The following is a 576,716-nucleotide window of genomic DNA, read 5'->3' on the forward strand; positions in this document are numbered from 1 at the left end:
TTATGCTCTGCTCAGCCTCAGCAGCGCAGCCCCCACCGCTTCAAAGAAGGGAATGGCAAAAATCCATAGGAAAACTCAGTTGGAGTAAAGGGATTGGAATACTTCCCCCACAGCACCCCAAAACATCCCACGTCACTGTGGCTTACAACACAGAATGTTGTCCAGGACGGCAATAAAAACAAAATTTGTATAAATAAATATTATATATATATATATATACATATATATATGTTTTATCTTTTTATATTTATGTTTATATTCCTGTGAGTCACAAAATAGTGAGCAGGCCCCAGTTTAGTTGAAATTAATTGTGCGAACTGCGTGTGCCTTCTGAAACCTGTACATCAGCCTGCTTTCTGACTTCCTAAAATTATATACATACACACATAAAATAGTCGAATCAAAGTCGATAAATACAATTTTTATTCTGCTACACAGTTTCACAAGCCGGTCTGCCGACCTTACACGGCCCCGTTGGCTGAAGGGGGCAAGGGCTACAAGAGGTTTGGAAATCAATTAATTTCCCACGAGTTCAGATTGATTTCCCCTCGTTCTGGCACCCGTTTCGTTTCACTGAGCGGCAGCAGTGGCCCCAGAGCGCACGACACGCTCAGAACGCACCACTCCATCCCCCTTCCGAAGGATTCCGAGCGCTCAGCTCCCCGGCCCTAACTCTCACTTTTAATTAATGTGGCGCTCGTGAGAAGTGACAATTTTCCTGACAGTGATGAACAGCGAGTGGTGTATTTATCCATGCGAGGGACGCGCCGCAGACAGAAGAGCCGGGCACTTTTCCCATCAGTGCACCTCCGTCTCCATCTCCGAGGGCTGAGTTCATCCCGGAGCGCGCTCCGGCCCTGCCCTTTCGCTTCCAGTTGCTAAGAGGAGTATCAATTTTCATTTGCATACTTTGCTTGCTGAACTCCAGGCTGCCAATTCAGTTTAGGCGAAATCTCCCCAAAAAGCTGTTAGATGGCAATATTTCACATGGTTGGCTGAGCTCTTTGTCATCCATCCACACGTTTTAAATCCGTGCTTCCACGGAGTCTTGGAATATCTGGTACCTTCTTTGGTACTGACAGGCTCCAGACAAGTCACCATGCACCAAAATAATGCCCAGAAAACCCAGAAAACTTCCAGAAAGCATGGGTAGTGATGATGTTCTCCTCAGTACTATTTCAGAGTTGCTTTGCCAACTTTTTAGGTTCAGTTTTCCAGTTTTTAGGTCCCTACTTGTTTTTCAGGAAACGCTTCTCGAGCAGATATAAACTTGGGACAGTGGTGTTGCCTTTCCTGGATGTGCTTAATCCAAAGGACCTCTCCATCTCCTGTAAACACTCCAGGATCCCTTAGCAGCTCATAAGTGGAAAACTGATGCCTTCAAACATCAGAGAAACCTGAAATAACCACAATAGAAAAACAATAAATAAATGTCACGTTAGTGAGAATAGGGAAAGGTTTGTAATCACCACAAAATACCTTGTGAAGAGCAAATGCTGATGAAAACCTTGCCTGCTTCAGGAATTCGGTATTCATTTAAAAATTGGAATAAAGAGCATTTTTAACAATGCAGTTGTGTGTGAAAATAAGGTAATTTTTCAAATTATTTCTCTAATCCGACAGCTGTGGGTGTGCCAGACACACTCTCAGCACACCAGGCCTGCCTGGATGACAGGGGATGCACCAGTCTGTGTTAACCAAGTTTGGCAAGTCACGCCTTTAACTTCTGCTGGGCTTTTTCAACACATTTTTCAAGTACTCAGTAAACTCCAGATACCAGCGGGTACACCCAAAGGTGCGATTTCGCCGGGTAGGCCAATGCTATAGCGTGGGTGTCAGAGCGGGGAGGGTTCACCTCACGTCCCCCCCTCTCCCGGGCCCGCCGCTCGGTTCAGGGCGAGTCCTGCCCGCGGTGCCAGCACCCGGAGCGGCCCCAGCCCCGCTGCCAGAGCCGCCTCAGGGCTCCTCGCGGGTCCCCACCATGCCCACAGCGCGCCGGGGCCGCCAGCCCTCGCTCCCGCCATCTTAAGTGCGGGCAAGCGCGGGGCCGCTGCCGCCGCCGGGCGCGGCCATCTTTACTCGGGGCGCCACCCCGCCCGTCCCAACGCCGGGCGCTGCCAGCGCCATCTTGAGTGAGGGCGCGCTCTGCCCTCAGCGCGGCCTCGCCCGCCATGTTTAATGAGGTCACCCCCCCACCACCACTCAAAAAAACCCTTAACCCCTCGCAAAAACCTAACCTGTACCTTCAGCAAGCCACCAACACATCGGGATCCCCCTCCGTTTCTTCCCGCAGCCAGCCGCGGTTGTCCGCGCGGCGGGGCCGCTCCGCTCCTCCCCGGGTCAGCTGACGGCGGCGGCGGTCCCGTCATGGCCGCCCGGAGCGGTGCGGCTGAGGCGCTGCTCCTGCTTCTCCTCTGCTTCGCAGCCCTGGAGGGAGCGGCGGGCTCGGAGCCGCCGCTCAAGTGCGAGGAGCTGCGGCTGGGGCAATATCCTGAGCGGGGCCGGGGTCGGATCGGGGGCGGCTGAGGTGGCGGTGGGCCCGGTGTGAGGGGGGGCACCGCTTGTGGGGAGGGGAAGGGGCAGTGGGGACCGTGAGGGGCCGGGCAGGGCGCGGGGGTCGTGGACAGCCTCGGGTTTGGAGCCCCGAGGGGGACAGGGCTCCTCAGGGTGCGGGAATTGAGGACACGGCCTCAAGCTGCGCCGGGGGATTGGTCAGGTTGGACGTCAGGAGGGGTTTCTTCACAAAAGGGGTGATGGAGCATTGGAAGGGGCTGCCCAGGGATGTGGCGGAGTCCCCATCGCTGGAGGTGTTCAAAGAACGACTGACTTGGCACTCAGTGCTCTGATCTGGGGCACAGGGTGGGCATCAGGCACAGGTTGGACTCGATGCTCTCAGAGGGCTTTTCCAGCCTAATTAATTTTGTGATTTCTGGTGGTACTGTGTGTGCCCCGGCGCATGCTTGGAATGTCCTTCAAAGAGATTGCCATGGGATGAGTGCTCTGCCACCACTCCGCCTTATTTATTATTTGCAGGAGCGAGATGTGGAGACTTTGACATTTTTTTCAGGAAACAGTATGGTTCTGTGCCCTGCACAGCTCCGAGGAGCAGGAGGTGTGAGGCTCCTGGCTCTCCAAGGCACCTCTTGCCCTCTCCAGAACATGTTGGCTGATGGCAGCTGACAATTTTTGACGATCAAAAGTGTCAGGAGAGCAAATCTTGGAAAAGCTTGCTTCATCTCCTGCTTTACTTGGCTGTCGGAGTTGAGACCTTTGGAAGTCAGTTCCCTCTCAGTTTGTTCCTGCACCAAATTCCTGGCATTTCAGATGCTCATTTTTACGTGTTAGTTGAATTTTGTGTGTTCCCGTAGATTAAATTTCCTCAACCAAATGCCTCGATTTCAAGGCACTGTGGTATTTAAATAAGGGAACGAGACCAGATGAGGCGTGTGCTACCTTTTTGCCTCCAAATATAGAGGCTGTGACTGATAAATATTGTAGTTCCTTTAGGTAGTGCTGACTGCAGCACTAATTAAACGCGAGGCTTATGCGATATATTGGTGTATTAAATTGGATTAGCAGATTTGCTGCATGGTAATGTGCTGCTCCTCTTTTGGGGGATGGGTAGGCACCAACATCAAGGTGCATCTTAAATCCTCAGGGTTTAAAGAGGGTGGAATAAATTACTGTTAAACCTGTTGTAGTGTTTGATATGAAAACTGTTTTCCTCAATTACCTGAACATATATGTGTGATGAGCCTAAAATAGACAATAGCACACAAGAACCAATGAATTGCACAAATCACACAGCATATGGTAAGGATTTCTAACTTATATATTGATTAACTGCTTTTTTTTTTCAAGGAAGTGTTCAATTTACCCATTTGTGTATCTACTTGATGAGTTTTATAAAAGATGGGATTAGTAATATCATTAGTCTGAAAGCCCAAAACACTTGTGTGGATTGGGTTGCTTTACTAAAAAGGAATAAATACACTGTCTCTGATTGGTACTTTTGTAAGTGAGGTTTCTGGTAAATCTCTTCAATGTATGTTACACCCTTTAGGCTCTGTCCTGCACTACTGTGATTAAAACAAACCATTCCTGTCATACTGATTTTGCATATAATTATTAAAAGAATTGACATGTGACAGAACAGCCCTCAAAATCTTCTAATTTTTAAGGGTTTTTTTCTTAAGGCAACACAGTGCCTTCTATCATCACCAGGTTTTGGTGCATGAGGCTCTATTTTGAAAGCACATTTATTTGATGTTCAGTTCTGACATACTTCACAGTACAACAGAAAAATTCATAACTTGATTATGTATTTTCCTATCTTTGCTTAACTTTGATGTTTCCAGGCATTGAAATAAAGTGTTCTGTGTTTGATAGCACAGCAAGTTCACTTTATGTGCACCCCTATTTTAAAATAATGGAATTACAGAATAGTTTGTGTTGGAAGGGACCTTAAACCTCATCCAGTGCCACCCCTACCATGATCAGGGACACCTCCCACTATCCCAGGCTGCTCCAAGCCCTGTCCAACCTGGCCTTGGACACTTCCAGGGATGGGGAGTCCACAAAATTCATGTGTGTTCATATTTTGCTTCCTCTAAGTGCTGAATTACTTTCTTCTGGGATAGTGAAGGTTTTCCAAGTAATTTCAAACACTGGATGTATTTACTTTGCACAATGGATCCTTTTAAAAGATTTTTCAGTTCTTTCCATCATTTTAACATTGGGTCACTGACTATAAATGGGTAGTCAGAGACCAGAAAAAATACTGCACAGTTTGAGATTGATCATAACTCAAGATTATCAGTTGTTTAACTAATTACCATGTGATTGTATTTAATACACTGCACTTTTGAACAGGAGATAAGCTTCAGAGTAGAACAAGTTGCTGAATTAATTAACACTGTTTCTTTGTGTAGCATTTTTATACACACACCAGTTTTTAGATTGCCCTCACAGTATTTGAATTGCTTTTTTTCCATATTACCTAAGTAATAAAAAGTGAATGTCTGGATCATACTTGAAGCACTACAATTTCTGATCAGTGTCTGCCATCCCTTACTCAGACAAACAAGGGTTTAACTCAAAGCAGCAAAGTGGTGTCATTGGGTTTGGAGTCTTTGGAGTGACACTGAGAAGAAAGCTGTGGCTTTTCCTGCATCAGTATATTTTAACTGTGACGGGTTTCTTCGAACAACAGAAAAAAACTTCCTTGCTTTCTTTACAAGAAATAATGTATATTTTTGTAATTTCTTTAGATCAGGCACATTGATCAGTAGCATCATGGAATGATTTGGGTTGGAAGGGACTTTAAAGAGCATCTCATTTCATCCTCTGCCATGGGCAGGGACAACTTCAACTATCCCAGGCTGCTCCAAGCCCTGTTTAACCTGGCCTTGGACACTTCCAGGGATGGGGTATAAAATCCATGTAAGATTTTATAACAGTTTAGTCCACACATAACTCAAATCTTATTTTATTTTTTGGCCCTATGCAATCCAGATAGGCATTAAAAAAATCCATCTCTTGCCTGTGTGCATTACTGGAAAATCTGGAAGGAATGTTAAACCTGGCTTTGTTGGAATTAACCAACAGGACTCATAAGTACTAAAAGCTGATAGAAAGTGGATAAAGGACAGATATTTTTTCCTTTAAAACAGCAGACTACAGCATTGGAGAGTGATTAATATTCTTGTAGTATATTGCAAACTTTAACAGGTGTGACTTTCTGCTGTGATTTCCACTTTGATTCCCCTAAGCATCAAGAATAATGGAATAATTTGGGTAGAAAGACCCTTCAAGAAGTTGCATAGTCCAGCCTCCTGCTCAAAGCAGTGTTGGCACTGAATTCCAACCAGGTTGCTCAGGGCTTTGTGCAGTCAGACCTTGAAAACCTCCAGGGATGGTGATTGCATGACTTCTCTGGGCAACTGGTTCCAATATTTGACTGTTCTCATGATGAAAATGTTTTCTGTATGTCAGCTTCAGATTTCTCATTGACTCATATTGAAGCCAGAGTGGAAATCAGAACAAAATTGGGGCAGCAATTAGGTTTGTATATTTTGCTTAAAATGTAGCAAAGTAAAACTACAAGTTAGTGGTAGGACTGGCTTAAAAAAATACTTTAAACAAGTTATTGTGTGTGAACTGTGCTTTGTATCAAGACTGTTGCACAGTAGAACTTAATTTGTTTCACTTGTGCGTAGTCAGAAAACTGCTGAGTGTCAATTATTGCTTAATATCAAATAATTTTTTGTCCTCAGTTCAATGTCTGCCAGCACCAAATATTACTTGCAAAGATCACCTTGGCATAGAGAAATTCTTTACGGGACGTGAAGTTGGATTTTACAAGCCTATTGAGTGTCGCAATGTGTGAGTATTCTTTGGTTCTGAAAAACTGAAGTTTGTCCAAAATTGTATCATGTGTTGGCAGAAGGCAAATAGAGGTAGGACAGAACCATGCATGTTTTGCCCAGTAGTGAGTCCTCCAATAAACACTACAGGGTCATGGCAAGGGTTAGGTTGGGAGGGACCTTAAAGCCCATCTCATTCCATCCCCTTGCCATGGCCAGGGACACCTTCCACTAGGTCACTCTCAGTGTGCACATTTATAGGGAAATCTGTCTGTACATTTGCTCTGTTGTTGAGTTACCTTATTCTTTACCTTATTCTTTTACCTTCGCTTTACTTTGTCCTTTAACTAGGCAAAATTTTGCTCCAAATGCTGAGGCCACATTTCACGTGTGCTTAAAATCAGCACAGTTGCTGGAAGGAGCTGTTGGGGACACCCTCCATCCCCTTCCCTGACAGACCCCAGGACATCAGGGAGCTGCCCTGGCTTTCAGCTGCCTTGGATCAGTTCCCCAGTTTGAGTCACAGTACAATGGCTTTGAGTGCTCGTGCCAGCGCAGGGATGAGGGTGACTCAAGGATAAAACAGAGGACAAAGGAGGGCTGGACAGGTCTGTGCTGCTCAGTGCTTCATGCCAGTTTAAAGTGTGCCTGTAGCTGCAGCTGAGTTCCCCCCAAAATCTATAAGAGAAAGTGTTTTCTATTTGAAACAACTTTTCTGTTTAATCCAATCCACTGTGTCTTTGAAGAGCCTGTTTCTGGTACATGAATGGTGAACCTTGTTTTTCCAAAGCACGTTATGAGTGATGGAGAGCTCTGGATACCAATATATGTTCCAACTGGCCAGTGCTAATGATCAGCCAGCACCTGTCACTACCATTTGTTTCCTCTTTTTTCTGGGATTCACACTGGAACCTTTCTCTTTTGTCCTACTGTAATCTTTGGAAATTAAAACTCCAGAAATACTGAGTACTCCCTATCACTCTAGTGGGCAGATAACTCTGATGTGCCACTTGCTGCTCAGTAATTTGCCTAACTCAGAAGTACAGCTCTGCCTCTTAGTTTCATAAATATTTTCTCTGTATTTAGTCTTCTCAGCAGTCAAAGCTCAGCAAACTGAAGAAAACATATTATTACATCTAATCAGATTTAAATGCCAGCAAAGTAGACGTCAGTCACATTTTTGTCCAGAAACAATTGTGCTTCAGTCCCATCTGTGATGGGGGCTGAGGAGAAGATGAGCTATACTAGTTTAGTGAAATTGCTTCCTCTTTCGATTAGATGGTAATTCCTGTGTGTGGAGGTTTTTTGTATACATATATTTTTGGTTTAGTATATTTTCTAGAAACACTTTTTAAAGGTAGCTTTTCTTTACATTTATTTATTAAAATCCAGGTCTGTAGGCAGAGAAATATCATCCTTCTTACACTATCTTTTACTTGATCATGACTATTATTTATAATAAATAATCAATGGTTACACTGCCAAAACAACTCATTGTGACTTTTCCAGTCCCACAACTGCTGGTATGGCAGAAAGAGAAGAGAATCCTTTTTGGACTGAAAGTGCCAGCAGAATACAACTGTGAATGTAGATAGAGTTACACAAGGATGTCCTTCATAATGTCCTAAAACCAGTAAAAAATGGCAGCAAGATTAATATCACCATCCTTCATCTGTACACTTATTTAAAAAGTAGTCCAGTCATTGACAGACCTTTTATGAGGCACTTTGAATATTACCTAAGTGTTAGAAATATTATTTTAAGCAAGAATCTCCAATTTACTATTACAACAATAGCCCTGCCTTTTCTACTGGTTTTTGGAGATTTTTCAGCATCCTACTGAGTTTGGGTAGCAACTGTAACTCTAGAAATAACTGCACATCATTTAGCCAGAAAATGAGTTTGAGAAGGCATCTTTCCATGGCAGGATTGTCCCAGCATGGGGACAGCAGGTGAATCTCCATCCCCAGCTTTTGTGAAGGACAAATCAGCAAGTTGTCCTTAGTCAAAACTGTAATTTAGTTTTGACTAAGTTCTGGGGTCCAGTTATTTTAGAGCAAGACCAGGAGATGTCCCATGTTTGTGTGAGTGAATGTGTTTAAATTCAGGTACCCTAGTAGTTATTCAAGGAAAAGCTTATGAGGTTGTTCCAACAAAGAAGTATTGGGAGTCAAGGTTGCTTAGGTTTGGCTTTAATCTGATGTTTGGAGGTAGATCTTATTTTTTGGCCAAATTCTAGAATCCCCCAGATTGTCATTATCATTTATTTTAGTTAATATGTGCAGGGCCTGATGCTGCAGAGTTGAAATGGCTTTTTTTCAAGTGTTGCCATTCCAGGGAAGGAGCCCATGGAGTGATTCTCTGAGGAGAAATTCATGGGGTTCAGTGTAGACAGGTCTTTGAGCAGAGCCAAGAGACCCTGAAAGAGCAACCTGCAGCAGCACCTGCTCTTGTCAACTGCTGTGGAAGAGCTGGGAGGGAAAGTTTTTAATGTAGCAGTTGGAAGAAATGCATGCAGAAAATATAAAGGTTGGATGAGGCTGAGGAGCAAGAGAAAATCAAAAGAGGAACTCACAAGAAATTGCATCTTTTTACCCAATTGTAGAAATTCCTTCAGATGCCCAGGATGTGTTGTTTTCCTACTCACTGGTTTACTCTTTGTGCATATTTTTGTCTGAAGGAGTAAAGCAAATGTAACAGCAGAGTGGATGCAGCTTTGTTTGTTACAGTGTTCTCATGCTTCCCCTTCATACTGGATTTCTTCTGCCCATCAGTTTGATGTTGATGAGGTTGCAGAAACTGTTGTGCTTTCAGAAGCATCTCAGTGCATAGGCAAGGGCTCAGTTTATTACTAGCTGTGATCAGGAGCAAAATTAAACCGTGTTCCCATCTTTTATGTAACAGCTCTTTTTATGCTTTAGTGTCCTTGGAGGGCTGTTGACACTTTTTAGTTGATAAACAATTTCCAACAGTTTACTTCAAGTTTTAAATAAACCCATTAGTGTTCTTTACAGTGGAAACAAGGCAATTCTAAAGATGATAATTTCTGTTACATTAGGTTCCAGGAATGCCCTGTGTGTTCTGTGTTGCTAATAAACACCAAGTAACAAATAGTGAGGTAAAAGTCATGGTTTAATCACTTAATGTTGCCATTAGGTTTTAAAGTCAGCAAATTTAGATAATAAGCAAAAAAGGTGGCTCTCTACTTGGCATTGAAAAGCTTAATAAAAGTGCTTGGACTTTTGTCAGCTACTGTCTTTTTGAGACTGTTTTATTCAACTGTCAACCAAGAGTTTAATTTGGGCCTGTTAAATAATTGCTGGCATGTAGTGGTGCACATATCAAAACAGTGAATTACTGAATATTTTTCAGCTCTAATTACATTTGGGTTAGCTGTTCAGGAGCTCGCTGTTGGCCGAGGCAGCAGTTCCAGCATTGGGAGCGATATGTTTTTAGCTCCCTTATTAGTGCAAGGCTCTCCAGCAGGGACTGCACTAACAGGTGGTTTGGTGGCTGCATCGCTCCAGCTGTTGGCAGGAATGGTTCCAATTAGGATAAGTCTGAAAAAGTCTGTTTTATCTGTTTATTTTGTAGGACTAACCATGGGAAGCTTAACTTGAGAGTGCCTCTCTACCCCCGCGCATCTTTGTGCTGTCAACAGTTCTTTTCTTCTTTTCATTGGGACTTTGTGCCATTTACGGTGTAATGAGTGAATCCAAGACTTACTCTTTTTGTTGAATCCTTCCTGCAGCTTCTTCAGCCGGTGGCCATGGTTCATTTCTCCTTCAGATCTCGTGGCAATTACTGTCTCTGCTGACATCTCACCTGCCTGTCCTGTTCCTCTCCATTTGGCTGCGTGTGAGACTAATGCCTGCAGACAGTATTCACACACCTCCTGCCTTCCTGGGCTTGTCTCAGTAGGGCTGAACTGTTAGGAACTGCTCTATGAAGCTGGGGATGGATCAGCAACTGAATTATGTCTTGACAAGAAATCATCATTTAGTTTCAGAATAATCTGTATTCTGCAAGAGTACAGTTGAGTTGCAGCAGCTGAGGTTCCTTTATGGAGGATGCCTTCCCAGTTTGAAAGCTTAACATTATCAATTCCGTGGCTGTTAATTGAAGATAAATAACAAGTCTGTTGTTTTTTTGAAAGCAGAACAGCAGGAAAATGAGTCACTACTTTAACAGTCAAAAGTATGAGTGGACATATTTTGCAGTCATTATCTACATTACTTGTTTCTTTTGGCAGAAATGGATACTCCTACAAAGTGGCAGTGGCTCTGTCCTTATTTCTTGGATGGTTGGGAGCAGATAGATTTTATTTAGGATATCCTGCATTAGGTAAGTTTATTCCTTAATTTTTTTTTTTAGGTAAATCTTATTCTTATGACTGACTTGTATGTGTATACTCATATTTTGAGTAATGAAGGCTGACAGTCACAGTTCTAATGTTTAAAACTAGAATCCTTACTTCATGGTCAAGTGAGACAAAGTGCTGCATTATCCTCAGCCTGCTCTTCTGTTGGAGTGGTGACAAATGGAGATGCAGTGTCCAGCAGATAAAATCCTAATAAGCAAATGTGGTTATTGCTACTCAAAGTTTTGCTTTGCATTGATGCTTTATCACAGCATTTTTGTGATGCACTGGAGCAGAAGTGGCTTTGCCTCACGTGCCAGCCTTAAATGAAACTTGACTTCACCAGGGAAAAAAGTGGACAGATTTTACAGTAAACCTGGTGTTTTGAGAGATGGAATTTATTCTGGCAAATGCACACCTTCAAGATAACTCATGGTATAAATAACAATTCTGGAGAAGCTGGGACTTCTAATAAAACCTCTCTCTTGTTTTTAGGACCTCATTCCCAGGATGATGGTGCCACTGGCTTTTAAGTAATGGAAATACTTAATACTTAATACTTATTATGACAGGACAGCCTTCACTGGCCTTGTTTCTGAGCTGGACAAAGGGAGTGAATTTAAGTATAGACAGGATGGAGCAGTGATATGGAAAAAGCTGTATGTGTTGCTGTCACTTCAGCCAGAAATTTTGAGTTTCTGCCCATTAAATGCCAACTCTTTTTTATGACATTATCTGTCCTTCTCTGTAATCTTGATTAACATCCATGTCTTTTATCCCTGAGATTCTATAATTAGCACTTACTTTGTCCATCTGTGTCACAAAAAGATACATTTTTGAAAGCAGTCAGTAAAGTGCATTATTTATTTGTACCACTGGATTTAGAATAATAATTTGCAGTGATTATTGTAATGTAGATTCATAAATCCTTAATTCTTTTGTAGATCTTTATGGCTAATGCTTTAACCCTACTGGATTATACTGTACCCAGTAGCCAGAGTTAATATATAAAATTAAACTCTTCCAAAGCCAGATTTTCAATCTTTTGAAAAGCAAATAGGTAAGAGTAGAAAAGAATAAATATCAACCCATTGGATTCCTTTACTGTGGCTGATTAGGGATTTCTTAGGTCATCTGTGCCTTGGCAAAAAATGGTTAAGAAAGGTTAATAGCATCGAAATCTTTTTTGCAAGTGTAACGAAGACTGTGAATGCTCTTTGGTTTATTTTTTTCCCCTTCTCTTTTGTTTAAAGAGCACACAAATACAAACAAGCTATTGAGTATAAAGAATCAGGAAGGCAACCTCTTCCTCTCCCACACACTGTGAACCAAACCAGGAGTTATTACTGTAGAACAACACTATTTTTTTCCCCTCTGTGCTTTAGAGCAATTTATTTTCTCAGTGTGATCTGCTTGTAGGGAGGGAAGTGAGGAGGATGGAAAAAAGCCAACTTTACCCTGCACTCTAGAAATAAATGCCAGGTTCAGAAACAGTTCTCTATCCATTCCTTAAGTAAGGTGGAGCTGCAGCAGTGGTAAGGAATTTGCTGGGTTCCTAAAAATCCCAGCTGGCATGTTCCAGGGGCAGGGACACCTTCACTGGATCAGGTTGTGCAGAGCTCCATCCAACCTGGACACTTCCAGGCGTTCAGCCACAGCTTCTCTGGGCACCTGTGCCAGGGCCTCACAGGGGAGGATGCACATGGACTTTTCTTCCATGCGAGACAAATCCAAATTCCAGGAAGAGCAGTGGGATGCTCTTCCTGCAGTTCCTCCCCTCCTCTGCCCTGGGGGAGAGGAGGTGCTTTGAGGGACACATTCCTGCTTTGCAGAAAGGAGATTCACCAAGATCTTCCCCTGAAATAATGCTCATAAATATATAGCTCTCTCTACATTCATTGTACAAGGAACTATTGATATTAAAAAAAAATTAAATTAAGGCAGCCCCTTTTTTCTGAAGGCATTTTCCAAATGAAGTCTGCCTTGCAGGGCAACTTCCAATAAAACATTCATCTGTCAGTTGCTATTCCCACATATTTTCTAATAATCTTCCATTTATTTGTATAAAACCAAACATTTTTGAATACCAGTTAAAAAGAAGCGTTTATATATTTTTAATATATATTCAAAAGAAATTCATATTGCAGCAAAAATATAAAAATTGCACAAAGGATTGTTTTCCAAAATTGCATGTTTTGAAAATCAAATCAGTATGTGCTGCAACTCATGAGGTGGTAGAAAGTCTCTTTCTATTCAGAAGTAAATTTTGCAGCTTAAGTTGGGATTTTTCTGTCTGTGCCTCAGTGAAAGGAATATCTCAGCAACCTGATAATCAGCTTTTGCCTTTCCTTGTTTAAGAATATTTAGATGATAAAAAAAATTGTTAGTATTTAAAATCTTTAAAGTGTGTTCAGGATATAGAAATATGAATATGTGGCTTGGTTTTTTCCCTAATAACTAAAGAAGTTTAACTTCAGGTCTGCTTATATATATATAAACACATTTTGTGGGTGAGGGGAGAGTTTGGATGTGATTGCCACCAGTGGTGAAATCCCAGGGATTACTTAAAGCTACATTAAATTTTACTTTTCTTTTTTAGGTTTATTAAAGTTCTGCACTGTAGGGTTTTGTGGAATTGGGAGCCTAATTGATTTCATACTTATTTCAATGCAGGTAAGTCAGAGCTTTCAAAACAAGATACAAATCTGTGTTCTTTAAAGCTTTGATTTGATTACTAACACTTTGTTAGCATTTTGGCCTTAAGAACCACTGGATATTGAAAAATCAAGGCATTTATTTTGGCTCTGTTTGTAGATTGATGTTGTAGAATATAGACACAAAATATCAATATATTTGCTGTTGGAATTAAAACTTAGATTAGCCATCTATAAATAGTGACAATGAATAGCTTGGAAGCCATTGCACCATAAATTCAAGTAGTCAGAACCTTTTTATGTGAGGCAATGTTGGACTCAGCATGGGATGTCCTGGCTGTTCCCCGAACCCTCAAGTTCTGTGTTTGCCTGTGCTTTATGCTGATGAAAGAAGACATTGCCACTTCCATTTTCCACCTCTTCTGCAAATTCAAGTCCCTCATCAGCAGAGAGCTGTGACTGAGGGATTCATGAGGGTTAAATCCCCAGCTGGGGTGACATCTTGTGACATCATGAAATTGCCAAATTGTTTTATTCAGCGGCGCAGCCATTTAGCATGAATTGCAAATCGGCTGTGATGAACTCAAAATCCATTGTGGGTATGGGAGTTGTTTCTGTGGGTTTGTAGGAAAATATTTTAAAAGTGTGCACTTTGGATCTGTGTTTTGTGTGCATTCTCAAACTCCTTTCTCTGCTCTCGCAGTGATCCTGCCTCAGAGCACTTAACAGATCCAGTTGAGAGTATCTTTCATCTCTCCTTGTTGATCTCCCTGGTGACTCCACATCAATTTAGCACTTCCAGAACAAAAACTCCATGATCTTTCCTCCTCCTCTTCATTCCTTACCTGTTCAGTATTTCAAAGACACTTGTCATCAGCCTAATTCTCTGCTGCCGACCTTCCTTTGTTCAGGAAAAGTGGTTTGGAGCCCACTCATTTGTTAGGCTGGTTTTGTGCCTCAAATCCTCATCGGATTAGCCGAGTCCCAGTGCCTGGCTGTGTAATTTGGTTGATTAGAAGCCCAGGGGAAATGTTCCTTCTGAGACAGCTCTCGCTAAAACAGTTAAACTGCAGCATAACTTCAAAATAAATCTAGTTTCTGTTTGACTAATTAAGCATGACTAATTTTATGATGGGAAAATTAGCAGTAATTGAGACATTAGCACAAAGTATATATTTCACTTCATATTGAAAAGTCTTGGTTCTTTTCTTCTGCTGCAGATCGTTGGCCCTTCCGACGGCTCCAGTTACATCATTGATTACTACGGGGCCAGGCTGACCCGCCTCAGCATCACCAATGCAACCTTCAGGAAAATGCAGAGCTATCCCTAACATCCCTAAACTCTGCCAGGGAGTGGCACAGACCCATAGGTGCAGCTTGTTTTTACAGCTGGATCCAGTGCTCTGCTGGAATTGCTGAGGATTTACTGATCACCCCTTGTCGGAACGGAACATTGAATGCACGGTGAACAAAGATGATCAAATGTGAACGTTCCTCACAAGCTTACCTCAAAGGTGGAACTTTGGGACTGCTCTGTTTCTGGGAGCAGAGGGTTTGTTGCTGAGTTACATCATCTGTGAAACGTGCAGACTGTTGCAATTTGCACTGATTTGTCTGTATCATTTAGAGTGTTACGTAGAGCTGCAGAGAGAGTTGCTCATAATAAATATGCAGATATTTATTCCACTGAAATCACTAAGAGTTTTAGCATGGATGGGCCAGGATTACACTTGGGGGTCTGTCCATGTGGCAGTTTGGAAATTAACTTTAAACTGCTTTTTTTTCCGTCCTGTTAAAACAGGAGCCCTAAATCTTAGGCTGGTGTAGCCTGTAAAATTCTGTTAATTGAAACAATTATTTATTTAAGTTTTGGCCAAGTGCAAAATTTGGTCAAGTGCTGATCAACAGTAGAAATATGGATGTGTAAAAAATAGAACTGTAGATGACATATCACAAAAAGAGGGTGGCTGTTGGGGTGCCCTGAGGTTAAAAAAACAAATAATTGTTCTGCTTATTTTGATTTTTTTTTTGTTTCCTATCTTGCAACCACCCATAGTGAAATAAATACCTTTTTCCTCCTGAAAATGGTGTGTGTGTTTTACAGCTAGAGAGTGTCAAAAGACTGAATTCTTTGTACTACTAAAGCCCTTATTAGGCTCTTATTTTGGGTCAGTTGTGTTTCAGTGCAATAAATTCAGTATCTTTCAAAGCTGTTTGACCAAAATCTTCTGGACAACCAGGATTTCACAGGATGTTCCTTTCAGGAAAAGTATGTACACACAGACAGAAAACATGTCAACAAAATCTTCATGCTATTTGACCGATTTTAAGCGTTGTCTTCACCTTCTAATGAAAACTGGCACTAACTGAGGGAGAAACTCACACAGTAGAAACTTCAGTGTAATTTATTTTTTACAAAAATTTGGCCTATTTTTTTTTGTTTTTTCAGGTGAAACTTTCCACCTGTCATTAATACAAACCGTATTTTTAAGGGAATTCCCAAGAATGAAATTCCTAAGTGGATTTATGAAAGCACAATTTGTGGGGTTTAGGCTCTTTTTAACCCACATTAAGCCCAGTGCACAGAGAGCTTTGTAAAGAAATCCTGTTTTTAACCCAAATCAGCATAACCTGACATGTCACGTAATGAGAATAAACCACAAGGAATACTTTGTGCTTAACGTTAATTCTTCCCTTCACGCAAGAAAGATGTGGTTTTGGAATCCTTCCTGCCATGCATTTTCCTTGTGGGTTCAAAGAGACAGGAACACTCTGTCAGCTCCATTCCCTTGCCTGATATTTGTTCTGTCTCCCTTTGCTCCCTCTCTCACTGAATGCTCTTTGTGCTCATCAGTTTTGTTCCCTGAAATACTTTGAAAAACAGACAGGAAGCGGATGGAAAGTAGATGTTTGAATCAAGTAACATCTCCTGCCCAAGATCATCCTGTGACTTGTCTGCTTTTTGTTTTTCCAACCCTGAAGCTGTGAAAATAGGAAGATGTCATGGGTGTTATAATAAAAAAATAGCCTTGGGCGACTTAGCACACAAGATTCCATTCTAAAATGTGTCTCCAGGTGTTCAAGTAGCAGAGAGCTCGACTTGGTGATTTCAGAAATCCAAGTTGTGCTTCATTATCTGTAAAAAAATTCCAGGAGCAACTATTTTGTGTGAATGAGGTGAAAATAGGATTTTAGTTCCAAAGTCCATGAGACTACTAATCCCAGAAGCCAAGCAGCCAGCAGAGAGAAAGAGCTGCTGGTCCGAGCTGCAGTGGTTGTGTAGGAAGAGATTTGTCAGCCAGGAAATCAGAGCTGCTGTGGGATCCTTTCCTGCTGTGGGATCCCTCCTGGCTGTGGGATTTTTCCCTCCCTGCTGTAGGATCCCTCCCTGCTGTGGGATCCTTTCCAGCTGTGGGATCCCTTCCTGCTGGATCCCAGATTGTGATCCAGGGCTGCTCACACTGGGGCTGTCCCTGCAGCCAGGACACAGCCATGGGTGACCTCTCTCCCCTTCAGAAGGGATTCACTTTGATCCTCTGTCTCGTCCTGACAGCTTCCCACCTCAGCCCCAATCCTCTCCCATGTTTTAGGAATGAGTGCCACGGATTGCTTAACCTTTGGGGATTTCATGGGCTGCTGCTGGGGTTGTGTTCTCTATATGAACACACAATAAATGTTAATATATGTATAATATGTTTCTATCTGCTCGTTTAGCTGCACAGCTGAAGTGGGGAGAGGGTTAACTGAGCAAGCAGATAAAGATGCAGGGCCAGGAGACACTTAGTGAGGTCTTTGTTTTCATCTTGTAATTGTCAGATATGGCATGTTTACCATAAGGGCTGTGAAAAAGTGTGATGCAAGATGTAAAGCTGTCCCACTGTGTTAATAATAAATTGGCTGCAGTAATATTTATCAAAATGTCTGTCCAATGATGATTTTTTGTGTTGCTGCCTGCTTTAGCCTTCTCTTGTCAATCAAGTTGTCCATCCTAGTCTTTCTGAAGTTCTGATTGCACTGCAATAATCTTCTCTCGGGGTTGTTTTCCCCAAAACAGTTGCAAAGCAATGAAAACAATTAGACAATTAGTATGTCGTCCTCCTGCCTCGTTCCCAGATAAAATGATATCTGCTGGCCTTGCAGATAGTCAGGAATCCTTTCAACACTCCAACTAGGCAGAGAAGTATTATTCTGTATCTATAAAAATAAAGAACATAAAAAGTAAAGGCCAGAGTTTAAAACAAGAGTTTGAGGTGCCCAGCCTTTAAAAATTATAAAACTGTTCACTGAAAATGCTGCAGATCCAGGCCAGGCATTAAACCCAGATCTTCTCAAACTACCACTGCAATTCAGTCATTTCAAAAATTACAAGCTATCCTATTTTCTCCTTTATTTTAACGACCAATTTGAGATTTTCTGCAGTGTGCTTAACCATGACCTGAAGGAGCCGTAGTTGGGAGAAACATCCAGCTTTGGGCACTCCACATGTGCTCCCACAGTGCCAAAGTGGTGGCACTTCAATGTGCTGACTGCACTAAAACGTGACTCTGGGTTCCATTCCTTCAGCTGGGTTAGCCTGTGCATCTCTAACTTGTGTCTAAAGCTGCTTTTCATGTTTTTTTTAAGAATAAACTGATTATTCCCCCTGGGATTTAAACCACAACTCTGCCACGACAACTTCCTGTGGCAGCATTTTGTTATCCTCACCATTTCCCTCTCCACCACCACCCACCACTTATTACATGAAGATATCACTGCTGCTTTCAGGACCTGATAACACCTTAAATGTTAGCTTTTACTCTGTTTCCAAAGATGTATTCCTGTACGTCTGCCAGTAAAACTTCTCAGCTCCACAGGAAGGTCTTTGTGTTTGAAATGCTCCCTCAGAATTCTTTTTTTGGAGAACATCTGTTGTCACCCCATCAAGGATTGTTTCCTTTGTTCCTCAGGAGTATATTCAGTTATATTTGCTTGCACAGCTCTGTCTATTCAGTCTGCTCCCATCACCTCTCAGTGTTTTTGAGGTTTTTTTTTATTTTTAGATTCATTAGGTGTTTAGGCCATCTCTGCACTGCTGCTTGCTCTGCACTTTTCAAACCTGCTTCCTCCTGGAAGTGATGTTAAATACAATAAAGTTGGGTGCTCAAGCACCCAGCTGGGGAAATTCCAGAGGCAAGACTGTGCATTTCCATTGCCTCACAGGACTGTTGCTAATTGTGTGATTGCTGATTATTTCAGTAACACCTCACACAGACTTTCAAACTCAGTGTCACTCCTAACCACCCTGCCATTTTCATTATTATAAGTGGTCACTGTGTAGCTTCTTTAAAAAAAATGCACCATTTAAATTCATTTAAATCATTCTGTTTAACCAGCTACCTCATTCTGGGTTCAGCATCAGAGTCTGCCAAAAAGTGAAATATAAGAGATTGTTCCGTTTGCATCTTCTGCCTGAATCTGAGGAGAAAAAATAGCTTAACTTTAGGCATATGCTTAAGTGTTTTGCTAGACTGAAATATGATCAAGACTCTTCCCACTTTCTTCCTCTCATTCCATCTGTGATACCCAGAGAACCTTCCTAATCCCTGGGAATTATAAGAGAAAATCACATTTTGCTGGGGACCGTCAGCACTGACAGTGTGAACGGCTAATGGAGTTTGATACGTTCCTGTGGCATCCCACGAAATCCAACTTTTTGTCCTCTTAAAGATGCTTTTTGGTGCTCTGTGTCCATGTATCAGCTCCCTTTGGACATCCTGCCCCAATCCTTCAAGTTCTTCCAGGAGCAAGGTGGACTTTTCAGAGCTGCATCGCCCGTGTGGAAATGTCACAGCACCAGATCAGGGACGCTGTGACAAATCTGAGCAGGGACCCTTTTGGGGTGGGCAGGAATGATGGCAAACTCCAGATTCCGTGCGAAGCGTCTGAACCTCAACCCCGCGTTGTCTGTCTGCCTTCTGCTTCCTGAAGGTGGAGCCAAACCCCCTATCAGATCCCCAAATCTTCCCGAGCTGTTCTTTATCGCAGCCCGGGCTCAGCACACTGGGATTTTTCCTTGCACAGCAGCGCGAACTGGGAAGTGGCTGCGAGGATTCTGCCTGGCCAAGGCGCATTTTGCACTGTGCATCTAAGACTGCAGCAAAGGGAAAGAAATCCAAGGATAAAAAGGACACCCTCAATGCTGTTTGCACCGTGGCTGATGGAGATCTAGCTCCTAACATTCCTAACAAAATAAAGTATATATATATATTTTAAAAAATTATATATACTTCTTGTCTCAGATACCAGCTCCTCGCTTTTCCCAGGATTTCTGAATTGTAACTCTTTGTGCTTCATAAAAATCTCGGCCATCCACGTGCTCCAATAACTCTCCATGATCCATTTGAATGGCTGCTTTCAGGACTGCAGTGCTCCCCGAGCAGCACATTCCTCGGGCTCTGCAGATGCATATGACACAGCAGAATTTTAGGCAGTATAAGAATTATAAAGCTCAGTTTCCATTACTGTAATTGCAATATAAATCCTACCTTAGAACAGGCCTATTTAACCTTGGTTTGAGCTGAGATTTGGTCCAAGTCTGATTAAGTCGAGCACCAAATTTCTTTTATTTTTTTTTTTTTTTCCCATTTTTTCTCTGCAGTATCATAACTTAGTGGGCAGCGGGGCGGGGAGGAAGATGAGATCCAGCTCGTCCTCTGTGCCCTGTGCTGCCAGGGGGTGGCTGCAGTCAGGAAATACCTGTCCCCAACCAACAGCAGGACGAAATGAGCTGTGCATTTTGTTCCCTGGGAGAAACACCGTTTCTCCCCTTGGAACCTGTGGCTGCTGCTCGTGCACAGCTGGGCTCACAGCAGGTGTGTGAGACGCCTCCGAGGCAGGTGGTGCTGGGGTGAACCTCCAGAACCTGCCCTCTCTGGGGGCATGGAGCAGGAATTCCCAACTTTTATGTCATTTGCCGCCACCTCGATGAATATTGGGTGCCCTGGTGGTTCCCCCCTCGGGGCATTGAGGTATCTGGGGCTGCTTTTGGGTCAAAGCATTCAAAACTTGAGATAGGACAAGGAGCAGTGGGGTCAAAGTGAAAGAGGGGAAATTTAGGTTAAAGATACACAAGAAATTGTTCCCTGGGAGGGTGGGGAGGCCCTGGCACAGCGTGCCCAGAGAAGCTCTGGCTGTCCCTGGATCCCTGGAAGTAAATAATAGCATTTAATAGCACTTGGAAGTGTCCAAGACCAGGCTGGAGAACCCTGGGACAGTGGAAGGTGTCCCTGCCATGGCAGAGGTAGCCCTGGATGAGCTTTAAGATGCTTCCAACTGAAAGCAGTCTGTGATTCTCTGATTCTAAAACTGAGGAAGAAGTTGTTGATACCACAAACAGAGGTTGGTGATGCCCTGCTTCACTACTGGAGAATTCCAGACTCCCTTTTAGGCCAGGGAGCAGCTTTGATATGGACAGCCACCACTTGCTCCTAAGAAACTCTGGTGCAGCATTTCCCATGCCACAAACCTGCTCTGCAGTGGGTGCTTTGTATCCGAGCCAGTAAAGCCATAGGACTGTGTTTATTAATGTATTCTGCTTCCTTTACAGGGCTTTCTTCAAAGTTCCTTGAATTTACCATGGGGAAAATATGTCAGGAAGATGTAAGAGAACGCTGAGAACTGAAAAACTGGGTGTTCACCTTGAGCTGGACAAGACTGCCCACCACGTGGGTTGTGCTGGCAAAGGCAGAGACCTGGGGAATGCAGAGGTTGGGGGGTAATTTTTAGGGTTTTAATTCCAGGGTCCCATTGATTATAGCCCTATTAAGAGGCTGATGCATGCGACTTTTAAGTTATTTTGTTAACTAAGTGTAGGCAATGGATGTGTCATGCTAACAACCATAATTGCTGGTGTGTCTAACACAGTATGTAAGTACAGTAGAGTGAATTTAAAAGGTTGTGGTAATCTAAGAATGTTAAAAGGGGAATGTGTGCCTGAGGGGCGTGGGGGCTGGGGAGAAAAAACGACTTACTTGACATTCACTGTCTTCCTCCCAGCTCCTTTGCTAAAGTAGGAACAGAATCGGAACAAAAAAATGTTTGTTTTACAGCTGTACCAAGTTACGGCGTGGACTCGTGCTCCCCCCCTCCTCTCCCACTTGCATCAAGTACATCCTGTACTTTTGGCAACATGTTGACTGGATATTTAAAAGCTGTGAACTGTTCTGAAAGTTTCACATACTGGGTTATGGGCCATGTGTGTTTGATCAAAATTCAATTACTGCACTGTACCATGCTTGGAAACCTATCATCCCAAGTTATGAAGTATGACGAAATAGGCTAATCTAATTGGTTCAGTATGGGAGCAGTATCAACCAAGCTTGTTATGATAAATAGCTTCCTGTGTTAAAGGTTCTCTAGAGCTTAAGTATCTTGGCTCACCTCCCTCTACAAAATAAGAATAGTGTTCCCTGGGAACAGTTACATCACTGTCCCTCTCCTACATTCACAATTAAAGGTTTGTGGATTTTTTTCATCTTGCTGTTCCTTGAGCAGATAAACTGTGGACATCTACTGCGTTCCCCACTTCCATTCCCTCCCCATTTCCTCAAGGTACTCCATGTGGTTCTAACCCTGAGACTGCTGTTCCTCAGGGCTGGAACACACTGGAAGTGTTCAAAACCAGCCTGGAAGGGGCTCTGAGCAACCTGGTCTAGTGGAAGGTGTCCCTGCCCATGGAAGGGGGTGGAAAGAGATGAGCTTGAGGATCCTTCCAACCCAAACCATTCCATGATTCCAGGATTCTAAAGCAAGCCTGACCAGGATACCAAAATCCACCCTGGGGCTTGTGTACTGCTGTGTCAGTACATGAGAGGTGTCTGTTTGCACAAAGATCTGAAATTTCTGATGCAAAGTTTAACGTGGAAGAACTTTAATCTTTCAGAGCATCCAATAAAAGAACTTCTCTTCAGTGACCTCCACACCTATGGATGTGCAATTATCTTCTTAAGCCCCAAAGTTTAGGTCATCAGTAGTTAAACACAAATCCAGGGTGCAAGTGCTGGATTATGGCTAGGGAAGGACTATGTTCTAAGCCTGGATTTGTAGTCACTAAATTTGGCACTAAGACAGTGAGCTGTCTCCCATGAGATGATACTGGCTTCGTGATTTTATCTGGTCCAACTTTGGCAAGAAGCGCTTAGCTTGGATTTTGATGTCACAGTAATAGACAGTGTCGAGGGGGGAAATAAAAAACCACATGGAAAAGTGGCTCCTTGTGCTCTGGTGATTCAAGTTTTTACTTTCTTGAGCCACCCCCCTCCACGCCTCCTAACTCAGAAAAGCCCCTTCAGGCAAAATAATTGTGTGATGATCATTTTACAAATATATTGCTCGGGCCTGATAGGGCAAGGGCCTTTATCCCTGCTAAGTTTTCTCCTAAGAATAAAGTTATTCACTTACTTAGGGCTTGGTAGAACGAGTTCTTATGTAAGTGAGTCTTCGAATTAGCCCCAAGACTGCCTAAGACCTGGATTAAGCCTGTATGGTGATTAATGCCTATTTACTGTATCTGTTATCCCACTGCATTTTGCTCTTCAGCCTTGATTAAGCCCTTTGCTTTACCATTTAAAATGTCCTGCTTAACCTTCTGCTTACAAACGTACACAGTGCTGAGCTTTGCACTTTTAACCAGCACAAGTTCTACCATAAATAATAGCATTTAATTTTAAAGTGCAACAGCTACAGTCACCACTTGATTAAATGACAAAGAACAGCAACAGCAAACTGGGGAACGCAGGGTTTTTCACCACAAATGTCTACATCCATGTAAGTGAAAAAATTACACCTTCCTGCTGCTGATTAGCACTTTCTGTGCAGGTCTTTATTTTACATGTTTATAGAAAAATATTGCCAAAAGAGCCTAAACAGTGACTCTCTGCTATTTCCCCAAATATGTTTTGAAGGAGATAAACTAGATTAATCTCTCTTTATAAAGTTCCCACAAGAAAGCTCACAGACACAGTAGCTTTACCTTCAAAAATAGAATGTGACTGTAGGCACTTATGCTAATCTCTTTTTTGGCAAATCAGCTTTTTTGTATTGAATCTTGCTTGATTGAATAGCACTGGAGCTGCCAGAGTAAATGCTATTATCAATGTACAGTAATTAAGGAAATAGTCCTTGTCACTCCAACAGTGTCCAGGCAGTAGTGCCTTCTGTAATAAAGTTAAATGATAAAGAAATATCTTCAAGGTGTAGATACTGGACCAGGGGAGCTCTTGAGATGCAGGGAAAATAACGCAGCGTGGAATTACAGGTGGTGGGGAAAGTATAAATGCCTGTGGAATTCATGCTAAAGAGCTTGTTTGATGCTAAATGTTTAAATAGAAGCTCAGCACTAAAACACATAATTGTTTAATTTGTCATGTAGTTTCCTGACTCAGGGCAGTTGAGCATCTCCCAGTCACCACCCTTTAAAAATGCGTGCGAGGGAGAGGAGGGGGGAGACCCTTCCATCATTCAGCAACTTCAAAGATCTTTTCCCCCTTCAGGCAGCAGCCTGCACGAATGATAAACCTTGCTTTAAGATCAGCAGAGCCCGGCTCTGCCAAATCCATTTGGGGAGAGAATTTCAGTAAAAAGGACTTGTCATTCCTTCCCCCGCCCTCCCGCTTTGCTTGAAACTTTACAGCCTGGGAGTCCTTTGGTGGATCGGGATTGTTCCCGCAGCACCAAACAGGGAGATTCCCCAAGGACAGAGGGAGAGAGGAAAACCTTTGGGTATGTTCTGCATTAGAGCTGTATCACAGGCACCAAATGTAAACTGTAGGAAAGCAGGGTAACTCTCAGGTTCCAGAAATGGTGTTTAATAAGCAGGGAATGCTGATGGGTGCTGCCGGAGGTTTGCAGAGCTCTGGCCTACGACATGCTGAGCTCTGCACTTGAGAGCAAAGAGCTTTTGTCCAAGCAAGGTACGTGCAGGAGAGATGTTGTTTAATGTGCAATAAATAACCAGGGGAGGTATTTAATCAAGTGTGCCGGGAAATACTGCTCATGTCCAGACACACACATTTCCAAAGGGGCGGCCTGGGAGCGAGGGCTCGAAGGGATGTAAGGGGCCGGCCAAGGAGCCCACAGGGAGGCTGCAAAATTTCATCCCACTACTCATAAGACACACGCAGAATTCCAGCCCCTGTGCTGCTTTTCCCTTTGCAGCCTGAATCTTATCTAAACTCCGTGTAATAATTTTTATATTTCACAAATCTGGCAGTTCTGCTGGGGCGTGCGCTGCCGAGGGTTTTAGCATTCCCTGCACCGCTCCCACTGCAGTGCATTGACATTCTGAAGGCTGGGCATCGTAACCTCGCCATTAAATCTTTGACACAATGAAGTGTCTTTTAAATAAATTCAGTGGGATCGATCCAGTGAACTTCAGAGTGCACCTTTTCAATTATTTTTTAAAGATGGAAGTGTTTTGTGCATATTGAGCGCTGGATTTGTGGAGCTGGGAGCGGGCTCAAGCGTGGACCTGAGCTCTGCTCCAGCAGGAGCTTATGGAAACACTCGGAGGGGATCTGAGTCCTTCCTGTGCCTCCAGCATGACTCCGGGCTTCTGGACCTGGGGCTCCTCCCTGTTGTATGTAAAGCATTAATTATTATTCCAAAATATTTGGGGTTTTTTGCATTGCCATAGCTCAACCTTCAGAACTGTCTGCTTGAATCCGAGCAGAAGCACTTTGGGCAGAATTAAAGAAAAAGTGATAGCCCAGGCAGCAGGTTTTTAATTGAGGCCTGCCAAATACCAAAGGCAGATGCTTTTTCATTCTGTAGCTCCTGGATACGCCGTCTACTTTTCGGTTTCAAGGACAAAGGAAACACTTACCCAATTAGATGAGGCATGAGATTGTGACATACGGGCTCTTTCCTTAAATAAAAAAAAAAAAAGAAGAAGCTGGAAAAAGATTTTTGACCCTAAGTCAATGAGTGCTATTAAAATAATGAATACTCCATAAATCCAGCCATGTCCATGGCCCACATTCGGAGCTGCGCCGTTCCTGTCGCAGAGGAGGCCGCGGGATGAAGCCCCACACGGCTCCCTTGGCTGGATCCCATTTTGGAGGCCTTACTTTTAAACCAGGTCAGACAGAGACGTGAGTCAGTGACTCAGGGACACTGCCAGCTCTGCCACCTCCTCTATCTGATGTCTCTATGATGTCAAACATGAGCTGGGTGTTGGAACACCTGGGTTTCCCCCACAGGCTCAGCTGAGCCCAGGGAATCTCCTGCTCCTCTCACGAGGAGCTGGTATTTTAATGGGAACAAGGTAATGCAGCTTTTGCCTGCTGAAGGTAGGAAATGGTTAATTTAATGCTTTCTACACCTCACACCTGAGTCTGAAGCATGCTAGAAGACACTTGAACTGCTGCACGGGGAGCACCACACGCTGTCGGTGGGATACATTGGGATCCTCCTCCTTTCTGTGTCTGGAGATGGAGGCAGCAGTTAAACTTTGAAATAATTACAGCTCTGCTGCCTCCCACCTCAGAGCTGGGATGTGTTTGCTTTAGCCTTTAGCAGACAGCTGGAAGTGTTGACTGATAATTGTGGTGAGTTTCTGATCCTCCAGAAGAGCGAGGAGCCTCCTCTGTCCTCCGCCTGTTGTTCCTAGTGCTGGCGTTGCCGAAATGATTGAAATCGGTGTTCTCATCCCTGCACGCAGGGCTGGAGTCTCAGGTGCTGGGAATTAACGTTGCCTGTTTAATTACATCAGTGTGCACTTGGAGCTGCTGTAGCTGTCCTTTCTCACAGAGCGGAATTGCAGCCTCACATCAAACTGGGCGGGGGACTGAGTGATACTGGAACAAATGGAAGTGACTGGAAAAATTGCTCTTGTCTTTCCAGCCAGGCCCAGCTGCCATTTTGATTTCTCTCCACCTTGGTGGCTGTCCCTGGACCTCGGCACGTTTGTCCTGCTGTACCCTGTGCAGAGCCATTAATCATGTGTGACGTCTAATGGGGCCCCAAATATCACAGTGTTCACGACGACAGTTTGGGATGCCTGGACCCCTGGTGATCCTGGACTTTGAGTCCTTCCCAGCCTCAGCTGCAGAGCAGATCAGGCTGAAAGCTGCATCTGTGCCTGTTGATGAGGCCCCAGCCGAGGGCTGCACCCAGAGCACCGATGCCAGTCCTCTCCAGTGGGAAGCCCCAGAGACACAGGGAACGGGGACAGCAGGAGGGAGCACTCATGATCTCCTGTAGACCACAAAATCATGAAATCCTAGAATGATTTGGGTTGAAAGGGTCCATAAAGTCTACCCAGTCCCACCCCTGCTGTGGGCAGGGACACCTTCCACTATCAGGAATATCTATTGTCCCTGTCCAACCTGGCCTTGGACACTTCCAGGGATCCAGGGGCAGCCACAGCTTCTTTGGTCATCCTGTGCCAGTGCCTGCTCACTCTCACAGAGAAGAATTCCTTTCCAATATCCAGTCTAAATCTATTCTGTCCCAGCTTAAAGCTGCTGATGCTGATGAAGAGATGGTGCTCCTCATCTCCTCTGCAGCAGAGGCTGACATTGGCCTGCTCATCCCAGTGTCCAAAACAGCCATGGAAGAACAGCCTGTTCCTCTCCCAACCTGCAGAGCCCAAACCAGTGCAGAACCTCCCTGGACCCCTCTCCCCTGGACCAGGAGCTGAGACCAGTGGCATGGCTTAACTTTTGGCTCTGCTGCCTTGGGCCAGCTCAGCACTGTCGCCACTGAGCCAAAACCTCATGTAATCACATTGCTGCCACTGCTATTGCTTTAAAGAGAGCTTGTGCAGAGCTCTTTTATTCCTGCAGTTTACACATCCATAAAAACCACACAGAGTACAGTGAGGTGAGGAAGAAACGCCATGAATTTTCATCATATTGATATTTCTGGCCCATTTTACATTGTCACTATGTCCTTGGTGATGGGGAGCAATAAATACCCTCTTCCAGGCTCACATTGCCATGGATGGGAGAGGAAACAGCAACCCAAAGGGTGTCACATTCTAGAAACCTGACCTGGAAAGAAGGATCCACAATTAACTAGATGGGTAAGGGAGTCTTGATTATCATTAAAAAACCCCATGTGGCAAACAGCTTTAAAACATCCCAGATATTATTGATGAATTTTCTGTGCATAGGAAGAATTCAAAGGGGTGCTATTAGCATTCTGGACAGAGAGGGAGCAGATCTATAGCACGGCTCTCAATAAATACATTGCTGCAGTAAACTTCTTTAGCACTTTGCAATTCACATCTGATCTCTGCTGACCTTCTTTTTTCTCCTAATTAAACCTTTAGCTTGCAAATGAGCCATTTCCTACATCAAACTGGTAGATGGTGAAGGAGGAAATTCTACCCGCGATTTATAGGAGCTGCTGGTGACCTAACTGTCTATCACAACCTGTTCTAATTGATCCCTCTGAATTAAATTTGACCAATTACTTTCTCTTAGGTGAACAAAGACGAGGCTCTCCTTAAAAGCTGTTGTGCCACAGCAGGCAGCAAAGCTGGGTGCATGCAGTGGATGGGAGATACTCATCATTTTGTGCATGTAAGAAGGCAAAGTCAGAGTGCCCCCAGCACCCAAAACCTCTGCTTTCCTGAACCAAGTGTTTTTGAAGGTGTTTTTGAAGGTGGGGGCATGGGGGTGACTTAGACTGCTGCTCCCACAAGCTCACATCTTCACCTGCTGTCACTCCTGCCTTGGTTTTGGAGCTGGATGATCCTCCAGGCTGCTCTTGTCCTTCAGCCCTCTTCCACTGCAGTGCTGTGGCTGCCTGTAAAGTCCTTTCTGACCCAAGGAGAGATCCCCCAAATCAAACAGTGCCTGGTCTGTCTCCTGATGAGGACCTGGGGAGGGAATGGAATATCCCAGATGGGTGTAACAGCACGGTGTTGAACTGCTGACCTCAGCAGTTCAAATGTATTCTTGGCTGAACTAAGTAGGGTTTTACCTGTCCAGATAAATCCTGTACCCTTCCCTGTGTCTGAAATGTGGGATTCTGGCTGGGATTGCCCCCTGTGGCAGCAGGGAAGGATCCTTGGCTTGGCTGGACAGAGAGAAGCTGGATCTGCACCAGCCAGCAGCGACACAACAGGAGTGAAATCAGTCCAGTCCATTAAAAAGTCACGAGTCTCACCTCAAAATCCTGTACAGAAGTACATTTTATCTGATTTTCCTTGTCTCCTGGCTTCAGAGGGTGCATTTTCAAGCCTTGCTTCTACAGCTGAAATGATGAGAAATGTCCTTTTCCACAGGAGCTCCTGGTTACTGTAGCCTCCCAGATAGCATCAGGCTCCAGGATTTGGCTCTCCTGTCGTTCCTCTGCCTGCCCCATCCAAGCATTTCCAAAATCACTGGGTGCAAATCCCACTTCAGCCAGCAGCTCTTGCCCTGTAGAACAGGCTCTGCCACTGGAGCATCCCTGTGCTGCATCCTGGGATAATTTCAGCCTTTTCCTCTCCTCTCCAAGCCACAGGGAGTGGGAGACCTTGCCAGAAATCCTGCTCCACATCCAAAGCTTCACTGGGAAAATGCTCATCCTCCACAGGAATATTGGACATCATGTTGGGAATTGTTCCCTGGGAGGGTGGGCAGGCCCTGGCACAGGATGCCCAGAGCAGCTGAGGCTGCCCCTGGATCCCTGGCAGTGTCCAAAGCCAGGTTGGAGCACCCAGGGACAGTGGAAGTTGTCCCTGCTCATGGCAGGGATAGAACTGAATGAGCTTTAAGGCTCCTCCATCGTTCCAAACCATTCCATGATTCTGTGATTTCCAGCTGTGGAAGTTCTCCTGGGCTGTGACTGTGACCCACAACTCTACTTCTACATCAAATCACAGAAAAAAGGTGATTTTTTTTTTTTTTTACCCAGGTCATCCCTCATCCTGGGTGAAGCAGATCCCTTCCAATTACTGTGCCAGAGGAACCATCCCAGTAACTCATTCTGGTGGTGGATGGGAGGATCCCAGGGCTCCCCGAGGCACTAACAAGGGCTGCCAGACCCCCCAGAGCCCTTTGGGGTGGCATTAAAACGTGGCTGACATTTTCCACACTCCCTCCTTAGTCCTCTGGCTGCGATATAAATTTTCTGGGAGTTCTGCTGTGTTATTTGCATGCATCCACAGCACTGTTTGTTTTCACACAGTGACCTACATAACTCATTTTAATACGTACCCAGGCAGCAGGGCTGGGCTGCAGGGGTGTCAGGGGGATGCACAGCTCAGCAGCAATGAATCCATCATCCCTGCATTTTGGGAGAGGACGGTGGGGGCAGTGGCATTCCTTCCTCTGGCTGTCCTGCTGGAGCCCTCTGTGCTGGCAGAAATGGTGTTGGGCCATTTCCACTGATTGCCAAATGGATGAACTCTTCTTAGCTGTCAATTTTCATGAAATATTCATCTTTTATTTGTCTCCTCTGTTCTCTTCCCTTTTTGTAAGATAATGACTGCTGTTCGTGGAAACACAGCAGTTCTCCAGGAGCCCCCAACCATGGGAATGGTGGGAGTGCTCCCTCAGGCTACACAATTCCATGTATTTTGGAATATGGATTTTGTTCTGCAATTTGTCCTCATGTAAGAGCTATCAGGATGTGCTGCTGTTGCCCCTGTGGCGAGCCCAGCCTGACCCCAGGTCAAGCTCTGCCTCTTCTTCACTTAATATTAAATATTGTTAAATATTTAAGCAAAATGACTCTGATTTAGAAGAACCTCAGAGCAGACCCTTTGCAGATACAGGACTTCAGAGCAGCCCAGGGGCTATACCTGACCCTCCCTACAGAAAATCATAAAAAGAAGCCCCATTCCACTCTGGTTTGGCTCTGCCAGATGTGGTCCCTGAGCTGGGGCTGGAGAGAGGAGCTGGCCTCACTCCTGCTCCTGCTGCAGACACTCAGTGCTGCGTGTCCTTTGTCTGGCCCATTTCAGCTGTAATTGCAACAGCCTGAGCCTCCACATGGGCTTCTCTGCTTCTATTTCATGACATTTTATGTACATAATCTGCATATGTTATTTTTAGCAAACTTTCTCCCCAGGACAGCCTCATGTGCTCCACATCTTCCCATGAGCGTGTTCTGCAGTTGGGAGAGGTTTGATTTTTTTTTTTCCTTCTTTTTTTTTTGGTAGTTTTTCCTCAGTCAAGATCAGGTTTTGAATTGCAGGAGCAACATACACATACCATATTTTTCTTTCTTTTAACAAGGCAGCTTTAAGGGGGGGATAAAAAGCCCCAAAAGCAAAGGCAAGTGAGGTGGCCCAGCTTCCATTTCCAGGAATTTTCTTGCTTGGGAGGCTTTGGGGTGAGTTACCATCATTCCCCCAAAGAAATAGCATTGTTCTTGGTAGAAATAGCATCATTCCTGTGGAAATAGTATCATTCTTGGTAGAGACAACATCATTCTTGGTGGTAACAGCTTCATTCTTGGTGGAAATAGCTTAATTTTGGGTATTTTGGGAGCAGGACAAGTCCTTTCCCTTTGCTGGAAATGCTTTGCCACAGGGAGATGCTACATGGAAATGAAGCATTTGCTGCAGGGACAGTTGTCCTGCTGGGTATTTTTTAGGAACTGTGGCTCCAAGCTCCATGCCTGTGTGGGAGATGCAGCTCTGAGTCCTTTCACAGGGAAAACCCCAAACTTTGAAACTTAGGTCTGCCTCAACTGTTTGGTGGAGATGTTCCCTGAGAAAATGGGGTTTTGCCAAACTCAGAGCATTTGTGGGTATTTTCTGGTTGGAAGGGGAATGCTGGCCTTGGGAGGACACCTTCCTGTGGTGATGTGTGCATGAAGGGGTTGGTTCCTGCAGGGAGGATGGGTCCATGAAGGGAGGATCCCTGAAGGCACCAGTGGTGTCCCTTGGGTTCTCCTTGGAGGAGCAGCCACGAGTGAGTCCGAGCACCCGGAGCAGAGCTGGGCCAAGGCCACTGCTCTTAGAAAGGGAACAGCTCCATCACAAAATTACCTTTCATTTCCAAGGCTTTTTGTCAGCCACAAAAAAAGGACCTTGTGAGGTTTTGTGAGGATTTTGGGATTCTCATCTGTGCTGGCTCGTGGCTTCACCAGCACATGCCAAGGCCTCTGCAGCAGTGCACAACCAGGAATTCTCTCCTGCTAAGCCATAACCCCTGGTTTGGTTGTTCCCTGTCACATCAGAGACAGCTTCTAGAACACGAGAGAAGAGTTTATTTGAGAGACAGAAGAGTTGAAGAGGATTTTTTTTGGGTCTCACTTGGCCACCCCCCCCACAGCACCATGCCCCAGGATGGGAAGAACCATGCGATTCATGGATCCATCCTGGCTCCTCCGTCCAGGGGCAGGACCCTTGGGTCCAGGGGTGCAACAGGGACACGTGGTGGGTGACACATGGCAGAGCACGACCTTGAGCAGCACCCCGTGCAAGCGGCGCTGGGCAGCACCGCGAGCCCCACACGGCACAGCTGGGGCCTGGCTCAAAGCTCTTCCCGAGCGCTTGCAGCAACGAAACCTCTTTTTTCCAAGTCCTCGTTGTGTACTAATGAAGGAATAAAATAAACATTTGGTAACAAACCTAGCATATGGTTATTGTTTGCTGCAAGGACAGGGGAAAACATGACTCCATCGCCGGGCGAAAAGGCTGCAGCTGCGCTATTGCGTTTCCCCGCCGCGCTTTATTTAATAAACCTCGGCCTGCAGCCTTAACGAAATTTTTCTTTCCCCCCGCAGCCCCCAGAGCTGCTTTTGGTGCCTTCTGCCACGATGGCCACGGCTGGGTCGCATGTGCCCTTCGTTAGCCGAGGAATCTGCTTTCAATTCCGGCCCTTGGGGTTGTATTTTCACAGCGACTCATTAGTCAGCGGCCGCTGACAGGCCGCTGTAAGTGTGCCATCTCCCGCATTGTTTGTGTGCAAGTGCAGCGCCCAAAATGATTTATTTAGGTTTTAATTAAAATTTGTGGATAGGCCAGTGATTTTTAGCAGTGCCGGCTGTAATTTGTGGTTGCACGGAGGGGAAAAAAAAAAAAAAAAGGAAAAAAAAAATCAATAAGCTTGAAGAGTTTATGTTTTTAGAGGTACCTGATGGTCGCTGGCCCCTCCAGGCTGGGACGCTCCCAGCCCTACACATTGAGGAGAGATGGAACACCTTTGATTCCCACATCAAGGCACAGACCTGGAATTACTCCAGAAGGTAAATCAGTGTCCCATGAGTGATGTCCTGATGACCCCAACACCAGACCGAGCTCTGAGCTGCTGCAGAGTTCCAGAATGGCTTGGGTTGGAAGGGATGTTAAAGCTCATCCACCCCTTGCCGTGGGCAGGGACACCTTCCACTATCCCAGGGTGCTCCAACCTGGCTTTGGACACTTCCAGGGATCCAAGGGCAGCCACAGCTGCTCTGGGCATCCTGTTCCAGGGCCTCAGCATGCTCATAACAAACAACTCCCTCCCAGTCTCCCATCCATCCCTGCCCTCTGGCAGTGGGAGCCATTCCCTGTGTCCTGTCCCCTCATCCCTTGTCCCCAGTCCCTCTCCAGCTCTCCTGGAGCCCCTTTAGGGACTCTGAGCCCTCCCTGGATCCTTCTCCTCTCCAGGTGAGCACCCCCAGCTCTCCCAGCAGATGAACTCCAGCCCTCTGGAGCATCTCTGTGGCCTCCTTTGGATTTGCTCCAGCAGGTCCACGTCCCCCTTATATTTAATTATCTTATATTTAATTATATTCTAATTTAATTAATATCCTTCATATCTTTAATTGCATGTTCAAGATCACAGCAGCACCCGGGAGGAAGGTGGGCAGCAGAGGGAGGTGGCTGAGCCCTGAGGTCCCACGAGCAGGACGGGTGACTTGTGGCTTGAAAACAGAAGTTATGATTTAAAAAGGCTTTGGAGGGTGTGGCTCACCCTCTCCAAAATGACCTGGAGTGCCTGGATGCAGCAGTTATTTATCTTGCCGATAAGTTTTTGTGACTCTGAAAGAGCAGCCAGGAGTGGAAGGATGAGGGGGTTGTGGTGGGTGAGTTGGTGAAGCCTCAGGGGCTTCTCTTGCCCTGTGAGACCCCCTGGCCACTGCCCCAGGGAGAGGGGATGTGTTGCTCTTGCTGGATGAAGACTTTGTTGCTGCTCATGACATCAAGATGTGCTTTGATGAGGTGCAATAAAGCACTAAGAGACTAAACTCATGCACCCCCTGCCCAAATTACGAAAGTTTGAAGCCTTTCTTGGCCTGATACCACGGCCCAGAGAAGTCCCTGCTGTACCTGATGTAAACATGTATTAATTAAAGCACTTTGGAAATGCAGAGTATTGACCTAACGGGCCGTAATGGCTCTTCTTGAGCAATTACAATCCATCACCCTGCTCCAGACTTCGGGAGGGATTTTTTCCGAGGCGCGTTATTGACCTGGCGGCCCCGGGTGGTTTCCTCCCTCACACAGACCCTTCCTGCCCCAGGGCTCGCATCCTTCCCGGGGAAATAGTTAGAGGGGGAGGCCTTAAATCCCTTACAATTAATAAATAGGATGTATTCCATCCTGCCCCCTCCCCACCGCGTGCCTCCTCTCCCACTCCCTGTGGCCAAGGGCACTTTAAAGCCTTTCCACCCACCTGCAGACCCAGGCAAACACCTGGAGCAAAATATTTATATCTAAAAGGAAAACTTTGTGCTTTCCAGTGGTGGAAACTCTTCTCAAATAAAGCATTTATCTCCCGAGACTTACACCTTCTAATTTAATTTTCCCCTAAATCAAACAGGGTATTAATCCACAATAGAAAACACGTTCTAGTTGCACAAACAATATTTAAATGGTATAATAGGGACATCTTTTATAAATACTTCTAACAAATCCTGAAAAAACCACGAATGTGTGGGCTATAATTAATAGAAATGCCAAGTGCCAGCTAACCAGGAAAACTCCAGCATCATAAATCTGCCCCAAGCCTTCTCACACATGCTGATGGATGGGGACTTGCAGCTTAAATATTTAACAATCAATAATTCAAATACCTATCCCACCCTATTAAATTTGTCACATTTATTTATAAATGCAACATCCAGCTGAAGTTTCTTTAAAAGTTGGGCCTCTTCCACTCAGTAACAACATGAAGAATTTTGGAAGGAAAAGAAAGGTGTCAGGATATGAAATTTCTGTGGGGAAATAAGGAACAATGGGGAAGGGGAATTAAACCCCATATCCCAAAATAGTTGGCTGCGCCTTCCTCACCCTAATGGGTTTGGATAATGCAGTGTGCAGGCAGGTGCTGTGTCCTATGAATCACATTTATAGGGATATTTTCCAATTTCTTTGCCGCCCAAGGCAGGGAGCTGCCGTTCATCCTCCACAGATGATTATTTCGGTGGCACAGGGTGGGCTGCAGCCCCTGCCCACACATTGTGTCCCTCCTGGAGCAAATCTTGTAAAAGTCTTAAAAAGCCTGGAAAATAAGAGTGGCTTTGGGGCTGCCCTGAATGACAGCAATGCTTTGTGAGGGTAGAATAGGACATAAATGAGCATATGCAGAGTGCAGCACCTGGTGAGAGGATGATGATGATGATGATGATAATAATATCAATACTACTAATAATATTACTATTAATAAGCAAGTGACATCTTTCCTTTTTGCAGCACCAGCAGCCTGACTCCGTTTCTCCAAGTGTTTTAGGATAGTGGGATGACTGCATGGTTTATAAGGTGGCTCCTCTCCTCACTAATGGCCTCCATAGAAACAACACCAATGGGGAAAGCTCGGCTCTGTTTCCATTGATCCAGAGGAAGAGGAGGTGGCTCAGAGCATCCCTGTGCTGCTGGAGACTTGGCCATGCCTCCAGCTGCCTGTGGCATGGAAGGTCCCTTGGCCCCCTGAGCATCACTGATGTTAAAGGAGCACCAGAACTGACCTGCAAGGTTATAAAACTCCTGCACTCAAGTTTCTGGAAGCATTTGAAAATCCCCATGAGGCTCTGTATGGGTAAGGAATGAAGGGTGGTGACCGTGGTCCCTGTCCCCACCAGAGTGTGCCTATGGGCCCGAATTACAGTGGCATAAATCTCCTCGGCAAATTTATTGCCATAATTTATCAGCCCCTGCTGCTGAATGGCCAAGCAGTTAATTTTGAGATGAAGTGGTGCCATTTTCATCAATACCTGTGTGCTAACTGCCCATCAAAACATCAGCTGCAATTAATACAGCAGTGCTGAAGCACTGAACCAATAAATATTTCCAGTCTTGGCTGGTCTTCAGCAGATGTCGGACGGACCCATTGCCTCCGTGAGTGCTGTTCCAGTTGCATCAACAGGAATATTTGCATTTAAGGAAGAGGTTAAGTAGCCAGATCTCCCTCTGAGCAGGGCGAAGCACCTGCATTTCCCTTCCTGAACACCACCCTGGGCTTTTTCCACCCAAAGTTTTTTGATTTCTGTGAGGGGCTATTGAGTATTCCTCCTGCGTCTCGAGCCAGGCTGACACATTTTGATAGAGATAAATAATAAATGGGATTTATTTCCTTAGATGCTGATGGAGACCTTTTCTCCCACAGGAAGAAAGAGAAAGCCAGAAAGCTGGAGGGGAAGAAAACGTGCAAGGAAAGGAGGGAGAAAGCAGAAGGTGGTGCCTGAGCCCTGGAGAGTGCTCACTCCACTCCCAGCACGGCCACCATCCTTGTGGGACAGGGTCACCCTTTGCACCCCTCGTGATTCCTCCTCCAAACCCAGGGCGGCCTCAGCCAACACCCTCAGTAATGAAGGGCATAAATAAATAACAGTGAATGATTTTTTGGGAGGGATGGACAAGAATGGGGAACAGGCAGTGGTGAGGAGCAGTTGGATCTGATGGGCGACAACTCCCTTGGTGCTGTAATGGCACTTTTTAAAAATCAGGTGTTAATTTTTCTGTGTCTATTCATGCAGTGATGTACACGGGTGGGTGCCTGTCCCTCCCTCCCATCCCGGTATCCCCCGTGCTCACAGCCAGTGCTGGGAGGAAGCATCCAGCTCTGGCAGCCCCATGGGACAGGCTGGCCCACACCTGGGCTCACTTCCAAGCCCACAGGACACCACCACCACCATTTGGGCTGTTTTTTGACCAACTGGGACAGGCTCAGCACCCTCACCCCCCTTCTTCCTCCCTCCTCCCAGAGCTTGTGGGGGTGAAAGGGGCCAGCGCTGTTGGCAAGCCCTGCCTGGGGTACTGTGTTTCCTTTGAGGACAGATTTGGCTTTTCCTTACAGTCTGGTCTCCTTTATGAGAGGAAAAAAAGCCAAATTGAACAGGCTCCAACCTGTCCTCAGCTGCCACACCATGCATTGCTGCCAGCACTGCCCACATGGGAGGCACACAGCGAGGGGCACAGACAGGGTTCCCCCCTGGGGACGGTGACATTAGACCTGTGCCCACACTGACCCTCCCGCCCTGGCCTTGTAGCCAAAACCAAAACTCTGTGGAGGTGTGAGAAAGGAAATACCAGCGGTTTATGTGTGTCAGGCACACATTTGTTAGAAAACACTCATTTCCCCCCAAATAAAATGGAAGAGTTGGTGTTGCAGCTGGTGCTGCCTGGGGAAGGGCTGGGGGTCACGGGGTTCCCTGTCTGCTGTCCCCAAGGACAGTGGCAGAGCAGCACCAGCCCCTACCCTTCATCGGCCTCAGTGTCTGCTTTTACACAGAAAACAGCCAGAATGGCTTAAATGCAAAAAAACCCTTTCTGCAAATACTAAATTCTGCAGGTATCTTTAAGCAAAAGGTGTTGCAGAGTAAAAAAATTCGAAGGAAACTTTAACATTTGTAAAAAAGAGCTTAATTTTTGCCTATTTCTGTACCCAGAGCCTTGCAGAGAGAGGCAGCTCTGCCAGCAGCTCCAAGGTACATCCCAAAAGCTGTGGCTGTCCTGGGGCTCCTTGGAAATGTGGCAATATTTTTATAGTTAGCTACATCTAAAGATGCATTGTAGCATTTGCAGCATTTATTAATCTCCTGGATCTTTCCTAGGTGTGCTTCGTCTCTTTAATTTGAGGGATTAATCCGCAGAGATTTGCTGAGGGTTAATCCGATATTGCGCGAGGAACGATTCTGTGCAACGGGACACCAAAAACATGGGGAAGAGTGGCCAATGTGACAAGAGTGACTCAATTTAACCAAATAACCCCATGATTTGGGATGAAGCTGCTGCCTGGGAGCCTGCCCAGGCTGCAGGGCTGGGGCCAGGGGAGGTTGATGCCCGCGGCGGCCGGCGATGCCCACGGTCCTACAGCCGCAACCCCACCCCGTGCCCGGCTGGGAGTAAATAACAACACGGCCTGTTAGCATTAGCAATTTTTTATTTTCCTTTTTTGTTGCATAGGAAATGCAGTACTTGCTTCCAGTAATTGTATTGTAATGTGAGAAGGTGGTAGCACTAATGGTTGAATACAAGAGTTAAACTAATCCACACCAGCTCAAAAAACCTGCGGAGACTTAGTTGAATAAGAATGGATGCCCACAGTGATTCTCAACCAATTACAATTTTTTTCACAGAACACAGTAAAACTAAAATGGTAACTATGAGAGTCAATACAAGTATACTAGAGGCACGAGGGGCCTGACTCATAAAAAAAAAATGAACACGACATGGTATTAACACGGGTGTCAAGTGAATTTGCAGCAGATCTTTCACACGGCCGGTGGAAATTTTAGCGCCTCAAATCTCAACCCGCTGCTGAGGGACTGGGCTGGGCTGGGGCAGAGTTCGGGAGAACCCGCTCAGCCGGCCAAAATGGGAGATTTCCCCTTGATTGTGTTTCCCAAGAATTTGGTGGCCCTGTCCCCAAGGCAGCAGTTGCAACAAGGACGAGCGGCGTCGGTGGCGATTGCCGAGCCAGGCACTCTCGCCCTACCATGCTCCGTCTAGAAACTCATCTTCTTTTTGTTTTCCCCCTCATATTAATTTGTGGATGCAGATAAAAGCGGGGGAGGATTTCACCCAACACAATTGTTTTTGTTCATGCTCGAGCATAGAAGATTAACAAAGTGGAAAATAGTCTTCCCTAAAAAAAAAACAAAAAACCAAAAAAGCATCCAAAGTACAAAAGTTCACATTGCGGGCGAGCGCTCGCCCCGACGGAGGGTTTCTCTAGAGCTCAGAGGTAGCGATCGAGCGCGTTTTGTTCTGGTGCGGACAAGATCTCTTTTGTGATCGAGTCGCGGTGTCCCGAGCCCCCGGAGCTGTCCTCCCCCTTTTCCTCCTGCCCACCTGCACCTCTGGGGCTCGGAGCATGGTCCTGCGCTGCCTCGCCTCCTCCACGGCCCCTTCCCACTGGTTCCTGGTCTCCGCGGGGCTGGGGGAGGCGGAGAGGGGAAGGGGAGGGAGAGCAGGGCCAGCGGGGCTCGCCAGGGCGAAGCCCACCCTCAATTTGGAGGAGAGGAGCCCACCAGCCTCCCGTGTTAATAGCAAAGGAGCTTTTATGAATCGGGCCCAAAGTTTTGTACAGAGTTTGTTTGAAGAAAAATATTGCAACTGTGCATGAAACTAAACAACCACATGAGGTTTTTTTTTTCTTTTTTTCTTTTTTTTTTTTTTTTTTTTTAAAAGGGTTTTTTTCTTTCTATATGAGGAAGTCTGGTGTGAAGAAGGGTCAAGCATGGGTACCTGGTTCACCGCTGCCCATTAAGAAATCTCTCGCAACATGAGCTCGGTCTCATTTGTGGGTTTAAAGGACTGTCCCTTCAATTTGAACTGTTCTTCAGAGCAAGCTCTCTGAATTCTTAGGGTAGCTTTTCGAGACGAAAATCTTACCAGGCACGGATTTCTGGTCTCAAACACCATGTCCTGCCCTCTAGGGAAAAAAAAAAAAAAAAAAAAAAAAAAAAAGGAAAAAAAAAGAAAAAAAAGAAAAAAAACCCAAAACACAAGTAATACTGAATTTAAGTAAATGTATACCTCCAAAATACTGAAAACACCCCAAATCAATAAAGACAGAATTTGCGTTCTCAGTGAAATATCTTTAAACCTATCTGACAAGAACCAAGTCAGAAAAAAAGACTAACATAACTTTGAGTAATATTCATACAGCTACTAAGCATTATGGAATAGCATGCATTAATATTGTACGGTTATTTTACATCACCTATATCAGAAGGTTCTGACAGACAGCGAAGGCTACCGGTGTAGAAAAATCTTACTTCAGAAGAGCAATATAATACAGATTTCACAGGCACTACATTTTAATATATCAGGTATTATGCTGGTTTTCTTATAATTCTTTCTGTCCTAAAGCTGGCATTATAACAATGACCGAAAAGGCAAGGATCGAAGTAAACGGAAAGTAGATACCAAAGTTGATATATTCTTTTCTTTTTTTTTTTTTCAGATAGATTAGTGCATAGTTTTCATGCAGATAAACACTGCTATGCATTTACATTGTTGGAAAGCAGAGTGAATTGAGCCCAAGTTGTCACATTTTTGTAAATCATTTTGCCAGCCTGTAATAGCACCATGTAATGGATTTGCATTAAACATTAAATTGATTTCAGAATTGGTGACACAGTATTCACTACAGTTAAGTGCTATGGAATAGCTTCAATGTTACCTGCTATATATCAAAGCAATTTTCATCCCACTGCTTTTTTATTGGAAAAAATAAAAGGAAAATGTACTCGAGACTAATTAGACTATTGCGCAGCCTTGGACTTGATGATGGCATAGCTGGGTTTACTGTCAAACAGTAATACATGCATTGACTTCAAGACAAAATTGGCATTGTAAGCTTGATTTAATGAAAATCCTGCCTAGCAGGCAGTGTTAACTTCACAAGACCTGCCTCCGACAGACCTCATGAGGTTGAATTTGTTATTTATTTATTGTTTAGGTGCCATTGAAGCTCTCCTTACATTGTCATGCCGGTTATGGTTTTAATTTTGTTCGATGGAGGCCTTCTACCAACAAAAAAAAAGAAAAAAAAAGATATTTCCAGAGACACAATGCAAAGTACAATATTAACTGACATTCTTTAAAAAAAATAATTCACCACAAGGAAAAAAAACTGTTTTAGGCTATGTATCTGGGTTTTTTTGTATTTTTGTACAGTAAATATTTTATAACACTGTTACTACAAAGCTGCAAATATACGGAACAAAGAGAACTAGAGAAAGAAAAAAAAAATGTTAGAGGGATTTTGCATATTCCTGTGGGCTGACTGAATACTGTGGAGTTGAGAAAACTTGATGTTTCTTTTCCCCTTCAACCTTAAGGGGAGGGGGAACAAGCAACAGAGACAAAGTGTACCATGGCTGCCTAAACTCGAAGCCCGAAAGTTGTTTTTTTTTTAATTATAAAGGAAGAAGAATAAATAATAATGGCATTGCTGGGGTGTGCGGCATGAGAAAAGCAAGTGCCCTCGCTCAAAAAAAAAAAAAAAAAAAAAAAATTTTAAAAAAACCCGAAAAAAGAAGGGGGGAAAAAAGAAAGGAATTAACTTGGGAAAAAGTCAATTCGAGCTAAGCCATCCCTAGGGCTTTAAATTTGGGTGGGCGGGGGTGGGCACAGGTCAGAGAATTTGTGCGTCTGACAGTTCTGGAGAGGAGGAGGCGGGGAGGAAAAAAAGTTGTTGGGTGACTCCAAAGGAGCGCCCGGCGCGGGGCCGGGGCTCCGCTGCCCCGCACGCCCGGGCTGCGCGATGGGCAGCGGGGTGGGTGGCTGGATGGAGGGATGGAGGGATGGATGGATGGATGCCCCATCCCTCCTGCCCATCCCTGCTCGCCTCCCCGCTCCTCTAAAGGAGGACGAAAACACTGGTTGTTCTCTACACCTGCACAGAACGGAACTGCCGCGTTTCCTGCGTGAGAGGAAGGTGAACGCAAACTGAATTTAGTGTGTAATACTTTACAACCCCTGTTGGTTAACACCCTTGACCTCCTACCTAATGTTTTAAAGCCTTTAAAACATTTTTTTTTCTCGCAATTCTGCTCAGAGTTCCCTAACTTTAGCGTCATCAAACTTAATATGACAAAAATACCTTCAAAAATACAGCATACCTGTAATGTCCATTTACAATGGTTCTTCAGTAGCCTATACTTCTCAAGCATAGGAATATGCTATACCATTGAGAGAAGAAAAATAACTGTATTTAAATACATACAAAAAAAGGAAACGGGAAAGTTTTTAACTTAAATCCAGTTCCCAAAGGAAAAAAAAAAAAAAAGCAATTCTATGAACGCTGCCTTTATAACGAACAATCAGAAATTCCACTAAGCTAATTTGACAGAAATTTTTCCTCATTTAAACAACATTACAAAAGTCCTGCATTATAAAATAGGGTAGAATAAATCAGTGTAATCAATAAAACTATACAACATACAAATTACATATCTTCTGAGTGGGCAGTTTAATTCTCTCTCTTTGCAGCCATGACTACAACATGCTCACTAAAAACAACTAACTGCCCAAACTATTGCTTAGTTTGTTTTGTTTAAAAAAGGGTGCAATTTTATTGTATATACAACCAATTTACTGGTAATACCTTGTCTCATAGCAAGGTTCTGACAAAATGTTTGTCTAGGCTTTTTTCCCTTCACTGTGAAGCACTGAAAGCTGCTATTTTTTTTTTTTTAGTGCACATATGTCTTAATAAAGTAATGCCCAGCTAAGTGCTATAGGGAAGGCAAAGGATGCTGGCTAGAGGATGTGATACCATATACTAACAATCACACAATACAATAGAGCAAAATGACTACTCAACCACTTATCAGACACATATGAAAATCCAAAACATTTTATTTTTTCCTTAAATAGAGAATAACCAGTAAACAATTTTCAGAACTTGGAAGTTTAAAAACGTGCATATAAAAATGGGCATTATATACTTTTATTGAATGTGGATTGATTGCAGTCTGCTAATAAAAATGGGTGTGGGATCTGAAGAAAAAGGAAGTTGTTTTTTTTTTTTTTAAGGCTTGCTTGTGAAAGGAACAGTTGTAAAACAAAAATTGCTTGAAGCAGGGTTCAGCTTAGTGCTTCACAGTTTGACTGCTTCTCTAAGAAGAGCCCTTCCTGCATGTGCATTCAAAAATCACAAAAGTACAAAGACAAACACCTAAAACACACTGCGTCAAGTGCAGCACCAACTTTGGTCAAATAAAAAAAAATTAAAAGAAAAATTAATAATTGCTAAGCTTTTCTACATGATATAAGCAGGTATTGCATATTTTCATATATCTGGGAGAAAACAAAACAAAAAAAGGAAGACTCCAAATAAAAGGTAAAATGCAGCAACATCCAAAAATACTGATAATCTAGCATCTACAGATCTCAGAATAGCACTGCCACTGACCATACAGGACAATAAACACTACTCCTATCTGCGGAACAACTAACATCCTATTTAATTCTAGATGTTGGAACTGACAATGGCTGACATAAAAGTCACATTTACAAAAAGTGTCTCCAAATGCTTGACTAGGGAAAAACCCCTTTCAATATAGGAACATGTGCAACAATTCCACAAATAATCGCTATCCAGGGCAAGGCACATTGATATGGAATTTTTTTTTTTTTGTTTCGTGCAAATTAAGAAAACAAAACAAAACATCGTTTCAGGGAAAAGATGAGGAGCAAAGTGTCTTCCCAAGAATTTCAGTTACTTGATTGTATAGGACAGTAGTAGAAACCCTTCTGAAGGGTCGAACAAACATAGTTTAAAGGCAAGTGCCTGGAATAGGGATTACAATATTGTGTCTTAATGCACTCTACTTTACCCTACATTAACTATATAAAAATTAGTTACTAACACTAGAACATGCAGAGACTTTCTCTGATTAGCTGGACTTGCCAACCAGAACGTATATATATGTATAGTATAGGAAACCTTCTTAAAGTTGCATGTGAAGCAAAGGGGTGCTCCGCTGTCTGATAGAAAAAATCACTTGCACTCTTTTTTTTTTCTTTTTTTTTCCTTTTTTTTGTACATAAGATACAGGACGTTTGGGGTCCAAACTTCTTTTTTTTTTTTTTTTTTTTCCATTTTCTACTTATTTGTCTGTTTTTTTTTCTTTTTTTCTTCTTCAGCAAGTGCCCTTGCTTTGAACTGGCATAAGTTGTAAGAAGATCAGCATCGTTCGTTTCTGAAATGATTTCTTCACAGTCCAGAAAATGTACCAGTTCAGGGACACAAAGGTGTTTTACTTTCTGGACCGTTCTCTCTTATTCCCAAGGTGTTTGAGAACTGATAAACCCTATATTGCCGGAAACACGTAAAATTTGTCAGAATTGGCATAATCCATTATAGTGACTTTTAGCTTATAAAATTAACAGATATTATGATTTCATTTTAGTTATGTGCTTTGATAACAGAAAATGATTAATTAGCATTTAATGTAGTTAACATATTGTGGTAAAAGCACCATTAGATTTGTTTTTTTTTTTTTTAATTTTCCTTCAGTTTTAAAGGGATACAAGTTCAACAATAAAAAACATAAAAAGCAAAAATAGCTCCCCTTTTTCTTGCAAGGCTGTTTTTTACCCCAATAATTTAGAGTCCTGGGGTGGAAGGACTTGGAAAACAAAAATAGAATTTTCAACAATCTCTATCTTACAAAGATATTTAGCTATCCAATGAAATTGCACTTTACTCAATTCAAAATTCGATTGTTTTGATTGATTCCTGTCAGTTTCTGTCAAAACAGACCAACTTCCCCATTTCTGTGTGAATTTTTGTGTAATTGTTGAAAATTGTTGAAAAATGTTTTTTTTAAATGTAAGTGCAGCATTTCAAACTTTTTTCTTTTTTTTCTTTTTTTTTTTTTAGTGAATAGTAGTAGTTTGATGTTTTAAATCGCTCTGCAATCGAGTGGAAAAAAATTGTTGACAATGCTCTTATGGTTCATGTTACGTCTCTAAGTGCCGACTGTAAAAAAAAAAAAAAGAAAAAAAACCCCAACAACAACAACAACAAAAAAAGAAACCTGCATTTTTTTTTTTCCCCGATATGTTACAGAAAAAAAAAAAACATGCTCTATGTCTGTCCGGTAAGTTATATATTGCAGAATTCAGCTACTACAAAAGTTATAGTTTAAGTGTGTTTCATGATTTCTCAAGAAGTCTCACACCTGTATGGGAAAATCCGATGAGGATACTGTAAAACAGTTAGGCTCCATATGGAAAGTGTGTTACAACAGCGAGTTGGTAAGCAGCAGCAGAGGCTAGTTCTACTCAGTGTCACCTAACGCTTACACTACCAATGAAACACTTCAAAAGTTATGAAGCCCAACCATTTCCAGCACCATATGAGAAATTACAACAGTCCTAAAGTTGTCTAAAAAAAAAAAAAAATTAAAAAAAAAAAAAGAAAAATTAAAATCAAATCTCAAGAGAAAGTTACGGCCTTTGCCATTCAACCATAACGTTTGCCATTTCCATGTACGAGTTTGCTGTCGGTGTCTGCTCGCCTCCCCTTCCGCCGATGTGAAGTCGCTGCGCTGCGTTGCTGCTGCTTCCGTGTTACAGAGGTGGGAAGGGGTCTGGTGGTCTGTCCGGTGCGTGGTGGGAAGCGGAGACTTTTATCCCAGGTACCAGGACTGCAAAAAGAAAAAGGAGAAGCGTCAGCCCCGGCCGCCCGCTCTCGCCGCTTCCCCAAGGGCTCCGGGCACGGCCGCCAGCCTCCTCCGCCAAGAGGGGGGCTAATTGAGACCGTGACGAATTGACCTAATTACAAAGCTTAATTAAAAATACTGTACAAATCAATATATTTTTTTTCCCTCGCCGACAGTCGCTGGACATAGCTACAGATGAATGCGGGGGTCATGTCACGTTACAAGTTATCAATCTTTTTAATAGATGATGGCTTGAAGATCCCTCCAGTTCACTTTTGTCTAATCCCCTGAAAAGGCGATACACATTCGCCTCTCTGTGCCATTTATCACCCTGCAGTCGGGGTTTTCTTGGGTATTTAGGCATGTGCCAGCATAAGCATCTGTTGCTTTATACTGCCCTGCTTCAACTGTCTCGCTGGAACAGATGCACAGAAATTCAACAACAGGGCTGTTTTCTTAGGAGAAATGTGGATCACTACAGAAAAGCCAGGATAAAGCAAATCTGGGGGAAAGTGGATCAGTGAAAATGTCCCATACCTCTGCCCATACTTGTGTTTCAAAACAAAACGTGGGCCTCAACTAATAGCTTTTCTTTGGGAAAATATTTTTTTTTTCTTTTTCTTCTTTTTCCCAAAGGGAGGGAATTCCCAGGGAATTCAGCCCTGCAACAATACCGTCCTTAACTCAACGGCGCAGATGCCCAGAGCACAGAAAGCAATTTCGCTCCTCCATAGGAAAATAAACACAGTTGGGAAGCTGGAGTGGGCTCTGCTGGAGCCGGGGCAGTGCCACTGCACTGGGGAGAGCCCATCCCAGCCCCAGCAGGGTCAGCCCAACCTGAACCCGCGATGAATGAGAGCAGTGTTAGGCCCTGGGACCGTGCGCGCGGGGGGATGCTCCTTGGCAATGACATATTGCTGTGGGAATACACCAACAAGCAGCAACTATTTAGCCTGGAGTAAAGTAATACAACAAGAAAGACTCAGGTATTAAAGAGCCGTTGCTGATACCCCCGGTTTTTTGCTGGGGCTCCTGTAATATATGAGGTGTGTCTGTGCGCACGCACGGACCGATGACAAGTTTTACCAACTTTTTCCTCCGCTCCTTTTCGGCCTCTGACATGATTGATAGCACAATCAGCTCCAGGAGGACTTACGAACATTTACGGAAGACTCTGAGGCAAGTTTCATGTGGGACTTGGAGATTATGTGGTCTTGCCATGGAGGTAGGAACCGGTAAAATAAATAGCAGGATTGGAGAAGTTGTCCTGCTTCCAATACACCTCATTAACTAACTCTTCCTCCGCTCGCCCTTCTGAATACAAACACACCAGTCCCATATCGGCTCCATCTATTGCCTACAGATTTTATATTTAGACTTACTCGGGCTGCAATTAAACGAAATAGTTCTCATATGTAAAGTTTATAAACAGAGGAAAGTTCTGGCAGGGTTCGTGAAGCGGAGCCAAGTCCCGTTCTCCTCCCTGACTGCGGGGCCCTACTGATTTTTAGGTGGGTGCAGGGATGTGGAGTGTGGGCTGCGCTGTGCTGGAGATATCTCCAACCACCGCCAGCACCTCCGGTCATTGCCAGCTCCCAACTTCTCCAAACTTTTCAGGGTTGTCCCACACGCTTAGTGTGACAGTTTTGGGCTGGACGGGAATTGTGGCACTGCCCAGCAGGGAGGAGAGGGGGTAAAGTCCAAGAAGGGAGGGAGTAGAGGGGCTAAAACTGCAAGGTAAAGGAGAAGAGGGGTTATAGACTGAGGTGGTGGAGTTGAGGGGTTACAGACTGAGAGATGATGGGAGTTAGGGGGGCTAAGACTGAGGTGATGGAGTATGGGGGGGGTTAAAGATTGAGAAGAGATGTGGTAGAGGGGTTGGACACTGCAAAGTGATGGAGCAGAAGGGCTGAACACGGTGAGGTGATGGAGTAGAGAAGTTAAAACTGAGAGGGGATGGAGCAGAGAAGTTAAAACTTTAGAGGCGACGGAGTAGACGGGTTAAAACGGCGAGGTGCTGGAGTGGAAGGGTTAAAGGCTGCGGGGCCGCGGAGTGGATGAACAGTTCCAGGCGATGGTTCCCATCTCCGCCGTCCGCTGGCCCGGCACATGGCCCGCCGGTGGCGGGAGCCGCTGCCCTCGCCACTCCTCCCTCGTTTCAAAAGCGGATTTTTTTTTTTCTTTAAAAAAAAAAAAAAAAAAAAAAAAAAAAAAAAAAAAAAAAAAAAGAAGAAGCGCAGAGGTTGCGGAGGTGGGGCCGGGGCTGGCTGGGGTCCCCCGGCCCGCCCGGGCTCCGCCGCCCCCCGCCCTCGGTCCGTGTGTCCGGCCGCTCCGCCGCTCCGTCCCCGCCGCCCCGCGCTCCTTCACGCATCTCGCTATTCACCCCGCGCCTCGCAGACAAGGTTACCCCAGAGCGGCTCTGTAATCCTTCACTGAAATAGGCTTTATTGATTGCTCTGGTCTATTGTTCCCTTTTCAAGTCCCCCAAGTTCAAGTTCATCCCGGTGTTACATCATGTCTCGTTGCTAAGGGCAACCAGACAGCCCCAGACGTGACCGCCATCCGCAAGCGCGGCGCTGCGCCCTCCCACCGCCGCCAGCCGCGCTGACGTCGAGCCCCGCTCCCAACACACTGAACTATTTATTCTGCCTAATTTATGACCTCCACAGCAAGAGAGACCCCCACTCCAAAAACCAACACTGTTGTATATTTAATTAATCTGTCTTTCTCTGGCACTTGGGAAAGTTAGACAAAGGTCTAATTATTGTGTGTCGCTCCCCACACTTTTCTTTTTGGGGTGACTATTTGCATGGGAAAAGAAACGGCGAGGCTGGGCGCGAGTCCCCTCCCTCCAAAACACCTTTTTTTTCCCCCCTGCCCTATTGACATTTCATGAAATACTTTAGCTGCTTAAGGGAATTAGAAAAAAAAAAATCTGATGTGAATGTAACTCCTTCAGAGTTGGTATTCAGTAACACAAATCAACTCATGACATGTTTAAATTTAAATGCTAACCACACACTCTGCGAGTTACTTTAAAGGTTAGTTTTTAATCAATAGAAGTTGCTGACTCGGGAGTTTTGAGCGGCGCAGTGCAGCTCTGGGGCCTTTGTCTCGCGTTGGGCTTTCAAACTTTTTTTTTTTTTTTCTTGAGATGATTTTAGCAATGATTTGCAGACACAGAGCGCTATTGTGCTCCTGACTAGCAACATGTCAATAAAGGAGTAGAGTTACCATGCACTAGGGTGTCAATATGACTCCTGCAGACACTGCTCAGCCTTAATACCAATGAAAAACTTAACCCTTACAGGACAGACCCAAACCAAACCGCATGCTTGTTTCAAAACTTCCTTGCTGGGGCTCCGCATGGCCTTGAGTGAAAAGCTGCTTTTATGGCACCCAAACTCGGAGCGCTTCGCCAACAGCTGCGTCCCGCTCCGCCTGCTCCTGCAGCCCCACTTGGATGAGATGTTTTATGGGCTGAGGCAGCAGAACAGCCAGACAGAGCGTGCATTTACCCAGCAGATCCCACCAGCACCGCTCTCGGGACACCGGTTTAATTTAGAGCATCTTACAGCTGAAGCGCACACACAGAATGATCCTCCTTTTTCTGCTAATCATTTTAATATTAAGATCTCGTATCCCCCTCAAGCCTCCTATACACGTCTAAGTCTTCCAGGATTAGGGCTGAAGAGCACCATTGTTCCTCTGGAGCACCTGTGAAACTTCTCTGCTGGGGAGAAGGAGACCTCCGGCCTCAAATGAAAACGTCTAGGAAGCGTATTAGGCACTTGGAGACCCGATAGCTAGGACCTATCAAGGGTTTTTTTGCATGATTAGGGAGCTTAGAATGGAAAAAAAAAAAAAAAGAAGCCTGGATCCCTACATTTAGATGGCTGAAGTATTTTGTGCCTTGCTTTAGAGTGCTGCTCAATGTCTAAGCACCTCACCCATTTCGTCCCTTCAGTTCTGTAACCTATCCGACTGCACCCACTCGGAGAAGGTGGTGTTGCCTTTCTTAATTTAAAATCTCCATTTAAATCATGGGCCCTATCACAGTACAGTCAGGATGATATTATCTCCTTGCTTTTTCATAAAAGAGCCGGTGTTTTATTTCCCTTCTATTTACTTTGCAGTACTGCTCTCCAAGGGAGTTTAGAGCTAAATGCACCCACTGGAGCTAAAGGTCCTGCTCAGTAAAACTGCTGCCACACAGTTGTCGGTGCGACTACGAGTCTGTATTGTCCTGCCCAGCATCTCCCTGTCCTTCTCCAGCGCTCAAGGTGAAACATCAGAAAGAATTCTGCAGTCCGGTACGAGATCTTTGCTTCCCTTTCTCCAGTCAAATGAAGAAGTAATCTCATCAGGTTGAAAAGTGCTGACTAAGGATTTAATAAAGTGCCTGCAGATGTGTGTCATCTCTAAGGTATTCAACTCATGTAATGCAAAACAGTTCCACACTGAATGTGCTTATAAAATTCCATTTAACCATTGCAGAGCTCTATTTTACTGTTCTCCGAGGAGTATTACCACACTTTTTTTCCCCCCTCCCTAATTTACAGCACCATGAAAGTTGAAACTCGTATTTGAGAATCCTCACAGTAGTAAGGTTTTATGATCCATAAACAATATCTACTTGACTGAATCCTAAACAGGAAGTCTGAGATGGCAATTACAGTTCTCTGATAGTGCAAGTCTTTTTGTTTCTTATGCACTCCTGGAGATAGCAGAGACACACAAAAGTCATCCAGCCACTCCTGACAATCAGCTCCTTTCTACAGGAAATACAGCAAGGAAACATTCAGTGATTCTGGATATTTAACAAAGTGCCTCATCAACTCCTGTAGCAGTTTCTGCCTGAGTCAGGAGCCCAGGAACAGGCCCATTGTTTATGGAAACCTTCTCAAACCAGCCTTCCTGCATGCCATCCCTCACCCCCAGCCTCGCCGCGAGCACCGCTCACGTGTTTCCAACTGGAACGCCAATCCAACCCCAACTTGTTCCATTCGCTTCTACCTGCACATCTCCTGCCCCAACAATGGGACCTTTCAGCTCGCGCAGAAAGCCGGGGCTCTGCACCCTCCCTATCTGTTTTTCAAATTAAGAAGTTAAACAAAAGTCCTCAAGGGCAAAGTTTAACGCTGCGGAAGGAGGTTGTTAATGTGGAATCCAGAACTGGGTGTGACAGTTGGCTTATTTCTCCGGGCGATGTAGGTTATTTAAGGACATTCACACGTTTGAAACTCTGACAAACTCCACGCACAGCAGCTTTGGCTTCCCTGTACCCACTCAGGGCTCAGACCTGCTCAGGGATAGCCATTTTCTGTAGGCTGAAGCCCAGTTTGTGTGCCCGGCGGCGCCACAGGTCGGTGCCATCGGGACTTCAAACGCGGCTGCTGCGGCCGTTGCTGCCCCGGGCACGTGCAGGAAGCGATCGCTGCACGGGCCCAGGTGGGAAAACCCACCTGTGATAAGAGCCTAAAGAAAATAAAACCCCACAGCTTTAGAGCTCGCCGGCAAAGCGGCCGTTTGGGCAGCCTGCAGAGCGTTGTTTCGTTTGGGGATGACATTTCAGTCACCTCAAGAACTTTGAGGCTCTCACGAACATTAACCCCGGGGAGGTGAATTGGGGTAACGAGTCCTTCTGGTTGCAGAGATAAAAGGAGAATGTGAGCAGTTAGGCAGTGTGCTGGGCCTTTTGGCATCACCTTGTGAGAGGTGCCGGGAAGGCTCTTCCCCACGGTGCGTTGTGTGAAAGCAAGGGGACAAAACTGGGCCTTTGATGCCACTTCAAAAGGGTTGCCAGGGTGAGGGGAGACAGTGGCAGTTCAGCTTCTGGTGCGACTGGCTGGAGGACTCCTGCAGACACAGCAACTGCCTCTGGTTTATCCCACATCTGAATTCATCCCACTCTTCTAGTGCTTCCTCCAGAGTATCTCCAGTCCCAAAATCTGATCCCACTGTGTAGGACCGAAAGGTGAATATAAAAGACAAGGTCACCTTTGTGCCTATGGAAGTTATTTTCTTAGAGCTGGAATTAATTATTTAGTAATTATATTTTCCAGACTGAAATACCAGCAGGGATGTAAGTAGCATGTTGGTCATCCCCAAAGGGATGTAAAACAGTGAGAGAATCTTCTGGTTGTCCAACATCCGCACCGGGGAGAGTCACACGCCCCACCCTGAGCACATTTATATTATCTGGAGGCAGATAAAACCTGTCCCAGGAGGGACACTGGTCTCCAGGCAATGCATACAGTAGCTCTGCATCCAATAGTTTTTGCGGGAATGCCAATTGCGGCAAACTGCATTAAATTACGTGCAATAATTTTGTAATATGCACTTTTGCCTGCTGACTATTAAAAATGTATAGTTGTCCAAAACCACTTCTCTCCTGGGACCAACAAACTCACTTCAGGCAAAATTTCTGCTTGGGTTCAAACCTCAAGTTGGGAACAGCTAGTGTTTTTAAATAAGTCACCCCAAACCCTCCCAAACCTATGAAAACACACTCATACAGTAACTCCTGCTGTTGTTCCAGACATCTGAATGTTCCAGTAAAGTGTCCCAGCTGGCCCCAGATGTTTCTTAAGTATAAACCAATGCTCTGAGTGCTGGACCCCCTGCTGCCCCGACCTGGAGCTCAGCGGATTAAAGATTGACTGCGCTATGACATATTCGCATTTAGCCTGAATATAATACAGCAAAGACTTATCAATGGCAAATGCTTGAAATGTAACCCAGTCAGCAGAGTAGGCTGGCACTCTGAATATGATGTATAAATAATGTATGGGAACTTAAAATCTAAATTGGATCTACAGGAAGAAAACTTTCCCTTTTCCCTGCCTCTAAAAGAAAAGTTCTCTCACAATGAGGTCATTTTCCTGCTCGTCTTTTGGTTTACAAAATTGCTTTTAGGCAGAGGGTCTTGCCTTTACTTGGGGAACATTTTGCCAGTTACAGTTTTCCTCCAGTCTTCTAAAAAACCAAGCAATGAAGTTCACTTATTTGTTAGTAGATTGACTTTGAAGTCTGCAAAATAACTTCTAAACTTTGCGTGGTCGGCTGAAAGATGACTGCAGCCATGCTAAACTGCAACCCTTGCTGTTTAAAAAAAAAAAAAAAAAAGAAAAAAAAAGATAGTGAAGGGAAAGAGAGAGAGGAAAAAGAAAGGGAGAAAGAGAGAGAAACAATCCCATTTTGGTTTTTGTTAGAGGACGGCATACTACATAGATCAGAGACTTTTCAAAAAATAAAAACCCCCACTGTACACAAAGCACAGGAAAATGTGAGGAAAAAAGGAAAAACCTAAAAGCAGCTTAGAATGTGTTAACTCTGCCATTCTGTCAGCTTAAAGAGTATTTTATGCTTGATCAACAGCTCTCTTTTATTATGCTTTTCTTTCATTCATTCAAGACATCAAAGACCAGAACCACCAGTGTACCTGATCTACCAGAAGAACTTGTAAGGGTGTTCTAAAGAAACGGGGGTATTGGGAGCCAGACACCCCTGCGGACAAGGCAGTTCAAAGAGAATATTTCAACAATGATTACATTTTGTAAATCTTTGTACGAAAGACAGCTTATTTCCTGCTTTTTTCATGAAAAATAGATTCTATCCATTAAAGTGAGCCCACAGTATGAAAGTTACTTGAGATCTGAGGTACAGCAAGCGGATTAAGTGGAGGGTGAGATGAAATCTTTGAGAGAGACGATGGCTTTCTCTGATATTTGTCGCTGCCATAGGGTTTTCTGAGTGGGCTAGAAACTTTTTTAAAAATTTTTTTTTATTTATTTGTAGATTTGTTGGTGGCAGCGAAGCCGTTTGTAAAAGCGAAATAAACCGGGATGAATCAGAAAGGAAAATCGCAACAAAAAGAAAGGAACAGAGAAAACAAACAGCTGCAAAAAAACCTTCTGACATGTTTGAAAGGAAAACTATATATATTTGCCCCGCTCTGAAAATCGCAGGCGAGCCATTTAAATCCTGCAGACAACTCCGAAGTGCAGCACACAGACCCAAGCCAGCTGTTTACTTTTCCAAGCCCGTGGTGGTTTCTGCATTGATAAACTATATAACCTCGCACACACAGAAGGGATTTTAGCTATGCCAGACCTCATTGCTCTGTCCCGCTCTCTTTATGTGCTGTCACAGAATAAAAATTATCCTAACACAAACCCTGAAATAAGATCTCGCTCCAGAAAGAACATCTTTGTAGATATTTCCTGAGTTACTGCCAAGCGGGATTTTTTTCACCCATTCATCCTTTCAAAAGTTTTGCTATAACCATAGCCAAAATTGTTCGGGAGTAATCAGAAATGACCAAAATATGACCCCCAGCCAAGGCCAGCTGTGGGCAGAAGAGGAGGAAGCTGCCCCACGCCTGTGGCTGGGACAGCAGCCACCTCTGCCACCACATCTGGGTGACCCCCTCCAGCATCAGCATCTCGCTCCCTGCTTCTGTACATACTTTTGCAAGAGAAGAAGGAAACGGCAGGATGCATGGATTCAAAGAGGCAAAACCCACCTTTAAACCCACCAAACTTTAAACCCGCTTCACGGTTTACATCTACTATTTCGAGGTAAAAGCAAATGTGCTGCGAGGGGGACTGAGTTTTGCACTTTATGCCTCGTTTTTAGACAGCCCCATATTTTTCTCTGCTGGAGGCACAGTTAAATTTGCTCGGGAGTGCAACAATCCCATATTTCTTACAGCAGATCTCCCTCATTTCTTTCCTTTCATGAAACAACACGTGCACGGGGACTTGGAGCCGCTTATAACCTCATGCCGGGAAGTCCCGTGGAAACTGGGACGGCGGACACACTGCTGCGACGGGACTTTCCAGCCTTTTGCTTGGATGAAAGCAAAACCTTCTGGCTCCCCAAACTGCAGCTCCCCCCTGGACACGGCACAAAAGCCGCTGGGTGCCCGGGGACCCCCCAGACCCCAGGGTGGGTGCCCGGGGCCGGCGGCGGCTCCGCTCCCAGCCCATCACGGCCGCCCTCAGCCCAGCCCAAACCCTGGCTGTGCCTTCCCAAGTTCAAGTTCAGGTTTAAGGGAAATAAACCGCTCCTCGGGAGCCTGCAGCCAGCCCTCATTTCCATGTGATCCCTCTGAACTTCGCCTGCGCCAGCGCGCCCTGTTTCCAGGGCCCGCCGAAGGAATGTTTTACAGTTAGAGCCCGCAGTGCTTTCTCAGGCATTTCAGACCCAGAGGCCCAAGTTTCAAGCTGCAGCATTAAAAGTTTCCACAGAGCTACTGCAGAGAGAGGGAGGGAGGGGAGGGGGGAGGGAAATGAGGAGAACAATATCGTCTTAATTGTCTTCTATATAGCTGCACAGTTAAAGTATTACTTTTTAAAGGGACATAATTTATTCTGGAGGCACGGTGTTATAACAACCAGTACATACTTTCACCGCGGCGTAACCCGCTCTATTCTTCATTGTGCTTTCCGGTGGTGTTGCTTTTGCAGAACTCCTTGTTACGCCGTCCCCGGTACTGTACTTACAGTTTTATTCAATTTAAGCCAGTTCCTGCAGTCCTCAGGCGAGCAAAACCGCTCCCCCCCTCCCCAAGCCTCGGGAGTTCTGCCTGCACCAGGACTGCAAAAATAATCTCCCCTCGACCACCGTTTTTCTCCCCCCCCAAAAAAAAAAGTTTCTTTACTTTTATTGCTTTAGACAATCGGGGAAAGTCATCCAAAGAAAATCAACCCCCAGCCTGGGCCTCCCAGGCTGGGCTCGCAGCGAGACAGCGCGAGCACACACGCACAGACGCACACGTACACACACACAGGGCTTTGCCCCGTCCCGTGCCACCGAGCCACGGGAGATACGTCAGGGGCCCGGGGGTCCAGTGGGATGGATGCAAGCTGCTACAGAGGCTGTGGCTCTTTGCTTTGCAGTTTGGGGTACGAAAGGTAGTTTTCAGCCTTCTTTTCTGCCATTTCTCCACTGGAGAGCATGGAGGAGGGAAAGGTCATTACAGCCTTCAGAGGGTGAAGGCTGGGGTGGCCTTTCCTTGCCCTGGTCATCCAGCTCTTATATCATCCTGGCTCTGACAGCCCCAGTGGAGCTGTATGGGACCCATCCACCACCCCAGCCCTGTCCAGGGGCTCCCTGTGGTATAACAGAAGACCCATCATGGGTCAAAAGGTAGCTGACCTACAACTACCCAAGGTAGTTCAGCTGCTTTTTTTGACTGCCCTGAGAGTACTTCAGAGCACACAGAGGAAAGTGAGGGGAGAGAATAACTTGGGCTGGTCAGGAGAGTAAGCACTCCCTCCAAAATCCCTCCCCAAAGTCAGGCCCCTGCCTGTGCTCTGTCTGGGTGAAGTGAACGAATGAGCAGCCCTGTGGGGACAGCAAAGTGTGCCCAGCCTGATCAAAGCAGGGCAAAAAGCAGGAGGGATGGGTTAGTGGGGACTGGGAGGCAGAGAGCAGGGAATGGAATGTGGGCAGCAGGAGCAGTGGGGCTGGCAGGGCACACTCCAGGCAAAGGGACAGCTGGGGACCCCGTGATGAGCGGGCCAAGACAACAGCAGGTTTTGAGAGGTGGGTAGAGCAAGGCTGGGTTTGGAGACCGCAAAAAAGGAAGAGGAATTCGGGTTTTGGCAAGTCCTAGGTGTTACCAGCCAAGGAGATCAAAACCAGTCTCCAAATTAACACGGACCAAAATAGGAGCATAGAGGCAACTCTGGCACTTTTGACCTTAAAATTACAGAAGACAGTGAGCTGGAGGAATAGTGACTCGATTCATTAGGAACCCCCCCCTTCCCAAAACTCCTCTTAAAAAAAGAAAGCCAAGAGGGCATTGAGCTGAACAAAAAAACCTCTCCTGAACATGGGAACTTTTGGCGTCTGCATTTTTCCTGATGCTTTGTACCTTGCTAAACTGCTCTAGGAAAAATGGAAGGTTGCGCATCACGCTTGTGCTCAGGGACCCAGCTGTGGGGATCCATGAAGGGATTATTTCCATCCTGCTGTGGGGAATCCCATCCAGGGATGAGTCCTATAAAGATCCACTGGGGCCATTGGGGTCAGGATGCTACAGGAGCTGTGTGAGTGGGGCAGGGAAAGACCACCCCAGGCTCCAGAGGTTGCCAGCTCTCTGTTGGAGAAGTGGGAAAAGGCTTTGCAGCACATGATCATCTTTGGATGAGGAGGGATGTATTAGACATGGTTGGCTAAAGGGAGTTGGGTCTTGGCCTAGCTTGGAGCAATTTTCACACATACTGTGAGATGCCAATGCAAGTCCTGGTGGAGTGTAAAGTCATTAAATGAGATGAAATTAAACAATTTAGTTATTTCTGCTTCATCATATTTGTGCAGTATGGCAGGCAGAATGAATTACTACTAATGATCAAATTTAGTAATACTAATTAAACTATCTCAATTTAATTAATACTAACAGAGAAAACAGACAAAATTACTAAAGTAAACCTTGAACTTAAAATCAAAAGGTGCCTCTTCGCTTTTGTGAGTCACTGAATGTGAGGCTTTTCCCTGAAAATAGCCTGTGTAGAAGTGGCTCTTTGTACTCCCTAAGCAAGCTGCTCCATTGTATGGGTAACTACAGCTCTCCTCCAGCTTTTTTTCCCCCCTTTTTTTCCCCCCTAAATGTTACTACTTTTACTCCTTGTTTTTCCAGAGAGCTTCCAGGAGAAGAATCTGAGCTCTGTTCAGACTCACACAGTATCAACAGCACTGATAAAGCAGTTACCAATGCTGGGACAAATTCTGCCCTGGGTGCTTGTAGGAAGAGGGTTTATAAAGAGCCTGTGGAGCCTCCCTTGCTGGGAAATCATGGAATCACAGAATGGTTTGTGCTGGAAAGGACTTTAAAGACCAGATGATCCTCCAAAGCCCCTGCCTGCCATGGGCAGGGACACCTACCACTGGACCAAGTTTCTCCAAGCCCTGTCCAACCTGGTCTAAAATTGCCTAGAAGACCAGAAATTTGGGAAAACCCCATACCCAAACCCATATCTACATCAAGGAAGATGTCTTTAGAATCACTGACAGTTAATACCTGTAACCACAAAATAAAAACTCCACAGATATATGAAGACTGCATTGCAAACCCTCCCCATAAAGAAAATGTGAATTTTAACCTTTCTCTTATCTGAAAAAGACTAGATTTACTCTACTGTGCATAGTTATAAGCAAAAGATGAGCATAATTAAACAAAAATGTTATTGTATTTTTAAAACAAGCTCCTGCCAATAACAAATCTTCCACCTCCTCCTCTCATGAGCTTCAATGAATGTACAGCTGAGTCCCATACCACAGATTCTCAGACATGATCTTTAACCTAAAGGACTACAAGAAAGTCCTTAAAAAAGCCCCAACAAACCAGGCATAGCCAAACAAGGAATATAATGAGTCAAAGTGTTCTTCCAAAATCTCAAATCTCATTGTTTAGCACATGCCAAGATGAAAAAACCCAACCCCACATGCAAATATCGTATCTCAAGTTATCCTTCTTTTTTTTCTTTAAAAATAGGTAGATTTTCTGTTGTCATATTTAAAAAGATGCAGTTACAGAAAAGGCACAAAAGGCTACTTAAAGTTGTATAAAGCTGCTCCAAGCAATGCAGAGATTCTTAGAATCCTTGAATGGTTTTGGGTGGAAGAAACCCTTAAAGCCTATATTTTTAATGTCCTGCAGGGCAGGGACACCTCCCACTACCCCAGGTTGCTCCAAGCACCATCCTACCTGGTCCTGGACACTTCCAGGGATCCAGGGACAGTCACAACTTCTCTGGAAAACCTGTGCCAGGGCCTCCCCACCCTCACAGGAACAATCTCTTCCTAAATTATTGTGTTCAGCCTCAGAGGTGGCTGCACAGTGTTGGTTGTGACTTTGGTTACTCATATCTCATAATTAAAATTACATTTCAGGGCCTTCTGCAGCACATTCAGCTGCATCTCTTCATGTGTAATAACCAGTGTTTATGTAGATGATGTAACAGTTGGGTCACACAAGTGAATATGCCTGAGAATATTATGATTACAGTGTCAATACTGTTTTCAAAGTTGAATATTAATAACTAAAGCACCTAAGGGGAAACCTAGAAGATATTTTTAAGTTTAGCCTCTTGGTTTTTATGAGATTTTTTTTTTTTTTAAAATCCTGGTTTTAAATTAAACTTTTTCAGTTCTACCTCTGTTCAAGCAGAAAATGCTATCAAAGCAAAAGCCTAAAATGAGACGTTTTGCTGTTCTAAACGAAAACCAGGTAAAATTTGAAAGCTGCAATTTCCCATGCTGTTAGTAATCCTTACTAAGAACAGATATCTTTGTAAAATTTAAAATATAAACAGGTTTTACCAAAATTGAAGTAATTTTGCCCTATTGCTTTTGAAACCCCAGTCTTTCCCTTCTGTATTATTTATATTTCTCTAGGACAGTCCAGCACTTCTCCTGCAAACTGAGGACTCCTACTCTGTTAAGAAAAGGCTTCTTTTGGTCCCTTTTTATGGAATTCACTATTAATTTCAGAACAGGACAGTCTATTTTGCAAAGTGTTCACCTCTGGAGCTTATTCATTCCTTGACCTCTGTGTTAATGCAATTAAGCAAAGGTGATTCCTAGAACAGAGGTAGCTTAATGCCTATCCATTGGGAAGGATGTAGGGATTGTGGCCTTTAATTTTTTGACTTTCATTGTGGATTGTGGTCCTAATCCTTTGATTGCGGAATTTTTAAAAAGTATATATGGCAGTTGGCAAAAAATCTTAATGTTCCAGTAAATGCAAAAGCCATAAATTCAGCTGCTGACCTTTTCCATCCAGGTCACATGTGACATCTACTGGAGTTTGTCAGGCTGGGTGCAATTTATGGAGCTCATATAGGTATCAGCTGTGAAGGCTGAACTTTCATGAAATGTCTTTCAAAGGCACTTCCAAAACCCTTGTAAAAAGTCAGTATGGCCTTTTTTTTTTTTTTTTTTTTTTTTTTTTTTAACGGGTATACATTCTGCACACATTTTAAAAGGTCTCATCGTGCCACCTCTGCAAATTTTCAGCACCTGGGAAACTTCAGCTCTTAAATTATTACTCTTTACAAAATAGAGAAATCAGGCCAGGCATGTAATTACTGCCATCACCAACTTCCAACAGCCCCTTCCCAAGCCTGGCTCTCTGAGCATTCCTTTCTTTCTGGTGTGCAGCCTCCTGCCCCTCTCTGGGATCGATGGTTTTGATGGTGTATTGTCAGTCAGAGAAATGGGATTTGATAGTGCCCTCAAGCAGTTGGGAAGAAGGGAAGGAATACAAAACCCAGCCAGGTCCACACCGTCAGCGTGAGATCAATGCTCTCAATAATACGTTTGCTGCCACGTAGCACCCTAACTGTCGCAATTAATAATGTAGAAGGAGCTGATTAACTTAAGTAAAGTGCTCTCCACTGTGTAAACACACAAAGATCTATAGGGCCAAAGAGGAAAGAACGAACAAAACGTCATTTTTATATTTTATGTGGACACATTCTTGCTTTCTATTCTGCTCTTGTAACAATTACTGTACTAGCCACTCTGACAGAGTCAATAAATTGATCGTGGGCCTGATGCAGCAGCGAGCAGACTAATCCAATACAGCATTATCTGCCGTGGAGGCTGGGGCGGGCACTGGTGGCCAGGAGATCAGCCAAGCCAGCCAACAGCAGCAAGGGGCACAGAACCATCACCTTGCCCTAGCCTGGCTTGATTTGTGTGTGTGAGTGCAGGGTGTGAGAGTGCTCTGCCCACGCTGCGCCCTCAAAGTCCTTCCAAGGCTCCAGCTGGCCACAGGCCCCTGTGGGATCAGGGATCAGCCCCTACACTGGACCCTGTGGCTCAGGGAGCATCAGCTCCTCTCATTGTCTCATGCTGGCAACCACGAATTTAAACACCTGATGACTCTTCCCCCACTACACCAAAGTCACTGCACCCACCACAACACAGCAAGAAGCTGCCTGTCCTCTGAAAAACAAATCTGGGAATCCCCTCCCATGTCCCCTGACCTGTGAACACAGGGAATGTCACATTCTGTCAGCTTAAATGGCCACATGGGTCTGGTATTATGTCTCTGACAGTGGTTGCAGTCCTCTTGGGAGGAAGCTGCAAGAATCCCTACAAAGGAGATGGACCAAAATGATTTGGCCTGAGGGGAAGCTTCTTCCCAGACCCATGCAGTAAGTGGTAGGGCCTTGTAAATCCACGTTAGCGGGGAATATGAGACTGAAAAAATAAAAATAAAAGAAAGTTTCCTGCTGAATGGAAAAAAGAAAACTGTTTTTTGGCAGAAGTTCTTCAAGAAGGAGAACATAGGCCATTGTTATTATGAAGACTTTTCAATGAAAACACAGAAAATCATTGCCTTTTAGAGTAATTGTTTAGCTAAAGAAAGGTTACACAGCTTGTAGAGAATTTAGTAAGAAATTAAATCTCTCCAGCTCATTCATCATATTTCTGCATTTGCCAACTCTTCCCACCAGGCCCACACTTACTTCTTCCCTTTCTTCTCCCCCACTGTGGAGTAAGTAATGGCCATAAAACCCACAGAAAGGCAGCCTTACGCACAGGCTTCCTGGTTATTGTGAGGAGGGGGAAAACTCAGTAAGTTTAATTGCTTAGTTTGGGAAATTCTTCTATGTCCATTGTAAATAATTCTATGCTAAATCTACTGGAAATAGGATGCTGAGTGCTGGTTTCCAAAAAAGAGTCTGAACTGTTCACCAGAGCCTACAAGGAGGAGGAGGAGGAGGAAGAAAAAGCCCAGGAACAACGACCTCCCCTGCTGAGGACTAACCCAGGCATTTTGGGACTGATTTGGCTCCATCCCACTTTGAAGATACAACCACATGATGTCATTGGGAAGTTTTCTGTGAATCTTTACCTCTATAGAGTAATATGTGCTTTCTTTTTGAGGTGTGCTGTTCTCAGCTCTTTTTGGGAACTGACCTGAGAGGGGAATTTCCTATCCACCTCTCTCTAGGCTCACCCTGCATTTTCAGAGCCATCTCTGGGACATCCTCAAGTTCAGAATGGTATTCCTACGTCCTGGGTGGAAGAGGAAACACAGGACCAAAATTCAGGTCATGTGTCAGTTGCCTGATGCCATTGGTGCAACAGCAAAGCACTTCTTGGACAGAGTGATCATAAGGGGGCTCCAGGTTTTGGAGGAAAGCAGCCAATATAAGAAAATCCACAGGTCCCTGGAGGGTTTGGCAGCAGAGTGATCCTTCTAAGTTCAGCAGAAAGCAGCAGTTCCACACCCCAAAACTGTGTTTTTATACCTGATCTATGCAAATTTCTCTTCTTTACACTCTAAAGATGTTATTCTTTCATGGAAATCGTGTTCTGAACCTCTCACTACATTTTCTGGACAGGCCAAGAGAAAGAAAAGGAATATTCAAGTGTGCTTAGAAGTGCTTTGCAGCTGAAATTGGACACATGTGCTGGCTTAGGGAGGTTACTGTAGGGAATATGGAATTCTTAAGGGTCTGAGTCTAACAAATGCTTCCAAGTTAGTGGTTTTTATCTCCATTCACACTCAGACACAAGCACTACATCCAGCCTCGAGGATGAGTATTGTGATCCTGAGGAGGAACAGTCCTCTGAGCAAAAGTAGCTCTGACCTGGCTTATGAACCCCCAAAATAAAGTGCCTGGTGTCATTCCTGCAGCCCCTGATGTTCTCTGCCATGTCCCCCACACACCCCTCGAGGTGTCCCTACCCTGCCCCGTGTGCGGAGCGAGGCTTTGGCTCAGCTGTCAGCACAGAGCCACAAAACCCTGCCCTGCCCCTGTCCCCCTGGGCCAGCAGGACCTGCCTGGTGCCATTCCAAGGCAGCAGGGTGTGCAGGCAGCCAGGCCAGGCAGCCCGTGGGGCTCACGGATAAAGCACACGGCCACGAGCTGCGTGGGGCTCAGCATCCCCTGGGAAGGGGCAAAGGGTAGGGCACGGTGGCAGCGAGAGGCAGGGATGGAAAATCCCCACGCAGGCAGGCAACACACGTTGGATTTGTGCAGAGGGAAAAAAAAAAAAAAATGTGTGCACTGGTTTCTTTCTTCCATAGGGTGGCAATGGAACCTGGGCACAGAGCAGCTCCGTGGTTTCAGCTGCAGGAGCGAAGCGCTGCGGGAGCTGCATCAGCTTCCCAGTCAAGGTGCTGACTTTGATCTATGGATTCTATACACTTTTGGAGAATGCCCCCAGTGGGGCTGCTTCCCTGCCTGCCTCCTGGAGAGGGGCATCACCTGCACCACGCTCCTCAGATTCCAGTGTCTGGACAGCAATGCTCTCACAGAAGGACCCTCTCCTCTGGAATTGGCCTCCCCCCCTGCTCTGACAGAGCTCGCATCTGCTATCCTACAGGACACAGCATCCAGCTCATTTTTTTTTTCTCATGCCCTTTGTTTTAAAGTGCTGCCAGTGAAAAATTGCAGGTTGCAGTTTGCTTTCTTATTAAAAAAAAAAGAAAAAGAAAAAATAAAAAATTGCTTGTGGGGAAGCAAAACGGGTTTTGCCTTGTCTCTGGGAAAGAAAGTAATTGTACAATTAGGTTTGTGGATGCACCTGAGGCATATGGTGGTTTTTTTAGAGATAAATAAAAGCCCAAAAGGAGAAAGCTACAAAGATACCACTGTCTAATTTGGGAAGGGCAGGGAGCAGGAGAAGATCTAAAGGAGTTAGCAATTTCCTTGTACTTTAAACACTTTGCTAAACTTCAGTGATTTCCCTCCTAAGTTACTATTGCTCTTCTAAAGATGTATTTTACAGGGTGAATTTTTGTACCTAGTCTTTATAAGGCTGTTCTGCTGAGCTTGCTGGTTTTCATACCTGTTATTTTGCTGCCTAGATAAGTTTGTTTAACTTTTGGGGTTTTTCTTAAACTTTATTTCAGTGTTCTAGGCAGGTTACAGGCCTTTTGTTTCAGTTGTTTTGTGCTATAAAGGATGAGGTCTATCTAGAGCTCTCTTGTAGCTGGGTGGCTCTAGGGCCCCACCAGGGAAAGTGTGAAAACACAAGACCTTTGCTTATTATCCAGGATCTGACAGTGCTTTGGGAATGTGCAAAGGCAGAACCAGGAAGAGCTTCTAGAAATAAGAGCTTCTGTCCTTCTAGAAGTAAGTTTTATCTTAGTGAATAGTTTTATATAGTGAAATAAGTTTTATCTTAGTGAAAGCCAAGGGAATAAATATTTGGGTTTGCCCTTAAATAAGTTTTTAGAAACTACCTGGGATGGATCTGATATAGAGCATGTTTGCATTAGAGAGAGATTTTTCCTGAAACAGCTGGTCAGGTCTACAATATTCACTTTCTCACAGGGTAAAGTGGTTATCCTCTGCCTGGGTGCCTGCAGTTGGAGGCAGTTTCTGTTCCCTGCATCCTCATACCCTCCCTGTGCAGGGCACATGGGCCAGTGGCAGGTAGGAGCAATTAGATGGAGCAGGCATGTGTTTCTCAGGAGCTGTTTTTAGCATCCCAAGTACAATTTCCAGGAAGGTGTAGGCTAAGTAGGTGGCAAACAGGACTCAGCATAGTAAACAATGTTCAGTGTGAAGTGGAGCTGCAGCATGATGAGTACAGAGCACGCGGATCCCTAAAAGAATTTTGTACCCTAGAGCAAAGCCAGGGCATTAGAGAGCAGCAAGCAGCATTTGGAGTGGTGTGTGGCAAACTCTGGTCACAGGTTGCTGGTTTAGCATTCCCAGCTGCACACACTCCCAGCCCATAGCCTGTGTTTCACTATTAATTTTAGGAAAAAAACACCTCAAAATTCAGACCCTTTTATTCACCTCGGTGCTACCGAGAGGCTCGTCCCTAATTAATGTGATGGGACTTTCCCATCCCTCCACCACTCTCTGTATTGCAGGTCCTTGGCAATATGAGAGACGTATCTATTACTAAGTCATGAGGTATCCAGACCAACTTGCTTTTGAAACCAGAGCCCCTGTACCCCAGGCATCCTGTATTTCTGATTTGCATATGGAAAAGGCAGTTAAAAAGCTGATGCCCCCATATTGCTTGCAAGTCAAGTAGCAAAAGTAAATGATTTATCAAGCAAAGGTTACAACACCTGTGCCTTTTTGTCAACATATCCAGGGGATGCCAAGTCAAGTGTTGCTTCTAATAGCTCAAACAGAAATTTAGATTCAAATAAGCCCCAAGACAGGACAATTGTGCAGTGAGTGGAGTGGCAGAGTGATGGACAGTGTAAGCAGTGGATGCAAAACCAAACCAGCTGAAAAGTTTGGAAGCTGCTAAAACCAGGCAAAGCCAACAGCCCTTTGGGGCTTTTGTTACCAAATCAGAACTACTGACTTAAAACAGTTTATTTCCCTATCTCTTCTGTGATGGAGTGGTTGTCCTGTTGCAACCTTTGTTGACACAGGAAGATGGCTTTTTAATGAATATTAGATAAATGCTATAAAATTCCTTTAAGGGGTTATATTTGCCACAACATGACATAAATCAGAACATAGCGTTAATGGAAATGTCTACTGATAATTTTTCTAATATTGATTAAGAAAGGCATGTACTGGGTTTGGTTGTTTAGAAACAGCCCAGGACAGAATAATCCTTGCCCCAGCCCACTGTACATTTGCCTGGGATTTTAGTCCAATGTTCTGGGAATGCCCACGTATGGGAACTGTGACTCCTGCTACGTGGAACTGACACATCCCTGTGCACAGACTCACTTCAAGACTAATGATGATGATTATGATGATTATGATGATGTGCAAATAGTGCTTATAGTGCAATGTTCCACCAAGATAACATCAGAGCCACCAAAAATCTGACTAAAATATTTTCATATGGGTTGTAGCTGGACGATAGTTTTTAAAAAGCAGATGTTCACATACAGCCTTCATTTTTATTTTATTGTTTCAGCATAAAGAGTTGCTTAACCCTTATATTTAAGCTTGACTTCCAGAAGCTCGGAGTGTCCCCTGCTTCCTCTTGTCTCAGGTTGCTGTGTCCCTGGCAGCTAGTGGTCCTCAGGACCTGTATCTTAGCCTGACTCTGGGTGTACTCTACAGATCCTGATGGAAAGGAGCCACCCCAGCTGCTTTTAATAACACAGTCCTATCTGTTTTTGCATTTTAATTTTGAAAATATCCTAAGTGGTCGTTCTATACACTAATGCTCTGCAAAAAAGAGCACAAAAGCCTGTCTTTGTTTGGAGGAATGCTACGTAAATCCCAAATCATTGCAGTTAGCACTTCTACCTCACTTCTCTGACTCAAAGCACAGTCAACTTCAGAGTCCTTTCATGAATAAGTAGTGAGTTTGCTGATAAATTATATATTTAGTATCAAGTGGGTTGTGGTGGTGTAATGATGTATAGAAGCAGGGAGATGCAGCTGGAGTCAGAGACTGGAAGTCAGTCTCCTTGCCCACTGCAGCATGTTAGACTTTAATTGAAAGCTGTGCTTGAGTATTGTTTTTCACTGTACAGCATTGTTATTCACTACACTGCATTACAGAGGAGCACTTAAAGTAACGCTAGAGCACTTTAAAATGATTTAAGTCATAAATAAGGAGGATAAAAGTTTACAGTCAACAAACTTATCTGGGAAACTTAGGCTGCAGGATGCAAGTAAGTTTTAAATATCTTTGGAGACTTAATACTGTTGTGCCTTACTACATAATCAATTTACCAACGGAGTTTTTCAAGTCTTCTGGAAAAGGTAAGTAGCATTCTCCAAAGGGTTTCAGGTTTCCTGAGCTATGAAGGAAAAGACCAAATGCTTAAGGACTTTAGCAGTACACCTTAATTTCAGTGTATTTCTGTGTATTCCAGTTGTTTCCAAAACAACTGAAGAAATATGATTTAAATGGGAAGATGCATGAGAACTTGCCACACCATGAACCCCATAAAGCACAAGGCTGGAAAAGTGGGGTGCAGGCTGAGTTTTGCTAAGGCATGAAAAAACCCCCCAGAATCTGATGGGTTAAACCCCTCTCTGCATTGTTGCTGTACTTTCTGTGACCCTATTTAATGCAGAGAAGGTTTGAGATTCGATATAGTTTAACCTGTGCTGTGCATAGAGCTATAAACTAAAACCCCTAACAAATTGTACACAAAGAGCAGACAGCAAAAAATCACGTTGTGCTCACAGGCAGCTGCTTGCAGCCCTGTAAACTAAAAATCTTTGGGAATGAGTGACCTGTGTTTCAGTGACAGTGGAGGTGCTGAAGCCATCACAACGAGGAGTCTGTCTTCATGCACCTACTGTGGCATGTGACAGCCATTAATCTGCACACTAATTATTCAGAAGCCTATAAACCATTTGAAAGAACTTACAAGAGCCAAGGGTAGTAATGCCCAGTTTGCCAGTTATTTGAATTACTGCTTTTTAGTCACTGCAACAGCTCAAAAACAAAATCACAAATACTTTGTGTAGTTGACCTTTAAAAGAATTGCAATGTAGTCAAGCAATCACTTCAAACTATAAACTACAGTGGTCCTAAAGCACTAACTTTGCTCACTTTTTTATACCTTCCCCCCCCCCACCCCCATGATAACGTGATATTAAGCCCAGACTTAATTTTTTCAACATCTGGCTCAAATTAGCTGCTAACAAAACTGCCAACAACTATTTTCTTAATCGACCCTGGGAATTTGATATAGCTTGGAAAAAAGCACATTTAAATCTCGTCCTTCTCCTAAAGAAACACAAATGTTTACTTGAGCTTCTGATTTGACCATAGCAGGACCATGAATTCAGCTAGCCCAGCTTTATAGGCCTGCCTCAACTGGACTTTTTTCTCTTTGCATAAGGAAAACAGATGTGCTCACAATCACAAAAATCTCCCGCTCGCTCAAAGCCCACCATGCAAATGGCCAACCAGGAATCTGAGTATTTTTTTTTACATGGAAGTCACTGGAGCAGTCTCACGTTGTGTCTGCTGGGGGACTACAGGGCACTGTTATCTGATGGGTCTCTCTGAGCTCCTTTTGCATATCACAGACTGGTCTGGTTTGGGTTGGGAGGGACCTTAAAGATCATCTTGTTTCATGGGACACATTCCACTAGCACAAATTGCCTCAAGCCTTGTCCAACCTGGCCTTGGACACTCCCAGGGATCCAGGGGCAGCCACAGCTTCTCTGGGCAACCTTTACCAGGGCCTCCCCACCCAGGGAAGGATTTCTCCTTACCATCTAATCTAAACACAATTAAATGCAGTGCCTGGGGAGCAGGTTGGAGCCAAAGCCTTTAAAACCCCGTCCCTAGAGCAAACAACTGCGTGCTGGGAGCCAACACCTTAGAAAGCAGAGAGAAGTCCTTCCAGTTACAAAGCAGCGTTATCACCACACAAGCCCCCCCAAAAAAAAGAAGGAAAAAAAAATAAAAAACAAAGAAACAAAGGAAAAAAAAACACAACAGACAAACAAACTGCAAAACTGCAAGTGACGTTTCACTGTAGTTACTGAGACCATGTGGGTGAAGTGACAGCGGCAGTGCAGCTGCTCCGCGGGGACACGTTAGAGGACACTGGAGGAGGAGGAGAAGAGGCTGCAGGCAAACAGAGAAGTCGAAAGCGGCCCACCTGAGTCTGTTGAGGGATATTTACAAAGCTTGGATCCCGTGGTCCAACACTGACGAATCGGTTTGCGGGGGAGGTGCTGGGTGTCGAGTAGGCTGTGAAGGGAAGGGACACATGCGTTGAGGAAGCGGCACTAGATTGCACACGAACAACACCAAAACACACTGTCTCAGAGCCACCTAAGCAGATGTTTGACATAGAAATGTGCGAACGTTTTAGAGAGCGAGAGTTCGGTTTGAGACACTGGAAAGGCTTGGGCTGAATGGTGAGGGGGTCAACACGTAGGGGACGGCCACAAATGTTGGCTCAAGGGAGGGCGTGAAGCTCTCCAGCCTGAAGGAGAACCACTGGAGGCCTTTCTGTGATGGGTTGGCACAGGAGATTCCTGCAGGTCCTGACTGTTTTCACTCGAATGGCTGGTATCTCTATTTTTAACAGAGTTTTGTATAGCAATGAAATTATCTAAGCGCTCATTAACAGAATCAGGCCCTTTATTTCACGCTAATCCAGCATTCTCTCTGGATATAAAGTTTTGGTTTTCGTACTGCTGTGGTCTGCACTCTCTAAAATGTTCACTTGATGTGTTTGACAAACTAGGAAGATCCTTTCGGTAAAAAATTAATGGGTTGCAGTTTCACTGGGGTGGTAAGTGCAATCAGTCTGAAGGCTGAAGCTGCCTTTAAAATCTGGAGTGGCTCCCATAAATGTAAAGCTATTAAATGCAGTGCAAGCCAAGAACCCAGATTACTTCCAAACTTGAAGTACTTTAATGATTTTATTGTTGCATTATATTCTCCACTGCAACTGTCCACAATGCCACGTACTTCCACATCCAAAAGCTTTCAATGCATTTTTAGTCTTCGTCTCATTGAAAACCCTCAAGCAATCTTCTCTCTTCCTCAGTTTTTTGCATGTTTAGATCTAAATTCAAATAACGCAAATAGATGCCTTAATACAAAGAGGGCTCCTATCTATTTTGAATGTATTTATGGGAATGCATTCTGCTGAATAAAATCCCCAGACAACCTAACTATCCAATGAAGAGACAAAAAAACAATAGTAAAAGGAAAGTTACTTGCCAAATTCCAGTCAGGCTAAATATAATGTTGAGGCCTCAACATTACAGAAAAGTAAAGCAAGTTAAGAATCAGAGAAGACACTGATTTGGTTGTGTGGAGGAAACTCTTTTACCTTTCTGAAGGCAAATGTTTGGTGAAGAGGAATTACACTGGAGGAGCCTTTGGTTTAAGACTGCCAAATCAGATCACTGCTCCACCTTGGCCATTGTCACCTCTCTTAGAAGTCATAAGCAGATGCAACCAAAACAGGTCACATATTTACTTTCTCCTATTCTTTCCCACCTCTGATTATTTTCAGCTCAGGGACTTCCTGTATTTAAGGCCCTGGAGAGATTTCTCACCCAATGCCCAGTCTGTACTTGGAGCAGTGTGGATGTTCTGCCTCCCACAAAGCCGTTGGGTGATGAGTTCCCAGGTCTAGGAGCATGCAGAACCACATCCTTCCAGTCTCACAAGTGTCTTATGATGCCTTTTAGCTCTTACAGTTCATCAGTAATCTTCCCTTTCTCAAGATTCCCTGAAATCACCCCAGGAACTGCATATCTTCATTTCCTGCTGATATGGGGGGAGATAAGGCACTCCTGGATTCTAAGAAGGAATTTTTCCCACTTGTTTCTGGTGAGGCGAGCTTTTCCCTCCAAGAAGCTAACACTTACAAAAATCATGCAAGGAACACTTTTCTTTCACAAAGTCTTAAAGGAAATTTTAAGTGCAATAATTCATCTTCCTGAGACAGTTTTGAAAATTGTGGTGCAGCTTGAATGTTGTGAACAGGTAAGCTGGATGTTACTCTTACCTGCAAATCAAGGAAGAAATTTATTGAATAGATCTGGTGAGATGTTCTCGTCAGTGTTTTACCATGTTAATTTGGTTAATAATTCAAAGAAGCCACACATTTGCAAAGGGCATTTCCCTGTTGCTAGTGCCTTACATTAAGATTCTTCTGTGCTGTCCTTTGTGGTTTTTTTTTTTTTAACTAACTAATGAACTAATGTTGTGCAAGACTAAGAATTCCTTCTGCAGTGGAGAAAATTAACTTAGAGCTAAAAAATCAAACATCTGTTGTTTGGTTCTCATGGTCTACTTTTAAAGAAGCAGATTGAGTGGAGAGGCCATTTAATCCCTTGGAGCAGGTAAGTTCCACCCAGAAGGGAAGGAACTCAAGATCTTGTTTACAGTTCCCCGCTGGCAGATACTTTTGCTGTGATATTTGGTAGAAAATCAAAGGGGAACCAGCAGAATGCTGACTTAAATGGCTTCTCTGTTCAAACAAAAAATTCTAAAGCATTTGAGAAGTGTGTAATATGCACAAAAGTCCCCTCAAAGCTCGCTGGGTGAGTTGCTATGTATACCTTCCTTCCGCTCCAAACGATGTTTAACTTGCTTTCTGAAAATACTCAGATGTCAGCTTGGTATTTCCTTCAGGTCATATAACTGCCTTGCTGAAGCCAAGGAGGGAAGAGCACCAAAATGACAAATATGCAGAGGATTTACACTGGATTCTCCCAAGGTGCTGTTCCCTCTTTGCTGTAAAATGTTCCGGGATGTTTGTGGATTGGAAGGGGCCATTTTGGCTTGGAATATTATTAAGCTGACATGGAATACACATTCCCCTGTTAGGGGGAGATTTGTTTCAGGAAAGGGAGTAGTACTGAGTGTTGCTTAGACCATGATCAACTTCCAGCTGCATCTTACTGTCTTCAGATAAATACTCTTGGTTTACATGGAGGTGGGATTCCTGGAGGTCTGATCCCTAGACTTTGCCCCAGAATTAGGATGGGCAAACTGTCTCACTGGATAAAGCTAGGTCACATTGTTTTATATCATAAATATAAGCTGAGCCTATGCTGGGGCCTTCAAACTCCAGTTTGGGAAAAGTCAAAGCATGGAAAGGAACAAGGAATAGCAGCCAGGTCTCTTAGGCAGATCTCCAGATTTTATCAGCTTTGCTCCATGGGAATTGCAGAGACCTACCCTGGTTCACACCAGCTGATAGGTGTCCTGTTGGGCATGAACAGCAACAGCTTCCTGCCCAGCCTGCTCTTTCTGCTACTGGAATTCACTAAGGATTGTCTGTAACATCACAGCCCACAGCCAAGGAAATGAATGTGATGCCACAAATTTGCTGTGATGCTTCACTTCAGGAACAAGCAAAACAGGAGCTGGCAGAGAAAGAACATTTGCTCACACAGACAGCTTTGATATTTAGCCAAAATGGCAAGAAATTGTATGAAAGACAAGACAAACAAACAGTTTTGGGGATGTTGTGTGTTTTAAAGTTGCCTGCAGTAGGGAAATGTTACTTTTAAATATACTTTCCTGAAATAATTGCTATTGAGAGCAGGAGTGTGTAATTTATCATCGTTCTGGATTAAAAGGATTGGTAAAGATGATTTAGGTGAGTGATGACCTAATGTACCACTAGGTCTCCCTTTTACAGACCAAGATGACAGGTACATGTGTTTGATGTGAAGAGTTGTCCTGTTTCTCAAGCTGCAGCAAGAGGATTAACTGGAGGAATGTGATGCAGTAGAACAATTCCTACTGCAGTGCATTCTGCAGCTGAGTGTCAGAGGGAACTGCAAATTTTAGCAAATTGAATGAGAATCAACCCTCTTTTTTATGGATGGGGAAAGGAGCGAACAGAAAGCTCAAACTTGCCCAGAAGGTGCTCAGTCAATGCATAGCAAAGGGAGAGAAAGCCAATCTGATTGCAGGATCACAGAAATGTTTAGGTTGGAAAAGACCTTTAAGATCATTGAGTCCAACCCCTACCCCAGCACTGCCAAGGCCACCACTAACCCATGTCCCTAAGTGCCACATCCACAGGGCTTTTAAATCTCTCCACGGATGGGGACTCCACCACTGCCCCTGCTCCAGTGCTTGACCACTATTTTGAAGAATTTTTTCCCAATATCCAACCTAAACCCCCCCTGGTGTGACCTGAGGCCATTTGCCCTTGTCCTGTCCCTGTTCCTGGAGCAGAGCCCTGCTACTCCCTAGCTGTCCCCTCCTGTCAGGAGCTGTGCAGAGCCACAAGGTCCCCCCTGAGTGAGCTTCCTTTTCTCCAGGCTGAGCCCCCTCAATTCCCTCAGCCTCTCCTGGAGCTCCAGACCCTTCCCCAGATCCATTCCTTTCCCTGGACACTCCCCAGCACGTCAGTGTTTTTCTATTGGATTCGAGGTGTGGCCTTACCAGTGCCCAGCACAGGGGACAGTCACAGCCCTGGTCCTGTGGCCACACCAGAGCTGATCCAGGCCAGGTGCCTTTGGCCTTCTTGGCCACCTGGGCACACTTGGACTCATGTTCAGCTGCTGCTGACCAGCATCCTCAAGTCCTTTTCCAGCTTCCCAGCCACTCTGTCCCAAGCCTGGAGAGCTCCACGGGATGTTGTGACCCAAGAGCAGGACCTGGCACTTGGCTTTATGAATCCTCTACTACAGCCACAAGATTGTTCTCCTCATCCTGACACAAATGCCATTTAACAGGAAAACTCTTTTGTTCAAAGGGACGTTAAGCAGTAATGAGTTTGTTTAAGTTGAAGAGTTGTGAATCTCAGAAAATAACACTTAGTTTTAAAAAGCTGTTAAAAGTCAGGGTGTACAGGATGGCAGTATCTTGGGCTGCTCTGAAATTATTTAATTATGATAGTGATAAAGCCCAACTGGAATGTAGTGGAGGTGGTGTTTGCTTTGGGCAGTGACATACTAAACCCCAAAACTGCCAAGTTCAAGGAAATACTGTGTTGTGTTTGTAATGGGTTACCAAACAAAATCAAGAAGAGATCTGAGATAAGATAATGTTTGGCCTGCTTCTGATATCAAAGATATGTTCTATTGAAAAAGATTTTGTGGAGGAAAAATGAACCTCCCAAACCTTGTGAATCCCATCTCCATTGTGCCATCTGACTAAGGAAAATACTGGCTTTTCAAAGGGACAAGATTCACAGCTGAAACTGTCAGCTCCCAGAGCACGCCTGGCCACCCAGTAGTGGCAAATCCCCAGCGTGCATCTCCAGGGGCTCTTCCTTCCTTGGACAGCACTAATGTTCATGTTTTGGTTAATGTCACAGCTGGAGAGTTTCACTATTGCTCTGAGAATCATTAACCACCTTGTTGTGATTTTTAGCTCTCGTTCCCAGGAGGCCATGCCGTATTGAACAGCTGCTCCTGGCTCCTGCACCCCTCAGGAGGGCCATATTCCAATTTTTGGTTGGGCCGTGACTGCATTTTGTTTCTGCTGAGGGCTTTCTGCTAGACCAAAAAAGGGAAGGAGAATGGAGCAAATGCCAACCCCTTTCACTCCATTTCCTCAGGAGGAGGGGGGATCATTCTCTTCCACACGGCTAAGGAGAGAGTCTGGCCAAAATTTAACATCACTCCTGCCTTTGTTGCATTAGTGACTTTCCAATATCCTCCAGCCCTGCGGGGCAGTCAGCCATAGCCCGGCGACACTCCCAGAACCGGTGCGCTCCAGCAGCTCGTAACCATGGAAAACACCTTTTTGTGAGGCTTTTATGGAACTCTGGTGAATCTGCACTCGCTGTTTGAAGGCTAATATTTAGTTAAGGAAAAAATAAACACGGAGGGAAATGGAGGGTTGGTCCTGATTGACACACTGAATGGAGCCCAGTGGGTCCTCCTGGCAAACCCTGGCTGCGACGCCTCAAACTTCAGTTTGTTTTCCTCTTTAAGTGGCCAATGCTTCCACTGGCTTTGGTTTACATGTCATAGTTTTTCTTAGAAAATATTTCCTATAATCTACTTTTCTGTAAAATTTGTCCCTAAATTAAATTATATGCTTCTTTACAACTTGAGTCACTGTTATTCAAACCCCTTACCAAAAGGAAGATGCGTGCCTGAATATGTACAGAACTATATGTTTAGTCATCAGCGTGGCTAATTAACAAACAGTAATTATTTTCCTAATCTTTTGTTTAAATACCATTAAATGGCTGCTCTTGAGAAAACCTCCATTCCCAATTAACGTGGCAGCTGTCTGCTGAACACAGAGCCCAGTGACCAGCCCCAAGCAGACACCGATGGGTGTCCTGCTCACTTCAGAGGAGAAATACCCATTTTTCTGCCAGCTGAGAATCCGGCTAGAAACACTCTGGGCTTGTTTACACAATCACAGTATCATAAAAAAATTAAGATTAGTGCTCAAATGTTGTTGGGAATTTTTTCTTTTCTTTTTGACACCAGACACTGCCAGTAAACTGAGTCACAACCGTAATGACAAGTACACACTGACCTAGTTTTGTTTTTCCCGGTTCTGAAGGCAAGGAGATAGTAAGGCACTGCTGACTGTGTTCAGTGATAACTATGACTAAACATTAACCTTTTAGATCCCACCGCTGAATCTTATTGATAGGACTCAAAAGTCCCCTCAGAAAGTGTCAAAACTTCCTGATAGCACCAGTGTTGGTCTAAGGTCAGAAAGAGGAGCGGAGGGGAGGGAATGAATCAACTTCTTCACTCAACAAAAATCTGCTGATCAATTTGAGAAGTCCTGATTCTAGAAGATCGTGTTCACAATCTCACCAGACTGTCTCATACTAAAACCCATTTCCATTTCCAAGCGAGCCAGAGCATCTTGCTGAGTTTGCAGTTGATGCACTATCGTGTAGCAGAAGGCAATGAAAACCTCTGAGGAACTACCAGATTTTAAAAATGCCCCCTGGAACCTGTGCAAGTCTCCTGAACAGTATATAAAGCTTTAAACATGTAGGCTTCACTTGGTCTGAAGAGTGAGTACCTCTTTGCACATCAAGCAGTGGTTGCATATAGCATTTAAATAATAAGCTTGAAAAGCACACAAAGGGATTTGCTCTTTCGATTAGATTGATTTTTGTTTGTGGATGTTATTTGGACTCCCTTCACTGTGGAACAAGTCCCCTACAGTTGCCATTAAAGCACTGAAAGCTTCCCTTTTGTTTTTAAATGTCAGTTTGAGCATAGCTTCATTAAATCATTTCACAATTAACTCCCTGAACATCCAGATTTTTTTTGAAAGCATCAGACACAGCTGAAATGCATTTGTTTCCCAGAAGAGTGACTCCAAAGTAGTATCCCCAAGTGTGCATCCAGGAATTCCTAAATTTGACTTGTGGCTACACAAAATGCATATGGGAGCCGTGTGGGTGGTGGGAGAGGATTAGAGCTTTCTCCCTGGCCTTAAGACATACCAAAATTTCTTGCTTAAATTCACGGCATAAGGGAAAGATGTCTGGCTTAATCTGGGAAGATTTATTCCCAAAAGAATGACAACTGAAGTAAACTGGAAATGGTTGTTAGTTTAGCCCAGTGTGTATAAGCAGGGATGTTTTCAAGGAGATTGCCTGACTTCCATGTGGGATTTCTCCTCTAAAACCTGGCTTGAGATACCATCTTATCACAGAACCATGGAATAGTTTGGGTTGGAAGGGACCTTAAAGATCACCCAATTCCAACTCCTCTGCCACAGGCAGGACCACCTTCCACTAGATCAGGCTGCTCAGAGGCCCATCCAGGCTGGCCTTGAGCACTCCCAGGATGGGATATCAACTTGAATCCCCACGGCAGCAAACAAGACCCCAAAGATCCGAGCTCTGTGTCACAGCTGAGCCACCGGCCTCGATTTCCCTCGCACGTGGTTATGCGAAATGCCAACCGAGTCAAAAATAAAACTGCAACCTTGAGCTAAGGCTTTCCCTGCTGCTAACACAGAAGCAGCTCAAGAGTTTTGTCCATGGTGGAGTGCAGAGAGCTCTCCTGCTTCCCAAGGTGTGTGCAGTCCTTGTCCCTGCACAGCCGAGCGCCGGCGGTGCCGGTAGCCCGCGGATCCCGCTGCGTCTATACTTACTTGGAGAAGTGGGAGAGGTGGCCCCTCCTTCTGTTGATGTGGTTGGAGGTTTTGTGTCTGGCACTGGCAGAGGCACAGGCCTAGCCATTGGTGGCGGAGGTGGTGGTGGCAACATTGGGGTAGGAAGGAATGGATTGTGCACCTTGCCTTGGCTGCTACCATTGGGCTGCCGAGAAACAAGCAAACAGACAAAAATTATACTAAAAATCAGCTATTAGGAAGCTCCAGTAAAAACAATCTAGTTAAAAACTGTGTGCAATACATTTAGAATTACTTGAGAGGCGGCAAAGAAAGTGCTGGCTCAAATTCTCCATGGACTTCAAAGAACTTTGTGTCAAACTCTGTGAACCTTGTGAAACTGTGGCAATTCTGGCTTTTAAATGCATGTTCTATTAGCAGCTTGTCTGAACTAAGATTAAATTGTCCTGGATTAAATTCTACTCCTCTTTACATTTCCTGCAGCACTAACCCATGCTCAGTGAGAGGTGAAGCAGTATTTTTGACCCCTAAAATCCCCCAGCTTCGTGCCTCTGTTATACCCTCAGGATATCATTGTTTAGGACTTGAGTGTAAATTTCTTAAAGATACTGCTCATTAAGAGAAAAAACAAGCGTTTTTGGTGGTCTTAAAAATCATGCTGATATCTCATTACAGGAAAATGAATGAGTGTATATTAAAATAACTGCTCTCCCACATCCCTTTTGAGTTAGTAATAGTGTAGTTCTTGGTTTAGCTGCCATTAGGATTATATGGAGGAATGACTGAACTTAGAACAGCTTCATTTTACACAGTGGGAGAAAAAACCACCCTCCCTTCAGTCTTGGGATGTGGTCAGTCACAGGCTGAAGGGGATCAGCTATATGAGTGTGGTCTTTCAATTAATCATCAGAAAAATGTGTCCATAAGTAAAAGTGTTTTCAAGTATCACAAAAACAGGGATCAGGCTTAGAAAAGCATGCCAACCCTCCCCCTGCTTATTAAGTTTACATTTTAAATGTAACCCAGCCTGGACACTTGAAAGCCATACAGATAGATGCCAAATACCATTATAAAGAGAAAGTAGGACAGGCTGTGAATCAGGTGTTCCATTTTAGTGACAAAAATGATGAGATCATTTTCGACAGCACTCTACAAATTGATCTCACTGCAGCTCTTCTGGCACTGAACATTGGCTTTTCCATTGATGATAAAAGCTCAGCTTTAAACACAGATCCATATTCTAAGTACTGCTGAAGAAAATAATGTTTTAATTCCTGATAGGGTTTCCATTAGCCTGAATTGCCGGGGACAAAATTCTCATCCTGGCAAAACACTTGGGACTTTATTTTCATTTCACCTGCTTTGGCACTGACAAAAGGCCTTAAAGTCGTGGAGGTGCAAATCACACTCGTGCTAGAGCAGAAATGGTTCAGGGGACAAGTAAGACTCAAATTCATCTGCATTTAACTTAGCAGCACTCCCACAGCCTTCAAAGACTGCAGTTACTAGAGTTTGCAGCAAGAAGCAATCCTTCAGAGGTGTTTATTTTTCCAACATCCAGCACCTTTAATAAACTAATATATTAGTGACATCTCTCAAGCACTATCTTGTCTCCCAATTAGGTCCCTTTCCTGCCAAGAAGACCCCTGCTGCCTGTTCATTGTGAGTGTGCTAACAGTTCATAATGCTGAATGGTTTGGGATAAATTAAGCAAATGAATACTCAAGGAAAAAGAAAAGCACTGTATTGATTTGTTGTCTAGACATAAATGTATCTGCTAACATATTGCAGACATTATTCAAAGCCAGGACTGGCTGGAATAAGTAGAGTCAGTTTTTCTGCTGGGGAAAGGAAAACACTGAGAACAATACAGCTTATTAAATAAGTGTAATAAATTAGATGCTAATAATTAAACTAATTCTCATTAACACTTTCAGTACGTCAGGAGAGAAGCAGTAATTTTGCCAGTTATTACTTCATTGGCTGGAAAAAGTTACATGCATTACATTTCATGAAATATTCAGAGCATTATTTTAGATTTGATTTACATAAAATTTATAAATTCTGTATTCGTCCAGAATGCTATTTCAATAATAGCAAGATGATTCACTTTATTTGATTAAAAAAAAAAAAGAAAATGGTTATTTGAAGCTTTGGAACTCTGCTTAATTTTTCATAGAGATAAGGGGAAAAGATAACTGCTTACAGAAATAACAAACCATAATAAACTGTACTTTTAACATCTTGAGTTCAAGTACTGGTCAACTTGATCTAAAGTGCTATAAGGCAGTATCTTTTTTTTTTTTTTTTTAATGAACTTAGCTGATCTGAAACATCTGTTTCTCACCCTCCCTTTTCCTGCTCTTTCCCCCCCACTCTCCCCTGAACTTCAAAAATAATTAATAAAAATTATTCTGCCTTCGTATTTTGTTAACCCTGGTTCCACAAGGGTTACAACACATGCAGCAAAGTCGTTTGTGGGGGGACCCAGCAGGTCACTGAAGCACCAGCTTCTCTGACACTTTAATCTACTTCCACCACAATGTGGTCGAGTGGTTTTTTGGGGAGATGTCTTGTTGTTTTTAAAAATACTTTTGCAGCACAGCATCATTATAATAATAATAATATATATATATATATATATATTTTTTTTTTTTTTTTGGTTGTTGTTGTTGTCCCTTCCAGCAACTACTCAAGGCGCGCTCCTTCAGGCGACATGCTGTTAAAATAACCCCATCAATAACCCCGTGGTTAATTTTTACAAAGGACAAACACTTCTGAAGAAAGAAAAACGGCTTCCTTACATTTAGGAACCCCACCTGTCCAGCCTGCTGACCAGCGTCGGGGCAGACAAGTTGGACAAACTCTTTCAGAGTCTCCTGAGGATGATAGCGGATTGCTGGGTGTGAGAAGTATGGCCCAGGCTGTTGAATAATGGGTGATGTTGGAAAATGAAGAGTCGATGGTGTTGCATGTGGACTTGCTATAGGAAAGAAAACAAAGACGTTATATAGAGTTTTGCCTCTGGAAAATAAAACAGTTTAAAGCTGTTGTAGTTTTAAGTAGCTTTTTTTTTTTGTTGTTGTTGTCATTGGTTTGTTTTTAAGTGTACAGTATTGTTTATACATCAATTAATATATTAGACCACATTGTGTCCTACACTCACTTCATCTAGATCCTGGAAGCAAAAGGAGCCAGACATTTTGAAGGATTTTCTGTGTTTTTAGTGGACACATAGCAAGGAATCAGCAATCCTTTGTGAGAGTGAAAACTATTCATCACCTTAAGAGCAGCCCTCATCAATCAGGCAATAAAAAAATGTATTTGGGAGATTAGGGTTGATTTAATTGACATTTCATGTAACTTGGATTTGCACATACCAATCCATTTTACATTGTAGTATAAACGGTCGATAATTTAAAAACAGTCTAACGTTTCTTGTTGTTGGTTTTTTTTTTCCATCTCACTTCAGGAACATTTATTTTAAGTAACGTGTTTTCGTTTAATGAACATGCACTAAGTGTCGAGATGGTTTGGAAAATTGCATTTACATTTCTCCTGAATAACGCTGGGCTCAAATCTTCAGCAAGCCCCCAGCTCGCTCTCAGGGATGAAGTTTAATTTGGTGAATTTATGGGGCCAACAAGCCAGCTGGAAAATGTACTCCAGAGAAGGTGCAGAGGTGTGATGTGCACGAGCCCATTGGCAATGACCGATTTTACCCTCTGATTTCAGCAGAACTACAAGTGCAGCTCCAGAGCCTTTTGCTCTCCTACATTATGTGACACCTTTGCCCAGTTCCTTGGCCTTCAAAATATATTGTGTTGGACTCTTGTTACCCAGCAGTGCTTCCCATTGTTAGCTGTCACCACAAGGCAGCAACTGCTGCCACTTACAGTGCCATGAATTCTCCCTTTAAAATGAGGATTTGCTCTTCCTTCAGAATGACCAATTAATCTGGTTGCACACAAGCTCATCTGTAAATCATTGTGTATTTCTCACCAAACAGTCATCATTGCGCCCTAGGAGTCTTTCAGGGTGTCCATGTGCAGAGATTGAGCTCATACATTGCATATGACCAATTAGATAAAGGCTATGCAAGGGAGGGGAAATCCTACAGAAACTCAGGTGTTGGCTTGGAAGTAATTTAAATATACAAGAGGGAAAAAAATAAAGCCTTTGGCACTTTTGGAAAAATTGGAGAGATGCAGGAAAGTTAACTAAAATCAAACACAAATGAGCAAACATTCATTTCATGATGAATGTTATGAAAAACCTTCAGTTAAATAAAAGCTAAAATCTGCTTATTACTCTTGTTCATTGCCAGTTTAATAATATGACACTTTATTAATAATTTTTTTTTTCTTTAGCATTATTAAACCATTAGCAAACTCAAGAGCCTGAGGATGTGGATAAAACGTGAACTCAGAAATAGCAGCAAAGAAACTACTACGTTTTCCTGTAAACTTTCATTAAGGGTTGTCTGGGCAGCCCTTCTATACACGTCCTTTTCCACCACAGGATAGGAATTATTGCTCTGACACCACCACCAAAAAGAGCTGCACTCATGCCAGGGGTGCTGGGATGGGATGGATGTGAAACCTTTGCCCATGCTGTGAAAAGCTCCCCTGTGTCCACGTAAACCCCACAATTCTGCTCCCTTTAATTCTGTTGAAAATATTCCCAATGAAAAGAGAAACATCAAAGCTAAAGGGGGATTCCTTTCTGTAACTGTGAGTGACCACATGGAGACAATTATGACAATGGACAGAGAACTCAACAGTGCCCAAGGAGCCACCTCACCCCAAAATAATCCCCTGGCTTTGACTGGTGCTGCTCTGAGGTTGACACCTCCATTCTACCCACACACCTTCAGTCGGGTAGATCCCAGCCAGCATTTTGATGACTGCAACAAAATTTTTATTAGTCTACAGTATTTCTGTCTGCCTCCCTTTCTTTGTATCTGCTTTTGTAGTTCCCCTTTTCCTTGTGTGCCAGATGGAATATGAAGGATGAAGATAAAAGTGAGAAATGGACATTTATCTGACAAACATCTAATTAAGTAAGGAATAAATTGGAATTTCTGAAATATAAAAAGAGTATTTCCTTTTAGTATCAGCTTTTTTAATACAACTTGAAATTGTTATGCAATTGCACTGTCCTTTATGAACAAACTCATTTCTGTTTGTCTGCTGAGTGAAAAGGAGATTGACATATATCTCAGACAAGAAGGAATAAAGGATTTTATCCAGGGAACATGTGGGAGTTCAAAGCTAGGCCTGAGACAACATTGTATTTAGCTTTTCCAAAGTATGGCTCTTCATTTAATAATTTGATTTTCTGTAAGAAAGATGAAAGAAATACTCAGTAGCATGTAAGGAGCAAGCCTTTTTCTGCTGTCCTGACCTCCTCAGCGTGTCAGGGTAGAAAAGAAAGTGGAGAATGTGTGCCAGTGACCCGCCCAAAGAGAGAGAGAAGCAAAACAAATGCAGAAATGACCAACAATAATTCAGCCCAGCAAAGTGCTGCAAGGAGAAAGTGGCTCCTCTTCAGAGCCTTGGCCAACTCCTCAGCCCATCTCCAAGGGCTCCCTGCTGATCTGGGAAGGACTGGGGGAGGGAAACAAGAAAATTGGCATCATTCCTCAGCCTGTGCCATCCACTGATGTGGAGGGGTCATTTTCTTCTTAGCATAAGGAGTAACGAGTGCATTAAGGATCTCCAAAGGTTTGTTTTTGCAGTCTCTGACTAGGAAATAGCAAATTTCTCAAGTGCCAAAAGAAAGGGCTCTTTGATAAGAGGAGAAAAGCCACTACTATTAAACTGATCAACATTACAAATGTGCCTGCCTGATGCTAGAGAGAGGGAATTAAATGTTAAAGTCTAAAATCTGCTGGCCCAGACACAGACCATTACTCTGATAGCTGTGTTGTGGTCAGCAACTCTGGAGAATGCAAAACTGGCCACTCCAACAAGTTCTGAGCGCAGAACACAACCGTGTTTCCAAATATAGGGGCCCTCACAAGCATTTTTAATCAGTGAAAGCACAAGGGGTAATGAAGCAGGTCATTATTATCCCTGTTTGCCTCTAAAAAGGCCAAGGGCCCTTTCAGTCATGATTTTCAGACTTAATAAAAATGATAAAGTCTTTAATTCCTAAACCCACACCTGCAGTGATGGAAATTACCCCGTGTAAGAGAAGAGGCTCTTATTACTTCTGATGGGATATTACAAGGCTCAGAGATTGTAAATTCTTTGAGATCTTCAAATGGAAGATAAAATAGGTCTTTGTCTATTATTTATTTACTTATTGACTTATTATTTATGTATCCCTAAGCAGCTCCATCCTGCCAAACCATATTTCTCCTGGCGTCTTTCAGCCTGTGACATTTATATTTTATTATTGACCTCAGTAAATGACATAAAATATGACTTCTACAATCTATGAAAATATGTGTACTCAAGATCAGAACTTCATTTCTACCTGCTATAGGTATGGAGGAGTTGGACTCTCTGGCGTTATGAAATCTGTTATTTTGTGTAGGGGTTGGAGGCAGGAGTTATCCTTCCATCTCAAGGCAAGCATAAATATTTCAAAGCACACATGATTCTAATTCCATTGAAGCTGGTCTGAAACATCCCAGCCTTTTTATTGAAAATGAGATGGTAATGTATGGTGGCCTGCAACAGATATACCAGTATTTTAAAACTGCTGCTATTGGGCCAAGTAATTATGCAGTACAGCTGTTGCGTGCTACACTGGATTCCTCAGTGTTTTATGAGCTCGTGGTGCTGTGCAGCACAGAAGTCACAGGATTTTTCAGAATGCTGAATTCAAACTTCTGATTATGCAGCTCTGTCTTGCCTTTCCCCTTCTTGATTTGTAGTAGCCAATAACCAAGTTAGTAACCAATAAAATAAGCTGCACCCATTGATTAGGTGAGTGCTGCACATGGGCCAGGCTCTGAAGAAGAGCCAAAATTGTGAATTGTGTCTGAGTGAGTGATGAGACAATAAAGGATCAGTTAATTTGAAACAGGTCACAGTTTTCTTCAGATATTTGGGATCCTGGAACAAAGGAGCAGCTCCTAATAAAGAGCCCTGGGATCCTTGGTCCTGGGGAGCGCTCGCTGACATGGTGAAGGGACACCAACAGTGCTCAGACAGGTTTTACACCAGCACAGCCCAACATATGGGGGCACATATTGATCTATCCACCTTCCATCTCCTCTTCCAAAAAAAGCCCTGCCATTCCCTTCAAGTCCACACCACTGGATGGAATTTCTTTCTTCCTGAAGTCGTTTGAAGTCTTTGAAAAGGTCGTTTGGTGTTGCTCAGGAAAAGGTGTTATCACCCCAGACTGTTCCAGGGAGAAGTGCTGGGAATCACAACCACTGCTCCTTCACAGGCACACGGGCTGATCCATCAGCTGCATCAGGGCACAGTGCTCAGATACCTCCTCTATAAAGTGATAATTAAGTTTACTAATACTTCATTAAACATTGATCAGCCTTCCTAGAAATAGTAACGTTAGAACCATAATGAAACGGGATCGTTTTTTATCTGCTTGTTTTTGAGGCCATTATAATTGGCTTCATTACAATTAAGAAAGTATTTTCTGAAAAGTCATTTCCCTGGAAATGTTAGAGAACAGTTTGTTCTGCTAGCAACTTCCACGTCAGGCTTCTAAGTTGCTTTAACTCCCTGAGTGCTGCAAACTTTCTCCTGCCATTCCAGTGATGCCAGTTCAAATTATGCGAGATGGATCCCACCCTTTGTACCCCAAAGGTACTTATTCTCAAAATTGACCATATTAGAGGACTAATTGGCTAAGCCACCATGCTGGCTGATGTGAAATGCTTTCAAACACCATGAAACAGCTGTGTTTATCGGAAATATGAAGAGTGACTTTTTAATAAGGAGATCTGGCAATAATCCAAATTTGTTGAAAGGAACTTACACTTCTGTGTATAATACAATACAAGAGGTAAAGAATGGAAGCCTAAAACAATAGCTTTAAGCTCACAGATTTTGGTGATGAAAGCAGTTACCCAAACAAGAAAAAAAAATACTTAAGAAACTCGGGTTGGGATTTGCAGAGATCCTGAGAGAATTCATTAACTGCTTTTGAATTTCAATGGGAGCTGCTTCCCTGTAACACTTTCAAAGGTTTCTGAAACTCCCCATTTTTCTTACTGCCCATTAGGAACAGACTTTAGGGTGATAAAAGTAGAGGAATTGCTCAGTCAGGTTGGCAAAACCTACCTCTACTTAAATACTGAGCTGCTGAGGGTAGGACTGAGCAGTCCTAGGATGAGCCCTTGGAAGGGAATTCACATCCCTGGAAAACAGGTATTTGCTAAGTCCCATAATGGTGCAAAGGGGCTGTTCAGTAACATGTTTGTCAGGTCCAAGGATGAGCTAAATGCAAACTGATCCCATCTCCCATTCCCATTTGCAGTGTCAAGGCTGGGAAATCATGGAGCAGGAGAACAAAAATAGGCTTTACCCTCTGAGCTTTGGTAAAATTTAGGTATCACTCGTTCCCACATTCTGTAGACGAACACAGATGAAAGATTTCAAATATAAGAGAAACAGCTGACCAATGCAAGAGACAGTGAGACACCCTAGGTAGGATGGCTGGAGGATCTGTTCCTGTCCATGAAGTTCAAAAAGATGGGCTGGACTGCAGGCTGGCTGTCTCTCAGCTCCAGAAGTGAAGAGCAGCTGCGCAGCCAAGCACTGCTGAGAAGAGCAGAGCCACGGTATCTCCAGATCAGGGCTGGCTCTCAGCCCTTTTCTGCTGCTCTGAGGGGTACAAGGCACCCAGACCCTTTGTTCAGAAACACTCTTCCTGCAAGAAATTTTGCAGTAGCAAGTGGGAGGCAGGAGGACATTTTGCCAAGGCCCACGGAGCTCCCAGCAAAAGGAAAATATGCTGAGGGCTGTGTCTGAGCTCAGGGTTTATTGGTGTACTCTGGGCTGCTGAGTATTACAGGCTGCTTTTGAAAACCTGTAGAGCTGAACTGAGCACTGGTTCCAGATTCTGGCATGGGCAGGGGGCCAGTTAAGTTAGCTATTTTTGAGCAGAATGTTTTAAAACATGACAGAATTCTACTGCCTTTGGGAGACCAGAATACTATAGAATTCATTACATTGGGACAGAAATAAAAATCAGACCTATAGAAAGTACTCCCTCCTTCCCAGACTACAGCTAGAGGTCAAAAAGACCCTAATTTAACATATTTGTAGAATTCCTGCCTCACATCAAGTGCTGTCAACTTCTGCATATTATTATTACTTTTAATACACATGATGCATTCTCATATATTCTCATCATAAGATAAAAACTACTGCTAGGAGAATATATCATGTCTTTCTTATAATGAAATGCAGTTGATAAGTTTACAATAGAAATGTAAATTCTCTTAAAAACTACAACCTTTATGTGTGTGATGATATAATTCTGCTTTGATACTAAAAAGGGCATGGTAATGGAATCTGTGACTTTGGAGTGATATATTGCTGTTAAGTTAATAGGACTCCACATTCCCATTTCTAATATCAGTGTTTTTCCTCCCTTTCATTCTGTAGATGGTAAGCTGATACTACATAAACATTGTTAAAGCTATAGTTCCACGCTACAGTAATTCACTTAACTTTAACATGATTTATGGTTCTGTCAATAGAGGAGGTTGAAAATCCAGAGCTCTGATGCTTAAACATGGGCTCCATATTTAAAGCAATAATGTGCTTTTTGTGTGTGTCTGAAGCTAGAAGAATTTAGCATAAAGCAGAGATAAAAATATTATAGTTCACTGCACTGTTTAAAGCATATAGTTTAACTCCACGGATACATCAAAGAGAGCAAAAGAACCAAACGCAGCGTCAGGAAAAGCATGGGCAAAATACTTTGTTCCTGCAGCACTTTATTTTTATATTATTTTTTTTAGGGATGCATGAAATCCTATCAGTATTTTTAACACTCCCCTTTTTTTTTTTTTTTTTTTTTTCCCCCATTCTTTTGCTCAGTTAGATCAGCTCCTTTTGTCAGGATGAGTTTAAATCTGGGTCCACTGTGTTAATCACCCCCCTTTCTTCTTTCTGGCACTTCCCCTCCAGGCATTTTGCCTCTTTAGGAGATTAAGCGACCAAGTCATCTTGTTGCTCTAACATGTCCTCACTGGAGCAACATATTAACACAACTCCTCTGCAAAAGAGCCCTCTTTAGAAGTTTGCTGCAGGGATGACAAATTAACCCAGCATGGTGTCCCACACATCTATCTCAGTACAAATTATTAGTGTAATAGAGGTTTTAGTTATGCATTTATCTAGTAATTATTGAACGGTTATACAGAAGGAAGCTGAGCAATCGTGGCCCTTTATGAGGCGAGCTCGGTGGGTGGTCTTACAGTTAATTTAGGGTAGGACTGTCTAAGCAGCTCACTCACACACAAATTAGCTGAACAGCCTGCTCCTTTAAATATTTCCTATGTCACAGGCTAACTCTTGACAATACAACAAAGGTAGAGTTTTAATTACACGGTCTCTGACTTTTGTTTAGCTGGAGCTTTAACCCTTTGCAGGTCTCCCTCTCTGCCCTCCGTGCCCGGGCTGCAGCAGGAGGTGGCAGTTTGGGGATTGTGTCATGGCTAAAGCCCGACCTTGAGGCCATCTGTTGGGAAACTGCTTTTCCTTCAGCACCAGCTTGCTCCAAAGTGAGTGCAGAAAACCAAAATATTCCCTTGCTCAGTCAGCTGCCCTGACATTGCAAACTGGATCATGCAAACTCCTCTGATGGTCAGCGTGGTGCTCTTTAGGGATTCCTCAGCCTTGTGGTGTGACTCTCCTGGCTCTCTGGCATCACTCTGTGTGTCAAGCTGCACCCATTGTTTTTGTCAAAATTCGGGGGGATGTGAAGGTTATAGCACTGTGCCAGCTGCCAGCACCAAGAAGCAGCCAGAGAGACCATACAGAACAGGACATTACAAAATGTCTTTGTACAATGTGCACCAGGAACCATCACTTTGATTCACTTGGAGCTGGCTGACAGGACAGCGAGCAGGCACCAGGACTTTGGTGACCCAGTGCAGGATTCTGATAGAGAAGGACACAGTATCTTTCCAGATATGTGACATAAGGGTTTTGCCACTTTGGCATGAACAGAGAGTACTGTGCTGCAGCGTTTCCCTGGCAGGCCTTGTCCTGATAAAAGTCTAAGTGGCAGTGGTAATTATGGAGGAAATTAATATAATGGAAACCAGTCCACTCGTTGACTTTCATCCCTTCTTCTCACACACCCCCTTCCTTGGGTTCTTGCCTTCGTGCTGTATTTCTTGCTTCTTGTAATTGTGTTTCTCCTTCATTTATCTCCCTAACACACCATCTCATTGTTTTTGTTTTTTTTTTTAATTTCCTTGCCTTTTCTTCCTTTATTTTTTGGCTTGCAGGATCCACACTGTCATATTCCGTGGGAATGCTTGAATGCTCTGCAGCACAGGCTGCTGTACATCCTGGCTTTACAAGATCGTGGTCAATTTAATGTTTCAGCCAGCTCCAGTTATAAAGTCACCAGAGTGTAAGTAGCAATACATGGAAGCCTAAAACCATTTATGTAAATACCGCTGTCACCCATAGTATTTAAATCCTTCACTGCCTGGTGAAGAGTTCAAGTGGTTTGGGAAGCTTTGTGAGATGCCAGCAACCCACGGTGGCTTTGCCATGCTGGAGTGCTCTGGTGAGCTGTGCTGACCAGCAGATAATCTCATTTGCAGGTAACAAAAGTATGCCTGAGTAGGAGAGAGATCTGGCTGCTTGAATTTTCAAGGCTTTGAAATAAATTCTAAAACTGATAGTGATGCTAAAGCCACCCTATAGGTGATCAATTTACCATCTGCCAGACACTGAATCCTAACCATGCTGGTCCAGAGAAGACATATGGTGCATTCATAGAGTCATGCCCAAAAAACTGCCATCATCAAGTGAGGCTCCATGAATCACTTTGCTAGCTTATCACCAAAGAAACTTGGATCTTGCCACCATCTGTTGGAAGTACTGAGGAGTCACTGAAGCATTGGCATCCCTGCGCCAGCACTCGCTGCACATCTGGTCTGCTGGTCAGCCAGCTCAGATCCTCTCTCCTGGCTACTGCCCAGCTGGGCCGGGCACTGGCAGCAGCACCAGTGCAGACAGGAAGGAGTGCACAGCCTTCCACAGCACAGCACATCCAGGCAATTCCATGAGAGCAGAGGTTTTCCAACGGGTTCGTTGGGTGGAGCACCTCAGAGCTAGGAAATCCTCTTAAGGATCTTACTCCTCCTCCAAGGAAGGTTTGTTTCCAAAATGACTCATTGTGGGGACCACAGGGAAGGGCATTCAGTATCCTGGGACGCCCCAGCATCAGACGTGCAGTGTATTCCAAGGGATGTTTGGAAGCGTGTGAAAGATTTGGGAACATTCCCGAGAAGTTATAAATCACTGGTTGTCAATGACAACACCTGCCATGAATAGTCTACAGCTTCTTCTCTGCTGTCTATTTTGATCATGCTTTACAAATGCATCTCATACACACATCCAAGTGATAAACTTGCACATACGAACATGAGAAGGAGATGGAACCTCCTTGTGATTGTCGTGTTGGCTGAGGAGCTTACTCCGATGGTGACCTACTTACTCACAACTCCCCTTCCTCCAAAATCTCTGCAGAATGGAGATTAAATCCTGCTCTTTGTTTTCCAAAGACCCCTCGGAATGACCTGCCCCTGACCATTTACATAATGCACCTGTGTCCAGAGGGAATTTAGCCTGTGTGTGCTGTACCATCATCTCTGCAGAGGCACAACTCCCAGTAACTACTGGTGGAAGTGAATCTCTCAATTATATCCTCTTATATGACAGCATTATACTCTTTATGTTGCCACTTCTGATACCTGAAAAGCTTCTCTCTTCTGCTTACTGTCCCTAAAGTACGCCGGAGGCGATGGGATAAAGAACAAAGCTGGATTTGCAGAAAATAATCCATCTCAGTAGATCACCCTTTACTAACAGAATGATTGTTGCAGCAGGGAAATAAACACAGCCAGTGTGCTGTGGAAGAAGAATACTGAGGAGGAATGTCCCAGAAGAACAAAGAATGAAGTCTGGGACAAGATTTTTTTCAGGATGATGGCACTTAAAGAAACCATGGATGGATTCAGAGGGATTTTCTTCCTGGAAGTCAGTGAGACTTTGTGAACGAGTATGAAAAAGAAGATGCTTCTAAATGATGCTGCAGAAGAACAGTTTTGGTTAACTTTTTAGGAACCCTGATGATTTAAAAGCTGTGTTGCTTCTTTGTGGAGTTAGTAAAGAACATCTCCTTCCAAACAAACAAAATGTGGGACTGTAATAATTCTATTTGCTTTTCTGGCTCCCACTGAATGTTCTTCTCACGTAGCCAATGGAAATCCCTCAGTGCACAGAAAAAGTCTTGTGAAAACAAGACTGTAGATGAGATTTAAACAAGGCCTCACCACTGAGACATTTCCTCTCTCAACCACACAAGAATCCAAAGCACAGAGGGTCTAAACAGGGGCAGACAAAGGCAGTCAATGATCTTAAAAAATTAGTGTGAGGTAAAACACAGCTAAATAAAGAAAGGCCTATTAACTAATCAATCAACAACTGAAATCTAAAAGGCTGAACTTCTAAAAGACAGGAATTGGGAGTCAGCTGATGTGCACTGAATAGAATGTTAATGGAAGCTTCATATTAGTCATACTTGTATCACCAATTATCCAGGCTTTTAAAAGAGGGCATATTTGCCAGACAGCTCGGATCCAAATTTCAAGGGAAATCTCTATAGAGCTTAGATGCCTAAATTTCTTCTGAGGATCTAGGTCCATGTCTAAGGGTAATGAATAATTTTTATGGATTAACCACAACAACTCAAACTACAATAAGCAGATTTAACAAAGCACAAAACCTCCTGAAGTGCAAGTCTGACCTTGCTTCAACTTTGTGCAGCTCCACCATTTCTCACCACATCACCTGGATGTGCAGACAAAGAGGCTCCTCCTGGTTTATGCTGCCCTCAGTAAAACCACACTGATGCCAAACAGACATTTCCAAATAATTTCTAGGATGAATTGCTAATATGCGTTTTTATGCTTCACCATTCGATCAATTCCTTAATAATCTTCTCTAAATGAGGCAAAATTTCATAGCAGAAAGAAACGTGTCACAACCATTCATTCCTATTTTTATATCTTCCAAAGAGGTTTGTAAGAGGATTCATTCATTTGTGTCTCTTCTACGCCCAAGTGAGTTCCTTTTCAAACGTGAATTCCGTATTGCATTTAGTTTTCTAGGCTAAATGCAAATGCATCTTTCTAACAAAAATGTATAAGCACATCTAGACCCAGAGGACATCTCTTCTACTCGGAAAGTCAGTCAGAAGAGTTCTGAGAAGGAAACCAGCCAAAGTGTTGCAGGAACCAACTTCAAAGGAGTCCCCTAACAAGGCACACTGACACCAGCAGCACAAGAATAAATGACTGGCAGAAGGAAATCCACAGAGCTGGAAGACAGGCGTAGGTCAGAAGTGATGGATGGGTCCCTGTCTCGAGCAGTTGGACCGAGTCAACGTGATGGATGGCCACAAGCAGAAGACACTTCCCTGCAACACATCCTGTCCCTTTCCCCACCCTCTTCCAACAAAACCCCAAGGCCCCAGAAACCAACGTTTCCACCTTGGGTGCTCATCAGGAGCTTTCCCAAAAGCAGCCCAGCCTACGAGAACCAGCCTCTGGACACCTAAACCTGCAGGGTGTGACGGCTCGGGCGCAGCCCCTCGCTGGGCGATGGCTTTCCGTGGAGCGGCGCCGGCGCGGCCGCGGGCGCCGTGGCCACCCTGGGGTGCCTGGGGGCTCTCGGGAAGGGCCTCACCTCTGGGTCCTGTAATGACAGGTCGATGGTGCTGTGTGAAAGCCGTTCCAAGGGAGGAGGTCTGCGAAGGCGAGGGACTGCTGAAACCAGACTTCTCTGACTTCTTTAATGTAGTTGGCGATGGCATTCCTGGCAAGAATGATTGATAAGTGCAATTTAATAATGCTAGGTCATGGAACGACAGCCTATGCATTGTGAAAGGGGGTGCAGAAGCAGCTAGACACACTTAAAGGACAAATGAAACGCAGCGCAACAGCAAGCTGAAAGCTCACTTTTATTTGTGGGGTTTGTTTTTGTCAAGGCAGAAGCAGCCATGGTTTGCTCAGAGCCATGAGTACTAAAAGGCAGCCATATTTTTCTTATAAAGCTGAAATACAGACAAGATGCAGCTTATTATTGCTACTGAAACCTACTCTGCTTTATTTTTAGAAATCTGTAATAGCTGGAGCATTTGGATTTTTACAGGTTTTTTATGAGTTCTGTCTTTCACTCCTTGGTTTAGTAGATTATTGCAAATGGATCTTCTAAATGTGCCGCACGACTCAAGGCACAACCAGAGAATGGAGTTCTCTGAGTTCAAACTCTTCCTCCCCTCACTCTCTTGACTTCAAAGGTATTTGAAAGTTATAAGTTTATGTGGTTCTCTTTCGCTTTCAATTTTATTTTTTTAAAGGCTGAATGGTATTTATGTCTTGATATTAGAAACTGCACTGGAATTATTCTGGAGCTGTTACAATGCCCTTGAACCGCATCAAAGGCTCCCAGTGAAAATCAGAGTTAAGTTGGCACTGGGTGAAACCTCTGCCGTGGACAGGCAGAAATGTTGTGGTACTCATCTGACTTGTTTGGTATACAGGGTGAGAATAACTCCTGTTGATGCTATAACATAGCTATGGCATCAATAAAATTCAGGGAATGAACACATCGCAGCGGGCTTTTAAAACCCAAGCCTTTTCTGTGTATGTAGATGCTTGGATGGAATAATTTTACAGAATATACTTATTAAAAGTATGCATGTTTGTCTGTACTAGCCTATATTTTTGCAGTTCTAGATGCATCTGGGTATTCTGATTATCAGAATGCATCCTGAAAACTCAAGATTTCCGGTATATACAGCCCACTGGGCATTCTGCATATCTGTAGCGATATAGCAAAACAAAGGTGGGGATTTCAAGTGGAAAAGCAAAACATCATGTAATGTGCAAGTTGAACTTTCCACTAGCAAAGTCATTTAATTTAATTTCCAACTCTGCATTTTATAGCATTTAATTGTTAAAAAAGTAAAGAGAGAGGCCTGGACAAGATTATCTCTGGACTATATTATTAACTTTATATTTAATAAGACTAGTTTTATAGCCCTGGGATGTTGATGGCAATATGCAGGAGCCTTCTTGTACTTTATACTCTGCACTGCTGGGCCTTAATGGTTTCAGTGAGGCTTTGGAGTTTATATTTCTGTAAGTTAAATAAAGTGAGGGAATGGTTTGAGTTCCAGTGTGGTACTTGCAGCTTTCTGCTTCAAAACTTCTTTGCTACAGGGTTTGCTGTTATGGTGGCTTTTAGGAAAGGTTACAGACTTAACATTTGAAAAATCAAAGCTTAGAACTGACTATGATGCAAGAAAAATATTGAGTTGAGGTGGTTTTTTTTTTTTGTTGTTGTTTTTAATGTGTTCTTAGGGACTTTGGAGCAGGAACAAAAGCAAAAATTAGTTCAGTTTCAGGGGAAGAGAGAAAAGGAGATTGAACTGAGGTGTTTCAATGAAATATTGCAGTGCAGCCTGCTGAATTTCTGCTCCAGTGGGATGTAACTTAGTCATGGCATGTCCATATTCAGGGCAAGGACACTCAAAGGAATTAATGGTGCTGCTGACCCAGATTTCCCTATGATGGAAGAACTGGGGAGGGAAACACCAAAGGAGTGTCAACCCCAGTGCTAAGTACAAAATATTATGGACAGTCCAAGAGACTTTTATGCACAGGGGAGGCTCACTAAAATTTTCCAGCATGGGAGCTGCTTCAAGAGCAAGGTTGTACAGCCCATGAGCAGGGACCCAGGTGGGACATGAGTTACCTGAGCCCTGGGCAGGTGACAGAGGTCAGGAATGAGATCTCAACTCTGTGGCTCAGGAGCTCCCTGCTTTCCCTGGCTACAAACCCTCTTCAGGGCAAAGATAATAAAGCTTCTAAACAAATGAAACAGCTTTTCTTTTACCCCTGTGTTACAAAAAATACCCTGCAGGACTCATCTCTAAATCACAGCAGGGAGAAGGGGCAGAGGGAGTGGAAAATGGTTAAAAGCTGCAGCAAGTTTGTGTGATTGTGTCCAAACACTGGAATTTGAGGAGCTACAAAGGAGCTGATGAATGACCTTGAGTGTGGCAATGCTGAGCAGTGTCATGTTCATATGGGGATGGGTTTTCTAAGGTTGAGGCAGAGACTTTCATGTGAAAATAGAGATTTTAATGTAACCCTATGCAGGGAAATTGAGTAGAAAAACAAACTGAAGCGCTGATAATTGGTTGCTACTTTTGCTCTATTTGTTTGTTATCGTTCTGATTGCCATTATTATCACAAGTTTGGTTCATTTATTTATTTTTTTTTCCTGGGTATTTTGAAATGTATTGGTTTGGAACAGTCCAACTATACCATGTTTTTGTTTTGTTTGGTGTTTGTAATGACACATTTTATTTTGAGTGATCACATCCATCAGATCTCAAGAAAAAAATGGCTGCTTCCTAGTTCAGAAGAATATGCAAACAGGAGCTTAATTACATCACTTAATATTGACCAGAAGAAAGAAGAAAATGAGCTTGCCAGCTCATTTCCAAAGCATGTTTTGTCCTTTAAGAGGGGAGGGTATGACAGAAAGTTAGGCAGTGCAAAGCAATTAGCATCATTCACATTTTATGTTGCGCTAGCATGGTGCTCTAGCAGCAAAATTCAAACATTCTTTGAATGGGTTAATAAAAGAAGAAATACAGTCGGCATGCAAGAAAAAGGTTTCCAAGAACAAGCCAAAATATGTCCCATTCTTCTAAATTTATCACAGCCATGTCACATTATCCTTGAGACTGCCAGGAATGTCAATTTTTTTGCAATTTAAAAAAAATATCTCATTTAGCACCATATGTTTGGTTAATGTGCCTGATATATCCTGTGTATTCTTTAGTCCATCCATTTCTAATACTCATTTTCTTTTTTTCCTCCCCTTGCTAAGCCATATGTTACCATACTGGTCATTCTATCGAAGCTCCTTTCAGGAGCTGAGAGCGAGGGCACTCTTGTTTAATCACCAAGAAAAACTTTGAATTCTACAAGCCTCACTTAGGTGAGCAGTCTCAACACTTGAGTTAGTTGTAGGTGCCTGGTGCCTATGAAAATCAGGCCACCTATGAGGTGGCACAGTGTATATTAACTATGAGGAAGGAACTAAAGGTAGGTGGCTAAACATTGAATTAGGTGTTTAATTTCTGGCACCCACGTTTGAGACTCTTGGCTAGTTTTAAGGGGCTTCTGCTCCAAACCTAATGAGTTTTAACACATTTAGCGGCCCTCAGTCCGCAGGGCCCCTCCTGTGCTGCTCAGAGATGCAGGAAATTAAAAAGTTAAGGCTGAAGGTAGCTTGGGCAGAGCTGGGGATGCATCCCAGGAGGACGGAGCTGCCTTGACAGCTTTCCTCAGTGATTACTGGGGACCAGTGCACTGAACACCAGATTTCAGCACTTCACAGGACCCTGAGGAAGGGGCAGTGCCAGCTCTAAGGACACCCCTGAGTCCCTGCTCTCCTCTCTCTGCTCTCTGGTGCAGGGCAGCAACAAATTACAATCTCCCCCAGCCCGTCTCAGCTGCGCTGGCCGGTGGATAGGGAATGGAGCCAAGGATCCTCCCCGTTCCCTGCCTCTCTCCATCCATCTGCTCTGAGCAAGGGATAAACAAGAACAGCCAGAACACAACGGCTGGGTAACCCAGGTGGGGGTTAAAAGTGTTCCTCACTATTCTGTGGATAGGACTCTTGTCCAAATCACAGTCACACCTGGCGCTTTTAGGAAGCACAGCTTTCAGAATCCAGGTCTGAGTCTCCTCTGAATGTTATTTAGAGTGAGAGAGAAGAGAATCAGACTTTTGTCTATTTTCATCTTATGGCAGCTTTTAACTACAGAATAAATGGAGAAGTTAATTGCTAAATAAAAGAAGAAAATAAAGGGATTTATGGCATAAAACGCAGATGGAAGCCTGAGTGGGTGTGCTACTTTAACTTACTGTACTTGTGCTCATGTGATTCTACATGTATGCCAAACATATATGGTCTGAGCCTGCTCCCATTAATATAAATCTGTTTTATTCACTGGACAGAGGGAACCTGATCAAAGACCATGATGGTGCTAAATGGAACAAGATGTGTACTTTCGTATTTTTTTCCAAAAGGAAATATTAATTTGACATTGGTTTTTCGGTTGAGAAGAATTTTAATTGCAGTACACAATAAGCAGAAAATTCAGACAACAATAATCTTGAAACTGTTAGCAGCAGCATTATATTTCTGTCAAGGAATTTGTGTGCTTTTTCAACATTAGAGCTTTCTGAATTTTCATTAATTTGGCATTTCCCTAAACACACGAGTTATTATTTTGTTCATTCCACATCATGCATCACACCCTTCTGCTCAAATGCATAATGCAAGCGCAAATGGGATCCTTGTCCTTGGGAGACTCTGGTTACTGGAGCCATTGGATGATGAAGTCCCGCAGAAAGACTTTCCAAAACTCTGCACTTCGCAAACCTCCAGCCCAAGTTTAATGAGTGCACAGGAAAACTTCGTGTTCCTCATCTTCTAAGGGGCACTGGAGCATTGTGGTGGGTTTAATTCCTCTACCTCCTTATGTTTGCCAGTATTAGAAATGCACCACATAAGAGTCTTCCTTGAGTACAGCTAAAGGTCTTCAAATGTTCATGTATGAGGCTGATATATATTTAAATGGACCAAAAATGATGCGTGAGAATTGAATGCACAGATCCTCCCCAGAACAAACAAGTATCTGCAAACCTCTTTTCCATGTACCTGCCACATGCCTTACTAAAAAAATCAGGATTAACTCTGATGGAGTGAGCGGAGTCATAGCAAGAGGAGAACAATCCCCCTTCTCTCCAAACCTAAACCTGAAAATCCATCCAATTTCACTTGATTAATTACTGACATTATTCTACCTGCACGCGTCTCACACAACAACTCCATCTCTTGTTAGCTACGTTTGTACACCAGCTCATATTCATCTCCAAAGACCTTTGGATAATTATCCCAATATTCCCAGTAGCTCTCTGCCACTAGACTCTTGATGGAGATTTCATAACAAAAGCTATGAGTGAAACATGGTCTGGATCCTCCTTCCCAAGGCACACTAGGAAAAGGAATCATGGAAGCTCAGGTATTACCAGGTGGACCATGAACTCGACAACATGCAGAACAAACAGATGAAGCAGAAAAACAAGTCGGCTGTTGAAGGAAAAAAAACTGATACATGGGAAGCATTTTTCAAGGAATTTTCATCCTTCTGTGTGAATTATTCCAGCAATTCCACTGAAATCAGTATCAACAGAAAGGCTGATCAGCTGCTCTATTTTTTTCTTTTAATTCCTGGGGAATTCTTAGTTTCAAGCTTCTTGAAACGTTGACGGCTACCCTCCTGCCAGTCATAGTAAGTCTGTTCTATTTAGTGCTGAGCAAACTTTGTCATCAGCCGAGATAGGATCACACTGACTGCCATCCATCAGTTTACGGTATTAATTGCTCCAGTATACACAAAATCCAACACAGATGGAAATTCACTCATCCTAATGAAGTGCTCTTTAGTTTCTACGTTCTGAATGGGTACTGGCTCCCCTGCTTGCAGCCGGAGTTACCATGATCACTGATTAACTACCTGCCAGCAGAGCACCTCGCTTCACAAGGCTAAATCCAGCTTAATAAACAGTGATTTTTACAGAAGAAAAATGTAAGCTCCCCCTCTATCCACTTATCAAACTGCTGCATATGCATCACCAACACACACATCCAGTTTCCTCAGAACTCGACATCTGACAGATCATCAGGAAAACAGAGCTAATCTATCCGTACCCATCAACATCGTATCATAGGTGACTGCCAGATACTTAAGAAGCCATCCAAAAGAAATGTCACAACTCTTTTTCAAGACACTACAAAAGAAATGATCCAAATAAAATAAAGCAAATGCACGTACAAGTAAATGAGCCAAAGAACTTAATAAAAAGAGATTGATTAAAATGAGGACCAGAATGTTCAAAAAGGACTGAGAGAGAGAGAGAGGTGCCAAAGGCGCATTAAATGGATTCAATGGCTTTAAGTTTTAAATGCTTTTGGACTCCTTAGCAATTTTTAGCCAAAAATGATAATTCAAGTTAGAATCAAAATTCTGATGTCACTTAGAGAAAAAGAAGGTTGAAGTTTCTCCTTTGCAAATGAGCCCAGATCCATTTGCGAAGGAGAAATATCAGTTTACAGTGACGGACAACCTTGCCTTCAGAATTTTAAAGCTGAGCACTACAATATTCACAATTACTATTAAATCCTACCCCATGAAAGTCTGCCTAAATTGTTTGGTACAACGTTCTCATAGAGTGTATTACCTTGTCTGTTTGTATCTGTGTTTACAGCATCATCTGGACTGTTTTAGGTCGCTTAAGTTAGGCTTCATTCCTGCTCTGCCACCCAAGCAGTTCTTTCAATAACTAATAAACTAGTACTCAATATCTTACCAATTTCTTCAAAACATAATTTCATGAGTTATATATTTAAAAACTTTAATGAGAAGAGCAATAAACAGCAGGATAACAGTTGAATTCTGTCTTTGAGTTAATGTCAGTTTCGGCGTAATTTTCCATTGTACAAATATATATTGCAAGAAGAATAAAAAAAAAAATTCTAATGACGTCTTTAGACATCTCGTCTAAAATTCATGACTACATTTGTTTCATTTCAAATGCTACTTGAGAGTTTTTCAGCACACTTGGCAGATTAGATATAGCAGCAGGGACAAACTGCAGCCATCCATAGGAGAATATACCTTTATGTGGGTGCTTTGGGGATGGAACATCTATAGCTGCAAGGCAAAAAATGCCATCATAAATTTGGATGGCATTTACAAAGCCCTCTAAAAAGTCTTTGCATATGATTATAGCTGAGGTATGATATTTTTGCAAGTAAAAGACCCAGAATAGATTTATGTTTCAACTATATCTTCCTGAAGATGCATATGGATCCTAAATTGCGAGTGATACTAAAGGAAATCTTAGTAACTGAAGAGGATGGAGTAAAATTTTGGGGGTTTTATTTATTTATTTAATTTTATTAAAAATAATTTGCTCATTATTTGCATGTCATCAAGCCATCATTGGCTACCCAGGCTATATATAACAATGATGGGTGCTAAATGCCCCAGGCATGAGATGGAGATGGGTAAATATGCAGATTTTCTGGACTTGTGACTTCAGTTACTGCATGGTAATGTTTTCAAATGACTTTTATGATGACAAGACTAAGTTTGGTGCTAATATTGGTTTTGAAGATTTAATTGGTGTACAGTGCCATTGAACATGTGTTTTAATTAATGAAAGAGCTGTGGTCACAATTGAAAATAGCCCAGGTGATTTACCACCGACTGTAAAGCCACCTGATTTCTGCACAATTTAAGGTGAAGAGTTTATAGGTTATTCCAAAGGAAGAAAGAGTTGCAAACTGAATTCATGTGCATTGTACCAAGGGATGTATAATTTGGCAGGTCAAGAGTGGACTCATGGAACTGTTATGTTTTGGTATCCAGTGGTTCCTGATGTTTCCCCCCTCTGACTGCCCGTGTGTGACAGTCAGGGGACTGAACCCTCCACAACACCAGAAATAATTTGTGGCTGCTGTGCTCCTTCCTGGAAATGCACACTGGAGTGACACTGGGGACCTGCCACCAGCAGAGAGACAGAAACCACTTCCCCACAGGTGACAGCAGCCAGGTGAGACCAGCTCCCTCCTCTGCATTCCCAGTGGCTCCAGGATTCCCTGAGGGAAGGCAGAGCACTTTGGCTTTGGCATGGTTTCCAGAGGAGCCTGGATGGCCCTGCTGCCTGCAGGTCTGCTCCTGGGAGCTGCCCAAGCCCTCTGCCACCCAGAAAACACCCCTGGCAGCGAGGCAGAGAGCTCCCAGGGAAAATCCCCCTGCAAGTTCCATGGAAACAGGCAGGGCAAGGGCAGAGGTGCCATGGGAGTGCCCCCTCCAGCGCTGGCACTCCGGCAAAGTGCTTGGCACGAGCTCTGTCCCCGCTAGACACCGGAGAATCCACACTGAGGGGGCAGCTGGGACATCCCCCCCAAACCAACACAAAAACTCTGTGCACCGAGAACGAGAGCATTGGCATTGTTTGAATAAGCACACCCACCATGAAGTGCTCCGCGGTGTTCGGGGTTTCTTAGATATCCTGATTTTATAAAAGAAAGTAAAAGAAGAAAAAAGAAACAAGGTGAGAGAGAACACTATCATATTTCGTAGCAAGCAGGATACTGTGTGAAATCTTGGCCCAGTGAAGTGATAAAGGGGAAGCTTTCAGTTTGCTTAAGGGAAAACTTACGAGCAAATAGCAAAATTACCAAAATACCACATTGCAGAAAATAGGTGCATTTAGGTTCAATTAAGCTGTAAAAAGGAAAATGGCACTTTAGCTTACAAAAACCAAGGGACACAGGGAGCTATCAGAAGCAACTTTACAAGATTTGTGTGCGTGAGGATGCTGCTTCACTGGACCAAGAAAGCTACAGTATGGGACAGGATTTTTCTTTTATCAGACACTTTTGCTAGATAGCTTTGTCCAACCTCAGAAACTGCTGCTTTGGCATTATGAAATAATCCTACATAACTTGATCTCATGATCTTAGGAAACACAGAAAAATAGCCATGCCAAATCAGATTACAGGGATCCACCTAGTCCAGAATCCTCTCCCTGACAGTGGAAAATAATGGACACCTAGGAAAGAGTAAAAAACCAGGGAAAGCATACAGTGCTCATTCTCCAAAACACTCCCAAATGATTTGTCATTCGAGGACTTCTAGGACAAAGTTGATATCATGCTAGTGAAGCTGCTCGAATCCAAATGCACAGATTTATATCCCCCCCTCCTCCCTTTTTTTTTTTTGGATTTCTACCCCCATGAGATTTCTACCAGTCACACAGAAAAGGTTTCACAGTTTGGTGCTGGCAAGTCCAGCGTTCTTGCCACTAACTCAGAATGAGCTAACAGCTTTCAAAAGCCCAATGATGTTATGTGTATAAGAGCATCCAACACTTTTTCCTACGTAAAAAAAGTGACATGTGTGCTGAGGTGCTCTAAGTGTAAATACTTTGGGAGACTTGATATTTTTTAACTTTTTTATTTTTTTTTTTTTTTTAAAAAAAGCAAAAGCAAAAAAAAAAAAAAAACAAGGATCTGGCTGTAAATTGATATTAACATTTTTCAGTATATGTGTAAAACACATGTTTCAGAAGAATAGAAGAGAGAAACTGTCACTCACTGGGAAGCTTTAGAGCTATCTGGCTCCCTGGGAAACTGCATGCAACTATTCTGGTGTCCAAGGGTTTGACCAGTGAGTTTCCTCTTCCTGCAAAGAATGAATGCAGAAGTAATAGAAAGTCTGAGGGGGAAGATTTTAGCAAATGGCTAAAGATAATCCTATTCTGCCCACTCCAGCAGGTAGGAAGGTGGTGGTGGTGGAAGAAAAAGGGTGTCCCTCCCAGGAGCTGGCACAGGGAAGGGGGCACTGGGAGAGACCCAAAGGCAGCAGCTCAGCCCGGTGAAATCCTTTTGTGTGTGGTCACCCCAGTCCCAGCAGTGCCACACAAAGCCAGCACGTTCTGCTCTGGTTCTCAGGGCCTGGCTGTGGCTCCCTTTCAGGATGGAGCACAGGGACTGCAACTCAGCACAGAATTCCCAAATTCACACACAGGAACACTGGCTTCTTAAGCATCCTGCTTAGTTTACTAGCCACTGTTCAGGGGGAGGGTTTAGAAAGTTTTTAATTTTAATTTTCTAATCGAATTGCTGCCTATACATGAATTTTTTTACTTCATTTATTAAAAGAATCAGTAAAAGCAAGGATTTGAAAAAAAAAAGCTTATCCTTACATTTTTGATGGCATATTGACTTCATAAGAGTCTACAGGCAGGAGTGATATATCAGGGAGTCCCTATAACTTTACTTAAAGCAAAAATTAGAAAGTGATCGGAAAGTTTTATAGAGGAGAGCAGAAACATAATTTTAAGCCTCTTAAAATTGCCTGAACTGTGAAATCAAGTAATGAACACTAGAAAAGGATCTGTCAGCTGGAATCAAAGCTTAGACTAGTCAGCATTTTCTTCCTAAACCTTATTATGGCAAAGATTTTTCATCTCTGCACTCTGTTCAGCCCAACAAATAAACCAACTTGACCTCCACCTGTTACCCGGTGAAGTTGGCTGTCATCTCTGACTAAACCCTTTTCTTTCCCTTCAAAGCCCTCGGCACCACTGAGAAGGTGGGAAGACACAGCTGTGCACTGACTCAAATTGATACCAGTTCATAACCAGACAGCGTTTCACAGTACAAATTACAAGCAACAGAGGAGAGGAAAAAAAAAAAAAAAAAAAAAGAGGATAAAAAAAATGTAGTGCCAATGAATTCTGGAAGGGGGCAACATTTTTCATCCATTTAACAATGAGATTTTCATAAAAAGAAGTTCTTTTTTTTATTTTTTTTGTTTTGGTTTGGTTTTTTTTGTGTGTGATATTATGGACAAGCATTTGAGGCAAGAAACATTTTGCTCATGCCATAACAATGAACCTGTGCTAACACCACAGAGGAAGGACTGAAGAACATAATGGAAGCTATTTGTGTTGCTTTTATATTTCATAACTTGAATGCATTACACTGGTTCAAAGAGGTTCAGCTCCAATTGCATGTAGCTTTCTAGACTTAGGAACAAGTCACAGCTATATAATGCAACACTGCTAAATAAAAAAGAATTAAATATTATGGAAATCACAGAACAGCAAGAAATGTGCCATGAGGAAACCCATGTAGCTGCTGCAGTCATTTCTTCAAATATATCATCGTGGCAAAACCAAGTGAGAAGCTTTCTAATACAAAGACATATCAGAAAAAAGCCATTTCATATAAAGTTGGACTTCTCTGGGTGATTAATGCTACGTTCAACAAAGGAGACAGTGTCTGTCTAATTACATTAAATACTTATCTTCTAGGGATTGGCAGGGTGTTTCTGCTCAATGTCACTTTTCATGACAATGTAATGATAGATCTGTTTACTTACCAGTGCCATTAGCAAAAATTGTACTGTTTTCTCAACTGCCCTCATATCACGAAAATATTTGATTAACATACTGCAGCTTATCTAATACTCTAAGCAACATATTCTGCATAGTTTTCTCTCTATTAAAAGAACAAGATTACAGCTTGTAAAATTTTTATTGCACTCACACAGAAATAAATGAATAATGTGTGATAATAGTTCAAGTACCTTACTAGTTCACAGAACAGGTTTATTTGATTTAAAATATTAACTTGTAGTTGAAATACTAAGATTTTGGGGGAAACAAACAAATAAATAAAGTCAGTACTCTGAGGCACTACTTCCCATCCAGGTTTTAGTTATTATTTCCTTTTCATTTCAGCACATGTTTTGAAACTTTTAATACCTTAGGGGAGGGGAGAAAAATATAAAAGGAAAAAAGCTTTCATTCCTTTGCTGAAAAATAGATATGGCCATCTCCCAAGTCTTTAAAATTCACCACATCGTGAACTGACTCTTTGGAGTCATGCTACTGTGCCAACATCCAGCAAACAATAACCCTGTGGAAGAATGTACCCAGCCAAGGCAGTTTATATAGTAACAAGATAATTTCATAAACTTCTATTGAAGAGCGAGGCTGTGATGTAACATTCTAGCAGTATATATCAGCTACCTGATATTTACTAACAAGGTTAAACTCCTATCTGTTTGTCTCAGCACTCTTCATAATTCACTTTTTAATGGATGGACAGGAAAAGTCAGCAGTGTATGGCACAGATCATTTTTGAAATAGGACAAGACAGCTTACGGCAGTGCAAAACACCCTTCCTGTTCCCCAGCAATCACATCAAGCCTGGACTTTGCAACTACAGTGCTTCAAATCTGCTCATAAATCCTTTAGGGCCGTGTTTCTATTTCCAAGGAAATTGGTAAATTTGAGAAACAAAAGGTCCCGAGGAGGAGGTGTCACCATCAACTGGTGCCACGTACCCAACATCAGTTCTCAGCTGCCTGGGTTGGTGCTCCTGAGCAGGAGAAGGCACGTGGGGAGCTGCCTTCCTTCCTTCCTTCCTTCCTCCTGTGAAAAGTGAGGACATCCACCCCATTTTGTCACAGCTCCTCCAGCTGCCGCGAAATGGCAGCAAGGACGCACCAAAAACGACTCGTACAGGCACAGATCGACCCAGCCATGCAGAATCGACCCAAACTGCCTTAAAATCCCTTGCAAGTGACTCTTGCAGGGAGAGGATGACACCACAGCCAACTGCCACATGCGACTCTCCAAATTAATAATGGATTTGGGATATTCATTCCCCGGGCTGCGAGGGTTCGGGGTGTGTCTGCAATTATCGAGATATAAGTCTGACACACATTATCCTCCTATCAATGTCATTTCCCTTAGTAGCCAACAGATTATCAGCAGCTTTGTGATATTCCAGGTGTCAAAGAAGAATTAAAACCACAACAATTGCACAAACAAAGGGACAAAAGATGGGATACGTGTTTTCTGAGCCCTGCATATCAATTTAATATGTGCAGCTGACAATGATGCAAATGTCCTCGGGAGAGAGGCAGCAAGATCCGTGCCCAAACATACACACACCACTGTCAGCAAGATGGCAGGGAACAGAAGCAGTAGGATTCCCAGCCCAGGACACATGCCTCAGCAGGCAGAGCAACCCAACGAAACAATCCTCTGGTTGGGGAGAATTTTGGAAGCACCTGATATGGAAAAGGGCCCTAAACAAGCCAGATGGTACTTTTAGCTGGCAGCAGAAAGTAGGAGACAGCCAAAAACATTACAGCATTTCCCCAAGAGGCCAGCAAATCGATTTTTAACCATTCTTTTTTTTAAAGTGACGCTATGAATATGAAAAATAATGTTTTGATGCCTTTTTAAATTGCTAATTTTATGGATAATACACTTATAGAGGACACAACTGGAAGAGAGGAGAAAGCAATGGATTTTGACTTTCCCAGGGTGGTTGTATATTTGACATCAAGTTCCTATTCAGTCACTGCCACTGTTTACTCAGAATTGAGTGTCAGTTTTTGTTCTGGGTTATCCACATAACATTAAAGAGGAAAACCCAGCAAAAGTAGAGAAATAGCACTGTAAAATCACAATAGCACGACAGTTCACAGGGCATGGGAGAAATGTGGTTTGTAAGACTGCTTTGTCCTCTTCAAACCTTCCCCCCACCCCAAATTAATGGGTTTATAGATGATCATTTTATAACAGAGGACAAACAGTTTCTTTAATACTTACAAGGTACCATTTGGCGGGGGATTTGCATAAGAAATACAGCTGTTTGGGGGAATATTTTAATTTTTAAAACCTCCAAACAGCCAGAATTTGCAATTCTGCCTGGATGACGGGTCTTTTCAGGGATCAGTCTGGTGTCAGATATTGGGAGCAGCTCCTTGCAGAGCACCTTTAGGTTACCTGTGGTTGGGGGAATTTCACTTAAAGATGGGAAACAGAGATGGGTTGGAGGGACTGAAAGGGCAAAGAGAGGCAGAGGAGTCATGAACCAAGTGGGAGTGAGCATCACCCTCTTCCTCAAAGCTGCTCCTCACATGTAGGATTGGCCACGCTCCGAGGAAGAGTCAGGATGATGCCTGACTTCCAATTGCTGCTATTTTGTTTAAAAGTAAAAGCAAGCCCTAAGACAGGGTTAAACCTGGACTAGATCCAAAGTGCTTTCTCCTGTTCAGAGCAAGGTAGTGCATTAGTGTGCTGCATCATGGATAATACTCCTGGAGACAAACGTGGGCTGCTGCAATAAAACACTGAATGCGAAGAAAGATAATCCATACATTTGTATTTTTCAAATCTCATTGATTGTAAATCCTTACATTTTTTTTTAATAAAATGATTTCCCTCCTATAAGTGGAACCCAAGACTTTGCCTCCAGCCCTTGTTGAGATAAAACAGTCTCATTTTTTTCTCCAGAGTGCTGCTCTTGAGGCTGCAGGTACCACCTCACTTGTCTGGATTTTTAGGGTTCGAAGATCTGCACACAAATCTATTGAGGCAAATGAAGACTATACACAAAACAGTAAAACAGCCTATAATTCTCCAGCTAAATTGAGCAAGAGGATCTCTTATGTTATGCTTTTTGGTGTATATCACACTAAAAATAGCAGCGAGCACTGATGTAAGGGAAGAGCAGAAAGGATGATGTCAGGAGGGCTGTGCTGGAGTGGTGAGGACAAGCAGAGGTGGAGGATGTTGTGGATCTCCTGCTCTTCCCTGAGCAAGATGGAACCAGAACAGAGCTGTAGCCATGCTTGATGCTGGATTTAAGTTTCTTTGGAGCTGGAAATAGAAAGAGAACTTAAAACATCATCCCTTTTTTAGGCTGTCTGGGGGGTCACTGCATTCACACTGTGAGCTCTGGGGTGGAAGTCACAGGAAACTCACTCTGGGTGGACAGCACAGTTGCTGCCACAGCACACAGACATTTCTGCAGGTATAAGATGGCTCTGCAGCCACTCAGCCAAATTGTTACCTGAGCTGAGAGGCTGTGAGATGGATTTCTGTGCTTCCCTGTGCTCGCTGACTGCTGTGGTCAAAGTGTTGGGGCAGCACTTAACTTAAAGGAAAGTAAAGAAAGTAACTGGGGAATGATTTATTCACTACTTCTGGCAGAGGAAAAGAAAACCACTAAGAAGCATCCAGCAAAATGATCAGGCAATGGACAAAAGAAGTAGTTCTTCCTCATGAAGCACTGAGTAAAACTGGAACTTTCTGCCATGAGATGTTGTGGAGGCCAAAATAAAGAATGGGTTAAAAGCACATCTCAGAAAGGAAAGTTCACTGAAGGCAGTCAATCACAAAGATGTGAATAAAACCTCTGGCTCGTGAAACCAAGCTGTTTGCTGCCAAAATCCATGAGGCTGTACTCTGAAAAGCATCACTGGATGCCTCTCCTACTGTTATCCCTCCTTAAGTGTCCACCACCAGCTCTTGTCAGAGACAGCAAACTGCCTGTCTAGGTGAGCCTTTGGTCTAGCTGAGAAGAGCCATTTGTTCCTCTCTGTGGGCAGATTTTTGTAGGTTGGAATGTGCTGTACCTGGCAGTTGAGAAGCAGGAAAATTGCAGTTGGCATCCAGCACAATGAAATTAAGAATTGCTCCTCACCTGGTGCAGAAGCAGGAGCATATCTAAAGTCACTGTGGCAGAAGGTGTGGGAATGAGAATGGAAAAAAAAGAGATGAGATTTGGTCTTCTTCCTGTACCTGGTGCTGTACAGTCTTCTGGAAGCGTCCAAGGTCAGGCTGGATGGGGCTTGGAGCAGCCTGGGACAGCAGAAGGTGTCCCTGCCCACGGGATGAGCTTTTAAAGGTCCCTTCCAACCCAAAGCATTCCATGATCCTTAATTCCCCCAGTCTCCTAACACCTCTCCTTGCACCTTTTATCTTTGGGTGAAAATGTTTCCTTTAAAATAAAGCCTGTTTTCTCCTCTAAAGCCAAGATCAAACATGTGCAGGGAGTACAGTAGCTGCACTGTGTGCTAGGCACTGGAGTGATGGTTGTACTGGGAATGTTAATAAACAGTGCCCAGAGCAGAACTTCTGCATAAAAAAAAGGGTGTATGCTACATCTCTCCCCCTCTCCCCTGTCTCATGCAATATTTACACAGCTGTGCTTTGTAAAAAGTGTGTGTGGGGGGTTTATTATTATTTTTTGTAACTTATTTACCTAAGATAGCCCGGCATCTGTTTTGTGGTGAGCTTCTTTCACAAAGTTTCACAGTTGCCTTGACTGATGCAAAAGGAGGTCACGCTCCTTACACAGTAATCTTAAAACCATTTGTTTCAAACACTTAGCCATTCTGTTTGGCTAATTTTGTTCTGTTCTGTGGTTTTGGTTTGTCCTCTGCTTGGAAATGTGCATCCCTGGGGGAGCCTATCTGGCTAGGTGAGTATTTTAGTTATCTGTTTTATAAAATGCAGAAGTGCACAGGAATTTGCAATAATATGCATCATTTACTGGCTCTCAATATGTACTGTATATTGGCTCTGAAGATTACTAATATTTTCCAGCTGCTTTCAAAAAAAAAAAAAAAGAAAAAAAAAAAGAGAAAGAGTTCAATGGAGTCTTTGCAGTGGGTCCTTTCCCATGACTGCCTACACAGGTGATGAAGACTTTCCTGTGTCCTGAAGAATTAATAAGCCTGAACATTTCTATACCAGCAGCATACCACAGGAGATAAAATATTGCTTCTGCTTCCCAAACACATTAGAAAAAGCAAGTCTGCTGATCTCAACTGCTAAGACAGCACATGAAAGGAATGTAGTCCATTTCCCAACCAAGATCTAATCTATAGGAGAGTTTATAGATCCAAGTCAACATCCTGAATTGGTCCCAGAAGCAAACAACAAAACTAGTTCAATTTTTGGAAGACTACTTTTAATGTGTTTAATGTCATTTTGCAACTAAACAGCCCCATACTGCCCTATCAGATGATCTTCAAGGATCTCTGGGTCAGAAGAGACCTGTCTGGAGCTCACAAAGATTCAGGTTTGAATTCAGGTTTGACAGACCCCAGATCGGCAAGAAATGCACAGCCACAGTCATCCAGAAGAGCTTCTGTCTTTCAGAGCTCACCTCTGGAAATTAAGTGTCTGCTTCTGTCTCAGTGCCAAGGAAGGTGGGAGTTTTCACTTGGTGTTGAAAGTGAAGCCAAACACATCACTATCTTTGCTTTAAGTTACATTTTGTGGGCTGTTGTGGGCAGAGGTTGAGGACTCCCCATCCCTGGAAGTGTCCAAGGTTAGGCTGGATGGGGTCCTGAGCAACCTGGGATGGTGGAAGGTGTCTGGATGGATGGGAAGGGTGGGACTGGATGGGCTTTGGGATCCCTTCCAAGCCAAACCATGCTGTGATTCTTTGATTCTCTGATCAACCATGGGTGGCAACAAAATGTTGTTTGGCCACCAGCATCGTCTGAGGAAGGTCAGGCCCATGGATGACCAACACAGCACTGCCATGCCAGCAATCCTGTTCTCATTGGGAAGCTTTGCTCCAGCCTTTGTCAGGGAATAGTTTTCTATGCAGGAAATCCTTCCTATATGTCTGAAAAAGGATGCAAGTGATGTGAATCGTGTCTAGTGACAGAAAGACCTCAGGTGACCTTACACTGTGCCAGTGCACAAAAGATCTGCTTTTCTCTTGGCCACTGAGGTCAGTGCAAGCAGCATGTAGGGGTGATGTTAGCACCAGGCCAGTCAAAAACAGCTTTAATTTGATAACTACAGGAGAATTCTTTTTGCATTTTCAACTCAGAACTCCTACAGCTCCATCTCCATTTTTAAATGATGCATTTCCTGACATCTGGAACTAGATGCAAGGAGTGAAGCCACAACACTGACTGACTGCCTGACTTCTCCGGGACCGTGCTGAAGGGATGTTTTCCTCAGGGGATTACAGCAAAGCTGAGGCATGTGCTTCAACACTTGCATGGGATTACTAATTTTATTAAAAATGGAAAGTACACTTTAGGCTGAATCCCAAGGCCAAGTTCTTTTGTATTGTCCAGCGTCTGGAAAAAGAAAAAATAAAAGGAGCCTGGGAGGGATGTGAAAACATCTCCAACTTTTCAATCTGAACTGACTTTTTGGTGAGTTTTTCCCCTACCTCCAACTTCTTTCCATGGTTTTGAGGCAGCACTGCCAGCAGCATGGCATGCTGTCACAGGTCTCATGCTACTACGTGAATTGCCAAAGACAAGCTGAGCTATTGATCCAGTGGTAATTTGCTGTCAAAATGACTCTGTCTGTGATGGCAAATGAGCAATGTTAATCACTCGACTTGACGAATGCCACTGTGAAAGACTGACAATGCTCAAAGCACCACCATGGACCTGCTGCGTTTTTCCTGGCTCCATTAAGTTCCTGGTCTTCACTGGCCTTGACCAATTAGAGTTTAACTTATCCATTAAGGTGCAGTTCTGGGAAAGTTCTGTTTAAAATAAACAACAACTCGTATTGGTGAGTAACTCATCAGCTATGCAGCAGCCTGATTCTGATTGCCTGGCAGAGAAACACACACATTTTGTGCAGTATCTGATAAAAGATCTATAATGTGCTAACACAAACCTATCATGTAGCACCTGTGACTAACAGATTGTGATATCAAAGTCTTGATGCCTAAGTGCTCCTGTAAATGCATTAAACTTTTAGCGGCAGGAACTGTAGACTGCCAGTGACAAGGAGCTGATATGGTATTTCAGTAGAAGTTGATAAGTGTTATTGCTCTTAGAAGAAAAGAAAATTCTTATGTTCTTGAAAACCACTGGGCAGCTTGTGTTTTGATGGGATACTGTAATACAGAGAGCAGGGATATGGCAACACATGGACTCTATGAAAAAAAAATACATTTAAGGAAAGCTCTGTATCCTACAGCTGCTGGAGCTCCTTGAAGCATGTTCCCATCATGCGTGTCACTTCAGGAATCTACCTGGTCACTTGGAGTCAGCTTTTTAGCTGGCTGCCTGCATGTGGGGCCTTGCTGAATTCCATGTTAAAGAACAAAGTTCGTCCTGAACGTGAGGAACAACTTCTTTCCTGAGCAGGATGCCCAGAGAGGGTGTGGAGTCTCCCTCACTGGAAATACTCAAGACTGTGCCCTGTGCTCTGGGATGACCCTGCTTGAGCAGGGAGGTGGGACCAGATGACCCCACTCTGGTCCCTTCCAGCCTGAACCATTCTGTGTGAAATGTTCCCACTGTCTTTAGGTATGAAGTTCAATGGAGGAAAAAATGGCACTGGTGCCTGCTGGGAGATGTGCTGAGGTGTGTAATGAAGCTGCTGCACCAGGCAGGTACAGGCAGAACAGCTCTGGGACTGCCTGACCTCACACACTGAGAACCAGAGGGCAATTCAAAGTCACATCTGGGAAATACCGAGTAAATACAATTGGCAGAGATCCTGGATGTAGACCTCCTCTGGTCTAAGGAAAAGTGATGTTACCTAGGCTTTGTCTTTCTTCTCTAGGCCTATGAGTATCCAAAAAGTTCAGCTCAAGGATTTTAATTAAGATCATGAAATTCCTGAGTCTAGTTATGACCCAGTGAAAACTGCCCACTGCAGCAATTCACTGAAAAGTAGTGCCAGAGAATTATTTGACATTGAACACTCCAGGTTTGAAGTTTAATGTTTTCCCAGTGAAAAGGGATTCCTTTTTTATTCCTTATTTTGTATAATACATGTTTCTCATGTTTTTAATCATATTTTTTCTGCAGTCAGCCCCTTGAATCTTTGGCAGTAATGCAGCACAATCATTGAAAACTTCTCTGGGCTCTGAGTTAGTGCACGATGTCAAGGCCTTTGATGAGCCCACAGACCTTTTGCCTGAGGACAGATCAGACACACTCTGCATCACTGATGCTGGGACACACCACACATAAAATTTTATCTTCCAGGCAGTGCCAGGCAACAACTGTGCTTAGGGCATAAAGAAAACTATCTAGGATCTCCATTATAGCACTTTCTCTCGAATTTCCAAGATGTAATTCTGAACAGACATTGAAAACAAACTTTTGTGGTCATCTGAACTATGCCTGAATGAGCTTTTCTGATGCATATGGCATAAATAAAAGTTTCTCAGTAAACATGGAGAAGATTTCTTGCATACTGAGGAGAAAGCCCATGCCAGATTTAAGAAAAGCATTATTGAAACAAGTTCTGGACGGGCTGCCTGCATGTGGTTGTTCCATAACCAGCCATAGGGAGAGGCACAGCACCCATTAAGTTAGGGGTCACTGACACTGCAAGGGAAATACTCCAAAATAAGATCTCAGCTCCTCAGTTGAACAGAAATTCCTCAGAAACTGTTTTCAGACAGTCCCATAGATGGTGGCATGAGAACAGGCAGCAGTAGCCCGGGTGGTTTAGTGAGCAGTCACGAGGCTGACTTTAAAAACATCATCACCACCACAGATGAATCCAGCAGTCTGACAGCTTTCTGCAGGTTCATGTGAAATCATCAACCTCACAAGCCCCTAGAACTGTGGATATGTCTATCAGCCATGCAGTGCAAAAGGTATTACTACTTCCTAAAGGTTTCTGCACTGAAAGTCTGGAGTTTTCAGGTGAAGACACACACAGGCCCGGCACAGCATAATGGGAGCAGAGCACCCAGGGTGGAGCTGGGGCAAGGGGATGTCCATACATGAACAGCCACACCAGTCTCTCAGCGGAAAAAGGACCACTGAGCTCCAGCCATTTTGCAAACCAAGTTGATCAAGGCCACAACCAAAGCAGAGCTGTTTGTCTCTTCAGATACCTCAAGAAGTGCAAGGAGTTCAAACAGATACCTTTCCTGGGATGACTGTCCTCTAGGGACTAAACTATCATGTGGAAATACAAGTAGACGATCTAAGAATAAAGCAGAAGATCCAAGTAAAGAAACAAGTAGAATACCTAGGTAAAGAATCCAATAGGATACTCTGAATTTGCATCTTAAACATTTCTTTCCACGCCATGCTGTAGAAACACAATGGAAGCAGACTTGGCAAATACCATCCATATGTTCCACAAAATGACTGAGGGAGCACAATGTGAACATTACTCCTGGACTGGATCAAGAGAATCCATTAAAAAAAAATGCATAAGAGGAATACACATGTACATGAACTCAATGTTTGCTTATTGTGGAATTAAAGAACATATACCTGTAATTATGGCTTACCCCCATTACAAGCAGAGCTGCCACAGAACTGAACACAGGCCAGCTTTGTGCAGGAGTTCAAAGCCAGTGTGATGCTGCCTTATTTTCCTACTAACATCATCTTTATCCTCTCTTGCCCTTCTTCTCAGTTAACAAGAGTTATGTACTGAAAGTGCTGAGATAAAGTAATGGTAAGGAGGATACCGCAAAAGGTATTTGAAAAGCAGAAGTAATTTACTACATGTCTGCTTTGTTTTACTTCCTAAGCCTTCCTGTTGTGAAAGGAAATTCATCTTTTCTGGCAGACTCCAGCCTTTTTAGGTCGGAGAGCTCCCCAGGAGCTTTCGAGTGCAGGTAAATGGATGTAAGACTCAAGGAGTACAGCACAAGGAAGATGGGATTAATGCTGGGGTTTGCTTTGGCTGTCACACCTGACGTACAAGGAGAGTGCTGCACCCTCGATCGCAGGAAATATCTGTAAAATAAACCAAGCTGAGTCCTTTGCTCATCCCTGCCAGCCCGATGTGCCACGAATGGAGAGGTCGTGCTGCTGGTGGGCGAAGCGTGCAGGATCTCCAGCCAGGTGGGTGAAGCACGGAGGATTACACCCAGCAAAGTCTCCACGTGAGACAGACATCAGGGTGCCTCAGCAGAGCAAGTGAAAGCTCAGAGGGAGGGCTGTGGATGGACAGTAGGTGCAGCCTGTATCCTGCACACAGGAGTAGGCACAGGGGAAGCATCCACTGCCTAATCTAAATAGCACACAGAGTGGTTTTGTCCTCTTCTGTTCTCCGGCCAGTTTGCACATATGTTCTGAGCATACAGCCTGCCCTCCAAAGACCACTTACAGGGGCAATCACAGGGAAGCAAAGCAGGAAGAAAAGTATCCAAAAAGGGAATTTGTTCAAGAGAAAAGAATGGAGACAGATGTAGAGCGACTAGTCACGGCTGGCGGTAAATAACCCTCTGCCTGGAGTGCTCTCTTTCTCTAAGAGGAGTTCACATATTCCATTTCGTATTTCCTTTCTAGGAAGTCAAATCTTTCTTTTCCTGGCATTTGTTCTTTTCCCCTTCTGTATGGTCTAAAGCTTCTCTTCTCCTTTTCCCTTTCTCTTCTACGTTTTGCTCTCTTTGAAGTTCATTTCTTCCATCTCCTTCTCGCACAGCCCTGATTTCCCTGCACTGTCCCAGGCCACACCTTTCACTACCACCCTCTCCCAGTGCCTGTGCCACGAGCACGTGTGTGCTTCACACCTGCTCCAGGGTTTGAGTCTCCCCTCTTTCTCATGTGCACACCTCAAAATGAAGCAGATGCAACACACAGAGATGGAATATTCATCCTCTCACTCCCATAAACCTGTCAAGGCATATAGGCCAAGAAGCTATCTCTGCATAAATCTAAATCTCCTGTGAGGAAGCAATCTACTCAAAGGCAATAAAGGCAAAGGATGTATTATTATCTTTGGTGTGGATCCTACTGGGCTGGGAGGTTGGCTGCTGGCTCCTCTCTGAACTTTCCTTCCCAGCCAGAGCAGCCATCCCACAGACAAGTCTAAGCTTCCTTTCCTTGGTCTGATTTCCTCCTCCTGTTGTTTGGCCAGTAACCCAAAGGATAGGGTTTAATTATGGAGTTTGGAAACCTGGCTTGCACTACTCTGCCAGCACGGGATAAAACCTCAGCCTGTCTTCTGAAACAGCACCATTCTGCTCTGCTGATACCTGTGTTATCCCACACAGCTCAAATGAGCTGCAGGGAAGAAATGCCAAGTTAAACAAAAAGATGGGTTTAGTCTTTAAACTTCTACTGCAAATTTCACCGAGAAAAAAAGAAAACACCAAAGCTCAGAGATTACTGTATGCTAAAAACTGTGCCACCATTTTGATTGTAGATTAAATAAATGGCAAGGCCTTTCTCTGGAAATAAAGACATCGGAAAGGATGGATCTGAAACTGGTCCAGGCTCCAAAGCTCCCTCTCTGAGAGGAATGCTGTGGAAAGCCCCCACCTAAATTGGGATGTTAGCATCACTTGCACAGCTTTCAGGTGACCAAATTATTTCCTAGGCAGATGCCCCACTAAAGACTCCTCAAGCATTTTACACTTGTTGAGGTGGAACCCCCGTGTCAGACACAAAAGGCTTCACATTAGTGTCACAGCCAGGGGTGATGTCTGTGCACAGACCACAGCAGGAGTGTCCCTCGGGGGAGCACCTCGGGCCAGTGACACACCACTGCTGCCCTGGCAGGGAAGGACACTCAGCACTGCTTTGTCCTTCACCACTGATGAGCTGTGGCTCTTCAGGTAATCCTCTGTCAGCCGTGCTCTTGCAGTGACCCTGTTTTACAGAGAAGCTGAGGCAATGAATTCAGAGGACAGGCTGCTGGAAAGCCATGGCAGAAGCACTGGGGTGGGGCTGTGTGGATACAGCACAAGGATGGCTTGGAAGTGCATCCCACGTGGGCAGGATAAAGAAAGCTCTTTTTCTTCACAGCTGTGACAGTGATAGATGGCTTGGTGAATGTGAGCTATATCTAGTTGGTACCTGGCTACAGTCCCTGATGCTGCAAGGTGATTTTCTGCCATTTTACAGGCAAGGCTAAGCAGAATCTGGGATTTTTCTATAATAAGTGAGGAAGGTCATGAGGAAGGAAGAACCTTCTCTTGTCTGACTTGTTCTTGCCTTTCTGAGCACCTCGGGAAGTTTGACACAGGCAGCTGTGCTTCCTCACGATGGGCACCCAGTGGTGCCAAGAGCAGCAGAGGTGCTTTGGAGGTGTAAGGCTTTGGGTACTTCCCTTGCCCAGCTCAGCAGCTCAGTGCCACCATCAAGCCAGGGCTTGGATGAGCCAGAAGTAATGACCACACGTGGGGAAAACCACATGAATAATGTTAGAATTAATAGCCAACCTCTGGCCGCTGCACAAATGGAGAACATTTGTCATTAACAATGAGCACCCCAAACTTTGGGGGGAGCTGTCCCCCAGCCTGGCAGTGATGCAGAAGCAGTGACCCCATCACTTTTCAGCCATCTGTGTCTGCAGAGCAGGCTGGGATCCCTCCCTTCAAGCCCAGCTTTTGTCTGCGTTTCTGCCGGCCAGTGAGCAGAGGTTTAGCGCAAGGTGAAGCTCTGCCTTGCATCATCTGGAGCCTGGAGCTGATGGAGGGGACAGCCCCTGGTGCCTGGGAGCAGGACACCTCGGAGCAAACACCAGAGCCCTGGGGACAGCGGTGGCAAGGCAGTCACGGGGAGCCTGGCACTTGTCTGCCTGCAGGTCCACCCTCTCCTCCTGCCAAAGTGCCACATCTGCAGTCAATAAGGGCCCACAAGCTGGCTCCTCCTCATTAGAGGAGAGAGGGCAGCTGGCAGGGGATCCTCCAAGGGCTCCCAGGCACAGGAATCAGTCTCCTCCCAGTCTGGAATAGCCCAAATTTGGTGACTTTCTGGGCATGCTGTAAAGGACAGCTGTTTGACAGGGTCTCCAGAGAAAGCTGTGGGTATGTTTCCTACATGATGAAGGATATAGGTGGCTGGCCAAGTGCCCACAGAACTGATTTTAATGCTGCACAGGTCGAATTTACTTTTCTGTGCTGTATAGTTCATTATACATAGTGCCCTGGACAAGCATGTGTTTTTTCCAAACAAACCCAACCCATACTATTTTAAATCCAGACAAACAAGAAAGACAAAAAATACGCATTGCAAAAGATCCTTTGCACTTTTACAGGACCTTTCAAAACCCTGGGAGGCACTGCTTGCCTTCCTCTAACAAGTAAAATTTCTGTTATTTTTATTGGCAATAAATACTTAATTGTTTAGCTGTAAGCAACACTGAAGCATTAACTTCACCTGTGCACATAGCACTGACCCAGAAAAAAAATATTTCCAATAGTATTAAGCACCCAGATGATCTCAGTATAAGTGATCAATGGACAGTTAAGTATGTAACATAACATAACCCAAAAAAATGATCAACAGGAAAGATCACACACAAAAATTAACTGAAAGAGGCCAAAGAGCTTCCTCAACGTTCTGAAGTGTAACAGGCAGTGATATCTATTTTGATATGAAGCCTCCAATCACACTTCACAGCATTACAGATTAATAAAACAACTCCTTCTGTAAGTCTCTTAAAAGTCATTACTAAGTGATCTCAAGTGTTGCATAATGCTTGAAAAGTCCTTCTACCTTATATAAGTTTAGGGATATTTATTTAAGCAGCATAACTGATGGAGCACAGCCCAGACAGGTACTGATTTTTGCTAGAAAAAGCTATCCCAGAACTGAATCTGGACAATTTGACAGAAAAAGACCGCCTATCTTCTGCTGCATTATTTAAATACTTCAGATATTTGGCCAAAACACAGGAGTGACACACTACAGAAACATTCACAGCTGCAGGAGCAATAAAACCACTGCCATATTTTCATGAGGCCGTTTCTCGGAAGTGACGAGACGTCTAGAACTGGTCACCTCTCTAGCACAGCAATTCTGATAACCAAACAGAGCAAGTGGAGATGATGTTCTGGGGCTCTGGGAGCCGGGGCTTACCTGGCTCCACTTCATGCCATCCGCTGGACTGGCTGCCGCTGCCCGGAGAGCGCCCTTGGCTTGTGTAGAACGGCTCCTCCCCAGGGCTGTCCATCTCATCCTCCACAGACTTGAGACGCTTTGTGGAGCTGAGCATGCAAAAAAACACACAATGAAGGCATGGAAGAGGAACCAAGGCACTGCTGTTGGGACGTGCTGGAGAATAACTCAAGGTGGGACAGATTTGGGGCGCTTTGGTGAGGCTACAAAACAACGTTTCACAGGCCAAACCCCTAAACACCCACCAGTTTGGCCAGAAGTTAGTCTGATATTTAGGCTTTCACAGATTCAGACTAGGACATTTTCAAAGCAGAGGTCAATAAAAAGGCAAGAATTTCAACTGCATTTCATGGTTCTTGCAGTTTGAATGAATATGGTGATGACACTCGAGACTTATTTTCACCGCCAGATTTTTTCATGGCTAATTCTGAAAGCAAATTGTTTATCAGCTCAAACTTTTATTTTCAATCTTTTCAATTAGCTCAGTCCCATAAGAAGGAACACAGGCAAGTGAATGATGGAAGAATCCATTCTTGGTTCAATGTTCCTGTTATCCTACAATAAGAAGCATTTGACTCCGCAGCTGTGCCAGCAAGCACAGAAAGCCCCCAATGGGTATCTCTGGCCAGTGTCAGCATTAAAGAATCCCCCTGTGATACATCACACCTCCCTCACCAGAGGCTCAGGACACAGAAGAGCCCTTTGAGTGGTCTCTGGTGGCCGCTGGCTCCAGCAGTTCTGCAGGGAGAGGATCCCAGAGCCAAAGACACTCCAGCTTGGCTCTGTTTTCCATAATGAGTTGTACAGACTGTGTGGGGACCTTACTGAGAAATTCTCTTCTAAGTACTTTTCCAAGGCTGGGCCAGCTCATTTTTTTTTCTCCCCCAAATCTGTATTCTATTAAGACTTAAGGCATTCAAGAACAGGCTCCTCTGTGTAGGGGGAACAGATTTAACAGACATAAAATCTTCCACTCTTGGTTTAGAGCTCGCAGCCTCCCCACCCCAAGCTCTGCACAGGTAGGAGCTGGCGGGCGTGCAAAACCAGTTGGTGAGAAACAGGAAGAATAAGTCTTATGGCATGTGTGGAATGCAGGTTTGGCCATTCCTTAATTTAGAGAATTGTTATGTGTCAATAGGGGAAATTGTGTGCATACAATATAATTACCGCCTGATAATTCTGCTGAGTCTGTGTATTTAAAGAATTTTTTTTTTTCCTGACTGGGAACAGCCTAATGAGAGGAAAACAAACATATTACCAAGTTATTAACTACCCATGCTGTTTATAATTAGCTCCTTATCAGTGGTAGCTATTTGCAGAAGAATAGAAGAGCAACAACTGAGCTCTTAAGAAACATTAATAACCTCACTTTTGCTTCTGGAGTCACCAGGAAATTCTACCTGAGAATGGTGCTAATGATGAGTGCTGTAGGCTACACAGTTTACAGGCAAGAAAGAAACAGCACAAAGTTTTTAATTGATGTGTAATGGGAATTGTAGTCACTGAGCTTCATAATGTGCACGCTAAGTGCAAGACAGAATGTTCTTCCAATCACTGCAAACTGTAAGAAGTTACTGCTAAGAGCCTCTCGTTAAAGATTATTATTTTTAAAATAAAAACAACAGCTATATTCAAACGACAGAGATTTTTCACACGTGCACTTGCTCACTGCAAAGCTGGTGGCACTGCAGGCTGAGATAAAAATGTAAAAGAGCGTTAGGCAGGAGTTAGACTTTCTTGTCATGTCTTTAAAATAAGTGATCTATTTTGGCTGTGGGGGAAAAAAATCAATCTGGTTCCTTAATAGTGTTCAAGACTACTCGAGTGACTGAGCTTGTTTATAAATCTAATCTCATGGATGATTAAAGGTAAAAAATAAAAAATATCCTTGTTTGATAGTTGGCATCTAAGTCGAAATCAAAATCAGATGGGGCAGTCATCTGCATTAGCAATTTGGTTTTCCAAAGGCTGAGTCACAAACTTCTAAATGCTTTACAAAAACTAAATGCTTTATAGACTAAGATCCAAAAACAGTCTTAGTCTCACAGGTAACACTTTTTACAATAAAGAATACATGTAAGTCTATCTTAAGACTTTCCTTGCATCTTATTATGCTCCAAGTTCTCTTCTGCCACAAGCTGAAACTCAACAATTCCAGTGGAACTTCTCCTGCTACACCCAGATACAACCAGAAGCTACACAAGTCCATGCAGCAGTTTTTCTTAGAGGCTTGTACACACAAAAAGAACTTCCCTGCAATCCAGCTGAACATTCAGCTCTCTGAATCTGAAGCAGCTCCACATCGTGAGGCCCCCAAACAGCTTGTCAGAGAATTTAATGGTTACTTCCCCAGATGAGTAATGATGCTGGCCTGAGTTTCCAAGGAACCTGGTAGTAGGCAGAGATTAAATTACCTGGTAGAGGATGTGCTAGGTAAAGACCTCCTCATTGCTCCTGGGCTCATGCTGTAGTACGAAGAACTTTCCAAATCTGAGAGGGAGAAATTAGGGCCTGTTCCTGCAGCTATCGGTGCTGGGGAAACAAAAGAGATTGCAGTCAGTAAGTCATGTGAATATGGCATGAATTGCACTTCAAAATCACTTTCTTCTTTCTCATGGGTGTGTTTAGTTTCACGATGGGAACAGGTGGGATGTGGAAATTAGGAAATGCTAATGGTACCTGGCATTGCAATCAAGAAGATGGAAATTTTATCAAGAATACAATGTTCCGTGACATAGAATCTCTCTAACATTCCTCCAAAGATGTTATTATTATTTTTTAAAATTAAACAATTATGGCATGACTTTCTCTAAGCACTGATTTTCTATTAATGTCATTCTAACATTTAATGAAACCTGGTGCTTTTAGGACCATGTTGTCTCTATTGGCATGGTTACAGATAGGCTGCATCATCCCTGTAGAGTGCCTGGCAGGATCTATAAGCAGCATAGGCAGGGAAATACACACCTCAGAACCTCTGGGGTACGTGTGATATACAGCCACAGGCACAGAGGTTAAAAAAGCAGATGAGAAACGTGAATTCTTTTCTGACTAAGAGCATCTGAGCTTTCCTCTGGCCTCTTTTCCAGCTAAATCAAAACTAAATCAGAACTAGAGACACACGACTCCCCAAAAGTTTTATCTAGCGGTGACCTTCCACTCTTCACCTCATCACCTTACCCAGTACTGAAATTTTGATTGCAGGGGATACGAATCCCTGCAATTTCCTTGTCCTGTATATTTGGTTTCACATTAAACGTCACGGATTCCTACACACCCTGAAAACTGCAGGCACAAGCCATGAACTCCATGTGCTGTACTCTTCTGGGAGCAGACAAGGAACAGAGCAGCTTAACGTTGAAGTCAGCAGAGAAAGGATTTCTTGCCGAAATGCCACTAATACAGCAAATGGCACCGTGTCCACTGTGGCTGTTCCAGTGCTATTTACAGGACAATACAACTTCGGGGGCTGGCAATCACAGATCCTGAGTTTCTCTCCCATTTCAGAGCCCTCTGAAAAAGGACATCCTGCACAATGAAATGCACCAGCTTGGCCTGGGCTGTATTGTCTGAGAGCCCTGATTCGCAGCCACAAAGGCGAAGCAGTCTCAGTGCCACACAGGGATGCTGAGCCAAGTTTAATCTTTGGTCTGAGAATCTGGCCCATTTTCAAACATGAAAAAATCTTTCAGTCCAACGGGGAAGGAGTGAGGAAATGAAGACAGGATAGCTCCTATCACCCAGCTAACATGTCTGGGCTGGGAGTGCTGCCACTGACTGTAACGGGGCCAGTGTTTCACCCCAAGTCTTAAGGAGCTCACAATGTCAGATTTGACAGAGGAATAATGTAGCTTTGCAGCTGCCTCATCATCCCCACAAGACAATTAGTTGTTGTTTGGCAAGGATCTTTTAAGAACGTCATTGAGACAGAAAGGGAACAGCCCGGATAGCCACGGACTTTTAAAAGCCGGGGACAGAAAATGCACAACGCCATTAAAACTTGACAAAATCTGGATTGGTCATTAAAAGGAATTAAGTTGGGAAGTAATTTATGACAAGAACACTCAAATCCTTTGTTATCTTCTCTTAACTATCATATGCTTCCTGCACACTGGGTATATGAGAGGGTGTGTTAACAGAGGGAAAGAAAAATTAAGCACAGTAAAATTAACTCGTTTTATCAATTTGTGCTTTCTGCAACAGTTTCCTGACAGCAGCTACAAGAGGCTGTAAAACTGATGAATTTGCATGGAAAAAGAAACCGGTGTAAGTAATTTGTGTAAAAGGTAACAGGGACATGGACTGCTATAATTCAGACACCCTGCAGATAGCAGACTGCTGCAGTGTGTGCAGTTATGGGTTAGAAAAATGACCACACTGCAGTCAGTCTGACTTGAATGGAAATCAATCATAAAGGTACTCTCTGCAGCATCTACTCCACAGTTTTCAGCAACTTCCTTGCCAAACAGATTTGTGCTCTGCAAACCCTTTCCTGAGCGACTCCTCTGCACTCTCTGCCTCCCCATCTTACAGGTTAAGCACACAGTTTTCCAAACAGGAACATAAAAAGGCAAGCACTGAATTAAAGCACTGTTTCTTTCCGAGGCACAATGAACTTCCTGGACATTGCCAGATTTATGAAACAGTTTTATTCCACAGAGATAAGAAAGAAAAACTGGTATGTGGCAACACTTCCCTTCTTTCTTTCCCCCTGCCCTTTTTATTGCCCTTTCCCCAGATCCTGGATATTTCTTGAGTTAGCCCTATAGAAAAAAGGAATGTGTGTTCAGAGCAGGGGTAGGGTAGGAACAAGGTATTGCTGATGCTGTGTGAACTCAGTGCAAAGCAGAAAAGGCTGATTCCACTGGGGCTGCTGCCTGGGTAGCAAACACTTAGGGTGCTCTGCTGGTCACTGGCCAAAACCACCTCACCACAGTCAAATGCCAGTTTGAAACCAGAGGGTTAAAGAACAAAAATCACCTCTAATAGACACCAGCAGAGGTTCAAGTGCCTGGCTGGGCTGTGGGAGCCAGCACCTGAACCCTGTGGCAGTCCTTGCACAGGAGCCACCACCCTGCCACCATCAGCTCAAGGTCTCTGGCCACAGAAGTGCTGTGGCACAGGCTGCACAGGGCTAAGCTGCTCCAAAATCTTTGCTCCTGCCTTTCTGACAGTGTCTCTCTTCCACCAAAGCCCATTTGTACCTTTGCTTGCAGTTATTGCATTCGCTGCCATAAATCACAACAGGGTGCTGGAGCTGTGGCTGCCCCATCCCTGGGAGTGTCCAAGGCCAGGCTGGAGCAGCCTGGGACAGTGGCAGGTGTCCCTGCAGGAATGAGATGAGCTTTAAGGTCCCTTCCAACCCAAACCATCCTGGGATAGATGCAAAGGGACAAAGTGGTGCAAACTGTGGCAAAACTCTTGTCTAAACTAAAAAACCCTGTCTAAACTAAAAAACCCTGTCTAAACTGAAAAAACACTGTCTAAACCAAACCTGTTCCTTGCAGCATGTGGCAATCCACCACAAAACCTCCCTACCCCTGTTCCTACTCCCCAGGAACACGCTCCAGCCCCACATGGAGCAGAGTGGTGGGAGCTGCAGCCTCACAAACTCCAGGCAACGACATCTAAACCACACCATTACCCCTGTAAGAAATGCTCTGCAGCAAAGTGACCTCCTGACAGCTCAGGAACATCCCCCAAATGGGAAAGGATGTCAGAAACTGCAACTGTGACTCAAAGCAAGAATCTCAAGATGCTGCCTGACCCAGGGCTGTGAGCTGGAAGGGGTTGAGAGGGAAGGATCCCTCTTGCCCCACCCCAATCCTGGAGCCCCTATTTCAGCTGCTGGCATCACAAAAATTCCCTGTGCAGTTGGGACACCCTCAGAGGGGCAAGAGGAGCTGGTTTGCCCAAACAGGAGGAGGAGGAAGGGTGGTGCCTCTGCCTGACACTTTTCTACTCCTGGGATGCAGGGCAGCATCACCCTGCTCCCACAGCCTGCTCCCTTCCAGCTCAGCTCCTCATCCGAAATGTCAAGAAAAATAATGAAGAAATTAAGAAAAAGCCCTCTTACTTAACCCAACTGCAATATTTATTTTGAAAAAATTACTGAATTACAGAACAGGAAACACACTAAATAAAACCAGCCAGGCTGGCATTTGTCTCCTTTGGAATATGGCACTTTCTTTAAGCCACGTTAATATTTAGCCTCTCTTTTTTTTCCCCCATTTGTATGTATTTATTTTTACAGAGGTCCTGGGATGTGACTAAGATCATTACATGTGTAACACTGCAGTGAAGTGATAATGTGTTTAAGGTTAAATGGGAGAAACATGACATTTGACTAATAAACTTTTTCCTGTGTTGTGACTCCATAAACAAAGGGAAACACACTGTGCTGCTGCTGCTGCTGGGAGGAAAGGGGAGCTGGATTTTTTTTTTTTTTTTTTGCAAGGCCTTTGTTTGCTCCACACTGTATCATTAGATTCAAAGAGGTTCCACCGAATACAACAGATATGAAATGTGTGATGTTCATTTTAAAATTACAAGTACAGCCTGCTATTGACCATCTAATTATGCTGAGTTCCATTTATAAACATAGCTAACCACTAAGTTTATAGAGACTTTTTGTGCTGCTTTAATAGGATATTGATCGAGAGCAAGGTTTGAGTGGACTGCCATTGAATTGTGTAATGGCATACAAAAGGCAAGGTCACGGCAACTGTTCACTCTATGCCTGCAGTCTATTTTTTATTATAATCTTTTTTTCTCCCTCTCATACCCAAGCCCACACAGAGAGTTTTGGATAGCAGTGCTTTCCTAAGGAATATAGAGTATCTTTTAAAATGTTAATTTTCATGCTGCTGACTTTAACTGCCTTCACTAGTGTAGTGCTTAGTATAGCAGAAAACACACAGGCTGCAGCTCAGGGAGAGCAGGTTTAGCACTCCCCAGCTGCACACACGTGTCTGTGAGGAGGAGAAAAGCCTCTCCCGGGCTACAAAAAGGCCTCCACTGCCCAGCCCAGCCCCTCCACAAGTGCCAGGGCACCCCACGCCTTGCCAGGACATGCTGGGATTCTCTTTCCCTGTGGGAAAAGCTGGATGAGAGGGATGAGGAGGCTGTGTTTCCATTCTGGAGTGCTGGCAGTGCCTCTCCATCCCTGCCCTTGCCCTCATGGCAAGGACCCTTCAGCCCCTTTCTGCATCCCCAAAGCTCCATCCCCAAGCCTGGCACTCACTGCATCAGTGTGGATGCAGGATCCTGAGCTTCCCCAAATGTCCTGTCCACACCCATGGCATTAGTCTGAGTGTTTCAGGGATAATTAGCTGGACCATTGCTGTGTGTGCACAGGAGCAGTGAGCAAGTGTGTGTGCCTGTGGTGCCACAAGCTCAGCAGAAGGATTAGAAGTCCCCCCCAGTGCTCCTCACTGCACACAGCACACGTTGAACCCAACGTGTGGCATTTTCAGGCCAGGGTGCAGTCAGAATTCCCTTGTTTATCAGCACGAAGAATGATGTCATTTTGACAAATAACACACCACCAAACAAATATGTTTGATTTGGCTCTAGCCGATGTTCATAAATCCTAAATCTTTCTTCACATCCTGGGCAGTGCAGTTTATCTGGCTGCTTGAATGACCTCTGAGGGAGGAGATCTTCCCAGCAGCTCTCCTTGCACATGGTGCAGACTCAAAGCCAAGGGGGGGATGCATTCCCTGTGCCTTTCTCCCTTGCCCTTGCCAAGGGAAGGGGACACTTGGCACCAGAGCCCTGCAGCACCTTCTGCAGAGGGTCTCCTCCATGCCCTGAGATGGCTGCCCACAGCCAGTGGAATATTTTCCTGACAAGGGGAGAAAAGGAGGAGGTTTCACTTGGCCAACAGCTGGCTGTCAGCTCCCAAACCCGTCCATCCCCGACTCCTCTGCCTCTGAGCCTTTTGTTGTCAGCACAGAGCTCTCCAGAGAGGGAAGAATGAAGCCTCTGTTATCTGGATGGGTCTCCCCAGTATCTGGGGTGACAGACAACACTCAGAGAGGAGCTCACACCCTCTGCCTGCTAATAATGGAGGAGAACTGACAGCATGAGCTGCAACACCCACATCAGACGGGCTGGAGAGGAGTCTTTGTTTTTTCAGATGCACATCTATGATCTCTTTTCTCTGTTTTACTAGGCTCTGCAAGACTCAGCAGCTGGGCAGCATTTCGAAAGAAAATCTGCATCTATAGGACTGAAGAAAGCAACTTTCTGTTACCAACACAGTCTAGACTTGTTCAATAGCTCACAGAAAGTGTGATCATCAGCACTGATAGGCAAGATAGATAACAGAAACAGCTGACCTTTCACTTGATTAATTCATTCCCCAAATTTGCATGATGGGGACAACTGCCTCTTACTTGAGACTCCTTGTCATGTGGACCTCTGGGAACTTTACTAAATAAACCGGCAAATAATTGCTATCCACAATATTTTGTAAGATTAATTTTGGATAACAGCTGCTGCAGGCCAGTTAAAACTGGGGAAAATCACTTATTTCTATCATTGCATTACCAAAAGCAAGCATAGAAAGAAAAATAACAGTAGGCATACACAAGATGACCTTTTTGGAAAGAGGACTGGTCTCAAATCAGGACACAGGAACATGCAGACAACCCAGAGAGGGTTATATTAACTTTAAAAGACCTTGCTTACCAATTTAGGCAAATATGCAGCAATTTCCTTGTTGCTCTGTTATGTTAAACAATTCTTTGAATATGAGCATGTGAGTTAATACTGAGTTTTCTGGGAATGTGCTGCTAGACTTGACACTAAACATATCCTACTGGGTAGCCAGGGCATATCAGGCTGTGGGCTTCTCAGACCTCATAAAGTAAACAAGGTTAAGGCTGGTCAGTACATGTCTGGGGCATCTCCAAGGAAAATCCAGGGTGCTATCAAAAGCAGTGTAGCTAAATCAGTTGCTGGCACTCTTCCCTCTGAGTCAGTTCTGAAGTGATATCCCGATATGCTTTGGGGACACTATTTTTGGTAGAGGTGCTGGCTTGTAGACAGGATATAAAACTGAGGTCTTGACCTCCCAGGATTATTAAAGAGCCCATGAAAAACAGTGCAAACTCCCGTGTCTGGAACAGATAAAAGCTGAATCTTTGTATTTTTCCCACCATAACCTTCTTTCCTATCTCTAATAAAGTCCATGGTCTTCCTGCATGCAGGTGCCTCATCCTTGAAGGTGGTGCACGTCAACTGGAAGCAGAGGGAACATCTCAGACACAGCTCATAATTTGCAAAACATGCTGAGTGCTAGGATTTCTGATACCCAGTGTTTCAGTTTAGTTACAATAAAATATCAGGGAAAATGAATAAGCTTGAAACACGATGCTCACGAGGTCAGTGCCAAGCTCTGGGGGAGGCTGGGAAGGCTCCAGCCAGGAGTGGGGCACTTTCCTAGGAAAAGTGCACACATGGAGCAGGGCTGACAGAGTCCAGAAGCAGCTCTGCTGTGCAGGGCTCCTCCAGCCAAGATAAGGCTGTGGGGAAATGGGATGCCTTGCAGAGGGGGAGGGTGAACCCTTTGGGCTTCAAAAGCCTCTCGCTGTCACAGTGAAATGAAGTGACAAAACACAAATCCTGGTGACAACCTGGGCTTGTCCACCCTGGCTGCAGGTACCAGCCAGTCCCTGCTCCCTGCACAGCCAGTGAGATGCCAAAGCCTCTGCTCAAGCACTTCAGCAAGTGAACTGATTCGCAAATGTGCTGAGCACTCAGCAGCTCCTCTTGACTTCTGAGTCCTCTTAACTTTGCCCTTCTCTCAAAATTCCCACCAGCTGTCAGGGAAGGAAGCTCAGGAGAAATTTTTTCTTCAACGTTTTTCTCTCTGCCTCTCTCCAGGGCATATAGCTCTCATCTTGCACTCGCCGTGCTTTCCTTGTATCATCACTTTTTTGAATGCAAAGCCAATTTAGTAGCTAGTGCCTTTCCAAAAGAGGAAATAAACCAGGAAAATCCTCTGAGAAACTCTGTGTTCTCACTCAAAATCATGGATTTTCTGCTAGGTTTGTGCCAGTTAGATTCTAGCCCTAGAATGACTTGAATTACATCCCCAGCCAGCACACAAATATTTCTGCTGTTTAGGAGCAGAACCATTTTATGGTTCTCTTCCTAATGCCCTAAAGAGACTGGTTGCACCCTAAGGTTTTAAAGGGGCACAGAGCTGATGGTTTCACCTGGAGCAGTGGTGATTGGTGATAATGTGATATTATCTCCATGGTAGCTGGAGAAAAGATCACAGAATGGTTTGGGTTGGAAGGGACCTTAAAGATCATCCATTTCCACCCTGCCATGGGCAGGGACACCTTCCACAACACTTCCAAGTTGCTCCATCCTGGCCTTGGACACTTCCAGGGATGAGGCAGCCACAGCTTCTCTGTGCCAGGACCTCCCCACCCTCACGGGGAAGAATTTTTTATATCCCTAAAAAAATCCCTACAGGCCTGGCTTTGGAGCAGTGTCTCTTCAAGACCCTGTCCACAGTCCTCCCTTGGACTATCTGGATTATGTCATAGCAAAATACAATCAATGCACCTTTGATCAATGGAACAGGGTGGTGACAGGTGCTCTTAATTTGGTGTTGTTAGTGAGTATTGACAAGCCTGTAATGATCATGCTGCAGTGTGTCACTCACACTGGGGGCATTAGCATTCTTTAAAGGTCAAAACCCAAACCCCTCTAGAAGCCAGAATTCCATACAGCTAATGGAAAATGTGGGCCTGGGGAAGTCAGGATGTGTGAGGTTATCAGGGCTGAAGTTGGCACAGTTGTTGGCATTATTTGACTTATGACTTCATATAAGACTTCAGCAACTTCGAATTCAGAGAATACCCTGAGCTGGAAGGAATCCACACAGATCATCAAAGTCCAACTTCTGGCCCTGCACTGGACAGCCCCAGAATCTCACACATACATGGATGTACACGTGACACGGATGAACACAATGTGGAAAAACAGCATCAGAAAATTTCCAGGTTTATGTGCACAGATTAGGTATTTTCCAGAGGTCTGGTTCAATACAGCCCTTGGATCCTCCAAGGGATCCATGGGAGGCTGATTTCTGATGCATTTATCTACACTCTGTCCATTTTCAGCTGGGTACCAGATGAGTTTACCAACTTGCACAGGCAAGTTTGCAGAATAAAATTATTTATCATCTCACTTTAAAATTCTGCTGGTTTATTCTCACCCATTAAAAGAAGTGGCACATAAATGCTGTCCACTGGCAAGAAGTGGGGAGAAGAAAATCCTAATTTTCAAGATGCTGTTTCTGAATTGAGGAAGGGAACAGTAAGAATCAAAGAAAAAAATAACTTGGGTTGCAGAAACCACACAAATCAGACACAACATGATACTTACTTTGTGAGACTCTTACTAGCTCAGTCACACTGAAAACACCTGATGTGACAAAACTGTCCTGGAAGCCCAAATGTCCTACAAAACAAACAGAGGGAGAGAACTGCGATTAGCTTCAAGCATTTAATGACAGTATTCTCAAATACTTTACTTTCATTTAGACTTAAAATGTGACATCTAATTTCCCACTTAGCAGTAATTATTGTTTATGTAGGTGGGTAACCAGTCATACAGCTATGTAGGCTGCTTTGTGGTTTCTATCTAGAGGTTAGGAAAGCTAACATGACACATCAGCAGGGAGATTTTTACATGTTAAAGCATCTCAACAGGAAATCTGAAACAAAAGAGGACTATTTTAATAACCGGTTACCTTGGATGACCCCTAATGACTTCACAACTGAAATGAAAATACTGTACCTAGGAAACAGACAGGACAGCTAAGTTCCATAATCGTTTTAAACATTATTCTCTAAAGAAACATCTGATCAGGATTATCTACCCATTCATTCAAACCAAACAAGATTTAAAGATGTATTCTTCATTTTTCTAAGGTTACACTAGGGGGATCTTAGATGAGCAGATGGTTTAAAAAAAATAAATTAAGGCCTTTTCAACTAAAAAAAAAATTATTCTAACGTTTAAAAACTAGGTTTTAAAAGGAAAAGTAAATCTCTGCATAAGAAAAAGTATTAGCTTGGTGGACTGTCTGTAGGAAGCAGGGCTGAGGCATCCACGCTCACCTCCCTGGTGCAAGGAATGCCTCTAAAATGTGATGGCGCTTTACATAACAGTATTTCCCTTCTTCTCTGCAAACATGCCTACCACCAAATGTTCATTTAATTTTCACGGGTATGCTCTGTGACAAAGGAGCAGCCCGGGCTGCAGCCCCGGCCGGGCTCCGGCGGGACCTCAGTGAGAGGGAAGGGCTGTGCCCGGCCAGGCTGAGCTCCTGCTTTGGAAATCAGGCTCACAGGAGAAATCGCAGGATCAAGGGATTATTAAAAGAACTGTAAAGTCCTGCTTGCCCACAGGATAAGTGGCATACCTTTTTAGGTTGTCCTACTTAGAGTCACCGATGCCGGTGCACGCACACATGTATTATTGAATGTTTTGCAGGGGCACCATCTGCTCCGTCGTTAATTGTTTGTCAGGCTCACTACGATTTCCCTGCATTCCATATATTCTCCTGCACCCCATGCTCATGCTGGGAATACCTGGGCACCTTTCTCTAATGGTCAAAGCAGGAGGACTAATGCCAGCTGCACATTTGTACTCTTGGCTTTCCTTTTGGGGTTTGCTTGAACAAATTCAGAATATCCCACTGCCATTTCTACCTGCGGAACAGGGTGCAGAAAGAAAACACCTTCTGTACGAGTCTACAGAGGCTGGAATGTCAGGCAGTGTGTCAGGGAAAGGCTTGGGAGAGATCTGGAGGGAGGTGAGCCTTTCACCTCCAGCCAAGATTTGATGGAATTCTGCTCCTACACAGAAGAAGTTCCCTGTTTTGCAAGGAGCCCACGGTGCCAGATGAACGCAGTCTCTAAGCTAACAGACTCGAGACAAGTTTCTGCATCAGGCATGTTTTTATACTCCAGCAATAATGATGAGTTTTCAAACTGTGTATATGTATATCTTTGGGCATCCTTGTGTATGTGTGTATACATATGTATTATGTACACAAACATATAAATATACACAAATCTGTCATGCTCCAGCTGTAGATAAATGTACTATAAAATATTGAAATTGATGCTGAAATTCAACACAAACAAATTCCTCAATCTGCAAACAAGGTTTTTATTTACATCAAGAGAATAAATTTTTCCCTACTTCAAATGAAAAAAAAATGTTCTTACAAGCTTTTATTTTTCCTTATTTTCAATTTAGAAATAGCTCCCAGATAGCTGTAAGCGCTTTTGCCTGATCTGCTTTGTATTTTCCCACAATAAAGGTGATGACTACCTCATTCTGCTTTTCAGAAACGGTTGCTGCCCATACACAACGTTTGTTCATTGCCGATTTCCCAAGTATTTTTAATATGAAGATCTACTTTTCATATGCTGCAGCAGACCTGCCTATTGAATTAAATGATCTGTGAATTAAAAATAATTCTCTTAGGTCTTCACTGAAACCACTCATGTGCCTAAAATTAAGCATATGCTTAAGTGCCTTGCTGGATCGGGGCCAGGACGCTTACTACTCCGCAGAGCCCTTCAGAGGGAAGCCAGTCCATGCTATGTAACTTCTCACACTGTGCTCATCATGGCAGCATCTGAGCAACTTCCAGAAGTGCATCCAGCAATGCCACGAACATCTGCCACGTGTTGTTTTTTCCTGCAGCACACCACACTGGCTCTGCTCTGGTGTCCACTCCGACCTGCATTTCCCAGGCAGCTTCCCGCCCGCACGGAGAGTGAAGGTGAAATATAAATATGGAAGGGAAAAAAAAAAACCCAACCAACCCTGAATCACAGCCACTATAGGATATTTGGCTGATTTTTTAAAGGGAAAGCCCAGAGCCCTTTGTGATTATCTAGTAAAAATATGATTGTGGCAAGGCAAATCATGCTACTTCACACAGAGGTGAAACCAGAAATGAAAGTGCCATTTTAAATATATTCTAACTCTCAGGGCATGAGAGAAGATGAATAAGTTATCTTGGGCATACTGACTTCAGTATTCCTATCTTGGGTACACTTGAAATGTCCACTTACTCCAGCAGGAACACTCCTTATTGGGAATACATGCAATAGTAATCATTAAACAAAAGCACGCAATGAGCATGGTTAGATTTTCATCCTTCAATACCAAAAATAAACATTTCACAAATGAAAGGTGAATTTCACAACTCTCCAATTTGATATTTACTTATAAACATTAGGAAATCAGGGGCTTGCCTTGCCAATCATTAAGAATACCTTGATACCCACAAAAGCCTTGCCCTTGGCTTAGAGCTGGATCATGAATGTATTTTGAGGTATGGTTGGTCTGTGAATTTGCAGTTCAGTAGAACCCCATGGAATTTTTAAAGGTTTGCCTGGATGGCTCAGACTACAAAATCCAGGCCTAAGACTCATTTTTGCTGAGCTGGGATAACAGTGAGAGAAGGAAACGAGGGAAATAGTATGAAGAACTTATATGTGTAAAATAAGAATTACTGCAAGGGAAATAATATGAAGAACTTATATGTGTAAAATAAGAATTACTGGGAAACAGCAGCACTGAGAAAAGATGTGAAGCTAACATTATTAACAGGGGTCAACATGCAAAAAATCTATCAGTTTGGCTGATCTACTTAATTCTGAATGAGGAAAAAAACAGGTAAAGTCAAGCAATTACATATGCAGATGTTAGCATTAACAAGCTCCTGCACTGAAAAGATGATTAAACATCCTGAAAGCTCTTTACTGTGATAATTTTGCTCAGTGTCCAAGAGGTGGGACACTGAGACTGCTGTGTGTGACAGGTTATGTCTGCAGCTTTGTGCAGCAGTCACAGTTTGGTAGTAAAGCAGGTGCTCAAAATGAGCCTCGCAGAGTTCATTCACTGCAATTTTGGGTACAAATTAAGACGTGGCTGGCCAGGGCAGGCCCTGACTCAGCAGAGCTGTTGGAGCACGTGCTTCACTTCCAGCACATGCCTGCCCAAAGCACGTGCTCACTGCCCTGCCAAACAAAGATGGACTGACAACCTCCAGGAGGAATTAAAATAAATGGTTTAATCATTCCTCCAGGCAAGTCTAGGGAAAGGTAGGACTTGGCTCATCACCTAAGATCTCACTTCAGCCCACTAGGATGATCATCTTTTTCTAAGAGGGGAAAACACCCAGGATAATAAGACCAAACTGAATAAAGAAGATCAGGATAGTAACTAATAAATCATTGTGCACAACAGCACAATGTTATTGTACCAGGTACCACATGGAAAACATTTTTCCATAACTTGATCGCTGCTTTAATTGGGGAGAAAATTCCCAATGCTATTTACATATTCTTCTTTTGGATCCCAGCAAAGAAGCCAGAAGAAAAGGCTTCAGTTGCTGGAGTCTAATTCTGATCTCTCTCAAAGAAGTTTTAAACAAATCTTTCTACACCGATCAAATAGAGTTTCACCTCATTTTCTCCTAATTTACACTGGCAGAGGAGAAATCAGGATTAGGACTTGTTGTCTAGTGCTATTTGTTTTGAATTATTAAGCAAACATTCCTATTTCAATGAGTAAACGTGTACAAAGGCAACTAACCTTTGTCCTGAAATGGAGTTTACAGGGAGAGTATTGTCTGCTTTCCAATTAATGCAGTAAAAAGGAGTCTCAGACGTTGAGCTACCAATCAAGAGCTTATGTTGTAGCTTGAGAAAATCATGACTGATGCAATTACTTTTATGTAGAAAGTCTGAATATAGTCTATAGGTTAAAGTTCATTGGGTTATTGTTCCTTAATTGAATATCTGAAGATGTTTTCAAGGTGCTCAAGGTATTATTGTTATTTAATTAGCAGGCTTCCTTGCATAATCCAACAGTATTATTTTTGCTAGAAAATAGCTAGATTGCAGTATAAATATACAAGGTATTTTCTAAACAGAGATACAGCTGGTTTCCTAAAAGCCAAGCTTAAATAAAACCAGGAGAGAGTTACTCCTTTGATGATAAAGAAGTCCAAATCCAGTTATTTTTTTTTCCACTACAATCTGAGTGACAATGTATTAAACTTCAGAGAACAGCTTTTTGGGCGACTTTGATTTCTTTTCAGTGTTTTGAAATTACAAAAGTCCCCCAAACTAGCACTGAGCCCATTTCTAAGACTTTTTTCACGTTCAGCATCTCACTATACGTAGCCATCTTAAAACCTTAAAATAGTAATAATCAATTAGGGTCTCAAGCCTATTATCTTAACCAAATGCCTGATTAAAAGAAAAGCCCTCTCTGCTCGAAGTGCAACTTGATTCCTTTTGGTTTTATCCTCTATCTAGATAATCCCATGTTTCACAAACAATGCAGAGCAATAATGTGGATGAGAAAATTGCTGTCTGTATCACACAGCACACGCAGGCCTGGAGAGAGGGGATGTTATCAGAGGGAGCCCAGCTCACCCCCAGGAATCCCAAAAGATTAGCTGTTCCACGGCTGAGGAGCATGGGGGTGAGGGAGGAACTCCTAATCTGCATTCTCCAGCAAAAAAGGGAAGGACTGAACATGCGTGCTCCAGTCAAGACCTTCATAACATTTACACTCTGCTTAATTGGAAGGTGAGTTTATCAAAGCTGGGCTGACCCAGCTGAGGCAGCCCTGCCACTGCTGAGAAATAGCTCAGCTCTATCTCATGCTGGAAATACAAAGCAAGATCCACGAGGCTAAGATGTATATCTAAAAAAAAACTAACACTGAATCTAAAAAAAAATGGAGATGGAAGAGACCATCAATGCCAGACACAATATTCTGTCCAAGGGAATGTCTGTGCCATTCTGATGGCAGACAACACCAAGCTGGGATGCAGCATGTAGGAACAATGAAATCTGCACTTACCAGCAGCCCCCAAATACTGATCACCAGAGCTGCCACAGTGGCCTTATTTTAATTGCTTTGCACAAAATGCATTCCTCAAATTTGGAAATGATAAACCTTTAATGGTAAATCAGACCACATTTTTAATTCGTGAACATTTTATAGAAGAGTTAAACAAGTCATTATACATTAAAGGTGATGCAAAAACCTCTCTCTCGTTCCCTGACAAATGCTCCCACTCCTATTTCAGCTTGTTATTTCCAATATAATTTTAATGCCACAGCAACAGCTCACCTTGGACAAACTGCACATTTTCCTGTGAAAATAACTGTGAGGCCACATGTCAGAGATGCTGTTATTTTCCCTGACTCACTACCTGCCTTTGGCTGAGGTTTTAAGAAGCACCAGAATTTTCTTTGTGGCCCATAGCAGGATGGATTAGACCGTCCAGGGCATGTCGTGTTAGTACAATAGAGGAACACTTTTAAGACTTTAAAGTCATGTAATACAATTCTAGGCTGGATCTTTCTTGTTAAAAAAAGTAGAATGGGAGTGATTGAAAGAGAAAAGGGCCAATATTTGACAACAGAAATCAGCATAACCTCCTAACAGCGGCAGTCATGGATGACTGCCCTTTGACCCGGGGAGATTATGTGGGATTTCAATGACAACAGCTGGAAGTGAGCATGTGAGAATAGAGAACACAGATCTGAGGCCTCCTACAAAAGACTGCACAATCCCTGCCCAGATCTGAGTGTTGATTAGAAATTGTTTCCTGGTCCTGGCTTAATAGACTGTGATAATGAAAGTTTTGTCAACCCTTCACAATATGCAAAAGCACTGGTAAATGATTTGCCTTTTTGGGTTTTAGCTAAAAAGTCTGTATCCAGCAGACAGTGAAATTGTCTGTCTAAAACTGCTCGTTTTTGTGGGTGCCCAGAGCTCAAGTTCAGCTCCTTTTCCATATGGTTTGTGGCCATTGGGGATCAATGTCTGCTGGGGGTGGCTTGGAGGAAGGACTCTCACCCTTCCCTAAGGAACCCATTTGAGCAGGGATGCTCCAGAGGTGAATCAGAACACAAATACATGTGTAACCTCTCCCTGTGTGCTACTCTTCCTACTCGTGGCACTTTAGAATCCCTAATGAGAAAAATGCCTAATCATGCTTTGGATATTTGTCATATTGAGCTTCAGATTCTGGGCTGCAAATTAATAAACGTGAAACCACAGTAAACATGGCATCAGGTGTGTCAGCAACAGCCTGATCCTGCTCGAATCCACTGCAGCCTCAGCTCTTAGCAGATTCAAACTCATTTTATATTTAAGTGCAGAGATAGTGGAATTAATGGAAACTTATTACCGTTAATGAACCGATTACAGATTGCAATCAATCATGTCAGGTTTTGTCCAAGTGGTGGCACACGGATAGCTCCTTTCTCTTGAAGACAAAGGTCTTCTTGAAACATTGAAAGCATTTCAATTCACATTAAAGGCCTTGTGCAATGGAAACCATTCCAAGATCTATGATGTCTGCTGTGGGTTTTCATTTCTGATGACTCCTAACATCATTGGGTACTTATTTCAGTACTTGTGCGTGTGAGAAATCAGTTAAATACTGTTTTTTGATGTAATGATAAAAATTTAGAATCTCCCTGTCTACCACAAACCAAATTTGATAAAAAAACCTGCATTAATACCGATAGGGGCCTATAGCTTGAAAAACAACAGATGTCTTAAATTACCATATTTCTGTTTCAGGTCCTCCATCCAAAAATGAAATATTAAAGAAAAGAAGAAAAAATCATTATAAATGGTCATACTCATTTGGCAGCTTATAAAATAATATGCCTCCTCAAAAGCGTTTCAAAGTAAATGAGATAAAATCTACCTTGGGATAATAATTCTGGAATATTTATAGCATCCAACAATAAAAAGAGTAATAAAAAGAAAAGCCTGCCTCCCTGAAAATAATAATATGAAGGAGTTATTTATCTTCATATTTCCACATCCACCCTGGTTACAAGAGCAATGACAGCTGAGATCTCCAAGGTCTGTGGTGATATTATCAGTGACTCAGTGTCCAAATGGAGCTTCCAGGGAAAGCTGGCAGCATGTGGTGCTGGAGGGTGCTCCCTGGCCACCCACCAATGGGCATCCACCCACCCCATGGCAAATATGGGCATTGGAGGGGAAGATCCATAAGGGAATATTGCCATCCCTGCCCATCTCCATCTCCAAGGTCCCTGTAAAATAACATCCCAATCACAAGCTTGGCATTGCATTAACCTCAGGACCCCCCAGACAGCTGGGAAACCTCCTAAAGAGAATAATGTAAGGATCATAGCTCTATCCACCGGCCATTTTTTGATGTTTTTGTTTTGTTTTTTGACCTTATTTCTGGTGGAGCCTGAACGTATGGGTTTGTCCAACTCGCTTGTCTGCGGCAGACCGTGCGTGCTCCATCCCCTGCCCTTGCTCCTCTCTCCATCCCCTGCCCTTGCTCCTCTCACTCCTCACCAAGCATCAGCTGGTATTTTGCCTCCTGGACCTGCCCACTGATTTCTAGGATGCTGCTGGCAGGAGGAAGAGCCGATGGCAGGGCTGTGTGCTGTGGCCACGCTCCGGCCCGCACGCCGCTGGAGCGTGTCTTGGAACACGCAGAGTCTACTTGGGTCTACACTGCTCCAAATTACAATTTAGCTACAGTATTAATGCCATAAATATTATTGTTCATGCTGTGTGACGAACATCAGTGTGAAAATAAACGTAAGGATATTTCAAAACTGGTGTGGAATACTTAGGTATTCAGACTAATCACGGGCTGAAATAAGCACATTTGTTTCAAATCCTGTTTATAGCACTGCAGCCCCTCCCTCTTTTAAATCTTCCTCTTAACCATAGTGATGTTTATTGAATACCTGTCATTTCTCCAGCAGCATGTGCCAACAGCAGCTCACCAGTGCCAGGCTGCATGAAAACCCTTCTGTCTCCTATTCTCCAAGGGGCTCCCTTAGATCAACCACTACCATACCCAATACACTGAAACCCATAAATTTGCAGATACTGTAGTCAAAATTCTTAACAGGAAAGTGCACCCATTTTGCCCAGTGTAGCATACTGAAATATCACATGGTGAGAAGCATTTCTCACCATGTGTAAACTGTCAATTTGATTTGAAATTAAAATTTTTGATTAACATGAGCATTTCTGAGCCTCCCGCTGGCAGCAGCCCTATTGCTGAAAAGTGACATGATTTGTGACACACATGCTGTACAGAAGCCCCATGCCAGCAATTGTTAAAACCATTTTCATTCTGCTTTAATACGGTATGACACTCAGGAAAATAATTTTGATATTTAGGAGAAAGAGGGTAAAGGCTTAAGGACTGAAGTCCTTTATGGGTGTAAAGCAGGATTAGAGCAGCACGGAAAATCGGCACAGAGGTCTCCCCATCTCACAAGTCATGTCTCTTTTCAGCAACAGGAACCATCTGCAGGAGGCTAAGAAAGGTCCATGCCGAAGCACAAAGCCTTCTTTTAAATCCAGTTGATATTTCAAACACAGCATGATGTACTTTCCACCTATGAATGCCGAGATGCTTGTTCACGGCAAAACGCTTGCAACTCCAGTAATTAAACCCTCTCGGATGGGAGGTAGGATTTTCTAGTTTCCACAGCAGTCTGTTATTTTCCCATGTTTACCATTTCCCCGGAGATACCATTGGCCACCGGAGATACTAACATTTATAAGGTGAATTATTTACGAAAGAGGAAAGTTTTGTGACTCTTGAGACTTTTAAGGCCGGGAATCTACCTCTTCATCAGGGTGGTGGGAAGATTTTTGCTAGTTTGAACAGCTACCAAGTGACAACAAGAAGCAGGACAGATTTCAAGGCTCTGATGTACACACTGCAGGAGACAAAAGTTCAGAGGGGATTTTTATAAACGTAAGCCTGTGTCACTGCTGCAAGCTGCTGACTCAACTGTGTCACCTGCGTGTTTCTCAGAGTGGATCATTTCTTTTCCAGTAACATCATGTTCTGAGGAAGTTTATCATGAAACAAGTATCACGAACAGTCATTCTGAGCAGCAGAACAGCTTTGATATGTGTCGACACGCATCTGACTTTTCTTTGAGCTCCTAACACTGCTCATCACATTAAACACTCCACTCTGCTGGACTCTCTGTTCCTAGTAAACACAGCGATTTCCAATTGCCATAACACAGCAAGTTAAAAAAAATATAGTATTTCAAAAGTAATTTTACGTGGTGAAACGAAATATCAGGATGATTCAGATGCCCTGGAAGTATTCAGGCCTGAACATAAAGCCATGGGCTCATTTACGTTGATAACAGAGCACGGGAACACAATCTACATGAAAAACATGATCCTCAATAAAGCTGTGATACACAGTTACTAGAAGTCTGCAGGTTCTTTAAAATAAGTCTTAAGTTTAAATAAGCATTGTGTGTAAATACCTCGTTTTAATTAGCATTTTGCCAAGAAATTATACAACTGCACTGAAGGATGCTGTAATTATTTCAGGATCTATAAAACCCTCCTCAGCTGGTGCTAAATAAGTGCACCCTCCAAGGTTACCCTTCAGACACTCGCAGAGCTGGACTGAGGCAGTTTGAAGCCCTGAGGACACAGAATTAAGGGGCTGTAAAAATAGGTATCAGGGTTTTTTAATGTGCACATTAGTTTATAGTTACAGGAATATCCATGTACACAGATAACACGGCAGGATTCTCCAGGAAAGCCCAGAGTCCAGGAGGAGCTACTGGGCACAGGGGCAGGTGAGGGCAGCTCCCCTGCCTCACTTTGCTGGGTGATATGGACACAAATCCTGGCAACTTCATCCACTCGTTCTGCTCTCATCCTCCCTTCCTGGCACTCCCCTCTCCTCACACCATGGCACTTCTAAAAGACTGTGGCAGGACACCATGATAATAGAAGTATCTGCTCAAGATTAGATTGTACAAATGTGATGTGAAAGTAAGGAAGCTGGGCATGGAAGCTAAGTCCTGGTCTGGTGATGGTGGTGGTGTCAGTTCTCAGCTGACACCGGTGGTGAGCCAAACTGTAATTCACAGTAATTTTTGGAGTTTTCTCTCCACTAGTCTCTTACTCCTCTACTCTTTGCACAGAACTGATAGATTTTAGCTCTGATAGATTTTAGTCCCAAACAGGCTGATGTCTCCTGGTTACATATTAGTTATTTTAACTAACTTTACACCTTAGTTATTCTTGTGGCTGGGGAGGGAAGAGATTTGTCACCAGTCACATCGTGCCATGCAATCATCTGCCTCTGACAGGTTCCACTGGGAGAGTGAAGGTGCACAAGCAAAGCACTGCACACCCCTGGAAGCATCACAGCCTCGTCCCGGGGTGACCCAGGCTCTCCAGGCTCACATCCCAGGCTCTGCCAGGTCTCTGCTCCCCAGGCAGTGAGGAGGAAGCCCCAGAGACTGAGTGATTACTTCCCAAGCTCTGCTGCACGCGGGGTTAACCACGCCTTCAGACAGCAGTGGAGAACACCCAGGGTAGGAGTGGGCAATTCCCCAGCCAAGTCCCAAACCAGGGACATAAATCCAGTGGGAAGAGGCTGCTGGGTGTGGAAACCAGCAGCAGAGCTCTGCACGATGACTGAGACTCTCCCTTTCATTCTAAGTTTGTGTTTTGTAGGGCAGGATGCCCTGTCTACATTCCTTTACAGACTAAGAATGGACATTTATTAACAAGCACTTGGGCGGACAGCCCAAAACTCCAGACTCCTGGCCTGGGACTGCAGGACAGAGAGGGCCAGTGACCCCCCTTTGTGTTTACTGTACTTCTACAGACACATGTTGGTGTGATAGGGGCATTCACTTTCTCAGGTTCAGGCCAAGGTCAGGCCAGAACATGGACCAAGTTTATTTTTCTCGTGTAATCTGCTCAAGCTGGAGCCCAAAGGGGGTCTCAGAGTTCACTCATTGTGAGGGATTCAACATGAACACAGAAAACAGAAGAGACAGAGAGGGACCTTGCTCATTCCTCACGGATTTCATCCCCGCATGTGGCAGACTGGGTGGTTCCAGGGGAGGTGCTCAGGGAATTGAGATGACATTGGTGGGATGTCCCATCCCAGGAGGGTGCCTGCAGCAGCTCAGACATGCTCTCGGGGTACCAGTGAGGACCTGGGATGGATGTGCTGCTGGAAGCTGGGCTGGACAGCTAAGCCTTTGCACTGCTTTCCTGTGGAAGAAGATTTGCCTTTCTAGACCATCTAACCCATCCCAGCAGTCAGTGTGTGGCACAGGGCAATACCCAGGGATGCAGAAACGTGGCACTGGGGTGGATCCTCATGTGTTTAAGACAATCCGAAGATACCACAGAGACCAAAACTTCATATTTTTGGGCCATAATCAGCAGTCTGGCCTGTGACAATTTGTACTCTGACTGACTTTCAAGCTGGCAGGAAAAAATGAAAGAGGAAAAGGAATTCCACTGGAAGAGAGCTCTGCATTAAACTAAAGCAACTCAGGTAAAAGAAAACCCATCTGTTATGGTTTATGATGCATAAACATTCGTTTCTTCACTGATCCTCCTTTGCTTGTATTACTGAAATGCAGAAATAAAGGGAAAAATAATGATGGATGGATTTTGGAAAAGTTAGAGTTCAACTCAGGATGGATGTGATCCCAAACATTTCAGATTCTTATCTCATCGTAATTGGAATAGCTGAACCTCTCTTGTCTGCAAAATTAGGCAAAGCATCCTGTGAGAATGGGCTCTTTTTCACAGAAGTTTAGTCCCCAGACACATGAAAGAATGAAAACAAGAACTGGAACAGAACATTTTTACTTTTGAATAATGGCTTCATTTGGGCAGTTTAGAACAAAACTTCACTGGAAGAACTGAGGAGGAAATTCTCTCTTCCAGTGTGCCCATCCCTAGACACATTCTTCTACAGAGCACATGAATACTTATCAAAAATGGTAATTTATCTAAGACACTCCCATTCTGTAGAATTCAAAAGAAAAACAGAAAGGGAAAAAGTACATGTGGGCAGTAGATGGACTGTCCACTCTTCTACTCCCTACATCTAATGATGAAGAAATCATTCATTCAGCCAAGTCCACACGCCCTGTTAGATCCACCTTTGCTCTTGAGCAACTCTGTCTCAACTCTGTCTGCTCTGGCTTGTGAGGATGAGCAGGAGAGGGGTGGGTGACTTCCTCTAGAAGCAGAACCTCAGGTCCAGAGCAATTGCAGTGTTTGAAACATCTTGGTTTTAAAACTCCCTGAGGTTCAACAGAGAGACATTAAGTGTCAAAAGACCTGGTATCTCCAGTGATTACAGAGGGACAGGAGGGATTTTAGGTTCACCACTGGTGTCTCGTTTTAATGCCTACTGTTAAATCCATGTCTTAGTCCATGTATCATGTCAGCATAGATCAGGAAGAAAATTTACTTTCTTCCCTATTTCTTGCCCCAAGCAATCTCTCTTGACATTCTCCACCCTTACAGTTTTATCTGTTACTTTTTGTTTGTTTGTTTTTTTCAATTCAGAGGCCTGTAAAATACAAGCACTGCTGAGTTATCCTTGTGTTGCTGCCCTTCATCTGGTTCGTTTGCAGGAGGGAATAATGATCTGTCACCAAGGTAAATTCACTGCCTGGCAGATAATGCCACAGTGTTTCTGCTGCCCATTTCACAGTAAGACATTCTTTTTCAGTGATGCTGCATCTCTGTTCTCGTGGGAACAGTTTACGGCTGACATAGCAATAGTAGTAATAACAACTTACATTTATATTGTACACGGGATGATCTTTACTTCCCTCTCCTTCTAACAGTGGAGAGTCCACTGGAGTCCAATGCATTTCCCAGTCCTACTGCAAATCCTTCATGGCCATGGCAGACAGAAATCTGGGTTCACGAACACTGAGCTGCCTCACTCCTCAGCTGTTTGCTTGGGTTGTCACATCCTTTCCAGCCCACTTTGTTATTGATATAAATGGAGCCGTGGGCCACTGCCCAACCACTGCTCTAAGCCTTCCCTGACAAAAATCTGTGGGGATCCCCTCCTGCCTCAGTCTGTCAAGCTGCTGTCCACCCTCTCCTGCCCCTCACCTCCTCCCTTGCCCTGGAGCTGCGGCTCTGGCATGCTCGGCTGTACGGTAAAATTGGCTCCCTCTGGATGGCTTCTGTGGGGGACAGGGCCAACTCTCTGCATTCTGCTGCTGGAAACTTCCTGAATGCGAATCCCCTGATTTTCAAAATCAGGGCTTTGAGGTCTAACATGTGGGAAAATTGCAGGAGGTCTGCAGTGCAAAGCTGGTCAGTTGGGGACACCCCCCAAACACCAGCAGGTTTTCAGAGGGAGGTGCAGCAGTCAAAGAGACTTCTGTTACAGATAAAATCTTAAGAGTAAGGAATTAAATAGAAAAGTAACAGGGACAGGGGTCTCTCTCTGCGAGCAAGATTGGTACAGCCACATAAGCAGTATCCCTCCCTTATGATCCTGGGAGAAGAAACATTAGAAAAAGGTTTGGCCCAGGATGGTCTGAGAGTTGGTGTTGACACCCTTGTGCTTGGCTAGGGAAGGGGGACTGCTGGGGTGCCACGATGACCCCATGGGAGGGCACACCACTGCCAGGATTGGGGTGCTGGCCATGTGTCCTGCAAAGGCCAGACAGAGAGAAGATAAATATTTGGATCCTCTGGAGCAGCCCTATCATTTCTTTGTGCCTCCCCTCGCCAGGGATGGGAGCGAGGTGCTGGCTTCTCACACCAGAGGATGTGATCCTTGCTTCAAGTGCAAGTGCAGGAAGGAGGGAGGTAATGATTAGAGACACTCTAAAATGATTGCATTAATTGAATCTTATGAAAATGGAAAACAATGGCAGTGGGTAATAATAAAACCCCACTGTACCACGCACATCTCTTGTTTACTAGAAAGTGCTTCACTGACTACAGATTTATTCTGGGACACAGCAGGAAACTTTTCTCCTTTAAATTTAATCAGCCCTTTTTTGCCTTTTTTTTTTTTTTTTCCTTTCAGAGAAAAATACCAGCTATCAGATCTGCGTTTCCCATCCGCTCCTAAGACTCCTCAGTGCAGTGCCTGGAGGTGATAGTGTGAACTCACTCAAGAATGTGAAGGCATTTTATAAATCATTTGGTTCCAGCAGGAGGGGGAGAAAGGGAGAAGGCAGAGGGATGATATAGTTTACAGCACATACTCAGCAGTAACTCCCAACTGTCAAACTTCAGCATTTTCTTCAGTTGCAACAGTGGTTAACAAAAAAAAATGTTAAGACAGCAGACACGAAATGCACATAGCAAGCAGCACATTTAATCAACTTGCACCTTCCTACCACCCCACTGCCCAAATCTATCCAGACACTATCACAACCCAGAAAAAAAGTTGTACAAGTGAAGATAGGGCACTGAAAAAGGAGCAGAAACGAACAACACAAACCGCTGTAAACAACTTGCAGCACCCTTTTTTTGTGCCAGATAACAACAGCAGAGTGAAAGGAGTGTGTTTACAACTGTGCCTCACTCTCCTCACCTTCCTCCTGCCCCTTTTGCCATGCTTACTACCTCCTGGGAAAATATTTGCAGACCATTGCAAATAAAAGTCTCCTTCTCACTTTCCAAGAAACGGATCTGGTATTTTTCCATTTCAGTCACACCAGAGCCAGGCTTCAGGGGGATTTTATTCTATGAGAGTCGCCCTAAACTTTCTTTCCAGCTCCTACCTAGCAACTTCAGCAATTAAAAAATAGTATCTAATTATCTATAGAAGTGATGAGGCTTTATCTGGGAGCCTGGTTTCACTAAAGGGCCCTCCCTGACAATAGCAGCAGTCCCCTATGCTGCTTTCAGGAGCTGTGCATTGCCCTTCACATGCACCTCCCTGCTGGTGCACACAACTCCAGGCTTACAAAATTAAGGTTACTTGGAAAGCACCTGATTAACTCAAGAATCTGCAATGTGCGCAGACATACGAGTTTTTTCTGAGTGTGCAAACCAAGTATGAGTATGAAGGTCTGAATCCATTTGAAAGCAAACCACCTTGTACCTGTAAAACCACAAGATTCATAAAGGCACTACGCCACAGGCAGAAACCAGAGGAAGGTGTGAAGAAATGACACACATTTGTGTGTCATTTTGTAGATATTGTGTAGATATATTTGGAAAGGTCTGGAGGCAAGAGAACACCTCCTGTGCTGGTCAGGAAGTAAGAGCAAAAGAACACCTGAGTGTGAGTGGGAAAGTGCAATCTCTTATCTACACTTGGACTTTCCCATCTGCACGAACCAAGCTCTGGCTGAAGCCACCCACAGAAGTTCAGGTGCTGGTAGCTCAGGTACAGTGAAGGATAAGTGGGGAAAAAAGCTCTGTTTTGCTAAGTGCCAGACTGGCTGGGACTGGAGACACAGAGAATCTCTGATGCCTTTGGGTGGACTTGTTGGAAAACACAAATCACTCACCCATTCACCCATTGCTGCACTGCCTCTCCCTCAAGCCTTCATCCCCTCCTGACTTCTGCAGGAAGGGAGCCAGCACTTCCCCAGCTCATCTGCACAGCACAGCTCCCAGCATACATTCCTAACTTCCAGTGGTTTGACCACAGCGGGCAAAATTTTGGCCAGGGAGCACTTCCGATGGCAGGAGAGCAGTGTGCCAGCCTGGGTTTCACTGCTGTGATCTCTGAGTGGAGGGTTGCCACCCACTGCCACAAAGAGACACCACCTAAATAGATGTGGAGTAATGAATACTTCGGTGAAGCGACTGATTTCAGAGGGGGCTTTTATCCACAGGCCCTGTATTTATAGTTCAAGCCTTTTCAATTAATACGCACACCCTAAAAGAATTAAACTACTAATTATCACATTTTACTGTGGTTCACAGAACTTTCATCAGATCTAGTAAATGAAATCACGAGTTCAGCAGAAGAAGCTTTACTGCGCCAAATTATGTCAAGGGTATATCATGTTGATAATAAAAGATCACTTGGTTGGAAGCCTAACCTAGAAGGTTGGGGAGGCGTAAAAAGTTCACATTTTGGATCATGCTGCTCTGGTGTGGGCGTTTTGTGTTTTTTCTCTTGGTTATTGTGGAAGGCAATTCTCCTGCAAGTAAAATTTTCCCCTTGTCTTACATTACCGAGCATTAGGGAATTTTTACATAGAAAGGCAAATAGAAAGGTTTGGGGTTTTGTTTTGCAAGCCAGACCTTGGCATCACATCCTCTCTCCACTAATAAACTCCCCTCTCCACTCAACAGAAATTAAACGATGCCCACACCACAAATAAACTCCTTTCCCTAAGTGCCCAGCTTCCTGGTGGGCAGGGTGGTGTTCCAAGGCATCCTTCAGCCTGTGGTCCGCTCCGGCGGCCGCAATTACCCTGATGCAACTCAGCCCTCAGCTGTTAATTAAACAGCAGCTCTCTCAAGAAGAGAGACATCAAAACCAGTTGTAGTGAAAGCTGGTGGCTGCTCCCAGCTCCAGCTGCTGTGTCCTGGAACATGGCACATCCTGCCCATCCCAGTGCTGCCACCGAGGAGGAGGCAGTGACCTGACACCGAGGTGCCCTCGGCACAGAGACAATCCTTCCCGCAAAGGGAAGCTCAAGAGTTCCCTAAGAGGCTGCTCCTGGCCATCCCATTTCCAAGCTGCCCTCTAGATGGCCCTTGCTGTTATCTCATGGATAAAGATTCATGGAAAGGAACAGGACGGAGCAACAGAATAAAAATGAATTTTTTGAAGCGACTTAAGAATAATCGCAGCTTATCCTGCTTTTCCTTATCCACTGGAAAGGTTTGTTGCCTTTTTTCTGTACACACACAATGGGAAATAAAAATATATACTGGAGCCACACTTATTTCTCCTCTCCTTTGCAGTGCTCAGCCACTCCAAGCGTAATGAACGTTTCATGTCTTTCAAGCGCTGCTTTGTCATGCTATAAGCATTCATTTCATGCTTTGAATATTTCCTGTCATACTCGCCTTGGATGAATTTTTTGTGGGAATGCTTTGCTTGTGAAGGTTAATGGCTAGCAGCAGTGGAAACTGAAGTCCTCTGTCAATCCCCAAGCCTCGAGCACGGCAGGTCACTGATGAGAAAGGTCCTCAGCCATCCCCAGCAGAATCTGCACAGCTGACCCCACTGACGTCCCCATTGCTGGCCTGACTGACAGTCAGAGCCACTTGCCATCACTGGATTCCCCCAAGAGAGTGACAGCCACGGATAAGCAGGCTAAATCCTGAGCCTACCACAGGCCCCACTAAATCCTGGAAATGCTGTAACTGTGCCTCACAGTCTGCACATGGTATTATAGGGAAAAATTGTGTTTTCTTTCCTAATAATTCAGATGATTCTTCATGACAAGTCATGAATCTGGATGGGAAATACACCTGGACACTGCAAAGCTTCAGTTCTAGATTATTATGATTGAAATGCTGCATGTCTAGTTCTTTTTGGGACTGTAATGCAATGAAACAAGATGAAGGAAATGCAAGACTACATCACACATAAGCTAAATTTATAACCAGACATATCTGCTTTTGTTTCCTTGGGAAACGCTGGCTCTCAGAGCTGCCTACAGGCACTCTCAGGGGGTGATGAAACACAGGTTGGACCTCATCAGACCTTTCTTGGCTGATGGGTCCTGTTAGAGTCAACAGCCTGTCCTGCCCAGTCCTAGGGAAGCCAGAAGAGACCAACCCCACCAGTACTCCCCGACTCGGCCACAGCTTCCAAGCCTGGACACATTTCCCCACTGCTGTTCCCAGTCAGCAGACAACGTGATCCGTAAGGGTGCAAATCTGTTCAGAATTTGGTCCTGGCAAGTTACAAAGGTGCAAACAAGCTGACATCACCAGGAGCTCTGACTTCAGCGCCAGCGATGAGATTCATTATTGGAAATGCTAAGGGCTTTTTTTTAAAGCTTTTTCTGAAGAAAGTTAATTTTAGATTAGTCCCTCAGGCTGTGATAACTCCTCAGCGTGGCTCTGTAAACAAGAGAGGAGAGTCTTCTTGCATTTATAAGATTCTGATGCAAATAATCCCATGAACAAGAACGTTAATAAAAGCCGCCGTTACTGTATTACTGCCTTTGCAGCTGTAACTGATAGAAAACTTTCTCTGCAGGGCTCAGTTATCTCCTGAAAATGAGGTGTTTCAGGAATGTTAGTCATCTGAGACCCTGTATTTTCTAACAGCACTGGTTTCAGCATTGTGTGTTCAGAGGACTGCTCATGTCCTTGCACTCCTCAGGTGGGAGCTGAGGGGCTTATCCAAGGACAGAGGAGCTCCCAGACAAACCCCAGCACCTCCTTGGAGAGTTGGCATCAAGCTCTATTTTAGCTCTGAAAGCCTGTGAGGCAGCTGGGCTCCACCTGAAGCAGTGCACAGGAGGTCAGGCATGGCCTGAGTAGAAGGGACGGCCTTGGAAGGCAGAATATTTTCCCCTTGTTAAAAATTTGGCTGTGGAAGGAAGTGGATGTCACTCAGCTGCCACTGAACCTGCAACGCTGGCTGGGTGATGGGGACAGCCACCAGGAACAGTCACTCGTTCTCTGCTTGGGATCAGGGTTTGAAGGGTGGACTCTGAGTCCCAGAAGAGTGCCCAAGGCTCGTGCCAGGCAGGCACTGCTTCCACTGCTTGGAATGCCACATTTGGGACCAGAAACAAATCATCCACAGAGGGACTGGACTCTACAGCCTGCAGAGGGGTCTTCCCGCAGGTAATCTCCTCCTCCCTTTTAGCCAAAGCTAAATCATGCCTTCTGTGACCAGCTTTGCCTGCAGAAAAAGAAACTTCTCTTTGCATTTGTTCCCACTGTGGCCTTCTCTTTCTGCCACAGCTCAAGGACCAGAAATTCTTCCTTTCTGTTTTTAGGCATGGAAAAGTAAGCATATACTTAAACACTCTTTCTTTAATACTCAAGTCCGACCCTACTTAAGCAAAGAATTCACAGATGATATTTACAAGTCCAGTGTAATTACTGCAGGGCTGAAAAACGAGTTCTACAAGTTACGGTGCATCATTGTTTTTCTTTTTTTTTTTTTTTTAATGTTTCAATGAACAATGTGCCTTTCATTTCCTGCAGTGCTGTTAAGGTACTTGCAGCTCAAAGCAGTGAGACTGCATTAAAGCTAAAAAGCATTTGGCTTGGGCATTACACATTTTTATTTTTTAGAAAAATCACCCTCCCTCTTCAGAAATTGTTTGAGCAATGGATTTGGCACACATTCGCAATCAGCTGTAATAATGAATGCTGGCCTGCTCACTTGAAATGGGGAGAATTTACCAACTTCTTTAAAAAGAGCTCGCTCATCTACAATCAAAGTGCTGTGCTACCAACTCTGAGCCACCAAACCACAGTCCCCAGCTCGAGAGGCTGTCAGAAATGACACAGCATTCTCCTGCTTTGCACAGCACACCTCGTGTGCACCTTTACGCTGCACTTATTAATTCACCAGTGCCACCACATCAAACACGAGCACTGCCTGACATCCATTTACCGACAGCAGCAGCACAGCTCTGTGCCACAGTTAATAACTGCTCTGCTGCATCCTCCCTGCCTTTCTCCAGAGTTCAGCTCCTGATGGAGCAGAGCAGGATCTGACTTTTCATATTCTCTCAAAACCAGAATCACTTGCAGGCAAAGTGCAGGCAAAAAGACCAAAAGTTTCCCTACAAAAGTTGAAAATAATCCTACTTACAAAAAGAAAATCTATCTGATAACTGTTTCCACGACTGAATGTGAGAATAAAAGCCTGAGAGAGTGTCCACAGCAGTGCTGAGCTGGGAATTCAGTTGTTCCTGATCCCCAGGCATGCAGTCACTTCACTACATCAGACTACCCATTTTGTCATCCTCACTTCGCTGAAAACTAGTTTGTTTATAACACACAACACCAAACCAGTGCATTTAACAAGCTTTTAAAATCAATAACCCCTATTTTTTTTTTTTTTTTTTTTTTTTTTGATTGGGTGAATTGCAAAATCACTTTGTGGTGCCAACTGAAATGAAGCTTTTACATACCATTAGGCAACTACAAAAGTGGGGAATTTTCCACATGGGTGTTCCACCCAGCTGGTCAGAAAAAAATCCCTCGTTTGTGCAAAATATCAGGGCATCAAAAAATGTTCTTGCCTTTCAGAAGAAGTTGCTGGCCTCTTTCATTATTCCTCCTGCAAATTTCCTCACCCATATAACAAGCAGAGGAACTCTGGATTTTCTGCCTCTCCCCAAAAAGCTGTTTCCCATGGTGACGGAGCAGCACTGTGCACACCCTGTGTTAGTTTTACCCCCAGCTCCAGCACAAAACATCTGGACCTTGGACCGTCCATGCACCAACAAGTCCTGTCTCGCCTGCATGTTTGCTTTTCATGGCCATCATGCTGCATCTCTCTCTTTAGAAAAAATTAAATGCTTAATATTTCTGTTAAATATTTGCAGTGGTGATTGGATGACTGCCTGGAAACTATTCTGGCTTAATGAAGGCTGAGGGAAAGACCAGAGTTGGTGTTGAAACCACCACTAAGAGCAGAAGATGTCACCATCTTCCCTGTCTGTGATGATCCTGCTCCAGAAAATGAACCAGCAAAGCCCACTAGAAAAAAAAAAAACAGGAGTGGCTCTAAAAAAGAAGATATTTTTCTTCCATGAACTTCACTTCAATGAAGGTTAGACATACAGGCTTTGCAAAACAACACATACAATTTAGAATGATAAATTAAAATCTGTAGTAGGAGGCCTTCTTTTTCAGGGCCGTACAGTTGACCCTCCTGAACCTACATTACTCAAGGTATGCAAAATATATGTGTATAATAAATAGCTCTAGAATTTATGGAGTGGAACAGAAAGGATATTAACAGGCAAGTAGAGAGGCTGTATAACCCTCACAAGGCCTTTAAAGATTTATTTTTTTAAAATGAAGGAATGCATGCATGGAAAAGGCAGCACTGAATCGATACACTTCTTTGTGCCTTCCAGAAACACATGCAAAAATGCTTCCAAATCTGCCCTCAATCTGGTCACTCCACTGTTGGCATCAGTGGGAATGAGATTATTCACGATTCTATTTTTTCTTTGAGTCAAAGAAAAAAAAAAAGGAAAAAATTTCCTCTCTGTGTGGGCTCATTCCCACTCTCAGTAAAATCAATTACGAGCCTCCCATTGACTCCGGAGGGATTTGGATCAGGCCCTGTGGAAGTGGGTCTACAGCAAGTGTAGAACAACGCAGTTAATATGATTTATTGTGTCCGTTTCTGTGCGTGCAGTTTTTCATTTTCTAAAGCCTGCAGTTTTGCTTTCATCCTCACGTCCAGGAGATAAGAGCTGCAGATTTGTGTTGATCTACGCCGGGTACCCCGGAGCTGGGGGCTGTGTGTGCTGGGAATGAGCTCAGCCTGCCCGGGGGGAAGGAGCCCTTCAGGGCCAACACTCTGGCTTAACAAATCTCCCACACACGCACTGCAGAAGGTGCAGAACCAGTGAGGAGGCTGCTGATGTGGTGGGGAAGAAAAATACCCTTTAGTAAAACTGAGAAAAAAAAAAGAGAAAAATCCTTTTCCTGTTTATTAAAAAAAAAAAAAAAAAAGTACCTTTTGCAGGTCACCAGCAAAGTCCCAAGAATTCGCTAAAAGATTGTTTTACAAAGAAGACTCAGGGTCTAAATCAGAGATATTTCATTTCACTAGGCTTTTACAGATTCTACATTATTAAACACTGACATTGCTGCTTTTCGGGGCAGTTGTTGAGTAGCAAGCTTTGTTAAAGACTAAGAAACTGCAGGGTAAGATGAACTGTGCTTTAATAACTGCGAAAGAATATTATCTAAACATGAAATAATAACATGCTTGGTGCTTAATACATTCTAAATTAAAATATGATTTAATAAACACAGGCAACATATTCCCCATTAAAAAAAAATAGCAGAATTGGCAGAACAAAAATCACAGTTTAGTCAGTTCTTCTCTTAACCTTGCAATCCTTTGGCTACAAATGAGAATTTCTGTGAACAGGATTGATAAGGGAAATTAGGCGCTGTCTTTCAGAAACAACAGCAATGTTTTAAGATGGTATGTTTAGAGATGAACAGCACAAAATCTATCAAAATATGAAACCTTTCATATCTAATGGGAGGAAAATACAGGAGTCCAAGCAGCCAAAATCTCAGCAGCCCAATGAGCCCTATGTTCCATGTCCTATGATTCATGCTGGTAGTTAAAGGTTTTTATGTACCTAAACCTCTTCTTCTTCCCTTAATATTAAACTCTAACCCCAAAGCAGTCCAGATGAAGCCCCTCAGCCTCACTGTCCCTTGTAGGGGTTTAAGGCAAAGCAGTTAGTTGCTCTGAGAAAGTGAAATCAGACATGTATTGTTACAGATACAGTATTTCTACGTGGATTTACACATCCCAGAAATGGGGACAGGGCTTCAGAGGCAGAAACCCTTCACACAAATTCTTTTCTGTAGAGTAGACCCCAAGTACAATGGATTATAAAATCTGCCTTTAGGTCTTATTAAAAAATGTCCTGGTTATAGATAAAAGAGGTCATGAAAAACTACTAATAACAATCATCCGTTATTCTAAGTCCTAAATATAAGTATTAAAACAAAACTCAGTTGCCGATGGTCCAACAAAAATTGTTGAGGTCTACCTTAGCTAAACACAAAATGGAAGAGAAGCTGTTCCATTACACACATAGTCATCTTTTCACATACAGTCCCCACAGAAATACACTATTATTTAATTTTTTTTTTTTTTGCAGGCTGCTTTACAAAGCAAGCCACTGGTTCAGTAGAAGCCATTGCTTCTACTTTGAATCTGCCCTGGTCCAGAGAATATCAGTTTTCCCAAAAGTCCCAGTTCTTCTAATGGTTCCACTCCAGCCACTGGAGAACATGGAGAGAAGCACCAAGGAGCTGTGGCTGAACCTCCCTGATCTATTTTCCTGTTGAATCTACTCCCCTGAATGTCGTGACTCAAGGTCCAGGGACTGAAAGCCTTTGCTATGGAGGAATAAGGATAAGGGTTGCATACAGCAGGCTCTTTAATGGCATCTCCCTAATTAAAATTAATTTTAAAAGGGAAAAAAAAAAAAAAGTCTCTCTCCAGCTCTGGACAAAGAAATGCTACCTTAGATTAGTGAAACAGTAGCATTTTAACTATGAGGAGAGTGCACAACCTGTTTGTAGTCATCCCATGTCAATTATTCTGAATCATCTTTTTATATTAGACATGGGGAAAAAAAATCTTTATAAATATGGGCTGTTTTAATATCCCAAAGCAGGAGCAGCAGGTAAGAACTTACCATTTTCTGGCTGGTCCTTAATATCAGCTTCACTTGGCTGGCTGGGACTTTCAGATTGACTTGAATCTGAAAAACATAAAATACAGCCAAAAATTACAGGGTCTGCTGTGGAAAATAGATCAGAGGCGCCAGACTTCCTCAAAAGGCTGAGAGTACAAACTGAGGACAGGAGTGTTGCACTAGGACATGATAATGCAAAAGTCCCGTGCCTAGGTAATATGTTTGCTAGCCAAAAAAAAAAAAAAAAAAAAAAAAAAAAAAAAAAAAAAAGGAAAAAAGAAAAAAAATTTAAAAAGGGAATCTTGTCTGTGGCACTACACAGAGTGCTTGGGGTGTGTGTTGGCATAAATTAAGCTTTGAGAATCCTTCTTTTTAAAGAAGGCATATTTAAATGACTCTCCTACATGTTTTTTATAATGCAGCCTCTATGTTGTATACAAACCAGAGCCTTACTCCAACACATAGTAAAGTCTCAAAACATTATCTCCAAGCAGGCATAGAAAGGTAACTTAGCAACCCTACATAGTCGTGGAGATTGTTGGCTCCACATTTCTGGAACAAAATCTGCAAAACTGAGGGAAGAGCTGATTTTTTTGGCCTACTTTCACAGTGGTTACAGCACCACAAGATCCCTAAAATTCATGGTGCTGGTGGTGATTTGCAGTGGGATAAGTGAGTCCAGATACTGGATGACCTGCTTTAGAACTTGTGTAAATAATCCCACAACCTCCCAGCTAACACTCTCCGACGAGCAAAATTTATTTGCCTAAAATAATAAATGACCTATAAAGGGGTATGTGTAAATATGAGTATTTTGCATTTTTTACACGTTATTAACTCTACTTTATGTGAAGATGATCGCTCTTTGGTCCAAAAATTATTCTTAGCAGAAGCTTTATCAAATAGTATTTTCCTTCTTAATTATTTCTGTCACTATGAACTGGAAAAAAAAGTCCCTTTACCTGTGGGAAAAAATATTTTTTAAGAAATCCCTCAAATTACTGTTTTTTTGCAATTAATACATTTTTTTCCTTTCCCCAGAAATTGTTCTGTAATTTATTGATCCCGTAGAACAAGTTTTTGCTGTGAAACAAAACTTAGGTGATGAAACCTCTTGCTAATGCCTCAACACCACCTCTCATCGTGACAAACCCATTTTCTGACTTCACCTTGACTTTGCAGAGTTTGGAACAAGCTGTCTGAAATTTGACCACATTTCACTGAGAAGTCAATGCAAGATCAAAAGGTCACGACACTTAACTGTGATTAAATTGAAAATCTTACTTCTATTGCAACAGAGTCATAACACCACCCCTTCTTTTTCTTTGAGGTATTAATAGTGCTGGAAGAAGCAGTACTACTAGTGACCTTGGGTCAAGCAATGCTAATTTATTGCTTTAAAAAGGTTCCTTGCTTTTAAGCAAATGAAGATTTTAATTACCACAGAGCACTATAAAGAAAATGCCTATTTTAAATATTCAAATTTTTTTTTACCTGCTGACTGTCTGCTTTAGGTATCATTCAGAAGCTTAGAGGACAACCTTGTATAAATTAAAAACTACAAGTAAAAAAAAGCACTCACAAAACAAAACTTGATAAATTTCAGAATAAAAACATGCTGAGTACTTAGCAAAGAAAGCTTCAGTCACGATGCTTCTATTTAAAATCAATTAAATCCCCCTAAAAAGTGATATATACCCAGTGCATCCCAGAATCCATTCCCCCTCTTTTGTATTTATTATTTTTAATAATTTTGCCAATGGAGCTAAGGGGGAAAAAAAAAATCCTCACTTCTGCAATTTTGTTTTAAATATTGATCTACTGAATTATCTCTCCCTGAAGCTGAAATCAGTGCCAGCAGATACACTATGGGGGTAGCATGCAGTGCTGTTGTATTCTGGATTTTGGCAAGAAGTTTTGTGCTTCTCACACCGCAAAGGTAGAAACAAAGGTAAAATATTAGGAATGTAAAATATTTAGTTAACATTCAAAGTCAACATTCAACAGATTTAATTTTACAGAGTGGGCATTAGCCTTTTCCTTATTTTTTAGGTTTTGCTTTCCCTCCAGCCAGCCATGGCTCAATCAGAGCTTGGGCTTTACGTTTCAAGTAGGCTCGGAATTCCACAAAAATTTACAGATTTGGAGGAGTTCCTGCTGAAACGTGGGACTGGGAGCATGTTTCCTTTCCCTTAAATTTGGAACAAGCCAGGGAGGCGGCGAGAGGGCGGCGGTGGCGGCCACGGGAGCCGGGCTCGGCGCTGGCACCTTGGCTCCAGCACAGCCCCGCAGCCGGTGGGCAGCACGCAGCCCGAGCTGCTCCTGCCTTGGGAGGAACAAACAAAGTACTTTTGTTTGCCTCGAGTGCTGTTTTTCCAACACCAAGGCTAGTGGCACAAGAGGGGCTCCACTGGCCGTAGGATGTTCGTTTGCATGCTGAATCTTTAACTTTCTCCTTTTATCACCTCGGTTCTGGCGATGGCGTTTTTTCCTAGTTCTGCTTCCCCGCAACCCGCCCCTTCTGCTGAAATTAAATATTAATTTCCTAGGAAAAGACAACACAGCTTTAAGCACTATTCTTCATGGAGAGGCACAGGGCAGCAAAACACAGGATGAGGTAGAATTAAAGCCACTCAATCCTGCGGTGGGGATCACGGGAGGCTACCGAAAACGTGGACTGGGCAAGCGTGTGCTCAGCTTTGTTATGCAAGGTGGCATCTTGTGGAAACCCCAGATAAGAAGACTGAGTTGAGGCACTTAGCCAAAATGTTTATATGCAGAATTTTGCTTCCCTGATTTTATTCAGATGCCGCAGATGATCCGGCACATATAAATGTGCCGCCACATGGTTAAGGGATTGGCAAAATCAGAGCCGTTGTGTTTTACAGTCTTGCCTAGGACGAGGGAGTCTTGCTCAGCCTCCACCACTCGCTCTTTGCTTTTTCAGCAGTTGGCACTAACTCCTGTCGGGGCTTTTTTGTTGTTTTGCACATGGAAACTTTCAAATTCCAGTTTTCTGAACGTTTTGTGTTTTGCGGGCTCGGCTACAACAGGAGGGGGAATGTCTGTCCTGCTGAGTCAGTTAGCCAAACAGGTGACCGAAGGAATAAATTAATTTTTGCCCATACATAATTGATATAAATGGAAGATCGTTTTCATAAGCATTTGCATTAAATCAATAAAATCACTTACTATAGAGGAGTTTAACAATTCATTTGATTTTCTCTTTTCTATATATTTGATAGCCACTCTGCAAAACAGTATACACTTTATGCCTATTTTCTTTAGCAAAAACACTGCCAGTTAAATTCTACCACCTGCAATAATTAGAGCCATTGGAAAACATACAAAACAAAATATACAGTAGATGTGAGCCCTCTTGAATCCACGGCCCCCTGCAGTAACGAGTTTCATTGGTGCCTTAAGCTAAGGCTGGTAGGAAGCCAAAGAATCTGTATATTACAATAAAGTGCATGTTATTAAGGGGAGGATTTAAATGATTTCAGATGGAGTTGGAAATATTATAGTGAGGAACCACTATTAAGATTGCTGATTAAAAAAAAAAATCACCAAGGAATCTAGTTTTATGTTTAAGGAAGCTTAACCTTGAATAGCACAATGGGTTTTATTTGGGGGCTTTTTTAGTTCGAGAAAAGTTAGTGGTTGGAATTTTTAACCCTGAGCTAGCTGGGGTTTGAGTGAAACTGTGCACTGGGCTCAAGGTTACTGGTCAAGAGAAGCTCAAGGGGATCTGATATCAACCACAACCATGGCAAATAGAATCAAAAAAACATGCTGAAGCTATTTTACTCTCTACTTCCAAGTATCAATTTTGATTAAGGGATAAAGGGGAAAAAAACCCCCGCAAACAACAAAACTGGCTAGTTTTTCAAAGTAGCATTTCCTATCATGTCTCTATTCTCTGTTCCTCTTTGGATCTGTTCCTTAAGCATATGCTACCTCAGCACGACTGAGCCCCAGATCTGCCTGATCCCAAACCCTACGTAGGCAGGGACCTCCAGCTCTGGGACAGAAGCTCTGGACTTTTCAGGCTGCAGTTTTCCTTTTCAGCTGCAGCAGGAGCACAGCTCCAGCTGGGCTGCTCGGCGGCTGCATGGAAGCAGGGCTGGCGGCACTGGAAGGGAGCGCTCCATTGTTTGGAAAGAATAAAACCTTCCCAGGAAAGTCTGGCCCGTGGACAGGACCAATGTCAACAGACTGACAATGTTGTTCTTTTTTGTAGACCGTGACACAGACGGTGAAGTGTTGTTGCACTCCTCCACCAAAAAAGCCTCTTTCGAGTGCCATGGCACTTCCAGTGCTAAACCACTCCATGGCCACCTGACTGGGGACAGACAGGACACTTTGTGAAAGCACTCCCAAAAACACACTGTGTTTTCCAGGGCAGGCTGAATCCAGCCTGGAATTCACTGGGGTGGCAGTGACCCTCTTCATTGCTGGTTTGCGCAGACCCAATGAATGGGTGCCAAGATCATTTTTTACCTCTGTAGAGCCACTCCCCAGCAGAACCTGAGCCTCTGAGCAGCCCGCGAGCTACCACAGGTGCAGACACATCCATCCTGGAAACAGTAAAGGTGATCCCTGCATAGTGCAGGAAAAAAATGACCGGCGATGCCAGACAAGCAAGGCAGCACTGCCACAGCCCATGCTGAGCCTGCTCTGCAGTGAAATACAGCAGGTTCCTCTCCTCCACCATCAGCCCAGCACCTCACAGGAGCACCACAGAAGTGCACAAGTTAAATTTTCCATTCATATCATGTTTTGGGGGTGGGGGGAATACTGTATAATAAACTGACATATTTTATTCAAGTTTCAGAGCCCTATTTGTAATAAAAAATTTATATGGCTGGGTTGTGTTCATGCAATAAATTTTTCATCTATAATTTTGGGCATGGATTCTACCAAAGATTTATATACATTAAAAAAAAAAAAAATTGAAATCATGCTCTTTTATATACAGTCTTATGTGGTGAGCTTAAAGGATTTATAAACAGAAACCAGGATCAGGACTGGGGCTTTTTTACACTCACTTTCCCTTCATTATATATTATAATATAAACACATAGGGGTCACTCCACAATTATTATTTACAGCGATTTTGGTGGCTACTAGGATTTCTTTAAAGGAAGGCCTGGCTCTCCATTTTACTCCAGCCATTGCTTTCAAGTCAACTTTTATAGAGAGTTCAAAGTGCTTCATTATCATCTACCTCACCATCACACATGTACACACCCTCACCAGATTCGCAATTTTATTCCATACCCCTGCACTGTACACCCCATCCCCACGGCTCCCCAACGAGGTTCTGCACTGGTAAAATCCCTGTGGTGCCAGCCTGGTTTTTTTCTTTAATAAGGCGAGGACTCTTAATTCCTGTACACTGGGAAAGAGATTATCTTTGATAATGGAAATGTAAATCAAAGCTTGCTGTTGTTTATTCCAGACAGACATTTGTGTGTTAAGTCTGTTTATCAGGCAACACTTTGTCTAAGCCAGGAAGTAGTCAGCCTTTGTAACAAGATGTATGCAAATGATTTTCCCATCAGCCCCTGCCACAAAACTTTTGTGGCAAAAAAACCCTCCTTGTTACTTCACCAGTAAGACGCTCCTAAGCTACCCCGTAAGCAGACTAGCAACAAAACAGCCAGCTAGACTATGCTGATGAGTTTGAATGAGCCCAAAACATGTGCCCACAGTCTGTTGCTCGGTATTGTAAGCAGACTTTGTGTATTACATCTGTTTATCAGGCAACACTCTGTCTGCTGGGCCTGCTTTGTACCAAGGTGGACGCAAACAAAGATCTCCACAACTCCCCGCCTAACTTTTTTTTGGCTGCAGAAATTCCCCTTTACTTCCCTCCTTGCTGGAAATAAGAACGTGAAACTTCACCGAGAGGCTGCGAGACCCTAAAGCTGTATCAAAATGGTTTCATTTTAAATCAACTTTCTTTGTTCTCACAAGCCCATAAATGATTTACTGCTATCGTGTGATAGCCTAGAATATGGGGAATCTGTGTATTCCCATATTTGTTCCTTGATATTACAAACAAGTATTTGATTCACTTCTAAATGTTTGTTTTTAAAACAGTTTACAGCCTTTGATTCCTGCTTACTGATTCATTTCTGGAACATTTTCTATTTATTCCTTTGCAGTAGCAAACGTTAATTTTGACTTAATTCAAATTGTCATCAAAGGCTTCCTTAAGAAATCCCACAGCACAGATTTTATTTGTTATAATAAAATATTCTTAAAGTAAACATCGTGCGACTGTGTTTTTTTAATTCCAAGAGATACAAAAATCCGTTACCCAAAGGATTCAAATTGGTTCAGCCCTTTTTCCTAGACAAAATAAACACTTTAGGACTTTACTTGTTTGTATTCTCCTCAGTGGTGCTGTATGCATCACCAGCTAAAAACAAAGAAACTTTTAGCTGCTCAGACAAAATGCAGAAGCTCCCCAAACAACGAAGCGGGGGGGTTGGGGAGGCATTCAGAAAGTCTGACAGTCCATTCAATATAGGGATGATGGCCATAATGCATCCAGGGTCCCCTTGCTAATTAAATATGCATTGGCACAGTTTTGATCGATGCAAGCCATGGATCAGATGACACACCTGCAAAATCTTGAGCACAGAGCTCCCAGGAAAAGGAAAATACAGGCTGTCTCCTTATCTTTGTTTTCAAAGGCTCTCAATTTCTGTGCTTAGATATCTAATTTAATTCTCTCACCCCTCAGCAAACTGGATTACGAAAGTCAATACTGCCATTGTGCATCGACAGGAACACACAGCTTTCCTTTTATTCAATTTAGCCATGACCTTTAGACAAAGATAATGACAACTGTCTAAAAGTAAGGTAAGGCCTTAAGGAAGACCCTGCTGAGGGGCCCCTCTCGCTTTCCGTGGCTCCTCCAGCCAGGAAGAGCCCACGGAGCAAATCCAGAAATAATTTCCCTCCGCAGACCGCAATGCCCAGCAGTAGCCTGGCAGAGTGGCTCCCTCGGCCACCAAGGGCTCTGTGCCACCCTGAGGACCTGGGAACCTCAACACCAGCGGCCAGACCCTCAGGAGTCCTTCACCAAGAGGTGGCCACGTCTCCGGATGAAGCGCTCTCGTGCCGAGAGCAGAGCCGGGTGCTTGCAGGAGAAGGGACCACGGTGTCCCATTTTTCCCGTGGCTGCTGTGGACACAGCTGGGTCAGGAGAGTGGCACCAACTTCTCGTTCCTGGCCCTGGCACCCAGGAAGAACCACAACCTCAGAGCTGGGAGTGCACCTCAGGGAACCGCACGGACCCGCGTGGCATGATGGCCGGAGGAGGAAGCGGCACGCGGATTTTCCTGGAGCTGAGCTGGAGCCAATGGAAATGACATTATTTTCCAATAGGTCTCGCATCAATATTTTTAGCAGCCTCCCTACAACGAGATAGCATCTTTCTAATACATCTGTAAGGGAAGGAGAGAGAACATGCTCTCAGCTAACGAACAGCTATCAGGCAATAATCCACTTTGGTACCTGCAGATACAGGTTGTACCTGAATCAGTGATGGAGGCATATAAAAATTCATATTGATTGAGCAGCCCAACTCCACAAAATGTGAGCTTCCATGCTGCACAGGGTTTTAATTCTGCAGGATTTTTTTTTTTTTAGCTGCATTTAAAAATACACTTGGCATTTCTAGCTGTGGACCAATATTTTTCTCATGTCTTTTTATACGGATTTGGAGGGAAAGATATTTGTAATGGAAAAAAAATATGTGCAAAGTTGGATTGCTAAGTTTCTGTAATGTTGGGAAATAAAAAAAAAGCAGCCTATGTAAGAGCTACAAGAAACCATATGGATCAACAAGAGCTGCCCTCATATCCCTAGGAAATATATATTAACCTACATTTCATCATCATAAACCCCAAAATAAAAAATCTAATTAGAGTCTCTACCCTCAGATTCACTTGCAAAAAATTTGCTTATCCCCCTCACAAAATGATTTACAGTACTTACATCCATTTCTTCAGAATGATTTAAATTTATTGAATCATTTCAATTTTTAGAGAGCTTTCATTTGGATCTGTACGGGTTTCTAGACATATGCAGTGCTCAGTTATTTAAAATTAATTGCAGTACAATAATTTTAAATTGCTTCACACTATACGGATCTCAAGTGCTTTGAAATATTTGAACCATTCTATTTAGAAGCCATCAAACTTCTGAGCACATGCATCAAAGAGTTGTTTTAAAAGCCAAAGGGCCATCCTGATGATCCCAAAGTGCAGGTGAGCTCAGCTCTGGGCATGCTCAGTGCACATGGATCCGGATTTATAGAACAATTCAACAAATTTTGCCTGAATGTCAATCTTTAATTAACAAAAACTGATCCTGCAATAATTTCAAACCACTAAAAAAATTCTAAAACTGGAAAAGCACTGTTATAAAATAATGGCATACATTAAAACTATTATTACTTCTAATGTGTATTTATAGAGCATCCTTTTATCCTGAAAATTAAAACAGCTTATTAACATTAAACTAAGCTTTACAACACCTCTGTGGGAAAGGTGAGCATAACTATGCCCACTTTATGCAGTGATGAAGGAGGCACATAGAGGTTAAGTGATTTACCTTGAGAGGCACAGTTACTAACAGGAGTAAAAAGCACAGGGCCGGGCTCTTGAGCTCTGGATAATAAAATCTCCCTCCCACCAATGCAGCCATTACAATGGCAATGGCAGAGACCACTTAGGAAGCCTTCAACTACATTATGCAGAAAATTACTTGGTAGAGTAGATCCAAAGTCACCTAGAAGGGGATATTTCCAGTCACTCTCGGCTTCTCTTTCACTTGCCTTTCTTTTTCTCACTAGTTATTTTGAAAAACAAGAAATAATTTCTCTCCAGAGTATTTTCTATCTCAGTTTAACAATAACAACAGTAGAATTTAGGGCAACTAAATAGCTGGTTTTGCAATGCCTGACTTCATCTACAAAGGCAAGTGGAGATGAGCCTGCATGATGAGCAGATCTGGTAGCTTTGGTCAAAGACCCTACATTCTGCTTTTGTGCAGTTTCACCCTGGTGAGAAAACCAACATCAGCAAAGCAGGATTATGTCCACCATATGGTGAGACTCCATTGGCGGTCGTACAGCCACCCAATTAATCTCTATCCCCCACCATCCCCTTGTTATTTATTTATTGTGACAAACTCATCCTTCTGGGACCCTAGGCGGGGAGCTGCGTATTCCCAGGCTATTGGCGTCAGTGCCCATCCTCATCCTTTATCCCAAGCAGGAGCTGGCGAGCTGGCGCCTTTCCTCCGGCCAAGGCGCGCGGTGCTACAAGGTCACGCCCAAGGAGGATCTCTGGATTTTCCAGAGCAGATTTTTTTCCCATCAAAAAGCCAAATAAGCCCTTGAGAATGAGCACACGCTTCACAAACTGCTGTCCAGAGCTGGCTGATCTAACAGCACATGCTGATTGTGGAGACCATCAGAGTGCTCCTGCATTTCAGTCTCTGCCTGTTCCTATTCCTGAGGTCTCTCCACAGCCTCAGACATTCGAGGTTTCATCAGCCAGCAAAAACAAAGAAAAACCTTCACCGCACCAACAAACCGGACACGAGCCCCAACCTCCTCCTCCTCCTTTTTCAATCTCTCCCACTTCTCCTTCCTCGAAAGGACAAGTGTAAAATTTTCCTGTGATCAACCAAAAACTCAGTGAGGAATCTATACATCCAACAGAGTGAAGAATACATAAAAAGATCTAATACCTCAAAGAACGGGCCTATATTCCCTGTTCAGGATTATTCTGTTTCACACAGGGAAAGAAGATGTTGATGATAAAAATATGTGTGACCATTTAAGAAATAAAACAAAGATGAACTAATATTCCATGGAGATTCTGTCAACAGCAGATTAATAACAAGATACAGATGAGGCAGTCTAAACAAAGTTTAGGTACTATTTTTTTTTATTGTGGATCTACACTTGCAGTCCCGTTTTCACAACTCTTTTATTTTGATGTACCTGACACTTTTCCTCTTGGCTCCCATTTCAGTCCCTCTTAAGTACATATTTGGTTGTAGTGGCCAAATTTTTTTTTCTTTTTTTTTTTTTTTTTTTTTCTGGCAGATGTCTTTTCCTTGTTCTGTGCACTGCGAGGAGTTCAACGTGGCATATGAAAAATTTCCATTTCAGGTTTTCTTAAGCTATATACAAAATTAAACTGCTGGCAAAAATACATAGATATATAAAATTATACAGCAGAAAAAGCTGCTCGATGAGCTCCCTTTCTTCCCTTCCTCCCTTCTTTTTGCCTTTTTTTCCCCCAAAATAATTGCAGAAATAGTGGCATCAGCCCGAAGCCTTTCTCCAAATGTAAAGTCAGAGGGGTTTTGCCCACAAAGAATTGCCACTGTTGCTCCGTGGATCTGTTTCTACTCTCACAATATTGTAGACTGCGAAGTAGAACTGAGAATTACCATAAAAATCGGGACGTGTTTTGTTGCATCAGTATCATGTTGGCATCAACACCACAGACTCGGGCAGAAAAAAAAGCAGCCTTTTGGTAGGCAGCCTACTTGGTCTGTGTTTCTGCTGTGTTTGTAAGCCATGCAAGTGGAAGAGAAAGTTAAAACTTGGAGAGAAGCAACACCCTGCAGGCTCGGCACAAGTTACAGCAAAATCTGAGGTCCAACCACCATAAATCATGGAGAAACGGAATTATATCTACACCTCAAAGGACACTGGATCATTATCAATATAGAAAAGAACTGGGTGTATGTGTAGTTGGCCCCCTGAAAAAATATTCAGCATAATGTGTTGACTCTGAAAATGCATCCTAAAATCCATTTTCACTTGGTCCCAGCACTGCAAATCTAAATTTTGAGGAAGGAATTTAAACCCAGAAAAGTCCATAGCTCTCCAAACCCGTAACTATACTGCGTAGACGAAATTTTAATCAAACTTTTAAAGCCATGGTTATGATCTGATGAACAGACAGCTTGACTTGATTACATTTTTAAGTTTCAGTTTCTATTTCTGTTTTAAGATGAAAAAGATCATAGAGTGTCAGAAATTTGAATACTGAATAGCAAAAGCTCTTGCAGGTTTAGAAAGCATATAGAAAAGCTGGCAAAAGAAAACGCTATTCCATTGCCACCATCTGCTTTCTGGCATATTGAAGAAACTTTACTAACAGCAACATTTTCTTGCATTAGAATATCTGCTAATTAGTTTTGTTGTAATTTTTTTTTTAAAATTACCTTTTACACAGAAGGCAAATAGCCAGGTTTTTTGGCTGGCTACACCTTACACCACGTCTGATAACATTTTCACATTAAGTTCAGTTTACCTCACATATTTTTTTCTATCAAAATCCTATCTTTAGCATAGTCAAAGCCTGCAAAAACTTTGCCTTGCTGAGACTAAAGAAAAAAACATCAAACATATGAAGTGTTAAAAATCGCTGAATAACTCAAAGGAAAAAAGATAATTTTGAAGGCGTTTTGGCTGAAATCTATTTTCCTTTGAATTGCATGAGTGTTTTAAAATGTTAAAAACACTACAGAGTGACTAATGAATGTAAAAGAATGATAAAGAGTATGGGTCCAGTTATCAGTGATGTGCCTAAAACAAAATAATTTTGGACAGTCTGCCATGCAAATATTGACTAAAATGTCATAAATAATGTCTGTAACAAAGGGAATCCTGCAAAGGAATATTCTGTTGTACTTAATGCATTGTAGAGTGTGCCTTTTAGCAAGCAGTACGTTTCAGAGCCTGAAAACTTCAGTTGGCCCAAAAAATCCCCCTAAAATTTCCCAGACAAAAACATTACTGATTTTTTTTTTTTTTTTTTTCCAGAAACAGACCTTCCTAAAAGTTAAAGGTGCAGCCTTACATTTGGGAAAGGGTTCACTTAGAAGCTGATTTTCAAAATAAATGAGTCGTCCAAAAATTACGAATAGACCACATGTAGCCACCTCATTGACTCACAACTACTTCCTCTGCCATTTTTAACAGGATTTTCACCCATTTTTCTGCTGGCAGGGAAGAGGCTGTTTGCAGGTCTTTGTCAGAATGTACTGAAACCAAATGCAAAGACATTAAGTCAACCACTGCCCTGGGCCAGAGCTGAGAGGTGGCAAAGCTTCTGTTCCAGCACTTCTTAGGACCTCATTCTGTCTCAGTTGCAGAGTCCAACTGGCTCCAAGTGTAGGGTTAGAAATAAAAATGCAATCCTGTGAGAATGATGGCAACGCACAGAGTGGGCAGGAAGGGCTCCAAACCACCCTCAAAATCACAACATTTTATTAATTTTATTATTTTTTTAGAAGCACTGGAATAAGATGTCAAAATGAGGGAAGCTGCAGTAAGAACTCGAGATTACCTAGCTCTCCACTGACACACTGTGCTATGTGTAATCACAAACAACCCAGTCACTTTTTTTTTCCTGTAAGTCTCTAAAAAAATTAAACAGTCGGGTCTACACTGAAACCTTCTGCAAGTGTTTTCCAAAATTTCATTTCTGAGAAAAATTTCACAGCCACTGAGATGACAAAAAACAAAGATATTTTACATTTCTAAAGCATCTTTCATCCAAGATCAAAGAACAATATCAACAATAATTCTCAAAATACTCCTTTGAAACAGAAGTACTAAAAGGAGTGCTATTAAATTTATTTTACCTTTATCTAGCTTGATCTATTTTCTTTAGAAAATGCTGGTTAGTGTAGCATCTCTCTTAGTCAGATGAGGACTCTAGGTTAAGTGACTTGACCAGAAATACTTACTAGCTCAGTGGAAGAAGTGACAATGCTCCCATCTGGGAGTCAAGGATTCTAAACCTTTTATCCACTAATTATAAACATATATAAATATAAACTGATGTAGGGAGCATGAAAACCCTTCAAAAGCATCATGTGATGGAGGTGCCACCGAGGCAAGGGAAGGATCTGGAATCAGCAGCACACAAACCAGTTGGCAGGACATGCTGTGGCAGTGTGGATGGACAGATTAATAAGTGTGTCACGGCAACAAACTACAAATGAAGAGAATGAACACACATTTGCTGTCTTTCAAATCCCTTGGAAAAAAATTAAGTCAAATTTCTTATCAAAGATGAGAAGCCTTTCCCCCTGAACCAGGCAGGGAAGTGCTCCCTGCTCTCCCGTGGAGGCTCAGAAGAGTTTGAGTTTTCCAGCTGCACCACGGGTCACCCACAAAAAGATTGGTGGGCTGTGTGGCAGGGTCTGCGGCCAAAGAATTTGCTTAACACGAAACTCAGAATTATTTAAAAATAAATTACAAGCTGCGTTACACACCATATAATTCAGCCTTTGGGCCAAGATAATTCTTGACATAACCCAACTGGAATTACACCGGGGAGAGACACAGTGCAGTGCTTTCATAAGGATCCTTTCCTTATCATTCCTGCAATCAGGTCGTATGTGGGTATAACTGATAATCTCCTGCCTGCTCTGTAACATGGATGAAATGTTATCGACTCCTTCTGCCTCATCAGGGAGCAGCACACGCTCTGCCAGCGTGCACAGAACCCACTGCTGATAAAAGCAGAGAGGTGTGCTTTACAATCCTTGTGGGTTTGGTGGTTTTTTTTTTTTTTTTTTTTTTTTTTTTTTTTTTTTTTTTTTTTGCTGCAGAGGAGCTGTTGGACAATGAAGAAAACATTTCAGCTCCCCTGAAAGTTTGACTGTTCCTTTTCAAACAATACAACACAAGATTCGGGACATACTGCTGACACAGCAACATCAGTGCCTCAAAGAAACTGTGGGAAATGTCAAATTTATGGTCCTATGGGTGATTGGTGGAAGGTTTCTTCCCCCCCTTCAGCAAGCCTCTGTCAAAAACAGAGCCTCTAGAAAGTTTTTGGCTACGTCCCAGCAAAGCAGAAGGAAGCTGTATCCCACACTTCCCTTGGGACTTAATGAAATATACAGCCTCTGGGCTTCTTTCAATTTGGTCTTTCAGATTGCTAAACCAGTGAAAGAAGGATCCTAGCTGTCACAAACGTCACATGTTTGGGGTCACCTGCTGCTCGGGGGTTCTCATGCCAGTTGTTGACATAATAAGCACCCCTTACACTTTAATTACAATTCACAGTGTGCAAACTCTGCAATCTGCTTTAAGGCAGACAGTCTTTTAAATCAACACTAAATTCTACTACTGTTCGAGCAGAAATGGGAGGAAAAAGATGTCCAGCTGACTGAATAATTGTATTCAAATATTTGTGATCCCAAAGAAAAGTAAGCACAATCCAGTGAAAAGAGCAACTGTATTGCCTGTAACACTTCAGGAAGCGTAGTTAAAACTCGACTTGCTCCTCACAGTCACGCAGACGAGGCACGTGAGGCGTTTTCATTTGATGAGCTTTTTCCAGAGCTCCCGCGAGCACAAACCTGAGCACCCAGCTGGGTCTGACACAGCGCCGGACACTGGGATGGCCGCAGGGAGGGAGGGAAACTCTCAAGCCCTCTCAGCACAAATTTCAACAGGACTTGTGCAATGAAAGCCTAAACGGGAAGATGTGTTTATTTTACTCTGGAATGCTTTATTTAGTTCGGTACAAGAAACATTGGGTCTACTTAAAAATACTTATTATTTTGAGAAACAGATGAGAGTCCTTCGGTTTCCTTGACCGCTACCTCTTTTTTAACTATTACTCCTAATAAAGACAAATCAAGACCACCAAACTTGAATAAATTGTACCAGTTGGAAAGGAATAAAAGTCTCCTCTCCTTATATGTTAGAGCAAATCCATTTTAGCATTTATGCATCCAAAAATGCCTCCAGTGAATTATACTATTTACAGGGCCTTGGTTGAATCCATCTTTTCCCATGGAAAGAAAAAGACCACAAGAGGGGACACAGGGCTCTGGGAGTACTTCTACAAGAATTTCTGTGTTTGCCCTGCTAGAAACGCTGTTATATTGTGGGTTGTGCATCACACTGTCCACACAGGAAAGGCAGCACAAGCTTCAGCAGCTGCGCTCTGCACAAATTCACCCTACATGCTCTTGGGGAAACAAAGGAGACGTCAATAGCCTGATACAAGGGCCTGTTCCTATTAAAATCAACAGGAGTGGCTCTGGCCACAGGAAAAGTTGTCCAACTGGCTTCTTAGGAAAAAACAAGGATGGATTTTCACCATGCTCAACAGGCAAAGTGGCAGGCTCCTTCTCCCTCGGCCGAGAGGGACGGGACCTCCTCCCGCTGCCTTTGCCGTCGCTGCTCTCCCTCCTCGCTCGCTGTACCGGTGACCTCAGATAAACTCAAAATGTTTTGAAATTATCATCAGACTGTGAAGCACTTCAATGAAAATCTATAAAACAAATTTATAGTGTGCATTCATGTGTATTATATATACACTTACAATGGGATTTATCATTTAGCTGACCTTTGGAACACTGGTATTTTTAGATCCAAAAAAATCTGTGTTGATTGTACTTCAACCCAGTCCCCTTACAATGTACCAACTCCTTGATATCTTACTACAGGAAAGATAATTGCAATGAATTTTTATATTTCAGCACATGGGAAGATAAGATTAGACAGTAGGAACATAAAAGCAAACTGCACCACATAAAAGATAAGTTTCTGAAAGTTACAATTTACACCAAATGTTACAGATTAAAATGTTCCAAGCTATTTATAGGATCTCATGCTGGTCCCATTACAGACCATGGGAAGACAGCAAAGAATCAGCTCTACCTTTTCCTTAATCACTTCCTCCCATACCTAAAAACCCTTTGGAGTACACAGATTATTAATGATATTAAGACTATTAATAATTCCCATTACCACTCAGGTAAGGACACAGGTGCCTCAGCAAACTGGTCCCAAGGTCACATGGGCTGCACAGACCTCACCATCCAAGAGGATTGTTCCTACTCTAATGGGATTATCTACAATCTGAACAACTCATCCCAAAAGGTAAATAAACATTTGATTTCCCTCTGCCTTCTGCGTGTGCCATGTTTGCTTCTGTCAACCGAGCGCCTTGTATTTTTAAAATGGGATATTTTTCTTCTTTATTCCCTACTATTAAGTTGCCAACAACAGTAGCTTGTTCAGTGGAAGAAATAAAAAATAACAGCAAGAGAGATACATTTACCTCCATACAAAGTATAAAAAATCAGAGCTGGAAAGCAAAGCAGAAGTAGGGAAATATAGTTAGGGAGGCACACAAAGTGCCACATGATTCATCCACAGGCAGCAGGCAGCAGGCACAGCCACTGCCCACCGAAGGGCACAGGTGCAAGGGCAGAAAAATAACTCGGTGCACAGCAAAGTTTGTAGCAGAGTGGCAAACAAATGACACCTCTGGAAAGGCTCCTGGCAGCCGCCAGCACACGGCATCCGCTGCCTCCGCTGAGCCCTCGACCGCTTCCAGTGCCACGGAAACAAAGAGCGCTCGCGCTGCGAGCCAGGCTCCGACCAGCACGCTCAGGAGGGATTTTTCAATCACAGCTTAGCCATATTTTCTGTTTTCTTTCTCAAACTTAACCTTCTCTGAGGACCATTTCTATGAATAGGCTCAAATTTCAGCCACTTCTGATGAAGGCCTTTACGAAAAAAGTGTTGCTAGAAATGTCTGACAAGGGAAAAGTGATTTTTTTTTTTTCCCCCTACTATACAATTACTAAAAACATATGGTGGAAGAGATTCCGTGCAAACTTGGAGTGTGGTCTGTTTTCCACAAAGAGGAGGTGAAGTTCCAGCCCCAACCATGGGATTGATAAAAGAAGGAGCAATGAAGGAAACTATTTTGAAAACAGAAACTCTGTCAGGGAATGCAGTAAAGAGTAACTCCATACACAAAATTACATGTAGACAGAATCAACCCTGCTTTCAGCATTTGTGGGTGTGAACTGTATACAGAGTGTTTGGTGAAGCCCAATTCATGTTCAAAAGAAAATTAAACCAAAGAATAAGTTTTCAAAAGGAGCCTTTGAAGCAAAAAGCAATGATGTGTGAAAGACAGAACCAGAAGAGTTTATTTAAACACACAGCACAGAAAACAGGGAAAACAGAAATTAGGAAATTAGAAGAACAGTCAAGAAGGCCTTTTCCTGGAACTAGAAGTTCTTATGTCTATGAATATTTTATCCAGATTCAACTATCTTTTTCAAGTCCTTCCTATTAAAATTTCAGACATTTTCTTCAATAAAATCAGAAAAGTGATTTGAAATGTATTGGTAGAAGATAGAAAACTAGTTGTGTGTGGATGTTACAAAGGATCTGGGAACCTTGCACCCTTTAGATCTACTTATTTAACTATTTAGCAGTGCAATTTAAAATTTACATATGACTGGTTTGATGCCAAACCATAAGAAAAAAGCAGGAATGTCTCTGTCCTATGAATTTTAAACTCAGGGTTTTTTAACTTAGTCCTCGAATGTGAACTGTGTTCCCTTCCTAAAATTATTATGTAGCCCGAAAAGTATATGTAAGACTTTAAAAGAGGCTGTTTTTTTCCCCCCTTAAACTTCCTATCAAGAGTAAATAATTTTGTGAATACGCTCAGAAAATGGATATTTCATGCTGGTTCCAAAAGAGGAATTTCTTCATTCAGCGAACCCAAGCCTAAAAATAAATGTCTAAAACTGAAAAAAAAGTTAATTACAAACCCCAGTTCCTCATGGCAGTGCAGCACCCAACAACACTCAGTGATGAGGAAAGCCTGGCCCATCCTCTTACAACAGTTCTCTCATCTTGAAGAAGTTCCAAAATAACCTCTGTGATAAAATCAGTCCATGCAAGTACAGACCCTTCGTGTAAATGTCTCCCAACTCCACGTCTTGCCTTGTTCTGGGATAGCTATGATTTTATGGATGCATGGATGTACCCAGCCCATCCCATCCCAGTGAGTAAGGTGGGAATGCCCATCCTCCTGACTAACCAAGCTGTGGGCAGCCTCAGTACATCTCTGCAGAGCTCCAGTTTGCCCAGTCTCTGCTAGATATTCATTTTATTATGGCAGGATAAATAAAACAGGAATAGCAAGGGAGAGTGGGGAAGGGTGGAAGCAAGAAGACAGCCAGAGGTATTACAGAGTTTACACTGTTGGATTTTCATGTGTGTGCCCTGAAACTCAAACTACTGGGCAGAAGTGATGGTGGCATGTAACCCCAGCTACAGCCTACATGTGTGGGTATGGCTATGTCCCTGAAGTCCCCCTTCATCTCACATCCCTGAAATCTAACCTGGAAAAATGAAGAATGCCTTTCTTGCAAGGTATGTGGTTTGGTTCAAATTGAGAGAAGAAGGTGAAGAAAAATAGTAGGTTTAGGTGCCACAGCTCACTTAATAGGGGCTGAGTCCATTAGTCATGACAGGCAAGCCTGCAATAAATTATGACTGTCCTGTGCTCCCCCACTAGGCAAAATCCTTCCCTGGTTTTTCTCCACTCCTTACTCAAGAGCAATACCCAGGACATATTCCAGGACAATTTGCTCTGTGCTGCTGAGACCGAGAAGCAAGGACACTGGAGGGGTGAATGCACCAAATATCTGACTTTGCAGCTTTCTCAACCTTACACAGGTACCATAATCCAAGCAGAAACTCTCCCCATACCTGCAGCTGCAGAAATGCCTATGGACTGCTCCTGTCTGATCTAGGACAGGGCTCATCCCTTACCCCTGCACAGGGACCTCACTGCCAAGTCCAGGATCACTAATTGCGATCAAGAATAATTCTGACCAGGATTAATTTTCATCAGGACTGTACCCAAGGCTGCCACCCTGCAGATCTCCATTTTGCTGAGCTCTGTTGAAGCCAAGAACAGAGAGCCCTTGCCTCAAAGAGCTCACGATTTACTAGGCCTACCAGGAGAGCAGGACAAGCACAGCACCTAAGTCTCCTGCCAAGTGTAAATCTTCACAGCTCTGGCTCCAAAAGGCCATAAATAAAAATGGGAGGAAAAGAAGTATAAGGTAATTTTGTCCACTCTGTTTCATTCCAAACCTTTGAAGGAAAGAATATATTAAATGCACCAAAGTCCTTTAATAAATACATAAACCACAGAAGGATATGATTTAGACTTAAAATACCACCTTGGTTTAACTACAGTGTCAATAATGCAATGTGATAAGAAATGTAGTGTACTGGCCCCCTGTTTTAGGCATAGATAATGGAACACATCTAAAAAGTGCCCAAAACTAATGCTGAATGTGAAGAACAGCAAGAGAAATAACTGCTGGCTGAGTATTTATGTGCTCAGGAGAGACTGGATCGAAACTCCCTGCTCGATTAAGTATTTCCTTTTTTACAGAGTGCCCCAAACTGACGCCCACTGGGGGCTCAGCTTCTTTGAAGAGTCCAGAAAATGCTTCATCCTGTGGGCATCATCAGCCTTTGAGGCACACACAGACTTGCAAAGGATCAGCCTTTACAAATATTTTCTAATTGATTCAACCATGATCCTGAAAGATGGAATTTTATTTCCCTTTTTTCTTTTTTTTTGTGGTTAATTTCTTTATTTATTATGCACTTGAGGAGACTTCATTGTCCAACTATTTTATTATTTTCTACAGAAAAAAATATATTTGTGAATGGCTCCATTATTTCGGCAGTTAGCCTTCTGGTGCACAGAAAGTTTCCCTTCTGAACAGGCACTCATTCATTCTGCTGCACCATTGTACATTTTATGGCTTGCCATACCAAAAAAAACCCCAACTTTTTTATTTCTTTCAGTGCTCCTATTATTGTAATAATTTAAAAAGTGGCTTCCACTGTATTTATATCACATCACTTGGATAAAGGACTGCTACCCACAATAAATCTAGTTATTTTCCAAAGTAGATTGCTCATTAAATATTGTATATAAAAGAGCCCTCTGAGATTCAGGATAATCCACACAGTGTTTTTTAGATATCTCTTTCTACTTAAATAAATAATTGTAATCACGAATGTGAACCAAGTACTGTGCTTATAAGGTTGAATTAATAAAAACTGAACTTTATATAAGCCTCAGCTACAGAACATTATGCTGGTGAAGAATTTCAGGTGCAAATAATCAGAGATTACTACACACCAGGGAATTCACCAGTGGTCATGAATACCCTCAATCTACTTCAGTGAGGTAAGCAATATATTCTCTAATATGATATAGTCCAGGCTGTGTTATTGTGTTTCAGAAGTTTTTACTGAACTGAAAGATTATTTTAATGTTCTACTTGTAAAGCAACCATTTCTTCAACTTGTGCATTTACAGGATGGAGAATATACCACATGATCTTAAAATGTTTCTGTCTCTTAACTTCTCTAAATTTGAATTAGAGCTACAGAACTCAGCAAATGCTTTAAAAACAGTACAAGGGGGAAGGGAAATAAATGTATATGGTGTCTCTACATCTTCCCTAGTGTGGCTGACTCAGTCTAGCTGCTGCTAACAAATATAGATCCTAATTTAACTCTGGAGAAGTGGGGGTTTGCATCTTAATTATAATAGTTTCTCCCAGTGATAACTATGCAGTGAGTCCCAGAATTTACTTAAAATCTTCTAAACTGTAATGGTTATTCAAAATGTGGAGTGCTGTGTAACAGATCAGATCTGCAACTAGATCTGGAATAATTCCATTAAAACCAGTGGAACTACAGAGTTCTATCAGTTGTGGTATCACTATACATCTCTTGTAAATAAGGCCTGCATTGTTAATGCTGTCACTGGTGAAGCAAATTCCATAACCCACAGATAACCCAGGCAAGCTGTGGCTGAACTGTACAAATCATCCCTTAACTTGTACTTAAAACTGAATTTAGTCACAGTCATCCAGACTCCATATAGAGTTGAATTGTTACCTGAAAATACGACATCAAATTTTTTCTAAATAAAAAAGGATACAGTACTAGAGTCATTAAAAGCAAAGAAGTGTCTGAAAAAGAATGGAAGAAAACTTGTTTCTGATATTTTGCCAGAGGACAGGGATACAATCTGTCCCTGGAAATCTCTGTAAATCACAGATATTTTCTTTTTTCCCTTTCCCCTCACTTTCTTCTTCTCCTTTTCCCCTTCCCTTCTGGAGATCACCCAGTCCAACTGGATTACTCAGGACACAAGATCTGGAACCATGCTGAATAACAGAGAAAAGAGCATGGCCTAATCTGTTTATCACAAGTTAAATTCAGACTGTAAAACAGAAAGCAGTCTCTTCTTTCCAATTACAACTTCACTTTGAAATCTGCAAACCCAAACTCAATCCTAAGCAACTCTGGCCAGGTGTAGCCAGGTTATCCCAGGAGTTGTACAGGTGTGAGGATAAAGGCTAAAATGGTTCCTTGCATGGAGGGGATATGAGATCTAGGCATTGTTATGGACACAGAAAATTCCTGGGATTAAAACGTTTTCTGGGTGAAGTTCACCCCAAACCAGACTTTCAGGCTAAGACTTACATCTCTCTGAAGCTGGAGCAGGGCTGAGATCAGCTTTTGTGCTGATCTCCGAAGAAGGGGAGAAGGCAATCAAGAAAGAGGGAACCACACAGCAAATGACACTGAAAAGGATGGATGAAAACACATCTCCTGATTTGGCTCCACTCCACAGCTATACAAAGGACTACATTGTCTGGCAGCATTTGTATTTTTTTAATGTTCAAAAATATGCATTTAGAATAATTTTGCTTGATAGCAAATACTGAGGAACACCTGTAAGCTCCCACATAGTGCCTTACTGGAGAAGCAGGTGTGACACTCCAAATCCTGCAGGATCACCTCTCTGTGCACCTCTGTGAACACAGAGTCAGTTAAGGTCATGATTTTGGGGAACACAATAATTCCTTTAGGTCCTTTAGAACTGAGGTTTGAACGTCAGTACTGTACTACCAAGCTGCTGACCTCACAGTGCAGCATTTTATTGATAAGGAACAGAAAACCTGTTTGGAAAGCTTAATGCTTCTGTTACTCTGTGTTTTTTCCACTCTAATTTTGCTTAGCAGTTAACTGAAATCCCCATATTGCTTTCCTCATTCAAACCAAAACCTCGCAGCACTAAGAAAACCACAGATACTGTAATAAGCCGTGACTCATCCAACATCACCCGAGTAGGAATTACACATTTTACTGTAAGGGTATCTAGGCCATCTCTACATCTAACATTTTATCGAGAATAAGGCCAAAGCATATCACTTTCAGTATAGTGGGGAAAAGGAAGTTTTTGTGGTTAAAGCAAAGGCCAATGAGTCAGATGATGTGGGCTCCGTTTCCAGGCCTCACGCAGACTTCCTATGTGACTTCAGCTGAATCTCTTCACTGCTCTGCTCCTCACTTTTCACATCTGTACGAGGGATGCCAGAATGTCACATCCATTCATCTTGGTTTCTCAAATTTTTTGAGACATCTGGGTGGGACATGCAAAGTGTTATGATAACTACCATGCATCTGTTTTTCTGCTGTGAACAGAACCATTATCTGCTTCCGGATGGAGAAGAAAATACAAAGGCCAGCCTCAGGCAAAAAAAAAAAAAAAAGAAAAAAAAAAAGAAGATTTATTATAGATGATTGGCTCATCTCTGATTTGACCAGCACAATCACAAGTAAAACAACTCAAAGGATGCAGAGCACAAAGATTTGGAGGAGTGAACACTGACAGACCTCTGAAATCCCTTGACCGTACTCTAGATTATTGCACTGTGCTGCATCAGATGCAGCAGCCTTTTTTTTCTTTTATTTATAATTCATAGGCATATAATTAAATCTTGCACATTCATTTTGAGAAAGCACAATAGCTAAACCACTAACCCTTAAGCAGAGTCTAGCAGTGGCATTTGGAGAGTCAGCCACACTCTCTCACCTATGCTGGCAAACACATTACTCTGGCTGTGAAGGAAACCACAATGTGGGAAGGAAAGCCTACAAAAGAATGAAAACAGAAAGTGTCTAAGGCCTTGGCAGAAGGACACTAAATAAAATAGAGAGTGGTGACTCATTTTGGCAGTGAATCCACCTCAACCCCTTCAAAGGCTTTGGCAAGAGTCCTCGGAGGAGACCCCAGGCTTTTGCCAAGCCACAAAACACCACAATTATTATCGCAGCAGTCATCAACAAAACAGATTTTGTAAACTGACTTGTTGGCACATAGATTAAAGAAGCTATAAAAAGGAATAACAGCTGTTTGGGTTGCCCTATGCAGAAAGTTACTATATAAAAAGTACTTTTACACATATCATATATACGTACACACAGACACACACAGATGCACATGATGTGTACATGAAGAATATACAAACAAGAAAAAGTGCCAAGAGCTGCTGAAAGATTTCACTGCTGTTCGTGGGAGATAAATTTGCAGGTCTGAAAAGTTATAAACTAAAGAACTGATCCTCTGCTCAGTCCTACCAGTGTCACAATATTCACTGCAGTGTTTCATTAGTTTCAATAGAGTTGTTGCCATTATACAGGAATATAACAACATCAGAATCTACAGATAATAATGGCTACTTAAAGCAAAGTACCACAGACCTAATTCCCTTCCTAAATCAAAAGAAAATTTACTGATGCGTAAATCAAAAGACAATCTTTACATGCAGGAGCCACTCTCATATGTGGGATAAAATGGACCAGAGATAATTTTTAGGATAAGCCACAAGTGTCCTAATGGCTCACAAAATTTTCACATTCAAAGGTTATATTCCATTTTTAAACTAGGTATGTTTGAATATTTATGTAAATAAACAAATTGTCAACTTTTGTAATTGAAAATTAGGTTTGCAGCAGATTATGAAGTTTTGTCTACCTGGATCTCAAACACAAAGGCAAGAATGAACACCTAAATTCAATTTTAGAAATGGTGATGCATATTATGCCAGTGTGCATGCTGTACCTAGGTTTAGTATCTCCTAAACACTGCACTTTTTTATTTAAAACAGTTTAAACATTATTCTTTTAATTCGCAGGTTTTTATTAAAGTGGCAGAGAGATGAAGTTGAGAACATGACACCAATATCCTGTTCCAATCTTTCTTTAAAAGTCTTCACTAAGATTTTTAAACACTAAAGAGGGTTCTCTTTGAGTTTCTACACCAATTTTTTTATTACATCGATAAGCAAGACTTTTCTTGATTTTTTTTTCCCCTTGAATTTGAAGTGCTCTAAATTTTGGTCCTGTATAATGTCAAAATATCCTGAAAAATATTTTAGAGAATCTGGTATATAACTCAATAAATGAATCTGGCTCAATTAAACTCCATGTGCCCTAACCAGTATCCAATACTTTTTTCAGAGGCTGCGTGTCTTAATCTCATCTTTTCACCACAGAATCAAGAGTTCAAATTACATCATTAAAAATAATACCCTAGTCCAAGGAAGTATGATGGAAATATAGGCTGCCAGTGAAAGAGGGTGAATCTGAACTAAAGGGATGTTTATAACCTCTACGAAGACATAAAGGAATAAGTTATGGGAGAAATGTGGATATAAACAGCAAACATTGCTGCAAAAGACATCTGCATCCATATGAATTGCCTCAACCAAATGGATGAAGGCAAAGTAGATTTCAGGGTCCTGCCATTCCTGCAGGAGAAATGATGTGGCCCATCGATCCAGCACTTGTAGAGGATGTGCAATACCGGAGATGAAGCATTTGGATTTAGGTGTGGATCCTGTTGCTGATTTAATACCTCCCAAATGCTGTGTGGAGGGAAGCTGCCACATCACCTGGGATGATAATACTTGATTTTCCACTTTTGACTTAAACGGGAAAAATATACCAAGGTAATCTGAGAGTGAGACTATGAGAAAGGGAGTTTTTACTAATATAATCCACCTGAATGTAGGTATTTGCATTTAAAAAAAGCCTCTCTCTATCATTCTGTTCCTATAACTACAAATATTTTCCAGCTGCATAGAGGACCATTTAGTATTTTCAAAATTATTTGTCCTTAGGCAATCTGTTTAATTTCAAGTGCCATCCAAAAAGTAGCTGGGACTATATTTACTGCTTGCATGCACAGGCAAGCATTTAGCACGGGATGGTCAGCATAAAAATACAAATCCATACATTTAAAGTTCTTAGCTTAAACGGTTTGACTTTTATTCTTATCCTTTGTTTTTTTCCTTTCTTTCAGGGCTACCTTGGACTACTTAATGCATTACACAGGCACCAAATGAGCTCGCACACCAGCAGAAGTAGTGAGTTTCACCTATCCAAGTATTTAAAAAGCTTGCAAGCACACACTTTCTCCTGTGCAGCCCGGAGATCCCTGTTGAGTCTATGCCAAGTCCCTGAAAAGTTGGACACTGCATCCGGTATTTACACTAAGCTAAAATTCTAATCAGCACTAACAGCAGTGTGTTTTAATTCACCCTTACGATTTTATTTCAATCTGCTAAGTAGCACAACTGCCAGAAAGAAACTGCTATAAACTCCAGTAAACAAATGCAGGGGGGGAAAAGAAATATATATATATATATATACACATATATAAAAAGATAATCCTAAACCTGTTGGAGATAAAGTTTGCACCACTTCAGACACACAGTTCAAAAGGAAAGTCTGGAGCTTTGGTCAAAGCTGCACTCTGCTGATTTCTTTCCAAATATCATACCTTCTACACTGGGTTTGCATAACTTTTTTTCCCCCTCAACGTGTTTGGTACTTTTTAGCCAAGGAAGGAAAACGCTGATGTTATTTTACACCGGCTATTTCACCTCACGTCCTCCCCTCGGCAGCTTTCTGCCAAGTGCTGTGAAACAAGAACACAGTAACTACTTGAATCTCTGGATGACACTATAAATCGTAGTGCCAAGAGGCCGGTGCCAAGTCCGGCATCTTCCTTACTTTGGGAAGGAAAACAAAACACACACACACGAGCACAAAAAAAAAGAAAAAAAAAAAAAAATCGGCAGCAGTAAAATGATGAGAGGTTGGTCACCATTTTGGACCTGTTCAGTGCAGTCAGACCTTGGCAGCCATCTTACAGCTTGGCAACCATTTTGAGAATGTGCCTGGCAAGCTCTCAGAGCTCGCCGACACTGTTTCAACACAGCGCTGGTTAAATATAGTCCAAATTAAACAATACCGTGTAATATCAGGTAAACTTGCCCTTCAGAAATCCACCCTGCAGGTGTTTATAAGTACATCTTTAAAGAGAGACGGACACTGCGCTTGCCATGGGGCTGCCTGGGCCCCTTAACCCTTTCCAGGGCGCGGTGCTGGCGAAGGAGGCACCCATGAGGGAGTCCTGGTGATGGGAACAGGGACCCCACGGATGTTGGGACACAGAAGACGTGTTGCCTTTCGTCACTGTTTAACGAGGCCCCAGGAACCCCACTGGGACCAAAGGCCCCTCCAAAGGAGGAAATGGGATGACAGAGGGACTGCACACAACCACACGTAAACCCGCAGCTGTCGTGTGAGAAAAAACTACTTTTGCAGCTTTAATTTCCTGACTAACTTTTCCATGTGCTTCTCTCCCAGGGACAAAAGGAAAAGTTTGAGGAGAAAAAAGTCATCCCAGCAGCCAGACATCTTTGGAAAGGCTGGTTTATTGAGAGAGCCCGATGGCAGGGTGAGCTGTAAACAAATACTTCCCTTCTTCTCTCCACCCTGCGAGATCAGTGTGTTTTTGGACCAAACGCCCTTCACTCTGACAGTGCCAAAATCCCAAGGAAGGCTTTGTGCCAGATGAAGAAAGGCATGGTTGTCAAAAACAGCTCTGGCCCAGAAGTGCCATGAAGAGCCAAGAGAAGCGCCTCAGTACCACTCGGGGCCAGGGGGTACAGCAAGGTATTCTGGCCATATTTCTCCCAGTATTTTAAACAATCCCTTTGCTGAAGAAGTTCATTTTTCATATTTAATGTAGTGTAAACACATTTAATAACTTGAGGAGGAATGCGGGGTGAGTGTTTTTACAGAACAAACAGTGCTATCTCCAAGACTGCCGCACTAAAGTTTAGTCTACATGAGGCTCTAACTCTGTCGGCCTATTTGAATAAAACTTAAAAAGATAATATATGGGTAAAACCCAACACTTGGAAAAGAGAGTGTGCAAAAAGGCAAATATTTGAAGGTACTAAACAGCATCCAAGTATTAAAATGACATTTTGGGGAAGTATTTAATATCTGAAGACAAATGTCTATTGGAAATGCTTACTACACATATTATATTCTGCTTCTTATCTTGAAATAATTTAGAGTGGAACAGAAAAGATCAAGTTTATGCTCTATTAGCATAAAGTTTAAACTATAAGGGGTTTTTGACCTTGAAGTCTGAATTAAATGATGTCTGGGATTTTTATTCTCCCTCCTTTTTTTTGCCCTTTTGAAATTTTAATCTGGGGGGGAAAAATTAAAAGCCAACTAATTAAGTATAATTTCATAGTGAATGAAATAAATTAATTAAACTATAATTGAAATGACAATATTAAATATGAAAATATTATGCTGGAGTAGATCAGAATAAAGTCTTGACACTGCTGGGTATCTTTTATATTGAAGGACAGTATCTGCAGCTGCATGACGTCAGCTGTGCAGGAATAGTTGGGAATGCATTGATAAATTGCTCCATCGATTCTGTTCTGCTTCACTTACCATAATTATAGCACAGTAATGGATGACATGAGTGATATATTTTTACTTTAGAGAAAAGCCAAGAGTTTGCCTGTTTCTTTATGAGATTAGACCAAATCCTTTCAATTAATACAGCATGATTGATATCTAAAAGTGTACTGGGGTAAGATACTCGCTTCATGTGAACATCGTTAAATATTATTGGTTAAATATTGAGATAGAATTCAAAGAGCAGTTTCAGTGCTTTAAATAACAGTGTCATTTTGGTAATATGAAAGATGTACCATCACAATTTTCAAAGACTTTTCTAGGTCCACTCTAAACATTTTGATTTTCTTATATCTAAAAATCACATTTGCAATTAATATCTATGTAAGGCAGGACAGCTTAAGCATTTTCCTAGGATTCTATGGACACTCTCACTGAAATCTTTGCCAAGGCTACCAACAGATATGTTGGGAGAAAGGCTGGGAGGATTGGACTGTGCTTTTCAAATATATATGGTCCAGGATTAGCTTTCAGCTGCTCTCCACTGAAGCCAATTGATGAAACTCATGTGTAGACCCAAGGACAGAACTTCCTCTAGTGCGAATAAAGACTGAGTAGAAGATGAAATAAAGAGTGATATCTTTTTGTTGCAGAGGAAGTGCTACATCCATCTACCCTTTCTCCAAATTTGCAGAAGAATTACATCAGCAGCCTTCTCCACCAATGACATGTTCTTCAGGAATTAAAGAACTGTCACTCAAGAAGCAAGGGGGCAAACAGGTTCTTGCAGAGATCTGACAAAAGATGAGAGCAGGTGAGGCAGATACACATCAAACCACTGTCACAAAAGACAAATCCATATCATAGGGATGCAAGATGACTCTTGTACCAATGCTTGTAAGACTCAATAAATGCAGAAAAGACCTGCACACTGCTCACAACTTAAACCTCCCTGTCACAACTCAAGCTTCCCTCATGGCTTCAGGTCCTTCATGTCAACAGAGAAAACTTTGGTTGTAGAATACCATTTGTGCAATATTCTTATTATCTTAGCAGTCCTGCTTATGGAAGTGCTAACAAAAGAACCCTGAATGGGAGCTTTTTAATCAATAAAAACTTTCCCCAGCCACTGTACCTTCATGCTGAGTAACTTCTACTTGGCAGTGAGCAAAGAAACCCAACGCTTATGGAGTTTTGAATAATGCCAAAAGTATCTTTGGGAAAAAAATTATGTTACCTCCATGTAGCCCTATCTCACACAGCATTTTTTCAGCATATAGTTAAGAAACCACCATAATAAATTTCTCTAAAAATTTTAACCTGTCCCCTCCCCCAGAGCAGTGAGCTTCTAAGATTGATCTGTACTTCTAACTGTTGAATTCATCCCTTTCTCATGTTACAAAGGCTGTCACTGGAAATAAAGTGTAACTTGGGATGGCAGTGGCAGCTATCAAACCTCCTGACACATTAGAGCGTCTGAAACCCAGACACCCAAGGTTTACATCAGAAAACTCCAGCATGTACTGAACAACTCAAAACCAACTATCGACCTTCCTATTGATTTCTAGTGGGGAAACCAAGACGGGAAAAGCACCAGAAGAGATAGGATTTCTTTTCCTCTCCTCATCGCTAACTTAGTGGCTGCCAAACTCAGGTCTTCTCAGGCTTAAGCCATCAGAGGTTTGTGTTGCAGCTAGCCAGGATGTCTGCCTAAGATAATTCAAGCTGAAAGCAGACAGTGTGCAGTGGGAGCTGATTAGCCACTGACTTCCAACGTGACCTGTCTCAGTCCCAAAAGAAGCTTCTTAACAGTAAGATATGGAAGCTATGGCACAGTTGAAAAAAAAATATATATGGTTATCATTTCAAATAGTATTTGAGGACACCTGACTTTATTAGTTGGACAGTTTAGAGGTGCTTTTTCAACTGGCAAATCCCAAACTCGTCCCTTAAAATATGTAATCATATCCTGCAAAAATAGGTTCAATAGAGATTATTTTCAAAACCCTATATATACATATATAAATATAATTAAGATGAAATAAACATTAAAAACAATTCACACTATGGAAAGAAGGTGTTAAAAAGGCCATATATCTTTCATCTCCTTTTCTTCATCAATGCAATCAGTCTGCTGCATGTTTCAGTAACTTTGCTGAAAGTATTCTAGATTTGCATCCATTTAGCTGATGACACTTTTGACCTTCCATGGAGACTGGGAAAATAATAACTATAGGTGTGATTTTGATGATTCATAATTTAAAAGAAAATATCTCATGTTTGCTGCAGATCATCTGTTCCACTCATTATATTCATCTCTTAGCTAGTATTTTCATCTTTAATTTGGATATTGCATGGCCACAGTTCAAAATGAAAGCTTGGTTCTGAATCCCATGGATTTTGCAGCTGAATCTCAGCCACAGGAACACCCTTTTCCAATTATAAAGTGTATGGTTAGGGTGTAAATCCTAGTGCATATTTTATACTGAAAGTCACAATGTTAGCAAAGCACTCAAGAAACCTCTGAAAATCTTCAGTAAAAACCTGATGCGTTTGTTGTGAAAAATCAGAAGTCTCTTCTGCCTTTAAAATTAGGACTTTGTTGCAATCTCAAGAGTTATACTATCATCTGTTATTTTTAATTTATTATGTTAATGGGCTGCAAGGTCCAAAATATCTGACATATCTGAACTCTTCTGTTGCTCCAGCATTTGTAAAGCTCCAGCATTTTTTACACAGCTCTGCAGGAACAGACCATAACGCCTGGAATGTTTTGATCTTAAGTTTTTAATAACTTTCTTTTTTTTTTTTTATATGCTACATATTTTACATGTTTTATTGCAAAATTCACTTTGCAGCTGTTTATCCACTTTAGAGGGTTCTGCTCATCTCCAGGTCCCTGAAGGACAAAAAGTGAGGTGCCAGCTCCCAGCAGCAGCTGTCCTGCTCCAAGCGGGTGCTGCCCAAGTGAGAGGCACCCCCATCTTCCTCCCCAGAGGAAGAGGAGGCAGAGCTTTGGGGCCATGGCCAGGACACCCGGGAAGCAGCTGCTCTCTGGGCAGCCCCACAGACACTTTACAGCTGCTTTCTTCACGGCATTCCCAAGAAAGTGATGTGACTCTCCCCAGGCGATGAGTCCACCTTCTGCAATACCAGGATCAAGTTGCACTGCACTGGAACAGCCAAGCTGAATCAAGTCCTCAGGACTCTCTTTTTCACAGCAAGCGGAAAAATACAAGCACATACATTCATAAAGCTGCACCAAACTATTATGTAAATGCTACATGTTGGAGTGGGTATTTTAGTTTTATGGTGGGACAGCAGGAATAAGCTTATAAATCTAAGGCCCGGGGTCAATGCTTAAGCAGAGATTACCTCTAAGCTTTACTTACACATTCTATTTTGGCCCAACAATTTGCAATGTATTTCTGGAAAAGAGAATAGTCCCAGCTCATTCCTGCTGGGACAGGCACGTGGTAAGATGCATCTTCCTGAGTTGTCTGGGGTGGCACTTAAGAAGGGCTGGCAAATTCCTGTCGGAGCAGTAAAGACGGATCTGACTTGAGCTGTGGTGGGGATAAAGTAAATCTGCTCGGCTTCAGGCCGGCACTTTTTCTGGCTTGTGACACCGGCTTTCCTGCAGCCTCCCTGCTATCGTACAGCTCGTCATGACCCTCACCCTGACAGCTTCGCCTCCAGCCAAGATCCGTGGCAGCTCCTTCCAAAACAAACCAAGACAAAGTTGCTCTGGAGCAATGTTTTTCCTGAACTGAGCGCGGAGCGACTCTGCTTCCACCCACGTAGTAACCCATCCACATGCCCAGCAGACTGTGACCAAAGCACACAAAAATGCCAGTTGCCAAAAGGGAGTCCAAAAGCTTAGATCAAGAGAGAAAAATTGTGCAGGAATTACAAAGAAGTCTCAAGACAACTGGCAAACTACATCTGCACACCCCCCTTTCTTGAGGACATGAGTTACAAATGTTGCTGTCTGAAATAGGGCCTTGTACGCTTCCACTGGCATCACCAAGCTCACAAAATAAGGCTGTAAAATAAGAATAACCTTTTAACAACACAATGTTACTTGAGGAATGAGACTCTCCCTACACAGAAGGTATCAGAAGGGATCATCAAAACATTACGATAGATACTAAAATGGAATTCCTGTTAAGATGTTAACTTACATTTATACATAAAGCAGCCTATTTAAAGCATGCTTGTTAAAATTCACAGTTATTTCACTGACAGGCATTCAGAGAGCATCGTAATGAAGTTACATGGTAAAAAGGCAACTATTTTAAATAATTCTAAATGCATTATTTACTAGAAGTTAACAGTAGAGATTGAGAAGCAGCTCATGTGGATTGCTGGATTTTGTGCTCTAGTGGTAAAGAAGGATATGACAGCATGTTTGGGCAGAGGAATAGGAATGTTTGAGGTCTCCAGCTGCAGAGTTTCAGGGTTGAGTTAGTGAGCACAGGCCGGAGATTACCCTAACTTGGTTAACCCAAAAACCCGCCGGAGGGAGATTGCCATCCTGCCTGGCAGGGCTCACTGGGACGCACTCTCTTGAGTCTCTCAGGAAAAAGAAACAGCTCCCAGTGATAAGCATTATGCAAAACCCCGTTTTTAGCACTTCAGAAGTAGGATTTCTGACTCTGCAAACTCCAGACCATTTCCCGGAAGGAAAGACAGTAAAAAGCCTATATTTGGAAACCATTCCTCCGCATACCCCGTAAAAAGAAGGGTGGAGGCAGCCATAAAAAGGAGGGTTGATACATTTATCTGCTCTCTTTTTTCCTCCTTGGACTGAGAGGCACATGAGAGAAAAGGGAGCGGGATCAAGTCCAAAGAACTATCCTCTTTAAGGATACACTACGTGGTATCATCAGTGAGTCTCAGCCAATATTGGCTAACAGTCGCTGTCTGTTTGCCAAGCAGAAGTTTGCCATGTTAAACTGTCACTATAATGCCACCTTGAAGAGGCGTTATCATCACTCTTGCGATGATACACGGCAACCGTGAACGGAAACTGAGGCCGGAGCTCACACATCTGAACAACAGACGATCCTGGTGCCATGGATAAGTAACCCAACAGACAGCCCTGCCTGCTTATCACTGCCACGAACCAGGAGCTCCCTTTGAATGGACACTGCAGTAAAAATTGTACCAGTTTATGACTTTAAAATATGGCAATTACTGAATTTTATTAGCAATACTGAGAGTACAGAAACCCATTCTACTATTTCTCTAAACTTACTTTTTCCCTGCTCTGAGTAGTGTATAGAAGCACAATAGGAAGCCACAAAATCTCTTGTGCATCTCATGGAATTGATACTGACATAAAACATTGACAGAAACTCATTCCGAAGGCCTCTTGCCTTAGGATCTTCACAGGTAAAGGACAGGGAGACAGCCAGCACAGGGGCCACAAAGCAGGGGCTCAATTTCCCCTTTAACTTGACTCGCCTTGGTATTGAATTAGGCATATAAAACCTGGGGAGAGGGGAGCATGACACCACACAGAAGTGCTATATGCTGCTGCAGGCACGGCTCACCATATGGGAAAGCACTTACAACAACATAGCTGCACAGTGCAGCCAGCGCTGCTGCACACACTCCTCGTTAACATGGCAAAGTTATAACATGAACTTACAGAATGCAGAACCTGAAATTTGATTAGATACGGGGTGGGAACTTTTTTTATCTTTATTTAATAACAACTGTATAATATTGACCTTAGTAATTACAGTCTGAGAAAGCGAACTTCGCATTAACGGCACCGTATTGATTTTGCAAAAGTACAAAAGTACTTTTATGCCTTAGAAAGGTTCCAGTTACCACATTTGAATGACCTCGGGAGAACAGTGTCTTGGAGAACTGTATTCTTCATTCAGTAGTGCTCCTAAGTGTACCCCTAACTGCTGTACTCACAAGACCTAATATTTAACAACCTGATAAAGCCTCCTCTGTCATGCCCTCAGCTCCCTTTGACTCAATACTTTGCAGAGTTGGAGTCAACTCTAATGGGCCAAATGCAATTTCACTTATTAAAACAATTTATTCAATATGCAGTACATCAGTGAATTAATATATTATTCACCAATATGTTCTGAACTATTTAGCCAGCTGTATGAAATGTTTCTAATACACTAGCTGACATTTTTTTAATTACACAAATACTTTGGGTAGCAAATAACTGTTCGCTATTTGGCAAGCCCTACAAATTATATACGGTTAATTATATTCAGGTTGGTATATGGGTTATAAATAACTGTGATAAAACTGATATCAATGCTGACAGAATTTTAGTGGAAATTGACATTTTTCTGTACTGAAGTAACTGAGAGCTAGGAGCAGAAATACTGCCTCCAGAAACACAACTGTAAATTAATAAATTGTGCATGTGCACAAAGTGACTTATTATTTTAACACACTACGTGTTTTTGCTCCTCCATTTTTATTAATTTCATGCTTTGCCATAATTTATGTTCTGTTTGAGAATTGTTTTTCTCTCCTCTTTTTTGGAGTGTTGTTCAAGTTACTGACTTTAAAAGTTTTTCACAGGTAGATCCTCCAAAGACTTATGCTTGCCTGCGAATCCCAAACTTTAACTACCAGCTCTCAAACATGCAAATCCGTGTGAGCAGTCACATACTGCTAACTGGAGCCCAAGTATTAATCCAAGCCCTGGCACTGCTGGAGAACTTATGCACCCAAAACAGTCTGGGCTGTGACAGGGCTGTCCTCAACACCCTGCAGTCATTCACATTCATTTAAAGGTTATCAGTTTTATAACAAATTAAAATTTAAAGACAAAATTCTAAGAAGCTGTGGAGCTTGTGTTGTTTTCCATTACAGTCCTTAGCCACCCTGTGGAGTCAACCCTGGTTTGCCTCAGTGTAACCACAGCAAAATTTGTTTCAGGCTCTGCCTTCTGCAGAGACAAACCCTACCATCTGCTTGGGGTTCAGCTACCCAGCTTCCTTTCCTGAGATTCCCTGAAGTAGCAACCTGAATATCACACCTGTTTATCACGACAACTCCCTTTAACAGATCCTTCTGTTTCCCTGTCCTGACTATTATATCTGTTAGCATCCTGCAGCAGGCATGGGGAACATGACCCCTTCCTGCACACGAGGGAAGAGGCTGAAATTTTTTAAGCCATGGTGATGTAGCCTGTCACCAGGTGTGGATTAGTTGTTCCAAGTCAGTGCATGTCACAGTGCTTTAAGGATGTGTGGAGGCACGAAGAAATCCAACACAACAACATAGATTCTCAACTTACCACATCCTCATCTCAAACTGTCATGCCTGGAGGGACCATTTCCCATGTTATGGTATGTAGTAAAATACAAAAACAACAACAAAAAAACCCCAATAGAACAAAACAAGACAAAAAATCTAAAGGGAAATGGATACCTTTTGCGAAAGAACTATTACTAAATGGAAAGTCAGCAGGGGGGTGGGGGGAGCAGGGGCAATGGGAGGAAAGAAAAGAGAAAAAAGAGCAGATTCTTCAGTAGGGGAAGTTTCTCCTGTTAATTGGCAGTGAATCAGTTACTAAATGACATGCCTAAAATCAGGTGGTGGATTATTGGAAATTAAATCTTTGTCCCAGGAAAGCCAACGGCAAAAATCCTATTGATTTCAATGGGAGAGGGTTGTCTCTCTGGACTTAACAGTCAATCATGCAGAATTGGCAACAGCATCTGAACATCCCTGTTTGTTATTAGACCACGGAAATCCATTTTAGTTTGCTTCATCTGCACTTGTGACCAGTGCACCAGCACTTTTTTTTTTTGGCATGGAGGTGCAAATAAGCAGAGTGGGTTCAATTTTTCAACCCAAGACACATGAATTAGAGCTTTGCTCTTTCTCCCAAGCATTTCAGAGACCATTTTCCCCCTGAAAGGCATGGGCAGCCTCACCGCTAATGGGAGTGCTGTGTTTACAAGCAGAGGGGAACTAAGCCCTTAGTGTTTTTGCATATTTGCAATACATTATGTGGTTGGGATGGGAGGAAGGTTTGTTGGAAGAGAAGGTGAGAAATACAGGAAGAAAAAAAATACCTGGTCCTCAGAGGCTGGAATAACTGTGGAGTATACACAGTCCTCCTTTTTCTCAGTCCTTTTTCTCAGAATGGTTTTGTTGAGAAACAATCAAACTAAACTGCGGATACTTAACATTATAAATATAACACCGTAGTATAATGCTCCCATTTAACAACTTTCCACGAACAACCCTTCAAAATTTAAGTGCTTGGAAATTCTTGGATGACAAAGCTGCTATTTACAACTAATCTTTTTATCTGAAGGCAAAACTGGGTCCAAATAAATAAAGAGACAACAAGAGAGTAACAATGTAGAAAGAATGTGGGTGTGCGTCACGCACACCCACACCGAAAAACAATAAACAGATTTACAATGGCAAAGCGTGTGATAGGAGAGATACCATTAATATGGGGACCAAAGCCCATCACTTAGATTAAATATGATATGGAAATCGCCACAGATTGATACAAGGCTGAGTAAACAAACTGTAGTGGGTATATTTGTCCAGCCATGTATTAGTGCAATGCACAAAATGGGACCCAGTGAACACTTAAAGTGAAAATTTGTGACCTGTTAGTATCCCCAAAATGCCCATAGAACATTATTCTCCCTTTTAACCTTAATTTTTATTCTCTGTCTCAATTTCTGCTTTGCTTCTCCCATCATAGCCCAAGTTACCTATGCTGACAGCCATAGCAGGCCAAGGTAGCACAGATGGGGCGGCTGCAGCTGCATCTCACCTGCCAGACTGCAAAGCCCACCGGGACACTTTCCCACTCCCTTTATGTCTGTCTTTGTGCATTTGCAACAGCGCCTTTCCCTGGGCCTTTATCGAACATGTCACCGATGCTGCGCGACTCCGGCTCTGACGCTCCGCTAACAAGTCACAGATCCGCAACGTGTTCCGCCACGGAGGAAACCCAAGACAGGCCCCTCCAAAAAAGTATACCTTGAGCATGTCAGCGTGGGCTCTGATTTAAAGCAATTCAATATGCCTGGCTCCCCAAAGGCAGCACGCCTGTAGGGACAAAGAATACCTCAATGCAACTCAACAGCAAACCCTGCTGGATTAAATCGCAGGGCCGGTGGGCTCCACGTTTGATCTTGGGCTGCCTTTGTTGGAGCAGCGAGGGTGCAGGTGGCGGTGCGGGAGCAGCACAGCTTTCAAAGCGATGGGAACAATGTGCGACGAGCCGAGCACGGCAAAACTTCCCTCGTAAAGTTGCTCGTTTCGGGCTTCATGGGAAACTTGGCAAAGTTTCCCTCGGGGCTCAATTTTTTTTTTTTTTTTTTCTCAAAAGCCTTAACCTCCCTTCCTTTGTTTAACCTTCAATTTTGTGCCTAAAAAAATAAGGGAGGGTGTCAGTTTTTCCACGCTTGGCTTTGCAGGCTGTGAAAAAAGTCCTGCTGCCACCTGAGCGGGGGATCGGACAGGAGGCAAGATGCCTGCGTGCTCTCGCTTACTTCCACGAATAATCCCACCTGCAAATGGAGAAGTTGGGTTTCAAATATCAGGCCCTCAGGTTCACGGATCTTTTGAAACGAAGCTGTGTCAGATTTATGGCTTCGGTGTGCGAAGGGAGGAAACCGTGGCCATTTTGAGCGAGTTCTGCCTGGAGCTTTCTGATCTGAACCCCAGGCTCTGCTTCCAGATCGGAGCACAGAAAGTTTTTGTAACGTCTGTGCTCGCCAGAAAATACTTGTCCCTCCGTAAAGCGAAGCAGGCAGTGAGCACATGTCCCAGAGAAGCACGGCTGCCTTCCCCAGCCTGCAAATGCAGCTCTCCCACTGTATTTATCAACAGCTATAAAGCGAGGGAAAGTCCCTACATTATCCCATTCCCAAACTCCTTTCCATTAAAACAGAAGACAATTCCCGCAGACTGCACTCCCTTTACTTTGGATGCAGTTAAAGATTTTGCTGGCTCCTGCACTAAAACTTCCCATGCTGTGTTTACTGAATTGAATATAATCTTTTTTTTTTCTCCCTACCTTAATTTCAATATTTAGAATAGCTTAATTATATCTGATATCTACTAAATGTTAAATTGCTGCCATGGATACTGTACTTGTTTTAGGCTTTGCCCACAACCCAAAATGTAACTAAAGATTAATAGAATGCTGAGATATTTTTGGCTGCGAGTGAAATTTAATGAATAAACATTTAAATAAATTACCCCAATAATGAAACAATATGCCATTAACGCCTGAGTTATGCTAAATGCTTCACTTCTCTTACAATTCATGCAAATACTCGGGAAAAGAAATTATAGTGGTGAACTACATTAAACAAAATCCTGCCTAAACCCCACCCGTAAAACAGTGTCTCTACAGTATTGGGAACAAAAACTGTGGCTTGTCAGTCAAAGTGTCTAACTATGGCATATGGGTAAAGGTTTCAGTCTGCTATCTCCAGACTCATCTTATGGCCCGGGTTCAACGCTACTGAACCGCTCTCTAGACAAAAGGCGAACTCATTGAAAATGGGTGCTGCGAGCTGTCTGGTCAGGGCGGCCGCGCAGCCTGCGTCTGGATGCACACAAACTACTGGCATGGGGGAAACGCAGCGCGCTTTGGAGGGCTTTAGAGTTTCCTAAGAGCTGAAAAAGAAGCAGCCTGAAGGTTAAAGCTGGCTAGTCAGAATGGCATACTTGGCTGCATATATAGCCAGGTGGCCTGGGCATATTGGCAAACAACTGGCAAACTGCCCAATACATATGGCTTAGATTGCTTTGCTCTTCCCATGAAGCCTTCTTAGACTCTTGAGCAAGCATTCATTTTAGAGCAAAACGCATCCAAGTGTTAAATAAAATCATCCCCTAAATATACTGCATGTAACCTCTTCCTTTAAATAAGAACGAGATAACTATATTGAAATCAACTAATGATATTTTTTAATGAATCCTTGCATAAAAGTGACACCCCCCCGCCCCCCCCCGGGCCTTTCTCTAAGTGGATTTGCCCTTACTTTTGTTAACTCCTGAAGTACCAAACATGCCATTTTTTCCACACGTTCTCCTTTTGAAGGGTAACTACTCTTGACAGTATTTAAGCTCTTAGCACACCAGAACTTGCATTTGTAGTGAGGCATCAGGCGCTTGAGTAGTGCCTTGACCATGTCCTGCACTGCTGCCATCACACAGATGTTCAGGGCTTCTCCCAGTTTCCCAACTACTCTGTGGCTTAAGCAGACAGTTGCCTTTATTAAATCTTAAATCACATTTTGCTCTTGAAGAGTGCTTTCCCTTAAAAACTTTCAAGTCAAGTCCCAATAGAAATTTCAAAATTCAAGCAACACACTTGACACATACTCCAGAGCAAGTATATGTTTAAGCATCAATCCTACAGCACAAGTCCTTGTGCTAAGGCTAGTGTAAATACTGCATTAAACATTCACAACAGCTTTGGGGAAAGGGCTAAACATATTTAAACAATTAACACATGCCGAACTCTAAGCCAGTGCTTACATGCTACTGCCTCAAAGCAGAGGTTGTGACAAAGGTAAATTCTTCTAAATTAAAAGCAATGGGACTCTGGTTGAAAGCTCAGTAAATGCTTAAGTGTTTCGCTGAACTGAAGCCTCAGTTAATGAGGAACAAGAAATAATTCTCCTCAGTTCCAGGAAAAAAGTGTGCTTGCTGACCCTCATCCCACTGAAACCCATTTCTGTTTCACAAGCTGGACACTGAAGTTTTGAGTGTTGGGAGTGAAATTAAGACAATAGCCTCAGTTTTGTTTTAATGGACTGCCACCTACCATTCTTCAGCTTAAAAAAGGCCAAAAAGAGAAAACTACAAACTTTTCCAAAAACTGCTTTAAGAGTTAAGAGTGAATTACCGTTCCTGGGTCACCTACAAGTCATTCCACATTCATAATGAATATATACTGATGTTTTTTTCATTAAAATGGAGGTCATTTAAACATTTTAAAGTCATGTGTGTCACCTGCTAGAAAAAGTAAGTTCTACTACTCCAGGCTTTACAATCTTCATCTCAGGAAGGACTAATACACACAGCAGAGAGGGATTCGGAGCTGCCTTCAGCCCAAGTTTCCAGCCATTACCTCCATTCAATCACTTAATCTCCTTGTCATTTTGGGGTTTTGATAGGGCTCCCTTCCCTCTATTCTTTGCTTGTTTTGTATATTTGAAGTATGAACTCATCAGGTCAAGGAGTAGTTTACTTATATAGATTCTTATTTATATAATGTCTACGTACAAGGAGGATCTGACCTTCACCAGCACCCCTATAAGCCATCATAATATAAATAGCGTACATTATTTACTTAACTTCCTTGCTTCAGTTTCTTTAAGGGGGGAATAATATTTACAGGGATGTTGTGAGGATTAGCTCATTACTTCAAGAGCCTTGAAGATGAAACGTGCAATGTAAATGAGAAATATCAAGTATCAGCGACACTGATGAAATTATCATCACCATTGTTAAGAGCTGCATTCAAGAGTAAAATCGGGAGAGAAACATGTCTTTCTGTAAAAGCACGTTGCTATAGGCCAAAACACGATGACCTTGGCGCCATCTTTTCCTTCACCTTCCTCATCCCCCTCCTCACTGGCAACGAGCATCATTGGGGGCTTTATTAGAACGTCTCCACGCCAAGTTGGACATGCTCCAGGCAGAGCTGTCCTCGGCCAAGGGCAACATGTGAAGTGCTCTCAGACAACTCGGATGGCCTGGATGGAGGAAGAGAGAGGGCGGAACAAACAAATCGGGGATTGTTGTTTGTCCTGCGCTGACTTGGTCGCCTGAGCACTTGACAATTATGAATTTCTCTCAACGGCGTGAACTGGAGACTCTGATGACGGCAGCAAAGGGGAAATTTGTGCCTTGAATTCCCTGCTGCAGGGAGCTATTAGTATGGATTATACGTGCTGCTGCAATTTGTACTGGAGCTGCAACACGGCTCCTAAACGTTAAGATGGACCAACGCTAATCTGTTTTTCTTGTACCTTTATCACTTGGGTAAGGAAGATCAAAAGCATTCCGGGCACTAGGGATATTGAAATTCTGCATCCAGATCTGACTACATTTGGCAAAGGATCTGTGGGCCAGATCTTCACTGAATTTAGCAGTGTTACTTCATTTAATGATGGAGACATTGTTATTGGGGCAAATCAGAGCTCTGAACCCCTTACCACTGAGCTGGCTGAAATCTGACCATGATGCACTTGGACACTGAGCCCCAAATGCACTTCCAGGACAGAGTGGGAGACGAGGGAGACTGCTGAGATTTGCAAGGCAAATGAAAGAAAGCCTTTAAGGGAAGAGTAGAGTTACCAGTCCTTAGACGTAACACAAGTACGCTGAATCAAATCAGCGCCTCAGACTGAAATTGGCTTTTTACCTGGGGAATTGGAACAAACTGAAAAGTCAGAGCAAAATGGGAAAGGGGTAACAATATGGGAGCCCAAATGAAAGATTTGCTCGGGTCACTCGGAGCTGACCCACACCTCGGTCCCTGCTCCAGAAACACCGACGCACTCGTACGCCTTGTGCCAAGCCCACGAGCTGCCGGCAAAGCGCTGCGAAACCAGGCCACCGAGGGCTTGTCTACCTGGCAGGGTTTGTCCACCTGGCAAAGGGCACCAGAGGCACCAGCAGGGTCTGCCAGAGCTTGTTTTGGTAGCAGGAGCGATCCTGGTGCAGCCCTTCCCTGTGAGGCAGAGGCTCACACCAGAGCTGCGTGTGATCTCATTTCCAGTAGTTAAGTGAAGTAAGTGCATAAGTATGCAAGACTGGGGCCCTGGAAACCATGAAGAAACTGGGTTTCTCTTTTTATTGCAGACAAATGCAGCGCCTGTGGACTCTTGCAGCAATGCTTCTTTTCCCCAGAGAAGGACCTGGTCCTGGGATTTTATATTTTTCTTAATAGATAAATGATTCTGTAAGAAACTTTTCTATAAAAATAAAGACTTGGGGGGGGGGAAGTTGAAAATATTGCTTAGCTAAGTAAATACACAGATTCAAAGCATATGGATAAAAATGAGTGTTACTATAAACACGGAGCTTGTTTTTAAAAAGAATTTTGGAAAAAGATAAACTTTTTCTAACTGTATTTTGATTAAAGTTTTGAAGCTGTTTATTGTAAGTAATTGCTTTTCCTCAAGGAAAAACAGATGTATAAATGCAGGAGTTTGTTTCTTCTTCTTTGTGTGAAAGTACACATGAAAAGCGTTTCTGGAAAAGAAATACTAGGGCTGGAATAGTTTATGTCATTGTAAAGATAATAATAAATTAGGGCTTACTGTGCCTGTAAAAGTAGAGGAGATGGTTTCTCCTGCCGGTTCTCACACAGGCAAACTTTCAGAATTCTCTTAGCTTTAACATGAAGAAAATTACAGAGACTAAAAGTTATGCTAAGAGCCTCAGAAGTTTTGGGGTTGGAAGGTTTTCTCTTTTAATTTTCATTTTTTATTTAAAAAAAACCCAACAAAACCAAAAACCAAACCCCATCTTTGAAAGTATCGATTCCAGGGTCCAGGGCTGAAATGTTCTTTGTCCGTATCAGTGCTGGTTTTTACATTTTAAGAAAACTTCTCTGGCTCCTAGAAAAAGCAACAGTGCTTCTGGCCCTGGGCTTCAGCAGAATCCGGCCCCAGAGCTCATCCACCTTTTTCTGTGAGACAAAAGGTTGTAAAGGAGGCCAAAAGCTCAACGCTTTGATACCGTTCCCAAACATATGGGAATGTACGGCTTCATGAAACTGCATTTAGCAGATGTTTAAAGAAAGACAACTAACAGATCCAGAATGTAGTAATGAGGAAAAAAGACAATGTACATAAATTCAGCTGCATGTCTCTTTATAGTGCTACCAATGCCCCGGAGACAAAATGCAAATGAGTCAACTTATTTGTAATATGACACTCTCCATTCTATATTTAATATTTTAGGTCATTACTAAAACTGATTTTCTTCTGAAGTGATTTTTTCTGGCACCTAAATGGAGGGAGATTTACACAGTCTGCAGTGTATTGTACTTTGTCAGTTCAGAGAGTCATGAAAAAACCCCTTCGACTATCAATTTCAGATTTCCAAAGTAAGCGAAGAGGCCCCGTGCAGGCTCAACACACAACTCCTGTACCAGGCCTGTCCTGGAAACATCTTTTTTTTTTTTCATTTTGTGACTTCTGAGCCCCAAATTTGAGTTGTAGATAGTTTTGGAGCCCAAAGACCAACTGTTCAGTTTAGCAAACCAACAATGTCTGCTCATTTTGTCCCAATCTTTTCAGCTTAAATATTCACAATGTGCCATTATTACTGAATCATTATCTGCCTTTAGCTCTGACAACAGCATCATAAGGGCTATGAAAGGCTCCTTTCTTCTCATGATTAGTCTCTAAAACATTTCCTCATCTTACAGTGCTTTGCAGCCTCCCAGAATGCACCGCTCAATTACAGTGCTGAAATTAACTGTATGCCACTCTTATTTATTGATAAAAGAATAATCAAGTGCTCCAGCCCATAGCCTGCTTTGGCCACAGGTTTTATATCAAGTTTCAAGTAATGCGTTTTTTTTAACTCTTTGAATCCTCTTATAAATGGGTGGCATTGTCTGCGGCGCGGTGACAACATTGTGCCGCTCGCTGCGGCGCCCAAGATAAAGCCCCCTTCATTTGCGTGGGGTAATCTTGTTGAAAATAGTCGCGTATGGCTGACACTTTAAAAATTAATCTTGAAAGGGAAGAGTTTGTTTGTTTTTTTTTTTATCACTGGGGCTGATTAGGCTCCAAAGAAATCAGATGCAAATAACAACGAGATACAGAACTTGCTAAACTTCAGGCTGGGAGCTGCAGGCGCACGTTAAAAGGCGCTGCCGTGCGCACCGCCGGGTGAGGGTGTTTTATCTGGAGACGATAATTGGAAAACTCCTTGCATCTACCTCCGTGGAATGTTCCTTGCATGGACCCTATTAATTGCTCAGGAACAGAATGCGGAGTTCTCGCTCTCCTACATGTGACATTAAATTGTGATTTAGCAGATAACATGCACAAAGCAAACTGCCCCAGAAACAATGGGCTCGCTTCTCCGAAGACTGGCACTGGAATTGCCATCGACTTCAAAGAGAGCGGACTCAGGCGGGCTTCAAGTTCCTATCACTTCTTCCGAAGCAAAAAGATTCCCTGTCCAATACCAAAGAATAAAATGTAATTGGGCTATAGCTCGGTCCGGCGCAAGAATGAAAATAAAAACACTTTCTAAACCTCAAAGATACTTGCTAAGCCATGTATACATTAATCATTTATACCACATGATTATTGTTCATTATTTGGGCAATAACAAATGGAAGGGTGTGGGGGTTAGTGTGGGTTTTAACAAACCACATTCTATTTAAGCAAAGCCAACTATTAAAGAAAGACCTAACTTGCCAAACCAAGATAAATATATGCCATTATTATGATCACATAAAAGCTACTACTCTCAACATTACAATTTCTCTTATAATTGGTACCATTATAATTAAATGAATGCATATGTTTACAGTTCTTCTTTGAATGGTAAAGTGATTTAGCAGTGATGGTGTCTCTAATTTCTTTTAACTGTACTGGCAAACTTCACTTAAACAGTGGTCTAAATACCACATTGCCACAATAAATTAGTAAAGCATCTAGTAAAGTCTATATATGTAGTTACTGAGTTTAAATGCTTTAGAATAAAACAACTAGTCACACTTTAGTATGCCCAGGTAAAAAAAAAAATACATATATTCATCAGATGGAATAAGATAACTGTAAAATTCTTACATAAAATATATATTTAAAATATGACTCTACCAGCAGTTGCAAGTGTCTATAGCTTTTTTTTTTGAAAGGCTGATAAAATACAGAAAATTGCTCCCCAGGAGTATCTGCTCCATTTTAAGGAATCCTGTTCAATAAGGCATTTGTAAGCTGTCAACATACAGGGGAAGGTGGCAAGACACAAAGATGTATGTGTACCTTAAACATTCTAAGCATTTGTTTGCCCTGCCACTCCGTTCATTAGTATACACTAGTGCTAGAAAAGTTAACAACAGGCTTTTTTTGGATCATCCATTTTTATATGTATTGACTGTATGAATTCATGGTATCCACCAGCCCGGCATCCAACAACTTGGGTTAGGAAGTGAGCCTGAGCCTGGAGTCCCATGAATGCTGCCCTGTTTCCCAGCGTGTGACCTCAGGGCATGTCTCCACACACCAAATGACAGCGTGGGGGCTTTTCCAACCCTGCTGCTCCGTTGGGACTCACAGCTGAGATCCTAAGAGGCTCCCTCAGGGCGAGTATCACCAGCATATCCCATAATGGCTGTGGTTGGTAAGGAATGTACCTGGAAGAACCACTTTGGAGCCTGTGTTTCTTGTGGTTTGACCCACCACACTGTAAACATTTTGGAAAATTTGGGTTAAGTTGGGACTGTCCTCGCCCCGTTTTATAGTTCCTGCCAGTTGAGCCAGCACACGAGACCCAGCAGATGTTTTAGTTTAGGTTTGAGATGTTGATTTGGACACTCCAGTTCTTCAGGAAGACCAGAATTTGCTGACCCAGAATGAGGAATGGTTGAAAGACAAAAGACAAATGAGCGCCGGCTGCCGCGCGGGCTGGCCACAGAACAAGGACGGGTTATGGCAGCGTTTCAGCACGCGGGCAAACACATCAGGAGAAAAATCTGTTACGGTTCCCTCCAAACCAGGTGAATGTAACTAGCAGCCCTTGTAAAATCTGCCGGGGTTTTGGGCCAGAATGCCTGGGTCATTACTCCAGAGGCTTCAGAGGAGGCTAAAAAAACAGCATGATTTTTTTTCCCAATCTTTCTCCTAAGCCTGGCTAGTAATGCTATTAAGAAAAATAAGTCAAGCTGTAATGTTTTGAGTTTAATAAGCGAAACACAGCAAATATGCGAACAGAACTCCTGACTTAATATTCTTTAACAGATGTTTTATAAAATACAGATTTAAAAGATTTGCCTGTCTTATTGTTCTGGCTGTTGCCATGTTAGATGGCTACATTTTCAGTCACAGATTTTGCCAGCTGTAACAGTTAAATAGCGAGGGGTCTAAGCCTGGATACTGCAGGCAAAATGCCCAAAATTATTCTCTCCCATGGAAAAACACCCCAGTATAAAGGCAGTGATGAGAAGGTGGAGTTAATCCTTTTGGCAAAGGAATAATCTCCATACTCTTAAAAATGGCTATGGTCATTTTAATGCACACTATTTTATGAATGATGCTTTAACTGCGCTGACAATTAGCAGAGCCTTAAAAATACCTCAGTTATACAGGCCTGATAACTGTCTTTCTTAACCTTTATCTGACCTTTTTTGGTTTTGCCACGCTCATAAACCAGCATATGAACTATCAAAGGGAACGGCACTGAACATCGATTCGAATGTTACATATTAAAAAAAGGGAAAAAACACAGAATAAAAAGAAGAAGAAAAAAAAAAAGGAGAAAGGAATGAAACCCAGCTGGTCAGCCAACTTTTACAAACCCTAAGCAGAAAACATGCTCTTCTAATTGGATGGAGAAGACAAGATCTGGAATAGGTGCAATTTTATTACTGCAACAGCGATTCACAGAGCCCACGCTCTTTTCAAAGCACGAGCCCCGTGGAGTTTTATCGGACATCTGGAGCAGGGCTCTGGCAAGATGCTGAGGGACTGGGCTCCCATTGATCTCCATGCTGGCAACAGGCACTCCAGCCTCTCTCCAAAGGGTAATGGATGAAGTATTTTGCTCAAAAGTGTACCGAGAAGGATATTTTTACTTTTTACCCAAGAGGTATAATACGCATTTCAGATATTTGGTCACAAGACCTTGCGACTTCACAGAAAGTCAGAACTGAAACGGCTGACAAGAGCAGGCTGTGGCAGCCAATCTAAGGCTATTGACTTTTTCAAACACACCTAAAATAGACTCTGCTATATTTCATGTAAAACTGTGTGTATTCAAACATATGGCTAAGGGAAGAGATATATGCAAAGGCTTATGCACACACAATGTTTAGCTTCTACTTTCAAAATATATCTCCCAAGAATTTCAGGAGGCCCCAAAATAGCAAATATTATTCGCTTGATTATTAACATCTTCTCCTTTTATACCAGTCAGTCGAAAAGTATGCAATCACTGGGTATTTTTGGTGGCCTCTCAATCATGTCAAAGATCATAAGACAAGCAGATGGTGTACATCTGGGCTTACCCAGCAGTAAGGAAAATATCTCCAGCACAGGTAGGATGATAAAGACAGGACTAAACACACACCATTCCTTTTGGACCCATGGAATTGGAACGGTCCCATGTTTCTATTTACCTGTCTGGAGCAGGATGACCCAGGAAGGGACAAGAGCAAACAGCTCTGACGACATGGAGCAAAAAGAAGCCTTGCAACATCCCCAGCACAGCCCTCAGCCACGTCACCAGATTAGGCTGCCCTGGCTCATTTAGCACGGAGATGAGAAGGAAGAAGTTAATGAAAGAGATTTTCATGGAGGCAATGGGGGTGAGGCTTCCCTGGAATTCCAATGGAGATGTGATGAGGGGCCTAGCCCCCCGTAGCACCAATCACCAGCATGGTGCTGTTAATCTCTGCAGACCTGCATCGATTGGCCCCGAGAACCTGCCCCAACCTCTGAACATTATTCAGGTTTGTTTTGGCCACATGGTCAGAGTTCCTATGAGCAACAAGTTCATGGCCAAAGTCTGCCCTGAAGCACAGTTTTGCCCACTTGCATAAGAGCTGAAAGTCATCCCTGGCTTGGCCTGTCCTCGTGTTGCTGCAGCTCTGGGTGAGTTTTTAGAAGCAGCCTCAAAAACCAGAAGACATTTAGGAAGATTATGAGTAAAGGCCTGTTGTTATTTTGCGGCAAGCAGGGCTTATCTGGATCTAGGGGATGAAGAGAGCAGTAGTTATTATTCACATCAGACACAGCTAGTGTGCTGCAGCTCCTATACCAAACTTCAACCTTTTTTTTCCGTAAAACTGTCTTGCAAAGAACCGACAACTTCCCCGCTAGAGACATCCAAAGTCTGCCACTAGAAGTCTGAAAAGTTAGGAAAATGTTAGTTTCTATCACTAAAACGACATTATCATTACACTGTGGGGAAGCCTTAATTGCAAATGAGAGGATGCAACTAATTTTGTGTACAGACTAACTCAGAACTCTGCAGCTTCCAGGGAACTCTACCCAGGATCAAGATGCCACGCATACTTCGTTTGTTCTTTCTTTTCTTCGTTTCTTTTCTCTCTCACCCCCCCCTCCCTGAAATACCAAAATATCAGATAGCTGATGACAGGGAAGAAATGTTAACACTGTAGTTTGAAAGTTTTTAACCCTTGCCTTTCATCATCTAACACTTATTCAATCCCATGCCCCTCGCTTCACTGCTTCAAACCCTCCCGTACATACCAAGGCGATGACCACAATGTAAGCTTGTGCACTGACTGATTAGATTTAATTAGATGGATACTTTGTTCCACTGATCTTTCAGCTATACAAAGTATTGGGTTACTTAACCATATCGGTGAAAACATTGCTTGCACGTTTGAAAGCGACGGATGTGCGACAATGTTCCACATTGAAAAGTGAGATAGTTGGCTAAGTTTTAATGGGTGAACTGAGTTATATAAAGATCTGTTTTAATTGAGTTTATGTCCCTAGAAGATTATCTCATTTTTCCCATTACGCAGTCAGTTTAGAAATGCCTCTATGTATGATCTTTGTCCTACCTACATTTTGAAACAATTGCCACTACCTTAAACTACTTTTTTTTCCTCTTTTATTTAAAATCTTGCTTCTTTCCAGTTTTGCCACTTTGTGTCCTTGCTGTTCTCATCCCAGTGCCAGCCCTGGGCGTAGCACCCTGCAGGGCAGGCTGCTGTGTGGTCCTGGGACTGGTCCCAGTGGCAGAGCCCCAACCCTTCATTGCTCAGGTGCCCTGGCATGGAGGGCAGGAGCCTTCAGCTGCCTCCACCAGCCAGAGCACAGGATCATAACCCAACTCCTTGATATGGGCACCTCTGCACAGCTGAAGTTTAATAACAGTGCAAGCCCCGTGCTCCTCTCGAGCACAAGGAGCTCTGCTGTTAGCAAGAGCAAAGTGAAGCTGATGTACAACCGATTACTTTGAACAAGTCTCTGGGCTAGGTCAGCCTGGCGAAGAAATTCCTCGTACGGCTCTGCTGGCAAACTCCTCTACTGTAACTGTACCTTATACAAATAAAAAATGCTTTTGCCAATAAAGTTCATACTAGGTCCCCCAAAGCAACGGGTTGTTTTGACAGAAATGCCTTTAACACTAAGCCTTTTGCCAGTACACAAATGCTGTACACAAAATGACAAATTTAGAAGTCATGCAGAATGTTCTTATTTGAACTAAAGTTTCTGCTGCAGTCGCGGTTCAGTTTAAATGCTGATTTGAAAGATCACGCTTACGCTCCTTCTCCTTCAAATTTATCTTTTTTATCTTTGATTACTGTGGTTTATTGTTTGTTCTTCACTCAGACCTTACTATTGGCAACTGAGATGTCTGCTAGAAAACTCCAGTTTAATTCAATGCTCAGAGCCACGCAGGATGCTGCTTTTAAAACCCAGCTCCATATAATTATTATAATCTCCATGATACCCAGAGCTCAGCTCCCCCCCCATCAATAATTAGTGCGATTGCAGCTTAATACAATTTTCTTTTTTTTTTCCCTGAAGCAAATACAATCTTTTTAGATCAATTTGTAGATGGTTACCCTAGAGGAGGACAACAATATAAACAAGCGCTTTTTTTAATCCCATATTAACTCATTTAATTTGCACAGATAAAAGCGTGAAAATATTTTGTCTCGCCGGCGGAGGGGCAGCCTCAGACCCGGGCGAGCTTCACTGTGGTGGCTGCAGATCAACCCTGGGTGTGGAGGAGTGAGTGAAAAAACAGCCCACGCCAAACCTCGGTGCCGAAAATCAAACCCACACGCAGTGTTAAGTTATTTACACACTGAAAGGCCCCAGTTCTCTGCTGTAGTGCCGCTGCTCTCTGATCAGTGAACTAAGCTGCTCTAACCTGGCAGCCCTGAGGAAAGGGAATCCCTGCGTGGCATACGGCCGCCACCTCCTCCTCTGGCTGGGGGACAGTGGGCATGGCAGGAAGGTCTCAGGGTCCTGGCACGGCCAGGCTGCCAAACCAGCCCTTGGGAAGCGTTGGCAGCCCGCAGAGGAGCCTTGTTACAAACTCATCCTCATCTTGCACAAAGTTCTCTGTGGCTGGGCCATCGCTGGCCCCATGTCTGGCTGTGTCACAAGTCCAAAGTTCCCCGGGACAGCAGCAGTGTTTGCCAGGCCACGTCCCATCGGGAGGAGGTTCCGCTCCGTGGAGCCCGGCAGAGAACACAGTAGCTGAACATTAATTAAATTTATTAGGAGGAAAGGGAAGGCGAAGGAAGAAACCAGGAGGAGAGTGGGGGAGCCTGGTATGAGCTCCAGCACGAGGAGAGAGCACAACTGCAACCAGAGAGCAATGGATGAAACACTCCTACCACCAAACCCTGCTTGTCCTCCATGTATTATGCAAATGGACTTATGAAGCCTCTTTTCAGTCAGGTTATTGCCCTCTTACACGACCAAAAGGTGTAACGGGCAAAGGGGTAAAGGGGATGATAACCAGGAAAAATTAAATTTGCTTAACATGAAGGCTTCTTCAGAGTCCTTGCAGAACAGCCTGAGCTTTGGCCGCAGCCCCTGCATCTGCACCTGCTGCAAGGGTACCAACAAAAGCAGCAACCTCAGAAAATTGAGTGTTGCAAAAGCATTGGATCTGCAAGAAGATGACGAGGCAGGATTGTACCTAAAACACAAGAAATGTGTGGCACTGCCATATTTTCTCACTGCCACTTCCTCTGCTCTGCTACACATGCATTTCTCATGACAGTTCTTAGCTTAATGATTTGGGGGTGGGAGTGTTGAAAAGGCTTTTTATTATTTAACATATATAAGAAAAGAATGTTGTGATGGACGGGAGAGAAAAGAGGGAACCTCCAAAGCAGATAGTGACTATGAATAAAAGGGACAGCTAAGCAAGATGTATTAGCAAGTCAGTGCTGCAAAAATTTCACTTAATTGAAGAGGGGTTCGTGAGAGTACCATCTGGGAACACCTAAAGAGCCCTTCTGCAGGCTGGAACAAGAGCTGGCAAATGCATCTTTGCCTAGACACCTTCCACACGACAGTGCTTTGACTTACAGCGTAGGTGTGCTATAGGAGAATAAATTTGTTTACAACAAATTTGCAGGACTGCCTGCATACAGATAGTTTTCCGTATCCTGTTTGAAAAGTATACTTGGTATTCAATGGCTTTTTGGGAGACAATATTCATCAGTCAACTGAAGCACTTTGCTTTGAATCATGAATATCTCTGCAGCCAGTGAATAATTTAAAGTATTGAAGAAGGCTCCCTGCTACAGCCATGTGCTCATTCTCCTCTACAACACATGGATCTGTAAGTCCTGGGACACCAGTTAGCTCAGAACTGAAGTATCAGAATCTCAGAGTGCTTTGGGTTGAAACAGACCTTAAAGACCATCTTGTTCCAAACCTCTACCATGGGCAGGGACACTCTCCACTATTCCACGTTGCTCTAAGACTCTTCCAACCCGGCCTTGAACACTGTCATGGATGGGGCAGCCACAGATTCTCTGGACATCCTTTGCCAGTGAATCACTCTTATCAGTGTAACCAGTATCAAATGTGGACAACTCACCTCAGAAATTAACATAACTCCTCAGGATCCCTCTGCAGGAGGATGCTGTTACAATCTACTCCCAGGTAGGGAAACTGAGGCATGGATGTTTGGGATCTGACTCTCAGCTCCAGTGGCTGTGAGAGGGGCTTGCCAAGCACCCGGAGCCCACTGCACACATCCTAACACAGCTCCATCCATAACATCCTTAACCAAGATCCTCCCTGAGAACTTGCCAGGATATCTGCAGCCAAGGCATGATCTAAAGCCAACTCACTGGTGTCCCCAGCCCTGCTTCCGCTATAGATTCCACTCAGACCATTAATCTTTGAAAGAGCAGAATTTGCCACTAATGCAATCGGAAGCGACGGTAGGAAAGGCTCCCATTAATGAGAGGCAGCTTAATATAACAACCTACTTCTACATTTCTTATCTGAAAATACCTCCCCTGGAAGCTGTGGATACATTACGGGCTTAAAAAGAATTACTAATGCATTAATTCTTGTCAGATTTGTAGTGTCCTAACCCACAGCTGCCTCACCCACTGACCCAGGGAACATTACTGAGAACGGTATAATTTGGTAAATGAGGGCCTGACTGTGCACTGTGAGCTTGGGCTGTTATTTGGTCCTGGTGTGAGCAAGGGATACCTACTCGTGCACTGAGATTATCCTTAACCAAATTTCTAGGCTCTTTGGGCTGCAAATTAAACACTTTCCTTCCTTGCTATTTTGTGTTTATCCTAATGCAACCTTACGTGTGTGTTTTACATAGTAAAAGCAGTGGTTCTCCTGATCCTGTGAGAATCTGCGTGGGTTGATGTTAAAATGGCAAGTGTGGAGTGGAGTAAAAGTGCAGCCGGGGTTTTGGGATTAAATGCTGACTTTGAGAACACACAGAAAACCATCCCATGTTGTGGGCAAAAATGATGAAGTGGATATTTGCAAACACATTAGCTCTCGGGGAGCCAAGTGGCTGGGGATGAAGGCTCTCTCCTCTGCCCCCTGAAGAATGCTGGCCTTGCACATGTGTGGATCAGCCTGGCTCCAGCCAGGAACTTGCACGGGCTGCTGCTGCCCCAGTCCTGAGCACGGTGCTGCTGCTGCCCATTCCCTAAAATAACCAGCCCGTGCAAGGGAAGACCACAAAAGCCCAACTCCTTCCCCGCCACAAGGCAGAAACAGAGCCTCTTCCATCAGGAAAGGAGAGAACATCCTGACAAATGCCTGCGTTTTGGACGGGTGACAAAGCTGTCATGGGAAAGAGGCGGCAGCTCCCTTCGGAGACGGGAGGTGGGGAGCGGGATCAGGAAACTTCTGAGCTCTTCTGGCAGCCCAGGTCTGGCGCCGGGCCACCAATCCCCCACTCCTCGCGCTTAAACACAAGCAGATTGACACCGAATGCTCGGTGGCTGCTCCAGGGTTCCTATGGAACAAATTTGGATATTCGGAGACCTGAGCCTGTTGGAGAGGTTGCACAACCCATATTCACCTCCATAATTAGCACAGCCCGGTACCTTGTGGGTTGTTTCTGCACAGACTGAGTCCCAGCTCAGCCTGGAAAGCCACTTCTCCCACCAGCTCCCAGAAGGTCCCTGTAACAGCCTGGAGAAATGCCTCAGGGGCACGCTGCAACACCTACTTACGGCTGCTGGGCTGGCCCTGCGGCATCCTCCTCGGCTTCCTCACACACATCATTCCCCATCCTTTATATAGAGATCAGATGGGAAAGGGGCTCTGTGTGTGTACGCAGGGCTGGGAGGAAATTAAACTGGAACCGGCACAAAGATCTTTGAAAGCACCGTGTATCGTGCCCCGCTCTTGGGTTCTGTAAATCACGGCCTGCCAGATGCTAACCTGATACGGTCCCCACGTGCACCTCCCTGCTCCAGGAGCCTTATTCCATGGGGAAACCATCAACTTCCAGCATTCCCAGGTAATTTGTACATTTGAGTTTCACTCTCCGTAAAAATTGTCAGGATTTCATCTTACTTAAATTATCCTCTCCTTGGAGCTCCACTGGGTGCCTGGCCTCATGCCTGCTTTTAGGAGTCTCAATACCAAATGTAATCAGGGGAGAGAGGCAAGTACCTCCAGAGAGAAAACAAGAGCACCCGAATCTGTTGCCTGTAAGGAGGTACGTGCTGCTCACAGCTTGCAGAAGCAGTGATTTATATTAAATATATATATTTCACCCCGGCTTACTGATTAAAAAACAAAGCGTTTATCTTAATTTCTCCATTTTTTAGTATATTCTTTAATGGTGCAGTTTGATTTATGATGTTAATGGCATTCCTGTGCAAACAGTGGATTTCCAGTTTTTAAATATGCATATGAAAATGTTCTAAGAAGAAATATTTTCCTAAATGTTAACACTACCAAAGTCATCATTATCAGAAAGTAATGAACTTCATATGCAGGATCTCACAGCTATTTTGCTCTTGATAATTTTTAAAACTTTGGCACATTCACATCATGCTACCAGCCTGATGTGCCACTTTCTCCTTCCAATATTTTATCATGTAAGTGAATTTTTGGTGGTGTAAACCTGGAGCATCACAGCGACGAGTTGGGCCCTAACACAAAGAGTACACTGTATACGTTTTTTACTGTATAATTTATTGTTTTTTCCACTGAGCTGGCTATATTGTTTTATCCATTTGCGTGACAGGATGTCTAGGAAACAGCTGAAAGAATTATTTGCAGTGAATTTAAAACACACTGGGTTGGAGAGACGCATACACAAAAATCTTTGTTAAGCAAATAACAGGGTGCTACTCGTGTGTCAGGTTGGGAAACTTAACTCCTTCATTTCATAACCTGCAGGTATGATAGGCACAACAGCTCTGCCTCCTCTGCTGCCTGTGCTCACGTCCCTCACCAAGCTTTTCCTACGTCAAACCCAAGCTTTCCCAGGACACCAGTGGAGAAAGAGCAGACCAGCACCCTTCCCATCCCAAAAATGTTAGAGTTGTCTTCTCCAGCTGCATCTGTCTCTCTCCACTGATGAAAAACACTCCCACGTGACTGCTTGTGACTAAACACCTGACAAAATCAAAGGATTTCCCTTTCAGACCTGGAAGATAAATCCCATTAAATTAAAGAAAACAATCTGGTAAGAATGAAACCACAAGCTTCATCATTGAGAAAACAAGAAGAAATGAGCGCAAAGCTTGCAAGAAGGCAGGAGTTTCAGAGGTGGGCTCCCAAGGCCTGATGTTAGGGCTGCAAATGCTACAGTCCAGTGTAAGCAGGGGTATAAATAATTTGGATTTTTGTCTGTTGCTGCATGCATCAAATGAGTCCCTAAGGGTTGACTGGAGAATTGGGTGGCCTTTTCTTCAAGCCATGGTTGGAAAAGCTAAGGTCACTGAGTCCAACCCCTAATCTAGCACTGCCAGCCCCACCACTAAACCATATCCCTAAACATCACATCCACACATTTTTTAAATCCCTCCATGGCTGGTGACTTCACCACTGCCCTGGCAGTGTGTTCCAGTGCCCAATAACTCTTTTTGTTGAGAATTTTTCCCTCATCTACAATCTAAACCTCCCCTGTGCAACTTGGGGCTTGTTCCATGGGAGCAGAGCCCAGTACACTCCTGTCAGGGAGTCGTGGAGCGTGGGAAGGTCCTTCCAGAGCTTCCTTTTCTCCAGGCTGAGGCCCCCTCAGCATGTACCCACGTGTCCTGGTCTGAGACACAAGGAAGAAGATCCCACCTGAGCTCACAATGACTGCACAGCACCCAAACTCTGTGCACCAAAGGGATCCCCTCCAGCAATGTCTATTTGGTGGGTGGTGAACACATGCACACATTGGAAGTGCAGGAATGCAGCCATAAACCCAGGGTTGCAGTCTCTACTTGTCTCTAAGAAAGTTTCTCCACAGTCAATTCTTAATCAAATTTGCTTTAATTGCTGCAAGTTACTGGCCGGTGATTTTATTTACCATCGATGTCCATTCTGATCTTTTTAAAGCCGAGATCTGTATTTGCGTCACTGAAAAAACATTCAACAATGTTGCTTAAGATTTCAATAATCCTTAGGCTTGTTTCCTTTTAACCCAGAAAAGGAAGTTTTTGAAACAGTACCGCTGGCATTTGCAAAATCCAGGGTTTGCTATCCAGAGTTTGCTACGACTAATTAATCCTCACACATTATTGCCATTTTATGGAAGAGGAGACTGAAACATAGGCAAGTCCCCAAATCCCTGAGCAGGTCAGAGGCAAAACTGAGACTGGACTTTTTCAAAGCTGATTTCTCAGAGGATGGTGAGGCCTTGGCACAGGTTTCCCCATGCCTGGAAGTGTTCAAGGCCAGGTTGAATGGGGGTTGGAGCAAGCTGGTCTAGTGGAAGGTGTCCCCACCCATGTCAGGGGGTGGAATGAGATGGTCTTTAAGGTCCCTTCCAACCCAAACCATTTTGTGATTTCTCCACTAGACGTAGGCTCCACATCTAACTTTACCAAAGACATTTACATTTTGTATCAGCCTCGAGCAGACTTTATATAGTGTAAGAAAAGTCATCCTCACAGCTACTTCATTTCCTCCAGCTATTCATAGCAGCCCTGCAAAAAGTCAACAGTGTATTACACAACAGCGTAGGTTTAGCGGTGAGAGTTTTAACAGGCCAGGCAGTCAATATACATTGCAAGAAAAACATATGCCAGACTCTGAACTATGGAAATCACAGAAGCCAACGGAGCTGTCTTGTGTTACGCTAGCCAGAAATCTAACTCAATAGCTGGTGCAAATATATACTAAATAAAACCCAGCTTTATAAATAGCATCTCTCTCCACTGGCACATACCCACCGGCACTCGGTCACTGAAAGAGAACCGAAAGCACACTCTTGGCATTGTCTTGAAAAAATGTGTCTGCCCAGAAAAACGGGATCCAAATACATCTCTTTCCTAGGGCAGGCAGTTGTGCACAATGTATTAGAGAAGTTCTCTCTGTTTGGTTTGTTTTTTTTTCCTTTTGGTACCTCATTAGTTCTGTGTTTTATATCTCTATGACTCACAATGTGAACCTGAAGATGCCACTGGGGGTACCTGCTCTATAAATGCAATTAAACTGGCTATAGTAATTAGGGGACTGAGGTAATTCCCTAAAAGTTCTTGTCCAAAGTCCTATCTCGAGTCCAAGTGTTGCCTTTAGGCTCCTCTTTGGAACAGGGATACCACTGTTGCTGTGATAGAGGGACCCAAGCTTTGAAGTGAATGCTTCACATGGTCCCAGACCTTAGAGCAGGTCAACATTTCAACATCCTTGGCTTCTAAAACATCTTTTTCCTTCCAAAGGAAATTAAAAAGTTCACTCTCTCAAAATTCCTAATACTCCCTTTACTAACTTGCAGTGATTTAGGAGATTACTCACACGAGCCATATCTATGTTTAGATGGGGAACATCCCAGATTCCCCTTGGGGACTGCAGCGACTTTTAAAACAACTCTTCCAGACCATAAACAAGTTCAGATACAGACACCTAACATCTACCACCAGTTTTCCTAATTTCCACAAGCTCCAAACCAGACATTTTAATACTAGAGTTAATGCCCTACCCGAAGAGATGTGGTTGTCAGATCCACCATACTCCAAAGAGGTGGGGGAAAATATACATGTATAAAAGAAAATATTTAACAACCAGAAGCCATTCCAGATTCTTTCTCCTGCTCTGGCACCCCTCTTCTTCTCAGAAAGACAAGTTGTTCCACACAACCATCAGAGAAAACAAAGCCTTGTTTCCTGAGGATTCGCATCGCATGTCTTCATTCCTCCCAGGACAACATCCTGCACTTCTCCCCCAACTCCTTTATGATTCATCTTCCCCTTCCCTGTGATTCCTCCCTTCCCGACCTCTGGCCCTCACATCTGGAAGAGTGAGAGGCAGCTTGCGTGTGGCTGCTTCCAAGCTCTGCATCTGCTGACTGACGTGCCAGACAGACAAAGGTGAGGCTCACCCTGCCGACATTCCTCCTGGGAGGATGTGGATGGGGGTGTCTCTTCCCTGCCCAGCCACCATTTTTATAAAAAAAGAAAAAAAAAAAAAAGAAACTTGGTGTCTTTGAGAGCTTTTATCTGTCTGTCATACTGGAATGAAATTAGCCAAAGGGATAAATGTTCTGTGAGCATTACCTACGGGCAGAGGGGAGGCTAGAGCAGAAACCAAGCTGAAATGGGAAAGAACTGAGAGGCACAGCTCGGGAAACAACTTCCACCTCACAAATTCTCCCAGTCTCCAAACAACTGGAGTGAGACCCTAGGTCTGAATTTAGTAACACACCCTGTCCCTGCTGCCCACTGGTACCATTTCTTCGGACAAATGGAAAAGCACAGGAGCTTTTCTATGCAAACCCCTTGGAGGACACTTCCTTTCCCCAGGAACTGCTGGAATTTGTGTTCATGGCTCAGGGAAAGGTCTGCACCTCAGAACTGAGAAACCAAGGTAAAGGGAGCTGCATTCACCCCAGGTACAGAACAGCCTGGGCTGGTCTTCCACACATCGGCAACTTCAAAATGCCATTCAGTGCCAACCTGACAAGGTTGTGTTTCAACAGGAGTACGTTATCTCTCTTTCCAAGGCTGGGCAGGCCACTTCCTAACAGACAACTCAACAGGCCCTGACAAGTGATTAAATAAGTTAAGGTTGGGGGGGATTTTTTCTTTTCTTTTCTGTTCCAACACTTAAAGCCTGACTCTGGAGTCAGTTGAAGCAAAGACCTTGTTCCAGCAGTGCTGATAAGGACAATGCAGCCTCACAGGTGGAGCTTGCAGGCACAGAGCTGGATGGGAAGGCGGATACCACTGCAGAGGCAATGGCTTCGCCTGCACTGATGCCAGCAGCACGTTCCTGCTGGAGGAACGGAATCAGTGTGGAAGGAGCCTTTGCCACGCAGTGGGCCGAGGATGGTTTATGGGGATGGCAGAATGGATGTGGTTAAAATTTTAATCAGGATGACATGTGTTGTTGACATATGGCAACGCACCACCATCTGGATTCAGAAACAGACCTGGGTTTTCAAGCTGTTGCTGGCCAAAGCCAAGAACATTGCTGAGGTGCTAGGTCAGACTGGCTGGGAAGGGTTCTGCCAGCAATCCCTCTTGACACAGTATTGCTTTCATTAAAGCAGCCTGCCTGCCTACCCATCTGAGGTGAAAGAGGGAGAAAGTCCGTGAAATGTGGGGGAAACAGTGACAGAAAAGGTCAGAAAAGGAGTTGAGCTAATGGACCCACTACCTGCCCTGCTTGGGGTTCTGCAGTGTGCCCAAGTCACTCCGCTGCAGCCACTTGGTCTTGTAGGGTAAGCAAAGTCCCAGCTCCCGGCGGGAGCCCTGCCGTTCCTGAGGAGTTCCTGCCTGCCTCCCAGCAGCAGGCATCCAGCACAAGAACAAAGCACCTGAGGTTCAACTGCTTAACCATTTCATCTCCCCTGCAAGCCAAGCGTGGGCTGAGTTACCTTCATCTGAGGGGGGAAGGAAAGGAGAAAGGGAGGAAAACGTGAGCCACATTTCTGTAGACTAACAAAGTAACAAAAGAAAACGAAAAAGAAAATTCCGGGACAACTCTTAAAAGCTTAAAATGTCCAAGCAGCTAACATTTTATCCTAGCAGAATTCCTCTGGGATTAACTTGGCTTTCCAGGCATAATAAAGTGTTTTACAGTTCTTTTATTTTACCCATCCCATTTCTCTTTTTTATTTGCATAACACTCTCATCAATTAGTGCGTCTCTGTTTGCTCTCAAACAAATCCAGCGCTCATGGCTAAAGCTACAGCGCAAGAGAGACACCCAATAAAGTCCTGCACACTGCCTCATTCCTGTCGGATACGCCGTTCCTTTGGAAGGGTTCGACTCTCGGCTCCGCTGACCTGAATGCAAGTGGCAGGGGGGAAAGGAGGGGGGCTCAGCATCTCTGAAATTTGGCTCCAAATCATTATGTTGCCATGAAACGTGCCTCAGCCTAACAAAAGGCATGGACTGGGATACACCGAGCAGCGCTGCTCTCGCTGCATAACGACTTAAGTCCCCGGACACACCAAGGGAGCAACTCGGAGCCAGCTTGAGATCAACAGCAGAAATTCCTCTTTCCTTCAGTGAAGCCAGGCTTTCATCCTCTGTCTTCAAAGGGATTACCTATAAAATTCTCAGCTACGAGGCTTGTGTAATTTCAGTCTAACTCCAGAGAAGGAGTAAAAAATGGAATTCTAGAATTCTCCTGCGTGTCTTAATAAGACACCATTCCCCAAATGCTGCTTCCTGAGAAGAAACTGAGATGGCACCATCACCTCCACCTTTCCTTTGTTTTTGCTTAATGTTTGAAAACTCCAAACTTCAGGGCAAAGGAGGATAAATTTATGATATGGGAGACATCTAAGTGCAAGCCCCTAAGAACAGCAATGTACTTAACAGCTAACATATGTGCATATTCCTCCTTCTGCAATGCAAGAGCACAGCTACATTTTAAAGTCTGGCTAAGCGGGAGTATATAGGACAGATCCCACACTGCACTTTTTATTATAAATTTGAATATGAATGGGAATTACACCACATTTTATTCTACTTCAAGTTCATTTTTTGGAAAGCCACAAACAAGTTGGAGATTAACATCAGTCATCCCAGACTTCAGACAACACTGCTACAAGCTGGGAAGTATAGATATTAAAATTTATGTTCACCAGTTGCAAAACTATTAGCTAGTTTGGAATGTACATACATATTTTGTGCATATAACACCCTAAAAAGTCATAATGTTAGGTTCTGCACGTCAATATAAAATTTGCAATCACTCCCTTTTAGATATTAATTCCAGGGAAATAGTTAGTCCTAGAGCCTGGAGAACGCAATATTAAAAGAAGTATTTTATTTCCCAATCTGTATAAAGAAGGGAACCATTCCCTTGAAAAATGTCCCCTTGATATGTTTCGTAAATAGGTTAATACAATTTGAAATTAAACTTGATTCTGCAGCATGATAATATAATATCAGAAATGCATTCCAGAGGAAAAGCCGGCATTAATCATCGATTCCAGAAGACAGTTCCTGTTTCACCGTGAAGCAGCAATGCCCACAGAACACTACACAGGCCACAGAGACAGGAAAGATGCCCAACACCCCAAAGAGCTGCTGTCAATGGCTTAACTAAGCCCTGCCAGTGCCCTTAACCGTGGGCTGGGAGAGCCGTGCCATCGACTCCCATCACAGCTCTGGAGCCAAGCCGTGAAAGGAAGGCTCAGGAATTCTCTGGCTGTGCACACTCAGAGTATGAAAATAAACAAAGCATTTTCAAAGGCTCACAGAAAAAAAATGTAGATGAGTTAAAAGGCGGCTGTTTTTTTAAAAAACCTCCATATCCTGACCTTGCACTCTCTCGGATTTGTTGAAAGCTGGGGAGAGAGAACACGTCTTGGGAAATTTAGATTGTGGTTCTCTTCTGGCTTTTGCACTGTCACAGGATTACCCCAAAGTTGTGTTTTCCTTCTATTATTTTACACACTTAAAAATAACAAAGAAAACACAACTGGATGCATTATTTACTCAGCCACCAGCCTTTAAATATCACTTACTGAGGCACAGGCACCTCACCTTTCTCCTCAGACATCTACACCCCCACTTATCCACTTTCCTCCATTTTAACCTTGTGTCAATGTTTTCTCTCTTCTTTTCCCTTTCTCTCTTTCTCTTTGCTTCCCTCTCATTCTTTCTACAGTTATTACTTAACCTTCAGGTACCCACTTAAGCAACCCACCAAATAGCAGTAATGAGCACGCAGAGTCAATAGTGTGGTACGTAATCACCTTGCCTACTGTGTTAATGTCAGTTATCTTTTGCTAATGTACATGACAGGCTTTATCTTTGCAGAGTGGCAAGAGTGAATTGCTGTTTGTTTGGGATCAGCTATTGTTACTGCACCTGGGCTCTTTTTTCCCCCCCAATTCTTAAAATGTTTTTTATTTGAGTGGAAAATATTAACACATTAAAAAACCCCAAAACCCAAGAGAGAAGTAATACAAAATTCTTCTATCACATCCATGCAAGCTCATCTCTAAAGATGATGAAGTTGCACTGGTCCAATGATGCATCCAAACTGTTTTAAACTGGCTTTAACTGTGATGCTTTATTGCCTGACGCTACCCAGAGACAGGGCACACCACTCACAGCCCTGGGTTTCCCAACAAGCTGGGGGGATTTACCCCTTATTTACTGCTTTTTGACTGGTTTGAATGTTTGTTTGTTTGGGTTTTTTAACAGCTATCTTATTTCTTTAAGGCACGGAAAGCCAGTTCTTCCCTGGGGAAGTGCACACCACACAGAGGGATGTGCTCCAAAGCTGGACACTGGACAGAGGATCCATTGCAAAGCTGGATGTTCCCTGAACCCTTTGTGCCAAAATGGTAACCCAAGGCAAGTCAGGGCTCCGGGTGTAAAGCTCATGTAATTTGTATTAACTTCTAACGCGCTCCTGGCTGTGAAGCCCCGGCTCCAGAGCAGAGTCCCAGGTATTTCCCTGCCAGCTGGGAAAAGGGTTTGCTCTGAAAAGCCAACAGTGGGGCAGCAGCTGATCCTCTGCAGCACTGCAGGTATTTGTGGGGCTGGAGTGGTTCCATCATAACTCTCATCTGCATAAACCCACTCCCAGAAATGTTCTCTTTGCACTTCACTTCACTTCTATAATACCACAGGTACATCCAGCCAGCTCCACGGAGAGAAACAATCCAAACACACTGAGGGGAGAACAACTTCTTTTACATCTCTGAATCCTCTAAAAATATTTGCTCTGAAGGTCTCCTATTCCCTCTCCCAGAGACAAACAGGGAAAGAAAAAGAGAAAGGAGCGTGTGGATACATGTACATGGAGAAACATGCATTCAACATGATGGCAAAGCCTTATCTGGCCTTAAAAAACTGGCAGAAGGGTTGACTTCTTTATAGCATCAGACCATTAAAGCTACAAAACCTCAATTAAAAAACTGCCACAAGATTTTTCTACTTTGTTCCAGAAGGATATAAAACCAGTTATGAGGGAAAAAAAAAAATCTGCTTTTACCATGGAAAGTCCAAACCATAATTACAGCCACACTTAATGTTATTGCACACCAGGATGACTCTAACTCCCGTATCATTATTTTTTATTTACTATTTATTTTGCATTTTCTATCCTGTACTTGATAAGGCATTAAAAAAACAAATTAAATAATATAACATATCATTAATATGGTTTGTTTTACCCAAGGCCATGAACACACCAAACCAGCTTGTTTACCTTGGTTTATTCTTGCCTGGAAGCAATTCAGAGCAGGGACAATGGGGAGGAGTGGTGCACGCACAACTGGGACTCAACCCAAACCAGCACCTTTGGTGGTTGCTTGCATCCCTCACATTAAAATCCAGCAACCATATTCCTCAAACTTCCTCAAATCCTTATGGCAGGCTTTTTTAATAAAGTAACAAGGAGACACGGACCCTTTACTTCTCTTTGGCAGATCAAATCTGAGATATGGCATGAGAAACGTGTACTTGCCCTCTTCAGACAGATTTTAAGACACAATCCCAGCAAAGTCTCTGGTTTAGATCTTGGTGATAATCTACCACACCAGTATCTGTCTTAGGAGTACACAGGGTTGATAAGACAGATAAACCCAACAGGAGCACTAAGAGGACAGTAATCGGCCTAGGCTCCAATGGATTTTGATCCTTTTGGGGGGAAATCTCTGTGAGATGTAGAGGGTAGGAAGAAATGGGGGAGAAAAGCTTTATGGCCATTATTTTGTGCTCTGGGATGATGGAGTCTCAGGGCAGAGGAAGGTTGCTTCCCATTCTTTGCAAGCACGTCCACCAGTTCTCAGTGGGGAATGGGAGCCAAGTCCTGGCACTGTCCATTCAGGAGCATGTCCTCCACAATTCCTCCAGGAATGCTCCTCCTACCTGGTCTCCATTTCAGCAGGACCAGGAGACCTGATCAAATGGGTGACCTCTCTGCTCATCACAGGGAGATGGAACTGGATGATCTTTAAGGTCCCTTCCAACCCAAACCATTCTATGATTTTACGAATCCTGAAACCAGAAAGTTCTCAATCCGTGTGGACACATGGCGTTTCCCTGACACGATGGGCATCCTCATCCTGGCCGCCTTCCAGCTCTTGTAATTACATGCTGCTGACCCAACGACCCCTCACAGTTTCCATAGGCTGTGTTAGTTTTCACTTCCTATTGTGTTGCTTTGCACTTTCCAGGAGTTGCCATGCGCAGCCCCAGAGACACCTGCATCTTGCAGATGAAGCTACGGAACGCTGTAGCTTCTCAGGGAAGCTTAATTAATTTATTACTGCAAAGTTGGGCTGGTGCTAGGAGGTGCTATTACAGTAAGGACAAACCCAGGCGATGCTGGTGATTTGAGGAGGAAATCCAGTATTTCACACAGGTTCTCCTTCTTTCAGAGACAGAAAATGGAAAAAAAAAAGGAAAGTTTTTTCTAGGAAGGCTTTTTCTGCACTGATTTCAACCCTTTTGATGGCCCCAGTTCAGCAGCATGCAGTGCTGGGTGCTGCCTTTAACATGTGTGTTTATTTATCGAGGAATTAAAGGAGAAAGAAGGATGCATGAGGCATGCTGGGGATCTGCTGCAGGGAAGACAGGGTTAAACCAGCCCTGAGCACTATGGAGCATGTTTGAAGGAAGTCTCACAAAAGTAATTTTAACTCCCTCCGTCTCGCTCGCTCCCTCCCTCCCTTACTCTCTCCTCCCCTTCGTTTTCCCGGTTGTACATTATCCCTCATTCTTTACATTGTGGTTATACTTATTCCATGTTCCATTGAAGCCGTATATTAAAAGTGCCAGTTCTGAGCTTCTGCTGTACAAGGGGAAAGAAAGGAAGGAAAAAAAAAAAAAGAAAGAAAGGGGAAAAAAAAAGTGCTGGTATTCAGTTCCTGTGAGCTCTTGCTCACTTTGAGCGCTGTTCCTATTACACAATAATGTGTTATTTTGTTGAATTTTGGCATCCATCTAGCTCATCTGGTCAGGAGCCAAAAAATTAGAGTGTGTCAGTCCACCAGTTCCTCTGCAGAGACGCGCTCCCCTCGCCCAGCGCGTGCTCCGCGCTCCTGGCCTGGGGCCAGCAAGGGAAATCCATTTTACATACAGAACGCACAGAGCTCCAGCGCTCCGAGACTTTTTACCTACTAAAATAACTTTATGGACAAATGCCAGCCTGCGAGGCACATGCGGCAGGGAGAGTTTGGCACCGAAAACACAGCGAAGCGCTCGGCAGAGGCACCGAAGTTTTCCAGAAATGAGGAAATGGCTGTCGGTGCCGTCGTGGCACCTCACGTGACTTGGCACCGCCCGCCTCATTGGCCGGCCCCGCAGCCGAGCAGCCGCCATGTAAGGAGCGGGAGCTTCGCCCCTCGCTGCATCCTTAAAATGGCGGCCCCGCCGCGCGCCCGGCGAGCCAGCCCAGCCCAGCCCAGCCCAGCCCAGCCCCAGCCCCAGGGCTTCTTTTTGTCCCCAGCGTTTTTCCCCCTCCTTCCTCCTCCGCTGAAGTTTTTATAAACCTTTACAGATTTGAGTAGAAACAGATTTCTCACAACTTGCTCCGCGTCTCAATTTCACAGCTCAGCATACACTCAGGCACTGTCAAAAAGCTTGACAGCGTTCCAGGGAAAATATTAACTGTAAACTTTCCAACAGGAATTGAAGGCTCCCGTCAGGATGGCCCCTCCACCAAGAGCGGGGAAGGCAGTGTTTTCACAGGTTTCCAGAGCTCGTGCTGCCGCCAAACCCGCCGCGACCCCCAAGATGGTCCCGCTTCGCCGCATCGCGGGCGCGGTTCAGAGGATCGCCCCGCCATGTGCCTTGCACTCGCAGGCCGGACCCATTGAACACTGCATGCTCTGATGTATAAATATTTGCCTCTGGCTAAAGTTCAAGCAGCCCTCTGTGACTGCCAGACACAACAGAACACCAACATCCAAGGGAAAGTGTTTACTGCAGCACTGGCCAACGCAGCAACTGCCAGCGATCGAGCCGCTCGCCTCGGCCCGGCCCGCGGGCGCTTATCGCCGAGTACCTGGCTGTCGGCCACCCCACGCCTGCCGCCCTGCCAGGAAATGGTTAATTTATTAAATGTGCCAGTTCGACCTCATCTGCACTGACGGCCTGGCATGAGGGTCCCTGGCGTGAGGGAACACGGCCTCTGCACAGCCTCAAAGCATTAACCCTTTGTTAAGTGAAGGCCCGCAAGGCCATCGGGTGGTTAACACACTTTATGCCCAGTCTGTTTCCAAAGCTGAATTGTTCTCCTGGACTGGAATGTGCACATGAAAGCTCCCCAAAGCTACTCCTCTGCACGGCCAATGGCCTGTGCATGCCAGGATGGAAATGGATAGACTTTGGATTATACAGCAGTTGTTGGTGATGCAACACTGTTTAATGGGCACAAAAATAACACTTCTCTCCCACCCTCCAAACCAAATAGAGTTTAGAGTCTTCACCAAGTAAGGGGTGCAAAATGCAACTACTTAAAGTCTTGAAACAGCAACTCCAATGTTCATAAAACTACACCGGAAAGGTAAGGAAAGGAGGGGAAAAAAAATAAACTGGGGGTACCCTGCAGGAGACCTGGCTGTGATCAGGGCTGTTGTCATTGTGGTCATCCTTGAAATGGCTTCCCAGTACACCAATAATTGTAGTGTCAAAATGCAGTAAAGGAACACGCCAGGACCCTGCACATCTGACTCGTCTGTACTGTAAATCAAGTGGACTTTCCTATGAACAAACAGGAAAAACTGAATTTCAGGAAACTATCCTGAAGAGAGAGAGTGGCATTACTAAGGAAGGAAGAGATAAAATGAATAAAATGAATAAAAAGCAGGAAAGCCTTCACATTATAATTTAACAAAAATGTTAGAAGTTTTACAAATCATTATTTTGGTGTTGCCTTTAATGTATGCATTTAAACAACTGAAATATTCAGCTTTTGTGAGGGTCTATCCACTAAAGCATATGTTTTATGGAAAGTTTTGTGCTTTGCAGCAGCTCTCGGCCAGACTAAAATCTTTACTCATTACTTCCTTAGTCTAGGTTTTCAAAGTCAAAAATTCACTGTAAACCCCCACAAACTATCAACTAATCCCATTTCCTACTCCCTTTTCTTATTAAATACGAGGGAGTTAATAGAGAAAGCTTGATGAAGATTTGAAATCTGGAGTTATACAGAAAATATCTCATGGAAGTTTCTTGTTTGATGTGAGTTTTAACACCTCTGCTCTGGCTGTCCGGCCTGGGGCAGCCCGTGAGTGGCAGGTGATGTCAGCGCCGTCGATCTCCTTTAGACCTAAGAAGCCCAGCACTAATAGTATCAGGACGGGCTTCCAGGAGGCCCAAGCGAATCATGTGAAAGAGGATCACAGAGGAATGTTCTGTTCCCACTGTGAACAAGACAGAATTAACTCTGAGATGCTTCCTTCTGCTGCCCTGTTTGGCCGAAAGGTCAGAACGATTAGCTCTCGTATACTGGGAACCCACCGTCAAAACAAAACGTGGGCTAAACCTTCGTCTGCTTTAAACAGGAGAAGACATGCTTAGGAAGGATTGTTTCAGATGCATTTAAGGTTATGATTTTTCGTTCTGCCTTGCAACAACAGCTGCCTGTAACTTTTTGTTCTTTCCAGAAGACTCAAGGAATGTTTTTTTTGAAGCCATATTACCTTTTTCTGCTAAATATAAAGAAAGAAATAATGTGGACAGAAGAAAGCAAGCCTGATGTTTAAGACATTCTGCATTTAAACAACTCCACTACGCTGGCAAGCTTAATTCATTACAGCAATTATTCTATCAGGCAGATTTCTGTGGAAATATATACATTGTTTACCACAGTGAGGATTCCTTTACCAGTCATGTCTTTGAAGTCCAAAGATTATAGAGCAGATACACTGAAAACATTAAAATTGCCAAATGCTTTGATACACTGTTTGTCTACATTATGCTGAAGAAAAGGTACTTACCAGGTCTTAATTGACTATATATTTAAGAATGATCATAGCAGCATATTCAGCCTATTACCAGCGGGTATGAAATGTTACACCCAATAAATGTTGTGTGACACGTACCTAATGGGTATTCTATCATGTTCAAAGAGTATAAAACAAACACAGGAAAAATTTCATCCAATTGTATCTTTTTCATTGAGCATCAATGTAAATATAGACTGAAGCAATCAAAATGCTAGAAATATAAATATTCCTTTTAAAGCCACTGAATCCATCACTTTACTAGGAAAGGCTTAGCTATGTTATTTGCAATTCCCTCATTGCACAACAATGTACATTACTGTCTGTAAGCTCTAATTTGGCATGGCGCATCATTAATGACCTGAATGGTGGCTGTTTCACACATACATATTTAATTACAACAGCTGAACAAATTACATATTTATGCTTTATAAAGGGGATTGCCAGTCTAATTCATTTGCTATGCATGCAGGTACAGGGCTCCATCTGCAACAGCATCTGCACAACAAGAGCTAACAATTATCCATTGTAAGTGAGTGAGTGTATCTGGTGAAACCTGTAAGAGATGCAATCGTATTAACCACTTCACTGCCTACAAACCAGTATTTTCTCAATGGACCACAATATTTTAAATAATTTATCAACAATAATACTACTTTGCATTTTCACAACATCCCTCATCTGAACATCTCTAAGCACTTTATATGCTATAAAAAATTAAGCCTTAAACACTCCTGTGAGGGAAGTAGTTCTCATCCCAACAGCATATATGGGGAAAGGAAGGCACCTAATCCTGAGGGGCTGGTTCTTCAAATGGCACAAAAGGCTCCAGTGGACTTGTGCTGATTTACATTATTTTAACCTATGAACTTGCCCAATGTGAAAGGTGAGCAAAAAATCAGAAGCAAAGAGAGGCAGATCTCCGTAAAATTAATACAGTAGTTTAAGCCTTAAGAAGACTTGGCTTCCATGGACTTTTGATCAAGCTTAAAATTATTATCCACAACCTACCATTCTTAATTGTACAAAAACTCTTTACTGAATTATCTAACTAGCTCTCCAGAACATGAATAATTATTTCTAAAAATTCTCAGAGAAATGGCAAGAGATCAGAATACTGGAAAAATTAGAAATACGATATAAATCTTCCAGAAAGAAGAGAAGAATAATCCTGGCACTAATGGTCCAAACTAATGTTTACAGAGTAAAAAATTAACAGAAAAAAATCGAAGCACATAAGGGAGACAACTGAGCTGCCTGAACCAATTAGAATTACTGTTTTAGTGCGGATATTTTTTGACAAACCAGATATATCTATGGTGTATATCAAGTAGGATGACAGTATTAATAGAACAATAGAAGTTGTATATTTAGATTCTGGCAAAGTACTTGAAGCAAACTCTCATAAAATTCTGCATCCGCAGCATTATTTTGACTTGGTTCTGAAGTTATTGTATGGATTGAAAACTTACTGGAATAGATGAAAATTGTGAATAAGCCCCTTTTGGGATGAACTTACTCATTTAGTGATGTATTATGGGGAAAGGAGACAGGCAGGAAGAGAACCTCATCTAATTTAAAATCTTTCTTAAAAGAAAAATTGTAAGGGAATGAAAATCGTGCATAGCCACGAACCAGATGTTTGATGTACCAGAAAAACAAAGAAAGGTGCTAGGAGTCTGAAAGCAGTCTGAGCACAGAATAAATTTAATTTCAGAAAAATAGCCAAACACAATAAGAAAACCAAATAATGACGGGGAGAGAAAAAATGAGGAAATAACATTTCAAAATAAGCATAACGGTGACAGCAAAGAGATGGTTATACAAGAGCTGGCCATGTTGCAGGGCAGCAGCAAAAATCAGTGAAACTTCTGGCAGTCCAACATTTTTGAGAAGTGGAAGGTTTTTCATTACTTGGGACATTCACAAGTGAAGTATATAATCAAAGCTCTATTGGACAGGCTATGCAAGATCAAACAAGCCCTTTCCATCTCTAATTTCTCTGGCTTTACAGGAATGCTAAATAGCTTGAGAGTGTTCACATAATAAATATAGAACAAATCCAAGGCACAGTGTAACTATAGGATTATCAAAAATTATTTCAACTTCAATACCTGAAAGAGGAAGCGTTTAGGAGCAAATGAATCAACAGTGAAGTTTCCGGTTATCATTTACAGGCTCTATTTAGAAATAAATAGGTCTAAATAGGCTACTTGGCATGGGGCAGCTGTAGGTCAACATTCTACATCAGACACTGTAATTTGCCATAAGTGCAGAGGTGCTCATTAATTACAGAGAAATCTGGAAGTATCCCTCAGGCCTATGGTGAGGCTGCCAAAGTGTGCAGTGAAGTGCAGGCTCCCTCCAGGAAGTTCTGGTGTTGCTGCTGCTTTAAGGGCCTGATTGGGCTGTGCTGTACAAAAGATCAGCTGTCCCAGGATGGATATCTCAATTGGAAAAGCTATTTTATAGAATTAACAGCTATGGTGTTCTCTGAGTGCACCAAGTGCCACAGCTGCTTCCATGTCAGCATCCAGCATCATCTGGATCTGCTGGCCCCACTGACTTCCCTCAAACACACATCTCTGGCTCTCCCTCAGACAACAGAGCAAAAATACAGGACAAAGCACAAAAAAAAAATTAAAAAAAAATCCCTTTTTAGGGCTGTGAATGGTGGAATAGGAATTCCAGACATTTCCTTCCCTCAGCAGGGCAGCTCTGACTTCCTCTTGGCCCAACCTGCCCGGTATTTCTGGATCCTGGCACCAGAGTGACGGAGGGAACTCCTCACGGCGCCCAAACCCTGGGCAAGCCAGTGAGTAAACTCTGAACATCTTCCCTGGCGCGTGTGGCCAATTCCTCCCTGGTCTGTGCAGGAGCAGTGGAGTTGTTCAAAGGTTTAAACTGCTCCAAAAGGAACTAAAATACAGTTATTTTGAAAAGGGAGGGAGGCGCAATTGCTTAGTGGACACATGCCAGGCATCATCTCCGTAATTACATTTTGTTCTGTTGCACTGCCTGCTTTTCCTACACCCTTAATTAGGCAAGAAAAATCAGGAGAAAGAGCATCCCCATTTCTCCCCAGCTTCCTGGGTTAACATTACACAGGATCAACTCCTGTACCTAAATGCCCTGTCACAGTACCTTGAGTGACCTTGTCAACTCTGAAAGCTGGTCAACAATCCTCTTAATGCCGGGGAACACAAGCCACAGCTTTAACTCCGCTGCCAGGGAAAGATGCAAGCAAGAAAATCTGATTCATTTCGAGTTTCTATTTTCCTACTCCCCTTTTAGACATCAAAGGGTCCAAAGCAACACACCATTAAAGTTACACTTAAAAACAAGGAGGAGGGGGAGAAAAGAGTCTCAAAATGAGATTGCTGCTACTTGGATTAGCTGAGAATGTGTGCAGGGTTGGCAGAGAGATACCAGGATAAGGCCAGCTCAACTGTGGGGCAGCTAGGTGAATAACTAGGAGAATATGACAGAGCAAGAATGATCCTTAGTACAGCAAATAGTTACCCCGAAAGAGAAAATATTTTAAATAAGCATTTTGATAACCTGATCTTTATTGTTTAAGTTTTAACTTCTCCAGAGTAATCTCAATCAAAAAAGGTAAGTATATACACTAGGTTTTACTTATTATTTAATGCAACACACTCAAACCCAGAAGTTGCTGACCCTTTAAAGTAATTCTCCCTTTAAACAATATACAACCAAAGTCCTTAGACCACTGCATCTAAGATTTTTAAATATGTTGTTTTCTGCTCTGGAACCACAGCAAAAGTATTCTATTTATAATAGTAAATCTACTTTTATAATATATTTTCTGAGACAGCTTGTTTTTGTTTTCTTTTCTTTTGTTTGTTTTGTTTCAGGCGGTTGGAGCATTTATATGAAAAAGATGGGGTCAGTTTGCAAGTTGGTATAAAGCTGCACACTTCAACTCAGAAGCAAAGTGATGTTTTTCTCGCCCGTTATGGGACTGAACCATCATTATGCTTAAGTTGCTTCATTTGCATATCCGATTTTTCCATGCCTCATGCCATAATCACTTCTCTACGTAATGCCGCAATTTGCAACTGGAGAGATAATAACGATTTCATAAACAAGATTATAACTCCAGGTATTTAATAAAGCAACAGGAATGCAGGATTACAAAGGAACAACTAAGGTAGTGCACTGAAATTCCTCTGGAGGAATTAAAGCTGAAAAAAAAAAAAAAACCCAAAAAAACCCAAAAAAAAACCCCAACCAAAAACCCAATAATTGAAAACAGATTTTTGCAAATTTTCCAGCCTCGTTCTTTAGGCAACTATAACTCTTTAAACTGTCATTTGTAAAATTCCACTCGGATACTCCCCAGACTGCTGCAGCAGGCGCCTGTAACTTCAGTAGCTGCTCTCGTGACTGTGGGGCTACTGCAGTTGTGTTCCTGCAATGCTCAACGCCCAGAGCCTTGCTGAAATATTCATAAATACACACATATATCCCCTCGAATTTAAAAGCTAATAATGAATCGGGTTTTGCTGAATTGCCTGGAAATGTGCAGCTATCGAAGCGTTTAGCATCTCGTTGTGTGCATGTACAGCTGACAAATGTGTTAAGAGCATCGAGTTCAAATGTCAGACGCTGATCCAGACTGGCTGAAGCCTGTTAGGTGCAATGAACTCTCCCCCGAAGAAGTTTACTGTAAAGAGGCCAAGTCGTTCTCTTAAAATAGCCTGTGTTAGCTGGATCCAAGAATTACAGTCCCCTTGGCCAAAGGTGTACAGTTGGGACGACTTCTGCTCCCTCTTGTCAGACCTTCTTGAGCCCAGAACAGTCATGTCTCGCTTAAATTAAGAGAAACTGCTTACAGATCTAGAAATGTCCTGCCAAACAGGAACAGCGCTGAAAACAAGTCAATATGGGTCAGTCAATGGACTGTCCTGGGGAAGACACAAACTTCTGGTATTTGCCAAGCCCAGACAGTTGAGAGATGAATCAAAGTGTTCCAGGACTCCAAATCATCTTGGAACTTCAAATTTCGTCACCACACTTCATCTCCTGCCCAGGACAAAGCAAGGCTGAAGCCCAGCCCCAGCAGTTCGTGCTCTAATGAAGCACTGAGAGTTTCCAGGGAATACTTTAAAGGAGCCAAACAACCACTCCAGAAAATTCAAGACAGGAAAAAAAAATCTCAAATGCCTCCCATTTCCCACCTGGCAGGCACAATTCACCTTAGGGGAGGCACGTTACGATTACCAGTGGTATTTCCTAGCATAACAATTTATCTATTAAATTGATTTGCAGGTAACATTCCTACTGTGCAGCCTCTTAAAAGCAGCAAAAAGGGCCTCTTAGTAACTGCTTTGCTTTGTTTTGAAAACAATGAAGATGCACAGTATTGTTTTAGTCTGAATAGTTCATAATTGTAAAATCTTACTCCAAAAATACACTCGCATTAACCTGCCTGTATTTGCATCCTCCAAAACACATTTCTTAGCTCATGTATTTTCGGGCTCTGCCACTTTCTGACTTTAGGAGCAAGTTTGATGGTAAACTATTGTTTTTAAACAATTCTAAATGTTCCTTCCTTTCTAAGAAGCACAAAAATGTTGCCAACACATGGCTCCGATTCACAGGAATATTTATTGTGCTGATAATTGAACTCCAGTCATATGACTGAAAGAGGCTAACCAAAAAGAAAAAAGAAAAGGCAAAAAGCTCAACTGTAATTTCTAGACATCTATAAATTTCTTATTCTTTTTGTGGAGAGGAAGCTCCCTGGGGCTTTCTGGATAGTCTCAGTTTTATTTATCACCCACTCTCTTCCAATCTATGAATGCCATAATTCTTCCTGTTGCAAAGAGATGAACATGGCCTCAGTCACACACTCCTCTCATATCAACAAGACATTGCTAAACAGCAGTTATGGTAATGGAAAATATCGACGGCCCAAGGCCTCGCTATCAGTTTCAGTTCCTGTGGGCACAGAGCTCGGATCTGAGATCCAAACCAGTCTCTGGCTGAGTCTAACCATGGCTCCTGCCTCTAACTCAGTGTTTGGGACAGGGACACGAGCAAAGCAGTTCCCAAAATGATCTTCTAGAAGGACTGCAGGCACCAGAGGTCATGGGAGGGGAAGAACATGGATCTGATCACACGTTGGTATGGGCAGACCCTGCACATCTGAAACTGTTCCCTGTGCTGTAAAGATTGTTAGCTACATCCCAGTAATCTCTGTCCTAAGAAAACACAAGTACTGTATTCCTGCAGCTCACATATAATAATAGAACCCAGCTTTGGGTTCTCTCTACCCAAAGTTACCAGGGTTTCTCAACAAACAAGTGATTATTTCTCGCAAGGTCCAAACACAGCCACTTCCAGGCTCTTAAATGGTTTTTGAGTTAAATGAACTCCAACTGGAAAGAGGTCATAAATTTTTAAGAAGACCTCCAAGTAATTTTAAATATGCTTTATTATCTTCACTTTATTTTGTCAATTATATTTTTGTTACAATGTTGAAATACTTTTGTAGATTGATTTTATCCTTAGCAGTTTGGAAAACGCAGAGGGTTTTTTTTAGTGTCTTAAACAGACCTTAATTTAATACCACTATTTTTGGTTCAATCACAATCAAATCTATGTTTATAAAGCTTTCCGGTGTCCAAGTAGCTTTCTGCACTCCAGCACACATTGTTTAATATTTCTGCATTAAAAGAGGCTTCTCATTTTGCTCAATTTAGGTGACTCTGCCAAGAAGTATTTCTGAGCATGAATAAGCCACGAAACATATATTCAAATTCAAATCAAAAATATGCATCTTTGAGCTTGGAATGAAGAATAAACATTTGGAATCAAACACTGGCCCTATTAAGGTCAATGGGAAGAGTTTAAAAGTGAGTTGTTTATGATTAAGGAGATACAGGCTCTAGCATCAGCTTCACACATGATGCAGATGCCAACTATCATTGCCCAATTTTACCAGCAAAATGGAAATATTGCCACCCCGCACTGTGCATTTGTGAGGAAGTCTAAGTGTTGTGTGTATTTTAAAAACATAAGAGTCATATGAACAATTCAGTAACTTCAAGAATTCCTTGCTACTACTTGGTACTACACTGGGGAGTATAATTAAATCAAAGCTGCACAGCAGCTTGTAAACTTTATAATTTGTAGTTTGAGGAAAACAGGGTGTATGTTATTTTTCACACTGTCCAAGGAAAGTAGTTTTGGCTTTTCAAACGTTGCTGAGGAGTAAAACTGTCTTGTATCTTCCTCAGCTACTGCTCAGATTAGGTCTCTTCACCATCATCACCTGGGCTTGTGGTAGCTGCCTCTGCCCAGGGCAGAGGCTTGGAACAAGATGACATTTAAGGTCCTTTCCAACCCCAACTCAAACTCAAACCAATCTGTGACTCTATGATTTTATAATTTTGCTCATTTGTGTGATTTAAGTGAGATCTGGACACTCATTTGCCCACATCAGTTGTGCTGGTTCCCACTGACTGAGCACTTTTCCCTGAAAGTCAAATTTTCCTTTTCCTTGCTCTGTGGTTTTAGGGGCTTTCCATTTCACCTTTTTTCTCTCCTGCCAAACAATATGATAAGTCAAACCTTGTTTTCCAAATAAATGGAGAACTTCAGATTAACAAGCAAACCAAGTCCTGCTGCAAATGGAAAACATTGATAAGGGAGTACAAAGAAATATTCACAACTACTGGCCACAATTAAACTTATTTTCTAATGAATCATTACAGCTGAATGCACACACTGGAAAATATTGTCATGGCAGATACTACCAGACCTTCAGTTGTCAGTCAGGTCCCTTCAAATCTCCCTGAGAAATTTCCAGGATAGCCTGGCCTGGGGCAGTGGTTTCTATCTTAATGACAGCCTCAAAGAAGAACATTTCTCATAACTCCTTGTGTGCTTTTAAAGCCCAGCCTGCAAGTTTTGCCACTGCCCAGAGCCAGCTCTGACCAGATCTTTACAGCTGCCCAGACTGAAAAAAAAAAAAGGAGAAAAAAAGAGTTCTGCTATTGTGCACAGGATTTTTGCAGTTCCTTCAGCAATCTCCAAGGCCCTTTATTTAAATTATATATGTTTATGTGTGCATTTATTAGCAGTGAGCAGTATCACAGGGCTCTGCACAAAACCCAAAGCTCAGGCAATTGCTTTTTCTGTCCTGAGACACCATCAAAATGTGGATGATGCAGAAGAGCAGTGTCTAGGATGAAAAAGTTGCTTTGCCATGTAATCTCAAAACCACTCTGACTCCTACTTAAGCCCAGTTTCCCTCGGTCTTTTCCTTTGTGGTCTTTTCACATGGTCACAAAACGTCAGTTGAAACACACAGGCACCCATCCACATCCCCAAAATAACCATAGCAAAACTACCATCTTCCCAAGTGCACTGAGGAGCCATGCATGGATCCCTGGGATCCTGGAAGGATTCATGAGCTAAGGGAATGCCTTGGCTTGTGCCATTCCACCACCATTCTAAAACCTAAAGTTAAAATGGATAAAAGAAATTGAAGCAAATCTGGCAAATTCCACAGGTGTCCCGGGCCAAGGTGGAATATAGCAGTGTTAAAACAGCACCACTGGTGGAATACAGTGTGCATTATATAGCTCAATTATTGGCCAAATAAAATAGGAATCAAAGCACTGCACAAAACACAAAGGTAGGAGAGCTCAGTAAGATCACCCTGCCCTCAGTGTCCACAGAATGATCCATACAAACACAGTTTTAGCCCTTTCTCTGCTTTCAAATGACTCAAACCGAAGGGCATTTAATTTTTCTCTTGGGGAGCACACCACATCTACTCCATTTCTTTGATGGTATGTGTTTTAGTTGCACTCCCAAGTCCCAGCCTAAATTATCCTTCACTCTCCTTAGTGTTCACACCCTTCATATCATCAAAGACCTTTCACATCTTCTCCCTAAGGTGAGTTATACATATTTAGTGCACCAGACTGCGATAAGATTATCCTCAATAAACAGCACTTAAATAAGGGGCCCATTGAGTTGGAGGAAGTCTATCTGAGGACGGGGTTGTTCAAGAAATAGGGACAGGGCAATCTGGACTTAATCTTCAGTCATAAATCAATAATAGCAGATACCCTCAGCAATTGCTCTTTGTTCTGACTTTGCATGAGTGAGGCCGTTAGAACTTCCAATAACTGGAACTGATATTTTCAGGGAGAAAAAAGCCAAGGGAGAGAACTAATGAAGGCCTTTAAGGCAATAGGATACTGCCACAGAAGTGACCCAGTTGAGAGGACTTCGGTGGATTCACTCCTGGTTTTACCACCTTTGCTCACGTTCCTGCCTGTCCAAAGCCCTCCCTTTGACCCAGAAGGTCACTGAGAAAGCAGGGCTCCACCCACCAGGTATAAAACAGGGTGGGAGAAATTCTCCAGGAAAGGAGAATTTTTGTTACTGTTCATGGGGTAAAAGACAGGGGAAAAAACTATTTCTTACCCTTAAATGAGGACTGTCGAGAAGGCCAGCATTTAATGGTTTGTAAACACAAACTCAGAGCTATAAATGCATTGCTTATTCCCACTATAATCCCTTTTCGAACTGGTTCCCCTGATGAATATAAGGAGTATTGATTTTTAAACCCATGTAGATTCTTAGAGACAATGCAGACTGACTTAATTATAATCAATAAAATTTACAGACAGTGATGCAACCCAGCAGAAGCATTCCTACCAAAAAGTATGGCATAAGAATACTCCAGTTTCCCTACAGCACTTCTAGAATATGACCTTAATACATATTTTATTATGTATAGAAGCTTGGCTATGAATCCATCAGACCACCTGCATCTCCACAGTTACATCTGATCTGGTACTGCCTACGAGCAAAGGGAGAGAGAAGTTCCATCAGCCTTTACAAGAGCTACTGCAAACATCACTCTCCTTTTGGATATTCTCCCATCCTTCAGACTAGCTGCTCTCACCATGTCTATCTGAAACTATTTCTATTGCACTGATAAAAACACTAACAGGCAGAGAGACCAGAGGTGAGATTTGTCTCACCTAAAAGTGTCGGTCTAATGGTTGGGCACAGCTCAAAGTGAGGTGCCTCTGCTTTTTGTAGAGCTAACAGTGAGAGCCAAGCAGTTCCAAGAGGAATTTGATGGGCTGAATGCCCTTGGGGAGTGTCACCCTCCATGTCATCAAACAACAGAACCAGCCTACACAACCATCTTAGACCAAACACCCAAGTTTAAGACAGAAGAACTTAGATGAGGTTTACCTAAGCACAAAATATTTGCCTGGATCAGAGTCTGTGGCACAACCAAGCGGAATGATAATCTGGCACAGTTCAGACTAGGACAAAAATTCCCAGAGCATCCTCCTTTTAATGAGAAGGTAGGAAAAATCAGTGGCAGAAGGAGGAACAGGGCAGAAACTTGGATCTAGCCTGGCATTTAAACCTGCCTTGTGTTCAGTTCTCTACTGGTTCTTTGCATCTGCATGAATGTGAGACTCACAATTCCCAACACATGGTTATTTGCAAGGTCTGCCATGGAGTGGCCTGTGCAGTGCCAAAATACCTAAACAGCAGCAGCCACCCTCCCCAGGACTGAGAACCACACACACATGTGCATAGCACCATAGCAGGGCTGTTTATACTTACTGAAATGTGTTTTGGACATTAGAGGTTACCAGTTCCTGCATAGCATCTGGCTAAAAAACCTTTCAAAATCCACACTTTCAAAGTCCTACCTTTTGGATGCACCACCTTTCACCTCATTGCTGGGTGTTCCAAGGTAATAAATCATATCTTGGCCCCAGCTATGAAATACCATGAACCAGACCAGCCCCCTGAGATGATGCCAACCATCTGACAGACATGGGACCAAACCCTGACTTCTCTGAGGTCACAGTGCCCACAGAAAAGCTGAAATACACAGAGGGATGTGGGCTGGGAGGATGCAGCGGGAACAGTCATTTCTGCACTCCATAATTCTACAAGGAAACAGTCAGTCTGCTCTCTCCCAATAACTAATCTCCATAAAACTGCTGTATTACTAATTGCCAGTACTAAATTTGAGAGAAAACAATGAGTGCAAACTGTCTGACCACCCATGTAGCCTGAAGCCCACCTTTCTGCTTTCTAAGTGCTTTTGAAACGGCTCTGCACTAACGGCTGTGACTTTCTCTCCGTGACAAATTAGTCCATGTTGACAGCCCAGACTATCTGTAAGTGTGGAATAAAATCTAGGTAAAAAAAAAAAAAAAAAACAAGAAGAAGATACCTTCTTTTGTAAATATCTTTCAGCTGGCACAGTAAATTACATTGATTCAGAAATGACTCATTTCCAACACTGCACACATTAGCAGCCAGTATTATTCAATTTGAGATTTTAATTTATAACATACTCTTGGTAATGTACTCCCAATACATTCCTCACTTCCCTACCCTGTGACTGACAAAAGATGAAAGATCTTTACTGTATAAATATTTTATATTAAACCCTTCACTCTGCTGTATTTCTTCCATTGTCAGTTCCCATTTGCAAATACTATACATTGTCCAAAAAAGTGCTGATCTCGGCAAAGGGCATGTGCTTGTAGGCAGCCCTGCAGCTCCTGCAGCCGCTGCGCTGCTGCCAGGGAGAGGCTGGGATTGGGGGCTCCTCCCGTTGGGAATGAGCCCTGCTGGCCCAGGGACCTGGTCACCTCAGAGGGCTGGATGCTGAGTTCTGGGAGCAGGAGCAAGGAGCACGCCTGTGGCTCTGCAAGCAGGAGATGCCTCTGCTCCTGCGTCCAGCCCTTGACCTGGGTGAGAACGAGAGAGTAAAAATGCCTCTGTTAAGTAAACCTTTTACAAACTCTCCTGTCACCTTGTCTCGGGGTGAAACTGTGTCAGGAGGCAAGATTAGATAACTTGACCTAAATCGTGCTGGAAATCTGTGGCAGACCTCAGCTCAGATCTCCTGACATCCTGTCTTGCGCATTACTGACAAGACGAGCCCTAATCTAGCAGGAGAATCCTTCTCCAAACTGTTACTTAGTAAGAGCTAAATGCCACCAGCAGACATCCTCGGTAAAGCCCTCCTGGCTGAGGCCAGATTTGGCTCCTGCTCCTAACCCAAATCACAGGAGGCTTCTCACCACCAGCTACTCCCGGCTCCCACCGCTTCTCCCAACACTTCCTGCTATTCTTGCTTGTTAAGCACTTACTATCTAATCCAAAAATACTCCCTGTCCCATGAAGTGCACAAACCAGAGATTATTTATCCTGCTCTGGGACAGTTCTTTGATCAAATGAACGTTGCTGATTATTGTTTGGTCATTGTCAGGCTGCAAAAGGTCCCTTGATCAGCTACTCCTACTTTCTGTTGTTGAGAAGAGCTATTTCTGGATCCTGCAGCTTCAGATCATGCAGGTATTTCATCCCAAGATTTAAGGCAGCAGGTTTAAATGTGTTACCCTACTTAGATACATAAAAAATAATTTCAACTGGGCTAAATTACCTTTATTATCAACCCTGGTAATTCCACCGCAGCCATTTTCTTGACTGATGTAGGGAACACTATGAAATGAATCCTCTGAGAAGAAGATGGAAAAAAACAAGACAGTGATCAATGGATTCAATTAGTTACAGTATAATTCCACCAAGATGAAAAAGATCCAAGACGCAATGCAACTTCTCCAGCTCAGCTAACAGAAGTTAGAGAGAACCTGCCGCTACTCTGGATTTCTTTTTTTTTTTTTTTAAACTCTCTGGAACTACTAATCTGTGTAAGGCAGGAGAGGAATTATATACCAGCAGTACCCAGCAAAATACTGGCAGTACAGAGAGGCTGTGCCACAGGTGGAGGCTCCGAAAGAGTGTTTTAATGGACTAGATACACATTATGTCTGTATTTCTTCACACATAGAACGCGTTATAACAACAGAGAGATTTCTCTAATGACAACAAAATCAAACCTTCCCAACAGCACATCCAAGCAAGAAATAACAATGCTGTCGCTACGCCGCAGAGGAACAAATTTCTCATCCAATAATTCCTTCAACCTTTCCAAACTCCTGCTTTCAGCATCTTTCCCGCAGAACGCCAGGAAAGCAGATTCCCTTAATGCACGGGTCATCTGAATTACACCCTGACTCCGAGGAGCACAGAGCTCTCTGCTCTGTGCTATGTGACACCTCCTTGTCACCGGGGTCACCACCGCGGGCACGTCCCGGCAGCTGATGCCATTTGTGGCAAGCGCGGCGGCTGGGAGGCCGCGGCGAGGAAGAGCATAAAGACACAATTTAGTTAATCACATTATTAAGATCTTCATCACCGAGAGTACTTAGCACATGGAAATAGTCAGTTTACAAGATCCGAGCGGAGCAATCTGTATATTACGCCCGGGACGTTCCAGCACCGGGAAATATGTAAATGTCATCATCTTAAAAGATAAAGGCATGGAGAGAGCAGGGGTTTTTTGCATGTAAAGGAAATAAGATGAATGAATAAAGCTGATCAAATGATTAATAGAATCCATAATCTTAATCTTATTATTTCTAAAGAAGCAAAGGCTGTTCAGTTAAGAGCTAGGCGTCTCCATTTCATTAGGAACAATTATATTCCAACTGATCAAGATCTACACCGTGCAGCCCTCGCAGCAGACTCATTTTTATATTTCCTGTCATTTCAGCGAGACCAACAAAGTTGTTGATGATTTGCAAGGAGAAAGCTCTGGAGATGGGTGTAAACAGATTTTAAACAACAGATCTGGCCAGGGTGATTTAGGACCTCCCCCCTCTGAGGAACACAATGCAAGGCAAAGGCAACCATGTGCTTGTTTCAAGATGTCTAAATCCCAGCCACGCTATCCATCTGAAGGGGGAAAAAAAATAAAAAAAAGAGATGCTTTATAAAATGTTTTCACACCCTGTTGGGTTAAGAGACAGTGGGTATTAATCCTATGGCTGCTTCCCCAGGCTTCCTCTTTGTGGTCAGCAGTGAAGCTGTGGTTGGGCAGAAGGAGGCCAGAGGCATATTTTTTTCCTCTTTTTTTTTTTTAAATTAAAAAAAAGTCTGTGTTAAAACAAGAGAAAGTGGACCGGTTACACAGCAAAGCAAAAACCACAGCCAGCCCTCTCTGCTGTTGCTTTCCCCCTAAATGTGGCCTACAGCGATTCTGCTTTCCAAAAAAAGGTTTAATTTAAACCATACAGTGCTACAAGCTGCCACGTTTCCAAATTCCACATTCCTTTCTAATCTGTGCACTTCAGAACTGACAAATTCTGCTTCCAATGGTACCCAGACTAACTGCGAGGAAGGAATTGCTGCTAACCCATCATTCCTCCCCTCGATAAGGAACACCAACCCCCCCGCCTGTCCCCAGCCCCTGGATTTTGCTGAACTTTAAAAAATTATCACATTTAAGGGGCCAGATACAGTGTTTATAAAATCTTTAGTTCACTTTTCACACAGGGAGAAAAGCATTCCCTGGACTTGGGGAGCAAGGAGGAAGGGAATTCCCAGTCCAGAATAAATCCAGAGAACTCCCTTGATGGCTTTGGAAAGGCAATTTGCAGCTGCCCAGGCTGTGCCCTGGGTGCTCTGTTTGGAGGAGCCCACATGGAGATGGGCCATATGGAGAAGGACTTTGGCTCTTCTCTGCCATACAACCCAAAAATCTGCTGTGCAGAAGAGCCTTCCCTCATTGAAAGTTAGGTTAAGTAACTCCCTCAGTGAGAACAAGGGGGCAGAGAGGATGTCCTGCTTTGTCCTTGAGCAGGAGTGGCCCACAGTGACACTGTGGATGCAAGAGGAGTCCCAGATTTTGCATCCCAGCAGAAGGTGTGGAGAGATGGGACCAAAGGCTTCAGGGAGCATCACTGCAGATGTCCAGGTTAGGGACAGTCTGGTGAAGGGTGACTCAAGGGTCCCCATGGACCCTCACTGCTCCATCAGCCAAACCCCGGGCTGGAAAAGAAGCAGCCCTTTTTGGAGTGGCACAGCCCATGGGGGATTCCCTGGGAACCCACTTGCACATCCAATTTCATGCTGTGCCAGGCTGGAGGAGCACCTGGGTCATCCTGAAAACCACTCACTCAGTTTTTGGCTCACAGCACATAAAAGTGAGATTTTGTCTTGCCCAGCAGGCAGATTTATTTCTGTCCTGGCATTTTTGGCCTTCCTGCAGCTCTAGGATACACAACACGACTCGTCACCACGGGGTAACAGCACGAGCCCTTCAGGAGGGGCTCCCATCTCAACCACCCAACGCGATGATTTCAGGGCACATCCACAGCTATTTATCCCATCTCCTGCAGACAATCTGCTGCTCGGTGGGGCCCAGGAGTCAGGAGAAGTGACTGGATGGCTCCGACTCCAGCGGAACGGAGGGAGCGCCGCTCGCTCGGGCTCCCACACCTGCTTGCTGGCGGGGCTGCATCCACCATGCAACGCCTCCTGCCAACCCGGAGCACAGCAAAAGCATATGTCACATCTCAAAAAGCATGGCATTTTCAAACTCTTTTTTCTCTTTGCCTTCTGCTTTCTGAGCCGTTAAAGTGCAGACGAGGAACATTTTCAGGCTTTTCTCAAGAGTCAGAAACTCAAGCTTTCATCTTTTTTCTTACCTTTTTTTTTTTTTTTTTTTTTTTTTTTTATGGCAGCTGAGATACACATGGAAATTTTTGGCTACTTGGAACTTTAAGGAAGACACCAAATCTGGTGAGGCTCACGGTAAGAGCAACTGCCTGGTGACTCTGGTGACTGCACACATCTTAAACCACCATGTAAATCACAAAATAGTGGAGCTCAATGTTTACTTTCAAGTAAAGTCAGAAATCAAGTGTTGAAGACCAGGTTCTTAGCCAGTGTAAATCCATTTAAGTCGCAAGCTCTTTCCCTGCTCCAGAATCACTGTGTTTATGTTCAGACAATACACTCCATAGGCACCAGATGAGTGTTCTTAGCCTCAGCACAGTGATTTTTCTGGAAATGGAAAGAGCTTAGCTGTGGAATCCTTGCCAGGGTGGGAACTCTGCAGGGGGAGTTTTGAGATAGCAATTTTCAATAGGAGTTGGGTCCATATTTCCCTAGTGCTCCTTTGAAAATCCAAGATGATGTTAGCAAACTTGATCGGGTCCTTTTAAAACAGAGAAATAGTATAAACCTGGCATGGATATTTGATGAAATATTTGGATTTAATACTAGCACAAACCTGAATTTTTGTCACTTCTGCCAGGACAGTCCAATAAGGCCTTAAGTTTGAGTAAATGTCAGTCATTCTCAGCTGTCCCACTAGTAGTCCCACAATGGGACGTGCTAGCCAAAAATGGAAAGGAGGTACAGCATCTGCTTATGTTTAATTTATTTCTTCATTTTGGCGTGTTGTCCTGGGAGAATCAATGTTTTTAAGTGGCTGCATCTTTTTGAGCCAACTTGCTGTCCTTTGCTAACAAATCAAGGACATGTTTCTGGAAATGGAACATACTCCCATTGAAACCAGAGAGGTACAGGTATGGCAACCTTTCATTTTTAAAATTTAGTATGTGTTCTTAGAGTGAAATTACCTCAGTTTCACTCAAACTGAACTCTAGATTCCCCCCTTGGACTAAGCCATAATTCTCATTAGCAGGAGTTAACGTGCATGGATCACGGAGGAATAAATCCACTTAAGGCAGGTCAGCACTCTGGCTAAACCAGAGCATACAGGGCATCCATTTCCAGTACTCTGGATTTTACAGCACCATTGATGGCTGAAATCATCCCACTGGCTTTAATAATTGCTGCTTTGAGTATGTGGGGAACTGGGGAGCCCTGGGAAGCTGGACAGGCCAAGGACCCAATGCCAGCCTTGCATTCCTGGAAGACCCTTCCAAGACTCTGGCCACAGCATGTCCTGCTGATGGCAACAGCATGGGTGCCATCAACTTAACCCCAGGCAGAAGGGAATAACATGCTCCTTTTTTAGGGCTGGTTAAAATAAAGAGCAGAGAGGCTCAGTGCATACTTTTGATTTCAAATGCTAATTTTGATTTAATAGTAAGCGGCTTGTTTAAGAAGTAAAAGTGGTTCTGAAACACAAAGGTGCTTGGATGTTGTTATAACTATAACGGGGCTGATCGCTAGGTTTTTAACAATTTGGTAACAAGAAAAACTGGTCACATGCTGGGACGTTTTATGCCAAGTCTCAGCCAGAGCAAAATTTTATGGCCAAGTTATAAACCCTTGAAAATAAGGGTTTATAATAGAAATGCTGACAGACCCTTAATTATAGCAGCACTAGCGGGCACTGTTGTAATAAGGCCCACATATTTTCCTCTTTGATCATTATTTATAGGATGCATTGGAAATCATCCCATTTACAACTGTATGCCCGCTCAGTTAGGTGGAGTTTTATCCATTAAGAAAGGGAAATACAAAGTCGGCTGCTGAAGAAAGCCGGGGGCTTTACCTCCTGGCGTTCCCGCAGCATTCCAGCCCCGGGCTGCAGGCAGTGACTAATGCCTTTACTCCCTGGTTTGTATAAGAGGTTGAAGTTCAGGCTGGTGCAGTGCAGCATTCCCCGGGACCTGCTGCCTCTTTAGGCAGGCGATTAATCACTTGATCGATAGACCATATGATTAGGCACTAATAGCTGATAGGAGGAGAGAATAAACAACCATAAATTTGCTTTGTACCTAGTAATCCAAGTGTAAGAGAGGTCAGATAATGGCCACATAAGGTCATGTTGCCTAAGGAGCCCATATGGGAAAGATGGAAGATACATACATTTTTAAATATCTTCAATTATTATTGTATTGCTGGGCAGGATTCGGGCTGCCCATGCGCTCCTCTCCTGGAGCAGGGGCAGGCTGCTGTGCTCCAGCACAGATTGGGATCAAACAACTGCTTCCACATCGAGTTAAAAGAAGCAAAACAACCTCAAAAACCTCAGGCTGTGTGATGATCTCAAACTAAACATCCGCGCTGGCTGAGGTGGGTGTAGGATCAGTGGCCCTGGGAGGTCCTGGGGATCTGGCAGGACCCGTGTCCCCATTGGGTCCCTGCTGGGTCTGGCTCCTGGCGAGGGGCAGGTTCCAGCCTGGTCCCACCACTGCAGCCCACGGCACCCGGGCAGGATGCTGGGCAGAAAAGCTGTCTTCAAAGGGCCATAAATCTCCGGCTCCCCACCCCCTCGCCTCCGTCCCTGCCTCCTGCCTTTTCTAAGGCTCTCTTCTTCGCCTGCATAAAAAATGGGCTTTTCAGGACTCAAGATGCAAACCAGGTTCAAAGCCTTTTTCTTCCTTCCTTTTTTTTTTTTTTTTTTTTTTTAACAGTAAACGCACCCTTTGTCTATGGCAACGAATTTGAGAAGAAACAAAAATGGCTGGTTAAAAAGAAGAAAAAAATACTTCAGTCACCCCAACAAAGGCGAGGAGTTTACAAACCTTCCCCGTCAGCGCCTGGACGCAGGCAAAGTACTTACTTCATTAAGTTGAAACAAAACTCGGCCAGTAAAACCATCAGCTCCATCCGAGACAACTGCGGGCCCCTTGCAGCACGTTCCCGACTGACCATCAGCAGACTATGGAAATTGCTTTTTCTGCCAAACAATCGTGGGGATAAATGCCCTCCTTTATCTGTGGGGCTATTTCAAAACTCCCCTTTCTCGGTGACAGGACATTCATAGGCTGCAATCTGATTTTGTTGCTTCTCAGCATTAGTGGGAAAGCGCATTCTGGGCTCTCCTGCTGGCACGGATTCCTCCCTCTCCCCCCCACCCTGGGCATTGACTGTGAGCATGGCTGTGTGTAACCACACATCCTCACATTCAAACCTGGGAGGTGAGGATGTTGTTTGCCTGGGTTATAAAATGATTCTGTGCTTCAGATAACACCGAGGCTCTCGAGGTTCAAAGAGACCGAGATTGAAGCGCTCCCACAATGTCAAGCAATTCAAAATCACTGGAGTGCTGCAAGGACTTTATGTACACTTGACTTTGGGAGTAGACCTGTGCACAATCACTGTGGCACTCCCAGTTCCTTTTTTTTCTGATTTATTTCACAGGTGCAGCATACCACAGACCATCCCAGCCACTCGCTGCACCCTCCTCAAGAGCAGCTCCTGACCCTCATGTCAATGCAGACAAGCCCTTTAGTGCCCTGCCCTGCTCACTTTGGAAGAAAGGCTTCTCCCATTTAACAGAAATTCCTTCCTTTTGAAGGTGTTGAGGCCCTGGGACAGGCTGTCCAGAGAACCTGTGGCTGCCCCATCTGTGGAAGTGTCCAAGGCCAGGTTGGACAGCACTTGGACCAACATGGGATAGTGGAAGGTGGAAGGTATCCCTGACCATGGCAGGGGGTGGAACCGGATGAGTTTTAAGATATCTTTCAATCCAAATCATTTTGGGATTCTAGGATTTTACTAAACATGCTTTACTGGGAAGGTCCTGCACACAGGTATTAAAGAGTTTGGAGGGTAAACACCAAGCCCCAAGAAAGTAAGTGCTTGGTGTAAGAGCTCAGTGATCTGCATCAGGGATGGATATCTACACCTTCCTCCAACCAGATATAAGTTGTTCCCTTCCTTCTGAGAAAAACTACAGCGACCAGAACAAAGTGTTGATTTGACCCAACAAGCAGAATTTTCTTTCTTTTCATACTTTTTAACTACAAAGCATTTTCCTTTGCAATACCTACTCTTTTGCTTCTTCCTGCTCTGCAGGAGCACTGTGTTTAAAAAGCATCCCTGGTCAGTTCTGCCGTTATTCCCAGCCTGGAAAGGTGCAACCTCCCGCTACAGAATTAAAGGTAAATCCTCCTCCTTAAAAACACCTAGAAGCTTCACTTTAAACTTTGATTTCATGTTCATCTGCCCTGGCAGTATTTGTCCTACCACTCTTCAGTGGGTGCTTCAGCAGAAACAAAACTTTTATAATAATCTGTTACTCTTGCAAATAATATTTGTGGATGCAATTCCCTCTCCACCCACCACTGGTGCAGTCGTCTGGTTTCCCCAGCCAGTGCATCCTCAGCCATCTGCTCTATGCTTTAATTTTAAACCTTAACCTAAGAGTAAATGGGTACTTCCTGGGATAAAATCATTCAGAACTATCCAATGTATATAAATAAATAGTAGAACAAATGGCAATTAATGATAAAAATATGAAATATTGGTGATCTCTGTGGCTGGACTAATTTATTTCTAATCTTTTCAGCTTTCCTCAGGAATCAGTGAGGGAAAGTCTGTTCACCTAAGTGCAGATCTTCCCCTTCCCACCCTTTACTCCCTTTGGTGGTTAAAGCAGCCAGAGCTGTTATCCTGCAATGTGAAATCTCACGTGCTCTTCAAGGATGCTGACATTTATTTAATTAATTTTCCTCCCGAACTTACACAGTGGGCCTGTATTCAAACAGCGCGCATGAATAATGCAGATTTTAAAACCGCATTATTACAAAGGATGTCAAGTTCACACACTGTCAACACTAATAAACTCCCCAAAGTGCTAAAATCCAGGACACCCGTCCCCCTCCTCATCCCTACATCCCTCTGGAATGATGTGGCAGCCCCCGCTTTGTGTCCAGCCACCAGCAAAGAGCCTCATGTGGAACTGGAGGATGGGGACTGACCGCACCATCCCAGGGAAAAACACAACACTTGGGGCTTTCATACCCCCAGGGACTCAGCAGATCCCAAATCGATGTCTTATCCCTACTTGTTGTTGTTGCTGCTGTGGGACCGTGGGGCTGTGCAGGGCAGGGGTGGCCCCAGCCCCTTCCCTGACCATTTGCAATCTAATTTAAGACACGGAAAAACAAGTGAGTGAGACAAACACCCGGAGGAATGGGGTAAGAGTAACAAGGTCACATTGCTGCGCCGGCAGCTATTGCCAAACTTGCAAATTATCTGCAAGTTATTTATATATAAAATAATTAAAATCAGCTGTCCCATCCTGCCATCCCATGTCTCTGTCGCAGGTTTGCTCGTGCCTCGCACGCCATGCAGCGGAATAATTTGGGAGCTGTGGAGGACATGGCTGCAGGGACTGAGACTTGCACGGGGCTTGGGGTGCACCAGGCAGGGTGGCCAGAATGCCCTGGGGACATGCCACCTTCCCCCTGGGGCATGGGCTGGGCTGGCACGCTGAGGATCCGTGCAGAGAAGGCTTCCAGAGGCACGTAAGAGGTGAGCGGATGAGCATCCCTAATCTGGCCATGACTCAATACTATTTTCAGAATCATGGAATCATTAAGGTTGGAAAAGCCCTCCAAGATCACTGAGTCCAACTGTTCCTCCAGCTCTGCCAAGCCCACCACTAACCCATGTCCCCGAGCACCACATCCGACATGGTTTCTGAACACTTCCAGGGCCGGTGATTCCACCACTTCCTTGGGCAGCCTGTTCCAAAACTATCACTATTTTCAGAAAGCGAAACACATCAAAACAACCCAGTGAGCAGGATCCAGGAGCTGAACTCAAGCCACACCAATGAAAGAATAAAATATTCTCAGTGCCTGGCAGACACAAGCACTTTTGATGCCCTTTTCCCAACTCTGTGAAATACTTTCACCCCAGGCACCATCCTGCATGAAAGCAAAATGAAGAGAGAGTATGAATGCTTCCTTAGGTCTCTGTTAAAGCATTAATAATGTTTAAAACTTTATATTCTACCAGCAGGTTTGAGATGCATTAACTACCCAAAGAACAGCCTTTCTTGGCTCAGCATTAGAGACTGACACCACCTGAAAATGTTTGACTCCCCTACACTTAGTACAGATGAAAAATACCACAAAATCCCTGGATGAAAATTTTGCCTTGGCATAGAGCTGTGGAAGTGTTTGGGTTTTTTTTTGGTGGTTGTTTTTTTTTTTTTTTCACACAAGCAGATAGTGATAGGAAAAGGGGAAACTGTTTTAAAGTAAAGGAGGAGAAATTCAGATTAGATGTTCAGAAGAAATTCTTCACTATGAAGGTGATGAGGCACTGGCACAGAAGGCCCAGAGAAGTTGCAGATGCTGCATCCCTGGAAGTGTTAAAGGCCAGGATGGACAGTTTGGAGTTACCTGGTCTAGTGGAAGGTGTTCCTGCCCATGGCAGGGGGTGGAATGAAATAAGCTTTAAGATCCCTCCCAACCCAAACCATTCTATGAAGTGCACTCAGCCCCAGGAGGACTCTGCATGATGATGCTGCTAGTCACCTCTCCTTTTCCCATTTCTAAAGATTGCATGATAGTGGAATACTCCATGTTCAGAACATCCAGGAAATCAGGAGGGCAGTGAGACTGATCATGGCAGAGACTAGGAGCTGGAAGGATTTATTCATGGCTCCCAAAGCCTTTGAGATGCTCCCATGAGGAACATTATTGATATGACACTGCTGGTACGTGCACGGAGGAGCTTACAAACACTGCAAGCACTGGAGCTGACACCTCGTGCAGCAAGGCAACACAACCACCATCATGAGAAAGGGTTCTTGGAAGGAAGAGAACACACAGGGTGAGATGGGGAGAGTCCCTGATGCAGAGCAGATCAGCACTTCCAGCCTGGGTGTCACCTACTTTCCTTTCCTTGCTCATAGGTAGCGGAGCTGCCTTCCCAGGTAAGTCAGCCAAGTAGCTGCATTTCAACCTGGGCAGATAAGAGGAGATCAGGAAGGCAAGAGGTCATCCTCAGGGACATCCCTGATCTCTGCCCTGGGCACGAGGTCATCCTGATCCTACTGCTTCTCTTACACCGACTCCTGCCCTTACTTGACATGCGACAGGAGCAAGAAACACTACGGGCAAATGTCACAAGTGTCCCAACATCTCTCTCCAGCGGGGGAATGCCCCAGGCATTCCTGTGGACTTCTGCCTTCCCCATCCCACCCAGCCCCAGCCCAGCTCTGGTGTTCCATGCTAGTTAAGGGGGATTGAGCTGTTTTTCCACAAGTATCAGGAACTAAGAGCTTTGCTGAGTTGATTTTGAAAATAATCAGTGCATTGGACATGCTCTGTTTTTCTACAGCACGTGAGAGAACTGTGTGATGGCAGAAAGTTTGTGGGTGACAGCCCAGTCCTTCGTGCCCTGGGAGCTGCAGGCTGGCCCCGTGCGAGACACATGATGCAGACACATAGTGAGACAGGATGTCTTCCCGCAGAAAGACCAAGTAAATAGTGCATAATGACAGGATTTCTATTATTGATGCTTCAGCAAATCATCTTGGATCCTCGGAGGATCAATTAATCATTGGGATTGTCAACACCCAACTCCATGTTCTAAGTTTTTGCCATCCAACCCTCCCATCCTCCCGTACACACAAATGATGCTGGGGGCATGGTGCCAAACGAAGCGGAAAAAGAAAGAAGGGGAAAGAAAGCACCGAACAGAGAGGCTGTTGTCAGGGCTGGACCCTGGCGTTGGCGAGGAAGATCAAATGCAGCTGCCCCCATGGCTGCATGTGGTTAAACCCGCCGTGCCTGAGGGCAGGCGGGATGGGGAGCAGCCAGGCAGCCTACGACGGGCACAGATAATTAAATCATCCGATTGCCGGGCAGGCCACATTAAGAAGCTCATCGGTTTGCATGTGGCCCCTTGCTGTGGCCACCCGTGAGCTAAGTCTTGCCTAGATGCTAGTAGACAATTAAGACAAATTGTATGGCTGAAGATCAGACTAGAGCACTGCCAATGCCATTGCTTGGAAGCTCTGCTGAAGAATGAGGGCACATGTGTGTGGGAACCAAGGCTCGGAAGAGAGCTTTTAATGAACAACGTGCCAGCACTTGTTGCCAGAACACACTCTTCATTTCAGCTCTTGGAGAAAACAAAACCCTTAAAACCAGAGTTTACTACATTTCACTGATCTTCAATATGGCTGGAACTTCAGGATGCTTCTCCTCAAGCTAAGTTTGTATCAGTGAAAATATGCTTCTTGTTAAAGAAACTATTTAAAATGTGGAATCTAAAATCAAGCAAAAATAGCAGACAGTATGTTCAGCTTCAAAATTGGCTTGCACTCAACCAAGTATACCATAAACAGAAGGCAGAACTGACTATTTTTATCTTAACAGCCCTTGGGTGATTAAAATTTGGGGCCAGAATAAACAATTTTTTTCCCCATTCCTTGCAAGAGAATATGTGACATGGGCTCAGAGTCCTTTCTAATTTTTTAACTCCCTTCCTAGCTATTAGTTGTTTGCATTAGAAATGTTCCTATGTACCCGACAGCGCAAAGGCTGCATTGCAGTAGGCAAGGTATGAATTATAGGAACACACAGACCACTGTGCCCTGCAGAGATTACAGTGCAAGATAAACCAAAGACGACAACTAAGTGCTAAGAGGGAGCAGGTGAAAAGTTAACGGGGAGAGGAATGCACAGATACACAGCATATGGGATTTTTCTTTACGAGATGCAGTGTCACACACAGCCCCATGACCCAAAGACATGGGGGAGATGAGGGTCCTGAGGATGCACCCTGGATAGGTCAGGGAAGGTGGTGAGTGAGGGAGACACAGAGGGAATCCAAACCAAGGGACAAGGAAGGCTGGAGGAGAGAGAAGGGAGAGGGGGCAGGACAAAGGACATTGGTGACTAGACATGTGACATGCTCTGAAGGACAGCACAGCCAAGGTCAAAGGCCAGGGATGAAATCCAGCATCAATGTGAAACAGTGTAGATGGAAGAGACTGAGAAAATCCAGACCATGGAATTTACAGCCTTGCAGCAGCCAGGACTAGAGAAAAAGAGCAATCATGTGTTGAGGGATGGGCAAGGCGAGAGACAGGGAGGTACAGACTGTCTGCATGCTTGCAGAACAAGAAGTTAAAGATGCAGCCCTGGTTTTGGCCATGCGTTGGCAATGATTCCAGAGACTGAAGGAAGAAGAAGAAACGGCGATGGGAAAAGGAGGAAATGAGGAAGTAATTTTTGATGGTGTTAAATAATTCTGAGAGTTTAACTGCTTCAGCAGAAGCAGATATAGGAAGGGACTGAGCCATGGGACTGAGCAGAGGGAAACAGAGCAGGAAGAGAGCAATGTACTGGGCATTATGGGAGCTGAAACCAGGGGAGCAGAAGCAAATGATTTGGAAGGTATAGAGGAGGAAGCCTGAAAGATTTTGGGATACCTCCAACACAAGGGGCAAGAGGTTCTGACATTCAGTGAGCTGTCTGTGGCAGATATTTGGATCTCTCTACAGCAGCAGCCCACGGATTTGTTGGGACACAATCCATCACCAACCCATAGAACTTCCTCAGACCTTCATGAATGTGACTCCCCATCTTTTTGTCACAAACTACATGTTTTAATGAATGCTACAATTTAACACATAAATACTACAATTAATGTTCCATGGTGTAGGAACTGCTAAGTCCTGCTGTGAGGACCCCCCCAGCAATATTTATTTATAAACAAGTAAAATGAAATATTTCCTTACAAAAGCTCTTAAAACTGTGCAGATGTTGAAAATTATGCCAAACAGGCATGATATACAGAAGGCCCAGAGAGTTCTCAGGCAATCCACCTGAGAGAGTCAACACCTGTGTTTCTGAATAACATTATATTCCCATATAATAATAGTAATTGGAGGAGGGGAATTATCAGACAAACTCTTTTTTCCTCATCCTTTTCCTCTTTTCTCCACACACTAATCATGTCTACTCAAACCCATTCAAATCTGCATTATTATTTTTGCTTCTTTTTAAGTACGATCATTGTTCCTAAGTTCCACCTCCAGCTCAGTGTTATTTCTCCAGTTTAGCATGTTCCCATTCGCAGGGTGTCAGCAGAAAGGGCTTCTTACTCCAGGAAAGCCATTGCATATGCAATAAACAAATAGCCTTTGACATCCTGGTTAATTATATCAGTTAGCGACAATCTCACATGCATGAATGCTGTGCTAATGAAAACACTTTGGCATGCAAAGCAGGACCGATCAAGACATTGAAGTGTCCAAACCTACAAAGTAGAAACAGCACAGCCTATGGAATACAGAAGGACTTTGCAGTTTCCCTTAAAAGGAGCACGGATGGATGGCAACATGGTCAGCTCAGACTCTAGACAAGGCACAGTACAAGGCCTAGGTGGTGTACAGTTTGATTTCATGGAAGAGAAGGCATAAATTAAGAATTTAATCCTGAATCATTGGTGAGAATGGTGATGAAGGCAGTGATGAAGGCATCTTAGCAATACAGCATCTCTGTATCTTCTATAAGGCACTTCTATGAAGTGGGAACACCCTATGAAGAGCATGGACCCAACCATGCTTCTCAAACTTCCAAACCAAGTGCTGTCCTGAAATTCACTATCCATTCTCCTGCACTACAACTGGGCTAGACTAAAAGCAGGACCTACATCCTGGCCACTTCCTCTGCAGCCCACTTACCTCCTCATCATCATGATCCACCAAGGCTCCCAACAGCCATGTAGAGGAGCCTCAAGCTTTTCTCCCCACTAATCCAGGATCTTCTTGTGACAACTACATTTCAACCTGCTCCAGAGGAGCAGCTGGGTGGCCAGGCTCCATGTCCCAGCCCAGGAACCCTGTGGTGTGTCAGCCCTGGTGCACATGTGCTGTGCAGATGGACACGGAGCGTGCTGCTGCGGCAGCTCCGTGCGTGCTCCCTGCGTGCTCGCTCTGCAGCCAATTTGTATCTTTACCACAGCCATTTGTCCAAGACTTATGAATGTCTGCAGCCAAAAACATGGAGAAATGAGGAAAATGGAGGTGAAAAAACTCAGAAAGCATGTGCAAAGAAGGCAGAAGAAATGCAGCGACTGCCACCACCTTCCACATCCATGTAGTCAAGAGCCCTTTTGCAGCTGGATGGGGACTTGTCCTCTGCACAAACATGGGGACAATGCTGACTTCCCTCAATGTCCTCATCTCTTTGGTCACACCAAACCCTTTTTCATTTCCAGCCCCCCCTCTTTCAGCTACCTGGACTCATCCCTCCCACCCAGCCCTGATATGGTCCATGTCTATCCAGAGAAAAACCACAGTCCTTGGAGACCCAGTCTTCTTCCATCCAGTAACACTATTCAGAGCTAACCACAGTCATAATGTACTGACAGTTAAACTGCTTTTATCTCTTTTCTTTTCCACAAAGTTCTCACACAATAATCCCCTGTCATATTTTTTACCAATAAAATATATGAATAGCTAATCTGGTGGCTAACTAGAGTCATACAGATCTTCCCTTATAATGACTTCTACAGTGAAATAACAAAATCCCTATCAAAGACAATCTTTTTATGGTTGTTAGAAAGACTGTCTCTACCCTGATTCTTGCCAAAAATTTAGTTTTGCCTCCTTTGTCCCCTCATATGACAGGGAAAATGGGCTAACCCTAAATTTAGAATACACACGATTACCAAGCATTTAACAACAGAAAACTTCCCCTATATTATTTAGCCTGGAGACATCCAAGTGCCAGAGCAAAGGAATGTTCTTCCCCACCTCCTCTTAGCCATGGATAAACCCCACACACTGAAAAAGAGAAGTTTTTGATCAAAATTGGCACTTCTGAGCTTGCAGTTGGTGGCAGATCCCTTCTCCAATCAATGACATCATGTTGGACTGTGGCAGCAAGTGAGTGCCATGGAGGCTATGAGCAAAGCTGTGCTGGGTTTTGGCACTGGCCTAGCAATCCTAAAAAGCAGTTTGGTGTTTACAAACCAAGGCTGAGCAATGCCCAGCTCTGGTGTGCAGGGCAGAGAGTGGGAGTGAGAATGCTCCAGGCCATGTGCTGGAGGGCAAGGACAGGCAGTGATCCCGGCCACCAACAGCACTGCCAGCACCCTTGCTGAAAAGTTTAAAAAGGACTTTAAAAGTGCCCAAAGCTGTAAAATGATTTTAAAAATGCCAAACCCCTTGCTTGGTGTCAGTAAACTTCTTCATTTACCAGACACTTCAGCCCCACTCATCTGCTCCTTCACCTTTCCCAATCCTTAAAAAGCTCCTGGAAAGCTGCACGTAGATCACAGCCCAAAAATCCCACAGTCATGGGTGGACCTTATGCTGCTGGAGGATTTTCCAAGGATGGAAAGGGCTGTGGGGGTTGGAAAGGAGGACATGGGGTGGATGCCAAGGCCAACACACTAGTCCTACACAAGGCAAACCCCAAGGAAGCTGCAGAGCTGAGAGGGACTGAAGAGGTCTCGGAGAGCTGAGCCAGGAGACCTTCCAGCTCACAGAAACAAACATGTTCATCGTAAAAAAGCCCTGTACAAACTCTGCCCATGCCAGGGGGCTTGGGCAGATGAAGGCTGACGATGAGGAGACCCATGGCAAGGCCAGCATTTCTAGGAGAGGTCACCTGCACAGTGAGCCCACCAGGCACTTCTACTGATCCTAAATAACCCGGCACAAGGCAAGCTCTGCAGCCCTGACCAGCCCTGACCCAGATGCTGTTCTCCTACACAGAAAGTGTTTTTGTGGGTTTGCCAATATTGCAAAACCACGGCGCACACTGGGTGAGAAACTGGAACCCTGTCCGTGGTCAGCACAAGCGGCGCTCAGAGAGCTGAAGGACGCCCTTGTGCCCTTCCCTGTTTCAGGCCACATCTTCCCAAAACCCCTTCACATCAGACAGATGCTTCTGCTTAGGGTTTCATGGGCAACACAAGAGCCTAAAGCACTTGGGAGGATGGTGGCTTATTACAGCAGGAACTTGGGTTCTCCAGAGGTAATTTACTGCAGGGAAGGACTTCCCAGCTGTGGTCAGACCAGGAGGATTTTTAAATTACTTTCTTTATGTACCCAGCTCTGGGGGCTGGACCAATCATTGCAACAGCTCTTCTGAGTCGTAGATCACCAGGTCATCAGGCCAGGCAGCTGGGAGTGCCATGCCACTATCTCAACAGGGGAAGACTTAAGGAAAGTTCATTCTAATTAATTAAAATTGTGAATTTAACGTGGATTAATTAAACTGCATTAAATCCCTGTGTAAACTCCTCACTCAGACTTTAAAGTGTCTTTATTAAATTGCTAAAGCAAAATTCAGCTAAACCAAATTAAGGCTGTTTCATTTCTAAATGACAGTGTCTACACAAGGATGTAATGCAGTTTAGATAATCCACTTTAAAAGTTATTTCACATCCATTTCAATTGTCCCTGTGTAGACAAGCCCGAGGAATCCTGTCGCTCACAAGCCTGTGTACAAATATGGGTAACAACAGGACCTTTTTGAGATTGCCTTTTTAGGAGATTATTTCCAAATATCCTCATGGACAAAAGAGCAAAGAATTGATTGAGCAAAGAGGGGCTGTTTACAGGACATGGAGTGACAGCACAAGGGGCAATGGCTTTAACTGAAAGAAGGCAGGTTTGGATAAGATTATTAGGAAAAAATACTTCCCTCTGAAGATGGGGAGGCCTTTGTACAGGTTGTCCAGAGAAGTTGTGGCTGCCCCATCCCTGGAAGTGTTCAAGGCCAGGTTGGATGGGGTTTGGAGCAACTCAGTCAAGTGTAAAGTGTCCCTGCCCATGCCAGGGCTGGGACTGGATGTCCATGTCCCTTGAGTTCTCTTCTAACCCAAACCATTCTGTGACTCTGTGATTTTCAGAAGGAATGGAGCAGGGAAGGACAGCGCTCATCTGTGGGCTAACAGAGCAGTGGGACATCTCTGGGAGATGGGGAGATGTGGAGGAAAGAAAGGGACACGCACAGCCAGGACAGCATTTTGCAAATGCAACTGTGCACCCAAAGTAGCTCTGACTGTAACACAGCAAGATGTTTTTTATCCCAAGAGGGAAAAGTGGAGTTTAAGGATGAAAGACTGGAGATGAGGAAAATGGGTAGAGCTGGGCATAATGTCTGTAATTGGTGCAGAGAGATGGCAGGTTCACGAGTCATGGTGACGCTGGCACTGGAGGATGTGGAGACATTCCCTAATCCCAGCGAAGCTGCCAAGTGGAATGGGGGAGCAGCCTGGGACCCCTTCCCCACACCAAGCTGTACCCACAGCCCTCTGGCAACAAGGAGAGGACTCTGGCTGCATTTGGCAAAGCTGAATGATTAGGGGCATCCACGCAGTCCACTGGGATCTGCACAAGGGAGCCTGTGGGGCAGCAGCACTGAGGGACTCCTCTTGTCCAGCAGATCCACAACCCCACAGTTTTGCAGGGAGCAGACATCAATGTGCAAAAATGTATTTTGGGGGAGCTGAAAGTCCCAGGGAGCTCAGGTTTTGGGAGGGCCCTTTGTCCCCACGCTCTGGGCAGCTGCAGAAGGCAAAGGGTTAAGGCAGCCCTGTGGTTTACAGTTTAGTAGCAGCAGCAGCAGCACAGACCTTTGCAGGGAAGCTGGAGAGGCTGGAATAACTGCTGGCTGGAGCTGCAGCATGTCCAGAGGCAACAGCAATAAAAACAGAGTGGATTACATCCCTTTAGAAACCCTCTGAAAAAAAAAGAAAAAAAAAAAAAAAAAAAGAAAAAAAAGAGGAAAACAAGAGAGTAGGGAAAAAAAAAAAAAACGGGAACGCCAGAAAGCGCAAACCACAGATTCTGTCTGTTGGCTGCTTTTTGATAAGCTCTGCTCCAAACACAATGCTAATGAGTGTAAGGGACATCCTCTGCGTGGGGCGGCTGCTTGACCGCATTTTGTCTGCATGTGGCTGATTTCCTCACCCACTGCCAAGCCCCGTGGCATCGCTCCCTGCTGGGGCTTTTCCTTCAGCTCCTCGCCCAGCCGCCCGGCCTGGATCCTTCCCCCAGCCCACGTGAGTCAGCAATAACCGAAGGAAAAGGCTGAGGGGGGAACAAACACGCTGGAAACTCTCCTTCCCAAGCCCTGCAGGGTCGCTGCGTGCTGCCCATGTGAGCTCCGGGACGGGCGGCTTCCCAGCTCTTTTCATATTAACACCATATGATTATTTTATTTTCCTGGTTGATCCCAAAGTCCACCCAGCTCCTGGTGTTAATCTGACCTTTGCCAAAGCCAGAGCTGCCTGCTTTTATACTGCTGGGATCTTTACAAACCCACTGGTGATTGCTTTCCCAAGGCATCTACTGGGTTGCGTATAATTCCTCTAATTAAATGTAAAGGAGAGATGGTTTGGTGGAGCACCATTCCATCATTTTCCCTCTCGCTTCACGCTGTGGACTTTAATGAGGACCTAAAACACCATCTTGACTTGGCTTTAGTTTCAGGCCAGATGAGCTTTGCTTGTTAAGACGGTCTTTGCTTGTCAGGAAAAATAGCTTTATTAAGGTCATGTAACGCAGAGGGTTTGATTAAAGCTAATCAAGGAAGAAAACCAGACCGGAGCGGTGCGAATCAAACTTACTGCGACATATTTAACATAACTTCACCTCCCCTATCTGTTGAAAGCAGACAGAAGTAAGATCAGGTTACCCAGAAGAATGCCTGAGTCGGGGGAGTGTGTAGAGCGCTGCACAACATCGTGTAGCGCCGTACAACATCCTACAGCACCCTACAACGTTGTGTAGCACTGTAGGTAGTGTAGCACTGCACGTTTACAGCACTGTACCACCTTGTGTAGCACTGTGAAATGTCCTGTGACACTGCACAACGTCGTGCAGCACTGTACGGCATCCTACAACGTTGTGTAGCGCTGCAGGTAGTGTAGCACTGTCCACTGCAGAGCAGCACACAGCCCCACGCTGCACTGTGCAGCACCATGCAGCACTGCACGGTGCCCTATAGCACCGTGAGCAGCGTTCTGCCGTGCTGCACAGCGCCTCAGAGCAGCACAGCACAGGCTGCAGCACGGCAGAACAGCTCCCTCAGTGCCATGCAGCACTGCACGGCCCCATAAAGCACCGCACAGCACCGTGCACGTGTAGCTGAACCCACACAGGGCTCCCTGGGAGCGACCTGGCCAAATCCAGCCCCGCTCCCAATCCTTGTTAGCCAGGCTGTCCCAGCACAGGGTAATTCCAGCTGTTCTGGAATGCTCACCCTGCCAGCTGCTAATCCAGAGGGGTTCTACACCTAAATAATGGGGCATGGCAGCAAGGGCCATGCTCCCTGCATAAAGAGAATCCATCCCTGAGGTTTCTTTGGGCTTTTTTGTCAAGGGGATGGGAGTTTTACAGAAAATGCAGGGGTGTTTTTCAAATCCAAAGGGCTGTCCCGTCACTGAGACTCATTATGGAGGCGCCTCCGTTTCGCATTTACTGGATATATTTTTCCATATTTTCCTCTAGGGAGTCACAGCTGGGAGCTTGCCCTGCTTCCTCCTTGCACACCAACCACTGGGCTCCTTGCTTTTACTTTTACTTCGTCTTTACTATGAGGTGTCAACAAATGCAGACAAGGCGGTCCAAGAAAGAATTTGGGAGAGACAGGAAAAAACAAACTAGGTGCTGGTTCATAATTCTGGAGAATTTCTGAGAAACCTACAGCTCTGTTCATCAGCCAAACACCATCAGCAAGGCCCTTGAGCTCCTTTGACTGTACTTTGGAGAACAGGGATGAACTTGAGCCCTCTACAAATGCAGAGACCGAGGGACATTGACCCACCTGGTGTGGTCTGAGTCCTGCTGAAGTGTCCCCCAGCTGCCAAAAGCAAAACTGCCAATCCAATCGCCTCCAGTTTTTGGTTTTCTCCTGAGCCCCTGGGTGGAAGGAAAACACTGACGGATGTTTGAGACGCGAGCGGATTAAGCTGCGAGGTACAAGCTCTCACAGGCAAAAGCAATTAAACCTGGGCTTTTTGTTGTGGGTTTTTGTTGATTTTTTTTTTTTGGTTTTCTTTTTTTTCCAAGAGAGAAGTTAGAAACTCAGCACTGTGGAAGGGGCTTTTTAAGGATAATTTTCTCCAGAGAAGTTCAGGAACTCCAAACATACACAGGGATATCCTGCTTAGGACAAGGCTCAGCATTAAAAAAACACAGTCTAAACAAAAACGTGGGACTACTCCCCTGCTCCAGCCCGGCCGCTCGGCGAAGGATGGACAGGAAATTACCAGCAGTGGCATGGAGGCTGCTGCCAAGAGGCAGCGCAGAAACAAAAGACCCTCTATTGTGTAGGAAAACCTGACATCCATCCCCTCTGCTATACTCTGAACTCCCATAAACCTTTCCTGTGAGTTATGATTTATGGGAGCTTTCCATATTTCCAGTGCCCTGGGTTGTGCCCCCTCCCATAACAAGTGGGATCTGCATCGACACCGAGTTTCACACCACTGCCAGACTTGAAACCCTGGATTTCTCCCCATTTCTCCTCCTCCTCCTCCTGCAGCCACCCCACAAACTGCTATTAAGAAAGCAAATGAGATATTTGCCCTGTCGCGAGGCAGCAGCAGCCCTGCATTGCACAAAGGGCTCGATTTTCTCCATTATTCTGTCCTCCTTCATAAGGTGCTTTTTTTTTTTGGTAAAACAGTAATATTTTATATTTCCCCATTTCTTTTTGAAGCTATACACTGTAATTGACTAACGGGTCACTCTCAATTAATTATATTTAACAAGTAGAAGCTGCAGAGCAACGCTCCCACCCCCAAATTATGTCCTTTGGTTATTTAAATAGGTGCAAGTAGAGGGATGGGAGAAGGAACAAGTCGGTAAAGTATCAGCTGTGGAAGTTTGTTGGGAACTTTCCAAAACCCTACATCTGCTTGGCAACAGCTCAGAAAGGGATATGGTTACTCTTTTAACAGTAACACAGCTTTCCCAGGCTACAATATATGAAAAACAGCTTACCCCGGAGCAGGGAAGGGCCAAGAGAGAGCTGCAAAGCCCCCCTGGCCCCACCGTGGGACCCCATCACCTTCCCAGAACCAGCCAGGGACCAGGAAAAATATCCTTGGATATGGGAGCACCCTCAAACCCCTCTCCAGCACCCTGGGGTGGGCTATGCAGCCAGGAACAACTCGGGGCTGGAGAGGGGGCTCCTGCTCCAACTTTTTGGGGGGGAGAATCACAGCATGGCTCTTGTCAGCGTAAGCCTTCGTTCACCACAAACAACACATCTAAAGGCAGTGTTTATAATTATAGCATTAATTGATCTCTCATTTATTTTTTTCCAGCTGCTAATTAGAGAGATAGTATCTCGGGTGCTTTAGAAGACTTCAGCTCGCATGGAGATACTTCTGCCGAGGAAAGCAGAGGTGGATAGAGCAGGGAGCAACTGCTCCGCAAAGAGAAATGATTTACCACAGTTGGGTGCATTTTTTATATTTTAATTAATCTCGCTTTTTTCAAAAAAAAAAAAAAAAAAAAGAAAAGAAAAGTAAGAACAACTTCCCGCAGCCTGTTCTGCGATACGAGGGCAGGGAAGCATTAGGAAGATTTAGTGCCTCTGCCGGGCCAGGAAAAAATGTGAAAAAATCAGAAAGTAAAACCAATAGCACGGGAGAAAGGGGGGGAGAGCATTTGACATGGGATGAGGCACCTCTCCATGGCAGCACGAGTGGGATGGGGCTGGCCCAGGAGGGGTCTGCAGGGAGCATCCTGGTGCCCTGACACCCATCCCAGAGGCTACGGGCTCGGCACGCTGCCGTGGCTCCTCCGAGGGCCGGAATCTCTGCTGGGGCAGAGGGAACACGCGTCGAGATGCAGTTTTACAACTAGGTGAAAGTTCCCGCAGCGGCAGGACGCGCGGCTGGCACTGCCTGGTGTGACCCATTTCTCAAATAATTACAGCCTGAGTCACAAACCTGTTAAGACCCAATTAACAAAAATGCTATGCATCAGTGATGCGTGTTTTGTCCAGAACTTTTAATTCCACAGTTTTTCCAACTAAATTCTCTCTCTTTATTTTCTAGTCATTAAATCCCCTCCCCTGGGTGCGAGCGGTTGCCTTCCCATTGTGTTGCGAAAGGGTTAGAGGGCCAAGAAGTCAGAAGGAAAAGGGTGTCATTACTTCTGGCCACGTTGTGGTGGGGGAAAAAATTTGGAAAAAAAAAATCAGAAATAAACTCTTGCTGCTCCCAAAGCCAGCACGAAGCCCTGGAGACGCCCCAGGGAGGGTGAGGGGTCAGGCTGTGCTCAGCCGGGGGGCGATGGTGGGGAAGGGCCCAGCTCTGTCCTGGCCTATGCAGACGAGGGGAGCAGTGGAGAGGATTTTATTTGGCAGATGGGTGCAGCTATTGAGCTTATGCAGTAGTGGGTTTTTGGCTGCCCGAGTGGGTAGCCTGTTGTTTACTGTTTATGGATTTGTCAGTTTTAATTATTGTGAAGTGCCCAGATGCTCTGGCGGCCAGTGCCATAAGCATTTAGGGAGCAAATATATAACGAAATGCACTTGAAAACATCTCTGCTTCCTCCCATCCTTCTCCTGCCTGGCTCCTGGGACACCCCATGGCACCAAACACCAGCTCTCCTGCGTGCACTGTGGCCATGCAGGACTGCAGGGCACGCCGTGCTCCCACTGTTCCAGGGCTGTCCTGTGTTCTTCCACCTTGGAGCTGCAGCTCCATCAGCACCATCCCTGCAGCGAACACAGGCTGTCGGCACCGGGGCCCCCTGGATCCGCCTTTCCCCGTTCCTACCCCGCTGCAGGCCCCGGGCATGCAAATCTGGAAGCAGATCTGCTTCCTTGCACCTTTTTATTTTTTTTTTTTCTTTCCCTTTTACCGTCCATCTTTTTAAGGTTATTGGACTCTGTTTTCTATAAGGAGGTTACGTGCATGGCAAATAGCATAAATGCATCCCAGACGGGGCCGGTGAGGAATGCTCCCCCCGGTTACACATGTACTTTTCATCTGCGGTCGCGGGGCTGCGAGTGGCCGTCTCCAAGAGCGCCGTAGCCCGCTCCTTCCTGACTCCATTGTAATCCATATTCCTCCTCCCTATGCGAAATGCTGCGCTAGATAAATTCCACTGTATTTCAGAAAGTTTTCCACAGCTCACTAAGTATTTCCATATGACACTGGGCTCTACAGGTAACTTGAGTTAAAGCCATTCCTTAAGCAAAACTCCCTGTAAAATTTTCCACTATCTCAGCAGTACTCTATGTGCTGTCATTAAAGCAGAGCACATATATTTCGGAGCAGGATTTGCTGTAAAGTCGGATTGCTTGGTGAGCCCCAATTAAGGTTTTTTTTTTTTTATGAAAATCTCCTCGCTCAGGTCTTTCGTCTGTTCATTCACTGAGGTCCTTTTTAAAAGGGGAAGATGCAGCTTTCTGAGCCATGCAGGGCGCAGGCTCAGGCTGGGAGCAGTGTGGATAATGCCAGCCTTGTTCCCGCTGCCTTTTCACTCTGTTCCCAACCCTCTTTTTTTCCACCCATTTCCCCAGGAACAGCAGCGAACCCTAAATTGCAACCACCTGCTCCATACATCATCCTCAGGCCTGGCAAGCCCGAAATGGCGGCGATGCTCAGCATTCCTGCAGGGAATTGCTCCCCAAAACGCTCAGCCCTGGTCCCCAAGGACAGCAGCAAAACCGCTGCATGCATAAAAGAGTTTAATTTACCAACAGGCTTATGCCGAAAGAGTGCCTCCTGTTTTCCAAGAAGCTCTCAGCAGTGATGGAGAATCTCCAAAGCAAAGGCAAAATGCATAATTTCAGAGCAAAGATCCCTAAGGATGGAGGAAAAACCCCGAGCTGTGCAAACAGGATCACAGTGCCCTGTGCATGCAGCGACTGCAAAACATCTGGCTGGATTCTGGTGAGAGAGAGAATCCAAGATGGCAGGAAAGATTAATGATTTTGTAACTTCTTCTGGTTTCAATGAACTTTTCTCTGGTTATAATCAAGGTTTTCAATGGCAGATTGGCTGCACGCTGGGCAGTGGTGAGCTGAGGTGGGGTGCTCTGTCTTTGGGAATGACAGAAGCACTCAGCCAGAAACACGACTTGTAACCATCCTGCGGAGTCCGTTACACTCAAATAGCTGTATTGCCACTGGTTTAATTAATAAGCCATATTATTGGTTAATTTTATACCATCCTGAACTTTTGTCAAGGAAAAATTGGTTAATTTTACAGTGAGTGGACTTGATACAGCAGAAATAATGAATAAACAACTTTTTTAGAGGTATGCACTTGCAGCTTGGCTTTGTTTTGTGTAAACCCTCTGGTTTTATTACACAAATATTGTCTATTATTGTCAGACTCCTTTAGAGACAAAGCATCTCCCCTGTCTTCAAACTTCTTTTTAAAAATCTATTAAACACCCTCCTCCCATCCCAGGGTTTTACACATGCAAATACACCCCTAAACAGTTTTAATTCCATTTTTTCCCCTCATCTATCTCCCTGCTTTCCAGATGGACCACCAGCTTCCTACCATTGCCAGCAACAGCTTGCGTATTGTTTGTTTAAAACAAAGATGACGCATTAAATATCATACACGACGTGAGGAGAGGGGCTAAGGATGGTACTCTGGAACCAAAAGCCAGTCCAGCACGGTGTTCCAAAGGTTGGTATGTGCAAAGGGATCCAGGATCTGGCCATCCTCTGCCTTTGGGGAAGGCACCTTCCCACCTTGAGCACACACTGCCTCCAGAGAGAGTTAAACTTGTGCAAATGCTCTCCAAATTATACAGGCTAACCAACAATTATGTCATTTCATTCAAACATTCATTCACCCGTCATGTGCCCAGATTAAACAGTAACACTTTGTTTGAAACATTCTGCTGAAATTACCAGATCAGAGTTGCCTTCACCTATATTTAAGCACTCAGCCCCGTGCTGAATGTAGCCTTGCCTGAACTCCGATGGGTTTAGGCAAGTTTAGCACTTTTATGTGAATCAAAGCCATGCTTTTGTATGATGCACATGGTTATGAGATGGGTAGCAATAGGTCTATACAGATACAGTCAAAGGAATGTGTAGCTGTGAAGATTTACAGGAAAAATTACAGGAATTTGAGAAGAATGTGAAAATCTGAAAAAAAATTATGGACTTAAGAAGAGGTTTATGCTCACTTATGGTGCCCCCAAAAGTAGTTTCAAGCTATGATAAGAGGAAACAATGCAAAAAAGCTGTAGTTGTGATGGACCAGAAAAAGCAGAATCTGACTAGGGCTTGAAGTTTTCCACCATTTCCTTCTTTAAGGACAGTGATCTGAGACGTGGATTGTAGCATTTACAGTGGATTTTGTGAGATACATAATTCAATCATTGTACTTTCCTTGCAAGCAGAATTGCAACCACACAGCAGCCCTCTTCTGTAGGCTCATCCATGATGTCCCAGCCGTGGGACACTGGCATCCCTCACCACCAGCACGTGTCACACAAGGCTGTGGAGCTCCAGGATGCCCAAGGCTGGCATTAATGCTAAAATCTGCAGTGCTACCAACATCTCCAAGACGCCAGTTTGCTGCCATCAGCTTTGTGTGACAGGAGAGAATAGCAGGCAGATTGTGTATCTAATGAGCCACACATACTGAAAATCCACAGCAATCTCTGGAATACATGTGGATTTGTCTAAAACTTTAAAATATGGCCTGGATGGTGTCCTGACTGCCAAAACCACAATGAATTCACTGTTACTGTCACTAATCTCCATGTATGTTACATATGGTTGACATTTTTCTTTAACGCTCATATTTTTTGCATGTGTGCGTATATAAATAGGGTAGGAGGGAGGCGAGGAGCAGGCAGACAAACAAACAACCGGCTGGGATGCACAACGTTCCCATTAGGCATTGCAAAATTAGTCCATAGTGTGTTATACAAATCTGCAGAGCCCCAAACAGCACGTTTTGGAGCATAGGTGAAGTCTAGGTCTGTCCTGGGAAGCCAGATGTGCCTTCTTGGCCTTATGTTAAAGTGCTCATCCCAAAGTTGGAAGGGATACTCTGAGTTCTGCTGAATCCAGTGGGAATCTTGAGGCATTTTAGTATAACACGGGACAATTAATCCCCTTTGTGTGTTTGTTCAGGCTGTTAGTTTAGAATATTTATAGAATCACAGAATGGTTCAGGTTGGAAGGGATCTTAAAGCCCATCCAGTTCCACCCACTGCCATGGGCAGGGACACCTTCCACTATCTCAGGTTGCTCCAAGCCCTGTCCAGCCTGGCCTTGGACACTTCCAGGGATCCAGAGGCAGCCACAGCTTCCCTGGACAACCTGTGACAAGGCCTCACAGACAGAAATTCCTTCCCAACTTCCCACCTAACTCTGCCCTCTGGCAGTGAGAAGCCATTGCCCTTTGTCCCGTCCCTCCAGGCCCTTGTCCCAGCTCTCTCTCCAGGAGCCCCTTTAGCTACCAGAAGGAGCTCTTAGATGTCCCTGGGACCTTCTCTGCTCCAGACTGAACACCCCCAGCTCTGCCAGCCTGGTTCTAGAGCAGAGGAGTTCCAGCCATTTAATACACAATCTTAAAAGATTTGATATTCATATGTTACTCATTGACCACTGATCAGAATATGAACCCTTAACCAAAACAGGAATAAATCCTCTTTTCCTAGCAATGCAATATTACATGGTGTGCTGGCAGAAGAATTGTATGTGAACTAAGAAATAATATTTCATGCATTCCTTTTACTTTCTAGGCAAATTTATGCCAGAGTTTATTCCACTACAGCATTACAAGTGGTGCTGCTTATCTCTGTTTCCGTGCACTTCTACCAAACAGTAGGTCAGCTGAAAACTTTGTTTACTGCCTGAGGAGAAGCAAATAGTAGTCATGCATGGTTGGCAGGGGCTCATGGTGTGATATATTCACTGCTGTTATATGGCTCATCATATAATTTAAGTCTACTGTAAACAGTCTATTTATGATACACATCCCGTTTGGACATGCAAATTCCTTGGCTTGTAAGAGCAGCATTACAGTGATGGGTATGTTCCTTCCAGCACGTGGTGCTCACTGTTGGTAAGTTTAATAATAAAGTAAACGTGGTTCTAGAAGAGGAAAGACCTCTCGTAATTTTTACTTGAAAAAAACTCAACAAAATCTCAGGCTAGGTATTCCTTTGGTGGCTATTTCCCAGGTGATCTACTTGCTCCCCTTGCCTTTTTTTCCGAGCCTGTTCCCAACAGGCTGCTTTCTCAGGACATCCTACAGCAATTTTGCTTTTCTTCTTTGTTAAAGCTGTAACCTCTTTGATGATGCTACAGGGATGGTACCCACATCAAAACAAGGGCAACTCTACTCAAGCACAGAGAACAGCACAGGCAAGGGCTCTAGGGATGGGTGAAAAATTTTGCAGTCAAAAAAAGCAGACAGTCCCACCCCCTGAGGTCCTCAGGACTGTCACACCAGGGACCCTCCCTGCTGAGTTTCTCTCTTCCGCCATATCATGACCATGACAGCTCACACCCCTATTTTGGGAAGAGCAAACTCTGAGCACTGTTACCCTGATGAGCCTCGACACTGTGCTGGAGCCCTCTCTTCCTAATTTGCCTGACAGACCATTTTTGGGTTTTATTTGCCTCCTTTCCGTTTGCCATTCAGATTTTGCAGAAGACACTCCAGCAGCCACGCGGCATAGACCCAGGAACAACGCCCCTGTTTGTGTGCTGCACCACATTTTGGACAAAGAGACTGCAGCTACAGATGCCAAAGCCAAAGATACTGGCCTTTATCACAGATTTTTTTTTTTTTAACTTTTCAAGAGCTTTGGGTTGTCTAAGGCCAACATTTCTCATAAAAGTCACGTGGTAGCGCTCTCTGCGCGTGCCAGGGGAGAGCAAATTTCAAAGTATTTCTAAAACCCTACCAGGGTGGATTCTACCACTCAGTCCTCAAAATTATCCTCCTCCATGACTTTAAACAGATTTTTTAAAGGGATGTGTCAGTAGCAAAAGGCATTGGGAATCTCTGGGCTTTCTGCAGGTGCATGTGGAGGCACGGGAGGAATGGCCCCAGTCCTGTCCACCAAAGAAAGCACTGCCATGTTCCTGAGAACAAGGACAGCATTATCCCAGGCACAGCGTCCATCCCAGCAGATGGGCAGTGGGGGAGAGGTTGTCATCCACTCTCATTTTTGAATATAGCAGTTCTATAGACCACTACATTCAAGTAAGTTCCTCCATCGCTGCTGCGTGCTCTGATCTAGGCTGGTAAATGTCTTCTGCAAGCCAAGAACGATGGTAACGGTGATAAACGTCAGTATCTGTGCCGAGCCCGGGCTGGGCACAGCAGCTACACACACAGAGTGTCTGCGCTCCAGAAATTTTAATATCGTCAGCAGACAAATAGAAAAAAGAAAAGAAACAGCGGCGCTCCCACTCACGCTCCTGACAAACTGTGCTGTTGCAGAACCAGTTAAATAGTTTGCCCAAGGCCACAAAGAAAGGCTGTGGTGGAGCTGGAAGGGCACCCAACCTCTGCACATTTCCAGCCACGTGCATCAGTCCAGTGCTTTCTCCTAGCAAAGATTAACATATTCAATACTTCTCTGAGTACTTCTGAATAATTGTAACCACCACTTACTTTCATCTGAGTGGCTGTGAAAAGCTACATCATCCTTTGGTTTAATTTCTTTCCCCAAGAAAAAACTGCATTTGAAAAGAGCACAAGCAAGTCTGGACCTGCCAATTACACTATATTACCAGGACAGAAAAAAAATCATATAAAGGTATTCCTGATGTTATATTGCTCATGTCAGTCAGGGCCTCTAAAGAGCCAGAAAAGATTGACTGCAACTTGTTCAAAGCAGACCTTACAAAAACACAGCTGGTTTTTGAGTAGCTGTAGGTATTTTGTGGCCATTTCATGACTACCACAGTGGTTAAAATTTGTCACAGTAGAGGTGCAAGAAGACCTGGTTTGTTTTTTACAGAACTGTGCTCGTCTTAAAAAAAAAACAAGTGGTGATAAAAGCATGAGGGAGGGATGGCTGTGAGAGCCTTGATGGTAACAAACTCACTCAAAACTTGCCCCCTTCTCCCTGTCCTCTGCTGAAGCCCCCATGAAAACTGATTTTTTCAGCCAGAAAATGGGGCTGCATTCAGCCTTCACCATCCCGTATGTTCCAATGCTCAAAGACAACCCACACTATTCATTAAATATCATAAATTAAAATTTATGGCAGGTATAGGCGTAATTTAAATCATTTAATGCATGCAATTTATGCCAAATAACAAAGAAAAATATTGCATGATGCCAGTTCTGATTAATGTGATCAAACTTTACATTTCTTTGGAGCTTCTCCTAATGAAGGGCAAGCAGTATTTTCCCCTCGCTAACAACTTCCCAGCTCCAGCTTTACTTTCTAGTGCTTTTCCTTGTAGCACACATCATTCATTTTGCTGAGCAACTACATTCACTCCTATTAGGCAGCTATTAATTACTGGGCCCTAATGGCAAGGTGACAGTGCATTGCATCGCCATCGAGGAGTGCAGACCAGAAAGTTCATCAAGAACAGGGATTGGAATAAAAATGAGGTTTTGTATTCTCATCTTCTCCTTCCTGAGTGAATTGTGCGCAGGGTGGACACCCATGCCCAAATGGCCAGAGCGGAGCTGGGGGTGGAAAACTGGCCCCTGGCTGTTCAGGATGGCTGAAGGAATTGCTCTGTGCAGTGAATGACCTGCACAGCTGGATTAGGATTGCTGTTGACAGGCATCCCAGGGAGAAGGGGAATAAGAAACAAAGAGGCAGGGAAACCCAAAGGTCCTCTGGAAAGGAGGGAAGTGGACTATCCTCTTCTCGTTGCATTTGGAAACAGATGTTCTTAATATCCCCAGCTCCGAAGGGTAGGAAGTGGTGAGCACAACTTGAGGAGCGCGGGTACTCTTGGCAAACAGCACCAGTTTGGTTTGTTTTTAACTTTCTGCAGGACTAAAATGAATAGTGGTTTTAGTGGCATTTGAATCTCTCCATGGCATCTTCCTATCTGCTTTTGAGATCTGCTTCCTCCCAGAGCCCTGGAGGAAGAGCGCAGCTGAGGGAGCAGCGAGCTGGTTTCACAATGCGTGAAACTCAAGAAGAGTATCCAAAAACCCGCACCTCAAACTGAGCCTTCCATACTTCCAGAGCAGATGTTACAGGGACCAACAGACTCGTGTGCCTCTATTCATCCCCTACAAGCACTTTCCTCTTTAAAGGCATCTGGGGTCTGTTCTGCCATCGCCGTGCCGGGATTTATGTACGTTGTTCCCATTAGTGTTAATGGTAGTTAGACACATACAGCCATTCCTCTCACACTTCAGGAAGAGAACAGAGCCTTATGGGTGAAAAGTTTGCTATTAAGGATTCTTAATACAATGGAAACATTCTGTCTCTTTTAATTGTAATTTACGTCTAAGTGTAACCGCTCTGGGTTGGGAAAACCAGGATTCAGTCCAATTCAATTATGCAATTCTTGCCACCTGGTAAGCCTTGTTATTTTATAAAGAGTACTGTAGTAGAACTGGCAGATTCATTCATGTTCAGAGCGTAAGCGCCCTACACTGTGTAATCACTGGCTCATAAAGGAGAGCGCCACACGAAAGTCAACCGCTCAATTATAATGCAATCTTTAAAAAGGAATATGCAAAACCACGAGGCGAGATTCCTCTTTGGTTCAGCTGGTTTACAATTACAAGTTCACCGGGGTCTTTGCTTTGCAAAGCTTTCTGGTACAGGTTCAGCCTGGAGTTAAACCTGAGCTCAACGCCGGGCTCTGGTGCAGCTCAATCGATCGGCACCTACTTGCAGACGCCGGCAGATAATCTCCATCCAGAGGGCATTGCTGGGAGGGGATGCTAAATCACAGGCCTGCAGGAAGGGTTTTATTGGGCTAATGCACATTCACTCTGACTTAGCTAATGAAGCTGCAACAAGATAATACAGGAAGGAAAAATATGGCCCCGGTGACTGGGAATGCTTTCATTAGCACCAGCACACGGGCACCTGACAGCCCATCAAAACCCCGTGCCACCCTCCATCCCCACAGGCTAACCAGCTTCCCCACATCCCACCCTGCTCAAACCCCTCAGCATCACAACACTGACTGCCCCTATCAATGGCAGAGGCACAGAAAATGTTATTTTTTTGTAGTAGACAGTGAATAGATATAGAAAAAGCCAGTGGAACAGCTTCAAGCTACACAGGGTAGCAACTGTCCAAGGGAAAAATTTTCCTTGCCTTCATCAGCTTTGACCAAGCCTCGTTATTCCTCTCAGCCTGCTGCAATCACTGACCAGGAGTCGGATGTTCAAAGGACATGGATCAGAGGGCAGGACCAAGACTCACCTACAAGCAGCAGCAGCTTCTCTAAAGCTACACCTCAAGATCATAACTGGAAGGCTAATTGTGTTTTTACCAATTAAATAGTATCTAAAGTTTATTTTGCTGTTCTCTCTGTGCATTTCTGTATTCCAAACTAACAGCCAAAATTTGCAGTAGCCTCAGAAAGTTTGGAAACACTCGGAAGGACCCAGGTGGACTGGCCAGTTCTGCCACGGCAGGGACAGAGGGTCTCTGCTCATCATTGCTGTTGTCACTGCTGTCATTTGGCCTCTTTACATCACTCCACAACTGAGGATGAGAATTTTCAGCCCATACTGGATGTGTGCTTCCAGCCAGAGCAGACTAAGCCAAAGTTTGCTCATGTGTGCAAAGGAGAGGGATGAAGAGGACATAGCCAGTGTTTGCTAATTCCAGAATTACTCCAGGAACTCCCCACCTGACAGCTCTGCACCTCCGACAGCAACAAGAGGGGTGTTTTGAAATCTCACACCTTGTAAATAGGAGAAGCACAGCCTAATCATAAAAATGTTAAAGTATTAATTAATAGTATAACTTCAGTTTGTATTGCAGCTCCGACATAATGAACCTGCCAATTTTGATTGCAAAGTGAAAACTCATCTCTTTATTTTGGACAAATAGGGTTAAGCTTCTTAAGCAATTCTTTGTTGTTTTGACTTCAACAATTTATGCAAATGAGATGTTAATTAGGGTAATTGTAACTTAAATTATGCTTGTGTAAACCTCTCCATTGGTAGGAAAGTGTGGGAATCCAGACAACTGGTATTTAAAGCAGCTGTACTAACTCACTTCTGAAAGCAAAGCATACCAAGATCACTTTCATGTCTTTACAATTTGTTTTTATGAGGTGATAACATTTTTACAAATACCATCATTTTTGCTTTTTTATATTGTAAGTGACAGTCTGACATTTTACAACTGGCTTATTGAAAACAAGAATTGAGCACTCTCGCTGTAACGGACATTAACTGCTCAATAGAGATTCACATGCTAATGAGGTGAGAGGGGCTCCAGAAAGTTTTGATAAATGCGACACACACTCTAACTAGCAGTGAATGTGAGTTGACAAAGAACATCTACACCAGGGTTCAATAAAATGTAACCCTTTAAATTAATCATACTGGCAGTATTTAATAGAATGCACAACAATCTCTTTTCTGATGGCTGTAAAGCAGAAGAAATGCAAAGTCTCGACAAATGAAAGTTCCCACATTTCCCTCTTCACACTGCTACTTCCATTCGAACTCCGACAATTGGTAAAAAAAGGTAGTTACTGTAAATAACAAAGTAGGAGGTTTAATTGTTTCCTTCTTTTAAGGCAGGATGCTTTTCTTCACATTTATTTGTCTGGATTCTATTGAGCAAATACCCCGACTTGAAAGATTGATCATAAAAAGCATCACCGGTTGCACTCGGAAGGAAGTTTAAGGATACCGTCGGAAGGAAGTTTAAGGATACCGTACAGCAAAGAGAGGCTTAAATGACCAGCTTTCTGCCGGGCCTTTTTTCAGCCCAACTTGGCAATTTTTTTTTCTTTCACTAAATATAGCTTGAAGGAAAATACACCACAGCGGTTAATCAGAAGCAGAAAGCAAAGTTCAGAGGCTTCATTCACACTGAACTCCCCAGACTTCACTGAGATTTGCTCCAGCAAGAAGCAAAGCTGGAACTTGAGTACCAGCATCTAAGCAGGGGAGGTGGAAAATTCTTCATCCCAGCTGCCTTATGAGTTTATTTTTTATTTTTGTGTCCAGCCAGTCCTGACCCAACGACACCAACCATTGCATGTGAGCTTGCATGACCTCAGGAAATAAAATTATTGGAAGGCCGATCACCTCCACGCATTACACTAAGGCGTTATTTCTTCCTAAAGTGACAATCCTTAATACCCTTTTTGGGTTTAGCCCGTTTTAATCTTGGCAGGAAGTGTAAATCTGTGCACTCAGCAGCATCACAGCCTTGCTGGCTGTCAAAATTTTGCCTCCGCCAATGCTTGAGAGGTATTCTTGTCATTTCACTGGGGTAGGAGACTTCTCTGTCTGACATACAAGATCTCCCCAAGTAGTGCAACTTGCCAAAACGCCGGCACACATACCCTGCTCACTGCCTTTCATTTTGGTAACTCAGACTTGCTCTCTCAGCAGCTGCTGGAGGGCTCTATGCAACATAAGGAGGGGAAGAAAAGGGAAATATCCACAAATGAACTCAGAACGAAAACCTTCACCCATCTCCCCATCCCCTTTGGACTTTATGAGCTCACTCCAGCACACGCTGAAGTGCTCGGCAGCGAGCGCTCGGGCCCTGGGCCTGCGTATCCCGACACGTGGCCGTGCTCCCCGAGAGGCGTCGGGGCTGCTCGGCTCTGCTCCGTGCAAAAATGGTGAGTCTGGAAACGCAGGCGAGCGGAGGAAGGCATGCTGCAGCTCCGGAATGGCCATTTAGCCAAATTGCATACCTGTGCTGTGTCAGCTATATGGTAGATTCATCTCATTCCATTGGTCTAATGGATAGCAATTGAATTTAATTAGCAAAACTACTTTGACTTAGTCTCATACTGTGCTGAATGTAATGAAATCTTTCTCCTCTCTCTCTCTCTCCCCCCGTTCTTTTTTTTCCCTCAAATAAAGAATGTCCTTAACTGCATTCCACCGTTAGAATATTAAAAGCTATATATGTTACTCTTAAGGACAGAGTACAGCCATCCGCTTTCACAGGCTTTAGATTTAGTTATTGTATTACATAACATAAAATAATTAAAAAGATACTTCGATAGTTACACACAGTATAAATTCAATTACCGCGATGTCTCCATTAAAAGCACTTTTATAGTATGAATAAAATGCAAATCCTCTTTAGAGATCGATACCAGAAACATAATTCTATGCTTCATCCTGAGAAGGAAGTTAGCCTTAATAAATCATCCTCTTATATTAATAAAAGAAAAACGTTTCAAAGATATGTATTTGAAGGCAATTCTCTGAAGCAGACATCCTGGTCTTATTTCTGCTGGACTCATTTTTTAGCAGTGAGGTTCACGGGCTGCACCTCCCGCTTTTATAGAGCCCCTGCCAAGGAGAAGGATGCCGAGGAGAAGAAAAGCCCCAGCCACGCGCGCTGGCGCCGCGGCTCTGCCGGGATTTATTGAAACTCCCTGGATCCAGCCACGAGAACTTTGCAGCAACTTGTCCCCCTCCCGAAATAAAAGTGTAAAGCAATTCCTCCAGATGAGTTTGGAGGAAATGTTCCTATCAAGCCTAACTTTTGCCTGGCTGGGCACAGCGAGACAAGTTCCTATGATTGATTATCGTGGTATCTCTGGATCTCTGACTTTGAACCATAACCTTTTTTGCGCACAATGACAGTTGGGACCTACCATTTGCCATCTGTAGAGATGGTGGGGGAGAAAAGGACTTCGCTTACATTAATCAACCAATTAAGAACAGACTTAAACAAAACACTAAAGCATAATAAAAACCTGACTGCTTAATAGCTTTCTACTCTTACTAGTTGCCTTCCTGTAGTCTGCTGATGGGAGTAGTATCATTCTCCCCGGTCGGGGACAGGGCTCTGGCTCTGGGGCTGGGTGCTACCTGGTCTCAAATGGAGCTGAGGGTCTTCTGTGCTGAACAAGACCAAGACTCCTACAGCAAAAGAAAAATAAAAACCAGAAAAGTTTGGAAACACAAGTTGTAAATCACAGCCATACAATGTAGCTGGGCTCTCCTGTCAACTGTGACTATTAGAGAATTATTTTAGTGAGTGCAAAATTAGTAACTAATCAAAGACACAAATCACTGCTTCAGGAAGAGACACAAATCACTGCTTCAGGAAGAATTAACCTTTTCTTTCAAAGTTTGGGCAGTACCCAGGGACCCCAGATATTTTGTCACTGCCCTCTCCTCATGGCTGGCATCACATCCCAAAGGAGAGACTGAAATAGCAGCTGAATAACAGGGCGGACTCTGCTCGGCTGATCCGATGGGGCTCTGGAGGGAGGAGATCCAGAACCCAGTCCCAACAGCTCCAGAGCCTAATTCTGCTCTCAGGGATGGTGGGTTAAACCACTCTTGTGCAATATGGCAGAGAAATCTGGCTTTCTGCTGCAGGGTTAAGCAGACACCTTGTGCAATAAACGCTCTGCACTGTGGCAAAGAAGAAGAGATACCTCCACATTTCTTGTTTGCATCTGCAGCTGATAAGGTTACAAGGCCAAGACTAATAAACCTGGACCAGCATCACCAAGAGGCACCACAGCAGCATCTTGGAACAGCTGCTTGTTTCTGTTGCCTCTGGGTACCCACCAGTGCAGCTCTTAGGAGACCTCTTGGATTGTCTACTTTCTGAAGCTCGAGGAGATCAATGCATTCATACTGATAAAAAGTAACACATTTATTGGAAGGAATAATCTCTAAATCCAGGCATTTTATACATGCCTGGGTATTTCTAAATCATCACTCCACTGTGTCCTGCAAATGTACTGTTTGTCCTGCAGAAAGTGTTCTTGGTAAAAAAGATGAAGTGTATTTACGTCAAGGTGTACAAAAAACTCTTAAACGAATCAAGATTCAAGCAGCCAAGAAAATGTACAGTGTTACTGCAATGAACATGTTTTTCTGATATTGAATAACTGAAATTTGGAACAAATTTGCAGAGGTTGGCCAAAATGGTCTCTCCATCCTCGTGCTTTATGTCTCTTTGTCTATTGTTCTTTTTAATATATTGCATCTGTAAAAAAAATTGCAACCTACTTTATACAATTACTACACTGAAGTCCCAAGCAATCTATCAAGTTGTCATACATTTTCTTCACATTAAACCTTTTTAAAATCTCTCCTTTTTATTATGTTTAAAGAAAATAAAGAAGAATATTGGCTTGGTCCAAAAGGCAGCATAGTGAAACATGTCGTTTGTCAAATCTGGTAACAAGAGGAGTTTGTGATACTGCGTCAGGAGAAGAAATAATCCCCACAGTGGCATGTTGAAGTTTTGGAAGGTTTGTAAATCAAGAAAATTCAGACCATCAATAAACCTGCAATCAACAACAACAAAAAAAAAAAAAAATAAACTGGAAAAATTCCCGGTGAGCTGGTTCTGGTTACAGAGGTTTGGTGAACTCTCTTTTTGCAGCACTTCAAGTCACCCGAGACAGGGATCTGAGGTTGCCGCTGGTCCGTGTCCCCTGAGGGAGGGACAATGACATGGCCGGGGCTCATGGGGTGGCCGGACACCCGTCGGGGTCACGGAAAAGCACAGCATTACCAAAGACTATTTATTATTAAGGAAAATGCTTTCATCTGTTGATGGCACCCAGAAACAATGAGCAGGAACATGAAGCAACGGGTGGGTGAGAGGGAAGGCAAAGGGAAACCGGGAATTATTTCAGCTGGAAACTGGATGAGATGCTGGGAGGAAGGGGATTATTTTGCCCATTAGTTTAAAAACTCTCCATGCCGATGTTTGCAGCATTTGAGTGACCATCTTTACAGCAGTGTGCAGAAATAGAGATACTGCCTTAATGTCCATCAGCCCTTGATAAAGAAGCTCCATAAGGGATGGGATAAAGCTCTAAGGATGGGAATACGATGATCCCTCTCCTAAGAACTACAGCAAAAAATTTTACCTCCAACTCTTCCTCTATTCCCTCTTCCCTTTATTGCCTACTCCAAAAGTGAGTCCCTGCCGTCCCCTGGAAGCCTCAGCAACTCCCAGATACCATGGCTGGACGCTCACACCTTTGGGATCGTAAGATAATATAAAATAAAGGCAAAATGTCAAGTGCTTTGCTTTCCATGGTTTCGAAATGCCAAAACCTCCGTCCCTGAACCCAGCTCACGCCGTCGGTCCCACTTCTTGCAAAACAAAGAAATCTGTCTAGGCTCCACGAAATCCCACGTGTTACCATACTAATTTGAGCCCAACTGTATTTGTGGTATTGTCAGGTCTTTATAGGACGATCCCATGCCCATTCCCAATGTAGGAAAAACCCGTGTGTTTAATTATCTTCTTTAATAATTCCATGGTATGTGATTTATTAAACAGGCTCCTTATTTGTAAACAAAATCAGAGGCACAAATGTGCGGCAATAGTCGCACTTCCTGGCAAAATAAGAGGCAAACAAAGAGCCCTAATGATGCACCAAAAATGCTCACCAAAAGTGTACTCTTTAAAAAGATCACCAATTTAATGCTTTTTGTATTTCATTTATCAGCCATGTAGTCATCATTCCCCTCCCTACCACCATCTGTACACACTTTCCCAATAGACCATCACAGCTGTCCCGTTTCTCACACAAACAGTACCTTTTATATGCTTCCCAACTGTTTTTAATAACTGTTCTGTGCACAGCACTGTACTTCCTTTGTTTTCTTTTTTTCCGCCTTTTTTTAAAAAATATGAAAAAGAGTTATAAGCCAAACAAACAGGTCATCGTCACAATCAGTGGAGGAAGGCAATTAAAATGTTAAAAGCCTCCATGGCCACTGACCCATCCTTGAACCACACCAGCAACACCAGCACAGAGCTGGAAAGTTCCCTGGAGAAGTTGCTAAGGTAGACAAAACTTGTTAAAAAAAACCACGCACATGAGCAAGACTGTCTGAGAAATCCCTCACCCTTTCTAATGAGGAAATATTAATATTAAATACTGCTTCTGCAACCAGAGAAAGTTTTTTTGAGGCTTTAAAAGTCTGTTTATAAGCTCAAGGCATCGCTGCCCTGTATTTTGGAACTGTGTGGACAGAAGTGTCCCATTTTCTTTTCAAACTGACTCATTTAACTCTTTCCAAATACCCTGTGTATCCTGACTTTGCATCATGGGTGCTCCTGCCCTCTCTTTAGCCACCCCTGGAACTGCCGGAGCCCCAAACTGGGATGAACTGCACAAATTCATGATGAAGGCACCGTGCAGCCAAGGTAACTCAGCCCCAAGCCTGGGCAAACAAAGCCTCTTGCAAAAGGCAAAACTGGGAAGAGATCCAGCCAGGAACGGGGAGAAAGGCAACAATTCCATGGTGATCCATCTCATGGAAACCTACCCTACCAACAGGACATTCAGGAATGAAAACTCTCTATATTTGCTTTTGTCCAGGGCCATGTCCACAGCAAACTTCAGCAGGCTGCAGGGAGATAGGAGCACGCAAACAGTCCCTCCCTCTGCACCGTACAGGACCACAGCAGGTAACCCAGCCCTGGGATGGCACAGGGACACTGCTCATACCATCCTTATCCCCCAGCAGAAAGCTTCACACCCTGGGGCTGCTCACTGTGAAACACACCTCACTCTTCTAGGGGAGAGTTTATTACTAAAGACCATGCACATGGAAAACAACTGGTCCGCTCAGTTCTCACCATGATTTTGCCCTCCAGCTTTTGACTGAAAAAGAAACAATGTCCATGATTAAAGTGGGAGTTGAACACATTATTTTGCCTAGAAATCATGCTTATATGTCTAAGTTAGAAAGAACAGACACCTTGAAGATACACTTCTGAGACACAAGTGTGCACCCCCAAACAGCACCGAGCTCCGTGGCCGGATGTTTGTAAAGGCATCTGCCTCCGAAGAATACTAATCAGAACTGTTGAAGGTGATATCCTTCTCTAAGAAAAAGAAAAATAAAATATCCTGACCACAAAAATCCCACTCTCAACTGATTGCTGTGTGTTTTTCCCAACTTTTCCAGAAATACCCAACCTCCTCCTGCCGCAAGGGTTTGGCCGCTACCGAGGCTGGTGCCGCCCCAGCCAGGCAAACTGCTTGTGAAACTTTCACACGAAATTATGCAGGACTTGCTTTTTTAGATAAGCAACTACTTTTCCTTTTTCGACACAAAACCCAAACGTAAATAGGTTTGCTGGCTATTTTTAATGAAGTCCTTGTGGCATCAGGAAAAGTCCTCATCACCACACAATAAAAGCATTGCAGTAGCTATCCTCCCTAAAAGCATCCCAACAATAGCTGAGCTTGAGAAAAGCATCCCAATACAAAGAATTCATTCTTCTGATTTACTTGAAACTACTTGGCCTCAAAAGAAAAAAACAAAAACAACTAAACCTGAATTAAATTTAAATTTTACCCTGTTTCCAGCATCACTTGGGGATTTGGCCACTTTCTTTTTATCAAATTAAAACCTTATTAGATAAAAAGATCAGACAAATTTCAAGTGTGTACCCTTAGGATGAAATCTGTTTGACGATGTATTTTTGCTTTAAAATCTTCAAAGTGAGTGTTTATCTTGACAATAAATGTAGCAACTATCTAACTTGTCTTTTGATACCCTTACAGGAGTGCATCCCTGTTCGTTCAGTGCATTACAAGGTATTTTAAACACAGAAATGGTGATTTAACCAGACACGATGTTTATTACAAAGCTCAGGCAGCTCATTATCTGTCCCTCATGCACAAGATTAAAGTGGTAGATGCAGAAAACACAGCATGAAAGAGGCTGTCCCAACACTTTTTGTTTTTCTCTTCACCCCTTGTTTCTCCTGAAGCCTTCGGCAGACTGTGCACAGAGCCGAAAACTTTCCCCTTGCCAGGGGCTTTCCAGAGTTTAGCAGTAAGGAGATGCCTTTCTATGAAATACTCCTCATGAGTTTGTAAATGCATTTTGCAACCTAACAATCCATGCATGGTGGATTTCCTGGGCTGAAGAGCACTCCTGCTTTCCCATTGTGTGCTACTTAGAAGGATGGAATTGTTTGGGTTGGAAAAAATCTTTAAGAACACCGAGTCCAACTGTACTGAAAGCGGGGTGACAGTGGCTGGGATGAGAAGAGAGATGTACAGCACAGAACAAGTTTAGAGTTTGTTTAGATACTGATCCTATGGGCATATCATGGATATGACATTAAACCAAGGAGCACAAACAACACTAGCTACCTCTCTGTGGCCAGAGCTTGGTGACATGGTGGCAGGTCTGGAGGATATGCTGTCACCTGCAGCTCTCATGGGTGAATGCCATGCTGGTTTTACACCTGTGGAAGATGTGTTCGACCCCTCTGGGCACCTCTCTGTGCCACCATCCAGCTCCCCACAGTTACAGCAAGAGCTGGGGATGGACACAACCTCCTCATGCCCCAGGTGAGATGGGAAGGAGAAACCCACTGGGCAGTCCCCCCAGGTAACAACAGGGGCTTCCCACTGCACCCTGAGAGTGTCCTGCTGGAGGAGACCTCAGTGATACACCCTTCTGTGATGCTTTTAAACCACCTTTTTACATCAGCCAAAAATGCAGATCACCAGCAAGTTTTCTCTCATTGACCAAACAACAACCAGGTACTGCACTCACCAGCACAACCTGTTCACCTGGCCAAACAACCCCACTCTGGTACCTACGAAGCCCATGGTGAATTTTTGCTTTACTACAGATATATCTTACCCCAAAACATGAACACGCTGAAACATCCAATCATGTTCTGGCACGCATGCCAAAAAAAAAAGCCCATGGCAACAAAGACGACAGCTTGCCAATGGCAGCTGCTGCACGCACACACAAAATTAAACTATATTCTTCTGAAAAGGGATATTATTATGGCATTTGTTTCCCCCCACCCTCACCCATTCCCTCCCAAGATAAAAGGGGAAATATCAACACATCTTAAACGTTAAGAGAGATGATTAAAAAAAAAAAAAAAAAGAGGCATAGGATGGAGAATTTAGGGTTTAACAGGAGATCCAGTTGGGACTGGGGCTGAATGCATGGAACTGCCCTGAAATATTGGCTCACCTATGGGAATTGTACAGCATGAGCAAGTAAAACATAATTTAGAAGGCCTCAGGATGCTGAATTGCCTCAAGTTTGGTCAAGCCATCCCTCGGTAACAACACAAATCTGCAAACACACTTATGTGCATTAAAGAGCAGCTGATGACACCCATCTCTGCTTCCTTCCCCCTGGTGTGGACCTGCCGAGTGCCTCCCGAGCTGCGATGCAATGCACAAGGGAGCCGTCTCCTCACTGTGAAGATAAATGTCATATTGGACCTCTGACATCATGTATTCTCCAAGTAATTATTTTTGATATCATAAGAGTTGTACAGGGTGCACAATAAAATTAAAAAGTAGAAAGCAAGGTTAATAAGATTATCGTGTTGGTATAATAGGTAATGCATTTTGCGGTATATCCTTAAATCTGCCCTCTCCAAGCATAATTAAATAACTGTGATTTATATTTTAAAGGAACGCAGACAGGCCGTGTATCCTCCTACCCACATATGCTAATTACTTTCAGCCCCTAAAAATCACACAGTTGTTTGCAGCTTTTTAATCCTCATGTGTAAATAACCCGACTCAGGTCCAAGTTATGAACAATAAAGTCCAGGAAACTTTCAGAAGAGCTTGTCATTAAACCCGTCTTGATGTTATCTCACTGATCTAATGGCACTGATGTGTGCCGATACCTGCGGGAAGGAGGGACAGCCGGACTGGGAGGGTGGGTATCAATGGAGAAGAGATCAACACCCTTCAGGAGGAGCCAATGGATGTACAAGCCCGGGATACCCCACCCGGGTCTTGCTGTGGGTCTGGGTGAGCCGTGGTGGCAGCGGGATCGTGGGCGACACGAGCCCACCCGCTTCGCTCTAGGCCGAACTCAACCGCGCCGCTCTCCATTTTGACTCGCATGTGAGAGCCTGGCACACAAAATGGAGGCCCTCGTGTGTTTTACAGGCAGCGGCTACGAATCCAGCCCAAATCCACCCGCGCTGCGTGCCACATCCTGCTCCTACATCCCGAGCCACAATGGTGCCACACACAGGGCTGAGCTCAGGCGCCTTACCTCCACCCCTGGGGTAGGGACATGGGGCAACTGTAACTAGAAACACCTACTATATATAAATACTCTGTTTTCTCTTTTAAATTAATCACTCTGTGATGACGGGTTTGTCCAGGCACTGCCCTTGCAATTTGGGATAAAATGCTGCAAGCCCCCAGCACTGCATTTTATCCCATCTTGCTGGGATAAAACTACCCCACACATCGGAGGTACCACGACCCAGGTGTTGATTTCAGTCACAGTTTTTGGTGGCTCCCATAAATGCAGGAGAGAATTAACGAGAACCAGAGATGTGGTTGCACCACATGAATGGGAAAACCAAAGCGATTAAAATGAATTTTAGTCCACCAACAAGGTTTATCTACCACAAGCCCTCACTGGCATAAGGAAATGTCTGGGTCGGCTGCTGTTAGGAGACTAAAATAATTTCCCCTGAATTTACAGCCTGTAATTTAATCATCAGCTCCAGCCCTTGTCTGTGAGGAGAGGAGCAGGGGCAGAGCCAGATCCATGGCTCCCAGTGAGGATGCCCCAAATTCATTTTGCTGGGGCCTGGAGGGCCCCACAGGTGTAGAAAAGTGCAGGCTTTTGGGGAGGGGCTGAGGCATTTTGGAGCAGCGGGTTGGAATTTGTTTGCTGGTTGTAAAATCCTCACCAGTGCCTGAACCAGAAGCATGAGGGGGAGGAGAAGGAGGAGCTGTGAAGAAGCTCAGGGCACAGAAAGCAAGGGATGCCCTTTCCTTTACATGCGAATGGGGAGAAAATACATAATTGTAATAATAAATAGCGGGTTTTATGAACAATTAGGATTCCACTGTCTCTTTGAAGGGTTTGAAAAGCTGACACGATGTTTTGGGTTCTCCAGATTCAGCTTTGAGGCCTCAACCAAGAGAAACATTCAGCCCCGCTGTGTACAGCAGTGACCACAACAAAGATTGTGGTTTCTCCCACACTCGCCTTAAATAGATCTAAATTAATGCTATTCATCATTGGGTGGAAAAGAAGGGAAATATAAAAGTGCAGTTGCTTGTAGAAAAGCCAGAAGCATTGGGCAACTTGCTTACCACTCACAGGCTTCTCCTGCTTCTGCACCTCGAAGCAAGGAAGCATGGAAATAACACACCCTTATACTGTGCAAACCCATCACCTGGAAAACATCCTGGGCATATGAAATATGCCTTTATCCCGTGTTTATTTGTTGTTGCTGTTGTTGTTGTTGGAGAAAGGGAAAAGCTAAACCACATGACTGAACTCCTGCCAGGGGTTCGTGATAGAGCAGGCCGTCCCGAGTGCCGCACCAGTTAGTATCTGAATTATCACGGATACTCACCGGCTCAGTTACACCCGCACAGGGACAGCAGTTGTCCCACCTAAATCCTGCTTCTGTCAGCTCCCACCCTGCTCGTGGCTGCAGCGAGCAGCCAGTCCCAAAGAAGAGATCATCCAAAGATGGGGATATCTCTCTGCGCCACGCGGGGTGTGTAGGTTGCTGTGTCTCATGCATGCCCACGATAGGTGGGTGCATGAAATTTGGGGTGTTGAGGAACTGTGGCTGTCCTCTCCTCACCTCTCCTGACTGAGATAGAGACCCAGGCTCCCACCACTGACTTTTTATGGGTACTTTTTGTAAGGCTAAAACAACACAAAATCTGCCTTCTCCCTTTATTCCTTGAGGGCAGAAATACTGTGAGATGTCTTAGTGTCACTTTTTTTCTTTAAAGCTACAGATGTCTCACTTTGGCAAATAATAATAGAGCAGAAAAACAACTCTATCAGCCCAGAAACACTAAAATCTCAGCTGACCGTTGATCTGCTCAGGTTCTCCTGGGCACGTATTGGGAGCTCTGTGCAGGGAACACGTGTGAGATACCTGCTGCGAAGCTGCCTGAAGTGATTTTTTGGTAAGAGTAAATGCAATCTGTCTGCAGAAAAAAACTTTAAGGACTGTTTTGGATATAGACTGGAACAGCCATGAGCTGGAATTAGGTTTTTCAAAGCATTATAGGTGGAGGGAATGTCATGGATGCTTTAAAAGTCTTCAGATAGGCGTAAAAATGACATATACATTACGCATTATCTCCACAGAACAAACACCATTTGAAATGTGCCCCTTTATAACTACCATTATGATCTGTCTAAAGAGCATTTTGGTTGAAACTTTGGAGGAAAGGAGAAGGGAAAAAAAAAAAAAGCCCACTGATCTTACACCTGCTCTTTAGCAGTGGGAAGTAGGTTCTCAATCTGTTAACATGACCATCTGGCCAATCTGCATATCACGGCTATCTGGATTACCGTACGATGGAATGACAATAACGTAGCCAAAACAAAAGTAAAACACATCAAAAACTAACAGGAGCGCAAGCCCTTTTGATTTCAAATTAAATAATAAATGTGGTATCAGAGCAGAGCGAGAAAGTCAGCTAAATAATTAAAAATGAGCCTTCGCTCCGGCATAATTAAGTAAACAATATGGTGTGTGTTTCTGTATGAGCCAGCAATAGTTTCCACCGTCGAACGCTCCACTTTTGCAGAGCAGCGATCAGGAGTTCAAGGCGCTGCGACAGCTCTTTCAGTGACGTACGGTATTGTCAGGACACCTCTGCCACCCCTGCGACACCCGGCCCGGCTGCGGCTATTAACAGGATTAATGCAGCAACAATCAATACCAATTGTACTAAAAGATTACGGTGCAAAGCCTCGGGTACCTCTCGGACCCCCTGAAACCTCCACGGGTACGGGGGCTGCTGCATTAACCCATCTTTGGGTTATTCTCATCGATGCCTCTTTATGGTCGTCCAAGGAGAATATTTTAACTCTGTTGACGGGAACATAAAATGGGTCGAGCTTAAAGTTCAAGGTCATGTGTTATATACCACTGCCCAGCAATTAGCCACAGAGCATATCTAGAAGTTAAGTAAATTTTCAGTCACAAAAATAAGGCTGAGTTCTGGCACTTTCGCTGCCTTCGAATCTAAACGTGAACAGAAAAATGAGCTTACATAAATAAAACCTAGCCCCAGATTTTTTCTTAAATTTGGGATTTTTATATGTCCTTCTGCAAGATTAAAAGATTTTCTCTGCCACAAATACGTCGCGAGTTTAATTCTCGCCCGGAGCGCGTAACGATGGCCGGCCAAAAAAATAAACGGGGCATTACAGCATCGCCTCCTGGCCCACAAACCCGCTTCGGCCACTGGAGAAGTCTCTAAAAACTGTGACCTCTCAGAAAATTTAACTACTTCTCTTGCGATTCTATTCTCCAATCTGACCACATTAGCGGGAGGAACTCCAAAGCAGTAAAAAACTCCAGAAAGTTCTCGGTTGAGTGCCTACTAATGAACAAAGGTTAACTTTATCTAAAAGGTCAAATGCCTGGTGGCTAAGGTTGTGACCTTAACAACTTAAATTGTGACCTTGCCACGTGCCTAGTATATTGTAGATTCTGATACAGATCATCTGGTAAAGGACCGGTCATAAATTAGCTTTACTGTTCGACTCCCACAAAGAAAACGGTTTGCCACAATGGTTTCCAACTTGTCATTTGATACAAGAGCAGAATAAGTGAAAACTAAAAAGCAAACCCAAGTTCAGGGTATGAAAATGCCGCCTGCTTTTAGTTAAGCAGATTAGAAACTGCAAACTGAGAGCAATACTCTAGATTTCAATACATTTTTTGGTCAACCTCTAATTCACAAAGCACTGATCTTCCTTTCCTTTTTTTTTTTTTTTTTAATATCTTTTTTTTATCCTTTTAATGAAAATGACATGTAGTTTGCCTATTTGCATATTTTTGTTTTCTCTTTCTAGCCAGTTCTTAAAGAGAATAATTGATTTCAGTAGCTTTGTAAGAAGCACTATTTAAATCTGTGCACATGTGTTCCCTTACAGATGATAGTGCCTACTGAAGGAAAAGCGTGGATTCAAAGCAATAATTATCCTACATGTTTAGAAGGAAAGGGACATCTTGCTGCCGAAGTCATCTCGAATAAGGACATCTTGGAACAGAATACTCCCCCCAAGAAAAGAAGATGAAAAGTAGGGGGGAAAAAAAACCCACAAGAAAAAGAGAAGCGAGCACTATGGGTGAAAAGGTCACAATGGTTTTGGCACGTATCTTCAAGCACGTTTCGGAGTCTGTGCCTCCTGCCAATACTGGCAACTTCTCAAAACTTTTAAGGAGGTAAAAACATTGTTTAGTGTTTACAAATCTTCTGTACTATAGCAGATGCTTGTCAAATCCGCTATATGTAAGTTGACCAGCCTACCTAATATTTGCGCTGGCGACTTCCTCCGTATAAATACGTGGTCCATACATTTGGGGAGCAAGGTCTGATGAAGTTGGAGACAAAGGACCCTTAATATTTTTTTCTTTTGTAATTTTCCTGTTGCGCACCCGGCACAAGCTGCCATTACTGCGGGTCTGCGGGAACCAATGGCTGTCAACTTGGCCAATGTTCAGGTGTAACAAAGACTGCTGGGATACATCGGAGGGGGGAAAAAAACGGGAAAAAAGGGGGGAAGAAAAAGAGGTAGCTCTACGCAAGGCTTTCGGTACACCTCTGTGAAGCCCTATAGACAGCAACCACGCTGTGCCACCTCCCAAAAAACATCTTGTCCCCATCCCTGCTGAGGTTTAGCAGGAATATGCCAGCACACACTCCTGCATCGAGAGCACAATGCAATGCGTGCAATCGGCAAACAACGGCCAAAAACATAGCGCGGTGCGCTCTGCACGGGTGCGTGGCTGCTCACACAAATCCCCAAATCTAACCCCAAAAACCGCGCGGAGGCTTCGCGCCGAGTTTCCGCGGCAAGCACTGAGACCGAAGGACAATCGGTGTGATCGCTGCCTGTTGATGATGATGGCAGGAATAAATAACGGTTCACTATCAAGGTTACTGTTTGCCACCGGCGTGCTGATAAGATGGTATATCCCTAATCGCAGTATTGAACTTTTATAACGTCTATTGCCTGACTGTTATAACACGGATCTTCAAGGGAGAGATCCCTTGAAGCTCCCCAAAATACTCCCAACCCTTGGGTTTGGTCCTTTTCTCCCCATCCTACATTTCTGTGACCCTACATGCAATCTAAGCCAAGACCGTTGGTTTCTATCAACAATTTGGCCGCTCAATGAAGGGCCTGGGAAATACAATATGGATCAGTATTTACCGCATCACGCTATATATAAATCCCAATAATAAAAACCTGCGTCCTGTAGATCAGTAAATAGACATTTATAGCTTCTATTTGTATATCAAAGCATTTTAAATTTATCGCCCCACTCCAACATGTGGAGGAGGAAACTGAGGCAGACAAAAGGGATGTGAGTCCATGTCCCCGCGGGGTTGGTGATGGAACGGGAGGTGACCTGAAATGCCCCAGCCCCAAGCTCCCTTCAGTTAGCCATTTATCCATAACGCTTCCTTCACGGTGGCCATAATAAAGCGCAGAGTAAATAAATAATTTTCCTCCATATTTGCCTACCTCCCTTTCACTATAAATGTACAGTATGATTTACCACCTCACACTGAAGTGCAAAGTAAATGCTGCAGCTTATCTGTAGGAAATACCATGAGGATACTCAAAAGTTATTTCCGAACAAGGATCGTATCTGTAAAATCCCAGCGGCGACATTGCCTAACACAACAACCATGGCAGGGACTCAGCACAGAAAAACTTTGGGGAAGCCAAAACTTTCTGCAAGACCCTCTGAAAGAAGTTGGCATGGGAAATGCAGGCTCCCTGGGCTGTAATTTGCTTGGTTTTCTTACCGATAAATATTTATACAGAAGTGGTTTCTACTAATATCATTCCTCTTCCCCCTGCTCCTCTGTTTTTCCAGCCTGTCCAGCTCCTCAGCTCACAAGTCAGGATATGCTGGGGGACCACACATCCCATACGTGAAACTCGGGGCATTCCACTTCACACACACACGTTTTTCTACACTACAATCACTCAGGAGAACTACAATAGCAGATTATTCTACCCAGTCAACATACTACACATCCTCTGAGCACGCCGAGTCACGCCGCAGGCAGAACATACTTTGTGTTGGAGTCTGGGATCCCAAGATTTCCATCACACCTTAAAACATCTCAGCCCTTCCTCATAAGCACAATATTGTCAATTCAGGATTTTTTTTTTCAAGATTTGCTTAGCTTTTAGGTGTATAAATTGTGATATTTTGGGGGGGTTTAAATAGCTCCTTTTTGCCCTAGGGTTACCCAGAGGTTTTATTTCATGCCTACTCAGATCTGATGACTAGGTTTGCTATCAAGGGACTGTCTTCTCTTTTCCGTCCAATCCCACAGGATTTACGTTCCCCATCTCATCACTGTGGGTTGAGGATACCTGGTAATCCTGACCCACAGGCCTCAGGCATCTCTAGCCCTCCTGGACAACTTTATGTATAACATATGCAAACTTTATTAAAAAAAAAAAAAAAATTAAAATCTATCTGCTTTCCCCAAAAATTAAGATAAAGAAGCCGTGTCTGGCTGCGATCCCTCCTAGGACAACATTTAGGATAACACCTGTGAAAGATGACCGAAATGCTGTTAACCGCGGGAAACAAGAGCCACTTTTATGTGGCTGCACCTTAAAAACCCCATGAAAAAAAAAATAAAATAAAAGTGAGGGGGGGAGTTTTGGCACCCTCCTCGCCACCCCGGGAGAGCAATAACCGGAATCCCCAGCTCCCTCCCTGGCTCATGCAGCCGCCGCAGGGGCACGGCACCCGGCACGGAGATAACCGAAAAAGTTGGAGAAGGTGGTAGAGAAAGGCACTTACCTGCTGCGTGCACAAAGTATGCCAAATATAAATCGAGTTCCTTAACAGAAACTCCTATATGGTGGGGCTGTACGCACAGCCCGGGGTTAGAGCACTGTGGGGACTTTACAAGGCGCTCGCCATCAGTACTTTCGAGCGGAATACCTTTAAATAAAATCACCATAACAAGGTCCAATCTCCAGACCTTATCTGCCTGGCGAAGGCAGTCAATTCTTCTCATCTTGCCCTTCTGGTCTGGATTGGAAAGAACGCAACACGGAGGCTTTTTTCCTGTGACTGTGAGAACAAAATCCTCCCGAAATTCAGGCCTGATATCTTTCCGGAGCTTTGCCAGAAGTCTGGATGCCCATTTTTGCTTTACCTCGGGTTTTTCACTTAGCAGTTCGTCCTTCACGGCTCTCTCTTCCTCTTTTGACATGCGTTTTTCATGTTTTTTGAAGTATTTTCTTTTTCGGGCTTGCAGGTTGAACCACGTGTACGCAAACGCTCGGACGTGAGGCAGAAGTGCTTCAATGAAGGGATGAAATTCATCCTGAAAAAAGTTACAGAGAATGGTTGATGCCACCGAAACCATCAAGAAAGAGCCTTTAAAAACAGGGGTTTTGCAGGATGGTGAGAATTAGGAGGGCGCTGATAAATTTTAAGTGCTGTGGGACCCCTCAGTGATGGACCCTGAACCCACCACTGCTGCATCCCCACTTTCCTTTCGCGCCGATCCGAAACCTCTGCTCCCGCCCCACAAAAACGGGGTCCAACTTTAACCAAGCGCCCTGATGGAGATGGTGGAATGCCGGTGCCCTTTCCCCAGTCCCCCAACCTTTAAAAATTTTTTTTTAAAAAAAAGGGCAGAATGAGTTAAAAGCTAAAAACTCCTTTGCAAGTCCACTTGCGGAGCGCATATCTCCCTTTGCTCTCTCCCTGACCCCACTGCTTGCGGTGTAGCCAGCGTTTGCCCGCCAATTTGGCAAATCCTAAACATTTGGATGCCAATCAATGTTTGTATGGGGAAGTCTAAAGTATAGTAAAACTTTCCCTAAGATATATTTGGAAATAGCAGCCGGCAGAATAGTAAAATGCCACTATAGCTGTATATACAATTACAATGAAGGGTGGTTTTCACTCTGGTTCCTAAACAGTGAAGGGAGCGAGAAGTACCGTGGTTGATTTATCCCGCCAGCGCAATCATAGCTAACACTAAAATCCTAGAAAAAACAAGCCTTGCAATTTATCTTTTTTAAAATATTTTTGTTTATATTTATTAAAAAAAAAAAAACTTGCTATCTTGGCATATTAGGGAAAGTCAAACTCTGAGCTCTCCTGTAAAATTAATAAAAAAATAAAACCCAAAAAAAACAGGTAAAATTGAAAAATGCTGTAACAGAAAACTGTAGCACAACTTGTGCAAATGCACAAAGAATTATTAATTGTGTCAGATTTTCAAATATTTTAAAAGAAATGCCCTACTCGGAAAGTTAGTTTGGCCATCCAGAGACACTGCTTGCTTTGTGTAACGAGGAGTTAAAGATCACCCCTCTCCCTTGGCACAAAAAAAATCGCAATTAAAATTATGCTGACGCTACAAAAAGGCACAAGATCCCTCGATTTTTTTTTTTTAATATTTATATATATATAGATTTATATTTTTTTCTCACTAAGTATTACATAAATCAGCTAAAAAGATCCAAACATATTATAATATACTGGGGCCATGCTTCTTGTTTTTTCCCTGAATAAATGAATGACCCAACTCCAGGCTGCACATAAAAACATATCCAGCCTATGGGGCCTGATCCAGCACTGCCTGCTGGGGACGTCCCTGCTTCCAGTACCTCCTTTTCTCAGGACTGGGCCCTCCAGGAGGGAAAAATAAAGTAATCTGTGCAACGTTTTCCCCAGCATGGGAAAAGCCACCCGCTACTTACCCCTGCGCGAGGAAACATCGGGATTTTTTAGATTAACAAACTAACTTTTTTTTTTTTAAATTATCCCATGGAGTACATTTTCTACTCAAATCATTGTGAGTCATGCAAATATGGTTATTAAAACAGACATTTTACTTCCTTTCAACACTTTATTTTAATTTGCATTGTTCTTTTCAGAATTTATGAAAATTTGGGAAATCAATAGTAGAAATACCTATCAGCAAAATCCTGTCATAATTCAACACCTTCAGCTGACTCCCCAAAAGCTTTCATTGCACTTATTCTGAGTGGCCCCAGAATTGTAGATACTTAAATCTATAGGTAGCACCACTGCATTTATTTTTAACACAGATTGTTAAAAACTTTCCTAGCAGCACAATATATTTCATTAGAGCAGAGCGGCAGCAATCAAGGTACTATGAATGATTATTAAAATAAAAGCAGGTAAAATAAAATAAATCACTCCAGTGATTGGCACATTCCTCATTTTTTTTTCCCTCCTCTATGGGAAAAGATGATAGTTTCAAATTTCAATAAAGTTTAAAAAAAAAAAAAAAAGAAGAAAAGATTGCTGCGAGTTTGCAGTCGGCAGATTCAAAAAGTGAGAGGCACAATCCCAGCACATGGAGCTGCTCTCACCCACCAGAAACAGCTCTCACGGGGCGGGGGGGGAGGCAGGGGGGGAAAAAAGAAGAAAAATATAAAAACTGCAGGTCTCTACAAGCTATTAAAAATAATAAACCCTCCCTCCTGATCCCTCCTGTCCTTCACTTTCCCCACTCAGGGAGAGTCAAGCAAAAAAAGGCCTTTTGTCAAGTGGAAGTTTATCTGTGAAGGTACACAGAGCAAAGAGGCTCGACAGCCCACAGCGAGCCATGGCAGCGCTTCCAGCCTTCCCACTTTCCAAACACGTCTTGGTACATCCTGAAATATTTTAACTTTCCTGCTTTAAGCAGCGCTTTGTCCTGCCTGATCTCATGTGCTCGGGACTTTTTTGGCTCGGCATTGGACAACATCCAAGAGAGAGTTGCTTTAACCTGCGCTAAAGCTGATTTCTACGATGTGAACCTGAAAGGGGAGGTAAAAACAACACCCAAAAAAAAAAACAACCCTAAACCACTTTAAAGGGAGGGGGGGAAAAAACCAAGATGCTTCTTGGTGCAAAGTCAGGGTCTGTGGCTGAAGTAAACGAGAAGCCCTGCTGCTCAGGCACGAGGTGTGCACGTCCCTATTACACCCTAATGTGTCTTTTCAAAATGGTGTATGAGGAGAAAAGGTTAACGACTCATAAACAGACCAACTTTCAAAGTGTCTTGGTAAACACGCTGCTCCGGAAAATCGCACCGCTTCAATCTCGGCGCTGAGGTATTCGCAAAGTCCATGGAAATAAAAGCAGCCAGGACTGATCAAACAGAACTGGGCTGGATGCGAGGACGGAGGTGGGGGGGGGTGGGGAGCAGCTTCTGCACAATACAATTTTTTATTTCAGTGGCGCTACAGCCCCCTCAAAAAACCCAAAAAGTTTTGGAAATGTGTCAGTGCAAGTGTGCTAACAGATGTGCAACTTGTCTGCAGCCTCGCTGCAAAATAGCAGGATTTTAAGGAACTGGTAGAAAAGGCAATGATCTTTCCCTTTCCACAAGTTAGCTTGAAGGGAAACTTTAAAAGTGTTTGATAAAGCTGTTTGCTTTCTCCCCTCAATGTTGGATGGGTTACCTAAAAATAAAAGACACCAGAAAGCTGGCAAAGCAATAATTAAAAGTTGGGTTTTCTTTATTGCACTCTCCGAAGTTTGAGGATACAGCTCTTCCGAGAGCTGCCTGTCTCTAAGCAGCACCTAAAATTTGGGCCGCACAGTTCTGTACTGTTTATCCCAAAATTCTCCTCTGCTCTTCAAAAAGGTGTTAAAAAAAGCAAAACAAAAACCCTATGACAAAAGAACCCCAACGCCAACCCAAAGGCGCCTTCGATAATGTAATCCTGCAAAGGAGGCTTTGAAACAATGTATTTCTGCAGGATATTTTTGAAATTAAGCCAACTACAGCGACCCTTGCTAATATTTTTACAATCCATTTGCTTGTAAATCTATGAGTAGACGTGCATATGTTCCCCAACTATTTCCTAGCTCCTCAGCAGATATGTAAATGGAATGATGTTTGGATTTTTCCTGACAGATGACACAAAATGCTTGTGCCATTTTGGTTCCAGGGCTTGGATAAATATGCTCAGAACCAGGATTTCTGTTTGTTTTCCTTTTCTAACCCACTTTTAAGAGCTTCCCTTTAAATCTGAACCAAAACTTGACAAAAAAAAAAAAAAAAAGAAAGAAAAAGAAAAAAACAATCCTTCTAAAACTTGTATCAATAAAAGCTCTTGAAACGATAAAATAGGAAATTATTTACCATAGCTCAGGGCTCACCCCCCTTTTCTATGGAAAAATGACAGAATCACCTAATTGATCCTTCGGAGGGAAGAGTTTGTCAGGAGGCCTCTAATCCTCCTATTACTTTTCCAAACGTGCAGCAAGAATGCCAGATTTTCCTAACGGAGTCAAAGCACATGCCTGGCTTTCTGCTTTCCTTTTGATAAATTAAAAAAAAAAAAAAAAAAAAAGCTGGGGGTGTGGGGGGGCACGGGGACAGGACATGACTGGGCCAGGGAACAACCAGCCCGTGGATTTATTTTTTCTCCTTAATATGTGACTGGGCCTACTGAGCCCCAGGAGCCCCACGTGGAGATGCCAAGAGCGTCGGCGCTGCGGGCCCTGCACGGAGTGTCCGGGGGTCCCTCCTGCAGCCGCTGCGCTGACAAAAACCAGGTATTTCTCAGAGTTGAATTAAAAGGCACAAACTTTGCCCAGGCACAGCCCCGAGCTGCTGCATGCCCTCCTCTGCAAACTCCCGCTGCTCACATTTTCCTCCTGCCTTTTGAGCAAGTGTACGGTTTGGAGTTTCGTGCCCCCGCCGGCCTGGTGCTTTTTCGCCAGCACCCCAAAATTTGGGGGAGGCTGGAGAAAGAGAGGGGACCGCGAGTGGAGAAGGGGACAAAGTTTCACAGCTCTTCGGGCTGCCTGGGAAGCTGCCGCCCCTCTCCCTGCAATTCCTTGCCTTTTTCTGGACGGAAAGATCCCGGAGAGGCTTTCTCACCGGGAGAAAAAAAATATTCCAATTAAATTAATAAGAATAATGTAGTCAAAATCTCCTGCAGGAGGAAATAATCTGGGGTTTGAGTCCGCCACAAAGCATTTCCTCGTTAAACCATTATATCCTGCTAATTGAAGGGGTGTAATTCAGCGTCCTGCAGCAGCGCGCGGGGAAAAGGGGGGCCGGGGGCTCCGCGGGCGCACAACCGGGGGGCACCGCGGAGCGACGCCCCCGCCTGCGCTCCCCGCGCAGCCCCGTCCCGCCGCGAACGGAGGACGCAAAAGTTGCGCCGAGCGCCGCGGGGCCCGATCCGCGGGCGGGAGGGTGGCGGCGGGGACACGCGACACACGCGGGACAAGTTTGCGGGTGTCCGTGCGGGGGGACACACGCACGGTCCCCCGGCCGGGGCGGCCTCCGCGGGTGCGGAGGGCGCTCTGCGCGGGGGCGGCCGCACCGCGCCGCACCGCGGGAGCGAGCCCAGGTGCGGGGGACGGTCCCGCTCTCCGCGCCCGGGGCGCTGGGGGGGCGCGGAGCCGGCGGGGCCGCTCCCGCGGAGCCCCGGGCGCGGTGCCGCGGGGTGCGGGCCGCGCCGTGCCCGGGGCGGGGAGCGGCGCAGCGGCTCCAGCGCTGCCCCGCGGCCGCGGTGCGGGGCGGTGCGAGGCGCTCCGGCGCGGGCGGCGGCATCGGCGGCATCGATCGCGGATGACCAAGCACGGCGGGGCCGTGCGGGTCGTCCCGCAGCACCGCGCCCGCGCGGCCCCCCCCGTTAATTAAAGCATTAATAAGTAGGCGCCATTAGCCATGTGCCGACACAAATGGCCGTGCGGGAAGGGGGTGGAGGGGGGGGGGGATGCGAGCGAAAGGCAACAAAGTTAGTTTCGGCGAGCGGCGGTGGTGCCCCTTCCCCGGCGCGCACGGCCGCGCACCCCCGCAGCGCCGGCCCCACCGCGCCCCGGCGGCCGCTTACCTGGGTGAGACAGAGCGGAGAATACATGACTGCTGCGGGGGGCTGCGGTTTGGAGGTGTGCGTGTGCGGGGAGAGAGGGAGAGAGAGAGGGGGAGAGAGACAGAGGGAGAGGGAGAGAGAGGAGGGGAAAAAAGAGAGAGAGAGAGGAGAGGAGGGGGAGCCCCGAGCCTGCTTCTTGCTTTCACATTTCCAACTCTGCCAAACTGCAGCCAGCGCGGAGCCGCTCCATGAGCTGAACTTTAACCCCGCCTCGACTTTCCCGCACTACGCGCTCGGCATGCCTGCCCCGCGCGCCGTTAAAGGCATAGCGCTCGCTGCGCGCCCCTCCGCCGCCCCCGCTCCGCGCCCCTCCGCTCTGCGCCGCGCACCGCCCGCCCCGCGCCCCGCGCCGCCCGCCCGCGGGGGCGGGGAGGGGCGGGGAGGGGGCTGCGGCGCCGCCGCCTCCCTCCGCCCCGCCGCCCCGCAGCGCGGCCAGCCGCGGAGCCGAGAGGCGAGCAGGGCTCGGCTCAAAGTTTTCCTCTTTTTACGGAGGGGGGGGGGGAGTGGGGGGGAGATGTGTATTTTTCTATCATAATTGGTATTTATTTATTTATTTGTTTATTTATTTATTTTGCTCTTCCCGGGGGCTGCGGCTCCGCTCGGCCCTTGACCGTGGAGGGATGGGGCTGGGGCGGGGGGGGCTGGGGGAAGCGGCGTTGCCTTCCACAACTTTCCCCATCCCCTTTGGCACTTGTCATTTTAAATCAAGCGCTTTAGAATCAAGGGTGCTTATTCCACTTTAAAAAAAAAAAATACAAATTTTCTTCTAAAAAATAGCAACACATAAATTCATCGGCACATCTCACTCCCCCCTCTTTCTTACTTATGAAATCTAAAAGTGAAGCGCTTAAAATTAAAAATACCCCCGCGCCTCCTGACACTTCTGGAGCGCATTGTCTTGGCACCGGCAACGTTTGGGTTTGGGGTTTGGATGCTCTCCAGCCCGCTCCTGGGGACTCGGAGGGTGTCCCGGGTGGTGTGTCCCCCCCCTTTCCGCTTGGGAATAGCGTTTTCCACTGATGCCGGAGGCAGTTTAGGTGACCCCCGCGTCCCTGCGCGTAGTCACAGGCTTTTTGTTTAGCGGAGCGGGGAGGGGGACGGCGACACACGCAGGGAAAAAAATCCCATCTATAGGGGAAAAGGAGGAAAAATCCCCTCCCGCAGCTTCTTTCGGAGGTGGAGGGGAGTGGGTTGTGTCCCCCACTCGTCCGTGCCGCACGGCTCCCAGCCTTTTGCGGTTTCCAGCATTATCTTTTAAGTAACTTTTGGCGCCCTTCGGGAGACTTTTGGCCGCGGGACGGCTGGTTGCGCCCTCTAGGCAGGGGCCACGGTCAAGTGCAGCCCCTCCGCAGCCGCGGACACCCCCCCCTCCCCAAAAATAAATACGAGTAGAGCGAAAGCACCTTCCCCCACCCCAGAATATTTGAGCGCTAAACGGGTGGGCGCGCAAGTTATCCTCATTTTTCCCAACTCAGCGTTTTGCAAAGCACGCTTTAACAAAATAAATAATTTTTTGAACGTGGGATATTTTTATAAATAAAAAAGTGTTTTTTTTCTTCACTTTCTTCTTCTCCCCTCCCCCCCCCTTTTTTTTTTTTTTTTGGGTGCTAAATCCGGAGGTTTCCGTGGCTCCGGCCCCACCAGCGGCCCCGTCCCCGCGGGGCGCCGCCAACTTCGGCGGAGAAGGCAAAAAAAAAAAAAAAAAAAAAAGGAAAAAAAAAAAGAGGAGGGAAAAAAAAAAAAGGAGAAAAAATAAAAAGAGGAGAAAAAAAAAAAGGAGAATAAAAACCGAGGGAAAAAAAAAGGCGCGCCCCTCCCCCCGGGGGAGTTCAAACGTCGCAACACCCACTCCCACCGCTGATTGGGCAGCTCTCGGTGACGTCACAAGGCCCCGCCCCGCCCATTGGTCCCCGCCGCGGTCCGTCACAGCCCGCGCCCGGGCGCGTTTCTTTGTGCGCGGCCGCGGCCGCTCCAGACGGCGCGCACGGAGCCGGCGCGCACGTACGGGCGGGGAGGGGGGAAAGCGGGGGAATCTGTCAAGCTCAGCGGTTTTCTCAAATCCCTGACCAAAAAAAAAAAAAAGGAAAAAAGATTTAGAAAAAAAAAAAGGCAGCTGCGGCACAGCCCTGCGCGCCCGCGCTCCCTCCGCGCCCAGACCCCGCGCAGACAATAGCGAATTCCCTCTGCGAAAGCGTGGGAATCGGGTTAAAAATACAAAAACAGGAGTTTAAGCGGCGCCGCGTCCCACGGGCAGGGATAACAGGGATAACACAGATAACAGCGCAAGAGAAACTTTGCGGGCTCTGGCGGCTGGCGGCACTTTCTTCTTTTTTTTTTTTTTTTCTTTTCGCAATTTTTTATATTTTTATGGCTAAAATCGACTCGCAGCCGTTGGGAACCGGAAGGGAAAACCCGCCGCAGCCAACCGCCGCCGGCTCTTAGGTGGGATGTGTTGGGATTTTTTTCTTCCCGTGGGTTTTGGGCTGATCTGGGGGTTTTGGTGGCTGCGGCGCGGGGCGAGCCGGGGTCGGGGCGGGCGCGCCCGGGCGCTGCCGCCGCCTCTCCACGCTCTGCCGGGTGGGCTCCCAGTGCCCGGGACTTTGCAGAAGTTACGAGCGATTCGGCAGCCTCCCGCCCACCTCCCTCCTCCTCTTCTCCTCCACCTCCTCCTCCTCCCCCCACCGCCCCCGCGTATTTCCGCAATCGCCGCGATTCGCACAGGAGACCCGCACCGGGGGGCGGCGGGGCTCACGGACATCCCCCGCTTTCCCCCGCACACCCCCGGCCGGGCGGGCGGCTCCGCAGTGTCCCGCCCCCGCCGAGCCCCTTCCCAGCCGCGGGGGTCCTGCACGGGAGGGTGGCGGGGGAGCGGTGCGAGAGCCACTGGCACGGGTAACCCTCCAGTCCTGCATGGATAACCCCCCCCATCCTGCATGGATAACCCCCATTCTGCACGGGTAACCCTCCAGTCCTGCATGGATAACCCCCCCCCATCCTGCATGGGTAACCCCCCCATCCTGCATGGATAACCCCCATCCTGCATGGATAACCCCCATCCTGCACGGGTAACCCTCCAGTCCTGCATGGATAACCCACCCCCCATCCTGCATGGATAACCCCCATCCTGCACGGGTAACCCTCCAGTCCTGCATGGATAACCCCCCCCATCCTGCACGGGTAACCCTCCAGTCCTGCATGGATAACCCCCCCCATCCTGCATGGGTAACCCCCCCATCCTGCATGAATAACCCCCCTATCCTGGCATGGATAACCAGCCCCCTCGCACTGTAAAACCCCCTCCTGAACGGGGAACCCCCTTCCCTTTCCGCACGGAGACCCCCCCCGCTTCCCATGCGCACCCCCCGGCACGGGCAGCTCTCCCCGGCGTGGAGAACTCTGCCCCTTGCACCAGCAGAGCTCCTTTGCAGCGTGAGCAAAGTTACCTGGCGCTGGCAAACCCCCCATCCTTCTTTTCACGTCCGCCTTTGCACCCCCCGTGCTTTGCAAACCCCCCCAGGCTTTGCTCCCCCCGGTGCGGGGAAGGTGCAGGTCCCCCCGGCCGGACAAGCCCCCGGTCGTCCCCGCAGCGCTGCCGTGCCTGGCAGCGATGCAGCAGCCGAGCTGCAAAGTCTCCAACTTACACGGCACCCCTAAAATAGTCCTGATTTCATCCCTGAAAGGATTTCCTGGCTTTGTGTGTCTTAACTAGCCTTGGCCATTTTTGTAGAATAACCCCATTATTCACAGCTCTGAGGGTACAATCTGCTAAAGTCACTTAATAAAAAATAAAAAAAAAGCCCAAAAAAAAAACTAAGCAAAAAAAAAAAAAAAAAAAAAACACAGAGGAGAAAGAAAAACCTTCAAAGGGCGTGAGAAATAAAGGCAAACAAACAATTGTCTGTGGCTCTCAGCTCCCCTTGATCGTGGATACCCGCTTCATTAACAGGAGAAGCATTATATGCTTAAAACTGGAAGCTTCAAGATGCGTGATAATACTGCAAAATTAATTTGGGGTGGGAGACCAAGTAGATCTGAAGGTTAATTGCTATCTTTTGACAACAAAGTAAGACTTCAACTCACACAACTCATAAGGAGTGGTGTGGTTACCCCTCTGAATTTACTGCTTTTAATCGACTTGAGCAGGTATTTAAAGACACAGAGGTTGCAGCCGCAGCGCACTGGGTACAGAGATCAAAAAAAAAAAAGTAAGAAAGTAAAAACCCCTGAGATAGTGATTTTCAGTTTGCAGTTTGGGAGCCCCAGACCCGCGCTGGTGGCAGTGCGGCTCCGTGCGCGGCGGCGCGTTTGAACCTCCCGGCAGCGGCTCTGCTTTCCTGGTTACCTCCTGGTGACCCCTCGCAAGGAGCCCGCCTGCTCCCAGCGGTCTGGAGACCACAGGTTGGAAACCACTGGTTTTGCATAAACTTGTGTTATTCGGCGCAGGCTTAGGTCGCGAGGGCTCCTCTTAGCAAATTGTCGAAGGATGATGTGCACTGCATAAATTAAAACATCATGTCCCCTTGCCATGTGAAAGCATTATTAAAAGAAGCATAATAAGGGATTTCCACCATGTTATCAAGCGTACAAAGAGAACTCCGAATGGGAGGGATGGCTGTCATCGGGGTAGAACAAGCTGGGATTTTGGAGAGGCTTGAGAAGCGCTTTGAATAGCCCGTCAGTTGGACAGGGATCAGCGCTGACAATAGCCGGGCTATATGTGGTATGGCCTGTTAACATACAGCAGCAATCATTAAAGGCCTGAGGCAGACAACAGGGTTCTCCTGAGCTCTGAGTGATGTTGGTGGCTTTGGGAGAGCCACTCTGGCTGCCGTGGGAGCAGCTTCACCCCGCTAAGAGCCAGAAGCTCCCTGAAATCTCCAATCCTGACCCTTTTCCAGCAAGACCTTAGAGCCATAGACGGCTTACTCACATCCCCAAAAGACCCAAGTGCCAGTGTGGGGGATGGAAATCAATGTCCAGATGTTTCTCTGTTGTCCCACAACCTACTATGGAACTATCTACAAATGCCAGTAGAAATGCCACAGAGAAACAGTAGTTTAGTGCTATGCCCAACCTTGTCCCGCCATCCTCCATGAAATCAGCAATATTCTAAAGCTACCAAAAATGAGAGTATTCTGTAAGACTCTCTCCGGGGAAGAGATTACTTTTTGATTCCACAGGTGTACGAAGAACTGGGTATAACAGGGCTTTCCTCCTTAGTTTAAAGGCTCCAGATCCTGAAATAGAGTTCCCCATAGCAGGACTGTTGGAACTCGATAGTATCTGAGGTATCTTCCAAACCAAGCCATTCTATGATTCTACAGTAAACACCATGGTTTTGTGAATGCTGTGTCGTCCTAAAACAGGAGGGCAGAACTTTCATCTTCCAGGCTCCAAATTTCGGGGGGTAGCTTAAATAAGCAGAGTAGGATGTTTGATGGAAATTCTCACCTTACGCCACTAATGCATCCACACATGTGAATAATACTGTGTTTCCATGCAATATTTTCTGTCCGTCGCCATGATTCCCAGCAGTATGAAAGCATACATGTTAGACTATGCAATTTAGAATCTATGATCCTAAGTGTCAAAGGAAATTAAGCTGTGATCCAATGACCAAGATCCTGAAAATAAAAATTAGTTATCAGATGTAAGGCATTTAAACTCTAACAATCACATCAATTTGGGAGTCTGTAGGTGTATCTAATTCCTCAAATAAAGTTAGGAGAACAGAGGGGGGAAACAGATTCTCACATTATTCATAAATGTTAGGAGGATGATGAAGAAGCACTGCAGTCCCTATCTGGCAGATGAAAACTGCTACACCATTTGGGGTCTAGGCCGTGGGTGCATCGCCAAAGCCACATCCATGTGGGGAATTAAAGCAGCTGTGCTAAGGGCAAGTGGGAGCAAGTACACTAAAAATTGGTCAATCTTTGTGTGAAAAGACCTGCTTTGAGCGTGAGCTCCTGGCGGCATCGCCGCCTGGCACGGCCGTGCGTGGGGCGCTGGCTGCGGAGCCCGGCGCGGCGCAGAAACGCCTGCAGAGTTGTAGTGCATTTCCACAGGGTCTCGAGTCTATTGCGAAATGCACTGCAGAGGAAATAACTCCCCAGCAGAAGTGTGCAGGCTGCAGAAAGGAAGCAACAGAACGGACAGAGGCTGGAGAGGCAGCGTTTCCCCTTTTGTTTTGCCGTAGATCTTCTTATGGGGAGCAAAATAAGTGGTAGCATTTTTAAGGTAAAAACCCCTTTGCAAGCAGGGTTTATTTGAAGAAACGAAATATAGCTTGAAGTGAAAGTTCCCTGTGAAAGTGAATGGAGTTTAATAAGCTCGCTGTGGTTTACGAGTGGGCTTAAGCAGTGCCCGCTGGGCCAGGCCACACCGTGGGCCAGCAGGAACTTAAAACTCCCTTCTTACTCCCCTCTTATGTTGGTGCCTCCATCCAGCTGGATAAATCCCCTGTTCACAGCCAGGAAAGATGCAAATATGTACAGTTATCCTCAGCTATATTTTATTTGTACACAGTCCCGCAGTGTTATCACTGCTGGAAGCTGAGGGACACCTCACAATGGTACGAAATCATTTTCCAGCGATACGGAGTGATTACACCATGCAGAACTGATACTGCTGGTGTCCTAAATCCAATGTTTTATCAAGCAGTTGGGCATAAACACTTTGCTCCTAATCTTGCACACCTCAATGAAAATTTCACTTGATAAAGTTTGCGCAAGAGTGGTATAAACATGGTGTGGCAAATATTGTTTATATACCCATCCACACCCATCCACACACTATTTATTTTAGTGTATTGTATATCCATGTATTGTCATATTTATTTATGCAATCTATTTCTCAAAAGGAAAGTAAGTATTTTGTCCCTGCTTTTACATGAGAACGTTTTATATTCAGGGTTTGCTCAGAATATAAAGGCTGAGATTCAATACAGGGTGTGAAAAATGAACCTGAGGAATTGCTGACTAGACTTTGTAAAGTTTCAGATAGCACAAACAGTTACATGACAAAGAAAAGTTATGTCCAAGAGAAAACAGGAATATTAATACTAATATTAAACATCAACCTATGCTGCTTAGAAGCAGTGGTGGTCTTTTCACCCTCATTAACATGCATTCCCTGCTGCCCTTTGCTGCAGGCTTTTCTCTGGAGTCTGTAACTTTCACAATGAGATGGGCATTATTTCCCCAAATAAATAAATAAATAAATAAATAAATCCAAAGCAGCAATCTAATTCACTGCTAAGTAATTTTTTCTCATTTCTTATCTATGCTAAAGTTTTAGGAAGATAAAAATAATAAAATATGAGTGGCCTATTCAGACACAAACTCAGACAACTTTGTGCCTACGTTAGAGACAGGCTGGTTATAAGGGCACAGTAACAGGTGCAGGTTTACTACTGTTTTTCTAGCACAAAATTTATCTGCAATTCTCTTCTGCAGTTATTTTTTATAAAATAGTTTTAGCCCTGCTAACCCAGACAGCACACGAGATCTGATCACTTTCCTCACAGGTACAGAACAGGGAAGTTTTCCATCACAAGTTTTCCTAACTCTTTTCTACTATTAAAAATACTTCTTTCAGTCCTAAATTATGTATTCTTTAAAAGGTGGTGTATTCTTCATAGGACGGACAGACACTGACACAAGATAGTTTAGAACCCCCCAATGATAGCCCATAAACTTCAAACTAAATGAAATTATAGGGAATTGAAAGTAATACTCTTTCTCTGAGATTAGTAACTTTTTACTTCTCTACTTCCTCTAATTTTATGGACAACTTCATAATGTGCAAGGATTGAGCCATAAAAGATGTGCCGTAACTCACATGCAAAAGTTGGTTGTAACAACTCAAAAACCTGCACGAGACCCAATGCTTCTGCCTAAAAAATTTTGTAAAAAAAACCACCGAGTGAAGTGCACCCAGTCCCTTTTGCTTGCTCTGCCTTTTCCCAGAGCCCATGGCTCCTTTGGAGTAGTGAAGGAAATGTGTTAGTTTCAGCACCTGAATTTTTTTTTTTTTTTTTTTTTTGAAGTCTTTATTACTGTAATTCACTGACCTGCCGCATTGTAAGCCCTGGCAATATAGATCCCTGCACTGGGCACCCTGTGCTGGTACTGGATCTCTCTGGAGAAGCTGCTTTGTTGGTTTGCTTTTTTTACAGAAAGGGAGTTTTTCTTTAAAAAAAGGGAAAAAAGGAAGTGTAATCCGTGTGGGCTGCCTGTCACAATCACTGCTTTCCTCTCCTAACAGCAGGGAGAAGGTGAGAGCATCCTCTGCTCACCCGACTGTTGTGTTAACTTCTATACTGGGCTGGGAAGATTTCCATAGGGTAACCCCCGGAACAAGCAGGCGTGATGCACAGGTGGCCCTTACAAAGGGATACGCTCAGCTATGGTTTTATTTGGATTCCTGGAAAAGCACATAAATCACAACACCACCCCACGTACGTATGCCCGACCCCTTCCTTAATTTTTTGCATGAAAATGTTTTTTCTGAGCCTATAGAGCAGGTGTACGTACGGTCGTGAAGCTCGTGGGCAAAGACACACTGACTGCATTATTTCTCCCTCAGAAAACTGAAAACCCGAGCCAGGAGATCCCCCAGCCCAGCTGCCCCCTCCTCCAGGAGGAAATAAGCATTTCCTTAAAAATATTCTTTTTTTTTTTTTAATCCTCTTCAGATTCAGATTGTCACTAAATATAGAAACTCTTGTAGCCACACAAACCGTGCATCGCCCCACAGCTGCTCATTTGCAATTTGTTCCTGCACTTAAAAATCTCTTAATGCTACAAATAAACTTTGGGAAAGTTACATCCCAATAAACAATGAGGTGTTGTTTAAAATTACATGTGCTACTGTATTATTAGGTCTCTACCGACACTACAATTATCTTTTGAAGCTGGCAATAATGCATTAGCTGTTCAGTCAGACGCAGAAATAGACTGGTGGATAAGCCCTCTGCCATTTTTATGAATGGAAAATATTTTAAAAGATTGTTTCCACTTTCTTCTTTGTCCTCTCCCCCGAAAGGAGCCCCCGCGCCGGCACTCTTTCCCCACGTCACTTTAATATTCATCTATTTTATCCATACATTGCGATACATGATTAACTGCCTCCCCCCTACCACACACACATCGCCCCAAACAATACAGATACTTATTGGATTAACTACTCAGTCCTCGCTGGAAGGAAAGCGGTATCCGTGAGCTCTCGCTTTTATTTGCACGTACAGTTGTAGATCTGTGGCATGACACAAAAATAAATAATAATAATAAAAAGAAGAAAAAAAAATGAAAAAGTGGATAATTCCTACGCGGGAGCGCAGTGTCCGCCGCAGCATCAGCCAGCTCCGCGGCACCATTTTTAGTCGCCGAGGGAGTTCGCAGCGCGGCGGATCCTGCCCGGTTTTGCCCGATTTCTGCCCGGTTTTGCCCGATTTCTGCCCGGTTTTGCCCGATTTCTGCCCGGTTTTGCCCGAGCAGCCGCTGCCCGGCGTGGGCGCCCGTGACGGGCGTCGCAGCTCCCCGAGCTCCGGGCCCCCCTCGGGCACAGCCCTGGCACCGCATCGGGGCTGGGGGCAGAGAAAACAGAGGTGCGGGGCGGAAAGAATTCAAGCGAAGCCTTTAAAGTTCGCTGTTTGATTTTGCTCTGCCTCTGGATTATTTGGAGGAAAGGGGTGGGGGTAGGGGGGAATAAATAAATAAATCTCGCAACCTGCCAGCTCTGCCTTCCCAACGCTCGCCAAGTCACTGGTAGCCATTTTCATCTAAGGTACAGGAGGAGGAAAGAAAAAGGAAAAAGAAAGCCGAAAAATCTTTAAGAAAAAAGGACCCGGAAAAAAAAAAAAAGGAGCCAAGACAGGAAAACCCCGCGGAGCAGCGCAGACCGGGGCCGCTGCAGCCGCTCCGCACCCGCGCAATCCCCGCCGCTCGCTCCGCCGGCCCGCGGGCTGCCCAGTTATTTTTCCTGTATTCCTGTATTCCTGTATTTCCCCCCTTTTATTTTTTTTCTTTTTCCCCCCACACCCTTTTTTTTTTCTTTCCTTTTTTTTTTTTCCCTCTCTATTTTTTTTTTCTTTCCTTTCCTTTCCCCTTCTCTTTTGCCGCAGTCTGCGTCCGGCGCTGGGCGAGTCCCGGCAACCCGCGCCGGCGAGGAGCTGATTTATCGCTGCTCCAGCCCCGGCTCGCAATTCTGTCACTCTAAATCACGCACATACGGAGAGCGGGAAGATTTTGGCCAGCACCCCACCTTCCCCCCCACCCCCCCCAAAAAAAAAAAAAAATTAAAAATTCAAAAATATAAACAACGAAAATAAAAAGGTGAGGAGGGGGGAGAAATCCAGGGAAGAGCCGGCGCCCCCCGACCCCCGCTGCAAAATAAAGTCTCAATAGAAGTGGCGGGGCGGCGCGGAGGGCGGGAGGGATGGAGGGAGGGGGGCACCTGGCAGCCGCCGCGCCCGCCCCCGCCGCTCCCCGCGGCGCCCCCCGGGCCCGGCTCCGCGGCGGGGCTTGCGGGGGGACCCCCGGGCTCTCCCGCCCACCGCGGTCCTGCCTGCCAGCGCTGCAAGCCGCCTGTACATGTGCGTATCCACATATATCCCTATCCCATATGGATGTGGCTGTGGGAGGGTTACAGCTCCCGGGGCTGGAGCTGCAGCATCCGCCCCGGCGGCAGTGGGATGCAAATCCCCGGGCAGCCTCAGGCTCTCCCAGATCTCCGGGCAGCCTCCAGGTCTCCCAGCCCTGCTCTGTGCCAGCTGGGTGCAGTGACCGTGGTACCCCGGTGTCCCAGCACTGCTCCCACTGCCCATGAATCAAATCCATAAAGCCAAGGATCCTCTGGTCCTGTGAAATTAGGGTATTATGGCTTGGGACCGCAGCTTGGCCTCCCCCCACCATCTCTGTTAGGCCCTGCAGTGGTTTTGCCTGTTATTCCCATCACCTCCTTTAACAGTAAAGAAAAAAGAAAAAGAAAAAAGAAAAACCCCTATGAAAAGTGTTGGTGGTATCACTATAATTCAGGGGTTGACACAATCCCTGGGAATTTTGTCCCAGTGCGGGGTCCCCTTGGCCGTGCCCAGGGTCAGGGCAGGGTTTCAGGGGAGAGAAGTTGCAGGAATGCCTGAATCCCATCAGCTGCACTGGCAAGTCCCTGAGACTTGCAGTGCTGAGTGAGGGAGGAGTCACTCCTGAGAGCAGGACGTCGCATGCTGCTGGAGATGCTTACACGGCTAATAAAATCCGGGATAAGCCCCCCAGCAATAATGCAGCACGCAGGGCAGGAGCCTGAAACTGCTCTCTGCCACTGCACTGCAGCATCAAACTCCGACTTACACGCAGCCCTCCTCGTTAAATTCAAGAAGTATCTCCAGATTTTCAGTATTGCTGAGCTCCAAACTTTGGTGCAAGTGACTTCTGCTCTGCTTGGCAAAGGGAACCTGTGGGCCAGCCTTCTGCATGTGCAACACAGAGAGAACACTGAATCTCCATGGAAAATCCTTCCCTGTGGTTTAGAAAATCAGAAAGCCAGGGATAAATGTATAGAGCAGAGGAAAACACTGGACACCTGAGTGGAAGGAGGGAGTGACCATGGCCAGCTGCAGTCCATGTCCAGTGGAGACTCCAGGGAAGCTGCTTTTTCCTCCTCACAGCACTGCTGCTGTTCCCAATGCTTTTGAGACACCAGGAATGTCTCCTGGTGTTTCAAAACAGGGAAAGGACCAGAGCTGGTGTTCCTAGTGCCCTCTGGCCAAGGGACTGCAAAGGAAGCAGCATCCATACACCTCCTTTTGCAGAGGGGATCTTTGTTCCTGCCAGGACCCCCCTTCTTCAGCTCATCCCTTGGGATGGTTTTATGACATCTTGGAGAAGGCAGGCAAGGGAGGGGGTGGGGTACCCCTCCCAGGTGCCCATCACACAGGTACCCCAGCACTAAGGTCCTGCTGGTGCACAGGTACCCCAACACTCAGACACAGGGATCCCAGCACAACACTGCACGTTCACATGGGTACCCCAGCACACAGCACCCCAATATACTGCCACACCTGCCCACAGGTACCCTGCCACACAGGTACCCAGCACAAGGTAGCCTGGTACTCTGACACACCAGGACACCACTCTGCACACCAGAACACAACACATGGGATACCCTAAAACACAGACCCTGGAACTCAGCTACCCCATCAACCCTCTGCCATGCCACATGCCCTGAGTGACACTGGTATGGGCTCACTGGGGTCTTTGCTGTTCCCTGGAGCAGGTAAGGTTGGTACAATTTCCCCTTAATCCCAAACATCATAAGCCTTACACCAAAGGCAATGCCAAAGGCTTTTAAAAATTCCTAGTTAACTTGATTTAAAAAGTGTGACTGTAGGAAATAATGAAGGTTGCTTCCCCCTGTTGCCACAAATTTGTATTCAACCCACGGACGACAGCAGCGGGGCTGCGGCGTCGCTGGATTTCTTCGGAAAAGTTACCAGAGGCCTGCGAGACAGCTGGAATTCATATTAGAATATTTTTAACGTGCTCTTACAAATACTTTGGCATACGCCTATTCCACTCCTTTTAATGATGTTGACTTCATTTCCTTTAATACGGGGCAAAAAAAAAAAAAAAAAAAAAAAAAAAAAAAAAAGGCTGCACCAACAAGACTTAATTAAATTAATAAGAGGGAACAATAATAAATAATCCCAGTTGTGTTCCCGGACGGTTGCAAAATACAGATTGGAGGGTCGGGATGGTAACACCCAACAACTTCCCCAGAGGAGTTACTGAGATGGGCGCATCCCTGCGCCCCCGCTCTCCTCGTTGCTGCCCCTTCCCGTGTGCGATGTGGTGACAGAGGGGTCTCGGGGGGGTGTTCCCGTTCTCGGGAATGGGGGGTGTTCCCGTTCTCGGGAATGGGGGGTGTTCCCGTGCCTGGGAATGGGGGGGTGTTCCCGTTCCCGGGAATGGGGGGGTGTTCCCGTTCTCGGGAATGGGGGGCTGTTCCCGTTCCCGGGAATGGGGGGGTGTTCCCGTTCCCGGGAATGGGGGGGTGTTCCCGTTCCCGGGAATGGGGGGTGTTCCCGTTCTCGGGAATGGGAGGCTGTTCCCGTTCTCGGGAATGGGGGGTGTTCCCGTTCCCGGGAATGGGGGGTGTTCCCGTTCTCGGGAATGGGGGGGTGTTCCCGTTCTCGGGAATGGGGGGCTGTTCCCGTGCCTGGGAATGGGGGGTGTTCCCGTTCCCGGGAATGGGGGGTGTTCCCGTTCCCGGGAATGGGGGGGTGTTCCCGTTCTCGGGAATGGGGGGCTGTTCCCGTGCCTGGGAATGGGGGGGTGTTCCCGTTCCCGGGAATGGGGGGTGTTCCCGTTCTCGGGAATGGGGGGGTGTTCCCGTTCTCGGGAATGGGGGGTGTTCCCGTGCCTGGGAATGGGGGGGTGTTCCCGTTCCCGGGAATGGGAGGCTGTTCCCGTTCTCGGGAATGGGGGGTGTTCCCGTTCTCGGGAATGGGGGGTGTTCCCGTTCTCGGGAATGGGGGGCTGTTCCCGTGCCCGCGCACCTGGGGGTGTGCGCGCACCTGTCCGCGCGCCCCCGCCGCTGCGCGCCCCCGCGCGGGCCCCGCGGCGCCCCCTGGAGGCGGCCGCGCGCTCCCGGCGCCGCCCCCCCCGCGCCTCAGCGGCGCAGCGCCCCCTCCCGGCGGGAAGCGCGCGGGAGCCTGAGGGGGCCGCGGGGACGGGGCGGCCCTTGAGGCCGAAACCAACAAAAATACGGCAAAACCGGGGAAAACGCAGCCGGGTTAGCGCCTCCGAGCGCTCTCGCCCTGCTTTGCCAAGGTTACCGCCAGCCACAGTGCGTGTGGCTGATGTCAGCGGAGTCAAGCTTTCTATGTCCCCCCCCCCACCTGCGTGTGGGACTGGCAGGTGGGGTGTCCCCCACTCCTTCCTCCGTAATTCCAGCGAGGTTTGGGAGGACAGGAGAGGATGCTGGTGTTACATTTCCCACCTTTCCCGCAGCCCAGGCCATCCCTGGCACCCTCAGTGGCCGCTGTGTGCGGCAGATCCCGGTCCCCAGCGGGTCAGAGAGGAATCCTGGTGTCCTGCAATCGGCGCTGAGATCCTTCCCATTATTTAGTTATTTATCCAAAGGGTGCTTTGTCATGCAGCCAAGAGATCTCCCCTGGGAGAAAGGTGTGCTCAGAAAAACGGAAGATGGGCAGGTGGCTTCAGCCTGGGGGAACATTAATACACCAGGACAGCTCTGGCTGATGGATGTGTGCCGCCTTCTCCTGCTAATTCACACCAGCTGTTGGCATGACCTGTCTTGCCAATGGTCCTGAAGGTGCTTTGTCCCCTTTTCCACTCCTGACCAGCCCAGTAAGGGCAGGTCTGGTCACTTAATACTAATGCCTGTAAGGCTTTCAGGACATAAAAGTATTTATTGTCTGTTCAGCGTTAGTATTTTCAAGGTTTAGCTCTAAAGTGCTGCAGACTCCTGAATAATTGCCTGTGAGCTTATGTCTATCACCTTTCTGTCTTCAGCCTCAGAGAAGCAATCCCTGTGCGCTGGGACTGTTGCCTTGAAGGACATTCCCTGTTATCTCCCTGAATGACACTCATGTACATATACGAGAGGAGAAAATATTTCCCATTAGAGGTACAGATGCACATATATACCACAGCATTTCTGTAACCGAAGCAGAAATGTTAACATTGATTTTAAAGTAAAACTCTGCACAGGATTTGTGATATTTTCCTTGGGCTTTCTGCAATTGACTTCCAGAACCTCAGGAGAAAACTCCAAACTTTAGGGATTTTAACCTGACAGAGAACTTTCCAGTGTGCTCCACAGAAATGTTTCTTGGCTGCTTCTGTGGCTGCCTCTCTTGCTGGTGTTCACTGAGACAAAATACACATTTTTTACCCGAGGAGCCCATTTTTTTTTACCCAAGAAATAAAAGATGACACTAGAGGGCGGCCTGTTAATGTAATTCAATAATGAAGTTGCAGCGACTGCACGTGGAGACGCAGCACTGTCCCCTGCTTGGAGCCAGGGCTGTGCCTGGAAGCAGGTCTGGGAACGCTGCCTCCTCCTGCTCTGAGGCAACCAGCACTGCCCCAAGACACGGGAATATCCTGAGTGGAACACCAGAACCCAAAACAATGACTGTTCCTAAGAAATGTGATTTTCCAGCAGACCCACGTGAGTGCGTTGTCTGATGAGTTCAACACTCAGGCCTGCTCAGAGAAGGATGTGGCAGGAGCTATCCTGTCCATTCTCCCGTGACAAACCCATGTCCTGCTGCAAACCACGGCCCCAGCTTTGGCAGGTAAAGGGCGGTGATGCAGTTGTAGCTGCCTGCACTGCAGTTCTGTGAGCATAGTCCCTGTAGGCAGCTCACTCTCAGGCTCTGCACAGCCTTTCCATGACTGAGGAGGTCTCCTACCATTCCACAGACGGGTTTCCTTGTGTCAAATGAGGTTAATAGCTGCGTGCAATTTAATTAATTAAAGGCTGTGAATATTTTTAGAACACCAGACGCAATATGTGTCAGAAATACCAGGTATTATCTGAGTATGCAGTGCTGGTGTTATCGATATTTACATTTTGCACTGCCTGGAAACAAGGATTTCCTGGTGGGAAACTGCCAACAGCAATGCTTTTCCCCCCCAAGATTTAGAATCTGTGTGTCAAGTGTGAGGCAGCAGGCACAAGTGATGACAGGCAGAGGTAAGGCCAAGGACACAGGTGACAATACATTGTCCACTGGCAGAGACTGGTGACACTGGGGTTTGTCACACAGGGACCACACCACAGGGATCCTCAAGAGGCTTTGAGTGCTGCGAGCCTACCAAAGGTAATTCAGCATGTTCCCCAGAGAACATTTTAAGCTGAACTTAGCTGAGACTTTCTTATTGTCTGCAGCAGAAATTGGCCTGGAGTTACAGACGGAAAGAACTTATTTAAGTGGCCGCTTTCCTGAAAGCTGATGTTCCTTAGCATTTAGCAATAACGTGTCCTCGGTTTTTGCTAGATTGCAAACGAGCAATTAATTCTTCAGCACTTGTGCAGAATACTTTAAAAATGGAAACATGAAAGTCTTCTATTAAAATGAAGTTGATAGTATGCACCTGCCACTAATGTACTGTACACTGTGTCTTCCACTCATTATAGTGATGATTTGGGTTGAGATCAAGTGTCATATAGTGAAAATCACTTCAACATGTGCCTGTTCATATGCATAAACTCCTGTGTACCAGATGGCAAAATATAATGACATCTTAAACAGCTAATTGCATAAACCTTGTAATGCAGATAATTGCTGAACCAAAGTATGAGTTAATAATTTCCCACTGTATTGCCTGGCTTGACACTAATTCTAAAGGAAAGTTGTGACAATTCTAACACACTAAAGTTCACCAAGCGGTAATTAAAACTAGCACTTAAAATCATTCGACTTTCAAACCCTTAATTACAATTCAGTGGAATCACTTTGTAGAAATCTAACATTTATAGATAGTTACATGATAGCTGATATTTCATCATCATCCCTTTCATGGTAGTGTTCTAAGGCAGGCTTCAGGAAGCGCACAGCTCTCCCTGGAAGCTCAAGGTTGTACTGGTTTCTATACCAGTGGTCACTGGGAAACACTTGGAAAACAGTGGTCAGGACTAGGAGTTTTTCCATGGGCTATGCTTAAGGCAGTTTGGCAAGTAGTCCTTTTTAATCACCTGATGATATGTAACCATAAATAAGCACCAAGCCACTACAATGAAATGTATCAGGTTTCACAGCGTGGGTTTAAGAATTGAATTGTTGCGGTTGGTTTGATAATACAACGTACTGACCTCAAAGTTGGGCCTCTAACACATCCTGAGCTGTTACTGTGTATTGGAAAAGAAGAACAGGAATAGAATTAATGATGGTAAATACAGTCTTAGGAGAAATAGGCCTTAGCAGACAAACGCAATTTCTTTCTTTGATGAGGCGCATCAAATAATATGATGAAGGTAAAGACTGAATGATAAAGGTCAATGAAGAGATGTGATATTCATTTTTTTATGGAGATTAGAATTAACACTGTGTGATATTCTGATCAAAAAGCATTAGAAATAGCAGCAGAGCATGCACTAATTAGATTAGGAATTGGCAAACAGCCTGTTAAAAAGTAGCTATGAATCAGGAATTGTTATCAAATGGGAGAGTTTTACCAGGATCAGCATCAGGTCAGATGCTAGTCAATGTTTTCTTCAAGGATTTGGATGTAAACACTGTAAATTCACAGCTGATAAATCTGAGGGTGACAGGAACACTGGTGGAGTGACAGACAGCGATGAGAATGACACTCCAAGTGATCTCAGTTGCTTCATGAGCTGAGCCCATTCAAACACAATTGCTTTTAATACAGACAATATAAGATTATGCGGTTTCTAGTGCTCACACTTTTAAAAAATTGTTGGAAAATTGGAGAGGGTGCAGAAAAGAGCCACAGAGAGGATTTTAGGGCTGAAGAAAGTGCTTAATGGTGAAAGACTTAAAGCGCTCAATCTGCCTCGCTTACTTGAAAGAAGACTAGGACGTGACATGAGTGTAATGTGTAAGTATTTAAGTATCTACGAGATGTGTCTGGAAATATCTGCTGGATACTGACAATGTTTTTAATCTTTCAGAGAGAAATGGATAACTGCAAGTTGAAGTCAAACAAACTCAAGAGAGAATTTAGGGGGCTTTAATAGTCACAGTAGCTGAAGGCTGACTTTCAAGGCACAAAGTGGATAACGTATTTTTTAAAATTTTATTTTTGAAGCAAGACCAGAAGACCTGTGGTAAATAAAACTGAGTGAATGCATTTAATGCAGGGGAAATGGCACACAGTGTGTTGTCTTGTGCAAAGGGGCTTTCTCTAGCCTTCAGTGCTGTGAGTCTGTATACATCAGCAGAGATATTGCATGAGCATTTGGGAGCAGGAACGTACACCTGTGCAATGGAATAATCAAATAATAACTAGTCTAACACATTTCGTGGGCTCTCCAGACCCAGGCCAGGTGTGCAGATATCGCACATTCATATATCTCTAATAACATATTATTTTTAAAAGAGACACTTTGTGTGTGGCTGGAGCTACATGACTCCTCCAAAAAGCAGCCCCCAACTAGTACATTTGTCACCCCTTTCCCGCCTCCTGGTATGAAATGGCTGATTCCTCAGAGCTCTTTGCCTCTGCCCTGTGGTAAAGGAGAAGCAGTGACCCCATCTCTGGGCATCTTCTACCTGGAATCCTGTTTTATTCACAGTGTGAATCAGACATTCCTGGATGGGACTGGATTACAGGCAGAATATTAGCCTGAAGCTTCACCCCAAGCCTCTTTTTCTGATACAATTCTGTCTCAGTAATTGATTACTGTAAGAAATGCTGCCAAACACTTGTCCTGCTGCTCATACAGTTTCCTTCTGCTCTGACCATACACACCCACCACAGCAGTTCCCCATGTGTTGCTTGCATCCTACAGACTTGCTCCTCTCTCAACACCCAGAAACCCTCAACAACTGCCAAAGCCATGAGCAGGCAGTAATCATTTCAAGACTCTACAGTACCACCACATGGTGCCTCCAATTACAGCCCAATGTAATGCAGGAAGAAGAGGAAGCAGGAACCTCATCCCATTTCCTTCAGCTCTGGCGCATTCCTGAAGGTCTCCCATCTATATTCGGACAGAGCACAGTTTAGCTGAGCCACTGACCAAAGCCAGGAGCTAAAATCCATCAAATCCAATAGCACAGACAGTTCTGTGCAAGGCTCAGCACAATCCTCTCCACCTTTTAACATATTTATTAGCCCATGAATCATAACTACCAGGTGTCTGTGTTGTTACTAATTTTACAGACAGATGTAACTGGATCTGATATTAAATACTTTAATGCTCAGGTTTCCTTTACTGCTCCCTGGGGTCTTTCCAGCCACCCCTGCTGTGGATTGACAGCCCTTTCCTCTGTGGGAGCAGCACTGCCATTTACAGCTGGTGAGGATCAGGCTGTTTTCCCCTAGAGAAAAATGCTCCAGGGAAGATGCCATTTCTGACAGTTAAAACACTTTCAGTCTATACTAAGCATCCTTTTTAAAACCTCAGCTCAAGTTGATTGTGTCAAGCTCTGCAAAATAACTCCATTCAGCAAAGTCACAGTGCATGTGTGGTACATGAAGAGCTTGCTCTTCTTTGTGTATGTACCTCCTAATTATTTACCTGAGGCAGTCCCTCAATTGACTGTAGCTAGCTGGAGTTACTGCCTTCCTTCACACACTCCACCAGCTGCATGGAACATGTGCCTCCAGGTGGTCCTGGGTGGTTTTCCCAAGACCACTGTTCTTCAGGGAAATTTCAGAACAAACCTCTATGAGATTCATGCATCTCATTCATTGCCCACATCTAAGTGCAGAATGTCATTGATGGTATTTCAGCCCATATATCTGCACAGTAACTATCCATGGAAGAGACACTGATAACCCTATAACAAACCAACGCAAAAAAAGATACTGAGCAGCCTTATTAATTGATAACTTAAATGCCAGAGGTTTGAGGGACATTGGAATTGTCAGTGATAGCAAAGCCTGGACAGCTCAACAGTCTCAGGGACTTAGGCAGAGATGGATGCAGTGGCTGAGGACCTGCCTGTGGCTTGCAGTGATGCTGCTGATCGACTCAGTGCAGAAAATTGTCCCACCAATCAACTCAGCAACTTAAAATGAAACACGAGCTGAAATTAGTTGCTGGGGTGGATGTTATCTGAGAAACTTGCTTTTCTCTAAAACATCTGATAGATCCAGGATGTGGCAGACAGCATGGCGGTGACTTATTTCTCAGTCTCTTCCTCTTTTCTTTCAATATGAAGAAGTCTTCAAAGTTGAACCTGGGGGTAGATTATTTTCCAGAAGTGGATATCTAGAAAACAAGGCAAAATATGTTATTATATATCTTTACTGCTCCTTGCAACATTATTTTCTGCTTAGTATTTCTAAGTACTTATATCAATGCACAGATAGACTGAAAACAATTTCTGATAATGGGTTTTATCACAACAGAATTCAGTACTGAAAACATAGCGTGCATTTTTTATTTTATTAACAAAATATGCCTAAATTGAATATCTCCCCATCACTCCCTTTTAAACCAAGATTCAGTAACATTCAAATAGTGCTAATGTAATAAATATTCACCAAAGAGAAACATAACTCAGCGTTCTCTTACCTGGTTCTGGTTGTGCTCTTCAGAGGAGGAGCCATCTTCTCATCTTCTCTCCTCTTCTCTCCAGGAGGTTTTTAGAAAAGGATCAGCCATCATATTTTGCCTTCTAAAAATGCATGCCTGTCTTTGTCATGCCTCATATGTGTTCTGATATCCAAAGACACTGGAGACAGACTGAAAAATCTGTTGGTGGGTAGAGAAAACGCTCTGGGAGAGTGGGCCTCCAGATTCTGTTCTCCATGGAGCAGTTCCCCTCTGCCATTACACTGATTAAACAACCTTATAATAAAATACAGTGTCATCTTAGAAGGGGAATGTCCTTTCAGAACTGGTTAAAATCACTGGAGATCCATCATTTCTCCAGATAAATACCTGGCAACTGATTTTCTTTACGCTGCCTAATTTGCCTTTGATTTCTAAAACCCTAAGGAACTCAGAGATCAGAAAATAGTTCAGTCTATAAAAAAGAAATGCACCTCTCCTCTTAGCATTGGTTCTCAATTTGTTCTTTCAGGCACTGCTATCACCATGTGTAATTACTTGCAGGTGTCAGCTGGAACGTGGTGTCTTTTGTCTTCTCAAGTGCTTTGGCCAGCAGGGACCTAACAAGCTTTGGTTTACTGTGATTAACAAGTTGGCTGTTGGTCTAAATGACCACTGAAAAAGGACATCCTGTAAGATAAGAGCTTTCACTGTCAGTCATATGGATTGCTTCACCTCACAATGTTCCAAAGCACCACTGCTGGAACAGTTTGGACCTGGGTCTGAAGCCAGTGAGACTTTCACAGACATGCAGGACTCTGCAATAACTTGCAATTCAGTAGTTGAATTCCACTATGGGCATCAGAACAGGGTAAGAAACCAGTGATCTTCATCACAATTAGACCTAATTTATTCCCATTATTTGCTTATCATCTATTCCATATCACATCAATTTAGGTTCTTAATATGGGCACTTATCACAGCAGTGATTGCTGCCTGCTTTGTTAATTGATGATTTCATTGTTCATTGCACCTATTTATGTGTGGCTGTCAGGAAGGGTTTTGTTGTTTCAGCTATGTGAGCATAAGTAAGAACAGTTCTCCAAATCATCAATATGGCATTCAAAAATCCTCAAAATCTCCAAAACGGGATTTTGAATTAGGTAGTAGCTTCAGGGGAAAATCTGAAGAGTTCCTGCAGAAAGAGAACAAATTCTTTAGATATTTCTGGTGTCCAGCAGACTGGCTGCTGGAGCCTTCTCAGGTAGCAAGAAACCACTTCCAGGAAGTTTCTGCAATGCTCTGACATTTATACAGTGGCTGTCGGTGTTGCATAACCTCAGGAGCGTCATTATCATTGACCTGTTGTAGAGCTGCCACTATTTCATGTCCCGTGTTCTTCAGCAGAGCAATGCTTATCAGTGCATTTCTCAACTCACGTCTTGTCAGTAAGAGCTTTTTGCTGTGTCTATTGTTTCTATTTAGGATATAGAGTAAGGGGAAGACAAAGAGGTTTTAAAAATTGCAGAACTTGGAGTTATGAGCTGTTTTATAAATTTTGGCCAGGGTTAATTTCTTAAAGATAGTTCTCATTTTGTATTTATTTCAAACAATAGATTCCAATGCTGTTTTAATTTTGCTGTTTCATTTTTAACCACCATTATTTATCAATTTCTTTAAATTGTTTGGCTTGTTCACAGCACTCTTTAAGGCTTCCCCCCTCTATTATTTTATTGTGGCAGTTGAAGCGATCTCTGTATAGTCAAACACTGCTTTATGCAGATCCCATTGGGGCTATTCACATATCCATATGTGCATGCAGTTCCCACTAATGCTTGTCAATGGGACTTAACATATGAGCATGGACATGAGAATAGACCCCTTGCTGGGCACTTGACTAGATGGGGATTTTTTTTTGATGTTGATCCAGATCACTCACAGCAAATGTGGCTGTTATTAGAAATCACTGCACTTAACAGGACCACCGAGTGCAACCTCCCTTTCCTTCTCCCACATGGGAGCTGCTTGGTGAAGTTTGCAGGCTTATGGTAAATATTTCTTAGACACAAACTAGCTTTCTTAGACACAAAGTAGCTTTATTCTGTGAGTTCCCTTCTGTTTGCCATGAAACAGTTAAGTCACTCCATTAAAGAAAGGGCATGTCTTTTAAGGAATTAAGTGGGACTTGTATATTTGAGCTCTCTGTGGCTCCACCTAGGCAGGATGGTTGGAGCTTTAACATTCACTTCTTAGGAAAACAAATGGAAAGCTGAGATAAATTTGAGCATTTGCATTTTATTTCCATGTATCTGTTTGTAGCAACTTTTGTGGTAACTGTGGGCTCCCCACTCTGTGGGTATTCACATGCTATTCAAATAATGACAGAACATTTCCCATCATGAAGTCTTCAATATGTTTTGTAAAACTGATGTATCTCTGCAATTTGTAATCCCACTCCACTGCAATTCAGGGAAATGCAAATGTTGAATCAGTATCTTTTGTTAACCATATGAAAATAATTACTGATATTCAGAGTAATTTGTAATGAAAATGTGTCCACATCTGAAAGAGGAAATGACCAAGTCAAGACGTGTTCTCTCACTCTCTTTTCTGCTAGGAGGTTTCCTGTTTTTAAGCCATACTTTGAGATTTTGGATGGTTGGTTTTCTTTTTAAATATATGATCCTTGAAGAAGTTTACTGAGCTATAATTCTGGGTGCACTAGGGACCAGTGAATTGAAGTAAAGACAAACATGGGCAGGAAGCACAGTGTTTCAATAGCCAGCCCTTCAGGAATTAATTAATTTGCTTTGTTTTAATCTTCATTTTCTACCTCACTCCATGCTTTCACATTTTCCCTACTGGCACTAGAAGCATGGACAAGCATGTAACAGAGTACCAGGATAGAGCAGTGTCTGTTTCCCAGAGATCTGGCCCTGATCTCCCCAGTTCCATTGTGGGCAGAACCTTGTACCAGGGCCAAAATCTTGAATTTAGTCCCTGTGGGCATCAGAAGTGAGTGGCACATTTCAGGATAAAGCCAAACGAGAGCAATTTCAGCATACAGTAACTCACAGTTATCCATCTCCCAAGGTTGGTCAGTCAAGGTTGGCCAGTCTTTTCTGTTTGAAAGGCTGATTTTTGATGCTCAAAATTTTACTTAGTATTAACCACTAGGAGATATTTTCCATAATTAATTTTTTTGATCAGACTGATTTCTTTCTAGAAAAATTTTACCCAAACTAATTCATCTATCCTTAAGAAAGGTTCTAGGAAATATTTTTCAGTGTTACTGTTCTCATAGTTTGACCTGTAAACCTGGTTTAAAAACAACAACTAAGAGAGTGTCCTACATCATCTGTTTCTCAAGGAATGTTTTATGGAAGTCTCAAAAATCCATTGAATCTCAAAAGCCTTTAGAAATTTCACATTTGCTTGTGCTCAGCAAAAATTTTACAGCTCTAAACTGCTAAAGTCAGAGCAGGTTTTACAGGAAAGAGGCACCATTTGGGAAGAGTGCACAGAGACTGTCTTTCTATGCAGGGGTTCATGGAACACCTTTCTACAACATTCTTTCAAATATTTGTTAACTTCTGGGTGCTCACTCTTGCATTTCCAGGAGTGTCCTGTGAACATCCCCACTTCATGTGTAATTAAATGTCATTTACAAAGCAGGTAATGAGTTAAAATAACTGTGCCCCTGTTGCTTAGGAGGAAGTATGTCTCTTAGCTGGTACTAATGGATGGTAGCTATTAGTTACTCCTACATTAAGGTGCATTCATATTGAAATTTTGTACTGTCATTACAATGCATTTGATTAAAATGCAGAAGAATTACACATTAAATATCATGTGGCTGGATGGAAGCGTAATTTAGCTGAGTCTGCAGATGCAGTCATGCAGGTGTTTCTGTAATTCTGATTCACTTGGTAAAACTGTTGATGTTCAGTGGCCCTCAAATCATATAACCATCTGTGGTTCAGTTCCTTGTGAAAGGAATTCCTTGTGCCTTTTATCAGATATGATCGCTGGATTCCGAAGCAAAACTTTTGTGAATTAGGCAACATTTAAATATTTGGTGTTCTGAGGGGAGGAGAGGTATTACATACATCAGGTATTTCAGCTTGCATGTGTTAACCACAGAGCTATTGCAAGAAGAGGGTAAATCTTGGGGTCTTTGTGAGAACCTTGTCTCACTCCAAGGAAGCATTATGCTCTCTTAAATAAGAAAAATTAATATGTAAGTCTGGATTGTGTTTGATTTGAAGTTTTTTAAACTAAACCAAGTTTTGTCTTATGCATCTTCCTAACAAAACAGATACCTGAAAAGCACTGAATGCGAGTTTTTGTAGGTAGATTCACATTTTCTGCCTAGACCTTGTATCAATAAATACAATCTTGCAAACTGCAACCACTGCAGCTTTAGTTTTTACAAAACACAAGATAATGCAAGGTACTTTCAGTGCAGAGCCAGAGAGCTGAGCCCAACACCAAGTGGGTCCACAAGTGCCAGCAGATGCTCCTCTGTCCTTACAGAGCTGCTCATGTCCCATTTCTTTGTTAGACTGAGAACTTCTCCAAAGCAGGAAGCCACAGCTGGGAGCAGAAGACGAGGAAATAGGAGCAGGTAGGTCAGGAAAGCAGGGACAGAGCTTACAGGAGCAAGGGCTGTGACTGGGGGGCTGCACTGCAACTCACTGGTGACCTTCCTGTGGTGTTTTCCAACCCATACGTCTTTCCAGGCTGGAAACATCCAGCCCTTCACTCCATTTGGAATCAGGCTGACATAACTTTCAGAGAATCACAGACTTGATGTCATCAGAACACAGTGTGAAGCAATCAAGATAATGTGGAGTTTTGTCTAGCAAGTCTTTCAGGGTTGAGCACAGTTTGAAAGAAAAAAGTCAGAATCACAGGTGGTTTCCTCTTTACCTCAAGGGTCACTGTGTTTACACATTCAGAAAAAGTGACTGAGCTAATTCATAAGACTTTTATTTTTAAGGAAAAATAAAGCCCTCACAAGAATTTTAGTCCATCAGCAACATATGGAAATGAGAAAAATCTGTCCTCAGTTGATGAAATATTTATTTATCATTGAAATCCCAGACATTTGCATCCAATGTAAGGGCAAAACAAATCTTATGCATAACCTCCTAGAGAATTCTGTTAAAAGCAGTTTTGGATACCTGTAAGTAATTATGCTATCACAATCTCTAACGGATTTAATTTGGGCCAAGTAGCAACTACTGTATGTCCAAAAAGATAATGAATTAAAGCAATGCTTTGGCATATCCCCTTTCTGAAATGTTAGCAGCCTCTCAAGTGACTTGAAAAATGGGCTTCAATAAATGGACAGGAAAATATAAGCAATTAAATTCAATCAATAAAGCTGTCCTTGACCAAAGTCCAAACATTAAAAACAACTCCAATTGAATTATGAGAAATCCTTTTCTGATTTTAACTAGATTAGTTTAATCACAAGTGCAGTGAAGTTGCGTGCCATCCCTCACTAAGTTTATGGAAACAAAAAGCTCCCTGCTGCTCCTTGTCCCTCATTTCAGCCCAGCTCTGTGTTTCCTCACAGAAGAGTTTTCTTCTGATGAACAAGGTCACTCAAAGGAAAATGGCAGAGCAGGTTCCAGGTGACAGCCCTGGTTTCCAGCCTTTTCTGCCTTCACTTCCACAGAACTTCTTGTCCCCATAACTACTCTGTCCCTTTCTTTCCTTTTATTGAGAAACAGAAACATTTCCAAAATCCTGAAAAGCTACTCAAAATGTAAACCTCTCCCAAGTCACAAAGTAACTGGAAGGTTTTGATACCACCTACTCTTCCCATTCTCTCTTCAGCTTTTATTCTAATATACTGATATAGCTGAGGATAAATACACTAACAAAATCAGGAGTGCTCCAAATTATGGTAAGAATGTACATACACACAGAGATAAATCTGACAATAGAAGTTATTTGGAAGTAAAAAAAAAAAAAACAACCAAATAAAACAAACAAAAAAACCCCAAAATCCCCCAACAACAACAAAACAGACAAACAAACAAACAACAAAAAAACCTACCAAAAAAACCAAACCAAGCAACTCAGAGACTTCTGGAAAAACATTTTTGCAACAATCAGTTATTTCCCAAACCATTATGAATAACAGAATATGTTTGGATTCAAATCCTTCCTGAGAAGTGCAGCTCAATGGGGGAATTTGGGGATTTCAAACTCTGTGCTGGAGTACTTCTCTGTTGCCTCAGAGCAAACAGGAGTTCACATCCTCCCTTCTCCAGGGAGCCAGGAATAGCTGACAAATAACTTCACAGGAGCCAACCAGCCTTTAGCTGGGAATCACCATACAAGTCTACTCTGCCTTCAGGAGATCAGACCCAGCAACACCTGTGAGCTAAACACTGCTTGGCTGGTTCTCTGAGCTGACCTGTACAATGAAAATAATCTCTTACATTCAGAGGGAGAATGTAATGTGAGGTTATTTTAGATCTGACTTTTCAGCCATGAAGCACTTAAGATATGAAATAAATGGATCTGGGGAAATAATTCATAAGTAGCCAAGTGTTAGTTGAACTTTTACTCTTGGGGGAATTGAGGTTTTTCAGCAGTTCCTTCCAAAATGAAGGCTGAATTATGACAAAACTATTTTTCCTCAGATAAGGGACAGTGGATCAGAAGCAAAGTAATTTCCTATAAGAAGAAAAGTGAAACATTACAACCAGAAAGAGGGAGGAGAAGAGTTGGGGGCACTGGGTTTGCTGGATCTGCAGGATGACTCTGGAGACCTTCCCATGAATGCATCCCCACAAATGCTGTATCCAGATCTTTAGTGGACACAGAGCCAAGTGTGACAAAACTTAACATGAAATATTACAATAAGACTAATATCACAAACAAATGCCTGGTACTGAGAATAGGAAAACTCACACTGATGAAGTCTCCTACTGACTTCATCTTGACCACATTGGCTGATACTTCAGTAATGTGTCAGGAGATCAAGCTGAGTAGAAAGACACCTGAGAAAAGCAACTCCCTTCCTGCTGACAGCAGAACCTCTGCCTTGGCCAATTTCTAGCTGTTTGCACACGTACTGGGAAGCCCGAGGAGCTTGTATTCCCTTAGCAACCAAAGTTGGCACCTGTGGTATTTGTTTTCAGCGACTGACACCAAGAGTTTGAACTTACATCTGTTTTACTGAATTATGGTAAAACAGTCTTACTAACTGCAAAAAGCAGCTCTCATTTGGACAATGCCATCCAGATCCTTTGCAGCTTGTGCTTCCTGTAATTTCATTTCACATCCCACCCAGAAATTACAGGAAACTGCACAGCACAAGAACATGGCAAGTCTTGTGCAGGCTGGGTCTTGACAGCTTGACCTATTCCAAGCTTCAAAACTTGCCTATGTAGAAGTTTTCCTAATGTCTTTTATAGTTTGTTCGTAAAGGATTGTCCACGTGGTGCCTTATCACAAACTGTGGAATGAGTCCAGGAGATGGCAACAACATGAACTGCTGTGGGGGATAACAAGGACTCTGTTATGACTGGGAACGTTTGCAGTACTATAAATAACTCTATCAATATTGTGATAATGGCACTTTAAAGAGGTCTATTTTACAAGTGTTGAATGTAAGAGAGACCACAGCTGTGCTCATTAATTCTGAAGTATGCTCCTCTCTACGTACAATTTGCAGGTGTAACAATAGGAGTGTTGACTCAGTGCAGGTCTAGCTAATGTTTGGATTAAAAAAAAGGTCACAGTAGCATGATTAGTTCTTAACGAGTCTTTATTGTATTTGGCAGAGGCAAGGCAAATGATGATAGTTTAATTGAAAACAATAAAAGTAAAATGGAACTTTGTTACAGAATTTAGCTATACGTAAATAGCTTCTCCCCCCCAAAGAGCAAGTACCGTAATTGACAGCAGTAGATCTTTTGATAATTAATTGCAGTAAATTATCACTTGGCACAAAGAAGGCATAATTCTAATTAATTTGCAACCTTTCCAGCATAACACTGAATTGAAAATGGCACTGGTGTAGTTTTTTTGAAGCTAATATAGAACTGGAGTACAAACAAGGTTGTGATGCTTTCTTGTGTTTCCCTTGTTTGGAGTTGAACTGGGGTGATTCGGTCCCCTCCATACAATTGCTGTACCTCTCAGGAATGACCCAAATGGGCAGGAGTTTCCTGCACAATCAGGATTAATCTGCCACAGCATGGGGTAATATAATTATGGCCAGAGATCCAGGCAGAGAACGGGTTCAGCTGGGACTCCTCTCACACATCAGTACGTCAATTTGAGGATAGTCAGGGCTGCAAAGTGTCGCTTTCACTGTCCTTTAAATCTAGGCTTGGTTCAAAACAAAGGTTCGGGGTAATGTGGACAGGCCAGATTGTTTAAACAAATCTCAGAACTGCAATGTCTGTCAAATCCATCATTTAACTTACAAATGAATTTTTTTACCTCTGGGAACACAAATCCCCCTTGGCAACTGCAGGGCGGAGCTACATGGCGAGTCCTCTTGAGGAGGTGTGATGGAAGGAGGTCTGTGGAGGCAGCCAGCTCACAGCACTGGCAGCTTTTAACTCCAAGGACTGCTGGGATGCAGTGGCCAACAAATCCATCTTAAGCAGGGTGCTCGGTGAGTGCTTATGGATGAGGTGCTGTTCCTCTCTTATCATAACCAGAGTTTACGGCGAAGGTCCCCAGCTAATGATTTGTTAATGGCATTAAGATCTGGGCCCCAATCTGTGACTTTGCAAACAGCCCACAACTCTTCTGTGTCTCAAAACTTTTCAGTGTCCCTGGGAGATAATGTTTACCTCCCGCACATCAGTGTTGTGAGAATAAATTAACTTTGGGAGAGTATGTTGAGCTCCTTGGAAAGCCGTTACTAAATAAGTGCAAGTATTATCATATATTAAATCAGATCAGCTATTAAAAATAAGAACAAGTCCTCAGATCTGTAGTCTTCGCTACATCAGTTTCTCCCTCCTTTGCTGATTACTGTTAGCCTTGATAATAATGAACTCAAAGACGATATTAACAGCCTAACCTATACTATGATTTAATCTTGATTGCCACAGATCAAGGTTTGATTTAATTGCGCTAGAATTAATTAGGAAGAGAAACAAGTTATAAAAAAGAATTTTCTCTCTAAATAAAGAAACTGTTTACATTCAATTGGAGTTCATGTTGGAACAAATCATTAAGCTATAAAAGATTACATCTGGGCTAGAATTAAAGTCAAGCCGATTCATTAACCCAAATGGTAGCGCAGAGATTACTAACATGGTATTTCTGCTTTGGTGATCAAAGGATCAAGGGTACATGACCAGATGACCCTAATTGAAGCAATCTCCACTGAATTTTGTAAATGAACTTGAAAGTACTCAGAAGATAGTTCTGTCAACGTGGAGAATAAATTTATCCTGGTAGCCTTACTTTATACATAAGGAAAAGGAAAGAAAAGATAATGGCAATATAGCAATACTTTATGAAGTACATAAAGCAAGAATATTTTCCTTGAGTTATGGAGGAGCCTTTCCCAAATTGCTTATAGTTGTCTGTTACAGCTTTTGAAACAAAGGGAATTTACAGTCAAAAACTTCGTTGCTATTGCCCTGTCAATGACCTCATCACACCTGACCTATAGGGAGTATCTTCTGCTGGGTTAGCCCATAAATCAGCCTGCAGGCAAGGCCTTTCCCTCAAAAGCTGAATTAGGTATGATAGTTTTATTGTGTGAGCTACTGTTCACCAGGGACTGAGTAGGATCTGCTGCCCGTATTTCACTCCAGAGTGCAGGATGGATGAACTCCAGCTTGGTCCCAATGGGGAGACTCCAAGTCTGTGCTTCACTGAACCCCTGAACCTACAGACTCTCAGCTCATCATTGGGAAGAGCTGCAGATGCTTTGTCAAGGTAATGCTTGGAAGTATAAGCTCAGTTTTTTTTTAAGTTTTAAATAAGAAAGATTTGCTTAAATGCTGGAAAATAATAGCAGTGTGACTTCTTTCAAAAGCCTGGTATAGACATTAGTGAAATCCTATGTATTCCTCTGTGGACAATCAAGAGTCACGGAGCATAGGAACTTCCTGAAGAGGGATACTCTGATTCTTGATGGAAAGGGGAGGAATTGGATGTAATAACTAGTGATGGAAAAATTTCAGTGCTTGTGCTTGTTTTGAATAACCATCCAGGAACTTTGATGCATATCCAAAGTTTATTTGGACCTCTTGGGCCCGTAAATATTGGGATGGAAAATCTTGCAAGAACAGGCTCTCTCAAAAAGTTTTTTCTCTTTTGGTACTTTGGGTAAGTATTTTCTTGTCACACTACAAGATACAACAAAAATAGTAATGACAAGACATAAGACCTGTTCTTTAAGAGTACTTCATCAAGTCTAAATCAGGGATAAATATAAAAGCTTCTCTTAAAATGCTTTCCACATCTCCAGAGCTTCTTATGGTTAAGAGAGACAAATGTTTAAAGTAAATGGGGAGAAATATGTCTCAGTTCTTTCTGAAGCTTAACTGTGCTACAGACCTTTTGAGTTGGATACTTCTGTCATTTAATCCACTTCAGTACAATTTCTTTTGTGTATAACATACATAACAATGCTACAGAGATTTTTGGATAAATGAGATTTAGATCAGGGTAGAAGGAATATTGGAATCTTCTGAAATGCTGTTTGTGTGTATGGCCATTAAATGAAATAAACCCTACCTTTCAGAGGCCAGGCTTTCCATGAAATCTCATGAATGTTTAAAAAAAATTTGTATGTGTATGTACCCATGTACATTTCCCTAGTTCTCCACAGGCACAAAGTAGATTATAGCTGCTGAACTCTTTCAATTGGTTTTGTAGAGGAGCATTTTTGGTTTACCCACAAAAAAATATAGTTATAGTTAAAATATATATAATATATATAATGTAGTATAACTAAAATATAGTTATGCAGAATAACATTTGCTTGGATGATAAAGAGTGGGCTCCTGAAGTTGTTAGAGGTGTCTGGTCTGTATCTCAGGATGGAGTGATAGAAAGTGGGCACACTTCTGAGAGCTCTTTCCAGAACTGGCTGGAGATGAATCAGTAAGTTCAGTTAGGTTTGTTTTTGGAAATGTGACCAAACTCCTGAAGCCAGGGCTGACCTTCCTATACATTTGTTTTACTATTGGCAAACAAAGTCCACACCATTTCTGAAACACCAGATTAGGCAGGGGAGTGTTTCCTGCGACTGAGTAACCTTGGAGGACACCTAAACCTGAGTCTCAGACCTGGTGCCAAGGCATGGGACAGCACCTGCCCCCCTCAGCACTCAGTGCAGACCCTAAGCACAAAACCTGCTTTGTAAAAGCATGCAGTGTTTCAGAGAAAGTTCAGTGAAACGGGTCTGTTGCTTAAGCCACCACTGTTTCAGGTACAGATGTTATTTGCAGGGCTGCAGGGGAAGAGGTGCCCTCTGCCCAGCCTCTCAGAGAAAGGATTAAACCAGTAACCTTTTCACCATGGTAGCACAGGCTGGTGGGAGAGCTGAAAGAGAAGGTTGTCCCCCATGGTGGCTGGGGGAGAGCAATTTGGTTCTTCCAGTTAGAAGTTGCAGGGCCTTTTTCCTAAAGATCACTATGAAATAATGATGGGAAAACAGCTGAAAGGCCTAAAAATTCTGGTTAATCTTTTGGCCAGCTCACTTACAGAACCATAAGCATCAAGGGTTCTTTAAGTGACTCACAGAAGCACATGGCAACTAGGATGGCAGCAAAACATGGGGAGGAATTATTTTGAAGACCATGCTGGTCACAACCAAATCAACTTCTTTTGACAACAGAATAAAAAGCCCTTGTCTTTTACAGGTTGAGTTTTGAAGAGCTCTGAGAAGGACCCCAGCAGGTGGGGTTCCCTGCTGAGCAGGAGCTGAGCTGCAAGATGAGAATTTATGGTTCCTCAGTGCTGGGAAAGAGGTCAAAGCCCTTTGGAACCCACAGCTAAGAGCTCTTAACCTGTAGTCCAGCACAATCCCTACATGGACACGGTATCCCATAACCATTAGTTAATTATTCTGGATGTTTGTTAAGAAGCTGTAGCCTGCTATTTCCATCTACCTCACAGGCTGAAGTTGCTGCGTGTCTGAGCCAGCAGACCTGGCCGTGTTCCTCTCCCATGGCAGCCAGTGACCTAATCCAGCTTCACTTCCATGGGAGTGTCTCTGTTGACTCCAGCAGAATCTGGCCAGGGTTTTGGGGAGCTGGCAGAGCACATGGAGAGCAGCACACTGGGCTCTCCCAATGAGCACTGCAGCTCCTGTGTGCTGAGGGAGGTGCTGTATGCCCAGGGAGCACAGTTTGGTCCCTTCGTAGTAACAACATCTAAACATGGGATGGCAAGTAAATAAAGCCATACGAACCCAGCCAACGCACACAGCAAAAATTACCATCCTGTTCAGGAAGCAACAAATCAGGTCGCACATCGTTGTCAGAACTATTTAAATTGTCATTGGCCGTGTCACCCTTTCTTTTTTTAGCTGCCTCAGTAAGCCATGTTTTGGCATCTTTGTACTCAGATGGATATATCTTCAGTAGTGCACATGAAATCTAATGTGTTAGTAACTTGGGGAATAAATTTGCATCCAACACTCCATTATTTTTATCTTGTTTTTCTCTTTAACCAAGTCACAAAAAGTCTACACTTCAATCTCCAAGTATTCCAGAACGGTACAGCCGAATTAGGCAAATTAATTACATATTGACATAACAGCACTAAGAATAGAGATCTCTACAGAGCTTTGCAAAAAGAGGCTTTTCTACAGATGGAAAAACTTTTACATAGAGTTAAAGTTCTGTAAAAAACCCCAGAAGATGAAAACAAGTAGTTCAAGTGTCTGCTCATGTAATCAGGCTTGATTCCTTGGTTGTTTTTTCCCCAGTGTTGGCTTTTAGCTGCCCCAGAATTGTCAAGCAGACTCTGGAAACTGGTGGGGGCAGTGCAAAGATAAACCTTGCACAGGGTTTCAGGCATTCAAGGGATAAGACTGGCTGAGGTGCTTAAATACCAGATCTAAGCAACATCCAGCTGAGGCCTTTAATGGAATCAAGGTAGCAGCTCATCACTGGGAAGGCTTTGGTTTGCTGCCATCCAAGAACAGAAGAACAGGCACAGAGCAGAAGACCACCCTTGTCCTCACAACACCCCCACCCAGAGGCAGGTCAATGCAGAGCAGAGATGAACAGAGCCAAACTGACACACAATATTTGTTAATGGAGAGTTTCTAGATTTGCATGAATGGATCTATTCCTTATTTCGTCTTCCCTTGAAGCAACCCCTTTTACTGTCAGAGAGCAGAGACAGCAAGTGGGGTGAGCTACTCACTGCCATTCTCATATTCTGTGCTAAATTATACTTCCCTATTTTATGTAATAAACGGGCAATCAGAATGCAGTTTGTGTCTCCTTGGTTTTTCTGACCTGTTGGGTGTGCTGGAGTTTCTCTGGCAAAGGGACAGGTAATGTACCCACCAACTAATGAAGGACATCCTGTGAGAGCTCTCGTGTTTCTTAAAAAATAATCCCATTAGTAATCATACAGATAGCAGAGTCAGACTTTGAAATCATTCCATCCCTACAGGGATCAGGTCAGAGGTATTCTCTGTGTGGAGCAGGATGGCTCAGTCCCAGTCCCTCTTCACTTTGGGACCCCTTGGAGAGCTGTGGTGAAGTTTTGTGAGGTGTGAGTCCCACCACCACATCTCACACCAGACACTGACAGCTGCAAAATGCTGCCTGGGTCTTTCAATGCAAGCCACCACACAGCTGGGCAGTATTCCTTACATTTTTCTCAAAAAAATCTGAAGTATCTTGGGAGAGGAATCTGCATGTTATGCAGGAGGAGAGACAGGGGGCTGCCCTGCCTGCCCTCCGAGCAGTCACCTTCCACACACAGCCACCCTGTCATGACAGGGGTGGTTGGGCAGGGAACTCTCTCTGCTCCTGCCAAAATGTGAAGCTGGGCAAAGAACCTTTCCCTTTGCCTCCAGAAAGCCAATGGATGGCTGATCTCAGCCAACTGTCTGGTGACTTCTTTATTTCTCAAGGCATGGTGTTTTAGGTGTGATAAGTAATCAACCCATTTCCTGAAGGCAGCTGAAAGCTGGGAGTGTTAATAATGAAAATCCAGACTCAGTTGTACAGCTGCAATATTTTTACACAATATTAGTAACACAGTTTGAGGGAACTCTGTAGCTGTGAGAAACAGAAGACTTTTCTGTCTCAAAAGTGAGATATGTATGAAATATGCAGTTACTGCAGTTGATTTTAGAGATTTTCTGAAATACAAATATGAGTTGTATATTCTCAAATATTCAGCATTTATTTTTAGTCAACTTTTTGAAACTTTAGTAAATCTTTTATCAGAATTTTGCTACTTGGCCTCCAAAGTTGCTGGAAAAGATGTGTAGAGTTCTAAAGGACAGATGAATATAAGCTACCCTGGAACTGCAAAAAAGATGTTTTAAGGTATCTTAATTTGAAATGCTAAAAAGAATAATGTGAGTTGTAAAGAACCTGAAAAACCAGCCTATGTATTTTAGCACATTGAGGAGGTTTTAAACCCCACACCTAAACCCCCTAGCCTTGATTACAGATATCTAATGAGTTAATGTATTCAACCTTTAGTCATAAGGTCACTCCACTGAATTACAAAACATGCGTAATTTTTTTTTTTGATACACATGAAATATTACTATAGCTGTTACTCTGCTCTTCTGAATAGCATCAGTTGTGATGCTGTAACAATCTGTGGGGGTGAGGTTTTGCAGCTGGCTGCCTGGTTTGAGCTCCTTGGAGCTCCAGGCCTGCAGTAGAACCAAGTCCAGGCTCTGCCACTGGTGCAGGAAGATACCCAGATTGAGCCATCAGAGATGGTGCAACTCGGTGTGACAGACAGCAATAGATGTAGGTCTTAAAAATAATTATTGCTATAAAAAGCACCCGTTCCAAACAGATAGCTTGAGCTGGAGATGGTGAGATAATGCCAGGTGATTGCACTGTACCCCAAGGAAGCGATCCTGCAATGGGAAAGGTGCATTCCTCCCTGGAAGTGCCCCTCTCTTCCCTGACTGCCAAAGCAGCTGAACACTGTTTCTGGGTTGACATCTAGATGTTAGGCAGTAAAATGCAATGGAGATGAATTCTCCCTTCATGTCCAGGTGAGACATGCTGCCTTTGTACATGGAATGGACATTTGATGCAAGACCTTAACAGAGATCTACAAACAAGGTTAAAGCACAGACCAGTGATTACAAAGATCATAACTCTTAGAATCTGGATGCTGCACCTCTCACGCACCAAGCCTGTGACTCTTGGAACAGGAACCTTGAGCGGGATTTTTCAGGGTGTTTAGTTGTGAAATCACGTCAATCTCAAGTGATTTGTCCAGCTTGCTGCCAATCATTTAAACATCTAAATGCTGCTGGGATTCCTTCCCTTAAAACTCTGTCTCCACTTCCCAGTTTTCAGCACGAGGACAGCCTCTACCTGCCAGGCAGGATTACTGTCCCCAGCACTTTGAGGTCTTTGGGTGGCTGATGCTGCTGGTAAAAAGTGCAGGCTGGTCATGAATTTCAGATTGTCTTGCACGTGGTGCAGTGCAGACAGCACAGCCCCCCGGCCCCGCTGTGCTGAGCACCGCCACCGCCAACCTCAGACTGCGGCGACAAAATTCCTAGCACCAACTGGTCTGTGAGATCAGCTGCTCCCTTCCTCCTGGCTTCTTACTCCTTCTGCTGCGCGACTCAAAAAAGGCCTGGCAGGAAGCAGCATCCACGTAGCAATTCTGCTCTCTGTTGTACCAGCACCAAAACATTTGTTCTGTTCCTTAAAATGCAGCTTTTGAAGAGAAAAATATCCATTTTCCCCTGTGTTGCTGGAGTGTGGCCTGAGCACTGCCCGGGAGCAGGAGATGCGGCTGGGAGCGTCTGTGCTGCTGGAGCCTGCCAGTCAGTTGCCCATCTCTCCCAGTAGATGATGCTAAAGCGCGATTGTTTTCAGCAATTTTAAGGAAGTGGAAGATTTTATCAGGGGAAATCCGAGGTGGTAAGAAGGCTTCTGGGGCTCAGTGCTGCAGGGGGACATACTGCAAACATCCTGAAAAATCTGTGGATCGCTTTGCTCTTGTATTGTTTTATTAACTTGAATCGTAACAGGGTTAGAGGTTATGTGGGTATTCAGGATTTTAAGCAGGCCTACATGTGTATTTCTGCAGTCCTTACACAATCACAACACCACTTCACACTGTGTTACCGTGCCATTTCTTGACTCTCTTGCCATCACAGAGCTCCTCACCTTTATTTCCATACCATATCCATTCCATATTTCCTGACCTGTGTTCAGGCCAGTCGGACCCATTCGAGGTAAGTCATTTGGAATGAAGTATTTGACAAGAGCTGAAGCTTTCTGGTGGCTTTTGACATGTACAGAAATGTCTGTTACTAGAAACAAAGCAGCATTTTGCCTTTAAATGCTGCTAAAGTTCAGAGATGTTTAAGCTCTGGATGCTCTCAGGAGGCCAGGAGGGGAAATGTTTCTGGAGTGGGAAGTGTAGGCTGAGATATACATTTCCCTGGAATTTAGAAAAATTACTGGGAGTTTGGCCTAGTCTTTCCTTCCATTAGATTTTTTTCTGAGGATTTCTATGGCAGCCAGTATAATTCACTATGAAATGAAATTTTAAAGTGCAGAGATTCATCTGGAAGTTATTAATAAAAACAATAAAAATACAAACTTACACTCACTTTTTTTAGTTAGAAAAATTGCCTACATTTTTTCAGTTGGATACTTTTTTGTACTCCTACAGCTGAAAAGTCTTTTTTCCCCCCTCTTTTAAGAAAAAAAGACAAGTTGTGAGTCTCTTTACGAGACTTCTGGGGTCCACTGTAATGACACTATTTCGTTGCCAGCATCCAGGCCATTAGTCCTGCACTAATGTGCCTTAGGAAATGTGCACAAGGTCCTATCTTCCCAGCAATTTTCCAATATTTTGGAAAGACTATGTACAGAAAGACAAAAAGGATTACTCTAGGTGCCATGTCTGGTATGTGGATGGGCTCAGAGGAGAACTTGATCCTTTATCAAGGGCTGGGTCTCCTGGACCACTATTGCTGCTACATTAATACATTAATCAATTATACACCAGGGCTGTCAGGTATAACACCACCACCTCCTGCCTTCCTAAATTCCTGTAGGCAAACATAACACGTGTTGTCAGGGATCCAGTGCTGATGTTGCCTTGTCTATGACTGATGCAGGTCCTTGGGTCAAGAGCATATCCTGAGACAGTGAAGAATGCATCAAGATATATGGATGGGTTCCTTTTCTTCAAAGCCCTTGGACCAGAATCAAATTGCCTGGAGGGAACTTTTAAGAGTCTTTTAGTCTCTTTTAAGGAAGGAGATTTTGCAAGTATTACTGGGTTTGCAGTTTTCTTGCACTGACTGCTGGGTTTTCTTGGATTCTCCAGAGATGCTATCTGTGTGTCTGGTGTACATTGCAAGCAGCCACTGCAGAGGCTGTTTAATAAATGCAGATGTATCCCCTGCTCTCTGGAGATCATTCTCATCAAACTGGGCTTACTTCTTCACCCACCTTGGAAAAAGGTTATCAATGAGAATTGGACAGATGAAGTTTTACAAAGGTGATGAACAAGATGAACTCGGTTCTATGTAGGCTTTTATGGTGATGGATTGCTTTAGAGCAGGAAAGTTTACTGACAGCAAACTGCAAGAGAGCTGGAAATCAGCCTGATGGGCTCTTGGATCAAATTCTGAACTAAAGGAGCAATATTTTCCTTTTGGGATAGGGAGACCACAGCAAATATAAATGGGCAGAATGGATAGTGGGATTTGTAGAGAAACTCCAAGAGAAAGATCAATAGTTACATGAAGTGGCAATGAATGTGAAGTACAGCATGAGAAATCTGACAACTCTCTTTCCATCCTAAGTGAGGCAAAGTATGAAATTCAGTATGTAAGAGAAAAATGAGATTTTTCTCTGTTGTCAGTGATCCTCAGTCACTTTTACAAGTGGAGTTACTTTAAAAAGGATGGCAAGACCTTACTCCACTTTGGACTGTTTCACTATTTGAGAGACTGGGAAAAGAAGGATAAATATGGCTCATACAGACTTCAAGGCAGCTAAATACAACTGCAGAATGAATTACTTCAGAGTTATATGCAGTTGTTAGGGTAAGTATAAGGTGTTATCCTCTTCAAAATGGCCAAAGAATATAAAATGGGAACCTCCAAGCAATAGTATTCTGACCTCACAAAATGCCTTTGTCTAATATAGACTTCATTAGCAATTGTGTTCTTCACAAAATCCGTGGTAGGAGAGGGGAGGATTTATAGACAGCATAATGTCCTTAAAGGATTCACACAGTGAAATGCATTTAAAAATACAAAATTAGCACCTTTCATCCATAAATTTCCAAAGTTGTATTTTAAAAGGCGGACATTACCTAACTCCATGTGAACTAAATAACTTTAAATCAAATGAGACAATTTATGTTTGGAAGATGTTTACACTTGAAATAAGAGCCTAATTTAGAATATTTTTGCCTTTCTCTCATATTGATTTATCTCCCAGATTTGTGGACATCACTCTTATTGGTAGAAGTCAGCGTTTTGTTGTGTTTTGCAATGCAAAAATTCTTTTCATTCCCTAACACTAGAACAATATTTCATCGAATTGCTCTGGTTTATTAGACTAGTTGCACAGATGTCCTCTCTTCCTGAGCCAGATGTACAGAGTGCTGCTTCCAGCTTAGCCCAAACTGGAACATGTTGACAGAATAACATAACTGAGACCAGACATATTGCATTTTACACTAAAGGTCATGCAAAAAGCACAGGCTGCATATAGCATGGGCTGTTTTACATAAACACACATTTGGTTCAGCTTTGGTATAGGGATTACTGAAAGAATGCTCGGAGAGGACACACTATAAAGCAGTTGGAAAGATCTGGCTGTTGTTGAATGAATTACCCCAAAGTGGTACATCTCTGTCAGAACAAGTGTGAAGGGCTCTTTGCAAAAGGAGGTGAGAGAAAACTCCTTCAGAGGCAGAAGCTGCTTGGCAAATTGAACAGATTTCCCAAGGACTTTTCCAGTGCAGTGGGATTGATTCAGTACTGTCCATAACTTGCTAATAGATTTCACCAGCAAAAAGGACTCATCAGAGGAGAATAAGAAATCAAATTGCCCAGCAAGGAAGTTGTATGAATGCAGGCAAAGCCAGGGTGTTCCCAGTGGCTGCAGTATCTGTTTGGATGGGAGCTTGAGGGAAGCATTCATAGAACCAGGTCTTACAGATGGGAAAGGATTGTCCTTCAGAGCTGCCACAACCTGAAATGCTTAAATGTCACACTCACGTGAGCTGAAGAAGCAGACAAGGAGCTAGATTAGTTCATAGAATCACAGAATGGTTTGGGTTGGAACAGACATCAAAGATCATCCAGTTCCAACCCTCCTGCACTTCTACTACAGCAGGTTGCTCCAAGCCCCTTCCAGCCTGGCCTTGGACACTTCCAGGGATGGGGCAGCCACAGCTTCTCTGGACAACCTGTGCTGGGCCTCCCCACCCTCACAGGGAAGAAATCCTTCCCAGTGCCCCATCCAATCCTATTTTCTGTTAGTATGAAGCAATTCCCCCTTGCACTGTCACTCCAGGCCCTTGTAAGGAATCTCTTTCAATTTTTCCTGTAGGTTCCTTCAGGCACTGGAAGGCTGAAATTAGGTGACCCCAAAGCCTCTTCTATCCTGTTCTATGACAAGGGTGCAAAACCAAACCAGGACCAAAATTCCCAACATTTCTTTGTTAACTGGCTTGGTCTCAAGTGGTACAAATCTTGAATGGCACATGCCATGCTTCCCTCAATCCTGATAATGGGAGAAGGAGCAAAACCCCTCTGAATTCTGGAATTCACCTGTGACTTGCAGCAGGTTTGTTTTGTTTGTTTGGGTTTTTTTAGGAAACGTAATCCCTCTCACTTTTCTGATCTGAAAACTGATGTAACCATTCTTCCTAAAGATTCTGTTCAGTTTGATTAATTAGTGTTCATGAAATCTTTGAATTATAAGTACAGTACGGACTGTAAGTGCCAAGGATTACTGGTACTACAAACAAATGAACAACAGCAAGTGACTATAAGCACACTGCAAAGGAGGAATGTCATTAAGGAAAGAGGTCCCATTTCAAGCTGCCAAATACAAAGGAGTGAGTCATTTATTTTCAGTATGAAAAACATTTCAATGTTGTTCTTTAAGTGATTCTGCTTATGATCATTACTCCTTAGCTAACTGCTATAAATACTTTGAAGTGGTGACACGGTCTTCTATTCCCACCTAGAAATGTGGAAAAAAGAGGAGAGGAAAATAGAAAAATAAAAATAGCTGAAGAAGGCATGTCTGCTTTGCCACATGCTAAATTCAGTCATTTTTGTCTGATGCATAGTTCTGCTTTTTTTTTCCTGAAGACATCTCTGTGTGTGTGAGGACTGTACTGTCCCATGCTTTGTTGTTACAGTCTGAGCAAGATTTATGAGTTGGTAGCTGTCTAAATTCTGAATCACAAAACATCGTTTTTGTTCTCTGCTGACCTTAGCTGTGACCTCTGGGACTGCAGGCAGGGAGAAATGTGTGACTTGGGTACAGTCAGGCAGGGTAATGCAATCTGCTGGCACTGCTAAAGCACAGCGTCACGTTTCTGTGACACAGTGCATTAAATGGGCCCACAAAGGAGTAGCAAAGGGAACAAGAAGCGGGAGGAATTTCTGTCCTAAACATTTTCAAGCAATGCCCTGGCTCTCTGGGATATGTTCAGGATACCCAGTCACAAATGAACAGATTATGAATTGAATTGTCGGGTTAATTTAGCATACAGCATTCTGGTTTTTGCAATAGTTGTAGTTGAAACAAAACTGGAAATTCTGCTGCCTGAGGTTTTGGAGCAGAAGATGTGTATGGATACATATACCTGCTTATTTTATTCATTACAAAGCCGAGTGTATTTGCTGTGCATGTTCTGTTTAGCAAGGTGCACAGAGCAGGCTGCTCTCTCCCCACTGTCCTCCTGCCTGGCCATCCTGCACCACAAGGGCTTTTCTCATGCACTGCCTCATCTATACAGCACCTGTGTCTGGTCCTTGCAATAGAAAATACTTTAATATACAGGAGAGCTGTCAATACATAAGGTTATCGAGATATTTTAACCCTTTGAAGAAGAATCTTCTTCCAGAGAAGGTACTAGAGAGACACTTGTTTGAAACTGGAGTAGCACAGTGAAAAATTGGACTCAGATCCTCAGTAGGAATTGTCTTCATTCCATTCTGTCATGGAGGTAGTGACAAGTGGCAGCCAAACCCTCTGGATGATGCTGCATGAATTGGCTGAGACAGGGTCATTAGGAAAACATGGGTTTGCTGAGCTCACTAAGTGACAGGGCTGTGTAACTCACAGGGCACAGTGACCCAGCAGGCATCACTTGGAGAGCTAAGAAAATCCTTCCTGCTCTGTGATAGACTGAGCCTATCATCTTCCTTTTGGGAAAGAAGTGGCAGCACTTGGCAAGGAACTGGGGGCTCACAGAAACAGAGGAGGCAGAAAATAAAATTTCAGCACTATCTTTTTTTCAAGTCTGTTATTTTCTTCACATATGAATTCACCAATCAGTAAAAATTGAATTTACCCTCAGAGCACTGAGTGCTCCTAATTTGAATTTAGCTTTGAATATCTGCTGTTGGAAATTTGTCACAAAAGCCTTTGGCTGGGACATGTGGCCTTTTACCTCACTGATTCCAGAGGACAGTGGCTGCTGGTTCTTAGGGATGAATTTTTCCCACGTGATAGTGGTTTGGAGAAGAGCAAGAAATAACTTGGAGCTCTAAAGAGCTCTTCTTGCCTCTGCTATTTTCAAAGCTGAAATTCTGATCCTATGTGGAAGTGATAGAGGAGAAGCTGAAAATTCCATGGCTCCTACAGAGGAACCCCTTGCAGCACAGGCACCTTTTTGGCAGGTATGAGGTGAAGGTGATCGATGAGCTCAGAGTGGGATCTCTGCTCTGTCCCTTCCCACACCTTTGGTGCATTTAGAGCAGAAAAATTCCAGTCTCCAGCTCTGTCACTCACAGACTTCTTTGCAGAACTATGTTTCTTGCAAAATAATTATAACTGCAAATTAGGAATGGGGGTGTTCAGCACCTCCTTAAATCTCCCTCATATGCATCTAAAATAAAATGAGTGTTGCAAAACTATTGTAACCTTCTGGTATAGGTTCAAGTCAGACATGAAACTGAGATGCTTGTTTAGTAGGAGCAAGCACTGTATATGCTTGATTTACTGCCCTTTTCTAATCCCAGCAAACCTATTTTCTGCACTAAACAGTCCAGGGTATTTGCTGCAACTTTAAATGTACAACTCAAATAAAGCAGGGCTGGTCTTAGTCACACCAGGCTTTCCTAGCACAGCTTTTGGCCCTGTGGGGTGCCATGCCCTTGGCTCACAGGGGTGATGAAAAAACATCACAGAAAAAGGCATTCAGGGGTGACACCTGCATGAATCGAGGGACATTTTCCCATTGCCCTCAATCAGTTTGGTTCAGACCAACATTTCCCAGAGCTTGGTGGGCAAAGTGCAAGGGGACGAGAGCAGAGGCATAGAAAGCAAAGTTCATTGAGTTGGGTGAATTGTGGTTTTGGTTGATAGTTACAGGATTCATCTTTTCTCAAAGATGTTGCTGCTCTGAGGTTCTTGAATTGCAGATGGCTATCCAGGGACAGGCAGAGCTTAATGTACCACACCAGCCTTACCATCCAGGCTGCAATTTCTTTCTGGAGAAATTTTCAGAATTCAGTGGGCTTTGCTTTTATTTAAAGGTATTTTCTAACAGCCTTTCTAAGACAGTGGATCTCAAAGCTCTAAAATCTCATTTTGGATGTTCAGCTAAGTTACAAAAAAGAAGGGTTGAAATCAGTTTGACTAATTCTTTCCTAAGAAAGTGAGTGTTTGAGTAATTCTGAGTAATATCCACATTATGGATGGCCCAGCTCTATAATGCCTGGGTCAAGAGCAGACCAGAGTCTAGATGAGATCCTGAGATACCATTTAAACATATATAACAATTATGATCTTCATAATGACTGGAGTCTTCAGCAAGGAAAGGGAGGAGTACTGAATGGAAAATATTACTGTCAGGGTATATTTTACTACCTGAAGTATTTTATTGACTGCTTCAAGGAAATCAATACCTTAAGTAAGCATAACTACATTAGGAAAAAAAAAAGAGATTATTATATGCATTCCTGTGTGTTAAGTTCCTGCTGTATGTTTTATGTTACATGCAACTTGTTGAGCTGGTTAGGGTTTAGGAAATGCTTGAGAAGGGAAATGATGTTGACATTTGCAATTTATTTATAAAACAGATGCAGAAACTGCAGGTTTAAAAAAATAGATTTGTCTAAGTATATGATGGCATAAAAATTGGAATAAAATGAGAAATAAATCATAGGGACATATATGGAAAATAAATACATTAAAGCCAATTTAAAATTGGGAAGAATAATTCAAAAGGAGGAAACAAATGCAAAACTAGGCAACACAATATATAGCATGGATGTGCCTGGACTTTAAATGGAGTCAGGATGGCTTTGTATTTCTGCACTTCACTGCAGAATTCACCAGGGCAAGGACCTAACCCCAAATGTTTTGCACAGGTTTAAGCAGGGTATAGAGGGCTTACACTCCACATTTTAGAAAAAACACAAGTACCTATTAATGTTCCAAATGTATATTTTTATACTAATTTCCTTACTGTCAATTAACACATCTGAGACCTACTTATTTCCAACCATAACATAATCAGAATTTCCTGAGCATCTCCCAATAAAATTTATGTCATTCTTAGCCTAGCATTGGGGTATCTCAGTGTAGGTGTATGTGTTTTAAGGACTTCTGGGTCATCATATGGTCAGTAATGTATTTCCTCCCATGGTTAATCCCTCAGATGCCATGCTATGTTTGCCTTGAGGCTCATTTCAAGGTCTTGATTAACGCCACCACTCCATGCCTAGTTAAGCTGGCAGAAGCCTGTTCTGCAACCAAAATGGGTTTCCTGTCCCCCGGTGCTCTCCAGATGGTTGTTTGTGCTCCCTCCCTCTGTGGCGGCACAGGTGTTTCTCCGACCATGCAGTGAGAGATCAGAAAACTGATCTCAGTGTAAACTGACCTGCTTTAAAAAAGAAATGCCTGGTTTTCTGACAGGTCATTTCCTTGCCTGGGTTCACTGCATGAAGAGGGAGTGATGACAGGGCTCCTTCTCTCTCAGCTGCTCTGGAAGTTTGGGGAAGTGCATGAAAATACTTGTGCAGTCTCCAGGTATCAGTGTTCACCTGGATCATGGACCTCCTTACAGAGCTGCACAAGGAGAACATTCCCCCATCACCCAGCTGCTGAAAAAGCAGCTTCCTCTGCTTCATGTTGGCCATATAAGCAGGGCCCTGTGAGATTTGCAGTCACTGCTTGGTAGAAATTGCTGGTGCATATGCTCTTCCCTCACAGTAAGGGAATTCCTTATAACAGAAATCAAACCAAACTTTGCCACTGAATACATTCTAATTGGAGACCTTTCAAATCTGGGAAGGTTTCTCACTGGTGAGGTTCTAGGCTGCAGTAGTATACTGTCAGCTGCACAGGAACAACTTGATGCTTCTGCACTAAAATCCAAATCTCATTGTCTCCTATAGGCACTGCAATTCCTTTTAATTTCCTTTAGATTAGGAACAACCAGTTTATTCCCTAAAGGCTGGATTCAGTCCACTGGGAAAGATAATCCAGTATGAGAAGAGGATAAATTGCTTGGTGGCCCCAGCTTATTTACAGACCCCATTTTTCATGAGCAGAGTGATTTTCCACCTTGCATCACCTGAAGTGTCCACTACAGGACACAGCCGGGTCCCTGTCCGTGACATGACAATGGCACATCTCCCCACGTGATGGCATCACACAGGGAAGTGAAATTGTACAGCCAGGTACTGGCTGCATTTTCTGTCACATGAATGATTACGCTGCAGCAAGTCAGGTTTTCTCACTCATTGAAAACAAAAACTATCATGTTGTGCTGGATATGAGCATTTTGGTCAAGTGGGAGCTACAGCTTTGGCCATTGTAAACAACAGCTCTGAATTTTGGCTTCTCTATGTACCTGTGGCTTCCACACGACCTCATTGGGGTTTATTACCTGAGTTGGGCTTCAGCAAGTTTTATCTGTAAGATCCTGCTTACCCTCACATGGCTTGGCACAAGGCTTTAGAAAATGGGGATATCCTGCATGTGGAGTGGTACTGAAGCTATTCAGATGACTGGCATTCCTATTGAAAGGACAGAAGATGAAGATGAATGCAATTCAAATTTTTGGGTTGATGATTTGCATTTTAATTGGGTGCTATCCCAACTCTAACAGCAAAACCTCTATATTGACCTGAAGTGTGCCTAGAAAGGTTTTAAAAAGTAACTTGATTAGTTTGTGAAAAAAAAACCCTGTTGCAGTACACAGCTTCCTACCCAAATATCAACAAGGCTTTTATTTCAGCTTGATTCCCTGACATCAGAGATCAGTATTTCCTAAACACTGTGCAAAGATTATAGAGGAGAGTCTGACTGGTTTTGGACTCAGGTGTGCTCCAAACTATTCTTCTTGTTCCTTTGGGGCCTGATTTGGCACAGGTCCCGAATGACACAAGCTTCTGACGTAGAAGCCGCTCCTCCGGCCCCAGTGCAGAGGACATTCCCTGCACCCCGGTGGCAGCAGCAGGTGGGAGCAGTGCCACGTCCTGCTCACCCCACACTCCCTCTGCCACGCTGAGATGCATCGCTGGTGCCTGGAAATGATGCTGGTGTGGAAGGTGGCAGAGCCAGAACGTGGCCACTTCTGTTCTCATAAATGAACGTGAGCTGGTTTGATGGTGCAGCAGAGGGATCTGCGTGTGGCCTCCCTAGTGTCAGGACTTCACCCCCTTCCAACGTGTTATACTTAATGAAACCTCATGCTTTTTTCTTAAAAGAATAGAAACTCCATCAGGGAAAGAAGGTAAAGCAACCAAAAAAATAGATGAAACAGGCATATTGTAACAAAGATTGAAGGAAAACCAAAACTCTTTCAAGTCTTTGAACTTTTATGAAAGAGGGTAAAGGCAAAATGAATCATCGACATTATAATAATTAGCTCCATTTACAAGCTTATGTCAAAGGTCTTTTTTTTCTTGAACAGCTATTTTAGAATTCAAATTCTATTTTGCTCTTGTGTTTTACCTGCTTTTGAGGTAAAGCATGAAATTTCCTCTAAATGCCACCCCATAGTAGTTCATCCTTAGGATATTGTTTTAAACATAATTGAATTGCTGGGGTACATTAAACATTGTAGCGTTTTAAGCAGGGGAAATAATTTAATGATGTGGTCTTTAAGACAGTTAATTAGCCTGGCATGTATGAAAGTGTAACAAGAACACCACCTACTGTAAAAGTGAATGTTCTACACTCCGCAGCACTAATTCCTGGTAGCTTCACCCCGCATGGAAATCATTAACCCCTTTTTTGTCAAATGTTTTTAGGCAAAATTACTGAGTTTGGAGTTGGTGATTGCAGCTCTTGCCTACATTAGCCAGAGAAAAAATCTAAGAGGTAAAATAAATCACAATCGGTTTAAACATCAGGTGTCATCCTTTCTGAAAAGATTATTCTGGGGTCTGGTACAAGTCATTTTCATAATGATGATGGATTTTTTAGCTGGAAATAGTAAGGATTTAAATAAAATTTCTCGTGATGTCAGCACAGTTTTTAGAAATGTAGTGACCCTCTGCAATATTGCTGTGCTGCTGTCTTGATTTATCCACCATAGGATGGGCTGGAAGGGACAACATCCAGCACTCACTCTGTGGCCTCAGCAGGAGGTGACAGAGGTCATCACGGTGTAGGGAAATTTCCGTGGTCCCTCCATAGCTCTCAAGCTCTGTGTTTTTGAGGACAGCCAGCAGGATCTGCATCTCCTGTGCAGCCTGAGCCAGGGGGGAGCTGAGTCCCACCAAGCATTTTGGGGTCCAGGAGCTCTCCACTCCCAGAGAACTCCTGGAACTTTGCAGCATTTTCCCACTCATCCACATTTGTCTCAAAGCAGTGCAGGACAGAGGATTCCCAAAAAAGTCTGCAGGATTGGACCACCTGCAATCTTCAAAAACCATCACCAGCTTTTATCAGAACTCACATAAAGTGTGGTGTATCTTCATCTTTTAAGCTTTGCCTCTTTATCTTGCAGTAGCAAAGCCATGATATTTAGTGGCTGTAATAACACTCCAGGTTTGAAATCCCCAGTCTTCAGGGAACTTTTGTCCCTCACATGAAAGCCACTTACAACTAGTTATAAAGGACCACAGAGCTTCTGATTTTCCGTATTGCTGGGACGGTTGTGACACAATTCAATGAGATGATAATGCCTTCCACTAAGTGGATCAAAAAAGGAGAGAGAATTCTGATGGGGGGAAACAGTGAGGAAATTCTTCAGGGAACAAAGCATAGTGCTGGCCCTGTTGAAGGCAGTAGAGGTGTTGCTCTTATTTCCAGTAGCTCCCGATGTTACTCAAAGTCACTTTCTGCTTTTATGTCTGCTGCTGAAAGTGTTGAGCACAGCAGAATTTTCTCTTCCAGTCAGAGAGCAGATTTTGTGTTTTGCAAGCGACGCTGAGCACTGGCAGGGATGGGAGCATTCCTGATTAAACAAACTCCCTAATAGACCAAGTCTTGCGCTGCTAAACTCGCATGCATTATTGCGCAGGAGGCCGAGCATATTTCAGCCACAATGATGGAGTGGGCAGCACTCTGTCAGATCAATTATGTACAAGGCCCATCTTCTCTATGATTCCCTCGATTTTTCCTCCTGACAGTTCACCTTGTGCCCAACCTTCTGTTCTCACAGAGAAAAACCTGCAGACAATGGAAAACCTAAGGCTGTTTTTCCTCGCCACTAAATGGCATAGAGTAACTCTTTCCTGTCAGGTTCCTCATGAATTTTCACACAAATTTATCTTCCCCAGTTTAGGGGATTTATAGCCTTTCTATTTCTTCCTTTCTTTTTTTTTTTGGTTCTCTTTGATAATGTCATGAAGACACTGAATGCACACTGGGGTGGTCCCTGCCCATTAATAGCACTGCAGCTCCTCCAGCCTGCTCCAGCCCCAGTGAGGAGCAGCTGTGCTCAGAAATTGCCCATGTCCCATCCCAGGACAGGAGACCTGGTCCGTGCTGGGTTATGGCCTATTCCACATCCTGCCTATGCAAAGGGCACTGACATCAGGCACATGTTTCTTTTCATGACAGAACACACCATGGAATACAAATCCTAGGAGAGACTGTTCAGTTGCCAGTCAATTATCTGATGCAAGTGGCCTCAACCATTTATAATCAGTTCTGCCCTGCAGTATTTAATTTAAAGAATGAAGCTGAATTAGTAAATGAAGACCAGTATTGGACATACTGCCCAGATTAACTCAAAGCAGATTTCATGAGAGTGAGGTGCTGAGTGAAAATGAACTGAGTGGTGTGAGCTGGGGCAGCTTCAGAGAAGAGAATTGAACTGAAGCTGGTGCCTCATCTTTCTCCATCCTGGAAATCAAACTATACAGCTAGGTCAGCAAAATAAGCTCTGCGGTGTCAAGGCTGAAGAATACCAGAGAAAGAGAGCAGAAAGAAGTTGTTGAAGAGCTTAGGCAAAGTTTCTTTTATTCCTTCTGTACAGAAGGAGGAAATACTGGAGCACATGTTGAATTCCTGTGAACTCACTTGCGTGAGAGCAAAACCAGCACAAAGCTCAATTAAGCAATCAAGTCCATTGTTACAGGGAGGGTTAGATCCCCCATCTATCAGAAGTAGAAGTAGTACCAAAGGGAAACAAAGCTCAGACAGCTGTGTGTGTACAAACACAAACCAGAAGTGATGGCTATCAGGGACCTCCTGGAGCCCGTACAGCGCACTGGTGGTGGGAAGTTTGGGACCCGTTCTCTGCTTTGGTGGAACTGTCGGAGCTATCCCCACGGATGAAGCTTCAAATGAAGAGTTTTGGCTTAGCTAAGCTGTTCCAAACATCCAGTGCTTGTGATGTGTGCAAGGGGAGAGAACTCCACACTGCCTGCAGGGGAGAGGAGCTGCCTTGGAGTTGGTGCAAAGCACATTAAATACTCGGGAGCCCTGGGGAACCGAGGCTGCAGACATCGCTCCAGCCAGGGATACCGACACATTTTTTTGGTTCAGATTGATATTTTCCACAGATGCCTTGTCTTCCCAACAAACTAACTTTCTTTCCTAACCTCCATCTCCTCAAAAGACTGTCTTTTGATAGGGCAGAAATTAAGCTGTTTTCCTGCCAGTGTCACTTGAACCTGGGGAGAATTCAAGGTCCTGATAATGTGGCTTTTTTTACTTCTCGCTGTTTTCCATTTTACTTTGATCTGAAGGGTTCTGCTCTCACTTTCCAATCTCACTTGTTTTTCCCTCTGTAATGAGAATCCAGGTAGTAGATATATTATGTGATATACTGTATCAAGCAGTCACAACACTGTAGGATCACCATGTTATAAAGACTACACGTGGCAAGTGCAAGATTTATCTTTGGAAAGTCATTACATTCTTTGATTGAGAAATAATACCCTCCAAGAAAAACTTAACATTTTGGTCTCTGATACCCAAATTGATTTTAAAAAGGAGATGATACATAGTAAAAATTCAAATTTCAATAGCTAAGAAATAGACAGTAAAATATTTTCAAATGTATATAACTGCTGTTATGTGGTATACATTTTTTTAATAGCTACTTGATCGTCTTATCAATAACTAGAGCAGAATCTTTTTTAAAAAGTGTCCTGGAATGAACAAGGTTGCATCTTTAAAGATACCTCATGTATCTTTAGCAACAAAGAACAATGAGTCTTTTCTCAGTGGAAAAGGTCAGTCCTTTATATGATCTCTGATATTTAAGGTTTTAATTAGAGATCAACTATGTAATGATGGTGCCTGCTGGTGCAGTGGTCTGTGTTGTAAGGCTGACTGCAGACAGCCTGAGTCCTTGAATGCTTTTCAAGTCCCAAATAGGACTTCCTATTCGGGCATAATTCCAGTAAGCACCTAGAATTACAGACCACTAGGTGAAGTTACAACCTCTGACCATGATTCCAGTGAAGAACAGTGAAAAAAACAATCAGCTGGAATCTGGTGCTGAAACAGAACAAAGTTTACCTGAGCATTATGAGGCACTGACTAGAGAAGATCTAACCCTGCTGAAGATCTCTGTAATTCTAGTTCTTACCACTCCTGTCTTTTTGCCAGGTGCACTTTGGAAAGAAGGGGCCCAATAACCTACATTACAAGAGAATTTTTCAATCTGACAGCTCACTCTCTCTGACAGCAGTGCTGTGACAACACGTCTGGGTCAGATTCAACACGATTATGTAAGCCACCAACCAAACCTTTTTTTGAATACATTAAAGGCTGCTTAAGTACAAAACCCACCCATGCAAATCTTAAAATGCAGGGAAATATTTGGCTAAGGAGAGCTTTGGACACCCCTTGGTGCCCACACATTATAGCAAGCAATCACACCGAGAAACAGCCTCCACAAGAAACTCTTTGCTTTTCCAGCATCCAAGAAATCTAACACATGCCCAAATTCCTCTGCAAAAGGAACAAACCTTAACTTTGACCTCAGCTGGAAATTGGCACCGCCAGCTTTGGAAGGGGAAGCTCTGACTGCTGGCACCTCTTGGTTGGAAGTAGACAGAGGAGAGAAATCAGATGGAGGAAAACATTTGCCTGGACAATGTGGGCTTTTTTCCAGTCTACAGCATAATGAACAACATTTCTTAAATCAGTAGTTTGTATCCAGGACTGGAAATGGTATCTTTGGTTTCTGGGAAAGGGATGAATGTGGTAGGACTCAAGGTGAGAGACCCCTGTCCCTTCTGGCAGGGCTCTGGTAGGTTTTGGCCACAGGTACCAGACAGATGGTTGGTGTGACTGGAAGCTCAGCCATTTCTTGAAATGTTGAAATCTTTTCTCAGTGCTTCTGGAGCCCTTCAGCTGCATTTCATTTCTGACCTGACCATTCTGAGCTGGATTTAAAGAGAGCACTCATAAGCAGAGAGAAAGGTGTTCACAAAGGGTTTCAGAGAGCTTGGACTTGTTTAATATTAGCACCTCAGAGGCTTCCTGTGCAGGCAGCATTTCACAGCTCCTGAAACAACTTTTCATGCCACTGGTCCATCATTTTGTGCTACAGCCATTTATCCAACCCAGCCATCAAGCTGTGTCGGGGAGAGCCGGGGACACGGCGGACCCGAGGGAAGCGGCGCTGGAGGAGCCGCGCTGGGCGCTGCGCTTGCGGCACGGGCACGGACGCTCTGTGCTTGAGTGGCAGTGGCAGCGCTGGCTCCGGGCCAGGCACCGCCATGGCCTGAGGGACACGTCCCTGCGAGGACAAGGCTCTCACCTCCCGAGGAGATATCACTTATGAGGCATAATTCATGCCCTCAGCAGTGGCCTCTCTCACCTGAATGTCATGTCAGTGTCACCGGTTCTTGCTGAATTTGGAGCTCAGCAGTTCCTGGGAGCTGGGAGCATCTGCCTGGAGGCAGGATATCGCTTATCAGCATCTTGGTTCTTTAGGAGGCTGATTCTCCAAACTGCTGCTGAGCTGTTACCCAAAGGCTTTCAGCTGAGAGAGAATGCAATTCTTTGAACTCCACTTGTAAGGGGCTGCCGATTCCTGGGCCACCAAGTCAAGATACCCAAACCAGCTGTGACTCTGCCTGGGCTCCCTGCAGGCAGAACTGAGCTATCAGATGCATAAGACAGGAAGACTGAGCAGAGAAGACCACTCTAGTAGGACACATGGGCAGGAAGGGATTTTACTCAAATGAAGTCACGTCAGTACCATCCACAGTCATTAACAACACTAAAAAGAAATTAAACTGAAAGAAGATCAGTTCCTGTGATGTTGAAAGGATGCAGTGACAAGGAGCCACTCACAGAGGCACTGATGTAGCTGTGAGCATTGTACCAATTCCTCAAGTCAAAGGAAAATTAATTTACTCAAGGGCTGTCCCCCTTTCCTTAAAATGGGACATGGTGGCAGATCTTGCACAAAACTCCTAGGGATAGTGGAGGTACTTTAGATCTGCAGACTTTGCAGATCTAAGCAGACTTTGGCCTCTCTAGTTTTAAATGCTCCAGGAAACCTGCACTTCTCATGCAGAATAAAAAATGGTCACAATACTGAATTTCGTCATTTCCTCATCATTTACCGTGTAAGCAGGCAAAGAAAATACACATTGTGCTGTTTTAGAAAGGAATACTCTCCTTGGGGCTACCAAGTAAGAACATCATGTTTCATATATGTGATATGCAAGGTATTTGATTATTTGTAAAAATCCCTGTGATTCAGCAGCACTGTGGGCTCTGTGAATCAGGGGGTGATGTGAAGGGAAGTTTATCTGAAAGTCTTGTCTCCCTTAGCAGCCCACATCATCTCTAATTCTCAGAGACCCACTTCCTCTCTTCCAGAAACAAAATTTTTCCTGCACAGCCTGGTTCCTGTACTCTGCTGACCTCCCTGCCTGGGATGTTGAGGAGGTTACACATCAGTGTAGGAGTTAGGTTCAAGTATGAGTTCTCTGACAGGGTGTAAATTTTGTGAGGTTTGAATTACAGATGTGAAAATATGGTTATTTGTTTTCTTGTAAAACCAGCTAGTGTTGCTGTTGGTTAGGAAGAGAAATTCACCCATCACCTGTACCAAGTACCTGCAGTTGTGCCTGATTCAGGCTGAGAAATGAAAGTCTTTCTGAAGAGGACATTCACAGAGCCATTGATTATTACAAGAACAAATAGGACTGATGTCTGAACTCCTGTATAACACAAACATTCAGGCTGATGCCTTTTTAACCTCAGGCTTATCTTTCAGAGATTCATTTGCTCCTAGTATGAACCCAGATGGATGAGCTACTTATAGGCATCTCATATCTCCCAACAGATCTACAAGGGAGGGAGACCCTGCCTCTGTTTTTTAAACACATAGTCAGCTTTCATTTTTAATGTAAATCCAAATTCTTGTGCTCTAAGCAAAGGGAATGGAAATCAGTACCAAAAAGTGGGATAGATGTAAGAAAATAATTTAATTTCTGGTACTTTAGTTTCAATAATTTTATTAGTATTGCCCCCGTGCAGTCACATACTGCTTTCTATTACTTTCCTGTACTAGCTGCACTCGTAAGAGTAAGAGGCACAGTGGCCCATGACTGGGTAGGTCAGCATTTTTTATTTCCTTTCAGCTCACTCTAATGAAAAGCACATGCATCCAGTAAATCTTTCCTTTTCCCTTATTAAACCAGTCGATGTTCATTACTGAGGTCTGTGCCTGGCTGGGTGGGAATCAATAAGATGATCCTTTTAATCGCCTTAGTAATCAACAAGCTATTTCTTATTTCAATCTCAGCCCAGTAGTCATTGAAATCCAATGATTTATCTGCATTACACATGCACTCACACACAGAGTAGAGAGGTTTATGTGTGTACAACTAGAGAGAGAAAGGCTGGATTTTGCAATACACATTAAATGATTGTGCCAGAGAAATACCCACAATGTCATTATTTACTTGCTGGTATCCAGTACTGCCTGCCCAGGATGACTGAATAGGAGCTGGACGTTATGCCTGCAATGCAATTGATGAAACTGCAGAAAATAAAAGGATTTTAATGGAGAGAATGGCCAAAAGGGCCATTTTACCTGCCTTAAACCCAGCTTCCTGATTTTCCTTCTTATTCCCATGTCTGCCTCATCCAGACAGACAGCAAAGCATTGCTGAGAGCACACTGTGAGCACAGAACTGCTGCACAACCATGGACAATATTTGCCTCTTGGTGCCTCATCTTCCCCCACTGTAAAACAGTGATAGGTAGGTTGATTACCTGTAAAAAACCTCAAAGAATACTATTGTACAAGAGCACTAGCTCTGGCTAAATCCTGACTGTGTTTCAGGATTCAGTGCTGTAGTTCCAAAACTCCCACAGATGGAGGGGAGGCTCCTGCCAGCCTTCCTCTGTGGAGAGGTTTTGGGATGTTATTAGGGCTGGTTGAGTAAGGATTGTTTGCACAAGTGAGCCAAGCTGAGCAGTGTGTGCTGGTGGTGTATCTGTATGAAATTTAGTTAAACCACCCAATCAAAGTATTTGGGCAGGAGTGGCAAAACACTGACCGTGTTGAAATAAACAGCAAGTGTTGCGTTGATTTTAGTGATTTTACCCTGTATTTTCTTGCTGCTGAATGATCATTAGAGTATGAATCATGGAGCATGTTAATAGATGGAAAATTGGACGCAGAGACTTTTTCTTGTAGATTTATAAACTTTGATTTTTGGAGAGCAGAAAATGAAAGGAGAAGGAGAAAGAAAAAAAAAAGTCAAAGTGCAAGTGCATCGAGTGCAGGCATCGGAGCATCTTTCAGCTGTGCCTCCTGTTACGTAAGGCTGGGCTGTGTTTGGGCTGCAACTCGACACTGCCCCTTTCTCCCCCAAACAGAGCTTTTTCTCATAAAATTCACTCAGGCACTTCTTCTCAAGTTCTTCATACACTTTTCGCAAGAAAAAAGAAATCATTCATATCTCTCAAAGAGAGTCTCGGATTCTTTAGATATTTTCCATTATAAGCTTTTGGCACCATTATTACCCACGGATCAAGTTACTTTTCTGATCCCCCTTCTTTCATCTACTAAAAATGGATTATTTCATTATTAGCCTGGAACCGTTACTGTTCACAGAGATCAGGTCTGTATATGAACAATGCCTCCCCCAGTATATTACTGAAAATCCTGGGGCTGTTGTAAGGTTTCCTTTAAACACTAGAACTCTATTTTTTGTGAGCTCTGCACAGTGACAAAGTCTTTGAAAGGCCATTCCTTTTCTCTGAATTCTACAAAAGCTAAATATGGCTGTTTTTAATAGTTTATGGAAGATCTTAACTGGTTTGTGTGCACAACACATAGAAATATGTGTATATATATGCAATATCTAGACTGACATTTATTGTCATTTGACTATAGTTTTACTATTTAATTAACAGTAGCTATAGTTTAACTATTTAATTAACTTTAATTCGGTGTTGCTGTCATGTCAAATCTGTCAGTGTTTTAAAAGAAATCCAGGGAAAATTGGCCACCAGAGTCACTCTAAAACTTCCTATTTGAGTCATTCAGAGAGTAGGGAACACTTCTGGCTGTTGTGTTTCCAGTTTCTATTTTTCTGTTCTTCCTCTTCCATCAGAGTGCATCTGTCCATATGTGGACCTTGATTTAAGTAGCAGGGAGGTCTCTGGGAAGGAAATGCAGACCCACCTCATGAACTGGAAAGGAAATGTTTTCAAATCACTGTAGGAGACAGTCCTGCTCTCATGTTTCTCTCATGTTTCTTCCACTTGCCACTTTCTGATGTGAAAGCCACCCCCAGCATCACAGATCTCACAGCTGTGGAAATTTATGAAATGGAGCAGAAATCTCAATCTCGCAGATCCTGGGACAGTGCCCTCAACTGCACAACTATTCCTGCTTCCCCTCTGAGTCCTTCATGCAGACAGCAACATTAGCAAACCCTAATCCCACTGCCAGCACCTCTTCTCGTGCCCTCCATGCATTTTCAATTAAGAGAGCACCTGTCCTGTGAGAAGGGGGCTAAATCCTTCCAGTAATTTCAGCAGGGGCCACCAATAGGAACAGAATCATCAGAATGGTTCAGGTATAAAGGGACTTGAAAGCTCATCTCATTCCACCCCCTGCCATGGCAGGGACACCTTCCACTATCCCAGGCTGCTCCAAGCCCTGTCCAGCCTGGCCTTGGACACTTCCAGGGATCCAGGGACAGCCACGGCTGCTCTGGGCAATCTGTGCCAGGGCCTCACTATCCTCACAAACAAAAAATTTTTCCTAAATAATCCTGCACCCATGACAATTTGTAGATGGCAGTGACACGGGCAGTGGCACAACAGATGGAACCACAGGTAGAGCACTCACTTCCCATCCCCACTCCTCTGAGAGAGCTTGAATTCTTTATGTCCTCCATGTGCCTGCTAATTAAAGTGTCTTATCTGGTTAGACTCCATCATAACTTGTTTTCTACTTACATATGAAACAAATGGTTTACATAGGTAGAGGCCTGAGTTAGACACCCAGTTCCAACACAAATGAGGTAATTTAAATATTTTTAGGATTGATTTATAATGACCTGTTTCCTTCTCTAGTTTAATTTAATTGAATACTTTGCTTCTTTTCACTTTCATGTTCCCTCCCTTCTGTGTGTGCTATTTCCATCCTCATTCAATCCCATGTTGATGAGGCAAGGAAAAAAAACCAGAACACCCCACCATCGATTCGAGTTGCCTAGGTTTGATTCCAAATCTGGAATTTAGCAGGAATCCTCTGTTACGCTGAATTATCGCACAGAGGCAAGCGTAACATCTTTGTGGGATGTAGGCTCTTCCAGACTCTTTGTCCTCCATGGTAATGTCCCAATCACACTGAAGTGCTCCCAAATGTGCGAGGACTATTTAAGCTTTGTAAATGCCGTCCTCCAAAAATCACTCCACATAAATGTTTCATGTCTCTCCTCTGCGATGCACAGGCCCCAAACATTCAGCTGTGAGGGTGTTTATATTTGTGGAACTCTCTTGAACATTTGCTGTGGATTTCAAACAGCTGCTACACTGAAGCACTGGGAATAGTAAGATCATGAATATTCAGGTGAAGCCACTGGAATGAACAGCCGTTAATAGAATAAATGCCTAAACAGTTGTGTAAGGCTTATTAAGACCTATTGGGGCTGAGATAATAAATTCCCTCTTTGACATGTTGCAACTACTGTAGTTTAAACATTTTGGACCACCTCTTCAGAACTGAAAGAAAAAATTATGTTAGTTCTGTGTGATAACACAATGAAACACCTGGAAGGCTTGGCGCCTGCATTAGATTTGGCAGGGAGATTGTAACATGCTAGCTCATCCCCACTTAAAATCATGGCACTGTTTATTGTGTTAGTTGTCAAGGTTATCCAAATTACGTACAGTCTGGATGGAGCACACTTATCCCATTAGAGAATGTACTTTTTACTATTTTCTCTTCAAGTTTGGAAATAATATTATACTTTTGCAATGGGGCAGTAACATGGACAATCTATTGCCAAGAAGAGCAACTACTCAGAACACAAATCAAAAATCAACCCATTCAAAGTTTTTTTTTTTTATAATTTCAGGAAACCAGCACCAGCAGCCTGGCTTTGAGCCTTCAAAAAAGATGGGCATCCCTGCAGCTGACAGGCCTGCTATGGGGACTCCTTGGTGGCTGCTGTAACTCCAAAGCACTCCAAGTATCCAGAGTGGTTAATTGTTGCAGGAGAACTGTCTTTTCCTTTGAATTTAGCTGTCACGTTGCATTATGCTGTGCTGTACTGCCTGGTTCTGGCACAGTGTGTCACGAAACATAAAATCCGACAGGATGCAGTGTAAGTCTTGCAGGTTAAAATTTAAAGGCAAACTCAGTAATATTTGATCAGTTACCTGCTGTCAGTTCAGATAAAGGGCGTTTGATCTCCATGAGCAGGGCTAACTTGTTAGAAGCAAACTTGCACATGGCACAGGGCTGCTCAGCTCTGCAGCAGTGTGAACTGGGGAGTGTCAAAGCAGCTCAAGTGCACTTGGAACTGTTAAAAATTAACCCACCTGGCTCTTTTTTTAATGTTTTAAGAAAAAGATCAAACTATACCCCTATTTACTAGTCTCTGTGGGTGACACTGGATTCTGGTTGTTTCTAAGAGGAAAATTTCTATTTGTTTCAAGAGGAAAATCACCTGAAAAACCCAAAGGAATGGCATAATTCTGCTGAAATTTGTACACCCCCCTCCCTCTCAGTTTTAACACACTGCACTTTCAGAGCCTTTCTACCAGCACTGGTGGGCTTTCCTGATCTGGTTTCATGAACAATCTCAGTGTGTTTATTGACTGCCCGCATGTACGCAGCACCTGTATAAATCACCATCTGCATGAAAGCATCAGAAACTGGTCAGGATGAAATAAAAGCTAAAATCCCACATTTCCCTTCATCCCTTTCCCCACACTCCTGTTTTTCTGTGACCTGTTTATCAATATGAAAACCAAATCTGTTTCGGAAACTTCATTGTCATGGTTACATTTTGGGAGGAAGGAACAGATGGAATAGATTAATTAGTCAAACTATGTTTAAGTAGAAAGGCATTTCTTTCCATGAGTAGCCAAAGGCTAGAAAGAACATATAAGGGACGGGGAGAAGTGCCTCAGGACTTCTTCCTTGCTGGAACAGCTTCCCAGTTTCAGGTTTTCAGCAGCATAAAGGGTCTTTGATTTCAGCTCCTATTAAGAATTAGGTCAAGAGGTGCCTGATTTTCAGGAGGGCAACTGCTCCCTTCAGCTTATTAAAACTAGCCACTCCAAAACAGTTCCTGCATATTATTTTTATAGGGTCTCTGGTGTATAAAGATTCCAACCAGCTACTTCTACAATCTGTAGGGAAGCAAATGTCCCTGCTGCCATCACTGCTTGCTCTTGCACTCATCAGTATGTGCCTGCCTAATACAGTGCACCATCATCTGTCTCCAGTTTTCCAGAGCCTTGGGCAGATCCTCATTTCATCACCTCCCCATTTTTCCTGCTTGGAACAGAAGACTTGCCACCACATTTCTGGCCCTGGTGTTGTGAGCTATAAGGAAGCTACGCCAGACATGGCACTACCACAGAAATTCAATATGACTTTGTTTAGCATCAGTATTGATCTGTGACTGGTGAGACCATCCCATGTGAGAAAACAAAGCCTGCAGTACAGCTGGTTTGGAAATCAGGTTTCAGTGGGTAACTGCAGCCTGTTTCATCCCTGTGTCCGGCCTGGTAGCATGCACTGCAAGGCTTTTGACTTGGGTTCAGTCATCTTACCTAGGAGGAGATACTTAAACAAGACACCTACCTGAGGATTTTGATCATAGTAATGTCCTTTACCAGACAATGGATAATAATATGCCCATTCTGAATGCAATTTAATTTTCTTTATGGGCCTGTTTTTTTGCCACAGATTGCAAAGTGGGGCACTGGCAACCTGACTTTGGTACTCATCAACTGAACACCAGGCAGAAGAGCTCAGCCCCTTCCTCCTGCTGAATTGGTTTCAAAGGCACAATTCTCACAAGTAATCATATTTACCAACTAAAATGTGTTAATTCACCCTCTGACAACTTTTAGAGATGTGTTTTAGTGCTGTTTCTGTTTTTATTTTCTATCACGGACAGAAGGGGAAGATGGACAGGATTCTGGGATGGAAATAGTTATTTCAAATAACAAAGAAAAGATTTTGGCCAAGAGGAAGATTTAAATCTATCCCAGATGTATCTCACTGGTGTCTGGAAAGGGAGATATGGTCCCAATCAGAGAGTAGCACCCAAGGCTGGCTCAGGAAGCAGAGGGATGCCTGTTGGTTGAGGAAAAAACTGTTTGCCTAGCCCCCAGCCAAAGGAAATGTCCCTGGACTGCAGCTGGGCAGTGCAGGATCAGGGAAAGGATGGAGCTTTGAAAGCAAATCCTGCTGGCTTCCTTTCTCCTTGGCAAAGGACAGAGTTGAAATAAGTAGGAGCAGGGTCTTGGGAGGAGGAAGAGGAAGGTCTTGTACTTAATGTGTGGTGTCTGAGCAGGGGTCTGTGCCCCCTCCCTCCTTGGTGGCGTGGGCTGAGCTGGCACGAGCCAGGATGAAGCTGTGCAATCCCCTGCCTCATCCCTGCATCCTGGAGCCAGGACACAGCTGTGCATCAGACAGCTGTCACCATGTTCCAAATGTCTGAGAGGACAGGTACATGTGCAGCTATACACCAGGTCTGCTTGTACAGCAGGCTTGACTTTTTTAAAAGCAGCTTTCTGAGATAGGCTTAAAAAAATCACCTTAAATCCATTGTATTTGTCATGTCTTTTCTACAGTTATGAGGAGAAAGAAAGTAGGAAAGGAAAAAAGGAAGATTAATTTCCTGGTCCTTGCAGTAACCCTGGGTACTAAGTTCTGGAATAAACTCACAGTGGAAAACATTCTGGGTACTGTACTTGTTATGAGGCATAGTCTCAGCAAAACAGATGGAAAAACAAAAGAAAAGAAATCACAAGAGGTCTGTTTAGCAAAGTATTATTTGAAGGATCAAAGAAACAACATGTAGATTGTAGTGAGCATTGTTAGATAATAATTTTTTCTTTGTAAATAGTACTACGTGCTGAGAAAACCTGGCTCAAAGCTCCCTTTACCTCAGTCTAATCACCTACTTTAAAAAAAAATTGAAATCACATTGTTCAAAATATTTGGCTCCAAGACAAACATAAACAAGATTATACAGAGCAACCAGGGACCTGCTGATCTATAGCTTACACTTCCAAAATTCTGATCTGGACTGGGAACATCTCAGAACAAGGCTAATAAATGGGCAAGATCACATTACAAAATATAGGTGAACATCAACAAACCCAGACCTTTTTTGAAGGCCTTTAGAATGATGCTGTGTATTTATGTAATAATTCTGCATGAATTCGGACCTTGCACAGAGCTGGAGAATGGATTTCAGTGTTTCCTCACTTTGCTAACCTCCACTGGAAGTGAAGAGCCATGCACAGGGAATTTAAGGCCATGGAGAGTAGGTTTGCTTTACTAGTGGCTTTTCATGGACTTTTTAGGAGTAGTCTGAGAGCCCTTGGGTGATTTAATCCCAGAGGCTGTGGCAGTATAATTTTAGGATGGTGGTGTGTTTACTGGATTCATGGTAGCATTAACTCATGTCTCTTTGTATTTTTCTTTAAAGAGAGGAATTAATGGTAGCAGGATAATTTTCGGCAGGGGGTTCTTTAGGTAACAGCAAAGGATTGTTCAGAGTGGGGGTACAGGATCAGGATTCTAGGGGATACAGGAGTGGCATCCTGGCAGGAAAGAAATGGAGCTTGTAAGTGGAAAACACTTCTTGTTTGGGAAAGCAGAGTAAAAAGTCCAAGGAATAGATATGGGCTCCCAGCTTCAGTGCCACTCCTGCACATGCATCTTTCTGGGGAAAGAGCGAGCACTTGGCATGGTAAGAAACAGTCTGGGAAATGCCTTGTTTCGCACAAGGTGATGTCCCTGGGTTCTGTGTGTCTCTGCTAAGCAGGGTCAGCTAAATTCAACTGAGGAGTCTGCAAAAGCTCCAGCACAGCCTGGACCAGCCTCTCTGGAAGGAACTGCCATTCCTTGAAACCACTGCAACCATCTGTAATCCGATTTTAACACTTGCTACCACTGATGTCTCCCCAGCACTGATTCCAAACGTGGCGAGTCTCCAGTACTGTTGTCAGCCAGCACAAACCAGCATGAAAAAACCCCATCACTGAAAAGCCTGCATGATTAAATCACATAAATAAATAAATGCAGTTCCTATATACTTCAATAATCAAAAAGCCTGGCTGTTTTGCCTTTTTCTTTGGTAAAGAGGTATCCTTGCTCACAGTCTGGGTTCCATGGATACCACGAGCAACTCCAACTTTGTGCCTTTAATGCTTGCACTGTAGAAAATGCTGTTTAAATATTCATGCTGACCCTAGAAAGCTATCCACTCGGCCATCTGGAGGACTCCCATACCCCATCCACTGGTGTTTTATTTTGAAGGATATATTCTGATCACACTGACTCAGCTAAAGAGACTATTGGTCCGTTTGTTTTGCATCTGCTATTTAGTTACCTCTCAGGATGTCAGCTCGATTTATCTGTGTGGAGGAGAAGAATTCTTCAATAAAACTATAGATAAATAGGAGCAAGAGCTGTGGATGGATGGAGGTTACTCATTCCCACTGTCGCTGCCGTGCATGGAAGTGACCTTGTCTGGAACCAGCTAACCTTGCACCTTGTGATTCACATGAAAATTCAAAGCCAAGCTCTGGCAGGTCACCGGGAGAACCCAGCCTTGTGTTTAAGGAAAAAAGGGATTTGCTTGTTCAGGCAGTGCTGGGGTTGTATACTGCACAGGGACACAGATTGCATTCTGCCCAGGGCTAGAGGGAAATGAATGGAGAGAGAACACATTTAATTTGAAGTGGGAAGGAAAATGAGTGTATCACATCAGAGAGAGCCAGGAAGAGGAGAAAATGTTCCGTGGAGCAGAGCAGGCAAGGTAGAGTTGTCACAATCCTGCAGCTGGTCTTGCAAGGAAGGGGCAGCTCCTCAGGGCTGCCTGCCTGTGGTACCTTGAGATGGGAACAGAAACAGCCCCCAGTTTCATTCCCCAAATTCCAAAAAGGCATTGTTAATAGTAAAGGAAGGATTATGGCCATCATGGCTCTCCAAGGGCAACTCCACTGTCCAGGGATCTGCAAAGCCACCTGAAACACATGCAGTGGCAAAAGGCTTTTGCTATTCACTGTCTGGTCCCTGAGACAACCCACCAATATTGCCACAGGAGATGAGGTGAAATGTTCACGACTAACAATGTTTATTTTGGCCTTTTCTCTCCAGTTTGGCTGTGGGGGCAGCGGTGCTGGTGCTATTTGGCTGATTTATTTATGTTCAGAAGGAGGGTGGAGGAAGGGGGCGTATATCCATGGTCACGCTGACTTTTTCAAGCTGCTTTGGAAGAAAGTGCACCCTTAATTGGCATTCAAAGTGCATCTCTGGCTCCTATCTCTCAGAATGCTTGAATAGATTGTGGTGTGTACAAACCTGGCAATAAGTCCACTCTGGACTGACAAGAGTTAGGAAACACTGCTTAATTCTTCTATTTCATTTTACTTTTTTGGTCTTGAAGAGAATTTTATTCTTTGCTGTTTGATCATTTTCCCCGTGATTCATGTCCTTTCAGGAAATAGTAATTGACAAAAATAAAGCACTTGGGTTGTTATTTAGTGAGCTCCAGCTAAATTCACACAGTCCTGCTTAAGAATCTATGCCCTCTGTGCTGCATTTGTTTTAAACTTCCATCCTCTTCTAGACAGATTTTTCCCCTCCATGCAGGCACAAAAGCACTTTAGTCAGCACAAATTTGGAGGTAGAAAAAAAGCCTGTAATAGCATATCTCATGCTGCTATCAATTTTCCACTGGTGGAGCACTGGGGTACATGAAGTCCTTTGTCTGTATTCTGAAGTCAGCTTTGGTGACATTACATGACCAACTACAACATTATAGTGTGTTACACATTGGTTTGAATTGTAACTTAGGGAAAAAAAAAAAAAAAGAAAGAAGGGAGAATAAAATAAAGATGTCCTGGAATGTGGCCAGGGCATAATGATTTCAATTCTGAAGAAATCCAACAACCAATTATACTAAATTCAACATTTTCATGTATGATAAGTTTAAAATCTCCTCTAATCAAATAGGGGAAGCTCTTTTCTCCTATTTTGCTATGGTTTTAGTTACCAGTAGGCCTCTAAAAATCTGTTTCTGTTTAAAAAGAAACCTTGAAAGTTTATATTTACTATATGTATGAAAAAGGATTGAATGATACAATTATGTATTTTAGAATACTAAAGCAATGTATAAGAGACTAATCACGATCCCAAATTCAATTTTCAAACCTTTAATTGATCCCATCCCAAAGGTAACATTCTATCTTAATTGCCATGCTGAAATGGTTGCAATTACATAAAATAAAATTATTCATTGGTAACTGGAAAAAGTCTACTCATTAAGCACATGACGGCCAGCCTTGAAAATACTTGATTGCAAAAGGATGCAACCACTTTGCTTATATTTCCTTTTCTGGTTAAGCTCTCCTTCACATATGTTGAGCTGGTTCCAAAAAGCCACACACACACAACAAGGAGCTGGAGATGGAACATGGTGCTGTGCGTGTGTGTGCTCCTGCACCTCCCATGAGCAAAGCCACCTTCCAGGAGGGAAGAAGGGACTAGAAGGACAAGGGACCTCGGTGCTAGCCTGCTCAGCTGGCACTGTGATCTCTAAAGGTGCTCCATGAGAAGGGAGCTCCTCTGGAGTGCTGAACAAACTCATGATATAATAAGGGACATCTCAATCCCAAGTTAAAATGGGAAGTTGCACTACAGGATACATAGGTATTCCTGCCGGGGTGTCACACAACTCGCAGAACCAGGAAAGGTTGAGGTCTTCTCTGTTTTTTTTGGAAACCAAAGTAAAAGCAAAAGAAACTTGTGGTTTTCTAGAGGTGACAGTGGATGTTGGTAAAGAAATAAGACTGGCAGCTTTTTTATTATTGCCAAGAGAGCCTGAGCCATTCTCAATTTGATATCAACACCTGTGACACTTGGAACGCTGCCTCACTGGATGCAAATGTCATGTAAATAGTTATGAGGTGCTTATTCATTACTGTTACTCTTATTATTCAACCTCTTTAAGATGCAACTGTCCAGCTGAGACAAGCCCATCCATAAGAATTCACCAGAACTGGGAACAGGCACAAGACTTTCAGCTGTGGTAACAGCGGATCACTGGGACAAACTATTGCAGAGACAAGAACACCTAATTTTTTTCCCTTTGATCTCACCCCAACAAGGCTGGATGCCTTTCCAGGAGTTAAACTCCATCACTCAAACACATCATCACACAAATGTACATCACTCTACTCCCACTGGGAATAAAAGATGAATGTCTATAATCTGTGGTATACAGGAGGTCAGATTAGGAGACCAAAATCTCTGGTCCTAAATACCTGACTTCCAAGTAACTCCAAGCAAAGCCATTATATGGACATGTTGAAAATAATCCCTTTGTACAACATGGGAAGTTTCCTTAGTGAGTGCCATGTCTGAGCCTCAGTGCAGGTTTGGAGCTGTGTGGTACTTGGATCTGTGTAAACTCAGTGGAAAACATTCCCCATCCCAAGGATCTCCTGTCTGGGTGGAAGATGAGATACAGAGAAGATACAAACAGATGGGGAAGCACCAGGTAAGACTGAAATGATTATGTATTTAATAAGCATCAACTGCAACACACCAGCTGTGGCTTCTCAGTCAATTCTTGTGTAAGGATTAAGTATTCTGGTTTTATACCAGTGAATTTCAGGATGCAGGACAGGTCACTGGATATGCCCATCCCATAGTACGCATACATCTGTCCATGCTACATGTGCTCATTACAGTTTCAGAAAACAGACCCTTTAAACATCTCAGAGATACATCCAAATGGTGTAGGTGCCTGAAGTCATCCCTGAGAGCCTGGGTTTCTGTTTGCCTTTAACAGGAGGACTTAGATGTCCAATGGGACTTGCCTGTCCAAGCCATTCAGGGATGCCAGTGCCAGCCAAAAATCGCCTATATATATCCTTAAACATCTGAGCCTTTGAATGGCAGGGCGATGTAGTGATGAATAAATGCCTACTTGGACATAGAACAAAGATATCTGACTGGCTGAATAGGCAGCATTTGAATTGTACAGAACACACAGATACTCTGTAAATGAATGGCTGTTCACTCGCTCCATCAATAGAAAAAATTGCTCTTTCTCTTTCTGAGCGCACAGTATTTGCAGTAAGAAGGACACACAGATAAAACCAAAAATCTATTTCATAAGCACTTGAGCAGACTTGTGAAAATAGAGCCAGTGCATCATTTTGCTGTTGGAATCTAAAGTACTGATTCAGAAAGGAATCATCACTGGCCCTGCAGACATTGGGGAGCTGCACTCGTCCTGAGGCGTGCAGGCTGGTAAAGCAGGATTCCAAGCCTGACCTACTTTTGTCCCTACCTCGTTCCATCAGACCTAAATCCTGGTCCTGCATTCAGCCTGGAAGACTGTTGTGAATACAAATGATTCCAGACATTGCTGATAGACTCAGAGGAGATCGAGTTCTGTATTTACTCATACCATCCACACTTGGGAAATTCAGGGACTTTGAGGTCGTGCAAAATTTTTCCTCTAGAAAAATCAATGCACTTTTTGTGTAAATCAGCTTTGGAACAGTTTCAGGTTTCTGTGGAGGGTCAATCTTCACTCAAAGAGAGGGTGAAACTCAGCAGAAAAATTACTACCTGAAACTTTCCTGAACTTTACTAAAATAGAAATGAAAGGCCATATTCTTAGCTAGCATAAGCTGGTGCAGAGCAGCTATATGACAATTACCATGTAGATCAGCAAGGCTTGCATTTATCTACCTGGCTGACCCACCTCTCCTATTGATCACTGCAGTTGAAATCTTCAATGCATAGTTTCGTCTGATGCCAAAGAAAACAAATTAAATGTTAACTTTAAACAAAACTACAGGTCATTATTCAGTTTGGTTTCAGCACATTGCTAAATAACTCAGAGCTTCAAATGTTGTGGAGTTTGAAGATAATTTCAGCTTTGCATTTCTGCTCCAGCTCAGGGAATATGCACTTTGGATAGTGGGACAAGTCTTTTCCATCAGTGCCCTTGGGCCTAATGTCACTTAGGGATCAAACAGCTGAGCCAGCACCACAGCAGGATTGACTGAAGATGTACCCTTGGGAAGAGGTTTCCTAAATGTCTCCTTCTGATGCCTGACTCGAAGTAGTTTAATTTGGGTACCCAGTAACGCAACCACCTTCTCTGCCAGGGGATGTTTATCCTTTTCATTAGGTACAGACTTTTATAGGAGATTGTTACCTGATATCAACTGCAGCAAAAATGCTCAAAGTTCAGCCTGAACAAATGAAAGGAAAAACCTGGAATGCTGCTTGTGTATGGAACAAGGTGCTTGACTTAATTCCTGTCCAATTTGGGATTTTTAGGTATTGTTTAATTAACAAGGACCTGCAAAGAGACCAGTTGCTGTCTTGCAACTGGTCTGTTTTCATTTCTGTCCACTGGTAAAAATGGCTAAACTGGAACCCTTTCAATGTGAATTTTTGTCACCTGACTGAAGTTTTGGTAACTTTAGGAACTCACACATCAAACTGCATTTTTCTGCTTTCACTCTTCAGTGGTTCTATCCTTCTTCAGCTCTCATGAACACAAACCTAGGGGGTGAAACAGAACCAAGGAAGACAGAGGACAGAGGGTGGTTCAGGTCTGCTGAGCAGCCTCAGGTGTATCAGTGCAGAACTGGAAGAGCAGCTGTGCAGGTGCAGTCAGAAGACCAGACAATGGGTGAAAACACTAATGCACTGCACAAAACATCTGCCCCCAAACATTATTAATCCCAGGTATGTGGTTTTGTGGAAAAGGGTGGGAAGCAGCAAGTACCTTGGGCAGCACAGGTTGTACCAGAGGTGCTGTAGGAGCCTGCACAGACCTGGGAGCAGACCCTGGGTACTCTAATCCTCACCCTCCTCCTCTAGCTGCTGTGCAGTGCTGAATCTTTCATCCAAACCTCCCCAACTGCCTGGAAAGTGCAATCTGATAACACTGCTATGGAAGCTTCAGACCCACATGGGGTCATTGCATAACACCCCACATAATAAAGGAGATATTTATGTCCTCTCAGTACAAAGCCAGTTAATAATCACCATTAGAAACAGCATGAAACGAGAGCACACAAAGCAGAGTTCTCTCCACTCAGAGTGTAAATTGCATAGTACTCCAAGATGAAGGCATGTTGTATTCTTTCCATGGTTATATTTAAATCTGTGTTTTCTTTAATTTAAATCTGCTCTATAAAGATCTCAGCAATTTGAGACAAAAGTATCCTTTAAAAGCAGAAAAAAACCATGACATGATAGCATCCTTCATGCCAGGCTGGCCCTGTTGTGATTTTACATTGAGGGTGCATTTTAATTGATGAAATGTGCTACACAGCACAACTTGAAAAAGTAACAACCTTTAGTTACCATTTGGAAATGTGATGGAGGTGGCAGAAGTTAAACTCTTAGGACTAAATGAAATAACAGAAGCTCCCTATCCTTTCTTGAAGACGCTCATTAGTTTTCACTTTCTCACATTCTGTTTGCCATGGATTTCATCCAAGAATGACGGATGTAGAGTTATTAAGCAAGTGATAGTTTCAAAACTCCAAGTGTCAGTGCTCAGTGTGGGAGCTCAGTTACCTTGCAGAGGCTGAAATACCCTTATCCTGGTGCTGGCATCACCATGGAGGGAATGATCACATGGAAAGGTATGGTCAGAAAAACCTGAGAGACACAAATTAGTTATAGAAATGGACTAAATAAATGAGGAATGTCTGAGGAATATTCTGGTATTTGAATGCATCAGCACACACAGGAAACTTGGGTTAAAAAAAAAGGAAAAGAAAAGAAAAAAAAAAGAAGAGGAAGGAGTATTAGTTTGAAGAAGGCAGTGAACAAGTACCTTTTCTTAAATTCAGTCCAGGCCTAGGATCCAGGGCTATCTCACATACTGTAAGGTCTCTGTGAGGGAAGAGGCAAATCCCTGAAGTTTGTGATTCTGGGTTTGGGAAAGAAATCTATGTGTAGAAGTTGCTTTTCTCATTCCTGTGGGCCTGCTGACCAATGATAGTCATAGAGTCATTGGCTGGTTTGGGTTGGAAGGGACCTTAAAGGTCATCCAGTTCCAACCCCCCTGAATGGGCAGGGTACCTTCCACCAGAAGTCCATGGGACATGCTCCATGGGAAGGGTGCAAAAGGATAAATGAACCTGCTGAACATGGAGGGCAAAGCAGTGCTGCAAAGCCTGGTCCTCTCCAACTGGGGGAAAAGCAAAGAGCCCATGTGATCTTTCCTCATTTTACCTTCCAAGAGACACAACTAACACACCTCCCTCCTTTTCCAAAGATTTGGAGATTTCTTCTTTCCCTGTTCACTTGTATCTCCTGCCTCTTGCTGACACTCAGAATGAATCAAACCCATATGTCAAGCAATACCCTGCTTTTTAAAAATTGCTTTTCCCACTTGATGGAAGTGAATTGATGAATTTGCTCACAAACTGAAGAAGAAACAAAAAATAACACTGAAAAAATCTGGCTATGTAGATCTTTTTCTGTCCTAGATGCAGTAAAAACCTAACAGGAGTCTGACTGAGAAGCCTGTTGAGCAATTTCTCACTTGTTTTTCAAGCTCAAGTGATATGATGTGTGTCAGCTTGGCTAGAGCACTGCAACTCTGGACATCAGGTTCTGGCTGGTGGTTTGAATTCCACACCTGGAAGACAGCAGGGTCGTATCTAGAAACAAAGTCTGAACTCTACTTCTGTAAGAGTTTCTCTGTTTAAACTACAGGCTTCAGCCTTAATGTAAAGATTGGATTTTACTTCTGAGTTAACATGGAGACTGTTATTAACATCCAGCCTGGCAGTGGTTTAGAGTGGCAGGAACCTTCCAGAGCAATGGACCTCACCAAGTTTCTTTTTTCTCTGGAAACTAGAATTCTATGACATTTGCCACCAGATTTTGCAAAGAGGAAAAAAAAAATATATTTAAGCCAATTCTACAGAGTCTTGCTTCTGAGTTAGTAGCTAGTCCCTATTTCCACTGACTGAGATTTTAAAGCCCTGCTGCAGCAGATAGTGTGACCTGGTAGTTCCCAGTCTTGGCTTTTGTTGTGGTTTTCCCACTCCCTCTGATCTTGTGTTGATCTGCTCTCTCAGGCAGCCATTGCTGGGCCTTTTCTCAGTTTTGGATTCGTGCCTGCATCTCCAGCACGTCGCTGTCCTTTCCCAGGGCTTTGCTGTCAGTTCCTTTGTGTACTCTCATCTTTCACTGAGGCCTTCAGAGCACCTCGGCTTGTCTTGTGCTCTCTAACACATTTGGGGCAGCCCTGATGGTATTCTCCAAATACATATTTTGCTGCAAGTCCACACATTTGTCTTTACTGGTCTTGGTCTTCCTGTAACCTTAATTAGAAATGTAATTAGATGATGGCTGCTATTCCTTGGGAGCTCCCAAGCATGCACTAATTGATAGCCCCCCATTACTCACTCTGAGCCATAGAAAAATCCATTTGCTGTAACAGCTGTTGCAGGGCACGGATGGGAAACAAGGTGTCAGGGCATTTCTAGAAAGGTCCAGAAGAAAATGAACTGTCTGAATGTAATAGAGTGCCTTCAGGAATGAATGAGGGCTGATTTATCTCTGCTCTACCAATTATATCATTATAATTCCTGCCAGTAAGAATTTTTAACATACGGTTTGCTGATGGGTTCATGAAAACAGGGCTGGTCTGGACCTGGAGAAATCCCCTGTTAGAGCCTCTGTCCAAAAGCTGGCTTGCTCCTGGCAGAGATTTGTCAAGCATATTCTTTAGCATGATCTGTTACAGTGGCCTGGGCATGTCCTAAGGAGTTTTTTTTCTGCAAGGTCTGGAAAAAGAACAGGAGCAGCAATAACATCCAATGGGGAGTCAAAGTATTTGAGAGCTTCCAGGGACACATTCCTGACAGCTGTAAGAGCTGGTGCAGAGTACTAAGAGTGGGCTTGCACCAGAGTTATGAAAACAGATGTGGAAGAGAGAATTTCTGTCCCAAAGAGCTCACAGAAATGGTAAAGGAGTTTTGTATCCATCTTGGCTTGAGGATTTTTTAAGGCTTTGTGATCTGATTTTATTTACCTCAAGTCAGTTTGTCCAGTCTTAATATTATTCAGGATTATAGGAGGAAAATGCTTTAAAATGACAGATTTCATCAAAAATTGCTAAATGTGAGCTGCAGAGCAATGCACTGCTCTTCCTTGGTCCATGACAGTTTGGTGTGATTCTGGGATGCCTTCAGGCTGAATGTGGATGCAGATTTAGTTCTAGCTCTATTAGCACACCCAACTTCTTCAGACAGATCTTGTCATCCTGTGGTCACCATTGAGATAACAAACATTTCACACAGCCCAATAACAGTTTCACCAGCAGCATTATTTCCACCAAAGAGGTGAAGCAGAAAGGACAGAAGGGCCTCCTTCAGCTTCTGTTAAAATACATGGAAAAACCTCACACTGCCTCCATAAGAAGTTAGATCAAGTTCCAAGGCTGCATGTCAACATTTTTCTGAGCACTCCTGACTCTGCACAGGGGCCCCTACATCATGTTACATTCCTTCACAGGGTAAAGGATGTGGGAATTTTTTACCCTTCCAGAGACAGCTCTCCTTTGAAATCACATTTGTTTTCTCTGTAAGTGCTGGAAAGAAATGGATGGGAAAAGCTCGACAGTGAACTCTAAACTGCCTTTTATGCTGCCATCATTTTTTGGAGGGGGGAGGGAGTGTGCGTGCACAGGCACTCACAGTTAAGGTCTTAATTCTATCTCCAGATGCTGTGCATAATCTAGAGGTTTATCTTAATGAATTATTTCTGTTATTACTGCAGGCAAAGTGAGATTTAATTTGATGTGTGATATATCCCTGGATTAACTACCCTTTGGTTTTATTCGCTTCATAATGGTGAATTTTTGTTTATAGACCCATTTTGTAATTACATCCCTGAGCTCAGAAGGGCTACAGCAGTGCTGCTCCATCCTATAGGAAATCAGGATCCAATTCCCTTCTCCCAGTCCTGTTGTCAGCTGTGGCTAAAACAGAAGCTGCACAATATGATGTTCACCATTTGTCTCCCTTAATTGTAGTTTTACAGGACAAAGTACAATGAATGGAAAGACTCTCCTTGGATGGAAAGACTGGAATACCACTTGGGAGGAGTATGCAGAATACCAGAGAATCTTCACCTTGAAAAATAGCAACAATGTGTGTTATAACAGGTGCCAGGAACAATCCGTTGAGCTCTTCATGATACCTACATGCTGAAAGTGCCACAGCTCCACAGGGGCTCCAAGGGTGGCAGAGGGAGTTGTGGGGCAAGGCAGCACGTGGAGCAGGGATTCATCAATTCCTAATTTCCCAGCTGTCTTCCTCTCAGGGGGAAGTCAAGCCTTCAGCCCATCCTAAAAGATGCAGTGTGGGCTGGGGCAATGGACACTGCTTTCCTTCCTACCCCATCCAGCCTAGCCCAAGGAGGTCTGGGACCAGCATGTCTTATGAATGTCCTTGTATTACCCCCAGCTGCCACAAGAGAAAGAGAAGCCTGACCCTGATCCAGTTTATTCACTTCCCTGGTGCTCATGTGGCAAAACCATGGGGGTCCCCCATTGCTGGTCCGATGGGAGAGTCAGGGGGACTGAGATCCCAGTGCAGCTCCATGGAGAGGAGGACACAGCACTGCAATCCCAGGAGCTGTGGCAGACCCACACCTAATCCCCTGGGAACATATGGCACTCACGCAGAATCAGGTTTCATTGCAATCATGGTGATCTTAATTAGTACTACTTATAACAACAGAAGTCAGCCTAAGTACCGGGAAAAGTAAACGGAAGCAACCAAATCCATCTGGGTATTAGTGTGCCCCTTGGAAAGGGTGGGGAGTGTTGGACTTTTGACCCAAAGCAGTGTTGCCTCACTCAACCCTTCACTCACAAATCTGCACTTGGCTTGCTGGGGTCCACGAGCTTCCTATTGTTCAGAGAAGAGAAGCTTTGGGATGACCTAGTTGTGGCCTTCCACTGTCTGGAGGAGCTGACAATGGAGCTGGAGAGAGACTATTTACAAGGCCCTGGAGGACAAGGGGGAATGGCTTCCCTCTGACAGAGAGTAGGTTTAGATTAAATATTAGGAGAAAATGCTTCCCTGTGAGGGTGGGGAGGCCCTGGCACAGGGTGCCCAGAGAAGCTGTGGCTGCCCCATCCCAGAAAGGGTCCAAGGCCAGGTTGGACAGGGCTTGGAGCAACCTGGTATAGTGGGAGGAGATTGGAATGAGATGAGCTTTAAGGTCCCTCCAAACCCAAACCATTTTATGGTTCTTTGATTCTGGGGACTGATCTCCTTCCCAGGATGATGTGCACTGCAGGTGCTCCTGCCAGAACCCTGAGTGATGGACCACTTACCTTGGAGTGGGGACCTCCATGGGACAAGGCAGCAGCTACAAAATTCAAATTGCAGATTGTGCTTTCAGAGAGGGAGGTGCTGGGTTTGATCCCTAGTCAAAGAGTCATGCTAAAAAATATTTCCTAGGTATACATCACACTGAAGACAAAGAATGTCTGATTTTTTTACTGATAGGAAATAATGTTTGAGGTCATTAAAATGCACAGAACCAAAACCTGTGGTTTCTAAAGAGTGCCTAGAGATTTACATTACACACCTTGTATTTGCAATTGCTTCTGATATGTCAGTTCTCATATGCTCCCATTAAAAGTTTATGTCCACACTTTTTCCCCCCAGCTAATAAAATAAAATGTTAGAAAGGCAAAGCAAAAAATGAAATATGTTGGCCTTGCTTGGACCAGTGCAAGATGGGATATTCAGAGCTGACACCAAAGCTGTCTTCAGAATCACCTACTGTTCTGAGAGCAGTGTACTAAAATCCAGCTTCCTGCCTTTTCCCTGTTAAAACCAAACCTGGAGTGTTGTTTTACAGCCTTGGGAGTGTGAATTTCAAATGGCCCTTAAGGGTGGAAAGTGATTTAAAAATATTTTTCTAAGAAACTCCAAAACACAAGCAGCATTTTTATGAGTGAAAATCTAGGAGTATGCGTCAACATTTGCAAATATATCTGAGGGATGCAAGGAGCATAAATCCTAGGGCTTTAAAGTTGTCACAAGGCCAAATTCTTCTTTTCTTTACCCATATGAGCAGTGTTGCTCTAGTCAATGGATTGAAACAGTTTCTGTAAATAAAATGAGTAAGATTTAGCCTGAAGTCTAGTGAACATAATATGAACAAGCTTTCTTCCCCCCAGGGAGCAGAAGCCGAGCATTCCTTGGCTTGCCCTGTCCCTGCACAGCCCATGGGGCTGGATGGACCGTGCTGGCTGCCCCAAGTGTCGAGTGCCTTCATCCCAGCTCTCCTGGGGCTCCTGCTTCCCTGGCACCACGATGCTGCTGCTGCTGGTTCTTCTTCTTCTGCTGCTGCTGCTGCTGCTGCTGCTGCAGAGTCTTGTGGCCATTCCCAACCACCTCTGCCCAGGCCTCTGTCCTTCCCAGTTGTTTTGCTGGAGGAGGGAGGCACCACTGGGATCCTCCACTTATTCCTGCTCTGGGATTTAGCTAAAGATCAGAGGAGCAGAGGGGAGGGAGCAGCAGGACAGAGGTTACCACACTTGCCTTCCTCTGCATGTTCCAGTCAGGGCTGGAGACTGTCAAACCCCTCCAGCACTGGCTTTGGTTTTCAAGGCCAGAAAAGACCATTATGATCATCCCATTTAACCTCATCCACCACTAAAAGGGACTGAGCAACCAACAACCTGCTCATGAAGTTAAGCAAAGCCTGCACGGATTTAAAAGCAACCACAGAGAATTTATGCTGGCAATTGTAACCCTGCTACAAATTTCTTGAGAAAAAATATTGTGGGTTTTTTCTTTCTTTTTTTTCCTAGAGTTTTTTTTTACAAGAAGTAAAGTCTCACCTGCAACTGCAGCAGGTCATTTACTGGCCCTTTTTCCTATGCTAATAAGGTATAATAAATTTAAGACCTGTAAAGAATCTATAAAGACTTGATGACTATTTTTACAGATTTTGTATGTGCAGTGAAAGGCAAATGTTTGCAGCAATTATTGATTGTGAAAGGCTGAGTTAATGTAATTGCAGAATATAAAAGGACAAAATATAGTAAAAAAAATAGAATTAATATACCAGTCACAGAATCTGAACTCAAAAATCCAATAAAAGACATGCAATAAAGCACTCCAGAGAAATGGAACTCTGTCATGGTGAATATCAAGCGATTTACTGAAAAGTGCAGATATCACTGCGGCATTCCTCACTGCTCAGCCATTTACTTGAGTCCTGCCTATGTTCATTGTTTTACAAAATTAGTAACTGCAGCCAAACCCACACTTCACTGATTGCAAAGTGTCAGCAAGGTCTTCACCTGCCTCGCCATGGAAGCAGAGCTTTGAAGTCTTCCTCTGGGATGCAGAGTAAGGATGCGGAAAGACGTTGGTCCAGAAGGAAAGTGCTGGTGTCATCAGCCTGCCGAGGGAACAGCTAAAAATGGAAACTTTCCCAGGGAGCTGGGGTCCAGTTACACACTGGTACAAGATGTCCTACAATACAGTGCCCATTTGAGCAGCACCCTGTGGTGAGAACAGTGGCATCATCAATGTCAAAATCATGCACCAAACCCCTCAAACATCATGACATTGACTAGAAAATCAGGAGACTAAACAGAAGAAACTAAAGACATGCCCTTTGTATTTGTTATATGACATTTTTGGACCTTCTAGGGTTTGGATTGTCAAGCTTTGCTCTGTCTCCATGAAGAACTGGATTGTGTTTTATTTTGTGCCAAAGCTCAGATTAGTGGCATGTTCAACCTCCAGCAGTTCCTACCCTTGAACAGATTGAAGTCTGCTACAATCAGGACTTGCAGCATGGGCAGAAACAGAGGTTGGTGGCAAATCAGCTAAAAGCAGGAGGAAGAAATATGGGAAAAACAGGGAGATTTTTTTTTACTGTGAAGGTGGAGAGACCCTGTCACAGGTTGCCCAGAAAATCTGTGGCTGCTGCATCCCTGGAAGTGCCCAAGGCCAGGCTGAACAGGATTTGGAGCACCCTGGGATAATGGAAGGTGTCCCTGCCCACGGCAGGAGATGGAATGGGATGATCTTGAAGGTGCCTCCCAGCCCAAATCATTCTGTGATTCTGGGATTCTGTGAAGAGAACATCCTTACTCCTCAAGATGTGCACACTAATAAATTGGAACAGCTGATGAATTTATTCTATATTTTAGTTTTTGGATTTTGTTAAATACTATACAAAGAATAACAAGAGTTCTCCCTATTTTCCATAATACCATTTCCCCCTAAAACCTTGGCCAGGCTGGATTTCAGCAACTCTTCTGGAGGATGCTCCGGCCTCCAGAGCAGGCTGGAGGTGTACAGCTTACTATCAATAAAAAAACGTAAGCAAAACCCCTGCTATATGTGCACTTACATTTTCTTCATTTACAACAGGACTTTCTTAGCACTTTCAGTCCAGAGTGGGATGTAAGAATATCCTTTTAACATGTCCATCCAAAAAGAAGTAAAATATAGATCTTTCATAGGCTATATATTTAAGAGAAGAAATGGTGCTTTTAAAATGGAATGTCCAATATCTGGTGACTAATGGATGACAAAGAGGCTGCAGGGTACTTTATTAAATGTCTCTAGAGACAAAGAAGTCGATTGCTACTCACTGAGTTGATTTACAATGATAAAGATTTCTATTTGTAGGAACCTCGTTGGCTTCAGTCACCTCTTCTTGCATCTCAGGGCACATAGAAATTGAAAGCTTTGCTTTTGAAAGAGAAAAGAATTTTTCTCTGAGCTCAGCCTGACTGCATTTTTCTGGTTATCATGACAATCCTATCAGACTAATGGGCTGACAGCCCCAGAACAGCTCTGCTATCTAGGAAGGGAATGATGTGACCTCCAAGAATCATTATGTCATATCTGGTAGGAGCTTTATTGTTTTATTGATACCATTCCCTGTGCTGAAACCATTCAAAGATGAAATAAAATGCTTCTCTGCATTTATCAGTGGTGAGAGGGAAGAATGAACAAGTTCACCTGGATTGCTGCCAACAGAGGAGAGCAGCGAGGCTGGGACAGTGACGGGGGTGTGTGATGGAAACTCTGGGGTCACTGGCAAGCTGTCCTTGGGAGCCTGGTGTCTGTGTAGGAGATCAGGACCCCAGCTAGCCCCCCAGCTAGCCCAGACAGAGACAGTTTATGTTTCTGTGTCAGTACTTGTTCCACCTGATTTTTCTCATGGTTGAGAGAACTCTTTCTCTTCGTGGTTGTTGGTGGCATAACCTACTTTAAAGCCCTAATTCTCAGCCTGTGCTTAGGACACACCAGCTCACATTTGCTCTGCACTGTCCTGAACACTCTATGGCATGGGGTGCACTGCACCTACTGCATCAAGTCATGCTCTCCTGTGTCCAGAGTTCAGACAAGAAACTCTCTGAGTGAATCTCCTGCTTCCCTAAACTACGATGCATAAGAGAGACTGGGAGTATTTTGTAGATATGCTTGTAATAACCAAGGTCAGAAATAAAACAAAAACAGCTAAGAGAGATCAGAAATACTGATTTGCTAATTGCCAAAACCCTATTGTTCCACTGCTTTGTGGTGTGGTTACAACTGAGACCACAGAGTTACTCATTTGCTGATGCAACACCAAAGGTGGACAAAACAACTGTACTGGGGCAGGCTAAATAAAGGAGCTGCAGCTTCAAAGGAAAGCACTTGCAACATGAAACTTGTGATGGCCTTGTGAAGGTGTCAGTGTGACAGAAGCCCTGGGGCTCCCGACAGGATGCCCATTGATAGGAATAGCAAGGTCAGGATGGATCTGGAGGATCCATCAATCACCGGAGCCCAGACTGCAGGCACGGCATAGCTGGAGTGACACAGCCACTTCCATAGTGCTGGCAGGGCTGGGCTGCCTGGGCTCTCCTGCCTTTAAAGGAGAACAAATTTTTACTCAAGGAGCTCGAAAATGGTCTAGCAAGACAAAGGTGTGTTACGATTCATCACACCAGGTCTTGCCTGTGCTTCCTCCTATAAACCTACAGAAATTTGTGAAGCAGCTGAGTCGACACTTCTTTGCTCTAAAGCTGACTAGCAGGTTAACAAGAGAAGATTATTTTAAGACCATCATTTTATAGGATGAAGGTATCAATTCTCTATCTTCCTGTGGATAATCCTGTTACAGGATAACATGATTTTAGGACAGTCCATTACAAAGGACAATTTTTTCAGTCTTGTCTGACTGGTTTCTAAGTCCCTCATAGCTGCCATCACGTAAAGAAAATGTGAAATCCTGACTTTCTATTCCAATTGTTGAGCTAAATTTCACCAAGACTTTGCACAGCATCTATATAATTTACTGACAGTCTCAGTTTAACTCAATTATACAAATATGGAACTTGCCACCTGCCCCACTTGCATTTTTGGTCTGACATACATCACTGCACACCAACCAAAATTAACAACTGTATTTACCTGCTGCTGTGCCCTGTGGTTTTACCTTCCTAGGATCCTTACAGTGTGTTACTTCTGCTGTTTTAAATGTGGGAAAAATGAGGAGCAAACAACTGAATGAGTACACCAGAGTCGCTGTGAAAGGCAAGAATCAAACCAGAGCAGTGGTAAAAAAAGCACAGTCTCCCCAGTTTGCCCTCCTTTCACTTTTACCATAAATTCCCAAGGAAGGTGTTTATTGAAGAGGTTTCTAACTACCTCTCTAGTGCCCACACATTCTTTTTTTTTGGCTTTCTATATGGAACATTAACACACCAACAATGTATTTTGCTTTATGCCAAAAATTAACTACCTGCAGTCTTACAGGGGTCAATGGGGCTCTCCACAAGCAGGCTGTCTTTTTCACTTGGTTTGCTTTCTAGAAATACAAACTTAGTTCTTTAAATCCAAACAAGTCCAATTCTTTCCTCAGGAAGAGGAACTACTTCGGCAACTCTTGTTGAAATTCAGGGATGTTGCATTTATTTACTGTAACAGCATTTAGGAGCCTGAGGAATGGACCAGAAGCCTACTGGGATCTGTTCTGTAGAAATACAAGATAAAGAAAACTCCCTGCATTTAGTGATGCTGGGTAGGGGCTGTGTGCACTGAATCACAAAATGCAAGAATGAGTATATTTTCACATACTAAACCATAACGAGCTGCAATAAAAGCATTGTTTATAAATTACACTATGGTATCTCAATGGTGAAAACTCCCTGCTTATTCTTACCTTCATCTTTCAAAACACACTTGCTTGTTTAAAAAGCACTTTCTCCACCTAGAAATAAATCCTTAATTATTTTCTCCCATGTCTGTGAACAAATGATTCACTGCAAATTCTTCTCTCCGATGAGGTTAAAATCTATGTGTGCAAAAGATTTCAACTCAATGATAATATTTTCTTGTCCCATCTGGGGAATATCGCTGATATTTTCTAGAATAAAGAAGGAAGTGAATTTTTCTACTTCAGGTAATGCTTCAAACTATTCCCTACTATTGAAATGTTCCTTCAAAGCTAATTTCCTCAAGAAAGTGTATCCACCCACCAAATGTTATTTCTCACCCTACATAAGTAATAGGAGATTTCCTACTTTTTGCCCACTTCTACCCCGTAGATTTAATGTGTAAACTGGGAACATGCAGAATATATTGCTTGGCACAAGTCAGCGAAGTTTCACCTGCGAGAACACAGTATGAATTCAACCCTTGGCTGTTTGTACTAAACCACAGGGAGAATCTACCCTTGAGTGATGTGAAGTTCATAGATCAGGCACAAACCCACAAACCCAAACCCGCAGAGCAGTGTTTAGGCTTGCCGAGCTCACATCTCACTGGAGTTGAGCCTTGTCCCAGGACAATCACAAAGGGAGCACAGCACTCCCCTCTCGCTATAAGGGGCTCCCAGTATTTTGGGAGGATGCTGAGGTACAAATCCCCAGTAAAAACACTGAGTGGGAAAGGAAAATATTATTTATTTCCTGAATAAGGTAGAGCAAAAGTGATTGATGTTCTGGTGATGAGCATGTGGTGCATCGGGAGAGCATTCTCCTTCCTAAATTTTACAGTTAAACTTTCTTTTGTGTTCCTGAGTTATGTTTAAACACTCACTTAAACTTCAGGTGTGAAGATCTGATATTCCTTGCTACATTCTCCCACGAATCCCAGGATTCACTTCCATAACCTCCGCATTCACTGATCTTCAGTGCCACAACAGGTGAGTGAAATTTGTACCATGGTCTGCTCTTTCAATTTCACACATTTCTGTGTGAACCTGGAGAGCTGGGAGGACAATTATTCCTAGTTAAGATGTGATTTTTATTTTAAACTTTTTTATCCTCTTTCCTCTTTTTTTTGGGTCCATGGATTTGTTCTTGTGGATTGGTTTAGATTCCAGATGATCTAGATCTTAAGCCATTGCTTTCTTATTGTCATGGGTCATGACTTCTGGATCATTTTAAATATGAGAAAAATGATATTGTTCTAAACATGAAAACACAGCTCCAAAAAATCTCTGCTAGGAGCAGAGTGACAGCCAAAGTTCTGATTAAATTCACATCTTCTGTGGGCTTCTGCAACCAACACAAATGGCTGTGAAATCTTTTGCAGCAGGGTAATGGAGAGAGGAAAAAAGTTGGCTGTAAGTTCAGAAATTATTATTCTTATAAACCCATTCACACACCTATCACTTGGGACAAGTGAAGGGCCAAAGACATGCCAAGCAATTACACAGCTACACAGGTCTGTGCACAAGATATTCTGCATCACGTTGGCTGTAATTTGTGCTCACTATGTTGGCACAAGCTCCACCTGTGTCAGATGGTGACAGAGAAAACAACTTTTCTGGGAGACTAAATCCATCTCAACAGTGGCCAAGCCATGTCCCTGTTTTTGGAAGTCTGATTGGTAACAGCAGCACCTTTCAATTTGTAGTGGAAAAAAGGTTTACAGAACTTTCAGTAGCAAGATGCTCAGAGCCTCTCAGTGACACCAGTGCAACCACGCACAGCTTCTAGGGGATTTAAGGGATAATATTCAGTCTTAGCTCTGACCTTAGCTGGATCTTTGTGTCCTGATGATGAATGATTTCTGAACAGTTTTATATTTTCCCTTGCTACTCATTTCAGTTGAGAGAAACCAGATGAATTTCTTTCCTAGTTCAGGTACAAAGACAACAGAACTACCCTTCTCAATTTCATGACACCGAGGATCTTGGTAAAGGAGGAAGAGAAGGCAAGCTCATAATTAGTCTTTTACAATGTGCTTGCAGAGTTTACATCAGGGTTCATGTGGTGATGGAATGACTTTTGACCTTGTACAGGAAAGTATTCAATAATCATAGAATCAATTAACCCCTTTTTCTCTACTGCTAAACTGAAGACTGCCAAGTGGAATGGTCTCACTTCATTTTTTTGCCAATATTTTTGAAATCTTCCTTCATTAAGTCTTGCAGACCTACAAAGCCCATTGTGGCCATAAAAGAGATCACAGAAAAGGACACAGTAAGACACATGGACTAATTTTTAGGGTTTCTGAAAGCCTAAAAATGCAACTACATAGGTGAGAATTTCTCAGGATTTGACTGACTGAGAATTTTTTTACAACAAGAAGTACAGTCAGTTACCCTTGGTGGGAAATGTGTGTTGACCTCAGTAGCCCGAAGCCAGGACACTAAGCCAGAAGTATAAAGATGTCTCTGTTCCCTTGAGAAGGATGTCTGTCCAGCTGCAGCAATAGTGTCTAGAGAGCTAGAGAAGTTTTAAGGGCAGGACAGAAAAACCCCTGTGCTTTTTGCTGTCCAAAACCTGTAACTCTTGCTCAGAGATTGCAATCTCATGCTTCTAGAGCTGTGCCCTTGAAAATCGAGTCTCCTGTTGGACGAGGCTGCACAGACTTGGAGTGGCAGGAACAAGGCTATTCCCAAGATTAGGTATTGTAACCACATTGTCCCCCAGGACCACTTTGGCACAGTGCTGTAGCTGCTTTCTGCTATTCGCTTGCCCCAAGAGGATAGAGAATTCAGAATTGCATCTCCCTCTCCCAATAATATCCTGTTTTTTGCTGCTGGTTCTGCTTTGTCATGGATCTGCCAAGTGCTGCAGGTGCCGAAAAACAAAGGTGAAAGCACCCATATGGTGCTTTCGGATCACAAAACCGACTCACAGAATTGAAAGCCCAAAAGGACCTGTGTTTCTTTTCTCATAGGGAAACCTAGCAGGGAATCCACAGAGTTACATCCATGTGCCAAGGCCTGTGAAAGGATTTATTGTGAATTCCTTTTACAAGATTCCTTCCTTGTTGGAGATAGTCCCTTTGGGATTCCCCTTCATTAAATTGCTAATCCCATATATTCAAAATTTATGGTGCACCTTCTCTAGAATACCAAGATAACTTTTAAAACACAGTGTAGACTGGGGGCTTTGCTAGTTTTATAGTAATTTTCTTTTTCAGATTTCAGAGCTCAGGCCTTCACTGTACAGGCTTCCTTTGGCAAACACAGAGCTGGAAACTCACTTTAATTTGTATATGATACTGTGTTCAGTGCAAATGTGTTTTAATATTCCTGTACAGATCTGGGCTCTGGTTTTTGCCTGGAATCAGACAAGCCAAGTCTCATGATTGGACAGTAAAAGTAATTTTGAGTAAGGAGTGTGTGCATGCAAGCGTGTCTGCATTCACACCTGTGGGTTTTTTTCTGCATTTTCCTTCAGTCACTGGTTTAGGAATTACAACTTATTTGAAAATAATATTTTTCTTTTCACACACACACACACACACACACACACACACACACACACACAAAATTAGCTGCAGATACAGTTTCTCTCAGATTTTAAGATCTTTTTGGTCATCTTTCTCTGTGTTTGTGACCTCCAAGTATCAAGAGAGTTACTCTGCAGTTCCCTGCTGTGTATAGGTAGAAGGGACAAGAATGGGTCATAGCAGTCTAAAATGTCCTGTCTTGGGAATAAATAGCTTTATTCCGTATGTGCCAGTTCCCTGGCCTCTGACATCCTTGCTATTTACAGTGATAATAGAGATGGACCTTCCAAACATGTACCTGATGAGGCAAAAATAAGAGGCCAGTGAAAGACAAGGCAATACTTTACCTCCAATGAAAATCACATACTGGGGGCTTTTGTTTTAAAGTGCCATATTATGTTTTTCCCTGAAAAAGTTTAATTCAATTTGGGCCAATTAAGAAAAAGCCCAAGCAACATATAAGTTACATGATGCCTTCTTTACGTCAGATCAGTGAAAAACAATCTTTGACAAGGTTGACTTCAAAACACTACAAATGCATTTAGAAACCAGCATTTTTTCTCTCTTCTATTTGCAGGCTCCTTAAATGAAAACACTTTATGGAATAGTGCCTCTTTTTAGCTTGAAAACACAGATTTCTATCTCATGTCTGAGTCTCCATGGTGCCTCCTGAGCACAGCAAGGACTAGTTCAGAGGACAGATCCAAAGCAGCATTTTAGAAATATAAACCCAGTCTTTCTGAGAAATAATCCATTCAATCCCTGGGACTATCAGAAAAGACAGAAAAGTGATAGCACTAATAATAATAGCAAGAGCTGCTGTTATTAGTAGAGGACCTATACAAAGTGCACGTTTAAATGAAGCTTATTTAAACATGCTCTGGTTTAATTAGATTTCGTTTAACCACCTAAAAAAATCCCAGCAGAACTTGTGGCAGGGCTTGGGCTGCTGCTCCCTGCTGTGAGCCCACCTGTTTCTGCCAGCCTCGCTGCCCTGGCACTCGGAAAATCCCAGGGCTGGCTCTGCAGGCTGGGGCGGGTCGCAGGGACTGGCTTCCAGACTGCCTCGATGTGATGTTTGAGGGGGAAAAAGTTCTTTTGAGTTAAAAAATTAGCTTTGGCTGGGATTTACCATGCTGAGAAAACAGAGAAGCAAATGCTGCTAAGCATCTAACTTTAAAAGAAGGGAGCAGACAAAATTTTAAGTAGTTTTTTACACTCTTCAAAAGTAATAAAAATTACACTGTTTAAAGATAGACCTTCTCCCCAGTATAATAATCTTATATGTATATATTTAAAAAACCCAAACCCCCCACAGAAATACAGCATATATTGGGAACAGTGTCTGTCCAGCTTTTGGCTGCATATTTGAATGCAGGAAAACCCTTCCCTATGGAATAGTTTCCTTCCCAGGGAGTGCCCAAAGCCTAACCCAAATCCTGAGGAAGCAGCAGGAAGCACCTTTGGTCACAGAGAGGGCAGGCAGGAGGCTCCCGGGAGCCACAGGCAGGGAACAACAGGACTATTTCTACATAAACAAGCCCAGGATCAGCTGAAGTTGTTGTTCACTGGCAAATGAAAATAAAGAGACAATTCAGAATCAAAGGTGAGTCAAACAAAAAATATGTCCAATAAGAGGAGGCAGCCCAGACAATCAGTCAGATGCCAAAACATGTGACAGACCCAGAGGCAACTCCAAAACAACCAAACCAACTGCCTGTGAAGTCTGCCAAGGAGCCAGATGCTCCTGCTTAAAAATATCTTCCGCTGCCTTGGCATCTGCATTTTCTGCCTGCCGTCAAAAGAGGAGGGAGGGGAAAATGGGAGAGCAGAGCGGGAGTAGGGGTGGGGGGCAGCAACTAATAATATTTTTGCCATTTTCATTCTAAGTACTTCTGATTATTCATTTGCAGTTTGTCATCATGTCTCTGGAGAGCAAAACAAAACCCCAGCCTGGCATAGGCTGGGAAGGGAGAAAAAGGCAAAACCCTTTATGCAGAAAGGGAAAAAATGAGGGGAAAGATCCAGTGATTCCACACTGCTGTGTATGGCACGTTCCTGTTAAGGTGATAAAAAGCTAAAACTGCTGGAGTTGGCAATTTACCACCTTGGGAAAGCATCGGTGTGCCCACAACCCAGATGGAGCTGGGGACAAGATGCTGCAGCCTGCACACACCCGGGGTGTCCCCGAGGTGCCCCATGCTGTGTGGTGGGCATGAATGGGGAGTAAATTGTACTCAAGGTATTGCTGCTACCAACCACAGCAGCAGGTTTCACAGCGGCTGTAAGTTCTCAACAGAGGCTAGAAACACACTTAATATTAACTTAGTGAATGAAGATACAAATTTTTGTTACTGCAGCTGTTGATTTAAACTGCTAAATAAAATACATGTATTTTATAAGTAGATTATTCAATAGGCAAAATTAAGAAAGAAAAAAGCACAGCCAAAAAGAGAGAATTTGTGCAATTTCTGTTAGTGGAGGACCTATAATGCAGAAAGTATTATCACGTTTCACTTGTGTTGAAGGGCTTTCCCTCTTGTATGTAAAAGTTTTCAAAGGTGAATACACCCCTTCAGAATTTTTTTTTTTTTTTTTTTTTTTTGTTGTGTTTCTTGATTCCTTGAGCGGGAATCAGGAATCCTGCCTGTGGTCTGTCCCTGTGTCACAGAAATGATCGAAGCAAGAAAAGTCTGTACTTTGAGGTGCCAGACGTGTCCCTCAGTGCTCCATCCCAAGCAGAGCTGCTGGAGCGGCGGGTACTGAACAAGACCAGGAATACAACACACTGCTGGAGAGTGGCTTTACCTGAAAAGAGTGTTTGTTTTTGTGAGATAGAAATCAGAACATTATCTTTCCTCTGGGCTGCCTGGGTTGGGTTCTGAGTCAGAGGGTTTGGGACACCAGTGCTTTGGGGACTGCCTTGTATCGACACAGTTCAAAGCCAAAAACCTGGTACTAAATGAGCGCCATATCAGAGACCATCGCTGCTTTTTAGAAAGCAAACAGCACTGGAGGTCAGGCCGAGCACAACCGGGATATAATTGCACCCATAAAAGTCCCAGGAAGAACAGAGAGATTCCTTTGTGATGTTTGACTCTCCTTCCCACTCGGATGCGTTGCGGTGTTTGTTTCAGGGCAGAGGGTGAGCTCTGGGCTCGCAGCTTCTCTCGCAGTCCCTCGAGCAATCTGGCAGCCACGGGGCTGCCACCACCTTTTCTGCGCTGAAAGGTTCAGCTCCAAAAATCTGCGCCACACCTTGTAGCCTCAATTTTGCATACAGAACCCGTTTGCAGGGAAATGCAATCGCAGTAAATAAATAAGCAGCGGGAGCCAAACCAGCAGCGTGGTGAATCGGCGGAAGAATTTCAAAGAAATGGAAAGAACTCGCGGTGACAAACGTTCCGTGCGAGTCTGGTACTGAGATTGTAAGAATTTTGCATGTCTACATCAACTGACTGATAGCAAAGGAGTTTCTAGTCCCCCTCATGGCACACACAAATGTCTGTTAAAGACATAAATATTTAAAAACAACAGCTAGACTAAGAGGGTTAGCTTTCATTTCATCTAATTTGGCAAGCATTAGCTACACCCACCAGAAATCATTTTATTTTGTGTAATTTAATAGCAGATCTATTGTAGCATCGCAGTTTCTGACATGCCGAAACAAATCAATGTGGCCTTTTTTTAAAGCTGAGAATTAATACACGGCTGTATTTCAAATGTTAGATGGAAATCAATAAAGATTAAAATCTTTCTGTGTTAGTCACTTATTTTCATCCTCTGCTGCAAAGTTTATTTGCCTTCCTTCATGCAATACGGAGACTTTCATCCTTGTTCAAATATCTTGGATTTTTTACGTCCCTCATGTTTGATCTGGTTCTCAGGTGAGAATTATTGGCAGAACTTGATAGAATTACACCTGCCAATGGCAGCAACATGAAATTATATAAACTGTACTGTGCATGCCCTTTGGAGTCTTACACAGCAAAATAATATTCCCACAGAAATCAATCTGAGATTTTAATTTATTAAACCCTCTCTCTCTACCCCCCCCCCCCCCACCTTAAAGGGATAGATGGAGATAGAGAGGAAGATGAGAAATAACATCAAATAAAGCAGGTTTTGAATAGTCACGGATGACCTTCACAATATGCGTTTTGCAATTTTGGGTGGATTAGAGGAAACTAATGATGGCTTTGAAATGAGCTTTTGGATAAAGCTTGGGAAACTCTAATCATTACAAATCCACTACTTAAGAGAACAAGTCCACGTAGCACACTGCAGATTTAAAGCATACATCTCTTATTTTCTTTCCTTCTCTCAACAAGCTTATTTTGCTTTCACTTATTCCAGTCTTCTTATAGGAGCCTAGAGACTGTTTTCATTTTCTGCCATGCCTTAACATTTAAGGGAGCCTATTTTTTTTTGCCTGGTGTTGTCCTTACAGTGCCTTTTGCTTTTAGTTTAGGACTCATAGAGTTAACAGACTGGGAGAGAGAGAGAGAGAGAGGAAAAAACCCAACCACTTGCATTAAGCCTGAAGCCTGTCACCTTTTCTTGGCAATTACACTGCTAATGGCTGGGTCCCAAGCAAAGTGGCAAAGAATATCTCTTCTCACGTTCCCAACTCACAGTGCATTCCCAAATACCAGATGGTGTTTTTGGAATCCGTTTCACTATGTTTGATACGACAATACTTTTGTATAATGTTAAATTATATATAACTATTTCAAATAGCCAATACCAGAACAAGGCTAGAAAAGGAATATTAGATGCAAGGAGGAAAGAAACTGAAGACTGAGGGTTTTCATCTCCTGTCGTATCTCGTGTCTCTCAGATTTTTGTGTAATTTGAACAAAAGAGGAAATAAAAGTGGTCCAACAGACTAGCTCTCACAGTGGTACTATACAGAAATGGTGTTGCTTCCTTCCCAGAATTTGGTGTACATCTTAGGCTGCCTGCCAGCTCTACAGGAGGCAAGTGCAAGATCATAAATAGTGCAGGGAAAGCAGGAAAAAAGAAAAGGGGGAAAAAACTCAGTCACAAGTAAAAAAGTCCCACCATTTTCCTTACAGATTTTTTCCTTGAAATCTTAGATAAAACAAGTGCCAGAAAGTTCAGGAGAGGTAAACTGGTACATCTCCATTAACCTCAGGGGAGCTGTGCCAGCTGACAGGGGCATTTGGCTCAAGATATTTAAGTTGAAATAACTTGGATCTATGGAGCAAGTCATCTATACATCCTACTGAAGGTGAATCCAATTTCGCTTGCCCAGATCAGTGATTCCAGTTTTATATTAAAGCTGATAGACTTACAGGAGTTGGAAAATACCCATTGGAATCAGGCCTGCAGATTTAGTTGCAATGAAATTAATCATGCCTGGACAGAAGTAGCTCAGTCATTCCTCAGGAGACAACCAGACCTCAATTTTAGGGAAGACAAACATTTTCCTTCTGTTGACTACATTACAAACAGTTTCTTAAGAACAGGAAGAAAATGCACTCACTACTGAGGCACAAAGTATTCAGGATATTCAGTGTCCCATCAGTCTGACAGTGATGCCACTTCCATTATCAGAATTCTCTCCTCCAAATACTGGTTAGTTTTATGCTTTCTAAACTGAAATTGTTTATTCTAATGTACCCAGGAACTTTGTTTTCTTCCATCCCCATTTCTGCTCAAGGCACATTTTAACAACCAGCAAGCTTTCAGGATAAATGCTTACCAACAAAAGCACTTCCCAAGTCTAACTGCAACATGAATATTGAAACTATAAGGACACAACTTCACAAGTAATTTGTCTAGTTGAATCAGTTTTGTTTCTGCTTATGCCAGAAACCTGTCCAAGTGAAGGTTTCATTCATATGGCTACACACAAGCAACTCACCACATAAGTACTTACTTTTTACACAACAAAATACTGATTTTCCCCTCTTGATTACTCATACTGCCAGCATACAGTAAAGATTATCAAGCCCTCAAAGGATCATACAGATCCAGTGACTACTACATAATTAACAATAACTTGTAGTAATGCAATTTAAGAGTCTTTTTAATGGGCATAGATGGCAGAATGTATAGCCCATCTTTCTTTGTCATCCTAGAAAAGGGGCCCCATGCGGAGCTGCTGGTTGCTGAGTGATGCTTTGTAGTCTGTACCAGACAGTTGCACAGTACCAGCTGCATTGGCAGGTAGCCGAAGTGCAAAGAGATAGCTGCCAAGCTATGCTATACAAAGGCAGCAGTGCCAGAGAGAAAGAGACCTTTGCATGAAGTCACCTTTGACCCTGAAGCCAGCATGGATCCCATATTCATCAATTCCAGACAATTGCATCTTTCATTCCACCACAAACTATGATTAGAAAGGGCCCGTTTGTGATAGTGATTGTTAGTTTACAGTTCCCAGAGATTGGATTATTTAATCTTTAGTTCTGTTGGCAGCAATATTTTCCCTAACCTTTTGTAGTGGTGTGCCAGTGATAATCTAACATATGTATATAGGGAGATATACACACACATACACAGAGGCACCTCCCTTCCCCATCAAAACTGGGTGAAGAAAGAGAGATACACAGAAAAACCAAAGCACACAAAATTCACTTTGTTTGGCAATCACTGTGCTAATGTACATTATGAGAATTCAGCCTGGAAAGTGCAGAGCACTCTGAGTACAGCAGCATCTCAACTTCTGCCCACACATCTGACTTTCCTACAGTTCTTTCTGCTCTATGGGAAAACTTTTGCTTTAGAATATTCGGGTTATCGAAGGCATTATATTTGCATTTAACTGGAGATTAATTAAAAAAAAAATTTCTATAAGTACTGACCCTTGTATCACATGCAAAAATAAGTAGTTAAACATTTTAAATGGACTCATGAGAAAGTCACCAATGACAAACAAACCCACAATCTCAGGGGAGTGGGGGGAAACAGTGCATGGAATAAAGCAGCAGGGAAGTGTCTAGGCCTGGTTCCTGCCTCTGCTCTCCTGTGTGTCCAGCTTTGATTGTGTGAGTCCTGTTGAAATCTGTGACAGAGCTCACAAGGTGTGTGTGCCTGTCAGCACTTGAATTTCAGTAAATGGGTCTTCAGCAGTGAGCTCCCCCCTATCCCACCCAGACTTCACCCAGCACTTCCTCAGCAGTAAAAGTCACAGAATCAACAAATAGGCAAAGAACATAAGGTGCCTGAGAATATAACTCTTAACAACAATTTTCCATAGTGTTTAGCAGAAAAAAGGGTTAAAATGCCACGAGAGCCAAGTGAAGAGCTAACGTTTGCAATTGGAAATTGAGAGAAAAGGGAAGTGGAAAAAAAAAACAGTGAGTCTATAAAACTTTCATGAAAATCTTTTTTGATCTGCTCCTTTGGTCTGATCTCAGAGGTGTTGGCCAAAGGGAAAAAAATCCCTCTACCTGAAGGCTGGCCGTATTGTGCTGCACCTGACTTCTGGCTCACATGCGAGACCGTCTGTTCTTTATTTTCACTCTGTATGAAGCTAATGGAATTTGCAGTTGATTAACCTCAAATCTGGAGTAATGATCCAGCCTGGGACTGCAGCTGGCAATGCTGGGGCTATTTGTACTTCTTAACTGAGTAAGACAGCAACAAGTGTAGTGGCACAAAGGTAAAGATCCTGGGTAGATGGGTGGATTTCAGGGGTGCAATAAAAGGAGGTGAGAACATGACCTGAGAGTGCAGATCTTGTCCCCACTCCCCAGTAAGAGTCAGAGCACCAACTCCTAGAAAAATGAATTGCAAGATAATACAATATGAAGTATATGGCTACAATTATTCAATTATATTCTACAGAGGACACTCAGACCACAAGATTTACCCTTCTTGCATAATGAATCCATGCATTAGATAAAGGTCATCTGTTAAGGAATGGTTTCTTTAGAAAAATTAGGAGTAGAGGGTCCTAAAACGTCTCTACAGCTTCTGCTTGTGTGAGAAAAAGCAAAGTCTTTGTTATATTGGCACCTTGAAATAAAATTCAGAGGCTTACACAGTATTGTGTCTATTTATTTGCTAATTAATTATTCTGTCTAAAATATGAAAAAACACAGCTAAATCACTGCAGATAAACACCACCAGAAGAGAAGTCGAGGTTTTTTTACTTAATAAATGAATTTACGTTTTCTCCTTCACAATCGTTTAAAGCTTCAATGAACAGAGTTACACAAATGTGCACCAATCCTCAGAACTAATTTAGTTTAGCAAGTGCTTCACACATCTTCGTTTACTGAACAATGTTACTTTCAAATCACGACAACATTCTTCCTTCCTCGCCTCATGACTAATACAGTGTTATTCAAGCCACTCCTCTTCAGACACTTCAGATCTTTACAGATCTTTTCTCCAGCTTTACCACCTGATTTCTAATTAAAATTAAACGGAGAGAGTTCCTTCCACTGATGCAAATCCTGCAACCCCAGGCCAGTAACAGGCATTACACATTTTTTCTTCCACGGCATCATTTGGAAGAGGAGCTTCTACAAAGAGGTAGGTAAAGCGAGCTGAGATGAGCTGTGCTAGCTCCTGAGCTCTTACCCTGCTCAATGGATAAATGTCTTAATGTGATGTAGTGAAAACAATTTTTCACTCTGAGGAAGATAATTCATCTCATCCTATACAAGTCTTGTCAAATTAATGACTACTAGTGGACTTTCCTAACACTGCATTACTGTCTGTATTTTATTTATATATCGTGCATGTAAATATACATGTGCACACGCACACACACACGCACTGTGTGTACTATATGTCAACAACTAATCAAAAATTGTTTGCCCACAAGCATATGTGAAAAATTCATCTAAATAATTGTACATTTAATTTTTAATGAAATCTCAGTAATCCACCCAATTTACCAAACTCCTACTTAATATGAAACAGTGGCAGGCACGGAGATGCCTGAGTCTTACACAGTGTGAGCATTCGTACCACTTCAGGCATCCTCAGTCAAGATTTATTAAAATATTATCTTGATTTGGAGATCACTGCTTTTACTTGTGTGCAGAGTGAAGAAGCATATGCTATATGAGTAACCCATAGTGTTTGGCTTAAAGGCAAAATAAAAGTCAGCAATAAATAAACAGTAAAAAACAGACTGCTGGGAGATGGAAAGACTCACAGTCTTTCCTGTCTTTAGTTCCCTAATTCTGCAAGCTCTTATATTCACAAATAACTTTTATTTTTAAATAAGGCAATTACTGCAATTATAGCATCTACAGATATTTTTAAAAACCTATTAATTATCATCTAACACCCTTTCTGAGGTGAGTTTTCTCATTCTACTCCATACAAGGGGAGGATGAGACATAAAGGAATTAAAGTGATAGTTTTGGCAGACCTGTACAGAAACCAAGGGAAACACATTGCACATCAGCTTGTGAGAACACACATTTAAAGCAGGCACCTGCATTTCTCAGGTGCAAACACCTTCAGCATACAAACAATTCCACACCAAGCTCATGCACACCTGTCCCAGAGTGTGCACCCAGGAAAACTTGTTAGAACAAAGGAATCTCTAGCCATGAGCATGTATGTGGGAGTGCAGGTGTTTGAGTATTTCAATCCAGAGTACATGAACAGATGTTTGCATCGTATTGAAATTGTCACTATCCTCAAAACTCTGCAGCTCCGCTGTTCCACCCTTATCAGTTTGTATTTCTCATATTCCAGAAGGCCTTGTCTCACACTGCTTTTCGGGGTACAACTTCCGTGTGTTTTGGCTCTAGCCCCTTATCCTGTTGCAAGGGAAAACAAAAGTCCCCAGCCCATCTATTTCTATGTTCTTAAACAGTCAATAACTCATTTTTTGACTAGATAAAACATTTTTTTTTCATTAGGGCTTTATGCTCTTCCCTGTCTCTCTGCATTTCACTATTGCAAAGATCTGGGAGTTTATGAAGTATGAGTTCCAAGATCAAGGAGTAGATTAAGAAACTGGGGCAAGTAAGAGAAAGGTGGACTGCACCATTCAGAGATGAGGACAGCTGGCTCCAGGAGGGAGGTTAAGGTGCTGTGAAATCACACTTTGTCAAGCTGCAAGCGGGAGACGCCAGGATGCAGAGCTGTGGGATATGACCAGTGGAGCATCAGGCTTTTCTTAATTCCTGTGCCACAGAGGCACAATGTCAGCCTGGTCTTCACGTTTTCCCCTCCTTGTTTTCCTTTTATCAGTTATCACCGGACAGAGTTTACATCAAAGTTCCCTAAAACATTCCCTAAGATTTTGGAACTGAGCAGATGCAATCAGAAGTGCTTGCACTGCTGGTTACGGGGGACATCTCATGGAGCTGCCACAGAGCCTTGCTCTGTTCTGTTCAGCCTTTGCTGCTGTTCTTTGGCTCTTTGGCTTCCTGCTGTGGAGTTGCCTCAGTGCAGAAGAGTTTGGGCAAATGAGGAACTGCTCTGCAATTCAAACCCTGCCTCTGCATCCAAAGAGAGGAAAAGAAACCACAAAGTTTTCTGTGCAGCGGTCCAGTTACTGAAGGACCTGAGCAGTTGGTAGCCCATATGTTACTGAATGGGATTTTAAGTAATGGAAAAGAAACAACTTCAAGGAGTGATTGGAGAAGAAAAAAAACCCCATCCTGTGGTTCATTTTCTCTGCTCAGGTGTGATCTCTTGGCCACTGCTCTTCCTAATGCCAGGGAACATTCTCATATCACAGCCTGCCCTCCCTTCAGACTCCTTTACGGAGCTGGTACTGAGCACCCACTCTTTGATCCATCCTCTTCCTTCTATTCTTTACATTTTCAGCTCTTGACACAAATTTATGTTAGAAATTACCAAAGGTCACTGTTTGCCAGGAGCCAGGACCTCACCATGGGTTTCCCAATATTATAAGCCTGTGTCACCTTCCTACATGCCCTCATACTTCCCTGGAAGATATTTCTCCCATTTGTTTGTGGAATACTTAGAAAACTTCATTAACAACAAAAATAATTGGTTCTTATAGAAAAATAACAAATTTCAACAACTGTACATATCTCCATAATGAAAAAGTTGCATCCTACAATCAGTTGAGACAGTTATAATTTGTAAAAGAAGTTACTATTTTCCTTAAAATTGTTTGAGCATTATTAATTGATTTTTGAACAAGAAGGAGGCCCTTGTGTGTATTAAGTAGTGCCTTATGCTAATTTCATTCCATGCACATGGCAGACAGAGAGCTGATTTCCTTCAGAAACCAAGGTAAAAGGAGAGGAAGCAACAAGTCCTAATTTGTCTAAACTGCAAGTCCTCATTAGCAGCAGATCATGAGTAAAGTTGAGTTTTACTTGTGTTTGCTTATAATCCTTGAAAACTTGTGTCGTTTGTGCTCTTGTAAAACCCTGGTGATTCACCTTTCAGTCACTGCCCTAAATAATCCATTTAACCCATTCTTCTTAACCTACCCTCTTTCAAATAAAATTACAAAAGAAAATTTCTAGTAAAAAACCCGGCAAAGAGAAGTGCACATGCAAGTTGTCTCTATTTGTTCTTGAAAGTAAATATAAATATTGATTGAATGATCAAATGAGGCAGACTTTTTACTTTTCTTATTGAACACAAAAGGTTAACTTGGGTCACTTTGGAATACTCTTTATATTCCCTTGACATAAACCAGTAAGACATGTTCTACTTTCCATTTTCTTTACCATGCAGTATATTTCCATGCAGAATCAGGTTCAGACTAATTGAATTTCAGATTAAAAAAATAAATAAATAAAAGGAAAAATTCCCCTGTAATTTACCCACAGACTCTCAGTTATGGAAATACCCTGTCAGTGACCATGTACACCCTGTGCCTTTTGAGTTAGTTGTGTTTAAAGCAGAAAGACCTATTTGAGGGCACTGTTTGTGCTCTTAATTTCCACACTGCTCCTATTGACAACCTCAATCCGTGTGTGTGACTCCAATTGGGTTGTGAAATTAATATGGCTGTTTGCGTACATCAAGGGCAACCTGCACTCCTTTGAAAGCAAGGGCATTGCAATTATGGGTAGTAAGAGCCTACAAGCTTATAGTGCCATCTGTACTATCCAACACTTCCACCCATCCCTACTTGTATTGCTAACTTTGTGTTTCACAGCCTCTGAAAAAAAAAAACAAACCACCAAAGAACAACAGATACGCTTATACAGGCAAAATATTTTGAATCTCACTCCACTAGTCAACACATCTATTTAATCTGTTCTAATGATTTTTATCTTACTGAGAATTACTCTTCATTAATATCCTCTATGGAAAATAGATCCAGAGATCTCCACTGCGGTGAATGTAAGGGATAAAACCTTTGTGTAAAAGAGTCACTGCAGGCTCATGCAGCACCTGATCCTCACTTAGACTGGCTTCTCCTGCTCCAAGATCAGTTGAATTTCTTGGGAGTGTAGCAGGACCTCTGCTTTTTGTGGGTGGATAGAGTATGAGTGTATTCCATGTGCAAAGTGTGTGTTTGAACACGTACAAAGAGTTTAAGCACCCGAAATGAGCTCTGTAACTATTACCTGCATCACTTGTGAAAGAGGTTTATTGTGACACTCATGGAAATAATAAAGATATTATCAGTCCAAGCCATGCTGTTATGTACCAGGATATTTGTCTTCAAATGTCAATGGAGAAACAACTCTATTCATCCCACAATAATCTTTAAATATCAGTCAGTGTGAGTGACCACATCTGAGGGCAAGGGATGCTTCAAGCAGCACAGTGAGATTCTGTTCACTCTGGGATTAAAGCATGGGAACCTTCTAATAAACCAAAAATTTTACCTTTTTTCTCTCATATGAAGTTAAGGAAAGCAAATATCTATTTCTTTATTTGTAAAAAGTTTCAGATTGTTTGTACAGAAACTACAGGGATCTTTGCAGCAAAAAGTTTCAGAATATTCTTATATTTTCATCTCCATTTCCACTATACTCCCAGTATAGTGAGGGACTTGCCAAAAGTATAAAGGCCAGACTGCCAAAAATCATCACAAGCATCCCAGTACGTTTAAAGATCCGGTGCTGGTGTTTAAACTGGTGTACATTATTAAATTTAAATTGAGATGTTAGACCTTTCAGGTAGTGTCTATGTCCTCTGGTTTTAATCACAGTTTTGACACCTTCTGATCTCAGTCCAGTGTGTAAAATTAAAAGATGGTGAGTGGTAGCACAGAGACCCCACAGGTACAGCACAGACTGAGCTTGGAAGTTCTCCTGCTCATCCTTCACAACACAGACCCTCCAGATCGTGCTGTAACTGGCTTTCCCAGCTATCACAATGATTTCACAAGGTGACGAGCTCTGAAAATCAGACATAGGGATCACTAGCAAGAATGAGTTGGCCCTTAAGGGGACAAAGCTGTGCCCTTCCTCCTGGTGACACAGATACCTCCACAAGGTCCTCCTCCCGGCCAACGCCGAGCGAGGACGTCACATCTCCAGCTCCTGGCTCAGTGGGCAGTGCTGGGAGCCCAGACAAATTTTTTTTGGATAAACAGGCTTTTCTTTACAGCCTTCCCCCAGACTGTCCCACAGCTACACCGTCGTGTCACAACAGATGTGGAAGTTTCTGAGGGGAAGAGGTTGAACAAGGGTTAACATGGCGCATTCTCCTCTTACTAAAATGATGTCATTTCCCTCCCCCTCCCCGAAAGTATCTGTTGCTTGCTTGTTTACATACTGAATTTAAAATCTATATTATAGATCTGCATGACTTAAAACTGAATGAATTCTCATACCTCAAGACATTTGTACAAATTTAAGTAAAACTTCCAGTGCTTCAGTGTTATTAAAAAGTATTTGGTTTTACCTGCAAATTGCCCCCTTTCCACATTTTCTGTACTTTCTCCACAAAAATAAAGACTAAGAAAAAAGGAAGTACTGATACACTGTAGAAATTGTCCCAATGAGTTTATAATCCAGTGTGAGTTACACAGTACTGATAAGTAAAGGAAGTTCAACCAGACAGTTTAATCCTCCAATTTCCTGTCTTCTAATCAGCCACTGACTCCTCTGGCTTTAAATTAGAAACATTCATGGCAATATTCAGGACAGGTGAAGGAAAAAGAGTAGAAAACAACTAAGACAAATACTTGTAAGCAAAAGGAGGCCACTTATAGAAAAAGAAGATATTACAGAGTATATATAATAATGCACTAAAGTGTTTAAGCTATACAGAGAATTTAGCAACTCTGATAGAGAAGGAATAATTTTATTAAAAATATTTATACAGCAGCTGAGCAGCATATGAACATACAAGAGTTACTGTATAAAACAAAGGAAATCCATGCCGCAATGTTACACTGTTCACACTTTGTTATTTTTATAGGGGCAGGAGCAGGATAATTATTGCTACATGTATGCCTTTTGATATACTGTAAATCATAAGTAAGAAGCACAAATCAGCAAAGCCACAGACAGTTCAACAGCATGTGGGGATTACCATGATAAACTTGGACTAAGAGTGTGCATAGATACGCTCAGTGATTTAAACAAAAAATACTTTTTTGCGTATTTTGGCAGTGCCAATTAACTTTCCATATGATGAAATTAAATGCCTATTAGATGCGCCATCTTTTTTATTTTCATTTGCAATGAGATTTATAGTGAGGATTCTATTAATTCTTAATTGATGGAAATCCTAGCAACATTTTGACATTTTCATATTTTTTTAAATTGCATTAATTACCTGAGCAATTCCAGCTATTCCTCTGAATAAACAGAGGTGTGGAAGAAAGGTAGTCACCAAAAGCTTCAGTAAAAAAATGATGTTAAGAATCTTTAAAGCAATTAAATGACCATTTTAAATCTAGGCTGCCTATTTTTAATAAACTCTGGTTTCACTCATGGCTTCGACAGAAAATAAAGACATTCACGCTGAACTGTGGATCGAGAGCAGGACAGTAAAATTAGAAAATAATTATTTTGGAAATGACTGGAAGATCTGCTTTAACTGTCGCATTCAATAACAGCAGTTTGCTCATACATGGAGTCATTTGAAATGGCTTCTTATTTATTAATGAGACTTTTTTTTTCCCTTCAGATGTCTCACAAAGAGCACAGTTTAGGGGTTTGAAACTGGACAGAGATAACTCAAGTTATGGGTCCAGGTTGGAACTCAGTTGCTCAGGTGAGCAAACCTGGAGTTGCTCCACTCCTCCCAACGCAGCAACTTCAGGCTGGTGGCAGCATAAACCTTGAGAAGAACTTGGCCCAATTTGGGATCTTTAGTTTTGTTTTGCCATGGAGGATTTTCCCTCCAGTATATACCTTTGCTGCACATCTATTTCAATAACCCCGTGCAAAGGAATTTTGCAGACAATCCCTTATTAAACATATTATGGTCACATCATACTGGCTTGCTAGAGCAAATAATTTAAAAAAATAATCAGCCTGAAATAAATGTTTATAAAAGTAGCACAGCTGCACATATTTGTTACAAATGCAAGACAGAGTACTGAAACTTTTCTATGACTAACCCTTTAGTGTCTCTATGACAGCAGCAAATTTCAATTGAAAATGTCAATGAAAACAAAATAATGATAATTTTTCCAACAAATTCACCTCGTATCTTCAGGCTCCTATATCAGTTAAATTGTTTGCTATTTTATATATATTTTAAAAATAAATATAACTCATTCTTACACAAATTTACTCTATTTCGGGGAATTTTCACGCTAAAATGCCACATTACAATATAGACAGACTAATAACTGTTATTGCATTTACTTGATTAAAGCATTAAAAAAGTAGATTTGGTGTAAGAGTGCCTTAAAACAGTGAAGACATATGCAATTATTACTGAAATGTACAAATCCTGCAGCTTCTGCTGAAATAGTTAGAAACATTTACAACTGTCTACAAGAAAGAGAAATAACATTTTTTCTTTTACTTTGACTTCTTGCTATTTTGGCAAGTAAGATAAAATATATTAGCCATTCCATCAGATGGCTGGGGAGAAAAACTAGCTGTGATGAGGAAAAATGAATTAAAGGAGCATTAATAAAGATTATCTATGAAAGAAAATAAGGTCAAAATTAGAACTCTGCAATTTAAAGCCACCTTTCAAAATTGCAAGCTGCTTTGCCCAATGCTAAAATCCATTCATTTTACTAATCATGCAATCAACCAATCTCCATTATCTCCAGAGCTGGCTATAAACATGCTATAGACTGGGGTGAAAGAGGGAGAGTGTGAGGTTGAGAGACAGAAAGAGGGAAAGAAAGAAAGCAAGAAAGAAAGAAAGAGAGAGATTACTACACCCAGCCTTTTATAAAGCCGTTTCTTTCATTATAACAGGTCTTTTCATCCCAGTGACACAGAACCTTTAAATTTGGGCATAATGCTCCAGTACAGTACACAGCTATAGCTTCAAATGGATTTAGAACCTGCTCCAGGAAAAAAACAAACTCCCTCGCCTGACACACAAATTGTTTACGATTCATTAAAAAGCAAAATTGCATATCCCAGTGCTGGCAGCTGAGTCCATATGGGTGCAAGGGGTATTCACTCATCTCTTTGTATGCTGGCAGTACCAAACCGAAGTTTAGCACTGTGCAGCTGAGATTTTGTGCAGCCAGACGATGCATGAGGTAATTTTCAAAGCTTTATTTGTCTTTAAAACATTAAAATCTGCTCTCTAGCTTACTTTTGATGAAAAGAATGTGGCAAATGGGATGAGGTTTTGGGGGGGGGTAAAAAAAATCTATTTTTGTTGCGTGTTTTAGATTCATAATGTATGAAAAACTGCTTATTACTCCATCAATAATTGAAACTTTGTATGGAAATTATTTGCAATTAACACATCTATTGTAAAGATCTTGAATTATTCACTTCAGCTAAAAATAACGTCTCTTATCTACCACAACTTCTACAAAAAAAGGCTATTTAAGTGATTTTTTTTTCTGTTAGAAAATAAATGGTGTGACGTTCAAGTTTAAGGAGAACTTTCTGCAATGTTTAATCTAAACAACAGCATGTGTGGTTATAAAACTGTTTATTTTTAGGCAAGTGCATTACTAAATGTTTCCAGGATTTTTACATATTATATTCACAGCACTAAAACATCTGTGAAATAGATGTGACTGAAATGAAACTTCCTTGGACACTTTCTCTAGAGTGCTAATAAGTGCCTAGTAACATTTGAGGATACTTATTAAATAATAAACACGGACGTACCTCATCATAAAAGCAGCCGATAGACAATAAAAGAGGAGTGGTAATAAAATATACAAATGGCTTGGAATAAGGCAAAATCACAGCATATATAAATCTTGTGGCTAAAACAGGTACTTGAAAAATTTTGTTTTGAAAATGATAAGTAAAAATCAATAGTCTTATTTACAGGGGTTTAGCAAGCTAAAAAAAGTCACATGAATAATCAACAGTTTATGTGCATGCAAATACCCCTTCCCCCTCCAACTTCTCCTGGCAGAAAGTCTAATTGGAAAATCAGTACTATAAGTAAAGTGGTTAGCCTTCCCTAGTCCCATTAACCAAACACTGCATGTTACATTTCACTGGCAACCGCTGGCAAACCTCTAATAGACGCTTAAAAAAATTAAGAGTTTAGAAAAAAAAAAAAAAAACAACGGAAAACCCCGAGCCCAAACACCTTTAAATACAAGCCACATGATATACACAATGGCTACCACCAAGCTGCAGAATAAAATCCTTCCGGATCTCACTTTTAAAAGTCTTTCAAGTCCTCTGAGGTCTTAAACTTTCCAAATGATACCAAAATTGGTCCGGGGCGGCGAGGGGGAGGGAAAGCCCCCGACTTGTTTCAGCGTATCATACAATGAAAGTGATCATGCCTTGTTTTGTAATTCCACTCGCCAGTCCTTTTTTAACTGATATCTATGTGAAATGAGCTGAGGTTCACGGTCCAGTTAGGAGCGGATAATACATTCATTGTCCTGGCAGCAAACTTTTCCTCTCACTGGAAGAATTCACGCTTGCCACAAGAATAATAATTACAGAAAACTAAAAATGCGCTGCTAACGAATTAATCCCTAACGGACAACACGCTAACGAGGGCAGTAATGATTTGAGGACTCTCTTCCTCGCAACAGGACTTGCATCTTCTGCTACAATGGGCTATTGTGCATCCTCCTAACTCACTATACCTCTTATAGATTCAAGATGTCAAAGGTTGTCTGGCCCGGCTGACCATGACATGCTAGTTAACTCGTTCTACGGAGCACGTTGGGACTTTATTGAAACTTTAATTGTGCCCAAAAGCAGCTAGAGCCAGACTATGTGGGATCTGTAACACATGGCTCCAGGTCAGCACAGCCCGGGAACCTGTTCTAAGGCAAACAAGCGGAGGGAAAAGTTAGATCGGGGTCTCGGATGAACGGCAGCACCTCGCAAACCGCGCTCCTCTCACACGTGATGATTTTACACCACGCCACGACCGCACCGTTTCCAGGCTTTTACAGGGATCGACTCGCTTTGTAACAGACTGAACTTTCCACCTTCCCTTTTTACTAAATACTGCATGCTAAAAAATGCACGCGCACACGGACGCTGGAAAGCAGCAGATAAAATAAAACAAACTGAGCGTTAGGCGACCGACTGAGACAAGTTACTCTGCACAACAAGGCTTTTTCAAACTACTTCTTTGCATACTTTTTTTTTTTTTTTTTCCCTTAAGGAGAATTGAAAAAGCTTTCCTCTGGAAACTGTAGTGCACATTAACAGTCTCCTGTTACACAGGGGAAAGCACACAAGTGGGACAAGTGTGAGGTTGCTCTACTGAAGAGTGTGAAAAAAATCAAATGTTAATTTGATAAATGTGAGGTCTGGGACATTTTGTCAAAGAGGGAGGGAAAGTAGAAAAGGGAGAAAAAAAAAAGCAGCCCTGCTGCCAACTCACCATCCACCAAGTTCTGGCCGAGATGTCGTAGCAGAGCTGCCATTTGATGGAGCCGTCGGAGGTTTTCCCTGCCATTATGCTGTCAGCAAGCTTCATCTGATGCTAACTCACGGGAGATAAGACACCTAATTGAGAAAACATTTGCACTGGCATGTTGGGCAACATGTAGCCCGGTCCATACCATATGGAATCATGGGTAAAAAAAAAAAATCTCCTTGACAATGAACCAATCTCTCACAGACCCAGTGGCAAGGTGAAGTGGAGATGAAAAGTCATCTGCTCCTAGCACTGTCTTCTCCTCTCTCTCTCTCTCTCCCTCTCTCCCCCCCTCTCACTCACTCTTTTTTTTTTTTTAAATAAGAACCCACTGCTCAACATCAAAGAGAGGCGGTCAAAATTAGGGCTTCATCACTCAGATGATTTTGGTCTGCAAGGTTTTTCTTTCCTCTTCTTTATTTTTTAAGAAGAATAAAGAGATTTAATAGGACAAAGGCAGGTAGTGGACTGTGGAGGGAGATCGCCACAGGCTATTAGCCTAAAATTTCTGCTTGACAGATGGAACTGCTTAGAGACTATCATGCAATGTTTTGGGTGTTTTTTTTTTAAAGACTTTCAGTCTGATTCAGTATCTGTTTATCGCAGCTACTTTTCTCATGTACGTGACTGGGGGGGAAAAGACAGAGCAAAAAAAGAAAAAAGATTGCGTCTTTCTTTCTTTCTTTCATAATGTGCATATAATAATTAAAGCAGCGAAAGGCAAAACAAAAATATAAACTGTCCAAGTTAATTTCTCGATCCAGTGATAGACTTTTTCTGAAGGAATCAAATGATCTTTCATGTTTTTTTGAGACGCTCAAGTTTTGGCTATTTATTGCTTCTTGATTTTAGATATCAGATCTTATAGATATTATTTGAATGAATGACTTTTCATATGAAGGTTCAAAGTGCCCTCTAAGAGCTGAACAGTCCCCTTTTCATAGATTTGTAAAATATAATTTTGCTACAATATTTTTTAAATGTGGTTTTTAATGTTACATTTCTTAATGCCATCAGGTGACAGCTGCCAAACTCACAGAGGTTTGTTTCTCCCTCCTGCAAAACTTCTCTGCCACATTCAAAATTTTCTTGAGGAATTGACAGATAACTTGGGAAAAGACAGCCCCAAAACAAACTGCTTTGAAAAGTTATGAAATCATGTTATTGTCTGATTTTAAAATCTTTTCCTGACTAGCAAAGCCAGAGATAATCATCGATTTTCTCATCTCATTTTCCCACTTCTCCTGGTGCACTGTAAACCCAACTGAAGTATTACTTTTGTGACAGCTGACTATTAAGCAGGCAGTGAATGCTTTCCATTTAAATCACCCCGCTGTGTCACACGGAGCGACGGTTGCTCGGCTGTGACCACCACAGTCCCTGACAGGGCACTCCAGCCTATACAGTAGAGCCTTTCCTCAAGTGCTTGAAAAAATGAACTTCTGAACTGGCAAACACACTCTCACCAGGAATATTTCTTAGGGCTGCGGAGCTATGGCTGATACAACTCGCTCACTCAGAATCAGCTACACTCCACAAATCTTTTTGTGATTTGGACACAAGAGGAAAATGTATTAAAAACATCCACTCGATTTTAAACAATATTCGTTTCTGTTTGTGTGAGAAAGAGGAGCTTGTGGGTGCACAATTCTTGTTTGGATTATTTTGTGTATTAACTGTTGTTTGACTATTTGGCTACAGCAAAATTGTAATTCTGAGCTACACAGATTACAGAACTGCCATTCAGTACAGGACAGAACTAACTTTTACTGAGCTTCAATAATACCCTTGCATTTCTGTGATGTGCCAGATGATAAGCAAATGATTTAGTGTAAGCATGAACTGCTAGTGTAATATGCAGGAGTTTGGGGTTTTTTTGCCCCAGTCTTACAATCTGTTTGGATTACACATCAGTGAATGATCTATGCTACTACAGCATCCCAATTTGCAGTTTAGCTCCAGATAGCAGGTACAATCCCACTGCTATTTACAGGAAAGGGACTGACTAGCATGGGAAGTGTTAAGTTTTATTTTGAGTCCAGAAAAAAAATGGACACTGTGCCAGGAACTGTCCTTGCTCTGGCTAGCCAAAGTATTTATTGTCTTCTGTTTTTGCAGGTTTGCTAGTACTACCTGTCCTTTCAGTCTCACTGCTTATTGGGAAAAAACCCTCCCTCTCCAAATAGTCACACAAAATATAAAACAAAACTCTTAGTAACAATCAGCCATTGAATTGGTGTCAGATTCAATTTTCTGCTGCTCTCTCTGCTCCTACCTCTCAAACCCATCATCCTACCAGGCCTGCTTATTATTTATTTAGTATTTCATACTCAGTTGTGCTGCATGTAATTCTGGGCAAGTTCTGATAAATCTGTATTCTATATGGGGTTTTAGCACCTGATGTAGTTAGAGATCTACTGACAAACTTTCTCTGAATTGCTGTATTAACCACTTCTTCCTATACCAACATATGATTTTACCTCCCAATATTAATTGTAAACACACCAACTAAATATTTTTTTTAGAACATACACTTTTCAGATTATGAATGACAGAAGCATGAAACCATTTCCTTCCTGACAGTGGAGTGGTTATGTGCAAAGAAATGAGGAGTGCTGTTGGTTAACAGTGTTTTAAATTCAGAACAATTAGGTGCAGTTAACTTTGCCATTGTTCGTTCTGATGCTGGGGATGGTGGGTTCTTACCCGTAGAGCAATTACTCCTTTCATAAGCGGCTGTTGTTAATAGCATTAAAACAAGATTAAATACAACATGTTAAATATTGCAATTATTGTGGAAAATAAAATTATTTGGTGAGCATAATGGGGAGCAAATCAAGCATTTAACATGATCCAGGAAATGCTACTCCAAACAATTGCATTTGTTTTATGCAATTTTTCCCCTTTGATTGCTGACAGATGCCGTTTTGGAAACAAACATCTAAGTAGTTTTCCTTCAATCAGGAAAAAAACCACACACCAGAAAATGGCTACATGTTTTGAATTTAACTCTTGTCAATCAGCATTCTGCACAACACTCCCTGTGAATAGTGCTGGGACAAAACGATGCCTTCCAAAGACTAATAAGCAACAAAGATATTTGCTTCTAAATCAGATCTGTTCCAAAGGAAGAGAAAGCCTTCATGTGGCATCGACATTTGTGCAGATACAGCTGCAAAATAAAAATGCTTGCAGTATAGAGTGGTATTTCAAGTTGGAAATAAGTTAGGTGTGTGTGTTGTGGGCTGCAGGAGATTTGTTTTCTGACAGCTTTAGGCCTCAAGCAATGCACTGAAGTACTTGCCAGTTTCTCTCCAACTTCCTACTGGAGAAGTGGCCAACTATCCACAAATAATTTGCTTAATTGTTGAGCAGAGTTACCTGCCACAGCTCACACAGCACAAGCAAGCCCCTCTATCTTCCCTTAGCCACAAGTTTGGATGAGGATATTGTTGTTCCTATCAAGTGCACGGAACCAGGAAAGGATGCTAAAAAAAGGCTAATAAAGTATATTGATTCAGATGACTGTATCAAGCTGGCATTTTACAGTCTACTGGAAACCGAATGCATGAGAGCATTAGAAATGTTGGCATAGTGGGTGGCTTCTCCAAATGTTGGCTTCTACTGTTCACATCGGTAAAAGAAACGCGGCAGAACTGCGGGCAGTTCCCAGTGCCAGACACATCTTTAGGATCTTAGACCTTGTTATTAGATTATCTATTACTTGCATGGTACCCACTGCTCATTAACCCTCTTTGTTCCCTTTACCTCCCCCTGCTTCTCCAGTTGCAGTTGCTCAGAACCTTTTCAGCTCATTGCAACAGTGATTTAGATCTGTTCCTAATTTTGGGGGCATTTTCCTTGGGAAGCCTCAACTTCGATGAGTTACAAGGAGGATTTCCTTATCTCGAACAGTGACAATTAATTCAAGAGCCACGTGAGAGCAGGCAGTTGATTTTTGGGTAGCCTCTGAACTGATGCAAAGTTGCTGACAACGAGTATGCTCTAGCTTTTGGAAATCCTGTAATCCTGGCTCCAATCAAGAGGATCTGCTGTTGCTGAAGGCATAAACAAGGAGAGAAGCAGCATGTGACCACTGCTGCTGCACCTTCAAGGACTCCCAAGCCAAAACCAGCGCAATGGTAAAGCTTCTACTGGTTGCTTAATGTTACACACACATTTTGGATGATTTTCCTGAACCCAGGGAAAGTAGTCCTTTGCCCTCTGCAGGAAAAGTTGGGTTTGGACTCTGCTTTTCCCACTGTAGCTCTGTTGCGTGTGTTTCTCCCTGCTCCCCTCTCACTCCTCTGATTTTCTTCCTACCATCTGTATTCCCCTTTTCCCTCATCTGAAACAAGCATCAAGATCTTGTTTCTGACAGAACGGTCTGTCAATATGGAAACACACTGACATCACAGACAGTGCTGTGACTTCATGTCTGAAAGAAACAGGAGGAACAGATGAAAGGACTGAAGGCGAAGGAATGACACATACAAACATTTTTTAAAAATTAGTAAAAATTATTCCCTATCAAACCAAAACACAAAGGAACATAAACCAGATTTATTTTTAAGTCTAAATATAACCAACTATTTCCTAATCTGTGACCATAACTCAGTTCAACATTTCAACATGCTCTTCATGCATGATATCTCCCTGTCCCCCACCATGACCTCAAGAAGGACTGAGCAGGGTGTTTAAAAAAGCCAATATCAAGCATATATTGAGATAAGCCTTTAGAGGGAAAGGAGGAATCATGCCCTGGACTAATCTGTATCATCTAAGAAAATGTAAATTCATATAATTTGAAATGAAAGTATTCTTTCAAATCACAAAGTGAGTTTGGATGCTGCTGGATCAAAGGCATCATTGCCTCATTGGGGTGGGGATACAAAACATACACAGAAAATACTGAGTGCGCAGGGGTGGAATACCGTACTATTATTTTCTTTTTTCTTCATAGAATTAAATATTAACAAAAAGGACCAATGATTATTTCTATTACTAGCACAGGGTTTTTTTGTAGAAGAATTTAGGAGGTGTTAAAAGCCCTGCATTTCCTTTACTATTTGAATTATGTATTTTGGGTTTCAGCTTTAGAGGGCATGCAGAAGATGCCGCTTTCCTGCTATCTCCAGAGCCACTGCAACCCCTTAATAAGGAGATTCATAACTAGTAGGAGAGGAGCTCAAGAAAACTAAAAGGTTAATATATTCTAACTAGATGTTGGGTATAGAATGTCAGATCTATCAAATTTCATTACAGTTTGGTGCTCAATGAAAAAGATTTGATTTCTTTTGCCACTGTCCTACTATGTTCAAGTCACACAGTGCCAGCAGCAACCAGCCAACGACCACAGGCTGGCACTGAGCGGGCCCGAGTGGGAAGCCAGCCGCAAGGACCATCTGTTTCCGATTTCTAGCGAAGCCAAGATGTGCAGTGAAGTGCATTCCATTCACCCAGCCAGCCTTCTCCCTGCTCAAGTTATTAGTGTTACAAGTGAAATTATCTTTTCCAAACAGCGGGGGAGCTATAATCCTTATGGAACAAGGCTTTTAAAAAAGGGAAAAAAAGAGGAGGGGGAAAAAAAAAAGAAAAAAAAAAGACAGAAAAAAGGCCCCCCAACACTCCCCCCTCTTCAAACATCTTTTGTCAAAGTTGTCGATGACACTGTTTGTAAATTTAATTGCCATGTTCACGGGTTTTATAATTTTAAAAGATGTTTTATTAAGAACTATATTCTCTTAGGGAAGAATGTGTACGTCAGTTCATGGGCTCTAATGTAATAAACCATTCAAATATATTTAGAGGGTTATTTATGAATAAAGTTAAAAATGACAAGATGAATGCTCATTTAAGTCTCTCTAACTTGAAGTGCCTTGAAAAACATCATAGGTTTAGAAGTATAATTTAAAGTGCGAATGCATAAACAGCGCTAATTACATGCTACTTACATTGTTTCAATATGTAATGCATATGTTTAACCTCGCAGAGGAAGGATTGGTCTTGGCACAGCAATCGTGGGGATTTAAGGGTATGCTAAACTGATAACTGTAGAATGAGCTCTGACACAGGATATTGGTCTCCTACTGTTACCTAAATGCCAGGTGAAACCAAAGGATTTATAGGAGGGCGGGTGAAAAGGGGGAGGGGGAAAGAAAAAAAAAAGGCTACACAATGAGGTGAAACTGAGAAGTTTATTTTCAAAGGGGGAAACATTTATCCTTTGACACCATTCCATTCCGGTGACTTTATTTCTAATATACCATGAGATTAATGATGTGGCTAATGTCACTGTGTCTGATGAACACTGGCAGAGCTGTGGAACAGTTGCTCCCCCTACTATTATTGGACATATTTGTAAATTGGCATCTATATGATGAACTCATTCTGTGTGCCAGCCAATTGGAAAAAATCTTATTCAGGAGGATAGAATTTTCATTTTTCTATTAAATTCTATATGATAGCCAGTTGGTTTAAGATTGGCTGATATAAATTTTTTTTAAATTAACAATGTTAGATAGTTTTCATGTCATATGATAATCTCAATATGACTCTTAGGCAAATCAATTGTAGATAACTAAGGAAATAAGTTATCATGAGGAAAAAGATCCCTGACATACCAGAGGTGGGGCAGTATTTAAGTCTTTGCTTAGGGAGGGCACAGTTGCTGAACATGGCCATAATGATTCACTATCCCATCCCTAAAGGACTTATTCATACATAAAAGTAATCCCATCTTAAATTAAAACCCAGAAGAGCTTGTTCCATTCATTTTCTTAGTCCTTTTCAAACTGTTTTTACAGGTCTAAAACTATTTTCATGAGTGGATGATATAACACATAAAATGCAACTGTTGAATCACTTGAAACCTGATTATGAGATGAGCCCCTTCATTGGGTTTTATTTTTTCTCTGTATTTCAGAGGTGCAACTGGACACTGATAATCTCTGTTCCAGGACATTATCTGAGCTATGGCTAAGCTGATATTAACACAAATCATAACCTCATTCCAAATTTTTTGTGTATCCAGAAACATCTGCTATATCTGCACACGTTGCACAACTTTAGGATGCCTTGTTTTGCCATGAGTAAAATACATTTCATGCTGTCTGATGTTGTGAGAAGTAACCCTTCAGTATCTCTCCATGCAAGCTTGCTTCCATGTAGGTCAGGAAGAGAGGGGTGCAGAAGGACCCAAAGAACTCAAGTGGAAACTGGGGGGATTGCTTCAGCCAGCTTTTATATTTGAAGAGAGTGAGGCCAGCAGGTGAGAATGCAGAAACTCTGAACATTTCTGTCATTAACTTGTTCAGCCACAGGATGCTGAGTGCCAGTGCTTGCTAAGGCCATGGCTCTTTGTGCAGGCACAGGCAAGGGTCACTTATCAGTTTGTAGATAATGCCACAGGACTACTTTTGGATTCAAATATTGAAGACTCACATGCTCTAGGAAATTAATCTCTGAATTTATCCTTTTGCTTTTACTTTCTCTTCAATTTTTGGATAAGGATTTGCTACAAGTGGTTCATAGTGGAAAAGATTTTATTGTTAACCAGAAAGGACAGACAAGTCCTCAAACCTCTCTGGAAATGGCTTTCTTGGACAAGATCTACTGAGTTCAGCAGTGCTGGTGGACATTCAGGCAGCAGTGATAAATCAGTGCCTTTTATCATCTACAGCTACATGAAAGACTGAGACTACTCCTTCCTGATGAGAGACTTCTGTAACACTCTCTGCTTAGGGCTATTCTTAAGGAATAAGGAATCCAAGACAGATGTAGCAGTGACCATCATGTTACTCTCAAAGACCAAATCCCTCAGAGCAAAGGAAATATGAACAATTAAAACAATAAATACACTGAATCATAGGAATTTCCAGTGCCCTCACTTCTAACTCCAGCTCCACATTACTTTGTAATTATTGAGCCATGAATAAGTAAATCCTCTTTTGTTTAGAGAACAAGATTAAAATGCTACTAATATTAAAACCATTCCTGTTTGCTGGCTCATACATCTATTTAAATACCTGCCAATTTCTTTGCTTTACCTCTTGAGTGTCACACTTGTCCTCCTGCTAATACCAGCTGACTGGCAGCCAGCAGGCTGAGCGCTGCAGGTAAATACCTAGAGAAGTGCTTTGGCAGGGCTGAGCTCTGTGTAAGCAAATTGTACATCAAGTCAGGCATAATCTGTTGAAGTGGCTCTGGATTACTGAATATTTAACAGTAAGATAACACTTTTGTGACTGTAAAGACATATTTACACTCCTGTGTAATCTATGGCACTGGACATCACATTACGGAAGAGAAAACTCTGAATGAAGCTCATTCAAAACACATCACTCTAAATACCATTTTTTCCCCCCTCCAGTTAACTGATCATGGAGACAAAGGAATTTTGGAGATGAAGTCTGTAGCATGTAGGTCTTCTGGTGTGGCTCCTAATATTTTTTGAAGCAGGTTTTAAAAATCTGCAAGAAACTTAGCTGATAGTAACTAACATACTAAGAAGAGCAAATATTTTTCAACTAATCAAGTTGAAAATTTGCCATGAGTTTAGAATTTATGAAACTTGATTACTTCACATATTTGAAAATCAAGTCTTATTCAACACACAGTGTATTGCCAGCAAAGAGGGTGTTATGTAGAAATTATTTGATATTTTTTCTTGTATTCACTGTATTTCCCATTAAAACAAGACAGTATAACAAATGTAATTATTTATGGCCTTAAGTCTGAAGACCTGATTTTTTCCTTGTGCTAAAGGACCTTCTTTTGCAAAGCTGGCTGATAGATATGAAAGAACTGGTTGACATTCTAGAAAACAAAAATAGAAGGATGCAGGAACTGCAGAGTGTCCCTTGATGCATCTCCATCTTTTCCCAATTCAGGGATCCACCACTAAGAAAATGATGCTTCTGTCTATGAAGGCTCCTTTAGAGGGGGTTCAGGGCCAGGTGCATTCCTGAGAGTGGGTAAAACAGGAGGTGGCTCTTTTCTGGCCACCTCACCTGTCCCTTACTGGATTTCTTGCTTCTCTGTGCTGGCAGGAGTTTGCATAAACCCAGAAATTAATCTGGACGCTGCTTTTATCATCATAGATGTCACTTGAGGAATAGCAGTGAACTTGTCTCCATGCTTGGAATCAAAAGTGCTCAGTGCTGAAAAGCTCAGGAATTATTTCAAAATGTACTTTGAAACCTTCCTGGTGGGAACAGCTGGAATTTGTGTCTGTGTTACCAGCTCTAATACTAGGAGCACAAACACAAGCTGAGTCACAGTGGACGACAATGCTGCTGACAAAATGTTTTAAACTGCAAACTAAAACAACAATGGGATTATTTATGGACTGCAACTCTTATTTTAATGTCAATAAATGTACTGGATAAATTCCCCTTCATTAGCTGGAAACCTCAGAAGGAAACAGAAATATTCTGGTAAACCACAAGCTTGTTCTTAGCAAATAGATGGCTGCATTTCCACTGCCGAGGCATAGCCAGACTGTTTCTGCACTGGGATAATAAATCTCTGGGAGTGAAAAACAAAGTCTATAAAAGCAAGACCTCCAAAGTAAGGGTGTGAGACACATGGCCCTCAAGCCTCCAGAGGATGGCATTAGAAAGTATCAAGAGTAGAGGTTTTTCCTTTTTATGAATGGAAAACATGTTTTCCAAGAGCTACCATTCAACTCAAAACAAATGGTTGGAATGAGTCCCTGTCACTATGGGAGGTGTTTGCTCTCTTATCTACTGGGCTGCAGGCAGCCCAGACAGAGGAGTTGCTTTGATTGCTGTGTGCTGCAAAATAGAAAAAAAAAAAAAAAAAAAAAGGACGAAAAGCACAGAAGTAATGTGTTACACGTCCCTGATTCCTGAGATATCTGAGATGCAGAAGGAGCAGTTCTTTGTAATATCTGACTCCACAGATATGCATCAAGCCATGGCATACACCAAGTACAGGGTGCTCTAATGCTTCCCATCCAACCTCCTGACACTTCACTCCTGCTGGTCCTGGAGAGAAACAGAGGACCCAGAATTGCCCCTGGGGCTCTCCCATCATGGGAGAAATGCCATCAGATCAGCTGAGGTCATCTTCCCATTCCTTGAGAATGCTTTTCAGGGGCAGACAGAACAAGGCACAACATCTTACCAGGTAATACTGGTGTCTCCTCATGTTTCTGGAGTGAATATTTTCATGTCAGGATGGAAAATCCAAACATCACAGTCACAGATTGCTTTTTTGTTCTGCTCCTCAACACTTATCTGTCTTTATTTTTCCTCTCTAAATCTGTGCTTCTATGTCTTATCCTGCACCTAATGGCTTGTAAGCTATTTCCAAGATGGAAAATGTGGTATTCTCTTATCTGTGCAACATTTTGTTTATTTATAGCATGACACTAATGACACTTTGAATTTGCTTCTGAGTTTTTTCTTATTGTAAAGACAAGGCACACAAACAATTGTGTCTGGGTCTAAGTACAGTCTTAACCCCATTCAATTTATTTTAGATGCTGAGTCCTCAGGAAAAGGGACCAATGACTAATAAATCAGGTGTTTCTTCCTTCACCTACTGGGATCAATAAGAAGCAGGAGAAAAAAGTTCTTGTTTGCATGAGATAACACAGACAAACAGCACCATGTAGTGGGTAAGAGCATATTTCAGGCTCTAACCTTTGCGCAGAGGCTTAGCTTATTGTGGTAACTTGTATTTCAGCAAGACTAAAAAACTGTTTGCTAAGAAGGGAATACAAGGGTATGAATATGGCTTGCATATACTTGGAGGGGATGTAATCCCCTTTTTACTGAGCAGTTTATGTAAACCTATACTGAGTTGGGCTTCCAAACCTACAGTATGTCAATGTGTTCCAGATGAAGCAGAAAGAGAGAAGGGCAAGAGAGCTCAACACCTTTATGCACAGTCCTAAACCCTCCAATCAGAAATGGATGGTACTTTGCCTAAAATGTCTCCTTTTGTCTTTTAAATAAACAGAAAATCAGATTCCTCCTTGTAGTTGCTTCACCTAAGAATATAGTGATCACCTTCCTAAAGGGAAACAAAGCTCACTACAGCTTATTTGTGTTGGGAAACCAGTGCTCTGGTGCATCATTCAAACCATTATTCCACAGTGGATTAACCCAGACAATACTTATCAAAAATGTCACACCACAAATATGAGCCAGGAATACATTACTGGGAAAGCTGCCTGGACCAATGTGAAATTAGAGAAAATGGGCAAGTATTACGTATCAAACAATGCAAAACACTTGCATAGACTATGAACATACATCACTCTGCTTTTATATTAATTTTAACCAAGAAAAAAAAATTAAAAAACAAAACTGCATCCCTCTTCAGTGTCTCATCAGATTGCATTATTCTGACAGCTCCACAGGAATCCAGTGACTCTGCACTCATATTCTCCAGTCATGCTTCTGCCAGCATTTCCCTGACAGTAGTTGCATGTTTCCATCCTCCCTTGGGATGGGACACATTGCAAGTCCCATCCTCTCACCTCTGCACATCCCCTTGTCCTACTCTTTCTGCACTTCATTGTTTCTCAGACCTGCAGTCATCAGTTTCCCCAGTCTAGATCACCTTGCTCAGCAGTCTTAGCTGCACTCTGCAGCAGCACAAACTTATCCCATAGGTAATCCCATCTCTCCACATAGCCACACTTCTGCTCAGACCTCTCTTGCTCCACAAATGGCCTCTTTCATTCTCAGAGTATTTCTGGTTTCTTTTTCCTCCCACTTCCTTCTCTAACTCTCTTGCCCTGCCCCACTGGAGTTCTCTGGTCATTCCCACACCCACCTCTGTGGCAATCTACAAGTCAGAAAATACTTGATTCATCCCTCTTAACTGGGACAATATAACACAAATATATGTAGAGACAGACAGAGAAAGCCAGATGTGTTCACTAACCCCTGTGCTTTTTGCCTTCTAACGCCCCAGATTATTTGGAGCAGGGATTTTATTAACTCTATTTATACTGCATCTAACACATAGGGGCCATGAATGGGGATTTGATTTCTGGACAATTTCATTCTAGAAAGTAAATGTTATGCTAAATAAATCCTTAGAGAAAAGATACTGGTAAAATCTGTCTTGTTCTAGGATTTAATAACAAATGTAGTATTTGGTGCATAATAGGCAATTCATTTTGCTATGCATTTACTCTATTTAAAACATAAAGCACTTAAGGATATTTGGAGTATGCAAGACTATTAGAAAATCAATTTCTATTCTGGTTTATAGCCTAACCACTTAAAGTCTTAATTTGCTACAATTCACTTTCAGATATTCTGACTCGTTAAAGTGGATCAGCTACCTCCTGAACTCTGGTTATATGCTTGTTAGAGCTAAACTATTTAATTATTGTCTACCACATCCACTCTCTCCACTTGCTTAGTGCCTACATTTATGCATTTACAGCATCAGTTCAGGTTGTTTGCACTTGCTCGAGAACCTGCTGCCTCTTTTTCCAGGGTTTGGAGGAGGGAGGCTTTGGTTTCATTGAGGGCTATCCCATTCCACTTGACAAATAAACAAACAGCAGAGTAACTGGCAGGAAGTCATGTCCCCTTGGTGAGCAGGGCTCCAGCTCATCAGAGGGCAAACCAGGCAGCATCATTTTCACTCCAGCACAAAGTGTCCATTCTTGATTCCTTGACCAAAGGAAGCAAAAGCAGAGGGACAACGAGCACAGCACATCTGCAGGGCTGGGTTTCACAGGAAGTTATGCAGCTCCTCCACAGATAAGTTTCACTGAAGAACAAAGACTGATTCTGTTCAATGCTCCGAGAATGCTGCATTGTACCTGGACTGAGCTTTTCATTCCTTGAAAATGAGGCTCAGAGAGCAAAATCTAATTTCTTCCTCAACCTTGTTTAAATTAGCTGCACGATTTTCATATCAGCCCTCTACTTACCATATGAAAAAAAGCTTAAAAGACACCCACTCTTCTCCAACTAAGTTTACATGTTTTATGTATTGATTTTAGCAGACTACACACAAGTTGGTGCATCCAAGATAAATGTCAGAGCAACAATGACTAAACCAGTTACGTGAAACTTAGTCTCTGATATAGAGCTGCCTTAAAGCTTAAGAAGCAAAATATTTATGACCAAGAGCAAGACAAATGGTGCAATAACACATTAGCAGGCAGTATTGTCACTGATTGCAAACATATTTTGAGCTTACATATTTCATGTACACCCTGACCTCAGAGGCATTCTACCCACTACAATTGGTTTTGCAGCAGCTCAACATTTACCAGGAGATAATGAGGTGTGTTTTTGAATGATACAAGCAGCATTAGATGTAGTGGGAGACAAAAGCACGATCATATTAAAAGCAAATAGCAGAGCAGATTACCTCTTGCCCTCTCTTTTAGCTTGAGCAGCATATTCCAATAAGTGCAGAAGAAACACTGTCAAGTATTTCTTTATAGTTTCATTTTCTTTTTTTTTTAATCGACATTGCTTGCAATGCCCTTGCCCTCTTTAAAAGCTGCAGAATAAAATTCTTTTCTCAGTCAATTTTGTACTCTCTCCCTCAGCAAAGAATGACAAGGGATAAAAAAAAGGGTTCAAAACTTCACCCCCTTTCCAAGAGAAGAAATAGAGATAAAGGTTAAAGATAAGTTTTCATCAAAATTTAAAGGAACCATAAAGTTCAAAAGAAGGTCATCTGCCCTGCTCCTAATTATTGCTCATGTCTACTGTGCCCAGCTGCGGGAAAATAGTGGAGCATTTTATAGCAAACCATCACTATCAGTAAGCACAGCCTTGAAAATTCTGCTCTTTAAGGAGGGCAGTAGGATCTTTTCTCAAAATATTTCTAGGGCACTTTTGGAGTAGAAGTTTTGAAACGTGAGGAGAACAAGGTAAGAGTGGTCTGGGGAGGGCCCTGGATCTGAGCAGTATCACTAAGGCAGCTCAGTGATGCAGATCCCAGGAATTCCCCTTGGTGGCTGCCTGATCCGGAGTTGGGCTGGGACTGGAAGCAAAGGCTGTTTGTGCTGGCTCAGGGACTGGGAGCCCCGCGGGGCAGATGGGTTCACCTGGGAAGGTGGGCTGGAGGCTGCGTGTTTACTCTGGCTGGGTGCTCCAGAGCTGGAAGTCATCCCCGTGAAGGAGAAAATATCCAGAGCCCCTGAATTTATAGGTTGGCAGCCTCAATTTTTTTTTTTTTTTCCTTAACTGGAGTAGAGAAACTGCCTCTTTGTGGTTATTGATAGAAATTTTCCTTCAGTTTCAGGACTGATAAGATTATTATTTCTTCTGTAACTTAAAAAATCATATTTCTGCAGTCTGTTATTTAAACACTTGACCCTTGGTGCTCTCTATCACATACAGGGTTAGCATAAAGTTTGAACATGGCATTCACAATGGTGCACATTTCTGTACTAAACATATAATTTACATGCACTGTCAGTCCAAATTTGACTTAATCACTTTCTCTCCTTATGTATTGCAAGTCTGAAAAACAGCAGCACAAGGAAGAAAGGTTTCACGTGTCTACCTCCCTTCCCACCTTTCAGCCAGCAAAAGTGATTCAAGTTAATTGCATGACATCACAGCAGTAATTACTCTCCAATAATAGTTTGCTCCCCTGTGTGACAGTGGGCATTTGGGTCAGCAGGTGCCATAATGGCAGTGACAAAAAAGCTTTGCCTGCAGCTTATCTGTCCTTCCTGCAAACTTCACCAAGCTTCCTTCTTTTATCCTTTTCTTTAGGGATGCACAGGAAATCAGCTCAGCTCCCCAGTACACCGAACAAACTGATTTCTCCAGCCCCAACTCTGATATATTCATAACGAATCCAGAAAGAGTCAGAGACTGATTCACAGCACAGCTCCACCTCCGTTACAACAGACAAACCCCAGCCTGCAGCTGAAGTTATTCTTTTGCCAAAGGAACAGACAACTGCTATTCAAGTAAAGGTAGCACATGAACTTGAGAAAACTGTTACATAAAATCACATTTTTCTACCTCTGGGGAGAGAGCAGCAACTGGCAGCTGCTCCAAGATGGCATTTTCTGATCCCACCTCTGATCAGTGCAGTGGACAAAGCAAAGCCACTGCCTCCTGCTTCCTCCTGTCCCCCTCCAAATTCCCTGGACAGCCAAAATGCTGTGGATGTGTGAACAGTTCAGGAGCAGCAGCCTGGCCAGCAGGTGAAAGAAATGACTCCCACTACATACAGAAAATAGTCATGAGAAGACACATGGTTTGGGAGAGGGAACTGCGATGAAATGCCCTCTGAGCAACTGGGCATGGATCTTTTCCTTTCCCTGAGTGTCCACCAAACTGTCTGATACTTTGCTTTTTGAGAAGATATGCAACTCAGAATGCATGTCATTCATTGTGTCCAGCAATAAACAAAATATTTAGTGCATTTTTAATGCTGTAAAACCATTTAAAAGACTTTTAAACCTTCCACTGTGGGACAGAATTAGAATTGTTTTGCTATCTGCAACAGGCCTAGCCTCCAATCATGTAATTAAGCAATCACAATTTGCAAAATTGGTTTGTTTGGTTCCCACACCACACAAATACTGATAAAAGCTTTTTTGTTTGTCAGTGCACTGTAACTTACAGGTTATGAACAACACCATTTGGCAAATTTGGAGCTTGAAGACCATGTCCACATCTCCCAGTGTTTTCCCCACACTGGATTCTTTACTCAGTGTGCACTTCATGGTTCCAGTGGCTGCATGTACTGAAGTAATGTAGCAGCTACAACTTGAAATAAAAGATTTAAGGCTTGTTAAGCATAAATGATTTTTTTCTTTCTGTATGGGACAGAAGCTTATACTTCCTGCAGCCAATTACACCATCTTTAACCACTGCAAGGGCTCATAAGCAGCAGCATATGCAGAGTGACTGGCTGCATTTTGTAGCTCAGTTCTTACAGACACAGACACGTGTCCTGCAGACCAGAAGCACCATATGCTCCAGGAAGAAAGTGCTGGGGGCTTCTGCACCATCCCATGTACTCCTCCTGTTCCTCAGACTACCCAAGTGCACTGAATAGCCAAAGCTGTTCATGTAAGAAGTGTGCACCTTGTACCCATGGGAATTTTTTATTCAGCAATAAATGTACTATCTGTACCAATAACAACAAAAACCAACAAAACCAGAAGATCATGTGATCATTTAAGCAGGTTCCCTGCAAGATTTCCAGCAGAAACTTTTGGCACTACCAATCAGCCAAGATTTCTATTGCTGAAACTTTCATTCTTTATGAAAAGAACTCCCTAGATTACAAGGGAGAAAAGAGAACTACACCAGAAATACCTAAGGCAAGGAAAGCCAACATTCTCTCACGGGTTTTCCAGACAACCTAGCAGCAAGGCAACTCTTAAGGCCCCACAGGACAGTTCAAAATGCATATAAAGATTTTTGCTTGCTGTCAAACACACCAGATAACTGAGGATTTTAGATCCCAACTCTGAACAAGGGTCTATGTTAAACATCAAAATCCTTGGAGGATCACCAGGAAGAACATAAGGAGGATACAATACTTCGATGTACTTTTGTGGGTGATAGGGGGAACAACAGTCTGCTCTTTGAAGAGCAGAGAGACTTCACAGTCTGTATTTGTATTTATTTTCCAGCAGGATTTCCAATGCACCCAAGACCAAATGTCCAGACTAAGTGCTTTCTGGAAAGAGGAAACATCTCAGTGTTGACTATACCATGGCAGGGTGTTTCATCAGCACCTAGCTCATGAAGTAGAAATAAAGGGAGCTTGAGAAAACAAGCAATGGTACTGTGTTCCAGAAGCTGATTAGTTCAGAATGTTACCAAGCACAGCATTTACTAATATTTGCTAAAACTTGCTCTTCAGAATCAGGCTCTCCTAAATTTAATTCTCATTCTCTCTGCATTGCCTCTCTACATTAAGGTAGATGGGCAGCTTGCATACTTAGTCACAAATGGAAGAGCTTTGCTATTAAAAGGCCAAATTCACAATTCTGCTGCCATCTCTATGGCTACAAGGTTGCACTTTCAAAAGTGACAAAATTAGACTTTGGTTATATCTATATAAAATTATTGCTTTATGAGAGGTGATTTGGATTTGTGCTGGTGCAAGCTAAATTTAGCCCTGAAGCTGATGTTTCAGAGATTTTAATGAAGTGTTAATTTTATATAGCTTAAAATAGAATTGGAAAACACCTCCTACACAATTTTTCTAATATCTAGGTTAGCATGTCTGTTACTTGAGTTCCTTTGTGCTTTAAATTATTGGCATTTGACTTGCGGTTTTGGCAGCTATAATCTGCTTCCTCCAATTAGCAATGAATGGGAAGGGATTACTGTTTTTAAATGCAATTCAATATGGACAATGTTACATCAGTTTCATCCACTGAGAAATTCAGAATTTGCTTGCATCCAGCCCGATTCTGCTGCAGAAGCATTGTGCTGTACTTGTCACACATTTGCTAAAGCCCCAGTGTTAATTCACACTGGAGCCAAAAGCTGATCTCAACAGGCAGGTGAGATTGTCCAGGTGTTTCTGGCAGGAGCACAACTGAACCTGTGCTGCAGCAGTGCAGGTGTTGTGCAGCCACACCTCCCACTGCACCTGCACTGCTGTGCCAGCTCTTGTTTCCAGGCCACCACATTGTCTGGGATGAAGAAATTCCATCTCCAGGGAGTGCTGGCATTTGGAGTTGTGCAGTTTGTCTGTGCACAACAGAAACACCTTCACACCTGAGCTTATAACTATACATGAAAGCCTCCCTCCTGCCACTACAGCACACAGGAACTGGATGAGAGCACAGCACTTCTCAAGTAACACCAATCCTGGCTCTCCCTGTCAGCCCCAGTTATGTTTTGAATGCTCTGTGGCTGTGTGCAAGGCAGGAGGTGCAGGGTGCAGAGGCACTCCCACTCTGCTGCAAAGGATAATTCCCTGCTCCCAGGCACTTTGCCCCCTTCAATCACTGCCAGCCTTGGGGGGCTGGCTATGCTTCAGCTCGCCTCCAAATGAAGCTATGGAGGAGGATCCAGGCAATTCAGATGGTGTGGGATGGATGTCAGCAAGCTGGACCCTCAGTAATTAATGGTTTATAAAGATTCCTGGTATCCAAAATGAGCCTGCTTATGTGACAACATCAATCTGTTCCAGGGGGTGATCAGAGGCAGGTGAGAGGAATAGGTCTGTGCCATCACTCTCCAGGATGCGCCTGGGGAAGGGTCATGGCTGCGCTTCTTCCAGGTCTTGTTATTACCCGTAACATCCCCTTTGTGCTCTGACAGTGAATGTAAACAGACCCAGAATCAAAGGCCTGCAAAGGACAACAGAGGTGAGGTACCCTAGAGCCAAACTTCTCAGGTTTGTGTCAGCTATTCCACTCTGCTACAGGTCCAATGCCAGACTAAAATAATGAAAAATGGGTTGAGTTTCACTGAAGTAAGGTCATTTTTATGGTAATGTTTACCTGAAGTAGGACTGACCAAATCACAAAAAACTCCCAAATCTTGAGGGTTTTGTCAGGGCACTTTACCAGCTCACTGAGTGAGGTGTAAACATGCATTCAAACTACTTGGGGCAGAAACCAAACAACAAAACACCTTTTTTTTTTTTTTTTTTTTCCAACTAGTAAACAACATTCAGTGACTAACAAGCAAGAGCTAGTTGTGGAAGAAATGTTACTTTTGCAAGAATTACTGGATTTTGTGGAAAGAAACTTCATTCAGAATTGGATTCACTTCATTCAGAATTCCCCCCCTCCTTCTTTTTAAACCAATATTTAAATTTGTTACTTAAGAAAAAGAATTAAAATGTCTCCTCACCCCTGGAAGAAGTTTTGTTACTAATAAGGATCCTCTATAAAACTTCTTTGATTAAATGAAGAAAAAGAAAAGATGAATAGACAGCTAAATATCCTCTAATAAGAAAAGTTAATAAGGGAAATGGTTCTAATATTTCTTTCTCTATAGTGGCTCCATTGTTTTGATTGGAGAGGCAGAAGTGAAGCACACACTCAGTGCTGAATTCCCACGACTAAATCACCTGCAAGACTGTATTTTGCATTTGAAAGCTCTTTGACAATGTCTGTCCCAGGGTAGATGCCTTCGCTTCTGTGATGCGGTTAAGCCATTTTGCACAATCATGTAATGGATTAAATTAGATTTAGTCTTCCTTGAATGTTTTCTATGAGGTCTGGGTTAGAGATGGAGCTCAGCCACACCCACTCACAGTGAAGAGCACTCTTGAAGACATTTTGCAGGATGGGCTTAAGTCAAAGAATCAAAATGAGAATACAGACCTCCACTTGTACAGAAAAATATGCCAAAGTTTCAGTGACCTTACTCTTTTTTCCCCCACTTTCTACCTCTGAACTGGAATATTGTGTCATTTTCTACTATTTCATAAACCCCTTTTGAAGCTGGGGAAAACAAACAAACCCCACTGCACTTAATACCTCAATGTATTACCCCAATAAGAGGTTTTGAGAGAAAAATGAAATAATTGCACGTTCTTTTGTGTCACCAACAACCAACCATCCATTCTTCATCCCTGGAAGAATTCAAGGCCAGGTTGCATGGAGCAACCTGGTCTAGGGGAAGGTATCCTTGTCCTCAGCAGAGGATTTGGAACTAGGTGATATTTAAGGTCCCTTCCAACCCAAGCCATTTTAGGATTTTTTGATTCACATCATTGATGAAACATGGAGCTAGTAGGACAGAAAAAAAAAAAAAAAAAAACCAAAACCTTACTAAAAAGTTGCTTTCATCTTGTAAATTTAACTTGTTTTTAATGAAGGCATTAATGGTCAAATGTATTTTGTAGGTATTTGCTATGATATAAAATAGACTTGGGGAGCCCATTTCAGGGAAAAAATACCCTTGATCAGGCAGTCTGCATTTAATAACATAGCAGAGGACATAAGCATGTCATAAAAAATAAATCTAATATTTAGGCCTAATTTTTTACTATCTGGCTTGTATTTAAAGGTCTGCTTTAAGGTGCAAATGGAAAGTTCCCCTTTGATTTCAGGAGACTTTGGCTGTGTGTTGCTTAATAGAAACTTTGTTAATGAAGTGTCTATTGGTTACTGAACATGACACATTTCCTGGCATTTTAAAAAAAACTCTTCTAAATATACAGAAAATATCTACTCTTGGAGTTTCTTAAGAATGGGGAAATAAAATAAGCAGCTGACACTATGTTAGCTAATTGACTTCCAAATACTTCTTTTAACATTGAAAAGGGGGATTTTGCACTTAGCCCTGATAATGACCAGTGGAAGGGTCTCTCTCTACTCTTACACAACCAACCTGCTTGGGCTGCACCACCATTCACATCCCCTTTTCTTCAACTTACTGTCTGCTTTGTTTAATTCTGAATGAAACTCAAAAAATTCTAAAAGTTGTTTGGGTTGAAACTGTAAACCACATGAAACCCCTGCTATAATTTAGGTTTGTTTTTTTTTCCCTAAGCTTAGTCAGAATTCTAGCCAAATTGGCAAATATGATCAGAGCTTCAGGTTGGTGTGTGTGAAACAAAAATCCCCCCAAAATCTGAAAACCAAGTCACTCTTGCCTTATTTTAGGGATTTCTGTGGAGAACATTAAACAGCCCTGTGTAACAGGATTAAAATAAATTTAACTTCCAAGGTCTGAAATTTCTTCCTCCAGGGTTTAATGACAGTTTTATTAACATAAGCTGATGCAGGATTAGACTGTTAAATATTTAAACTCCAACACTTCCTGAAATTAATCTAGAAAGGGAAAAATTTCAGCCTGTTCCTTACCTAAAATAATCTATTCCACCAATGTGCTTCTGTGGTCCACTCTTCCCATAGTTGATTTAGGAAATGGGATACGGACTCACCAGTTAATTTACTTTTGGCTAAATTTGCCCGGAATACTTCTGAACAATTAGCACTCTGGTCTGAAGGACAAAATTACTTTGACAAAGTTGTGCCTAGGGGCTGCTCCATGACGTGTTCAGAGTCCAACATTTTTGGTACATGTCTGGAATTGACAGTGACTCAATACATAAGGATATCCTTTCATATTCATTTATGTGATAACCTCACTTTTGTTGGCACAGGAATATGTTGTCTTTTAACCTGACTTAAGGAGCTGGCCCTAGAAATAGTCTTCATCTTTTTGGATAGCAAGTTGGAATCAAGATTATTTTGACAGATGGCATCTAGCCTGTCTAATATGCATTTACCTGCTCCATAAATATTGATGACTTTAATACATTTGTGTTCTGCCATATGCTTCTTAAAGGTACACTTCCAAAACTTGACTTGGTGTGTGATTTAGACAGAATTAATCTCCATTTTGTAGTACTATAAATGAGATCACAATCACATGTGTCGTGTCTGATGTTGGAAGATTAAAACTGGTGTGTGTGAGGGCGCTGGGGGTAACTCCAGCAGATTTACATCCCATTTCCTCTCAGTCCTGACATCATGGATGTTACAAAGTACAAGGGGAATATGTCTTTACAATAAAAAATGTTTAACACAGAAAGGAGTTTGGACAAAGGGAGCCCCCTGCCTCATGAGGTCCTGCCACTTGAACCATATTTAAAGCATTTTTTCTCTCTCCATTGCAAAACCCTTCAGCTCTGTCACCTCCTATGAGTGCCATATAAAATTCCTCAAAGAAAAAAAATCAGAAAGATTGGCTATCTACTAAATTCGTTTTTTTCAGAGTCACAACTGTATGGGCATCTCATATGCACACTGATATACTGCACAGATATTCCTCAGCATAAGCCATTTAAAAGACACTGCTCCATGTTTTCTGGAGGAGGACTGTTTGCAACGACAGTTCCTTTGAACTCAGTCATTTCCAAGGCAGATGGGGTGCACAATTAGCCCTTTTATTATTAGCACCACTTTCCTGCTTCTCCACCAAGGTTACAGACTCGTTCACAGGGCCGTCACTGAAATGGGAGCGGGGCCAGGGTTGCTGGCAGGAAAAGGGAAGATGTGGGCAAGCAAAAGCCCAAGAACCATTCCCCCAGGCTCCCATGGCCTTGAAAAAAGCAGAACTGCTTCCAACGGGAAGAGCCTCATGCCCCACAGCTGGGAGAAGTTGGCTTTGACTCCCAGCAGTTTTTGGTCTGTTGGATTTGCCACCTTGTCTCATCAAGCAAAAAAAGCAGCCTTAGCTCTGCCTCTCTTCACATTTCACTGCTGCTGCTTGCTTTGCCCACTCTAATCAGAAATTGTTCAGATGGCACCTGGGACAATCTTTGTGCATGTATTTGTCAAGGTAGTCTACAATGCAGCTGAATATAGCAACACATAAAAAAAATGGCATGGCCTTCACAGTAAACAGTAGGAAACCAGAGGAATACTTCAAAATTTCATAAAATACAAAAGAATGTACACTTGCATTTTTGCATCAGTTTGAAATGATAGAAGGATAACATTTTTGCAGAGAAAAAGTATTGTGAAACAGAATTGAGGGTTCCCAGTGAAAAGGATTTTTCTCAAAAATGATGAAAAGCTTATAAAATTTCCAACTTAATATAATTGCAGTTTTCAAAAAATCTGTGAAAGATAACTTTCTACTCTGTCAGGTGCATACAATTTTTCTAGCTATTTTCAGAGACATGAGAGAATAAAATTCAGTTAAAATCACAGAACATCCTGATTTGGAAGGGACCATCAAGGATCATTGAAGTTAGAATTTTGATATTAATATTTACTAATATTTCCCAATATTTAAACATATTTGCTTTTTGGTTTCTTCAGGGTTTTTTTTTCTGAAGTGTTTACCGTTAATTACTGTGCTGTACAAGGGGAAGATAGTGCACCCTAGCTCATCAGGGAGGGAAGGAAAAGAGGATGAGGAAACCTGCTGAGCATATTTGCAGAAAGAATTGCTTGATAAATAATAACCACTTTAGGGCTCAGCATGCAAAAGGAGAGGTGAGTGGTCCCACTGATGCTTTGGTACATTAGTGATGGCAGAGGCTGTTTGTTGGCACTGAACTCACACAGGAGCTATATCCAGCGTGGTGCTCACAGGAGAAACACAGGCAGCTCAGTGTTGTAACTTTGCTACCCCAAGTTTATTACAAAGGGACCCCAAGCACCATACAAAACCATCAGAAAGGTTTCTCTGCAATGCATTTATCTAATCTATCTTCAAATGAAACAAAAGTTTTCTCAGTCTTTTTTTTTTTTTTTTCCAGCCAAATTGGAAGAGTCTTGGTGTGTGTCTGCTCTCATTAGTTTACATTCCCTCACTCACAGTCAGGATTTATCTCTGGGCACTAACTTCCTACATGGCAGTGCCCAGCAGCCACGCAGGGTGGTATTTATCAAAACTTGAAGCTATGGTGACAGCACAGTCCTGAAATTTGTGCTTCTTGCAGAGGGGCTAGGCCATGAAGGATGTTATGCATAAGATTTGGTTTGTCTGAATAGATTTTAACTGGCTATTTGATGAAGTAGCAAAGGTAAACTCAATTTCATGCCCACTCACAGAAGTGATGCTCCATAAATTAAAGATTGGATGAGGCTCACCATACTCTTAAAAAATATTTTGGAAAAAACCAGCATCAGCCTATGCAGAGTTCAAAGATAGGTCAGATCCCTGCTAGATGTAAACCAGTAAAGCATCCCTGGCTTTTGTGTGTTCAAATCAATTTTCACCAGCTAGGAATACATCCTGGCTCTGGTTGGATGAAGCACAAAGAAAGCCAGAAACCAGGAGAAGAGCTGGCATTTCAGAAGCCAATTGTAATCTCTGCTTTAGCCCATAAGAGATGGCTGGGAGTCAGTCCTCGGCTGGAGCAGAACATGCTAATTTGGGCAGGTGCTAAAACACAGGAGCTTGGCAGCTGTGAATGGGAAAGAGAAAAATGAGTGCTCCTCCAGCTTTCAGTTGTGATTTGACACCTCTAAATGTGGGCAAAGGCTGAATCAATTCAGAAGCTTGAGTGTTTGGTCAAACCAACAAGCAATACATAAAAATAAGCCAGAAACACATCAAGAAATGGCTTTCCTTGAGTGTATTCTAGGTAGATCAAAACCACATTAGAAAAAATTTCTCAGAACTATTTATTAATTTATTGCTAGTTTAGTATTTGTTCTGGAAAATACTTGGGCAAATAATCAGTCTGGAAAATACTATGGCAAATTAAAACTCCTGTGGTACTAGACGTTAACCAGTGATCTGCAGCTCTCACAAGGAATAAAGTAATGTTTTTTCCATTGTCTTGTTTGAATCAAACTATTTTCAGGTACTTTAGTTATTTGTATTTTTGCAGTTTACCTGTTCTCAACAGCTCTGCCTGCTGTCCACTGACATCACATTAAATAATCACTTACAAAATTGCATCTCTTCTTACATCAGCCCTGTCCTCTAAGACACTCAAGTGCTTGGATGAGAGAGCAGCTGACTGCATTCAGACTGGGGCTAGCACTGAGCACAGCAATGTGAACGTGCTTCTTGCTTTGCCCTCAGAGCTCAGCAGTGCTCATTTGGCTCTGTGGTTCTTCACCTGATGTCCCAGCAGTCCTATTATCCGTGATGTGTTCTTATCCAACTCATTTTGTTGAAATGCTGGAGAATACAACTGACAATCCCCAAACATAATTTATCTGAAAGATTTCTTAACTAAAAGAGTAATCTCTCAATGTGTTTTTAAGAGAAAGAGGACTCTGCACGTAACTGAAGAATCCAAGATTCTTTCAGCCATTTTTCTTCAGTCTGAATGTAATTAATTATTGTAGCAATTCAAATCAGGTATTAGTTCAGTTTTGGACTCAAGTTCAGGGAATTCTTATCTTGGCAAACAAGAAGTTCCACTAACATTTCTCTGTTTCCTATCAAAGCACTCTCCAAGGAAAGCAGGTACTGGAGGCCTGGTTCGGGGAGGACAAGTGCAGGATTTTAGGCACCTGTCTAATCTCAGTATTGGTGACTGCAACAGAAAAGCCAAAGCCACATCTCTGTTTCCAATATACCTAAATCATTTGGAAGCCGAGATGGTGAAAACACAAAATCCCTGTGTTCACAAGTCGTGGGCCACTGAAGTCTGGTAACAAGCTTTATTTCCATGTTTTCTTTTTCCTACTATGTACACAAATCACTTCTAAACTCACATGTATTCTGTAACAGAGCTCAGGAGCTTCTTTTATTTTCAGACTTGGATTTGTAGTGTTAATGTGTCACAGAACTCTCCCAGAGGAATAACCTTTCACCCCATCAGTTTGTTTATTATGGCATTTCTTGGTTTAATAATTGAGGTCTCTAGCATTAAAACTTTTCCTTGCTCCTAAGGTTTTGATATTGCTATTGAAAATTATTTCATTACTTCAGAGAGCTTATTTCAAATCAGTACCACATCTTTCTTTTGTTCATATCTCCATAACGTATAAGAAATAACAGTAAAATTTTCTCTTCATTACCTTCCCTTCCAATCTCATTACTTCATGTTTCTTTATGTTGAATTGGATGAGTCATTCAAGTTTTTAATTCAAGTTTTGAAACCATTCAGATTTAAATTACATGCTTTAGACCATCAGCAAGTAACATCTTCTCATAAAGGTTGGAGTTTTTTTGGTGTGAAGAAGCATAATTTAAGTCCTAGCAATGCTGAGAGTGCTCTGTAGATTTAGTATTTTCTGCAGTTATCATTTTCAGTATGCAGAATATTCTATTAAGTAATACACAGCTCTCAAGGGATTTACATATATATTATTTATGGAGGAACCCCTACCATTATATAATCCTAACAACCTTGTTGGCTAAGTAGTTCTACCCAGGGAAGCATTTCATCTTGTCTCAAGAATATTTCCTAATAACTTTACTGCAGTGAAATTCTTGCTGTCTACTTCAACGAGTAACAGTTCATTCTCAAAGGGTTAACATCTCACAATAGAAAGAGCTTTTAAGGCCTCTGCAAATCTCTCATCAGTCTTTTATTTACTCAGTGCTGTATAGTGGTTACTGTACAGTCAGATTCAGACAGAACGACAATTCAGTACTTCTAATTCTTCTGTGGATACACTACATGACCCATGTATGAAGTATTCCTGAGCCTAAGGTTCTCTATTTAGAAAGTGGATATAATAACCCATATGTCAATGTAAAGAAATGTAAATGTAAAGAAATGTAAATGTAAAGAATAGATGGGATTTTAGATTTTAAAGAGTGGTCTTACAAACCTTGTTCCATTTATTATTCCCTATGCAGTGGAATATTTCCTAGTACAAAAGACTTTTAACCTTCAGTAAAGCCATTGTTTAATTTCTTGTGTTAAGTCTTTTCTGGTTGAGTACCAGAAAATCAGTGACCTTCACTGAATAATGAGAACTATTTGGAAGAGTCTCTACTTCTTGCTCACACATTTCCTGACTGATAGAGACAGGAGGGGAAGAATTAAGCCCATTGCTGGTGTGGAAAGGATATACCATGACTTCTACAGAAGAAAGTTTTGCCTTGTATTAATCAAAATCAGAGCAAAACAAAACCCTAAAACCAAAGCAAATGCTCCTGATCTGCTCCTCGCCTAAGCAATATGTCTTCTATATTTGCTTGAGATTACATGCACAGTAGTGAATATTAAGAAAATCTCTACAAAGCATGTAGAGATTCTGGTACTTTGATTACACTGTCAACTCAGGTAAGGAAGGAGATAAATACTGATATCGATAGGACAAGCATTTTAACCAAAATGCAGCTATGATTAAATTGATAGTACCAGCAAACTGCTTTTATGTTGGGAATTGAGCACAATCAATAATTTTCAGAGCACTGCAGCAGCAGGAAGACTACACATTAAATTAAGTCAAAATCACCTTGTGAGTGGATTCAGCACTGGGAATAAATACTGTTATCATTTATTTTGATATATAAATGAAAACTTATTACAGTTTTCCCCCCACTCCCTGTTCTTCCATTAAATTTGTTTGATTTCATTGCTCCCTCTGGGCTGCACAGGTGTACATGATATAGAAATTTGGCTTGATGCACATTTACCTATTCTCTCCAAATACACAACTTCTTGGGAAGCTCTTAGCTTCCACTTACAGAAAAGGAAAAATCACATTATGTAAATGGCAAATCAAAATTCAGCAGTTACTAATTGCTAAAAAGGTCTCTAAAAACCTGCATGTTTAGTGGCAGTGGCATCCCAGAACTTTACAGCTCTCGTCCTCTGCTCTCCTATGGCACAGTTGTGCCACAGGAACCCACACCAGTAACTTGAACTGGTGTCAGCCAGAGCCAGAGGGCACAGCATAAGATCCCCGGTTGTAAATATCACTAGACCACTCTGAAGTGGGCTTATTTCTGGCTTTGCCTTAAGCATCCTTTGAAGGGCTAATTCTATTTCATTTCCCTCTATTTTCAGCTATTTAGCATAATTAATTTGATCAGCCCAGCGAAAAGAGTGCTTCTTTCTTTCATGCTGCAATGATGCAATTTCTTTGACCCCCATTTCTACCTTTTAGATGTAAGATGTCCACATATTTTGAAAAAGTCACTACTGCATTATGAGCAGCTATATTTACAGAATAATTACTTCAGTAAGTGAAAATACTTATTTCTAAAACGGCAAATTTTCATGTTGCCTCAATGCCATGAACATTTACACCTCCTGTCATGCTGCTCCAAATACATAACTTTTCAGGGAACTGAATTGTGTAACTTTTGGAAAACATAAGAACTATGAAAAACTGTATGCTTTGTTATAAGAAAATGATGACCTTTTAGGAAAAGTTGTTGTACATGTACAACATTAGCAGTCCATTAGTAATTGGTAAGGAGATATGCAGCTCTGATTAAATCCCAACACTTGTCCAAACTTGAAGCTAGCTTAATCTTAAAGACTTTGAGTTTGTGAAAGTACAATAGACCTCCAAGAAGAATGATATTGTACCCTGAAAATCAATCACACTTTCTAGAAAACTTTTTGATTCTGTTACTACAATTCTAATTCAAAGCTCTCAAGCACATGCCTAACTTCAGGAAAATAAGATGACACTTAAATCAACATGTGCTTAAAATCTGTTCAACCTGAGAATGCTGTTGCAGGTTTCAGGTGTGCACCCTCTCTGTTCTGTGTTACCTGTGCTCACAGCATGCAGAGATGTTCCTTGGATGACAGGTAGTATTTTCCTCCTACCTTTCTCATCCTTACTCCTGTAAAACCTGTGTTGATTCTCCAGGGTTTTAAGGAGAAGAGACAGCAGCAAATGTGGGATTTACCTGGGTTTCTTCTACCTCTAGCCCATATTATTATTTCTTCATACAGAGCTTTCAAAACAGTTTTGGAGGCTATAAATTTATAAGCAACAAGGCAGAGGGTGGGCTCATAGATCACAGTGTCATGCTCTCAATCAATATACATACAACATCCCAGATGCTGCTCTTGTGACTTGGGCACACAAGAACCCAACTCAATTTCACACCAACTCAACCAGTCCTCTTAATTCTTTATTTTTTTTTAACAGACATGCTATGATAACAATTAGGTTTTTGTTCAAAGCAGCCATTCTGTAAGACATGATACTCAAGGTAATACTTTAATTTTTATTTTATGGGCTCTTGTTTTGTTTTGTTTACAATTATCAGTTCCTGCTCCAGGTTCTCCAGAGAGGTTTTTTCTGAAGCAGGTGCATTTTCAGCTCATGTAATGGATTTAGAGATATTTGGCCATAAATAGATAGTGTTAAATGCTGCTGTAAAAATGAGATAAATGTTTATTACCCAAAAGGTTAATAAAAAATCCACTTGGGACTCGCTAGAAAAGAATTAATCCCTTTAAGCCTGTATTGAACCAGTGACAGTTGTGCAAGATTCACAAGCAAATTGCATCCCTAAAACATCTTAAAAGCAGAAAAAAAAATCCCAGACTGCACACCACAGTAAATGGAGGGAAGGAATTCATGAGATAGGTACCATTTATTATCTAATTTAAGCACTTAGTAGCAACATCTGTTTACCAATACCCACTTTAAGCATTAGGTAAATCCCATGCTAGGCTACTGTTCCTTCCCAACTTTATTATCAAACACTATGATTTTATCAACATAACACAGAAAATCTCAGCTGAAAAACAATGAGCTGTAAAACAGTCAGTAATCCAAAATGTAGCAGGAAGAGGAAGCAGCACTTGCCAGGCACTCTTCATGCATATACAATATTTTCCCTGAATTTCATAGGTTCTTGAACCTAGCTCTAATGGACTAAATGCACTTGACTTTTTATTCCCCTTACACCTTGCTGCTGAATACAGAAATGACATGTAGTAGCCTGAATGGAAAAATAATTTAATTTTATAGGAGTACAGGTGATATTATAACCATCAGGCCTGACAGCTGCCAATGACAAGGTGAACATAACATGATCTGTTTACACAACACACAGTCCTTCAATGCAAACTCCTCTACACAGGCACCTTTCCTGCTCCCCTTGGGGGCAGGCAGAATTTACACTCTCCCAAAATCAATACCCTTATAGCCTCCCAAGGTTTTCAAGACTGCTCTTCCCTTATTTCCATTCATACCTCACTTCTAATTGTAGGTCTGCTTTCCCCAGTCAATACAATGAGTAGCAAAACCTCTCTATTCATGCTAGAGGTGATTAGTGGAATTAAGAATAATTTGGCCCTCTAAGTCTTAAACAACCTTGCAGTCATCCCCCCCTTCTGGCTGCTGGCTAGTATGAGACAATAAACCCAAGTTTGCTTCCTCAAAGGAATCCAGTGACTATCAGGGATGGTGGATTTGGGATAGCTAACTGGTGTCCCAGGACTTACAGATCCAAATGTTCTGGAAGGGAATGAGCACATGGCTATAGCAGGGAGCCTTCTTCAATATTTTAAATTATTCACTGGCTGCAGAGATATTCATGATTCAAAGCAGTGTGCTTCAGCTGACTGATGAATATTGTCTCCCAAAAAGCCATTGAATACCAAGTATACTTTTCAAATGGGATATGGAAAACTATCTGTATGCAGGCAGTCCTGCAAATTTGTTGCATTTAGTTTTTTAGAAGGCTGGAAAAGAATATAGGGATTGCAGGCTCAAAAGTCTTAGTGGGTCCTACTGTTTTTGGCACATCTTTTTGTGCTTTCATTTCCAATTGCTTCCATCTCCTTGTAAAGGCATGAAAAAATAACCCTCTGAGGCTGTCAGGGTCAGACAAGGAAAATGTTGGAACTAAATGGATGCAAAAACTTGGCCAGTTGCTATTGTTTCTTTTTTAGGTCACTGTATTCAAATACTGGTTTTATTTTCTCAAAAGTCATGCAATTATTTTATGCTGTGTTTTCCTCTTCTTTTTATTGTCCCTGATACTTTTCCCAACACTACAGAGCTTTTAGGAAATCTGCACCTTTATCCTCCCAATCACTAAAACCCTGGAAGATTTTTTTTTCTTCTACTAAATACAAAATATTTTGAGATATAACCATTCCTTTGGGTGTATCTTCAGTATCATGGAGGAAAATTATGAAACTCCAGTTTATTTTATACTATCATGCTATTTGCTAGAAATACATCCTGAAGTTAATGAAGTATCACTGCACATCAGAAGTTTAATCCAGATCCTTCAATCTCTCCCCAAACTTTGTGATATTTTAAGCTATAGCAGAGCTTCATTTAACCCTGCCTTTGCATATCCCCAGGTTGGAGTCCTGGGCTGATGAAATAGCCTAAGTCCATCCTGAGATTGACAAGTTATTAATTAGGACAGCAGGCCTGTCACAACCTCTAAGCCTCACCAGCACTTCCACTGGTTCCTTAGAGAGATGTATTGTCACCTACTATTGAGATTAAACTTCTCACTTCCAAAATATAAGCCTTAGTCACAGCACTGAATTGAAAATGACTCTATTAGTATTTTTGCAGCCTGTTGGCCTGTATCTCTTCCAGTCTGGATTTAAGGATGAAGTCTCAGATCATTGAAATCAATGGGAGTTTTGCCACTGGCTTGAATGGGGCCAGAATCTTACTCTACATATTTTACAGGGAATCCTGAGAGAAAGAATTTAATTAACAAAGTAGATTAACAAGTGCAGTGGTTCAAACATAGCCTTGAAATATCCTCAGTTTTCTTAGTAATGGAGACTGTTTCTCAGATAATGTTGGGCAGGACCTGATCTACAGAATCTTGCTATGGTGGCTGAGAAAGCAGCAGTCAATGCCACAAACTCTGATCAGATAATAGTGAATTATTGTTCTAGGATAATGCTCAAAGTACTTGGAAAAAACCCTTGAATTAACAATGCTGTAGGACTCCAACAAAATAAAAGGAAGTTTTTACACGGGATGACTGAAGGATTCTTGGGCTCCCTGTAAATTGAACACTTGCCTTGACACAAAGGCATGGTGAGAACATACAGATTTGGAATCAACAGGAATTCTGTGTTTTCATATTAATCTTTCCATTGTATTTATTATTCTCTAATGGGGCTATAAACATACAATATTGCCAATCAGATGCAGCAGGAACTCTATTTAAGAGAGTTTTCAGTCACATTTTTGCCTTCCACCACTTTAAGCAGTGAGCAGCGTGTGTGTAAATATAGTGTGAAGGCAAAACAAAACCACAAACCAAAAATTCACAAAAAAATAATTTTACAGGAAAATGTGCATGCTAAGGTCTTACTGAAAGTGCTGCACCCCATTTGAAATATTCACATTTATTACCAGTACCCTGAAGAATGGCCACGGTGCTAAAAAATGAGTGCTTTTGCAGCTCTACTGGTTTAGAGACAGCTGCTTTTGTTGGATTAGATTCACAAGAAAAAGCTCTAGCCAACGCCATGTAGGTCACCATGTGGGGTTCTAGCACTTGCCACACTGCAAAAACATTATTTAAGGCCAAATTTTGTGAAGGAGCCAAAGGCCTTCTGTAGCATCTGGGTGTGCTGGTTTCTAGTTCAATGCTCAGAGAAAAATACATGGTTTCAAGACAGAAAATGGAAAGGGATTAATAGAGGGATTTTTGTACAATGCAGATCAATGCCCAGGCTCAGATTTGAGTCCCCTATGCATTTATCAAAGCCATCAATGTAGAGCTTTATAGTCACTGCTTTGAAAACATCCACAGGCCTGTAGACATTGTGTAGAATTAGTGCAAGTACGGTATGTAGAAAAGCAACACCAGTAAGAATGCATATCTAATTGCACCCCAGTCTGGATAACACCAATTTCCACAGTAAAGCTACAGTCAGTCATAACAATTGAAAAAATCCTACCTTTTCCTTCCTACCCTTTCTGGTCAGCCTTTCTCAAAGCACCTCCAAATGGATACTATTTAACTGCTAGGTTTGAGAAAGGCCTTACTTGCCTTAGATTAAGTTTCCAACGAGCAAGAGTCAACACTACAGATTTCTTCATTACCAATGTAACATACGCTGGGCTATCACACCTATTAGCTGAGATCCCCAGGACTGTTCCAGTATGGAGACTACGCAAAATCACATTCCCATCCTTGGGAGAGTTCAAGTCTAGGTCATCAACAGACATGAAGGAAAAGCAGTGCTGTTCCTGGCTGTGCTAGAAGAATAAAAGTCCAGCTTCAGTCAGTTTGGGACCATGAGAAGGGCAAGACTCTCATCCAAACTTCAACACTTTGCTCTTTACACAGCTAGACATATTAGGTGTTAACTAGCACAATCCAAATAAGGAATCATACCAAAGCCTGGGGTACACACAATTCTGACCAAATCTAGGAAAACACATAAAAAACTGACTGGTGACCAACAAGCAGCACTGTCACATTCACAGAGAACTGAGGAGGCACTCAGAGAAGGATATTTCCCAAAAGCTATGCAAGACATTCCCATCATTATTTTTCTAAACATTTCCCATAAAATCCTACTTTAGAATCATTAACAACAGTTCTCTTTTCCCACTACCCCATTTGCCTTTACACCTAATATGCTGTCTACAAAAGACTGAGCTGGAAATGGCTTTCAGGTGAAGAAATTAATCAAATGCAAAGACCCAGGTTGTCCCCATAAGCATGAAATGGCAAAATGCCTTTTTAATTTTTTTTTAACAGAGTCGTTTTCCAGGATGGATTTATATCCTGCAGTGTTCACAAGGCCTGTGTTTTCACAGCATTTGAGGCAAACAAAATGCTCTTGATGAAATACCAGCTCTTACTGTGTGCAGAATATGGCATTAAATTCAGAGAGCAAAGGAAGAAGTGGTTTACTTGCCTTGAGGGGAATTGAGAAGTGACAGTAGGCACTTAACATCAAGTTCCAATTACAGCATTTAAATATAATTGCATACTCTGTTAATCTGTGTCAGGGTGGCATCATTTTAATATGATTGTCACAGATTCTTTCTAATATTACGAGTGATGTAAGTGAAGCTGAGCCTATGGAAAAAGTTCAGTTTCAGGTCTTAATATACACTCTAATTCTGTCTGTCAATTATGCTACAGAAGAGTTCAAGTAAAGGTCTGGGGATCTAGAGGATGTAGCTACCTTTATTAAAGTACTTCTATTGTAAATACATGTATGGGTCAGGAGACAGTTATCATTTGGTCTTGTTATTTTTTATGAGCCTACTACTATTAGAATAGACTCTTGTGTATAATCATTTAGATGTGTCATGGAATCCTATTTCAAATGGAAATTGTGAAGTGAAAAAATAAAAATTACAGCTTGACCTCTGCAAAAATGTTAATCTAGCCACTCCTACTAGTGCATTAAATATAGTATTACAGTACAGAATTATAACCCAAGGATTGAAAAATTTTGTATATCCTTTATAAACTCCAAACTTTTCCTTACATAACGTAAATTTAACTGCACAAAGATTGGATATTGATGTCTAGTAGGTAAACTTCAAAACTTAAAATAGGCATTACTCTTCTGGCAGTGGTAAAAATGTGTCAGACTGTTTCTTCTGGTGTAAAAACCACATGAAGGTGTTTCCTGCCTCCTTGCTCCCCCTCATCTAGGTCTGCATTGGGATTTGCTGCCTCCACAGTTGTGCTTTAGGAACTGATTGTATGGCTGCACTTCATCAGAATTTATACAAGTTGAACAATGTCTGCTTTTAGAGGGTTTTTTTTTTTCGGTTTTATTTTGTCCAAACCAGCACACTGATCTGGTTTAGAAAGTGCAGTTGCATCAAAAGCACAAATGTAGCTCAGGAGCTGAAATCAAGAACAGTAGTAAAGGGAGAGAAATTATTACAAGCTTCCCGAAGTATTAGGTATATATATATAAAATAAGTATTTTCTACTGCTGGAGAGTATTTAAAACATCTCTATACAGGCACAAACTTCTGGTCCTACACCTCACAAAATGCTGTACATGTTCTGGAGGCAGTACACATAAACAGAATTTATAAAATTGCCGCCACTTCCTTGGAAGAATTTACTTTTATTGTAGTGATGATCATGATCAATCATCAGATTAAAACACGAAGAAAACTCTATGAAACAGAAAGCAGAGAATGGAATTCTAAGGCAGTGATTATTAAAACTTCCTTATCTTTGTGCAAATCATCACTAGATCCTTCAACAAGTTTACATCTCGTATTAAAATATCACTGCCACCAACAAAGCTATCCCCGAGCACCCTGCTGGCACTTGGGTTGCTGTAATCGTGCAGGAAGGATGCCACTTACTGAATCACTGGATTTTCCTTGGCGGTTTCCCATCCAACACTACAGGGCTTGGCTGTGTTTAAGTCTCAAGATCAGGCAGGATCTCAGCCAACATTGCATGGCCACATATTTTCTTAACCCTCCAACCAGCTGCCATGCTAAAAACACAAGTTGCAAGTGCCCAGCTACATAATTCCTTAAATTTAGGATGGTCTCTTCTAATATTTTATTGCCCCAGTCTCTACCCAGTTACCTTTATTTATCTGACATTCTATTTTCTCTGTGGTCATTTATGGTATCAGGATAATTTTTAAATAGATTTTCTTGCATGGAAAGAGCCAAATAATATCAAAATATGGAGTTTCTCCTAAAATGACCTTTGCTAAAACAATGGCTATCCTGGGGTCTTGTGAGAAAAGACCAAAAAAAGAGATGTACATTTTGGAAATCACTGAAGCAAGTGAGTGATTGTCCTATGAGCCCTTGGACAACACTGCACAGAGCTACCATATGCTTCCTAGTGCTCCCCTAACTGCCAGCTGTCTCCACCTTGCTCCTTCCAAATGGCAGAGGGGGCAGCCGAATTGCCAAAATTGATGTTTTGACCGGCAGTTACAGGCAAAGAACGGGCTTGGGGTTGGTTTGATAAGAACATAAGCTGCATGTAAGTAGAGCAAGGACAAAAGAAGGTCATTTTGTTCCACTGCTGTCACGCAAGGGTAACTGAGGAAAAATAACAATACAGAGCCATTTCTGCTAAACTAGTGGGAGATGAAAACAAAGCCCAGATTCTGAGCAGCATTTTACATCCATTTTCCCCTTCATTTGGAGAAGAGGCAAATGTCATACAAAGTGCTGGACAACAGAAAATCAGATCCACTGCCCTTTGAATTAATGTGATCTGAATGCAGGTAAGACTAAAACAAACGAGTTGTTGAAAAATGCGCAGGCTGGGGAATCTATTACAATCACCATATCATAATCTCCTTTCTAAGAATGACCCAATTTGCTTTCTTCTGTCTCTTTTTATCCTTCTTTCCACCATTTCTGGCTATATCAATAGATAACAATCACAGTCAGTTTGGGCTCTTCCACTCTGGGTCTTGTTTCTAAAGATTGGTGATTTGAATCATACAATGATTTGAGATGGAAGGGACCTTAAAGATCATCCAGTTCCAATGCCCCTACCATGGGCAGGAGTGCTAGGCACTAAATCAGGTTGCTCCAAGCCCCAGCCAACCTGGCCTTGGACACTTCCAGGGATGGGGCATACACAGTTTGTCTGGGCAACAGGAGAGTTGAATGAGTGGCTCCCAGCACAGAGGAAAAGAATTTTAACAATTATTTCTCCAATGTATTATTATGGTGGTGTATATGGTGATTTTTTACTATGCCAGATGGAATCCTAAGGCTTCCTTCTTATGAAACATTAAATTGGACAGGTTGTGACTGCCTGATTTGAGTTACTCTCTAAGGTATGCATCTCATGGGAGATTTAACGAATAAAAGCTTTTACTAATATAGGCAGGTGTGAGGTAGAATGTAGGAGCACATCCTTATCTCAGTCATAAACTGAAGCTTGAAAGAAATGCTAATAAACTGTTAAAAGCCTTTAATTAAGTGTGACCCTAATAAATTGTTAGCTGCTTGGATGTGTGAACTTAAGAGATCAAAAAACCTCTAAAACTTAGGAATTTTGCCCCAGGGCATCTGGAGACACTGAACATGCCACAGGTTCTAGGAAAGGCAAAAGACTGTGCAATCACTTTGTCAGTCTTCATTGCCCCAATACCTTTCTGAGGGTTTCATGACCTGCAGAGCAAAGAGTGCCAGGATTCACATGCTACAGCCAGGCTGTTGACCAGTCGGGCAAAACCAGACAGGAAAATGTGAAAAAGATATTAATTTATTTTAACTACCTTTCATACAGAAGGAAGACTTGCAAAATCAGGCTCCTGAGGGCATGGGTTTTTGGGGGCACATGATATCTCAATGCATTGTGGCCTTTAATATTTTTTTAACATATCCTAAGGACAGCTAAGCTTTTCCAGGTTGGGTAAAAATCAGTATTTAGAGGAGCTGACCCATTGAATGAACTTATGTATACTCTAAGGAAGCATTTCTCACAAAGCTGACACTATTAGATCTCAGAGAATCCTCCAAGAATTTCTCCTACCTAGCATTCCAAAAACCTCAATTTGACCCTACATCCAAAGACTTACACTAAGACATAAATTCACACAGAAGCTCAGGCTTCATCAGCTCTAATTCTCATGAAATAGGTTATTTCAAGTCTCTGCTCTTGAGGCTTCCCAAGGTAGTTCTTGCTGGATCCCACAAACTTCAAGGGGCTGTTCAGCAGCCATAGATCATAGTGGCACCAGGTCATTGTCTTCAGCCCTGGAAGACAACCAGGAGTGAAGGATATTCATCTGGGTTGCTGAACTGCCTTTTCACCAAACACGAATTTTCTCCACTCTAGACTTAGTTTGCATTGCTGAGTTGAACTGACCCTATTGGTGATTTGCTCTTGTAACCTCCAGAATGTTCTGTGCTTCCAGGGTCTCCTTGGTACAGAAAGATACAAACAGCAAATCAAGCTCAAGTAAATGAGATGGTGTTCCCTGTGCATGTACTGAACACAGACACACAGAAACTCATTATTGAACCTCCCTCTCACATCCATATGTTGTTGCATTTCCCTAATGATTCTTCCACTGTGCCAGTGTCTCCTCCTGAACAGGAGATGCACAACAGCTGGTGAAACAGGACAAAGTCAGGGGAGAGCAGCTATTAAAGGAGTTAACTGGTGATGCCTGGACACCACTAGGAGACATTTTCCATGTCACTGTGCATTCAGCATGGAATCTGTGTCATCACATGGTGCAGCAGTCTTGGCAAATCTGTTCCAAAGCTGAGTCTGCTGGCACTTTGCAACTACCATCATCCCTGCTGTCGTTGCTCTTTGGCTGCCTCACTGCAAATGGTGTTCTCCTGTCACCTCTGCTGCCACACAGACTGACAGGGCTCAGTTTAGTTCCAGCCTACCTACGTAGTCTGTCACCAGGCTGAATGGGAATACTCTGGGCTCCTTTTAGATGTTACGTGTCCATAAGAGACAGCCTGAAAAGCAGGGATATAATTATTTTCTGCTTTTATCCAGGAATAGGGGAGGAATTCCTGATTTTCCACAGGCATAAATGTATTCAAGTCTGCTCTGTTCAGATGTTGTTTTTTTCAGTGAAGATCATGCAACAGATAAAGAGTCAATGAACTTCAAACATTATACCTGAATTCTTTAAAGGGACAGCAGACATTGCTGGGAACTGGAGTTTGGTTTATGTGTAAATCAGCACAGGAGTGGGTAATAAAGTATGTTGGTGTTGAAGTAATTTTGTATCTCCAAGAGGCAGCTCCTTCTACATAAAACTGTATTCACTGTGGATTTGCAGTTACAAAAATGGAAAGGCATGAGGACAGAGCAGCTCCTGGCTCATTTGTCAAATGTTGGGAGCATATCATGCTGTACTGGACAAAGTTGTTTTTCCTGCTGTGCAGATCCTTTTCTGCATTTCACCCCTTCCATATGTCCAAATAAACTGTTCATTGTTTTACAGTTTTTGAGGAACTGCTCAAAGCAGTTACTCTGTTTCTGTACAGAAAGTAAGATATTACTTATCATTCCATTCTGCTGCTCTCATTTTACCATGGAGAGAACACATTTGTTGTTCACTGACCCCTCTGGATTGCAGGAGCAAATGTTAAAGAGATTTGCTCTACATGCACCCTATGTAAGTCCTGTTCAGTGTGACTAATTCCCTGTGCTAACACATAATTAAACACACCTTGAGGATTTTTGCTTGGTTTTTTGTTGTTGCTTTTTTTCTTTTCCCCCTGAATGTTCACGCAGCCAAATCTTTGAGCAAATTTTATGGAAGTTGAATTCCCATCTTAGAAAGAACCTGGATTGAACATTCTGGGGGCTGACAGCAATGGGCCACTTCATACAGCCAATACATTGACACAGGTCTACAAGCTTTTTGGAAAAAGAAAATTTAAAAGTTGGATTCATTATCCACATGCCACATTAGTGTGACTAGGACCGGCAGAGTAGCAACTGCTCACCCAGGTATCTTTAGAGAACTGCTGGCTTGCAACATCTTTTCTTTCTTCTGCCAGCTCCTGAATAAAAGGAAACAGTATCTGTGCAACCTCTACTTCTTTCAGGAAATTCCCTGTCTCTTAAAGACTTGGTTAATTCTTTTATTAGCTGCTAATAAATAGCATGATTTTATTTTTACAAAACAACAAAAATGTTCAATCTTCTGACGTAGAAAATGAAATTCTAATCTTTAAATGTTCATATTATTTAGAAAACCATGTGTCCAGCTTTCTCTACTCTGTCCTGTACAACTGAACAAACTTTCAGTTTAATTTTTCCTGGCTTTGATATATTTTTATGCCACTTATGTATGTATTTTACTCCCTTCTTGCTCCGAGCTTCTGTATTGTGAGAGTGAACCTGTGGCATTTAGGGATAATGCAATTTTTTTTGGACACCTGGCCCACAGCAGAGGGACCAAAGGAACCAAAGTTATTTTTTTCCACTTGTCCCACATAAACCAGATACACAAAACATATAGACATGCATAGGCTTCTCTAAACATTCCTATAGACAAAACCTCTTCTGGTGTTGGCTAACAAACTCCCCTCAGGCATTTTCTTCTCATGCAACCAGAAGACTTCCCTGATACCAAAACCAAGTAATTTTCATCTAGCGTGTTTGGACTAACCTAATCAACATGATGTGACCATCTATTTTAAATCTACAGGAGGACATCTAGACCAGTGCAGTACGACTTGGAGCAATTTTTACTCTAAACTTTATCAGACATTGTCTGCTTTAGTTTATCTTTATGGCTGGTTCCTTAGCTTCTGGCAAGGCAAGTATTTAAAAAATGAACATATGTTGCATAAAATGACAATGCATGTAAATTAATTATTTGACTCTGACATACATTTCTAGCGTAGCCTTTCCCTGCAAAGCAATCTCCATCGCTCATGATTCTAGTAATGTTCTGTGAAGTCTGTGAGACCAGTCTGTTAAAATGCAGCTGCATCTCATGAGTCATTCATTACCTGTTAATGCAGGTAAGCATTCTATATGAAGCAAAGATGAACTTTCAAATAATTGGTCTAATGAGGATGGGGAATATTGTAGTAATTACTGCTTTGGGAGTCGCTGTTAGGTTGGAGAAGCTCCTCCTGTGGATTACAGAATATCTGATTTCTGGATTTGAGTTACTTACATGCAGTGCAGGTGCTATTTACTCATCTGCTTTTTAGATGAGTTGTAGGTATTTTTTTTTTACCTAATGTCAAGTAAATACAAAGCATTGTGTTTAATAGCTTGAAGAGTGGTAATAGTAATTATTATCATGATTTTTGCTTACTGCTCCCCAAATAACAATCCTGACTGGATTTCTGTTCTTAAAAACTGAAACTGAATGAGAGAAAACAGAATCAGAACTGCCTGAAATGTCAAATCTTAGGAGCACAGCTTGGAGTGCAGACAGATGGACCTAGCAAAAAGCAACTGCATATAAAAGTGCTATAATCCGTTGGAGCAGCATGTTAGTCGAGAACAATCAGATTCAAAATTGTTCCTCTGAAATTTTCTCGCTGGCAACCAAACATTGTGACTTTTGTCATCGTGCTATGAGGATGAATCAGATGGGTGACAAGAGCCAGGGACTGGAGAGAAAGCAGCAGATGTGAAGACAGAAAAGTGAAGCCAGAACAAAATGCCGCTATCGCTTTCGAGGGGAGGTAGTGATTATGGCATTAATCAACATTCCATAATCAATGGCAAAAACCCCGAGGAGTGCCAATATCTATTCATCTTTATTTATGCATATGCCAATCCTTCTTTATAATGTTGTCCCTGGGAGTAGTTTCTAGGTTATAAAGATTGTTGCCATGAAAAGAGATAATTGTAGTTCATGACCTGGAGGCCAAGGTAGTGCATAATGATGCTATTGTGCTCTGGGATGTACAGGGAGCTCTAGAATGAGGGTGGAATGTAACCAAATACAGCATTCCAGCAGAAAATCAACAATTTAAACAGAGCATTCTAAACAGAAAATCTTAGCTGTGCTATTAGAAATATGCTTTTGCCAGGGTGTAATTACACAGAAAACCAAATTATATCACAAAAGTGATAGCATTCCTGACATCAACAGCCAAAAAAGTACTTTACCCAGGAACTCACCAGACCTGTGAACAATGGGAAGTTGTGTTGGAGGGCTGTTAGCCTGGGATGGAATCCTACCTTTGAGTGCATAATTCTTAACTCCTTCCTTGCCTCTTGAGCAATGCTTTCTGTCTTGCTCACTCCATAATTACATCCAGTATCTGCCACATTTGAGGCTGAGAAGTATTTCCCTGTATAGTACTAAAATGTCCTGGTTATAAGCCTTGAAATTATCCAAGAAAGTGTCTGGCTTAGCAACCTTTAAGCCTGCTATTTCCAGAAGGCTTCAGCTCAGCACACTGGATAAGAAGGCCTCAGGGATGCTTTGCTGGTTTTGGCAAGGACTGTACTAAAATTCTGAAGCATTCCTGACTCCTCCTCTTTACTGGTTGCAATCTCATTTTCTATTTTCAGCATAATTTTAGAAGAACACCAGAGTGCCTTTTTTATTATGCTCAGACATACAGATAATAAGTTGCATCACACCAAGTTGGAGGATGACATGATTTCTGTAAAGACTTGAGTGTTAAAAGTTTATGAGAAGTTTGATTTAAAACTATGGTCTACACTATGTTCCCTAGGGGAAAAGACAAGGCTTCTTTAAAGCTTGGAAATGATGCTCCATTTGCATTGCATGGATCTGAATATACTGGATTAAGTTGCTTTATGTGATGTTATGTGACTGAACGTAACCAAGTATAACCATATGGTCCATAAAGTAACTTGTGAAATAGACTTGCCTTACCCTGGGAATAGATGTTGCTCATTTACGATCCCCAAAATATTCTGCGTCTGAATTGCTTGCAAGTAGTACAAGGGAGCTGGGCTGTGTTTTGAGGCTGGTGCAGCAGCCAGACAGAATCCTGACACCAGCTCAGCTATAAAATGTACTTGTAGGTCAAAGCTACAGAACAATCTGTATCATGCTGCTTGCTGTCATTAGCGTTTCCCAGTGCAGATCTGTTCAATATATAAAAAGCTAAATTACTGATCCTGGATATGTTAAACTGATGGCTGTAAAGACAATCACATTACTCTGCTTAGATCTCCAAGGAAAAGAATAATCTTGGAATACAGTTCTCCTACACATATACCTTAAGGATAAAATAATCTGTTTGAAGTGATCCTAGTTCATTCCTCTGTAGCTTTAGTCCCTATCTACTATCTTCAACAGGTAATTTTTTCTCATTCTTTTGGTGTGCAGTTTAATCACATAGAGCTACACAAACACTTCTCAAATATTTCAAATACACACTTTTTCTGGTTTGCCTTATGTAATAATGATTTGCAAATCCTAGAAGCTTTCCTGACAGACCTTGAAAGACTCTGTTTGCATTTCCAAGCTGGTCACTTATAGTAGCACTTGGATGTTATGGAGTCACTGGATGTTACTAAGATAGACAATAATTCCAAAGTTAAGGCTCAGATCACAGTTACTTCAATATCCTGGATTAATCTGAATTCAGAGCCTGGGACTAGGCTGTGACAAAGATGTACAGAATTTAAATGAGAGTTCCCCAGGACAAAGAATATTTTGATCCAGAATTTTTGTCTAAATCTTTTGCTAATATCTACTTTTTTTTTTTTTTTTTTTTTTTTTTTTTTTTTTTTTTTCACTTCGAAGAATGGCTTGGCATAGCCAAAAACTTGTTCCTGTGAAAACAGAATTGAACACTGGAGCAGTGGAGACTCAGCTGACTTTATTTTCTTTGATCTTCACCATCAATAACACCCATGAAATTAATATTTTAAAGTAAATAAAAGGAGAGAGAAGAAAGAATAAATAATATGATTGGTGATTAATAATCTTATGGTAATACTGGCAATAACCATTGTTGTTTTAAAGCATGATGAACAATGCTTTTTTGATTAAAACTTCATGGAAAAAAATGCATGTTCTGCTTCTTAAATATCTTAATGAAAATAGTTTTACTAACAGATACCTCCTTTCCCAGTTGCCTATGAATTGAGTAATACTAGATAGAAACGAATGGCTAAGTAAGTAAATCTAAAGGAGACACTTCTGATGAATGTCCAGAGGCAGTGCTGTATATTAGATGCTGAAACCTTATAATTAAATAGTGAAGCCTAAATTCAAATGTTGCATCAACTACCTGTTGACTTTATTAAATCAGTACTTCTTTATTACCTCTTAGATTTTTTGGGAGGCATCCATAAATATCTAAACCTCTGCTAAGAATATAAATCCAGAGGTGATGAACTCTATTTCATTACAGAGATTTATGCCTTTAACAAGAAATGAGAATATTTGATATTAATAATAAAGATCTTCACAAATTTCCTAAGGATTTACTTGACTATATAATCCTGTGCAGTTACTCTATTCATCCCCAATTTCATGTGCTTTTTGAAGACTCATAATTCATCTTTTCTATTTTGTTAAATAAGAGATTTCAGAAGTCACAGAACATCTCTCTGTGTGCACGTGTGTCTGCATGTGAATGTGCATGTACATGCAGGGAAGTTTCTCCCCACTTTGGACTCAGAGCCACACCAATCCACACACAACTCTGTTTTCTCGATTGTTTTTCCCCCAGAATGTTTCCACAGATGTCTGTGGTAGAGGTATCCAGGCCTACTCTGAATACTCAATGAAAAATATACAGATTGGCTTCCCCACTGCTAAAGGAACTAATTTTTGAGACTTATTTCACCTCCAGAAATAGCCTGCACTATTTAGACTTTAATTATAGTGATGGGAACTATGTGTAATTGTCTTACCAGATATTGAATTCTTTCCACATCTGGTATTAACATGAAGTGAGGAAATAGGCAGGAAAAGAGGAATTAGAGGTAAAGAAAGGTAGAAATGGATATTCATTCCTAAAGGTATGCACCAAGGCTGTGGGAGCTATGTCCTTTTCATAATATTTCAACTGTCCCTCAGTTTCTTCCTAAAAATATCATTTGAGCAGGCGGCCAGAAAGGAAAGCAAGCAAACTCATGAGCAACTGAAAGAAAACTTGGTCTTAGTATTTCATATCTAAAAGTCCAAAACTAAGACACTAAATGTAGGAAAAAAAAATGAAGTTTTTTTGACCTTTGTCCTTTGGACACCAGCTAGATCATTTTCCCTACTGTGACGGATAAGCATAGCAAAAAGGGAATGAAGCCATGCCAAGCATGTCCAAAAATCTTCATTTCCAAGACTTCTGTTTCCTTCTGAGAAAGGGAGTAACCTCTGCATGTTACATTATTAGGCTGCATCTAACAAATATCGTGTCTCCTTCCTGCTTTACAGCAAACCAAGGACATGCAAATCATGAGACCATAGATTTATTTTACCTTATTTCGTTAAATATGTATCTGTGAGGGAAACAGGCACAGCCAGGATTACCCCCTTAGAACAATTTCATAAATTGCACATGTTCTGCACAAACTTTTAGGCACAGACTAAACATTCATCACTCCTTCCTTAGATATTTTCCTCAGGTCCTTCATTTTATTTTCCTCTCCCCTCTGGGTTATAAAAATTTGAGCCATTTCCTCCATAAAATAATCATCTTCCTAAAATAAGAAAATAGATGCTTCTGACAACTGTATATCATTATGGTATTCAAGCTACATAAAATAATCCCAACATCTGTTTCTCTGTCACTTTTCCAAACCCTAACCTACTAATAATATACTAGACAGACAGTAAAACCAAGTATCATGCTATCTGAATCCTTCTGATTAAATAAATGCAATGTGGATGTGTGGCAGCTTTTGTGACAACACAAAAATTTATGGAAAAAAATAGATGCAAAAAGAATCCTGACAAAAAATTTAAAAAAGAAGCATATGCCACTGATAAGCAAACATCAAAAGTAAACTCCAGAAAAAATAATTTTAATACCTATCATTTTTCAGAACAAATTTGACCTGTTCTGTTTTTACAGTTATATCAGTTTCTTGTAAACAGGTTTTGAAATCATGGCTGACCAGTAATAAAATTCTCTTTTTCTGAGTATGTCTAATGCTCAGAAAGATGTTCTCTTGATTGACCTGAACATTTCACCCTGGTACTGCTATCGTGGGACTGCTTCTTCTCAGTGGGAATTGTTTCAGTGTTAGGAATTCTGCAGTGAAGGCTGCTGTCATCTAGTCCTGCAAGAACATTAAGGATGTTCTATTGCATATAACTGTGATCTTGGTTAATGTTTAGGAAGCAATAGCTGGATTTGATAAAATATTTTTCCCTATGTTGGAGCCACAGATGAGACAAGAGGCAAAAAGAGACTGTCATGACATCCATTTCTCTGCCAGACTTGAAAATACCTTTCTTCTGCACAGTACATGTAATTAATGACCCCAAGTACCTGTGAATGACAAATTGGATCAAATTTGGGATCCTGCTACTTAAATATCCCATCTCCAGAAACACAGAAGAACAAGTAGACAAGTAGGCTGTGATAACCTTGTCCCAGTAAACTGCATTGTATGAATTTCCAGAGCTAGAGATGGTGTTCACCTCTTTGCACTGAACAGCCCTTGCTAGACTTTAATTTTCTCAGTTTGAATACTCAATCTTTGGAGTGGCTTTCTTGTGGTTTCTGCAGCTGTCTGGATGCTGCAACTTGGAAGAATTCATGTTATTATCTCTCCATCTTTTTGTGCTATTTAATTTGAAAAGAGAAAGTGCAGCTGCCTCATTCCTCTTCATTGACTCTGCACCTAACTTCCAACTAATTTTCATTGCACATTCCCCTACAACCCTAATACCTCCCTTTGTCTGTAACTGGCTTTACGAATGAAGGCACGGTGATTAAATTACAGTGATGACATGCCTGCATTGACTTATCTGCTATGCATTGTGGTATATGACAGGGTTTGTGTAAAGTCTCTCAGACTAGTAGTTGTCTGAAATAATCTTGCAAAAAAAGGTTTCATTTTTAATGATAGCATTCTAAGTATCAAAATGGAGCAGAGAATTGAAAAAAAAAATTGAATGAAGTAGAAAACTTATGATAGAACACCTTCTAATTACTGTAACACACTCCAGGGCTCAAATTATCAAATGATAATTTACACCTAGGTGATTTGACAGCACTCGGCCTTTGGCCTTCTGCCTAACAACACAATAGGCGTAAATCATTACCAAGCGATTCACACCCTGTCATGTCTTATTGCTTAATTAATTTGTCTGAAAGGCTTTCCATGAGAACTTAGAGCAAATGCCTTTGTTGTACATCTTTTAGTATGGAGGTCAGTACCTGCCCTCTCTGTCATTCTCAGCTCTCATTTCAACCTGCTGTAGTTTAACAGCAAATTTTTGCTTTTTTCATGCAGTCATTTAAATTGATATTTGCATTTTTTGCTCTCTGCTTTTAGGGGACTTCATCAGTTGTTCAATGGCTGCTGTGGACCCATGGATGAAGGTTAAACTCATGCTGAGCTTAGGACTGCAAAAAGCCTAGAACTGATCTTATGGGTCACTGGAACATTGCACTCAAGCGGTTAAAATGTTGTTTTTATTAACTTGCCAGTGTATGTTTATTCAAGCAGCAATATCAACCTCATATATAATCTTAGAACAAGTAAAGCTATATTGTTGAGGCAGACATTAAATATTTTGAATATAAATAACGTATGGTATATTCTCTCAATAATCCAATCTGAAGCCCTGGCACTGATCTGGAGAATAATAAATCTGATGGTACAAAAAAATAGTTAAACAAATTTATATTATGGGGAATATAATGACTGATATCCATTAGCTAGATGACCCAGCTGCAGTCCTGAATCCTTAAACTACCAATTGCTGAAATCCAGAATGATTTTACAAGGGAAGTGTCCCTGGAATTCACTTCTGACTCCTTTAGTAGGGAGGATGTTAGATTGATAGATGGATCAAACATGCAGGAAGGCTTATTTATGTTCTTATGAACAGTGATAACCAGAATTTCCACAGCAGTCTTTTCTGGCAGAAAAGAAAGAAAGAAAAAAAAGGACAAAAAACATTCCATAAGCCTTTGCAATGAAAATAATGTTTCTAGATATATACTTAAGCCCTATACAATCCTCTTCAAATGCCTCCTTTACCAAATAATTCCCTTGTCCTGAGAACAAGGGAGCAAACAATATGTGACCTGTCCTTGCATCCAGAATAGCCAATGCTGGAAGATATCCAGGATCTGGAATGATGAGCATGGTACAAAACTGAAGGTGGAAGCCTTAAACATGTGACATTTGAGGCAAGGGAAAAGCTGGAGATAGGAATTACATCTTCGAGTAAGCAATGGTCTCTCAAGGAAAAGTACTACAGTGGTAAATTTATCACCTAATTTCCCCTTGCTCTAAATGCTAGGAGCTTTAATAAAAAATATTGCTCTTGTAAAATAGAAAACAACCAACCAAACACACAAAAAATCAAACCACTTTTAGTGAATGAAATGGCCTTGCCTCAAAAGCTGAAGTCCTTTAGCTGTTCTTGCAGCAGGCACAGTGGGGGGAGCCAAGAGGCCACCAATGTGCCTCAAGCACTTCTCAGAGGACAAATAATCATGAACTGGTTTCATGCCTGTTTAATTGCTTGGTATTTCTTACTTTGACTGTCATCTAGAACAAAAAAAAATATTTAATGATATCTTGGCTTGTGTTGATTTCGCTTTCCTGACTGTAATCTTTCCACAATGAGATTGTGATTTCTCCCAGACTTCTCCTGGCTGAAGACTGAGTGGGCTGTGAAGTGTCCTTAAACTATCTTAAGCCATGGAACACTCATTGTTGGCCACATGAAGGCTTTTAATGTCTGTGCAGGTGAATGCAGAATCAATTTTCTGTCTAATTAGCATTTGTATTCTTGGATACATGTGTGATTCTATTTAGAAATTATATTTTGCAAAGCCATCAATCTACCTCACACCTCTTCCTTGATTTTTATTGCTATTAATATATGTAAGAAAGAGGTGATAGGAATGCAAATAAATAGACACAAGACTACATTTATCTTCCAAGAATCTTATTTCTCCTTATTGAATTTTATCTCTGAAAATGAAATTATGTATTTGCAACTTCACACCTGCAAACTACAGAAATTTACTTCACTTCTTTGACAACCTGAGAAGGAACATCTGGGAAAACCAAGCCAGAATGTGAGCAGTTGGAAATTTGATTGCAAGAGAATATAAATTCTTCCCTTAAATAGAATTTAAAAATTAAAACTATTTTCTGAGGATTTCCATGTCCCTCATCAAAGGCACTTTATGATTCTTAAAAATTGAGCTGTGTCTTAACTCAAATTTTATATTAAGATGTTCCAACAGATACTTCCTTCTTTCTTCTTGGTTATGTTAATTTGCCTTGCTTTCATTGCACCTTTCCATTTACTTGAGAGTGAGCTTCTAGATATGACCATGATTTTATTATATTATGGCTATTTGTGTAATGGTAAAATCAAAAAGGTGATGTCAGAATTTGGCTCTCCCCATTTCCAAGTGTGCTGACTCTAATTAAAGGTTATTGGGACATAACCTCAGGTTCAGCAGATCAAGGCTCACTGTTCTTTGCAGCCTTTTGCTACAAAGCCACATGGAGCAATACGAGCATCCAAATTCCCTCTTGATTGCTAAGATTTCTTGTTTTCCATTTAGACAAATATTTTACTTATATGGAAACCTCATATAAGATAGCCAATTACATCAATGGTTTTAGCAACTGTCATCTTAAAATATTTATACCTTGTGCATGGGGTTCCTACAGTACAGGAGAACATGATTTGGAGGTGGCAGATGACAACACTTTTTTTAAGAAGCCAGGTGAACAGGGCATGTATTTTACCACTAAATAACCTTAATAACCTTCCTGAACACTCACAAGTGACCTGCTGTGATCCAGTGAAGTTACCAAAAATCAGTTGTTTAGCCTGAAGGAGGGCCAGACCATGTGAAGACATGGAATTTCACAGAACATACAGACAAGCCCAATGGTGATGATTTCAATGGTGGTTGTATAGACATCTAGCTGTTCCTTTAATTCATTTTATTTTTAAAAATTAATTAATTCAGTGTTATTTCATCCCCTACAACTGTTGGAATACCCATGAGTTTGGCTATCAAGTTAAAAAGAAACTTTATGGAGACCACCCAGAATCTGTCCTTGGTTATCCAGGGCAACAGATTTAGTGAAAGATTTTCTTTTACGCCTGTTTTTGTCTTAAGCTTTAAAAGGGAAGGAGAGACCTTTTAGCATTTAGGCAGCTGCCCAGACAGTAGCTTGTTCTGTCAGTCAGCTTGGCCCACACTCTCTGACTTCCCTTATCTTAATTCCAAACTCTCTAACAGTAATGTTAAGTACTCAAAACCCTAAGCCACTTTTGATCTTTTTATTTAAAAAAACCACAACAGTTCTGGGAGGTTGGATTTTGAAGATGCATATATCTCCTGTTCATGATTTACTTGTTCTTGACCTTAAGAAGTGTATTGGAAGGTACCATTAACTGCAGGAACTTGTTTATTTGAGTTCTGAAACCCTGGTTCTTGCATGAATCAGCCTCATTTCTTCTTGCTTCTCAGAATGATCTGAACATAAAGCAATAAATGCTTTTACCTGCTTTTGCTGGTAAAAGGAGCATCTCTGCTCTTTGCTGACACAGTCTTTAAAACAGCAGCATCGGCAGTGTTCTTTATCTTGTTTCTGAATTCAGATTATCTTTATTTTGCAAACGTTTTGATTAAACCAGAAAAAAGGGAACTTAAACAAAGGAGCCTACTTCGAAGAGTAGAATATGACAATCTATTTGGGGAGTCTTCTTTGATTTTTATTTGAGAACAAGGCTAAGTTTCTTCTTATTAGGCCAAATTTCACTGTCATTACACTGGTATGTTAATAAAAGGCAGTGTGACAGTAGAACTGCAATTGAATTCCACAAGAGTGACATGGCACAGTCAGAAAGATTAGTTTGTAAATCCTCTGTAAACACTATCTGCAGGACAGTGAACAAGATAGTTTTAACAGTGTCAGAGCAGAGTGCAATGGTTGACCAATAACAGAAGCTTCAGAATTTTTTCAGTTTGAACAGAAATTCTGGATTACAAAGACACTTTAAGTTTAATCAGATCTTTGGAGCTCATTTCCTGCATTATGACCCAGGACACTTGACAGGTTACAAAGAAACCTTGCAGACAATTCATGCAGCATGACCCAAATGTGACATGAGAGCTCAGTCTGACCTCGGAATCACAGCCTGGTTTTTGTCACCAGGACTGCCCTAGCTTTGCTCACTTTTGATTAGGAGATTTATCCAGAAGTTTATGGTAAGTATTTTTCCTGCTCTTCCCCTCTATTCTTTCTCCCTGTAGTTAATAGCATTGTAGAAATAGAAACAGCAAAGAGTTCATCCGACGCAAATGCTTTACAAGCACCTCTAAATTGTGATCATACCAAATTTGCATGCCTGCCATCTGCACAAAAACCCTGTCTTTGCTCCAGCAAAGCTGACTTGCTGAACTTACAGTCTCTAGATCTGTACAGCTCTGCCCCATTGCATGAGCAAACACAGACAGTGGGGACAGCAGCAGCTGAGTGTGTCCGTTCAAGGGCAGAATGCACTCTTAAGCTTTAATAATAATACTTGTGGCAATATGTAACATTTAAATAAGCCTTTTCATCTTCAAAGTCCTCTGCAGGCACACAAATTTACCCAGCATCTCTCTGGTGTGGCTATTATTAGCATAATTTTACAGAAGCAGTCAGGGGACAAAGAAAAACAATGAGATTTGCCCAGGGCAACTACTGGGATCACAAGCAGAGAGGTTATTGTGAATTGGCATTACCTGGGAACTTCATTTAGAGATGATCAGAAAGAATAACATAGGAAAATGTGTTCAAAGAACTACACAGAATGTGGGCACTGTGTGTATGATATGCTTTTTCCTAACAATTATGGATATACCCCAGCCATTAAACTAACAAGAGTAAAAGGGGGAAATTTGGAAATTTTAACCAGTGAAAGCCATCCAGAATTCTCCTGTTGGCAGTTCAGTGTTGCTCAGTGTATTGTGATGTAGATTGGATTGATTTTTTTGCACAGAAATGCAGCACACTGCAGGGAATGTGAAATATCACCTCCACTGCACATTGATTTAAACCACACAGAGTTAAACTGCAACAATCTAGTGGCCTTTGATCGAGCCACCCTTCTATAAATATATGATCAATCTTTTTATTTTTAAGGTATTTCATTTTCATGGGAGCAAATTCCTGTGCAAAAGCTGAAATGTAAAGGAGTATCAAAACTATATTACAGTAGCTGAAATACTAATGCACTGTGTCCTGGACTGTACCTCCTTCAGACACATGACATGGTTTTGATCTAAGCTTTGGGGAATAATGCGGACAAAAAGCCTTTTCAAAAACAGAGAATAAAAATGGTCTTATTTGAAATTTGAGTATAACAGCTGAAAAAAGCACCACCCTCATCTTTATTAGCCTGCTATTCAATCCACATGAAGCAAAGACATTGTAACGCTGCTATTATCACCCCACTGGAAGTGGAGTGGGAATAAATGGAAAGAAACACATTACATGCAGTCCAAGAGACCTGATCCTGAATTGCACTGAGCTTCTTATTCTAAGCCAGGATCTTTTTAGCTCTCCTTGACCTCAGCGAGAAATTTGGGCTTCCCAGAGCTAGTGTACAGTATTCTTTATTCTTACAACTCTAGGATAGGTGCACTGAAAAATACATTTAAAAGACACACACACACAAAAAAAACCCCCACCAAACAAAAAAAGTATTTACTATTTTTTTGTTTGTTTTATTCTTACATCTAAATGTATTAGCCCTGGCAACATAAAGGTATGGCAGCTGAACATTATGTGAAATATAAAAATCATGTCTATTTTGTCTAGGATTTGTAAATTGTCTAAGGTTAAGAATATTCTGCAGGAAAAAAAAAAAGCATATAATCCTTCCAGAAGTGGATTTGCACTTGTATTTTCCTATTAAAACATTATATTTTACAGACTCTTCTAAGTTCTTTAGATGAATATAGTAGGCACAATATACTCCATCAGTATAATGCTGACTGGAAAAAATATCATTGCGGGGTTTTTCATAAGAAACAACAGCAAATTCTGAAAATCTTATCATCCAGGGTGCTGATGATTTTTTTCTCTTTTCCAATATTTATAGGGGACAGCTACAGGCACACCACTCACTCGGTAATATTCCTACAGAAACAGCAACCATCTGGGTGCTGGGGTGGGTGCACTGAGCCCTAGGGTGCCTTTAGCCAGTTCACTTGGAATCTCGAGTCTGTCCTGTCCTATCACCCAGCAGCAATGGAACATTTGTTCCCCGAAGGGCCGGCACGCTGCCAGCAGCAGGTGTTAGGCTGTCCTCTGGGATGAAGGCAGCAGGCATGAGCACTGATGTGTGCCCATGACAAGATGTTGCAAATCTGCTCTCATAGCGACGGTGACAGCATCTGGGACAGTGTTGTGAGTCACCATTCTGTAACCATTAAAAACCAGTTGCCATTCCTTTCATAATAATAAATTAAAATATCATTCCAAAGCGTGCTGGTCTCAGGAAGAAAATTAAAGAAGGCATGTAGGGATAAACACATGTGTGTGCACTGGCACACATGGTTGTTACAGTGTGTGTTATCCCACCGTGTTTAAGTGATTGGGTCTTAAATTAACAGGTACAATTGATGGATAGGATAGGGTTGTGGCTACTATTCAGACTGCATTTTTAGATTTTACTAAAGGAAAACAATCAAGCATAAAATGTTTAAAAGTCAGTAAAAAAAAGTTATTATCCTTTTAATCTAATGATTTTATAATTAATAGATAATTAATATGCAGATGCATCTATTAAACCCAGATTCCTAAACCACCACAGTTTTAAATTTTATTTACAGAGGCTGAAGTTGTGCTTCTTCTGCCTAAATGCAAGGCTAAGCAGGGTAGCATTTTACAAGAAGAAGATTTATATAAATATCTACATGGAAACAATAATAGTTTAGCAGTAGCTGCCTCTTTCCAAAATGTCTGTTTTGAAAATGCTTCCATAGGTCTGTAGGCAGGTGCACAGATATTGTTTCCGTGGCTTCTTCCCACAGAGATCATATCCTTCTACTTTGGATAAATGTGGATAAAGTAAATTTTTAAAATTTGCCTACAAGCCATACAGCAAATATCCAAATAATGCTGTCCCTTGATTTCTCTGGAGTCTTGTTTCAGCCTGGCATGCTTATCTTCCAAGTGAACTAAATCCAAGATCTTCCACCTTATTGACCTTTGTTGAATATATTGCATGGGACTGATGAACTCAGTGACTGGGCCTCCCTTTGACCACTGGCTGTTTGTCAGCAAGGCTCTGCTTTCATTTGGGTTGGACCCAACCCAGTTCAGATCAAAGATGTCAGCAAAGCCAGGATTTCACCCTGTGCCTAGACACTTACAAAGATCAGCATTATCGTGATGGAGGTTTATAGGCAGGGCTTATCAACATGAGGGGCTTCAGAAGGAGACAACTCACATTAAAACTGACACTGTTTAACCCAAGTGGTTTTTAGCATTTTTATATTTCCCCTCTACTCATGTTCAGTCTACTCATGGCTTAACAATCTGGGTGGTTGTTCACTGCTTTTAGTCCACCAAATAAGGAATTTTCCCTGTTGTTTCCCCTTTAGTCTTAGCTGCGAGCCCCATATTTGTAGGTTTGCCCAATAATATCTCAGGTGCTGCTGAAGACCAGATGCCTTGGCTATCTATCACCACATTTTAGTGAAAAATAAGTTATTTTCACAAAGACAGATAAAAAATTGATTTTAAATGCTCTCCATCTTACAAAAATACATTTCACTTCTGCCTTTTCTCTTTTAATTTTCTGTTATGAAATTTAAAAAATTCAGAATTTGTTCTATATTATTTTTCATCATAAATAGAATGCCCAAAATAGAATTGGGGGGGCTTTTTTTGACAGTTTTGAAGAAAAAAAAAATTCTTCTTTTAGAACAGATTTGGTCAATAATTTGGAAAAAAATATGCAGAAAATATAAATGGCAAATCTTTTTTTTTTCTGGTCCTTTTCAAAATAAAACTGGCTGATTTCAGAAAACCTCTCTTTGTTTGGTTATGAATACTTTATAATTTCTCCTCAGAACCAAGAATCTGTCATTAAAATTTTACCTAAACCTGTAAGAAGACAAGACTCCCGAGAAATTTTAAGTGATATAAATAGGGGGGAAAATTAATTTACATTTGAATGTTAAATTCAGAGACAATGCAGGGCACAATTTTTGGTATTTATTTTGAGATGGAATTGAAAAATTGATCACTGAGTTATTTTTTTCTGCATATTGTAAATACATAAAACCAGATAGCTGACGGTATTGGCATTATCAAACAACTCCTCTCACCACACATTTAACTCCTCTGTTACCTGTAATTCTACCATAGACCTAAAATTTAAGTCAGGAATTGCTCTACAGTGTCTTCAGGATAAAAACCCAGTAAGACAAAAAATAAATTTCCTTCTGAAAGGGGAGAGAGAAACAAAAACAGACAAAATGAAGTGCAGCTTTAAAGCTCTAATGATTTCAAGGATTAACTTATGGGTCTGTGTTTACTGACATAACACCACCAAATTCAAAAGGTGCCAATTACATCAGCCCCTTGACCTCTGCTAAAACCTGGTGACAGGTACCTCTCAAGTCATGTTTTTTTTGCTATTTTTAGGTGAACAATGAAGTTTTCTTCAGTCCCCTACATCATTCACTCACCTGCTGTGTGTTTAAGATCAGATTTTCGAAGTCAGGCATGTGAATTTGTGCATGTACATTTGCAGGCATCAACTGAAAATCCAGCCCCTGGTTAAAATGAAAAACACCCACCCAGAATCCTATTCCAATGTGAATTCTACAAGGGCCCCTTGAGAAAGTTGAATCCTTTATTGAAACATTTGACAAAGAAGCCACATACTTTTCGGTTTTGATGCATTAGATAAGGATCTACTTTTTTTCTTTTTTTTTTATAAGAAAAAAGCCTTTGCTCTAAATCAGCAGCATGAAGAATTAAAACATGAAAACAAAAGCATATTATTTAAAGAACAGCCTGTTCCCTAAACTGTTACTATGCTGGGTGCCAAACCACATTTTGTGATATATCATGTACAACCTTCTCTTGAATGTTTTACTGTTATGCTTTACATGACTTGGACTGAGAAAACCCTGATAGTTCTGCCTTGGACTTACCACAAAGACTGGTCCACTCACAGAGCTTAATCACAACATGACAATTTCCTCCCGGGATGATGACTCTGAAAGAGGTGGAAAAGTGTTTGTTTACTTGGTGCTATGTGTGAAAATCTGAGTTAAATAGAAATGTGAATTCATAGTGGATCTGTTGCCCTTCACCAAACACTTGGTGGTTTCAGAATGACAATGACCTTGCTGCAAAGTGCAACTCACATGATGCAGGGCCACTTCATTCTCACACAGGTCTAGAAATAAATGACAGTGACCTAAGATTGAATTTGAGTTTGCAGTATAAAATTACTGCCACTACTAAATGTGAAATAGTTTATTTTACAAAGGGCTATGTTATATTTAATTTACAGTGGAGTAAAAACAAGCACACATGCAGTTACTGCAAAGCAGCTCATGCCCACCAACTTCATCCCCAAATCTATGCTAGAATGTTTTGGTTATATGCCTCTACATCAGTCCATTTACACTAATCCATTATCAGAATTCATCCTGATTAATTTTTCAGGACACACCTGAGAGGACAAACTTAACTTTCTGTACTATGGTGGAGAGAAGGGTTCAGCAGCCTTTCATAGGTCTTTTTTGTTGCCTTTCACTGAATAAATCGTGTCCCAGAGACATAGGTTATAAAAAAGGCAGGTCTGACAAATTAGCAAGCGAGAAAGGGACTGGAGCTATGGAAAGGGTGCAAGTGGAGAAACCTGCAACTGGAAGCCAATAAGGACAGCATGAGTAGAAGCAGCTGTTAACTGCTCTGTTAGCTCAGGTAGAGAGGTCCAAGCTATGGTACAAAAGGTCCAAGACTCAGGACTGACCCTCAGGGATATCATTGTGATGGAAGATCTATTTTCCATTTATTTATGATCCTTTTAGAAAGATGACAGGCAGGGACTATACCGAAATTATATGTATTTTAATGCCAAGGACTTATGGGAAAAGAGATTACAGAATCAATGTTATTCCTTCAGTTGAAATTGAATTTTCTCTGCTCATATGCATTATATCTTTAATAACATAATTGTGTGCCATTTTTTCTACAAATCCCTTGCCTTATTCCTTGCATACTTCTGACCTATGCTGGGATGAACCAGAGTTAAATAGTGAAGTAAACTGATCTGGATCTCCACATATTGAGAAACTAGAGCTAATAAATGAGGTAGAAATTCTTGGGAGTTATAGGAAAGTTAAATCCACTTACCATTGAGGTCTGGACTCTCAAAGTGCCATTACTAAAGTCATCATGTAGTCAGTGATGTATGGTTTCTTATATGTGTCTCATTTTCAGAGGGCCCAGACTGATACTCCAGCATTAGAAACACTGAAGTGCTGAACCAGCTGAAGGTGAGGACATAAAGGGCCATGCCAGGAACATATAAAGTTTAACTTGGTATTCCCATAAACATTTATCATAACTCAACATACAGTAAACATTTATAGTAAACTCAAGTATTAGTAAAAAAGAAGCATGAGTATATGGAAAAGATGGATTTTTTTTTTTTTAGATACACAGAATAGAAGGTAGCCTGAATTGAAAATTCTCTTTTATACGTATTTTTACTGTGAATTCAGTGGATTCCAAGGAAAAAAATTATGGAATTTAACAACTCACTAATTTCACTCAGGTGATCTAGATGCTGCAGATTTTTACTTTGCTGCATTTAAAAAAAAATAGTCATAAGAACATATTTTCTGTAGTTAACCCTGAATTAGTGTATTAGTGTGAGGAACTAGTGATAAGTATTCTAAAATAATTATAAAATTAGGAATTTTTTTTCTGCTTTCTGTACATCATTTCCCTTCACCTTCTGGTGGTATAACAAAAATAAATTAAATCTTGTTGGTAACATACGTAAATGTGACTGTAAAAAGCTGAAGAGGAAATTAATAACTCAGGGCAGTAAACAAGGCCTGGGACCACACATTGAACTGTGAGGAAAAACAGAAGTTTTTCTGTCCCATCTATCTTATATGTGAATAAAACCCCACACAGTCGAGTAAATGTAGCATAATGCATACACAGAACTTGTGCAGTCTTAATTTCAGCTTTCTAATGTTTCAATCTTTGAAGTCCCCAGTCCTTTTAACATTCCTTAAATGTTATTTCACTGTAATTACTGTGTTTGTAATGAGAGATTTCCCAAATGGAGTTATTTGCTATCAGTCCAGTGAGGCTCTGGGAAAGGAGAAAGGGTTGTGGCTTACCTGCTCAAATCCCTTGCACACATAGTTAGATAATTCTGACCAAACTGGAAAATTTTTCATCGAAATCTTTCATTCCAGAAGAAAGAAGTCTTTCCCTGTAGTAAAACACAGAGAAGAGTCACGGTGACTGTTTGTTCCTGAGTTTATTCTGGGATGTGCTGCCCAATCCCCTACCTTGGGCAGGACTGTGGTGGAGCACATCCCAGCCCAGGAAGGAGGCAAGTGTGCGTTGCACAAATGTAGATGAGCAAAATCTTATGGTTTATGAGGCAGCTTTAGTGAACTGTGTTTATATTATGGTTGGGCAAAGGTGCAAGTTTTGTGCTTTTTTTTTTCCCTAAAAAGGGAAAACCACAGAAAGAAACAGAGATGAAAAGGAAACAAGTAAACAAATGTGGTTTTACAGAAACTGAGGGACAATTTATCCTCAGCACAGCAAGCAAAAACTTGGAAAACATTTGGAAAAGTCAGAAAACAAGTTAAAGTTGGTTGGCAGACTCTGACAGAGCTGACAGCTAAAACTACCCCTGGCATGTTGACAACAGTGTGGCATCAATCTGTGTGTAACAACCTATCCTTGAAAAACTCCATCCTGGATTTAAGCTAGCACTTCCTAACCTTTTCTCTACCCAGCATCCAAGCTGCGGTGTGGAAAAAGTTTTCAGATGTGACTTTTGACTCGCTCACGGACAGCGGCCGGCTCCCTCATGGCCTCCGACCCTCCCTCCCGCCTCGCCGGGCAGCACAAAACCCGGCTCCCTGCTCACCCTCACCCGCGGTCTCGCACCTACTCCACATTCCCACTTCCTTTCCCCAGAACACATTTTCTGAAGCAAGGCTGTGGCGTGAGGATGGGGAACATTCTGGCGGGAAGATCAGGAACCTTGTGGCAACACGGCTGCCCTCACCGTCACCCACCCCGCTGGGAGCTGCGTGAGGGGGCTCCGAGCACGCTGCTGCCCACACGGCTGTTAGTTACTCCTGCGAGACAAAACGGCCTCAAGTTGCACCAGGTAAGGTTTAGATTGGATATTAAGGAAAAATTCTTCATGGAAAGTGTTGCCCAGCCAAGGCACAGACTGCCCAGAACAGCAGTGGAGTCCCTGTCCCTGGGTGGATTTAAAAGAGGTATGGATGAGGCACTCAGGGACGTGGTTTAGTTGCTGAGGGAACATTTGGATGTGATGGTCTGAGAGTGCTTTTCCTATCTCAATGACTTTTATATTTTTGAAATAGAAAGTAGAAAGACTTCCACAGCAAAGCTGAGGCCCAGCAGCAGCTGGGTTGCACAGGGGTTGGAGATGCAGACCTCCACACCAGCTTACATGGCTGTCTGCTGCTGCTTGAAGGCAAATAAATTATTGCCATGGCACTGATTCCTGGGAAATCTGCAGCTGCATCCACTATTTGCTGATAATGGCCCAGGCATCCACAGATAAAATGAATGCCCAGCCTCTTAAGCTATTTACTACTAGATCTCACCTGAGGCAAGGTGGTAACAATAGGCACAACCAGCCTGAACTACCTGCAGCTTCTGTCTCAACAAAAGTGGGTTGTTTTCACACAAAAATCTCACATATTGCCATATAGAATGCCATGGAAGTTCTTTTTGTGTTAGTACGACACCTCAAAACAGCCTTCTGTTCCAATATCCTTTGGTGTTCTCAGATTATCTGTATTTATATAGTTCTTGTGGTCCTATGATCCCTACATGTTTAGCTGGATGATACACAGATAGCCTGAGTTGTCAGTCACTCTCTCCGTTTCTCCTCTCCACCCCTCAAGAGCCTCACCTCATTCCTATAGCCATCTTTATATAATATCCCCAAGGGATTCAGCTCAAACACCTCAAATACACTAAGGACATCTGTATGTAAGATGTCTGCTTCTATGAGGGTGCAGGCAAAGGCTGCCCTGCACAGCTCATATGCAAGCTACAATGACCATATTATTCAGATTATAAATAAAGCTGTGCCTTCTCACTTGTGGTATGCCTAACTCATTTGCTGCTGCACGTCACTTTGAGGTTGATACTTAGGAACTGATGGAGGGAAAAATGAGTTAGTAACATCTGTTTTATCATTTTTTGATGAATGAAACATAAAACAGAGACCTTAGACATGCACAGATCATTCAAACCAATGAGATTTACACAAATTCGATGTCATGGTGTGTTGCATTAGTAGCAAACAACAAATTATTTTAATGATAGTGCTAAAATTAAAAAAACCCTCATAGTTACTGTCCCATAGACAACCTTTCATCCAGCCCAGTGTATTTTAGCCTTTGGATGCTTGGCTGTTGTGTCACTGGTCACTGAATTACATTTATTGAGGTATCTATCAGAAAAAAATTAAGATTACTTTTCTTTCATATTTCTCATGTGCTACAGCCATGTGAATAGTGGGTCTGTTTAGTTCCCAACTGCAAAAACAAATAAAAATTCCATCTTTAACACTTAAGAAACTGTCTATTTTTAGTTTGGTTTCCTATGGAAACAAGGCATCTGTGTTCAGGCTGTCTCTGTGCATGTATCTGTCCTTGTGTACCCCCTAATAATTTCTGAATCTAGTGGCCTTTTCCAATCAACTGTGATGAAATGACAGAATTTTTGAAGTATCTGGGTTCTAACAAATTTCCTAAAAATATGGGGCCAGATAGATGAACAAAAGATGTTGATGTTGCCCAGCTGAGGGAAAGCTGCAGCATTAACTTACATCTTATGAGGCTCCAGAGAATTCAGGGAGGTGAGAGCTGCAGTAAATAACACAGCTATACAGAAAAGCTTGAGTCCAAGGTCATGCTTTTATGCACCTCAAATTCGTAAAGAAGCAGACAATTCATTCCACTCCTCACACAATTACTTATTTAATATTTGCAGTCAGAAGATTTGAATTCTCCCCTTTTCCCACAAGCAGTGAAGAATCCAGTCCCAGATGTTTTTATATCTGACCTGTCCTGTGGGTCAGAAGATCAGGATCATGTGATAGTAACATATAATTAATACTCCCCAAATGGTGTAGACTTGTGCATCAGGAAGCTTCAGGGAATGCCTGGAAGCAAGATGTCTTTGGGAATTAACCTGCAAGAAGAAGAAGAAAATAATGTAGGACTCAGCTCTCCTTTTTAAGTGGGTACTTAAAATATATGAACAAATGAGGAAATAAGAGTAAAAGAGGTGTTGTTTTGGGGAAAATGGAGAGAAGAAATGGGAGCAGTAGCACACCATGATGCTGAATGGACCTTGGTATGGAAGAGTTTAAAATAACCCTGTTCCTCTTTAGAGTAATCCATCTCTTGCTCTGTCTTCAGTCTTTGCAATATTGCCCAGAGGTGAAAAACAAGCTTATGAAAGAAGTGTCTTTTGGGGTAAGGAAAATGGAACAGATGCTGAATAGTTACTGTACATGTATAAAGCTGACTTAGATTGCAGGTTAGGAATGTCACAGCTGACTCTGGAAGTGGAGTCACTGGGGCAATAAGGGAAAGACCCTCTTCCCTCTCCACAATCTGGACCTGAATCTGCACAGCCACACTTCTGCAGGTTTGCATCCAAAATAATAAGCTCTGTCTCTAAGGTAGAGCTGCTTGTGGGTCTGTGCTGTATAAATTAGTTGTGTTGTATGGAGACTTTCTGGCCCAAAATGGTGCCTGCTTGGGGCTCTCTGCACTGTTCTCTGTTGCGCAATGAAGCATGTACGAGATGTATGATGAGATTTGGGTGTGGATAGTGAACTATTGGGTCTGGAAAACTGGAGAGGGCTGCAGCTCCTACTTTCCCTGGAGAACAAATGTTTTTCAGAGTCTGCTAAGGTCTGCTGAGAAATTTAAGCTGATTTGTAGCTCTTTCCTACTTTTGAGGTTTATGAGAATTCCACATCCTGGGAGACAAATAAGAACTCAACACCTTGGGAGACAAATAGGTCTTTCAGTATGGAAACAGACATTCTAAAAAAAATAATCCTGGCTGTGGAGATAGTTCCCTACCTCTTGTGTTGTTTTGGTCACAGAACCTCAGGTGGATGGAGATGAGGATATTTATCCTCACCATAGAGGTACCACAAATAAATATTGTGGATTTTTCCCAGAGTAATATTGCAATTGCCATTTCTACCATTAGCAGTCTGCTGTTACTTCACTCTGCTCTGTGTAATGTGCCATCAAAATCAGTTCTGCTGCTTGTTTGCCATTGGATGGACATTGCAATTAAAGTTTGTTAATTTCTGATCTTTTATATGGAAAAATAATGAAACTATTTGAAAAATAAAAATAGGCAGACATATTTTCGAGACTATTTGCCTGACACTGAAAGTGAATGTCTTCCGGTTGTATAGGTTTTTTCTTTCCTATTTCTACAACACTTACCATAATTCATTAAAAAATAGAGTTTAGAAAACAGTCGGTATAATTAATATATTGATCTAGTTTTCCATTATGTTGTTAGTACAGGTGAAAAATGTGCTTTTTATGAAATTGTTGATTAAAACTACCAAAAAATCCATTATATCTAGCTTACTTTTCCTTACCTAATGAAGCAGATGGATATAAAATAAGGGAAGGCCATATTGACCTTTACTAGGAATATATGTGGTATATAACTTGATACCTATAAGACAATTAATATTAATCTGACCTTTTTAGATTCTGGGCTACAGTGCTGTTACTAATAACAGCTACATAATATGTTGTATGTTTTCACAAAAGAGGCCACACACTGGCTAAGAGCAGGAAAATGTGGATTTGCTGGGGCTGTTCTCAGCATCTCCTTGATTCAGAGCAGGGAGGAGGAACAACTCCACCTTCCTTCCCAACTCTCTCATACACCTTGGTAGGTTAGGAAAGTGCAGAGGGCTCTTTCTGTGGGCATTATGATATCAAGATTAATTATTTCAGTCACCAGACTGCTGATCACTTTGAGAAAGTGCAGAAACAATTACAGAAGGATATTGGAGAGTTTCAGCAAGGCAGTCCCAGTCCTGTGCTGGTCTCTGCTCCTGAGCAGGGACCATCAGCATTTTGGGACCATCAGCATTTTGGGTTTGCCCAGCACCTAATATGATCACACAGCAATGCTATTTTATGTGATAAGATAGCTATGTCAGTATGTGACTATGGCTTGCCTAGCATGGGATTGCTCAAAAATGGCCTTTTCTTTCAAAATTCAGATCCACCCTAGGTCAAAATAACTGAAGTATAGACAGTCCTAAAACAAATGCAGGGTACTCTGTAACAGGCCTTTAAGGAATGTTCTTGTCACAAATTTTTTTTACAACTATTGAGTTAGTGATTGGACTTTTTTCAGATTTAAAATATCCTGGATATTTGCTGAATTATTTAACAGCAACTGTCCTTCATATTTGCCTACCAATAAAACTTTTGTCTCAGTTTCTCCATGATCATTTGTTTAATATTAATATTTTGATCTTTTGAAGAACTAGATGATGTCTAAGATCCTTTCTAATCTAAATAATTCTATGATTCTATGGTTGTATTATTTTTTTTTCAGAAAAACTAAAGATTCCAAAGCAAAATCCCATTATCTTTGGTTTGGGTCAAGTGCAAACCTTTACAGCCAAGGCAGTACACTCAGTGCTGTCTCTATTCACAATCCTCAAAGATCATGATCTCTTGGAGGGTATTTATTGGTTACTTGCAGTCCAAGGTGCCCTCTGAGAGCAAACTCTCAACAATATGTGGAGAAATATTTCATCCACATTGGATATTCCTAGCTGTTAGCTGAAGTAGTCCTACTACTCCATATTTCTGCATCAAAATACTCTCCAAATGTCAAAATAAATGGGTGGATGTGCAGATAAATCCTTTTCCTCCTCTTGTTCAAAGCCCGTCCAGCCTTCCCAGCCATCCAAGTGCTGCCCTGTTTGCTCTCTTTCTACCACGCTGCTTCATCTTCCCGTGGCATCCCTGTGCTCCGTGCTATGAGTGCCACATGGCTGACCCCAGACACCTCTGCACATGCAGAGTGCTGCATAATAACACAAAAAGGCTCCACATTTCTGAAAGGAGGTGGATTTTTTAGTAGGAGCGCTGGTTAGCACTGAGCTGGGACTGCAGCCGGCGCTCCAGCCATTCTCATTCAAGCTGAATCCTTGGGTGTCTTCACTCCCACAACCCCTGCTCCTCCCTTCAAATTGTAGACAGGCTGTTAGCAGCAGTTGTCTGCCTGCTACAGAGACCAAATGGAAAGGCTCCCCTTTCTCAGGATCACCACCTATAACAAGTTTCTCAGCTTCAAATTTCTTCCCTGTTTTTCATTTGACTGCACTTGAGTGAATTGCTCTTCACTCCTTTCTGGGTTCTGTGACTTCTCCCTAAATGTCCTTCTCAATTCTCCCTTTTTTACCACTCTCTTGCCTTTCCTATGGGCACTTACACTGCAGACTTTTTCCTAGTCCCAGTTTCTTGCTTATTATCATCTACCTATTTCCTACTTTGCCTGGCTTTCGTCCTACAAGACTCTGAACCCCTAGGGATCAAGAACATTGCCCTTCTCTCATTTCCTGCCCTGTTCAGATATACCTATGTATATATACCTACATATATGTATATATATATGTATATTTTTATATATATTCTCAAGACTAGACTGTATGCAAACTGTGTATGCTCAATCAATAAATAAAATATTTTAAGAATATTTTTATAGTTCTGACTCTTCACAGTCAGCAGCATAACCATCTCTTGTTTTAAAGATGCTTGCAACTCTTTTTCTGGCTAATATAAATAATGTAAATAATTCATGTATTTAGTAACAATAAATATTCATATTCCATTTGAACCAGACAGTGGTTGTCTAGATTAAATTGAACTGCTTTGGATTCAACAGCTGGCAATCTCCCATGCCAAATAAGGGATTTTAGTCATTCTTTATTTAGAGTATAGAACTACCAGAAATGGGGAGGTGATGTGGAGAGGAAATGGACTCTTTTACCCAAATATATAACACATCTGTCTATTGAATATACTTTCTTCAGACTTGGCTACAAGCAAATATATTTATTCTGGAACAGACTAAATGGGTGCTAGAAGGAAGAATACAGTTTGCATACTTTATGAGCATAGATAGCTGTGTCAGTGTCTCTTACTGCTTTTGGAGGTCAATTCTAAGTGAGTTGTGTTCCTTTTGCCAGAGGAAGCTTAGTCATTTGGGGAACCCTTTGAAAAACAATCAAACTAAACAGTAAAAAAAGAGGAATGAAACAGAAATCTACTCCCCAAAGTAACAAAAGGCCTTTTCCATATATTATTGAATTAGTAAGCTGAATTTTCATTTGTTCAAAATTTACATTATTATACATAAGCAGGAGTTTCATATGCATGAAGGAGGGGTGCATTTTAGCTATGGGAGAGACTTCAGGATTCTACTATGAAATTCAGGAAATGACATTTTCCTTTCTTTCTGTTTCAATTAATTGTGCAAATACAGGGCCATTGTGGGAGGAAAAGTAGGCCATTGTGGGGAGAAAGTGCTCATGTTTTCTTTTTGTGTTTTCTTGGTGTTTTTCCACCTTCCAAATCTGTAAAGAGGGCTACTGGGCAGAAGGGATGGGAGCTGATGAACATTTTCTTGCTCAGGAAGTTGGAGTGCACGTGGCTGGAACTGTCCTGAGCACTCTATGTAAACCATAAAAATTCAAGAGTCAGAAGCAAACTGTGCTTCCTGACCAGATGAAGTAGGATCACCAATCTTTAATAAATCCCAGGAAAGGAGCTCTGTAGAACAGAATAGAGATATTTCTCCAAACAATTCCTCAAATGCTGTATATATCTTTAGGATGAAAAAAAAATGTAATTTTTAAGGTAGTCTGAGCTAAACCATGTTAAATTCCTGCTGAAGGAAAAGCAGTTGTATTTTACATGCATTATGTGTTTGGGGTTAATAATGGGCTTATACCTGGCAGTTAGCTAGGTAACATGTATGGAATCTATATGTACCAATATATCAATATATCATTGTTCTGATTCATGAGTCAAATATACAGTGCATGTCTTTCTGTTCACAGTAGGCAATTCTGGACTGGGCCTTTAAAATATTAATGTAATTTCAAAGGTCAGTGGTTTAGGGAGTCAAATTATTTTGTGATTTTTTTTCTGATTTCCAAAAGAGCTGGAGGTTAGGTTGATGTGATGCTTGGGGTGAGAATTCAAGGGGAATGAAGTGGGAAGAGCTCTGGGTCAATGTGTTTCCTGAGAGGATTCCTCAGTTTGCTGCCAGCAGATTTGTAAGTCCCAGAGACATTAATAAACCCTTTGTGTTGTTATTTTTGCTTGTTTCTGTATTCTTTCCAGCATTCAGCAGGATTTAGGGCAAATAGGATGTGCCAGTAATGGGAAGCAAACATTGAGATGGCCAATGGAAATATTCTTCTTATGCATGCTCTCCATAAAACATGTGCAGGTGGGCCGTCTGGAATCACAGCCATGACTCTGCCTGGTGTTATTTCCTCATTTGTTGTTTTCTCCATCTGCTCATTTATTTTCCTGGTTATGGTCTTCTTCTTTCTGTTTCCATTTCCCCCTGCTCATTTGTATAAGTAGGAATATCCTTCCCTCCAGCAACTGTGTAACGTGCTTTCCCTATTATGTATATATTTGGCTTGCAAATAGGTAGCTTAAAAAGCTGAGACAAGACAGAGAAGCCATGATAAAATTCCAGCAGAATCCTCATGTGTTTAGATGATATTCCTGCAGTCATAAATATTTCTGGCTGTTGCACATCACAATCTAAACACACAGTGATGAAGTTTTACTCAGGCCAGGTTATGTGGGAGATGAGACAGAAGCAGAGAGCACAATGCACAGTAAGTGCAGGCTCTGTCACCACCTCACTTGGGCACAGCAAAGATGGGAACCACTGGGTTTGCTGAGCAAACAAAGGTGCTTTGCAAAATGTCTGTATTCCCTCTGGCTGCCCAAAAGGAGGGGTGGCTTTTGTTTGTGATAGCTGCCAGTTGTGTGGTGCTTTGCCAAGGAGAACTGCGAAGAAATGGAAATCTAACCTATCATTCTTTCCTGGGCTGTGAAGATATTGGTTCTGACCTCTTGCATGGCGTAAATAATGAGGAAATTAATGGATTAATTAAGGAGAACAAGGAGGGGGGGCACCCTCCTTTCTGTCAGATGGTGGTGAGGGCTACTGTACTCTCAGCTCCCTGCTAAATCTGCCCTTTCACAAAAGCCTGTGAGTGTGATATTATAATGTGTTATTGTGATTTTCAGCTACCCTTTCTGCCTAGAAGTGAATTTTGAACTGCAGCACTGGGGAGCTGCTGGAGCCTGGTGGGTAATGGTTATTGGTGGTGTGGGATGAAATGTTTTCTCCACTAAAACGTATAGGTTTTGACAATTATTTCAGGATTTCCCCTTAGAAAAGGATTCTGAGCTTTTACACAGACTCACTGTCTGACCTCTGGCCACCTCAATCACCTTTCTACACCTCTCTCTCATCTGTCCCATCTGTTTGGACTTTAAGCTCTTGAGAGCAGCCATTGTCTCTTCAAGTGTATTTATTTTGTACAGTACCTAGCGCTGCAGGGCTCCTGCTCGGTTGGAACCACTGGGTGTGACTGCAATGTAAATACTGAGTAATAATAATAGCATATGTGGGGGTGTAGAAACAGGGAGAGAGAGAAAAATATTTTCCCCATTCTTGTCTGCTTTTTGTTGTTGTTCTATTTCCTATTCACAGAAAGCATACAATACTGATTAATGAAAAATTTCTGGCTCCAGTTCAGTATCTGGCTTCAGTACATTTGCTATTTGATATCTGAGATATGTACAACATGTTCACAGTGAATTCTCCAACTGAAAACAGTAGAGTTCAAACCAAGTCAATTAATTCACAGAGTGAATGGATTCAAGCCCAGATTCTCGTGCCTTGTGGAGGCCTCTTTGAGTCTCCTGCCAAAAGATATCTGTTTATAAATGCAGTAAACGTAACTATTTGATACTTATAGCTCTTACAGCCTTATGTGATTTTTTTTCCCTTGTTATGGCTGATCTCTGATAATTGAGTTACATTTTGCAGACATTTCAGGCATTCTCTGTCTCTCTGTGCTTTCTTCCCCCCCTGGCGCTACGGCTCAGCCAGTGCTTTGGACGGTTTCACATTTCCTTTCTCTTTGTTGCCTTGGATATTCTGCTGAAATAAGGCATAACAAAACTGTATCCAAAATCCATATGTACTTCTAGCCAGGCTCCCTCCTGAACCTGCTTTGTGGCTCTTGCATGAGAAACTTTACCATTTCTGCAGAAGGAGAGGAGAGATAAAACCTTACAATGAAAATGATTGTTGTGTTCTGCACTGATGGTCCAAGAATATTAATAACAGATCTTTGTTGAGTAGTATCTCTCATCCCTAACACTCATGCATTTAATCAAATGATGTATATAGTACAGTAGGAATTTTTGAAAAACATTCATCACTATGTGAAATATATCAGGTAACATTATAAAACCAAATAGAACTAAAAAAATATGGGGAACATCTTTATCTATGTGAAAAATTCAAATAAAACAATGGAAAGTGGAAATTTGGGCAGAACAAATAGGCTAGCATTTCTTTTCTAAGAGAAAACATTCAGGATTTCTTTCTTTTATTCCTTAAATATTGCTTTTGTCCTTTATTTCTGCCTCCAAGAAAGAGTGCTCCAAAGCACCTTTCATTTGTGCTTTCCTCTCTTTTCTTCATTCCTCTTGCCCATATTTTAACCTGGCCATTCAGCACATTCACCTATTATCTTTGCACCCACTCTTTTCTGAAATTCTGCTTTTGAACTGTTTCTGAACATACATCTCAGAATATGGATGTGTTTTCCTGGATATTTTGCTATAACTGAAATGCTTTACAGACAGAAGTTAACTCCTAACATATCCTTAATATTTCCCTCATCCTGTTTGCTGTTTTTGATCCTTGGCTGCACCACTCTTCCCTTGCAGCTCAGGTCTGCAACCTGCAATGGTCAGATTTTGATCCATTTAAGTCTCTGATCCAGAAAACAAGGAAATAATTCAATTCTCTCATCTCCCTTATCATCAGTTTGGCCATAGAACCAGAGTCATTGGGGCTGGAAAAGCCCTTTAAGTTCATTGAGGCTAACCACTTAACCCAGCACTGTCCAGGCCACCACTATCCCAGGTACTCAGGCATGGCATCTATATGACTTTTAAATCCCTGCAGGGATGAGTACTCCACCACTGCTCTCTGCAGTCAGTGAGAGGGCTGGACAACCCTTTTGGTGAAGAATTTTTCCCTAACACCCAACCCAAACTTCCCCTGGTGGGACATGAAGCTGCTTTCTCTTGTCCTGTAACTTGTTCCCTGGGAGCAGAGTCCAATCCCCTCCTGTCAGGGTGTTTTGGAGAGTGAGGAGGTCCCCACTAGTCCTCTTTTTTTCCAGGCTTAAAAACTCCAGCTCTCTCAGCCAGTCCAAACAAATGACACCCATGAAGATTATTTTTCTTTTGGTTCTCAAGTCACACCTCTGTGATAAAAACAAAATAAAATCAATCAGTGAAAGAGACATGGAGAGGAAGGAGAGATTAATAATATCCATATTTTTAAAGTACATTAAAAATGTATACACCATTGTACTACTCCTCTATCTCCCCAAGATCTACGTACCATTTCTATTTCTATTCTGGAGCTGTTTCTTTATGTATTTCTGCTGCACCCAGTACAATGAAGTCCCATTCTCCTACATTACCACAAAAGTTGCTGAGAAGCAGCTGTAACACATGTGAACTTCCTAAGACTGTGTTGGAACATCATAATGTTTAATTTAGCTGTCTAACAAGAGGTAACATGAAGCTGGTACAATATCAAATGAATATATATTATTCTTAATATTTTTAGATCAGGAATTAAAAGATAGTTTGTAGCTGCCAGAAGTTCTGGAATGCCTCACCAAAAGGATATAGTTTCAAGAGCAACTTTAATGAATTAATGAATGAAACTGCAAAACAGAATAATGGCAATCTTGAAACCACTGTTTCTGATCATGTCATCTGGGCTGTTTTGGTTTGTTGATTCATTAATCACAAAAGAGTGGTGAAAAGAGATTTGAATGAGTTCTGTTGTGTTTGTTTGATGTTTAACTACTTCTGTGCTTTAGAGCTTCTATTTTCTTCTGAAGTGATAGGAACTGTCTAGGTACAAGATGCAGTATGTAGTAGTATGGCTGCAGGTAGAAGTGCATTATCTAAAGATGTTTTCTTGTTTCCCATGGTGCATCTTGGGCTGGAGCAGTCAAGAGAAGAACAATGAAGCTGGTGAAGGGTTTGGAATGTAAATCCTATGAGGAGTGGCTGAGGGAGCTGGGGGGCTCAGCCTGGAAAAAAAGGAGGCTCAGGGAGGAAATTCTTGGTCTCTACAACTCCCTGGCAGGAGGGAGCATCAGGGGGGATCAGACTCTGCCCCCAGGTAACAAGGGGCAGGATAAGGAGAAATAGGTTCAAGTTGTGCCAGGAGAGGTTTGGGTTGGATATTAGGAAAAATTTCTTATCTGAAAGAGTGGTTGAGCACTAGAACAAGCTCCTCATTGGAACCAGAGGAGTCACCATTCCTGGAAGTGTTCAAAAATGAGTAAATGTGGCCCTTCATGGTATGGTTTAGTGGGCGTGGTGGCACTTGGTCAAAGCTGGACTTGATGATCTTGGAGGTGTTTCTTAATCTTAATGATCCTATGCTACTATGATTTTAATTTCCTGGGTTGACTGGTGGGTTTATCTATATGTACTCAATTCCTGGAATCTGGAGAGCCTCCTGTTCCCAGTCATGACTGATAGCTTTGCATTCTTCTACAGCAAAGAACCCGAACTTGCTTTTGTTTGGGATGCATTTTGTGCCACATGAAATGGGTGACCTGCTGTCTGTTCTGGCTCCAGTGCCTGTGCTGGGGTTATCCACAGCTCCAAAGGCTTGGAAGCATTGAGGGATGAAGCTTTTCCCAGCAGGTCCCGTTGCCATCTCCTGCTCCTGACAGATGCTGCTCAGTCTTTGGGATCCCTGCACTGGGTGCTCAAACCTTCAGCAGGCAGTGACTTCTGTCAGCACTACCATGCTGAGCTGTTATTTGTGGTATATTTCGATAAGGAAAGATAAGATATGTGTCAAAACTTAAATAATTTCACATTGTAAACTGTTGAACTGCTTTAATCCTACAATAGTTCTGCTTCTTTCAGTTTATTTAAGTTCTGTCACAGCTGAAAATCAGTTTGTCAGTATTTTTGTAACTGCAAGTAAACCTTGCCAGCAGTAAAAAGAGGGGAAAAGGTGAAGGGTTCAAACAGTAAAGCCTAGAAAATAATGAAATGTCAGCATTACTGTGCTGGTAGATTCCTAGAAAACCAGCAAAAAGTAAAACCAATAATGTTAAACAGCCAGGAACAGCAAAATCTAAGAAGGCTTTTGGACTGTGAGTTCTCTGTCACAAGAAAATCCCAGGAGGGTGAAGGAAGACTTTTGTTAAAAAGTCATAGAAGTCAAGGACAATTCTTTCTTCTACTTCTCTTGGAGCATTTATTCAAGTTATCATTTTATATCTGCTTCACCTTGTCTTGAGGAATTCTGAATTTTATCCTTACGTACACCAATTTAAAGAAGGCATCCAAGCAATTCTTCACTGTGTTTACCCTGCATAATATATACCTATATATAAATAAAATTTCACTCCAGCCTGAGTTATGTAGAAAGCACTCACATAGCAAGCTGTGGTTTCCCTCCTATTGCTTAGAAGATCATCTGTTTCACATGACTGGGGCATCCCATCCCATACTGTGGACACTGTCTAACCAAATATCTCATCATCAACCCCTAAATGAAACAGGTTTTCAGAAAACTTTTCAACAATTTCAAATAAACCAAGTGTGTTGACATAAAAGTTCTGAGCAGGAAGATAGTCTAAATTCATGCATTTTAGGCTGTGAATTAATCATAGCTTCAGAAATGGCTTCTGTCGTGCTACATGTTTAATGTGTCCCTCCCTAAATTTTACTCATACCTTCTCTTCCTTTCATCCTGATGATTATAACTTCCCTTGGGATGTCTGCTCCCAGACATGCATATCCAAACAACCACATTTATTCCAGTTTCTCCCAGAGCTTCTCTTCCTTTCAGCCTAGAGTTCCAAAATGCTATTGCTGTAAAATACCTCCATAAAATACCTCTCTCCATCTGTGTCCTGGACAATTCACCCTCTTCTCTCTTTCCAACCTTTTACTTGGTGCTTTCTTTGTTCATCATTTTATTTAAAATGTCTGTCTTTTCTCATTATGCATTAGTGGCTTCTATTGTGTTTATAGTCAGGTAATTTAAATTTTGCTCTTCTTTTCTCTCCTGTATTTTTGGGTAGATGATGGTTCAGGAAAACATGCAGTGATGTAAAAAGTTAAAAGTGAACTGAAACTATCAAATAAAGCTAAGAGTGAGGCTGAGACCTATTTGCAGATGTTTAATAAAGTCAAAAAGAAGCTGATTTGAGGGGATAAATTATTCATAGCTAATTATTTGCTCTTCTTTAATGCTAAATATCCTACATTTCAGCCTCCTGCAGGCAACTCAAGGAGTGATTCCTGAGTTTTTTAACAGTAACAGCCACATAGAGTTTTTGAAGTGCTTTCGGTCCCTCCGGGTTGACAGGTGCTACATAAAAAGCAGACAGGATATTATTATTAAGAGTCTTGAGAGTTTGAAGCATGAAGTCCTGTAGAACAAGCTGAGATTGTATCTTGAAAACACACATCTTACAGCTTCGACACGCTTGTAGGCTCTGGGTAGTTCTTACAGCGCAGGCTGGGGCAAAGAGCAGTGAATGTTGTCCTGCTCCAGGGTCTGGCTGACTCCAGGTCAGGGCTGAATTGTGGCTCATCCTCTGCATCCCTGGAGAAGTGAGGAGAATGGAGCATTTGCCTGTGCTGCACCAAGAGTTGCTGGCTCTCCTGTGCACATGCCGACTGTGCTGTTTGCCCCAAGGGCAAATTCAGAATAGAATCAGGTTTCTGGTCTTTCTCCTTGCTTTTCTCCTGCCCTAGAGTACATAAATGTTGGGCACAACGTCTCATTTTATCATCTAAAATGCAAGATTAAGATTAAAGATTTTTCTCCAAACACACAGTTCAAGTCTCAGGCTGACCATGCATGGTCAGCATCCTTTTAGCTATGGATACTCTGCACTCTGACCTGTTTTATTTCAGGAACATGGTACCTCCTTGCTAGCCTGTAACTGAGATTATTGCAAATCTGTAATATAGTTACTGATCACTGCACAAATCTGTACATATCTAATGTAATTTCTCAATTCATTATAGGTATAAATCCAATGTAAATATAACAGTTGAAAAAATTCCTGCTTTCCTTTTCCTTTTTTCCTTTTTTGGATTTTTCAGTTTCTTTCTTTTCCCCAAACTGGGGAACACTGTGTTATTTAAATGAACTCCGACAGCCCAAGTGAGTCCTTTGACAACCCAAACCCTTCAGTAGTCAGCTCTGACTGGCACACAGCCACTCACTGCTGCACTTGCCCATAATGAAATCCATTCAAACATATCAGCTCCTGGAAAATGATGTGCCTCCATCTAAGATTACCAGGAAGGAACCTACAAAACAAGCAGCTACAAAGCAAGGACTATTTATATGCATCTTTTTATTTGCATTGTAAAAGGCTCTTCCAACACACAAGGAGTTCCAAGTTGTCTGCAATAAGTTTCAGGCTGCTGGAGTGCAGTGTACATTTTGTGTATGTATTTATATGTAGATTTATTTATAAGCATTGTTAGAAGGATATTAGCTCAGCAACTACAGAGTCATATCAGGCTATGAGAGGAAGTCAGTGTGTTTATACAGACACTGAGTAGTATGTTAAGGGCTTGTTTTTAGGAAATAAAAGCTTAATTTCATTATCATAATGATGATAACATACAGCTTTGAATGGTATTAGTTCCTGTTTACACTACTCGTGGTGTTGGTCTAAGCTGCATTTGCCATCGAGACATAATTACTATTTTATTATTATTTTTTTCACAGTTAAGTGGAGCATTTTAGCACAGCTGAATTGCTGTGAGCCTTGGTGGAACAAATCTATTAGTGGTATGGCTTGAAACAATACACAAAAGAGCCCTGTGTGTGGTCTGCTCTACATGCTTTTCACTTCCTTATGTTAAACAATAAATCTCTGAGTCAGCTAGAACTCGGAGACTAACATCCAACGAGAGCCGCATTTTATCTTTTATTCATTGGCAGGAACATAGCTGTAGGAGGTATTCAAATCACACTTTTATTTAAACAAACACAGCTGGATCACAGCCTCTTAATATAGCAATTCTCTAATGAAAAATAACAACATAGTATTTATCTCTTTTCTTTTGTGCAGCTCTCAATTTGCTAAAATTAGGCAGACTTCAATCCCATACAAAATTGGCATGTTTTCATGACCAGAGCTCATAGCAACTAACTGCAAAATTATAATGGGAATGTAATTATAGTAGGGCATGTGAAATACACATCCTTTTGCTGCTGTAAGCTATATGGGGTTATACAATTATGCTGTAATAATATCATTTATCTTAAAGAAGTCAGACAGCTGAATTCATTTATTTAACTTGAGTACTCCAGTTATATGCTGTGTCAGGTTAACATTAATTAACCTGCACAAAGTAACCTGGTGTAAGAAGTCAGGGCTTCCCCAAGATGCAGTTTCCCTGGTTTGCATGAGTTTGTTTTCTTCTTTGTCACTGTTTGGACATAAAAAATATGAGTTTCCAGCTCTTTGGGAGCCTTGTAAAATGTGATTTCCTACTCTTGTGGCTGCAGTGGTTGTTTCTTTCTGTGGTCGTGATTTGGGACCAACAATTTGTCATTAATTGCAGAAGAATGTTAGTAAATAAAGCAAGTAGCTGAGTCACCTGGCCACATACTGAGTGAGATTTTGGAAATAATCACCTTACCACTTATGTGGTGTAATAATGAATAGTGGCCAAATTCTGCACTCATCCTAAGCAAAACAATCTCCTTGATACCCACAGGATTTTGATAAGTCAGTCCTATTTCTGAACTCAGGATTAAGTAGTGAGGGATGCAGTATTTAATTATCATTTTGAAGATTATTATAGACAGTTGTAATACACTGGGAGTAGTGGATTAGCTTTTCAGGAATGGGACAAAATGTGTGACAATAGAAATATATTAAGAAATTACTGGGGAGGCTACAAGGTGCCCTGTTCCCAGTCTGATATCCTGGGAAGTGATGTGACTCAGCACAGAGAAAGGATGTCTGGAGCAGGGAGAATGTAATCAGAAAAATTCTTCTCTTTGGGAGACCCACTTTGGATATCAGATATCACTGTTAGCTATGTGTGGTTTATTATAATAAATAACAATAGTAATTATTATTTTTATTGAATTGTAGGCACAGGCCATAATGAAGTTCACATATCTGAAATTGTCAGACACTGGGATGTGTATTACTTTCAAGTCATGCAGCTTGGGATCACACCTTCATCCTAACTCTGTTTCCTTTTGCTTAATCAGGCATTTTTAATAAACAGATATGCAATTAAAACTTTTAATTTCAATCCAGACTCTCTGAATTCTCTATATTGTTAATGTATGAAATACACCTTTTGTGTCCTGACAACATTTGCTGTTATTGATGAAGGTAGAAGTTCCATGAATTCCCTACACACGTGTAAATCCTGACGTAGACAGGTCTGAATAAATGCTCTATTCATTTCAGAAAGCTGGTGCTTAGCACACTCCCTATAATGGATTCTGAAAAGAGTTCAACCTGTTTAAAACAACAGCCATATGGTTCTCTATAGTGGAGGACTGGCCAGGATGCAAATGGATGTGACACACATTGAAAATAGAAAGTCATTTTACCACTAAACATACATGCAGAGTTTTAAGAACAGTTTTGGTTTCAAGTCCACATTTGCTCAAATATATGGGGCACGGATATCTCATGTGAAGCTGAATTTTGACATTGTTATTTTGTATTACAAGCGCCATGTCCCAGCAAATATATCAATTTTTAATTAAATCTGCATAAAATATCTTGAAATTCATCCAGGGACCACTTGGGTGGAGTGAAACCTTGAGAACAAACTGAACTTATGGACACAGCCTACAATCCTAGAGACGTTTGGGAAGGTGTGGAATAGAAGAGTAGTTGTTGAGCAAATACTCCCAGAAACACATTTGGCAAACATTGCTACTCTTCCAGGGACTGTCCACCCCCAACTCAAAGTGAAAAACAAATAAATTAACCTTGGCGTTGTCCTTGAGGAATGAAGATCAGTCAAAATGATTTCTTCCTATGGATGCCTTGCAGATCATCGTAATGACAAGTAACTTGTCTGGGCACAGTGACAATTTGTGGATTTTGTCTATGGATGTGAAGTTTCACTGAACATGGCACTCATGAATGCAGATAAATTCTTTTTGGATCTAATTCCACTATGGTCCACTTCACTACTAGAGATGGGTGTTAAATGTTAAGATGGAATAAAGCACTCGGCTGTTCCAGATGCTTATTCAAAGCCATTTGAATAAACCTAGCTGAGGTAAAGCAGCCTCAAGAGAACAAGTTCTTTCACAGGATGCTTATTCTTCTATTCCTGATTAAACCAGGAAATGTGATATTACACTGAGAAAGTAAATGAAATCGAGAGAGGGAAATCAAGCCACTTTTTGAGACTTCATTGGTGAGGGTTGTCGGAGAAGTGAGTACTTCTCCCATTACCAATCTATACAGCTCAATAAAAAGGAAGAACTACCAATTCAAGGTTCATCAGTGTAAGACAGTGTCATAACTGAAAGAATATTTATTCCCTAAATCCCTAATGATTATAGAGTTGCATAGAGTCAGTACCTTAGTGGTTCTTTTATTATTCTGCATAAGGCACCAAAACAAGAAGGGTTTAAAACACAAATAATAGCATTAACAGGGAACCAGTGCTGGTTTCTTCTGTGCAGCTGCTGCATTTTCTAAGATCATCAAGGGTGCTGGCACTGGAGCCTCCTGCTGGTGCAATTTCACCTTTAAGGTGAAAATCTCTGGATGTCCTAGGAGAGACATTTTTGTACATGCCTATGAGAGAGTACACAGAGTTTACTCAGTGTAATACACTCAGTAATACAGTGTAATGCACTCAGTAATTACTCAGTGTAATACATACTGAAGAAGGCACAACTTCTTCTATTTAGAAGCCTGTTCAAACATACATTCCATATGCCCTCGCTTGCAGGAAGCTCTAGCCTGTCCATTCCATTTACGGTGAAATTTGGAAGGGGTATCTTGCATGTTTTCCTTAATGACATGGTGCAGGAAGACCTTTTGTTTGGTCTTGTGGATGAATATAAAGTTCATTTGCCAGTACATCATCAGCAAGCACAGCCTCACTCTGTGTTCCAGTTTGTCCATATTCCATGTGGCTGTGTCAACACAGCACCAAGTCCAGGATAATATATTTAGTCACTGGCAGGGCTTTCCCATTTGGTCTTGGCATGGTATTAACCACAAGGCTTTGACCACTTTGGAAAGAGGACAGATTGAGCTTGTGCCTTTTCACCATATGTCACATAAATCCCTGGAACCATTGCAGTACTGGGGTTGGTTACTCTTCAAACACCTTTTTCATGTAGTTGCTTATTTCCTTAATGCGTGGTGTTCTGCTGTCCCCCCTCCTCCTTCCTTTCAGCAGCAGAAGCACAAGGCTAATTTTGATATAAAGCCTGGGGCAACTTGTCAAAAAGTTTAAAATCAGATTTTTGATGTATTATATCATCGTGCAGAAGACATCTAATATATTTCATTTGATGTTTTTTGCTGTGTTTTTCCCTCCAAAACTAGGTGGAATGGATTACTTGTGTTAATGACTTACATCAGCACTAAGCAAGTGTCCTTTTAGAAGAAGCCACAGAACTTGTTCAAGGTGTAAGTAAAGCAATCAGCCCTTTCCCATGGTAGCAGAATGCCTAAGATGGTTGTTCTGAGAAGAGGTAGGAAGTTTTTTCAAGCCACTATTGATGATTTCTCTTCCACCTTTCCGTGTCGCAAGCAATGACTAGAATAACTTGTCCTGTTCTGATCCTATTTGCCACCTGGCTTTTTTCCTAACCTCACATTTGAAAGAGGAATGGACAAGAAAGTATCTGAGCCTGAGACATGGTGAGGATGAAGGGTATATTAGTTAGTTACAGCCACAGTGCAAATAGGAAAACTGAAGAAATCCGGTTTATAAATGCTTCTGGTTTAAATAACTTATATCTCACTTTTGAGAACTTTTCTCTATACCTTTACTCATATTTCCCCAACAGCAAAATTCCACAAACCCCTTTGTGGGGCAGAAAACTTTTCATTTTAATAAACCTTCTCAAATTGATTTCTCCTGTGGGGCATTAGGCCAGGAGTATGTGCAAAGCAAGGACACAAAAAGAACGCAAACCAAGACATGGGTCAGCCAGCCAGGCAGCTCACACATGCTGCTGAGTTCTGTCCCACACCACCAGCACGCAGTACCTGCAAACAGATGTTGAATGCTACCTTAGAGATCCAAACAGGCTAAGGATCCTTGGACAAGGAAGGAGAAAGTGGGGGAGCAAGCTGTCTTTCCTTCACTCCTGTTTATCCTAGACTTCATTTAGCAAAATAAAAATCAAACAGAACTACGGAGACAACATACTTGCGTGGTTTTCCAAAGTCTGCTAATCTTAAAATTTTATCTTGAATAAAGAGAACTGTTTGTTCAGAATTCTGGCTTTTCACCCAACCACTTCACTGCCTCATTTGCTGACAATAAATAAGATTAAGAATAGATATTGTTTGTACTTTCCAGTTAGATGTACCGAACCACAGAGTTAAGGAGGGCGGGGTTCAATTCCAGAAGGCACTTCAATAAAAAAATGACATATAACCCCCCCACACATTTGGCAGCAACCTGCAAAGGGTTAATGAAGGACCTATTTGCCTCCCCCATCTGTGAAAAAATGCCAATCAAAAAACAGCTGCTATAAAAGGCTGCAGCCCAGCAGGAATAGGAGTAGTAGGTGGGGAGGTGTTGGAGAAGCAAGCTGTGGGAGGCAAGCCTGCCAAGGAAGGCTGGTGGAGCTGGGAGGGGTGGGAAGGCTTGGTCCCTTGCTTGTTCCATGCTGCCTTGGAAGCTGAAAGAGAAGGTGGATGTGGGGGTCCCTGCTTTCCAGCTAGAAGACTGAACTTACAAGTCCCATATGTTTGGCCCTGGTGCTGGATGTATGACCTTCCAGGTTTTGGGGATTACTCATTTAGAAAATTGAGGTGTTCACTGGGTGAAGTTTCAGGCTTAGTAGCTTCCCTTTTCTCTCCATCACCAGCTGTGCCAGAAAGCCAAAATATCAACAGAGAGTCTGAACTGAATGGATGCTCTTGGAAAGGAAGCAGGAACATGGCCCTCATATGAACTTAGGCTTTCTGTAAATCTTTCCTCTGTTACATTCTTTAGTTCAGCTGGTACAAATCTGTCCATAAGGGACTGAACCCCTGTAGGTGTACAACTATAATTGTGGGCTCTCATTAAATTAAAAAAGCAGATCTAGGGGAAAAAAAGGTCATTTAAATTAATATTAGCTCAAAAGTATGCACTGTAACTGGGAATTGAAAGGCTTAAGGGAGTTGGAAAATGCCTTCAGCAAAATAAGATGTGATAGAAACGATGTGTCAGCTATCAAAGACATTTACCAGGAGCTGAAAATGGCAGTAGGAATACATTAATAAAATGAAAACAACAGCTAAAGGTGTTTGGTAGCTTGTTTCCTTTATATTTGTTGAAGAGCAGGAAAGATGATATGAGAGAATAGGGAATATTCCTTGAACTTGCTCATGTCACTCTCCAGTGAACCTGGTGTGGACTTTGTCAGTGATCTGTTTCTCAAGTGCTTAATTGTGTACTCATTAGCTTTACCTGTAAAATAGAAAGAGCATGAGCCAAATGGCAGATCCCCAGATACATTCATCAGGAAACTTCACTTGTGTAATTACAATTAACCTTCCTGCATGTGACAGCAGTGGGCTGGGTATTGGAACTGTCTGCTGATCCAGTAAAAACCAGGGAGCTCTCCTGCTTGTCTGAGGGATGAACCTGTTGAGATTGGAATGGGGAAAAGTCTCCTTGCTGCTTCTTGCTGTTGCCCAAAGTAATTTCCTGCTGGGGCTTGTGCTTGCTGTACTGAAGTGAGACTACTGGAAATGTTATTGTTGGTATAGATTCTTTAATTTCATTTGTCCTGCATTATTTTGCTATCTCAGTATTGTGGAGTGGGTCTCCTGCCTTGGGTGGAGTCCTTGCCTGTGACAACCACCCCTCTGCCAGGTTTGTCTGAGGCACTTGGTGTCTCCAAGGTCTGTGCTCAGGATCATGGAGTACCTGCAGCCATCCTTTGTTACTCTGCCTCTGTGGAAAGAGAAACTTGCTGAAGGTTGTGATCCTGGAGGAAATGGGCCACACTGGGCAGAGCAAGGATTTATTCTTGAAGAATGGTGATTTCAAATCATAGGATGGAGTCAGGGTCCTTGATTCCTACTGAAGCCATGTTTCTCTCTGGTTTTCATGAAGAAATGAGTTTAGAGTTTGCTGATGAAGATGAAGTAGCAGCTCTTGTAGGAATATCTGCTGCTGGTATGCAGTCATCTCTGCTGCACTGAGTTTCCTCTGAGCTCTGTTGTGTGTAGAGGCTTTCCCTGGCTCCTCTCCTCCACACCAGCTCAGCACACTGGAGTAGCCTCTCATGGGTCTGTGATATTCACAATATTGAATACAGAGCATAAATGACATGTGTATTCTGTAAAAAAATATGGCAAAGGCCATCAGCTGAGCTTCCTGTGAAGACTGCAAGATGTATTAACAGTGCTGGTGACTGACCAATTGCTTTCTCTGAACTCCTGCTTCCTTTCTCACTCTATGACTTTGCCAGGTTACTCCAGGCAAAGTCCTGACATCACATTTCCTCTGCTCTTTTCAGTATTCCATGCGTAGTTTCCTTGTATTTGTCCATAACTTTGTTTAACACCTTTCCTCGCAGAAGACTTTGTTGGTAGTATAATAACCCACCCTGGATTTTGAACCCCACTCTTCATCAATTTCTGCTGTTCCATAATGTATGGAATGATAGTTGATTTCATCTAGTTAGTACTGTTGAAGAAAGCTACTTTGTCTGCACCATGCACCACTTAAAATAGAACGCTGTGTGTCATGTTTAACAGTATTGATGGTCCTTTGTGGAGCTTGATATGCTACTCAGGCATTTATCTGTGGTCTGAAGTTGAGAGTCTTGCATCTCCTGTAGCATGAGACCTGAGCTGTTGATATGTGTACTCCCATGAGTAGGCTAATTCCAGGATGCATGGGATGTTGGAGGTTTCCCTGATGGGAGGTCACTTAATACCAGTTTGCTCTGCAGGTTTTTAGATCTCAGGTTGTGTCCCATTTACAGCAGCTTTACACACTACCTGTGTGGGGATTGTTTTCTGGCATTCACAAGACCTGGAAATATAAGTGAAAGCTAGGACAAGTGTGACTATGAAAGCAGGGTGTGAATGTGTGATAGAAATAGTGCCTGTGACTTCAGAAATGCTGAGTTACTCCATCTGGGACCACCATGGTGTTGGCTTCCCATGAATGAGAGTCCCGAGGGTTATCACTTGCTGCTGCCCCAGCAATTCTAGGAAGCTGCTCTAGAAATTATCTTCATTATTGTGTTTGTCATGTCTGCACCTCCATCCCTTCAGCTGCTTGGGAAATATCTTGGCCAAGACATGCCTGACAGGTGGGGAAAAATCAAATGAAGCAAAGTGCTGGTCTCTTCCAAAGTCGGAAGTGTTACCACGTTGGCTGAGATTCCAAGGTTGCCATGTTAGCCATATAGAAAAATGGCGTGGAAAGGAAAGCTTGAGTGTGCTTGGGAGTTCTCACAGTCCTGTTTTCGTGTTATTTGTGTTTGCGACAGTATCAGCTTTTTCCACATAAATACCCGGAAGGCAAAATTTCCTTTTTTTTTCTGCAAAAGCTCCAATAAACAATCGGTTGGTGCCTGCTCTGCAAACTGACCCTCTTCCTGAGATAGAAATGTGAGGGCTTTGCTTGTTGTCAATGAGCCTGTCATGGTTTTCAACATGTTACTTTGCAAGAAATCCGTTTCCAGTGATCAGCTTATAAACCTGCCATAAGGAAGTGTGTTTTCACACTAGTCTAGTGTACTTCTTGTTTTCAAACTCTCAGGGACGTAGAAATACACCAGATTTTTGGCAGCACATGGTTTAAAAATCAGCACCAACGTATCTATTGAACATCTCAAATGGGTAAAGGAAAGGGCAGGTTTCATCAGGGGTCAGTAAACAACGAACATCTGCCTTGCCAATCTTTTCTTTTACTACAGTTTTGTGCAGTCCCAAAAATCCTTCAGACATATGTTGAACAGAGTTTCAAAGCACCCAAGCCTCCTGCTTCTGCTGATATTTTGGCCAGTGCTTAACCCTATGTAGTTCAGTCAGAATTTTTTTCTGACTGAAACTGAATCAGATTGGGCAGATTTGGAGTGAGTTTTGGGCTGGAAAATTGAGGCTTCTGATTCATTTTCAGCAGGTTAGATGTAGAATGGGCAGAAGCTCTCTAATCCTCTTGTGCAGCTACCCAGGAAAAACAGATGAGTGAAGTATGAACTGATGTTCTTCACCGCTCTTTGTTAGATCTTGGCATGTGACACTTAGCATTAATGTGCTTATTATAACACATCCCTGCCCAGTGCAATCTGCCCCAATTGGCCATAATAAATAGTTCCACAATGGTCTCCAGCCAAGTAATGTTTGACCTACTAATGCATCTTCCAGTGTGCCTCGGAGCTCCGTGGTGCCGCACGGTGTAGGACACAGCAGTGCTCTCTGAAGGTCAAGTGAAGCTACAAGGAATGGCCATCTGGTGACCCCTTGCTTAAAGCATCATTCCCTGAACATGCAGCCAGTTGCATTGCCAGCAGATGCATTGAGTTCTGAGCCTGGGTGCTGTGATGGTGTTCAGGGAGAGGAGTGATCCCCACAAAAGAGGAGTAAAGCCCACAGGAGGCTTTACTGGGAGAATGACAATCAGCAGCACACAGCAGGTCAGCTCATGGATCACCAGGAGGATCTTGCTCATGCTCTGCTCTGTCAAAGCATGAACAAACTGAAATGCGTGAGTCATCTTTGGGAAGAGTCACAAGAGAATCAATTGCAACAGCCCAGTGTGGACATGCTTTGCTTTTACTTTCTAAAACCTGACAGGCTTCCAGCTCCTGGCCCAAGTTCATTGGCAGAAAATAAAAGAGGCCAACAGCACTATTGGAGCAATTGAGACTTAAGCACCGTCTCAAAAGCAGGTTTTGGTTGTGTGGAGGTGTGTTCGATCCTTGCTTAATCTGCCTGAAATATTAAGTAGTGCAAATAGTGATGCTCATCTTGGGGAGAGCTGTCCACTAAGGACTGAGCAGAAATTCATTGCTCAATGTCCTGTTTAGTTTCATTAGATATTCTGGAACTTAAAACAGTAGTTCCACTGTGTCCGAAATGGATAGCCATGTCTGAAAGACAGGTCTCTAGATTAAATGATAGGAAAAAGGAAATCACAAAAAGGCCATAAAACCTGAAAAAAAATCTTAATTTCTAACTAAGATCTGATTTAGGTGGGACAGAATGTGCTAATACATTGCCTTTCATCCTGTACTCTTTAATTTGTCCAAAATACAGTAATTATATAACTACACTGTGCTGATGATGTTTTTCACCTACATTGCATGTTTTTAGGCAACTACATGTTGTAGTAGGGTTGCAGGTTTATGCTTTTTAGATCTATGTGGTGCTCCAAATGCTGCTGGAAAAACCACTTCCAATCTATGGCTTTGAAATAGAAAAGGAATTAGAAATATTAAGATGAAGTAATGTAGGATGGTTGATCAGTTGTTTTTGTGGAGGGAGGAAAACACTGAGTAACTGAATTATTTGATTATTTTTCCCTATTTTGTATTATTTAATTGCCCTTTGTGGCTCTGCTGGCAATAAGCTGTTGGTCAGATTTCCCTTTAAGATAGAACAAGTCTTAAAATTATTTAAGTCTGGTGAAAAAACCCCAAAACTATGTTTTCATTATTGTTTGAGAAGTATTTGCTTGCCTTTAACTTCTATCACACACACATTGAGCTTTTATAAAGGAGTCTTTCTGATGTGTTGTAACTTATCTCCGTACCAGTCACAGGTTTAAATTTGCCTTAACTGACAATGTCTAGGAGATTTTTGCTTCAGCTTTCTTGCTGGCAGAATTTTGTCACAAGATAGAGAAAGAATCCCATACCCTTTAAGCAGGGAATCAATGAAATTGTTCAGCTAATGACTCAATAAAAAATGCAAATAATTTCACTGATTGATAACCTGAGTTTTGCTGACCTTATCAGAAAATAAAATAGCATTTTTTTACTCCTGTAACCCGGTCCAAAATAGTTCTCTCCCAACAATAGCTGGTCATATCTGAAATAGAGTGGAAAATGTTGTCTTGTGTGAAAGCAAGTCCAAGCTCCTTGAATCCTCCTAAGACTCAGTACTATATGAACAAGGATTCCATATCTGAGTAAGATCCAAGATGGCAAAATGTGGAATTTTCTTTCACAATTAAGGGTTCTCCTTCTCTTTCATGTTTTTTCCTCCTAATTTCTTTTTCAGATGCCATCATGCAGCAGTGAAAACACAGCCACTGCAGGTCCCTGGTTCCCATCCTCTGATGTTGATTTCCCCTTGATGCCTGCCTGCAGAATTAGAAATTTTGTGATTCATTTTTATGAAGTCTAGTACCCTGAGCAGTGACCAGAAGGGTGGGAGACCATTTTCTCATGCATGTGAAGCAGGAAGCTTTTCTTCCTTGGCTATTTGAAGTGCAGAGACAAGACAGGCACACAGACCAATAGCACAATGTTGTTATCTGGTCTGTAATACCAAGATTCATCTGAATTTCATGTCAGCAGAAAGCCAGATTTTATTTGGGAACAGCCACTTACTCCTGGGGATGTTGGGGGGTACCACTGCCCTTGAGTTGTGGGACATGACCAAAACATCTTTATTGTGGATCACCCCACAGGGGTGTGATGATGCTGAGCTGAATGATCCTGTCACAGCAGTCTTGCTCCATTCCAAGGCTCTCTTCCTACCAATTGCAGGAAATCAAATTGTACTCACAGAGCCCAGCATTTCAGTATCTACTATATAATTCTTGTGGTACTCTAGTGAGACAGGCTTGTATTAATACCACCTCATCTTGGAAGCCTTCAAAGCCTGTCAGTATGCCTGATAGTGTTTGGCACTTAGATATGACAGTGAATGGTAATTTGCAAGTGCCTCAAATGGACAGAAAATAGTTTTCATTATTTTTACATGATTAGGAATAGTGTCAAGCACCCTGTAAGAGCTCAGCTCTTCCTCAGGCTGTGGTGCTCCCTAGCAGGTGGCTGTGAGTGGTACAGCCTGTCCCATCCTTGGTGTGGGTCCTGAGAGGTTGAGGTCAGTTCCTGGGCTCAGCACTGACCTTCTGGGTGACCTTGGGTGGAGGAAGCAGCTTGTTTATTGCCTTTTGCAAAACACTATGAGAGTTACAGATGGAAATGCTGTATAGAGGGATGGCATGACTGTTGTGTTGATGGGTGTTGGGGAAACATGGGTTGCAAAAGAACAAGTGGGTGTAATGAAGGAGGAAGAGCAGGAAAGTGGTGGAGAAGGTAAGAATTTGCTCTACTCTGCTGCAGTGGGACCTGGGTGAGGATTATGGGAACCAAAGTACTCATGCCCTTGGCACCAGGACTTCTGAAATCAGTCAGTATCCTCTCGTGTTGGCTTTTGCTACTTCTCTCTGCAGACCAAATGATGTACTCTGCCTTTGAAGAAGCTGTAATTACAGAAGAGCCTGGCAGCACTTTTCTGTGCTGGTAATGGATATATCAGCACTTCCACAAACTCCCTTGTGAGGGATTTACAGTTCTGCCATTAATATTAGCCAATCACTGGATGTATAAGCTGCTTGTCCAAAAGTATTAAAAAATAGTTTTAAAACAAGCATAGCAAATTTTACCAGGCCTTGTCCAGAAACAAACTTGCACTGATTTGATAAAGAGAGATTTTTAAATTAACTGGGTTAGAGTATTACTTTTTTGTATATAATTGTTCACATCTGGTTTGAGGGTGACTTATTTCAGCCTATTCTGACAATAAATCAGTGTTTATGCAGAAATTTGGTAAGGATTCCCCCTTCATGCAGAGCATCCCCTCTGCTGAACAGGTCTGGTATATAATGGGCTAAATAAAACAAGTTTCTGATCATACAGGTGAGGGGCAGGACACAAAACCAGTAGGGATTTGGCCAAATTGGTTTTGAAGATAATTTTGAGGAGCTAAAATACTGCTGACTGTGTGCAGCCACAGCCCCAAACTGAAGAGAGGAGAAATACTGAAGCTCCAGCTATGTTGTTGCTATCATAGTGTTAAAACCAAGAGGAAATATCAGAATCTCATTTCAATTTAACACACAACAGCACAAACATCCTTTTATCCTCTCCTATCTTCTTTATTTCATTGGGTAGGCATCACACAACATTTGACTTCTATTTCTCTGAGTTTAAAAATTACATGCATGCTTAATGGAATAAACAAAATCTTTGAATGTCAGAGGTAAAGCTGAAGGCTTTTTCTGGCAGATAGTCTTCAGTATCAGGAATTCATGGTTCAAAAGGCACTTTCCTCTAATAACACAGTCTGAGGCAGTGTTAATATGTATGGCTTTTCCCATTCTGAGAAAATACTTCTGGCAGGAAGAAGGGGGACAGAAGGAAGGAGAAGGAAACTCCTTTGGTGTGGAGATTGTCCTACAAGTGAGGAATATGAAACAATACAGGAGGCTTTTTACTGTCATCAAAGCGACTTAAAGACTTTTACTGTCATCAAAGAGACTTAAAAAATCAGGTCAAATCCTGGGATGTCCATAGGATGGTGGAGCCTGGGCCCTTGGGCACTTTCCCAGTTCCATTTTTTAGTTCCTATGCTTTGTAATACCTTTGCCCAGTAATGGCTTTCACATGGAAATCTTTCTGCGCAAGAACTTCTCTGCTCCTGTAGTGCACAGTGCAATGGATTCCAGTGGTGACTTTACTCAGCACTAATATTAATATTTATTGCTACTGCTATTACTATCACTTAAAAGATTGATTAGAAAATGGAGAAGCACATTCTAAGAGATCCTAGCAGGGCCTCTTGATCAGCTCTTAATCAAGACTTAACTTGATTTGTGGCTGGCTTTTTTTTTCCCCTTCTGTTTTTAGTATCTGAAGACAGTCTAAGTTGGAGCTTAAGAAAGTATTCAGATTTTGTCTGTCCAGGAATACTTTTTTTGTGGGATATGCATTTATAGTGAAAACTGGAGTGCTGAAATCAACATTTAACAATATTTTAGCCTGTAAAAGTGTGGCTTTTCCCTTGAATGTCAGCACTTTTCTTTATTTAGGACTAAAACATACTGAATTCTTTTGTTGGTATGGCGAAAGAATTCTTGTATCCTCCATGAGCTATAGCTGTAGCCTCTCCCCTCCCATGAAGTTCCTCTTGGTGATAAGCAATGGTGCTGATGAACAGCTGGAGGAGAGTTCTGCTTTTCTCTTTAATGCAGCACAAACATAGCAATGAAAATGAAATGGCACATAAACACAGATTTTTTGAAAGTGGCTTGATGCTGCAACTTCAGAATTTCACAGCAGTGCTGCTCACAGAACCATTACAATAAACATTGGTAGGTTTCTAAGCACTGTAAGATGTAATAATACTTCAGCCATGGTAGTCAATACTGGCGACCCAGTAACTTGCTGAAGAGTGTAACTAAATAGCAGAAATAATTGCATGTGTGTCCCTGAACGTGGACTGAAGGGCCAGAGAGAAGCAACTGAAAAGGTGGAGGATGTCCTGAACCCTTGTGATATTGCTCCAACAATCTGATTACAGCAGCCTTCATGAGAAGATATCAATTTGGCCAGCAGGAAGGAGCCAGAGCAGAGCAAGATTTCAGAATGAGAAGCTTCTATGAATTTTGTGTAGAGCTTGTGCTCTGTGTGGAAAACCTTTCCATGCTAATGAAGATTATCCTGGTGCTTCAGCTGCACCCTGTAAGGCAAAGTGATGGAGGTCCCCATGGAGACTGGGACTGGAGGGACCGCTTGGTTGAGTTCACACAACTTAATATACAGGAGGATGTTTCTCAAAATTCAATCAGTTTAGTTATAATTGAACAACATGGCAGACTTGTTAGACACTCAGCCCACTTCATATTTAATACTTTCAGAATTAATAACTGATTCAGCTTGGGACATGATGAATGTCCATGTCAAAGCCTGAGCATATCTGGCTTTTGTTCCAGCATATTCCAGAGACAAAACATTCTTTTATGACTCTACTAGTCTATGCATTTTTTTAAAACAGAATAAAAAGTCTTGGCAGAAATCCAGTCACCAGAATGATATTCATTCCAGGAATATTCTGAAGACCACTGCTTGCTGTTCAGCCTCCTGGTATTTGTCAGTTGCTTGTTCTTTTCACAATTGAGACATCCTTTCTTTATTTTTTTTTTAATTTAAAAATTATGTGTGATTTCAATTTCTTTTGGTAAGAAGAAACAAAGTCTAATGAGAAAACCTATTTATTTACCTGTATTTATTCACAAGCCATTACAGACCTTTGAACTAGAAAAAGCAAGGAGGCTGTAAAGGCAGAGTGTGATAATATATTTCAATCTTTATCCCTTATGAAATACTCAATTGCTACCATTACCATTCTCTAGAGATAAACTTAATTTTCTGGAGAGCTCCAGAAAAAGTGAAAGACCCGATTTTTCTGGTACAAGTGGTTGCTTACATATTCTGCCTATGCTTGGAGGTGCAACACCAAGTATTAGAGCAGCTGCAGCATAACGAACCTTGAAATGTCCAGAAACAACTTCAAAGGTGGAATGTGCACTAGAGAACACTGGGTATATTTAGCAGAACCTGAAGAACCTGTCCTGTGGCAAAAGAGGAGTCAAAACCATTCAATCTGCTTTGAAGCTACTATGATTTACAAAAATAAATCTGTAGTCACTTTGAGTCATTAAATTAATGATATTTGAATAACAATGCTTGGAAAAAGAGAATTGGGTTCTTAACAAAATCAGCACTCCTTGAAGCTGGTTCAATTATTGATTTCTGGATTGTGGCATTTGCAATAACTCAGAAATATTGAGATGTTTTAAAGCAGCCTTTTTATTTTCATACAGAGATTGCAGAGCTGCTTGTTCAGCAGAACAAGAGAGAATGAACTCTGCATCTAAATATATATATAAATGACTAGGCTTTTAGATTTTCCATCAAAACTGTTGCTTCAGTCCCCTTCCTTTTATCAGAAAATGTATTTTAACTTATGATTTCATAAAGACAAAAATATATTGATGATCATCAGTGCTTGGAACACCTTCCTATGAGAAAGAAATCTTAATATTAATGTTGTCATATGTAAACTGGCAGGGATCACACTAGCAAGGCTTTGCTAAAGGGACTCCTCCAAGGCATCAGCTTGTAAAATTTTTTGTTATTTTAGAGCAGAAAGGGTCAATATGACCATCTATGCCTACTTTGTGGGTCGTGGAAATGTAGCCATTCCTTTTGGATGTAGGCCCAAAGACCCTGTCTGTCTGACATTTCAGTGCTCTCATTCCCTTCAAGTGATTTTTCATCTCATAAAAAATAATAACTTTTTGCTTCAGGAGTCCTGCATGAGCTTAAAATTAAGTCCAGTCCAAAGAAAGCTCTGATTTTGTAATCAATGCATTCAAATGGAGAAAAAAAATGAACGTACAGCAACTAATTTTGACCTTTGACCAGTATATGTAGAAAAATGATAATGGGTTTTTCTCATAATTTTTAGGCTTCAAATCTTCAAAAGGATTTTCTTTCATTTTAGCTCACTAAAAGGCAGAGTACAGATAGTGGATGAAGATAGAGAAATTTTGTGACACAGTTTATGGAGGAGGATCTGACTAGATGCACAAATGATCCCTCCTGGCCTTCAGACTGCTGAATTACTTCATGCATGCTAACCAGAGTTTACAGTAAATCCATGCAGTGGAAACTAACAACATAATGAACCAGGCTGGAACACTTTGCTATATTGCTTTTTATTTTTCCACTTGTAAGGAATAAAATGTCATCTTGAACGATGTAACGAGATAGCACATTACAAATCGCCTTACCTATGCTCTTCTAAGACAACTTTGGAGGAAAAAAAGGCAGATATTCCTGTAATGGCTGCTGCATTTGTAATAATTAAGAGTCAAGGTATGTCATTGGGGTGGTACTGGTGCGCTTCTGTGCAAAAATGATGGGTTCCTATTCCAACTCCTACCTATTGCTCACTGGCAAGCTAAAACAACACTGCATGCTAAATATAAGTGGCTAGATCCTACTGTGGATCCATCTGCAAACATACCACGTGCCAGTTGCTCTAGGTAGGGTATCTTGGCATAGACATCTGTTTACAGGGAAAAGCCTTTATTTTTTTTTTTTCTGCCCTAATTGTTTCCATGTATTTCAGACTTGTGTTTCTCCCATTTCATGGACATGAGAGCAATTAGCCAAGAACTTACAAGCTCAGCAGAGTTAGGGGAGTAGTTTATAAACAAATCAAGGTTGCTCACAAGGCATGTTTTCTCAGATCCGGTGAAATGGTAAATACAGCCATCTCCCAATTAGTCTGACCAGCAAGGGGGAGATGGGATAAACCTGGATAAAGAAAACACAAATTCTCCAAAACACATGGAAATGAATCAATAAGATCGCATGATAAAAGCACAAAATGCGAAAGGTTCATGATGCTTTTGGCTTACATTCCTGGGTGCTAACGAGCTCCTGAGCTGGGAAGTCTGCACAATGTGCTGCTCTATACCTTAGCCCAAGTCTACCACATGTGGCATAAACATTTCCCTGGCTCCTCAGCGCTAAGAAATCCCTTTCCTTGGTGAGTATGATGTGTTCATACACAGGGCTGTGACCAAGAGCAGTGCTGCTCCTGAATCATGTCTGGCTTGGCCTCTGTGCCAGCATCACCAGGAGCCACAGCATCACCAGGAGCCACAGCATCACTGTGCCATGCCCCCAGGCTGTGGCAGGGTGGGTCCAAGCTCCTCTGCTGACACCACATCCTTCACCCGCTGCACAGGCACCCCAGCCCATGGGGGCACAGCTCACCCCAGGCAAGGCTTTCCTGGGATCTGAGCAAATATTCTTCTATCTGCCTTCTGTACTGTTCTTGCTCTTCCATACTTCTTTAATTAAATAGCTTCTGTCTGCTATTCTGATGTTATCTACTTGCCAGTGCTTAAACTGACATTTTCATACAGTTCTCTAAATGCACTGCATCAGAATTCAGCCTTGGCTTACGAAAATGGGTTTTTCTGAGCTCTGAGAAAAATGTGGTGGAAAGAGTCTTACAGAAAGTTTACTTGTAAAGAGTAACATTACCCAGACATTATGTGGTATCTTAAAAGCTGCTGACCTATGGCCAAGCAGTGTGATGGTAAAATGAAGTATACTAAATACTAAAACCATAGTTTGTGTGCATGTATATAGCAAAAAAACAAAAAAAAAACCCACCAACCAAACAAAAAAAAAAAAAAAAACAAACAAAAAAAACCCACCAAAAAATTCACTTCAAGGAGTTGCTGCTGTATAGATTAATTACTCTGCAGCACTTCCTTTCAAAATAAGGATTTATTAGTACTGCAGATTTGGAACATGTAAATATTGTTAATTATTCCTGAACACTTATATATCCACTCCAAGTTACTACACATTTTGTTCCTTTGGTACAATATCTGTTCTCATCTAGAATTGGTACATTTAAGTATATTTTGTTTTTTTGAATGGACCCTAAAGAGCTAAAGCCATCTGTTTTGAATGGGCAATGATATCCCAAAGTATTTTTTCAAACCCCAAGGTCTTATCAGGGATGGGATTTTCTCTTTCTGCTGCTAATGGATACCAGTTGCCCGAGTGCTGATGGGAGCAATCATGGAGGTTTATATGTAGCACACAGCTGTAAAACAACCTGGATCTTTGTGGTTCCCATGTCCTTATGCACGATTCCCTGTGGTTTAGTGGGCATGGTGATATTTGGCCAAGGGTTGGACTTAGTGATTTTGGAGGTCTTTTCCCACCTGTCTACACTGCAGGGCTCCCATCCAGCATCCTCCTGTAAGCAGCACCAGTGGTGATGCAGGTAGCTCCACCGGGCTCTCAGAAAGTTCATCTTGTGACAAAGGTTTGGAGAATAAGTCCTTGAATATGCAACAGGAAAATGTCCCTGTTTAACTGTTCCCTTGGTAAAGTGAAGTTTTCTGCACTGATGCTGAAAGTTTTCAGAATCAAGCCTTTGTTGGTTCTGTCATTGCCAAACCTGGGGAGGATGGGGCTGATGTACATCCACTTTGTAAATGTCTGTGGAGTTGTTTTTTTAAGCAGGTCCAGGTACACATAGAGTAGTCATCTCCTTAGCACCGAGCCTCTGCAGCACTCTAACCCTATACTTTAGTCACTACTGACAGGTAGAGGGCAAATTTGCATAATGAACTGTTTAAATATTCAGTTTTATCAAGGCTTCAAGGCACTATTTGTCCTCCGCATCTTCAATAGCTAGTGACCCTATCTAAATCAACATCATTTGTCAAATCAAATTAGGCTTGTTGTTAATTTCAGACAGTGATGTTCATCTTTTTGATGCTTTCAAACAACTCTGAGGTAAATCCCTGTGACATAATGCTGCTTAGATATGCTAAATGAGTCACTTGTTCAATGCTGCAATTGTCAGAAAAATATGAAACTTAGCTCTAAGGTAAATATTGTTGGGTCACTTGAAATGTATGCAAATTTGACATTTCTCTGCTGATTAGCATATCTACACATCAAAGTTTTCTATATATCACATCAGATATTTTTGATTCAGGAGAGTTAAGGTCAGTGGCACTTGGCATACTCTTTACTTTGCATCAGACAAGATGAGAAATGAAAATCTTCTCAGGGAAACTTTCCAGCTCAAACCTTACTTTGCTGAAATAAGAACATTGCAGAGGAGCAGGGGAAAATAGCACAGGTTCCTGGTTCTCAGTTTATAACTAATAAAAGAACATAAAGAGATTATTCACTTAACTAATGAATTTCAAAGGGGGAAAAAAAGGGAATCGATCAGAAATTTGGGCACAGAGACAGTAAAAAGATTCTCTTAATCACTGCAGTGAATTTGCCTATATAAAGTATAGATCTAGCTATGTACGTGTTTGATTTTGAAATTAGCCTTTTAAAGTGAAAAAAAAAAAAAAAAAAAGGAGCTATGTCCTGTTCTTTAAAAGCTGAGTTTTGATTTGTGTCCAATATGCATCAGTGGGAGTTTTGCACTGTCCTCCCACAAATCTACCTGCTCCTGATGGAGTGCTGCAGCTCCCAAGTTCATTAGCTCTGTGATTGCTTCCATAGATCCTAATATAACTGGTCACAAGAGTTAATTGTTCACTCATTTTTGCACATCAGGCTTTTGGAGATCATCAATAAGTTGTCAGCAGATTCAGGTCACCAAAACTCTCTGTGCTAATCCATTGTGTTCCATGAGAGATGGGTCTTGGTTTGAGCAGCGCTGGGCTGCCGTGTACCTCATCACAGGATAATTGATTTAACCTCTCCAGACTGCTGACACCCAAAAGGATCTGTGTCCATGCAGGTAAGGAAGCACCCACAATGTAGGCACTGACAATTCCCAGCATCTGCCTGGAGAACAAACTGAATGCATGAGCACAGGCACCTTCTGCATTGCTGCACTGGACTAAGTCATAGAGATGCTTTTTTATTCTTTCCAAAAAGAGCTAAGCTGTCTCAACTGCAGCATCCAGTGAATGCCAGCAAAAATTTGTTTTAAAAATAAAACAAACATTTTTCAAATTATTGGAGCAGAAAGATGTGTCAGACACCACTAACATATGTTTATTTTTCTTTTTCTCTCCTGGAACTGAAGCATGGCCAAACTCTTCTTCCTTCTCCTTTATATTGTGTGAGTATGTATAGACAGATATAAATTTTATACTTACTCTTCATGGAGATTTTACATGCTAAATTCGAGAAATGAATCCAATGATGAACTTATTAGAATGGACTTATTAGACTCCAGAAAATAAGACACAGAAATGCTGGTTGATCCATTATTCCTTCAGGGCATATAGCACCACTCAACCACATTAGTAGTTGATGTTTGATGATAAATCAATAATAGCTTTTATCTTCTAAGTAAAAGATATTTTATTCTCTTCCGTCTTTTCTGTGATGGCTGAGATAAAACCAGGAGCTGCACTCACATTCTTAAGGCAAGATTTCAAAACTATTTTGGTGTAAGATTCGCATTTGCAAGCTGCCCATGCTTCCCATATTGGCAATGATTTTGACAAATGTAAAAAAGTCACTAATATTTTGACACTTTCACTGCCCAACTATGATACCAGCTGGCTGTGAATTCAGTTATTCATTGTTCTGCTGTATTTTAAAGACTGGTCCAGAGCCAATGTACTGGACCAGCTCCATTCATTCATTTTCAAGATTGAAGTTTCAGCTAACTGTAGTGGCCATTTTTCAAATAGATCTGGAAACCTCTTCCAATTTAACAGGATCATACAGAACAGAAAAAGTCAAGTGTGCTAGTAGATTTAAAGCTCTTCCCTTCAAGGGAAGGAATACATGCGTTTCAGCATGAATCAGCCTAGTCCTCACAGGACTTCTGACTGCTCTCAATTCTTATTTTTTTTAAAGTCATGACCAGTGCTTTCTTCACAGTAAAGCAAGCAAAACCCTAAAATCTTTATGATGATTAAATTAATTTAAAATAAAACTGAACTAAAGCATAACTGTTCTGCATTCTTAAAATGAGAAATCGTCACACTGGTCTCATGCTGCCTGAGACAGCAACTCAATCTGTAATTTTAAAGAAACTAAAAAGAAACTTACATATTTTTGGCTTCAGATAGGTAAATACAACTTTAAAATAGACATGGATGGAGCTCTTGGAAGTCCTTTGTGCACTTGCAGTGCAGACCAGAAGTACAGGACCCTCCATAAGTCCAATCTTTTCCGATTTAATCATCGTGGAGAGCAGATACACATCTAAGTGAGCAGGTCCTTTTGAAGTGCCCTTCTTTAACAAACATAGTAAAAATGTGCTCACTTCCTAAGTCTTCTTTATTGTGCCTGCTAACGTTTTACACTATTTTCCAAAGTCAGTAACAATATTCATCCCTCTGGCTTGTAACGCACTGATTAAAAAACAGATTGCCAGCAGTCATCTGCTATTGTCTGGCTTCCTAAATTCTGTTTCTGGTTTAATTTACTTGATGGTTCCATGCACTATTCATGAGTTCTATAATATTCCAAACTTTAATTTCAACAGATTAATTCTTACTAATTATTCAACATATGAACCTGCACATGAGGATTGTACTGTATGCACCATCCTGAGGCACAGAATGCAATGTCGAATCGTTTTCTGATTTCAAGTGGAAAACAAACTAATTATGTGGAAATATGATAATATATTGTGCTGCAGGGACCAGCCCTTTGTCTGTTTAGAAATGTTTGCTTATGATCGGCTCCCTGTGTTATTTCTTCCAGGAGGAGCTGCCCTTTCTTAATGCATAAACATTATTGACTGGTCCATGATTCTTTACTTCAAGAAAGCTGATTTACATAATTTTATATTACTTCCGTCTGGTGGAAGCAAACAAGACATCCCAGGAAAGTAATAATTGAGCTAGCTGCAGCAATCTTCTGGAAAGATAAGACACGGAAGTCCTTGGAAATGAAGGATCACTTATTTCTCTTTTATTTCTCCTGCTTTTTTTTTTCCTAAGCTGTCATGCAGCTTTACCTCTGCGCTGTTTGATTTGATGCATATCAGCATCCAGCACTTCATCACAGCATGGGGTCCAAATCAACTATCAAAAACCTGAAGTAGAACACGCTTTCTCCAGTCTTCTGCCAAACTACCCCAGACAAAGCTAAGTGGCTGATACTGGTACTGGGAAATACAGGGATACGGGATAATTCATTGTTTGGGAGAAGCACTGTGAAGCCCTGCTATGGTCATTGCAGCTGTCAGCCTGGTCTGTGGTATCCAAGACTTACCAAGCTTAAAAACTGTGGCAGCACACCAACATCTTTCTGTAATTCTGCTCAGCTGAAAATCAAATTATTAAATCAAATGTAGAGGATGGGACAGAGGGAGAGTAAGACCCCCCCTCAAAATAAGCAATAGTTTTTTGCTTCCCATGATATGTGAAATGAGATATGTGCTAGAAATTGAAAGGTTGAAATATGTTTTCAGGAATTAATCAGCACAGAAAACTATAAAAATAAAATAGAGGATTGAAGTTTCTCAAGGGAACCTACTCAGTAATGGCATTAAGAAGCAAGGCAAGACTCTACAAAAACAAACACCAGCAATGATAGGGGAAGATAAAATCTGGACCCTAGAATGACATTTTAATAGACCTTGGGTGATACAACATTGTTTAGCATATACCATAATACTTAATTCCCTCTAGAAATCCAGCTCTTAAACAATGGGGAGGTTATCTGGCTTTCTATCCTTCCATCTTCCCCAGTCATTTCAAGTTTATGAGCTTTACAGTTTTTAACACATTTCCCTATTGATCCCATTTTACTTTTTTTACTTTATGATGACAAAACAAATGCAGATCATCTGCTCTCTGGTTTATTTATATTTTTGCTATTTTTGCTACTGTGTCTTGGCTAAGGCCTCAAGCAGACCCAGCTATGTGTCACTAAAGTTAATAAAACCCCTGTTAACAAATTCCCACTCTAGGATCAAAATTTTGGATCCTAAAGGACATTATTTTTGTAATTTTTCTTTAGTAACCCCACCAAAAGTTTACAATTGTATTTTAAAGTGTACAAACAGAATCAATGCTGTGACACAAAGTTATTTTGCTTCTCTCTGAAAGAATATATTTTCTTTTTGCTGCCTCTGTACCTGAATGTTGGGTAACAACAGGTTACCAATACGACTCTGCACTTACCTATCCCACCCTTGCTGCACAGTTCTGTTTGAGAAGAAAACAGATGAGGGATGGAAAAAAGAATAAATCTTGGGATGAATTTGTTAATTTGATCCAGCTACAGAGGGGTGAGGACAGCCCAGGAAAAATATACATACTCAATGAGTAAGGTCAGAGGGGAATTTTCAATATTTTATTTCAGATCCAGCATTCTGGTTTGACACAGATCTAAAAAGCACTATCTTAAAATACTCTGGTATGAATTTCCTGGTATCAGCTAAAGGTGGTTTTGTTCAAACTTAATGAAGTGATCATGGAATGAGGAGAAAGATGGGGGTGTATGGATGTGATGGTGAGTTTTCTCATTTAATTTGAAAATTATCTTGCTCCTTTGCTCAGAAATAAGGGGCTGTGGAAAATTTCCTTGGGAAATGGCTGAAGAGCATCTCTTACTGGTATTTAAATACCTGAAATGTAAATATAACTGTTCATATCATAAACCAGCAGGCTGTGTTTTCTCTGTGCCACATTATCTTGGAAAGGCACTGCAAGAAGTAGAGGAGAAAGGAGGATGATTCCTTAATCCCAGGGTGTACCATGGATCCTGCTACAGCCTGCAGCTGTACCACTGGCTCTAGGCTGTGATCTCATCTGATCTCCAGCTCAGCTGAGTCAGAACAGGGAGAGATGGCAGAGAGATGTTCCTGACCTGTGATGTTTCCAGAGGTGAGAGAACAGTTGGCTGGGGGTTGGGTGGGATCCCCCTGGCCAAGGAAGAGACCTTTCTGCCACCTCTGGCCCCAGACCTGCACCCAAACCAGTGATGCCTGCTGGCAGTCTGTGGTGGGGGGGATGCCAACCACACTGAACTTTTCCTCTTCCTTCCTATATGCCTGTCTCTTCATGAAAGGATCATTTCTCCCAGGTGGTCTTCAGCAGCTTTACTTTCAATCTCCTTGGATTGTGCTTCACTCCTTTTACTGTATCACCTCATCTCTGTCAGCAAGATGAGTCTTAAAGAACATTTTCTATAAAGGACAGGTCCCCACTGTGATTTTCATCACCAACTCCTAAAAACCCCAAGGAAGCCAAGAAATTATACAACCTCAGCCACCTGAATAGGGCCACAACTTGCAGCCATGCTGTTCCCAGTGCACACAACACCTCCCTTTACACGGAATTTATGGATATTGGTTGATCTGACTACTCTATCAGGAATTGCCATAAATAAAATTCTGAGTACATTCAGATTTACTATGTACATTTTTTGCAGTGGGTTATCTGGTGCCATTCGTGCTGCATTTAACTGGAAAGAAACATGCTATGGTTAATAACTTAAATGACCCACGCTGAGAGACTTTTGTTGAGGGAGTGACTGATCCAAAGCCTATTGAAATAAATGTGAAGAATAGCCTTGTCTCCAGTGGGCTTTGGATCAAGCCCAGATTTATGTTAGTAATATACTGTCTCTTTTCATAATTTTGCGAGATTGGCTTTTTCTTTTGTGCAACAAGCCATAGTGGGGGGGAGTGGGGAAGAAAGCAAGGCAAAAAGAACCACAGAAACCGTGCTAAAGGAATTTAAAATGAAAACTGCATTAAAAATTTAATATGTGAGCAGAAACAGACTACTTTGCTCTGGAAGGGTGAAAGGAAGGAAAAATTATTATTTTAATATGTACCAGGCAAGGACAAGCACAAATGTGACCACGTCTGAGAACAGCAGAGAGCCACAGCCTTGGCTTTCATTGAAAAGTTCTGGCAAATATCTCAGTTTAAAAGAAGGTGTGAGAAGGAAAGAGCCAGATCTGGCACACCAGCCCCTTCATGTTTGTGTGAAGCTGTACCACACTTAGCTTTTGAGACTTTTTGCCTGATTTGAATGCATATGTTTGATAAAAGGAAATGACATATTTATGTTTACTCCTTACGTTACTCAGTCTCCAAAGGGTTCAGGGAGTTGGTACAAAGGGTTCTGTGAGCTTCTGGTTCATTCTCACCAAAGTGACCTGATAACTGAGGGTTGCACTAATTACAATATGTAAAACTAAGAGTACCTGGAGCTCATGAGATGTGCATGTATCTCTGAGTGGGGAAGGAAAATTTTCTCATGTGAGTACAGTGAGTTTGGGTTGGTTTCAGTGCAGGGACCTGTGGTCATGCAGAGACTACCAGTGAGATCTGCTGTGTTTCACCTGGTCATGTTAGTCCACCTGCAAGCATCACCTTGCCAAGTGGGACAGCAAAGAGCATTGCTTCTGTACATTTTATCTTTTTTCTAATGGTCTTCACTTCAATTGTCTGATTTTTAAATTTTTTTTCATGGAGAAAAGCCATCTTCTAGGGGCTAAAAGAAAAATCATTAGAAAATCTGGTTGTGCCTTTCAGAATTCTCAATATTAGATTAGTTTCTTAATGAAACTGGTTGTGCCTGTCAACAGTATCTATATGGAGACTTCTGGAAAGAGCATGACTGTGGAACCTCTGCTAGAAAAAAGTTCTTCTTTGGGTGATTATTCCTCCTAAAAACCACTGTGTAGTCAAGAAGGAGATCCATGAAAGTGGGAAGATGCAGACATACAAGTCTAGGCCATCCACATTAAACACCCAAGAGGGGGAAACAAACCCCCTCATTTTCCTGCAGGAGTAGACATGAGTAAGGGATGTCAGTGCAGCTATGACATCTGTTTACATGGGGATTTTATGCACCTGTTCACTAGGCAATAACAAATGCTTACCATGGTGGTAGCTGTATCACACGGTACATATGCTGCTTCTGACATACATAACACCTCTTTAAGGAAACACATGGCCCCATATGTCATGAGAACTTGTTTACATTCTACAATACAGTAATGGAAAATATGTTTCATAATAAATGTTTTCATCATTTTTGTGTTTAAGGAAAGAATGGGAGTTTTATGCCCTAGCTGTCAAGCTGAGTGTCCTCCCTCATTGTTCTCATTGAGAGATGTGTAGCTTTGGAGCAAACTTCCTACAAGCTTTCCAAGTTCAGGGAAGCCAGGATCTCAACTGGTCAGTTGTAATGGCTGATGCTCATGAAAAAGGTAAAACTGAAAAGAAAAAATAATAAAAAGTAAGATTGGGACATTTATTTAGGTGTAAACAGTGTATTTATTTCTTTGGTTTGTTATCAAGCAACTAACTTCTGGTGACTTGACAAGAGCAGATGTCATATATTGCCTGTGTAAAGTTCTTGGGACACTGAAGCCACCTCAGGAAGATTATCCCCATCTTTATCCCCATCATATTTGTAGCTCTATCTTTTAGTTCAGCCTCCATAGAACCAGGAAAAGGAATGATATTGCTTCACACTCAAAAAAGGTTTCCTGTTTGAAGCTTGTCTGGTTCTACCTTCCCAGAAATTAATTTGAATAGCTTTTAGCTTTGATATGGTTAGGTTGAGATTATTCATACTTACGCTTTTTCCTTCTAGTAGATTTTTTTGGTTTTAATCATCATTGTTTCCATTTCATACACAGGAATCTTTGTCCTTGCTTCACTCCTCACTGCTGAGGTAAGATTTTGTCCTACAGTTAAACTAACAGGACAGTAAGAACTCAGTATAATAATCTATTCCTGTGGAAGACAGGTCCAAGAGTTAATAATTCAATTAAGATGACTTTTTTCCTTCATATGTATACCCTAACTGTCACTTTCTGGTATTTACTTTTGTGGAGTTAGCTTGAAAAGCAGACTCTTCCTTGTTAGGTATTTACAGACAAACTGTGAATGTTAGAGATAAGTGGACAAAAAACTTTTACTATTTTGATGTAAAGAATAATCCACTGATATATTGTTTGAATACATCTTTTCTCTGTTTAGTCCTGCAAAGCAGTAGCCACACTATTTCAGCAATTCAATTGATAGCAAAAAAATAGATGAACAGATCATTTATTCCAAAGTATAATAGCCCAAGCTTGTTTCTTTGTTCTTAGATTGAATTTTGTTTAACAAGAAAGACTTTTCATGAGTTTCTTAGCACATCCACATGTACTGTTTATTACTTGTTATCACCCCATCTATCACATATGTATATTAAAAATTAAAAAGCATTTTGCATTCTTTAGTTTAAACTAGCCATAAGATAACTTGTTTAGAGCTTTTAATTGCAGTTTTGTGAGACATGCAAAATCTACTTGGCTTTTTTTTTTCTTTTTTTTTCCCCCATTGGTTTAATTTTTATGCAGTGCAATATTTATTCTTTTCTACCAGACTCCTTTCCAGGCTGGAAAGTCCTTGTCTGTTTTGGCCAGGCTTGGACAAGTGACGTAACTCTCTGTGATCTGACAAACTGGGGCCACAGAGCACTTCAAAACCTTCTGAAACGTGTCAATGCCAAACAGATAATAAAACTATAAAAATAGATTGAACTGCATTTTTACTGACATTTTCTGACAGCCATTCTTGGTGTTACTTTCTGAGTTCCTTGGAGCCTGTGCAATATGTGAGGGCACAAAGGTACTCTCTCCCATATGCATTGGAGGACAAAGATGCTTATTTTGAGAGTGTCATTGCAAAAAAGTTAAAACAAAACACCTCCCAAACTGTCTGGTCCTTGCAGTTTGCTTAATGGAGAGAAATATGATATATTATTTAATATCTCAAGAAACCTAAGGCCCGAATTTATCAAAGAATATAAGTCTCTTTTATTTCAAGGATGCTTAAAGTAAACTGTGTGCTTCATTGCCTTGTGGAATTGGGGCCATATATTTAGTGGTAATGCACAACCTACTAAAAAATGAACCTGGCAAAAGCATGGGTTTTAATAGTGTTCAGTTTAATTTATAAATAATTTCACTTTCGTATAAACATATAAAAGTATATAAACATTACCACATAAAAACTTAAGGAGTTTTGGCCATAGGATGAATTTGCATCTGATGAAACAATTCTGTCTCTCCTTATTGAAGCTTGGTTTTGATCCCACATATATATATATATATATATATATATATATATATATATATATATATATATATATATGTGTGTGTGTGTGTGTATATTTATATGTAATATATATAAATGTAGGTTATTCCTGCAGTTAGGTCAAGACTCCTTTTGAATTTATAATAGTGCATGTAATAGAGGGGATAGCAAATCTTGCTTGACTTAGATTTCTTGGCAGTCATTTCTTAAAGTATTTTCCCCCTATTTCTTCATTTTATTCATTTACAACAACAGAAACAGAAGAATTTTGAAAATGTTTGGGACTCATTAAAATATTACATCTTAATCCATCTATTTTTTTTAATATCCTTTAGAAGAGAATGTTTTCAAGTGTGTCAGGATACACAAGGACCTTTTTATAACAGTGATTGTAATATTGCTTTCAGACTTTTGTACATTGAATATGTCTTAATGTTTTGTACATTAAATATGCCAACTGAAATTTGCAGCGAATTCTTACCTATGGCTTTCTCCTGTAAACTTTATTGAACTGGATTATTGCTCACATACTTAGGTGTCTTGTTTACAGTAGAGTGCTGACAAGCTTTATGAATGGGCCAACATCATTTAAAAAAGAAAATAATAACTTCAAATCCCTAAGGAAGAACACTTTCCCAGCATTATAAGGCATCATACAATGTTCCATCACCCTGAAGCCAACCTTTTCTTTGAGTTATTTTCAAGCCAAGAAACAATATGATAACAACCTACAGAAACTTGGCAGGGTAATTAAATAATCATTTTTCTTCCAATGCCCAATCAAGCCATAAGGTGAAAAATCACAAAGATGAGACAAATTTTATTTTGTCTTCATATGCACTGAGTGGTTTCTGAGAAATATCATTTTCTCACTGCAGGGAACCAGAGCTCACTAATATCAGAGCCAAGCAAAATTTCTGAAAATTGTTATTGTAATGTTTACATAATGAGATCATAATTTTTTCCCTTATGAAGTACAGGTGCAAAATCTAAGCACTTTGCTCCCAGAAGTTCAACTTTCCAGCCATTTCTTTCTTAAGTGGTCCTTGCAAATGTAACCAACCAGCTATTAATTGGCTATTGACAATCTTGGGAAATCTATTTTCTTTTTTAAATTTATTTTTTGCCCCTTGCAACCCTACTAATGCAAAAACCCAAACTTATCACTCAAAACCTTTCTGCTCTTTCATTTCCTTGCTCTCTCTCTTTTTTCTTATTTTTTTAATTCCTATTTATTTTTTGAAGACCAATAAACCTATCGAAGAGCATCTGCTGGACCCTTCGTGGAGAAGCAGACGTGGAAATCTTGCAAATGTAAAAGCCAGGAGTGGGTCAGGCCCCAGATGGTGAGTGTTTGCTCTTAACAAGGACAGCCTTTATCCTCCAAAAGAAGGGAGGTAGCACCCTCTAGCACTGAGCCTTTGCTACCACTCCAATGACAGGCACTGCCAAACATAAATCAGAGTGATAACAGCCTCTACTGGGGATTCAGACCCACATTTTCCTGCATGGAAGATAAAATCTTTTCTGGTTCTTAATTCAATCACATACCCAACTGGCAATCTTGCATATCAAAATGGGAATCCTGGGAGGCTGCTGGAATATGCAGATCAACAGAAGCTAATTAGCATTTACTTGCAGCCATCCTTAACTGATTGGCAGCACAGCTGTGGGGACCAAGCAGAACATGCTGAGTTGCATATTTGTATGGCCACCTGCCATTTGGTGGGATCCAAAATAGTGTAAACTACCACTTCACAATAACTCAGTGACCTTAGTTTTGAAGTAATATTGAACAGACATATTTGGCTAAGTGTATAATTAGTGCTTATTTCACCTGACACACAGTTCAACAATAGGCTGTGCAGCAGTACCTTCCTAATTTGACATGTTGATGTCTTAATTGAGATTGACAACTTGTTAGAGAGGTACTGCATTTCCAACGCAGCCTGAGATCTACCCATCATCACCAACTTCCCTGAGCATATGAAACAATGTGCTTTTGTGCCTTAAAACATATTCCAGCTATTCAGATCTGAACAATCAAACATGAGGGGAGCTCACTGATGAAAGCATTGGGTCGAGTTCTTGCAGGGTCTTTATGGAAGTAATTTTATTGCTTTGCTCCTGATATGTATTGGAGTGGGGTATGACCCAGAAAATAAAAATGTCAGGAAGTATAATAAAAAAAAAAAAAAAAAAAAGGAAAAAGCACACTTAAAGTGAAAATTAAAGCTGTTCCAAGTATTTACTGTAAAATATTGAGAAGAGAGTGGTGCCTCCCAAGGTTAAGCAAGCAAAGATCTATAGCCTGATTGTCTCATCATCCTAATCTGGAAATCTGGGTTACCTGAATATTGGGATACCTCTTTGCTTCCAGGCAAAAAATATCAGAAGCAGATCAAACTTGTGTATCCATTGCAAACAAAATAGAAATTACCTCTGTCAATTGGCATGTTTGCTCATGGTGCCTGGACCAACTTGAAGCAACAAGAAATGTAATTCTGTTTTAGACTGCATGCCAGAAAAGTGAAAATAAATAAATATATATATATAATCTGCATCTGATAAGTGATAAGAAAAGTATATCTAGGATTGCTGATACAGTGAAATGTAATGAAATATACAGGCAGTGCTAGAATAGTGGAAGATGTAGGAGTGTAACGATAGGTCAGAATGGAGTTCCTGCTTGTGTATTTCCTAAAGGGGACCACAGCCTGTGAAATATGAGTCCCTTCAATCAAAACAATGTCCTCATTATTCCTGTGTCACATATGGACAGGAGCAAGGCCTGGAGTTCATTTGCTGTTCTTTACCTGAGGAAACGCTATAAAAAAAAATCCTGCTCTGCCTTTCTTGGTGTGCTAGGAATAAGGAGATTCAGAGATATTCTGGAGGCACACAAACACAAGGCATTTCACGTTATTAAAGCCCACACATTTAAGCACATTCCTGATAATGCAAGAGAAGAAATGACCAAGTTCAGAACCCTCCTCTCTGTAGCCCTGTGAACCATGGAAGGGATGGATGCACAGAACCCACCAGGCCAGCAGGTCCAGGTGAGCTGCCTCTGCAGAAGTCAATCCAATAATTGCTTGATGCTTACTCTTTGCCCCATTCTTCATCACTGAATGTTGCAGCAGCTCTGTTCTTGAGCCCTGATGTGAAGACTTTCCACAGAGAGCTCCAGAATTGCCTTGGCTCTCTTTCTGTAGCCACACTGAATCAAACCATCTGCCTCATTCAGCTACTGAAAGAGAAAAATCTCAACTTGACTACTTAAAAACCCTGCCAGATAAGCAAATACTTCTGAGCTAAGGCTTTGTAGGCAATTTACCTCTATTGCAATGAATTTTGCAATATGTAGTAAATACTGCAAGGTGCTGTCGATGTAGACTCTGTGCCCAAAGGCAACTGAAGGTAGCAGAAAGGCTCCTGTTGTCTTGGATGCACTTTAATAACTGAAAGTTGTCATTAAATTTTATGCTTTTGTTTCTGGACATAAACAGGGACACCCTCAAGTTAGGGAGATCATATTTGTCAAGGATCTTGCTCCTGCCCAGACAGATGTGGATTTCCTAGAAAGTTACTTGGACACTGTCTTGTGAGGATCTGAGCAGGATTTGTAGCTGCTTAAATGTAGAGTGGAAGAGGTGTTGGAGTTTCAGCTGATGGGCAACTTGACAGCCCATTGAGCAGATTGCTGCAGCTCTGGGCTCTGTGCATTCATGCAAAGCCAGGAGCATTGGCTCCCAGGCACTGAGACTCCCATTCATCTGGGACTTCCAAGTTCCTGTCTCTGTATTATGCAACCAAGTGGAATTTTAATTGGAGACTTATCCAAATTGCCTGATAATTTTTCAAACCTTCTATATTTCCTTCCTCTCCTTCCAAATCAGAATGAAAACAAACTCCAGAATATTAAAATAATTCCCATGCCAGAATTCCATGTCTTCATCCAAGTCTGCTTCTAAATTTGTGTCACAGTAGGGTTTGGGACTGAGCTGTGTCATATTGCATCATGCTGTGGGAATAACAGCCTGACATTGTTCATGTTCATCACAGTGCCTTTTATGTTTAAAGATGATTGTAGCTCATCTCCAGGTGTTCCTAGGGAATTCACTGACCCTGTGCTGTGTACCCTAGCCAGTTGTTTTTCCCTCATTTTCACCAGAGCATGGCACTTGTACCATGACTGTTCCAATGCCTTTCCAATGACACTGGCTCTCACCTAGGAAACTCAAGAGCTAAAGAAGCTTAAATATGACAAAAATCTACTGGATCCTGCAGAAAACAGGCTGGGAAATACTTTGTGCCATGCTTGAAGCTGGAGAGGGGGACCCTGCTAGAATTAAAGAAAATTATATGTTAGTGAAGAAAAGCACTCTACCTGTTCAGGAGAACATTCTGGAATTTCACTTAGTGGAAATGTCCATCTCTCACATCCAGGAGAGGTCTTATAAGCAGCAGGGCAGTTCATCCATCAGGCAGGCTCTGGGACACCCTTTCATTAGGATTTTTCCTGATCTGTGGTGATGATTTAATAGTCAATTGGAGCACTCCAGTTTGAAGCCTGTGCTGCAAGCAGCAGTGGGATGCAGTCCTCACTGAAGACTTTTGCTTCTTTTCCACTATGCAAAATAACAAAAAAGACTAATCTTAAAACTGCTCTTAATGAGTATAACCAAAATATTAACAGTAGTAAACAAGAATACATTTGCTCATAACTTGTCATATCAGTGTAATAAATTAAGCCAGAAACACATTAACATTTGACAGCTTAAACAATGCAGGAAAAAATACAAACCTCACAGGGACTATGTGAAGCATGTTGGCAGTTTAACAGACATTTTGAGATGTAGATACATATATCAACCTTTCTGAATTTAGTCTTGATAACTCCTTTTCCTCTGTGTGCCAAAACACTGCCGTGTGAAGACTAATGAGTTCCAGATTTGTTTATCTTTGGTGGCTGAGGCAGATTCATGAGCCCCCTGAACCTATTTTACAGCAGCCCTGTGATACCAGTGTGCAACACCAGAGGCAGAAACGTCTCTTTTATGCTGATGGATACATGAGATCTTCTAAGAGAGATGTGCTTGGCCATCTGACACAAGAGATCATGTCAGATGTGTTCTGGATGATCTATATGAGTGAAATGTCCTGCCTGTTATCTTTCATATGTGTTTTATGTTTATGTTCAGAGGTGTAATAACAAATGTTCAGAATAAATCTTGCATATGAAATAAGGAATATTATGTCTTACAGCAAAGCTTTGTGTTGTGTACTCACCAGATTTTCATATGGCTGATTGTGTTTCCCAAATTCTTTTATGTTTATATTGTGAGCTCTCAAGGAAACATCATAGATCAGGAAGGCCTTGGGCCACCTAAGTGGAACTGCTTCTTTTTGATTTTCCCAGATAGGAGCTCTACTGATTTGTTTTGTTCCTTAGAATTTTGGGTTTTTATTACTCAGGGAGTTTTGGTGTTTCAATGTTTGCCTTTGTTAAGACATGTGGCCAAAACTGGCAAAAGGAAGGGTTGGGGTAATGATTCTACTTGATGATCTGAGAGGTCTTTTCCAACCTTAATGTTTCCATGATTATACATCTTTATTGAAGTTAAAATACAACATTTTGAGTAGCCTTTTGTGAAAGCAGAGCAGAGCATTTTCCTGCTGCAAGTCCAAGCTGGTGATTTCCTTGTGGACTAATCTTTGCTCAGTTCTAAAGAAAGGGGATGGTTTTGACCTATTTTCCCCTCAACCCCATGGCTGGTTTTCATCTCTTGACAGGACAAAGGTGGTGCAAAGGCACCTGGAACAACTTGAAGCAGAGAATATCGCTATGGTGGATCAGCCTCTCCTGCCCTGGGTCTGCCCAGGGACACAAGGGACAGCCAAGACACGTGCACAGGGATTGCTGTGGGTATCAGACAGCAAGTTAAAACAACTCTGATGAACACTTCACTTTCTGCCTCCAGATTTCTTATTCATTATTAGCAATGTAGCAGAGGATCTAATGTACCCTTACCATAGTTACGGTCCAAAAATAACATTTTTTTCCTTGAATTTGAATGTGGTGTACATGTTTAAGTAACTTTGCTGATGATTTTTTTCCTGTTTTAACAGATGTATTTTGACTAACTACTTCTGCAGAGCAATTCCTTCTTTATCAGAGACTGCTCTGTGTCCTCTTTCTTGTAAGTAATATTTTTTCAGAATTTTTAACTGGTGGGGACAGGTAATATGTATTAAATAAGCAGCAAGAAAAGTCAATAATCCTCTATTTCCTCTATTCTGATTTGAAAATTATAAAATCCAAATGCAACCAGAATCAGAGCAGACTTTCTGTGCATGTGTATCATGGTACATAGCTGTGTCCCATGGAGGTGCAATGAATGCAGCTACCTGTACTGTGTGATTTTGGAAGGAAGAGTGAAGCAAGATTTGTTAGGAAAACTGCCTTCTGTATAGGGAGTATTTTGGGGGTTATTTGCAAGAGGAGCTTACTTGCTATTTGAATATTTAATAAGTGACACAATGCCTGGACTATGCTTTTCTGGGAATTGGCCTTAAGCTCTTTTTGATAGCAATACTAAACCGAGGTCATAATTTATTGCTGAGTAAAATGAGGTAACAAATGCTTTTGGGGTTTCACTGTCCGTGGATCTCTGTGTTGTTTACCGTGTGCAGCACAATCCTGTGACAGCCCAGCACAGCCTGGAGCCCCCCCATGCTGTGCAAGGGATGAACACATGGTGAGAGACAGTTCCTGGCCTGGAACATTTACAATCTAAATAGATGTGGCAGGTGAGAAGGGGATAATGGGGAATTTTTTTATAAATGGACATCTGATTTAGTGAGAGGGGGAATCCATTCAGCCGTGGGCAAGAATTTTGCCCACTCCAGGTGGTTGCAGAGCCTCCTCTCCCAGGTCATGCTGCTCTCTCTAGCTCTATTTCATGCCTGTAAAAGCAACCATTTAAGTTTGATTTTCTGAACAGAAGAAAAATGTACAAAGAAAAAAAAAAGCCATCCCACATATGAACAGTAGTCCATTTCTGTACCATGAACTATGACTGTTCTTGCACCAGTAAAACCCAGACCTCCTTATAACATACCTTATAACCTGTTAATTATGATTTCCTTCTCTAACATTTGGATCACACTACTAAATATTTTTAAATATCTATATATGTGTTTTTTAAGCTGCTGGGTTTGGGTTACACCTTTTCCATATGCCCAACCCACACAATCCCATCAACGCTTTCACACACCAGTCAAACACTCTATATTTGTGTGAAACTCACTGAAGGAAAAAAATTCCTATTACTACTACTACTAATACAAATTCATTTCTCACAACTATTAGTGTTTTGCTGAATGCCACTGAATGAATTTCTTGCAATTCAATGTCTAACTTTTTATTGTGTTGATTCAGTGAAGATTTTTGATTTGTATTCATAATTATTCTGGTCCCATCACCACATGGCTTATTTTTTTATGTTTTTGTGCTTGACAAAGCTCCCTCTACAAAACTTAATCACTTTCTGTTTGAGCAATCCCCGAATACATTTTTACATTCTGTTGTTACTGGGAATGATGTTCTGAAAGTTGATATACATTGCAACAGCAGGTGTTAAGGCAGGCAAGTAGGGAACAAAAGCTTTTAGAGCATGAAAGAGTCTAATAATAGACAATTTGTTCACCTGGCACTGGCTGCTTAAGCGTTTGAGATGAGCTCATTGTTATTTGGCCATGAGCTTTCTTGGTCATAGGGATGAAAATATGGAAAATCCAGGTTGTGGAAACAAAGGTCTGCTAATATTAGAACGGCACTAAATGGAGCATGATTGAGCTGGGGAGGTTGCAGGCTGAGCTGCGGGGTTTAAAGCAGTGAAACATTTCCATAACTAGGAAAGCAATCAATAACTCACAGTCCTGTCTGTTCTTGCAATAAAATTACATGTGTAAATGTTTTCAATAACTCTTCAACTGGACAAGCTGTTCAGAGCAGCCTTGCACTCAGAAGTGCAGCTCAAGATTTTTCCAGGCTTGTTGGAAACGTGGCTGTTAGGGAAGCTCCCCATGGCCATCAGAGATAGGCAAGTTGGTCAGAATGGAATCATCCACCCCCAAAGTTAATTCCCAGCAAAGATCCTGCCAGAGCTGTGGGGCACTGCTGGGAGCACCACTGTGCCCCACTAGAGTCCCAAGCATGAGGAATGCATGGCGTGTGTCCAGTCACAGAGCAGTGGGTGTGAGGAAGAGGATGCTGGCTCCTGGGAGCATATCAAATGCCTCCCTGCAGGCTGTTGGTGTTGGAAGAATTTGGGAAGATTTATTTTCAAAAAGGGGAATGTACCCACTCTGGGGAAGCCTGGAGGAGAGCTTGGCTGTGGCTCCTGTCCACTCCCCAGAAGATAAAGTGGAAGCTGTGCTTCAATTAAAGGGCAGAACTGTAGCTGAGTGTCCCTAAATCACCTTTCTTTGGCATGTACCCTGTCTCTAGAAGAGGGCTATGCATGCCCCCCCAGAACACACAGCAAAATAAGCATACTTCACCCAGAGCTGCAATTTCACATTCTTCTTTTCATGTTCTTTTCACATGATTCTAAACTTTTGGAAGTTGTGTTAATTATTGTATATCATCTCTGCTTTCAGAGAGCAAAAATCCCTCAGATTTTTAAATTTGATTTGATTTCCAAAGGAAGTGCCACAGGACCCTGTTCAAATTTACCCCTCTAAGCCATGAACACAGTTGTTAGCTTGGGTCTCAAGGAGATTAAAGGATGAGGGGACTATAAATGCCACTGGATTTCTTTCCTTAGGCAGCCTGTGGAGATGAATCCTACGTCAGCAGTCACAACTGGTGAGCTCCCTCTTGGCTTCAGTTCTACTAAAACTTCACTTTATCTTCATGAAGTCAGGTTGACCTTCTAGTTTGGTTGTTAATCAAAAGTCTCAATTCCTCAATATTATGGGTTCAGTTTCCAGGAAACACTAATCTTACAATCTTTACAATCACTGTAGGTCAATGAACGCCCACACCATGCAGTGCATTGGGCTCATTTTCCAAACCATCACAGTCAGGGCACATTTTGGGCCAAAAGTCACCTTCCTAATAAGCTTAAACTGTAGTAGATTGACAGTTGTGTTGCTTTCAAGCAGGGCTTATTTCACACCAGTGGTATTCATCAGGTATTGCAAACATTTATGGCCAAGTTAAGCTCATGCAATAAGACGTCAACATAACCCTACACAACCCCCCAAAAAAAATCATAACTAGAATACTTGGATACTGATGATGCTAATAAATTTTTAACAAGTAGGTAATGTTTAAAATATATATATAAGTGTCTAATACCTCATCCTTTGAATAATTAATATGCTGGAGAATTTTGTCAGCATGTGGCAATCAGTTCATGCATTCCTTGACCAGAGCAGTTGTGCAGGCAGGCACAGCTTTAGTGCCAGTGTGCAGCTCTGGTTGCCCCATACATGTATCATTGAAAAGTCAAGGACCAAGGAGTTATTTACTTCACATCAGTTGGTTTTGTTCTCCATTCACTTTATTTTTCCTTTGGGAATGTCAGCTGGAATTTGGCATGTAAGGGTTTAGCTATCTGAAGGGAGGCCACAACACTAAGCACAGATTGATTTTTTTTTTCCTTGCTAAACTCCCCCCTTTGCATTCCAGCCTGACAAAGTTTTGTTGGAGTTACTCAGTACATAGATAACTAAGTACTTTGAATACTAATTAAAATATATGATGTTTAACTGTTGGCTTATGCCATTTGTTTATGATGGAAGACAGCAAGGAAGCAGGATCATCTATTATAATTATCAGTTGAGTATTTCTTTTCATCTCTTCCTATCCAAGCAATAAGTATGTCCGGGCACTGACTTGGTTCTTGTAAACACCCTTGTTTCCAACAGAATTTTTTCCTGCACCTTTCCATTGTCTTATCTTTCAATTCACCCTGAATCTACCTTAAAACAATACATTTCAAGTTCCCTCTCTTTTTTTTATACTTGGAAAGTTCTGTTGGAATTGTTTCAGGTCAGCAAGCTTGCTGCCCTGGTCTCAGTATGCAGAAGTGTGTTCCCATTAATCAAAGGAAAAGTTGAGTAAAGTGGTACAATCTACATTCTCATTTTGAAAAATTAAAAGGCAGTATCATTATTAAAAGGCAGTTCTGCTAAATGTTTTCTGATGGAGGGAGAACTGGGACACACTACACTGTCCAATGACTTTGCCAAAGATACGACACCAAGAGACACGATAAATGAATGTATAAATAGTAATTGTTCTGAAAGGGGTAGTCATAAATCACAAAGTGAGTTGCAGGAGCTTTCTTTCTTGGTGATACTTGAAATACGATCTATGTTAAATTAAAAGAAAATCAGATTTTCTCTTTTGGTGGTGTTGAAATTATTTAGAAACCTGAAACACAATTACCCTGAAGCAGAATCCTATAAAAACTATGAAGATCTGCAGTAAACATTAGACCAAGGTTTGCAAAAGGAGGAGTTTATTGAAGAGTAAAAATCATTAATTTGTTGGAGTAAGAGGTTATTAATCATGCTACACTTAGGGTTAGCAAAGCTCTGGCCTTGAATCAGCAACGCACTACAAAAAATTGAATCACTCCAGTAAGAACAAATAAGTTGCTCTGTGAAGTTCTGCATTGGATCTCAAAAGACCTTTTCCCTTGCAAAACAGCCCCCAGTTGTCATGAAAAATGATCCTTGTATTTGTTGTGATCATTTATCAGCAGAACTTGACCCGTCTCATGCTGTCTGTAGGAATTTTCCCAGGGCTGATCCACAGTGCTCATGTGGAGAGATTACCTGCAGATCACCACTTCCCTTTCTTCCCTGAACAGCATCTGTCTTAATATGTACACAGTCCAGGAAGCAGAACTGCTGAAAACTTGGAACCTAAAGAGTTTTCAGGACAGCTGACAGTTTGAGGACCTTATCAAAAGGTGTTTCTTCCTAAGAGCTGGGGTCATACAGATGTGACCCTGCAGAATTGATCCCACTGTGGTTTAAGTGCCATACCAGATACAGCATTCATAGGGCACTTTGAAGCCTGGGTCCAGAAATCCTCTAGACACCTCCCTGTCCTCTTCCAGGGGCCTCTCCATGCCAAGTTTCTGCTGTGCCTAAAGCTGTGGTCTGTAGGTTGGCTTCACTAGCTGCAATTCCCTGTAATAACATCAGGAAGTAGACCCTTGATAAGATTTGGAAACAGGGACTGGCTCAATTATGCAGCTATGTGACCTTATTTTATTTGCTTTGGTTTCACAGTCTGCCTCTTGTCCTGCTGCTTGTTTGTCACACTCTCCTGTGCTCTGGTTTAAATCAAATGAGTTCTCTTTCTGTTTGTGTAGCTTAGGATATGCAGACACCCCAGGAAAACAGCCTGGGGTCTTGAAAAACAAAGATTTGCTTAGGGAAGGACAGTTTTGGAAAGGCGGACGGAGAAGAGGGAACTTTGTCAATAGGATAAGGGGTGATGGTTTTAACCTAAAAGAGGGTTGATTTGGATTAGGTATAAGGAAGATATTTTTTTCAATTAGGGTGGTGAGGCATTGGAACTGGTTTTCCAGAGAAGCTGTGGCTGCCCATCCCTGAAAGTCAGTCAGGTTGAATATGTCTTGGTGCAACCTGGTCTAGTGGAAGATGTCCCTGTCCATGTCCATAGACCAGATGAACACAAAACACCCCTTCCAACCCAAGCTATTCTATGATTCTATGGAGAAAGTTGGCAGTCACAAGGGCATCAGGGTAAAAATCAATGTAAACAGGACCTGTTGCACCTCACCAGCCCTTTCATTACGTGGCAAAGAGAATTCCAAATGTCTCTGAGCAGGACATTGGACACCAACTGCCAGCCCAAAGAGAGGCTCTTCCAAGACTATTGTATTTTTGGTATTCCCATAAATCTGTAGTCATCAAGTGATAGTATTTTGCTTGTTTTAAAAAAATTATTCTAGAAGGGTAGTGTGTCTCTTTTGCTGGGTGCCTGAACCCAATTATATGATGCTGGGACTCACAATGTTCAGGCAGCCCATCATATTTATTGATTCACTTTCTGATTTCATAACTCATTGTCATCAGACATAGTGACTTCCTCAGCAGCAGCCAAGAAGCTAACCTGACTCCCAGGCTGGCTGGTGCCAGGCAGAGATTTCTGGAGTTCAGTGGCAGGAGTAGAAGCCATTGGTAATTTAGGAGTTAGATGAGGATGTTTCTTTTGTATAGCCTGCAGGTCAGACATTGCCTGCTAGTAAATAGGTAATAAATAACCACTAATAGTGCCAACTTCTTCCTATTTATTCCCTTATTCGGTATTGTGAGTCTCTCTGTTCCACAGGACAAATGACCTGGTTGGAAAGGCCACAGCCAGCACTCCCTGCTGACTCCTGCTTCCTGTGCAAGTCTGTGGAATTGGTGCCTCAGGCCATCCTGATACCTGCAGGAGTGCAGGTAAATCAGGGAACTCCCAGCCAACCTTGCTGTGTCTGTCTCTTGCCTATCTGTGTGGCTGACCTGGTCCCCAGCCAGGGATCATTCTCCAGCTGGGAATTTGGCTTTCTAGCAGCAATCTGCTCTTTTTGTGAGAGCAAGTAGTCAGGTATGTTTGCTTTCTTCTTCATTTTTTTTCTCCTGTATTTTGTTTGGTTTATCCACCTTGCTAAATCTGGTTCAAAGGTAACTGTCAGAAGATTGATGCAATAAAATTCTTGCTGTACCTGCAGTAAGCAAAGTTTTCCCTGCCGATTATTCATCCAGCTCCTGGAGTTTAGACAGGTATTTTGTATTAATAAAATATACACTAATATCAAAACATTTTTCAAGACAAATATATTAATTATTTTTTCTATTATCTGCCTGGCTCCACACATGAATAAATGAAAAGAAACAGAGAAGACAGAGACATGACAAGATCTGTTATGTAAATTACTCTGTACATCCCGAACTATCTTCTGGGGCAGTGCTAACTAATTTATGACAGGTCACCCAATAGTTATTAATAAGTTATTAAATTGACATAAAATACATCTGGTAATACTTCTTGAATTAACAATACCTGACTCACAACTTGAACCAGCCTGTTTGGCAAAAAGGCCAAAAAACATGGCAAGTTTCAAGCTCTATGTTCAGAAAATTGCATTTTTCTCTGTGTGTGAGTAGATGTGGAATCCCTTTGTAATATTTGGGAAAGCTTCATCATTGCATTTCTTCACTGCACAGTCCATTTCCTCACCTGAAGGATTGGAGGAGCCACTTTGTGCCCTCCACTTGTGTATCCCACAAGGTTTTGCAGATGCCAATTTGTTCTGGGACATCTCAGTGACATTTTCCAGCTTCAGGATTTGACTAACTGCTTGAGCCTGACTTTGGGTACCCTGAGTTTTCCAGAAGCATGAGCACAGATCTAAAAATCTCACTATCCTGGGTCCATGCTTAAGATGTATGCAATTATTGAAATTAAATTGACAGAGAGTAGGGTTGGATAAAACAGTAGGAAGAAATTCTTCCCTGTGAGGGCGGTGAGGCCCTGCCACAGGTTGCCCAGAGAATCTGTGAATGGATAACCATCCCTGGAAAAATTCAAAGCCATACTGGATGGGGCTTGGAGAAATATGGGATAGTGGAAGTTGTGTCTACCCACCGCAGGGGGCTGGAACAAGATGAGCGCGGTCCCTTCCCATGCAAATCATTCCATAATTTTATGAAAATGCAGTTCCCCTTTGCCAGTGAAGAACAGCTCCACAGATGTGTGCCCTCAATGTATCTTAGGTCCAGATTATTTCTCTCCATGTCCTCTGCAGCCTCCATATTTTCCCTCATTATATTAATGGGTGTCCATGCTCTGTGGACTCTGCTTGCCTTTGCCTGAATTTTGCACTGAGCTTTCAATTAGAGGGATTCAAACTGATTATTCCGGCACCACTTCCCCCTCCAGAAATCCAACTCTTATTGCACATCAATTTTTAAAAAGGTGCTACTGATACTCAAGGAGCTGTCAGATATCTGCTCTGCTGTGCCTAAGGACAAGGGCAGAAACTCACCTGGAATTAGGACAAAACTGCTTCCCATAACCATGGAGTGACATGTCCATGGGATGGCACACCCCTGCTGGAAGACCTGTATTTACATCTCCTAACCTGAAAACTGGGAATTTGATGAGAGAGAGGAAGGTAGCATAAGAATCAATTCAAACACACTGAATATTTTGGTCAGAATTTTTTTAAAAAATGCATTAATATTGGGTGGGTTCACACATCCCCAACTATGAATCATTTGAAGGTTTCTAGCCCTCATGTCTTTCATTAGTCAAAGATATTTGCTTCATTTTCCACCCATTTTTCTTCCTTTTGTCACCTCAGCTTTGCTGCCTTCAAGGAAACAATACATTCCAGAGGCTGCTTTGCCCATAGAAAGGGTCCGGGATTATTTAGCTCTGGTGCTGTTCATCTCCTGGTGATGCAGCCTGAAGCTGGGCCTCTACCTATCTGTAATCAAACCTACTTTCCCTAAGCAGAGTTGACTCTTTATTTGTCAAGGGAATTGTGCCTTATCTGCTGCAGTATCAGTCACTCAGAAATTTCCTCCCCTGAGCCCCAGTCTGTTGCACGAAAGACATGCTGTCAGCCCCACTTTCTCCTCAAAGGAATGATAGGATCTTAGAATGGTTTGGGTTGGAAGGGACTTTAGAGATAATTTTTTCCAATCCCCTGCCTTGAGCAGAGACACCTACCCCTTGACCAGATTACTCAAAGCCCTGCGCAACCTGGCTAAATTCAGCTTAGCTGAATTCAGCTAAGCTTTCTAACCACAGCTGTCTAAAAATATACACAGCCTTTTGGTTCACTAGACATCATTTTGATTAATGTCATTGTTATTCCAAGCTGTTACTGTACAGGTTTGTATTGGGTATTGGTGTGGTTGAGCTAATAGTGTTACTAATACAGCAATATTGCAAATGCTGGTGTTGTGGATAGAAATGCAGTTACCTTGTGTTCGTGTTTTTGAAGATCAAACATCATTCAATAAAAATAATCTCAGGAAATGTTACTGTTTTTGACACTCAGAGAACTATTTGTATGCAAGATTTTGAATTCTCCTTTTCAAATGCACCTGAAAAAAAATTAGGTAAAGTTAAACCAGCTTAGAGGTGGCTAAAGTTGGAGGATGGTGTGGGCTCATGTCTGTGTCCTTGTGATCCTCCAGCTTCACTGAAATCACCTTCTACAACTTTGAAGGAGTTGCAAGTGCTGCATCACTGTGTGGTGATGCAGGGCTGGGCTCACTCCAGTTAGAAGACCCTGACTGTGGATGGTGAGAGCTGCCAACAGCACATTTTTCAGATGCCTACTGGCTCTGGAGCCCTTCCCCAGCCCCAGTGATGTCAAACAGCCCAAATATTACCAACCCTTGCAGCCTGAAGTAAAAAACCATCTGCATGCAACAGCTTTGGAGGAGGCCTGATGGCATGGGACTGGGAGCTGGGTGGAAGGGGTTTGATTCTGCCACTTGGTTTATTGGCTGGTCATATTAATTTGCTTTGTTGTGAGAGAGGATCATTATGTTGCCAGGTGTTTATTCCAGCTGGACAGTGAATCTAGCTAATTGCCAGGGCAGGCACCCAGAGCTTGGGAACAACCTTTCATGAAAACAAAACAACACAAAACTTCTTAAAAAGAAAACCTCTTCAACTACTGAGTGGGGAGGAATGGGGAAAGAATTTAGGGCAGCCTGGGGTTGTGGACCCAGCAGCACGGCCTGGAGCAGAGCTTTGGCCCTCAAAGCACAGGTAGGACTTGTCTCAGGGCTGTGTCCAGACAGGATACTCATCTCTGCTTCCCAAGAGAGGAGTTCAGTAATTCCCCTGGCAGGGAGGGAGTGAAGCAGAGACAGAAGCAGCTGAAGGGATGGGATGGGATGGGATGGGATGGGATGGGATGGGATGGGATGGGATGGGATGGGATGGGATGGGATGGGATGGGATGGGGTGGGGTCGCTACTCAGTTCCTGCTGCCCAGCCAGCAGCAGCCCAAGCCCTGTATCCCCCAGGACTGGGATGACAGGATCCCAGATTTTGTCATCAGCTCATCCAACCCCCCTTCTGCCTGGCTTTGTTTAACATCTCCTCTTCATTCACCTGTTCTCCCCAGGTGAGCAGTGTGGGGTAGGGACAACTTCTGGTGGCCATCACAAGAAGAATTTGCATTACCTGCATCACCCACCTGGGCACCCGCTTATTCATTCATTTGGAGACCTTAGTGGCAAAACTTAGAGTTCTATTTATTGTTACTGTTATTCTCACAGGTTATAGGAAGTGCCTTTTTTCCTTCCCATGTTGTTCATGCAATTTTTAAAATTTTGAAGGCTGCTGGGCACATTGGAGGGATATGTCCTCAGTCTCTTAGTAAGAGATAACTTTCCTCCAGGTTTTTAGCAACAATCCCATAAATTATTACCCCAACATAGAATTTAATTTCACAATTAAAAACATAATTTACAAGGCTTTTAGCATGCCCTTCCAAATTCTTCACTTTTTCAATCTAATCTCTGTAAGCCCTCGTTACATTTACAGAGACCTGTATGGGTTTCATTCCTGTTAAGCATGTCAGTAAATCACAGCAGGAAAAAGCCCTGACACATTTCCCCAGGAATTTTCTCTGCTGCCTGAGCTCCCAGCCCTGTGGCTTCCTGTTCAATAGGTCAGCCCAGACCCCATTTGTCATTACTCTTTAATTACTGTGGAACCTCTAATCCAGGCCACAAATTCCTCCTTGCTCATACTTCTTGTTACTTCAGAATGCGTATCTAATAGCAACCAAGGACTTTTCTTATTTTCTCACTTGGAATCTGTTTTGGGAGCTTGGAATTGCTATCTAACTGAATCAGTAACATCTGTGACTTCGGGGCAGCTTGAGTGGGAATAGTTAGAGGGTTAGACAGATTTCCTGCATTTTATGGCTCCTTTCCTCTGAAGAGGCTGCTTTGGGACAATTCAATTCCATTTCATGCCTCTTCTTCCCTTTTTCTTCCCATTTACTTTTTGTTTAACCCTGTCTCTGCTTCCTCTTTCTTCCTCTCCCCCATCCCTCCAAGTTGTTTAGGTTTTTCAGAAGTTAAAATTATTTTAAAGAACCTCGTCAACTTTTTGAAAAGTTTCAGTTTCAAACACATGAAAAGGAAAAGTCAGAAGGGATTCCTAGAACTGTACTGCAGCTTGCAGGTATGGCTTTGATTTTCCTTTTGGCAGGCTTTTGCCATTCCCTCTTTCATTGCCCTTCCAAGAATCACTGCTGGGTGCCTAAAGACCTGTATGCTTCTTACACTTGGCAGGAGTAGATAACAGGAATGCTACAGTTTGGGCTTTGAAAGATTAAAAGCAACATTTATTCCTTACAGTACTTTCAAACTTCCTCAAGTTAATTTAAAAGACATTTTTGAGGATGCTTAACTACTAATACTGGATTTTTCTAAACTTTTTATTTTTTTTTTAATTTTGCACATGCCATACCTGTTATTTAAACCAAATAAGAGGTGGATTAAAGTCAGTGCAATTCTTTAAAGTGCATTAACTACTTTGAGCAGTCCTTGGGAGGGGTACCCTGTGCCTCTGTGACTGGTCTCTTTACGATATCTTTGTAAAAGTTCTGGCAAGGAGTGACCACAGTTTGTGAGTGAATTTCCCTTTCTCAGAAACTTTTTGCTTCTGGTAACCAACCTCATTGCTAGTCAAGTACACAACACAAGTGTCCCTGCCCTGCCTGGTAGAACAGCTGATAAATTATTCATACAACTAATGAGGATTTTGAATTTCCAGGCAAACTTTGATGGCATTTTTAAAGGCTTGCATCATTTCAGCAACATTTTCCCCACACCTGAATGCTTCAGGCATTCAGGTGTTTTAATCACCAAGGCAGAACTTTGCCCCTTTCTCCTCCTCCAAGTGTTTTGCTCCACACAGGAGTCCTGTGGCTATTTTGTCTGTTTGTCTGTATGAGGATTTTCTGTGCTAATAAACATGAGGGGAAAGGGGAATCCGAGAAGGCTGAATTAATTACCAAAAGGGATCACATAACTTGCCTTATATTAATTTTGAAATGACAAGACACAGGTGCACCTCAAGTGATGTTCCAATGGATGTCAGCATTTAAGGTCCCTTTTTTTTTTCCTTCCTATGGATTATACTTTAGCTGGAGCATGTTAGAAAAAAAATATATCAGAGTAAGAAATCTCCTGCTGAAGTAAAGAGTTCCATAATGTGAATGGGCTGATTATGTTTATATTTCGTGTTCTCCTCTGAAAGAACCAAGCCCCCCAGCTAGTAGGGGAAGAAAGGTCACTGAAACTGAAGAAACAACTGACTCAGTGTCTTAATTCTGAAGGAAATGAGCCCTTTGGAGATGAGAGGGGCTTTCTGATCTACTTCAGGGCAAGGCATGCAACTATGAAAATAAGCTTTTCCTGTTATGTTGAAGACTAAAGCAGCAAATCAAAAAGACTGGAGATTAGAAGTAAAAAATATTTATATTGATTTTTTTTTTTTTTACCTTTAAATGCTCCATGTGTGATTGGCAAAGCTGTATCATTCTCCCAGATTATCATCTGCAGCATCCTTGAGAAGAATTTGAGAAAGAAAGATTAACAATAAGTTAATTCTTTCTCACATGTGGCAGCCAGACTTCCATGTCTGGGCTGGAAAGAGACTTCCCATCGCTGGCCAGCCTGGTGGCATGGGGTCCTGAGATTCTCACATCTCCTTCTGCACCCACCTCACAGGAACATTTGAATGTGGAGGAGGTGATAGAAGCACCACTGTCCAAAAAGCCCTGTAGAGGGGTTTTGGTATGTGTGTATTGCACTTCAAATGAGGACCTGAGCCTGGATTTGATCCCTAACCACTCTTTGTGGAGTTGAGCTTGCAGGGTGTTTTGCTGAATGTGAGAATTAGATACTTGCATCACTGCTGGTCCCTGTCCCAGGGAATGTTCTGGATGGGATGGCCTAGGACAGTTCTGTCCTGCTTGCCCTCACAGGTGTGTCCCAAGAGCACAAAATCCTTCCCATATATGTCACCACAAGGGACAGTGTGACCTGTGAGCAGCAGGAAGGGAGAGATACTTGCAGAACACTGAGGATTTCTACTGCTGAAGTACAGATGGCAAATTGAATTTGGTTCTAAACAGCTAAAAATGGTCTTTAACTTAGCTTGTTCCCTTCCTTGGCATCATAGTGGACACAGTCCTTGTGGTCATGGATAAGGACTAGGAGTGTATTGTCAGTTTTTACCACAGTCTGTGATGGGAAAGACACTGATGGTTCTCGGGAGCTGCCAAGGGTTTAGAAATGTGCTGAGAAACCGAAATACTCATTTAAACTGCAACAGCATCATGAAGTATGAGCTCTATAAATCTTTACAGATTATTGGTCACCTAAATAGATAGACTTGAGAGTTTTGGTGCTTGTGCCAGTCATCCAGTCACTCTTGGGCAAGAGTTTTGCTATGAAAAAGTCAAATGGAGCAACTACAGCTACTCCCACCATAACAGTAGGCAGAGTACACACTGACTGCAACTCTTACAACAAAAGTGACCATTTTGGAAAAGCAAATCACCCTGGAAGTTGATCAGAAATGCAACAGAGGATAGTTTTTAATGGCTTTAGGGGGAATATTAAGATTTATTCCTGTAAAGACTTACTCAGCATGTTGCACAAACTCCTCTTAGCACGCTAATAAGTCAATGTGTTACCGAATGCTTTGCCATTATAATTACAGCCACATGTTGTCCTTTTTACAAATAGGTCTGGCTTAATTGCATCATTTTTCAGCAGGAATTATGTGGTCCTGCTTAATCTAAAATTAGTACATGCACAAATGAAGTGCAAACTATTTTCCATCACTGAACTGTGAAATGTTTTCCAGAATAGAGATATACCAACATGTTCCTAAAAAGATGCAATAAACAGTCAGGCAACTTTTTGATTTGTGTGTGAGTCTGCACCTATGCAAGTTTGCTAAAAGTGAGGGAAAATATACTAAAATATACATTAACTACAAAATGGCAAAAAAGGCAGCTAAATGGTCTAAATCAAATAGTCATTTTTGATTATCACCGGTAAAACAATGGATGGGGGAAATCATAAATCTATCTTGATATTGCTAGCTCTCAGCATTTATTAAATACAGTAAGAGCTAAAGTGTTTTATATATTACATCAACCTATCACATGTAAATATATCACATTTATATGATGCTTTATAGGCCAAGATTGTGTTGGCCTAAATTCTAAGTTACTTTCACTAATATTCCATATTGCCTAGGTAGCTCTGAGTACCTAAGGATATGTATAGGGCATAGCAGGGATAAGAGTTTGGAGTACCTGAACCTAGGCTAGATATCACAATTGCCATCTCTACATACTGACTGGGATTTTGGAACATGTATGATTTCCAGGAGTGTTAGAACTTAGACATTAAAATATAAATTCACAGCCAAATCCCAACTAGATGCAAAAGCCTTATGCTGGAAGTAGATTAAATCCTCTTTCAGTTTATATCTCATAGGGAAAAGTTGCTTTCAGCAGAGTGGAGACCCTGCCATCCAAAATGGAGATTTACTTCCTGCTGTGAGGAAGTCTGCTGAATTTTAGTGAGTAAATCAGAAAGCCAAGAGAGATTCTGGTATCACTTAAACACTAATGTAAAAGTCCTAATCTTTGTTCTTCCTCTAAACATGGCAGCTTCTCTCTCTATTTATTGACAGATGAGTGCAGTTTTTGAGAGCTACTCATTTTTGTGTGAAACATGGTTTGGGTAGAAAGTTAAGAGAAAGGCTCTATTACTACAACTACTTGAATATTAAAAACAGCCCCTGTTTTAAATTTTATATTCCTGATTTTTACTCCTTTAAAGTATTTCTCCTTGTGTTTCTCAATGGACCCAAATTCCAAAGACTTACTTAAATCAGGGCACCTAATGACCTGTAGAATGTGCTTTCAGCCATGAGGAATGCTCATGGCTATGGGTAGGAATGAGTTAACACACTTCCAACCAGTAGCTTGCAGGTCACTGCTATTTCTCTCTGCCTCATCATGTCACCACAGTAATTCACACTCTGAAACCTTAAGGCTATAGCTGCAAACATGCAGCAAACAGAAGCTTCTGAGCTGTCTCTGAAATAAGGCTGGTCCTGAATGAGCAGAGTGACCCTTGGTGCTCCTTGCCATCCACAAGACACCTGTCTGGTTCTGTGCTTGGCTTAAAGTGAGGATTCTCATGTGCATTATCCCAAAGCTAAGAGATCTGCCAACCAATAGTGGATGTCTGGATTCATAATTCCTGGCAGCCCTTTAATCCGGATCCTTGGAGATAAGAACAGACATGTGCCCAAAACGGGGCCCCTGTCTTTCCAGTGGTTCATGACTGCACTGGTGTTTGAACCAGGGCACCAACCCTGACATCATCCCTGCTGCCTACAGCACATTCACAGCTTCTGCTCTTCCTGAGAATGTTTGTTTTGTAAATTAATGGCAAAGGCTCAGGCTGAGGGATTTGTTACCATTTGTAAATCAGGAGTTGGCCATTTGCCTATACCAAATTTGGTATTTCTCACACAGACATTTCCAAAAGCACTTTTATGAAAGCATTTATACACCAATAGTTTTGCTTGGTAAGAGCAAAGTGTGATGCAGGAGTAGGATGCAGGTGTTACAATCACATTTGGAAAAATCATATATGAAAAAGGAGGTACTGAGGAATTTTAGAGAAGATTTTGCTAAGGAGATATGACATCCTCCATGGATGTGGCACCACCCTCTGTGAACCACGCTTGCCCTTTCTGGTGCTAAGCTTTTGGATTTGATCCACTTTGGTTTCTTGTGCAGGACATGTGAGTCTTGCATAAAGCAGCAAACTGCCCTTGGAGTTAGGTCTTCCAAAATAATGGTCCACTAAACAAAAGCAAAGGAAGAAGAGTGCTCTGCCATCTGCTATGTAAGTAAAGAATTTAAGGTTCTGTAAGGTTACTGTAATTTAAGGTTCTATAAGGTTCTGTAATTTTTGGTTACTGCCACAACTGAATAAGCATTTTTGGTGCTGAGTGTACAGTTTAGAACACCTTCAGGTAAACATCTTCTGCCTGCTCCGATGTTATTGTAGATATTTCTCTGGAGCATGCTCCTCAGCCTGTCTGAGTGCCAGAGAAGCCATCTCCATCTGCTGAACACTCTTCAGGTGAACTACTGACCTTCACCTATCCAACACCTGCAACACCTGTGAGCTGCTCAGCCGTGGCCGCCGGGCCGCTGGGGGACACCGAGCGAGATGCACCCACAACAGCTTGGAGGAAACTGGGTGGCTTTTCTATAGACTTTAAAATGAAATAGAAGTAAAAACTTCTTCTGACAGAGGTAAAGCTGGAAACAATTCCAAGCTTTTCCTGACTGTTACTCCCAGAAACGAGCACTGTCATCCGCTGAACACTTCAACCACACTAAAGGAGGCACCTGGACTCAGAAGATAGAAACTCTTCTCAGTTTTCTCAAGTTGAATATTCTGGTATTTCTGGTGCATCCTGCATATGTAGAAGCAGCAAAATTTGTCTTGGGGAACAGAGGCATCAGCTTGGAGAGGGGACAGATGGTGAACATTACGGAGACCAAACTACGAAGAGCAGGTCCTGCAAGGTAGGAAAAGTGGTTTTAAATGAGACAGTGACACAGAAAGTTGGAATATGAATGGCTTGGGTAGGGTACTGTTCTGATGCTGAGAGGGAAGAGGTGGTCTGAGGACAGCACCTTGAGCATGGAAAATTGGTGGGGGGGGAGCTGCTGTCAGAGGAGCTGATGTAGAGATCATCAACTGCTTTGAACGCGTAATAACTCACTTTAAACAAAAGTGTGCTGTTGGTTTAGGTGACTTCCATGCTTTTCACAGGAAAAGTTTTTTCCAACCCCACCCTGCTACAGATGTCATTCCCTGAATTGAGAGTTCATAACGCTTTTAGAAAACTTCTGTTTGATTTTTAGGCTTTATTATTGTACATCAAGATGGTTTTATTTGCCATGTTATTGTTCCTAGTGTAATTGCTCTTGCAATTAGAAAAGATAATTGATTAAATAATAGCTACAGTTCTGAGTTTATTGTGTTTCAAAAGATCTACATTTATATTTTTCCTTAAAATTTTGCAATTAAATTAAAAAACCAGCAGCATGTTTCTATACCAACTCCTGCAGGCTGTCTGTAGGATGTCTGGGCTGAGGAGCTTGAAAAGGATATGTATATGCTCCTGGAATATAAATTAATCCCTAACTTCTCCAAGTCAAATTCACTATATCCTTTTTTTATCTTTTCAGAACAAGGGAAGATATCAGTCAAATTGTCACAAATATGCCCCAAACTGTTGTGAAAGAGCAACTGATTTCCTAAATTAATCTGTAAGGTATGTTTTCAGATTTCAGAACCCTCTCCTTAACCTCAGTTCCACAAATAGCTTTATGCTGATATGAAGTGGAGACAAACACACAATAGAACTTTCTAAGCAGAACTGCTGAGAGGTGTGTGCTATATCCTCTCATAGCAACCATAGGCCCAGCTCAGCTTTGGAGGCTGAATGGATCCAATGCCATGGTTTCCATGGTTGCACAGGGTTTTATGTACCCAATAATATTAATACTCCAGTCCTTCATAGAATAACTTGTGCAAAGACAAATTTTCTTCTTTATTTCCTATCTTAAATTATTGCTGTCTTAATGACTGAATGAAGTTATAACATGAAAGTTATTCTACTAAAGCTTAAAATGTTGTTGAGATTGTCTTAGCATGAGCTCAAGCCTGCAGTACTTATGTAAGCAAAATTTCAGGTGCCTCCTGAGACAACACTGTTGGATTTGGCTGGTAAAATAATGTTTGTTTTTTTCTCTTTACCAGTTGTTACTACCATTTATTTTAACAAAAATTTTGATTGCCACTAAGAAGTTAATAATACTGACAATGGCTGACCAGTTTTTGGAAGAAAATAGTGCAAGTCTGAGAACTTAGAAGTGGGAACTCAGTTGTGATAATGTGATTTAAATTTTAACGGACCTCTTTTGTGTTTTAATACTGAGTTGGAGGTAATCATTGTCTTAGCATTTTTTGCCACCTACGGTTTTCTAAAGCTCACCCCTGTTGGAAGCTGTCCACCATCTAATTTTTTATGTCCATCTGAAAAATCTCAGCTGTTAATTATGAGCTGTGGTAACTCTTACGAGAAGATCACTCCAGAACAACACCTCAGACAAGTGTCAAAGAAACTTCTTGACAAATATTGATCTCCTTGGGTAGCTCCAGCTGACTGGGACTTCCCTACACCTTAAAATCCCAAGTGCTTGGGGTGAATGACTCCTTTCAAGGTGACAATAACTTGCAGGTGCTGTCCCAGTTCTGGGACAGGCCATGGCTGAATGAAGGGTTGAGTCATGGGGAAAACTTGCTGTGGGCATCATGGAGCTATTTGATTTACAGGAGAAAGAAATGTTCTGGCCATCTTTTTTTGATGTTTCAAGGCTCAGTGGGATATCCAGCCCTCAAGCATGGGGTGTAAGTACCTAAGTGCAACAACAAAAGATGTAGAGATCTGAAGAGAGCTCTTCAGAAATAGAACAGAAAGCTCACAGAAACTGTGCAAATGAATGCAACGTTGATATTTATAATGGTTACTTGCTACTGAGGTGTAATCAGTGCTGCCTTGTGGCCTCTGCTCTTCAACTGAAAGTCTGAGAGAGCATGTAAAGCTCTCTAAAACTTCCAGTGATTTATCTGAAGTGTTTATTATCTGGCTCCCAGATGTGTATTAAAGCATGGTTTACAAAGAAGAGCTCCATGTGCAAAAGGATTACATTTTTAGCTTGTGTAAACTGTTGTTTCCCCACCAAAATCAAACAAGTTGCTGTGTGATGTCCCCCAGCAAAGGATCTGCTCTCCAACCAAGGTTTAGTTATTGTTCTTGGCTGTGTCCAGAAATATTTCAGAGTGTGCTGGAGCTGGGCTCTGAATGCCTTCATTCACTGTATAAATGATCAAAGGAGAGGCTTCTTGATCTTGTGTGTAATAAATCCTCTGCTTTCAGGTCTGCTGAACTGGAGAATATCATAGAAATACTTGTTCCTCATGTACAGACCAGCAAGCTGGAGTCAAGGATTCCTTCTGTTGGACCAATGCCTCTGGAATTCCACAAATTGTATGGCACATCTGACAGAGCAGGCAGAAGAATGGCAGCCTTCATTTTCTGTAGTCTGCCTGCATGGAGCATGGCTTTGGAGGCACTGCTCCCTCCTTCAGGTCAAGTAGTGGCAGGGGAGAAGGGGCATCTACCTGAACATCTGAAAAAATGAAACTAGAAGGAAAGATTTGAAAACAAATCTTGGCATAAACTGGAATCTTGGAATAAGTGTTGGAATAAGCTTATTTTTGGACTTCAAAGCGTTTGTTGTAGAAGCATTGCCTAGATTTTTAACAAGGGTTTGTCTTAGCTTGCAACTCATCTAGCTTTCTTTTACATCTTGAAGGTGTCTTTACAAAATAGTGGTAAAACAAAAACAAAAACAAAAAAAAACAATGTGGAAGAGTTTAATGGATCTTGAAAGAAAATAAAGTTGTGGCCTTCTAGTACCTGAACTCCTAATAATTTTCTGTGGTCTTGTAATGAATCTTGTCAGTATCTTGTCAGTGTCTTGTCAGTGCCTTGCCATTAATAAATTACATAGGAAAGAAATAGTTGTTTATCACAGCCCCTCTCCATTTTTAGCTAAAAACATGCCTGTGATTACCTGTCTGAATTGAGTTAATTTTATTTATAAAAAGTAGACAAGGGGTAGCTTGCTAATGGGGCTTTTTGTCTAGTTGGGACTGGATCTGAAGTAGCTATGGCGACAATTACACACTTTTGTGAATTTGAAAATCCTATGGGTTTTTGACCCTGTGGAGAGTGTATGCATCATTCCCATGCAGAATTCCAGTTGTCCAGATTAAAGAGCAAAAACTGGACTTTTGAAGTTCTCCAGGGCTTATCATCCATGCCATTCCTTCCTACACTTAGCTGGCATAACTAATAAAAAAAAGTGCCAAAATCTGGAAAATCCATGACTGGATTGCTCTGCGCATCTATGCTAACCTGTGTATCACTTTTCTTTGTGCAGTTGTTCAAGAGTCTACTGGAGAATCCTACCCTTTCAAATGGGAATTTTGCCAGCTGCATTAACTGGGACAAGATTATTGACTGTCTGAGGCAAAGCTTAGAAGGTCATTGTTGTGTTTAACTGTTAATTCTCTAGCATTATCCCAGTAACTTGTTGATGCTTCCAAGAGTTGCTTGATGTCTATATATACACACACCCACACGTGTGCACTCGCCTGCCTTTGGGAATTCCCTTGCCCTTGCTAACATGAGTGCAAAGGTTCACTGGGCTTTTTATTCATAAATAGAAAATGTTTGGACTTATGTACTGATAGAGTATTACAAACACAATGTGAAGCTGCCTTTGTGTCTATGTTCATTTCAGAAGCTCAGCAGCTCACCCTTGCACACTGACGGCCATGGCTCAAGATGCTGAAGATGCAGAAAAAGCAAAGGGAAAAAGTAACGTTGCACATTGCTAACCCCCTGCTGCAGGGGTGGCTCACCCATTTGGAGGGCTGTGCACAGCCCGTGACATCCCTCACTCGGCAGGATCTCTGTGATCTGAGAGCTGGTACCTGCCACCCGATGTGTCTCCTGCTGCCAGACAGGTCTATGAAGTAATGGAGCCTGGCTGTCTGCAGTCAGCACTGCTGTACTACATCCAAAGCAAGCTTGCCAGTCAGCAAATGCTGCATTAATCTTTCAGGGAGTGTTTGTTTTGCTTGTTTTGCTAGGCTGAGTTTCAAGCAACTGATAATGTGCTCATGAGCAGTTCTCCTGTTGCAGCCCATTTTTCAAAAGGAAGTGTGAAGGCCAAAGCTCCCAAGGTTGGGTAGAACATGGGTTGGGAGGGTTATATATGCTCTTGCTTCACTGTGTGAGCTCACAGTGCTTTTGAGTTCATGTTAATACACCTGCAGGTACATTTGGGACAGTGGAGTTGTGGCTCTTTGAAGTCTGATGAGTGTTTTAAAAATACACCTTGGAATTGGTTCTTTGTTAGTGCTAATTCTACTTGTGGAGTTATCTCACTGCAAATGAGGTGTACTTTTGTTTGCTGAGCAATAGCCAAAGCTTCTGACTGCTGAAGGAGAAACTCTGAAGGCTTCTGAGGGTTAGATAAGACAAACATTTTACAGGTCACAGGGTTTTAAGTGTTGAAATGCCTGGAATTTCAGGAGGAAAATGACAGTGTGCCTGGTTTGTTCCCACTTGTCCCTGCTGTGTTGCTGCTCTGTCCAGCTGCAGCACTGAAGTTACAGCTCTCACTTAAAGGCCCATCCTTCCAAGTCTTTTTGCATTTAGCTCCTCTAAGCAAAAAGGAATTTAGACATACAAATAAATTTCAGAATGTGGAAAACTCAAGTCTGGAGACTCTTATATGTGCAGAACCTTTTCTAGACTTTTTTTGGTGTTTTTTATTTTAAGATACTCCATGCTCTTTGATGACTTGCAAAATAAAAATCATGCAACATTTTCACAAGTGAAGAGAATTTTAGCTCCCAGAGTGAGAACAGAAGGATGCACTGTGATCTTGAGGTCTTTTAGCCTGCTTACATAGTCTGAAAGAATGTGGCTGGGCAGTGAGTCTGCTACAAAATGACAATTTTTATGGTGCTGGGATAAGGCAAATCCTGTGGATATTTCACGTGCACATACCTCTACAAACTTTTGCTGAGAGTCAATGTTTTACATAAAATGTATTCTGCAAAGAGTACTCCAAAGGTAGTGCTACACACAACAGTACTTTGTTAAAGTGCATATATATATATATATATATATATATATATATACATATATATACATACATATATATATATCCTCTGCCTAAATTTTAAGTGGGAATATACTTCAAGAAGGTTTTGGGTGGAGAAAAAAGGGTAATAATTAGATGCTTTTCTCTTTTCTGTCCTTTAGTTTGTGAAAATTTTCGTCACTTTTACTGTTACCCTAATCTCGCACCTTTTCCTGCTCACAATAAGGGGGACTAAAAAGGCAGAAATGAAAAAAAAAAAAAAAAAAAAAAAAAAAAAAAAAAAAAAAAAGTGTGTTCTTAAATACAACAGTTGGAGAGCTGTTTGTACACATTTCCATGTTTCTTTCTGGTCTTGGATTAAGTTTCTACTCCAAAGTTCCAATTTCCTGGTTAACATATTGTTCTGGAAGGACCCCGGGCTCATGCAGACCTGGCACACGGCAGGCAGGCTGGCTCAGGGGGGAAAGCTGTTGCTTTTCCTTGCCTGCTGCAGACACAAGCCCTGTGAGAATTCCCTTGGTACAGGAAAGTGTTGTGGTATTACACTCAACATTTATTGGATAGTTCCTCCAGGCTCAAATAAACATTATAAAACCTCCCTTCCCCAAATGAATCGCTTAAAGTGGATACAAGAGAGGATGTGGCATCTTGGATTTTGCTGTGTGGCTCTTTGTGAACAGCAGTGCAAATGCTTATTATCAGCCTTCAGTTTTTATATGCATGTGTATGATAGGGCTGGGCTGTGGAGTAGTGCCCTGCTGCGTAGGATACACAGACCAAGAGGGAATGGCCTCCAGTTGTGCCAGGGGAGAGTTTAGATTGGAGATTAGCAAACATTTCTTCACAGAAAAAGTGGTCAAACATTGGAACAGTCTCCCCAGGGAAGTGGTGGGGTCGCCATCCAAGAGTGGAAGTGCTCAAAAAGCGAGAGGCAAATCACAGCAATCCATGGTATGGTTTAGTTGACAAGGTAGTACTTGGCTGACAGCTGGACTTGATGACCTTGGAGTCTTTTCCAGCCTTGGTGATTCTGTGATTCCCTGATCCTCTACAGACTGCTGCCCATGATTACCTGAATGCTGTCCAGCTCCTGCTGGTGGAAGGTTCCCAGCATGGATGGATCATAGTGTGAGGTGTTGTGTTGGATCTGGATTCAACTATGGGATGCAATGCAACACCTATAGAATATAAGCACATTTTATCCTGTTAAACCTACCCCCATCATCTGCCTAGTCAATGTTAGACTTTTTTGCATGTGTCTCAGAAAAATTAATATAAATTCTTCTGAAAGAAACATAAGATTTTCACATCTTTTGGAACTTCTGCAGTGAGAGTCTGCAGAGTTCAGGCTTGTTACTAAGGACAGCCCAATGTATATTTGAGGGTGAAAAAATAATCATGTCACTTCTTTGGAACGTGATCTAAAGTTCACTGAAGTGAATGAAAAGGCTCCTGTTGGTTTTAAGTGGCTCCAGCCTTTACACGGGGAACAGAAGACGTGTGTCTCATCTGCTTAAATTTGAAAATGTTATTGGTAATTTGTGTTGATAGAAAGAGCACATGGCAACTTTCTTTCTGCATTTATATAACAGGAGGCAAAAGCCTCGAGTTTGAAAACATTGAGGATGCAGTTGCCTATTTCCAGCACGATGAGAGAGACACAGCCAAGGATTGGGCTGTTTTAAGAATATTTGATGGAAGGCAAAGCATTAGGCACTGGATTCCCAACAGGCAATGGTGTCCCATTGTCATCCCACCAACAGATGACAACCTGATGAGCAATGTCATCTTTAAGCTTGCAAAAGGGAAGATAGTCCTTCCTGAAACACCTATATTGATGTTTTATTTGTGGGTTTAATTCAAGTGATTATTATATTCTCACTGAAACAACCGAGCCAACGAGTGCTGGAGGTTATCAAGAAATCCACTGCAGATGGGCCAAGTAGGTGCTGCAGCCTGGGGAGGACCATGAATGTTTGGGAGTGCAGGACTGAGCTGTCCACACAGCTGAAAATGCCTTACTGCTGTTGGTCCCATGGTATGATGGATGGGGTTATCTGGGCTTGAATTAATACAGGAGTAAAAGGAGAAAAGAAAAACAGCAGGCAAGTGCCTAAAAGAATCTGTGCTGTATTTTTAAGATATCCCTGTGTCAATCTGCTTGCAAAGCAATCTCTTCTACAGCCTTGTCTACCATCATAATTTTGAAGAAGAGGTATTTTCATGACTCACTTAAATTCATTTTATCTGACAGTCAAGAACTGCCTAATCTTTGATGCTCATGTAATTATGGCTTTTTTTTTTTATAATGACATAGCATTCAAAATATTTGAAAGCCATGCAGAGAAATATTGCATAATAGGAAATTGTGCAGGAATGAGAAGGTTGGAGCTATTCATCTGTAATAATACAACGCTTCTGTTTTACACAAATGACTTGATTAAAATCAAGACTTGCTCTGAATTTCCACCAGTATTAAAAGAGGTGAAAGCAAAAGCAAAAAGACCAATTGAATTTTTATTTTTCTTCTTTTTTTTCTTTAGGTATGCCGTCTCAATTCATTCCTTGCAACACTTTCACAAATATAGAAAATGAAAAGAAATGTCAAGACACTGGAAAAAAAACAATGCTTGAAAGAGAATTTTTATTAACTGATGAGCTGAGGGCTGAGCTGGTACCAGCAGAGTGGGATCAGTCTGGATTTCCACAATTTTCAGCCATCTTTTAGACTGTTCCCTTGTGTTACACGAGCCAAAGTGAGCCTGGAACTACATGCAACTCGTTGTCAAAGAAACTTGCACCATCACAAGGCGTCAGCTCTGCTCTCCAGAGACCAAATCTCCAGACAATCAACTCGTGTGTGCTGTTAATGCTTTGTTTCTCTCACTTCTCCCATGTATATGAAACTGTCAAGCTGAATTACACTTTATAAGGTGATAGGGAAAAGATCTAACATTTCTTTTTCCCTTTTACAAATTTTTACAGTGTGTGGAAGCTAATTTTTGCAGCCTAAAAGCCAACCAAACACAACAAATCCTGTTGCTTCAGACCTGACATCTTTCAGGTAAACAAGAAAAGCTTTTGACATAATTTGCAAGTATTATTACTATATTTTTTTAAAGCTTTCATAGAAAGGTCCTGGGAGAGGCATGAGAACAAATTATGCTTATTGGAATCTAAATGTTTAAGTTAAAATACAACAAATAAACACAAAAGTAGAAAAAAGGCAGAAGCCTAGCATCACCTTCTCAATCCTATTTCTGACTGTTGAAGATAGTGCAGCCTCATTGCAGAGAAAAATATTCCACATCAGTGCAGAGATTGGAGAATTCCTCCATGATTCTTGCAAAAAAAGAACCAAAATCAGTGAATTTCTTAGTGTTTCACTGAAATCTGTCCAGTGAGAACTCCGGTGCTTTCCAGCAATGTGAGTCACTTTCTTTTTTGATAATGGACAAGCCTCATATTTCAAAGACCTGCACAAGCTCCTGGGTTCCCCATGGCAAACAGCAGGAACTGTGCTCACTCCTGTTACTCTGCAGAGTGAGATCTTGGCAGTTTCTGTGCCAAACCAGTCAAACCCCATCTCTGATTTCACTCAATAAAAAATGAAAATGGTGAGCTGTGCCCACTGCTGGTGTTTCTGTTCCTTGCCAGCACTTTGACACATCTGGCAGGAAAGTTCACTCAGTTAAGTGTTTTCTACCTTTCTATCTTTTCACGGCACTGTTTGAAAAATCCAGGTTTGGCAATTCCTTTGCTGAATAATAAGCACTGAAGATTCTTCCACACATTTACTGCCTGACTTCTTCCTATAGTTTTCAAATGTATTTGTATTATACCATTGTGTAAGCAAGCCCCTGCTAAAGTCAGAGCATAAAGCTTATTCAAGGTGCCTGCATTCCTTGAAAGGATCCAGGCAAGCATTTTCTCCACAAATCCAAATTATTCATCAAATTTATTCCATCTGGGATTTGTATGTGCGCATGTATTCTTTGTTAAGTGTTCTAGCAAATACTAAAATACCATCTAGGTTAAGGGGATGAGCAAAATTCCTGTCAGTATTAAATGAATATTTGTGGAGGGTGAATTTTGAGTGTGCTGTGTAAAGCTTATAATGCTCAAGGCTATATTCTTCAGCTAACTGGTTAAACTCTGCCCTAAGACCATTCTACCCAGAATAGTGGGAAAGCAGAAAAGCAAAAGTTACTTGTAGTGAAGAAAATACACCATAGGAAAGGATTATTGGAGAAATTAAAACAAGCAGTTGAAGTTTGGGAGTTATTCAAGAGGCTTCACTGTTTCTGACAGCAAATTGTCTACGAAGAGAAATAAAACAACCTATTCTTTTGTTTTCCAAGCACCTTCAGTAACTTGTAAGATTTGTGTCAGACTCCAAGTAGAAAATAATCACCAATTATATTCCAAAGAATAACAATAAAAGCTTGGTGAGAGGAAAACAATACTGAAGCTTCATCAGTCAGCTCAGTAGTTTTAATTTCTATGTTTTTTTCTGAAGGATATTTTTAAAACTCCAAGCCCATTTTCTCTTCTGTAGCAATACTGCATCATCCTGTTCTTGTTTTTCTCAAAATCACATTTTAGCTGTGTGCCTCTAGCTATTAACCCTGTGGATTTCTTTCAGATAGAAGAAAGATTGATTCCAGAAATCCACAAGCCTCAAAAGCCACCACAGTGGGGTAATACCCCACTTATCCCCTATTTCTGATGGCACAGAGGAAAGCATCTCTGCCCTCTATTACTGAGAAGGCACAGCAGCTTCACTTCTTACTTCAGTCTTAGATAGACAGGTACCCTTGTTTTTCTTGTGTTTTTGTCCATCTCTCATGCCAAGTGACAAGATTGGTTTTATTCCAACAGCACAGGCACACCTGCTGAGCCCAGAGAACCCCTTCAGGCCCAAACTGAGGGCAGGTGCACTGGTGGAATGGTTGGTCCTAGTACAGTCCCCCCTGGATGCAGCAAAGGAAAAGCCTGCTTCATGCTCCCATGAGGATCTGAAAGTTTTTATAGTTAATAAACCTCCTCTTTCCAGTTTCATTGATCTGCATGGACTTGCCAAGGTGGAAGGAGTTTTGTTTGAGGGCTTTTAGAATAAGTTATTTTGAGTTCTTCCTGTAAAATTCTCCGTAGCTGGTTACTACCCAGAGTTTCAAAAATGGACCCTCTGCTTTGGGATCTGGGGGGAAGTGAAGCTTGTATCTTATTCATTACTGTGTAATGGTGTCTGAAAATTCATATTTTTCTTTTAATGGTTTAAAAATGAGCCTTGTAGTTTTGCAAGGACAAATCCTAACAGGGCAAAGGGAAGTGGAGGGAGCAGAGTTCAGGGAAGACTGTGGCATAAGCTTTGCCTTCTGTTACCTGCAAGCACACTTAAACCAGCTGCTGCTGTATTAAAGAGGGGGTTTCTTTAACACCTAAGATATATGCACAAAAAAATGATATATTTATTCTGAAAATTTAACTGAGCATTTAGAAATAGCACCCTCTGCTTTAGATCATTCTCAAAGGCAGGAAGGACCAGAACATTTCTCTAGCCATTTCAGCAGGTGACAGCCCAGTGCTAAGGGTCCAGCTCAGCCATTCCTCCTCAGAGGGGTGAGCAATTCCCAAGGTTTGACATCCTGCCCCACCAGATCTTTGGCCATGGGACACACCCTTAGCTCTGTGCTGTCTGCACACCCTGATGTGCATGCCAGTCATGAAGCCACTTCTCTTGCCCACCTCCCCCTGGCAGAATAAAGCTGAGGCACCAGCTCCCCATGAGAGGTGTTAACAAAACATCAGTGAAAATAGTGGGGCTGGTGGTGCTAAATCCAGAGCCCAGAGCAATACTTCAAGTGAGAGAAGCCAACATGATCAATTGAGATTGTGGGCAACACTGGACCTCAGCTCTTCCCTTGCTCCCCTCCCCTCATATTTATAGGTTTCTAATTTCCGCTGGATAATGAATATCACTTTTCATTATAATTATGTTAAAAGGTACCAGCATGATGATTCAGAAACCCTTGAAGATATAGTCATATTTTCAGCAACAGATGGATTTAACACTGCAGATGGAGTGTTAAGAGTGCAGGTAATAACAAACTCAGCAATGTACTGTACTGAAATATAATTGGAAAGTATTAATCATATATTGGTTACTTCAGCTTCACTAAGTAGATGTTTAATTTTCATCAATCTTTTTACCAGATTCCCGGAAAGATTTCTGTGCAGACAGAGTGTGGCTTTAGGTGAAGTGATTGCCCAAATTATTAATGACTGAAGCCTTGATCTTGCAGGCATGTGCCCATGGTTTACCCAGGCATGCAGAATAAAAATCATTTGTGTTAATAAGGCTGTCAGAGGGGCCCCCATTCATATGGCCCAAGTTTCAGCTGGTGACCAGGCAGTGGTGAAGCCCAGACCCTTCCCTTCATGGGGGCTGCTGGAAATCTGCCAGCAGGTATGGCTGGATTTGTGGCAGAACAAGCAATTTTAAAAACTCTGCTTATAGAAGTGAACCATCAGTCTAAGCCTTTGCAGGACTGGGAGTTAGAATGTAGACAAAATGGAAAGGGGGTGCCATTCCTCATTATTTTAAGTACAGACTATTTGGAATTATCTGCATGCAGAGAAATGTCTGCTGTTAATCCCATAAACCCTGTCAGTTTGCTGGGATTTTTTAAATGCACTTCTTCAGTGAGGTTGTATTTGAATCCTGGATTATTCAGGGGAGTTTTTGCTCTGAGCAGACCATGCAGGACCAGAGTAATCAGTGATGCCTGGTTGCATGCCATGACTCTGATTCTTTAATTAATGCTATTTATAACTAGGATATTATTTGTAGGATCACAAAGTGGTTCCTGCTCCAGTGTGCCACCTGGGGACTCAGGGAATGGGGAGTGTGGTAGAGCACAATTCCAGCTCATGCAAAAATCTATTTTAGACCAGGAATATAAAACAGAGTTTTGGTGACAACAGAAACATTATTCTTTTAAATATGTTTTTTGGAAATGGTTTATGTTCACATTCTTTTCTGTGGGTTCAGGCATTGGGTGAGGCTGTAACTCCCCTGATTCTCTTACGAGGTTTTCTTTCCCTGGTGGGAGTGCACAGCCATGGTGTTCCATGATGACCACGGACTGACCAGATGGACTGTTGTAAAAAACAACATAAGCATTCAACACCTAAGTTTTAAGTCCCACAAAATACTTTGCTCAAATGTTGCAGTCTTTTGCTGAGCTATTTATTTTTTTAGCTATCCATGAACCCTGAAAATGTAATGAAAAACTGGAATTCTATCTGGAAAATTGACTCTCACTTGACAATACAGTATCTTCATCTTGGCTGATAAGGAAAAAAAGATCGAGTAATAAAATTCAACATGACTGGAAATAAAATTGAGCATGACTAGAAACCACAGGTGAGCGTGTTTAATGATGTGAAATGAGTGTGCTGTCTACTTCCTGACAGGCTTTTGTACTCCACAGAGATACAAACAGGTACTGATCGATTGACCATGGTAATCAAATAAAGCTGTGAGTATAAATGGCTCTAAATATGGTGTCTCCTTAGGGCTACCAGTCGAGATGAGTGGTTTGTAACTCAGGTCCCACACTGCTCTTGTGGGGAGGGGGGAGCTTGTTTCTAGATTATAAGATGAGTAATATTTCTGTTTAATGTTCATTTCACCTTGAAATAAACCCTTGCCTTGCCTTGCCTTGCCTTGCCTTGCCTTGCCTTGCCCTGCCTTCCCTTCCCTTGGCTGCAGCAGGAGTGCAGGCAGGGATGGGTGTGTGCAGGGAGGATCAGCCAGGATTTTCCAATCTGGAGATATTTCTCCTGTGTGCAAACTGGTAGAGTGGACTTTTCATCTTACTGCCAATGTTTGAACCCTCCTTTTCTGTTTGGTTTTTTTTTTTTTTTCCTTCGTTGCTTATGAGAATTAGTTGAATCAAAAATTACTTAAATTGTCAGGTGTCTCAGTTTTGATTTAAATAGTGTCTTTTAAAACTTGTTCTGCATTTGTAGCACAGACTTGTGTTGCTTGGGAAAGGTTCAGTCTCAGTTTTTACCAGCAGGGCAGCATATTTGGTACCCGTTTGTGAGAAACAGGTGGGTAAAGCACTGCATTTACACATAGTAATAGAACTTTATACATATTAAGAAGCTCTCTAGGTCTGTAGAAAAGACACTGGGAAGCAAAAGATTCCCTTTAATAAATCATCTCATACTTTGCTCCAAAGTACTCAAACTCCAGTTCAACCAAAGAGCATTAAGCAAAGGGTTGAAATTTAAATCACTGGTACCTGTGAAAGCTGGAGAGCCTCTGGTCCTTCCCCATTGTCATCAGGACTTCTACATCTCCCTGTCTGCCCTACATCATCTCAGAATTTGCTGCTTGGTCTTTCCAGTTAAAGTGATGATGTTTCTAATTTGTGATTCATGACAGAGTGCTTTGGATGAAAATTGTAATTCAAGGAAAATCACGAGCACATGTTTTATGAAGGCATTTTATTTGCTAGCTCAAACTGTGTGAAGTTTGCTGGATGTATCAGAAAATAAAGGTAAATATCTTGTTTTTCAAAACTTGATAAATTATTAAGAAAGGAAAAATGCCCCGAGTTAATCAATCTGATGTTTTTCCACCATTTGTCCCTGGAGGATTTAGATGTAGTGGATCGTGCTTTAGTGCTGGTCTGCTCTCATCATTTGCAAGAGAGAAAATAAACATTCCTGTGTCTCAGCTCCTCATCAGTGTCTGAACTTGAATGAATCAGCTATTGAGCTGAAGGAAATGAAATATAAATTGAAATGAAGAAAATGTTCTCTCTGCAGCTGCAGAAGCAGCTATGGTTGTCCAAAGCCGACTTTTATCCCTTCAAAGACCAGTATTTTGGATCACATCATCCTATTCAAGAACTGGTATTTCTATAAAAGTTTAGCCTAAAGTTACTGCTTTAATACTATTTTAAAAAATTTATAAAAGTAAGTTTGATGAAAGATTGTCTTAAATTCAGTTGTGACTTTTGGCACCCATTTAGAATGGAAAATCAGTACACAAGCTGCTCTTTTTAAATGTTAATCCTGTTTCTTCCTTGATCATTACTACAAACACAGCATTTAGTAGTCTCACAGTAATTTAAAAACATAATAAGTATTCTTTTACTTTGAGACTTTTAACTCATGAGTTTGTGTTGCATTAGTGCTCCTGTCTGGGAGTCAGGTGGTTCCATTTTCTCACCTTCATTTTGCTGGGCTTGCCCACAAAATTGTGCAATGACATCATGCCACTATTTATGGCCCAAATGTTCTAAATAAATATTAAATTTTCTGTTTTGGAGAGTGATTTCAAGACATTTACATTTCTTGTGCTACACTCTAGAGCCCTCTGCTACACTGAATTATCTGGAATAAGTTCTTTCAACTCAGGTTGCCCAATTATCCTTCTTATGTGGAGCCAGTATTTAAATATTATATTTTTCTGGGCAATTTCTTTTCTCTGCAACTTTCCTGGCTTTACTTCATGCTAAAATACACAAGGGAACATGACAGTTTCTCCCTGCTCCTCTTCTCATTCTCAAGAATGAGAATTCTCAAGAAATAAAAGATCATTAAAAGAGAATAATCTTGTAAAATGCATTCATTATACGGGGAAGGTAAAAAAGGAACTTGTTTGTTGGTACTCTGGAGATGTCTGGAGATGTATTAGGAGATGTCTCCATGCACAGATCTTTGATCACTCAGTTCTCTATCAGAGCAACTACTCAGCTGCAGCACAGATATCAAATTTATTACCAAACTTAGATCATTGCCCAAGTCACTGGCATAGACAAGAGCTCTACTTCAACACATCAATCTTCTATTCAAGTTCAACTCCTGCTTCTCTCCTTCTCCACCTATTTTTTTCCCCCACTTCCAGTGGTCTCATCTTCTGAGTCAGGAAAACATTTTCCTTGCTGGTTTGCTCTTTCTCCCAGAAGCAGTTGCTCATTTTGTAGGCAGAGTGGACTTTTAAATCACCAGTGCTGTATTTCCCTCTGAATACCCCTCCTATTGCCAAGTCTTCTATAATTGGATGCCTCCTAATTGCTGTTGAATAACATAAATCTACCTTGAGATCTGCTGCAGTGAGCATTTCTGGAAGTTGGGTCTTTCCCCTTTGGATCCTCTAAAATCTATCCCATGAGATCTCTTTGCTTTTTTAGAGGAATTTTTCTTATTATCTTTTTGGAGATGGAGTTGATTTGGGACATAACAAAAAGTCACTTTGGTACAGCACTGAGACCTGTTGAGTCTATAGGATTGAATCCTGCATGCAAACATCTTTCCTTACATAACTGGTATTTTTCATTTTACTACAGTACATTTATAAAGCTGAGCTTTGAAGCAGATCCCTCTCTAATACTTGGTGGCCCTCCCTAACTAAACAAAAAAAATTTATGATTTTTAAAGGATTTGTATACTGTCAGATGAACAGATGTAACATGCACCTGTAGTCTATCTCCACTGGGAACCTTTTTAACTGCTGCTGTTTAGAGCTGTTCAGAAAAATTTTGAACTAACTTTGTGATGAGAGAATAGACTTTAATGTAAAAAAGCTTTAGTGAAAAGCATCTGCTTTGTATGTCTAGTTTGGTTAGGTTTTTGGTTTTGTTTTTCTTTTTTTTTTTTTTTTTTTTGCTAGAACTAAAAATTGATGTATGTTTTTTGACTTGAGAATTTCTGTTCAAAATACCAACATACCGTGGAAAAGGGAGATGGAGAAGATTTATCTGAGGACTTGTCAAAATTCTGTCCAGACATGGTGATGACAACTTCTGTGTTTTAGCTACTTATCATAATTTGTTGATGTTTTAGATACTCTTGTTTGATATTTGTGTTCATATGGCTGAAGTAAATGACTTATTTGGGATTTATTCCTGATTTTGCCATAGACTCATCTTCCAAGACATTGGCCAGGCTTTTTCTGCTTTATTTTAGAAGCTGGTGCTTGAGGAATGGAGTAAGCAAGGCAACCTGGAGACCCTTTAGCCTTAACTCTGAGGTTCTTAGTGCTCATATCTCCAATCAATCTTGAATTTCAAGTATGAATTAAGTCCTACTTGTTGCAGAGTATTGGGCAGACATGTGGACATACAGTCACAGAACAGTTTGGGTTGGAAGGGATCTTTAAAGGTCATCTAATCCAACACCCCTGCAATGAGCAGGGACAACTTCCACTAGCTTGGGTTGCCCAGAGCCTCATCTAACCTGGCCTTGAACACTTCCAGAGCTGGGGCAGCTCCTCTGGGCAGCCTGTGCCAGGGTCTCACCACCTGCATTGTAAAAAACATGCAAAAATATCCAGAAAGACAAAGTCAAACCAAACCAAGCACAGAGATAAAGTAACAGCATCAGAAGAATGGATGGTCTATCCTCAGAGATGATCAGGAGTTTGGCATATTGAGCTCAGCAAAACAAAGCCTGAGATGGAGATAAGTAACCCCCAAGTATCTCGAGGGAATAAACATAGGGGGCAAATAAAACCTAAATTATTTACACTAATAGGGAATATTGGCAAAAAAACCCAAACAGATTGAAACCACCATGAGAAAATTCAGGCCAGCAATTAAAGGATGGTTTCCATCCAATAGAGAAAAAGTATTTGGAGCAGCTCTGAGCTCTGGGTGCTCCCATCCCTTTGCTGGGATTATCCCTCCCACAGCAATGAACCCTCCACAAGGCATTAGTTTCTGTTTCAAGCTCCTGAATCAGTTGTGGGTTCACCTGTGTGATTTCTGGGTTGGTGCTCTCTGCTCCTCCCTCAGGCACATCCTGTGCAGACACCTTCACACTGTCTCTGACAAAGGGACGGGTGTAGTGGCTGATTTCTTTTTAGGAAGGTCTTCATCCACCTGTACCACTTCCTACTGCTCTCCCAATTTGTAACCTGAGTACTGCATCCCTGCCTATTTATAACCTGAGGCTCCAGACTCAAAAGTGCACTTTGTATAACAAGATTTTACCTTCAAATTTAACCTAAATTACTACCCACATGTAATTTTTAAAGTCTGTATTTAAACCTGGATTGTTTCAGGCCAGACTGCAGTGACAGGATTTACCCAGGGTAGAACCAAATAGTGCTGTTGGTCCTATTGTAAGACCCATCATTTAGCAGGCAGAGACTGTCATGTTGTCACAAGCTGGGTTGCATGGGAGCCAGCAGCAACCTTCAGCTCCTCTGGAGATGAGTCATGCTATTTTCAAACTATCTGGTTAATCAGTAAACTGAGATCTGCTTCTTTACAGACAATAATATAATATTTGCTTTGCATTTGTGCACTACTTTACATTTTGGATCCCTTGCCATTATGATTCGAAGCATATAGACTGCATCTAATCCAATTTATCCTGTTCATCTTGGCAGTGCTTGCAATGCTGACAGCTTAAAGAAAACACTTAATTTGACTAAGTGTTTTCAGTTTGCTTCTCAAAATATTTGAAATCATTAAAGCCAGAGTACCCCTGCACTGCAATACACACAGTCCTGACCTACTTCAGCAAGTTAATTACAATTTGTGTGATCCCAGGGCCTCTGATTATGCTGCAGGCTGAAGTAGTTTACCTGGTTAAGAAAGGGCTTGATGTCAGAGAATAATTCTCCTGTCTTGATGCTCTTTAATCTGACTTTTAAAGAGGCTCTTGGAGCAAACATGAGGCATACTGGGGACTTGGTGTGACATGTTGTGTCTCCTGCCTCGCTGGGCAGGGCGCAGGGGGCCGAGGGCTGAGCTCCCCGTGCAGATGTTCTCCTGCTGTAAGGCTGCTCAGTCCATGGATTCAGAGCTATTTGTATTCATTGCTACCTGCCAGAGGTGAGGCACAGCACAGGGATGTAGGGCAGTGCTGGAAGTGCCCTGGTGAGCACAGGTGATTATGAATGGTGGCTCAGTAGCACTGGAGCATGCCAGAGCTGATGGGGTCAGAGGCTGCAGTCCCTTGCTCTGCTGGTGTGCTCATAACTGAGGACTTGTCACCAAGCCCTCTGTGATGGCATCTCACCCTTTACCTGCTGCAACCCAACGAGAAGAAATATCATCCAGGCTTGCTGTCAGTGCCAAATACAGATCCCAGACAGCAAGCATGATGGAACAGAAGGGAGAGGGTGTACAGGAGAATAGAAATGGACCAAAAGGATTTATCAGTGCAAGCACTAAGTGTTGCAGTGGTGTGAGTCAGGTGAGGTTGCAAATGTCAACACAGATAATGTTGAGACAGTGTAAGCATCAGTACAGGCTAATACATCCACCTTGGTCAGTGCATTCACTCTGTCTCTTCTGCCAGTGCAAGTCCCAAGAGCTTCCTTAGCTGCTATGTCTGAGGTTTTGGAAGATGTCAATAAACTCCCAAGTCTGTGTGTCATGATCTGTTTTGTCATTTGGATTTGTGTTTACTGTAGCTAATGATTCAAAAATTACAAAATAGTTAACTAATCCAAATTTCTTACAAAGATGACATTTAAAAAATCCAAAGATTAAATTTAAAAATTCAGTTATGAATGGCTGATTTTGTTGCCAGAGAGGAGCACTGGAGCATCTGTCTGCAGTGACGAAACAGGTGAAATTGCCAGTCTTTGCAGGACAGGTGATACAATCATGCTGCCACAACACAGAGATAGCTTGATTTGACACATCAACATGCTACAATTTTCTTCTGTGATATGTTTGGTTTCCTTTTAAACAAGTTACTCAAGCCTTCTCTTTCAGAGATGAGTGCTGGCAAGTTGCAATACCACAGAGAAGGGAAGGTCCGGAGCTGCAGAAGGAATAAGGAACTTGGAAAAATGCAACTGGTGCGGAAGAGCGAGCAAGGTCACTGGTGACAAGGCTCTGCTCCATCTGTGCCAGCACACTCCTGAGCAGAAGCATTCCAGCAACGTGGCATTTCATCACGTTATTCCTTTCCTTTCCAGTTTCAATAGCTGGTTATTTCCCTGACTTCGGTGGCAGACAAAGCCCCCTCTTTGTGCAGCCACACAATGCCCTATCTCGTGTAACAGAGAAATGAAATGCAAATTTCTCTGATAAGGCAGGAACGGGGCTTGTCTGGGGAAGAAGGAAGCACTGTCTAGCTGCAGGAGCAGAAGAAGCTGGTATTGAGCACTGCCTCTGCCATTCAATCCCCAAAACTGGAAGAAATTACAGTTTGGGTTGTCCTCTGATAACATCAACATTAAACCTTCCATGACCCCATTCCATCTTTCATAGAAAAGGAACAAAATTTACACTCCTGTTTTGTGCAATTCAGCAAGCATTTTAACCTGGACTTTTTTTTAAGGTACACGAGAAGTTACTCTGTGTCTTCACAGAGCAATATACATGCTAAGGCATTATTTACATTGGGTCTGAGTAATCTGTAAAGGACTTGGAGAAATTTAATAACAAATATGAAAATTACTGATTAAGAAACTATTTTAAGCATCCTTTCTTTTAAAATTCATTTTTTTTCAAGGAAGTAGAAATTTTTGCATTAAATGTTAGGTTTTCTGGGAGGTTTTTTTGTGGAAGTGCCGTAAGGAGTAAATGCTAGCTAAAAAATAGTAAAGTAAAAGAAAACTAATGCTGGAGCAAAGTCAAACCTTTGAAATATCACTCAAAAATTCATTTGTTCGCCCTGATTAGAGCAATACTAATGTGCATTGTGCATATGAAGAGCTATTCTGAGTCTAAATTGGTGACACAGGCAGGGGACAGTTTAACCTCTGGCATTAGCTAGAACTGGGCAGTGATAAGAGCCAGTGCAGCAGTGCTAATTAATGCACCCTGAGGGGACACAACGAGGCATTGGCCCTGTACACCTGAGACATACTTCTGTCAGCACTGAGGTGCCAATTGCTGTTCTCTCATAAAAATAACCCATGTTAAAAAAAATAACAAAAAGGCAAAAGTCCAAGTAATGTAGATAAGATTTAGCCATAAAATTATCAAGTGGATTCTGTAATAATGCATCTCCCCAGTTTGTTAATACAAGGCAGGATGAGCTCTGTTGTAGCTGCTGTTATAGAAATGCAGAAGTTTTGTTTCTGGACTGGGCAGCAGCACCTTTGCTAAGTTCATTTACCCTAGCTTCTCTGAGACCTGACAGCTCTCACTTCCTTCACCTTGGAGCAAACTCCACTGGAGAGCAAAGATGAACCTCTCAGGGCCACCACTGCAGTGAGTGTGGAGGTGTCTGGGAAAGGATCTCTGCCTACACTGATGGTGGACACAAAAAAAACCCCACTCTTTTGGACTGGACAAGAAACCAGAAATTCCTATTTTACTTCTAGCTAAACATTAGCAGTACATTGTCCTTTGTAGGTTCTCAGTTTCAAATAATTTAGAAATATAAATCCCCAAACACTCAGCAGTCCTCCAGCTGAAAACCACTGCATAGAAAACCAAGATGCTGTGGGAGTACAGGCAAGCTCTTGGCTTTGTCAGATGGCACATTCTTGATAACCAAGGCAGAGAAGAGATTTGTCCACACTAGAGGCATATTAATGTGGGTTTTTCTCAGCAGGTGCTTTTTTGAGTTGAATGAGGAACATTAAGCACATATCCAATTGAAATATCTCAGTGTTTTTGAAGAAGACCTCAAGGATCTTAACTGCACATCAAATGCAAACCCTGAGTATAGCTTGCTAGAAAATGCTCTTACCCCAGCTGGCTTAAGAAGATCAATGCTGGAATTTATAGGTATATACCCTACAATATGCTGCTTTTCCTCTAAAAAATATTTTATTAGAGTTTAATATGGTAATAGTGCCTGGTTATATGGGGCACTACTTTACAGCTGGTGGATGGTAGAAAAGAGGAACCATTTGGCAAATCAGGCCAGACCAAATAGCATTCATTTGGTTAATCACCAGCTATTAAAATAGCATCAAATCATAGCAACCTATTTGCTTATAATTCAGTGCACAATTTTCTGCACAGTATATTCATAACTGCTGTACCCAAGCTAATTTTAAATGAGCCAACAAAGCCATTTTCCACCACTCCCCTGGGAAATGAATCTGTGGACTGATGGATCTTTCTGCTTCTGGGGCTAAGCCCCCACAAAATCTGAGCTGATGACATTGGTGGTTTGACTTTGAAACAAACTGATTTCAGATTTAGTCTAGTTTTTAAAGCTTAGTCTGGTTTAAATCTCTTGCATTCCTCCAAGATTCATATAACTTCCAGTGCCTAGAAGGTTATACTCTTTATGTGCTCTTCAAACATGCAAACATTCAGGCATCATTGCAAATTACTTCGTGAATTCTATTAGAGACAATCTTCAATAGTTCCCTGGTGGTTCCTCTCTTTGTCACCATGAATTCATCAAACAACAAAATCCCTTTCCTTCTAAATCAGGGATATATCAGTATAGTCTTAAAATTGAATTTTGTCTTAAAAGAGTTGACCCTTGATTTCTGAGAACTGATACCTCACTGCTGGAGTACGAGCCCTGTACAGTTGTGGGGAGCAGAACAGCAGAGCTGTGGCCTGTGCAATGATGAAATGTTTTTAGTAGGGAGGAAAAAAACTGATGAAGGTATGTTAGTAACATGTACACAATGAAGTTCTGTTGCTTGTAAATATTGCACACACTGTTGTTTTTCTGTATAGCAGTAAAGTTTTTAATGAGCCTCTGGGCTCAGTAAAAGTTGAACAATGAGTGTTACTGCCACAAACACTTCTTTTGTATAAAGAAGCAAATGGACAGTTCAAAATTTCTCCTCTGGTACTGCTGGTGTCCTCCCAGTCCAGCTTCCCCACCTTCAATTTAGCTGCAGAGAAATGAGGACAAACTCTGGCTCTGAAGGCAGACCCAGCCTTGCACATATTCCTGCAGTGTCCACACTCATGTCAGTGAAACAGGTACGTGCTTGCTTTTAGGGATGCAGTGGGATACGGTGGGATACAATGAAACCTCAGAGCCATCTTAAGGGTATCTGAATCCTTGGCTTGGCATTTCATTCTGCACATCAGTTGATTGGTCATTTTATCACCAGTTATGAAGTGAAATTAGATAATCTCACTGCCATATGGTATAGAGTATTTATAGTTTAGTATGTTTTCCATATATGTGCACTAAAGCCTGCTTCAGGGATTTGTTACGGTCCTTGTGTTTACAGGATTTGGGTCTTGGGTGAAAGAAGAAATTGACAGTTGCTAATGTTTGATTTAAACTGATACTTCAGAGGCCACATGAGTGATCCCTAATTAAAATCAATTTACACTTTCTGTCCTTTGCCAGGGAGGCTGGCAGGGCTTTCCAGACCAGAGCTCATGTCCACCCAGCTCTGCTCCCACTAGTAGCAATCAGGAAGGGGTGACTTCCTGTGGAATGCTGAAAATGTTTAACCTCTACCTCAGCTCTCCTCCCAGACAACCAGGAGTACCCAGGGACTCTCCAGCTCTCTCAGGTAACCTGAACCCTGAAGCATCTCTCCAAGGATTTTTCTCTATGTTAGGCTTAACTGCTAATTTCTTGCTTTCCATCAAAATGCTCCACTCCCCTTGAAATTTTGATAAATAAGGAGCTACAGAATTAATTATGTGGGACATTAGTCATTCAATATGTGTCATTATTGTCTCAAAACAAGCCTAAATGAACACCACAGAAGTGTCTTAGAGATCTGCATTTGGAGCTCACCCAGATGTGATAGAACAGGAGTGTATTCTCAAAACAAAACATTGCCTGGTACAGACACCAGTGCTGGGGAGTTGTATGGTGTAAATACCGCTCATACAATTTTCTGACTGCAAAATTACGCTAAGCTTTAGAGCACTTGTGTGGGTCTGCTTGAGATCTACATCCCCCACTCCTCATCTGTCTCTGCTGCCATGTCTTGGTCGTTTTAAACTGCAATGTCAGACACAACAGAAACTGGATGAAGCTCAACCAGCCATTTTTAAATAGTGGTAAATAATAGTAACAAACAACAAACTCTGAGAGAGGAGAAGCAATTTTCAATTGCCCCGTAAGAGCCCTGTGAGCACTCAAACAAAGAGGAGTTAATAAATGTTACAGTCAGGTTTTTTCGGATAGGATTCTTGCAGAATATGATTTCATAATCCCCTGTCTCTAGTGAACAACAAGACCTCTGTAAACACTCAATATTCAAATAGAAAATTGTTTCTTGTAGGCTTCCATGGCACAAAATAAAAGCTCTGTAAATCTGGGCCTCCATATGTGGTTCTCAGCTGGTGTAAGTCCCTGAATGAATTACATGTGAACAGAGAAATTAATGCTATGCACATGGTGGCCAAACTTGAAAGCAGAAATTGCAACTGAGACTATACTGCAGTGGATTGTGAAATTTTTGAAGATAAATGGAAGCTTGAGTCCTTGTTGATGTAATGCAACATCGATGCATTTCAAGGGATAGACAGCTATCACAGTGAGATACTACAATACTGAGATCACATTTGGGAGAATAAAGGGATTTGCTCTTTAAAATCAAAGACTGAAATTAAAAGGCAAATATTCAATAATCCAATGTAACTTTGAACAAAAAATTGGGTAAAATACTTACCCCTTTTTTAAGTCTGTCAAATTCCTGTGGCAGTAAATGCATATGCTATCCATGTTTTGAAATGATTGTGCTCTAAAGCCACTTTTGTTAATCAGCCAACGTTGATGATGAATTACCCAAGAGTTTTGGTACTTTACAAACAGTTGCGATCTTTTTGTTGTTGTTTTCTTTCCCCCTTCTCCTCTCAACAGAGGAGGGAAGAATGTGCATGTTACAGTGAATTCTAAATGAGGCCTGTGCCTCCCCTGTTTGCAAAAAGCCAAGCAAAGCAGTAAAATAATAAATAAAACAAATGAAACCCTCTTTAATCCATTCATGAGCTCGAGTGTTTCAAGTAGGCCATAATATTAAGACACAGAGCTCTGAAAGAGATGGATCAGAGGAAAGGGCTATTGCTTAAACAATGCCAGCCCATTTAATTGAATTACGTATTTGTCAGCCCTGTATTTTCCCATGTCCAGGATTCTTACTGTTGATTCAGGGCTTAAGGCCTAAATGGCAAGGGCAACAACTGTCGTGTATTTTGGTCCCAAACAAGCCGTGTCCTTTGAAATGGCAGCGCTCGACGTTGGGAAGAATGCTGGAGTGCTTTGCAGCAACACAGGCCACCAGCAAAAGAGGTAATGAAAATGTTACCCCCATGCATTCGACCTTGCTGCAGCATACCGAGGAACTTGACTGAGAATTTTTAAGCCTGATGTTATTTCTGCAGCAGTTTATTTGTATTTATCACAAGGACGACTGGGGTTGTCCTTGATCAAGAGGACAGGAGCCAGAAATTCCCAACTTTTTTCTTTAAATTCATTTGGCAGAGTTTTTTTAAGGTATGAAATCTATAGTTTAGTCAAGGATGTTACCAGATGTTCATTGTCTTATGATCAAAATTTCAACTGTTTTCCTTGATTTGTTGCATAAAATAAACACTTGTGTGTCCATCCCTCCCTCTAGGGGCATTTTATGCCACATATGCCACAGCAAGACTGGAGGAAGCCACAGGGACCTGGACAGCAACAGCTCAGACTGGAGAAGGAGATAAGATAAACTTGCAAGTGTTAGGCCAGAGTATCTGCTCTGCTCCTTTACAGAGCTTCCCACTCTGGCACTCCCCTCTGTCCCAGCTACCTTGCTACTACTGCTATCTACATAACAAAAAAAAAAGAATTTTGGCTGTTTCTTCTCTGCTGTACCCACACAAATTTTGTTTCCAGATTATTTTCAGGATAAGTGCCCTATGATCACAAAGAGTATGATCATCCCTTTGTCCCACTCTTTCAGTCATCTGTGACAAAATTTTGGGAGCATATGCCCAATAAAACAGTCTGCATCTGGAATAGAAGTGTTGCCAGGGTATCCTGACTTCGACAGAGATGACTCTAGATGAAGGATGCTTGAAATTGGTCCCTCCATACAACTGTCCATATAAGAAAAGTCTGCTGAGTCACTTCCTAAAATTCAACCAAATGATCTGCAACTCTGAGCCATATTTGCACAGTTTACTGACCCTCAATCACATTTCATTACAGTGAGGTTACACAGCCTAGGTGCCTCCTCTTCCATTGTGCTGTACTCCAAATGAACACAAAATTCCATTTTGTTTTGGAGTTGGAAAAACTCTTCCCAGATTAGTACACAGTGATACAGAATTATGTAGATTTATTTGAAGAAATGCCATTGTGAAATACAAATAAGCAGGCTCAACAGAGCAATGATTTTAAAAAATTCTTTATTTGTGACCCTTCATAGGTCTGGTATCTTAGCTGATCGATCTTAAAAATCTACAGTGCTTCAAAGCACACTTGTCTCTGCTAAAAAGTCCACCCATCTCTCTGCCACTCACATCAGCTTTTTCCAATTAATTTTTTCATCACTAGAAGAAGTGTCTTTGTTTTACGTAAAGTTCAAGGTGAGATTATATTTCTTTCAGCTGGCTCTAGTTCTCCCAAGCCGTGTCAAGGCACAGCTTTCCCTCCTGCTGAACACGCAATTTTAGCTGCATTAATTGTAGGCAATTCTTAAGAAGTGCTAAAATAGTTTCCATAAATAGAGATGTTATGACCCAAGGAAATGACTCACATGGGTGGAAGGATCTCCTGCTTGTGCATCTATAACCTGGCTCTACAGAAATTGTGCAGCAAAACTCCAGAGTTCTAATCTGCCCATAATAGAGTGGTTTCATTTTGTACTTCCAGTTCCACAATGTTGGGATCACAATAAATGGCACAGGGCTGTGTGGTCCCATCACCTCTGAACCAGAGTCCTCATTTGTCCCCCTAAAAGTTTGTAGGAAGAGAAGTGTGACCACCTCCAGCCACAAAGAAAGAAGTGGGATGCAAAGAGGTTAAAGATTTGTGTGAGGTGCCTCAGGGATGGTGCATTGAAATTGAAATTTCAAAGCACTGAGCTAATCACTAACTTGTCCTTCTACAATAGAGCAAATGGTCTGCACCACAGCAGTGAAAATTTGAAGGCCTTTTTGTAAAATCAGATTGAAAATCTTTTGCCAATGTTTTGCTGACCAAATTCAATAACAAACATGTCCCTGTGGAATCTAAAGATTTCATTTACCATCTTGCCTAATTGTTTTATGATGCTTTTAGATGAAATATGACTTCAAATGCCACCTGAAATACTCCACTTTAAACACACCTAAAAAAAAATACTATTTTACCCTCTACTTTTTTGTTCAAGTTTTGTGGGATTTGTATTTATTTTGATTGAAGCACTCCTTTTTTTTTTTTTTTTTTTTTTTTTTGCATTTTTTTGTGCTTCATGCAGTTCAGATGCATTTTAAACAGTTTCTGCTCATGTCTGAGCTCTGGTTCTGATGTGTGCAAAGAGCACGGCTGCTCTGAACCCGCCACATGTTAAAAGGATGAATATTAACTTTTGTTTTTTTCAAAGTGACTCTTTAATTGAAAAATTAAATATTTAATGAGCTATTTCCATCCAGAAGGGAGGCAGGAAAAAAAAATCCTGTGGTTCATTCCCAAGAAAAACTCATGCTGGTGTCTGGTACGCTGTCAGTGGTGAGCTGGCAGCAATTAGTGCTAACACAGCCTGAATGCAGGACACCCTTGGGGGTGCTGGTCTGCACCCCCAGCCCTCAGTCCCTTACCTCCATCCCTTAACATACTGCCTGTGTCCAGTATTTCAGCTGGAAAACAGCTCTGGCTGTGGTTCTTTATACAAGTCCTTATTCAATGTATTAGGGTAAAATTTGGTTCTACTCACATAAAACCTCATAATCAAAACAAATGGCATTTCTAATTGAGCAAGGCCCTCTCGGTAATGAAGGGCAGCAGTGCTGCTGAGATCACTGGTTCATGTTTCTCTCCCTGTTCAGAAGACTAAACTAATTTATTTATGAAATCAAAGCAACCCACCAGATTAGCCATCTAACTAGCTTGCTGCGCTGTTTAGATTCACTCGTGTGTTCTCTCGTGACATCCAAGTGAACAAGCTATATGTCAATGAAAGCGTTGGCGCTCCATCGTACATTATAGACTACTTTGAAGTGCAAAAAAAAAAAAAAAGATCCTGCAGTGGGGCTACCAGCAGTAATTTCTTTTAGTTTTTGTTTTTTTTTTTTTTTCCAGTGAGCATATGCTGCGAGTGGGAAAGGACCAAGTAATGTAAACGGAGGTTTCATTAGCAATGATATGTGGCAGTCCCTGGGTGAAGGGAGAGAAAGCAAATCTGGGAGCACCTGTAGACTTTGCAGCCTTGTACCCATGTGGCAGAGCACATGATGAGGGCAATGATGGGATCTGTTCTTCCTTCTTAGGATCCCCTCATATGTCCTGGTAAAGGCAGGGCAAGGTCTGCAGGTTTGGATGCAGAATGAGCCCTTCTCTGTTCATCTGGCCTCCAGAAATTGATTTTTGAAAACAAAAGGCAAATGCCTGCTTCCACTGGAAGTTTGAATATTTCTATCAGAAAGGCAGAAGTGTTTGCTGGGTTATATTTTTGACAAAATGTCTCCCATCATTATGTTTTAAAAGTTCTTGTTTAACTTTTCTTCATAAATCTTGATGATTGCCCTAGTTGTATTTCCTCTCCTCTGACATAATTTTCCTTGCAGCAGGTTGGAGAAGGTGTCCAGAGTGTTACAGAACTAATGCTGAATGGTGAAGACTTTGCCATCGCTATGGGCACACTGAGTATCCCATCATCAGCCTCCACCAGCTTATGGGCTCACTGGTGGAGATGCTGGTGAGGTGTGGCACTGGAACAGGCTGCACAGAAAAGCTGTGGATGACCCATCCCTGGAAGCATTCAAGGCAAGGTTGGACAGAGCTTGGAGCAACCTGGTCTAGTGGAAGACATCCCCATACACCGTAGAGGGTGGAATTATACGTGTTTTAAATTCCTTCTGACCCAACTCATTCTAGGATTCTATGACTTAGTGCTTTTCCCCAGGCTGAGCTCCAGCAGGGTGTGAGTGATGACACTTCACCTTTCCTTGTACCCTTGTGTTGTTTAGCTTTTGGCGCACCTTTGGGCCAGAGCACAGGTGTGATGAGGAGCAGCTGAGGAGCTGGGAAGGGGCTGGAGAATCCCTGAGGGAGCCGGGAATGGGCTGGAGAATCCCTGAGGGAGCTGGGAAGGGGCTGGAGAATCCCTGAGGGAGCCGGGAATGGGCTGGAGAATCCCTGAGGGAGCTGGGAAGGGGCTGGAGAATCCCTGAGGGAGCTGAGGGGGCTCAGCCTGGAGAAAAGGAGGCTCAGGGCCCTTGTGGGTCTGCACAGCTCCTGCCAGGAGGGGACAGCCGGGGGCTCTACTCCCATGTAACAAGCGACAGGACAGGAGAAAACAGATTTAAGCCGTGCCGAGGAAAGTATAGACTGAATATTCGGGCAAATTTCCTCATTGAAAAGGTTGCCCTGCTGTCCAGGGCAGTGGTGGAGTCCCCATCGCTGGAGGCATTTAAAAGCCGCGTGGATGTGGCATGTGGGACACGGTTTATTAGCGGCCTCGGCAGTGCTGGGGGAACAGGGGGATGCGGTGCCCTTGAAGGGTTTTTCCCAAGGGAATGCCTCTTGTTTCCCGGGCCGGGGTGCCGGAGGCGCGCCCGGCCTGTGCCCAGCGCGGGCTGCGCGGGCCGCGGGGGGCCCCTGCCGGGGGCGGCCGCTCACTGCACCCGGCCCGCCGCGGGGCCGGCTCCTTGTGCCGCGGAGATACCTCGCGGAATGTTTGCCTGGGTTTAGTGTAGTCTTTTTAATGCAAAAAACATTCCATTATCTTCCCCTGCAGTGTATTCAAGCACACGTTCTATGTATTTTCCTGCATACACTGCTAGTTAAGCCTATTCCATGAACACCTTGATTCCATGTTTTCCCATTTCCTTGCCCCAAAATGGATTGAAAAGCCACACACGGGTAGGAAGCAGCACCGGGTCTCCAGGAGCAGTTTCCCATCTTCCTGCCGTCACTTACTTTCCAGGTTACTTGTCAAAATTGGCTCGTGCCCAGCTGTGTTTTCCTGACACAGTGAGGGCTTGGCAAGCCGTGGCCACTGACCGAGTGTGAAGCATTTGGATACCGTGGTGACAAGGGCTGTGCTTGTGCCCAGGGAATAAGGAATTTAAGGAGCATTCTAGCCCTGAAAAGCAGATGTATTGAAGAGCACATAATGTATGAATCTCTTTTAAGTGCCCCCAAAATTTACTGAAGATATTGCCAGTATCTCACTAGCAATTGAGGCCTCCCATGGGGACTGCTCCAAAGTGTGCCGAGCTTGGCTCACTCTCTGCTCCCTAAGTTAGCTGGGAATGAGTTCCAGAGCCCTGCTGTGCTGCTTCTGCTCTTGCATTTGCAGGAATCACAGCAAGAATAAAGCCTCCACCCAGGGCTGCTAAACACAGTCTTAACCTTGGGACAGGTCTGAGCTATGAGGCAAGGTGGGAGACCACAGATGAGAAATATGAAAGCCTTGGAAAGCTCAGCTGTGTGGGGGAGCAGCTGTGGGGGGACACTGACAGAGGAGTAGCATCTCATTTGGGCGCTGCTTGGGCTGGGGGTTGTATTAGCTGACATGGGCATTGGCATCACAGCAGCAGCAAGGATTTCTTTCAGCGGAAGCAGGATGGGCTTTCTGAATCTGTAGTGTTTAAAGAGCACAACTGATGTCAAGCTCCAGAGAGCTGTGGAGCTTTTTTTTTTTTTTTTTTTTTTAATAATATGATATCTATGTTCTAAGTTTTTAGAGAATACAGGATTTCTATTTTAATTTCCCTCTTTTTCCTGTAGGACTGATGCTGCTGTACATGCATAATGACACAGAAAGCCTAGAGGATAGTTTTACCATGCAGCTGACAGATGGCAAGCGCACAGTCCAAGGGACACTTTACATCTACATCATGCCAGTCAACGATGAAATCCCTCATCTTTCCAGGTTAGATATCTAAGTGACATTCAGTGCATAAAGACTTACAAAGGAAAGAAGAAAGAAAGAAATGAGAGGAACTCATCTCAACACTAGTGTCTCCAAGCCCACCCACATTATAGAGCAGATCTGGCTTCCACTGCATGGGTTGTCCCTGAAAGCTGGTTCATAACAAGGCTGTGCACTCTGCTGCCTGGTACAGAACTGTGACAAGCTACACAATGCAATCCAGCAAAAACTATTCATGCAGAAAAAGCTGCTTTCTGGTCTCTGAGTAAATGCTTGTTTATATTTAAGTTAGTGGCAAAACTCGGGTTGTCTTCAGTTAGGCCAGAGCTGCTCTTTTTTCACACTCTATGTCTGTCTCCCACTTTCTTTATTCCCTTCAGTATGTTTTCTCCATTCTCTTTAATCTATTTTTAATGGTGAATCTTGTTGGGAAGAACATGGCATGGTTTGGGGTTTTTTTAATATTTAAGGTCCAAAACCAGTTGAAGGCAGTGTTAATGCTCACACTCCTTTCAAGAGAGCCAGAGTGCCATCTCTGGGAATAAAGCTTGAAAGAGGTGGAATGGAGAGTAATATTAATTGTCTCTCTTTGCCAGCAGTGAAGTCTTTCTGACATCCTTTTGCCATAAAATAGTTTATCATAAGGTTTTTGAGTGGCATGGCAGGTCTAAATCCCATCATGAGCATTTTGTTTATTGGTCTGCAGAAGAACGAGGAAGAAACCTGGCATTTTGTAAGACTGGGATGCAGGTGATATGGTTTCACTCACTTCATGGCAGTAACATATGTTTTGGCCTAATTTTGGTTTCTATTTTTAAGAATTTGTGAGTGAAAAAATAAAATAAATTATGTGGACCTGCTGATTCCTTCCAGAAATGCCAGATCCAGTCTGTAAAAAGAAGAATAAAATACTGGGTTTGCTTCTTGTGTTATGTTGGTCCTTTAAAGACCTCCATGGGCTATAGGGGAAGAAACACCAGCAAGGCTAAAACTTCACTGAATGGTGATGGTGCTTCATTTTCTTGACTCACAAAAATATTTTGTAGAGCTTAAAATAATATCTATTCTTATGCCGAAGGAATATTTAGGACTTGCCAAACAAACCTCAAATTTGTACCCAGGTCCAACCCTTTGCACTTGCAAGGTTTGAATCCCCATTTTCAGGGCACAAGAAACCTGTTGGATCATAAAATGCCTGGTGAACTCTAGTTGTGAAAAAGTACAAGCCTTCTCTCTGAGGCAGAAATCACTGCACATCTGAAATCCCATGTTGCTCTGCCTGGATGTCTGGGGCGCCTTTTCTTGGTCCTTTTTGCAGGGAAAAGCTAAAAAATCCACTGTGGTTGCCCCTCTCTGGAGAGTAGCAGCAGCCCATAGCATGCACAGAGGGGCATCCAAACTTGAAACAGCTTTGGCTTCTTTCCCAGAGCATCATGTGTATATTTTAAAAAATTTCATAGAAGTAGTAAACAACATGAAGTTATAAAATGGACACGTGCCCCTCCTTCCTATCAGCATTTCTTTAGGAGCTTGTGGGTGAGGAGCCATCAAGCCGCTTTGCCCGGGGGAATGCTGCCAGCCTTCCCCTTCCCTCTCCAGCCAGGTCTTCTGCTTGCAAGGCGTGATCTGCAGCTCTGTGGTCTCCTTCATCCTGCCCTTTGCTTACACCCTCAGTCTGATTTGTTTATGCTTCTCATCTTTACCTCCTTTCCCCCATTTCTTGTAATTTCACTCTCTGAGGATGGTTCCTTGCTGCCTTTTCTATTTTCATGCACGTGAAACGGCTTTCCTGGTTCCATATGTTCTCTCCTTCCTACTGTGAGAACCCCATGGAGACACCTCTTATTTAGTCTTTTAATTTCCATGTTGTTTTCTAGTCCTTCAGAGGCAAGCTTCATATCTCAGGTCTTGTTTATATATTCCCAGTCCATGGATCAAATGGAGCTGTCTCATAAGGGAAGGAAATATGCCCATATGACTATTTTCCACCAAGCCATAGAGCTGCAAGTGCACTCTTCTTCTGCACAAAGCCATAAATCCAATTCTTAGTTTCCTCAAAACCCGTGAGGCTGAAGGGCAGCATAAGAAAAAAATCACATGTGCATACGTGGCAAAGCTTTCTGTCCCAATCCCACAGGAGCAGATTTGTTGAAATGTTTTTAAAAAATTCTATCTGCTCCATGCTAAGAGGAGCCTGTTCATGCTTAATAAATCGGAGAAATTGCTCACAAATACTTCATCCATATGAAAGTGCGAGCCCTGTACTGCTGCCAAGAGACGTGAGACCTGTGGTGTCGTGCCGAGTAAGTGATGGCCACACGAATTAGAAAAGCTTAGGTACAGATCCCTCTCTGCCACAGTTTTCCCCAAGATGTGAAAATATAACAGGGAAAATACTAAGCAGCATTCAGTCTTTCCAGCCAAATCTGCCTCTTTTGGACACAGTCATGGGCCGCGTACCAAACGGTGTAGGAGAGACCAAAATAACATCTTTAAACAATCTGAGCTGCCTCTTCTACTACTTTGAAATTAGAAGTAATTAAGAAATAAGAAACCTCAGAAGGGGCTGCTGCCTGTCACCCTGTGCTGGGTGTTGTACCAACACATCAGTCCTGTTCCTACTGCAGGTCATGCAGAGAAGCCAGTGGCCTTTCTTGCAGAACATGCATGTACTTTAATAATTTTTATTTGTGATCTTAACTAATTTTTTTTCCAGTGTCTCTCCTTAGTAAGCTGCTTTCCCCACAGTAACCTTGAGAAATCTCTTAGTTCCCTTCCAGAGGAGAAAGGACAGCATTGGAAATGTTGCTTTTAGTTTGGACAAGAGAGTGTGTGAAGCAAGTAACTGCTGTGCAACACTGAGCTCAAGGAAGTCTGCCTCAAGTCATTAAATCCCCCTTGCTAAATGGGCAGTGACTGCTGCTGGTTTGTTTTTTCACCAGTGCCTTGCTTCCTGTTTCTTTTTTTACTTTTTTTTTTTTCTCCCCAGGAATATGGGTTTGGAAGCTGAAGCAGCTGACAAAAAGCCATTTCCAGTACTGGGTCACAAGCAGACATCAAAGATGCTTCAGGGGATGAGCTTGACCAAACTGTCCCCATATGCCCAGATCTGCAGTTGCAGGCAGCAGTAGCTTTAGGGATTTTATTCCTCCTTTTTCCTGGGGATGAGTGAAATCCACAGCCAGCTCCTGCAGCAGTAGACTTGTTCTGGTAATAGTTTAGGCCGTGACTTGGTTTGGTTGATAGGGTAATTAGTGAGACCATACACAGATTTTTCTCTGACAGTTTCTCCTGTGTTGAGGTGGCTCTGGAAGGTCTCCTGCAGGATTTCTTTCTTGTTTCCTCCTTGTCTTTGCCTCAAGGTGCCCATAGCCTCTGTCCCTATCTCACTTGGAGTGAGCACAACACCACCTATGGAACACCAGGACAACCTGGACACCATCCTCAGCCTCACCCTGCAGCATTCCAGCTGGGGAATAACTCAGAGAGAAGGCTTTGCCTCCTGGGCTCAGACCCTAGAAACTGCTTCTTGCTGCACATCTCCCTCCACCATCCCTCTCTGTAATGACACATTTTAGCTGACTTTTATGTTGGTTCACTAAGCCACTGTGCTGTCTTCTTCCTTTTATAATTAAGCAACTTGAGAAATCCTTTGAGGTCAATAAATTCTGAGGAGGCTTACATAAAACAGAATATAAAGTGGAGAGCCCTGCCATCAGAAGCCAGTAAAAGTCAGTGACACCTCTACAAATGGCATTATGTCATTGCCTAATATTAGGAAGAAACAGTAAGATTATGTTTTTTGTTCAGAGCTATAAAAAGTAATGAGTCTCACATAATCTACTGAAAGGAAGGGATGGGGGGAGTGCATGAGAGGAGAGAAAGGTGACTGGAAAAGTGAACTTCCAGTTTTTTGGGCATCCTGAGTGCATTAGTAAATCTAGTTTGTTACAGCCAAATAGACTTTAATGTGCTTTGTCCTGTGATGTTAATTTATTTTGTTTTGCTTTGCTTGCTGGAAACACACACACAAAAAACCTTTCAGGAGTCAGGTGGTCTCATTTCAGTAACTACAACATAATAATCAGAAGCCAGAAAATATAACAAGGAGGCCAGAAAGGGACTCTTCATCAGGAGCTTTGGGGATAGGACAAGGAGTCATGGGTGAAAATTTATGTTAGCTACATGGAAGAAATTCTTCTCTGTGAGGAGGTGATGCACTGGGACGCATTGCCCAGAGAAGCTGTGGATGCCCCTTTCCTGGAAGTGTCCAAGGCCAGGCTGAATGGGGCTTGAAGCAACCTGTTCTAGTGGAAGGTGTCCTTCCCCATGGCAGGGGAGTTGAAACTAGATGAGTTTAATATCCTGTCTAAACCAAGCCATTCTGTGATTCTGTGACTTTGGGGTGGATGAGGATAATGTTATTCATCCTGGGTCATGATACAGTGCTGCAAGTGTCTTGGATGCTGCTGATCCCAGCTCAATGAAGCCCAGGACATTATTCTCAGTCTTCATAAACAGGGTGAAATATTTACTTTCTCTCCATAGGAATGTCTGTGCTCAACCAACAGATCTGTGGAGTCATTCATTTCAGAAGAGGAAGGAAGTGACCCTCTGAGGGAGGCTTTGTGCTCCCAACCTGAATATGCAGGTTGTGTGGGAGTTAAATACGTGCTGTGAGGGCTGGGGATGCAGCAGAACATTGCCCTGCTGCAAGCCAGCAATTTGTAAGCAGTGATCTCTAATAAGGACCAGGCTTTACAGGGAAGGCCAAGCAAGGGCTGGCTTTCATCCTCCTTAATCCTGGTGAAGGTTGAAATCTCCAGAAGGGGCTGGAAAGAGAGCCCTGTGGACTGTGCTCAATAAATACCAGTACTAAATTTCAGACTGGGCTGAGGGTGGGGAAATATTTTAACAGTGATATTCTGCAACCAAAGGATAGGAAGGTTTTTTTTTTTTCACACACCATAGCTGTTCACTAATGCATGCATGAACTAACTGTCCTTTCTGTCAAGCGTCTTCATTAGTATTCTTTTTCTTCCTTTACTGGCGTTAGATTGAAAGAGAGATTATACCAAAAGTTGGCTGGCTATCAGTTGGTCCAATTTTGTGTGTTTTAAAATGTGTGCTTTTTATAGGGCTAAAAATTGGTCCGGAGCCTCTGTGTAAGCAGCAGCTACTAGGGCTGGTGGGTGTTAGCTCTCTCTTTGGATCCCAAATTCATTCTCATGTGCTGTGGGATTACTTTCCAAAATATGCAAGTTCCTAAAACACCACCAAGTGTTTTCTGGAGCTCATGAGTGCTCATGAGTGGGGAATAGTGCAAGTGACTTCAATCAGTAACTGCTAGTGTCAGGATGCAAAATAATCCATATTAATGCATGGAAAAACCAATACATAGTGGTAACTGTAGGAGGTGCTTCACCCTGGGGATTTATAAATTACAGAAATATTTAGGTTGGAAAAGGACTTCTGAGATCTAAAACCTTGAGTCCAAAACCTTGACTTTTCACCACCTTGCCAACTAGACCATGACACTAACTGCTACATCCAATCTTTTGTTGAATAGTTCTGGGTTGAAAAAGGTGCAGTTTTTAATGCATGAAGCAATGTCTTGTTCACTTCTGCTCCTCCATACTCTACTGACACCCCGCCGCTGTTCTCCTTGGGGTACTTCTGTCCTGCTCTTCCTGTGCTTATCTCAAGTGATCCATCTCTGTGTATTTCCAAGAGATTGCTACTATTTCCTAATTTGTCTTCCTGACACCTTGTAATTTTTCTTGCTTTGCCACAGGTAGCAAATAAAAATGGTCAATAAAGGGTGACCTCCTCAGGGCCATCAGAGCTGCTCTTGCCCTTTTCTCTTCTTCCTTTCTGTAATTCTATCCAAGAAGTGAGAACCTCTGGATTTACCCTGAGTAGAGAGGTATGGGGTCACATAGCAGGTGGATGTCGGCCCAGCACCTCTGATTGTGTCAGCAAATGCTGCCAACCCTCCAGAAACCCTGCCTGGGCCGCAGCATATGCATGGTGCATGGCTTTATAGCCCACACACCACTGATCCAAGGCTTTCTGGAGTGAGCCAGCACTGCACAGTTGCTCTCCACATGTGTCGCAGGTTTGGCATGTCTCCGAAGAGTTGGACCCTGCTCGTACGTGCTGCTCCGAACGCACCCGCTGCAGACAGCTGGGGAGCCCCCGCCAGCCAGATGGTCGAAAAGCTCCCCGCACCTGAATCCTTAAAAGCATTTGTTCTCCAAAAAATTGTTTGTTCGGCAAAAAGGGCTTAGCTGAGACATGGGCAGCTCTGGCTCCATACAGGGGGCTGGTGCATGAAACCATATCGTGTCACTTTGCCCATCCGCTGCTAGCGTTACCGTGTCACCTGGGGTGTGAAGCTGCTGCTTGTGGTGTCTAGACTTGTGATTACTGAAAATTAATTAAACTGAAGGAAATTAGGCTGGAAGGGGAGTAGGCTCCTGGGAGGGGAAAATGGAAGAGTAAATAGGATACTGTTGTTAACCCTTTCCAGCTACTGCTATTAAATAGGAAGGGCTCATAAATACTCTCCAGGCTACTCAAATACATGCAGACAGAGGGTTGGTGTGCATTCAGGACCTCCGCTCCTTACACATTCAGATCCTGTGCAGGCAGTGTTCATAATCCAGGTGGGATGAGCACATCAGAAGTGGACAGCCCATTCTCCCTCTGCCCATGTCTTTTAAATAAGTCACTTCATTGTTAGCCAGACCTGAAATAACTTGCAGATCAGCAGTAGGTTTGAAATGAGTTGGTGTGACAGTGGATAAGGTCAGGGGAACAGGGATGCTTGGATAGAATCCAGTAATAAATCAGAGCTTTATGGGGACAGGACGGGAGGCTGGATGCACAGCAGAGGGAGGTGTTTGCTGGTAGATGGGTCTCCTCTTGCTTTTGCTTAGCCTCTTACCTTCTCTTCTGTCTCTTAAAGTCTCTCTTATATAGCTTTTCAGCATGGTATCCAAGCGCTTTGTGCCTTCCCCTTGGCACACAGCCACCGTCTGGCTAGCGAGCAAGTACAAACTGTAACACCTGGGTGTCAGCTATGAACATTAGGGTGTGCTACAATGGACCCATCTGTAGTACTTGGCACATGCCGGAGATTTTTATGTGTGGTTGGCTGAAAAGCAGGATCAGAGAGAGAGAGGAGGGAGAGCAGGGGAAGAGGGCTCCGCTGGGCACACGGAGAACATCATTTTGGCAAAGGTGCCAGTAGGTTTCCACGGGCTTGTCTGCTTCTTTGCTCAGCTCATGCATTCAATAAAAATATCCAGGTTATTTCAAAGAAAAGCAGGAGTAGATTTCCCCAAAGAGCAAGCCTAGAAGCCTCATTCTTTGTCTCTGGAGAACAAGGCTTATTCTATAACTAGATTTAATAAGAATACATTTAATAGTAATAGATATAATAAACCTCTGATTTAATAATACTTAGTTTTACTGTTCTTCCATGTGTATCAGGTACTGTTGACTGACCCCCTGAGCACCACAGCATTTCTAGCTGGTTTGGCAGGAGAAATGCTATGGCTTTTAGGCTGTGGTAGCTTTGACAATGTTGTGCCGGGAAATAAATTTCATTTTTGAGAGTATGGACAAGGGCTGCCTTTCGTATTTACACATTGGTATCTTGAGCCCAAAGAATCTCGATAGTTTCCAGTTTTATTCAATGAATAGAAAAAAAACATGTCTCCATCTGAAAATGTCTATGTATCCCTGAGAAAACCCAGGAAAGGTAGGAAAATGAGTTTACAGCAGTAAAAGGATCCATAGCTTATTGCATCAGGTTCAACTAAGTGAAAACTGCAGTGCACTCAAAGGAGAGGAAACATTTCTTTTTACCCCTTTATGTGGCACTGATGTGTTTTAAAATGCATAGGCAAAGTTTGTAGTTTATTTCCTCCAAAGGGGCCAGGTCCTCCTAGCATTCTTATGAACAAGCTCATTAGAATAAAATCCATTATGCGCATAACTAATGACACAAATTTACAAATCTGTTGACAATTATGACCACGTCCCTCATTGCATTTGCTTGTAGCTCACTGAAGTGACCAGGTGAAGGAGTTCAATCCAGAAGTTTTACAGCTCATGAGCTCCAAGTGCAGCCATGTGAGATTATTTCCCAACTGGATTACAAAACTGTCATTAGGCAGGGCAACCTGGGAGGACCAGGGCACGGGACCGTAAACTGTCCTCAGGAGACTCAAAGGCATTTTGAAGGCAGGGTGAGATATTCCTGGCTGCAGAGACCATTATATTTTATATTTTCTTTTTAGCCGGGGAGGGGGGAAACACATGTGCCCGCATACAAACCAGGGCTGTTCCAAGTAGTGCCTGGCGTCCTCTGGAAATGAATAGAAATTAAATTGAGACGCTGGTATCCTCTGAGTGTTAAATATTTCCAAGTTCTTGCCAGGCGAGTATAATTTATTGAATGTAGGTTTTGTGAAATAGTGCTCCTGTCAGGGGGAGATTGGCACCAGAGAAATGAAGGCGGCTAATTCTCAGGGGGTCCTCCCTGGCAAAAACCCTCTATTGAGTCCTCATGCTACTTGTGCTCATAACTGCCGAAAAACCAGGAGTGCCATCTGCAAACTGTGATTCATAAACACTCTGTCAGTCTGCCATCTACCCTGACATCATAAAATAACAAGAAGCAGCATTGTAATAAAGAGAGGAGGTTTGCAGTCGACCAATTAAATGCATCTAATTTATTTCTGTTACAGCTGAGGCTTTATTTATTAGTAAACAGCTGCATTTGTTACACTTCTCCCCCCCCACCCCCCTTTTTTTTTCTCTTTAGCAGGAGTGTGCCAACTGGCACTTTTGATAATCCATTAATCCTAAATAATCATCTGGGTACTTCATGGTTTGTAGGGGAAAAAAATGGAAAAAAAAAGGTTATTAAAAGTTAAAATGTAACCTTGCAAGGAGGCTGGAGAGCGCTTCTCTGCTGTGGGTTTGCATGAGTTATGGTGAGCTTAAGTTTTGCAGGCCAAGTCCTACACTCAATTTACACCTGCGAGTAACTGGCGTGACAGCCAGCTGAAAGGGCTATAAATCCAGGAGCAGGATCTGGCCCTGGGCATATTTTTTTTCTTTAGGACAGCCTGTTTGTGGTACAAGAGGAGCATTTTGCGTGTTTGGTTGACTTGCCTTCTCATTTCTCAGTGCTAACTTAATTCTCAGCAAAGCTAAAAATCTGCTAATTGGTTGTCAAAGTCTAATTAGCTGATATTACAAAAAAAAAAAAAAAAAAAAAAAGAGAAGAAAAAAAGAAAAATATAAGTTTGCCTTTTATAATTGGAGCTGACCCCCACTCCCCCTTCCCCTCCCCTTGAACCCCCTGGTGTGTGTTAATTGAGCTGCAGGACTTTTCAGTGTATTTTAATGCTCTCTCCTTTTCAGTGCTCTGGAAAGGTTTGCAGTTAATGAGACAATAATATATATAATCAAGTAAAAATGAGATAAAAGAGTAGGTAAAACTGTATGGAATTGGGATGGCGTGTGCATGTGTGGAGAGAGGAAGAGGTTCACTGGCCTTCCTAAAGCTTCCCATGGTCAATAATGTCCCATAATTTTTAGTTTTCCTTCCTGGGAATTTCCTTCCCCTTAGAAGGGCGATTTTATTTTATTTTGTTTTTTTTTTTTTGCTTGAGGATGTGTTTAGTTAAAGGAAGAAGGCTGTACTGTATGTAGCAGTCAAATGAACATGATGAGGATACTCAAGAGGCCAAACCATGTGAAACATAGAGGGGAGACATCATCCACAACATCCTCATGAGGGGAAGCACAGGGGCAGACACTGATCTCTTCTCTCTGGTGCCCAGTGACAGGACCCAAGGGCATGAAGGTTTAGGCTGGATATCAGGAAAATGTTTTTCACTCAGAGAGTGGTTGGGACTGGGACAGGCTCTCCAGCACAGTGGTCATAGCATCAAGTCTGCCAGAGCTCAAGAAACATCTAGACAATGCTCTCAGGCACATTGTGTGATCTTCAGGCTGTCCTGTGCGAGGTCAGGAGCTGGATGATGATAGTCCTGGTGAGTCCCTTCCAGCTCAGAATATTCTATGTTTCTATGATTAATCTCCACTATATTTTATTCTCTCTGCATGTGTGTCTACAGACATAAATACAAGATGCCCCCTGCAGCCAGAAACCAAGCCCACCTTCAAGTCTTTATGGGCTCTTCTTCCCATAAGATCCCAGAACATTCCAGTGGGGAGTTAGACACCGTGGAGAACCCGCCCTGCACTCCTGCCATGGCCACCTCTGTGGGAGCAGTGCGTGCTACGCTGTGCCTTGTTTTGGTCACTCGATTTTAAAGCCTGTCTCTTGTTTTATGTTAAAAAAACAATGTTCAAATGAAGTGAGCACAGGTGGGTGCTCTATATATGGGTGCTCTTTTTCAATATGTATAACATTGAATTTACTTACTCAGTCATGTTTTCCTCTTTCTCCTCCTCCCATCTTCCTCCTCCACACCTGCTTTCAATCAGTCCCCTCTGCCCCGCCTGTCATCCTATCCTCTCTGCTGCTTTTACCACAAACCCACTAATGTTATATTTCAAGTCAAACTTTCAAGCCTACGACATTTAAGCAAGTGAATAAAAAAAAAAAATCCAAGTGGCTTCACCAGCCTTGCAAGGCAGGGAGCTGGCGTGGCCCTGAGGAGTGCGTGGGGGATGCTGCTGACCGCTCGAGCTGCTGAGGTTGTGGGGTTTCACCCTTCCTAGCAGTTGAAATCTGCTTTTTTTCCTTTATATCTGAAAGTGATTCTTGGCTTTTTTTCCTAGTCTATAAAAAAATGAACATATTAAGGCCAAATGTTGCTGCTAGATGAACAACTTCAGATGTACGTGTCTTCTTGTCATGCGTCACATAGGCTTAGAGGGGTTTGACCTGACCATGATGGGTATTGGGCTGAAAAAAACAGAAAGAACAAAATCAGGCTACCTAGAAGATTGGATGAGCATTTATTTATTCTTTGAATTACTGATGTAAACTGGGAAACTTTTTTGTTAAGTTATTTATAGCAGCCTTCCAGTACATAAAGGGGCTACATAAAGGAGAGCCAGAGAGGGAATTTTGACAAAGGCATGGAGTGACAGGTTAAGGGTGAATGGCTTCACACTGACAGAGGGAAGGATTAGGTATTAGAAAGAAATTCTTCCCTGTGAGAATGGTGAGGCCCTGGCTCAGGTTGCCCAAAGAAGATGTCAATGACCCATCCCTGAGAGTGTCCAAGACCAGGCTGGATAGGGCTTAGAGCAGCCTGGGATAGTGAGAGGTGTCCCTGCCCATGGCAGGGGCTTGGAACAAGGTGGTCTTTTAAACCCTTTCCAATCCAAAGCATTCTAGGACTCTGTGATTATTTTAAATAATATCTACTTCACGGTGACCAAACTGTACTGGCTAATAGCTGACATTGCAGTTTGGGTTTGTACTTGGATCACTGTGACTTAAGAAAGGGCTTGAAAGCTTCCTCCTTTGGGTCATAATTAGGGGCATAAGAAGCCTGATTCTTCCCATAATATAAAGCAACGGGAGCATATAACTGACTGGTCAAAGGACTGATCACGAGGGTCTTCTCTGTATCATGGAGCTTGGGGCAAAAATACTTTCAAGCTGCTATGGGAAAACTGGTCCTTTTTCCCATGTGGGCAAAGATAATTTGAATCACTTGCAGTTGCCTATTTCACTGTTGTCTCTTTATTGAATCTTATTTGTTTGTATTTCTTGTAAAGAAAATGAGTCAGCATGAGCACTGCATATGTTTAATCAGTTTGGGCTTGACTGTGGACTTCTGTTACCCTTGAGCAGGTTGTACAGCAAGTCAATGTCCTGCATTTTTGGCTGGTCCCTATAGTGTTGTCCTTTGCCTTCTCAGGTCCTGTCTCTGCACTCCTTCTTGATATCAGATTACTTTTGGAAACAGTCAGAAAAGGAGTCCCCATTCAGTGAAATTTCATACAAATTTAGGGTAGTTCGAAGGTGCAACCAAAAAGTAAAAAACACCCAATTTCTTCTCCAACACAGCACGAACAATTTGCCTAAATGCTCCAAGACTGATGAGTTCTGATAATGTTGCTTGTGCTGGGGAAGAGGTTGGTTATTTTCCTTTTTGTTGCTTTTTCTCCAACAGAATTGCAATTTTTGTTATATGAAGGTAAGATAGCTAATTGTATTTATATTTTTAATGACTCAGAAGTCTTAGACTAATTTCCTCAGATAGTAGTCACTTCTTGAATGTGTCAAGTCTCAGCCACGCTCTTCATTTGCCCTGCTAGCTTCATGGGAGAAGTGGAGTTAAATGAGTTAATAACAAAGATGAACCATCAAATGGAGCCAAAAGCATGGAAATTGATGCACATTTTGTTGTGGAAATAAAATTTTAAATCCCCTCAAGCCCTGACAACCACTATATTCAAATACTGCTGGCAGCCTTCTCCACTTAATAAGGAACCTGTTGTTTTTAAAACTCAGTTGGCAACATAATAGACAAGAAACAGAAAAAAATCTCCCATGGAGCCCAGGCTAGAAATGCCACTATTGTATATTGTCATCAGCGTGTTGACTGACAGCAATGGAAACTGATTGACGTTATTCTCTTTCTCTTGCTCTTGCAAGAGAATATCCTCTGATAAAAACTTGTGTCTGTTTCTGCCTTTGGCAGATCAACCCCTGTGCTGCCACACTGATTTAGATATGTTTTTTAAAAACAAGTAAGGCTATGATAGAAAAGGATGAAGTGGGTATGATGAGGTAAATCATTGCTACTCCTCTTCTGAGAAGACCAGTTCATCTTTCCAGCAACCTCAATTTTCTGGGGCTACTCCTTTGTAAAAGTCAGAATTGCTCTGCCCCTTGTCCGATGCAGTGGAGCTCCTCATAAATAAATCCAATGGAGCTGGAACCTCTGTTGCTGAGGTTACAGCACCACTATCGGCTTAAAACACAGCGTTTGTGCTTAACGCTTAGTTCATTAACACGCCCTGTCCATTGGCTCGTTTGGATCTATTAACATAATTGTTCTTTCTAAACAACTGGGTCATTCTCTCTGCCCAAACAGAAAATCAAAGCTGGCTTCAACATTTTGGACAAATCACGCAGCCAGATAAAAACATGGGCTCCTCTATAAACTCATCCAGGCTGAGGATAGATTAAAATCTTGTGATTCCATTTAGCATCGGCCTTAAAGTGAGACTCTCTGTGGGGCATATTTGAAAAGAAACGAGATGGCTCTGGAGCTTTTTCTGTTGTAAATGTCCTGTCTGCCTCTAAAACCTAAAGCAAAAATATTTTCCCAGCCTATTTTGATAACGTTCTTCTCCTTGCCCTGAACAGAAGGGCTCACTTTTACCCTATTCTCTCCTGGTCTGGGATGTAAAAATAAATATTCCATTTTCCAATTTCTCTCATGTTGGTTTCCTCTTTTACTGGTTTCATTTTTTTAGGTGACATTGTTCTACTCGCCAAACCTGTAACTTTAACAGAGGGTGACAGGGTGACCTTGACGACAGATGTTCCTGTGGCAACAGATGGCACTAGCAAACCCGAGAAGCTGCTGTATGCCGTCTCCCTGCCACCTGTGCATGGTCAGATTGAGCACATCAATTATCCCGGCGTGCCCATTTCCAGTTACAGCCAGTTGGATGTGGTGGCCCAGAAGGTCTCCGACGTCCACGACAATAGCCATGGGGCCGGTAAGAAGGCACTCAGGTGAGAACACCTCCCCTTTGCACACCAGCGTGCTGAAATCCCTCATCCAGGGAAGGGTTAAGTCTGCCTTTCCTTCTCCCTGTACCAGTTGGTGCAATGTTTAATGACTGATGTGGTTGTGGGGAAGAAGCTGCTGCAAGCAGTAACACGATGTAATTTTATCATTACAGCAATTACATACTTTATTAACTGTAATGGTGACGTTGTATGGCCAAAGGCAATAGGAGTCTCACAGGCTTAGGGAATGGGGTGTAAGCAGGTAGGCTTTCGTACCAATTAGCAAGTGAAATCAAACTATTTAAGTACATATAAAGAATTTACCACGTTTCTCAAAGATGCCAGCAGTGGAAAAGGAAAAGCAAGAATTCCCCATCTGCAACTGTTGTTGCTTTCTGGGCAGTTCGTTCTCCTGAAGGGGAAAAAAAAGAATAATAATCGTAACATTGTCTGAAATGATCAGGAGAACTTAATCCAGATGGTGGTGTCATTTCTAAGAAAAAGCATATGTTGGCCATTATGATACTTAAATATAATGGTTTTACATTCCTCTAGTGGGCACAAAAGGCACACAACAGAGTTGGCGGGGTTTTTTAATCTTCTGAATGGTGGCAGTGGTGGTGGAGTGGTGGGAGATTTTATCTTCCAAATGGTGTGTTTCCCAGAAGACATGGCAAATTCAATTGAGGAGAGCCTGCTGTAAAAGTCGTGCTCCTGTGGAATGTAAATTTGTGCCTTCCTCCAACTAGTAACAGTGGAGAGGTTTAATTTACTGCCCCCTTCGGATGATCATCTTTTTTTTATATTCTTCTTGCTTCTTCTTTTTTCTTTTTCTTTTTTTTCTTTAACATGTTTTTCTTTCAGATTTGCTTTAAAAGTTATTTACGCTCCCTTTGCAGCAAAGTGGGCACTATAACTAATTTTATTCTTACCATGATTAACTATGAATAATTTCCTAAGAAATGAGTCAAATTAACAAGGGGAAGAAGGAATCAATAAATCATGAAAGCAGCCTATTTCTAAGTGGGGTTAAAACCACCATTAAATAAATCACAGACTCTAAATGATGACCCTCTTGGATATGAGAGGGGGGGAAAAAATGTCCATTTAAATTGCAGTGAAAGGAAAAAGGAAAGTGAGGGCCAACATCTGTGGCCCCCCCACACTGCACCAGAAGGGGGGCACAGGAGTGGGAAGGAGCTCCAGGGAAGAACCCTGGGACAAGGCAGAGTTATGGTTTCCCTGTGATGGTTGCCACAGACCAGCTGTCGGGAGGCAGACAAGCAGGGATCAGAAAAGCTCTAGGTTTTGGATGTTTAGGCAGAAATGTTGTTTAATAGCACTTTCTGCCTCCATCCCTGATTTGCGCGAGAGCTCAGGAATGCAGGGGCTGACCCAGCCTTCCTCGAAATATCTCAAATATTTTCACTCCTCTTTGATATTTTATTTTTTTCATTTGTCTTTATAGGGTTAGTGACAATTTAAACTACTTGGAGACCATTCCAGCATAAAGCCCATCATGCTTCTTAGCTGGTTTATGTTACATCCTTTTAATCTTGCATCACACTTTGCCTGGTGTCATGTTGAGTGCAGTAATGTTACCTAGGGCTAGATTTCCATATTTCTTGTTAATTGAGACTTAAAAATTTTAATTTTAATTTTATACAAGGAATACAATCACTTTTGCAGAAGAGTGGCTCATCCATCTTCACACCAATATGTTAGGACATATTTAAACTGTAGAAATTGGGTAGACTTTATTCCTTGAGTTTTCTATGGGAAAGAAGGGGTCAAAATGCTTATTCCCTAGTTAAAAGGAAAAAATAAAAAAAGGAAGGGAGAAGCAATTCTGCTTGTAACCTCCCATTTGCAATTCTTTTTATGATCTTCTCTCCTCTCTGAACACATTATGAAATGGCCCCAGCTCCCTGCTCACTGGGAAGGGGTACCTATTGCCTTGTGTTATGGGCTGGTTTTTCAGCTGGTTTAAATCAGGATATCTCCATTTGCTGAAATGGTGCTGTAGCCATTTAAATTCTGGCTTATAAAGTTAGTTCATAAAGTTGCTGAGAGAGTCTCTTTCATAATGTACTTTGTGGTCATAGGAACTCATCTCTTTTTTTTTTTTTTTTTTTTTTTGTGGCACTGGGAAATATTTCATTGATTCAAGGTGATGTTGTGTCTCAGAACTTGTTTGTCCTCTCTCTCTTGCCCACCTGGCTGCCATGGGCAGGATTTGGTTTGGGTCTTTTGGCAAAGCTGTGCATGGGGAGCACAGGACCCCAAGGCACAGCAGTCTCTTTCTGTTCACAATATCCCCAATCACAGGGCTTCCACCAAAAATCACTGTGAACCAGGGAAGCCTTGCGCCCTCATCCCTCCCCCTGAGCTGCCACTGAACCAGGGGAAGCACACAAGCATCTTCATCCCAGTGTCCTCTGTGCTGGTCTCAGTGGGTGCATCATGCTTATCCAGTGCTTCTGCAAAGGTTTTAATCTTGGGCTTGTTCTTTAATAATAAATGCTGCAGAACAGAGTAGTGCTTACAGAGCAACCAAGAATGAAGTCTGTTTTTTCAGTAGAAACACAGCCCAGTGTGTGTCCCCAGGGCAGAGGGACATGTGTGGGGAGGGCTGGACCCATGCAATGACCATGGAGTGTGTCTCCATTTCCTGCTGCTGGTGGGAGCAGAGAGTTAAGAGCATGGGGAATGGGCAGAGAGCAGAGGAGCAGCAGCAGAACCAAGGAATGGATTGTGAAGGGTAGAACTTGAGTGGATAGGCCAGCTGTCCCTTTGGAGTGTCATGTCTGCCTCTCTCCTCTTCACAATTCTTTCCAAAAAATTGAATTTATGGGCAGGTAGCCCAAGGGTTTCAGTGGCCAAGTTGTGTCCAAGGATCATGCAACCTTGGCCTCTCTCAGATATGAGGGAGATGCCTGTGAAAAGGAGGATGTAAGATGAAGCCAAAGGCGAGGGCACCCACTGGCTGCCTCCACCATAGGAGTATGCAGTGGGTCCAACAGCTCTGCAGAAAGACTGAGATTCAGAAAAAGAGATGGGGGGGGGCTTGTTTTCTAGACATGAAAGAGTTAAAACACAGGGATTTAAAAAAAATCCTTTAAAAAAACCCCACACTCACACACTCACACACTCTCACAAAACCCTGCACCCTAAATTAATTTCTGCTGGTAATCTATATCGGGTTAAATAACGCCTCATTATTCTGCAACACAGCTGAGGCTTCTCAAAATGTTTATCTTGTTTTGTAACTGGTACCTTCTGGCATATTCCAGTGCCAACTCTCCTAGCTCTTGCTATATTTCATTCTCACTATTTTTGGAATGGAGCTGCTGGTTCCAGGTGATTTAATAAATTGCTTTTTTTTGTGTTCCTTTTAACTTACCCATCTGCTCAACACATGCGTAACTTGCAATCTGTCGGCAGTTTGCAGAAAGACAAACTGTCAGAGCTGCATGCATTTGACAACTTTGTTCCCAATTAGATTAGTGGTAATTTTAACAGATTTCAGGGCAATCGAAAAAAGGGATGACATGTTATTAAAGCATCAATTTTGACAGACCCAAGCACATACAATTTCAGTGTAAATTATTTTAAATGCTTTAATTAAAGCTATGAAAGATTTACCCTTTTAAGCGGTAAGTGATTGCAAGACAAATATAAAGGGAAAGTGGATAACAGAGTTTCCTAAATGGTTTATGCTGCGCATGGCAGTCCACAAGTCACCACCACCATAATCTATGACTGTAATGTTGGAGGCATAGTTAATTATTCATAGCCTCATCTCTGGAGCAGACGTGATTAAGAACATAAGGAGCATTCAGAGATCCAAGCAGTACCTATGAAACCAGAGTTCAAGCTCCTCTTAGATCAGATGCCATTAGGAAAGAGTTTAGGGGTATCTAAATGGTGGATATTGGTGACGGTGGTTGATATTTTTGTAAATGCGCTTTCATTTTTTTCCCAGTTCTGCTCTGGTTTAGCTGGCCAAAGCCCAATGGTCAGGGTGATTTGAGACTTAGAGCAATTGGGAATTTTCTATACTTGAAGACACTTTACAGGCTGTACAAGTCCTGTAAAAAAAAGAAAAGAAAAAAATACATCATTTATTATTTAAACAGCATACAGCACTCTAAATTTGTCACTCCAGGAGCACTCTACCACATGTGTAGTCCATTTAACCATTTAAATGATTTTGTGAATTATGGCCCCCTTCCAGCATCCTTTGTTCAGTCAAAGCTGACCTTGGCTTCGTGGTGAGAGGGATGGGCTTGGCCCCTGTTTCCCAGCCTCTGGGTCCCAGCTGGAGGGTCTTTGGCCTCCCTGCAGTCACACCTTCATTGTACGCTGAAATGCTGGTCTGACTTGGAACTGAAACCTTCCAGGATGGTTGTTCCAAGGATTTAGTTTATTTTCTGTGTGGTGTAAACCTGTCTCATTTTCAGACTGTTAAACATGAATATTGCCTTCCTGTGTAAAACTGTTGGTCCCACAGCCTGCACTGAAAGTTTATTTCCTTTTTAATTCAGGGTTTTGTAGGGCTTCCTGTTGCTATTTAGAGTAAAAAGCAACAAGAACACTGTCCCCACCCTTCCCTGTTTCTTAAGACCAAGCTTATATGCACCTGGTTTGGGTTTTTCTTGTTTTCCTTGGAGTTGGGTATGGCTTGGTATAACTTTCAGAAAGGCTTAAAAGGTTTTCTTTGGAAGTTGCTGACCCAAAGTGCTGTAGTACCAAAATGCAATGGAAGTGAGAGAAGTTTCTCTAGTGAGCACTGCAAGAAGCTGGTCAGAGCATGAAATTTCTTTCTCTTTCCAGCAGTTTGGATGCTGGAATATGGAGTGGTTTGTAACTGGCACAAGAAGTCCAGCAAATAGGACAAAATCCTGGTGGAAGTGTCTCACCACCTTTGGGGCTGTTTTTAATCTTGATGGACATAGTGCCAGTCTGTTCTCTGCTTTGCTGGTCTGTGAACCAAACTTTGAAGCATTTCTCTATTGGGACAGTTCCTAAATCCTCTCAAATCCCTTCCTCTAGTCCTCTTCTCAATGGTGTGAATCAGTGAGGCTCTGTTTAATCCAATTAACCTACTCAAATGTGTACTGGTTTAAGATCCACCTCGTGTCAGTCGATGAGCACTGGCCTCTTGGGATATTTGAGTTTGTCACAGAAAATCACCTTCCTTCTTAAAAAGGGAAGGAGACAGTGCATCAGAGATTAAAGTGAAAAAAACAAGATTCTTCTTCTCATCCCCCAAATCTACGATGTTTGAAGGCCACCAAGAGGATGGGGCCAAGTGATGGGTATGGAGCAATGACGGCAACTGGAGCAGATTGTTTCAATGCTAATATCAGACCACTCATGCTCACACCTATCCAAGTGCCTGCACTGAACAAAGGCATGGGAATCCTGCCCAGAGGTCCTTCACCTGGCACAGCCTCTCAAAAGCCCTTTTGTTTATATTTTCTCCTTGCCCTGGTATAGCCATTTGTATATGAAAGACACTGTTGTACACTGGGGCCAATTTAATAGGATGAAACACTCCACTGGAATGGGGGATGTGGTAGGAAAATTGGAAAAATTTTATTCCATTGGTACAAAGTCGGCTGAGGTTTTCTTTTCAGCAGACCAAAAAAGAAGCCAGTAAGACCTGTAATGCATGGGAGCTGTGTACAGTGGATTTCTCATGTAACACTTAATAGAACTGAATTACAAGAATGTGATGTTGAGACTAAGACATAGCATGCAGAAGTTTGGACCCTGTGGTCTTCTCCTTGCTCATTAGTACTTCTGCTTATGAAGGAAATCTAATAATTTTGACTCAAAGCAACATATGCTGGAGATTGGAGACATCTCATCTTCCATATGGATTAGAATTGTGATAGGGGCACAAATAGTTAGATATGTGAAAAATCTTCTACTTTTTAGTAAACTTACCTTTTTTGCTAAGTGGGCCAGCTGGAGTTTCTGAGATCAAGTCACTGGTGAAGGTGTTTCTTGTAAACTAAGCAGAGTCATAAAATTGCTTATTTAACCAAGTCACATACAAAGCAGAACAAAATCACCTGCTTGCATACATATTGAGCTTTTCTGCCTAATCTATTTTATAATGTTTTGCAATTAACAGGCCAGTGCTCATCAGCTGATAAATAATTAACAGCTGTTTTTTCTTCTAGGGCATGATGTAAAAGGCTTACATAGGACAAAAAGTAGCTGGAGTTGTTTGCCAAAACTCTAACCAAACATACATTTACCACTGAATAAAAGCAACTTTCTCTGAAAAATGGCACTTCCTCTTTAAGAGTCTGCCAAACTTACTAAGAATAAAGTATTCACCTCCTCTTTGTGGCAGCCAGGTCTTGGAAATCTAAGGTGAAGATTTCCATTTTTTATTGGTGTTATTCAGACAAATCAAGAACTCAAATGTAAACACAAAGGTGTTTTTTATGAGTCACCTGCATCTTACTAATATCCATAGTTTTCCTGACATTAAACACAGGACTGTTTGATTTTTGCTCAAACCCTTTAGATATGGGAGGAGAGAGATCTGAATTTGATGAGATGTAACCACCCCTCATGGATTTAAACAACTGTAGCAGTCTAGTTGTTACTCATCTCAAATAACTAAAAATTGACTTACTGTAGATTCTGGTTACAAATGAGAGATGCAGGGAATAGATCATTTGGGAACTCCTTTTGACGGCATCAGTTACAGGAGCCTGTAACTCATTTATTTGCTTACTCATATCTGTTTTGAGTGAGGGGAGGGTCTGTGTGAGCCAGGAGCACCAATAGGAGCAATACCTGCGACTGAATCCATGCTGGAGGAGAGCTTGGTGCCTTCCTCCAGAGCTTTTCTGATTTATTTATTTTTATACTACATATTCATCAAGCAATTACAAGTGTTCTTGGCTGAGAGAGGGGGATGACTCCTGTTTACAGCACACACTAATCATCTATGATTAAGCAAGTTCATACCATGCTCATGCAAAAGTTCAGTCTCCCACTTAGACAGGTTTTACACCTGCTGTAAAGGTTTGCACTGCAACAAAAAAGCATGTTTCTTGTCCATGGTTTTTATCCAATAGTTTCACTATTTTATCCAATAGTTTCATGTATACTCACTTCAGGTCAAGTAGCATCAGAAAAAAAACGTTTAAAAACTTGAACATGTCTCCAAATTAAAATTGTGAAGCTATTGTAGACAGTTGAGGATAGCTGTGATGTATTTGTGGCAGAGAGTGTCACTGAAGAGGTTTTCTGTAACATTTTGTACTGTTTGGACTTTCCTAAGTGTTGCAGGCTTCATGCCCAGGTATATCGGTTTGCTGTAATACAGCCAAGTGACCAAGGTGTGAAAAACTAAGGCCAGGTCAGTATCTGGCAGGATGGGATGCAGTCTTCCAGCCAACTGGGGATGGTTGGAAGTGATAATTGCTGCTATGAGAGAGCTGAATGTACTTGTGGATTCTTCTCCTTTTTTTTTTTCTTTTTTTTTTCTTTTTTTTTTTTTTTTTTAATACAAGCTCAAACGTCAATGCGTGCTTTGGCCACCTACTCCTAATTCTCTCCTCTGCATACTGACATTTCATGTCTACTTGAGTTCAACTTCTCCTACCTGTGGTGAACCTCTCAGGATGTCTTGACTCAGCACTGGAACCTCATCCTGGTACTGGCATGATTGTGTATGGTGAAAAATTGAGATGTTTGTTTTCTGTGCCTTGCCAACACTGGGACAGCTTACCCCCAGCTGTATATAAATTATGCCCCAGGGTGAAGATGCAGGCTCAGACTTTGCTCTGGACCCATGTTGCTTCTTGCAGGTCAGATGGCAATGCCAAGATAAATGACTTTGTATAAATAGAGGAAGAATGGATGGATGGATGGATGGATGGATGGATGGATGGATGGATGGATGGATGGGAGTGGATCATCTCCTCTAAGGATGAGACCTCAGGTTGGTGGCAGCAGAACCATTTCAGCTGGGCGTCTACTGTGAGTCTAATTTGTGCTAGGTTGGACTACAAGTCACAGCAAAACAAATGTTCAGCTTCCCAGCTAGAGCAGTCCAGCTATCCTGATCATGAAAGAGGTTCATGCAAACATTTGTTTACTAATGTATAATAGAGGGAACTTCTTTAGAAGTGTTTGTTCAAAGGAGCAAAGAAAGACTCCTTTGCTGTATTCCACTGGGACTGTTTAGTTCAAGAGGAGCACAAGTTGTCTGTGATTCTGCCTCCAAACCATGATGCTAAAACCAGGATCATTGGTGGTTTCTGTTGACTGCTTGTATCTTATAAATTCTGGACTAAACACTGCAGTAATGTGATCACAACCTGTGTCACCAGTGGTCGCAGTTCCCTCAAAATTATCAGGAAGGCTGAACATATTGTCAAGAGTGGTTTAGACCAGAAATTACTTGAGATCCTTAGCTAGGGGTGGCTTCTATGTGAATAAAAAACCTGTAAGGTTTTGCCTCTCATTTCTTTTTGGTGGCAGCTTGGTTTTTATTCTTTGCCATTCTTTATCTTTTGGGCTTCCCTGAAATTGTGCATAATCCTGCAAGAGCAGGGCTTTTTTTTAGAAAAGATGAATTTTAAAATTAAAGTAGCTCTCTCCACCCCACTGGAATGGAGAAAGCCTAGTGGTAATGGGGACCCAGTGCTCTCCCCAAATGTTTGTAAGCATCCAGGTACATAAGCAAGGCCTCCACCTCACCCAGCAAAGGATGCCCTGTGCCTTTAAATGCCCTCCCCGTGGCGGGTGCACACTTTTCTGCTTATTCTGAACTGACAGGTTTAACATGTCGTTTGCCTGGTCACCGGAGAGAGGCACCTCTGGCAAAAGTTCAGAAGTCAGTGTTTTGGAAAGATTGGTTTGACCAGCTCTGAAGCGAGAGCAAATCCCAGACCAAAGGCAGTCAAATCTTCAACAACATTTAACTGCTGTGGTGCTGTAGCTTGCTGACATTCTTTTAACCTGGAGAGGAGTGTTAAGCACACTTAAACCTTCAATTTTATTTACTGTTTCTTTTCTGCTTTGTTGGCAGGAGAAACTTGGGGTGAAGACAGGATGTTTTGACTTAATTCTAGTTAATTAATTAGCTTGCATCTTGTTCTGGCCCAAGACTACAGGACAGGCAGCAATTTTTGATCTTGCCTTGGTATCTAGACTTCTATAATATATAGTGTTGCAGTAAGGATATATATTCCTTTATTGCTTCTGCAGGGCTTGTTATTGAAATGATCTTAAGATTCACCGCATCTTCTTTTGTAAAATTGCCAGGTCACAAACTTCTTCTCCTCACTTGATATTTACATTGAAGGGTAACAATTTCAATTTCTTAAAAACAAGAAAACAAACAAGAGCATGCAAACAGTTAATAGCAAGTGGTGCCCAAATTACATATTTCTTAAACTCGTGGCCTACTTTACTAATCAGTTGTCATAAGATGTCAGATGGGGACCCATCACTGAAGAACTGTAGAATGCAGCCAGTGAAGCAACTAATTAGTTGGGCAGTGGCATGGAGGTGTGTGTCCCCAAGGAGCTGAAATGATCAGAGCAGGTGAAGAAAGTTTGGACAGATCAGTATCTCTGTGGTATAAAACCCAGCACTTGGCTGAATTCACAGGGATGCTGAGGGTGAGGGCAGCACGGGTCCTCCTCGGGGATGTGCATGGCAGGGGACTGCAGCACCACTGCTTCCAGAAAGAAAGGCAAGTCAGCTGAATGCTTGGAGGAGCATGACCTGAGTTGTGCAGGGATTAGAATAGTTGAGCAGTTTCTGGTTTCATTCGGGAGAGCTGTAGCTATCTGGCTTATTTGCCAATTCATTCCCAAAGCCTTTGCTTCCTGGTCACTGCAGGAGTTGGCATTGGTCATTCTCCGTGGGCACCAGACAGGCCACCCTTCACTCCCTTCTGTGCTCCCTTCAGGCAGGTGATGGTGATTGAGCCAGCAGAGCAGAGGAACCATTGCCTCCTGATGCAGCTGGGGGCAAAAGGCCTCAGGAGCAAACATATAAACCTCTCTTGTGGACTAAAAGATGTAAAAGACAACACTTTTAAGTCTCCCATATACTCCTTTAACACTAATTATTTTTAAAGTGCTTTCTTCCCTTTTCCCTTCATCCCAGGTGCACCACTGCTGCACTCATGGAATTCTGTCTCCCCATTCAAACTCCACAGATGCAGCAGTGGAACAAATCCTCTCCAAAATTCCTCCAAAGGATGAGCCCCATCCCCCTGTAGGACCTGGGTGTGGGTCAGTATGGGACACCAGGAACCCCTCACATCAGCAAGTCACTTGCTTTCTCAGCAAAAATGAGGATCTCAGTTCTAGCCCCTTCTCCTAGGGTAAGCTTAAACCCAGGTATTTGATTTGTGATCTTTAGTGCAACAAGTCCTCAGGACAAAATCTTCCTTTTGGTGCTTTGATTTCCAAAATGTTATTGTGCACTGCAAGAAGAGTCACACAATATCAATACATTAAGTATTAGTAGTATTTAGCTGTCTTGCTTTACAGATTAAGGATGGCCATGTCACAGGAATTATCAGGAGATTCCCAGACCTGGAGGTTACTTTTGAGCCTTATTATTGCAAGGGCTTGATTCAGTGCAGTAGAGGACTATCAGATGTGACAATGCAGTGCTCAGCCTGGACCCACACTTTCAGGACTGACCAAACCCAGGGGAAAGGATGCTCTTGGAGGACAATATGATCATGTCACCAAGGCTGGCAGACAGGCCTGGAGGATGCTTTGCACAGGTAGTGTGGACCACATGCCCTGGCAGAACCACATTCAGCAAGCCCACACAAATGCTGTCTGGAGCTGTAAAAGTAAAAAGATACCAGTCCCTTTCATCCTGTTGAATTCAGGCAAGGTACTTACTTGAGGGACAGATTCTTGGTTCCAAAAAATCTGCTTTGACCTTTGAGCTGCCAAATTCCTTCCCCCATTACCTCCCATCTTTCTAGTGTTGCACAGCTACTCTGAGTCATTGTTTATCTAATTAAATTAACATTTGCTAGTGCCGGCAACCTAAAACACTGTCTTAAAACATTTGCTTGAAAAGCTTCCTTGTCCCAGAGCTGTCATTTTTAACATGATGGATAATGGATAGAAATAATTATCCTGAACAAGGTTAGACAGCTTAAATGATTTGAGTTTCAAGGAATTAGTAAGCTTAGCTAAACATCTTATTTTTCAAGACGCATTAATAATAAAAACACAGCAATGTCCATAATGGATTGTAAAATCTGTACTCTACTAAAATTCTTGTGATCTCTTACAGGTTCAACACCTTCATCCAGGAAGGTTTAAATCAGCACAATATCTCATGAATGAAATCACCAAATATCCTGATTTGGAAGGTGCCCACAAAGATCAAGTCCAAGTCCTGGCCCTGCACAGGACATCCCCAAGAATCACATCATCTGTCACCATGTACATCATCAACCCCTGCACTGAAAGGACTTTTGAACCCCAGATAAGATGGGCTGTGGAGTGCTGGCATCCAGCTTAGCTGGTCCAAGTAGGAAGGCAATGTATACATGGGTCGTGGGAGGACCTGGATCTATAAAAAGTCAATGGTGCATCTGCAGCCCCCAGAACAGCCCTGGAACAGGGCGGAAGAAATCAGAAGGCAGAGACTTGGTGCAAACAGAGTGAGCTATTTCAGCTTTACAAAGGTATAAAGCAGAGTGGAATTGGGCTCACTGCCTCTGTATTATTTCCCTAGTCCATAATTTTGGGGAAAATACAAGTTTTCAATTAATCATTGACCTTTAGCTTTGAAGAAAAACAGAACTTTGGCACTGAAATTGCCAAAAAATATGAGTAACAATTTGCAATTGCTTAATTTCCCTCCGAGAAAGCCAGGTGCAGCCAGGCCTCTGCGGTGCTTTGCACTGCGCAGAAGTGAGCTCTCCTCCAGGGACACTCAATCCAAGGCAGACAAAGAAAACATGGAGAAAAACAAGCACCTGGCAGAGAAATGCCAAGCCACAGGCAGCAGGACATGGCAATGTCCCCTCCCTGGCCTGCTCATTGCACTGTGACACTTTTCAAACAATGACCATCCTGCACCAGGCAGGATGCTCAGACCTGATGTTGTTCCCCTTGGTTTGGAGCAGGGAGTCACGTCCTGCTGCACATCAGCCACATTAATGCTCTTAAGATCTGCCCACACATCCCACATGAACACAACCCCAGGAGCAGAGTCCGGGTTAGAGGCTCCTGCAGCCTAAATTGCATCAATATGATGGAGATTTTCACATAAGGTAGATTTTTGTTTTTCTTTAATTCTCATTCTACAAGTTTTACATTGCTGGGGCCTTTTAAAATAAAAATCCCCATTAAAAAAAAAAAAAAAAGGGTGCCCTTTTCACTTCTGAAAGCAAAGGAAAATTTTCTTGGAGAATTTACCTACTTGCTAAAATCCAGAGTTTTGCTTTGACCTTCACTTTTTACATTTTTAGATTTCTTTTTTAAAGATCTCTGCATTGGTGTAGAACGATTTAAATTCTTCCAGTGCAGTTTTATTGCTCCAGAGGCAGCATAAAGCTCAATGGGTGGCTGTATTTCAAGGAAGGAGATGTGAGAGAGTGCAGCTTGCAAGTGGCAATAGAGCCCAGAAATTGAACTCTAGCCTTTCTATTCAGTGCTCTTTTTATTATTAAGTCACGGAATAATTAAAATGTTACAGGGACACTTTAAATCTACACTTGTTTGTACAGCATCCAATGTATATGTGATGGGGAAAGAAAATGAAAAATGTGGGAATGTTGAAAATAAGGAAAAGATTGGATGCTGAGGAATCAAGTGTGGTAAATTATGATACAGCTAAATCTGTAATTTTAACATGAAATGGAGGAGCAGAGCTTTGGTGCATTCTCATGGTTGTGGGGTGGCTTTGGGGTAGGTGCTCTCTGCTTCCTCAGAGCATGGGACATCTCTGTGACATCAGAGAAGGCAGCAATGGCCAGAAGCTGCCTCAGCTGTAGCAAACAAATTGTTATTTTAATACTGAAGATCCCTTTCATTTTGGTTTTTTTTCAGACTTGAAACAAAAGAGTCCAGAACTAGTTTTTAACTTTTGAACATGCTTGTGAAAGTGTTGTTACAGGTGGCAAAGACAGGTGAGATTGTGGAACCATCATTCACACCAGCATCAAGGTAGGATATGAAAGAGGTTTGGGTAGAGGATGCCTGCAGGCTGCCATTAGCACTTCTTAATGATCTGAAGCCTAAATGTCTGGTTGATGGCTCTAATTTAGGCTTATGAGCCTTGCTTTGTTATTGAGGGCCAAGAAGGTTCTTCTGGAGCTGGCTAAGGTTCACTTGCAGGTGTGTAGACTCTTGTTGCTCCTTCTAGGGTAAGACAGTGTGGATGACCCACCACCAGCATTTGACCATTGTTTCCCACTGGGATCCAGCCTTGCTGAGTTTTTTGGGTAAGTATCCCTATCCCAACAAGTGTTAGCACCTCCCGGGCATGAGGAAAGCAGGAAGAGGCAAAGGAATGTGACCACTTTTCCAGGCAAGGACAATGAACAACTATTCCTAACACTGGCATCATGCAGGCTGCAATTTTAAGAAGTAGCCTGCAATTTTGAAGTCCTTAGTTGTTCTTTTGTAACCCAGAGTAGGCAATAAAATGCAAATATTGCTCCTATTCCCATGTCCCTGAGCAGGATGGAAGAAAATCCTGAAAAAAAACCATATTCTTGTGTTCTGGGTTGACAGGGACCACAGATTTATCTCTGTTTCTCATAAGTCTAAACCAATTCCCTGGTAACCACCACTGGCACTGGAACTCCTATACTCCTATAGTCACCTCTTTGTGCTTGCCTCATGACTGGAAATTCATGGTGATTTCCCCAGTGGGAGGAGGTGGGAATCCCTAGGCCAAACATGCTGGGAAAGAATGGAAATGGCAGATTCTCCTGCCATTTTTTCTTACCTTGTTTTAGATGTGGTCTAAATGTTCCAAATTCCCTGTAATTGTTTTTCTCTTTCTCCAGCTTTGAGAAAACAGCACAGTGTTAAATATGGTTTACTGACAGTGCTTTTAACACGCAGCAGTGGGACAGATGTGAACACTAAAGAGCTTTTGCCTGTGTTTTTTGTGCCTCAGATGAGGAGCAAGTGACCCATGATCTGCCCCACCATTTCCAGTGTTGTAAATAACCACAGTGTGTGTTTTCTGTGTATCAGAGATGGGTGAGCCAAATGGCAGAGAGCACTGAACACAATAACATGGCAAGGAGATCCCCCTGTGTACTATTAAATCCTGGATTCTTGCTCCAGATTTTATGATGCCCAAGACTGTTGCAGTGCTGCAGTCAGGTGTTGAGCAGCCACAAGAAAACCAAATCTGAGGGGTGAGAAAAGCAAGGTGTACACAAAACCTATGGGTGGCAAATTTACTCATCCACAAACCTCCCCCATGGAGTAAGAGGAGAGCCAGCTCTTTCTTTTTATCAAAACCAGGAATCCCATGAAAGGGACCACAACTCACACAAGGTGTCTGCTCCTGGGGTTTTCCTTCCTATAGCACAGTTGGATTTCTGGTACTGTTTGTTCCCTGAGCTTGTGGATATGTAATGTGAGGCAGAGCATTCATTATTGGGGAGCCACAACTGAGAGATGGATAATATGGTTGGGTGCCAGTGTTAACCTTGGCCCTATGTAACCATCATGTTGGTAACCTGAGTTAAATTGCTCGTGGCAAAACCAAGAGATTGGTTTTCCTTAGCAACCACTTTGTAACTGTAGAGTGAGTCCAACAAAAGCAGTAGTAAAGTATCATAATGCAGGTACTTTTTTTACAGTTGCCAGGTCATTCTTGGAGATATATATGTATTTATAATTAATGTGTTGCTTCTATGTGCTGGGTGGCTGCAAGAAGCTGGGTTTTGGAGCATGAAGTAGCTGCAGCCTCCTCCACTGCTGGATTTCAGGGGGTGTAACAACCTCTGCTCACACACTTTGGGAGGAAGAGCTGCTTTGCCCTCTACTTTTGTTGCCTGGCCAGTTCTTGGCAGACCTCTGTCATCTCCTCCCATCTGATGGCACCTTTGCTTCTTGGCTGACCCATGACTCTGTGAGTGGAGCAGTTGTTGTTGTCCTGCTGGGATTTTGGCCAAACACCATGGCAGAAAGTGCTCTTAAACACATTAGGCAGTACTAGGGAGCACAGGCATGGACACAGAAAACTTCTGCTAATACAGATGTATTTTTAATAGATAAAATGTGGAATGGTTGTGGTGGGTGTTCTTTGGTCATGTACTGGCTCTTCAGCCTAGTACATGATGTGTAGACCAGATTTCTGTGTGTTTGGGGTTTTTTAATTGAAAAAAAAAAAAAAAAGAGGAACTTTCTACATGAAAATCTCAAATTTACATGGAAAAATCTGATGGGGTAATCAAAATGCAGCACTGTGTTCTGGAATCACACCAATGTGCCAAAGTCCAGCAGCTTCAGCTGGATGTCCTGATCTGAGAACATCACAGTGTTCCATTGTATCTCCCATCCAACATAAACAGTTGTGACTTGATTTTTCTTCTGTAAGAAAAACTCAGTGCTTCAACATTTGGCTGAAAACAAATACCAGTTAATGTTCTTTATGTTTATTAAATAGGAAATCAGTGAGTAAGAAAGAGAGTGTGAAAAATGTTCTATAATAATTTCAGATTTTGTTGATAATGACACAGATCCTTGCCCCAAAATTTTAAATTCAAGCAACTAGCCAACTTATGCAATATTTAGAAAATGTGTGATCTTCTGATTATTCCAGTGGAAAATGTTTAGGAATTTGCAGAGCAGTCTCTGTGGTGATTTAGATTTAGGGATTCATTCAAGCATCTGCTTAGGTCCTGTTGATGCTATAAGACCTAAATCCCATTCCTAAACAGCAGTGCTTTCCCAGGTGAGGATTCAGGTTAGAAAAGTGCTTCCCTGTTAGGTCTGTTTAAAGCTTTTCTCACCACCATTCCTGCACTGGGGTAGATGTCCAGGGGGAGGGAGTCATTTCCCCAAACATCTCCTGCTCCCTGCAGCTGGATGCAGTCTTGGCTGTGAGTTGGACACAATCCTCACGGTTTAGGAAGTGGTTCCTGTAAACCCAGAACAAAGCTAATTTCAGGTTATTAGAGTTTTGGCTCTCAAAGTCTTAGTGCCTCACACTGCTCTCTGCTCAAACCCTGGCAGGTGGGTTTGTGAGGTTATTCCTTGTGCAAACATGGAGAATCATTGAGTCCTGCAAAACTGCCCCACTGTTTGACCAGGGGAACTCTGTCTCTGCAGAGTTTTCAGTGATTTTCAAAGGACAGTTGACTTTTTCTAAATTTAAAATCTATTTCTATGGAAACAGCAAGGCTAGAAGCATGATTTGAGAAAATTTCATGCCTAATGGTAGCCCAGATAATGGCAATAGACAGCCACACAATGATGTGTGAGATATAGAATCATAGGATCCTCACATGGTTTGTATTGGAAGGGACCTTAAAGATCTCCTAGGGGGGAAACTTTCCATGAGAACAGGTTGCTCCAAGCCTGAACTAGCCTGGCCTTGTACACTTCCAGGGATGTGTCATCCACACACCCACTTTTGTGGGCTACATGTGCCAGGGCCTCACCACCCTCACAGGGAAGAATTTCTTCCTAACATCTCACCTAAACCTTCCCTCTTTCAGTTAGAAGCCATTCCCCCTTGTCCCTATAGTTCCTGATGAAGGAATATCATCCAGACTATGACATCCCCACCATCCTAAACAGTTGAGCTGCAGGTGTGGAACAGAGGATGTGTCCAGCATTCTCTGCTCAGCCTGCACATTCTGTGCATGGGATCATGGGCAATCACAGCCCTTGGTGCTGGGAAATAATAACTTGAATGAACTGGAAGCAGGGAATAGAAATGGGATGTGATGAAAGCACCCGGAGGAGCAGAGCCTGCACAGCACTTGGTGCAAAAACTGCAGCGTGCCCTTGTCTGGGCTCAGAGGTCGGTGGTGGTGCAGTGCTTCCACAGCAGTGCCTGCATGGAGGCTATTTCCGACTCCCATAAAAATCTTTATGTCTCTGTGATCAGGATTCGGTGATGCAAATTTGCTGTGTCAAAGGAAGATGCCGCCGTAAATGAATTAGTACAAGAAGAACTTCTTATTTAAGAAGTGCTGACTCTGCGCTCTCCCCTATGCCCTCGCTTTTAAAATTGAAGGCTGGGTTTGCTGCTTGCTATGATCTATATTTAGATACTTATAAATGAAGTTTTGCAGTCATATGGCTGCATTCTTGTGCAGCTTCATGAAGCCGTTTAATCGCATTACAGAGATTTATACATTTGTGTTTACATATTGCAGGTGTTTCCATAAAAGCTCAGGGTAGACACATTCAGGATAGCCTGAAAGTAAATGGAGAAGTGTTTAAAATATTACTGAGTACACTTACAAATAGTGTCCTGGGGCAGAACAGTGAAGTCACTGCATGAACAAGGGAGCACAGGCAGGTAGGATTAATGGATGTGGGCTTTTCAGGGGCACACCTCCCTACAGAGAGTTGAGTCGTGCAAGAGGAGGACAGCATCCCTTTTGGGATGTATCTTGTGCAATGCTCCCAGTAAACTGCTGGGCCCCCAGCAGAATATTTCACAATGTCCGAGAGTGCTGCAGTGCTGAGCTCATGCTCTGTAAGTGATAGCCTGATGAATTATGTGCTGTACACACTACACACAAATCCTGTCCCAACCAGCCTTAGAAGAGGAGATAGCACTCTTGCTGGTGTGTCCTCTGCTCCAGGAACCTTGCCAGGAGGACACACCATAATTCATGCTCTGCTGATGCTTTGTAAAAGTTGCAGCCTGTACTTTGGCTGCAGTGCTGCTGACCCCAGCATCCATGTCAGCCTGCAGCCCCTCCACGCCTGCTGGATGACTGCAGTTCCCTGTGCCTGTCCTGGGAAGGCTAACACACCAACTGGCCCTTCAGCTGGCACAGGCAATGCAGGTAGGCAGTCCTGCCTTGCCTGGCATCTGCACCACATCCCACCAAAGGTCAGGGCTCTCCCTGCTTTCAGGCAGTCCTCAGCTTTGCCCTCATGGCTGCAGAAACCTACAGCTCAATGCAGAAAACAAGGTGGGAACTCAGGACTTCTCCTTAACCTAAGAACCTCTTTAATCTCTGCTCAGTTACAGCTACCAAAAGCAAAGGATTATCAGAACTTGATTTATTCTGGTTTGAGGCTCACCATAAAGCTGTAATGCAGCATCTTCCATGAGGAAGTGCCTGAGAAACAAGAGGTTTCCTGCAGGGAAGGAGCAGACTAACATGGGATGATAGGGGAATTTCATGTGGAGCTAAAACACTTCTGAAACATTGAAAGGGAATGGCAGGAATTTGTGCAAGAATGGTGAGAAGGCGTTTGGCTGTGGGGAAGAGTGGTTACTTCCACTCTTCATCCCCTTTTCCATGGTGGGCTGTGAGCCTGGCCTAAGGAAGACACATTTTAAACTCTGCCCTGTGGACAGGGACAGGCAAGGTGCAACACGGGCAAGGAAAGCAGCCAGGTGGGCTAGCAGGGTCAGGAGCAGCCAGGCAGGTGACTGTCCAGGCCAGCACACCCCGAGGTGCCAGTCTGCCTTTTTTTGAGACTTTTGCCGTTCTGGAGACTTCCCGGGGAGCTAAAAATCCCCAATTTCCTGGGGCCACAGACCAGGCCGGGTGCTGGCCCAAATGTGGGTCAAGAGTGACACCCTGTGGACAAGTTTCTCTTTTTCGTAACCTTATAGGATTTCTCGCCCGATATTTTTCGTCTGCCTCTTTATTCCCCCTCCCCAGAGTTTTCCTTTCCCGACTCTCCTTTCCCAGCCCAGGTGTTGCCGCTGCAAGCCCCACGATGCTCACGGACCGGCGTAATCTCATCGCCTTAAAAATGCGGACTAAGGGGATGAGACCGAAATCCCCCCCTTCCCTTTTGTTCCTCTTTGCTTTTCCCCCTTTTTATAGTTGTTTTCCCCCCATTTATACTGGGTTTCGGCAGCTCAGCGAGGGGCAGCGGCTCCTGCCCCGCCGCGGTCCCGGCTCCGCGGCCGCGCAGCTCCGCAGCCGGAGCCCGGTGCGCTCCTGCGGCTCGTAAATCTACTGTGCTCGCGAAATTTGGCAACTATGAACCCGGGCTGCCTGTTAAACCGGGAGAAAAACTGCGTGGGCTTCCCCCTCAGCAACTCTCTCTGTCCTCCACATCTCCACAAGCTGCCCCCCCGAGTGAGAATTCCTGCCCGAACACTAAACACCCCCAAAAAAAAAAAAAAAAAAAAAAAAAAAAATTCAAGAATTGCTTCACTTCTGGTCACTCTAATGCTCCCTTCCCAATTCTGGTGCTGGGGTTGCACCGTGCTGTCCTGATATTCCTAAGTTATTCCAAAGTTATTCCTAAGAAGTGTCCCAGAACAGGCTGATTGACACCAGCTGACGACCTGGAGAGGGTACAGCTCTATTTTAAGCAACAAATAATTTAGTTTTATACTGGTGAGAAAATCCTCATCACTTATTTAATTATATGGATCTAAAAGAAGCCATAATGTCTTGGCACACCTGAATGCTGGGAGTGGGAAAGAGAAGGGTGTCAAATCCTTCCAAGAGCTTGTGTCCTTTCTTATCCCCTGCAGTTTAACCCTGCCAAGACTGCACAGACCACAATATCCATATATCCAAAACAGAGCCTGCATGGAGATTCCTGAATGTCCGCAAAAGCAGCAAATAAAACAGCAGTAATTCTTTCCAATTACATTTATATGTTGCCATTAACTCTGTTTTAGCTGGTGTAGTTTAGGGCTTTTAGAAAACATGACTTCAGATGAAATAGCTACTTTAGGTTTCTGCTGAAAGGAGCTGCAAGTTTTGCCTGGACTCCTACACAGATTGTCTGCCATTTTTCATTGTATTCAAAATCCTGGAGAGGATGAGGTATCCGAGAACAAAAAGTGATATTTTATGCCCTTATGTCATTCCCAGCATTTTCTAGGCCTGAGCATTTGCATCATTATCAGGTGAAAAAAGAAAGAGAATATCGCTTGTCCAGCTTAGGCATGCTATAAGAAATAAGAAGTAGAAAAGCTTCAAAAAACATCTGTGTTGTTCGGGGAACTTCCTAGAGAACAACAGAAGTGGGAAGATCCACCAGGTAAAGAATGTGGGAAAAGAGGCAGAAGAGTAGGTTGATTTTTGGTTGACCAAGCAAACAATGAAGGTTGAGAAAAACAGAGACTGGAGACCCCAAGGTGAGCACAGGAAGCTATGTGCCATCTCCAAGATGTGGTAAGGCTGAAAAATTCCCTTTCCTTTTTTATGAACCAAAGCCACACCTTGATGGGAAGCATTTCATCCCAAGTTCTGCCTCCTTGGTTCAGGTTAGGCCACTCTGCCTACAGAAAGGTGTTTTCTTGTGTCCCTTTCAGTGTCACGGGAACATTACAGCCCTTGACATGGCAAGGCAATGCAGTTCACCCCAGAGGTGACGGCAGTGCACAGTAAATTCATGGTTTGAAATCTCCATCATTTTATTGCACAGTCTTCCTAAAGATGTGCAGCCCAAAGTCTGCCTTACACCAGGAAGCTGGGGGGAACAGCCCATCTACAACAGCTCTTGGCAGAGTTAGAAACAGGGTCAGGCCATGAGGGCCCAACTTGGAATTTAAATTTGGTCTACTTGAGGTAAATAAAATAACTGCACTGCCTAGTTTGCAAAGGATCATTTACTTTTCTGGAAAGGAGAGTATGTTTTTGGAAATTGTACAGGCATCTTTCAGGATGAAGGGCTCTGTGTGCAACAATCAAGTTTTTACCTTTTGATTAGCAAAGCTTTTTAAAGAATTTCAATTCTGAATTACTAAACAAAGAAACTATACAAGTCCCAGATGAGATTTAAACAGTTTCCAAAAGACATTAAAAAAAAGAGAAAAATACTGGGCCACATGTTTTTTCTTATGTCTCTTGAGTCCATTTATTCCAGACATCTGACATGCAATTCAAATTTCCAATAGTTTTAGGTAACCATGTCCAATTTAGAAACCACAGCCCTCAGCTAAGCCTACCTACCTCCCAAATCAATCCAGAAACCAGAGCACTTGCTGATATTCTGCACTTTCAGCCTTGCAGAGCTTTGTTATATGTGTGCTATACATACTTGGGTTGAGTTTTCTGGCTCCGTGCAATCCATTTAGATGCATTTCATAGAC

General features: G+C 42.5%; 2 protein-coding genes and 4 long non-coding RNA genes across 24 annotated transcripts; 4 read left to right on the top strand and 2 right to left on the bottom strand.

The window, feature by feature from the left end:
* Positions 1 to 2,342: 2,342 nt before the first annotated feature.
* Positions 2,343 to 15,464, top strand: TM2D1 (TM2 domain containing 1). The gene is made up of 6 exons (XM_021542630.4): positions 2,343 to 2,486; positions 3,740 to 3,813; positions 6,276 to 6,384; positions 10,618 to 10,709; positions 13,325 to 13,398; positions 14,600 to 15,464. Exons 1-6 carry the CDS (start codon positions 2,368 to 2,370, stop codon positions 14,708 to 14,710), a joined length of 579 nt encoding a protein of 192 aa, XP_021398305.1. The 5' UTR covers positions 2,343 to 2,367; the 3' UTR covers positions 14,711 to 15,464.
* A 22,184-nt stretch (positions 15,465 to 37,648) lies between these two features.
* Positions 37,649 to 387,691, bottom strand: NFIA (nuclear factor I A). Of its 19 annotated transcripts, none has more exons than XM_021542494.4 (13): positions 387,401 to 387,667; positions 279,952 to 280,483; positions 151,118 to 151,183; positions 127,293 to 127,367; positions 118,298 to 118,415; positions 115,845 to 115,972; positions 99,846 to 99,932; positions 98,719 to 98,757; positions 90,275 to 90,403; positions 78,170 to 78,333; positions 75,372 to 75,537; positions 67,453 to 67,544; positions 37,649 to 44,894 (listed from the first exon to the last, which is right to left on the bottom strand). In XM_021542494.4, the coding sequence occupies exons 1-13, from the start codon at positions 387,494 to 387,496 to the stop codon at positions 44,877 to 44,879; spliced, it is 1,710 nt and encodes a 569-aa protein (XP_021398169.1). In that variant the 5' UTR covers positions 387,497 to 387,667; the 3' UTR covers positions 37,649 to 44,876. The 19 variants fall into 19 exon arrangements, with proteins under 19 accessions (XP_021398169.1, XP_021398160.1, XP_085441778.1 ...); XM_021542485.4 differs by having other exon boundaries at positions 78,155 to 78,333; positions 387,401 to 387,664; XM_085585652.1 differs by lacking the exon at positions 387,401 to 387,667 and adding an exon at positions 285,984 to 286,365 and having other exon boundaries at positions 78,155 to 78,333.
* On the top strand, positions 155,204 to 222,634 carry LOC110477149 (uncharacterized). Its single transcript, XR_014956856.1, has 2 exons — positions 155,204 to 177,866; positions 179,291 to 222,634. It is a non-coding gene; the product is annotated as an uncharacterized LOC110477149 (long non-coding RNA).
* On the bottom strand, positions 303,801 to 320,191 carry LOC146766729 (uncharacterized). The gene is made up of 2 exons (XR_014956857.1): positions 306,264 to 320,191; positions 303,801 to 305,957 (listed from the first exon to the last, which is right to left on the bottom strand). It is a non-coding gene; the product is annotated as an uncharacterized LOC146766729 (long non-coding RNA).
* On the top strand, positions 383,171 to 404,078 carry LOC110477143 (uncharacterized). The gene is made up of 2 exons (XR_002466538.4): positions 383,171 to 385,112; positions 402,175 to 404,078. It is a non-coding gene; the product is annotated as an uncharacterized LOC110477143 (long non-coding RNA).
* A 106,928-nt stretch (positions 404,079 to 511,006) lies between these two features.
* LOC144246736 (uncharacterized) lies at positions 511,007 to 514,416 on the top strand. Its single transcript, XR_013340406.2, has 3 exons — positions 511,007 to 511,533; positions 512,203 to 512,288; positions 513,957 to 514,416. It is a non-coding gene; the product is annotated as an uncharacterized LOC144246736 (long non-coding RNA).
* The last annotated feature ends 62,300 nt before the right edge of the window (positions 514,417 to 576,716 follow it).

The sequence above is a fragment of the Lonchura striata genome, chromosome 8 (assembly GCF_050655825.1).
Source record: "Lonchura striata isolate lonStrDom1 chromosome 8, ASM5065582v1, whole genome shotgun sequence".
NCBI classification, from domain to species: domain Eukaryota; kingdom Metazoa; phylum Chordata; class Aves; order Passeriformes; family Estrildidae; genus Lonchura; species Lonchura striata.

Bases quoted from the DNA above. Each gene is read 5' to 3' on its own strand.
- TM2D1 (XM_021542630.4), top strand. From the start codon at position 2,368: ATGGCCGCCCGGAGCGGTGCGGCTGAGGCGCTGCTCCTGCTTCTCCTC. The intron at 6,385-10,617 runs GTGAGTATTCTT...TTCTTTTGGCAG, and splicing joins CCTATTGAGTGTCGCAATGT to AAATGGATACTCCTACAAAG. The intron at 10,710-13,324 runs GTAAGTTTATTC...TTTCTTTTTTAG, and splicing joins TTTAGGATATCCTGCATTAG to GTTTATTAAAGTTCTGCACT.
- NFIA (XM_021542485.4), bottom strand. From the start codon at position 387,496: ATGAAGCTTGCTGACAGCATAATGGCAGGGAAAACCTCCGACGGCTCC. The intron at 151,184-279,951 runs GTAAGTGCCTTT...TATGTTTTTCAG, and splicing joins ATACTTTGTGCACGCAGCAG to ATTCAAGTCAATCTGAAAGT. The intron at 98,758-99,845 runs GTGAGTGACAGT...TTATAAAATCAG, and splicing joins GATAGCTCTAAAGCTTCCCA to GATATCTAAGAAACCCCGAA.